General features: G+C 43.6%; 9 protein-coding genes, 1 long non-coding RNA gene and 1 other non-coding gene across 37 annotated transcripts; 4 read left to right on the top strand and 7 right to left on the bottom strand.

Annotated features, from left to right (window-relative positions):
* Positions 1 to 55618: 55618 nt before the first annotated feature.
* MYBPC1 (myosin binding protein C1) lies at positions 55619 to 186565 on the top strand. 12 transcript variants are annotated; one of them, XM_053255293.1, is made up of 35 exons: positions 55619 to 55758; positions 83970 to 84008; positions 88045 to 88086; positions 93966 to 94007; positions 97845 to 97880; positions 98255 to 98278; positions 99302 to 99337; positions 101747 to 101851; positions 103939 to 104087; positions 105839 to 105956; positions 107849 to 107897; positions 112410 to 112466; positions 118370 to 118536; positions 119931 to 120063; positions 123781 to 123905; positions 128298 to 128403; positions 130482 to 130648; positions 131633 to 131795; positions 134495 to 134601; positions 135454 to 135587; positions 137599 to 137758; positions 138980 to 139084; positions 140043 to 140231; positions 143259 to 143393; positions 148937 to 149047; positions 154323 to 154490; positions 155288 to 155376; positions 159574 to 159769; positions 160458 to 160597; positions 171391 to 171550; positions 174161 to 174297; positions 175390 to 175576; positions 181280 to 181338; positions 182540 to 182579; positions 185841 to 186565. In XM_053255293.1, exons 1-34 carry the CDS (start codon positions 55734 to 55736, stop codon positions 182558 to 182560), a joined length of 3681 nt encoding a protein of 1226 aa, XP_053111268.1. In that variant the 5' UTR covers positions 55619 to 55733; the 3' UTR covers positions 182561 to 182579; positions 185841 to 186565. The 12 variants fall into 12 exon arrangements, with proteins under 12 accessions (XP_053111268.1, XP_053111277.1, XP_053111274.1 ...); XM_053255302.1 differs by lacking the exon at positions 148937 to 149047; XM_053255299.1 differs by lacking the exon at positions 181280 to 181338 and having other exon boundaries at positions 185841 to 185949.
* A 2861-nt stretch (positions 186566 to 189426) lies between these two features.
* Positions 189427 to 218179, top strand: CHPT1 (choline phosphotransferase 1). The gene is made up of 9 exons (XM_053253588.1): positions 189427 to 190044; positions 198430 to 198577; positions 200836 to 200977; positions 202193 to 202277; positions 204061 to 204192; positions 204557 to 204715; positions 205676 to 205801; positions 213807 to 213929; positions 217946 to 218179. The coding sequence occupies exons 1-9, from the start codon at positions 189814 to 189816 to the stop codon at positions 217988 to 217990; spliced, it is 1191 nt and encodes a 396-aa protein (XP_053109563.1). The 5' UTR covers positions 189427 to 189813; the 3' UTR covers positions 217991 to 218179.
* On the bottom strand, positions 217288 to 228632 carry SYCP3 (synaptonemal complex protein 3). Of its 4 annotated transcripts, none has more exons than XM_053253591.1 (9): positions 228413 to 228632; positions 224832 to 224984; positions 222916 to 222994; positions 222590 to 222624; positions 220774 to 220891; positions 220278 to 220377; positions 219223 to 219321; positions 218181 to 218285; positions 217288 to 218025 (listed from the first exon to the last, which is right to left on the bottom strand). In XM_053253591.1, exons 2-9 carry the CDS (start codon positions 224962 to 224964, stop codon positions 217972 to 217974), a joined length of 723 nt encoding a protein of 240 aa, XP_053109566.1. In that variant the 5' UTR covers positions 224965 to 224984; positions 228413 to 228632; the 3' UTR covers positions 217288 to 217971. The 4 variants fall into 4 exon arrangements, with proteins under 4 accessions (XP_053109566.1, XP_053109565.1, XP_053109564.1 ...); XM_053253590.1 differs by having other exon boundaries at positions 228286 to 228414; XM_053253589.1 differs by lacking the exon at positions 228413 to 228632 and adding an exon at positions 228061 to 228251.
* Positions 228633 to 230905: 2273 nt separating this feature from the next.
* Positions 230906 to 308023, bottom strand: GNPTAB (N-acetylglucosamine-1-phosphate transferase subunits alpha and beta). 3 transcript variants are annotated; one of them, XM_053254204.1, is made up of 21 exons: positions 307960 to 308023; positions 290978 to 291063; positions 277616 to 277735; positions 272845 to 272886; positions 270946 to 271151; positions 267722 to 267786; positions 267341 to 267475; positions 256033 to 256194; positions 254561 to 254740; positions 252936 to 253106; positions 251307 to 251430; positions 250105 to 250308; positions 247292 to 248418; positions 243945 to 244144; positions 242252 to 242471; positions 239431 to 239544; positions 237944 to 238029; positions 236586 to 236684; positions 234848 to 235015; positions 233757 to 233847; positions 230906 to 232672 (listed from the first exon to the last, which is right to left on the bottom strand). In XM_053254204.1, exons 1-21 carry the CDS (start codon positions 307969 to 307971, stop codon positions 232595 to 232597), a joined length of 3690 nt encoding a protein of 1229 aa, XP_053110179.1. In that variant the 5' UTR covers positions 307972 to 308023; the 3' UTR covers positions 230906 to 232594. The 3 variants fall into 3 exon arrangements, with proteins under 3 accessions (XP_053110179.1, XP_053110178.1, XP_053110180.1); XM_053254203.1 differs by lacking the exon at positions 307960 to 308023 and adding an exon at positions 295243 to 295555; XM_053254205.1 differs by lacking the exons at positions 277616 to 277735; positions 290978 to 291063; positions 307960 to 308023 and having other exon boundaries at positions 272823 to 272886.
* TRNAT-UGU (transfer RNA threonine (anticodon UGU)) lies at positions 270533 to 270610 on the bottom strand. Its single transcript has one exon. It is a non-coding gene; the product is annotated as a tRNA-Thr (tRNA).
* Positions 308024 to 324508: 16485 nt separating the features above from the next.
* DRAM1 (DNA damage regulated autophagy modulator 1) lies at positions 324509 to 351861 on the top strand. Of its 6 annotated transcripts, none has more exons than XR_008308241.1 (7): positions 324509 to 325523; positions 336965 to 337032; positions 338363 to 338505; positions 342288 to 342465; positions 345321 to 345394; positions 349465 to 349557; positions 351165 to 351206. XR_008308241.1 is itself a non-coding variant. In XM_053254206.1 (7 exons), exons 1-7 carry the CDS (start codon positions 325327 to 325329, stop codon positions 351207 to 351209), a joined length of 783 nt encoding a protein of 260 aa, XP_053110181.1. In that variant the 5' UTR covers positions 324511 to 325326; the 3' UTR covers positions 351210 to 351861. The 6 variants fall into 6 exon arrangements, 5 of the variants coding, with proteins under 5 accessions (XP_053110181.1, XP_053110182.1, XP_053110185.1 ...); XM_053254206.1 differs by having other exon boundaries at positions 324511 to 325523; positions 345321 to 345379; positions 351165 to 351861; XM_053254207.1 differs by lacking the exon at positions 324509 to 325523 and adding an exon at positions 325641 to 325723 and having other exon boundaries at positions 345321 to 345379; positions 351165 to 351861.
* Positions 351862 to 384422: 32561 nt separating this feature from the next.
* WASHC3 (WASH complex subunit 3) lies at positions 384423 to 414784 on the bottom strand. Of its 2 annotated transcripts, none has more exons than XM_053256964.1 (7): positions 414584 to 414784; positions 412131 to 412229; positions 401558 to 401623; positions 401078 to 401209; positions 400852 to 400959; positions 389061 to 389125; positions 384423 to 384987 (listed from the first exon to the last, which is right to left on the bottom strand). In XM_053256964.1, the coding sequence occupies exons 1-7, from the start codon at positions 414632 to 414634 to the stop codon at positions 384903 to 384905; spliced, it is 606 nt and encodes a 201-aa protein (XP_053112939.1). In that variant the 5' UTR covers positions 414635 to 414784; the 3' UTR covers positions 384423 to 384902. The 2 variants fall into 2 exon arrangements, with proteins under 2 accessions (XP_053112939.1, XP_053112938.1); XM_053256963.1 differs by having other exon boundaries at positions 400852 to 400962; positions 414584 to 414778.
* A 14517-nt stretch (positions 414785 to 429301) lies between these two features.
* On the bottom strand, positions 429302 to 457988 carry NUP37 (nucleoporin 37). Of its 2 annotated transcripts, none has more exons than XM_053253737.1 (10): positions 457837 to 457988; positions 453768 to 453971; positions 452313 to 452437; positions 449496 to 449568; positions 446492 to 446586; positions 436756 to 436846; positions 434955 to 435136; positions 433870 to 433920; positions 432193 to 432286; positions 429302 to 429660 (listed from the first exon to the last, which is right to left on the bottom strand). In XM_053253737.1, the coding sequence occupies exons 2-10, from the start codon at positions 453921 to 453923 to the stop codon at positions 429547 to 429549; spliced, it is 981 nt and encodes a 326-aa protein (XP_053109712.1). In that variant the 5' UTR covers positions 453924 to 453971; positions 457837 to 457988; the 3' UTR covers positions 429302 to 429546. The 2 variants fall into 2 exon arrangements, with proteins under 2 accessions (XP_053109712.1, XP_053109713.1); XM_053253738.1 differs by lacking the exon at positions 457837 to 457988 and adding an exon at positions 455059 to 455399.
* PARPBP (PARP1 binding protein) lies at positions 457838 to 512289 on the top strand. Of its 4 annotated transcripts, none has more exons than XM_053253734.1 (11): positions 457842 to 458121; positions 460329 to 460482; positions 473356 to 473580; positions 475405 to 475518; positions 476824 to 476994; positions 481517 to 481671; positions 497732 to 497915; positions 505970 to 506136; positions 506545 to 506626; positions 509428 to 509590; positions 511401 to 512289. In XM_053253734.1, exons 2-11 carry the CDS (start codon positions 460333 to 460335, stop codon positions 511736 to 511738), a joined length of 1749 nt encoding a protein of 582 aa, XP_053109709.1. In that variant the 5' UTR covers positions 457842 to 458121; positions 460329 to 460332; the 3' UTR covers positions 511739 to 512289. The 4 variants fall into 4 exon arrangements, 3 of the variants coding, with proteins under 3 accessions (XP_053109711.1, XP_053109709.1, XP_053109710.1); XM_053253735.1 differs by lacking the exon at positions 457842 to 458121 and adding an exon at positions 458136 to 458266; XR_008308129.1 differs by lacking the exons at positions 505970 to 506136; positions 511401 to 512289 and having other exon boundaries at positions 457838 to 458121; positions 509428 to 509566.
* LOC128326599 (uncharacterized) lies at positions 462540 to 469748 on the bottom strand. Its single transcript, XR_008308130.1, has 3 exons — positions 469642 to 469748; positions 469339 to 469517; positions 462540 to 462667 (listed from the first exon to the last, which is right to left on the bottom strand). It is a non-coding gene; the product is annotated as an uncharacterized LOC128326599 (long non-coding RNA).
* PMCH (pro-melanin concentrating hormone) lies at positions 511506 to 513397 on the bottom strand. The gene is made up of 3 exons (XM_053253739.1): positions 513152 to 513397; positions 512387 to 512579; positions 511506 to 512116 (listed from the first exon to the last, which is right to left on the bottom strand). The coding sequence occupies exons 1-3, from the start codon at positions 513395 to 513397 to the stop codon at positions 512067 to 512069; spliced, it is 489 nt and encodes a 162-aa protein (XP_053109714.1). The 3' UTR covers positions 511506 to 512066.
* Between the last annotated feature and the right edge of the window lie 22802 nt (positions 513398 to 536199).

Below are 536199 nucleotides of genomic sequence, written 5' to 3'. Positions count from 1 at the left end.
GTGCTTTCCATCTGCAATTTTTAGAAATTCTGGCTGACTTACTGCACAAGGGTATATCAGCTCAATAGTGTTGCATGCATGCAAGTTGTGCAAACTCTGTAAACACAATAATTGTGAAAATTACATTACACAGAAGAGTAAGCCAAATTTGCTTACTCGGGTGTAATGTCATTTGCACAGTTTGTGTGCATGCAGTGTTACTGGGCTGATGTACCCTTGTGCGGTATGTCAGCCATCTACATTAAATTTTTAAAAAAAATTAAAAATGGTGCCAGCTAATCAGAGTTGCCATTTAGTCTATTAGAAAGGTTGTAGGTGGTCAATTTAACTTGGGGGGGGGGTGTTTCTCCAAACTTGGGTTCCCAGATGTTATTGGGCCATGATGGCCAAGGCTGGAGATGATGGGAGTTGTAGTCCAACAACATCTGAGAACCCTAGTTTGAGAACTCCTGATAACTAATTGGTTAATCAAAGGTTGCAGCCCTACAGCATGGAGTGGCGGAGTCTCTGTTTCCGTCTTTTAGATATATATGATTATTCTTCAGGAGCAGCTGCATTTCTGTTTCTTGGAAGGCAAAAAGAAGCAGTCATCAGAACAAATGGTCTTAAAATGCTTAAAATTCAACTGCTTTGTGCAGCTGAAATGTTAATATATCTGAGCGTTATGTTCAAGGTCTTTGATCCTCACCGTGAATCTTTCCTCTCCTACTAAAATCTCTTTGCGCTGCTTCTTCTGTCACCTGAGAGGTTACCCTTGACGTAAAAGCTTGCTTAAATACTCTATTGGCAGTCTAACCAGTGTCATCACAGATTATGATCATTTAGAGAGAATTGAAGCTAGCAAATGAGGAGTTGTACAGAATTAGAAACAGGATTTGCAAGTAAGGTAATATCGTGCTGTATATGGATGAAATTACTGTGTGTTGGTATCAGATAATTCTCACAGTAAGTAGCTGGAGACGTAGTGAACAGATTCATAACATAATGCAGTCTGTCTCAAGAGGTTTAGGTTCTAAGAAGCCTCTAAAATTATGCCACCTGATAATTATGCCAGTAAGCACAGTAACTAGAGAACAGGCATGAACTCACACCGAACTTCCCTCAACCTTCTTCTGTCTAGTGCACCAGTAGAACAAATTTCAATGTGTATTTAACATCCCATGTAAGCAAGAGACCTGTGTGCAACCTAATACAAAAGCAACTGAGAAGCTGTTCTATTTGAGTCATGTTACAGCTGGGATGTCTAAAAATACCTGGACAGCCCGGCCATAATGGTGCATCCACATGATAAAGCTATATCAGTTTTGTATCTCTTTAGCTATCATGGCTTTCCCCAAAGAATCATGGGAACTGTAGTCTGATGAAGGTCTTGAGCATTTTCTGTTAAGAGATCCCTAGCATACTCTTGCCAGCTTGAGAGACGGTGACTGGCCAAGGACACCTAGCAGGGTTTATGACACTTAACCTGTTTCTCCCAGTTCTAGACCCATACTCTAACTATTCACTGCACAACACTGATCTTCATTTGTATTACAAAGCAATTCAGACAAAAAAGACATCCCATGTTAAACCCTATGTGTAAAAAACCTTCAACTACTTATTTTGCATTGCAGCAACTAAGATCATCTACTGCTATCTGGTAAAATCAGCTCTAGATCTGGATTTTCTGCACTGAGCAGACAGTTGGACGAGATAGCTTAGAAGGCCCCATCCAGCTCTATGATTCTATGGCATACAGGAAGTGAGTGACTGGAACATGCAGCTGGTAGTGCTTCTTTGTAACACCCAAAGTGGAAACTGGCACAGGGGAGCTCACTGCATCCAAACCTTGTGCTTATCCCACAGGCATATCTAGGGTGGGGCAGGCAGGGCACGTGCCCCGGGCGCCACTTGAAGGGGGGCGCCATTTTGTAGAATTATTTTTTTTTAAAAAAGGCTGCCAAAAACAAAATGGCCACTGCGCATGCTCAGATGGCAGCCAGGCCTTGCAGAAGTCATTTGAGCATGCACGGTGGCCATTTTGTTTTCAGCGGCCATTTTTTTAAAAAAAAGATTATTTTAAAAAATGGCTGCTGCACATGCTCAATTGGTCCCTGCGAGGCCCTAGAGGCCAGCGGGGGGAGGGCAGACCCCCCACAGCCTTTAGGAACCCCCCTGAAGGGGCTAAAGGTTAAAAAAATTAATATAATATAAGACACTGTACACATATTCAGATTGGCACTATGTACAGAGAATCAGGGCTTGTGAATAATGAGCTGAAGTTTATGAGCTAGGATTGATTTCATTTGCTCTTACTTTGCTTCTTGTGATAAGTGAGTTAAATGTGATGTCTTAATAATATGGTTATTAATGGTGAGTTTCTCTCTGAATCAGTGTGAAATCCGTATTATTAAGGCCCACTGGGAGTTTCTTGCTCTCTTTCTCTCATTTTAACTGTCTTTCTGAAAGACTAGAATATATTCCAAGCAGTGACACAGTTTACTCTGCATATCCTTTAATTATTTTCAGAGTATGTGGGAAAAGTCAAATTCTCCATTGATTTTTACAACTTATGTAATGGTGATGCTACAATACATAGTAGAGAATTATACAGGCACTTCTGTTTAGTTTTCCAAGTGTACCTCCACATAGTATTTGGGTATTTCATGAGCCCCAGAATACTGAAATTTGTAGTTTTCCAGCATTTTTTGGTCTGGCTACATCCACTGCTAAATAGTTTTTTAAATATTAAAAGAATAACTAGCTTGTCTTGTATTTTTGAGCTGATATTATGATGAAGTTATCTGAAAGATGGGTGTCAGATGTTTGGACAGGGGGCGCAATTTCAGTGTTTGCCCTGGGCGCTATTTTCCCTAGATACGCCTCTGGCTTATCCTCACAGTTTCTCTTCCCATATTAAAGAGAATCCCTGCCAGATGGATGTTCAGTTGACTCAAATATCTGAAGCCCTGAATGGCTTAGGCCTGGGTTACCTGCGAGAACGTCTTTCCCTGCAAGATCCCCACTGCTCATCGAGATCATCAGGAGAGGTCCGTCTTCGGGTGCCATCACTTCATCTGTTGGCAACCTGGGATAGGGCTTTCTCAGTTGTCACCCCTAAGCTGTGGAACACACTCCCCATGAGTATAAGAGGCCTATTGTCTTTGCAGGCCTTCAAGAGAGCCTTAAAAACCCATATTTTCATCCTGGCTCTTAATAATATTTAATTGATTTTAAATAGTTTTAAATGATTTTCATTTTAATATTGTAACTGCTTTTATTTTATGTTTTATGTGACCTGCCTTGAGCCATTCTGGGGGGAGCGATATAAAAATGAACTCAACAAACAAAGAATAAACAATCTGACTCCTGGCACTTCTACTGCTACTGGTGTCGTGTTTATAAAACTAGTTTGGTTTTTGTTAGAATTGTAACTGGGTTGTGTACAAGGCTGATCAGGGCCAGGTTTGGGAGGAGATGCAGAGAAGAAAAGTTGACCTCTGCAGCTTGGCTTGTATGAGTCTAAATAAAAACTGTTTCTTCACTCTATTCTTCAGACACCAGGAAAAGCTTTATATCTCTCACTGGCTGGCTTTGCTCTCTGCACAGAAAATCCACATTCCAGAGCCTTGATCACCAGAAAAGGCAGGCAGGAGGTTATCAGCGCTATCAGCAGCTGTCCTTGTGCAGGGCAATTACACCTTGACAGAAATAGGATCTGTACACTGACATGACCATGTTGGGCCCCTGTACTTGCAAGACTCTTTACTTATATTGATTGTACCACCTGTATCCCGGAGGAGTGGGGTACAGCGGTGATTGTTCCCATCTACAAGAAAGGCAACGCTCTGACCCTTCTAATTATTGACCAATCAGTCTGCTGAGCATTATTAGTAAATTATGTTCTAGACATCTGTATGTTAATCTCACAGACTGGTTGGAACAGGAGAACATACTAAGGGAGGAACGGGAGGGGCTTAGGTCCTGTTGGCTGACTCTTTATCAGACCCTAATTCTACAGCATCTGGCTGAAAAGTATTCACTGCTGTATGCAGGTTTTATTGATTTTAAGGCAGCATTTGACTCCATTTCTAGGGAGCGCTTGTGGAGTAAACTTGCCAGTTCCTCCATCGATCATCAGCTGCTTCTCCTTATCCGAATATTGCATGAATATTGCACTGAGGGTGAGATGCAGGGTCCAAGGACATCTGACCCAGTCTGTACTCCCACACAGAAGGGAGTAAAACAGGGATGCTTTTTGCCCCCCCCCTTTTCAATCTGTGATGTTGGGTCAATGACCATAATAAAGCATGCTTTTATTCATAGTAGTAGAAGTAATCTACATCACAGATCTAGATTACTACTACGACTACTACTACTATTTATATACCTCTTTTCAACAAAAAAAGTTCTCAGAGCAGCTTACATGGAAATGATAAGTAATAATATTAATAGTAATAAATAATAAAGTTATAAGAAGATGGTCCCCAGTCCCCAAAGGGCTCACAATCTAAGCAGAAACACAAGGCAGACATCAGCAATAGTCACTGGGAAAATGCTGTGCTGGCATTGGAGAGGACCACCATTTGCTCCTCCTCTGTTTAATATAAAGAGAATCACCACTTTAAAGTAGTGGTTGTCATTATTTTTCAAGCAGGGGCCACTATGGCCAAAAAAGACAAAAAACAAAAAACACCTTCAATGTGAGAGCCATTTCCTATTGTGCTTACACTTTTCTCATTGCTGAGAGGGCTCTTTAAGAGAGCAGAACCCTCTCTTAAGGGCTCTAGAAGGACAGCATTGGGGAGATTTTCATTTCCCAGCACTCTGTGCATGCCTTTCAAGAGGGTGCAGGGACTCAGGGCTCCATTTCGCTTAAAGGAGTCCCCTGGCACTGGGAAAGCATAGCATTGCATGGTGAGAATAGTCATAAGAACATAAGAACAGCCCTGCTGGATCAGGCCCAAGGCCCATCTAGTCCAGCATCCTGTTTCACACAGTGGCCCACCAGATGCCACCGGAAGCCACAGGAAGAGTTGAGGGCATGCTCTCTCTCCTGCTGTTACTCCGCTGCAACTGGTACTCAGAGGCATCCTGCCTTCGAGGCTGGAGGTGGCCATAGCCCTCTGACTAGTAGCCGTTGATAGACCTCTCCTCCATGAAGTTGGGAGTGTTCAGGTGTTGTAGCCTTGCCTCATAAGGAAGGTGCTCTAGTCCCCTGATCATCTTGGTTACCCTCTTCTGCACCTTTTCCAGTTCTACAATGTCCTTTTTTAGATGTGGTGACAAGAATTGTACATAGTACTCCAAGTGTGGCTGCACCATAGTTGCACCATAAGGGCATTATAATATTAGCATTTTTATTTTCAATCCCCTGCCTAATGATCCCTAGCATGGAATTGGCCTCTTTCATAGCTGCCGCACAGTGAGTCGACACTTTCAACAAGATGCCCACCACCACCCCAGGATCCCTCTCCTGGTCAGTCACCAAGAGCTCAGATCCCATCAATGAATACTTGAAATTGGGGTTTTTCGTCGCAAAGTGCATCACTTTACACTTGCCAACAGTGAACCGCATTTGCCATTTTGTCACCCACTCCCCCAGTTTGGAGAGACCCTTTTGGAGCGTCTCACAGTCCATTTTGGATTTCACTACCCAGAAGAGTTTGGTATCATCTGCAAATTGGGTCGCCTCGCTGCTTACCCCTACTTCTAGACCATAAAGCAGCGGTCTCAGTACAGTTCCCTGGGGGATCCCACTTCTTACTTCCCTCCATTGTGAAAACTCCATTTATCCCTACCCTCTGTTTTCTGTCCTGTCAGTCGTCTCTGAATGTTGCCTGGGGTACTGTTCAGAGTATTCAGCTTTTGGCTGAAGCTTCACACAGGCCTGATTGTAGTGGTACAGTTGTGCCAATATAGTTAAGATGTGGAGTATTTTCAACATTTCACCATTATTTCCAACATTATGCCATTATAAATCCTGAACATTCTATTGCTTATAAAAATCAAAAGTATCCATCCAATCCCCATGAAGCAAACATCAAGTAGATTGACATATATACTACTGCACATACAGTAGGTAGGGGACAAGAGATACTTATCTTCCAAATTTGTTGAGAATCCATTGCAAAATGGCTGAGATATAGCAGTTTAGGTTTTTAACTCCTAAAAAGAGGGTTCAAAGTGTTGGCAACATTTTTTTCACCACAGATAATGTATATTTTTAAAGTATTTGATGTCTTTCCCAAAATTTCAAGTCAATACTGGACTGGTGCCTTTTACAGGTTTGAAAAACATCAACCTAATGATTTTTAAATAATTGTTCAAAATCCCCATGATAACAGGGAAAATAACTGAGGGGAAGTTAGCTAAGAGCATAACTGAGTGTGCCCACTGAAAATTCTGAAACCAAAGCTGGTAAGGGCAAGTCCTGGCAATTTCTAGTGACTTCCTGGTTCTGAACTTAGGTCCTTGATAAGGGCAGTCTGTGAACACTCTGGCACTTGTAGAGCTAAACAACTATTCCTCTAGGGATGTGCCCAAACACATTTCAAAGTCCGAATTGCCAGCACAATCCCTTTAAAAACGAGGGCTTCCACAGCCTAGAGTTGCCAACAGTCCTGCATTGTGCGGGATGTCCCCTGTTTCCTCCCACTTCCTACCCACCTGCATCTGGGCAGACATTTAACTGGTGCGCCTTCCCCAATCACTTCCTAGAGATGCCCCTGATGAATTTCTGCCTGATGCATCTCTAATCAAGACAAAGTGTAGGTGCCTGAAGCCATTTCTAAAGCCATCATCATATACCGGACTGTACAGCTCATATGGTGCAGAAGTTAAGCTGGGAACCTTTACTTACAATTTCCCTTTTTTTAGAGCACGAATCAAAATGTAAAGCATCTTAACTCTCATCTTATGGATTACTGAGTTAGTCAGGGAGCCACATTAGGGTTGGGGCCTACCAATCTAGGGCTTCAGCCCACATTTAGTTGATGGGGGCCATCACTGGCCTCCAGGTTTTGCAGTGAAAAACATTGCTTTAAAAGGTGCCTTTTTTCTGGTTAGACTGAGAATAGGTAACTGGCCAAAAGTCACCCACTGAGCTTCAGGGGTCAGTGGGGATTCAAACCTCGGTCTCCATACTCCTAATCCAACATACGTACTAACCACTACAGTACATTGACTAGTTTCTATACTCTATTGCTGCGCAGTAACTGAACAGCTTGTGTGAAGCCCGGTTATTGCTGCAATATTGCCCATGGCCACAAGGTGGTACTACAATCCAACCTTGTTTCCAAGCAAATCTAGTTTTGTTGGTCATCTTTCCTGTCCTCCACCTATCTTTCAGCATGAGCGATCCGTTCAGAGAGTGGGGTGGACGCCAGAGCCAGGGGGCGAGCAGGAGGAGCCTCAGTTGCCTTTCCTCTTGCTTTAAAAGTCAATGACGCTCTTCGACTTCCTGACCTGGCAATGCTAACCCTATAGTGGCTGACATATCACATGAGAGTATGTCAGCCTAGTAGCCCGTGCATTCAATTTATGCAACTGCACTTATGCAAAAATTATGCAAACATTGCACAAGAGTAAGCCCATTGGACATAATTGTGCAAATGGCATTACACAAGAGAAAGCCCATTCATTTCCAATGGTTTCAGGATCTGAGAATGCAGCATCATGGGTTTTCCTGAAGCAATACAGTATGGCAGGGGTTTTCAGACTTGGGTTGCTAGAGGGTACAAATTGCATCGTCCCCTGTCACAATGGTATAAGGCTCTGATCTTAATAAGACAGTATAGGAGCAGGGCAACGAAGAGCATCTTTGCTGGTGCCAGGCACTCCATCGTCCCCATCTTGATTTGGGCCTCAAAGACCAAGGAAAGGTGTAGGTGCACAGAGGGCAAGTTGGAAGTGAACACAATTGGTGACATTGCCCAGCATCATTACTGATCACTTCTGTCAAGGCATCAGCCTTAGGTTCCAATTTCCTGGCTTTGTGGACCCTGAGCCAAAATGAGATAGCCTTAACTCTGGCCCTAAACCAATAGGTTTTTTGACCATTGAATATTAGTAGTACATTCCGTCTGGCAATCCTTTTGAGTTAACCACTGGTTGTTGGGCAAGGTGGCCCAAATGAGCTCTTGAATAGCTGTTAATGGCTCTGGCTGTTCTGAATGAGGGGGCCTGGGATCCCATTCTCAGATGCCATCATTTTACCATGATGGGCCTGGTAAAAAGCACATAGAACCACTGAATTGGTGTGTGTGTGTGTGTGTGTGCACGCGCGCTGAAGGTGACATAATCTGTCCCCTTTCTTCCTCCCCTGTGAGGTGTGACTGTTAAGTCAGGGTGAAAAAAGAGTGGGCCAGTTGCTGTGGGAGAGAGATGCAGACTGACTGGTTTTTGGACCCTGGAACGGAAAAAGTCAGGCAGGAGCTGCAGCATCTTGGGATGCAGACTCTCTGGAACCTGATGTAATCTGCTCAGGGGCGTGACTATAATAGGGCAAGGGTAGACATTTGTCTGGGGGCCGACTGCCTTGGGGGGGGCCCAGAGGCGTCACATGACTGACTCCCCCAGCTGCACACCTGCCCGGGCTTCCTTCAGTTGTATTCATCCTCCAAAATTGATGTGGGTGTTAAGACCTGGAGCTACCAGAACAGACTTGCCTTGTCCACAATTTACAAAACCTTTAAAAAAATAATTTAGGATGATGTTCTATTGTGGTGTGTGTGTGTGTATACACACACACATATATATACATATATATACACACACACATATATATGTGTGTGTGTGTGTGTGTGTGTGTGTATATATACACACACACTATGTGTATGTATGTGTGTGTGTGTGTATATATATATGTATATATATGTATGTATGTATATATATATATATATGCTTTTTGTTACCACTATTCAGTCTCATTTAAGATTTCTTTACTTCATCAGCTGAGCTTCAGTGAGGGGAGACATTTTAAAATCTTGTCTCTGGGCCCACTCCAACCTTGCTACGCCCCTGAATCTGCTGCTGACTTTTTGGAACGCTCTGCTGTTTTCAACTTCATTGAATGCTGCACCTGTATATTGATGTAAAAAAGACACTACATCTACAGAACGTTCTCCCCCAAGCCATGTTGAAAACCCCTGGAACTGGGAGAGCTGGTCTTGTGGCACCAAGCATGAATGGTGCCACAATGCTACAAAATGGAGCCCTGAGGGACTCCATATAAAAGCTCCTGTTTCAAAGAGCAACCATCACCAAGCTCCACCATCTGGAATCTGCCTGAGAGATAGGAGTGGAACCACTGCAAAGCAGTACCTCCTATCCCCAACTCCTCCAGGCGATCCAGAAGGATACCATGGTCGATGGTAACAAATGCTGCCGAGAGATCCAAAAGAACCAACAGAGTCATACTCCCCCTGTTGATTCCCTGGTAAAGGTCAGCCTGATGGATGACCAAGGCTATCTCAGTCCCATAGCCTGCTCTAAAGCCAGTGTGAAATGGGTCTAGATAATCAGTTTCATCCAAAACTGCCTGGAACTGGTTAGCCACCACTCTTTCAATCACCTTGCCCAACCATGGGAGATTGGAGACAGGCCTATAACTATCCACCACTATCCATCACGGAGGGATCTAGAGAAGGCTTCTTAAGAAGTGGTCTGATCATTGCCTCCTTCAAACAAGGAGGCATCCTACCCTCCCTCAGAGATTAATTAATGATATTAACTAGGTCACCTCCAACAATTTCCCTTCTAGATAGAAGCAGCCAGGTTGGACAAGGATCCAGAGAACAAGTGGTAGGATGCACCGCCCCAAGCAGCTTGTCCACATCATCAGGCATCACAGATTGAAACTGATCCAATGTAATACTGCAAGAAGGATTGCTGGGCACCACCTTAATAGACTCTGCAAAAACGATGGAGTCCAAGTTGGCCCGAATACAAGAGATTTTGTCCGCAAACAACCCATTGTAAGCATCGCAGCAGAACAAATTCTCCGGAGACTGGTTCAAAATGGAAGGAGCCTGAATCAAACTCCTCACAACCCTGGACAATTCTGCCGAATGCGAACCTGCAGAAGCAATGCGTGCAGACCAGAATTGGGGTTTTTTGCCGCACACACCACCTCCACATAAATCTTCAAATGGGCTCTATTCTCTCAATCTCAAGCCAAGTTCTCCTCCTCAGTATAGACAATACTGAGCAAGATGGACCAATGGTCTGACTCCGTATAATCTGTAACTTAATTCCCTGAAAAAGTGTTGGTTTTTGAGCACTGATTTGATGTTAAACTGCAAACTGATGAAATGTAAGTTGATTGTGAATTGTATTAATTCTCTTGTAATTTTATATTTTTCTTTCCTGTTTTTGTTTTCTGTATTCTGGTTTTGGACTGTAATCAATATAAGGCAGTTTCCTGTGGAACGTCTAGCTGCTCAGAGGGACTGAGGCAGTATAACACCGGCTGATGTACTTCAGGTCACCAGCTCGAAACATAGCACTGCTATGTTTCATGCAGTTATAAAGAGGCAGATAAGGACAAGATTCTCAGCCTCTTATTATTTAAGAAAACATGTAAAGAAAATCAAGGTATGCTCCCAGGAGGGCTGGTCTTGTGGTATCAAGCATGACCTGTCCCCTTAGCTAAGCAGGGTCCACCCTGGTTGCATATGAATGGGAGACTAGAAGTGTGAGTACTGTAAGATATTCCCCACAGGGAACGGAGCCACTCTGGGAAGAGCAGAAGGTTCCAAGTTCCCTCCCTGGCTTCTCCAAGATAGGGCTGAGAGAGATTCCTGCCTGCAACCTTGGAGAAGCCGCTGCTGGTCTGTGAAGATAAAACTGAGCTAGATAGACCAATGGTCTGTCTCAGTATATGGCAGCTTCCTAAGTTCCTAAATTCACTCTCTCCATCAGTAGCCATGCTACCTGGCTGCATCAATAGGAGATGGGAATCAGCAAAGTTCCCTCCACTGGCCAGGCTGGGACCAGTCACCTTTAAAACACACACACACACACACACACACACACACATCTCACTCTTCCTCCAAAGAGCCCAGAGTAGTGTACATGGATATGTTTATCCTCACAACAATCTTACAAGGTAGGTTAGGCTACGTGACTGGCCCAGAGTCACCCAGTGAGTTTCATGGATGAATAGGGATTTTAACTCAGGTCTCCACGATCCTAGTCCAACACCTAAACCACTACACACATTTGACTCAGCCCTTCCCAGAACTATTTCCTGCACTGGACATTTCACTTTGTCATCATATAACTTCATTATGTCACAGTATGAATGAGCTGGTACCTATGCTTACCTTCCTCTTCCCTCCCCATTCTGTTTTTTTTCTTTTGCGTTGTGTATTTTAGGGTAAAATGAAAAATGACTCTAATCACACCATTGGCCCTGGAGGGCTTGCTGTTTTTCCTAAAGAGAATACATGTGGGGCGGGGGGCAGTGGCTGATCTGGATTGAGACCATAGTGGAAAGGAGATAGGGGGCGTTAACCTTACCCCTGCCATACTCCCAATACAGATCAGGGTCCCCCCACCTGTGTCATTTGACCTGGGGGGCAAATCCCTATTGGAGCCAGTGGAAGCTTCCCCCCGCCCCAGGGCAAACAGCACACTGGGGTCCCTGATCTGGATCAGGACCATGGCTGTAGGGTGAAATTAAACCCTCCTCACCCCCTGCTGCAGTGCTGAACTAATTGGGCCTCCACATATGCTATTTACAGGGGAAAGCATACAAGGACCAAAAATGTGGTTAAACCAGATGTTACGCTCACATCTGGTTTGGCCCTTAGCTTATAAGCTATCAGTATTATGTTATAAATTGTATCGAAACATCAGTATTGTATGTATTTATTAAAAAATAAACACAGTTTCAAAACCGTTTCCAGAATTGGCATGATGAAGGAGGAGAGTGTCAGTCACACGGCATTGTCACTAGCCAATCAGTACCATCACTCACAGAAACTTCATTGTCCAAAAAGCTCCTCCTTCACTTGTTCAGCCAACTATCTGTGTCCTCATTCATTGGGATGGAGAGATTAACTGCATTATTCTCCCTTTGCTGCACGGTAGCATGATTTAGAAGGAAGAAGGAAGATGCCCCACTTCACTATGAGCGGTATGTGGACAATATTTTTCACAAGAGGAACGAGCTATCTTATTAAGAATTTGTGCATGAAACAAACTTGGTTAATACAGTGGATTAGAAGATGAACCTCAGTGTGACTGGAGAGTATTAGCAAGATGCCATTAGCAGGCAGACAGAGTGTAAATTGGCAGGTGGAAAAATAGATCCCTTTGGACATTCCAGAGTCACATGACACAAGCAGAGGGCCCAAGAACAATGAAGGACTAAGAGAAATGACAACTGTCCACAATTTTAGGGATAATGATCCCTATAAAGGAGCAGAACAACCACTGGAAAGCAGCTAGGTTTTCTAATATGAATGAAGTCTTAATGGCTAAAAACTAAGATCCCAACAAATGATGCTGATCGTGGCATATAATTTTGTTAGAGGGGCAGCTGAGATGCTCAAAACTTCTTGGGATATTACTGGAAGTCTTGTTATTGGGTGTTGAGTCCTCATAGAATAAATCCTCCATCTATAGAATTTAATCCTGACTGCAAGATGGAATAGTGTATGTGGAGGGGGAAATCCCCCTCTAACACCATAAGTAGATGCATTTCTGCTCCACCCAATAACAAGACTTCCAGTAATATCCCAAGAATTAGAGTCAGACCAGACAAAGAAACATGTTCTTAAGAGGAGTGCTTCCAAACAGAAGCATATCTTCTTCTTCTTCTTCTTCTTCTTCTTCTTCTTCTTCTTCTTCTTATTATTATTATTATTATTATTATTATTAAATCAGATGCAGGGACTCCTAATTGCAATCAGGACAACAGCATGTTGGGAGGGGAAAGTAATATCTTTCCCCACATGTTGCTTCCCTGATAAAACCTGCCCGCCTCCTGCTGCTTTTTGTCCATGAAGCAGCAACCTGCTGGAAGTAGCCCCTTTCGGGCAAAAAACAGCTTCAGCTGCTTTACTGGGAAAATGGCACACAAGGAAAGAGTTAGCCTCCTTTCCCCCATGTGCCACAGTCCTGATCTTGCTGCCCCTGTTCCTGTTGTTTCTTCTCCTCCTCCTCCTCCTCCTCTTCCTCCACCTTCTCCTCTTCCACTTAGAAGCATGCATCCTAAAAGCATGCTTGTGTGCATGACTAGTCGACTTTAGCAAACAGGGCATCCCAAGGACTGCCTGCTCCTACATCAACCTGCCATCAGAAGGTTCTCTCCAACTGTCCTGACATTCAGAAGCGAAGGGGATGGATGGTGACTGGAGACAGAGGCCCCTTATAGATGCTGGTGCCCTAGTTGTGGACTCTCTCTCAGGGGCTCTCCCCGGCATCTATTTTATTATATTTCATGTGCTAAATGAAGGATATTTTACTCTCCTGAGCTTTTAGTGGATAATCCCTCCTCACAACCCACCTTTCCCATGAGGTCTTTGGCATAACCTCCTAGTCTTCATAGCCTTTATCCTTTGTGTGAGTTTCGAGACTGTACTGTAAGTCCCTTGGGGCAAGAAATTGCCCTCTCATTCTTTGTAAAGTGGCACTGTATACACGAACGAATGGATTATATCTTAATGCTGTTTTATCATTTCATTGCTGGTTGTTTCATTTTTGTCCTCTTATTGCTATTTAAATTGTTTTAATAGCTACATTTGTTTTAAATAGATTGTTTTAATGTTGTGAGCCACCATGTGAAAATCGTGGCAATCGTTTTCCTGAAAGATGAGACAGAAATCTTTAAGCAAACAGAATTATATGTTGTGGGGATTTGGGGTTGTAGATCAGTGGTAAAGCATCTGCTTTGCATGCAGAAGGTCCCAGGTGCTAATGCTTGGCCTCTCCAGATAGGGCTGGGAGAGACTCTTTGCCTGAAATTTTGGAGAGTCACTGCCAGAGTAGACTATACTGAACTAGGACTGTGATCTAACTCAGTATAATCTGCAGCTTAATTCCCTGGGAAAGTATTGGTTGTTGAGTACTGATTTAATTAAATTGGTAAACTGTAGAATTGATGTAATGTAAGTTTATTGTGAGGCGATTCTCACAATCGCCAAAAAGCAGGCTAAGGGAGCCTCGCCTGTTTTTTGGCGATTGTGTGCTGCCACAGGAGCTGTGTGGCTACTGGCAGCAAACCGTCAAAACTGTTGGGAATTCTCTCTGGTAAGAGAAACGCTTTTTCATTTTAGCAGAGTGCACAGAGGCACAACACAGCGGAATTTGGTTAGGCAAGCATGTATGCTGAGAGTAAAATAACTTGGAGCCAGTTCATAGTTTCAAATCAATATAAGGAGTATTTATTAGAGAACTCCATTCTAGATAGGAAAGTGAAGAGATGGGATCTCTAATCTATCTATCTAGCTGGATGCAGATGAATTCTGCATCTCTGCACACATGGTGCAGGGAGAGAGGAGCTTGCATGTTGCAAGGGAGAAGGAAGGGAAGAGAAGGGAGAGAGGAAGGAAGTGGCTGGCTGGAAGGAAGTCCCTAAGAATAGCAATCAACATTTGTTTGTTTGTTTGTTTTATATCCCGCCCAGACATACGTCTCTGGGTGGCTATATCAAGGGATGACCAATGTCTTGACCCTCTAGCCCTCTGACTCACTAGTCTGTCCTCCTATGTCATTGACACAAGAGACACAATAGACAGCGTATAGTCCTTCAATTCCAACAAAAACTACCCCTCCCCTTAGCTGAAGTTAATGGAGCGAGCACTCCATTAACCTTGGCGTTCTGCTCGTGTGTTGCCGTGGAGTGTGGCGACACACGAGTAGACCCCCAACTGGGAGGCTGCAAGCAGCCTCCCGGGCTCGTTGGTCTCTCCAGGATGCCCCGCATGTTCGTGTGGGGCATTCTGGAACTTTCCAGGAACCACGCAGCCCCTGATCCCCGCAGCCCTGTCAGCTCAGTGACGTCTGCAGGGAGAGCATGCTAGGCCCGCTCTCGTCTAACCCCATCTGGTGAGTCTCACTGATCGTAAGACTCGCCTCTGTAAATTGTATTAATTATTTTGTAATTTTATATTTTTCTCTCCTGTTTTTTGTTTTCTGTTTTCTTAGGTCTTGGACTGTAATCAATCAGTCAGTCAGTCAAGGCTGTTTCCTATGTGCTCTGAGTGCTTAATTCTGCTTCCTTAATACCACAAGCAATATAGCAAGACTATTTAAGAACATGTAATTCAGTTCATTATGTGACGCATTAAATCCCCAAATCCTTACCTAGAATGATGGCGCTTTTCTCCAAGTTTGGACTTTCATGCAATATGTATGAGAGTGCTCCACATGCCCTATCCATCTTCAAGGCTCTCTCATGTCTGCACATTGCACGTGGGACATATGGCATATATCACCTCACCACACAATTACTATATGCATAATGCAGCTGATTTCCATGATTGTTTCCCTGTATGAAAGCGCTGTTAGAATTTGACCTTTGCACAGGTAGCAAATGCCTGTAGAGCTGATTTGACCTGCCAATGATCAATTGTCCTTGGGACTCCTAAGGTTCAAGAGCCCTAAGGATGGGATTCAGATATTTGTGTCCTGTAGGCATGACTGCTATTGCCACATTTTCAATAAGGACTGAAATATTCGGAAAAATATATCTCAGCTGCCTCAACCAACTGCAGCAATTATTGCAGTTTTGTTTCTTTCCATAGGATTTGCTCTGACTGCAGTTTATTTAGTTTCTCTGGGTCCCGAACAGTAATTCACTGAATGGCAGTCCTGGAAATTGGTGATAAAAACAGCACCTAATTAATCAGTGGCAAATGCTGCTATTCCTGGGTAGTCGGCAAACACCCAACAGTCAAGGTAAACTGTAGTGTAACATTAAGCTTAGCTGAAAAATTTCCAAGTCTTCAAATAGCAAGATGGAAGGAGGTGAGGATTTGGGCTACCGTCCTCAGAGATTTCTCAGTGGCTTATTCTCTCTGCTCTCCTTTTCCTGGGCTGTGGCTGGGGCCAGTTTGTTTCTCTCAAATTCCAGTCCCCCTCACTCACATCATCTTTCTTCTGGTCTGGATAAGGTCTGATCTGGACTGTACTCAAGATTGTATTAAGGAGGGTATAGGGGAGTTGCAGTGATGTTCCCAGTTAGAAACCACCCAGGACAAGGGTTCTCAAACTGGGATCCCCAGATGTTGCTGGACTACAACTCCCATCATCCCCAGTCATAATGATCTTTGGCCATTAGGGCTGAGGATGATGGGAGTTATAGTCCAACATAATCTGGGGCCCCAAGTTTGAGAACCCCTTACCCAAGACATTTTTGGTGCCTGAAAAGTAAAATCAGAATAGGAACATAGGAAGCTGCCATATGCTGAGTCAGACCATTGGTACATCTAGCTCACTATTGTCTACACAGAGTAGCAGCGGCTTCTCCAAGGTTGCAGGCAGGAATCTTTGTCGGCCCTTTCTGGGAGATGCCAGGGAGGGAACTTGGAACCTAGATGCTCTTCTCAGAGTGGCTGCATCCCCTAAGGGGAATATCTTACAGTGCTTACATGTGGTCTCCCATTCATATGCAACCAGGGTGGACCCTGATTAGCTAAGGGGACAAGTCATGCTTGCTACCACAAGACCTGCTCTCCTCCCTTAGGAGGAGACACCCATGGTGGTAAAAATAAGTTAAATAATTGACAGGAAGGAACTCCAAAGCTGCCACCTGAGGCAAGATTTGCTCCCCCTGCCTAATGGTAGGGGTGACCCTGTTTCTAATCCACAGAGTTAGGGATGTAACCCTGATGGAATGCCCTGGAATGGGCAGCAATTGGCACGGTCACAGTAATGGCATCCTAGAAGCCCTTCAGTCTCGACAGGGAGAGGATATCTGATGCAACCCTGTTTGTCGTTGTCCTAAGGGACTGGATAGAGGGTTCTCTCTGGCAAGGGGAAGAACCAAATGCCTATGGCCTGGCCAGGATGTTCCTTAAGAGAGAGTACACACTATGTGCTTCACCACAGTTAATTCAGTATCACAGGACAGGATCGGGCAGTAAAGTCATAAAGCCCCAACTTAAGTTGCAGCAAGCAGTTGCCCTGCTGCAGCCAGATCTCCCCCAGCACAGCAGGATTCCTGGCTCTCCTCCTCATCCCCAGCTGGGGGTTACATATTTCCCCTGGTACAGGCTGCTCATCCCAAGCATCTGATGCCAACATACCTACAATTCCGGATGAGCTCCCACTTTATGGGACACCTGCCACCAGAGCTCAAACGGGTGACGTCAACAGCTTATTGGTAGGAGCCTGAACTATAAAACCAATGCCTGTGTAGCTGTGCTCAAGACGATCTATCCATTGGTATGGGGATAGGAGAAATCCTCCAACTGTGCAAGAAGACGACTGATTCACAGTTTGCAGGTTGAAGGCCAATGGAAACGAGAAGTATAATTAGAGAACTGCAATCACTTGGAGGACGTGGGCATAATTTACACACAATTGCATTGTTCTGGAAGACAAAGACTTCAGCTCAGCAGTTACATCTTTTAACTCTCTGAGGTGACAAGAAAAGCTGGGATTGTGATAAGAGGAGTAAATCAGGACAAAGATCCGCCCCTCTTCTTTGGAACACCCTTTCCCCTCCCAGATTTGTTCAGCCCCCTCCCTGGCTGCTTTTAAGGCCCTATTTAAGACCCACCTGTTTCTCCTGGCGTTTTCCCTTTAATTATTATTTTAATTAATTGTTATTGGTATTGTTGTTCACTGCCTAGAGTCTTTGGAGGAGGTGGTATATAAGAAAATTTTAATAAATTAAAAAAATGTTTATAAGAGCAATTGAACTACATTGAACTAACTTTGAGAATGTAAACTTTATATAAATATCTTAGAAATAAGACTTCTCTTTCATATGAAAATACTATCCATTATCTGTTACAGAAAAATAATATATAAAGATGATAAAGCAAAGGGTAAGGCCAGGGATGAAGCAGCATAGGCTCCTGAAACCAACACTATTAGGTTTTGCAGTGCAATCTTATGCATGCTTGCTTGTAAGTTAGCTTTACTCTGTTCAGTGGAGCTTACTCCCAAATAAAAGTGCACAGGATTGCAGCCTCAGTTTAGAATGCACACATTCCATGTGTTAGGCATAGCCTTTAAAAGTTTACATCTAAAAACATAAAGGTTCCAGTCCAACAGAGTGGATGTGGAGCAACCAGGACTTCACATATGAAAAAGTTGAAAGATCAACCAGTACTTTGGCGGAGAAGGGGGAATTATGGAAGGGAGACTGAATCCCAAAGAGCTGACTGTCAGGATATCTGTTTTTTTTTGTTTGTTTTTTTTAAGGGGCTATGCATAAAGAGCCCATTGTAAGGGAAACTGCACATGCAGCACCTGTTTGCACCCATATTTCAGGATATGAAGGCTCATGGAAGTCTGCTTTTATGCACAGATAGCTCCTGTCTGGATCTGGGTGTGAGTGTGTGTGTGTGTTGTGTGTGTGTCTGCAATAGTTGTAATAATAAAACAATAATTGCTAAGATAAATGAAAGTAAGACTCTCCTCCCCTCCACTTCACTAACTTTCCAGAGTTCATCAGGTCTGAGCAAGATGTATTTCCTTTTGACCAGCATCTGCCTTTGTTTCTGCATCATGTATTAGAAACAGATCTTTTTAAATGGGATGTAAATCACGCTGTAAGAACCAAGCACTTTGAGGAGTGCAACGTGAGACCAGCAATTCTTCTACAAGGCAAAGCTGTCCCATTTGTTCTGCCGCTTGTGGATCCACATGAGTGATGATGACTTAGGAAAGTTCTTCACATTTCAAAACTCACACAGTGACTATCATGTTCTCTCTCTCACTGCTCCCTTCCCTTCGTTCCCCTGCTCAGTTCATATGGATGCATGTTGGTAACACTGCAAATGTTGAGCTAATTTTGATTGGAATGCATGTCATAATGTAAAGCAAAGATACAGTTTCTTCTGCCAAATGCAAATCGAATACATGCGTTGTCAGGCCTATTATTTGCTGGCCAAAATGACTTGGATCATTTTGGCCAGCAGGGACAAGAGAATTCCTCTTTTCCATTCTGTTCCTTTATTGTTTCTTTTATTTGTTCTTCTCTCAGTTCCACTTTTCTTGGATCCAATTTTTCATTTAGAAAATGAAAGCAGCTTCCTTATGAGGCAAGGCTAAAACATCTGAGGCTTTCTAGTTCAGAAAAAAGGCTACTGAGGGGGAGACATGACATAAGTCTATAAAGTTATGCATAGCGCAGAGAGAGTGGAGAGAGAGAAACTTCTCTCTACAGAGAATCTTCTACAGCCCTTTCCGGGCCTTTTCCCCATCATGGTGGCCATTTTGGAGGCCACTGCACATGTGTAATGGGCCTTGCGTGGCAGGGTCTCTGGACATGCAGGGCCCATTGTGCATGCGTAGCAGCCTCCAAAATGGCTGCCACAATGGGAGAAGGCCTGGAAAAGGCCAAAGAATGCCCAAATCAGCAATGTTTGGTGTTAGGACAGTTGATGGGGGAGGGGGAACCTCTGTGGACACACACACCCTGTGGCCTTGGAAAAGCCCCCTAGAGGGAGTAAGTACAAAGATTACAGCATTGAGAACAGTTTATATGAGTGTACAGTATTTTGCACTTTTTCATGCCTGGAACATTCATAATATGTGAATTAAAAGTAAAGGACTGTGAGCATGTTGGTATAATCTGTTGCTTAAGATGTATTCATCTTCATCTGGTTTTATTCTTAAATGGGATAGGGAACTCCCAAACTCAACTGTAGAAGAAGAATGGATATGGTTATTGGAAAAGAGCAATATGGGCTTGTTCTCACAACCCACACAATTGTAGTTAAATGGTTAGCAATGACTGCTGAGCCAGACACACTCCCACAGAGCATGATATGAGTACCTGTGCTTTACCAGAATTGTAGTCCTGCCACCGATTAAACAATGATTGACTACTGAATTGAAGGAATTAATTCTGATGAACCAATAGTCCCCCTGTTGAAACAGACATGCCTGTCAGAACTATCCAACTGCACAGACCTATGAAATATATAATATATAATGTATAAAACTGTAGGCATTTATTTACATTAAAACACACACCCTGTAACTGCATTAATAGCAAGTGGTAATCCAAGAGCCACTTCACACAAATTTCACAGAAGCAATCACATATCTCCCACCAAATGTATATCGGCAGGGAGCTGCAGCCAGCCATGGCTCCTTGATGGATGCGATTTTATAATACGGTGTTTATATTGTATAATATAATAATGTGTTTTTCACATTCGGAGGCTGTTCTCATGACCAGCCTAACTAACCCTGCCTGAACTGCCCCTGGCAGGGTTAGGCTGGTTGTGATAAGTGGCAGGATCCTTGCAGATTCCTCCGCTCCCCACCTGCCTAACCCCCTTAATCAACCCAGCTGTTAGCCAAGGTTAAGGGTGCTCTCTCACCCTTAACCCAGCTACTGGGTGTCATGTGATTCACAGGAGTCACAGAGATGGGCGCATAGAGTGCCCGTCTGAGGGGGGAATCCCCAATGCAATGTGTGTGCTGTGCATTGCATTGCATTGATGGATGCCGGGAGGCTGAGACAACAAGTTCCGGCCCTGGATCCCTCCGCCCTGCTCTGTGTTTCACGGAGCTGCATGGAGCAGGGCTGCCCATGTGGGCATGTGGGAGGTGCGACGAAGAGGATCTCCTTGGTTGTCTGGGGGAAAGGTAAGGTGAAGGCAGCCATGTCAATTGTGGCTGGGGATGATGGGAGTTGTAGTCCATCAACATCTGGGGGCCCAAGGTTAAGAAACCCTGATTTAGAATATTTATATAGCACTCTTTTAAAACCCCAAAATTCTCAAGGGTATTTTATTTAGTAAAAGGAAGACGAAAGCCCTTCCTTGTTCCAAAGGGGCTCACAATGTCAAAAGAAACACAAGGGAGACACCAGCAAGAGCCGCTGGGGAGGGACAGACTGTTGGGTGGAATGGGGACAGATGATTCTCCCAGCTAGATCTAAGTGAGCCACCACTTTCAAATGTGCCTCTTTGCCCAGATACCGCCCTCCTCTCCTCATGCCCTGGTCCCAGTCCAAATCATCCTGCCCTGTGACTCCTGTTGAGAAAAACACCCCCCGCCCCCCAAAAACCCTCTTGCATGTAGTGGCATGCTTAATGTCACATGTACCATTCTAACATCCAAAGCCCCTCTTGTTCCCTGGTGTTCTTTTCACCCTTTCCCCCATAAGCGGTCATTGCTGTTCCCTTCAAATATATTCATGAGGTTATGTTAGGTATGGCATTGCCAACGCTTGAACTAACTCTTAGCAGGTGGCCGTGTTGCTCCATACCATGAAAAGCTCCACCTGCTTATTTCTGCACATCAGACTGCTTTTCAATGGAACGGGGACAAGCCAGGATCAGAGGCAGGGTTGGGGGTTGGGATCTGGCCAGCTGGTAACCCTAAGTTAGGAAAGACAGAAACCCTGAAGGCACTTTCCTGCCCAGTCATGTCATCAAGCAGTCCAGCATGATATGTACCAGTTAAGAACATAAGAACAGTCCTGCTGGATCAGACTCAAGGCCTATCTAGTCCAGGATCCTGTTTCAAACAGTGGCCCACCAGATGCCTCTGAGAAGCCCACAGGCAAGAGGTAAGAGTATGCTCTCTCTCTCCTGCTGTTACCCACCCCCGGTTTTATAGTGCACTTTTATCTGCACTCAGAGGAACATAGGAAGCTGCCATATACTGGGCCAGACCATTGGTCTATCTAGCTCAGTATTGTCTACACAGACTGGCAGTGGCTTCTCCAAAGTTTCAGGCAGGAATCTCTCTCAACCCGGTCTTGGAGAAGCCAGGGAGGGAACTTGGAACCTTCTGCTCTTCCCAGAGCAGCTCCATCCCCTAAGGGGAATATCTTACAGTGCTCACACATCAAGTCTCCCATTCATATGCAACCATGGTGGACCCTGCTTAGCTAAGGGGACAAGTCATGCTTGCTACCAGATACAGATGGTACAGCTCTGTAGGCTGGATCCAAACGGAGCTAATTCCATGCACCTATGGGAGTTCTGCACACATGTTTCTCAAATAGCATCTCCCATTTCACAACACCCACCATAACAGAAAAAAATTGTTCTGAAGCTGATGGGAGTTTCTAAAGCACTTTAATGATATGCTATGGGGAAGTTTGCTCTTCAAGGGGAACAACCAGTCCAGACTTTTAGGCTCAAGTGCTTCTTTGGCTTCTAGCCAATTCTTCCCTAAAAAGAAGTGTCCCAACAAGATCTCTGCTAGGAATGCACAAAGCCTACATTCTTCAAAGACTGCTTTGCTCACTTAGCCAGGTATTTGCTACAATGTCACCTTCACCACACTGCCCTGGCGATGACTTTAGCTGTTCTTGATCCAAAGCCAAGATTGCATATGGTGTGCACTCCTTTGGCAATCCAGACTACAAGGGAACAATAACAAAAACCTAACATGACTTCAGATTACATTTTGGCTGAGTCCTCTAATGTTTTGCATGAAAGCCCTTTCACACTTTTCGGTGAAAGATATGCCAATACTACTGAATCAAGGGACAAACTATTGGTTTTAAGGCCAATCTAAGTGTGCATCACTTTGAAATTTAATCCATCACTCTCTGTTCTGGTCAGCTTGGAGCAAAAAAATGTAACCAGGATGCTCATGCAATGCCACTTTCACTGGGTTGCACCATCTCAGACTATAGGCTGGGGAAATGCCTATTTGAATGTTATACACCAGGCCTGCTCAATTTAGACTCCCCAGCTGTTTTTGGACTACAACTCCCATAATCCCCAACCACAGTGGCCAATAGCCAGGGACTATGGGAATTGTAGGCCAACATCAGCAGTAGGGTCGAAGGGCAGCCCTACTATATACACACACCACATACATCCCTTTAACATGTCAGGGGAAAACTTAGAATCCTCTTCCTTGGAGTACAAGTTCTGTATACACTATGGATTCGTCATGAAAGGATGCATTAAAATATGCATGCACACACACCCCTGCATTCTGAAAGATTACAACCAACAAGAGCTGCATCACAATGCTCTTCTGATGGTATGTTTCAGCTCATAAGGCTGCAGTCCTATGCACTCTTATTAGAAGTAAGTATCATTGAATTCATTGATGCTTACTTTTAAAAATCCAGTATGGATTGAAATTTTACGTATGTTTGACAACTGGCCACATTTGACTTTAACCATTTCCAAAGTTTGCTTTTGAAATCCAGCTTTCAGGGATGCCTAAAAGAAAAGAAGAAAAACCCTTACATCTTAATTCTGTTTACACAATAATGTAAGAAGACCAGATGCCTCTAAAGCAAATGCATCTTTAAGGATCCAGAGAAGCTTCAGGGGGAACTTTCAGTGAGAAAATGCATGGAAATAAAGTACACCCTGCCTTTGTGCCATGGCCCTGATGAAGACTGGGCCCCGTGCAACTTCCAAACTAGATGAACCGGTTCAGACATCATGTGGAACCATGGTCAATTTGGGGGCCACATTATGTCCCTGAGCCTTGGAAGTGCATGCTCCCTACTCTCCTGTCCACATGAACCTCTAAAGAATTCTACTTCTGATGTAGGCTAGAAACAAAACAAGATCAGCTGTGATGTCTGAACCAACCAATCTACTATTATGAATATTTATATACCTTTTTTCAACAAAGGTTCTCAATGCGCTTTACATAGATAGATAGATAGATAGGTAGATAGATAACAGGAGATGGTTCATAGCTGTAGCAAGCATCATTGATAAACCTGTGATTCTCCTACTATTTATGTATGCATTTTTTAAATAGGCAGACAGAGCTGCCCTTGTAACTTCAGAATGCATTTGTTCTCCACTTTTGTAGCTGGTCTCTGCTTCACCTGTGGCTTATGTAGATGTATTTACTTTTACTTGTATAGCCTGTGCTTCCTCCAAGAAGCCCAGAATGGTGCACATGGTTACATTTATCCTCCCAACAGCCCTATGAGGAAGGTTATGCTGAGAGATAAGCGACTGTCCCAGAATCACCCAGTGAGTTTCATGGCTGAATGGGGATTTGAACTTGGATTTCCCCCATCTAGTCCATCACACTGTATCACTCTGGCTCAGAATTCTAGCAGTATTCATTTTTAAAATAATCAGGTAGACAGCAAGCACATGGCTTCCGGTTATGTCACTGGAAGCATGTGGCTTTATTTGTACACAAAAGCACATGGGTTTTGACAGCTATTATGTCTCTAAACTACTGTAAAGGAATTGTTACCTGCTTGCTTTACGATGTCTTCAGTTGTTATCTGCTTGATTTTAGAATGCAGCCTTTGGTAGCTTGTCTGTGCTTTACTGGTGGCATGTAAAGTTCTGTGTGTGTGTGTGCGCGCGCACACACACACACATGCGCAGGCCTGTAGCTAGCTGGTGGCATGGTTTGTATCTGCCACACCAAAAGATTCTCTTTCCTCCCCAGCCTCGCTGACTGTTTTCATTGAACATTTTATAACCTGCCTCCCCTGACTTCTGCAATCCTTCGCCCCACAATATTTTTTTAGGCTGGTTAGAGGCCTCTCTCTCTCTCTCTCTCTCTCTCTCTCTCTCTCTCTCTGTGCATGCTTGTATTTTGATCTTGCCATGTTAGATACAAATCTACACACTACTGTAGTCCTGTTAAGCGCTATAAAGTAAGTGATGTTTTCTATATTTCTCTGTATATGCTGATGAGCAATTGAGATTTGTATGCTTGTGTGTGTGTGTGTTTTGATCCCACTCATTAGCTACACATCTACACTTTGTCGTTTTTGCTAAGGCGCTCGCCTAATCCTGGCTCCACCTTCACAGCTGCCCACAATTGGCTTTGCCTCCTGCACTGCCCACAAATGGCTCAACCTTTCACAAATGGCTCAGCCTTTCACTACCTGTGGCTCCACGCATCACCTGCCCTGCCTAGCGCCCTCCCAGTCCCAGAAACCACCAGCCACCAATGCCGCGTTGACCCTTTGCCCCCATCATAGTCCCAATCCAGATTGGCTCTAAACAGCTGCTATTTGCCCTGTCAGGAAAAATCCCATTGGTGCCAAACACTTCTGCTAATATTGTAGTGTTTTGATCTTACATTGCAAGAGAGCCAAAGTGGAGGTCAAGCCAGCAAATCATTAGGGACCTCTGGTGTGAACATGCAACCACTCTCTCTCAGGGAGGATTTTATTGCAGGGCTTCTTCTGACTGAGTCCAGACTGCAAGACAATAACAGCCTTCTGGGAAGCAAAACAGATTCTGAAAATAGCAGAACTTTCAACAGAATTACTGCTATATTTAATTTGCTGCCATATATAGATTTTCCTCTGTTCAAAGCTGAGGCTGGAAATTGATCTCTATAACTTCTACCATTTCTCCTATCTCTGTTTTCCACCAAACACACCATTATGTAAGGCTTTAGCATTGAGAGTCTCAGCCCCTCCTGTTTGTTTGTTTGTTTGTTTGTTTGTCAGTCGCATTTATATACCACCCTATATAAAATCTCAGGGCAGTCTACAATCCAACCAAAACCTAAAAATCATATAAACAGATTAAAATTACCAGAAATAAAACTTTAAAACATCATAGGCTAAACGTCTGATAAAACACCTGTGTTTTCAAAAGTCATTTTAAAAAGAGATGTGGAGATTCTTTTTTCATTTGGGAATGTGTTCCAGAGCCTCAGGGCAACCCCAGAAAAGGTCTGGTTTTGGGTTGCCATCAGATAAGCCATTGGCAATCACAACCAGACCCCTCCAATGGTCTTAATAGGCTGTGAGGTTAATGGAGATGCTCAGTTGGCCCTATACAGAGAACAGGTAGCATTTTTGAAAATGCTACTTTGGAGGTGCTGAACTAACATCCTATCTAGTAACCTAAATTTGGCTTCCAGGACTGCTCAAGTACATTTCCCACTGTCACTTGTGCCAATGTAAACTATGACTGTTGGCTCTTCCCCAGAGCTATCTATTAGCCTTTCTAGATGATGCATGACATCCACAATCTTTGCACCAGGCAGGCAAGTCACATGTGGTATACACACCCACCACAAATCCATCTTCTTATGTTCCTAATGACTGAACAACCCACTACTAGAAGCCGTCCATCCACAACTGCAAGAGGATATGGGGCTCCTCATCCAAGGAATGGGTCCATTCTAGAGGATCATTTTCCTTTTCCTCAGAATGGCCTCCTCCTTCCCTGAGACCCACACTTGTCCTGCCTTGCCCTGCCGTTCCCTCTTCTCTGCAATTCACCTTGCTTGCTTTGGTCTTTAACCCCTGGACTAACAGCCAGACCCTCTCCAAAACCCATCCTCCTCCTGAGATCTTCATTCTTGCTTCCTCCCTCACCCCCACCCACCCCCACATACCTTCTCAGAAGGCATATTTTTGACCCTAGCATCCAGCACTCTTGCCTGCAGTACTGTTGTTATATGGTAGCAGTAAATAAATAGAAACTCAATTTGAGCAACCCTGTTCTATGACATATGTCAGACAGGAAACCCTGGGGCCTCTCATATAACAAGCTGTGGTAATCCTAGGCTAGTTATGGCTTGTTTTACTCCTGTGAGATCTTCTGCAAGGTTTGCTATTACAAGAGAGACCTTGACAATCCTAAGAGAAGTATAGGCTATTTTGGGCATAGCCGCTCACATAATACTTTTGTATGGAGGAATTGTAGTCCATTCCCATTAGGATGTGGATATTTATGATAGTGGATATTTATCATAGACTTGTGTCTATGCTTCCATTATTATGGACAACATTTTCTATTGAACACTGCAGAAAATCTCTTTTGTGGAAAGAGGTGGAAGGTGCCAAGTGGGGTCATGATCCTGCCAGGCACATGCCTCTCATGATCCGAAGCCTTACTTCCTGCGCAGCGCTATTGGGACTTTGCCTCCTAGCAAACCTGGCAGGCAAAGCCTGCAATGCAAGGTCACCAACTAGGCCAATGTTTCCCAATCTTTTTCATTCTGAAGCATGTTTACATCATTTTATTTATTTATGTTTTCAGTTTTTATACCACCTTTCATAAGGCATTCCAACGTGGTTTACAAACGCCACAAAAATCACACTTAAAACCTTAAAACCAGTTAAACAGTAAAAAAAACAACCAACCACCCAATGACCACAAAAAAGATAAACAGAAGCAGGAAAGCTGAGAAGCCTGGCAGCCCCTAAGGGGTAAAAGCCTGAACAAATAAAAAGGTCTTTCATTTTTTTAGAAAAACAGCCACAGATGTCAGAGCAGGGACATTCACTGGGGGAGCATTCCAGAGCCTGAGGGCAACAACAGAAAAGGCTCTGTCTCGCCTTCACGACTATTTAACCTCTCTCAACATTGGTACACTGAGCAAAGGCCCCTCTGGCAACCTTGCTGAGCAGGCAGAAAACCTGGGGAGTAGGTGGTGCTTTAGGTATCCAGGGTGCAAACCATTAAGGGCTTTAAATAACCAGCACCTTGAATAGGATCTGGAAACAAATTGGCAGCCAGTGCAACTCTTTCAGAATAGTTATAATATGCTCTGAGCAAGAGATTCCAGAAAGAACCATGACAGCTGCATTCTGCACCAACTGAAGCATCTGAATATTCTTTGAGAGCAGCCCCATGTAATGTCCATTGCAGTAAGCCAGCTGTGACATGACTAAGGCATGGGTAACCATGGCCAGATCTGCCTTCTCAAGAAAGGGATGCAGCTGGCGCACTAGCTGATGCTGTGCAAAGGCACCCCTGGCCACCATCTCCACCTGAGCATCCAAATGCAGAGCCAGATCCAGCAACACTGCCAAGCTGTGCATTTTCTCTTTCAATGGGGAGAACAACCCCATCCAAAGCTGGTTGAATAACCCTATCCCGATTGGCTTTTCTATGGACCAGCAGCACCTGTGTCTTGTCTGGATTTAAACACAGTTTGCTAGCCCACATCCAGCCCATCACTGCCTCCAGCCCCCGGTTCAGTACATCCACTGGGATGTACATTCCCTAGGATTTGATGTCAGAGAAAGGTAGAGCTGAGTGTTATCTGCATATTGATGACACTTCAGTCCAAACTTCCTGATGACCTCTCCTAGCAGTTTCATGTAGATGTTAAACAGCATGAGGGACAATACTGAGCCTTGCGGGACCCCATAGGCCACAGGCAATTCAGAAGAAGTCCCCCAGAACCACCTTCTGGAACTGCCCACCACTCCCACAAGCAAGGCTTGGACCCACTCCAATACACCACCTCCGATCCCTATACCTGAGAGGTAGTCCAGAAGGATACCATGGTTATGCCACTGAGAGGTCCAGGAGAACCAACAGGGACACATTCCGCCTGTCTAGTTTCCAGCATAGGTTATCCACCAGGATGACCAGGGCAGTTTCAGTCCCAAGCCCAAGGCGAAAGGCAAATTGGAAAGGGTCAATAATCCGAATCATCTAAGACCCTTTGCAGCTGCACAGACTCTGTATATTCTATCACCTTGCTTAAAAAGGGGAAGAGTTGAAACAGGCTAACAGTTATCAAGGTGAGAGGAATCAAGGGAAGGCTTTCTTAACACTGCCTGCCTGAGGCTCGATAGCATCTTGCCCTCCCTTAGTGAAGCATTAATAATTGGCTCCAACCACCTACCTGTTCCTTCCTTGGCAGTTTTACTAGCCATGAAGGGCAAGGGTCCAGAGCACATGATGTTGCCCGCACACTGCCTAGGATCTTGCCTACTTCCTCAGGTGGCACTAACTGAAAAGAATTGATCTCAGTCAGACCAGATGGTTGTCAAGGCAAGTCTCCTGCAACTGCCAAAATCCTTGTATCCAAATCGGCATGGATGGAAGCAACTTTATTTGCAAAGTGACAAGCAAACCGGTCACAGCAGGCTGCTGTGGCCCTTGTCACATGGGGACCTTTGTGAAGCAATGACCACTGGCCTACACTGTGCAGATGCAATGGAAGTGCAGCAAAAGGTTTCTTCGCCATCCTTACCGCCATGGAGTAGCCCCTAAAATGGGCTCTAGCCTGTGTTCGATCAGATTTGTTACAGGTGTTGCTCTAGCTGTCATGCAAGTTGTTTCATTGCCCTATGCTCCAAGGAGAACCAAGGAGCAGAACAGGCTCCACCAAGCTAGAGAGGGTGTTTAGGAGCAACAATGTCAATAACCCAGGTTGCTTCCATATTCCAGAGATTCATCCAGAGATTCACCAGGGCCTTGACAGAGTCACCAGTTCTGGACACTGGAAACTCACCAAGAGTTTTCTGGAAAGGGAGTGGATCCAGAAGCCTTCAGGGGCAGACAGGCACAGAGCCAGCCGACTGGCGACCTGGGTCCAGCCCCACCCTGTGGCCCCTCTACTGATGTGTGCCCCGAACTAACGCCCCTCCACCCCCTCCCGGGCTACTGGGAGCCAGTTTGCCGATCTTTTTCAGGCAACGTTTGCTGCCTGAAAGCATCTATTCCCCTTTCGCTCCCTCAGAGGGAGAAAAAGGGAGAATTGATGCTTTCAGGCAGCAAGCGCTGCCTGAAATGAAATGCAAGGGCTCGTTTGGGTTCCTCGGAGTGAGGCCATGCCCCCTTTGTGTGTGACGTCCGTGCAAAGGGTGTGTGGCCTCGAGCTCCGAAGAGCCCGAGCGAGCCCTTCCCTTTCATTTCAGGCAGCACTTGTTGCCTGAAAGCATCTATTCTCCCTTTCTCTCCCTCTGAGGGAGCGAAAGGGGAATAGACGCTTTCAGGCAGCAAACACTGCCTGAAAAAGATTGGCAAACACTCACTGGCTCCCGGTAGCCCGGGCGGGGGTGGGGGACATTCATTCAAGGCTCTTCCGGAGCCTGAGCCATGCCCCCCTGGGGGGTTTCTTTAGCGGCTCCTACCATTGGTGGTCTGGGTTCTTTGAACCCTTTCACACAATGGCGGCTACACCCTTGGGGGCAGACCATTCTAATTGGTCCACTATCCCTGAAGAGTTTGGTTGAGGCAGTCAAACTAAACCCCATGAGATATGATCTGTCCATGACAGAGGAGTAATATCAAACTATAATAAACCAATTTGTTACATTATTTGGTTTGTACATAATACGGTTGATATCTTATTGTTTCTTATTTGCTTGATTCAAGAGATTCTAGTACACATTATTTATCTCCAAATAAATTGACCATGCCACACCTGCTTAATGCATGGCAAAATATATTGGGATATGCAATAACACATCCCCTGAGTCATGTATGTTTAGTATGGCACTTAACTTGAGTTGGGACACTGAATTGCCAGCAGTTATTCTTCATTTAGTGTGATTAACAAGACAGGGGCCAGGAGTCTTTTTATTTCAATTTAGATTTTGCACAGATGTTCATAGAGAATCTTCTTTAGGAAAAGTGGTATGCCCATCCTCCTCATCTCCATTTAGGTAGGATCCACCGCAGGTTGCTATTTTGGGGGATGTAGTCACTTGAGATTCTTAGACAGTCTGGTTTCATCACACATCTTGTGACCCTACAGCTGGAGCAAGGAGCTTGGCATTGGAATTACCTTAACATCAGCAAGAGGGGAACAGCTGGTTTCATGACTTATTTCTGTGGCATGACATCAACATCACCTTACTGGCAAAGCAAAGAAGGAGCAGGGTTGTACTCCGAAGACAGCCTTAATATTTATATATAGAAGGAACTCCATGATCATATTCCTTGTTGGTGTGCAGACAGGGACTGTCACACTGAGGTAACCTTTAATTTTTGATTGTGCTAGTAGGCCAGGGCTGGCATCAGCAAGGACTCCTTACTGATCCCTGAGACAATATCCATCCTTCATGTGGTGGTGGAGCAACTCTCTCTCCAGATAGGAGAAAGCCCATCTAAGACAATTAGGCAAGGACCCCCTAAAATCAGGAGTCAGCCTGTAATAGGTCTAAAAAGAAGGCAAAACAGCTATCCAAGAGGAGAAGATACCAAACTGCATTATATATTTTAAACTTATCTACGGTTGTTAAGTCTAAAACTATAATGGAGTGCATATGTCAGGATCAAAAAAGCTATTTAGGGTCATGAAATAACCCAGTGAAATTTTTGGCTCCCCCTGCACTCTGAACATGCCCCACCTCATGCTATATCACAAAAGGCTTCTGAAATTTCCCTCAGTTTCAACCACAGTTTGCCACATGGTATGGGAAGCTCCTGTTCAAGACAAAGGAGTTTGATGCCCCACTGAACTATTAGTTATTTACTTGGTAAATTTGTTAGCGTCTTTTCACCATAAACTCCTGGGGCAGCGTGCAATTATGGCGGGGGGGAGGGCAATACAATAGATAAAACATCATAAATCCATAGCAGCATAAAGACAACTAAAACTAGCTATTCCACAAATTGGAGGACCTGGGCAAATAAAAATGTTTTCACCTGATGTCAGAAGGACATAAAATTGATACCACACAGGCTTCCCAGTCACTACACACCTAACTTCAGATGGAGCGTGAAGGAGGATAAAATAAACATAAAATGTTTATAAAAACACATAAAATGTGTTCTAACCAGGTTTGGGATCTGTGTGTTATCCCAATTTTTGGTTGTGTGGAAGCAAGGCAGGAGGAAAACCTGGGTAGCCTTCCTTCCTACCTTCCTTCCACACAATCACTTCTACCCAGGTTTTTCCAGATAACCAAAAATTGGGAGCACACACACAGCCCCCAAACCTGGATAGAACACAGTTTTCGTTTGTGTGAATGACTTCAGTCTTTCTGTTTCATGGTTCTTTGGATCTTGGTCAAATTTTTTACCATTTGTAAGGTGTATCAGGACTTGAATCAGGCAGGAGAGCCCAGGAGCCTTATTCCCTGCACGACTAGGATGGCTCACAGGTTGAAGGAATTATTGGCCTGCAGTGTCACTCCTGTGCTGACCAGAGATGCACTGCTGTTCATCATTTCAGCTGGACCTGGTGTAAGGTGAAGTGTGCCGTCAAGTCGGTGTCAACTCCTGGCGCCCACAGAGACCTGTGGTTTTCTTTAGAATACAGGAGGGGTTTACCATTGCCTCCTCCCGTGCAGTATGAGATGATGCCTTTCAGCATCTTCCTATATTGCTGCTGCCCGATATAGTACCAGCGGGGATTCGAACTGGCAACCTTCTGCTTGTTAGTCAAGCATTTCCCTGCTGTGTTGCTTAAGTTGACTGACCTGGTAGGCTGGCTCTATATTATGACCAGAGGCGTATCTAGGGAAGATAGCGCCTAGGGCAAGCACTGAAATTGCGCCCCCTGTCCAAGCATCTGACACCCATCTTTCAGATAACTTTACCATAATATCAGCTCAAACATACAAGTCAGGCTCATTAATCTTTTAATATTTCAAAAACTATTTAGCAGTGGATGTAGCCAGACCAAAAAATGCTGGAAAACTACAAATTTCAGTATGCTGGGGCTCATGAAATACCCAAATACTATGTGGACGTGTACTTGGAAAACTAGAAGTGCCTGTCTAATTCTCTACTCTGCATTGTAGCATCACTATTACATAAGTTTTAAAAATAAATGGAGAATTTGACTTTTCCCAGATACTCTGAAAATAATTAAAGGATATGCAGAGTAAACTGTGTCACTGCTTGGAATATATTCTAGTCTTTCAGAAAGACAGTTAAAATGAGAGAAAGAGAGCAAGAAACTCCCAGTGGGCCTTAATATTAAGGATTTCACACTGATTCAAAGACAAACTCACCATTAATAGCCATATTAGCAAGACATCACATTTAACTCACTTATCACAAGAAGCAAAGTAAGAGCAAATGAATACAATCCTAGCTCATAAGCGTCAGCTCAGTATTCACAAGCCCTGATTCTCTGTACATAGTGCCAAACTGAATATGTGTACAGTGTCGTATATTATATTAATTTCTATTTTTTTTTTAACCTGTAGCCCCTTCGGAGGGCTTCCTAAAGTCTGTGGGGGGGGGTTGCAAAGGTTCCCCCTCACCCCGCTGGCCTCTAGGGCCTCACAGGTACCATTTGAGCATGTGCAGTGGCCAATTTTAAAAATAATCTTTTTTTTAAAGGCCACTGAAAACAAAATGGCCACCGCGCATGCTCAAATGGCCTCTGCAAGGCCTGGCATGACCTAGGGCCTCACAGAGGCCAATTGAGCATGCACAGTGGCCATTTTGTTTTCGGCAGCCATTTTAAATTTTTTTTTTAATTTTACAAAATGGCGCCCCCTTCAAGTGGCGCCCGGGGCACGTGCCCTGCCTGCCCCACCCTAGATACGCCCCTGATTATGGCCAATCCAGGACTGGCTCCTCAGCCTAAGCAACTTGTCTGAGCAGCAACACAGAATCCCTTGGTCAAGCTAGCCAGGCCGCCCTCAGACACTATGCCTTCTGGCTCTGACCCTTTGGATTCTTGTCTGTTTGATCCAGCACCCAACCCCCAGTCGCTTCTCAACCATATCTTCTGCCCATAGCTCTTTTGATGCTCTAGAACAGGGTTTCTCAACGTGTGGGTCCCCAGATGTTATTAGACTTCAACTCCCATAATCCCCAGCCCCAGTGGCCTTTGGATGGGAATTATGGGAGTTGAAGTCCAATTACATCTGGGGACCCACACGTTGAGGATCCCTGCTCTAGAACCTGACCACAACTTGCCTTTCCCATGTCATTTGCCATTGTCCCCGCCCCTTTTTACTTTCATCTGTCTGTGCCAGAATCAGACACCCTGCTGCCACCTGTCTCAGAGCTTGGCTGACACCATTACAGAAAACAGACTCGTCTCCGATGGAGAAGTCAACACATGAGCCCTCTTCAATCATTCTATCCACATAAAATAAATGTGTACTGGTGGACAGGCACAGTGTGGGGGCAGGCTCTAGCTTGGCCTATGCACATTCATTTCGGTGTCTGAAATGAGCCCCCACACACACTCGGAGAGAACAACTGGAAAGGGCTATGCTCAACTGATTTTAAATAACGGAGTAAAATGTTAGAAATAATTCTTTGAACTCCTCTAAGTTGATTGCTGGAAATAAGAATCTCTTACATAAATTATGACCAAGAATAGATTTATGCTACCTCATTTTTAATAATGTTTAGGGGAAACCCCCATATTTTTAGAGAAAACCCCAACCACGATTTCTGTCAGTCAGTATATATTCACTGCAAAATGATAGTTATATTGTATTCACGAGTGATACCAAATCAGTTTAAGCTCATAGCACTTCATATATTATTGACTGACAACAGACTGTGGCGGTACAGCGTAACCGGAGATAATGTCTAGCTGTCATGGAATCATATATCTTCCTTTGGATGTTGGGAAAGATGTTAATTTACAACTTAAACTTGGGACACTCCATGCTTTCTGATGCATATCAGTCCAGCACACTTTGTCCCTTTGGCATATATTTGTGGATGCTGAGATGAAAATTCTACCACATTCGCAAATCTGCTAATGTAATATTGATTTTGTAGTACCTACATGTAGCAACGAGCACACAAATCACTCTCTTATGTTACACATTTGAGTGCTCTGAGTTGGCAGTTCTCAGCTTTTGGGGAGTCTACTCAGCATCCATCTGGTAACTTGCAAAAGGATAATTAAGAATTGTTAGTCCTTTTGACATAAATGGGACCAATAGATCTAAATCGCAAATATTCCAAATTAACGTGGCTCTAGCTTGAGCCACCTAATGGTGTAGTGAGGAAATGACTTGACTAGCAAGCCAGAGGTTGCCAGTTCGAATCTCCACTGGTTTTTCCCCAGACTATGGGAAACAACTATATTGGGCAGCAGTGATATAGGAAGGTGCTGAAAGGCCTCATCTCATACTGCATGGGAGAAGGCAATGGTAAACCCCTCCTGTATTCTATCAAAGACAACCACAGGGCTCTGTGATCACCAGGAGTTGACACTGACTCGATGGCACACTTTACCTTTAGGCTGGGGTATAATGCCAAGTTTTCCTATGCAAAAGGCTGAATTGAAACTGTATGATCCAAATGGTTTAAGGACAGCATGCACCTTTTATTTAAAAGGAACCTAAACGTGTACCATATCATGAAATCCAGGGACTGGAAAGAACCCAAAGATACTGGAGTCAACCTTTCTTCCTCATATCAGGGTCTTCCACATATCCACACTCTACTAATTAATGCTAAGGGTTTGCTTTTCCTTTTTGGTACTCAGGTACATACACCCAAGATCAAAATAAATGTGTGCCTCATTTAAAAAGTGAGCACATATAGAAATAGATAAGTAAATGAGAATTGGTCCTAAGTGTAGAAGATTTTTCTGGAGTGGGGGTGAGGAATCAATCAATGGTAATTTGCACCAGTTGTGCTTTCTGGTTGTGCTTTCATATTGCTCTGGATGCTTTTGGGCAAGCATTTCCCCTATCTTTTCTTCCCTAGATCAAAATGCAGCATTTCCCCTCTCCAGGTGATAATATCCACTGTCTAAAGCATCATGTGGAGTACTGTACTATGTATACCATTCAGTTTCATGAGATTCCCATGGCTGCAATGGTAAATTACTTCTGCAATAGTGGAAATTGTGTGTATCCCAAGTGAACATAAGATGATTCTCAACACTATCCTGTACATCCAGATGCAATCACATATAAAAACAAGCTGCTTTAGGGATGTGTGAATCGATCTGAATTCAAACTGATTCGACTCGAATCTGGCTGATTTGAGCAATTCGCATTCAGATAGAATCAGCCCAATTAGAATATAATTGATCCAAATTGATTTGACCTGTTTTGGGTGAGGGTGGAAGGGAGGGAGAGAAGAGCCTCCGCCATTTTTTTTAGAAGGGCCCCTTTGCTCTGTGCAGAGCTCACAGTGTGGGGGAGGTGGCGACCCACTCAGCTGTCCCCCTGCAGCCCCCCAGATGCTGCTTTATCTTTGAACCACACCTGGGAGCAGTAAATGCAGAGCATGCAGCAGCAGGGAGGTGACCAGTGTGCCCAAACATGGGTAGGTCATTTGAAGGGATAGTGTGGTGTTTTTCAATTAGAACACTGGTGGTTTTGTGCAAAAACACCAGTTGGGTTGGCACCTCCGCCCTGCAGTGCGCTCTGCATTTACCACTCCCAGGAGAGGTTCAAAGATGCTTCCATGCCTCTTGTTTTTAAAAGCAGTGGCTGGTGGACCACAGGTGGATGGTCACCATCTCCACCTCCCACTGCAGGCTCTGCACAGATCAAAGGTAATTTCCCAGTGCCACAGCACCTCTTTCTTAAAAAACAAAAGGCTGAAAGGAGGCTCTCTTCCCCCTCCCTGTTCCCTCCCTCCCCCCAATACAGGTAGAATTAATTCAGATTTGATTCAAATCTTTGGGTTCTTCGATTCAAATCTTTAGGTTCTTTGGGGGAAGCCATGTTGGCTGTTACAAAATTGGCATAGCTGTAGTATTGCTATTCCTGCCACCAAGAATGCTGGCTTAAAAGACACAACATTGCTAGCACCAGATAGACACTTCTTTCTTGAAAACAAATATGTTGGGTTTTTTTTTTTATTTTTCTTGAAAACTTTGGGGTAGAGATTATTTTGGAGGACATGGGCTGTGAACAGAATGCTTGGCTCTCTGAACCTTGACTCTCTGTTCGAATAAACACAACAGTTTTTCTATAGTACACTGACTTTTGTAACAATAAGCAGCTCTAAATGGCTTAGGCTGAGGTTACTTAAAGGACTGCTTCTTGTTGATCCTGCTCATCTGTTAAGATCAGCTGGGGAAGCTCTTCTGTGCATCCCATCTTCATCCGAGGCATGTTTTGTAAGTGGGTATGATGCCATTTTCATAATGGTTCCTAGCTTTGGAATTCCCTGCCCCAGAAGATTCAACTGGTCTCCTCCCTAATATCATTCCTCCATTTCTAGAAAGCATTCTTGTTCCAGCAGGCATTTCAACCTGACCAGAATTTAATTAATTTGATCACCCTCTAGTGACTGATTAACATATATTTTCCATTTTGTTTGTTCTAACAATGTTTGGTTTCTTGTTGTTTTAGTAGCTTTTTACTCTGAATTGTTAGCCACTTTGGAAGTGGAAAGGTGGGATAAACATATCCTAATAAATACATACATATCTGTGATCGGTCCATGTAACTAACATGGTTGCAGCATGATAGCTGTAGACTCCAGAGCAAAGAGTTCTGGCATGCAACGACAAGACCGTGGAGTAGAATCAAGAATATCAATGATTTAATGAAACAGATCTTATTTATAGAGGCAAGTGCAGACTGCTTCCAATGCTCTTACTACTGGTTGTTTGTTAGCCCTCCAGGACTTGACTAAAAGTAACTAACGCACCATTCAAAAGCTGGCCTGGATCGAGGAATGGATTGAACACCACCACCACCATGGCCTAGCTGAGCAATAGAGAGATTCTTGGCAAGTCACCTTCTTTTCCAGTGGAGCTTAAAAATTACTTGTGTTCATGCAGTGGCACACCTAGGAGCCTGGACCTGAAGGGCTTTGGAGGGCCCCCCACTGCAAACCACCACACCGCTATGAGACACCCCTTAATTGTTTTTTAAATGAAGCCTGCCACCCCACTGCTGCCCCGCCCCACCAATTTTTGCAATTTCTGCTTCTGTTTGCATGGCAGGGGGTAGGGAGTAAGCCAAGCAGCCCCCCCCCCCCCCCGTTGTGGTGGCAGCAGTGGCAGGCACAGCAGCTGGTAGGCACCAGGCATGATTTGACAAGCCTCCATCATGTCCCTCCTTCAGTCTCTTCCCCCACCCCAAAGCCAACAAAAGAGGGGGCAGGGAGCCAATGGCCAACAAGTTCCACTCTTCCCTTCCTCCACAAAGAAAAAGCAAAGGCGAGGCCGCCTCGGAGAGAGACGGTCCTGCTCACAAATTCCAAAACGGGATGGCAGGAAACAGCTTCCTTCCCGTCCAGATCCAGCAGGAAGGAGTCCTGCGCCTGACAAGCTGGCTTGTTTGGGCTCTTGCAGACTCCCCATTCTGCCTCCCACCACACTTGTATCCAGACCTCAAGGCTTTGGGAAGGAGGGAAGCGGGGCCCCGCCATGCAGAAAAGCTGCCGCCGCCACCACCATGGGGGAGACCTCTTCACCCCCTGGCCACACAAATGGCAGCGGAAATAGCAAAGATTGGTGCGGCGGGGCAGTGGCGGGGTGGGTGCAGGGTAGTGGCAGGTCTCTGAGGAGGCCCCCCAGAACATTTGGAGCCACCCCCAGAGACAGGAGGCCGCAGACCAGATCCCCAAGGTCCATGGGAAAGATGCCTCTGTGTTCATGGCTATGTGAGTGATCTCATCTCACCACAGTGTTGTGGGCCACTGAAATCTCCTGGACTGAGGGACAGTGTGCCGCCAAAATTGTAATCGAACACAACTTATTTTTGGGAAATAGGGACAGTTGAAGTGTTTTATTTATTTATTTATTTATTTATTTATTTATTTATTTGAGTTGTATACCGCCCTTCCAAAATGGCTCAGGGCGGTTAGAAGGGCCCCTTTGCATCGGGGGGGGGGGCTGCAGGGGGACAGCTGAGTGGGTCACCACCTCCCTCACACTGTGAGCTCTGCACAGAGCAAAGGGGCCCCTTCTAACCGCCCTGAGCCATTTTGGAAGGGCGGTATACAAATCCCTGTATGGGATTTGACTTTTGGCAGAGTACCACGAATGCTGGAAATACAATAATTATGTGGGTGTACCAAATGGCACCTAACATCTGAAGTTGCCTAAAGTCTAGCCCACTATTGTGCAGTCCGACTCGCAGAGGATTTACAGGCTTTTCAGGCTACTGCACTATGTAAGGTCTGTTTAATTGGAGGTGCCGGGGACTGAACCGAGGGCTGTCTAATGCGCACGTGCAACTACCTGTTGCCCCCCAGCCAACATGTCTGTCACCTGCTTATCACAGACTAGAAGCCAATATACACTGGTTTTCCTCTGCAACTATCACACGTTCAAAGGGTCGCATGAACAAGTCCTAAAGGAAAACAGACAAAAAAGAGGCTATGCAGTATGTATGGTGCCCCAACACCTTCTGTTTTTAAAAATACAAATACAAGTGATATTTATATACCACTTTTCAACATAAGTTCCTAAAGTGGTTTATATAAATAAATAAATAAATAAATAAATAAATAAATAAATAAAATGGCTCTCAGTCCCCAAAGGACTCACAATCCAAAAAAGAAACATAAGCAGCAGCAGCCACTGGAGAGATGCTGTGCTGGGGATGGATAGGGCCAGTTGCTCTCCCCCTGCTAAATAAAGAGAATCACTACTTTTAAAAGGTGCCTGTTTGGTTCAGATAACAAAACACTCAGATACACAATGTTTTGCTGCTTGTCATTTAGATGATAAAGCCAAGGGGGTAACTTAGAAGCAAGGATTTGATTTAATTCTCTGGCTACAAAACGTAGTCTCTCACTCACTCTGGGACTTCTTTTGTTAGCATCCTAGGGATACTGTGGGGGCATGTGCTTTTGGCCAGGAATAGTGCAGCAGAGTTCAACAGAAATAGAGAGAGAGAGACGTTTTAAAAGCCTATCAGATTTCTACAATGTCAGGCAAAGCACTCAGTTAAGTTCTATATGTCACTATCACTTTTCCCATGGCTGGTCCAGCACTGAACGTTAGAAATAAAGGATAATTTTAGCAAATGTCACATAATTTACAGAAATATCCTTTGATCAAGATTTTCCAAAATAGGAGCTTAGAGTTATGCTATTCTAATTCTCTATATCTTGGCAATTTCTACATTGAGGTTTTTGGAAAGAGTCACCATCTATGGATTGCTGATACCTAAAGCTTTGAAAACCTACGACAGAGCAGATGCTTAGATATAGTTTTAAGACAGGGTCATATTTTGGAAAATTTTGGGTGTCTTAATTAAACACCCCATTGATTCATTAGGGTATAATCCATCAGCAATTCTTCCTGCTCATACCCCAATGAAATGGGAAATCCTATTCAGTTCAAACATGCTTGAACAGAAGAACTTCCAAGTGAATTTTGCTCTGGAACTACAACTAGCACGTGGCCTTCAAGAAGTCAATCTATGGATTGACTCACATGAATATTTTCTCTTCCCTCCACCTTCCACTCATTATTTTTCAAACATTACAACTCTAGTTGTACAGATAAATAAAAGAAACATTTCAATGGATTGCATCCAAGGATTTCCCTCTTCCAGCAGGAGTTTCTTCAGGAGGAAAACTCTTTCCACAGGAGGAAGGGAACCTCTGGAGTTTCACTTACAAAAGTAACTTCATTTCAGAATAATTGTGGATTATATACAAATCTCCTTTCTTCATTACTGTATTCCCATTACTATTTTTAACACTTATTCTTCTACACGTTATCTCCAGCTAGTTAAACCAACACATTCCATTTAAGGAATAAACTACACAAAACATTGCAGACATTTGCAAGACCATTCTAAGTGTAAAGTGGATGAGTAACTTTTCCATAATAGCAACGGCCCATATTTCCAAAACATGTCCGGTTGGTGTTTGAGGTTTCCCCCCACTGTTGTGATATTGTTGCTTTTATTTCTCTGAGAAGATGCTGTAAACTGAACTCATCATGTTTCCATGGTGGATTTTGGATTCACATCTCAAAGGAGAGAAACAGAAGTACAAGTATTTGACAGTTATTACTGCAATTTTCTTACATACTGTACTTCATAAAATATCATATTTTCTTACATCCCATATCATTATACCCATACATCTTTGGGCATGACTATCACATATGGAGGTAATCACCCATCAAATCATAACTCTTGCAACATCTGTCTGAATTAATTCCTTCCTTGAATTTATTGGGTGTGAAATACCACCATTCCTGTTTCCTTCCTTTGTCTCATTCAGACATGCCAGAAATACTGTCTTATATACAACATGAATTATTCCTTTTGTTTTTATAAAAAATGTAAATATAAGTTGTTCAAAAAAACCCAAAACCAGTCAAGCTCCCATTCTGTTGGTTAAATGTTTATTTGTTTCTAATTTAATACTGCAATCATTGCAACCAGAGCAGTTTTTCAAAAGTGCTTCTAATTCATTGCAATCCACTTCGTGCATAATCAATAAAACTGTGCATGTCAAGAACATTCCCATCTCCTGAAATACTTCTTTATGAAATTCCAGACAAATATTGGAGGAATTCTGAAGCACTTAGCAGAAATGTTGGGGGAGACAAAACTCTCTTCAATTTATCCCACAACCTTAATGTAATTATTGCATTCCTACTTGATTAAATTATTTCGTTTTTATCCCAAAAGTACTGTACTGTCCTTATGGACAACACATTTCTTCACTGTTTGGTGCAACCTTCTTAACTCCACTTGTGGTATGCTCTGGAAAATAGCTTACAAAAACCCAACCAGCTGGTCTGGTTATGCCAATTGAAAAGTGCTACCGAAAACTTGGTGCGATTGCCAGTAGATGGCACCCAGTCTCCCTATTTATCCAGCTGATACTCTTAAAATAATACTGCAACAGCAGCCCCAAATGGATTGTTGATCTTGTCATAACAGACTAGTGACCACACCATGCACAAATGCCACCCAGCCTCATTTGGGCTTATCATGGGCTTGTATTGTTATGGTTCCAGACTGCTAATACCCTTAAGCCTCAGGCTCTAACTTGAGCAGGATGGGTTTATTTTTGGAAGAAGAATCTTTCCCATAGATGAGTGCCTATAATTCCAACAAAAGTCCTGTTTAAAAAAGCAGATATATTGTACTGCATCGTTCCATCTATAATTAAAAGAGCATCACGGCCATGACTTAAGAAAGAAAGCTCTGTAGAATCACTGTTCGGCAATGAGAACAATTGCAGCATCACCATTAAAAATAGTTCCACTTGCACATGAGGATTTTGCCGTTTCTGCTGTGCATGCACATATCACTCGTTTGGATTTAGGAATACTGTAGATTCCGCCCACCCACCCCGAGAAATAGCACCAGCCATTTATCATCCATCTCCTTCATTGAGTAATAAATGGTTGGACAATGATGCTGTACTTTACTCTCCCAGTACAGTGGAAAGTACGAGTGTGTGGGGCATTATGGGGAGACCCCCGAGGCTTGTTGCAGCCTCCCTGTCTGGGGTCTCCTCGTGGGTCACCGTGGCATGGAGCCATGCCATGGTGACCCATGATCAAAAGAATGGGGTTAGCAGAGCGCTTGCTCTGTTAATCTCATTTTAGAGGAGGGGTACTTTGGAGGGCTAGCAGCTGGGAGCTGTGTGGCTCCCGGTGCTGCACATGACCTCCCCAAACCGGGCTAGGCCCCATTAGCCCAGTTTGGGGAGGTCATGAGAATAGTCTCATCATATATCACTATCAAAAAGTTGCACAACATAGAGTAAATCACAGCAAATACTAAAATGGTTGGCCACCAACTTTTTAACTTGATGTGCACATGATGTTTGAATATTCTGTTTCTTATTTTCTTTCTACTTCAGTTGCTCTGTTTTGGGGACATTTACCTATGCAACCACTTAAGATTCCCACAAAGAAGTTGAAAGGCTTGAGGTCCACTGATCAAACCACCATTTGGTGATATTACATCTTCCAACATACTTGTATGGAAATTAAACATGTAACAAGTCATTAACAGTCAGCGCAATACATAGCAAGCAGCCCATCATTATATCGGAACCAGAGGTTAACCTCTGCCTGGCGCTTTCCAGACTAGACCCTACAACGGGGTCAGGACGCATCTCGGAAGTGTGCTTCCACATTTCCTGTGTCGTGACACGGCAGTCCCTACGCGGACAGCAGGGTGCAGCTCATATTTCCAATGCCTTGTTGCGAATTTAATCACTGCGATACATAGCGGGGTTTGGGGGTTGTTTGCTGCTGCGAGACTGCTCCCCCTACTGTTTACGATCTGAATGCAACTTACCCGAACGGAGGCATTTGGCTGCTGTTCCAGCAGCTAGTCTGGAAAGTACCCCTGTCAAATTGTTAGCAAAGTAGTATGGATTGGCCAACTGATTTTCTAACTCCATAATCAGTTGATTGTTTTGCACAAGAGCTGTCTGTGCCCACTGTGGAATATCAGTTGTGAAACTGTTATGGAATATCCAAAGAGAGCTACCTCATTCGGAATCTATTGTCTTTTAGAAAGTAACATAAAATACAGTCTTGTACAATGGCACTTACTGCTTTATAAATGCACTAGTGATGTGCCCGGACTGGTCCGGAGGCCATTCTAAAAGCCTCCGGACCAGTCCGGACATGGGCGGTTCAGATTCGGATGGATGCGGGGGGGGTTCCCTTAAGGGCAGGGGAGGGTTTACTTACCCCTCCCGCCGCTTTCCCCCATCACATCACCGTATTTTCTTTAGTAATTGCTTCTCCCGGCGCTTGGCTACACAGTATAAAAGGCTTTTAGAAGCCTTTTGTGCCCACATGCAATTTAATCGGTGTAGTGAATGCACCTTCCCCTGCTTCCTTCCTTACCTTCCCCGGCTTAGTGCAAAAGGTTTCACAAGGGTTAGTGCAAAAGGCTACCCGCGTGCCCCTACTTCCTTCAGTAATCGGGGCGGCAGGATAACTTCCTGCCGCTCCTTCTAACCCTTCGCTGCAAAAGGCTTTTTTAGAAGCCTTTTGCACGTGCGCACGTCACATACGCAAAAGGCTTCTAAAAAAGCCTTTTGCAGCAAAGGGTTAGAAGGGGCGGCAGGAAGGTATCCTGCCGCTCCAATTACTGAAGGGAAAAGCGAAAGCCCCCTCTTGAGCTATAGGCTCTTTCAGAAACTGATCAGCACCACTTGAAGTAAAAAAAGACCTCACGAAAGTGTGAGTTTTGAGAAAGCCTAATTATTGCCCTCCACATATTGTGGGAGAAGCGTTGGGGAATACCAGAAAGCTCAGTGGTTTTTTTTAAAAGCCACTGCAAATAGAGGATATTTTTAATCCTGAATTCCAGATAATCTAGAATGTACAGCAGTGATTTGGGAGAAAGCAGAATAATGTGTGAACTAGTCCCTGATAGCCCACTTCAGGGTAAATCCAGCAGATATGTGGATTCACACCCTCCATTCCGGAGGAGATGCGAACTAAAAGCCATGTGTGTCTATGGTACTTGTTTTTGTACCGGATAGATATGTAAATTCTCCTGGGTGATCACTTTCCAGTGAGCCATTTAGGATTTGAAGGTTAATTCTGGCAGTCGTTTGTGCTAAGCAAAGTCCCGCAAAATTTGCTCTCCGATCCTTTGAGAAGCAGGAAAGGGGTAGGAGATCAGATCCTGGATGTGGGATGGGTAGCTGATGTCCAGTAAATATGGTGTGGTTGTCTGGTCCCATCCTAGCATCGAAGTCACCTCCTATCACCACCAGCACTTCAGGATTGGCCAGAAGTAGGTCATTTGTGTACTGCTCAAGCTCAATTCAAACAGAGCAAATTATAGGTTTCCATTGCTGTGGTGGTAAATATATATTGATTAATAATAGCAAACTGGGACCAAAATGGATTAACAAGGCCACAGCGTATTGTTTTAATAAGGTAAGAGGTGTCAGCGTTACCTGCAGGAAGGTGGAGACTAGTATTGCCAATCCTCCTTTGAGACTTCCACGCCACCCCAGGTACCGCCCCTGATGAGAATAAGTGGTATCCATTGAGTGTGTGGTTGGCTGATGTCCAGGTTTCCTGAGAAGCCATGGGTGTAAAAGTCCCAGCACAGCTTCCCTCCAGTGGCTGTGGCTGGTGTCTATCTTATCTTTCTTTTTTAGATTGTGAGCCCTTTGGGGACAGGGAGCCATTTTGTTTATTTATGTAAACCACTTTGGAAACTTGTTGAAAAGCAGTATATAAATATTCATTATATTCGTATTTGTAGGTACCTTCATCCCGACCACCAAATGGACATCTGAGACTATTAGAAAACCAGATTCTATTATTCACAGCATGTATGTACCAATACATATTCCTAGACCCTCAGTGAACAATCTTAGTACAGATGTCACAGATTATGACCTTTAGTTACTAACTAGCCTTGTAACTCAAAGAAGCCATACAATATATTCCATTGAAACAATAAACTGGAACTCTTTGATTCATGCATTTAATTATTTTAACAATTCCCATGTCTTCTGTTCATGTATCGGGTTTTTCTCCTTGAGGCCCCTTATTATAACGAAGTAGTCTTACTGCATTTAAAAGCTAATGGAAGTAGCCATCTTTTTTGTCATCTTCTTCTGCAGCCTAATGACAAGGTGTTAAATCCCCTGCTCATGTAAAGTGATCTCTTGCAAAGATAGAGGAAAAATTTGTTTCTGACCTTACACATTTGGCTGGATGTAATCTGGGAGACAGGGGATGTTTCAACCATCTCTGGTAGATGATTGGTTGTGACCTTGCTACTAATGTCATGAGCAGCCAATAGCATTAACCAGCATGACAAATTGTATGTTTTTGTTGACAAGTTGCCATTAGGCACTTAATCCCAAGGAACACACTCAAGAATGATCAAAGCTAAGAATGCCTAAACTACAAGCTGCATCTCACATTTAACAGTATATGAGAATGTAATATAAAACTGCAACTTGAATTAATGGAGTTTAAAGCACCCAGTCACTTATTTGGTCTTTGACCAAATTGTCTTACACCCCTCAGATTAATGTTTTTAAATAATATTCACCCTGATGAGCCTCAATTGATATGAACAGGATTAAAGGGATAGTAAAATCAAACTTACTAATTTTCTTTCTTTGCTTATTGGAATATGAATGTCAGATGGATCCTATTACTTTTTAATTGCTTGAATGGACTAAATAAAGTATTTGAAATCCAATCTGAGGCAAACTGTAACAATCAAAAGGGGAGGGGGGGTCTATTTTGTGTTGCATGGCAGCAAAACAGAAGAAAAAGGAACTTCCATCAGTTGACGAATGTCTTAAAATATGGCAAACAGAAGAAATGGTTACCTATTAAGAATGAGGAATGGTTATCAACAAGATGATAAGTTTGTACAGAACTGGGCCTCCTTTAGTCAGTACTGGAACGGAAAGCATAATGACTTTAAAAAAAATTACTTTTCTTATTATAAAATGTATACATATTTAATGGAATGTTATATAAGTAAAGTTTAAATATTTTAAAAGATTTTTTTTTGTCATCCCAACTGATCATCTGTACTCTACTATTTTGCTCCTTTGAACATGTTTATTTTTAAGTGTCAATTTTTATGTTTTCTTTGACAGATCACAAAACAATAAGGGGGAAAGTGTAAAAGAACCCAACCAAACAAAAAATAAAACAAATTCAGCTAAACAAATTCAGCTTCTGCTTTTATGTTTCAGTTAAGACCTCTTCCAAGAATCTTGTCTGCTCTCCCCAACTTGGCTAGTTCTGTTTTTCCTTCATGGTCAAAAATATCCTAGAATGAAGATGTAGAAATGAGCTGCTTTTTTCTTGCCCCTGCTAGCTGGCTTGTCTCTCCTTGTAGCAAGACCAGCTGTCAGCCCCTGTGGTGGTGAATGCTCCCATGTGAGAAGATCTACTGTGAGAAATGAAATCCCAGGATTGTTATAAGACACTCCCCCAGTTATGTGATGCTTATATAGTAATTTCACTGTTTGGGTGGTTGTCAGGCAGAAAATATAACCATCAAATGGTGTTTATTTGTCAAACAAGTGCAGTCCATTATTTGAGATTATGCCAAGCTTATTTGTACTGGAAGGAAAATTTTTAGGGCTTGTTTTGCATCCATAACATTTTGTATCCATGAGATGTGTCTTATTTCTCTGGCTCTTAAAGTTTGTCCTTCTTGACAAATCTTGAAGTCTGTCATTTATGCAAGGATTAATCCATAAGCACAACCACTCAGTTCAGAAGGAGTCATAAGCCCATGGTGCACATATTTATATGGACACTGACGAGCAAAAAGGACTCTCAGGGTTTCAGACAGAGGTCTTTCCCAACCCTATCCAGAGATAACAGAGATTGAGATGCTCTGCCACTGATCAATAACATCCTTCTTCCAATAAATGATTCAGGGTTTGTTTGTTTGTTTGTTTTTAAAGGGATGGGGGCACAAATGTACATTTAATTAAATAAATGCACATATGGTACTTTAAAAGAGGGAGGAAAGGCAAACAACTGTATCTGCCCAGACCACCAGCTGGACCCCTAGAAGAACAGGAATCTATCTATCTATCTATCTATCTATCCTGCTCTTCCTCCAGGGAGCTCACAGTGGTTCACATGGCTATGTTTATTCTGACAACAACCCTGTGAGGTAAGTTAGGCTGGGAGATATGTGACTGGCCCAGAGTCACCCACAGAGTTTTGTGACTGAGAGGGTTTTGAATTGGGATCTCCTCAGTCCTACTCCCACACTCTAACTACTACACCATGCTGGCTAGTAAAAACGGATCTAGGAAGAGCAGTTAATAAGGAAGGATGTATTTTTTTAAAAAAGCCGTAGCTGAATGAAAATAAAATGAATTAGTTCCTGATGCGCAAGTCAGGAAATACACGAAAAGGCATATGAGGCAATTCAGAATCCATTTTGTAACTGTGTGCTCAAAGGCCAATGAGGACTGTAAAGAGTTTCAAAGGGATATCTACAGAGGCCAGAAGATTAATTGAGATGGATAATGTGCAGCTTAGGGCTTGTCATAAATTTAGAAACCACCATAACAGGATAGGACCATAGGAAATCTAGCTCCCTGGTCAACAAGCCTTTTGTAATAATAACAGCATGCTCAATAGCTGAAGAGAACAGTACAGAATTTCAAAAGAATATTCATAGAAGCCAGAGGAGATTAATTGGGGTTGATGGATGAATATTTTGGAGTCCATATCTTGTGGCTTATGGGGGTCTTAAAGTGTCTGGTCAATCAGGTGCTTAAGAAGGGATCTTATGATGGGATACAAGACCCTACTCTAAGAGGGATAAAGAAGGATCTGGTTATGAACCTGTTCCCTTTACATTACAAGGGTAAAATGCAAGGTCACATGCTAAATTTGGGAAGGAGGAGTATCAAATTGGATACTGGAAGGATCTTTTTGATCCAAAGAATGTCTGGCATGTTGTCTCATGGAGCTGCCTGCAAAAAAACAAACAAAAAACAAAAAACAAAAGATAAACTTGTAGAATTAAAGAGTATTAATGATTGTTATTAACTCTGGGTGAAGACAGATGAAACAATCTAAGGGTGGTGGAAGGGACTTGGGTACACATTCGCCACCTTGAAAACGCCATGTGCGAACCACTTAATGTGACATCTGTCTTCACCCTCTGTAATGCAGGCCATCATAATGTCTGCAGCCAAGAGACAGAGGGTTATCTAAGGTCACCCAGTGAACTCAGGCAGCTATGATTTGGGCCAAAGACATCCAGTACATAGTGAGGGCATGCACACATGAGCAGCCCTACCCAGGCTTGCACAGCCCTATCTGGGTAGGGCTGCTCGTGTGGAGTGCCGAGATCGGGCCCGATCCCAGCACTGCCCTGCCAGGTAGCCTCAGTTTTGTACTTTGGCTTTCACTAAGGTAGACGGGCATGAGCATGCCCTTCTACCCCAGTGCCCAGTTGTGTGGCTGCTCAGGCTGCTTGCGCGGTGCATTGTGGGATTTATGGAGGCCAGGTTTTGTTTCCTTGGCTTCCATACGGCCGCTCCACTCCCAGCAGCGGGGCCCGTGTGGGTACACAAGCAGCATGGCTGAAGAAAAGAGAAGGATCATCTGGGGGGAAGGTAGGTGTGATTCTGTCTCCCCTTCACCCCACCCACCAGCCCTCCCAGCTCTGGGTTGCAAGGCCGTGTGAACGACCTTAGTGTATGTTCCTAATTACCAGTTCTTCATAGACCTGTCTATATAAAAAAGCTTCGGTTATAAATATAGGGGTGCATAGAGATGCATATACAAGTCAAGAGCTGCTGCATTTTCTCTCTAGTAGACTAGGTCTTCCTTCCAGCTTCACAATCTATTTGCCAGACAAACAGGCCAACAAATAGAATGCTGATTCCACAATCAATCCCCCTCAGATAGGCTGTCTGCCTTTTTAAAAAAGGTTGAAAGCAGTATATGTAACTATATTTAATAAATGTAAACATGCAAATCCCCCCTCCTTTTTAGGGGGAAAAAACAGCATCAATTTATAAATATTGAAAAACTGCTTTGGAGAGTATGGGGAGTTATTGACCTCACTGGTTCCCAACCAATCAGTGCTGTGCACAGCAACTTCTGCTATAAACATACTCTCCTCTGACTGAATCCAAGGGGGGAAATTGTACATCTGACTTAACAACAACAAGAACAACAACAACAATAATAATAATAAACAACTTTCTTTGTTAGCCACTCCATAACAAATTGTTCCCTGGGCAGCTCACAACATAGAATTAAAACATATAATAAATGTTTTATTATAACATATAAAACCATTACAGGCAAAAAAAAAAAAGGTGAAAAGAAAATACAAAATACAATACAAAGCAGCTTAAAAACTCATTTTGAAATTAGTTAAAAATCAGATCAAATCTGAAAACCCGAATTTAAAAGGCCTGGGTGAACAAAAAGGTATTTACCTGGTGTCTAAAAGAACAAAGTGACGAAGCCAGGCGAACCTCACAGGGGCGGCTATTCCATAAATGGAATGCAACCATCGAAAAGGCTCTCCCCCTGATAGCAAGTAGTCTCTCTGGTAGCAATAGAGCAAATGTGCTTTCACCAAAGGCTTCCACCATATTTATGTATATTTGGAGGAACTCATAGATAAGTTGTAAGTTCTGGATTCAGTTTCTAACTGGGTATTTTGCTATAAATGGAGAATGGATGGTTTATCCACTGATTTAACATCAACCTTGGCATCCTCCTGCTGAAGAAACTGGAATAATGCACAGCATGGCTTCATGATGACGACACAGCCAGAAATTAACTGCAGTTGGTGAGCCTCATGCATTTCCACAGAGTGTGTTGTGAGAACCCAAATTTCTGGGCAATCCTGGTTAAATCACTGTGGTTAAATCACTGCAGGTAACCAGCATTTAACTAGGATCCCTAACCAGGATTGGATCCTGGTTAACTATTCTGGTTAAATGTGAGTTAACCACTGCAATTTACAACTGGGATTCTCCAGAAATCCTGAGTTATTGTGAAACACTCCACAAAAGTGCATGGAGCTTGCCAACCACAGTTAACTCTTTAACCATGGTCATTCTGGTCATAAGAATGCAGCTTATGTCTTAGTTTGGTATTACAGTTGTTTCTGCTGGAATTTAAGTATGCTGGATAATTTGTCATTTTAATTGTGTGTTTTTAGTGTTTATGTCAGCCTTTTCAGTACAGTTTTTAAAAGAAGTGACACAATATAGCTTTTACATAAGTGGTTGTTATTAGTAAGATGATATGAAGGAACATCTTAGATTATGTTCTCTCAGGCTTTTAACTGAAATTAAATTTTAAACATTTAGTTCAGGGGCGTAACAAGGCTGGAGTGGGCCCAGAGACAAAATTTTAAAATGGGCCCCTTGCTGATACACACACACACACACACACACACTTCACAATATATAGTCATGTGACTTGCCTCATGTGACTTGCCTCTGGGGGCCCCCTCAAAGCCTGGGGGCCCCAGGCAGACACCTCCCCTTGCCTAATAGTAGTTACACCCCTGATTTAGTTGTTTTCATCCCATGAAATTGTGTAATGTTTTACTCTGTGAAATTGTTTTGTTTTTATTTTGTTTTATATTTGTTGTTTTAAATTGTGTACACTGCCTAGAAATACAGGCAAACCTCATTATACGCAGAACTGCTTTTGCGGGTGTCTAATTGACACCTGATTTCATTATCATTATACGAAAGGGTTAAAACCTATTTATTCATGATTCCTAGGTGGCCAGAAGTAAGTGTGTGTGTGTGTGTGTGTGTGTGTGTGTGTGTGTGTGTGTGTGTGTGTTTGGGGGTCACTTCCAGCTGCTATTTTGTCAGGAGGAGCCATTTTGTGACTCATTTCTTTTTTAAAAAGCATTTCCCATGGTTTTGTGTGGGTTTGGGGGGCATTTCATGGGTTTATGGGGCATTCCTGGCACATGTAGACCCTGCAGAGCAGAGCACGGTACAGAAAACACTTTCCATTATTTTTCACCTTTCCCACTTTTTTCCCTTTCCCTTTTTCTTTTGCCTTTTTATCTGTTCTGGAACGTAATGTCCCCATTTTCCATAGGCATAATGCCTCGTTCCTTGCGGTTTCATTACTTGGGGTAGCAGGCGATGAATGGAACCCATGTGAGTAATGAGGTTTGCCTGTACACATATCAGGAGGTATATAAATATCAAAAATAAATAAATTATAGTGAACTTTTGTTTTTCTCTCAATATAAATTTATGCCATGCCTCAGTTTAAAACATGGTATAGAGTTATGGTCACCACTATTTGAAAAAGAAGACCAGAGAGCTGGAGGCAGTCCTGGCTCATGGCCATTTGCTGCCCTGCACCCCCTTGCTGACCCCACCCTGCCTCCTTGCTGGCCCATAGGGATATGTGATCAGCTTGGCCTCGAGTTGATTTGCCATCAAACCGGTCTCTGTAAGGAAAGCCTAATGAAACTGGAACTTATTAACTGAGAAGCAGATAAACAGAGTGGGTACACGATAAAATGTTATACAATCATAAATAGTGTGGAAAGAGTGAAGAGAGATTCCCACGTCCCCCATTTTGAAACAGACTCTACTGGAACTCAGATTTGTTCAATGAAATTGATTTTCAATAGATTCCATTCAGGCAGAAGTATTTCTGTATACTAGGCACAATCAGCTTACAAAATTCATCACCATAGAATGTTGGATAGTCACTTATGTAGATGGCTATAAAAAAAAAGGATAAATCAGTTTCATGACGTATGGGCCTTATCAGTAGCTATGGTGGTTAACACTAAATTCTCAGACCTCTGTTTACCAAGTACAAGGGATAACTGCAGGCGGTGGCTATCAACTTCATGCTCTGATTCAATCCAGTGAGGCTGTTGTGCACTGTGCCACTCTGCACTGTAAATGTGGACAGTTACTCTGCCAGCTCAGAAGCATATGCATGTATGCAGATGTTCATCCCTGACACATAATACCTGCTTTTGTGTAGGGATGTTGAAGTCTAATAAATTCGACTTGAATCTGGTTGATTTGAGTGATTCGAGCTCAAAACGAATCTCCCCTGTCACCCTTGGCCAAAATAGAACTCAAATAGAATCTCCCCAGATTCAATTCGAATCAATTCAAAGATTTGATTTTCCCTTTGTCATTGCCATTGCATCATGTCCCATGGGTGCCAACTACAACCAAACCCCAAAGGAATCAGGCAAAGGGGTGATTTTTAAAGGAATTTTTGCACTTGGTTTTATTTTTATGTTACTTTCATTTCTATGGTTAACATACTTTGACACTGTTGTCCAATTACAGCCTACAAAACCTGTTTCACTAGCAATCCTAGCAGGACAGGAAAAATCAACTTATGTGTTGCAGATACTGATGGCTCATTGTACACCTTCAGTTCTCTTAAAAAATGCTATCTGTATACAGCCTTGGATGCCATTCATTCAGAAAACAATGGTGCTTGGCATTTCATGTTACTTTAGTCAGAATTAACTGGACAGAATGTTAACTTAGGCAGAATTAACTAAACAAACTTGTTTAGATTTACAGTCCTTTCTATTCCTAAGTGTATTATTATTTAGAATATTTATATACTACTTTTCAGCAAAAAAAAAAAAAGTTCTCATCACAAAAGGAATTAGAAGATGGTCCCCTGTCCCCAAAGGGCTCACAATCTAAAAAGAAATGTGAGACAGGAACCAGCAACAACCACTGTAAGGAATGCTGCTATTCTGGAATGAATAGGGGGATTTGCTTTCCCCCTGATAAATATTAAAATTAAAATATAAAAGCTGCCTTTTTAACAGAGGCTTTGAGCCCATATAGCGATATTTCCTTAATCCCATTAATCTCACAACAATCTTGCATGACAAATCAATATTATTCTCATTGTATGGAGATGAAATGGAGATTGTGAAATAGATTTGCCTAAGGTTGCCCAGTGAATGAATGGCTCCCTGTATCTACCTGATTCCAATTCTCAGTTAGCACTTCAGCACAATTCACACTATCAGTGATGTGGTGGGTTTACAGATTGAATGGCTGAAAAAACTGCCTTTTTAATTTACCATGTGTACAACTTGCAAATGCAACTCAGCCCAGAAAGCCACTTAATGTGGGTTGGCAATGGTGTGGAGCAATAAAGCCTGCATGCAGAGCAGGGTGCATGGTGGAGAAATCACATGTGAATCAGATGAAAATAGAGATATATCTGCTTTTTATAAGGTTGAATCCATGGGGGTGGATCCAAAGGTGCTTTGTGTAAGCAGAAGGCACTTCTGTTCTTCTAAGGCACCCTGCAATCCCTGCTCCCCACTGCAGCCACCTGTGCCACTTCCCACAGCATTCTGGGAAGTTCATCCTCAGGAGTGGATTTCCATGGGGTGCAGAGGGGTGCAATGAGGAGGAAGGGTTGGGAAAGCTTCTTTGTGGAAGTGGAACTCTACTCACACTTTTCTCTGGATCCAACCCATTTTGTTCAGTTTAAGAGGCAGTCAGTAGAAGCAGTCACTTCAATCACTGTACAAAATGGTCCTCAGCTTTGTTTTGTATAAGCTGCTGTCTACTGTTGTTATTTATATACCTTTTCAATTAAAAAAAAGTTTTCAAAGCCATTTACATAGAAAGAGAATAATAAGGAGAAGATGGTTCCCTGTCCCCAAAGGACTCACAAGGGCAATTCACACGTTTGTCCAAGGCAGGCAGGCAGGGCATGGAGGGAAGGCTGCTTTCACCTTATTCCCCCCCACCCAGACGACCAAGCAGGACATCTTTGGTGTGCCTCCCACATGCCCACATGGGCAGCCCAGCTCCGTGCAGCCCTGTGAAGCACTTGTTGTTCCAGCCTCCGGGCATCCCTCAATGCAACACACAGAACACTCTATGTGCTCATCTCTGTGACTCCTCAGGCGATGCTCGGTAGCCAGGTTGAGTGCGAGAGCCTTAACCTCAGCTAAAAGCCAGGTTCGTTAAGGTGGTTAGGTGGGCGGGAAGCAGTGGCATGTGTGAGAATCCCGCCACTTCTCACAACCAGCCTAACCTTGCCTGGGGCAGCCCAGGCAGGGTTAGGTTGGTTGTGAGAACAGCCTCACAGTCTAAAAAGAAACACAAGGTAGACACCAGCAACAGCCACTGGAGGAATGCTGAGCTGGGGGTTGAATAAACACTAGTTGCTCTCCCCTTGTTTAATATAATGAGAATCACCATTTTGAAAGATGCTTCTTTGCCCAGTTAGCAGGGGAGTTATTTTTTTATGTCTATTAAAACATTGTTGTATTCTATTTAGTAATCTTTTGTGTTTTGTTGTTTGGATGTTTGTCCAAGTGGGGATCTTGTAAAGAGTCAGGGCGGGGGCTGAAAAAGGAAAGAAGGAAAAGGGAGCGAAAGGAGAAAGAGAACATGGAGTTGCTTCTGAATAAAGTCGTAATTAAACTAGCATAAGATTTCTTCATGTTTACAAGGGAAGCAGTTATAAAACAAACAAGTTACATAACCAATGTTTACTGGTCACACACCTCTTCTGGTGTCATACATCCTCTTATCCCTTTGGGGATTGTTTTATAGCTACTTTCCTCATAAACACAAAGTAATTTTATGCAGATTTAACCAAGAGTTTATTCAGAAACAACTCCACTTTCTCCTTCTCCTTTCTCTCCCTTTTCCTTTCTCACTCTACCCCCGACACACTCTCTACAGGATCCCCACTGGGACAAACTTCTCAACATCAAAACAGAAAAGATTACTAGATAAAATATAATAGGGATTGCATGTATGTACACATGCATGCACACACACACAAACGTGTGTGTATATACATACACACACACACAAAATCTTGTTACCTTGTGTCACATAAATGAATAGCAGCAGCAATTCACTGTCTTTGTTTGCTCCCGCCCCTGTGGTGTCTCTGAAAATAGCACTTAATTTACTCCCCGAATAATTAACCTCTGTGCTTGAAATCGTATTGACTGAAGAAAGCAGATATTATCCATCATACTGGACCCTTCACCTGCATACAATAACTGAAATCTGCCACATTCTCATAGTAAAACAGGGAGGAGTATTCCACTTCCCTTAAATTAAAGCAAGGCATTTGGATGCTTCAATTATCCCTACAAAGCACTGCAAGCAGTTATGCCGCACTGTGTGTTCATAGTCAGATTGCTTGGGGGGTTATCTTCATGCTGTGGAGGGGAAAGCAAGTATATGCAAGCAATCCAGAAGAGATCTTGCATCGGTGAAAAGCCTTTGATAGTCTGGCAGCCCGTTTGATACCCCCGCTTCGTGTGTGAATCTGACGCTTCTGAATTTAGAAAGTTATAGCTGTTCTCATCAGGCCTATGAAATGCAGCAGAGATTCCTTCCTAAAGCCAAGAGGGCAGTGGCTGCAAACAACAGATGTAAGCAGAGCTCCCATAACTGTCAATTTTCGGAGGGTTTGCATTGAGAGGAGAGGAGGTGCTCTTTTGATTGATATTTCAGTGCTGTATATAAAGCAGAAGAATTCTTCTCTCCCTCTGCTTGTCATATTGGTCTGCATGCTCTGAACTGGACTTGTGACTACTTGCTGTTGTACCTGGCACATATTGGAAATAAAGATTGATTGAAACAATGCCGGAACCCACCAAAAAGGCTGGTAAGCTTATTCCCACATCGTTTACATATATATATATATATATATACACTAAATGCAAAGCAGTCATTTAAATCCAGCTTGCATTGAATAGGGACCAGGGAGGCAAAACTTGAACACTGATCCTTGCTACAACTTTTTCTGCTAACTGAGATAAGTAAAAAGATTGTATTGACATAAACTTGAACTCAATTTCAACCATTTGAAACCATAATTGGATGGCTTAATATGAAAGGCTAGAAAGTCCGGTTTAACTAGAACACTCTGGTGTGGGTTGTATGCAAGTTTATTATATTATTATTACAGTTCCCCCCCCCCTTTTTTTTGAAAGTTTCCTTTTTTAGTTCGCTCACAATCTTGATCCTGAAAGTTAATAGGATAATTCTTCTTTTTGTTTTCCAAAAGTGTTGGATTTTCTTACAGATTAATCAAAATTGTCCAGTACTTGTATTACAAAGAGCAGATATATGCTCAGTGTTACTAGTTATAAGGAAGATATAGTTATAAGGCTAGGACGGTTTTGTTATTACCAATTACAGCTGTTGAGAACTGTCACTGGGATTGTCTCACATATATTTAAACTTTATAGTATTCCCATAAACAATACTGTACTTCTCTCATTTCATGGTCATATGATCTCATTGTTAACAATTATGTATTGTTTTTCTATGTACCCATTTATATACATTTCATGCGCCTTATGAAGTGGAAAGTTTACACTGCAATCTATTTGTTAGTATTGTATGGTGCCACAGTGCTGCAACAAACACAGCCACCCCTCTGTCTGTGTGGCAGGTTTTTATCCATGTCTACCCAGTGGCGCACCTAGGTAATTTTGGAGCCCAGACCTGAAGGGTTTTGCAACCCCTCCCCCCCCCGCTTGAGGTGGGGTTGGGGTTGCCCTGGATGTTTGATAGTTACGCTGGTTCCCATATTCATTACCTTTCTCACTCTGTATCAAATTCTGAGACTGTTTTTGTGTTGAGGTGGGAATGCTGTCGATCTGAACTCCGAAGAAGGCCTACTGTCCTTTCCCCAGCAAAGACTCTACAAAATTGTTACACAGAAAAGAAACATTTGCTCCAGCTCTTCACAACAGGAGGATTATCTAGGTTTACATTTTACTGAATAGATGTTCATTCAGTCTACTTTTTTAAAAAACAACTTCCTGAGAAGGAGGTTCTGCAGCTTTCAAAGACATTATTCCGCCATTTCTCAGGCATCCTACTGTCTGTATTAAATCTGTCCATACAAAATCTGTGCTATTGTTCCTTGTCCTGCTCACAATGGTCCTCAGACAACAGAGAGTTTCCCTTTTGCTCCATGGCAGGTTTTCATATCCATGTCAACCCAGTGGCGCACCTAGGTAATTTTGGAGCCCATACCTGAAGGACTTTGCAACACCCCCCCCCCCCCGGCGTGAGGTGGGGTTCGGGGAAAATTAAATCTTTTTTAAAAAAAACTTTTTTCAACCACCACTGTGCAGCGGGGATGTGGAGACAGGGGGCAGTCGGCGAGGTGCGGACCGAGGTGAGGATGGCGGAGGTGGTGGCAAGAGCTCCTTCCCTGAGACCGCCTGCCACCCAAATGACAGGTTGGGCTGTTTTCAGCCCATTTAGGGACTCTCAGTGCACATGAAAAAAGTAAAAGAAAAGAAAAGATTTAACTTGCTCCCGACCCCCCTCCTGTGGGCAGTGGCAGGGTGGGCGCAGGGCAGTGGCGGGGCTCTGGGGAGCCCCCCTCCAGAACATTTGGAGACCCCCCTGCAGACAGGAGGCCACAGACCGGATCTTCAAGGTCTGTGACAAAGTGCACCTCTGTGTCAACCCACCCCAGTGCATGCCTACTTGGACATAATTCCTACTGAGTTGGTGGAATTGACTCCCAGGTATATGAGGTGTATAGGATGGCAAACTTAATCTTCTTCCGCTGTTATAAACCAGCCCAATTCCTTCAGCTTATCATTGATTGATTGATTGATTGATTGATTAAGTGCTGTCAAGTCAGTGTTGACTCTTAGCAACCACATAGATAGATTCTCTCCAGGATGCTCTGTCTTCAACTTGGCCTTTAAAGTCTCACAGTGGTGCATTCATTCGTTCTATTTTGTCTATCCATGTGGTTTTCTGGGTAAAATACAGGAGTGGTTTACCATTGCCTTCTCTGGCGCAGTATGAAATTATGCCTTTGTCATTGTCACTGAAGTGATTGTTTGCCTCCAGCACCTTCCTATATCGCTGCTGCCCAATATAGGTGCCTGTTTGCTTTAGCTGGGCAACTGGGATGACCTTCATGCTTTGGGAGGTATACTCCTACTGGGAGTATACCTCCCGGCGTACTTCGCTTATCCCTCCCAGGAACACCCCATCACCACAATGATGAAGCAGCATAGCAGGACTTGGGTGGTAGAGGGGGGAATCATTCATTACAAACTTAAAATTATTTTGGTCACAGTACTCTTAGGACCACTACATGCAAGGCAGATATCACTTTGGTGTAGGAATAACCACATGTACACCATGTTTACACAGCAACATATGAAAGGTGCCATAGCTGTCATAATATGTTTCCTTGTCATACAATAATAACACACATGCAAATTTTCTATGTGGAAATGATATTCAAGTAGAATATACCCTGGGGAAGAAAAGCCCTTAATCTTCTTTGGTATGGGATATTGAAAAAGGACATACTGTAGTTATGCTAAAGACCGAACACCATTTCCCCCTTGATGTGGCTCTGCAGATTCGGTTTGCTTTCATGCTCAAGAATATAACTCACTTCCATATTTAGGATCTGGAAAGGATATATCCTTGGGGCATATTGGAGAGTGGCTCTGTGGGGTTTTCACCTTGTCCTTTAGCTTGTGGCATGGATATCTTGTTGAGTGTTTTACAGGGTGTGCTTTACTAAACCTATTCCTTGTCCAACTGGTGCCTTTGACATATTGGACCTTGCTTGTTCCTTCTTTCCACTTGATGCATACTCTCTGTGATATGGACAATATGACCTAATCTTTTAGGGTTGTTGGTTAGACTTCTGGAGGGGACTGTCTTGCTCTGGATTCTATGGGGCTACCATTAATAGTAACTTTGCTGACTTAATAGCATTGTACATGTTTACAAAATGTTCTCCATTACAAAATATTTTCCATTAATGTCTCCAAAATGGATTAAAGGTTCCTTTTCATCACATTTACGATTTATATGTCAGATACCTTTTGCAAGTTTGTCATTATTACCCTTTCTGTCTTTTGCTTTGGCTGTATACTCAGCCATACAGAGAACATAAACTGACTACTACTTTGTGGTTTTCTTGGATTGTTTAGACAGAATATGTAATGTATTATTCAATAAGTTCTAAGAACACTACTTATATTTGTGACTAGCACTTCTGAAGTGTTTAAATGACAGGTCTCTAAACAATAAAGTTCTGGATTGGACCCAGTGCTCTAACTTCAATAAGTACTTGGCTTAAAACAAAAAAACAAACAAAACAAAAACTTTGGTTCATCCAAAGTTCACAATCTTGAAAGTGAAATCTCCCTATGGACCAGGAAGAATCGAGTTCGAATCCCCATTCAACCATGAAACTCACTGAAGCTCTTCTCACAATCCGTGAGAAGAACTTCTGTCAGGTCTGTGGGGAGAGCGGGCCTAGCCCGCTCTCCTCGCAGATGATCATAGTGCAGCCCTGGGCGGCTGGATCGGCCACTCACACGACTGCCGGCTCCGTCATTGAGCCAATGGGGGGCTGTGGGGATCGGGGGGCCGCACAGCCCCCGGAAGTCCCAGGATCCTGGAGAGACCCCCGTCACCGGGCCCGGGAGGTTGGCTGCTTCTCAGTCGGGGGTCTACTCGTGTGTCGCCGTGCACAGCGGAGACACACGAGCAATAATATGAGGTTAATGGAGCATTTGCTCCGTTAACCTCATTTAAGGGGACGGGGAATTAGGCAGGCTAGCCCCCTTGGAACCACCGGGCTCGCCTGAAAGCCCGGTGGTTCCCACAATCCCTGGAAAGCGGGCTAAGCTTCCTTAGCCCGCTTTCCAGTGGTCGTGGGAATAGCCTCACTGGGTGACTCACCTCACTGGGTGCCAGTCATGTATCTCTCAGCCTAACCTACTTCACAGGGCTGTTGTGAGGATAAAAATAACTATGCACCTCTGAACTCCTTGGAGGAAGAGAGGGATATAAATAAATAAATAAATAAATAAATAAATAAATAAATAAATAAACAAATAAATAAATAAAATAAACAGATCTTTACTTTAATGAAATGATAAGCAATAGTACCTTATGAGAAATACTCATCAGTTTATAAGTTTGGTACCTAACCTTATTATCAACCTTTTATTTTATATTATTTTATAAAAGATCCTGTTATTGTGACAAAGCATTTCCTTATCTTCAAGGTACAATGCCATATTGATCAGGGATTCTTTGAGCAGGATAGCATCTTTATAATAGGTGAAGGTTAATCCAGATTACCATTTAGAGCTTTGCTGCACTGCTACAATGTTATGATAATGCTGCAGAGGTAGGAGTAGGAGAAGAACTAGCCGGTTAATTGATTTCTTGTTTGTTCAATATTTCAACAAAGTGTGATTGCATAGAAAATTTGAACCACTAGATATGGCCAGCAAGCTATCAGTGAAAATGAGAGGTTAAGCAGCTTTCTGTAGGATATCAGGGTTTTAGCAACTCCAAGCGGGATCCAGCACCTTATAGGATTGAGTCCAAGACAACTAGTGTTGACAGGCTAGGAGGATCAGTTTGCTTGTTGGCATTGCTCCCTAAAGCCGGAGGACAATAACGGATGAAGCGAAAATAGCAGTACCAAATGCACACACGAGTAAGAGAGCCTAATCCTGCACCCAAACTACAGCCAACCCTCCTTCTAAAATATCTTCTTGTAATGCAAATGGTTTACATATATATTAGCATCATTTCTATTTGAGATGCTCTTAGATTAGCATCGGATTCAGTATTTAGAAAAAGAAACATAGTTGGCAAACTGGTTTATTGGTTTAACTTTCAAGTAAATCAAAGTCAAGTAAAGTTGGGTGTACAGGGAGATCATTGGTCTCATTTTGCTTCTCCTGTTTTTTGATTTGCTAAGCATGGCAGAACCAACAAATGGCTTGAGATGAGACTGAACATGAGATTAGAGAGATGTGATGTTCTGCAGGTCAAGTGTCTAGTGTTTCAATCAATCAATCAGAGGCGAGTTTTACGATCAGTGAGACTCGCCGTAAGGGGGTTAGCAGAGAGAGAGAGCAGGCTTAGCCCGCTCTCCCCACAGACGATCGCCAGGCAGCCCTGGGCAGCTGGAGCGGCTGCCCACGCGACTGCTGGCTCCATCATGGAGCCGGCAGGGGCTGCGGGGGTTGGGGGCGATGTGGCCCCCGGAAGTTCCAGGATGCCCTGCACAAGCACACGGGGCATCCTGGAGAGACCCCCGAGCCTGGGAGGATGCTTTTAGCGAGGTTTGTTGTCGGGATCCACGCGGTTCCCACTGTGGCACACAATCGCCAAAAAGTGGGCTACATATAACAATGCTCTCTGCGAGTGATTTTGAGAGCAATCTGCTCATTATCCAGGCACCTGTGCTGCTAACGGGGATTCACTTGTTCATTCTCCATTTCCCTCCTCCTTCAAGAAAGAAAGCCAATTTTTGGAATGAGTGCTTTATGAAAAAAATTATCAAAGGCCGTAGAAAAATTAATCTCTTTAAGGCTGAATACTTATGCAGATAAGAGCTGTTCAGGGCCGGACTGAAGGCACTGAGAGGGCAGTGGAATGTATGTGGGGAGGATGCTGGGTTATGAGCAGAATGGGTAAAGAGTGGGAGTATTCACTGCTGTTGAGTGCGGTGGGGCGCAGGGGCACCCCATGGGTGGGGTGCACTGGGAATAGGCTCTGTTGCCCTGTGGGCCAGTCTGAGCCTGCAGCTGTTCCACATATGACACAGGGTGAGGTGGTAAAATTGTGGACTTCACAATTCTTGTAGCACTTCAGACTACAAGAGAACAGTGGTCATAGGTTTTTTTTAATGCTCTCCACCTCAACAAAACAAAACAAAACCAACCCTGTATATAGTGGGGAGAAATACTGACCATAGCCCTTGCTCCAATGTATTAGGATGTATGTGGTAGGATGTGTCCTACCACCAGAACCCAAGCCCACAAGCAGGGAGTTTTCTTTTTTATTGTTGGGAGCATTAAACAAAATGACCACCCCCACCCCCACTGCCAGCCTGAGTGGTACAATCTGGATTCTATAATGTCACTGTAATGGCTGATTTGATTTAAAGTGTGGAATGACCTTTAGTCTTACTAAAATCAGATAATTTCTAGTAAAGTCCTTGGGACAGCAATAAACTGTGCGATGTGAGAAGCTTGTGTTCAAGTTCTAGGTGAGAACTTACTCGCCCTCCACACACTTTGCAGAGTTCTGTCCTCTTTTCCAGTGGACTTCCATGCTGTGTTCAGCTGCCAAGCAAGGACCTCATGCGATTTTGACAGTGACACCTGCTGGTCAGCAATTGCTATCCAAAGGAACCCACCCCTTTCCCCATTCAGCAGAAAAGTAGTCATTAAAGGGGCAGGTTATTCCCTCTGAAAGCAAGAGCTGGCTGGCAGGTGGTGCTGTGAAGATCATGTAAGGTCCCTGCTTGGTGTCCAAATACAGCATGAGTTCTCTCTGGGAAAGGGGATGGAAACCTGTGGGCATGTTGGAGAGTAAATCTTGCATCCCGCAGTTTATTGCCATCTGGGAGGCCTCCTAGAAAATAATAGCAATCTGGGTAGACTGTCCAGACATCACAAAGTGGGTTTCTGTACCTTTAAAGGTGCACACAAAAGAAGAAGATTCCACCAGAACCCAAAACTGTATTTGGTTTTGTTTGGCAATCTGCCTGTATAGATCCCATTGCAGAAAGAGGCCTGCCCTGAGTACTGCTGTGAGGTGTCCTCTGCTACTCAAATGCTTCTTTCCATATCCAACTCCCACACTTCCTCCTGTGATATCAGATTAATGTTGACCTTCAGCCACCCCCTCTTTATTTCTTGCTTCACAGTCATCTCTCTTAGTCTGCGTAGAAATAAATCCCAGTTAACAACTGCTCCACCTTTTGTTTTTTTCACATTTGGTGAAAACAGGACAATGTTTTGTAAGAATACTTTCCCTTTGCAAATCATACAGGGCACACATACTTATGGCACACTCCTATACACACCTATGTCCCACTAAGTTCAATAGGAGTTACTCCTGGGTAAATATACTTAATTCCAGCCCAAACCATCATCCAGCTACTTTAAGTGCTTCCAAAATTTTGTGCACCTGTGCTAGCTGGCCAGATAGTTCCTCTGCTGGAAAATGGCAGCCAGAAAGGACATTGGAAGCTGTTTCTGTGTCATTTCTGGGCACTCAAAAGCGTGAACAGGCAAATTTCACCTATTTTTCTACCCACCGATAATGAAGCTAGGTCTCTAAGACACAATCATGGATACACGAAGCCACAGATACGGAGTCCGTGGGTAATGAGGGCCACCTGTACTGAGTTGATAGGAAAAGCTACATCTCCCTACAGGAGGCTAATAATGACAATGGGAAATTTAAGTCCCGCGTAACAAAATAATCAGGCTCAAACTACTGGTGACATTAAAACCATTATTGTATTTCAGGTTTCCTTAAAAAAAAAAACACGGATATAGATTAGGACCATGGTGTGAGGGGAAGGGGGGTTAACTCTTTACTCCCCAACACTGCAGTCCCGACAAAAATCTCCCCACCCAAAGCTGCTTTGGTCGCAATAGTAGTTTCCCTCTCAGGACAAGTAGCTGCTTGGGATGGGGAGGTTTTAAACTGGGATAATAGTGCAGGAGGGAAAGGATTACCCCCTACCTCCCCTTATGTCCTGATCTATACTGGGTCCCTTGCAGCTTCTATTTTATTTTATTTTTTAAGAAAGATGAAAATACCTTGATGCTTTGGATAGTCTGACCCTCAGATGCATTGGGAAATTAGTTAGTTAGTTAGTTAGTTAATCATTTTTGTGGCTCACGTGATATATGTATCCCTAGGTGATGTACATAATTTATAATACGAGTGTTAAAACAGAATAAAAACAATTTTACAGAATAAAAAGAGTTAAACAGTTTACAATTAATTTTAACTAAAAGCCTGAGGAAACAGGTGCATATTGAGGGTCTTTTAAAAAGCAATCAGAGATGGAGAAGCTCTTATTTTGAAAATGAGCATATTCCAGAGCCCTGGGGCAGCCACAGAGAAGGCCTGGCCCCAAGTTGCCACTAAATGAGCAGTGGCAATTGTAACTGAACCTCCCCAGAAGATCTTAAGAGGCAGTAGGGGTCATGAGTAAGGAGGTGCTCTAATTCTTACGTACTCTGGGCCCAAGCTGTTAAGGGGTTATAGGTAATAACCAGCATTTTGTAATTTCCTCAAAAACATATTGGTAGCCAGTTTTAAAATCAGTGTTATACGTTCTCTTTGGGTTGTCCCAGAGACCAGTCTGGCTGCTGAATTCTGCACCAATTGTAGTTCCTGGACTACATAAAAGGGCAGCCCCATGACAGTAGTCAAGGCTGGTGGTAACCAACATATGTACCACTGTTTTAAGATCACTTACCTCCAGAAATGGAAGGATGTTTAGGCATGTTTAGTCATGCTTCCCCCACCCCCAGAATACCCCGCTGAGAATTATGCAATGCTCTGTGTAGCATTGTGAGGGGAAAACATGGATGCCAGTGAGAACACCGCTGCTGCTGTTGCATGCTGCTCTTCCATAATAAACGTGCCAGTTTTTCAGAGGGAAGAAGAGTAGGGAAGGTTTAAAAAATGAAGCCATGGTATGTATTCTTCTTGATGTCAGTGTAGTGCGTGGGCTGAAAGCAGTTTGATAAAGGAAAGAAACTTGATCACTAGATTCAAGTCAGCAGCCTTGATATTTTTATTCTATTTTAAGGTCTACCAGCTTCCTGGCAATCCCCTAGTTTGTGACTTCCACACTTCTGGCATCTCAAGGCAAGATTCCAAGGCAACCTCCTGCTAGATTTATCTGCCTAAAAACAAAAGCTCCTCTCTAGGTTTGGATTATAGTACCCTGGCACTTTGCGTTTGCAGTGAGCACACAGCTCTCTTCCGCTTGCACACTGGGGCAAGATCACAAGGTATGGAGATCAAAATAAACCAACTAATCACTCTGTATCTGGCAACAAATTAATCACTCTGGATCTCCAATCACTGACTGTCAGAAACGTCTTGTGTGTTGAGTACTGTGATGTTCATCAGCTATAATATACAGAAACTGAAATACTGTAATGTAAAAATGACCAATTGTGGCATTAGAAAAGAAATGCCGGGAGAGGGCACAGAAAGAGCAAAGTGCTTTTCTTGGAGTGGGGAACTTTGTCCCACATTAGATTTCTGAAAGAGAATTTACCGTATGTTTTCCACATGGCTCTGTGGTCGCCAGGAGTTGACACTGCCTTGAAGGCACAACCTTTCCTCTTTCCTTTTACATTCATGCCATCATCCTAAATATATTTTCTCTGAAATAAATTCTACTGATTTTGACAGGGTGAAAAGTTCTCTACCCTGCCCCAGTTCTGTCAAGCAACTGACAGAAGGGAGCCCATGGAGAACTGCTCTTGAATGATGAAACAGAAAAGCACTCTGATGGTGTGAAAAGAACCTTTTCTTCAAGTAACCACAGGAATCTAGCAATAGCGGTTGGGAGCAAACTATTTGACTGGTGAGATGCCTGCTCCCCACTCTGGCATCACGTATAAAAATGATGAACCACAGTCCAAACTTCCAGTAAATAAAACACAGTGCTCAGAGAGATATTTGGGTGAAACCATGGTTGGGACTGAGGATACTGGGAATAGCCCATAGTTGGCACCATCCATACGACCCACTGATGATTAATTCCCAAGATGAATCATTTTATAAGAGCTGGTATGGTGGACTGCAGTATCTCCCATCCTTTTAAGTAACAAGTACTCCCTAACTTCTGAAAAATGTAAGAAGTACTTCAGTTTTTCAGTGGGTTTTATACTTGCAGTAATGTGTGCCATATGTTGGGGAAAGGGCTATGTACACATCTGTGATGTGACAGATGTCTGATCTAGTGTGAGTAGGTTGGCCTTTTACACCAGGGATACACAATTCAAGTCATGTTGGGCTAGAGGTGATGTTGGCCAGTACTAAGAGGTCTGAACCTAGGATCATTGGGAAATATAAAGTTCAATGCATTGTGCAGCGTGCCAGTTTTTTGGCCATCATTTTGAGAGGAAGAAGGGGAAAGGTGGGGAGGGAAAGGTGGGGAGAAAGAGAGAGACTAATTCTAGACAATGACCACCAGTGTCCTGCTTGCTGGGCTTCTTTCCCCTCTCCCCTCTCTTTGTAACCCCTGCATGAGCCTCGGGTACTCCCAGGAGTATGTGTAATAGGGTGTGCAAACTGGCTCAACGTCGAGCCAGTTCGATGTTGAGCCAGTTTGGTTCGATGGCTCGGGGTTGAAATGAACCACCCCCTGTTCGGTCCAACCCCAGACTAAACACCCCCGAATGTTTGGGGTTTGCGAGATTTTTAGTTTAAAAAAAAAATTCTTTAGCCTTACTCCCCTCGGGGGAGTTCCTGGAGGTGGTGGTGGTGGGGTCCATGGAGGTTCCCCCTCCCCCCGCTGGCTCTCTCCATTGCCCCCTCCAGCTGGTTCGGCTCTTCGGCCTTCACCCAGAGGCCCAGCGGCCACTTTGGAGGCCGCATGCCTATGCACTTGGCCTCTGCGTGGCCCGGCCAGGGGTCAAACAGGTGAGGAAAATTGGCCTTTCTTGCACTAATAATCCCTCTTGGTTCCCAAATGCTGACCAATTGCATGCTAGAGGGTGTAAACTTAGATGATAACCTTGTTCCAGAATCACATCTGTGGAGGTCATGAGTGCGATTACTCTCCAGTGAGTGGAATGCACTTGGCACATGCTCAGAGGCATTCTCATCTTTATTAATAGCCCATATTCCAGGGCTAAGACCTGGCACTAAAAGCATGTGAATATGTGCTCTGGTTTAAATTACAGCTTTTATTTAAGGGATTTAAATGGCCTTACATTTGGAACTCTTAAAACTATTAACTACTCTAAGATAAATAGTTGATATATGGAAAGTTGGACGTGGCCTTGAGGGCTATGTGAGCTAAACCCTTTGCCTTGGCAGGGTTCTCTGGATCGACACCACAACCAAACGGCAGTTGTCTGAGCTGTTATGCTGAGCCCACCGTTATCCTTTGCTGCGTAAACGACAGTTTCAGCTCCGAATCCATCCAAAACTAAATACATCCCATTCCTTCATTCTTTCCTCTTGCCCTGTGATCTAAACTTTCTGTCACATTTTATGGCCATCCTTCCTACTATGAGGTCAGTAACAAAATGTGATGACCAGAAAGGCATGTCATAGGCACAGTGGAGGAGTCACCTGTGCTAAGTGGAATGATGTTATTACCTCCCACATCTTGCATTCAATGCTTCCTCCTCATCAAATCCAAAATGGAGTGTATATCTGGGGAGAGCTTGGAGTCTGCATCAGATAGACTGTCAAGAGTCACTCTGTTCAAATACAGGGAGCATTTTCAGACAGCAGGCTTTACCGCGAGTTTACTGTGAGGCTTTACTGCGAGTGTGAAGTTGCCCCAAAAAAGACTCAAAAAGTGGATTTTTTTTCCTTAACCCCAGACATACATTGGGCTACACTCTAACGTGCAATGAAAAACCCAAACCTTGTGTGAAGTGCTCCCCGATAGCTAGCAGGGACTTCAGGGTAAATCTGGCTGATATGTGAACACACACCCTCCATTCTGGAGGAGATGCGGATTAAAAGCCCTGTGTGGAAAAAGTTCCAGGAGGCTTCACGCACAGGTCTTCTGCCCCAAATCTCCTTCGGGAGAGTGTGTGTGTGTTCACACACCAACCAAACTTAGCCCAAACCCCCGTAGAGATCCTTGGACCCACTCCATGCACAAATTGGGCTTTGTGATGCAAACTCAACATATGTCTGAGTTTTTAAAATGCTGGTTTTAAGCTGCTTTTTCTGAAGCAGACAGGGAGAGGTGCTGATGTAGAATCATTAGCATGATAAGAGGCATCCTCTCTTCACAAATGCAGATCTATCTCTGCGGGGAGCTTTCCCCCCACCATTGACTAGCAGGAAAATACTGATGCTTGCCAGGTGTACTTGTTTCAAGAGAAAACCGAGAGCAGAGGGGAAGGGCTGCTTCCCTAAATGCCACGAGTGTACTTCGAAGTGGCTTTGCTCAACATTTACCCCGAAGCCTGAAGTCAAGAGTGAATAACCTCCAGGTGGTCATTTAAAAGGGAATATATATATAGGGCAGCAAATAGGTTTAGCTGTCATTTCCTCTTCCTAGGAGGGATAGGAATAGTAGCTCTGGGGTGGTGGAGGGAGGGGTTGCTAAAAGAATTTCCAGCACTTCAACAATCTATGAACCTTAGTTGTTTGGGGGAAAGCCATGGACTTAAAGTGGTATAAGCCTGATTTAGATTTGTAGTGTGGATAGGGCCTCGGTTATAAACATGTATCAGTGCTTCAGGAACATAGAAGTGGCACAAAAGGAGACAGGGAAGGTCCTGTATTGCTGCTTTCAGCCATGTTAGCAGTCACCAAGAAGTAGTGTAGAACCTTTCATTCTATTATTCTAAGAAGAAGTGAAAGTAGGAAGTGGAGGAGAAAGTGCTGCTCTTGCCTAGAGTTATGCTAGAGCTTCCTCTCCTCTGTGGTGCTTCTGGTAGTAGTGGTGAGCAAGAAGGTGAGTGAGCTAGTGGATGAAGGGGACACCTCAAAAGCTGCCCAAAGCACCTTGGCTCGCTTCACTGCAATGTAAGGCCATCCCTGAATCAACCTACCATTACACTTTCACCACATCCATTCTCAACACACCACCTTGGTCGTGGGAAATCCTTATTCGATTGTCAAGGCGTGGCACCATTGAACTGAAAGAGAGTACAACTTCTGATTTTGAACAGCTACTGGGATCTGATCAGCAACTCACTCTCAAACAGATATGGAAGATGAGTTGTGGCCCAATGCATACTTCTGTATCGGCAGATAATAAATTCTGGGCATTAGGCCCCTTGGGTAACTTGGCCTCTTGTGTAAATCTGGAGCCATAATCCTCTTCCTGGCATGGCTAAGACATGAAAGCATTGCTCTGTATACATCAAGTAACAGCTGTGGCTTCACTTTGATGACACTTCTTGATATTCTAGCCTTGTTCTGCCATCCAGTGAAAAGCGGTGATGGGTAAATTTCCATCCTTGCCACATAGTTGGCTTCAACAAGCTGTCTTCAAACTAAGCTTGATAACCAGCAGTACAGCTTTAAGCGACATGACTGCCTAAACATTGCCTGAGAGCAACTTCTGAAAAAGTCATAAGGGGCTACTTTGCAGAACTTGTAAAGCAGCGTTTTTCCTTATATTTATTGGTTGGGAGGGAAATGATGATGGTTTTGTATACATGTAGGCTCTGCGCACAGCACTCACAAAAAAATGGGGAGGTTAGGAATGGAGACAGTGCGAGTGGTCCCCCTCTCCTCATCTGTGGCAAGTCACCTACAGGGTTTCCAGCCATACTAAAAGAGCTAGCAAAAGTTCAGAAAACAGAGCAGAGATGAAGTTTTGAGGAAGCCCTGGGTGAGGGAACTGTCACTTGCAATTTGTGTAACATGGCAATTTTGCTTAGATGTTGCAGCAAAGCACAGAAGCAATAGCAATAGCAATAGCACTTACATTTATATACCACTCTATAGCCAGAGCTCTCTAAGCGGTTTACAATGATTTAGCATATTGCCCCCAACATTCTGGGTACTCATTTTACCGACCTCGGAAGGATGGAAGGCTGAGTCAACCTTGAGCCCCTGGTCAGGATCGAACTTGTAACCTTCTGGTTACAGGGCGGCAGTTTTACCACTGTGCCACCAGGGGCTCCTGGTGGCGCAGAAGCTGTTCTCACAATCAGCCGAGCCCAGGATTAGGAAGCCAAGCCTGGGTTTGGCTGCCCATGAGAACTGCTTGGATCCATGTGGAGCTCAGCTGAGGTTAAGGGCGCAAAAATGCTGGCACAAAGATGGGCACCTCCATCTGGGAGATGGGCACAGAGATGGGCACCCCCTTGGCATGCAGTGCACTGTGGGATACTCGGAGGCCGGATAATGAGTCCCAGCCTCTATTGCTTTACACTGTCAGGAGCAGCACAGATAGCTGTCCATGTTGCTGCCGGCAGCTCGGCCTGTGTGGGCGTGCAGCTTGTACACAGCAGGACAAAGAGCCGACATCTGGGGGAAGGTAGGTTGAACCTTTCCTTCTCCCCCACCCGCCCATCCGGCTGCACATGTGTTTGGGTGAATGGCAGTCCATTACAAAGGCTGTAACTTTTGTCCATTGTGGCTGGGGATGATGGAAGTCCCTGCTAGTCACCCCAAGTCACCCCTGCTAACTTGGCAAAGAGGCACCTTTTAACGTGGTGATTCTCTTTATTTAGCAGGGGGAGGGTAACTGGCCCTAGCCACCCCCAGCACAGAACCTCCAATGACTGTTGCTGGTGTCTATCTTGTGTTTCTTTTTAGATTGTGAGCCCTTTGGGGACAGGGAGCCATCTTGTTTGTTTGTTATTTCTCTGTGTAAACCGCCCTGAGCTATTTTTGGAAGGGTGCTATGGAAATCAAATAAGTAATAAGTAATAATAAGTGTAGTCCAATGACATCTTGAGACCCAAGGTTGGGAACCTCTGTCCTAGAGGAAAGGTCATTCAGGAGGCACATCACAATGGTTGCCAGATATCGAAGAGGCTGCTATAAAGAATGGAGATGCACCAAGCCCCCTCAGTTTATACAGGTGGGACGTTTCAATCATTGCTGGTAGATCTGTATGGGGACCTGTATAGCACACACAAAGCCTCTTTTTATGATCAGTGAAAGGGCTCACGGGCGGGCTGCCTTCCCTGCAGACGATCCTGCTTGTGTTGCTGGGTGCGCTCCCCATGTGCCCGGACAAATACCTGTGCAGCCAGGCAGCGGGGAGGGTCGGGGGCCCGGATGTGCCATCCCGGCCTCTGGAACTACCAAGATGTACCACGCAAGTGCGCAGTGCATAATGGGGATCCCCCTTCCCTCCCCGGGACCCCCGTAGTGTGGCAGCTACAGCTGCCACATGGTCCAAAAATGAGGTTAAGGGAGTGCTTGCTCTCTTAACCTCATTTTAAAGGGTGGCTGTTCAGGCAAGTTTGCTGCCATGTTGCAACCAGGATTGGGCCCGATCCTGTCGGTTCACATGTGTGTGCAAAACCGGGCTGGGCTCCCAGTTTTGCACGCACGTGTGAATAGCCTCATAGTTTGCCATTTACAGTAAGTGTATTTATGTCTTCAAGCAGGAAATTTATTGTCTTTTCCCAAGATCTTTCTGACACACATGCATAACAGCTTGAAGCTTACAGCCTGGGAAACTAACATTTGGGTGTGCTCTGATAGTACCCTAAGAGTTGAGTGCCAGAAGTTGTAGAATCTCCTCTGACTGTTCATAAAAATACAGGATTTCAACTTGCGTTAAGGACAAGACAAGGGTCTTTCTAAATGTAAAGATGGGCACTTGCATTGCTGGTCACTAATGATATGACCAGGACTAGCCCATATCTGGTGATGATACTCACACAGTCCCAATCCCACATAGCACTTGCAAACAAAAATAATGGAGCTTGCTGTGGAAAACAACACTGTTTTCCCACAACTCAGTGGTTTTCCTTCTGAAGAACAAAGACCAGACTACAAGAGTATCTTCTCATGCTGCAATTCTTCTTCTTCTTCTTTTTAATTTTAGTAATTTTCTATTTTTACACAGAAGAGCCTTCGGCTTTCCTGGCTAGGTCTGTATTGACATTTCACCAACCTTGGCAGCTGAAGAGGTTCATCGTGATTCAATGAGGAAAACTTCTCTCCCATGATGATGGCATGCTTTGTCAGGCGTTCAGAGCAAGGATTTGATCCATAGTAAAGTCCCTCACAACAGCACCTAGCCAGACAGCCTTATAAGGCTATTGGACGGTAGAGGGTGGCACCTGGGAACTTCACAGAGCATGCTACATCAGGGCAAAGCAGAATTGTAACAGCCATTTGACCTTTTTTTCTTGCCTGACAAGTCCATCCTGAGCAAATAGCCTTGGGTGCTGTTATGTGTTTGCCTTTACTGGCTTCCCTCAGAAGTAGAGCTGACAGCCAAGGACATCCCCGTGTTGGAAGACAATGGATACATACAGGCCATGCCAAGTGGCCATTTAAATTGGATTATATCAGTGATCTTAACTATTTTTCCAGCGGAGGCCACTTTGGCAAAAAAGCTTCAGTGTGAGAGCCATTTCCACCCACACTGACCTCAGCCCCAGTACCAAAGGAGAACCCTTAAGAGAAAGGGAGCCCTGTCAACCACCAGAGTTATTTTAGAAGGTGTGCACAGAATGCTAGAAAGGACAGTCCTTCCCAGTGCTTTCCCCAGAGAGCTCATGTTCCAAGAGGGCACTGGGGCTCAAGAGGGCTCCATTTCTCTTAAAGGAGCTCCACCAGTGCTTGGCAAATGCAGCACCACATGGCGGGAATGGTTGCTTCCTCACAGTGCCAGAGGGTATCTGAATAGGCCTAATAGCACACGTAGGGAATCACACTTAGAGGCTATTCCCATGATCAATGGAAAGCGGGCTAAGGGAGCTTAGCCCAGTTTCCATTGATCGTGGGAACCACTGGGCATGCAGGCAAGCCCACTGCTCTCAAGCCGGCTAGTCCGCCTAAAACACCCTCCCCTTAAATGAGGTTAATGGAGTGAGCGCTCCCTTAACCTCATTTTGTTGCTCATTTGTCAACACAGCATGCAGCGACACATGAGTAGACCCCCGACCGGGAGGCTGCAAGCAGATTCTCGGGCTCAGGGGTCTCTCCAGGATGCCCCACGCACTCACGCGGGGCATCCTGGGACTTCCAGAGCCCCTGCCACTTCCGTGATGGAGCTGTCAGTTGTGTGGGTGGCCGATCCAGCCGCCCAGGGCTCCGCCACCAATTGTCTGCAGGGAGAGCGGGCTAAGCTAAGCCCGCTCTCCCCGCAGACCTCATTGAGGCGCTTCACAGCAATCATGTGAAGCGCCTTTTAGGGTTGATGGAAGCCTCCACTGGCTCCTAGACCTTGCAATGAAGAACGCTGGATTAGATCATTGCAATGTGCTGCTCTGTCAGTGTCTGAGGCTGCCTTTGAAATGTGTTTGGCTCAGAAGGGCAGCAGCTGGAACATTATTGGGTGCAAAAGATTTTGATCATAGTACTCCACTGTTGTTCCAGCTACACTGGTTGCCAGTTTGTTTCAGGGTCCAGTTCAAAGTGCTGGTCTTAACCTGAACAGTCTGAGACCAAGATATCTTAAGGATTGCATCTCCTCATATGAAGGTGTCATTGAGCAGGCATTCAATGGCAGATGCCTACTGATAGTGTCCAACTGCCTGAGGTGCAGTGGTATCAGTGAGAGGCAGGCTTTCTTGACTGCAGTGCCTAGTTTGTTGTATACCTTCCCCAGAGAGATTTGCATCTCCACCCCACTGTTGGCTTTCCACTGTGGCTAAGGCTTGGCTTTTTAGGAAAGCCTTTGAGCTTTCCTAAATGTAGTCTGCATTTTTGCTGGATATTTTTTTTTACATCACATAATGTAGTCTGCATTTTTGCTGTTGTCATTGATTTGCTTTGTTTAGTTTCTTGTTCTATTTTATGGTTATTGACTGGTTGTTTTACTTTTCTGTTATTGTAAATTCCCTTGAGTGTTTTTCAATGAAAAGGTGACATACAAATATTGTAACAGATAAACACATTTGTGAGAGGGGTCCTATTTCAACTCCCCCCTCCCCCATTTTCAGTGGGCCAGGGACAGGTTTTCCCCATAGTAGTATGCATCTTTTGGAACTCCATATGCTTCAGCTATTCCCACTGATCAGGGAAAATTCCTGTTTTCTGGTGCTTTGCTCCAGTAAATCATTACCCCTCTTTATTAGAACGCTTGCTTGAATATTTTAGCCTGGGTTGTTGTTCTTCAGGGGTCAGCTCTTAGGTGCTTTCCAGACTAGCTGCTCTTCAGCAGCAAAATGCCTCCATTCAGGCAAGTTGCATTCAGATCATAAACAGAATGGGGAGCAGTCTCGCAGCAAATAACAACCCGGGGGGAAAGCAACTTCTTTATGCCAGATATACAACATCCTAGCTCTATTTCGCAGCAATTAAATTCAAAGCAAGGCATTGGAAATGTGAACGACACTCTGTGGTGTCAGGACGCAGGAAGTGTGGAAGCACACTTCCGAGATATGTCCTGGCCCCGTTGTAGGGTCTAGTTTGGAAAGCCCCTTAGAGTCTCTAGGTAAATCTTGGAATGCAATATAGACCTACTATCCTCAGTGTCAACGCATGCTCATGAACTCACTGCAAAGAATGAGGTATATTTTGAACAGTTGATAATTGTCCTGGAAGAGGTTATGTTGTCCTAGAATATCTGGTCAGAAGAACCTCCTTTTCTTGTAAGTCTACAAAAGACAGCTTATTTCCAGAGTAAATGAATACAGCCCACAGAAGGTGGCAAGGAGCCTTCAATAATATGGAGTAGTGATCCTTGGTTTGATAATTGGGATGTTACAAGCATGCCCCCTTTTGGGTCCGAGAAATGTTGTAGGGTATGGCGCTTCCATTTGAGGGATACGGCTAGGGGGAACTTACTTCAAATGTTTAGAAATGCTTGACTAACAATCAGAAGGTTGCTGGTTCGAATCACTGCTGGTATGTTTCCCAGACTACTGGGAACACCTATATCGGGCAGCAGTGATATAGGAAGATGCTGAAAGGCATCATCTCATACTGCACTGGAAGAGGCAATGGTAAACCCCTCCTACCAAAGAAAACTCACAGGGCTCTGTGGGTGTCAGGAGTTGAAATCGACTTGACGGCACACTTTACCTGAGAGAGAGAGAGAGAGAGATGGGCTTTTTAGGTTTTGATCATTGTCTTGTATTGGATTTTGCTAGCCAGCTAAAAAGCAGGCAGATAAATAATGAATACACCAAAGAGCTCCTGGGTGTTAACATTTCCACAGAAGTCACCTTGTGGGATTTCCTGAAGGTTTTTTGTGGAGGACAAATCATTGCACACACCAGGGCTAGCATCAAAGGTCAGCATTCTTGGGCAGCTGTACCTGGCCAAGTGCTGTGGGAGCACCCATTGTTGACCCCGACCCATTACTGCTGCTGCTACTCCTCATGCTTGTTTGAGGATGGAAGAGGTTTATACAACTACTAGTAAAACTTGGGATGGTATTATGATTGTATTACTTAAAGAATGTAAGTTACATTCTGGAGGGAAACATCCTGGTGTGTGAAGGGGGCAGAAGTAACAGTCAGTCTCTGATAGAAGCAGTTAGTTGGCAGCAGGACTCCAAGAGCGCTGTACAGTTTACCCAATATGCCTGCAAATAAATAAGACTCTTTGCCTGAGTCTTCTTCAGAAACATCACAAAATGGCTTGTAGTTTGCAAGCATATTAACTAGGGATGTGCCTGAATGGTCTTCGGCAGCGGCGGGGGTAGTACTTTAAGGGCGGGGGAGGGTGTACTCACACACCCCCGCCGTGTTTCCCCCGCTGGCGCTCTGCAAATTTCAAGCCCCTTGAAGTTGTGAGCATGCGTGCACCTGTTGTGCGTGCGCACGCGCGCCCGTCTGCCGCATGACGGACGCACGCTCGCAACTTCCGGCCACTTCCAGCCGACGGGGGGAACGGGGCGGCAGGGAGGAATGCTGCCACCCCAAGGGGCTTGAAATTTGCAGAGCGCTGGCGGGGGAAATGCGGCGGGGGGGGTGAGTACACCCCCCCGCCCTTAAAGTACTACCCCCGCCGGTGCCGAAGCACCAAATCCAGCCCCAGCGCCGAAACGTTTCGGAGGCCTTTACAATGGCCTCCGAAACGTTTCGGGCACAAGCCTAATATTAACGTCTTATCTCTCTGTGACTCTAGGCTTTCCCTAGCTCTATCCATCATTCCTCATGCTTCCCGATGGGAGAGTTTTCCCACATTTCCCGGGATTTTGGATTTATTTATTTTTTAAAGTTTTTTGCTAGTCTGGGCAAAGTCTGAAACCTTCTTGCAAAAACGGCATGATTCCTTGCTCCTCCCTCCTGGCAATCAGGGGAGAAAGGGGACAGGATGGCAAGACGGGCACTACATGCCCTGGTCCCCGAAGATGAAGCAACACAAAGATGAATGTTCACAAGCACATGCACTCGAGGTGGTAACGGGAGCAAAGCAACCCCATTAGAGTGCTGGGATGGCAACATATGGCAGGGAGGCGATACCTGGGGTCGGGTTTAAGAGGCAGCCCCAGCCAGGAATTCTTGAGTGGCTAAGGTCTGTTTTTTGTACAATGATGTTGGGGAAGGGGGCCCTTGGGGAAAGCGTGCAGTCCCTAGGCTTACTCATGAGAAGGACCAGGCAGCAGGATCAGCATTGCCAATACTGACAGGGGATATTACTCCTTTGTGATGACAATGGATGCTGTTCCAGAGCAGACTGCCCCCTCATGAAAGTGTAAGGCCATGGGGATACCCCTTCAAACTCATGAGAACAACCGTCTGTGGGGACAGGGGTATTAAGATGAATTGCTAATAATGTGTGATGACATCCCTTTCTCCCATGGACCGTTCTCTCAAGAGAGTGTCAGGCCATGGGGACCAGACAGCAAATGCCGCCCAGCCTGGTTGCTCTATAAAAGCAAGCCACAGGGATGGGTACTCCACCAACAGCTCTCCCTGTCTTGGCGAAGAAGCTGTCAAACATGCCCTCTGCCAGCCTGTCTACCCTTTTGAACATGTCCATCTTCAGTTTTGCACAGAACGATGACCACACTCTCCTGGGGTCACTGGAAATTGGGGTTCCCCTCTCCTGCAATCCTCCATGGTGGCAGATCTGCATATGGCGTAATGCCGGTCTGAACCCAACAGATTTGAATGAAAGTAAAGATCTGTCCCAGTCCTGGTGTTTCCCCAGTCTGTCCACCCAGCTATGCCCAACCAGATGGAAGCCAGAGCCTCTAATACATGGAGCCTCAAATTCTCCTTTGGTGCGTGAAAGGTTTCCCTGAAGAGGAATGGGTCACTGTGCAAATGTTCTATCATTAACCAGAGAGAGCAGGGGGGCCATGCAAGGGAGCCCCTTTTGCAGGGGGGGTTAGCTCAAATGAGTGTTCAGTCTGATGGAAGACCAAAGGTTTTTGGCAAGCCTAAGGTCCTCCCCAGTAAACTGGCTCTCTTATGAGAGTGCTAATCCCCAGGCAGCAAGCCACCACAATGGCAGGAATGTGGCTTGGCCCATGGACTGCTTTGCCAGAGTGAGCCATTGTAAAAGGATCCTTGGTCACAGCAGGCCAGACCCCAGGATCCTTTGCTCTCCCTGATATACATATACCCTCCTAGGAGAAAGTCATCATTTTCCCTTCTCTTCCCTGAGTAACAGGAAAATATCCCCCCCCCCCGCCCCAGATTCCCCGCCATGCAAGAAATCTTGCTTGTGTGAGACAGTTTTGTTGCGGGGCTATTACGAGGCCAGGAGAAGGTCTTATATGGCATGGCATTTAAAGGGATTTAAATGTCCATTCCCACAGAGGGTGGGTAGTCTATTCCGAAAAGGTACGATCGTGCTTGGGATGCCTCCTTGAAGATCGTAGTCAGTGGCTCCTGTCCTGGAGACGTGCTGATGCCTTGCCCACAGTCTGGCGGTGTGAGCACTATGGAGCTTGCTGGAATGAGGCCTCAGCAGACCAGGAAGAGAGAGGGGCTCCCCTGCCCTGAAAACGAAGGTTGTCGGACCACCGTTGGAAGAACATCAGTGATGCGATTCATAGTTTGAAAAAATAACCGCCGGTCCAGTGACCTCCAGTTTCACATTACATGTGAATGCAGCCATTATTTAGAGTGTACCGTCACACAGTAAATGAGTGAAACTGAAATGTTATTTCTGTTATTTGCTCTGGGGTTCAATGGTTTTATAATACTTCTGGCCACATGAATAGACTAGTATGCATTGGTTTTCAGTACATAAAATTTAAGGGCACGGTTATATGCAGCTCTGCTCAAACCAAACCACACTGCAGCCCAATTGGATAAACATGAAATATCATTTCAAACAAGGCTTTTCATCTGGGGAAGCATAAGCCAGGATAGTCAAGACTCTTGTAAAAAGCAACAGTCCAAGAATCTTCATTGGTGGCGAAAAATAGTAGCTGTTACACTGACATCAGTAAAGCAGCAATCTGACTTAGGCAAATGGCCCAGAGTCATCTAGCTTGGTCTACTTGCCAAACAGCCTTTCCTGACTTTACTTTGCCCTCATCTCATGGTCGATTCATTCTTTCTGGGAGCAACAAAGGAGTCAATTCCTTATGGTTTCTTCCCATGCTGCTCTGGTAGCATACATATGAAGAAACTCCATGAGCAAGGAAGAGCAACAATCATATGGGAAGAAACATAGGAACATAGGAAGTGCCATATACTGAGTCAGACCATTGGTCCATCTAGCTCAGTATTGTCTTCACAGACTGGCAGCAGCTCCTCCAAGGTTGCAGGCAGGAATCTCAGCCCTATCTTGGAGAAGCCAGGGAGGTAACTTGGAACTTTCTGCTCTTCCCAGAGCGGCTCCATCCCCTGAGGGGAATATTTTACAGTGCTCACACTTCTAGTCTCCCATTCAAATGCAACCAGGGCGAGGATTCCCACTACATCCCTGGAGCAGTGGCAGCTTGTGGTTACAGGGCCTGGGTGAGGAGGTCAAGTGCTAGGCAGGGCAGTTGATGGTTGGAGCCACATGTAGTGAGAGGTGGAGCTAACTGTCAGCAGCTGTGGAGGTGGAGCCAGGGCTAGGCGGGTGCCTTCACAATACTTGGCAACATTCAGATATGTAGCTAATGAGTGGGATCAAAATACAAATACAAACACGCACAAAAGCACACAATCTCAGTTGCTCATCAGCAGAGATTCAGAGAAATATGGACAACATCTGTTGCTTTATAGTGTTTAACAGGATTACAGTAGTGTGTAGACTTGTATCTAACATGGCAGGATCAAACACCAGCGCGCGCGCGCGTGCACACACACACACACACACACACACACACACACACACAGCTGTACAAGCCCCAAGTAAAACAGAGACCAGCTACAAAAGGCTGCTTCTGTGAAGAGTAAATGCATTCTGAAGTCACCAGAGCAGCTCTGTCTGCCTGATTATTTCAAAAACAAATACAACTAATATGAACATGATGACAAATACGATGAATATTTATATACTGCTTTTCAACAAAAAGTTCCCAAAGTGGTTTACATAGATATTAAATAAATAAATAAATAAATAAATAAATAAATAAATAAATAAATAAATAAATAAAATGACTCCCTGTCCCCAAAGGGCTCACAATCTAAAAAAGAAACATAAGATAGATGCCAGCAACAGCCACTGGTGAGATGCAGTGCTGGGGATGGATAGGGCCAGTTGCTCTTCCCCTGCTAAATAAAGAGAATCACCACTTTTAAAAGATGCCTCTTTGCTCAGTTAGCAGGGTTAACAACAAGAAAGAATGCTGAGCCAGAGTGGTTAAAGTGCTAGACTAGACTGGGGAAATCCAAGTTCAAATCCCCATTCAGCCATGAAACTCACTGGGTGACTCTAGGACAGTCACTTATCTCCCAGCAATAGTTCCTCATAGGGCTGTTGGGAGGATAAATGTAACCATGCACACCACTCTGGGCATCTTGAAGGAAGCACAGGCTATATATGTAAAGGTAAATACATCCGTATAAGCCACAGGTGAAGCAGAGACAAACTACAAAAGTGGAGAACAAATGCATTCTGAAGTTACAAGGGCAGCTCTGTCTGACTATTTAAAAAATGCATAGATACATAATAGACAAATCACAGGTTTATCAATAATGCTTGCTGCAGCTATGAACCATCTCCTGTAACTTAGAGGACACCAAGAGAAGCAAAGGTGCATGGTGACACCCTCTCTCTACTCCATGCCTGCTGAACAGCTGGGTGCCACTCTCTGCCCGCCTTATGTGCCCGCCACTTATCCTGGGTGTCCATCCTAGCAAGCAACAAATGTATTTTTTAAATAGAGACCATGCCTATAATCCTTGCCCAATGAACCCAAACCCCCAGTGGACATATTAATGTTAGGAATGCTGGCTACAATCCAGGGAAAAGTGTGGTTAGCTCTCTGCATATCAAATGGATTTTTAAAATTCTTTTCCTTCCAACAGAATCCATTCCTTCTCTACATACACGACACCCACATGGAAAGTTGTTCCTGAAATTATTTGAAAAGCAGTCTAGACTCAGAAATGCATGCATGTGCCCTAGAAGAACTTTCTGGCTTCTTATGCCAGATTCTAATTTAATTAGCCCAGTCTTACAGTTTGCTATTCCTTCCAATGTTCTATGGCATGTCATTTTGGGAATGGCCATAATGCTTTGCATACAGATCAAAGAGCAAGGGATAGAAAGCAGAGGTTACTTTCCTCCCCTCCAAACAAACACAAACAAAGAAGCCAGCAAAATATCAGACTTGCCAACAGCCAGCCTGCCTGCTCTCTAACCAAAATGGTGATTGGATTCTTCTGAGTAGGGTTTTGTAGCTCCTGGCAGTTCACATTTACCAGCAAAACCGGGCTTCCTTAGCCCAGTTCCTATTGGTGTTTACAAAATTCTGGTACCATCACCCACCCTACGTAAACTCTGGGGCCAGGCTGCAGGCAGGTAAGAAACACAGACAAGGAGGAGGTCAGAGAAATGGCTAGAGAAGACATACAGAGGAGATAACATGCCTGACAAATATTTTCAGGTATTTTCAGGTGGGTGTCGCCCACTCTGCCCTGGAGACTACTAACACATGTGCTTTATTGGTCAGGATGTCAGCCACTGTTATTAAACTATCAGCTGCTGTGTTTATGATTTTTGTAAGGATTTGATAATTTATCTTTGCTTCTTTTGTATCTTAATGGACTGTTTTAATATCGATGTTGCAAGCTACCTTGAATAACAGAATTAACAGAAAGAAAACATATACATTATTTTAATAAATAAATGTGAAGCCACCAGTCAATGCTATCCTCCTGCCATCAAGATCCTAAAACCCAATGCTCACTGATCCAGCACTTACAGGAGAGGATCCCATCCTGAGAATTCAGCTTTGTAATTCTAGATTTTGATTTGAGGAAAGCTAATAGGTTGTGAATGTTGCAATACTTGTGGCAAGCAATGATGGTGTGTGGCAAGCAATGATGGGCAAACTCTTTTAAGAATACAGTCATCCCTTTCCAACCACATTTTTACCAACCACGATTTTGAGTATATGCGAATGGGAGGTCTTGCCAACTGTGACCTGAGTATCTGCGTATGGTGAGGCTTTTTGTGATTTTGGAGGGGTTTCAGTGATTTTGGGGGTGGTTCAGAGGTTTGATCTGCTCATTTGTCTTGGTGACCCTTGCTAACCCATGCTGAACTTGCTGTCCGTTACCAATTTAAAATGCCTTTGAGTGATTTTGAGGAGTTAAAAAAATGTCCTGAGGTTTGATCTGCTCATTCTTCTTGGTGACTCTTGGCGATATTACAGGATTTTTTGGTGATTTTTAAAGCAATTTTTTTGTATCCCCCCCCCTTTGTTTTTAGGTCTTTTTGGTGATTGTGGTTCCCCTAACCCTGTTTTCCATAAACTTTAATGCTTCACCAACCAGCAGGATGGTATGATGATAGAGCCAGAGTGGTGTAGTGGTTAGAGTGCTGGGCTAGGACTGGGGAGACCCGAGTTCAAATCCCCATTCAGCCATGATACTAGCTGGGTGACTCTGGGCCAGTCACTTCTCTCTCAGCCTAACCTACTTCACAGGGTTGTTGTGAAAGAGAAACTTAAGTACAGGTGAAACTCGGAAAATTAGAATATTGTGCAAAAGTCCATTAATTTCAGTAATGCAAATTAAAAGGTGAAACTGATATATGAGTCAGATGCATTACATGCAAAGCGAGATAAGTCAAGCCTTAATTTGTTATAATTGTGATGATCATGGCGTACAGCTCATGAAAACACACAATCTCAGAAAATTAGAATATTACATGGAACCAAGAAGACAAGGATTGAAGAATAGAACAATATCGGACCTCTGAAAAGTATAAGCATGCATATGTATTCAGTACTTGGTTTGGGCCCCTTTTGCAGCAATTACTGCCACAATGTGGCGTGGCATGGATGCTATCAGCCTGTGGCACTGATGAGGTATTATGGAAGACCAGGATGCTTCATTAGCGGCCTTCAGCAATTCTGCATTGTTTGGTCTCATGTCTCTCATCTTTCTCTTGGCAATGCCCCATAGATTCTCTATGGGGTCAGGTCAGGCGAGTTTGCTGGCCAATAAAGCACAGTACACTGTATACTTTTCAGAGGTCCGATATTGTTCTATTCTTCAATCCTTGTCTTATTGGTTCCATGTAATATTCTAATTTTCTGAGATTGTGGATTTGGGGTTTTCATGAGCTGTACGCCATGATCATCACAATTATAACAAATTAAGGCTTGACTTATCTCGCTTTGCATGTAATGCATCTGTCTCATATATCAGTTTCACCTTTTAATTTGCATTACTGAAATTAATGGACTTTTGCACGATATTCTAATTTTCCGAGTTTCACCTGTATGTAGTACACCGCTCTGGGCTCCTTGGAGGAAGAGCAGGATATAAATGTAATAAAATGTAATAATAACCGCAAATTTGATAATGGCAAGGTTTTGCCAGAACAGAACCCTAGCGGTTGGTGAAGGATGACTGTATTATCTATGTTAATGTGGATGGATATATCGACCACTTATCTATGGATCATAAACTCTTTGATAAACTGTCCTGCCCTCTTCTTTTTGCTGTAGAAATTCTGAAAGGCTCCATGTGCATTGATGTCCCCCTAGTATTACATGTACAATAATAATAATAATAGAAACAGCAGATCAGTTTCAAGTTTAGGTCTTGTCATTATAGAAAAAGTAAAGCAGTCTTGTGTGTGAGCTCGTTTGCTGTTTTCCTCTGTGAAACAATAAACCAGTTCAAACTAAAAACTGGCCATTTAGTAGGCTATATACGGTAGGTAAATCTGTGGCGGACACATCCAAAGCAGCAGTGTACTTGTGGAATGAGCAAAGTTGCACCTGCACCAAAAGATAGTTCAGTTGCACTAAAAATGGGGAATTGCAGAATTGTACCATAGTACTCTTGCACAAAGGTTCCCAAGGGACGAGTGCTGCAGTTGTGCAACTGCATGCATGCTTCCAGTAGTGCATCACTCATCTGGAGTACAAGCTCCAAATTCAGTGCAACTCACTAGTGCAACATTTTTGTGCTAGCTCAGCGTCCTCCCACAAGTGTTCCATTCATCCAGATGTAACTGAAAACATTTCTTATGCAGTAAATAAGATTTAGAGCCAGGTCTCACAATCAGTGAGACCTGGTTTCTGCAGCAGAGTCGGGAGAGCGGGCTAAGCCCGCTTTCCCCACTCACAATCAGAGCAGGAGCTCTGGGCAGCAAGATTGGCCGCCCACATGATTTCCAGCTCCATGATGGAGCCGGCGGGGGCTGGGGAGCTCAGGGGCCGCGCAACCCCCAGAAGCTCCAGTATGCCCTGCGCAAGTGCACAGGACATACTGGAAAGACCCCCGGAGCCAGGAGGCGGCTTTTTGCCTCCCCTCCGGGGGTCTACTCGTGAGTAGCTACAGTGTGGAGCCACGCTGCAGCTACTCACGATCAGGAAGCCCGGGTTTGCGGAGCGCTTGCTCCACAAACCCGGGCTTAGGGGAGGGCTACAAAAGCGGGCTAGCCACCTGTAGGCCACCAGGCTCACCTGTGAGCCTGGTGGTTTACACAAGCAGCAAAAATCGAGCTAGCTTCTCCTAGCCCGATTTTTGCTGCTCGTGAGACTAGCCCCTTAGTCATAGCTTTTAAAATCCAGAATTTGTCGTGCTCTATCACTTGTCTACTAGAACATATGTACATACATGCTTCTAAACTTCTTTTTAAATCCTTACTTTTCAGATGAAACAGAAGCAGAAAATGCATTGCCGCCGCCTACAGGTTAGTAAAGGGGTTGTGCAGTTTTCCTTAATACAGTATTATACAGATCACATATTGTAAATGAAAAGGGGATTGCTTACTGTACTCATAACTGCGTTAAAGGTCTAACTTGATTTATGGTGATTTAATTGACATGGCTTTTCCCAGGAGCTATGGGAATAGTAGTTTTGTGGGTACCTCACGGAGATACATTCCGCAGAATTCTTTTGGGGAAAGTGTACTTGGAAGGATCAGGGAGATCAGGGGAGGGAATTTTTGACTTGGTAGCAATGAGTATAACAACATGAGAAACATTCTTTTGCCTTTTTAAAAAGAGAGAGACAGACAGACCCCATATTTCTGTTTCAGTACATGCAGAAAATCCAATACTTAATATTTCACCTACATAAGATAACTAATGGCAAGGCAATCCGGTACAAAACGTGCAAGTAGGGGCTCTGAGCATATTAATAATGTATTTGAATTGAAAATTCACCAGATTTCAGATATTTGCGCATTTCTATTCCAATCAGTTTGCATAATTTGTTAAACTTTAACCCTATTAGTATATCATTAGAATGCATGTGTAACATTAAGGTCCATTTTACATCGAAAAAGAACTACAACTGAAATCTTATGTATGCTAATCTGGAAGTAAATCCCACTAAATGGGATTAATTCCAAGTAAGCATATAGAGGATTGAGTGGTGCTTTCCAGATTACCTACTCAACAGCGGCAAAATGCTTCGGTTCAGGCAAATCACATTCAAAATGTAAATAGCAAAGCTACCAGCAGGAGGAAATACAGTAAACATTTTTCAGCCGGACATACAATGTTATAGCAATAAATCACAGTGATTAAATCTGAAACAAGGTATCCGAAATGCAAACGGCACCCTGCTGACAGCGTAGGGACTGCGGTGTCACAACACAGGAAGTGCAGAAGCACACTGCACAGATACATCGTGACCCCGTTACAGGGTCTACTCTGGAAAGTGCTGCTGTAGTGTAAAGTTTTGGGTTTTGTTTTTGTTTCTTGTTTTGGTTAACTATTCCATCTTACCCTTACTGTATGGAGCTTAGGGAAAGGCACAAGGTTTTCCCCTCCTCGTATTATTGTCTAACAACCTTTTCAAGTAGGTTAGGCTGAGAGAGACTGAAGCTCTTCTCACGATACATTTTTGAAGATCATGAGTAGCCACAGTGCAGCTCTGCGCCACAGTTATTCATGGGTAGACCCCCGGAGGGGAGGCAAAAAGCCACCTTCCAGCTCCAGATGTCTTCCCAGTATGCCCTGTGCGCTCACAGTACGCCACACGGTATGCCACGTGGCCCCCGAGCTCCCCAGCCCCCACCAGCTCCATCACAGAGCTGACAATCGTGTGGGCGGCCAATCCGGCTGCCCAGGGCTCCCGCTCTGATCGTGAGTGGGGAGAGAGCACTTAGCCTGCTCTCCCCACTCACTCTTGCGAACTGGGTCTCACTGATCGTGAGACCCGGCTCATGGTGTTTCAAGCTTGTTAAAACTAACCAGGATCAAATCATGGTTTGATAACCTGTTTTGTTAACAAAACAGGGTTAAAATAAATATTTGTTCTTCCAGTTCACATGTAACACAGTACTGTGGTTTGTTCAAAACGAAAATGAAATTTTAAAAGTTCATTTTGCTCATCTTACGTGCAAGAGAACAGAACAGGGAGTGCACAAGTCAATGAGGCGGGGTCTCACGATCAAAGAGACCCGCCTGGGGAGGGTGAGTGGGGAGAGCGGTCTTAGCCTGCTCTCCCTGCACACGTGCAGACAGTCTGCTCTGGACGGCCGAACCGGCTGCCCACACGACTGTGGGCTCCATTATGGAGCTGGCAGAGGCTGGGGAGTTCAGGGACTGCGCGGCCCCCAGAAGCTCCAGCATGCCCTGTGTGAGTGCGCAGGGCATGCTGGAGAGACCTCCAAGCCGGGAGGTTGCTTTTCAGCCTCCAGGTTGGGGGTCTCCTCGTGAGTAGCCACAGCGTGGAGTAACAGCGCAGCAACTCACAATCAGGAAGCCCGGGTTAGCGGAGCGCTCACTCCACTAACCCGGGCTTAGGAGAGGGCTACTTAAGCAGGTGACCCGCTTAAGAACCACCAGGCTCACAGTCAAGCCTGGTGTTTCTCACGGTCTACAAAAATCGTGCTAGGCTCCCTTAGCCTGATTTTTGCAGACTGTGTGAAAATAGCCTCAACGGCTTTCTGAAGCTCATTTGTGTAGTGGTAAACCATGGTTTACGTTTTATGTCTGAGCCAGTCTTTAGGCTGAAACAACAACAAAACACTAGGAGGCTGTTCTCACACGCAGCCAAGTCTGGGCTAAGGCAGCCAAATCTGGTCTGAGTACAACCGGGAGCCATGCAGCTCCTCCCAGTGGCATGCTGGCAAACCCACTTAGGGAGCCCACCACTTAGCCCGGGTTAAGGGCATGAACACACCCTTAACCTGGGCTAAGTGCTCATCTGTCGGCGCCACAAAGCACCAAGACAGGCCAGCATGGGAGGGATCCCCAAAATGCACTGCACACTAGTGCGGTGCATTGTGGGATTTCCAGGGATCGGCACGGCCCCCACTCCCCCCAGCCCCCACTGGCTCCGTCACGGAGCCGGAAAACGTGTGGACGGCCGATCTGGCCACCCGAGGCTCCCTGCTCGGTCATCTGCTTAGCCCGCTCTTCCCGCAGTTTTGGAGAAAGCGGGTCTCACAGATCGTGAGACCTGCCACTATGTCTTCATAGTAGGAGAGCAGAACAAGGAAGAAGGAAGAGTAAAAATGCAACAAGCAGGTACAAAAAGGAGCGGAAGACCTGAGAGTATCAGTCTACAAATCAGAAGCCGGATCAGAGAAAGAAGCAACAAGAGTGGAGAAACTAACGGGAAGCCCCTTGCTTATTATCGCTATTCCAATGCCCATGGTGGCCAATTGGATAGAAGGTTGAAAAAGTTGATGCTCCTGGAGCTATATCTCCAACAGGAACAGCCCCTGATCTCCTCATGTTCAGCACTAGGGATGTGCACTGAACTGGTGACTACTGGTTCGAAGTAGGGGGATAACTTTAAGGACTGGGGAGGGTGCTCTTACCCCCCCCCCACACACACACACCATGTTTCCCCTGCTGGTGTTGTTCTCAAGAACGGTCCTGCTGTGGCAGCATACCTCCTTGCCGCCCCAGTACACTGTGGACCGGAAGTGGCGGCTGCATGTGTGCACATCATGACATGTGCACGTGCGGCAGCTACTTCCAGCCACTTCCAGTCCACAATGTACCAAGGCGGCAAGGAGGTGCACTACCTAAGAGCACCCTCCCCAATCCTTAATGTTATCACCCTCTTTCAAACCGGCTGAACTGCCGGTCTTTCGGACCAGTTCAGAGGACCTCCGAACCAGTTCCGTGCACATCCCTATTCAGCACTCGTCTGCAGAGACAAGCATTAAACCCAGGGAGCTTTTCTTCCCATGGTTTGGAATCCTGGCTAGTGAGGGTTCTAGCACGGAGAGATAAATCCTTGTGGTTAGCTAGCATGCTCCTGTCCCCTCCCCCTGGCCAACCAGATACCTCTAGGAAGTTCACAAGCAGGGCATGAAGGCAATAATAACCCTGCAGTTGCTCCTCAGCAACTGGTATTCAGTGGCAAATTGCCTCTGAATATGGACGTTCCCTATAGCCATCATGACTAATGCCACTGATAGACTTATCCTCCATGAACTGGTCTAATTGCCAGCTGTATAAAACACAAGCATCTAAAGAACCACAGAACACACCATCACTCTAACCAATAGAAGTGCACATGTTAACAAATCCCACTGTATTATTTTATTATTTTATTTTAATAATCACAGTTTCCATTTTATGTCAACCATCTAACCCTTGCTCCCAAGGCAATGAATGTTCTGGGGCATACTGACAGCTGTACTAGTGCAACAGCTAAAAAAGCTGTTGTTACATCAGTACTGCAGGCAGGTATGCCAGCGCAAATGTTTATAATCAGGGTGTTTTTCTCTCAAAAGTGTGCTTCTACTTCCTACACAGAGCAAAATAAACCTCAGGAGGATGGAGAGGCACCAGGAAAAGGTGAGTGCAATTGTTGCTCCAAAGCTAAAAGCAACCAAAATATCACTATATGCTACAGTTGAAGTAGGTTATTTGGGTTTTCTCTTTTCTGTCTTATTGTTCCTTCCTTCCTCTCTCTTTTGGCCATCTTTTCATTCCATTACTTTTTATGAGTGTGATTTGTTGTGACTTCCTGGATTTTGTCTGTGTATCTTGAATAAGGAAATAGTGCCATAAACCATAAAGGCTTCCTTAGTAAGCCATAAAGAATCAAAGGCTTGCTCTTTAGACTAGTTTGGTATGTTCTGAGCTCTGCAGTTTTCAAGTTAAACAATTCTAGAGGTATAGCTGTGTTAGTCTGTTAGAGCAAACACACACACAAAAGAGTATTGTGGTAACTTAAAGACTAACTGCATATGTTTAAGTAGACCCTAGGTTTTCTGCCTAGAGATTTCTATATCAGGCAGATTACAAATTTGAAAAATAAATCAATAAAGGTTTATGCGACAATAAATTTATTAGCCTTAAAGGTGTCAGAAAACACTTTTTGTAAAGGTTAGGCAAAATCATCTCTCTTCACTGACCAGGCTTCAAATGATGTGCATGAAATCAAGGCCATCTTCACATGAGTTTGGATGGTGACATTGAATGAATTCACTGAAGTTCAGAAGTCAGTGTATACCGGTCACTCTTAAATGAGATAGATGATCTCATTTTATGTATCATCCAAATATCTGCTTCCACTCTACTCCAGAAATCTGACTGTTTACCTCACATAAAGCTGTGCTGTTAAGTCAGTGTCGACTCCTGGAGACCACAGAGCCCTGTGGTTGTCTTTGGTAGAATACAGGAGGGGTTTTCCATTGCCTCCTCCCGTGCAGTATGAGATGATGCCTTTCAGCATCTTCCTATAACGTTGCTGACCGATATAGGTGTTTCCCATAGTCTGGGAAACATACCAGTGGGGATTCGAACCAGCAATCTCTTGCTCCCTAGGCAAGTTACTTCCCCACTGTGCCATTGGGTGGCATACCAGAAACAAAACTTCCAATTTCAAAGGTATATGTAAAGAAGCTTTCAAACTTGTCAATTTTCTACATTGTCTATTTGCAGGGATGCCAATGTGGGGGGATAACAAGATCCTCTGCAAGATTCAAGCATTTGCTCCTGGATATATTATATATATATAGCTATATTTATTTATTTACTTATTTTATTAAAATTTTATTACATACCACCTCCTCCAAAGACTCTAAGCGGTAAACAACAACAATACCAATAACAATTTATAAATATAAATATATTCCCAGACTTTTTATACATATGTTGTAATTATTTATTTGTACTTCATTAAAAATCTAGCTGTGGCCTGAAAAGAGGGAAAGGGAAAGTCTCTGGCTTTCCCGCAATGATATCCTTAGCTGCTTGTACATAGGACTGCATATCTATTTACAGTCTATCTATCCATCTATCTATCTGATTTCTATACCACCCTTCCAAAAATGGCTCTGGTCAGTTTACATTACTAATAGTTAATAGCCACATAACTATATACCTTTATGCACAAAACTAAGAACTAGGTATAGAAAGTAACTTATGCTACACAGCTCAGATTGAATTCCAATGCTCAATTGCTGGTTCTTTCCGAAAACAAATTACATGGCTTGGAAATGATGGGTCAGTTTCCATCCTATGGAAATCATTGGATAATCTTAAGATTATCTTTCCAAAACAAAAATAGGCAAAGGATAAGAACGCTTCATCAACCTAATTACAAAAACAAAGTAAACGTATTCAAAAGTGCGGTAGAAAGACACTTTTGTTTTTAAATGGTAACCTTTCCATAACACCTACACATTTCCTTTTACCTTGAGTTTGAACAAACTTTAGCACAGGCCTAATACAGTTAAGATAGTAGGAAGGGGCGGAACCACTGTTGCATGAACGGGTTCAAAGAACCGGGGCCGCGTCCCTCAGGGGCCACACCTCGCACCCTAGCCACGCCCCCTGCACACATCAGATGCAGGGGGTGAAGTTTTGCTCACAAACAGGGCCATGTGCCCTGTTTCCGAGCAAATTCCCAGCCAGCACTGCATTCGCAGCGTGGCTGAAAGCAGCTCTCCCTGCTTAAAAAGGCAGGGAGACATGTTCCCAGCCAGGAAACAGTTTTTGGGGTCTGATTATGAAAAGTATGTGAGCAGGGGAGATCCAGTCAGAAAGCAGTAGACAACTATAATGATTAAAGGCAAAAAAAATAATTGTATTATATTGTACAGGGTTCTCAGATTTCACTGGAAAGTCTGGGTACCTTCAGCCAGCTCAATATCCCTGTTTGCTGCCTACTAGTCTAACCGTGGAGAGTTCTGAATAAAGCCTTGCAAATAATTAAGATACTTGTCTTCTTGGTGGGTTCTGAAAAAGCATTGCGTATCAGTAGCACACCTGGTGACTATTAGGAAACTTTGCCTAAATTGAATCTGTTCTTCTGATTTCAGGTGTTTCACTTTGGGCACTGGCCACTGCTCAGGTGAACCATCTGATCTAATTTTAATCAAATTAAATACTCCTATATAATGGTGAACCAGCCAGGAGCGAGCCAACTCTCTACTTTGACTCTGAAGGACTTAACAATACTTTAAAATAGACAATATAGTTTGGATATTTTTTCATTATTATGAAGAATTAATTATCAGTAATAAATGCCATCATTTCTTCTTTATGTGCCATATATTTTCATTAGTCATAAAAGATCTTGAAAACCCCCTTTATTTAGTCAATACCATTTTCAAAATTTAATTAGGCAGGCTACATTCCTCAACCTATATTTTTTCCAAAGCAGTCAATTGTCTGCAGTGGGACTCCTCCCAAAGATATGGTTGGTCTGAGGGCGTAAAACAAAGCAATTTGCCACTTATTTTAATGGGATATGAATTTTTAACTACCTAATCTCATCTGGGAAATGGGATTATTTTGGGAGCCATTTTGGAAGGGCGGTATATAAATCAAACAAACAAACAAACAAATAAATAAGGACTGGTTTACACATAAGTGTACATCACTTGATGACCCACAGTCAAATGCGTGAAGCGACTTCATTGAAAGGTTCAGTTCCTGACTACCTTAACTGTGATTAAAAGTATTCAATAACTAGTTTTGCATGTCCAGTGGGGCTTTAGACCCGGCTCTGTGTCAGCCCTCCATAATGCACAGCAAACAAACAAAAGCTTATTGGACATACAGAAGCCTCAGGGTGTGCCCAAGGTGGCTGTTTGGATCTAAGTAAAGATAGAGATCTCCTCTCTCTGAAATCAAAGGGATTAACTTCCAAATAATGTGTTTTGAGCCATGGTACTGTATTCATTATGTAGTCATGAGAAGATAGATCATAGATCCATTCTCATCCATCTATCCAGTATTTATTTTATTTCCAGAAAAACTGAAGCAGCTTCATCCAACTCATCTTATCCGCCTCTACTGACTCCACTACACAGTTCTGTTTTTGTCTAACATCTTCGTGTATAGCCACCATTATCCTCTAATGTATTACATTCCATTTCATGCTTTCATTTACTATCATTTTGTGTTTATAATACAGCTATATAGCTACTAGAATACTCTCATCTACTGGAATGATCATGAATGTAAAATTAATGTGCTTATTTCTCTCTTTAGGTTCCATCCAGCCATGCAACCATCCAATAAATATTTTGCATTTTAACTCCATCATTCTAGGTTCTGTCCTGTCCTCTGTTAAAACATCTGCATGTTTCATTTATGATTTTGCTTAAGGTTTCTGGGAAATCTCGGTACAAAATCTTAGCTGCCTTTTAGAGTATCTTGATTAAAATCTTGACTTTTTTTTAGCAACTTTGGCAGATGTGGGAAGTGGACATGGGCAATATTTCATTAAGTCTGAAGTTTCAAGCCCCACAAAAGAACAGATGTGCATTCTCTTTCCTAATGTACTGTTTAAATAGCCCTCTCAAATATGATTAAATGTGGAAGTGAATCATAGAACACTGGGGAAATGCTGTGGTCTGGTAGATGTTCTTGCCATTTCAATGCAGCATAGTGCTTAAAACATACTATGCTTTACAAACTTAAAATGTGGTAATACAAGTTACTCACTTTATTAATTATTATTATTAAAGTCATGTATATTTTAAAGAAAATTAGAATGGTCAAAACTCTGTTGTCTAATCCAAAACTAAATATAAAGCAGAATTGAATGGTGCAGGCCTTCTCAACAACACCTTTCATTCAGAAATCTCAGGTGTTTTTATTTATTTGCCATGGGGAGCAATCCACTAAAAATATCTGGTGCTCAAGCTCCATTCATCTTAATGGACAACTATCATTTGGTATGCATTTAATAAACAAGTATTAAACTAATTTAAAATAGAAGAAATAACTTTTGAGAGTACTATAGTACTATGTGGTCACTAAGAGTCGGACACCGACTTGACGGCACTTAATCAATAGTTTGTATTCCTCACTATAGACAGGTTGTTGTTATAATGTAGGTGAAATTATATTGCCATGCACATTAAAGAACTTAATGTGAAGAAATAAAAGAACAAACTCATATGTGGTAAGCAAGCCTCTGAAATGTTTAATGGGCCTCAGAATATGGACATGAGTTGTTCCCCTTGGATGCCTCCCCCAGGGTGCCTCCTCCGCAGACCATTGATTTAGTGAATTGCAGACCATCTTGGCTCAGGCTTCTGTCGCAATGCTCCCTCCCCTCTTTTTGCTAGTTCTCTTGGCAACATCCAGCTGTACTCAACAGAGTCATCCTGGAAACAACAGGGACCTGAAATAAACTACTAGGGGCCAATTTGGACTATAGGTTTCTAGCTCATGCAATAAAAACTGGAACGTGCTGAAAGTACGGCCATTCTGACATCTTCTGTCAATGTCCTGATGGCCTCCCAGTGCTTCCCTTTATCACATGAGAGGGGCAGTTTGTCTGAACTGCCACTCTACACAAGACCTACATACTGGTTTAAACTGATCCTTTATTGTGTTTGTGGGCAGGGAGGGCCTGTTTGTCCAAACTGTTGGACAAACAGCACCCCACCACCACCACCACGTGATAAAGAAATGCACTGGAAGGATTTCATGATGTCTACAAAAAATGTCAGGGTGCTCTCTTGCATTGTACCCCTTTTAACCACTTGGGCTTGAAAAGTATTCTCTGAACCAGCCTTGTGAGACTGCAAGCTGATGCAGTATTTTTGAGCAATAGCGATGCTTAAATTATGGGGGGAAGAGGCAGAGGAAGCCTGGCCCTCTCCTTTTGCAATGGCCTTTTTAACTACTGTATTATGCAACATGGTGGGGCATCAAACAAGTTAGAACAGGAAGAAGTCAGAAGGTGGGAGTGGACTTCATTAAGGGCTTGCTATTTCTCTCTCCGCCATCATTCAAGCACTAGCCAGTGGTACTACAAAGCAGCATCTTCTGCAGCCATGGGGCACAAGCAATCTCTCATCATGGGCCACCATTAAGTAAATCTGGGGGGCAAAGAAATGAGATGACATCCCACCCTCTTTTACAATGTATAGTGGATTCTGTACAGAATAGAATCCACAGGGTCCAGTTGGGAAATCTTGTCAGGTTTGGCAATACTCCAAAACGTAGAGCTGTACTAGTGTTTTTCTATAGAAGAATTCCCTTTTTGGTCAGGCCCAAAGGAGTGGGAATGGATTGGCAATAATAGAGGAGATTAAAGGTAGGTGAATTTTTCACTCATGCGAAACTGCATTGCTTAGTCTCCCCAACAAGTATGCAACTTCTCTGTAGTAAACAAATCAGTTTGCACCACATTGTCCTCATTGTTTCTAGTTCTTTTCAAACATTACATTGTCAAATATATTAAATTAAAATTTTACTTGCAGAAGAAAAGGAGAGCGAAATAATGATCGTAATTCTACCATCAGGTTTGATCTTCTTTGGGTATTTGTTATCTTTTGAACAGATGACATTTCTAACATAGATTAGACCATCACGCTCCCATTTTAAACAGATCATTGTTGTGATCATTTCTCCATTTTTATTATGCAGTCAGTCCATCCAGTCCTAGCAACCAAAGAATTGGGAAAGATGGATTGTTATTATAGTTCTGTCATTCCATCTGTCAAAACAGTTCTGTTGTCCTTGGTAACTCTGATATCCGTAGATGTTTCATATCACGTGTTAATATCTTGGAGATGTACAGTGTGGTTGGTATTAACCTTTTCTGCTTGGAAGAGATAGGTTGCACTGGTTGATAAAAATGCAGTTGTCACTTCGCAAACCACATAACTCCTTTTTGTTCTTCTAGTTTCTCAAGTCTTTCGACAAGACAATAGTAAACTAGGCCATTCATATGTGACAATTATTTTCCATTTCGATAACAAGCATGGCATTGAGTATCTTGCGCGGAATGAGCTAAACCAATTACTTGATTCCTTCATATTCAAACAACCACAGCAGTGCATTATTTTGGGGAGAAAGAAGGGTGTGTGTTTATGTAAATCTAATTAATATGGGAAATAGTCATTGGAGCCAATTATTGCCTTCTGATCATTAACATAGCGTTTGCATTATTCATGCAGTTAACGTTTAGCATGATCATGGTTCACTGAAGAGCAACACCATCAAGCCATTTTGCAGCATATTGAATTTGCAGGTGTTCTAAATCTGACAAGATTTGTTATATTTATTTATTTATTTTTACATTTATATCCCGCTCTTCCTCCAAGGAGCCTAGAGTAGTGTGCATAGTTATGTTTATCTTCACAACAATCCTGTGATGTAGGTTAGGCTGAGGGATAAGTGACTGGCCCAGAGCCACCCAGTGAGTTTTAAAAAGGTATAGTTATATGAAACCATTTTCCTATCATCAAAAGGTTTATTTTGTGTTCATTTATTGTGGCCAATATTTTTGACTTCCTCCTGTACATGGATCAACATGTATTGATGAAATCTGTTCCCACAAGGATTTTCTTTGTTAAGAACTCTGTGAAACATGGATATTTCAGTACTGCACTTCAGTTATAGCTGCATTAACAGTCTTTGGACTAGTTCACACAATCACCAGCAATATCCATTTACCAGGAATCTGGGATTCCTAGTGGGTGCATGGTCCTGCGGAGCCTGTTGTGGGGTGGGGTGGAGGAAACTCTCCTGATCCTAGTTTGGCAGCATACCAGCTGACATTTAACTGGGATTGACAAGCTGAGTTCAAATTCTAAATTAATGATGCTGGTTAAACATCCAGTGGGCATTTGGAGGGTGTTGTTGTTGTTGTTGTTTTGCAACCTACATGACACACTCGTTGGAGCTTCCACTCACTGGGAATCCCAGATTCTCAGTAAACTGAGATTGCTGATAATTGTGTGAATCAGCCCTTTATGTCTGAACCATAGAAATGGACGCAATGCTTCAGTTAAAAGGGAGGGGGAACCATAACAGCACCAAAATTTAAGATTGTAGCTTCTTAAAATTCAGATCTGTAGCAAAATATTTTTTTAGATTGTGAGCTCTTTGGGGACAGGAGACCATCTTATTTAAGTATTATATATTTTTCTATGTAAACTGCTTTGAGAACTTTGGTTGAAGAGTGGTATATAAATACTGTGGTAGTAGTAGTAAGGACCTGGCTGCCTATCATGTGATTGATCCCCCAACATTTTTATTTTACTAAAATTGCGCTTCAAGAAACTGTAAGTTTGCTCACAACTGTTGCACTGAAGGGTGTGTGTGTTTAATGTTTGTGCCTGTGCTGTTTTCCCAATCAAAATCACTTCCCAACTGCTTTTTGCCACAAGACAGGAAATATATTTTTCACCCTCAATAGCAGGCATGGATTTTGAACAGGAAAACTATTTTCAATGGCACTCGGTTTTTCTCCTCTTCAAACACTTATCTGAATTATAGGCACTCCCCGAGTTACAAACACCTGACGTACAAATGACCCATACTTACAAACAAAGCTCTATAACATATCAAATGAATGAAGTTAAAGAGAAGTTACTTATGCTCTATAAGTGATTGAACAAGAAGCCAATTTTAGATGCGAAACAAGAGTTTGATATTTATTACTAACTAAAACATAGGCTAAGAAAACCATAAACAGGCTAACAGTATCTTATGCAGAGAGAGGAAGAACCTCTCATTTTGAATTCAGGACAGCAAGTAAGAAGCTAACAGGAGGGAGGAGCTTAGTCTCCACCCCCAAAACCAAAAATACACACAAAACATACAGACAAGCATGCCTCTAGACAAGAGCAGAGACAACACCTAGCTAACAAATTTCAAAATGAAGTCCCCAACTTACAAACACCAACCCACACATACAAGCAAGTTATGAGCATCCAACTTACAAAAGAACTTTTGGAATGCAACCCATTTGTAAGTTGGGGACTCCCTGCACCTTAAGGTAATTCAGAAGGGACAAGTTTCCAAAATGCATTTTATGTTTAAGTCTAGATATTTATCAAGCTAAAATACAGAGTAAAAATACAGACTAAAATTCAAATACAGACTGACATTCAAAACCAGGGTGGAAGGTGACTGTATGCACATTCTCTAACTGTAAAGTGAATGCCTCAGAATTCAGGTTCAAAGCACCTTTACCAAAAGCCAACTTTAGAACGTCTGTTTTCTTCACTTATACTTAGCTTGCTGTATCTTTCCAAAGAATGTGGAGATAAAGCATATGTTATTCTAGTCATGCCCATTTATATAAGCTATATTTATGGTGTAATGTTGCCAGTGACTGACCTCTCAGTCTCATTTGCCACCTACATATTAAGCACTGTTCATAGCCAATTCAAATAGCTGAGGATTTTAGGGAATACATTTTATCAGAGAACTAGGACTAACACCATGTTCTTCATTGGAAGGTCTGTGAGCCAGGATGGTTCCCATCGACCCTAAGTGCAGGTCCCTGACTAATTGTTTATTAGACTTGTGTGAAGCTTCAGCTAAAACATTTTGGCACCGCGTGAAAATTTCCCCACCTAACAGTGTTGCACTTTGCCAAGCACAAGCAGGGCTCCTTTAAGGGAAACAGAGCCCTCACAATCCCAGTGCTAAGATGTGTGTGCAAAGCACTGGAAACTATAATCCTTCCCAGCACTTTCCCCACAGAACTCTATTGGGAAGCACTGAGAAGGACTACACTTCCCAGCACACTGTGCATGCCTTCTGAAATTATGCTGAGAGTTGAAAGGGAAAGCACTGGGGAAAGCAGGGCATTGTGTGGTGGTTAAAAGGGCAGCACTGTGTGGTGGTTAACATGGTGGAAAACAGCTCTTATATTGAAGGGGTGTTTATTGGTTTGGGGTTTTCTTTGTCAAAGTGGCCCCTGTGTGAAAAATAGTGAAGATCAGTTATCTAACATAGATACTCATTGGTTCTAACCCAGAACATGCAACCTAACATCTTCATAATGTTCCAGGCCATTGTTAAATATCACTAGTATTTGCCTTTTTAAAATTTCCTCCGAACAGGTGGCTAGACTTTCCCATTGACAGCAATGGAACCTAAAAGTACTTTGATTTTGACTGAAATTAGATTATTATTGATCACACAAGTGAAGTGATACAGTTCTGATCTAGATATCCTATCTGACTATGAAAGAAAATAATAATAATTGTTTGAACCCAGCATTTTGGATTCATCTTCTGTCACAAAATGCTGGTGTCTGTTTCCGAGTTATAGTATATTACTTTGTGGCTTTTTTAGTTAAAAATGATTATCAATATATATGGTACACATTTTACTTGCAGACGGGAACGTCAGCGAAATGACATCTTCTTCAGAAGGTCAGATCTATGGTTGACCTTGATTTTCATTGTGGCTTTTTTTGTACTCCATTTTCCCACTCAATTTTTGTATTTTGTGGATGACATTTCTAACAAACACAACCACTTCGAAAGCTTCCATGCAAACCCATGTTTTAATCATCCCATTTTTGTACTTGCGTGAAGCATACAAGTTGTCCATTTCAGCTGCTCAATCCCATAAAGCTTTATCCATCAGTTTGCAGTTTTCATTACCAGTGTTTCCAGCCCATCATGGTTTCCACCCTTCCTTCTTTTGCAGGTTTTTCATTTCATTTGTTTGTACTAAAAATAAGGATATATTGTTCCTTTTCCTTGCTTGCTTTATTTTACTTGTTATATATTTCTTTTTGCAGATGAAGATGATGCTACAACAGCAGGTTAGGAGGACTATTCCATTTTGTGTTGCTTAATTTTGCTAAAATTACATGGAAAACTCCTAAGAGCTGGTTCTTCTGGTCTCTGCCAAGCATAGTTCCATCAAATGTATAAGATTTAAAAACTTGTTAGATACCATAGTAAATAAATATTACTCATGAGCAACGTCCATTTGCTTTCACTTAGACAACCCCATGAATAACTTTATTTAGGAACTGAAACTCAATTTTTAAAATCCACCATTATGAATGAAGAAACATATATTGGAACTCAAGGCAGCATAAAAGGGGCTCGCAGGGTACATAGGATTCTCAGTAAACATAAGAAAAGCCCTGCTGGATCAAATCCAAATGTCCACCTAGTCCCACTTACTACAGTGGCCAACCAGATGCCTCTAGAGATGCAGCCTCTGAATATGGAGGTTCTATATAACCACCATGCCTACTATTTTATTTATTTATTGTATTACATTGATATCAATCTATCCTCCATAAATCTGTCAAATACCCTTTTAATACCTCCATCCAGGCACTAGCCAGATCTAGACCAACTAACCTTTAACAAGGTTACTGCATTCTGTGCCGTAAGGAGGCCTCACCACCCCCCCCTTTCCATTTTTTCTTAGACAATTCTGTTTGTATTCCACATTTTTTCTTTTATCTCTTTAAGCTTTCCCATACAGCAGGCTTTACCACAGGCTTTCTGCAAGGCTTCACTGTGAGTTCAAAGTTGCCCCCCCAAAACACACAAAGAGTGGATTTTTTAACCCCAGATGTAAATTGGGCTACCCTCCAATGCATGATGAAAAACCTGAATTGTGTGTGAAGTGCTCCCTGATAGCTCGCAGGGACTTCGGGGTAAATTTGGCCGATATGTGAACGACCATTCTGGAAGAGATCCAAATGAAAAGCCTGTTGTGAAAAACATCCTTGACATATGAAAAGAGTCCACTATTATAAAATAATCCAATAAAATAATCCAAGCATTTTTGAATTGGTATCATCCAGTTTACTCTTACCTTTCAGATGGGGCTAATCGGTCTGGAGACAGAAAGGACTCAGGTGAGATTTTCTGAAACAGAACAACAAACGGAAGGGAAATTCAAAACATTCCAACTTTCTCACGATACAATAACTATTAATGCCTTTATTTTTGTTTTATTTTTAGCTTTTCTTCAGGTTCTGTTGCTGTGCCTCTATGGACTCTCATGCTGCTCTTTCCTTTTTGTTTCAGATCTAGATAAAGATTCCGGTTCAAAGTTTCATGAGGCTCCAACTTGCTAACAGAGCTTCCTATGAGCAGGGGTTCTTCACTAACTTTGCTGCAATGAAAACAGATGCCTCTGCTCACAGGAAACTCTGTACTCTGAAGAACACCTTCAGATCAGAGCTAGGGTATAGATAGTTGCAGAGAACTGTTTTGGAAAATCTAGGCACAGATCTCTCTTTGAAATAACTTAATACAGTTAATTCTTTTAATATTAGTTCACATTCTGCACAGCATTAGTAGAGTGGAATAGAGTGCCTGTAAAAACACTATTAGAGCTCAAGCAGCCTGTTACTGAGCAGCCAAATGCTTATGGAGAGAAGGAGTGATTTTCACTGTTCTCTCCTCCCTCCAAAAGTCCTTGAGGGCTTTTGGAGAAAGGAGAGAACAGCAAAAATACTTCCCCTCACCCTCCATGTGCATTTGGCTGCTCAGCAACACCCGGCTGAGCTCCGTACAGCATTTCTGTGGCATGCTGCTCTGATCCACCCTATTAAAGCCATTTAGAACGTAAATCTTTTTTTAAAAAGTCATACCCAAAATGCACATTTCTTTTTGTCTTGTTTAACAAAATCTTATTCTTTAAAAATCAGATTGATAATGATTTAATATGATTTACTTTTTATGTAATGTAAGTGTTATATATAAATTCTCTTATGGGGAAAATGTGTTAAATATAGACTAATTAGGAATTATGCAACTATAGAATCTTAGGGCTGAAAGAGATTTTTAAAAAAGCATAACTATATACACCCATAGTTCTTTCACAGATAAACCCATACAATCCAGATTGGTTATTATGAGATTAAGTCATTAATTACAAACATTTGCTATAATAACTATACTGCTATTCTCAATTTGTACTTAAATTAAGCTTTTATAATATGTTCCTTCCAGCATATTGCATACATACTAAGTAGATATCAGTTCTATATACATTTGCTTTCAAGTGTGTGCATGCTTATATGTTACAAACAAATATATAATTGTATTGAAATCTCAGTGTCTAAAATAGATATGCAGCCAAATAATCTAAAGTAAGAGTTTGTAACTATCTGTGAAGGCTCTGTTTTTAGTTTTTTGTTGTTTGGGATGCAGTTCTAACTTCATGAACACCAGTGGCATTAGGATTCAGCCTTTCAGAATCTCTGAGTTATACTTCAGAGCACACAATCTTCATTAGAAACAGGGCTCTTAATTTTTCAAAAAAGCAAATGTAGGTATTTGATAAATATCTGAGAAGATGTTTTGATTAATATGTTTCATATCAGTGGTGTGGCTATCAGCTTTATGCACTACCCTACTCAGAATAACAAAGCAGGAAACCAATTGGAAAATCACCCAATCTGTCCCTCTGTATCAAGGAATAACCCCCTGTACCTCATAGGATACATTCACTATACTTTCTTAACAGGGTGACTCATATAATCTTAGTATCAAAGTCTATTCCAGCACTCCAGTCACAAAAACTGTATGAGCTCCGATACACATACAGATCCCTCAAGCATACACAGGAGATCATTCTTTGCAATGGAGAAGCTCATCTACAAAGGAATGTGCCTAAACCATTTCCTTCCAATTAAACAAATGGGGAAGCTCATTCCAGACAGGTTAATGTTGCAGAGTAATTACTTATCCTCTATAAGTATTGAACAAGAAGCTAACTTTAACTGAGAAACCAGAGTTTGATATTTATTACTAACTAAACATATGCTAAGAAAACAATAAACAGACTAACAGTCTCTTATGCAGAGAGAGGGAGAACCTCTCAGTTTGAATTTAAGTCAGTAAGTAAGGAGGCTAACAGAAACTCAGACTCCGCCCCCAAGCTTCAACATAGACACAAAACATACAGACAAGCATGCCCCTAGAAAAGAGCAGAGACTATCTAGCGAATTCCAGCAGTTAAGTCCATACATGTATCCACTCCGACACAAAGGACCAATCGCTGCATCAAGCAACAGCAAACTTTACACCACAGAAAGGGGCATTCTCATCAAACTTAGGCCTGATAAGATGTCCTAGTACGTCCAATGAGCATCATGTCATGCTGAAACACATTGATGAAGAATGTGTGTAGTTGTGAAGAAGTATTCTAAAGAAAGGTCTCCGGTGCAATTAAATCAAACAAACAGGTAAGTCTAATTTGTTGGTTGTAATGTTGCTTCAGATCAATGATATATTTCCCTCTTTCTCCATATTAGTATGGTCCATGGGTGATGGTGCACCTGAAGAAGGCGAGAAGCAAGACAATTCCCAGAAGTCTGTCTTATTTCTTCAAAAACCTAAGGGTGGTTCAATTACTGTTGGTAAGTGTCAAAAATAATTGTTAAGTGTAAGCTTTGTCAAGTTCAAAAGACTTTCATGTACTGAAGTTACTCATTCAGATTCTCATAACCTTACAGACTCCCAGGCCATTGGAACATGAATATAATAGGCTGTTTTTCATCTGGAACAGCATATCCTTAGTATGGAACAAGAATTGTTACTCTAGAGCAAGCATTCCTATTGCAGACTAAGGGCTCCCAGATAAAAGACAACTGTGAACGCCTCCTAAAGATTCAGCTTGGGTTCCCATAGCTGATTTAATTGAGCACATATGGGGCAGCCAACCCTTTTTAAAAAAAGAAGAAGCTAATATTCCACTAATCAAGTATTTGGCTGGGAGTAGAGAGAGTGGAGGATCACATCCATCCCCCCTCCCTCACAAAAAACAATTGATCTCTGGTATTTTAGTTTTAGAAAGGGGTTCCAAAACTAGGTGGCCAGATTTGGCTTTTAAAAAGCCAAATTATGGCTTACGGCCCATCTGACCCACGAGTATACCCCTTAGGTTCTGGCAACCCTGTCCAAAAGAGATCAGGACAAATCATTGCTCAAATCATTGAGGTCATACACACAACCATTTCTGGGGTTGAAGAGAGCTGGTCTTGTGGTAGCAAGCATGATTTGTCCCCTTAGCTAAGCAGGGTCCACCCTGGTTGCATATGAATGGGAGACTTGATGTGCGAGCACTGTAAGATATTCCCCTCAGGGGATGGAGCCGCTCTTGGAAGAGCTGAAGGTTCCAATTTCCCTCCTTGGCATCTCCAAGATAGGGCTGAGAGAGATTCCTGCCTGCAACCTTGGAGAAGTCACTGCCAGTCTGTGAAGACAATACTGAGCTAGATAGATCTACAGCCTGACTCGGGATATGGAAGCTTCCTATGTTGGCGGGGGGTGGGGGACAGGGTTGAATCTACTTTACCCTCAGATTATTGACAAAGTACTGTATTGAGTGCTGCTTACGTACCCGGGAAAATATCCGTCCCGGCCTCCAGGAATTCCAAGATGCACCGTGCAAGCAGCGTGGTGCATTGAGAGATTGCTCCTCAAGCAGGGTGCTCTATGCACCCAGCTCTAGGCAGCCCGAGCATACACACAAGCCTGGACCTGGGGTTGCTCACACCCATTAACCCAGGTAAAAGCCTGGGTTAAAAAAACTCGGATCACTAGGGGAGGCAGCACCTGGATTAGCCATGATTCCAGTGCTTCACATGAGCAGCCCTACTCAGGTAGGGTTGCCCAAGCCTGCATAGGGTTGCTCATATGAACAGCCTCATTATGTGTTTGTGCATTGCTGAAGTTATTTAACTGAAGTTATTACAAATGGATAGTGCTTAACTCTTGCTACACTCCTCTCTAGTGTGGCAAGCACGCTTTTGATGAGGGGGTTTCCTTGATGGTCATTGATATACTTTAGGCCTCTGCAGCCTAAAAAATGTCAGATCTGATCTGAGCCAACAAAGAAATTGCTGGGAAGGCCAACATGGCCTTCCCAGCAATTACTGTGAAGAGTTGTGTCAGATCGGAAAGCCAGCATTTCCTGACATTAAGGTTGGACTCCAGTTACATGACCCACGAGCTGCCCCTCAGCTGAGAGGTGTTGTATAGACAATTTGAAAGTTAAGTGGAGGGCCGGCTGAGGCGCGGCTCAGCTGAGAGGGGGCTTGATGGCAATTTATCTTGAGTCCGACAAATATATTGAAACTCTGACATGACAGAGGTTCCAGTTGTTGGGGTTCCCTGCTCTCATGTCTGAATTCATTCCAGTAATGCCCAACAGAGGGCACTTCAGGTCTGACATGCCTGTCAGATCAATATGTAGTAACTAGTACTATATCTAGTAACTAGTCCAGGTTCACCCAGCGAGCTTTGTGGCAGAGAGCCAAACTAGATGTGACCAAACAATGTGTCACATCACATCTAGTTTGGTGCCGAGTGGGCATTTGAACCCTGATCTCTCCAGTCTAAGTCCAACACTCTAACATTACACCACACTGGATCTCTATGTTACTATGAATTACTACAGATATGATGGAGAACCGAGTATTAAATAATGTTTTGTTTTTCAAAGGACAAAATATCACATTCATAGCCAAAGTAGAAGCCCAGGATCTTCTTCGAAAGCCAACTATTAAATGGTTCAAAGGGAAATGGATGGACCTGGCCAGCAAAGTAGGGAAGCACCTTCAGCTAAAGGAAACATTTGAGCGCCATACCAAGGTACATATGGACAGCTTTTTTTAGTATGGCAGAATGCAAAGTTTTATCTCTATTTGTCGTTTAGATTCCATCAAACCTATAGTTGCAGGACATAAGAACAAGCGTTTTATTTTTGGTTTGATCTGTTAATAAAGTTTCTGAAGTTTCCTGAGAAAGGCCCTGCATTGATAGGTACCGTAACTTGTGGGTGTGATCACAATTGACCTCAAATGCCAGGGTGTGGGGTGCATGTACCTTTTCCTTCATCATGCATTCAGGATCCTGGGACAGCAAATATAGAAACTTGACTTGAAACACTTTGGGGCCCACCAAGAAGTCAGTTACAGATGCTGGGTAGCCAGAGGGAAGTGCTACTGAGCAACCTGGCATTCCTGGGTTCAGACTTTTGGAAATTCTCCGTGGTGAGAGAATCCCTTTCTCATTATAGCAGAGTGCACAGAGGCACAACACAGCGGAATTTAGTTAGGCATGCGTGTATGCTGAGAGTAAAGTAACTTGGAGCCAATTCATAGTTCAATTCAATATATAAGGCATTTATTAAGGAACTCCATTCTAGACAGGAAAGTGAGGAGTTAGGATCTCTAATCTATCTATCTAGCTGGATGCAGATGGATTCTGCATCTTCTCTGCACACATGGTGCCAGGAGAGAGGCTTGCCATGTTGCAAGGTAGAAGGGCAGGTAGGGAAGAGAGAGAGGAAGGAATTTAATCCCTGAGATGAGCAATCTACATATCCAAAGGGATAGTGTCAGAGCAGTGGAGAAGGGGTGACCAATGTCTTGACCCTCTAGCCCTCTGACTCACTAGTCTGTCCTCCACTGTCTGAGACAAGAGACAGTGCAAAGTCCTTTAACTTCCAACACAGACAATATAAAAAACAGGGAACTAGAGGCTTGTGCCAGGAGTGCACACAAGCCAGGAACCTGTAGTTGGCAGCAACACCTTACTTGCCACTTGTGAAGCTGTCCTCAGATTTTGAGCCATTTCTCCTGTAATGGAAATCTGTGGTCAAATTGTCTGAACATGTGAAGCTTCCTTATTTATACTGAGACAGACCATTCCTTATACTGAGACAGACTACTAGCAGCCATCCTCGGGTTAAGAAATGGCATTACCAAGCCTACTTGGCAATGCCAGTGAATGGATCTGGGACATCCTGCATGCAAAGCATGTGGTCTACCACTGAGCTATGGGCCCCTTGCTGAATTTGAGTGTAAAATTAAAAAGACAGCAATGACCAACTCATTGGCCAAAATCTGGGGGGTGCGGAGGCCGTCTCCACTTTCCTCATAAAGGCTGGGAGAGAAGGAGCCATGTGGATTTTAGCTGCGAATGAGTTCCACAACCTGGGGGCAATCACTGAGAAGGCCCTGTCCCACATGCTTGACAAACAGGCCTCAGCAGATGACGGCACATGTCGCAGAGCCAGCTGATCTAGAGAGGTGGGTAGATTCAGCTGGGAGCAGGTGATCCCTAAAGTGCCCAGCATATCTGGTATTTCCAGTCTATGCTGATATGCTTAGTGATGCCATTACATGATGCCATTTAATGAGCAAGGAAGCGTGAACCCCTGGTGAATCAGGACTGGGACCTCCGATTCCGTTTTGAAATGGTTGTGTGGTAAATGAATGTAAATGAAATGGTTGTGTGGTAAATGAATGTAAGATACGGCCTTTATTCATGTGAGTGTGTGTTTTCAGCAAATTTAGCTTCCGCTAAACTAAATTATCATCTGTGTATTTGGATTTCAGATTTATACATTTGAGATGCAGATCATTAAAGCTAAAGAAAATTATGCAGGAAATTATAGGTGTGAAGTAACATATAAGGATAAGGTTGATAGCTGCTCTTTTGATCTGGAAGTTCATGGTAAGAATCAATTTTATTTATTTTTCTTTAACATTAAGGGCCAAACTACATATTCCATTAAATGTATAGCCTGGTCCTCCAGATTTTCCCCCTTCAAACATAAATAGAAGCTGTGAGTGGTGGTGATGATTGGGCTGCAGCATGCAATACAGCATAATATATGGAAATGAAGGTAACTTTTTAGAGCACAAGTGAAAATTGTATGCACCTTGACTGTCAAATTGATATTTTCCCTATATTTTAATTTGATTACAAATGGGAAGAATGACTTCTTTTCTTCCAGGATGAGTATATGATACCTTAACACCACCAGATAAGTAAGCCTCACCTAGCATATCCCAATCTGGCTGTATCCTTCTTTCAATTGCTGCCAGTCAGCTGCTTAGGGCAACTGAACAAAGGAGCAGAATCAGGGTAAATTCAGTACACCAATTCAGTGGGATTGCTGTGGTGAAGGTCTCCCTTTTCAGAGAAAATAATTGTGCCAGGTTCCAGTCTAGGAAATGTCGGTTGTAGTTGTAAGACCAAAGCTTAATCCATGCCAAGTATATTTACATCTGCTAATGTACATGGTCTCATTGACCCCATGGAACTTGATGTATTATTCATGGGACTGATTTTCCCTTCCCAAAGAAGGGAAAAGACCTTGTCTATCCCTCAAAATGCTACTGTTGGGTCCTAAAGCCTGGGTCACCTGGTTTTCTGGCTCCAGCTGCCAGACACATCTAGGCAAGCTTTCCAAACATCTTAGGCCTGCAGCCATCTAGCTGCTAACCCAATATATGTTCATCGTAGCAAAAGAAGCCTACCAAATTACCAAGGTCAGACTGCTCATTAATCAACCAGGGAGGTAGGACACGATTAATGGAATGTCCGGCAGCTGACTGCCAGCTAACCAGACAAGCTTCAAAGTCTATGTGTGCATTCAGTAGCAGGCAGGCAGGGAGCCAGCCTGTCTGCAAGCATAAACTTTCTATAGGAGTGAATTGTTTCATCTGATTACATGGCAAATTTACACTGAGTGAAATTCAGCACCATGTTATGAGCCAGATTCAGATATCTGAATGACTGAAACTTGAAATCTTATTTTAAATAGAGCTGAAGGAGATTTTAAGTGGTGATCAGGTTGGATGTTTAAAAGTTATATATATTCAGTTAGATTTAACCATAAATTAGTTCTAACCATATTAGGTTATTGCTCCTTCCCTATTCAACTGCTGTTTTTAGCTGTAATAAAGAGAAGATCCTTCTAGGTTAAAACAAATTACATTGAATAATTATTGTGTTACCATGGGAGCATCACAAATATAGAATGCATGCAGGCAGGTAGATTGATACTATTATAATGTGACTTTCCTATCCACATGCATTCTATACATATATACATATATTTTGAGTCTCTTTTTGTTATCTGACTATACAAGTGGGATATGTTTACATTGAAATGAATGAATGATACACCTTGATGAGATTGTTGTCCAGTGTTTTAAGTGTTGACCACAAGCACAGAAGACATTATCCCCACTTCCATAAGCAGAGATGCTGTAATACAGGAGTATCCTTCAGCTTTAATGGTACAGATGGTGGTTACCATCCCAACTAAAGTTTCTTGTATAGTGACTTCTGCTATAAAAATGCACAAGATAATCTTGATGTCAGAACAAGAGAAAAAGACACTTCTGCCTCTTTCCAATGAAACGCTGTCCACTCATGTATACATGATGCATTGGGTTAGCTTAGCAGAATCAAGACCTGGGATCGGGGTAACACTATGTTCATCACATCCTTCTGTAACATAGCCCATGGAAATCCATCTTCCTAAATCACTCCAGGCTTTAAACTGTGAGTTACAAAGTCAAATTTTATTTTATGTTTTTCCCCCCTTTTTGTAGAATCTTCATCTGCACCATCAATTGATATTCGTTCTGCATTCAAAAGAAGGTAACTTCAAGTAGTTATCTTGGAAAATTCATTAATAATGCGTGCTCGCCACATCACATACCAAATATATCGAACAATGAAAGCCAAATATAGCTAATAATGAGTAGAAATAAGGGGTTATCCCAGGCAATTGGAAATGGCATTGGAAAATGAGAGTAGTCTGTGTTACAAAGCAGACTTCCATTCTAATAGCTGTAAGTTATTGGGTTTTTAAAATATCACTGTGGTTTGCATTTACAATTGTCATTTCAGTTCCTTAATTTACAGCTAGTTCACACATTATGGTCTCCATGTGGAGGCTATTATTAATCACGCCATGCAGTGGCTGTTTCTATAAAGTGCACGGTTTGTGTGTAGCAACCAAGTGGAGATTTTTATCACTTCACCACAAATTTGGGGGGGAAATGTCTGTGGTAGCATGATGAAAAACACACAGTATGCCAGGTGAGCTGCTGTGCATGAATGATAATAGTTGCCACAAAGAAACATAACACACACACTATGTGATGATCATCATGTATGTATATTACTGTGAGTAGAGAAATGTGGTTCACATTAACTTGTGAATGTTGATAATCCCAGACAAATCTGGTGAGTATCTAAAAACTTAGAGATACACTGGTGAATGCTGACAATCACTTAAGTGTTGTTACAGGAAGTTCTCAGACCTACGACACAGTTGGTTCGTGAAAACTGTGTCTTAAACCAAAATGTCTCAACTCTGAACCTATTTTTTCCAGTTGGAAACAATTGTTATAAATAGTGGGTTGGTTCCTGAATCAAGACTGAATACCCCTCTTTTTCCTGCTGCTGTTAATACTGGGGGTGCGTCAGTCATACATGTGCAGAAAAGTTTATGGTAGAGAATCAGAAGTTGCTCTTCCTTGCCAACCACTCTCTTCCCAGTCCATTCCTATTTCTTTTTCACTTTTTCATGGAAGGAAGGGAGGCAACTGGGTATCTCACTTCCATCCCCTTCTCTTCCTGGGTGACAGGGAAGGAAGGAGAGCAGGCAGGAAGCAGTATGTGGGCTGGAATGGGCTGGGCTTCTCCCTCTTGTCATCACAGCACATCAGCTAAACCTGGAAGAAGAGTGGAAGCAGCAGTGGTGGGGGAGTATCTTGGACAAGTCAACCAGTCCTTCTGCAGTCTCAGATATAGCAGCAGCTGCCATCAGGACTACTAGTCTCAATGACAATGTGGCCTGAGCTGCCATTGTTATCTCCTCCTTCTCTAGGCCCATGCATGCATCAGAAGCCTCCCCTTCCACTGTGAGCATTGTGAAGTTGAAACAAGTTGGCAATTTACAAATGTTTTAAGTTTTGTTAGTCTTAACTCAGAACGTCTTAAGTTGAGGACTGTCTGCATTGTAATTATTGTAATTATTTCCCTTTTTATGTATACCACACCATGAGTGTACATGGCATCTTATAAAGTTACATGGGCAACATAGATGGGTCACTGCTCCCAAGGACCTTACAATCTAAAACAGACAATGGGGACAATGAGAGGAGGAGCGACAAGGGGTGGGGTGGGGTGGGGGAGAATGTGGTAAGTGCCATTACATGTACTTCAACCTTGATTGTAGTTAGAAATTAGAGTTAAGAGGACAAGACAAAGACCATACAAAAAGGTTGGTTGGTTTTGTGGAGATATTTGAAGAAAGGGAGCACCATATATGTGTTCAGAGAGGAATTGTCAGCATTTACTCATATGTCAGACGTGGGGAGTATATGTCTATTCTCAGACACTCAATATTCACTGTTCATCTGGGATTGTCAGCAAGCACATGCAAATGTCAACAGTCCCAATATTTTGGACAACTCTAAATTCCAGGGGTCAGGTTCATTGTTTTAGTCATTTCGATCCCCACAGCTCAACATGAAACTCCTGCACATGCGGGCTTCCCCATTCATTTCAATGGCAGGACTCTTCCTAGACTTCATTGTGGTACATTTCCCTTTACCAATTCAACAGTCTCACAGTCCGACATGATGTAATAGGCTTCCTCTTTGCGGCCCTCCATCTTTTTACTCTCTCTCATTTCACCATCTCATGCCCACAGTAACACAAGCATGAATTGATATTGTAACAAAAAATTTGATTGCCAGTGAATTTTGGAAATACCTGTGGGACTCCATTCCCACAGTTTTCAGGGAGGTGTTCTGAGGGCCTTGTGGAGATTTGCTGCAGATGTTGAAAGGTAACCTCCCCCAGAATTCACTAGGTTTGCATTAAGGCCTGCTGTTCCAATGCGGATCAATGACATCAGCAAAGAGCCATCATTGCTACCGCCATTGTCGCCATGTAGGTGAGGAGGGCTCCTTTTTCCCTCCTTCTCATTCACAATAATGGTGCCGGTATTGACTAGGTCTCACCATTCAGGTGGCCTGGCACGTCAACATGCATTATATTAGCATCTCAGTTTGGGATGCAAGAGAAGAGCAGGGCTGTTCCGAGTCCAAAAATCACTCAGACTGGCCAGCTTAACCAATGAAATATCCTGTGGACACCAGTTACTTTTCTTGTTAAAGGAAGGAATACACTTTTAAAAGGAAGGTTGCATTCTGATTGTATCAACAATACATTTTTTGTTTCTAAGATTCTTTTTAAATATTATTGCTCTTAGATGTTAGTGTTTTCCACTGTACTTACTAATACATTAATATTGCAGCATCAGCCCCGGTAATTAAAAACTGTTACATTTCAAAACATGAATCCATTGGGGTCACTGTCCACCACTACGTCCTGCAATGTACTCTCCTGTCCAGCTAATATCCATCAGGCCATATTGCTTCCCTTCCATGTTCTCATAGCCCATCCCATCCATATATTTCCAGTCAAGTATTTGGTTCTTCAGGAAGATGAAATAACTACTCCTTCCCCCCCCCCACACCCATGTTCTAGGTTAAGCACTTGTCTTCACCTGGGCACCCCTCACAGTGCACTGTGGGAATCCACACAGCAGTGGGCGGGTGCCTGTCAGTGTGTCAGCACCGGCTGAAAGCAGCCAGGGCTGACACATGGTCAAGTAAACATGGCTAAGGGAGCACTCACTCCCTTAATCCCATTTAAGAGGCAGGTTTGCCACTGAGGTTGGCAGGTTCTCATGGGCAGCCAAGCCCAAGCTTAGCTGCCTTAGCCTGGTCTTGGCTGCTCATGAGAACAGCCTCAGTAGCATTCAGGGGAAAGAAAATGGTAGCTGTGGGAGAAGAAGGGCCACTGTTACCCCATTCCCTGATCACAGAAAACTCTTCTCAGCACACCTCTCATTTCTGAGCCTTTATCAGACGCAGACTGTATGATTTTCAGCTCATTATCAACCAGGCAAACATGAGGACCAATACATTGTTATTTAACAAACCTTCTCTCTTCCAAAGACTCATACTCTCCAATACTTTGCGGACGAAAATAGAAATACAATTGTAACGACCAATTTTCACACCAAGGATTGCTTCCTATTGCACCACCACCAAGACAATGCATATTCTACCTGTTATACACAGTGCCTTTTAGTGTAATGAAACCATTGACATGCAGGTCCATGAGAGAGGCAAGGCATCTACCCATCTACTTAGAGATTTAATTCTAAAGGACTTTGGAGAGGGAGCTGAATCCTGAAGAATGACAAGTCTAGCAACTTGCATGAAAAAAATGAAGAAGGCATCCCCAAGAGACAAAAACAGAAACAATGATTTGCCAGGGACAGAGTCTGTCGCTGGTAATAGTATTAGCTGGAGCCTATGAAGACTTGGTTCACAGGATGGGAGACTCAGTGATGAGGAATCCCTAAATATGCGGAATAAATCCAGTCTTATCTACAGATATTGCACGGACAACTTTATTGCTCAACATGTTCTGGAAAAGAATTCACCTTCTTTTATATCCCCCATGACACATTCTGTCTCTCTCCCTCCCTCCTTCTCCCTCTCCCTCTCCCTCTTTCTCTCTCTCTCCTTTACAAACATATAACACAATTTCTGGGGTGTAGGTGTGGAAGGGGCTAATTGCCAAACTTTCACCTCACTGACATGTTTAAGATAAATTTCACTTCAATGTTTTTCATGCCTGTGCATTGTTCTATGCAACATACACAACAATGCAAATCTTTGTTTCACATTTTGTAACTGAGATCAGCACAAGCCCTTTGTTTAAGCAGGCACATTGGTTGACGTCAAAAACAAAGCCCTTTGTGCTGATTCGCCTTGAAACACTTTTGTGTTAAAGGAACGTATAACACAAATTTAGGCAAATTATATCTATAGGTTTGCCAAAATTTGCCTGAACAAGTGTAACTTGGAGCAATACAAACCTTTTGTGTTCATTTTTCACAAGTGCTTGTTAATGGGAGCTGTGACTCTCATGAAAAAGAATACAAGTTTGTGTTGGCATAATATTTTTACTTGTGTGTCTATACAGTATTGCATTCGTAAATCATCTAGAGTGTATGCAATGTGTCCAACCCTCTGAGTATTAAACAAAGATTTGATCTTTTTTTTTTATTAATAACAGCGGTGAAGGACAAGAGGATGCAGGAGAACTTGACTTTAGTGGTCTCCTGAAACGTAGGTGAGAACCAATAAATGAAGTGAGCAGGTGTGGATTGGAAATGGTTAGGCTCACAAACAGAAAGTGTCAGGTGCAGAATTTATTCCTGCAAAAACATGGCTACAATTATTTCCTTTTCATGTTCTGAACTTTAATTCTTAACAGACAAAACTTGCTGAGAGTTAAGTCAGCTCTGTCATTGATGCTATTCAGCATGTTGACAAGAAACTACAAAGGTCTTAGGATATGGTACACTTTCTTAGGGCTTCTACCCATATTATGATTAAACAACATGGGAATGTCTCAGAGGAACATTCCTGTGTTGCTAAATTATAACATGGGGCAAAGGCTTACTGGCAGTTGCCAGTATTATATTGGTGTTTGTTTGTGCTTGCATGTTTTCTCATATATTGGCATGAGTAATTCAGACAACTGAGCCTGGTATGAGAGTTAAAAAACAAGACTCCCAACTCTACAACATTGTTTTCAAAGCAAATAGACCACAGCTGGACAGAAAACGTTTCCATTCTTCCTTTTGCTCTTAAGAACATTGTGAAATTATTTGCTTGAGTACCAGTTATATGTACATTTCTTATGTAAATAAATAAGCCACCAGCTGTTAAAAGGGTAGATAGATATTAGGGCTAGCTAAATCTTTGGAATTTGATCAGGTATTATTTAAATGGAAACCATACGTGCCAGAGGGCACCAGGCCCTATGAGGTTACACTTTTATCACTTGATAGGCTGCCCAGTTAAGAGGGTGCATTCATCTAAAAAAATGCTTTCAGGCATTCCAAACTCAGTCCAAAAATATTCTAAAACAGGCCACAGCCAAGGTGGTGCAGGCAGCATTTCACTTGGCTCTAGTAATTTCTCTCAAAAATGTCATGGCTTGATAATAAAGTCAATAAGCTGTCACGCTTATTTCCTGCCACAGGGGTAATGAGCCAGTGTTGCCTTGTGCATCATTTGTGCACTATTTGTAGACAATTTGCACAAGATGGAATCAAGAGTAACTTCTAAAGAGTGTAACCACTTATAACTGCAAAGGAAGCTGGAGAGTTTTTAAAAATGTCTTTATTACATATATATCCTGCCTTTCTTCCATGAAAGTCAAAGAATACATAAGGTTCTCAAGCAGTCCCATATCCAGTCAATGAGCAGACCAAGACCTACTCAGTATGAGCAAGGTTGGAGCATCATGTGATGCACCAGTATTAGCAAGGTTGGTGCAGAGTACACCATGCTTTGGGAGCTGAATAAACTAAACACCTAGAAGTCAACCAACAACAACAACCACACACACACACACCCTGCCCTTTGGGTCTATTTCATTCCTACCAGGTCTCTATTTTCTCTTCCCTGTCTAGGACTCTTGATTTGATATTTGCTCATGTAATGTTTATGTTAATACTTATCCTGGAAATGGGTTTGCATGACTTGATTTTCTGTTGTTGTATTTACTACCCTATGACTTGTGTGTGTAAAGATTGTAGTGGGTTTTGCAGTAGTGTAGAATTACGACTCTGTCTGCTACATTAATTTTGTTGCATACGGATATATATTTATATGCATATAAATCTGCAGAAATGTAACCTGTGTGGATAATGGACAAATCAGGCTTTTAAGTCAATCTCATGACTTTGTCATGCTTAAAAATTAGCAACTTTTTTTTGAACTTTAGAATACTGAGAATATCTCTTCACATTAGGATAGGGTTCAATTTCCTGCTCCAAATATAGTAATGTTTTACGCAACTGTTTTATTTACTCCTTATGTGCTTTAAAAAACACTTCTGCCATTTTAAAGTCTAGTTACTGTATATTAAACTCTGTATTACTATTTAATCTTTATTTCACTGACTTAAGACATCGAATATTTAATCAGTAAATATTTTAGGAAAAATCTGAATATTCATACTATACATTCTGACTTTGTAAATTATATTTCATTGTATTTATTTATTTGGGGCATTTCTACACTGCCTTTCAAATAAATGTTTCCCAAGGTGATTTACAAATCAAACAATCCATCAATCAATGAAACAGCAATTACAACAGTAATTAAAATTGGCAGCTAAAAACTAAACCTTAAAAGGCCTGGGAGAGTAAACAATTCTAAGTTGGTAATAATGGAAACCACAAACCATTTAAGTCTGTTCAGTTTCTTTGACTTCAGTGGGCTTAAGCCAATTAAGTGTGTCAGGTTTACACCACGGTTTATGATTGCCAGACCCTGACAAATGGTTAGAAGAACACATGACTGCATTCCTGAAGGCTGAGAGTGTGTCTGCATCTAATGACCAGGTGCAGTCCATCTCTGCTGTCAATGGGATCCTAATCCATTGAGTTGTGGAAATCAAAGACAGCTGGGTATGGGCCTAGCTCCATCATTCCATGACACAATTGGTTTCAGAAGCAGGCTTGACTTAACTAGCTGAGTGTAATTAATTTAAAGATTGAGGGCAAGAGTTTAATTCTGACGATAGCATGAGCAGCTTCTAAGTTGCTAGAACAATCTAATGATCCATTTCTGCAAAAGCTAAACACTATACACCTCAATTTTGTATATTTTACAACAAAATATATTTTACAACAAAATATATTTAACAAGATAATTCCTTCATGGGAATAAAAGAATCGCATCTTTTGCTATGCATAAAACAAAAATCACATGTCCGTTATCCACAAAGGAATAAACATTTCCTCTTCAGGACAAAGTTTGTTTGCTCAAGGATTTGTTCTTCAGTTGAATGAGGTACATGAAACAGCTGGAAGAGTATATCTGTAATGGGTTGAAAATCAGGATGCACCAATCCTCATTCTCAACAACTGTATAAAGTTAAGGGGCACGTTCTCATATTGATTCCTGTTGATGCATGTGCACACCTCTCATGGCAACTGAGAAGAGTTGCCACGGCTGGAACGGCCAGCTATTGAAATGAGAATTCTTCCCCTTAATGTGTGTCAGCTTTTGGACATGTTTGCATTTTGACCTGATCTTTGGGCAGCTGGAATCAGGGCTGGAATCATTGGCGGCAGTGGCCTACAGAGGGTGGTGGCCTCTCTTCAGCCTGCTGCTGGCAGTCCCCACCACCCTCACCTGACTTCTGACATCAGATGCAGGGGGCGTGGCCATGCTAGCAAACGGGGCCGCATGCCCCATTTGGAAGGAATGTCCGGCCAGCGTTGCCTTCACAGCATGGCTGCGATGACTTCTCCCTGCTTGCAAAAGCAGGGAGAGGCATTCCTGGCCAGGCTGGGAGCCCAGCACTGACTGAAACCTCTTAAAAACGGAGCCGTACAGCCCTATTTGCTAGCATGCCCACACGCCCTGCATCTGATGTCAGACGCGCGGCCCCTGAGCATGGCGGCCCGGGTTCTTTGGGGGGAAAACCCTGGTTGGCAGCTGCCGAGGGTCTAGCCCATGCCCATAGCTTTCATTTATTAGTGGCAGAGCAACTCTTCAGAGCTACCTAGGTAAGGAGGGGCCCAAGGAGGACAGTTTGCCGAGGGCCTCCCTAGAACCTGGTGCTGGCCCTGGGTGGAATCTCACTGAAATAGCTATGTTTTGCAATAAATAGCAACCTTTTTAACTCTAAGTATAAAATATAAAACATCATATAATAAACTCACATCATTAAAAGGTTAATTGTCCTTATCTCATACTTCCTTATATTTTCGTCGTTTAATAAAGTCTGAACAGTTTTACACATTAAGGCTATGCACACAATCACATGGGGGGTGGGCAGGTGTGTGGGGGTGGGGGAAGACTTTGCCAACTTACCTTCCCCCCTGCAGATGATCAACAGAATGCTGCTGGGAGCACATCTCACGCTCCCAGATGATCCATGCTGCTCCAAGCAGCACAGATCTCTGGAGGCCGGCACAATATGTCCCAGCCTCCAGGAATCCCACCATGCACCATGCAATGAGTGTGGTGCATTGGGGGATTTCCCTGGGAGATGGGTGCTCTAGGTGCCCATCTCTGTGTCCGCTCGGGCTGGAAGCAGCGTGAGCATTCATATGGACCCTGGCACCGGGGTTAAGGGTGCACGTACTGTATGCCCTTAACTTTGGCTAAAGGCTGGGGTAAAAAGCAGAATTTGGAGGGAGGGCAGTGCCAGGAGTGGCCTCACTCCCTAGTCTAGGCTAGGTTGCCCTCATCTGGGCTAGATAGCTCATGTGAATAGCCTTATTATGTGGTATCATTCCAGTACACTAAATTAACATTTTGTTAGCATTTGCAAAAATCCAATGATCTCTTTAGAATATTACCATAAGATAAAGTACCTCCTTCAAAACAGGATGCTGGACTAGATGGGCCTTGGGTCTGATCCAGCAGGGCTGTATCTTGTCTCCTTAAGTATTTGGTGGTTCCATCTTAATACCAAAAAAGATGGAATAATACAAAAAATTTAAAAAGCTGTCTTCTGTCTATTTTTATTATCTTTACAGTCCACTCCTCCAGAATAGAATTTAGTTTAATTAGGATGAGCTCTGACTTGTAAATCAACACGTGCATTCATTTTCCACATGGTAAAGTCACTACAAAGTGCTGCCTGTCATTTTCATGTTATGAACAGTACTTCTGTTACTTATGATCATGTGTTGAGATCTGAGAGAATTTCCGTGAGGATTTTATTTTTTAATGACTCTACAGGAAATAATTATGTGAAAATTGTAGGAAAATATAATTGTGACTTTACCACAGTGGCATCTAATCTCAGGATGGATTTGTCTGGCCACATAATACTCCAAAATTATTTTTCAAATTCTGTGTACTGAAGTCACATGAGGAGATAGCCTTGTGAAGGGTCAAGGCACACTGAAGTTCTCCACACTTCTGGCAGAACTCAAAAATCTGGCTGAACAGATGGCAGGCAGGTCTGCTGTTGAAGTTGGCCAAACATTCAGCCTCTATGTGGGTTTCATTATTACATACATGCAAAATTCACTCTGTGGTAGGGAGAAAGCAGTCCAATTATTGCTGTGCAATGGAAGTTTTGAAATCTTTCCAACTTACTGTTCTAAGTTAGTAGGGCCACATTCACACAATGAGAACATTTGCAGTTAAAAAGTTAACCATGATTATTGCATATGTCATGAGAACCCAGAATTTCTAGGCTATCTCAGTTTGCATTTGATCCAGATAATTATCCAGGATCGGCCCCTAGTTATGACAGCTTTCCTTTCTGAAACAATGAATGAATCCCTTTTAACAATCAGACCAAAACATTTAAGACTAAAATTTTAATAAAAAGCTTCTCAAAATGGCTCTCACTTGCCACATATTTAGGTCCTAATCCAACAATCCATTTACTGTTACTCCCTCTCGCTTGGACCAGGCCCACAAAATTATGTTTCAGAATAAATTTCACAGTTTTCTTTCCATCAGTTGAATGACACATACGGAAAAACAATAGATTGGTGCAGAACTCCAGTTTCTTTCATGTGAATTCTCACAGGTTTGAACTAAAAAGACTATCACAAGATCTGTAAAATGTTACGCACTGAAGACAAAGGTAAGTATGCTACTTCTCTCCTCTTCTACTGTAAGGATGTCTGATTAACCAGGGCTGCTCAACTTCGGCCCTCCTGCAGATGTTGGCCTACAATTCCCATAATCCCTGGCTATTGGCCACTGTGGCTGGGGATTATAGGAGTTGTAGTCCAAAAAACAGCTGGGGGGGGGGGGCCTAGATTGAGCAGGCCTGGATTACACAATCAACCCTATCCCTGAACCTTTGGTTTAAATCACTAAACTTAGCTAAAACATTTCCAACATAGCCTTCCTTGGATTTGATTTCCCCCTTCAACATGCTGAAAATTTTCATTAACTTGTGGTGCATCTCCCTTCTTTTCTTGCCCCCCACCTTTCCTTCCTTTTTTTTTTTTTTTTTTTTTTGTTGTTCCTAATTAGGGAAGTTAAACAAGAGCCTGAAGAACCTGATATAGATGTGTGGGAGCTTCTGAAAAATTCCAATCCTAATGACTATGAGAAAATTGCATTTCAGTATGGAATCACTGATCTGAGGGGCATGTTGAAACGCCTGAAGCGCACACGCAGGGAAGAAAAGAAGAGTGCAGGTAAGAAAGCAAGGGAAAACTTGCTTATGTCTGTCCAGGAAACCAAGGGGAAATTTCCTTCAAAAAGCTCCAAAAAGCATAGAGGAATTTGTCTTAGAACATGAAGCAACTTTAACAAGGTTGCTCAGTCTAACTCAAAGAGGGCCGCTGTCTTTTAAACAGTTGGAACTCATGCAGAATTTTTACCAAGTATGGCTTCTTCCCTCACTGTAGAATTAAAAATAGGAGAAACTGCACTTGTTGAATCTCATCCTGTCACTCTGCTGTTATAGCAAGCAGCCCTCCTGGCCCCCAGAGTTACAGTCCTTTTTTCTACATGCCGCTTCAAAAACCGCACTCAAGTAGAACAATGTTGGTTTTATGTAGTAAGGCAATTGGTCTCTAAACCATAATTAAGGATGCTAATTCCATTGTCAGTTACAATTCAACAGGTATTTATCTGACTTAGTCACTTCCCCACATTCTCTCCCTTATTGTACTCTCCCATATTCTGGCCACACTCTAGCATGACTGACAAATGAGACACAGGGCAGTGCTATTCAGATTAAAGTCCTTATCAGAGCTTGGTTGCCATGTTCACGCCCAGAGAACAAGTCAAGCCATGTTTGGAAAAGTAGGTCTGGCCCTTACTTCTTGCTCTGCCCATGATAATGGCTTCAGTGATGGATGGGAAATAGAAGTGGGAAGGCAGGATAGCAAAGGTAGGAAGTGGTGGCTTGGGAATGGACTGGAATCCACCCACACTCCCTCTCCCATTACTTGATGGGCCTTTATCTTGTTCTTCTGTGATATCCATATCAATCAATTGCAGGATACAGCCTTTACCTCCTGTGTCATTCATTGTATCATTCATTGTGCCATTCATTGGCACAAGCTACATATTAATTATCCTCCTTAAAAGTGGATCTTTTGGCCTTTTAACCATTTTTATTTATCTTATCACCAACATAGTAGGAGAATTTAAGAACAATACAACTCAAATATTCTAAACACACTTGCCAACATCCAGAATTAGCACAGTGCTCATGCTGCTAACACTGTGTTGGTTCTAAGGGGAAGAGGTGACTTTAGTTGATCTCCCCTTCCGCCTGAAGACTCCTTCCCACTGTGACTCACGCAAAGATGTCCTTGAGGGCTATGCAACTCTCATGGACATATTTTTGGAAATCACAGTTGGTTTCGGAGGGAAGAGCAGATTGACGGAAATTGTTGCTCTTGCATAGCACATGTAAAGTGTCACTGAACCAGCACTTCATTAGTCTTGATGTGAGCCACTGTTGACAGAAACAACCTTCCTGTAAGTTCTCCAGTTTTCTAGACATTCTTAAGTTTCATGACAGCTTCCCATATATTTTCTGTCTTTCTTCCTCCTCTACAACTTTCTCATCCAACAGCTTTTGCTAAGATTTTGGATCCGGCATATCAAGTGGATAAAGGAGGTAGAGTAAGGTTTGTGGTGGAGTTGGCTGATCCTACAGTGGAACTCAAGTGGTATAAAAATGGCCAAGAAATACGACCAAGTGGAAAGTAAGTACTGTATTCCCATTAACTAAAATGTAAAGACCATTTATATTTCAAAGAGGATTAGATTATTTCAGGGAGAATCGGTTAGGCAAGCAAGCCATGATAGCTGGAGGAAACTTCCATTTTCAGAGGCAGTATACCTCTGCTATTCAGGTGATGGGGAGAAAAACCAGGGATGGAAGTTCTCCTACTTGTGAGGATAATGATAACCATGTACACCAGGAGGAAGAGCAAGACAGAGACATAAAAACAAATATAAAAATACTTGTGAGCCTCCAGAGGCATCTAACTGGCTACTGTTGAAAAGAGAATGCTGCAGCTGATGGATATTAGTCTAGTGCAGCAAACAAATTATGTTTTGATACCACTACTTAACACCATTTTACAAGGATGCAGATCCTCCTTAAGCATTTGAGGAGGTCCCGCATCATTTTACTGCCAAACCTCCTAACCTATATCTTTGATCCCCCAGATATATTTTTCTCTGCCCAAAATTTTAATTCACAGTTCTAACAAAACACACAGAAGCCGAATTCTGACATAGTAGGGAATCAGAGGTACCTTCACTTCCAGTTTCCATAGCCATATGTCTGAATGGGGGCAACTGGAGTTTATGGCAGAAAGGGACCCACAGTTTCTCTCCTTTAACTCAATTCTGAACCTTTGGTTCAGAGTGGAGTTTTGCTGCTTAAACTCAATTTCTGCGGTGCCAGCATTATATCTGAACATTGGCACCACAGTTTTGCCCTCATGGAACGGGAGTTGAGGGAGGAAACTCCTCCCTCACTTTGGCTGCCAGGGCTGTCCTTCTTTAAGGAAGGAAGGCCTGGTAGCCAGTTCCCCGTGAGCTGTCTCTCAGCATGACTTCAGAGAGACAGCTCCCCATTGGATGGGAGAGCAGGGGCTCGGAACCACGGGTCCATTGGGCCCACAGTTTGGCGTTAAGTCCGAAGGCAGTGATAGTGTAAAAGTGCCAGTAATATGCATTTGAAACAGGAATCCACAATTTCCCTCTCAACCTTATTTTGAAATTAGCCACACACACTAACTATAGATAGATGCAGATAACTTCTGCCCATACTACTGAGCGGTTCAGCATTAAATACCTACTTGGCAAAAATACTTACTTTCTAAAATTAAAGTGCTTTCTTAAGTGCTTACTCAGCAACACTGCTCAAGCATGTCCAGGTGCCATATCACCACCCTAAATCCTTTATCCCTGATCCCAGATCCATGAAGGTCCATTGTGATTAGCAATCACACTGATTGTGATTAGCAAAAACTCTGGCAGGCCAAATCCACAGGATGAAAAGGATAGCTTGCTGGACCCAGAGCTGTACAGCTCCTGATTCAGCAGACACCTGCAAAGAGAGGAGAAGAGGCTTGTTGGGTCTCAGTTTCTCCATTTCCTGCAGGCTTATTCCCTGCCCCACAGAACAGAGAAGGCTGGTTGGTGGGCTTAAATGTCAGCACTGCAGATAGGTCAGACTTCTGTGCCAGAAAAGATGAGGATGGGCTTGAAATTCTGCATTTCCTGATAGGCCAGACAAGCTCTGTGCTTGGAATGGCAACTTCTTGAGCCTAAAGTTCAAGTCCTCCTGAATCCTTCGTAATATTGAGCAATAAAAGGATGGGCAAATAGGTTCAAGAAATCTGCTCAGAAAAGGCGCAGAGCTTTTTCTCTCTGCCCCACAGAGAGCTTTTTCTCTCCCCCCCCCCCCAGCCCACCACCTCCGGCCACACACAGCCAAGGTGCGGCTGCTTTTGTACTTTCTCAAAGGAAGTCATGAACAGCAACAAAAGTGACAATCCTGCAGGGGGATAAATCCTGACAGAATTGTTAAAGAATAAAATGATGTCTCATTCCTTGTTCTGACAGACCTTCCTTGCCTGAAGACAGATTACATTGTAGGAGCACAATATAAATCTCTAGAATTCCAGTTAAGTCTCTCTGGGGGGAAGCCAGTTTTCTATATATTGCAAACTAGTATGTCCTCTTAGAGACTAAAACGCAGAGCCTGTGGGACAGATGTAATGCTTCCCAGGACTGAACCTATCCTATCTTCACCCCTCTTTCTGCTACTGCCAACTGTTTCTGCAGAACTAGGGATGCAGCTATCCAGGATAACTGGCTGTTATCTACCAGAATTGGCATCGCTCTCCAAGTGATTAATGAAAGCAGCCCCTGGAGATGTTAATGGCTTGATATTTTGAAAAATTGTGAGAGAAAATCAGGGCAAAATAGCTAAGGATAACTTCAGGTCAGAGCTGGCAACCCTTCTCCCAGCAATGAAGTCCACAGACAGACAGAAATAAAAAACATCTGAAAGGGTTTCAGCCTCTAGAATAGGGATTGTGCCTGTGAACATTGGCTCCCACAAGGTCCATATATTATCTCAAGAAGCCAGCTGAACTGAATGCACCACCTTGCATCCTTCATGCCACTGAACAGCTGTTAGATGCTAATGAGGTTTGGTCATTACTGACCTGAAACAAATGTGAACCAATGACCTCAAGGTGAAAGGCTCCATATCCCATTACCTATCCCTTGAGCCATCTGGCCTACCAGTAATGTTGGCTCCTTTACTCCAGCTATTATTGTACTTTTAGAAAAATGTCAAGAGTGCTGGAATGAAACCTAGGCTCCTGTTACGGGTTATTTCCATCTTCACTCATCTAATGTTTCAGAGACTGTTCTGTTTGGTTCTCTTGAAGTTTGTGTTTGCATTATATATATTATTCTTGTAGAAATAATAATAATAATAATAATAATAACTATTAATAATAATAATAATAATTAATAATTAATAATAATAGTTAATAAATATGCTGCTTTTCAACAAAATGTTCTCAAAGCAGTTTATATACAAAAGGGAATGTGAAGACAGTTCTCTGTTCTGAAGAACTCAGAATCTATTGCATTCTTGCAATCTTAGTTATTTTTAAGGACTAGACTCAACAATATGCCTATTGCATTACCAGGGCCTGCATGTTAGTTATTGTTGTTCTTAATGTAAATAGCAGCTACAAGGAGCCCTGATCCGGACTGGAACTCTAGCAGGAAGACACCTTTACCCCTTTATCCACTGTCCCTCCCTGCTGTGTTTCCAGTCCAGTTTGGGTCTCCCTGCAGCTGCTATTTGCACCAGAAGAGACACAGCTATGCTGCCAAGATAACCTGTTTCAAAGAAGTCCTCTTCACAATAGCTTTTGTACGCCATCTTGAACATATCCGGAAGTCCCAATCCTAGCACATCACTCCCTCCCCACACCCACGCCGTCCACGGTTACAGCATTCATCCGAAGAGGTGGACACCGTAAGTGTGATGGTGGGTGCTTCTGCTTTCGATAGGCTGGGGTGCCCAAGCTGGCTGATCACAGAAATGTCCACCATCATGGTTATGGCATTCACCTCCAGATGAACATCACCGTGATAGTGAAGAGGTGGGGTGGGAGAGGGAGAGAGTAATGCGCCATGACAGTGTTTCCAGAGCACTTTGGGATCCTTGTACTCACATACATCATATTTTAAAATAATGTTTGAATAGGGCTTGAATTATGTAAATACAAGAGCAGTATAGTTAAAGCAGAGGGGTCAAGCAGTCCTCTGTCGTAACATTCCTTTGCACTATGCTTCTAGAATGTTTATGCTGAAATAACAATATGTAGGATCCATGTCTGTGAATAAATCCTAATTTGTTATTTTGTCATTTCCAACAGATACATTTTTGAGCACAAGGGTAATGAAAGAATCTTATTTATCAGCAACTGCATGCTGACGGACGATGCTCGCTATCATGTGACTGCGGGTGATGAGAAATGCTCCACAGAACTGTTTGTAAGAGGTAAGCAATGCTAGTGTTTCTTTCAAAGCTTCCGCCAGTATTTGCTAATATGTGTTAAGCGTAACTGATATAGGAACATAGGAAGCTGCCATATACTGAGTCAGACCATTGGTCTATCTAGCTCAGTATTGTCTTCACACACTGGCAGCGACTTCTCCAAGGTTGCAGGCAGGAATCTCTCTCAGCCCTATATTGGAGAAGCTGCCAGGGAGGGAACTTGAAACCTTCTGCTCTTCACAGAGCGGCTTCATCCCCTGAGGGGAATATCTTGCAGTGCTCACACATCAAGTCTCCCATTCAGATGCAACCAGGGCAGACCCTGCTTAGCTATGGGGACAAGTCATGCTTGCTACCACAAGACCAGCTCTCCTTGATATGATTTCTTAATGTTTGAATTGAGGGGGCAGAGGGGAGTTTCTGCCCTCTTGTCCTCAGAAGGATATACTCACTGGAAGGCCCAGTCAGATCAAGGAATGGAGGATGCAATGTATGCATTTTTGAGCACAGAATACCCAGAGATTCTTGCCGCCACTGTAGGCTGAGTGAAAGGGCAGGGTAGCCCCTTTCCTATTTTTTCTATGGGCATTATCGCTGACAGGAAGTGTGGAGGAAGAGACAGTTGCCTCTGCTTCCTGTCAGCTATCGTTCTGCCAGATCTGCTTCTGGACAACGGGCTGAAGTTCAGCAGCTGAGTTGGTCTCCCTGGCCCAGCCTATTGAACTGACATGCCCTGCCAGCTATGTCTTAAAAGGCGGGGTCTTTCATGCAGAACAAATTGTCTGCTCCGTTTTATGTATTTATGTATGTATGTATTTTAAATATTTATATCCCACTCCTCCAGGACACTCCTCCAGCTGCTTGGGGGAGTTTACAGTAAAAGCATAAAAACTGGGGATGCGCAAAACGTTTCCATGTCAAAACATTTCAACTCGTAACAGGACGTTTCAAGTGTTTTGCGCTTGAAACCAAACACCCTTTGAATAAAGGGCCTGTTTCAAGCTCGGAACAAAACAAACCCATTTTGAGCACCATTTTGGAGGCTTTCCCCCCCTTGCTGATTGGTTTTCTGGCACTGGCTTCTGATTAGCTTGCAATCTCCTTGCTTCTTGGTTGGCTGGTTATCATACAAAGCAAGTATTGTCATGGGGGAGGGCAGGATGCCTCCTTGTCTTAAGGAGGCAATCATTGGACCTCTTCTAAAGAAGCCTGCATTAGATCCCTCAGAGTTGAGCAATTATAGGCCTGTTTCCAACCTCCCATGGCTGGGCAAGGTAACTGAGAGGGTGGTAGCCTCTAAGTACCAGGAGTCTTGGAGGAAACTGATTATCTAGACCCATTTCAAACTGGTTTTCGGGCGGGCCATGGGGTGGAGACTGCTTTGGTCGGCCTGATGGATGATCTCCAATTGGGAATTGAGAGAGGAAGTGTGACTCTGTTGGTCCTTTTGGATCTCTCGGTAGCTTTCGATACTGTCGACCACAGTATCCTTCTGGAACGTCTGAGGGGGTTGGGGGTGGGAGGCACTGTTCTACAGTGGTTCCGCTCCTACCTCTCAGATAGATTCCAGATGGTGTCGATTGGAGACTGTTGCTCTTCAAAATCTGAGCCTAAGTATGGTGTTCCTCAAGGCTCCATACTTTCTCCAGTGCTTTTTAACATCTACATGAAACCGCTGGGAGAGATCATCAGGGGATTTGGAGCTGGGTGTTACCAGTACTCTGATGACACCCAGATCTACATCTCTATGTCAACTTCTTCAGGAGGTGGCATATCTTCCCTAAATGCCTGCCTGGAAGCAGTAATGGGCTGGATGAGGGAGAATAAGCTGAAGCTGAATCCAGATAAGATGGAGGTACTTATTGTGCGGGGTCAGAACTCTAGAGACGATGTTGATCTGCCTGTTCTAGATGGGGTCACACTTCCCCAAAAGGAACACGTTCCCAGTCTGGGAGTACTTCTGGATTCACATCTCTCCCTGGTTTCTCAGGTTGAGGCGGTGGCCAGGGGTGCTTTCTATCAGCTTCTGCTGATACGCCAGCTGTGCCCGTTTCTCGAGATCAATGACCTCAAAACTGTGGTACATCTGTTGGTAACCTCCAGACTTGACTTTTGTAATGTGCTCTATGTGGGGCTACCTTTGTACATAGCCCAGAAACTTCAGTTGGTTCAGAACATGGCAGCCAGGTTGGTCTCTGGGTCATCTCGGAGAGACCATGTTACTCCTTTACTGATGGAGTTACACTGGCTGCCAATAGGTTTCTGGACAAAATACAAAGTGCTTGTTATAACTTACAAAGCCCTAAATGGCTTAGGCCCTGGGTATCTAAGAGAGCATCTTCTTCATTATGAGCCCCACCGCCCATTGAGGTCATCTGGGGAGGTCCATCTCCAGTTGCCGCCGACCCATTTGGTGGCTACACAGAGACATAGGAACATAGGAAGCTGCCATATACTGAGTCAGACCATTGGTCTAGCTAGCTCAGTATTGTCTTCACAGACTGGCAGTGGCTTCTCCAAGGTTGCAGGCAGGAATCTCTCTCAGCCCTATCTTGGAGAAGCCAGGGAGGGAACTTGAAACCCTCTGCTCTTCCCAGAGCAGCTTCATCCCCTGAGGGGAATATCTTGCAGTGCTCACACATCAAGTCTCCCATTCAGATGCAACCAGGGCAGACCCTGCTTAGCTAAGGGGACAAGTCATGCTTGCTACCACAAGACCAGCTCTTCTCTGCTCTGAGATTGTGGAATGCGCTCCCTGCTAAGATATGATCCTCCCCATCTCTGGCAATTTTCAAAAAACACCTGAAAACCCATCTTTTCACCCAACCTTTCTCAGCTTCCTAAATTTTGGGTTTTTTAATATCTGGTCTATTTTAAAATTCAAAACCCGATTTCGGGGTTTTTAATCACTGTAATTGTTTAATTGTTTTAAAATGTTTTTAAATTGTTAATTGTTATATTTTTTTTTAATTTGTTTTAGCTCTTTACTGTTTTAGTGGTTTGTTTTAATTGTAAACCGCCCTGAGCCATTTTGGAAGGGCAATATACAAATCAAATTATTATTAATAATAATAATAATAATAATAATAATAATGGTCAACTGTGCCCCCATTGGCTGGGGGGAGGAAGGAGGAAGGGGGAACACAAAAGGAGGGAATTCCAAAATGTATTCAAATGGACTGGTAGGCAGAGAGAGCCCTTACAGTGTGCCTCTCTTGAAGTGGCTACATCAGGAGGAGAGGAGGAAGGAATAAATGAATGATTTTGTGGTTTTCTCAGCACTGAGTATAATATGGTGTGCTATTGCTGCTATAACTATCTGGTTTTGCTGGATCTCAGATTGATAAAGGCAGAACTTTGATGCCTGTTTTCCTTGAGTTGTGGTTTGTTTTCTTTGTTAGATAGTGTTGTGGTGAGAAATGGACAGTGGCAGTTCTCTGTGTCTGTGTGTGTGTGTCTGTGGACGGAACTCCCTAGGGACACCAAAGTGGGTTGTGTGGTAGGACATGATGGGTGCTACCTACCACCCAACTCACAAAAGAAATGGGCCAAGTGGGTGATTATAAACAAAATTTTCACCTCCCCCCCCAAAACCCCCATAGGATCCAGCGGGGAGGGCAGGGGAGGAGGGTAAGAATGAGCTTATCTTTCCCCGAGATGACCTTGTATTCCCAGCCATCTCCTGGCTGCGCAGCTCAGGAATTCATATAAGAGGCTCTCTCAGGAGCCACACAGCCATCCAGAGACAGAGAAAATGTGTACTGGCCTCTAGAGATCCCTAAATTCTCTGCACAATGAGCACAGTGTATTGAAGGATTTCCTCTCAAGCCTGGCACTCTAGGCCTGCAGCCCAAGCAGACACAACCCTGGATCTGGGTAAAAGGAGCATAGGAACATAGGAAGCTGCCATATACTGCGCTGGACCCTCGGTCTATCTAGCTCAGTATTGTCTTCACAGACTGGCAGCGGCTTCTCCAAGTTTGCAGGCAGGAATCTCTCTCAGCCCTATCTTGGAGATGCCAGGGAGGGAACTTGGAACTTAGATGCTCTTCCCAGACAGCTCCATTTTGTGCCATTTTTACCCAGGTGAAAGGCCAGGTACACATCCCAGGCTACCTGGCCTCGATCCCGGTGCTTCACACGAGCAGCCCTACCAAGGCCTGGTTGGGGCTGCTTACGTGAACAGTCTCTATGTGTAGAACCAGGTTGATGACAAGAATATTGGCATTACAGATCAATAATCTCAAATAATCTGGAGGAAAGGGAATGGGAGAAAACATTATCTGGTTGATTGAAAGTAAGTAGTAACTGAAGTCATTTGATATCGGGGTTAAAGATATATGATTATTTATAGCAACTTGTTCCTGATGTCATCATGGCTGTTTTTCCATGTAGAGCCTCCAGTGATGGTGACAAAAGGCCTGGAAGATACCAATGGTTATATTGGTGACAAAGTAGAATTATCAGTTGAAGTGTCTGAAGATGATGCAAATGTGAAATGGTACGCCACTTACATTCTTCTTTCATAAACATTTTGGTCCCATTTAAGTTTAATTGTAACTAATGGGATAAGGATAGGAGCAGTTCAGGATACAGTAGTTATTTTAATACTCCGGGATACAATAGTTATTTTCATGAATGCTATTCTGACTCCTAAGGAAGCAAATTAAATTCAGTGGGGCAAAGATTTCCCATGAACCATCTGGATCCACCTGGCCTTTGGAAGAGCACTGAAAACACACCTATCAGGCTTTTAACTGATTTTAAATCGGAGTTTTAAATCTTCATGTATTTGTTCTAACTGTTGATTTTAATGTTTATAGATTTTTAATCAGTTGTAAACTGACTTAAGAAATGGTTGCAGGTGGTATATAAATAGCAGTTAAATAAATAAATAAAATATCCCATGAACCCCAGGTTAATAACCCCTGTTTTAGAGGCTGAAAATGGTGCAAATCCTAATTTGGCAGCTTCAGTGCATGCTCAGATGTGAATATGGGCACCAGCATGCCCATGAATTCTGCTTGTGCAGATATCTGCATCATGGTCCATGAGCATATAGACTATGAGCAAGGAGATATCCTTGCTCATAGTCTACATGCTCATGGACCATGATCACTAAGAGAAATGTATCTGAATATATTGTATTGCTATAATCAGATGACGAAAAGGAACTTGCCTTCCAACCAGCTTGGACCTCCAGAGTAGACATCAGGGGTAGGGCGGATGATTTACTTGTGGAAGCCCACCTCTGTTGCTGAAAACAAGTCTATCCAAACATGTTTGTAAGCCATTTTAAAGCCCTAAATGGTGGCAAGGCAGAATATAAATCCATTAAATAAATAATTGTTTTGAGCCAGGGGTCCACAAATTTCAGATTAGCTCACTAGCCAGTCATTATTGCTCCTTGCCATCATCCCCCTCTCCTCCCCCAAATCCTTCCTGGCACACAGGCAGAGGACTTAGGAGAGAAGTTGATCTTCTCTCATTTGCATTGGGATATGAAGAGGGTAAGAAACAGTGAGAGCCTTCTGCTGCTCAAAAGGGATTTCTGCTGTTTATTAATTTCTACAAATGGCATTGGATATGAGATCTCTGGGGAGGAGATCTGTGGTGCTGGGTGTCCTGCTCGCCAGAGGGTCAGGAGCAGTGTTCCCTCTAACAGGGATGCCTAGATGTTATTGACTACGACTCCCAGAATCTCCAACTGCAATGGCTTTTGCTTGAGGGTTATGGGAGTTGTAGTCAACAACATCTGGGGATCCCTATTAGAAGGAACACTAGTCAGGAGCACTCACCACTGGCAAGCTGGCAAGTGGATCTGCGGATGCCTGTTTGAGGCTAGTCATGCCACATGACTGTAGAGCCATTTTTGGAAGGGCAATATATAAATCAAATCAAATCAATCAATCAATCAATCAAGTGTTCAATAACATGGCAAGAATGTGTGCAAGATTGCTCCAGATCTTTTTTGAACAATCTGTGCCACATTAATCTACATACATACATACATACATACATACATACATGTGTTCAATAACATGGCAAGAATGTGTACAAGATTGCTCCAGATCTTTTTTGAGCAATCTGTGCCACATTAATCCACTACCTGATTGCCATCTTGCTGTGTAGCTACTGAAAGGGAAAAGAGCCACTTCTGTGCTGCTGAGCTAACGTTTAAAACTGTTGTTATTCACTGTGAAAACACAAGATTGGTTGAGTTATTTTTTTAAAAACCTAGTACAGGTTGAATGTGACAATCTTTTTATGTGATTGCATGCTAGGATGCAAAGGATATTGCAGGAAACATTAATGCTGGATCTTTGCAGATCATTGCATTTGTGAAATGTGTGAAATCTGCGTTTATGCAGATTCAATCCAAGAAGAGCCAAAATTGAACATCTCCCAAATGTAGTCTTAGGGAAATACTGTGACAACAATCGCTCCTTTATAAAAAGATTTTAACTTATCTTAATTGCCTGCCATGCCATTTACCACATTTTTAATCCAGCAAACAGATGACTCTTTATAGTCAGGCAAAGGAATGGTGCATTCAAGAGAATTACTTTTCTTGTTCAGGTTTAAAAATGGTGTGGAACTGCCCCTTGATGGTAAATCTCGATACAAAGTGAAAGTTGAGGGTAAGAAACACACTCTGATCATAGATGAAGCGTCTAAATCTGATAATGCAACTTATTCGGTGATGACAACAGGAGGACAATCAGCTGCCAAGCTAAAAGTTGACTGTGAGTGAAACATGGCTTTCTAGTTGTGCTAGAAATCATATATGATTCTCTATGCCTAGTGTAAACATAACCCTAGATACTGTACATACACATAAATAAGCAAATGCCACTCAACTCCTCCTAAGCACCTACTGGGTAATCTACTGTATGTGCTAATCTTCTGAGATTAGGCTCTGTGAACAATATATCTGCATCCTTTCCATGTTTACCTTATTTGGAATTTAGTTGACCATTCATTTATAGGCAATACTGTTAGACATTGTTTCTAATTCAAAGCTCAGTAGGCTGTAGGGGACATATTTATTTAGATATTTATTGCATATTTAAGCCTCCTTTTATCATTGATCCCCAAGGCAGCTGGGATTGACACTCCCAGAATTGGGATTGAAACTGGGATTGAAAAAGAAAAGATATGAAGAAGGTTGAAACTCTCAGATGTGTGAGATTCCCCTACCAGCCCATTCATGTTGTGCTGGATTCCTGTGCTCTATCTACCAACACCATCCATGCAATTGGGATGCCTGTGTGGAGCTACACCTAGCATTGCAGTGAATGAGGAAGACATTGTGCATGTGGCAGCTCCAATCTGCATGTAGGGGTGTGCATGGACTGTTCGGTGCAGTTTGGTCTGAATTCGGACTGAATTAGGACCGAACCATGGGTATGCAAACCGGTTTGGTCAAACTGATTGGCTGGGCTGGTCCGTTCAACAAACCCGCTTGAACTAGTTCAAAGCAATTCTCAACTGAACCACTCTAACCGGCCCCGTTCACAGTGGTCCGGTTCATGATCGAACTGGTTCTGCACATCCCTATGTGGATGTATGCAGGAACTTCCTGTGCCTCTGCACATGCTCCAGACATACACAGACACTCCTGTTCAGTGAAAGTGATGAACTGCCTTGAGCAGTCTTGCCCTGTAGGGACAAGACAGAAATGAAAAGAAATTAACTACTATAATTTCTCCCATTACTCATTTCTGAAGTGAGACCACTGAAGATATTGCATCCCTTGGAAGACCAGACTGTGAGGCTTGGCAAAGAGCTCTCTCTGAAATGTGAGATCTCTGAGAATGTAGAAGGGAAGTGGTACAAAAATGGGCAGCTCCTCCAGCCAAGTGACCGGATCAAGATGTATCACAAGGGAAGGTAGGCATGAAACCCACTGACCTTGGGCACTTGGGCAATGTTTGTACAGAACGGCAGTACCCACAGAAGCTGCTCACTGAGAAGCTGCCCCTTATCACGTGGCAAATTGTCAGGATCCAGATAGAGACATGCAAAACCTCCCTGAGAAATTTCACTTGGTCTTATAAAAATTCATTTGACTTCTCCTGAAAATGCTCAGGTGTTTCCCCTTCAGGGAAACTCTGATTCAAATCTCAAATTACACTGTCTAAATTCTATGCCAGCCTTAAGGAGACGCAGAACTGCCCCTGAGAAATGTTACTTGCCTTATAGAAACTTATTTAGCTTCCCGTAAAATTTCACTTTAAAAAAATGTCAGTGCCAACTCTATAGAGCTCTTCTCATGATCCATGGGAAGAGCTCGCATGTGGTCTGTGGGGAAGGAGTGTCCAACTTACCGTCCCCACAGACAATGTCCTGCAAATCCCCGGGCGGGTGGATCACCCGCCCAGACAAACAGTGGCTCCCACAGCAGCTCATGGGTTCGGGGTGCTGGGACGCACTACCTCCCCACCAGAGCCCCCATAATGCACTGCGTGAGTGCACGGTGCATTACTGGGATCCCCCCTCCTCTGAGTGTGCAAGCAGCCACAGCTTGACACATGATCTGAAAAATGAGGGTAAGGGAGTGCTCACTCCCTTAACCTTGTTTAACTAGGAAGCCACTGGGATCGGGCCCAGTCTCGGTGGTTCAATGAGCGTGCAAAACCAGGCTAGGCTCCCTTAGCCCAGTTTTGCTCGCTCGTGTGAATAACCTCATTAAATGTTTTAAGGTTGCTTTGCTTCTTTATACAATCAGTTGCTCTAAAATAGCAATCTCTACTCTGACCTCATTTGATTGTGTATTCCAAGGATCAAACAGAAGATGCAATGAGTTGAAAATGAGAAAAATGATTCTTTGATAATTAGACTTTTGGTCTACTACTGTTTCATCTAGAGTTCTGCCTTTTAAACAATGGCAAGGTCCTATTTACCTCAGAGGAGAGTGCAGTTCAACAAATCACTGAAAGTGCCCTAAACATGGTACAAGGGATCAAGGTTTAAAGCGAAAATATCTCATTTATATGAATAAAGACTGTTGATTCAAATGATTCAAATGGGTCAGGTTTTTTAATGGTTGTTTTCCCCTCTACAAGAGACTTATTTTTTTTTAAATCCTCCTTCCTCATGTAATGAATTGGAGTGAGGACAGCATTACTTCAGGAAAAATGGAGGTCTTTCACATGACCAGGTGGGTGAGGTGGTGGGCGGGGTGGCAGGCAGCGGGGGAGGTTGATTGAACTCACCTTCCCCCCAGATGAGTGTTTGACCTTGCTGGGAGTGCGATGATCCATGCTGAGCTCTGGAGGCTGGCACAGTGCATCCTGGCCTCTGGATGTCCCACAATGAACCGCACAACATGCATGGTGCATTTGGGAATTCCCCCAGGAGACGGGCACTCTAGGCACCAATCTCTGTGTCTGCTGGGGCTGAATATAGCCTCAGTGTACACACAATCCTGGAGCCCAGGTTAAGAGCTTGCTTGAACCCTTAACCCTGGCTAAGAGCTGGGTTTCAAAGTGCGGTTAGGCAGCACCTCCCTGCCAAGTTCAGGCCTGATACCATCAGTTCTCATGTGCAGCATAACCCAGGCTGGGATTCCCTAGCCTGGGTTAGGGTGCACATGAGAACAGCCTCATAATCTTGCAGTGGGGATTCATGATTTTTGTTTTTTAAGAAACCATAGTAGATGTACATTCCAGTGAAATGCCAGAGAAAGAGAAAAGAGCAGAGACTTCAAAAGAATAAATACAAAAATAAAAATTAAGATCATAAAATGTCAGACCATTGCTTCAGAGTAGGGACATTTTTTTAAAAACTTGATTTTGTTCATCTTTTTTGTTTAAGATAGATTACATGAATTGTGGTTTAGGTGAACAGTTGGCAAGTTTTCAGCATCTAAGAGATGATGATGATGATGATGATGATGATACATAATTTAAAAACACAACTAGCATAATCCATCCTCCCTTGCATCTAGCTGTGGTAGCTGTGAGCATGGCCCTTCAGTTCCTCCTGCTGTGCAAGCTCTTGGTCACACCAGACTCTCAATAATTTTCTGAAATGGGAGGCTCATGCATACCTGCTGAGGGATTGTGGGTGGGGATTGTACCCACAATCATTTCAGATAAGATCCCATAGGGGAAGAGCCACTGTTCCCTGAGGAAGGAATAACATTTTCCAAACAAAAAATTAGCAATGTATTTATTGAGGAAATATGTGTGAATCCTACTCGACAAATCAATAAGAACTGAGTATTTGTTGTGGGGGGCGGGGTGGGAATGGTTTGTGATGGTTCTTAGCCCTTGAATTTGTGTTACAAGGGGAAAGTTGGGTTTGGAACCCTATGTTTATTTCATAACACTTGTTTTGCTGAATGTGAGGAGGAGGATATTTAAAATAAATAAACACAGAAGATTAAAAAAAAGCTTGGTGGTAATAAATCTCTGAAAAAAGAAAACCTTTTTTATTCAGAAACATTGCACAAATCAGGTCTATTGTATAAGAACTGGTTGTGTATATTGTCATGAAATATAAAATATTGTCACAGTCTGTCTCATAGCTATAGTATTAGTAATCCTGGCATGATATATTTTTTTCTTCATCTTGATTTTTCACAGAATCCACCGGCTAATCATAGATAGCTCACTTGTTGAGGATGATGGCGAGTACATGTTTGTTCCAGAAGCCTATAATGTCAACATCCCTTGCAAAGTTCATATTATAGGTAACTTCCTCATGTGTCTGTTATTTCATTTGTGGAATGTACTTTACTATTAAGAATTTGGCCTGCATGGATATAATGCATTGCTGGTCCTATTGGATCAGTTATATTGCTTCAACTTCCTGCATTTCAGCATTGTGGCACTCTAGGAAATGAGGGAGAAGCTAATGCCACAATACAATTCCAGAAAGATAGGCATGTAGGCTGTTTTAGCAAACCCAACAAAGAGGCTTGTGGCACCTTGAAGACTAGCAATATATCTGTTCATTTTTAAGATGCCACATTAATCTTTGTTTTGTTCACAATAAAATTCTTTACAGTTCCATTGGACTCTGGTGTTTTTGCTACAAGCGAATGTGGCTAATTATCTGGAATCTGATGGGAGAAGGAGAGAGAGCAGAGTTTGCATTAGAGAGAAATGAAGGGCTGAGTGTAATCTAAAAAGAGGTTTTGTGGTGGTGTGTAAAACATGTTTTGTGTGCACACCATATGCTGCACAAAACCAATTTATTGTGAACTGAGAGCCATTGCCATTGTTCACACAATCATTCAAATCCAAGTTTAATGTGGGTTAACAACATAAGCATGATTGTGTGAACCCGCAGCATATGAGGATACCAAATGGGGTATTGGTGGCTTGTTAACAAGGTTTGGGACAATAAATAGGATGGCTTGGTAGTTTTTGTTTCAGAGTCAAACATCAGAAAAATGTACGAGTTTAAGAAGTTTTAATTCACTGTATTGTATTGTATATTTGACTCTGTATTGTGTATGTACAGATCAGGGTATTTTTCAAAATGCTCCTTTGATTATGGAAATTCCTTACATGAATTCCACTGTGTCTCATTTTTTCAGATCCACCTAAAATCCACCTGGATGGGCTTGGTGAAGGTAATACAGTGACAGTCGTAGCAGGAACTAAGTTACGACTTGAGATCCCTATCTCTGGAGAGCCTGCTCCCAAGGTTATGTGGAGCAGAGGGGACAAGGTACAACTACACTCTAGGCCTATATCTGTACTTTGGTGTTAAGCCTTCAAAGAAATGTGTTTTTATTATCTTTCATATTAGAGGGCCTCAAGGCTGTTATCTGTAAACCAGAGAGCTGTTATCTGTAAACTTAATTTGGTTGGTTTGCTTTGTTTTCTTAGCTTGCTTCTTCTTCATTGTTTACTTATCCACAGACACTCATAAGCTCTCTTTAGCGTCTTATCTTAATGTACTCAGTCTTCTAATAACAAGAGCATCCCCATAAAATAGCTCTGCTAGTTGTTCAAGTTTAAACTGCTCAGTTTAGTAAATTCCAAGGTAAGAGGCTTGATTTGAGAAGGAAAAAAACCAAATACAAAATATAAAAGCCTGAAGCTCAAAAGCTTGCTGCTTCTCCACCTTTCCCCTGACATCATTTATTCTAACATGTCTTTTAAAATACTTTTACTATCTTAGATGCCTTATCTTTCATAACAAAATATGCATTTCTGTGGCATAATGGCTTCTACCAACAGTGGAAAAGGGCTATTTGCCTACATGCCCTGCTTGTGGGCTTTCTAGGAGCAACTGGTTGGCCTCTGTGAGAAACAGGATGCTGGACATTGCTGGAATAGAGGGGCAATTGGTCTGGTTTAGCAGGGCTCTTCCTTTGTCCTTAACAGAGGCATAACTTTGAACTAAATTTTGTGGGATTTATTGTAGCTTCCTTCCTAAATTTCTGTCCTTAAAATAAGAGGTTACCTGACCTACAAAAGTCCCCCTGGGGGTGTGTGAGCCAGCTTGATTCGAACCGCAGTTCCCCAACATAGCTATATTGGTGTTGTGTGTGCAGCAAGTCCATTCTGTGATACTGCCTGTCTGTTGCAATTTTATTCCACGAAATAATGACAGGTTTGGGGACCATCTATCTATATAATACGTAAGGTAGAAAGAAGGGTGAGAATGTAGCAAGGCTGTGACAAAAGAAGGATGAGGTATTGATTAAAGTGAGGCAAAGTATAACAAGAGGATGAGGTGGGTTAAGGAAGTCTTGAAAATGCAGGTGGCCTTCACTATCCGAGTTCCTGGCACCCACGGTTCCGCATATCCGTGGTTGGGTCATAAGGACCCAGTTTCTTTATTGTGGTTTTAAAAATAGGCAAAATTCACCTATCTGCGGTTCCTGGGTGGCCAGAAATGACTTTCAATGTAATTTCCAATCACCATTTTGCAGCACAGAGTCATTTTGCGACTTTTTTATTTTTAGAAATCCCAATAATTAAAAAATAATAATCTCAAAAATGTGGAGGATTTGTGGGGTTGGGGGCAGGCAGCTTTCTGGAGAGCTGGAGGCCTGGAGAGGAAGATACTATGCTTTATTCCCTTTATTCCTGCTTTTTTGGACCTATTTTAAGCTCAAGGAACCTAACCCCCCAATTCCCATTGACTCAAGGTTTTGTTTTTTGTGGTTTCTGTATTTGCGCCTATAGGCGAGAACAGAACCCCCTCAAATAACGAGGGTCACCTGTACTTTGACAGTGCAATCCTATGCATGTTTACTCGGAAGTAAGTCCCATTGATTTCAGTTTGGTTTATTCCCTAATAACTGTGGGTGAGGTTGCAATTTAGCATTCTTTATGGATGGTTCCTTGTTTGTATTGACATAGTTTATTCTGTAGTGGCAAATTTGTTGTCCATTGGACCTCCACATGCCACCTGTCAGGGCTGTGCAGCCACTGTGTGCAAAATGACTATACGGCATCTAGTGACAGTCATGGCATGGCACTCAAAAATGCCAATAGTCTGGGCATTACCAAGCAGGACAAAACCAATTGAGCTCCATATAAGGATTTTTCCAAGGTGTACTGTTTAGATAGTTGTAATGTAGGATACATAGCTGCACAGATTTCTTATTATATAACATGATTTGTTTCTGATTTGCCAGGGCTGCTAATTTTCAACCTCTCAGATACTACTTCTGTCTCTCTCTCTCTCTCTCTCTTTCACTTCTTCTTTTAACAACAATTCCTAGTGGCTCATGGATCCTGCAAGCAGAATACGGGGAGAGAGCTATCCAGACAGCAGTTGCTTGGTGATCGATTCAGCTGAAAGGGAAGACTCGGGTGTCTACAGAATAATGCTAAAGAATGAGGCTGGAGAAGACACAGCTCACATCAACATCAAAGTGGTTGGTAAGTAATTCTAGGACAAGGCTGGTATGCTTAGTTCTAGAACCACTGATCTTTTCATGTGTGTGTGTCTTTCCAGTGTACAAAGTACTTCATTCATAACTTCACCATGAGTGGCTTCACACAATTGCCGCCAAGTTGGTAAGCCAGGAAGTGGAGGTTCTCAGTGAACACAAGCTTCTAATAGGCGTGTCATGTGGAGCTGTCAACTGCTGGTTCCTACACCACATTACTGAGATTTGCCTGACTTTGGTCACCAAAATTTGAAGTTGGACAAAGTTGGGAGATTCTTGATAACACAGTGTGGAACTGGAGTTGGAGGCTTCACATGACAGGCCTGCTGCGAGTGCACACTCCAGTACCCGGCTTACCAACCAGTTGCCAGTTTAATGACTTGGTGGTGATCATGTGAGGCCACCCAATGACTCTCTAAGTTAAAGTAAGGGAGAACGATATTTCTCAAGGCCAGCAAATGAACTTTTTTGTAGCTGAGTGGAGATTTGAACCTGGTTCTTCCACACCTACGCCCAATAGTCTATTCACTATACCACAGGTATTTCTGACATACTAGAATAAAAAGCTTGAAGACTGCAGCTTGTCTGTAGAAGATATCTTTTTTCCATTTGGTGGAATCCCATTGTATAGATGATCACAGAGGGCTTGCTTGTATGCTAATTATTTATTATTTATATTTATATTTACATTCCACTCTTCCTCCGAGGAGCCCAGACATAACATAGTTAAGTTTCTCCTCACAACAACCCTCTGAAGTAGATTAGGCTGAGAGAGATGTGACTGGCCCAGAGTCACCCAGCAAGTATCATGGCTGCATGGGGATTTGAACTCGGATCTCCCCAGTCCTAGTCCAACACTCTAACCACTACACCACACTGGCTCCAGTACTTTTCTGGGTGCTTTCTGAAGAAGATGGTAGAAGATCTACATGTTGGGAAATGAAAACCCTCTGAAGGATTTCATAGTTATAAGTTTTTTTTAATTTTGCCACACTATGAAAGACATTCTGTTAGATATAACAGTGACCATCTACGGAACATATTAAAAGTCTATATCTTAGACTTGGTCATAGTCTACCTTTTATTGAATAGGGGTGAGTGGGTTTTCTCCATTATAGCAATGATTAACTTCTTTGCTGCACGGTAATATTAACAGTTTTAGTGGAACAAAAAAAGTTCAAACAAATATAAATTTATTTATTTGCAACAGATATTCCTGACCCACCTGTGGCACCAAATGTGATTGAAGTGGGAGAAGATTGGTGTATTATGACCTGGGAACCTCCAGCAAATGATGGTGGATCCCCAATCTTAGGTAAGTAGATGTATCATATATATGAATGTTTGGAGGTTTGGTAGAATCTACCATAGGTAGGACCTTATATCTCCTCCTCCTTTCTCTCTATTAATGTAAAAAACAAAACATATGATGTGACATCATTGCAATCTGAGCTTTCCCATCCTAGTTCTAACTGTATATGTATCTGATCGTAATAAGTGACTTGACTTGATTCTAGCTCTAGTTTATCAGTTACAACAAATACGAAAATGTATATACTACCTTTCAACAAAAGTTCCCAAAGCGGTTTACATAGGAATGAATGAATGAATGAATGAATGAATGAATAGCCCCCCTCTTCCCAAAGGGCTCACAACCTAAAAAAGAAACATAAGAAACACCAGCAACAGCCACTGGATGGATGCTGTGCTGGGGATAGATAGGGCCAGTTGCTCTCCCCCTGCTCAATAAAGAGAATCACCACTTTTTAAAGGTGCCTTTTTGATCACTTAGCAGGGGAAGTTTATCAGTTGCCATTTTGCAGGGGGTGGAAAAGTTGGAGTGTGATATTACATCACATATTTTGCAGAGAAGAGAAGAAAATATGAAGCGTGTATGCTTTCAACAGCAGTCATGTAGCTCTCATATCATCTAGTATTGCCTTCACTTGGTTCTATACAAAATTATCTGCATGTAGGAAAATATATATAAAGTACTCTGAGATGACTGAAAAATATAAGACAGGTACTCAAACGATACAAAATAGTTTGTGACCAATTTGCAGGAGAGGTCAAAAGAGTGTCTCTGTCATACAGAGACATATTTTTAAGCAGAAGCATTTCAATACAGGGTTTCTGCTTTTCCTAAGGAACATTTTTGTATTCAGATACCTCTGTACTGACCAGGTTGATCAAGTAATTACTATGGTGTTTGTATTTGCTCATTTTAGATGTGCTGGGTCATTCACTAAAGCTATTATGTTTTTATTGTTTAGGGTATTACATTGAAAGAAAAAAGAAACAAAGCTCCAGGTGGATGAGACTGAACTTTGACCTTATTAAAGAAACAACTTTTGAGCCCAAAAAGATGATTGAGGGAGTTGCCTACGAAGTCCGTGTGTTTGCAGTCAATGCCATAGGCACTTCTAAACCAAGCATGCCTTCAAAGCCTTTTGTGCCACTGGGTGAGTAGATAATATACTTTAACATGTAATCACCCTTATCCTTTATGCTTGTCTATGACTGTAATAAAGATTAATTGATTGATAATATACTAATATATGTGAATGTTTAGATGATCAGATCATTAGTGAAACACCATTATTTGGATTGGGTACTATAGTACAAGGCCATAGGTACCTAAACTCACAGAAGGAAGACCACTGTCCTCTTACTCATTAGGACTGTTCTCATGACCATCATTTTCAAGGCAGGAGGCAGTAAACCCAACTATTCTGGCTCATGTGGAGCCACAGGAATCCTGCCAACCCAGTCTTTCCAAATCTCCATAGCCCAGATCTCCTATCCTGCTCTAAAAAGAGGTAGGAGGACAGCAGAGCCCTCTTACCTTGATTGGAAAAGTGCACGCAGCATTGTACGCTGTTTCCGGGATCCAGTGGCCATTAAAACAACAGAGCACTGTGGCCACAGGGGCTTCCATCTGTGAATGTGCTGCTCTGCAAAGCACACTCTATGGTACTTTCCCCACAATGTTTTCAATAGGGCTGGGCCCGCCTCTTGCCCCTTCTCAGCCAATCAGAGGACATCTAATGGTGTAATGAAGGTTTCCAGTGTACTGCTGGCATAATGCATTATGGGTCATCTTTTCTGCGGACCCAGCTCCCTATTTCTGCAATGGAGACATGGATGCTTCAATCATCTGGGTGGTGGGCTTGCAGAGCCAAATGGAGACTCTGCTCATCTGACTGCAACAGGGTAGGAGATCATCCCCCTCAAAACCACCCCCGTATGGTTGTTTGAATGGGCCAACTGTTTCATAGTGGACATCAACACTCCAGGTGATGGTAACTTATGTCACTTCTGCTTGAAGAGGCAATGTACCCAGCTCCTTTCCTGCACTTTGGACATACATATCCACTAGCACAACAAAGTGACTTATGCCAGTCTACTCAACTCATGTAAAAATAATCTCTGCTTCAGCATAATTATTATTGATTGAGGCTGTTCTCACAAGCAGCCAAGACCAGGCTAAGGTAGTGAAGCCTGGGCTTGGCTACCCGTGAGAACCAGCAGGAGCCAAGCAGCTGCCGCTGGTGCCATGGCAGCAAACTCACCTATGGAGCCTGCCATTTAGCCAAGGTTAAGGGCACGAGCATGCCCTTAACTTAGGCTGACTGCTCATGTGTGAGTGCCAGTTGCTCCCAGATGATGCTGGCACAGGAGTGGGCTCAGATCCTCACAATGCACTGCACACTAGTTTAAAAGTGCACTGTGGGATCTCCAGGGGTCGGAATATGTTGTCATCCTGGCCTCTGGAGCTCAAGGCACGCAGCACTGCTCATCTGGGAGCACGGTCCGCACTCCCAGCAGAAGAACTCGGTCCTTTGGGAGGGAGGGGGAGTTAAAAACAGCCGTCCCCCTGCACTCTCCCTGCCTGTTCTTGTCGATCGTGAGAATCACCCCACTATATAACATTCATGATAGTTACATGCAAGTTTTTTCATGAACCAGTATTGTTGGGTGGGTGAGGATGTGTGTGAATCCATGTTTTGTAGGCTACCACATCCTGTGTATTATCTCAGTTTCACAGTTTCTTAGTATAAAAGTTGGCACCACATTAAACATGAGCTAACCTTTGTACTGCAGTTGTACAATTTGTGGGCCAGACCATTTGTGGGTGCAATTCAAAGTGCTGGTGCTTACCTTTAGAGGCCTACATGGCTTGAGACCTGCAGATCTGAAGAACTTGAGACCACCTTTTGGGGCCCTTCTCAGGGTGCCCCACAAGGCAGGTGGCAATTGGCGAGACAGTCTTCATGGTTGTGGTGCACTGATTATGTACCACATAATCCCTAGGGCGGGCCTCATCTGATGCCAGGTTGGTGCCCTTTTAGCACCAGACAAAGGCCATTTTTGTTCTGCCAGGCATTTTAATCTGTGATGGAAAGTGAGCATTTAATTCTGACAGCTTCTTCTCTACTGTTTTACTCTTTGTCATGTGTCTGTTCTTTTATTGTTGTTTTTAAGCCTTATTGTTGTAAGCCACCCAAAAATATTTCACACTGAAGGGCAGGATATAATTTTTAAAAATAGAAAAATACCATGTCCCTTAACTTTATTTGGACAAACCTCTGGCAATGTCCCTTGGTCCACTCATCATCAAAATTTATTACAATCTTAGATCAAACTTTTGTCCGCTCATAGTGCTCCTTTTTCTCCATGATAAGCATGTCAATGTTTTTAACGTCGGAATTCTTAAAATCTGATGTTGCATGGGTCCACTGTCTGGAACTGCAGGAGCTCAGCTGGTATCCTAAGGGTATGAGTCTGATCTAGCCTAGTGAGCTACCACGTTTAGAGCTCTCTTCAGGTGCAAAACAGAATAAGGGTGTGTGATTTCAGCTCTTGCAACTGATGGACAGTATGAAACCTATGAGCCACCTAATGGGGCAGTGGGGAAATGCTTGACTAATGAGCAGAAGGCTGCTAGTTCGAATCCCCGCTGGTACTATATTGGGCAGCAGCGATATAGGAATATGCTGAAAGGCATCATCTCATACTGCACGGGAGGAGGCAATGCTAAACCCTTTCTGTATTCTACCAAAAGAAAACCACAGGGCTCTGTGGGCACCAGGAGTCAAAATCGACTTGACTGCACACTTTACTTTTTACCGTTATGAAGTCTCTAAACTGGCCAACACTGTTTTAAATACTAAGAACCTGGCCTTTTGCCATTTGCCTGGTCAACAGAGTAGTATCTTCCCTTCTTGCTGCACTTCAGCCTCCAGCTCAGTCCACTGGCCTTGGAGATCTTGAACTGATAGGTCTAGATTCAGATACTGTCACCAACTGACTAAGCTTGGCTGATACTACCTGATCAATTATCTCTCATCAATAAGACAAATTGGCTTCCCACCCCCACCCAATAGAGAATAGAGAAGAATACAGCAATACAGACACAATTTAAGGTTGTATTGCTAACACAACTGCTTCCTTTCTTCCTTTTTTCCTTCCTTCCTTTCTTTTTTAAGCTGTCACCAGTCCACCCACCTGCCTGGCAGTTGATTCCGTAACAGATACTACAGTTACCATGAAATGGCGGCCACCAGACCAAATTGGAGCTGCAGGTTTAGATGGCTATGTTATAGAATATTGCTTTGAAGGAAGTAAGTGACTTCTGTGTTGTACTTCTGTTAGGTAAGATATGTCCTACCTTTCTATTTGAGAGATATTCCCATTCACACTGAGGCAAATGTGTAAAATATGAGAATTTTTTGAAGCAATGTACATATTCTTTCCTATGTAGTCCAAGTTTTCCTGTGTCCAAGTTGTTAGTCTTGCTGTTTATTGTTTATTTTTAAAAAGGTCTAGATTTCCAATTTTTATTTCAGACCTATGTTTTATAATCTAGAAATCTTGAGGGATTGGATAAATATGTTACCATAATATGTATCATGTTTGCATTCAGTGGAAATCCTGGTCTTCTATGTTTGAGAAAGGACGAAAGAGAAAAAGAAACATGAATGAATTTTCTTCTTATATTTGTATGTGTAGGATATGAAGACCTGCAGATTAACTGGTATCCACATACCCATTTCTTATGTAGTGAATTCATTACAATTTGGTATTTGATGTGGGCCTTTTACATTTTGGTGTGTCAAACTGGTCTTGTGAATGTTTCATACATGTCCAGGCAGTGATTAATCTTGGTTCAATATTCTCTAGAATGTTTTCAGTTGTGATCTGGACAGACAGTGAATCATTCATAAGACCAGTTCAACATGGTAAAATTGACTGAAAAGGGCAATCATAAGTCATTTTCACTAGGTTAAAAAGTGGTTATGTGAATTGTTCCTAAGGCAAACCACTCTGGTACAGGATAGTCCATATCTAGTAAGAGCCACTCCTCACTAGTTTTTTGAATGTCAATTGAACATGTTGACCCAGATTTTGCAGATCAGTGCAAGGCATACTTTTCAAATGCTCAGCAGTCAAAGCTAGTGCTGAATACGGTATGGCAAATACATTGGCTGATATTTGATGCCATGAAATAAAAGCCATTGTAAACTATACTTGAAAATATTTTTCAGTTTCCCACATAGGGTTAAGTGGGAGCTAAGCATTCTTCAGGATCTGACATATAGAGCTCAGTAAGGCTAATGGTTTGAATATGGAATGGAAGAATAGCATGACAGCTTTAAAATTGTGATTTATTTATTGAGTCTTTAATCCAGGTTTTTGCTTGTTTGTATGAAAGCATCTCTAGCATAGGCAAAATACCTGTGAAAAGTAAGGGGTAAAATTAAATATGTGAAAAAAGCTGAAAGAGGAATTATTCTCTCCATATAGACAAGTTATCTGTTCTCCCCAACCCATGAGAACACAATGAGATGTTTACTTTGCCTCATTTTTTAGTCCTGGTAGGCAAGCCAATGACAGAACCATCACACAACTGCCAAGTTGAATATGGATTTATTTAACCCACATCTGGCTATATGTGAACTGGGCCTCTGTTATGTAGAAGCCATATTATATAATGGAGATTTTCAGTGTGTACATGTGGATCACATTTCAACACTTCAGTCTGTTCCCACTGGTTTCCATTTCTCAATAGCCTTGTTATAAGTAGAAATAGCAATTGGTCTGTGGCAAAGAGCAGTGGATCTTGGTGTCACCTGGAATCGGTAAGGAAATCAGACATTGAACAAAGAGCAAAAATCCAGTTAATGTGCAGAAATGACTTTACCCCCTTCATTTTGTGCTATCTAAGGAACAAAGGCTGACACCTAGAGCAACAAACTACTCACAGGACACTGCTCTCGCACAAAACATGTGCTAGCTAGTTGTGCTATCTGGAGTTTGAGTTCCAGATGAGTGTTGGGCTACCACAAGTATGCTTGTGGTTGTGCAATGACAGTACAGTGCATGTCCTTTGAGACATTTGAGCAAAAGCATTATCGTGCAAGAGCACAATTCTTTGAATATCTGTTTTAGCACAAATTTGCTTGCTCCGCCAGTGGTTCATTGCTCTGGAAGTCAACCAGTTTTTCTAGGAAATTATCAAGAAAGGCTATCTAGTTCACCATTAGCTTAATTTGAATTATTTTATTGGTACAGCTAGCATATACATTCATAGGACAAGAAGACTAGATAGGTGCTTTAGGGGAAGTAGCAAGTGGAGCAAAGAGTAGCCTGCAGAGGAGTACCAGACACCACTGGGGGGAAAGAGATGACCTCCAGTGCCTACTTTGTTGTCCACAACCATTGGTTCCAGTGCTCACCCCAGCAGGAATGGTGAAGAGCAGACTCCCTGTCTTTCAGATAAAAGGGTTTTGTGGGGTGGATCACATCCTAGAATATGGATAGTCCTGGCAGCACCTTGCAAGCCCTCCCTACTGAATCAACTGCTTAAGAGCATTAAGATATTTTGATTTATGTGCAGAAGGTTTTGTTTATTGGGATTTCAATCCCTCCCCATGTTGCCAGCCAGTTGTAATATGGGACCATTTAAGAAATTGGGGGTGGGGAGAGACCCAAACAGATTCTCTTTTTAAAAAAAACCCAACCTGGATAAATTAGCCAAATCATAAAAACCTGGCTAGATATTTCCAGAAACAAGAGAGTTGTATCAATTTACAAGGGCAGGGGGAAGAAGATCAAGAGGAATACATCCACAGGTTTTGTAGGACATTGATTTATTCTTGATATCTGCTCAATGCATTGTGGGTGAATTGCACTTAGCAGTACCCTGTTAAAGGTACAATATATAGCTATATTGTACTTTCAAAATGCATCGGGTACAATGCAGAATAAATCAATTTTCTGTGGAAGTGTCTTGAAATGCCATACTTCAAGTTCTTGGGAAACTGAAGGTCAGTTAGATTCTTTACAAAACTGTCAAAGAGAAGTAAGGGGGCAAAGAGAAGCAAGGAGGCACTGCAACAATCAAGCTTTTAATTGGGACAGTGTTTTTTGCTTGATTAATCAAAGTTGATTCACGTTATCTTTTCTCAGGCAATAATGTGGTGAAGTCACCACAAGTTGGCTTGGGGCATAGTAATCTGGTGTTATAATGGGCCTGATGGTTTGGTTTTGTTTTGTTTTGGGGTTGTTTTTTTTAAAAATGGTGTCTCATTGCATTCCAGAACACCTTTGAAGAAATGTGGCTGTGTTATGCTGTAATCTTGACACATGTAGGAGGAACATTCATAGGATCAGTTCACCACATTAAAAAAGCCAACTTGTGGTGATCCACATATAACCACCATGTTAAAGAGGGTGCCAGTCAGTTCTCAGGACACAAATGCTGAAGGAGAATGCTTATATGCATGTGAATGGTAAATTAGCAATAGCGGGGAGCAAAAATTTCAGGGTGCAGCAAATCAAATTTCCTTGTATACTTGTTGAACAGAGCAAAATCTTTACTTTTTTCTTCCAGACAGGCATAAAAGCATTAAGAAGATATCCCAAAATGACAGTGATTGTCTGCCATTTTGGTGCTACCCACCTCAGATAAAATACAACGGCAATGTATTTTACAAACAATATTGTGTGCATTCTGTATATTCTACTTATGCTTTGCATATCTAGATATACACCTATATATACACCATGAATGTCAGTCATGTATATATTGTAAACCTGTGGAAGAAATTTTTCTATAGAATGTAAAAAATACTTGATGTTTACCACTATATCTCTTGCTCTGCCTTCTCTCCTTTCTTTATTCTATCAATATCTGAATTTCTCTGTTCTTCATCTTTTTCCAGTACCTTTCCTTCAACTAATTTTTCTACAAAGTTTAATGTTTTGCCTGGATCTCCAAGTACTTTCTTTGACTGTCAATCTTTCAGCTGTCACTTTTTAAAGTTCTACCTTTCTTCTCTTCTGCTTAATTATTGTATCAACTAGTAATATTTTCTCTTCTCTTCTCTTCTCTTCTCTTCTCTTCTCTTCTCTTCTCTCTCTCTCTTGTTTATTGCCCTTGAATGGGGTATTACTAGGGCTGCTTTAATCAAAGGCAGGGTATGTTCTAGAAAAATATAGAGGATGACCTAGGAAAAACAGACAAACATTATGGCTCCTTTAACATTATTAAAGAATTTTCTCTGGTTTCAGTAGAACTAATATTACATTCCATATACACATAAATGTATGGGATTAAAGGATCAAGCATCAATTGTAGACTTAGTGACATGATCATATATAATTCATATATAATGATTCACTTAATTCATTCCAGGCATACATTTATTGTACTATGAATCAGAAGTTTCGAGGAGCTGAAAATAATGGAATGAGCACCTAGATAATTAGGGACTCCTAACACTCTTTATCATCTCAGAATAACTGTTATCATAAATGCTAAATAGGTAAGCTGATCTGTTTTGTTACACTTCCTTCTGTAGGAGAAGAGCTTTTCCAAACTGCAACTGAATTCAGCTTTGCTACACTTTGGCTAGGTGGGAGTTCATACGAGGAAACTATTTACATCGATGTCAGGACAGCAACAGAAAGTGCCATTCATACAGCCAATGGCATTATTCAACTTTGCTCCTGGTGATTCGCAGTTATTACACATTATATGTGTCCTAAAAAAGTAGCACTGTTTTTAAAAGTGCTCAAAACAGCTTAACTTTAGGCACTTTGTGCCACAGTAAAGTTGCCCAGCTGGGAAAACTCCAGGAGTGTGAAAGCTTTTTAGTTACACAAATCTTCATCAGACAGAAAACAAACTATTGTAATAAAAAGATCCTCTTACCTATTTTGCATTTCTGATTCTCTGGGACCAATAACACAAAAATCTACTACAGAATAATAGGACGTTTTTTAAAGGCATATAGTGACCTAAGTTTGACCCAACTTAGCAAGCAAAGGAGTGTGCTAAAATATTGTTGTCTTAAATCAGCAACCTCTGAAACATCTGTAGGTACACTTGACCAAGTGAACAACCTCAAGTAAAATGTGTACTCCATACCTTTTATTTTCCCAGTTTGGTTTCTGATCCTGGAAACATGTATTCACAGGAAGTTAAGAATTAGGGCCTTAAAACAAAATCTAGCAACATAAGACATTACAATGGACCCTACTGAAATACATGTAACCACTCTGCTATCAGCTGGTCCTAGAAACCCACTTCCCCACAGTGCTGCTGCTGTCTCTAGTGTTCACTTCCTGCCCATTTTATCATCCAGTAACATGTCAGATTGTGAAACCTATTGAAAATGTTATCATTATTTTCATGTGGCAAGACACACTAACCCTCAGATACATTTTTAATCATAGGCTCTCCAGTGAATCACTTCTGCTGTGTTCTATTATGGTGAATCACTTTTGCTGTGTTCTATTATTATCTGTCTAAAAGACAGATCAAGAGGCAACAATGAAAGCAGCTTTGCTTGTGGTACCCAATCAGTTGATCACAACTATAGTCATGCCAGAAGTCTTTCAGATAGCTTTGTATCAACATATCCCTCCGCACTGCTATTCTTCTCTATTTCTTCTATTTTCCTTTTTCTTATTCTGGGCTAAACTTTTTAATCTTCTCTTCCTGTTAAATCTTCTCCTTTTTTCTCAATGGATTTCTCCTGCCTTTCTTTTTTCAAATTTCTTCTCTTTCACTTTCTCTCTGGATGCTCAGATATAGGCGTCTAAAAGGCTCTTCTCCCTATGGCTATAAATTCCCATATGTGCTTTCCAAATCATTTAGGTCCCCAGGCACCCACTACAGAGGGCATGGGAGACAGTTGTACACAGCAAAATAATAGTGAGGAGGCGGACGGGGGCCTGACGCAGACTGAAGAGAAGACACCCAAACCCTGTGAGTGTTCAACATCATCCTTCCCCCCTCCCGTTGTGACATTTCCCCTTAATCGGTTACTGGAGGCTCAGTCTGATGGAAACCAAGAAGAGAACCAGGCAAGCAACTGTTTGCCATGAGTAGAAGTGGTTCCTAAGAAGTCCCGTTTCCTCCCACACATACATGCATGCACAAATTTAATTCCACTGTCTTCCCAGTTCCTCAATCTTCCCAAAGCTCTTCTTCAAGGTGCAGTACATATCTCTGTATACTTACTAACAGGGAGTACTAACTACTGACTCATCTCTTGCCTGTGTGAAAGTGGGTGTCTCTGAATTAATTGTAATGATGGACTCTCATAAGGTTTATCGGCAGAAGTATATGATGGTGAATTTCTGGAAGCAACCTATGACCTGGAAGGTACAGTATACAGTGAAGATATTTAAACAATTGAAATTGAATTTACTTTTTTTTTTGGTAAATTGAAATAATTTTCTTATTGAAATCTTATACTTTTTCCAACAGTATAACTGAGCTTTTGGGGAACACTGTCTACTATATACTCCTGCAAATATAAAAGAGTATTTGGGTGACAGGGGGAAAGTTCAGGAAACTGAAGCACTATTATTGATTTTTGTATTACACTCAGCTCTTTTTTTATTTTATTTTTTGGGTCCTCATAAAAGACAGCTGGTCTTGTGGTAGCAAGCATGAATTGTCCCCTTTTGCTAGACAGGATCTGCCCTGGTTTCCATTTGAATGAGAGACTACATGTGAGCACCATAAGACATTCCCTTAGGGCTACTCTCATATGAGCATCTGCATGCTTGTATGCAGAAGGCTCTAAGTTCCCTCCCTGGCATCTCCAGATAGGGCTGAGAGAGACTCCTGCCTGTAACCTTGGAGAAGCCGGCTGCCAGTCTGTGTAGACAATACTGAGCTAGAAGGACCAATGGTCTGACTCAGTATATGGCAGCTTCCTGTATTCCTAAGACCTGTGAGGTAAGTCATTACTGGTTCTCTTTCACAAATGGGAAACTGAAGCTGAGAGAGAAAAGCTTGCACAAGGCTAGTGGTTTTATGGCTGAAGTAGGATTCAAACTCGGGTACTGCATGTGCCCAAATCCCATGTTCTGCCTACGAAAGGCACTGGCTCTCCACTCCAAGAATACTGAAGAATCCATTTCAGAAATGAATGTGGTTACTTTCTTCTGCCAAGTATGCATTATTCATAGAGCATGCACAACTGTGTATTATTCTGTCTCTATGAAAATGCACTCCCCCTCCCTGCTAAAGTTCAGTAATGGACTGCTTAATATATTGGCACTGAGGTTTTTTGTGATTCCGGATTTTTCTGTTACGTACGATGCATGATTAATGGCTGCCTGTTTTTCTCCAGAGCTCTGGCTCTGAGAAGCAACTAGCTTTTTGATGTTATCTGGATGAAGGCTAATCCAGAGGCTCCTTGCACGTGCGGAGTTCTGATGTTCACATGAAGCTCTCTCACACAAAGACTTTCTCATTCAGTGCTATTTTCAGGGGCAGCTGCCTGCATTGCACCCCCATTTCTGCATGCAAAATTACCTTTGACATTAATGTGGGGGAGGCATGTGCTTGCTGGTCGCTCCAACTACACACTGGAGCACCCACAGAGCTCCAAACCAGGTTCTATTTGTATACCGAAGTACATATGGTATTATGACCTCACTGGCATCCGAGGATAAGTGTCAGCTTGTCTTCATGTAATGCTGAAGATTGGTTGCAGGTCAATCCCGATATAGGAGGTGATTTGGCACTGCCTGCTGTTGGAAGCAGACTGGTGGTTCCATTTCTTTCTCTGTCACATGTCTCTGATCCTCCAAAGAGGATCTAAGAGACACAAGGGCAGTTGACACAATCATGATTAGGAGAAGTCTCCTATCCTAATTCGGAAGCTGTGCATGCCACCGTTTGTCAGTCATCTGTCAGTTAAGACCAGGGTTGGAGGCACACTGTGTGCTCATGTGCTAAGCAACAGCTGGGTTGCAGGGTTTCCCCTCCTACCTCATTCAGCAGCTGGAAACAGCTGCTGGTTTGGAGGGAGCCCTCCACGTTCAGTGCTCCAGCCTTGGTTTTAACTTCTCCTCTCCTAATTAGGATTGTGTGAACTGTCCTACAGTCCTTTCAGGATGACTTCTGTGAGCGTAGGTTGCTAGTCGCTTGCTTTGTTAATTGTAATTTTTGACCATGGGAGTGTTTTGCAGCTCGGTCCAGAAACAATGATGGTAATATGGAAAATGAGCACTTTATTTAGCATTCATTTATACAGACTTATGAGAGCAGAACAAAGTTTGCATAAGGGATCTTTCCTGCCCCCTGAGTCATCCCAATGAGTCCCCTGAAAAGCTATTCCTGTGGGTCAGGGGGTCCAATGCTGTATAGTGTTGCATGGGGGGCTGCAGTGGGAGGAGAGATCCCCAGACATTAGGGTCATTCACACAACCATTCCACCTTGTTTGGGGGGTCGGCTGGCATGGAGGCAGGCTCCTCCCTGCCTCCCCGCTGACCATTGCAATTCTCCAGAAAGCTCTGCCACTCACTCAACACATGAGCCATACTGCAGCGAGCAGTAGAGCCAGGAGCCAAAGGAGCAATTCCTCCGGCATCCCACAATTCACTGTGGCAGGATTGGGGGATTTCCCCACTGCTGGGCACTCCTGCCGCCCAACTCTGTGGCTTTTCAGGCTGCAGGCAGCCCGAGCAGCCACATGACCTGGGAGTGAGGTAGAAGGGTGTACTAATCCCGCACATGACCTGGGAGTGGGGTAGAAGGGCGTACCTGGGAACAAAACCTGGGCTACCCTGGGGCAGAGCACCAGGATTGCGATCAATTTCTGCACTCCACATGACCAGCCCTAGCCAGGTAGAGCTGTCCAAGCCTGAGTAGGACTGGCCATGTGGAGCAATCCAGGGGCCGATCCTGATCCCGGCACTCTGCACCAGGGTAACCTGGGTTTTGTACCTGGGCTAATAGTGATAATAGCGAAGTAGGGCTCACCCAAGTAGGTCTGCCCAAGCCTGGGTAGGGCTGGTCATGACCTTATTGGGTGCAGTCATCTTTCAGACTCAAACGCCACATAAAGACCTGTCAAATGTTGCACTCCATCAGTTACAATCTTATAACATAAATCACGGCTAGTCCACATGCTATATTTGGCACTTAATCCTGTATGCAGGGTTTGGCAATACATCAGATGTTTGTTTTACAGAATGAGGAAGTATGTGCTTGCCAGGAGCTCCATGTGCAGACTCACCCATAGAAGACCCATAGAACTCAGGAATCCGGTGTCATCCGTATATGGGCTGGCACCCAGACTGGTCCTGTGCTGGTGCAGCCTTTGCCTGACACCACACCCATGAGGGGGGAGGGACTATTTTCTATCCATCCCCCAGGGTCATATTTTCGGGAGGCACCGTGGGTTTCAGAAGGAAGGGAAGATGGTGGCCCGTCCCACCTTGTGAGGTGGTACAGCTTTAGTATGAATATCAATATATTGCTAGTCCTGGGTGTTAGCCATGGTATTTATACTGGGATTAGGCTGCTGTTCCAAGATTACAATTTACAAACATTTTTCAGAACTTGGAGTTTTACATAAAACTGAAATTGTGTTTGAAGATAAATGTGGTGGCAGGAGAAGAGGATTAGCAAGGGGTAGCAGAGATGTCTGCATACATGACTGGGAGGGAGCTGTTATAGGCAAGACACAGAAGTAGTGGTGCCAAACAATGTGTGTTGTTGGCAACCCCCTTCATCTCTAGAAATCATTCCCAAACTCATGAGATCTAGCAACGTCTTCTTTCGCAAAACAAAGAGACAAGAAATCTTTAGGATTCAAATTGTGCACCAACTATTGGATTCCATGTGGAATTCTGTTATTGCAGTTAATGGCTATTATATTACTTGTACGCTAGGGGGTTAATACAATAATCCTGATGACCTGTTTTACAATTGCTTTCAAATACAGGTGAAACTCGGAAAATTAGAATATCGTGCAAAAGTCCATTAATTTCAGTAATGCAAATTAAAAGGTGAAACTGATATATGAGACAGACGCATTACATGCAAAGCGAGATAAGTCAAGCCTTAATTTGTTATCATTGTGATGATCATGGCGTACAGCTCATGAAAACCCCAAATCCACAATCCCAGAAAATTAGAATATTACATGGAACCAATAAGACAAGGATTGAAGAATAGAACAATATCGGACCTCTGAAAAGTATACAGTGTACTGTGCTTGAATGGCCAGCAAACTCACCTGACCTGACCCCATAGAGAATCTATGGGGCATTGCCAAGAGAAGGATGAGAGACATGAGACCAAACAATGCAGAATTGCTGAAGGCCGCTAATGAAGCATCCTGGTCTTCCATAACACCTCATCAGTGCCACAGGCTGATAGCATCCATGCCACGCCGCATTGAGGCAGTAATTGTTGCAAAAGGGGCCCAAAACAAGTACTGAATACATATGCATGCTTATACTTTTCAGAGGTCCGATATTGTTCTGTTCTTCAATCCTTGTCTTCTTGGTTCCATGTAATATTCTAATTTTCTGAGATTGTGGATTTGGGGTTTTCATGAGCTGTACGCCATGATCATCACAATTATAACAAATTAAGGCTTGACTTATCTCGCTTTGCATGTAATGCGTCTGTCTCATATATCAGTTTCACCTTTTAATTTGCATTACTGAAATTAATGGACTTTTGCACGATATTCTAATTTTCCGAGTTTCACCTGTATGTATTTTGCACGATACATCATCATAATATATCAGAGAGCTAAGTGGCTTAAGCTCAACATTTGGAAGTCACTTTCAGAGACGTTTCTGTTCATTGACAAATTAAAGTTGGCACAATCTATAAACCCCTTATTCCACTCTAATCTCATTGACTTTACTAAGACTAAATTAAACTCTTCTACTCAGGTAGAAGAGTTGTAGGCTGCCATATAGGATATCCTGCTCTGTTTTTCTCAACAACAGACATGGGTTAAGATTTTTAAAATTGGGAAATAATGATTATCTTTTGAAAATCAAGTAACATTTGCTTCTTACAGTCTGCATATAACAAGAACTAGTGGTTTGACCACAAACGTGCCAAATAGTTTAAGGATATGAAATGTATTCAATTTGTTGCACTCTCAAAAACATTATTTTCCCCCATATTGGTGGTTTTCTTCACAGAGCTATGCTTCATGTATATAACCCTCAATGTTCTTCCATTTCTCCCCCTTTTGCTTTTATCCTACTTCAGCGGAAGAATGGATCGTGGCCAATCCAGAGCTAACCGACAAAACAAAATTCACCATTACTGGTTTGCCAACTGGATCAAAAATCTTTGTCAGAGTAAAAGCTGTGAATGCTGCAGGTCCCAGTGATCCTCGGATGCACCCACAACCCATTTTAGTTAAGGAAATTATAGGTGAGACAGGCAATTTACCTGTGACCTACTTGAACATGCATTTCCTGTGACTCATGTGAGCATGCATCTCATTAACGTACCTGATTTTTCTTTGGCTACTTCCTGTGTTATCTAGACTTTACATGTCCTCTTCCCCCATCTATTTTATAGTCACCTGCACTGGATTCCATCTGGCCAGATTTGAAGCAGACCATTGAATTTGTCTGTGCATCCTGTCCAATTCTTTTCTGTAGATCTGGGTCATTCCTTCCCAATGGACAATGAATGGACTGTCATGTTCACATTATATGCAAATTTGCAATGGCTTCTTTAAAAAAACATTTGCATTGAGTGAGGCCTTTGCCTTGGTGGCCAAGGGGCTTGGGCTGGAAAAAGCAACTTGGAAGTGGCAACTCTGTACTATAACCACCCGCATAGATCACAGGAGCAATGGCAATAGTTATTCCCACTGATGAGAATTGGAACCCTGGGATAAAGACCAGACTCTAGTTTCTGTGCCCATCTATGTAATCAAGCTGCAATAACATTATGCACATATTTGAAATTTCCAGATTTTGAATTTGAAATTCAGCTTTAAGAATATATTTTAAAGTCTTCCTGATGAATTTTAAGGCAAAAAAAAAGTATAATTCTCTTGTAAGCCACTTTGAACATATGTTGGAAGAGTAGCATATGCACTTTTGAAGAACTAAATAAAGGTCTGACACAATAAAAGGCAGCTCCTTGTGTATTTATTAACACATCGCACTAATTAATTGGTGATATATTTTTAAAATGTGTGGTTTTTTTTGGTTAAGAACCTCCAAAGATTCGCCTGCCAAGACACTTAAAGCAAACCTATGTTAGAAGGGTTGGAGAAGCTGTGAATCTTGTTATCCCCTTCCAGGTAAGGAAAAAAAGATACATTTTCTTATACTCCTGCTATTGTTAAATCAGAAATAAACATGAAGATACCATAATATTCTTGGTACAGCAGCATATACGATTAGACTTTGCAGAAATGGTTAATATTATGGGGATAATAGCCCTGGTTTATGTTACCAAGTTGTAAGGATTACTGAGAGAATGCATAAGAAAGTGGCTTTATAAACAGAACTCTCAGAGATAAATCACATTAGTAGTGGCTATAGTGGCTGACATGATCTGCAGCCTCAGTGGGGATGGGAGCCGCTAATGCTCTGCTGCTGTGGACATGGAAGCTGTGGCACCATTGAGAGAAATGTTTGGTTGCACAACCAGCATTGCCAACATTTCTCCCATGGAGGGCTTCCAGGCCATGGAAGAAAATGAAGTCAACACTGGTTGCACAACCAGTGCCCTCCCCTACAGTGCCACTGTTTCTGTGGCCACAGAAGTGGCTCCACAAATCACTCCCATCTCCATTGAGGCTGCTTATCATGTCAGCTAGTAGGCTTATCTCTGCTGATCACGGGAACATGACCTGAGGAATCTGAGTTACCACTGAGGCAGAAGGTCTCTAATCCTGAGCTAATACTTTCAGAGCTTTGTATGCCCACCTGCCAAGTCCTGCTTATAGTCCCATGTGCTTATACGATCCTCCCCTTCTCTGACAATTTTTTTAAAAAAATTTAAAAACCCATCTTTTTACTCAGGCTTTTTCAGCTTCTGGATAATTTATAAGTTTTAATTCTGTGCTGATTTTTAAATGGTTAGTTTTTAATTGCTTTTATGTATTTTTAGATGTGTGTTTAGCTGTTTTGTCATTGTGAACCGCCCAGAGACACGAGCTTGGGGCGGTATACAAGTGTAATAACTAACTAACTAATTAAATAAATAACTAAATAAATAAATAAATAAAAGCTGCTCCTCTATATCACCATCCCATTTCCATTGACCCTGATTCCAGGTGCAATTTTCATCTAGTGGGCAGCTGAATGCCCAAGTCAAATAGCATTATATACCATAACAAACTCTTTGCTAAAAGGAACCCAAAGTGTAATACGTAAAGGCTGTTCACGCACAGCCTAACGCAGGCTAGGGCAGCCTAGCTTTGGTTCCGCGTGGATCCCAGCGCTCCTGCCCAGCCGAACCTTGCTTTTAGTCAGGGTTAAGGGTGCGAGCATGCCTTTAACCTGGCTGCCGGGATCGTGTGTGTGCTTCCCCCAATGAACTGTGTCCATCCCACAGTGTACTGTGGGATACATGGAGGCTGGGGTGCATCGTGCAGCAGTGCAGATTGTGTGTGAGCGCAGTCCGTGCTTCCCACCAACATGGGATGCTCGTCTGGGGGGAAGGTACGTTTTGATCAGCCTCCCTTCCCCCACCCACCACGTCAGTAATTTAAATGCCCTTATAGTGTTGTTAATTCAGCAACAATCAGCTAAAATAATTAAAGTCAGTCTTGTTTGGATGATGATGACTTAGCAAGACCACATTTCTACTCATGTCAGACCATTTTGTTCACAGGAATGCTTTCACACTAAGCATATGACAGTACAACGTACCTGCATTACATACATAAACTTTATTACAGACTATGACCAATACAGAAACATAAGAAGAAAGAAAAAAGTACCAGTATAGTTATACAGATGTATATACAGTAATATAGTGAGGCGCTTCACACGATCAAGGTGAAGTGCCTAAAGGTGGTTTGCGGGGAGAACAGGCTTAGCCCGCTCTCACCGCAGACAGGCAGGGAGCCGTACCTGGGCAGTTGGATCGGCTGCCCACATGATTACTGGCTCAGTCACGGAGCCGGTAGGGGTGGCAGGGATCAGGGGCCACCCAGCCCCTGGAAGTCCCCGGATGCCCTACGCGAGTGTGTGGGGCATTCTGGGGAGCCTCCTGGTTGGGGGTCTCCTCGTGAGTTGCCGTGGTGAGGAGCCGCAATATGGCAACTCACAATAGTCAAAACGGGGTTAGTGGAGCACTCACTCCGCTAACCTATTTTGGGGGGGCGGGTGGCTTTGGGAAGTTTGCTGCCGGTAGCCACATGGCTCCCATTGCAGCACACAAACTCCCCAAAGCAGGTTAGGCTCCCTTAGCCCACTTTTGGGAGGTCGTGAGAATAGCCTCAGTAAGTTATTCCACTGTGTTAATCATTTAATGTTGCCACACATTTATCGCTATTAGACAGAACTTAGCCACATATTAGGTAAATTTGGCTTGATGGTCTGACAAAAGAAATGAAATGTATACTTCATCTTCTCTGCCTGGTATATCCTTAATCAGTGGTAAATTTATTTATTTAATTATTTTTACATTTTATATCCCGCTCTTCCTCCAAGGAGCCCAGAGCAGTGTACTACATCCTTAAGTTTCTCCTCACAACCACCCTGTGAAGTAGGTTGGGCTAAGAGAGAAATGGCTGGCCCGGAGTCACCCAGCTAGTGTCATGGCTGAATGGGGATTTGAACTCAGGTCTCCCCGGTCCTAGTACAGCACTCTAACCACTATACCACACTGGCTCCACACTGGCTCCTTAATTAATTAATTAAAATTAATGACTCATGCAAGTCCCTATAAAAATTGCAATATAATAAAACATGAACCACATCCTCTATGGCCTGTACATCACATAGGCAGTAGGGTTCCGGGTCGGGAACCTTACCATATCTACCATATAAAACTACTGAGAGCAATACATCAAAACGGGTTAGAGCAAATGCTCTCTGTTACTTAGGAGTAATTAGGGTTTGGCAGTAATCAGCTGACTTTTTTAAAAAAGGCAAATCTCCATATTTTAAGTTATTTTGGAGCCCTACTCATCTCCTGTTGAGTTACAACTAAAAAGAACTTTTTCATCTCATGTTCCTGAGGCATCATTTGTTCAGCCATTGAAATGTTCATATTTTCACTTATTACTATATTGAAGTGGACTTTCTAAATAGACATTAATTTCCAGTTATCAGAGGATCCCTCAAGACCACAAAGTTGTCAATGGAAGAAGATATACATTTTGTCAGGTCTTTCAGCTTCTCCCTGAATACCAAAGAATTAAATAAATAAATAAAACATCACTCAATCAATCTATCTATCTATCAAATAAACAACTTTGTTAGCTGCCCCATAACAAATTGTTCTCTGGGAGACTCGCAACATTAAAAAACGTTTTTAAACATCCAATAAAAACACATAAAACATAACAAACAAATTACAACACAAAATTAAAAAAAATACAGTGCAGAACATCTTTAACACTTTTATTTTAAAATTAAAATAAAATAGTTGTTGTTATTCCAAATAGCAAAGAACTAGAAAGGAAAATATGGTAACTTCTGAGAAATGCTGCTACTGTTTGAAAAAGGGCTGAAGAGAATATGCTGAAGCTCAAAGATATTTTCTGTGGTGGGCTAACTGGGTTAATGTTGTGGCTATGATGTTTGCTGAATATCAGAATAAATGTAATTTCAGAAAGCACCCTCCATGTTTTTTAATGTAGCATTTTAAATAACAAGGAGTGGCTTTAAAATAAAATTTCTGTCTTGAAAATAAACAGTTGCAATAATATATTTGAATATGCAGGGGCAAAGCAAAGTTGGAGTGGGCCCTGAGACAAACATGAAGATGAGGCCCCCCCCCCACCATCTGTCTTCTTCAATCCCTGCATATGTTTGGTGCAGAAGTGCTGTAAGAGCATGGTGAAAAACAGAACATTCTTGGCATGTCCTTTCTCTCACTCCTATGCAAAAACACACACTCCCTGCATTTTCTCACATGCTTTTGCAAATGTGCATTTTCCTGGCTCAGAGAGAGAGAGATGCCTACTACCTACATATATGCCTCCTGGAAAGGGCTTGTCCTTTTTGAAGCCAAGATGGGTCCTCCAGTCAGGAGCCAACAGCATGCCAGTGAGTTGGGGAGGTGAGAGAAATGGAATGAAGAGCGATCTTAAGTCCCCTCCTTAAGAGGCCCAAAGACATTTGTCTCTCCCCCACATTGTTCAATTATAGCTAGGCCCCTGTGAACGTGTTCAATCTGCTTTAATAAAACTGTAGTTATGGTTCACTAACGCAGTTCATTGACTGCTTGTTTTGTATTGAATTTAAATACCTTTGAAACAGCTCATCATAACATGAATCATATTATGATTACTCCATGGATATGTTCTTTTTTACAGGGAAGACCAAGAGCTAAGGTATCTTGGAAGAAAAATGGTGCCCATGTAGACAAGAGCCAGATTAATATCCGCAACAGTGAAAATGACACCATCATCTTCATCCGAAAGGCAGAAAGGATCCATTCAGGGAAATATGACATGAAAGTCAAAGTCGATAACTTGGTGGACAGAGCCACAATAGAGATTCAAATAGTTGGTATGTCTACCATTGCATGATTAATAGGAATACAGCCTCCCTAAAACTTTGGTCCAATGAGGCGTTATTTTAAAAATGTGATTGGGACTAACATACATCTTGTTATTCAGTAAATAGCAGCAATTCAATACCTGGTCAGTGATCTCCTTGCATGATACTTTACAACCCCCTAACTAGATAATGATGCATTTTAACCATTTGTCTAGTTTGACCCTCAGATTTGTGAGTTTCTGTAACAGTAAATAACAGCCTGACTCTATAATGCATACTCAGAAGTCAATCCCATTGAATTCAATGGGACTTGCTTCCAAAAAGGTGATAGGATTACAGCCTAAGGATATAGTCTAAGGATTGCCCCAGGACTTTGTAGCAATATGGCTGAATATGGGTGAGAGCTACTGTGCTGGAAATAATCACCATGATCAGATACGAGTTTGTGGGCAAAACCATCTTGTAGGACAAAAATGCAGGGGAAGTGGCCTGATGGAGCTAGGATTGGAGACAATTCAAGCACCATCCTAAAAGGCCTTTTGTCTATCAAGAAGGCAGCCATCATGTAAACAAAGAAAATCAAAATTCTGTGCCAAGGAAAAGCTAAATCTTGTGGCATTATTAATTATGCAGATAGAGCAAAATTAACTACAGTGGTAGATCTGGAAGTACTGATGGAGCTGTTTTATTCCAACAGATCGTCCAGGCCCACCCCAAGTTGTAAACATTGTAGATGTCTGGGGAGAGAATGTTGCTTTGGATTGGAAGCCACCAAAGGATGATGGCAATGCAAACATTACTGGCTATACAATTCAAAAAGCTGATAAAAAGAGTATGGTAAGTAAACATAATATCATTTGCTTAAATCATAACAATTGATTGTATCTGTAGAAAGAATAACTATCTGGCAGAAAGAAAGTAGGGTTGTAGATCTCTATATGCTGCCTTTGACCTTGTACTATGGTGCTTATATTGTTCATTTCCAGGGAAGAAGATAAGCACTGCCTTGAGGGCAAGTCAGAAGCCAGTTGCTTCCTGATGACTGAAATAGTCAATGCAGGCCTTGTAGAGAGTCAATTGTATACAAAATTGCTCCGGGGCAAAGCCATGTTTGTCCAACCCAGAGACAAGTCTGCTGTGTGCAAATACCTTAGCATTCTGATGTCATTGTCTACTGTGTTCACTGTTTTGTTATTATTAATCACTCCCATATGGCACATTTCACTCTACATTCAAAGTTCTTCTTTGCACCTCACAATATCCCTGTGATGAAGGTTATGCTGAGAGCTCTTAGCCCTATTCAGACCATATTTGAATACATGGAGCAGAGGTGGGGGGGCAGAAGGGCCATATAATGGCCAGCGTGGGTGAGCCAGCATGGTGTAGTGGTTAGAGTGCTGGACTAGGACCGGGGAGACCCGAGTTCAAATCCCCATTCAGCCATTTAAAAAAAACTAGCTGGCTGACTCTGGGCCAGTCACTTCTCTCTCAGCCTAACCTACTTCACAGGGTTGTTGTGAAAGAGAAACTCAAGTATATAGTACTTGACTCTGGGCTCCTTGGAGGAAGAGCGGGATATAAATGTAATAATAATAATAATAATAATAATGAAAAGAAAAAGAAAAAACAAGGCTCCTGATTGCATGGAAATCGCTTTTCACAAACAGTTGTATGTGCAGGGGCTTTTTCAGACCTTCTATTAAATGTCTGGTGACTGGGTGCATGTGGACCAGCACTCTCCTGCATACATCCATATGATGCCTGGATAGGACTATTGACTTGCCCTGAGCCACTGTCCATTTCCATTAGATCTGAGAGATGGAGGGGCCACGCAAGGCTGGACTGCAGAGATCGATCTCAGGACCAGAGCCAGAAGGCTCAGTGGCGAGTTACTTACACAAAGCTCTTGCAGCAGTAGTTGGCAGGCAAAAACTTAATAATAAGCTTGAATAATAACCAGCTGCTCTGCCCCTTCCTGGACCTCAGCAGCAAACTGATCCAGGGCAAGTGCTTGTTCTTGACTCCCACTCCTTCATGGAAAAAATGGGGGGTTTGGGACTTTCTGGTGGGGGAGGGCATTCCTGGACAACAGGAGACACACAGAGCACGGTAGGGCACATTATTTTGATTTTTTAAAATGCTGTTTTTCACCAATTCTTGCCCATTTTTCCAGCCTCCAGGAACCTAACCTTCCCACCCCATTCCCATTGTCTTAATGCACGGCTGCTCAACTTTGGCCGCTCTACAGATGTTGGCCTACAACTCCCCTAATCCCTGGCTATTAGCCACTGTGGATGGGGATTATGGGAGTTGTGGTCCAAAAACAGCTGGGGGGCCTAAGTTGAGTAGGCCTGCCTTAATGTCTTGTTATCCATGGCTCCATTATTCATGGTTGTAGCGGATAACGGAACTCCCGTGGGTAACAGGTCCACCTGTATATGGGCACAACACTTGGTGGATCATATAGCTAAATCAAGACTATTTCAAAGTTATTCTGGGAATCAGATCCTGAATGTAGCTTATTTCAAACTCTGACAGTGGGGAAAGCTAATAACATTTATATAATATGAGAGACAAATGTAGATATGAGATGCAAATCTATATAGCAAGAAAGGGAAAAACTAAAGAGGTCTAATACAAGAATCAGCTTCCTTCAGCTATATGGGGGTGGCTTTATCATGAGACTGTGTGAGGCAGTAACCTCACATAGGCAGCAACACTAGAACCAGGGGTCATCCCATAAAACTGAGGGCCAGGAAATTTAGGAACAACAAAAGGAAGTACTTTTCCGCAGAGCACATAACTGATCTATGGAATTCTCTGTCACGGGAAGTGGTGATGGTCACTAGCTTGGATGGCTTTAAAAGGGGCTTGGACAAATCCGTGGAGGACAGGTCTATCAGTGGCTACTAGTCTGAGGGCTATAGGCTACCTCAAGATATCTCAAGAGGCTATAGGCAAGATGCCTCTAAATACCAGTTGCAGGGGAGTAGCAGTAGGAGAGAGGGTACGCCTGCATCTACCTCCTGCCTGTGGGCGCCTCAGAGGCATCTGGTGGGCCACTGTGGGAAACAGGATGCTGGACTAGATAGTCCTTGGGCCTGATCAAAGCAGGGTTTGTTCTCAGTCACGGAACCAGCTGAGTGGTGGCTCAGGTCTGGTCCCGCCCGGAGGCCCTCTGATGACGTCCCGTGCACGTGATGTCACATGCACGGGGTGTGCCTGAGCCCTGAGAGAATCCCCGCCCCGCCTACAAGCGAGCACTTGCCTGTCCTTCAGGCAGCATTTGCTGCCTGAAAGCATCTATTCCTCTTTCTCTTCCTCCAGAGAGAGAGAGAAAGGGGAATAGATGCTTTCAGGCAGCGTTTGCTGCCTAAAAAGGGCGGGCAAGTACTGGCTTGGGGCTCTTAGTAACCCAGGTGTGGGCGGGGGGAGTTCGTTCAGGGCTCTTCCAGAGCCCAAGCCACGCCCCCTTGGGGGCTTCAGTGGCCCCTACCATTGGCGGCCCGGGTTCTTTGAACTCGTTCGCACAATGTTGGCTACACAGCTGGCTGTTCTTACATCCTTCTGTTCTCAAGTGCGTGCAGGCATCCTGCTGCAGGCATTGCCCCACCTGCCTGCTGCTGCTGCTGCCCCATCCTCAGTGATGCTGCCATCTCTCTTTGTGCTTCCCCCCTCGCCAGCCCTGCCCCCTTGCTTTCCCCTCCCCTCACTGCTCTTGCCAGCCTGCCCTCTGCCTTACCACACCAGATGTCACCCCTCTTCCCCCTTGCTAGCAGCCTCACTTTCTGGGGTGTGCCGGTGCTGCTTACATGCCGTCACAGCTGCATGGAGTGTGATCCAGTTGGGGCAGCTTTTCCAACTGGCCAGCACCAGCTCCTTCTCTCTGTCTCTCAATGAGGTGCTTCACACGATCAAAGTAAAGTGCCTAGAGGTGGTTTGTGGGGAGAGTGAGCAGTGAGCCGTCCCTGGGAGGCTAGATTGGCCGCCCACACAATTACCGGCTCCATCATTGAGCCAGTAGGGTCAGTGGGGATTAGGGGCTGCCTGGCCACCGGAAGTCCCAGGATGCCCCGCTCCTTGGGAGTTGCCGCAGCTCATAGCTGTGCTGTGGCAACTCGCGATCGCCAAAATGGGATTCGCGGAGCGCTCGCATTGCTAACCTCGTTTAAGGGGAGGAATTAAGCAGGCTAACTGTTGGAAGCCGTGTGGCTCCCAGTGGTTCTCATGACCACTCGAAAGCGGGCTCCCTTGGCCTGCTTTCAAGCATTCATGTGAATAGTCTCCTACTGAGCAGCAGCGATGAAGCTGCCAGTGCTGGTTGCTTGCTCCATGCTGCCTCACTGGCATGCAAACAGCCAACAGCGGCATCCCCCAGAAGATGAGGCTGGCAGCAAGGGGGAAGAGCGACGGTGTCTGGGGTGATGATGCAGTGGGTGGGCCAGCTAGAGAGGTATGGCCGGGGTCAACAAGGGGCAGGGATGGCAAGCAGGATGGCTCCTGCACTAGGGGCAGGGGCATTGAAGGGAGGGCCGGGTGGCTTGTTGCCATTTGCCTCAAGCAGTGAAAGGCAATGAGCCGTCACTAAGCTATATTTTTAGCAGACTGATGCAGAGGGCTCTGGGAATTTTGTCCTACGGCAAGATCAAACCCACTATCTAAAAAGACATCTTTCATCTAAATATGGTCTCCTGGGGATTGTGCCAAGAAATATCTCAAACAGACTGTGTTGGAACATTTAAGACTCCTCAAGAGATGAGGTTCGCTATGCCAGGAATTCATCAAGGAAAGTCACATCCTCAGTACAGAAAATAACCTCTACATTTTGCCCTCTGGAGATCTGCATGTTGACAGGGATTTAGCAACTATTTCAATAAGTAAATTCAACTGTTTGGGGGCCAACTCATGTATTACATTTTTTAGGTGTGCATCTAAAAATGTAATATATTAATGTTAGGGCTAGTGTTGGGGGTTGTCATCATGATGTTAGGGCCCAGGGTCCTCAGAGGAGCCCACTGCTTATCCTAGAGTCCACGTTTTTGCCTGTCGTCCTCACATGGTGTTGGTGGTGGAGGAGCAATTTTCTCCATCCTCCCCTCTTTTCTACCATCCTATTAATCATGGTAAGTTCCACCATGAACAAAGGTGTGCACAAAATTGGCTGGCCCAATTCGGTTTGAGTCAGAACAGGACAGGGCCAGTTCACTTTTGGCCCCAATTGAACTCTGCCCCCCGGTTCAGTTCAGTTCAGGGGGGTTTCATTTTTAGTACTTGCACCCCCTCCAGGGGGTTTCTCCAAGGCTGAGGGGGGGGGCATCTGTGGAGGTTCCCCTGCCACTGCTGGCCTTCCTTGTGCCAAAATCACCCAATTTGGGCGTTCTTCAGCCTTTTCCAGGCCTTTCCCCCATTGCGGCAGCCATTTTTAAAGCCACCGCACATGTGCAATGGACCCCTGTATGGCCCAGCCACACAGGGGCCCATTGCACATGTGTGGCAGCCTCAGTGTCGACCCTGTTTGTACATCCCTACCATGAATCCCCTTTTCCACCCTCCCTTTTTCCTGAGTTAAAAACCAAAGAACAAAAAAACAGTTTTATTCAGTTACTACAGAATGCTTCTGTCTGAGGCTTCTAGCTTTCTTAGATACCCTTAGTAGATTACAAAAACAGATTATCTTAGGCACGCTTAAATGTTTATAGAGTCTTTTGCAATGCCCTAGGTAGGATGTGCATAGGCTAGTGGTTCTTATCTTAATCACTTTACAGGTAAACAATAATAGAACAGTGTCAGGAACAATCCAGAATTTTCACTTGAGGTACAAATGACCAGGCTCAAACTATCATACTTTGGACACATTATGTGAAAACCCAGCTCCCTTGAGAAGTCCATAATGCTGGGGAAAGGTGAAGGAAAGAGAAGAGGATGACCAGCAGCAAGGTGGATGGACTCGATTATGACAGCAATGAATGCACCACGGAGAGAGGTGGTGCTTCAACTTAAAGGCCAAGTTGAAGACAGATCATCCGGGAGAGAATCTATCTATGTGGTCGCTAAGAGTCGCACCGACTTGATGGCACTTAATCTATCAATCATCAAGCAATCAGGAGTATGAAAAACACACAGAGAGAAATAAAAATTCCTAACGCGCAGTCTGACTAAACAAACGGTTCCCTATGCTGAATTCCCTTTTCCTTGGAAACTCACCCAACACTTGATGAGAATCAAGCTTCCTGAAATCCTATCTCTCAAGGATCTGCAGTTATTCCATGTGAGAAACCTCTATGCTGGCTTTGACCATGAGGGAGCAAAAACTCCATGCCACTCACTAAGCCTTTCCACACACACTCCACTCCACTAAAGACTGCCCTTCTTGTTCCAAGAATTCTCAGCAACTGCTCTCTAGGTCCCATCCATCTGGTGTACTGATTGGCTTTCCTGGAATTCACCAGCGTGTTCAAGGCAGTGAATTCTTGTTGTTTTAAATCAAATGAAAGCCAACCAGCATGATTGATCTGCTGTCATAATAAAACTTCAGTGATGGAAGAAACTTCCTGATCTCTTCCTGCCTTGCAGTTATTAAGGCATAAGGGCTGCAGTTCAGATCAGGAACTGGCAGGCAGCCCAGCCTAACCCAATGATTCATTGTTTCTGAAATATTCAGGTTATTGCCAGCTTGGAAGCCAACCCAAGCCTCAAAGCATTTCTCCCATTCCAGAAGGGTGTGTTATAAGGTATATTTACTTATCAGTGAAGGAACAGCAGTCAGCATATGCTCAGATGCACTTATAATCACTCCACACACTGCAGCAAAATGGCAAAAGGGACTGACTGAACTTTATTTTATTTCATTTCATTTCATTTCATTTCTAGACCACCCCATCCAAAAGTTCTGGGCAGTGCACAACAAGATTAAAAAACACAAAAACAAACACAATTTAAAACACACTGCTTAAAACAATATAAAAACAGTTTTAAAACAGTTCCGAACCATTTAAAACCAATTAAACCATGTTAAAACAATTTTAAAACCTTAGAAGGCCAGGCCAAACAAGTAAGTTTTTAGGGCTCTCTTAAAGCTCAACAACGCGCCTAAGCTATGGATATCTGCCGGGAGTGCATTCCACAGGCCAGGAGCAGCTACAGAAAAGGCCTGGCTCCGAGTCGCCACCAGACGTACTGGTGGTAACTGGAGATGGACCTCTCCAGATGACCTCAATGGGCGATGGGGATTGTACAGAAAAAGGCACTCTCTAAAGTAGCCTGGACCCAAGCCATTCAGGGCTTTAAAGGTAATAACCAGCACTTTGTATTTTGCCTGGAAATGTAGCAGCAGCCAGTGCAACTGTTGTAAAATAGAAATAATACTAGCCAACCCCGCACAGAGTATCTGTGTGCTCTTTGGGGCCTGTGGTTACCTCTACCCCCCACTTCTGCCCCAGTCTTTGCTTCCGAGCCCAGCCACCTCTCCTCCCCACTTTCTTTCCCCCCTCCTGGGCCTTGCGTCCGGGAGGGGCCGGGCCCGCCACTGGGCCCGCCACCTCTGGCCTCCACAGCTGGGCCACAGCATGGCCACCGCCACAGCAACCAATCCTCCTGGGTGCACCTCAGCCAATCAGGTGCATCTGCCACCCAGCCAATCAGCTGGGCTCTGGGATGTACATTCCAAGGCAGACCCAGGAGAATTAATATAATAGATGGTCTCTCTGAGATGACCCAGAGACCAACCTGGCTGTCGCATTCTGAACCAACTGAAGTTTCTGAACTACGTACAAAGGCAGCCCCACACAGACCACATTGCAATAGTCAAGCCTGGAGGTTACCAGCTGATGCACCACCATTTTGATAATGTTCTCTTAAAGGAATGGACGCAGCTGTAGAATCAGCTGAAGTTGATGGAAAGTGCTCCTGGTCATATCCTTGACCTGAGATTCCAGAGTGAAGCCTGGATCCAAGAGCACTCCCAAGCTGCACACCTGTTCTTTCTGTGGGGGTGTAACCCCATCCAGCACAGGAAGATCTAACTCATCCCTCAAATTCCAATCCCCCACAATGAGCAACTCCATCCTGCTTGGATTCAGCTAAAATTTGTTATCCCTCATCCAGCCCATTACTGCCTGTAGGCAGGCATTTAGGGAATGAATGCTAGATGATGATGATGATGATGATGATGATGATGATGATGATGATGATGATAAGAAATAGATTTGGGTGTCATTAGCATATTGATAACACCCTGCACCAAATATCTTGATGACCTCACCCAGCGGTTTCATGTACATGTTAAAAAGCATTAGTGACAGAATGGAGCCCTGAGGATCTGCATATAATAGCTCCCATTACAAAGAGCAACTGCCACCAAGCTCCACCATCTGGAATCTGCCTGAGAGATAGGAGTGGAACCACTGCAAAGCAGTGCCTCCTATTTCCAACTCTTCCAGGCGATCCAGAAGGATACCATGGTTGGTGGTAACAAATGCCACCAAAAGAACCAACAGAGTCACACTCCCTCTGTCGCTTCCCTGGTAAAGGTCATCCATCAGGCCAACCAAGGCTGTCTCAACCCCATAGCCTCCTCTAAAGCCAGTTTGAAATGGGTCTAGATCAGGCCTGCTCAACTTCTGACGTGCCTTCTTTCTATTTATTCTCCCAAGGGCTCCAGAAATCTCGCCCCTCACGAGAGCAAAGATGTTGTGTAATTTTTGGTCAGTTCATAGAGATAGGGGAGTAATTGGTTTTTCATAAATAAGCTGCCCCTAGCAACTGCTAGAAGACACCTGTGGTGTTTTTGGTTAATCTATTCCTTGATCCAGGCGAGCTTTTGAATGGGGCTTTAGTTACTTGTATTCCCAGCCATGGAATAGAGGCGGGGCTAACAAACAGCCAGCAGCAAGAGCACTGAAACGCCTTCTGCACTTGCCGCTCTGTACATCATGTCTATATCTTTAAACTACTAATATTCCTGATTCCACTCCACTGCCTTGCCCTTGCATACCACAACTCTTTCTCTTGGATTCTACAACAACCAATTTCCAATCTCCTCCCTTATTCTGGACCCCACTTCCTTGACTGTCATGAGCTTTGCGCTCACTCTTTGCCTGCTTATATGCTGTTGCTACTCCTCTGACAACTGTACTCTCTGACCAAGGCTGTGTGAATGTGTGTTGAACGTTTTACCCTGCTGTCCATACATTATCCATGAATTCTGAGAAACCAAATAGCACAAAATTGCTATTTAAGTAGGCTAGCTAGCTAGGTAGCTTGGATGCAATGACCTCTAAATTAAATGCGTTGGGCATTTTTAGTTTTCCCCCTCCAACCTCTGGCTTCCTTCCCTGAAGTGGTACTTTAGCAATATATGAACAACATGACCTTTGAATAACAAGGCCTTCTCATAAATCCCTAACTTGTCAAACCCCACATTTCGTCATATTGCTTTTCCTAGAAAGATCATCCTGCTACTAAGCAGAATGTGCCAAGCTGCTAGGATTTGATTTCCATTCAGATTTTACTGCCAAGTTACTAGGATTTGCTTTCTATTCAGGTTTTCCTGCCAAATGCATGTGGTGGTTTTTTTTCCCCCTAGACCCTGCTTTCAAGGCAGGCTGACAAGGGCCAGACTCATTAATACAGAATGTTTTGTAGGTAGCAACAATAACAGACGAGTGAATGTGACCACTCAATTGTTTAAGCAGCAGTATCATTGTTTTTAATGCGGTGGGGGGGATGATACATTTGTTCCTATGTTTTTGGAGGACTCTATTATAAATCCATTTTGAGAAAATGCATGTTTATGAACTGCGGTACCATTTTGGAAGTTGTCTCAGGGTCAGGGGCACCAAATGTCTAACATCCCAGCAGATAATTAATTGCTATGGCTGGGATCCAAAGAGCTACTTTAGACATTCACAAGAGCTCGGGCATGCCTGGTGATTGCCTGGTGAGGTTTCTCCCCTTGCTTTGTGCAGCTGACTGACACCCTCAACACACAAACACCCATGCAATATCAGAATATTCCAAAGTGCTTTGGAAAGTCCCTTCGTGTTCAAAAGTGGCTTGCTATATGGGATGGAATAGAGAGGGATATTTAAGGAACATTAATCTAACATCCCATTGGGGATGAGGAAAAGGTTGTACAGCACCCTGCCTTTTGTATGGTGCCCAGTCTTTTATTTATTTATTATTTTATTTATTTAGTACATTTATGTGCCACCCCATACAAAAAGTCCCTGGGCAGTTCACAATATAAAACCATTAAAACATTAACATAATTAAAACAATATAAAATACCCAAAAAAACCCCTCTTAAACCGAAGCTATAAACTAAAAGCCTGACTAAACAGGTATGTTTTTCGGTCCTTCTTAAAAATATTCAGAGAAGAGGAATCTCTAATTTCATTAGGAAGTACGTTCCAGAGCCTTGGGGCCTGGTTTCGAGTCGCCACCAACTGAGTCAGTGGCAACAGCAACCAATGCCGTTGTTGTTATTTATTAGTTTTGATCCGAATTTACTGCTTTTTGTGGCAGCTTCTTCTGTCAATGAGAGGAAACAGAACGCCATTCATTGACGGGGTCCTTCGGCTCACAGAAGGGGTCCTCGCATGAGTGCAATTCTTCTTCCTTCCACAAGTATAAGTTTGGATCCAACCCACTTATTCAGGCAGTTTGCATGGTTGTTAATTGGGTAGGACAAGTGTCCTACCCAGCTTTGGGAGCTGTGTGTGCTCCTGATTTTTGATGGTGTACTAGCAAACAACTAGGTAGGGTTAAGGGAGTGCTCATCTGTGCAGACAGGAGCTGGGTAGAATGGCTTTTCCTCCTGCCTCATTAAAATGCTGGGTTGGGTAGGACAGCACTGTCCTACCCAGCTCCTGTCTCATGGATGATCACTCCCCACTCCTCTTACCTAAGTTTTTACCAGCACACGATTGAAAATTCAGGAGCCAGCATAGTGTAGTGGTTAGAGTGTTGCACTAGGACCGGGAAGACCTGAGTCTGAATCCCCATTCAACCATGAAACTCACTGGGTGACTTTGGGCCAGTCAGGTCTCTCTCAGCCTAACCTACCTCACAGGGTTGTCGTGAGGATAAACATAATCATCTACACCACTCTCAGCTCCTCGGATGAAAAGCAGGATATAAATATAAAAATAATAAAAATAGGAGCTCACACAGCTCTTGAAACAGGATAGGTTGTCCTACCCAGTTAATGATCATGTGGATTGCTTTGATGTGTGGTTCTTTGGATCACAGACATTATTCACAGTTAGGTTTAAAAAACACATTTAAATCTATTTTTATTCAAAATTTTAATCAATATTTACTTCATCTGTCAAGAGATGTCAGAACTAAAGCTTTCCTAGAACCTTAATGTACAATATGTGCTGGCTAGTTGTGGTTACTCATGGGAAGACACCCTGTACATTCTGCTTGGATGCATTCTGCAGAAACCCTTTTCTTTATTACTCTTTCATGTTTGCAGGCTTAGTCTGCTGTACTTACCAAAGGTTTCTTTATCCCCTTAACATGTGTTCTCTTGGTTATCTTCCCATGGGAAACTATTTCTTAAAAGTCAACTGTTTGTTAATGGTCTGACACTATGAAGAAAATTAACCTGTGCTTATTTCTTTCAGGAATGGTTCACCGTGATTGAACACTACCACCGAACCAGTGCTACCATTACTGAACTTGTCATTGGGAATGAGTATTACTTCCGGATCTTCGCTGAGAATATGTGCGGTCTCAGTGAGGATGCAACCATGACGACAGAGAGTGCTGTGATTGCAAAGGATGGTTAGCAAGCTTTACTATAAAACTATGGCACTGAAATATGGCAGAGGAGGACAGATAAAAGGAGGAGAAGCTGGAGCATAGCTGGCTGCTATTGTGTGTGCTTTGGGTAGATGCAATTTACTAAGTGTGCGAAAAATTATGGATAGCATTTGGTTGTGCATGAAGAGTATAAAACTGTTTCAGAGGGCACAGGAGACTTGGCTCTTGGCTTGAATTGTAACTTAAATGTATTTGGCTGACATCCTCACTAACCAACCGAGGATGCAGCAGAAGCTACATCTTCACAATGTTCTTAATGCAGCTGGAGGCTTGCCTACTTATGTGGCATATATGCACAGGGGAGAGGCAAGTGATGTTCACTGCTATTCACCCCTACCTCTGCATCACCTGGTCCTCCAGGACGCATTTTTGGAAGGCACAGAGCATTTCCAGAGGCAAAAATTGTTCCCATCCCCATGTGTGTGTGCTGTGGAAGTGGAGACGCCTTCAATTGTGAGGACTCAGCTCCAGCTGCATCCTTGATTGGTTAGTCAGGACAGCCATTTTTCTTTATGGGGGGAGAAAGCCACTAACTTGTTAAAGTTAGTTGCGTTTCACATGGGGCGCAAACCTCATCAGATTAAAAAAAAATGGGAATGTTCAATATAATGCTGAAGGAGGGGGGGAAATGCAAAACCCGTGAACAAAAAAAAACCCCCAAAGAAAATGATGAATAGTAAACAGATAAATAACCAGCTCTCAACACACGTGAAAATAATAAAAAACATCTGTATAACACATATAAAAATACAATGGCATAATACCAAGTAGAATTACAAAATGCAATGAAAAGAATGAGAAACCAGTATATACAGGTGTCCAAACATAGTCTGAGATGTCTTCAAAATGAGAAATTGAAGAGTACATACAGTAGAGGTAATGAGTCCTCAAATCCAGAAGAAGGAAACGATGTACTCAGTAAGATGTTGTGAATGCATGTAGTTCAAGGCATGAATCCTTCATTTGAGGAAAACAAGCAACATGCTCTGTGATGACTGAAAATAATTGGTGATGGAAGACAAAGCACACCAGGGAAAAACCACAACAGCTACCCCGGGATAAGGAGCTGTTTCATCCAAAGCTTCATCAGGGGCTGGTTCCCATTAGTACAGGACAAAAGTAGAAAGCCTCACCTGAACCCTGAGGCTTTAACATGCTTGGAGAAATTTGATTGCATAAGAAATGCTTTTCTACTTTTGTCCAGTACTAATGGGAACCAGCCCCTGATATATGGCAGCTTCCTATGTCCCTAATCACATTTAGTCCAGGCAGATAAAGAAATATTTAGGAACAAGCCTAGTTAATGGTCATGTGAGTCAGTCTGGCTAGGAAGGAAGGAAGGAAGGAAGATGGTAAGAAAAGTGACTGTAGAATTTGGCCTGTCACTGCATATTATACAAAGCCCATCTTGTTCACAAAGCCTGTAAACTACTTAGCATCCTATTTTGAGAGCATAAGGAAGATTTAACCCATGCCCTGTTCACTAGGGAAATTTTCATCTCATGTAGCCTTTCTGAGCATGAGGATAGTTTCGGGCAAAGTACTGCAGAATCTGCTTGTCTGGCTCTCACTTTATTCTGAACCAGTAGATCATTTTTTCAGTGAAGCGTATTTTGCATGCAGCAAAACAATGAGGAGACTCTTACAATCGGCCAAAAGTGGGCTAAGGGAGCCTAGCCCACTTTTGGGCGAGTGTGAGAACCACCGGGCTTGCAGGTGAGTCCAGTTTCCTCAAAGTGGGTAATCCCGCCTATATGATCGTAGCGGGTAACTCCGCTAGCCCTGTCTATTTGATTGTGTATTGCCGTGGCACGGCTACGCACCATAGCAACATATGAGGAGACCCCTGCCGGGAGGCTGAAACAAGCCTCCTTGCCCTGGGGGTCTCTCCAGGGTGCCCCACGCACTCGTGTGGGGCATCCTGGAACTTCCAGGGGCCATGCGGCCCCGATCCCTGCAGCCCCCACCTGCTCCGTGACAGAGCCAGCAGTTGTGTGGGCAGCCAATCCGGCCACCCAGGGCTGCTGGCGTGCTCGTCTGTGGGGAAAGTGGGCTAAGCCCGCTTTCCCCGCTAACCCCATTCAGGTGAGTCTCACTGATTGTGAGACTCTCTCAATGATTACACCATCAGTCTGAACAGGCAGTGGTGGCCCTTAGGAAATGCAAATCTGAGCCCATCAGAAAATAAATAAAATAGGCTATGTGTGGTCCTTTAAATGTAGATCATAAAGAGTGCATTCTTGGTCAACTCAGTTGTGCTCTCACTCACAGCCCTTGAGAGATCAGGGGAGGTGGTAAGGGTCATCTAGCAACCAACAAGATATGTTGATGAAGTTTCTTACATGCGAGGCAGTTTATAAAATAAGGGCAAGCCATTAAGATTTCAGGTGACATGACAGAGGAATGTACAATAGACGACATCTCAAGGTCAATTTTGCTCTCATGCCACTGGTGCTGCTTAAACATTAAAAGGAATAGTATTAATCACAGAACAACTGGGAGGGCTGCAGCTTGTGTGTGTGCACACTTATTTTTCATGCATTTCCTGAAGAGTGTGGATCTGTTTTATAGGTAAAGTCTACAAAAACCCAATTTATGAGGACTTCAATTTCACGGAACCACCAATGTTCACTCAGCCTCTAATAAACACATATGCGGTCTCTGGTTACAATGCAACTTTGAACTGCAGTGTCCGGGGAAATCCCAAGGTAATTAATAAGAATGATGATGCCAAACAGCACAAAAGTACTTAAATCAATGTGGACATTTTCAAATGTGATCATGCTTTTCTTTATTCAAAAAGCAGATGATATTCAGGCCTTGATGAAAAGATTATAGTAATAGTGGAGTATATAATGTCTCCACCTTTCCACATCCTTGTTATATAGCAAAATGAATGAATAATCTCACCTCCACCAACAAGCTACATACAGTATTTACCTGAAGCCAAGACTAGTTTCCCCCCCAAATTCTTTGATGTTAATAATTGGGGGGGGGTCCTGTTTCGTTCAAGGCAAATATATATATATATATATATATATATATATATATATATATATATATATATATAGGCTATTCCCACGATCTGCAAAAATCAGGCTAGGAGAGCCTAGCCCGATTTTTGCAGATTGTAAGAACTACCGGGCTTGGCTGTGAGCCCAGTGGTTCTAGAGCAGGTAACCCACTCAAGAACCCCTGCCCCAAAACCAGGTTTGTGGAGCGAGCACTCTGCAAACCTGGTTTTCTAGATCGTGACTAGTCGCGGCATGGCTTCGCGCCACACCTACTGATGAAGAGACCCCCGGAGGGGAGGCGAAAAGCCATCTCCCAGCTCCAGGGTCTCGCCAGCATGCCCTGCGCACTCACGCAGGGCATGCTGGAGCTTGTGGGGGCCGATTGGCCCCTGCTCCCCACAGACCCCGCTGGCTTCGTCTCGGAGCTGGCAGTCATGTGGGCGGCCAATTCGGCTGCCCAGGGCTCCTTTTCCACTCGTGAGCAGGGAGAGTGGGCTTGGCCCGTTCTCCCCGCTCACCCTGCAAAACTGGGCCTCACGGATCGTGAGACCCGGCTCAGAGAGTTGTCTTAAATTCAGTCATCTTCTATTTTGGCAAATATGGTTGTCTTAGTTTCTTTTCATTTCTGCTGTGTAGATATTGTGGTACTTACTGAACCAATGACATTTCATTTGCAATGAAATGAAGCCAAAATGGTTTCTCCTCCACAAACTCTTAACTTTAATGTGAGACCCCAACAAGATATTTTAGTGCTCCATCCCTTGTTTGTATGTGCTTTGACTGCAGCCCAAGATAACATGGATGAAGAACAAAATAGTTATAATGAATGACCCACGGTACAGAATGTTTGGTAACCAGGGTGTCTGCACTTTGGAGATCCGCAAACCCAGCCCCTATGATGGTGGGACATACACTTGCAGAGCTGTCAATGATCTTGGTGAGGCAGATGTTGAATGCAAACTGGAAGTTAAAGGTAAGGTTGTCTAAACGAGATCAAACCATTGTTTCTAAACAGCTTGTGTCAAATATTCATTGCTAGAGGAAAAAGGTTCAGGGGGGAAATCTGTTCCTTAACTGGTCTGTGTGATTATCATAAAGCTACATCTTGCTGCTGTTGTTTTTAGCAAGTTTACTGGGTGAAATGATGATTAAATATAATTTAGGAAATTGGTGATTTGTTGATTGCATGGAAAATGTTAGCAAAACGTCTGTCAAATATTTAGGATGTACTGGGAGTTATGAAACATGTCCTTTTTAAATGCTAGTAATACACCCTAACAATGCATTTATCAGCTGAATATATCTGAGCAATAAAGGGATAATATCAGGTCCAAACTACACAAGACAGTTGGATCTTCTGATGTTGATATATGTACTTAAAAGCAGTCTGGACAAAGACTGATAGAAAGAACCTGTTATTTGACCTTGACAGATGCAATAGACAAGTCAATAGAAAAACCACATACTAGCGAAGACACTGGTCTCAGTAGCAATACTTTTTATTGACATATAGAGTGCATGCTAGCCACTGACGTATGGGTACCTATACGGTCTTGAGGTTCACATTACCCCTACTTTGTAGCACTGTACAGCCAGCTCAGAGGTGGGGTGAGGCCTGAGACAGGGTGCTAAATGCTGCCTCCCTTTCTTCCAAGCAGGAACAATAACCCTCTGCTTGGTTTTGTGTGCGTGCATGTGCATGAACACAAGCCTCTACCTGCCACCAACTCCTCCTTTGCAACAGCAATAGCTGCTGCATTACTATAACATGTGTACCTTCCTTCACCTCATTCCTTGTTTGCCATTGGCCTCCTAATGAGAAGGGGGACAGGAGACTACAGACACTTACAGTGGGAAAGGCATTCGAGTACTGGAGAGGCTCTACAAAGTGAAGCTCTTCTCATGATCCGTGAGAAGAGCTTCTGTCGGGTCTACGGACTTAGCCTGCTCTCCCTGAAGATGATCCTGCCCAAAGCCCTGGGCGGCCGGATCGGCTGCCCACACGATTGCCGGCTCCATCCTGGAGCTGGTGAGGGCTGCTTGGATCGGTGGCCACCTAGCCCCTGGAAGCTCCAGGATGCCCCGCATGAGCACGCAGGGTATTCTGGAGAGACCCCACCCAAGGCCGGGAGGCTTGTTTTAGCCTCCCGGGGGTGTGTGTCTTTTTGTGTGTTGATGTGGCACAGAGCCATGAAGTGGCAGCACATGATCAACTGAATGGGGTTAGTGGAGCGCTCGCTCCGCTAACCTTGTTTAAGGGGAGGGGTAGTTTCAGTAGTTTGCTGCCAGGAGCAGCGCAGCTCCCGTGACAGCAGATGACCAGGAGAAATCGGGCTAGCCTCCCTTAGCCCAATTTCTCCTGGTAGTGGGAATAGCTTCAGTGTCTCCTAACATCCGTTCCCCATTTCGTCTTCTGTTTCCTCCCCCTTCTTATTATCAGATCAGCAGCAAATGAGGGGAAAGGCAGTGACAGCAGCACAAAGGAAGTGGAAGAGAGGGGTGGAGCTGAGAAGCCCCTTTGCCAAGTGGTGATTGTGCCGCTACTCAGCAAAGAGCTGCTTGAATGGTGGGGGTGATCGAGAGCGGCAAGTGTGGTGCCAGGAAGCATCTTGCTGCCCTGTTGACACCCCAATAATTGCTGCTCCGGGTGACACACGTTTTGGGGGGAACACAGAAACCAGGGGAGAGTTCAAAGCAAATGTTTCACTTTATTTATACACACACTCACCATTATTGTAGCCATATACCACTTGTTATACAAAGCAGAAAGCCTTAAAGTATTAAGAGTATGTTATTCAAAGTCCAAGGTGATTCCTACAGATGAGAGAAGGGGCTGAATTTAGTTTTGAATCGATTGGAAATCATGTTCTCAGATTATAATATAGTATTAAAAATCAAATGTGTCCATTGTTTATGTAACAATTCAGTTTATTTAGTGTATTTTTATATTGCATTTCTCCTTAGTTTGGACTGTGATTAACTGTATATGTAATTTTTTAAATCTTGACCAACAATTCCAATAGGATAGAAATGAACTGTGCCACAAAATGTTAATTTGCTTGTAGAGATATAAATTGTACACAAAGGTAATCACATTTTCCTATTTCCTTTTTACTCTTTTCTGTACATTTGGGGCAAACATTCTCTTTCACCCCACATGAGAAGTGATTACCCCTTGAAAAGCCATCTCACCTTACTTTCAAGTCTTAAAGGTCAGGTTAGACTAATCTGTCACTATAACTCATTAGCCTTCCAGCCCTAAATCTCACACTGGTGACTCACTTCTTCAAAAATTCAAATGTGAGCAAATTTGTATTGCTCACAAGAAAGGCTAAAAACCACCAGTATGGAAAACTCAGTAAAATAGTCTTTAGCCGATATACTGAACAACTTTATGTTCACATTGTAACATTGCATTTGTGCAGTTGCACAAGAGCACAAATTGTGCAATCTCAAAAAATGTACAATGCGATTGCGCAATTACCACCCTTGTGCAATAGTGCAAATGCAACATTACAATGTGAACGTAAAGTTGTGCAGTATGTCAGCCTTTGTCTCCAGCAACTCATATATTATTGTAACAAACAAACAAAAACACCTGGCTCTAGCCTCTAAAATGTATGTATTCATAGCTTCTCCATCCATGTGGAGTCCTTCCATATTTAACAGAACTGATTACATTTCAGTTCCCCACATTCTCTGTTTTAACCTATAGAGTTGAAGAACTAAAACTGTTCTATATCAAAAGCATGAATTTCACTTATTTTCATAGTGAGAAAAGAAACTCTCGCAAATATCTCATCCCTGAGTTGTGATTTTCTCCCTCCCTCACCTCCTTTCTCCGTATGGTATTTGATACTGTGTTTTATCAACCCAATTCACAAATCCACCTCCAAAGCAGTTCAGCAGCATTTCCTCCTGCTGAACTGGTTGGGCGTGTAGCTCATGCTTCCCTCCTAACCAATAGTCATTAAGGTCTCTGACTCACCAGTGTTTCCTTACAGTAGCATATTTTTTCCATTAGCTTAGTCACTTTTCATAAGAGCAACCAGGGTTTTCAAAAAGTGATGCCCAAATCAGTGATTTTCATTGATATCAAAATACTGTCGTTTTGTACGGCCATGTGGACACAAAACTGCTCCCCCTTCAAGGCTGCTCCATTCATTTGAAGGGAGGCAAAATATGTGTATGCCCATTATTTTGCACTGGTAGATATTATCCTCCCTACAACTGAAGTGAATAGAGGTGGCCCCTATCAGGAAGAGTTAAGTTCTAACATTCCATTCTAATTCTTCTTTGGAATGTCTGTGGGTTTGTTTTTTCTGTTTCTGATCTTCTCTTTTTAATATTATGTGCAGATATTAGCAACTATTGGAATGTAACAAAGCTTTGTAGGCCTGGAATATAACTTGCACACTGGGAGGCTGCACACAACTAGTGGCAAGTCCAGTTGGTGTGAACTGCCAATTCTAAGCAAGCATGTGTTCCTGGCATGAGTCAGTACTTCCACCTATTCCGTATTGTGTAAACCTACCAATGTGGAATTAACATGCCGCACTTCCCTCCATCACCCAACTTCAAATCTTGAAGTTGTCGGATTCCCAGAGGAAAGTGCAGCTTGTCAACCCTATATTGGCAGGTTCACACAACATGAAAGGGCTGTATTTGCTCGCCCCAGGAGTGCCTGCTCACTGGGAATCTGCTGCCAACCAGACTTGTCCCTGGTCATCTGACGCTCCCCACCGTAAAAGTTGTTTCTTTGCTAAACAATTATGGTGATCCTAATTTTGTTCTTCTGGTGCCACTTTGCTTTACTTTAAAGGCCAGCATTGCCAGCGGAGGAGCACATTTGCCTCATATTAATTTAATTTAAATATTTGATTGTGGCATTTCAATCTAAAGCTCTAGTGCATATGGAGCTCTGACTATGCGGTGGGCAGGCTGTCCCTGTTTCCTTCAACATGAGAGAATGTTCCATGTGTACATTGTCATTGTCAGCAAAAGAGTCTCTGCTCATGCGCTGCTCCATCTGCATTTTGGAGCTCCCATAGACACTGGGAGTTACTGCCTCAGGGTCAAACTAGGCATGATGTGGGAGATCCATGAATAGAATCTCTGGTGAAGGGGTTTAAGTGTGGAGAGCAGCTGCAAAGGGGGCCTGGTTTATGCTGAGATTGTGGTGCTGGAGGAAGCTTTGGTGGTGGTTGTTTTTTTAAATCTGTCCGCCTGTTCTGTTTACCTAATTAAAGCCATCTGCCTGAAGCCGCTATTTGCCCTGCAGGGCAAGTCATACGAGTGTCTATATGACACTGTGTGTGTGCAGTTTTAATTAGGGGAAATGGCACAGGGGAAAGGTTAATGCCCCTCCCTTTCCTCTAGTCTAGTGCAACTGAGGTTGATTTCCTGCATTAGATCTGGTTTGGCTCTCATGGCTACCGTATTCCCAGTAGGAGTTTTGCAGTTGGATAAAACGGATCTGAAAATAATGACTTGCAGCAAAGTTGAATCTGTCCGCTTACACCATGAACGTGCTTTTAAAAGACCAATATGCATAACTTTTCCATAACCCTGCACCCGTCAGTCTTGTCCTCTTATCAGTGTAGGGCCTCCTGCATCAGTACTGGAAGAACTTAATAATCACAGCTTAAATACTGTGCAGCCAGCCACGCAGACAAGCAGGATGTGAGCTCGCTGGTGGTACATCACTCATCACTCCATGGGTGCTTCTAGCAAAGGCACGGGACACTCCATGCCGGTGATGCTCTGCATCATTGCTGCTGCACCCAACTCCCAATGGGGATTATGGGAGCACTAGAAGGGGTGAATAAGGCTCAGCCAGAGAGCTTGCATCTGCTTGGCTGTGAGTATGTAAATCCGCATCTTAGTTGTTGTTTCTGCTAAATTGAGTCGATATTTTTATGGCTCCCAGAAGACATATTTTTGGGTGCTGGAGCTTGTCTGCATGAGATGCAGTTCAAGCTTCCTTATGCTCCTTCTTCACAACCGTTACAGGAGTAGCATGAGATAAGTTCCTGCTTGATGCAAGGAAAGTATCACTGCTGCTCCTGTCCTTGGTCCAATCTGCACTCCCTCCATCCCAGTTTTGGCACGGCAGGTCGCTTTCTCTGAAGTATAGAAGGGAGGAAACTGCAGTGAGCTAAAGGTGCATGGAACTCCTCCGATGTGGATCAAACACACTGAAAAATATGGCCTGGACAAACAAACCCCTAGGCATCCAGATTCATAATGTGTCCAGTTTTGTTATTATTTGGCAGTTGAAGAGTCAGAGCTCCTTGAAACTGAATGGGGGAAGGGGGAGATTTGAGAACATTCAGTTGCCAAAGTGCTATGGATCATTCCCAAAGGCTGCAACCAACTTCTCTTCAAGCAGTTGTTCTGACATCAGTAAAACTACTCCATCCAGATTAAGTGGTCTGGGGATTGTGAACCGAGAAATTCTGCCACTGTGTTACTGGTTGACACTACTGATGCTCTCTGATGTGCAAGAGACTAGAATGCTTTATTTTATTTTATTTTTTATTGGTTGGAAGCTTCTGCGAACATTACCATGTGTGTTAAAGACTTTGAAAAGTTAAATACCTTTAAATTGTTTTTAAATGATGCACAAGAATTTCAAATGAGAATAAATATTGGTACAAATATTCTAATTCTGCAGTGATATATCATGGAGTAATTACCCCAGGAGAACCAATCTTCTTGGCGGGGCAGAAACAGGTTTCTAAAATCATATTCCACTGGGCATTACCTTCCATTTCATTCCTCTCTTATATAAAAATGTGTTTGCATGAGAAGCGTGTATTTCATAGTTGCTCTGAGTTTAAATTGTTGCTCCATGACATACTGACTATGGCATGAGCAAAATGAAAAAAGAAAAGAAAAAAGGCCAAATTAATCAAGAATCTAAGAACTAACTTGGGTTATGGAAGGTCTAGGCAAGAACTTCCACGGTATCTCTAGACAAAATCCTACACTTATGCCTTAAAAATCATCTTTTGGCTTTTGTATTAGCTAGCAACATCAATTACACAGCACAGAACTGAATCTAGGTAATTTATTTTAACACTTAGAAGAAGGATTAAAAGAGCTGACTATAACCCTACAACCCCTAGAGTTGAATCAGCAATAAAAATTTGACCCTCTGAGGAGAAATATATCAAAGTTCTTGATATATTTTTAAAGATCAACATAATTGCACATAGGTTGGTAGTGATCATATTTACAATTTCAAGACCCAATCCTGAAAAGCTAAAAACAAGATGAAATATGACTAACCATTCAACCCAGTCTGGATACTTTTTGTAATGGTTACTCTCTTCTTACAGTCCCCAAAACACATAGTTGAAGATGCTCTTGCAGAATAAACACTGTTTGTCAAGTAATATATATTTTGTTTGCATAGGTATATAATAGTACTAAATCGTGTCACTTTTATACTGTGTGTAATACTTGATAATTTTGCCTCTTAGAGTTTCAACATATATATATATATATATCTTTCAATGCTATGTGTGTGGCTTTTCCTGTACTGAGAAACACCCTGTGTGTATGTGTATATATATATATGTGCGTGCATGTGTATATATAAATTAGTTTTAGTTCAGTTGGAATTTTTTGATCCTAGGTTAGTGGCACAATCTGATTGGCTCCACTGTGTCCTCTAGATTAGCTGCCAGAGCCAATCATTTGTGTTTGTGCATAATTAATAAGGCTTTGTGTATTAATGATAATGCTGAAGTGGTGCTAGACCCCCCGCCTATTTTGACTCTCCATTTGCTTCTCTCTCTTACATGTTTTACATGACTAAGGATTAAAACACCATCTTATCATGATTGTGAACATAATTTCACTCAAGTTCTGTACTTTTGTGTTTAGCAAGTTAAGTGCTTACAACCTTCTTTCTCTCTCTCTCCCTTAGTTGCACAGTAAGGATTTTTGAATGTATAGTGTCATCTAAGGTAAGCTTTCATATGGTCCCTGCATATGAAGCTTATGTCTGTTGTCACGTCATACAGAGCCTACCCATGTATGGCATGATTTTCATTATGTCATTTAATGAAAATGGGGTAGTAAAATCAAGATTGTAATAAACTGACTTTATATTACTGTGCCCTTAATTAACAGCTATCACTGAGACTACCTGATGAATGCTTGTGAAAGCAATTCCCTGCAGTGATGCAACCACTTACTAACAGGATATGCAAATATTTCAGCAGGACGCCATAAAGCATGAGCCAGGTTAACAGCTTACTATATATAAACAAGCAAGCCAAACATCAGAGCATTCTAGCATCTAAAGCTAGTTCTTTGCATCTAGGTCCAGATGCCTGAAGAAATGATGCTATTTATACCAAGCTATTTATAGCAAGTTAATTTTACTTGAAAAGTGAATGGTTTTGGTCAAAACTTGCACTACAATGAATTTAAAGAATGCTTTAAAAGCATGCCAATCCCCCGGCCTTGTCTGTCTTCTGCATCACTGAAGATTAGGCCAGCATAGCTCAAAAGCGTGTTTTAAAAAATATCTTCAGTGACATGCCTCTGTGGTCTTGAGTCAAAACTGAATCATGTGGTTTTAGCTAGCAAATTGCACAGAAATGCTAGTTCATTTGGTGAAATGTGGGAGAAACTGCCTCCCTAAGAGTCAATGGTAAAACACTATTCACTAGAGCTGGAACTTTACTGGAAGCATTTTTAAGTTCACTTTCAAAAGGCCTTTGTGTGTTATTTATAGTACAATACAGAAAAGCACCAGAAGGTAAGTGTTTGGTTATTAATGGTCATGTGCACTACACACACATTGCAAGAAAGGGTCGCAATTCTAGGAGGTTTTATCTTATAGCAGGAGTCCTCTTCCTCCCGCCCCATGAGTCTCAACAAGCTAAGGGGGCTATTGTTTGAGTTCAGTCTTCCCCTAGTGTAATTATGGGCCATGCACATGACTCTCCTCTTGCTTCATAGACCATAATATGCTTTGAGGTCCCCCAGGGACCAGGGGACTCTCTTAGAACAAATCAGGCCCCAATGCAGCTAGTCAACACAAGGGGAAAAGCATGAAGTGTACCATACTGCACTGGTGTGTTGGCAATTTGGATCCCTGCATTAATGGGGCAGTGTGGTTACTGGTTCCCCATTGCTCCATCCAACACCTCTGTGGTAATAATTTACCTAGAGAAACCCCTGTATGATGAGCTGATGACATCAATATTGCTTCTGTCTGGCACAGGTGGAGCTGACACAGGGATTCATCACATAATTATCTCTTCCCACATATTTTAATGTATACATGTGTTGCAGAAGAAACATGGGATGGATTCGTGTGGAAGTGGCAAACTCTTCCTCTGTATTGCTCTGTTACCATAATAATAGGTCCTACTTGATATAAGTAGGGCATGCATTGGGAGAGAGCAGGTAGACATGTGGGGCTTCACTTCTGCCTGATCAGTCCACTTAATTACTGAATCCAGACTTACATTTTGAGACGCACTGCAGTATAGAATCTAAAAGGGATGGGCAAACATGTGGCCCCAATATACATTTGTGTAATCTATAGCTATGACTACAAGAACTGCAGTCACCGTCTAAAGAATGATAAGGAATTCAGTTAGATCATGGCAAGCATTTGGGAGCAGTGTTGAAGGAGACTGCATTACTGTTACTGGGAGAGATAAGAGGTATTGCATCTTTACACATCAGTACTGGAAAATAAGTTCAATTGGTGTTGATAAAATTGACTTCTAAGCAAGTATGCTTTGGATTGTGATATAGGCACGCAAAATGCTTTATAACTGTTATCTCTTTTCTTTTCAAAACAACTCTACTGAAAGTGGATTGTGTCATGATGCAGTAAATGAGGGTTGAGAGTTGTACTTTTAGTAAAGTAATTGCATGGCCTCTACAACCTGATCCAACATTTGCTCACTCAGGGCGAAAGATTTTGGACAGTTCAGATGACACACAAAATGCTGAACCGCTAGAACTTGGCCTATCAGGTTGGTGGGTAAGGGGATATACTGACATTGGTTATGTTGCTCGAACCTGCCAATGCCAGTATATCCTGACATACTTACGGTTCCAAACCATCTATAACCTAGATTTGAAGTCAGTTACAGATGTTAAATTTGCCTGCTAACTTGGCAAACAGGCACCTTTTAATGTGGTGATTCTCTTTATTTAGCAGGGGGAGAGTAACTGGCCCTATCCACCCGCAGCACAGTACCTCCAGTGACTGTTGCTGGTGTCTACCTTATGTTTCTTTTTAGATTGTAGCCCTTTGGGGACAAGGATCCATCTTATTTATTTATTATTTCTCTGTGTAAACCGCCCTGAGCCATTTTTGGAAGGGCGGAATAGAAATCGAATAAATAAATAAATGTTTGATTCAGAACCACAAGCAAGGTAGAATTTGCTGACATTGGCAGGTTCAGACAACACTTCAATGTTGGCATGTTTTTGCTGATACTGGAAGTCAGGCTCCCATGTGTACTCTGGGAACCAGCAGTTCATCCAAGTTGCCAGTTTTCTGGAATCTGTGAAGCGGAGTCTGTCTCCTTGCCCCATTACTATGAGGGAAGGGATGTAGACCCAATCTGGTATGTGATGCCACCAACTCATTTAATGAGTACTTGTAGACTTTACTGCTGAGACAAAAATGACCCGGTTCAATCTCTGGTAACTCCAGGTAGGGCTGGGAACCCCTGGACAATCAGTGTAGACCATACTGAGCTAAATGGACCCACCCATGGTCTGATGCAATAGAGTGCAGCTTCACATATCCACATGACCTGCCATGAGGATGAGTTGCTGATGAAATGAAGAAATCACACCATTAAGAAATAATAAATCCCATTAGCAAGAAATACACAACGATCAAATTATCAAGACATCATATTTGGCAACATTCCCATAGGAACCATAATGTATATTTTGCTTATTAAGTGGTTTGAAGCCATCAGACCTGTAGGCCTGTAATAAATGGAACACAAAGTTCATGTGACTCCCAAGGGAGTCACTTCACCCCACATAAAGGGTAGGGAAAGCAAGAGTAAAACTGCAATTCTAAACCTGATTATAAGGAAGCAGCTCTGGTTGAAATCATGGTACTTTCCCCATCTAATACATGTGTTTAGGATCAAGGTGCTTGTAGCTGAAGCTTGCACATTTTTACAGATGTCTGTTCTCTTGGCTACTTGAACTATTGTCTTCTTCCTTGTCCATAGGTGGGGTCTCATTCTTCAGACTACTAATGCAAGGGGTGCCCCCACATATCATTGATTCCTATATGCAAGAAATACAAGCAGGCAACCCTGAGGAAAAGTAAAGATGCCACAATGTTTCTCTGCCACTGCGCTGGAGCGCTGCAGCATTTTAACTCCTACCACAACTGTTCTACAGCATGGTCCAGTTTATTGCCCCTCCCCTCTACCTGTTGCTGCTGCTAGTGAAAAGGAAATTCTCGCATGGATTGCTTTTTGGAGTTGAACTGAAATGTTGAGGCTTACCCACCTTTTGTGATGTTCCACATCGTTGTGTCTTTCTGCTTTGTTGTTGTTGTTCTCTCTCTCTCTCTCCCTTTTTAAAATGCCCATAAGAAGAAAAGCTAAGCAATACGCATGGGAGCTAATCTTTTAGTTAACTAGATGACTAGATATATTTTTTTTCTGTCAGAGTGAGATGCAGATTATCACTGAACTCAGTGGCAAATGCAGTCAGGCCTTGAAACACATACCTCTTTTGATAAATAATGGATCTAACACTTTTAATAGGCTGCTACAAATGGATTGTTTAATACACATGGTTTGCAGCATCTAACAGTTATTTCAGCTAAATGCATCTTCAGTTTAAATAGTTGTATTTCCTGTCACTCATTTGTGAATCACATTTCTCTTGGCTGTTATTAAAAGTTTTATGTAATGTACAATAAAGCTGAAGTGTTTAAGACCTACCTGAATATTTGGTTCATTGGTGTTTGTTCCATGTTGACCTACCATAACCATTCTACCTTTGTGGTTTCTTTGCCTATTATCAACTCAATTGGCATCTGCAGAAGCTGGATAATGGATAAGGTGCATCCAGAGGTTCAGATTGCATCCAGAGGTTTAGCAACTATTGGGCCAAGTGCCTAACTAATAGGTACACTAATAAGCAACTATGGAAAAACTAACAACATAGAAACTCTTAGATGCTGGAAGACTAACAAACAATTCATTGTGTAATCATGCATTAAGAATTTTGCACAGCCCTCCCCTCTAGTATTAAGGGATGCAACATATTTGCATCAGTGGAAATGTTGGACATGACTAAAGGTCAGTTTTGCTTCCACATGATGTTCCCCAAGTGTGTTCTGAGATGTATTTATAAAATGGATGTGAAACAATCCAGATTCTACACAGTTCTGTCGCTGCAGTTGCCACCCTTGAGAAAAAGCCGTTTTCCACAAGCGCTGTTTGATAGTGGAACAGTCTGTCTCGATAGTGGAACAGTGTGCTTTGTGCAGTGGTAGATTCTCCTTCACTGGATATTTTCAAACAGAGGCTCGAAGGCCATTTGCCAGGGATGCTGCAGCAGTTTCTTGCACTGAACAAGAGGCTGGTGCAGAAGACCTCCATGGTTCCTTCCAGCTCTAAAATTCTGTTGGATGCATCCAAAAATGCAACCTTTCCTTTCATTACAGTTACCTCTACTATTACAATTTGCAGCTGAAATATACGACTCTTATAGAAGTACAGACCTCATGGATTTTCAACTTGATTCATGGCTGCTCCACAAAATATGGCAATGGCAGTTAGCCTTGATGGCTTTAAAAAGGATTAGTTAAATCCATAGAAGACAAGACCCATCAATGACCACTGGTCATGACAGTTCTATGGAGCCTCAGTGTATGCTGCTGAATCCCAGTTGCGGGGGAGCAATAAAGGGAGAGGGCTATTGCCTTCATGCTGTTTGTAGACTTCTCAGGGGCATCTGGTTGGCTTTTGTGGGGGAAAGGATGCTTGATTCAGCAGGGCTCTTCTTATGTTTCTTCATATTGCTAATACAGCAACCCATGTTCATTTAGCATGACTATCCACAGATCAAGAGGATAATGCAAGGATTCATAAGCATGTTTATGGTGTTTATTTTATTTTATTTATTTATTTTATTGTTGAATTTCTATACCGCCTTTCATTAAAAACAACCCCAAGGCGGTTTACAAAAGTTAAAAACATACAATAAAAATGACAATTAAAATATTAAGCTAAAAATATAAAACAAATCTAATTTAAAAACTATAAAATACAAGCATAAAAACACATAAACACAAGAGTAAAAACACACAGAAGCAGCATAGAAACGGTCATGTAAAAGCCTGGGTAAAAAGCCAAGATTTAAGCAGCTTTCCAAAAACTGTGATGGAGTCAGAGGAGCGAATGGCCACTGGGAGAGCATTCCAAAGTCTGGGGACAGCAACAGAGAAGGCCCTGTCCCGAGTGCACAACAGATGAGCCTCCTTCATTGTAGGCACCCAGAGCAGAGCCCCCTCAGATGACCTTGTCAAGCAGGCAGCAACCCTTGGGAGCAGGTGGTCCCTGTGTTCTGCATAGTAAAGAGATTCCCAAGAAAAACAACCCCTTCCAATGGATAGGGATGTGCACGAACTGGTCCGAAGGCCATGCAAGAGGCCTTCGAACCAGTTTGTGCTGGAGCCGGTTCGAAGTTCAATGCCGGCGTGGGGGTCTCCCTTTATTGGTGGGGGGTTGCACTTACCCCTCCCACCGCTTCCCCCCCACCGGCGCTCCATTTTTAAAAAGTGTTTTCAGGGCGGCAGTGTTCCTCCCTGCCGCCCCTGCTGTTGCCTGGAAATACTGGAAGTATGGGCTGCCTGTATTACGGATTTCTGCCAGGAGTGCATTCCACAACCTCGGAGCAGCTACAGAGATGGTCAAGTCGCCACCAGACAAACCATTGTCTGAGTTGCCATGGACCTCCTCAGACGGATGGACCTCCTCAGATGACCTTAACATGCGGTGGGGAAGGCGCTCTCCAAGATAACTCGAACCTAAGCTGTTCAGGGCTTTAAAGGTAATAACCAGCACTTCAAATTTTGCCAGGAAACGTATCAGCAGCCAGTGCCTGTTTCAAAACAGGCATAATATGGTTTCTCTGGGTTGCCCCAGAGACCAATTTCGTTGCTTTATTTCAAACTAACTGAAGTTTCCGAACTACATACAAAGGCAGCCCCACGTAAAGTGCATTGCAATAGTTGAGCCTGGAGGTTGCCAGCTGATGCACCACTGTTTTGAGGTCCTCTTCAACATTATCCACATTTTTTATCATAAAATATATTATAGCACAGAAGAAAAACAGGCAATTGGCAAATCCTAGGCCAAATCTTGAAGGATGCATGCTGCCCTCTCCTCTCCCTTCCTTAGAAACAAATACTGCACAGAGCAGAGAGGGAATAGCACAGAGAAAGGCAAAAGCAGAAGGCATGACAATCTTTCGGAAAGACTCGGAGCTGCAGCCAGGGGGACTGTGCAGAGCAGAAGCTTCGGCCAAAGCTTCACACAGGCCCAATAAACAATGAAGCTATTCTCGCATGCAGCGAAAACCAGGCTAGGGAAGCCCAGAGGAGGCGATTAAAATCTCCAGGAATGCTTAATAGGCACTTGGAGATCGATGCCGAATTCCTGGAGGCTGCAGGCCAACACTGGAGGCTTCGCAACCCACCCACCTGCACGCCTCTGGAAGCTGTTGAGGATTGAGGCGTCTGCGACTTAGGCGTGCGAACTGGATCCTGACTCCCCCGCCTCACCTCAACGTGTGTTGCTCAGCAGCAGGAAAGAGAAGCAGGCAGAACTCAGCGAAAGCGCCGCGCCTGCCTGCCACACACGTGTGCGTAAAGGCGGCCATGGTCACCGTGCAGCTGTTGGCAAAGCAGGCCACTTAAAGAGGCGGGTGCGGACACGACGCTTCCCCTGCTGGCTGCGCTGAGCGGGACGGGACGGCCGCCGCGCCTTCCTCGCTCCCCGCGACTTCCTGCCCGCCTCTTCTAGCCAGAGAGCCCGAGCAGCCAAGATAGTCCTGCCCCCTCTTCCTTCCCCGCCCCAGCCCAGCCCGCAGAGGCGGCCGGGCTCTTCCTGCAGCAGCAGCCGCGTTCGCGAGCAGGGAGTCCCCGGCTCCAGGCAGGGCGGCGTCAGCTGAGGGGCCACCATGGGGCTGCCGGAGCCCCTGAGCTTGGCGCAGCTGAAGCGCCTGGAGCAGCACCGCTACAGCGCGTCCGGACGCTCGCTGCTGGAGCCGCCGCTGCAGCTCTACTGGGCCTGGCTGGTGGAGTGCACGCCGACCTGGCTGGCCCCCAACGCCATCACCCTCGGAGGCCTCGTCGTCAACCTGCTCCCCATCCTGCTGCTCATCGCCTGCTGCCCAAGCGCCACTGAGGAGGTAGGTGCTGCGGGAGGGAGGGGAGCGGGTTCTCCTTTTAAGGCGAGCGGTTCCCCTCGGCGCGCCATCCGCTTCCGCCGGGTGGGACTCGGTTACGGGGATGGGCTAGCTGATGTGGGGAGGGGCTGCCCCTCGGAGGGGGTCAAATTCCAGAAGGGGAGCCGCGTCTTGCGCTTGCAGCCAGGCCGGCAGACAGGCTTGCAGGCTGATTGTGGCAGGAGCGCTCGTGGAGGAGAGTGCCCTTCGTGGCTGGAGAGTCCATATACAGAAGTTTGTGCCACACTGAGTGTGCCAGTCCTGGAGGTGCCACAAGACTTTTCTGGACCCTTCAGCCGATCCCCATGTATGGCTGAAGGGAAGGCAGCTTTAGAATAACTAATAATCTGCCTTAGATACGCATTTATTTTGTCTGACCATTGCCTTTTGTGCAAGGGATTTGACGGGTTTATTAAAACATAGGTAAAATCTGAAAAAAACTGTTTACTGAGTGTAAAAATGGGGGTGTTTGTATACATCGGGACAGGAGCAGTGCTCCTTTTTCAGCTCTTCCAGGAAAACCCCCAATTATCTAGGGCTTATTTAGAAGAAAGTCTGACTGAGGCCAATAAGACTTACTCTCAAGTCAAGACTTACTCTCCAATGAGAACTTAAAGAATTGTAGGGCTTTCCTATACTATTGGGGATATACAGTGAGGGAAATAAGTATTTGATCACCTGCTGATTTTGTCCGTTTGCCCTCTGACACAGAAATGACCAGGCTATAATTGGAATGGTAGGTTTATTGTAGCTGTGAGAGACAGAATAACAACAAACAAACCCTCAAAAGCCCAGTGCCCAAAAGTCAGCGATGGATTTGCATTGTAGTGAGGGAAATAAGTATTCGATCCCTTCACAAAAGATGTCTTAGTACTTGGTGGCAAAACCCTTGTTGGCAATCACAGAGGTCAGATGTTTCTTGTAGTTGGCCACCAGGTTTGCACACAACCCAGGAGGGATGTTGTCCCACTCCTCTTTGCAGATCCTCTCCAAGTCAGAAAGGTTTCAAGGCTGATGTTTGGCAACCCGAACCTTCAGCTCCCTCCACAGATTTTCTATGGGAATAAGGTCTGGAGACTGGCTGGGCCACTCCAGGACCTTCATGTGCTTCTTCTTGAGCCACTCCTTTGTTGCCTTGGCTGTGTGTTTTGGGTCATCATCATGCTGGAATACCCATCCACGACCCATTCTCAATGCCCTGGCTGAGGGAAGGAGGTGCTCACCCAAGATCTGACGGTACATGGTCCCGTCCATCTTCCCTTTGATGCGGTGAAGGTGTCCTGTCCCCTTAGCAGAAAAACACCCCCAAAGCATAATGTGTCCACCTCCATGTTTGACGGTGGGGATGGTGTTCTTGGGCTCATAGGCAGCATTCCTCCTCCTCCTCCACACACGGCGAGTTGAGTTGATGCCAAAGAGCTCGATTTTGGTCTCATCTGACCACAACACTTTCGCCCAGTTCTCCTCTGGATCATTCAGATGTGCATTGGCAAACTGCAGACGGGCCTGTACATGTGCTGCCTTGAGCAGGGGGACCTTGCGGGCATTGCAAGATTTCAGTCCTTCACGGCGTAGTGTGTTACCAATTGTTTTCTTGGTGACTATGGTTCCAGCTGCCCTAAGATCATTGACAAGTTCCCCCCGTGTAGTTCTGGGCTGCTTTGTCACCGTTCTCATGATCATTGCAACTCCACGAGGTGAGATCTTGCATGGAGCCCCAGACCGAGGGAGATTGACAGTTATTTTGTGTTTCTTCCATTTGCGAGTTATCGTGCCAACTGTAGTCACCTTCTCACCAAGCTGCTTGGCGATAGTCTTGTAGCCCAGTCCAGCCTTGTGCAGGTCTACAACCTTGTCCCTGACATCCTTCGACAGCTCTTTGGTCTTGGGCATGGTGGTGAGTTTGGAAGCTGAGTGATTGCTTGCTTCTATGGACAGGTGTCTTTTATACAGGTACTGTCACAAGCTGGGATTAGGAGCACTCCCTTACAGAGGGTGTTCCTCATCTCAGCTCGTTACCTGCATATAGTGAAAAGACACCTGGGAGCCTGAAATCTTGCTGGTTGATAGGGGATCGAATACTTATTTCCCTCACTACAATGCAAATCCATCGCTGACTTTTGGGCACTGGGCTTTTGAGGGTTTGTTTGTTGTTATTCTGTCTCTCACAGCTACAATAAACCTACCATTCCAATTATAGCCTGGTCATTTCTGTGTCAGAGGGCAAACGGACAAAATCAGCAGGGGATCAAATACTTATTTCCCTCACTGTATAAGATATGTGTGCAACAAGTAGGAACTGGTCATGTCTTCTCAAGATAGTCCTTCTAATGCTGCTGTGTTGCATTTCTGAGCGTGCACGATGGTATTTCTTTTTGGTCATAAAGAATATGTGGCTTTTATACCTAAATAGTGGAAAATAGGCTTTTGCTTACAAAAGACACAGCAAATGTGTCTGCCTTCTAGGTGTCACAAGACGCGTCTTGTTTTCACGGGAGAGCATCTCTATGCCTATATAGTACTGTGTGGAGTGTGGCTGCTCAAGTGTCATAGGTATCTTCTACAGTACTTGCAGAGAGCTTTGTCAACACTCTCTCAATGTCTTTGTAGCACTCTTCAGTTCTGTGATGAGTGTGGCTGGAGTGTTTTACAGATACTGCCATTTCCTACCTATACTGACTACCAGAGTGCTTATGACATCATAAGTGGCAGCTGAAACAATTCCCCTTCCTCACGTCTGTTCAGTTCACTAGGGATTTCTTTCTGTTTCCCTGAGCTTTAACATATATATTCTGGATGTAGTACTTCTGTCCCATCACACTGCTGGAGTGCAGTGGTTAGCTTCCTCTTCCTGTTTATTTTTATTTTATTTTTTATTTTTTATTGTTAGATTTATATACCGCCTTTCGCTAAAAACAACCCCAAGGCGGTTTCTTCCTCGCCCCACAAATTGTAGCAATGGATTTCCAGGAGCCTCCCCCTCCCCCCGCCCATTTTTGGCAGCTGATTCCTCTGGTGTGCAAAGCCAGCTCGGGAGTGCTTCTCCCCTCTCTTTTAAGCATTGCGTGTCTATTTCCTTTGCTGAGCAAAGCTAATCTATCCCCCCCAGTCTGTGGGGTATAGAATGTAAGTCCACTTGAGGTTTCAGATCATGTAATTCACAGTTATGGCTGCAGTAACAGCTGTCTGGAACTGGATGGGACTTTGCTTCTTAGTAAATGGGCAATCTGAAGTCAAACATAAGAGTTCGAAAATACTATAGCTTGAAGACTCTCCCCCCCCCACTTTTTTTTTTTGGTCAGGCCTTTGAAATATAATTTTATTAGGTCAGTGAAAATATAACTTGTCTTGTACTACTGTTGGTACCTAAATGGCTGGTACCAAATATTGGTACCTAACCCTAACCGACTCTTTGTATCCCTGACATAGTGTTGAATTATGCTTTGTTCATTGTCAGCTGCTTTTATCCTAGAAAGATGCAGCAAATGATTAAAACAAGACTTTTAAAGTTAGGGGTGGGAAGTTAATCCTTAGGATGACTGGTTGCTACAAAGCCAGCTGAGGTGATCTGAGGACTAGACAGCCTGTCAGTTCACCTCATCATAGCAAACTGCCTTGTGCCAAGTCAGACCATTGGTCCATCTAGCTCACTATTGTCTATGCCACAACTTATTGTGTTGGGAATGATGGGAATTGTAGTTCAGTGACAGCTGGAGTGCCAAAGGTTGCCTGCCCCTGGTCTATGCACACTGGCAGCAATTCTGCAAGGTTTCAGGCAGGTCTTTCCCTACCTGGAGATGCAAGGGGTTGAACCTGGGGAGCTTCTACATACAAAGCAGATGCTCTGCCACTGAGCTACAGCCCCATACATATCTGGGGCCTTGCCAGATATAAAGGTCTTAAAGCTTTGCTTTAGGAAAAAAAAGAAAAGAAATTGGTCGATCCTCTTTTCAAAAGGAAAAATTTTGCTCTCTATTAGGCTTGATAATCATTTTTATACTTTATCGCCTTATCTAAGTTATACACTGATCTTAGATGAATCACCAAACTTCTGGTGCTGATTTTGATTCTGTTTTGTCCAGTGCTTCTCAGTACTATGGAAAATGACAGATTAGAAAAATGTAAAAATCCCTTGTGTCCTTATTCTTTACATCCAGTCATGGGGCTTAAGAAGTGGTTGTGCTGGCGAGAAGCCTGAGGTGTCCAATAATACCCAGTACAATCAGCAGAGATCCAATCTCTGCTTCTATCGATAAAAATTCTAAATTCCTCACATAAACACAGTTTAGATCCCTTTTCACTCAGCCAGTGTTGAGCACTTCTCAGCCCAATGCGCACATTAGGTATGAGCCTGCCTACTTGGAAGTAAGCTCCAGAGTTCAATGGGACTTGCTCCCAGGACTTATTTGTGAGAACATCCCAGTGAACTCAGTGGAACTTGCCTCCAAGTAAATAGATTCATAGGGTTGCGCTGTATGTTCTGTTGACTTTAATAGAATCGAATTAAGCAATTCTTAATAAGCATAGGGTGAATTTAAAATGCTTAACTCTGGCTGGGTTGTATCTAAAATGTTAGTGTATGCTGCTAGGGAAGTCCCCGAGTAGTTGCACTTTTTGTGCTTTTATTTCTGGTTGCTTTCACTTCATTGTTCTCCTGCATTAGCTGCATGTTGCTGGCGGGTTGAGGAAATGATCATTTGTTGCCAGAAATAAACGTGCTGAGTCTTCAGAGATCTTTAGCAGTTGAATGGGACAATGTGTCACTTGTTCATGTGTGTTTCAAGAACTTGCTGAGCTATTTCAGTAAATATTTAAATCCATGCCAATCCAACTCTTTTCCTCCTCTTGCTTGAATAGTTGTCTTCACCTCCATTCATGTAGGTGTACGCCCTCTTTCCCTCATCCCTTGTTCTCTATTTATACTCTGCGAGTTTATCCTTTTCTGATCGTCTATGCTTGCCTCCAAAACTTTTTGTACAGCATGACCCTTTAAAGATCAGCTTTAATTTTTAGAGTCTGCATATAGTCACTGTAGATGGGAAGTTTAGAGACCTTTGAAACTTTCCAGATCTTGCATATATGTGAGCTTGTTTCATGCACACAAAGTCAACAGTGGAAATTCTTGCAACATTGTTAATTCTCGAGAATGTCCTGATCGCAAATACACCCCTCTGTTGTCCTTTTGTCCACATAACAGTAACTCTCCACCATGCTTGAAGAGGTAGTGCTTCTCATTAATGGCATGTGGAGTACTAATGTACTCTACATGCCATTATATACTTATATAATGGCATTTTAAACAGCTTTCACGTTTATAAAAGGTGCCTATTGTTGGAGGTTTGGCCTGGTGACAGTTTAAGAGTCTTAGTCCTAATAGCAACCACAACAAATATTTCTTTTCAGTTATTAACCTACTCAAGGTGGGCCAAAGTTCCAAGGTCCTAAATCTGGGACAAACCTCCTTACTACCTTTTACCCTCATTTGCCCGGTTTTCCTTTAATCTTGTTTGTTTCTCATATGTAAGGATGGGATTGACACAAATACCTTGTCTTATTGGTAACTGGGCTATAGTATTCACAGCTCAGAGTTTCCCCAAATATGGATTGAAGCTCCATTCAAATTGCTCCAAAGAAGTTGGTGCAATTAAAAAAACAACAACCTTATTTAAATACATTGGAAGCAAGAAACCTGCCAAGGAGGCAATCGGACTATTGGATGACAAGGAGTTTAAGGGGATGCATAAAGAGGATAAAGAGATTGCAGAGAAACTGAATGAATTATTTGCATCTGTCTGAAGGGTATGCCTTCATCTCCTGCTTGTGTGCTTTCTAGATGCATCTGGTTGGACTATGCTGGACTAAATAGGGGATCTGACTGATCCAGCAGGGTGTTGCTTAAGTAAATTTACAAGAACCTGCCCCTTGGGTCCTGTGACCTTGTGATGAAGTACTACAAGGATAGTTAAAGGCTATTACAGAGGCAAATGCAGAAGTAGCAGTGGGGAGAGCTGGTCTCCCTGATATAGCACTTGAAGTAGCTCTCGAGGAGAGCTGGTCTTGTGGTAGCAAGCACGACTTCTCCGCTTAGCTAAGCAGGGTCTGCCCTGGTTGCATTTGAAGGGAGACTACGTGTGAGCTCTGTAAGATATTCCCCTTAGGGGAAGGAGCCACTCCAGGAAGAGCATCAGAAGGTTCCAAGTTCCTTCCCTGGCATCTCCAAGATAAGGCTGCAAGAGATTCCTGTCTGCAACCTTGGAGAAGCCGCTGCCAGTCTGTGTAGACAAGACTGAGCTAGACGGACCAATGTTCATAGGCATATGTTCCTATTACAGTAGTAGCAGGGTGGACATCCCTTGTGAGACTTTTAGGTTGGTGGACCATGCAAGATATAGGTAGCTTAGACAGGGCAATGCAATTTGAGAAACCATGCTGCCGCACTTTTCCTTTTGCAGAGTGAAACCAATCCCTTTCTTCTTGCTCAGACTGTCAACTAGGTTTAAATATACGTAATTGTAGTGTGCTTAATTGCTTACTAAGAATACGCCTAAGATTAGCATGTAAATGAGCCAGATAGCACATAGCTGGTTGTGAACTTTAGTCTCATCTCTCTTAATTACAAAAAAGAGTTCTTTTTTAAGGTAGCAAAATACTTCTTATTTTGTTTCCATGCCATTCATGGAAAAAGCTGTTGATAATTTTTGGTATAGGAATAGGGAGAGCCTCGTCCACCTATTCTGGAGTATATTCTGCATTCCTCTCTCACAAGATGTAAATTCAGATTTGGCTGTAAAATGGATAGAGCTATGTATCTGCTTCAGGAGCTCCACAAGGTTATTTTATTTATTTTACTATATTTTTAGCCAACCTTTCCTCCAATGAACTTGGGGAAGGGTATATTATTATCTTCCCCCACAATATTATCCTCACAAGAACCCTGTGAGGTAAATTAGGCTGAGAAATTGTGATTGGCCCAAGGTCCCACAGTGAGCTCTGTGGCTGAGTGGGGACTTGAAACTGGCACTCTCTGGTCCTAATCCCACGTTCTCATACTTGCACAATTCTGTGTCTTTTGCAATTGCCTCTGACTTCCTCACTGGTATGGGACGTTGGGTCCAGTTGTTTTGACTAGATAAAAACCTGCATGTCAGGCAGTGTTTTACCCAGATCTATACCAGACCACTGAAATGTTATGTTAGAAATATCCCAGATTAGGATTTATAAGGAACTTTTTTTTAAATGCAGGTATTGAGGAATAACATTACTGAGGAATAGAACTCCTAGTTAAATTCTACATGTACATTAGGCAGAAGAAACTTAACACTATTCAAAAGCTCTCTGAATTTAAACCTATAAAGCTACTAATGTTGTTTAATCAAGATGCAAAACTCAGCAGCATTGTGTGGATGAGTCCATTTACCTTTCTGGAGGGTGGCTATGATGATCAGTTGTGCAATAAAGGAGATTTCTGGCAACTATGCAGATCAGCCTGACCTGTGGTTCATATATCCCTGTCAACTGGGTGCAAAAGTTAAAGACTGATCTTTTTAACCAAGCCTTTTAACTTTTGTAATTTTAAATATTGTAAATTGTTTTTGTTTTTAGGCAGCTTTTTGGAGTTTAAATTGATTTTAATGTTTTGTGCTTTTGTATTGTTTTATGATTGTGAACCGCCCCAAGACTTTGGTTAATAAATAAATAAATGGTACCTTTTAAAAGTGGCGATTCTCCTGTATTTTGCCCAAAAACTGATGCAAAAAAAGGAACCCCCTCCCCCAGATATAAATTGGGCTACACTCTAATGTGCAATGAAAAATCAGAATCATGTGTGAAGTGTTCCCCAATAGCTTGCAGGGACTTTGGGGTAAATCTGGCCAATATGTGAATGCACACCCTCTATTCCAGAGATGCAAACTAAAAGCCCTGTGTGGAAAACACCCTTGGAGATAGCAGTTGTCCCTATTCACCCCAACATAGCATGTCCCAGTGGCTGTTTGCTGGTGTCTCTCTGTATTTTTTTTCAGACTGTGAACCCTTTTGGTAGAGGGGATCCCTTAAAAAAAGTATCTTGCTATGTAAACTACTTCGAGAATTGTTTTGGTTGGGAATTGTCTTGGTTGTAAATATTAATAATAATATTTGGTGTGCAAAGTGAAATAGGTGGGTAACCTTGGGGTACCAGTGATCACTGAAATTATACAGAATAAGAAAGGCAAATATACAGCCAATTCTGTTTCTGAACAAATAAGAACAGGTAATGGAAGTCATACAAGACCTCCTAATCTTAATTATAAATTATCAATAAAACAGTTGAGTAATACTGGCAAAACAATTTTTCTATGCTTCTTTCAGGCTTCTCCTTGGATATTGCTCTCATGTGCCTTAGGACTCTTTATTTACCAGTCATTGGATGCTATTGATGGGAAGCAAGCAAGAAGAACCAATAGCAGTTCTCCTTTGGGAGAACTCTTTGACCATGGCTGTGACTCTATTTCCACAGGTAACTTCTAGCCATTCTCTTCTTGTGTATTATTGAGGACTGTTAAGCAGAAGATAACAAGATATCTAAACATTATTTTGAAAACTCTCTTTAAGGATGCTCTCTGACTCAGTCTTGCATGGTTATGACTTGGGTAGATGATATGTTCTTTATAGTAAATTTGATCTTTAAGTCAAATTATAGAACTGTTTCTCTTTAAGAGGGACCATCCCCAATAGAACTATGTATTTCACGGGTACAGTAAGGAATGCACAACTTCTAAAGTTGCCTGTCAAATCTACGCATAGATCTTCCATACCCCCACCAAGCCATCTTAGCTGCCTGTTGCTCCTGGCGTTCTCTCAAGTCTCTGAGTGGTGGACTGCCACTCACAGGATCTCAGGACCCCATGCTCACAGGGCTCCTGCGTGCATGTATCTAGAAGCAAGATATTTGCTTTTGGTTGACTTTGCCTCTGTTTAATGTTCAGAGTCTTAGGAAAGTAGATCAGGTGGCTATAAGGCTTACTTGCAACAAGATCAAATGGATAAGCTGGAAATGGGGCTGCAGAAAGAAGGAATGTGGACTAGCTGGTACAGTGCCTGGAGTTTGGAAGATGGGGCACTTACCTTTTCAGTGACCTAAATCAATCTGCATCATTGCTACAAAACCTGTGTGTAATCAGACTCTCCAAATACCAATTGATAGTTGCTTCATGTAATATATATATTTTTGTCTAACCAAATTTTATTCTATTCAGTTACGTTAAACAAAACTTTAGACCAGGAGTTGCAAAGCTTTTATTGCTATATACCAGGGATTCTCAACGTGTGGGTCCCCAGATGTAATTGGACTTCAACTCCCATAATTCCTACCAAAGGCCACTGGGGCTGGGGATTATGGGAGCTGAAGTCCAATCACATCTGGGGACCCATACGTTGAGAAACCCTGCTATATACCAAGGGTCTTCAAGTTGTGTCCTGGGAAATGTTGTGGTTTCTTGGACACTTATAAGGTATTTACTGACTTTCTGATCAGAGATAGTAGGCAAGCTTCCCTGAAAAACAGCTTGTGGATCACTGCTCTTACTTGGCAATGTGTAGCCACAGGGGCATGTTGGGTTTATAGGGTGCACTCTTAGTTCACACAAGATGACTTTGTGGCTATAACTGGCAGGGATGTTGGCATAGACTCTTTAGCGTGAACCCATTATTATTATTATTATTATTATTATTATTATTATTATTATTATTATTTCTTGTTTACACAGTCAGACAGGTGTTATTGACTGGTTTGTTTTATCCAGACATCAAGTCCTTCCCAAGGACCTAGGATGGCTGAATTTTATTGTCAGTGTTGTTGTTGTTATAGATATCGTCACAGAATATAGGCTGTTCCCATTAAAGCTGCTTTTTGTAATTGGCTGATGGTGATTTCTGTGGCCCTTATGGTGTTGAGGTGCTCTTCAAGGTCTTTTGGAACTGCACCCAGGGCGCCAGTTACCACTGGGATTATATTATTATTTCTTGTTTACACAGTCAGACAGGTGTTATTGACTGGTTTGTTTTATCCAGACATCGAGTCCTTCCCAAGGACCTGGGATGGCTGAATTTTATTGTCAATTGTTATAGATATCGTCGCAGAATATAGGCTGTTGTTGTTGTTTAATTCAATTTCTATACCGCCCTTCCAAAAATGGCTCAAGGCGGTTTACACAGAGAAATAACAAATAAGATGGAACCCTGTCCCCAAAGGGCTCACAATCTAAAAAGAAACATAAGGTAGACAACCGCAACAGTCACTGGAGGTACTGTGCTGGGGGTGGATAGGGCCTTGTAGTGCTTTCTATATGCCGTGATTCCATATAACAGCTTTCAAATGTTGCCACTTCTGCATGGAGTTCTTGCCAAGCAGAAGCATTTCAGTGGCCTCTCAGTGGGGAAAGTAATGCTTAACTTGGATGAATGAGCCCTTAAAGTGATATAGTTGGTATGTAGAGCTGTGTAACTGGTTTCCATCCACAAGGCTCAGATTTTTGCAATATGCTGTCACTGCATTAGGCCCGGTTTGAGTGATGAGAAGTGCAGAAATTGAATGTAGGTGGAGTCCTGCTCATTGGTAAAAGGGCTGCATGATTACTTTGTCATAAGCACAGCTTACATTTAAATCCATTTTACTGCACCACTTCAAAATGGTTCTCAGTTTCATCCAAACAGAATATTTAGCTGTTTTTCTTAGAATAATTGTGACAACTAACTCTAGTCATTTGGATGTTTCAGTTTTCATTGGTATTGGAGCCTGCATAGCAGTACGGCTGGGAACTAATCCAGACTGGCTGTTTTTTTGTTCCTTTATTGGAATGTTCCTGTTCTATTGTGCTCACTGGCAAACCTATGTATCGGGCATGCTAAGGTTTAGCAAGTAAGTGGATTCTTCAATAATTTGCTCTGTTTGAGGTTTGCTATGATCTTCAGATTAGAGAACCAGATTTAATCTAGTTGCCACAAGACAGAAAGAATTGTAATTTCTGTGTGCTAAAACCCCAGTTTCCATGACTAGATTGTAAGAAGTATGGTACTTGATACCAAAAAGTATGACAGTATAGACTTCTAAAGTTTGTAAAATGATTACAAGGTAGTTGAAGTATCGAGGGGCAAGTTTTAAAAGCCCTGTGGTCACAGGGCTTGCAAGATGAGACTTCTAGACAGTGGAAGAAGAGAAAACATGTTATTCATAAGCTACCATGGTGCTCTCAGCCTGCTGAGTCTGCCTAAACTAAGAAGTTGGGGCTGAATATGACCTCCTAGTCATCCTAGTCAAACCTAGTTATGGCTTATGGTTACAAGTATATATTTTTAATCCTGTAGTTTCCATAAACTTTCAGAATGTTACCAAGATGCCCATTCTGTATGGTTTTCTTTTGGCTACAATCCAAAAATAATAATAATTAAACGAGTTCAGTGTAAAAATGAGGGAGCTTCAGATTTGTTTTCCTTTAATATCAATCTGTCCCCATTGTAAAGTGTAGTTGGGTCCTGAGGGTGCTCCCAGAAATGGTCTCTGATAATGGAATGGGGTCTGTTGTTAAAAGAAGAAAGTCAGATTTTTCTGGGCTAGTGTAATTCCTGGTGCTAGCCCTTGATTTCAGTCATTTAGTTTTCTATGTGTACTGTATTTTACTTTAGGTCTTCAATTTTAAATTAGGGTATTTGATTAATAGCTTTCTATCCCAACATGAAAATTTACTTCTACATCATAAACTTTGGAAAGATTAAATTTCATTCATGATGGAGAAATTCAGCTCTTGCTTCCTGGGGAAAATACTGCTGTGTTCATTTCTGTTGACTTGACTGGCAATCAACCTGTCTTTTTAAAGATTTCTTTTAAAATGCCATTTCCCAGAAATTATTTCTATTCTTTTATTTTATGTATTTAAGTTTAAGTACCTAAATACTCAGCAGAATTTCTCAAACTTGAATTTTATATCTGACAAACATGTTTTTAATACTGATCTCCCTGAATTTGTTTACAATGATCTTGGGTACACTTCTGATGTAGGTAATAATGCTTGGTTAAAGATCTTCCTAGATTATACAAAATCATTGGCATGCACTAATCTTGTATTTTTCATTCTAGAGTTGATGTAACTGAAGTACAGATAGCCATAATGATACTATTTTTGTTATCTGCATTTGGTGGAACGACAATGTGGGACTCTAAGGTAACTGGATATAGTCACTTGGCTTAAAATATTGCATATTAATTAGTCCAGTGCAAGTGTGTTGCTAGTTTAGTAATTCCTACAATAGTTTGTATTTGGCTCATGTTACATTTTGTTAAACTTTGATTTTTTAAAAATTTCCCTTTTAAAGTAAGACATAGCTCTTACGTTTACGATAGGAGATCTTTCCCCATATAGTTCCAATATTCTGTTTCCTCAGTGTTGTGATGTGCCATCCTATGCATGAATTTAGAACTACACAAAGGAAAAAGACCCCATCTGCCGGTAGTTATCTTTGGCTTAATTCCAAATCTTTTAAACATAAAGTTAAAGACTTTAGCTTCATAATATTTCATTTTCCACTATTTTTCACCTCAGTGTTGCCCCAGCTGAATACTGTTACATAATACTGTTGTAATGCTACTGTTGCACATAAAGGTGTTATTGAACACTGTTGTAAGCCAGCAGAATGCACGTCCTTTAACTTAGCAGTTAAATTATCCTGATTATCTGCAGAACAAATTATACTTCCTGTGCAGCCATGCAGCTGCTTATCCTTGGTATTGTGGAATCCAGAATTTCACAAAAAGGATTGAGACAACCAGGATGCACACTGTATCAGTTTAAAACCTAAACCCTGTGCAGTGGTGGTTGTCTGTTACCTCAGACTGTGGTTAAGCTTTGTGTTGCTATTCTACTGCATCTGTTCAGAAATACAGGAAACTGGAAGGATGGTAAATCTGGATTTAAATTGCATGGTGAGAGGCTATGCACCAATTCCTCCCGTCATTGTAGGCACCGCGTAAGCTTTTAAGTAGCTTACTGTGCAGCTCCTAGTTGTCTGGATCTGCTCTTGGAACTGAATCGGAGGCTGACCTGTTCTGCAGGCTCATGTGGGCAGTGTAGCCCTGCAATCACATAAGGGTAGGCCTCTTGGGCAGCAGCATCACTGTGTGTGTAGAGTCCTGCAGTATGTGTATGCGCAGGTCTGCACCACCTGTGTTACACTGTAGGACATGTCAGCCAGAGTATTGTGGCATGCTTTTAAAACTGAATATCTGTTTTAAAACTGAATCCACCATTTTAAAATATGTACTTAAATGATAGTTTTCTTCTTGAAATGTTTGTGTTCTGTTCTGAAACTACTGTATACTTTTTAAACTAAATACATTGTGGAACTGATCCTATTTTATGCTAACTGCTAGATTGTTTGAGATACAGTAGTCTCCATAACAGATCCTTAGGCAAGTCTGTCTTCTAAAATGTAACCTGGTAGGTTACAGGGCTTTCATTTTTTATTTTTTTTTTACTCTTCTCTCTAACCCTCTGCTGCCTCTTGGAAGTTTCCCTGACACTGCAGTTGAATAAAAAAGGTAAATACTTGAGGTCTATTTGCTGGATAACATGCATATGCAATTTAATAGCATGATGTGATTGAAACAAAACAGGCAGATGGTGTTTGCATTTCCTGTGGTGATACTTTTGTGTTGACTAGTGAATTTGGAGGAACTATCCGTTTTTCAGAGAGAGAATTGATTGTAAACAAAGCCAGAAATCAGATTAATGTTGTTTAGAGATGCTAGCAGCAACATGCTTGATTTTGAATTTAAAAGAAGTATTTAACCTTCGTTGCTAATGGAATGAAGCTGCTGTTTAAATAGTATAACAATACTTTGCATTTGATCTGAATAGTGAAGAAAAATGGATGGTTCAAATTTTTAATACATTTCACTAATGCTGTAATGTATTAATAGCTGTAAATCCTGTTCATTTTTCCTGCAAGATTCCTGTTCTGGACCTAAAACTGAAGATGATTCCTGTTGCTGGAATAGTGTGTGGAGCAATATTTTCTAGTTACCATTATTTCAGAGTAATCTTTGGAGGAGGAGTGGGGAAGAATGGATCTACAATAGCAGTAAGCCTTTTTAGAATATTAACTCTGATAATCATCTCAGTTCCTTACTGTGACATGATTAGGAAATTAGATTAATTTATGTTAAATAATTTTAGCATGTTTTATTGTACATCCATGCTTAAACGTGAAATGTAATAAATGAAAGTTACTAGGTACCTTTTCACTGTTAAATAATTTCTGTTCTTCCAAGGGGCAAATAAGACCAGAAATAGAGAGGCTATGTAGAAATTTAGGGTAGTCCCCCCCCCCCCCAGTTGCTGGATTTTATATATCTCTTGAAGCTGATTACTCATTCTTGCTAAAGGCTCTTAAAGAAATAATGTAATAAAGTCTTGTTGAATAAAATTTTCTTTGCACTTTGCAGGGGACGAGTGTGTTGTCACCAGGCCTCCATATAGGATTAATTATTACTTTGGCAGTAATGATCTATAAGAAGTCCACAACACAGCTATTTGAAAAACACCCTTGCCTCTATGCCTTGACATTTGGATTTGTGAGTGCTAAGATCACACAAAAATTAGTGGTAAGGAGGCTTTGAAATTGATCATGTGTATATTGAGATTGCTTGATGAATGAAATAGTGGCTGATATGACAGGCAGCCATCCGTCAAAGGTAGTGACCCACTGGGGCTGCTGCATAACATAAAAGGCAACCTCAACAGTGTAGGGATGGGGCTGCTGTAGAACAACTTAAAACTGCTTCTGGGTAGCAGTGCAGCATTCCATCCATTAGAAGGAGGGCTGTGCTGCGGCTCGGAAGCAGTTTTAGGTTGTTCCAGCAACACCATCTGGGCTGCCTTTTAAGTTGTACAGCAGCCCTGGTAGGTCCCTACCTCGAAGGAGGGCTGCCTGTCATGACTCCAACATGTGTCTAGCATGGTGAACACTCTATAATAGCTGCATAAATGCTGCTGCTGCTGTTAAAGGCTTTAATGGGTAGTGTTCAAACTAATCTCTTTAAAGTGACTTGAAGGTCTTAGAGGAGATAGCAAAATGGTGTCTTAAAATTAATGTAAACAAAGCCTAATGTTCAAGGCTGGTTATGAACACAGCTAAAAACGTTGCATGGATTTGTAGTCCTTGTACTGTAGCAGCACCCTTCTCCCCCACCTCCACATTGTAACTTTGCGTATTGTGGGAGGTAAGGGGGAGAAAGGTGCCAGTATGGAGCTTCAGACATCAATTCAAGTGGTTTTACTTTTGCCAGCAACACCACTCCATTGCCACTAATATAATGCATAATATAATATTGTATAACTTATTATTTGGCCTTGTACCTACTTTATGTAAAAGCCTTTTCATTTTAGTAAATATTTGTACATTGAGAAATAAACAGTAAGAATGCTTCTTAAAGATAATTTTGCTTTACCTTTCATATGTTTTTAATTTTAGAAGTCTTACAGATTAGAAACTTGCAATTAAAATGGGATCTAAAGTTCTTGCATCATGACTAAATTCTTTCTTTCTTTCTTTTTTTAAATAGATAGCACACATGACAAAAAGTGAAATATTCCTACAAGATACTGCATTTATTGGGCCAGGCCTTCTGTTCCTAGACCAGTACTTCAACAGTTTTATTGATGAATACATCGTTCTGTGGATAGCCCTGGTAAGCAATTTTCTATTAAGTTTGTCAGCTTTATAAAATATGAGGTGAGGCCCATTGTTGACTGGGCAAAGTCATTTTGTGTAGATTACACTTATAGGAAAGTTCAAGAAATGAAATATTGTATACTGTATGTCGTATAACTTTTATTAATGTACTTGCAAAAGGGAAGTAAAAACAGTTTTACTTTTGTAGGATTTCAACGTCAAACATTATTCATTTTATTGAGTAATTCCCATATGTAGTAAATTTGAATCTGAGAAAGATCTTCTCTTGGACATGTTGTTGTTTTTGATCTGATTACTATATTTTTAAATACTTGTATTACTTATTGATCTGAGTATTGTATTGAATTAATACTGTATTAAGTATTAAATCTGAGAACAACAGTTCAAATATTGTCATTATATTCAGCATTTCTGCTAAAAAATACAATAATAAATCTTTCACCCAGCATATTTTGGTGTAAAAATAATGCATTGAGCTTTATGTATATGTGGCAGGATTACATATACAAAATTTGGTATCCACAAACTAACTCTCCAAAATGTGTGTAAAATGGGAAATGATTTTTCTTGAGTATGCATGCTGCTGTTTGAATTGGTCTTTCCATCTTTGTGCCTTATAGAAATTAATGGCACAGACCAGCAGAGAGAAGGACTGTTTACTATATATTGCTTGTGACCCAAGTGTCGTCTATCACAATTAATGGGTTAGATTTGATTACTTAATATATTGTATTGCTTCCATAATTCTACTGCTTGCAAATGTGGGGGTTGAGTTGGAAAAGGATAGCCCGAATCAGACTACATAAAATCAAAGTTTGATTGCTTAAAATCCTTAGTAGGGAAGAAACAAGTACATGTTTAAGACTACAAACCAGAGATTCTCCTGTATTTCTTGAAATTGCCATTAATTGGGAGAAGACACAGCATCAGCTTTTCCCCCCATGTCCTACCCCACTCCTCTTGCCTGCCCTGGACCACAGCTTGACTCCTGGATGCTATAGCAGGTGTGAGAGAGGAGATGGATGAAAGGTTTAGAGAACAACCTGGGCAGGAAAAGCTGACTACCTCATCTCTTTATTAAGCAGTTATTGAAAGATACACAGGGGAATCTCCAAGTTGCAAATGAGCAAGCCTAATGGCAGTGCTCACTGAATCTTCACAGGTCTGCACAACATACAGGTGAAACTCGGAAAATTAGAATATCGTGCAAAAGTCCATTAATTTCAGTAATGCAAATTAAAAGGTGAAACTGATATATGAGACAGATGCATTACATGCAAAGAGAGATAAGTCAAGCCTTAATTTGTTATAATTGTGATGATCATGGTGTACAGCTCATGAAAACCCCAAATCCACAATCTCAGAAAATTAGAATATTACATGGAACCAAGAAGACAAGGATTGAAGAATAGAACAATATCGGACCTCTGAAAAGTATAAGCATGCATATGTATTCAGTACTTGGTTTGGGCCCCTTTTGCAGCAATTACTGCCTCAATGCGGTGTGGCATGGATGCTATCAGCCTGTGGCACTGATGAGGTATTATGGAAGACCAGGATGCTTCATTAGCGGCCTTCAGCAATTCTGCATTGCTTGGTTTCATGTCTCTCATCCTTCTCTTGGCAATGCCCCATAGATTCTCTATGGGGTCAGGTCAGGCGAGTTTGCTGGCCAATCAAGCACAGTACACTGTATACTTTTCAGAGGTCCGATATTGTTCTATTCTTCAATCCTTGTCTTCTTGGTTCCATGTAACATTCTAATTTTCTGAGATTGTGGATAGGTACATTGGTACTCACCGTGAAGGTGTCTTCTGGCTGGTGTAGAAGAGGTCACCCAACGTGGGATTACATCCCTCCACATGCTCCAGAAGGCAGGAAGTAGAAAGAACTGAAGACTTAACCCCGTGCATGTGGGCATATACCTTCAGTACCTAAAACAGCTCAAGCTCCAGAAGAAATAACATAACCACAACATGAACAGGAAAATAGCATAACATAACCCAGGACGAGAAGATGAAGAGCAGAACAGAGTAGCCCTCCCTCCCGGGTCAGAGATCCAGCCAAGGAAAAGAAACAAACCCCGGGTGGGCCTTGGGTGACCTCTTCTACACCAGCCAGAAGACACCTTCACGGTGAGTACCAATGTACCTTTCTCGGCTGGTGTAGGAGGTCACCCAACGTGGGAGATACCACAGCACCAACCACGGGAGGGAAACAGAGTCCCCAAACACTGGATCTACTGAGCCGGAAGGACCCTCTGAAGGACCCTCCGACCAAAGGCCGCCCTTGCCGAGGCATGCTCGTCCAACTTATAATGTCTTGAAAACGTGAAAGGAGACGACCACGTAGCTGCCTTGCAGATTTCCTCCAATGACGCCGCGGAGGACAGCGCTGCCGACGTAGCCGCTGATCTTGTAGAATGTGCTGTAATTTGATCGGGAACTGGTAGGCCCTGTGATCTATACGACTCTCCAATACAGGACTTCACCCATCTGGCTATGATCGCCTTCGAAACCTTCAAACCCAATTTGGATGACTTGAAGGCCACAAACAGGGCATCGGATTTTCTAAACGGCTCCGTCCTGCGCAGGTAGACCTTTAGTGCTCGACGGACATCCAATCGATGCCATTCTTTCTCGGCAGGATGTCTAGGATCCGGACAGAATGAGGGAAGAAATATGTCCGCAGCCCTATGGAAGATCGAATTTACCTTTGGCGCGAAGGAAGGATCAGGAATGAGACGAACTGCGTCCTTAGAGAAGACACACAGGCCACTCTTAACAGACAAGGCCTGCAGCTCTGAGACCCTTCTGGCTGATGTAATGGCCACGAGAAAGGCCACCTTCCATGAAAGAAGCTGGAGAGAGATGGAGTGAATCGGTTCAAACGGGCGAAACTGAAGACCTCTGAGAACCACATGCAAGTCCCAGGATGGAAAACGATGGCAGACAGGTGGAGACAGGTGTGCTGCTCCTCTCAGGAATTTCTGCAATAGAGGGTGTTTAGCTTGGAAGGCCCGCTGACGCGGAAACAGCATCTGAACCATACACGCCGCTTGTCGCTTGAGGGTGTTTGCTTTTAGGCCCATGGAGAGACCCTCCTGGAGGAAGTCTAGCAGCTCCCTCAACTTACAGTTGTCGGGCTGCAGGCCACGTCTAGCCGCCCAGCGAAGAAAACTCCTCCAAGTTGACTGATAGATCCTGTTAGTGGAAGCCTTCCTGGAAGCGAGGATAGTCTCAATAACCTGCTCCGATAGACTTTCCCAGCCTAGGAGAGCCCGCTCAGCTTCCACGCGGTCAGCTGCAACCATTCTGGTTCTGGATGGAGAACTGGGCCTTGCTGTAGTAGATCCGGACGGCAAGGTAGTCTGAGGGGCCTTTCCACAGCCAGCGCTACAATTTCGGAGAACCAGGGTCTCCTGGGCCAGAAGGGCGCGATCAAAATCATGGAGGACTGGGACCCCCGAAGCTTCCGTAGGCACCGAGATAGTAAGGGAATCGGAGGAAAAGCGTACAGCAGCGAAGGAGGCCACGGTGTCGACAGGGCGTCCACTGCTTCCGCTCCCTCCGACGGGAAGCGCGAGTAGAACCTCCGCAGCTTGGCGTTCTCCCTGGACGCAAAAAGGTCCACGCATGGCTCTCCCAGCCTCTCTGTCACCCAGTGAAATACGGAGGGGTGGAGGCCCCACTCCGCTGGCTGAATCCGCTGCCGGCTGAGCCAATCCGCCTGCACATTGGACGCCCCACTTACGTGATGCGCCAGGATGGACGACAAGTTCTGTTCCGCCCACTCCAGCAGGGCCACTGCCTGAATATGGAGGGACCTCGACCTCGTCCCCCCTTGCCTGTTGATGTGGGCTTTGGTCGCAGTGTTGTCCGTGAGAACCAACACGTTTCTTCCCTCGACGAGCGGCCGGAAGTATCTTAAGGCCAGAAACACTGCCCGTAGCTCGAGCCAATTGATACTGTGACGCGATTCTTCCCTGGACCACTGGCCTTGAGCAGATTGGTTCCGGCAGTGCGCCCCCCAGCCCCACAGGCTGGCATCTGTCGTGACCAAAATCCTTTCTGGCTCCAGAAACGGTTTCCCCTTGACGAGGTTTTCCTTCACAGTCCACCACCTGATCGCCTCCCTCAGATCCCAGCCTAGAGGGATTTTCTTGTCTCGCCGCAGAGCAATCCTGCTCTGATGGGGAAGAAGAGCCCACTGCAATCTGCGAAGATGGAGCCTTGCCCAGGGAACCGAATCCATGGCCGCCACCATTAGTCCAAGCAGTCTTGCTAGCTTTAGGAGGCTGGCCTGGTCTTTCCTCAACACTCTGCTGGCAAGGGATGACAGCACTTCCATCCTGTCCTCTGGCAGAAACAGTTTGCAGACCGCTGTGTCCATGATGACTCCCAGATGACGCAGGCGTCGGGATGGTGTCAGGTGGCTTTTGGCTAAGTTCACCAGGAAGCCGTGTTTCAGCAGAGAGAGGGTCCTGGACAGGGCGGAGCTCACGGCTTCGGCTGAGCTTGCTCGAATCAACAGATCGTCTAAATAAAAGTAAAGATGAATGCCCTCCATGCGAAGGACGGCTACCAGGGGGCTCAGAATCTTTGTGAAGACCCTGGGGGCCGATGATAGACCGAACGGCAGAGCTCGGTACTGAAGATGCCTTCCCATGTAACAGAAGTGCAGAAGAGAGCGACTGAATGGATGGATGGGAACATGAAGATAAGCATCCTGAAGGTCTATGGAGACCAAAAAGTCCCCTGCCTGCAGAGTCTCTGATATGGTGCGTAGAGTTTCCATCTTGAAGTGCCTCTTTATCACAAATCTGTTGACGGGGCGCAAGTTCAGCACCGCCCTTGCTGAGCCGTCCTTCTTCGGCACGGTAAAAATTACAGAGTATACGCCCTGGCCTCTCTGGCGCAATGGGACCTCCTCTATGGCTCCTATTTCCCTCAGATGTTGGATGGCTAGCAGTAGGCCCTTGTGCTTCGCGACGTTCTTTGATCTTGGAGTGAGAAGGAACCTGTTGCCAGGGCGACTGGAGAGTTCCACTCTGTAACCCTGCTTCACGATAGATAGGACCCAATTGTCTGCAACGGACTCTTTCCAGACGTGCCAGAAGTCCAATAGTCGAGCCCCTACCCTGTCGGTCGGCGAGTCAGGAATGCTGTTTGGGGCCCCGAGACTGGGAGGTGAAGGACTGACTATTCTGTGCAGGAAACGATTGCCTGCCCTGTGCCCTAGATCTATTCCACTGGGGCCGAAAGGAGCGGAAGGAGTCCCTCTGTCTGAATTGCGGTCTGAAGGCTCTAAAAGTTTGATTAGATCTGCGAGGAAAGGTCTTATCCTCCTTGCGTGAGACAGATGGCAACGCCTTACGCTTGTCCTGGGTCTCAATGAGCACCTCCTTGAGAGCTTCGTCACCAAAGAGCTTACCCCCTGCATAGGGAACCGATGCCAGGTTTGCCTTAGAGGTGTTGTCAACTTTCCAATATTTGAGCCAAATATTGCGCCTGGCTAGCACACCTGCACCCAAAGCACGAGCTGAAAAGCGCACGCTGTCGAAAGTGGCATCTGCTGCGAGGGCGGCCGCTTTTTGTAAACGTACTAGCTTGCGGTGCATTTGCGACTCATCAGACGGAGGGTCATTGAGCAGCTCATCAATCCATAACACTGAAGCCCTCGACACCAAAGAGGCTGTAGTGTCGGCCCTGATAGCCATAGCAGACAAATCATGAAGCCTGCGTAGAGCAGCTTCCGCTTTTCTGTCTGCAGGGTCCTTAAAGGCGGAATCCCCATCCTTGGGAACCACTACTCCGCTAAGGAGGGCTCCAAAGGGGGCATCCGTGAGGGGGGTCTTCAGAAGATTCAGAGTTTCCTCATCAAAGTCATAAAGCTTAGAGGCAGCCGCTGGCGCACGCTTAGCGGTGGCGATGGCGGCCCATTCTTCCTTTATAGTGGCCAAGAAGCCCTCAGGCATGACTGCCTTAGACTGCACAGGCTTTGCACTGGGTAGAACGAGGGAGCCCTTGGAGATGGGGTGATCCTCCTCAGGGGACACCGGCTTAAGGCCCAGAGCAAGCAGAGATCGGTTGATAATAGATTGGGCATCCTCCTTCAGAGAGAGACGTTGACTGAGAGCATCGGGCCCCTGCTCTTCGGGGGCCTCGCTCTCCTCATCAGAAGAAGAGTAAAACTCAGGATCCCCACTCCCTGTAGCGGCCCCCTCCTCTCCGTGGTAAATAATATCGGGAGACTCCTCCCCGACTCCTCCGAAGAGCGGAGTCCCCGAGAACGATGGTAAGAGGAGACCCTCATGGATTTTCTTAGTCTCTTCCTGACCGGGGAACGGTCCTGGGAGTCCGAGGATGCAGACTCCTCCTCCCGACGCCTAGGTGCTCTTTCCTTAGGCCGCCCCTGCAGCGCAGCCGCCAGGGAGCATTGTACTGCCTCCTCGATCCAGCTCCTTAAGGCCTCTTGGTCTACTGCGTTCCCGGACCTGCCCGCAGAGGCGCCACCACCCGGAGCTGAACGGCCAGGGGAGCCCAAACCCAATGGCTGAGAGGGCGCCTCCCCGCTCCCTCGCGAGGGCCCTGGTCTCACCAGAGAAGACTCGTCCTCGATCTGCTGCCCTGCGGCTTGATCCCCCTCGCCCTGATGCTCCGCTGGGCTGGGGCTGCTGAGCTGATCCGGCTGCCGCTCCTCCGATGTCCCGCCCGCTGGGTCCTGTGCTGGGCGCGCGGCCGCCGGCGATAGGGAGGGCGGGGTCCGAAAGGCCGCTTCCTCCACAGTGTGCTTCGGCAGCCGCTCAGGCGAGGCCGACCGATGGTTGCGCGCGATTGGCAAACGTTCCCGCTCGGCGTGCTTACTCTTTTTCTTGTGCCTTTTCCTTGGAGGCGACGCCGAGCGTAGGTGATCGTGCCCGGTCACGGACCTGGCATCCACACCCTGGCCTTCAGGCTGAGGGGATAGTCGCTGTGGCCTGGAGGCGCCAGCAAGACTCCCCCTAGTGGCCGGCATTTTAGTTGCTTCCTTTTCACCCGCTCGGGCCTTAGGCGGGAAAGACCGTTGGCGGGCCGCTTGTTCCCTCAATGCCAAAATTCCTACCACCTTCCTCGCGGCCATCGAACGGAGGACCGACCAGAGGTGAGAGAATTAGGGGAGGTTGAAAAGGTAGCAGCAAGAAGTAGGGAAGCGAGGATGGAAAGTAAAAGAGAACTTTTTTTTTTTTAAAGGTTTAGGACAGTAGTAGAAACAGTACCAGGCAGAAGACCAAGAAGAAGCTGAAAGGTAGGGTACTTAGAAGAATAGAAGAAAAAACAGGGACAATCACGAAGCGAGCTGAGTAGGAGGACCTCCTGGAGCAAAGGCAGGAAGTAGAACTGAAGGTATACGCCCACATGCACGGGGTTAAGTCTTCAGTTCTTTCTACTTCCTGCCTTCTGGAGCATGTGGAGGGATGTAATCCCACGTTGGGTGACCTCCTACACCAGCCAAGAATTGGGGTTTTCATGAGCTGTACGCCATGATCATCACGATTATAACAAATTAAGGCTTGACTTATCTCGCTTTGCATGTAATGCGTCTGTCTCATATATCAGTTTCACCTTTTAATTTGCATTACTGAAATTAATGGACTTTTGCACGATATTCTAATTTTCCGAGTTTCACCTGTAAGGCCCGGGGGCCAGATCTGGCCTGCGAGGACTTTTTTTTTGCTGGCCCCCCAAGTAGGAACATCCTGAAGCAACATCGGGAGCCATGAAGAGCTCTTTGCCTGTCCTGCTGATGAGCAGCAATGGCTCAATGCAGTTGGCCACTTGGGACCAAGTGTCCCTGGTTTCTGGGCAGGAGCCCATTGACATCATCCATCTTTCCCCTGGCCTTTCCTCACAACTCTCTGCTGCCTCACTTTCATTCATATTTTTAATAATTAATTTTAATGTAATAATTAATGCACTGAAAATTGAACTTCATTAATAAACTCTCCCCTCTCTTTTTAGTTCATATCCTTGCTTGATTTATTGAGATATTCTACTGGGGTATGCCTGCAGATTGCTGATCATCTTCACATACAGATCTTCAGAATCTCATCTCACCAAGCATCTTATCAAGCTCCTGAACAGGTTCAAAACCATAATGAGTGACTTGTAGCTGAAGAGGAGAAGCAGTTGGGGAGGGGGGGAAGTGTTGGATTATGGAAAAATGCTCTTTTCAGGAACCCAGATGTAGAAACATGTAAAGAAAATCAAGTGTATAAGAGCTTTTTAGATTTGTTCCTAAAGCAATTTGTGTATTCTATACAATACAAAGGTCCTATAGTTCTACTGGGACTTACAGTAATTGTTAACTTTGATCAGGAACAGAGTTTTACGTGTCTGATTGGTGGTTTTTTTGTTTGCTAAAAAGCAGCTAATCCTTGGTTTGAAGACTTGTTCTTCCACCTGCAGATGAAAGTGCTTGAGATTCTGATGTACTTGGCAGCTAACAAAACTAAGACACATTCCCTACCAAATATGACTTTCTTTAGTGGGTAACTAGTCACTGTTTCATTATAGGTACAAACATTGTACAGTTTGCAGCTTATTACTATTGGTGAAATATGATCCAATGATCATTATAATTTCAAACACCCAATTCTTGGTATTTAAGGACCAGAACTGTCCATCTTTATATTAATACAATCTTAGGAAGTTTTTCCATTTAAACTCTAGTATAAAACAAGTGTATCTGAAGGAAAAAGAGCTGACATATGCAGCAAAGAAGCAGCAGTAGTGCAGCGAGAGAGTAGCTGAACATAACCTCCCAATCAGCTGCACCGATGCAGTGGGTAGAGAGCAATTTTTGACTCTCCCCTTCCCCAGGAAGCCTTCTGTGCCACAAAAGGTATGTCCCCAAGGGCTGTGCAACCCTCGGGGACATATATTTGGGCTTGGAAGCACAGAGGGCTTCCTGGGGAAGCAGAAGGTATCAAAAATTGCCTTCTCCATACTGCACCAGTGCAAGCAGTTAAGATGTTCTGATCAGCTCCTCTCCCACTGCACCGCTACTTTCTTGTTCTGTAGGTCAGCCAAGGAATTTAAATAGAAATATATTATTGAAGTTTAAAAAATGTGGCCCCCATGTACTGAAGTCTAACATGGTCGGTGACAGTCCACCCATGCTGCTGCAAGCTTCTGGTGAGGTGTCAGCAGTGTTGGGCATTTGTGCAAGAGGGCAAATACTTAAAGTCGCCAACCTGCTCTCCGCAAGCACTAGTTAAATTGGAAACATGTCAAGCGATTTTCCAGTTAAATGCTTCCGGAATGCAAGTGGGCTATTTGAACTATTTGCCCTCTTACACAAATGCCCAAAACCGCCAGCACCAAGTGCCAGAAGGGTATATTGCCACTGCCTGCATTAGATTGCACAACATGTGGCCACTGTTGAATGAGAGGTAATTTTTGAAATTAAAATGTAGACTTGGGTCTTCCACTTTTCAAAAAGCAAAATGTCCTTGGCTTTCCTTTACTTAAATGTATCTGGCATATGCAAGTACACTTAGTGATCCTAACTAGAAAATGTGTGGTTAGGAAGCTGTTTGCACAAAGATGGCCCTTGCTGAGAAATGAGTGTGTTCTTTTCTCATCTTTTCCTAATCTTGTGTTTTTTGTGAGAACAAAAAATAGAACCACAATTCTTTACTGCCAGTCAGTCTGCACCATTATTTGATTTCGCTACATTCTGTTTTCATGTAGCAAGAAATTTGCCAACTGTGAATTCACACTGTAGGTTATGGTTTCAAATACTACCCATAATGTTTACAGTTTTTTTTAGTTGTTTCATAAAATGTGTTAAGGTTTCTAAAGTAGCTTCTAAACATTTGTGGGCAGACTTAATGACTGAGTATACTGCATTCCACAAGAAACAGATTTGCATTCAATAATCAGTTCTTGTATAGGTCAGAACATTTTAAAATGAACTATAGGGTCTAGTTTAATATCTTTGCTCTGACACTGTGTAAATAAAACCAACAGTACTGGCATCTGCCATGCTAGGTGAACTACTTCTAAGAGATTCTGTTCTCTTCTGATGATCTAGGGCTAGTTCATAGAAAGTCTGTGTTTTATACTAGTGGGTCTGACTGGTTCCTGGATGTTTTGTGTGGACAAAATACTATGAAATGTATGAACATGGATGAAGCCAGTAGCAGTCTTCCATGACTGTGATGGTTGGAAAAAGTGCTGCTGCAAATTCGGAAACTCCTGGCTGCTCTATCCAGTTGAGTTTATGCATCATTATCTATACATGTAAAAAGAGTGCCAAAGATCAGTTGGGACTTGTAGACTTTGTATGAACTGGCTCATAGAGACCATGAAACATAACTTAAGAGCTGTTTTTGAATGAGCTGTTTTTGAATGAGCTGTTTTTATCTCAGCTGGTAGCCACCAAAGATTCATATGGTTTAGTAACATGTCATATAGACATATAAGCAAAGCACATATTATGCAAAATAGTTAAATACTGTTTACCTTTTTTGAGCTCTAGTTAACTCTAACTCCACTGTTTCCTCAGAAGTCCACAGTGTAAGGAAGCTGCCTAATTTTCTCCATTTGAATTGGAAAACAATAATCAATTGGCTACAAAATTAAATTGTTCATCTCCTACATCCATTTTGAACATATGTGAAGAACTTACCTAAACAAAGTACATCTGGCCTGGGTTTTCCTAGCCAGAAAACACCTGAAAATGAAAAACCTTGGGATTTGTATCTAAATACATGCTGATTAATAGAGAAACCGAATTACAGAATCTGCATGAAGTGGCTTTAGGATAGTGAACAATAGTAAGCCTTTATATTTGAATAAAACCTTTACATTTCAAGGATGTTACTTTAAAAGGGTGGGGGGAGCCCAATGCCTCTTCTAGCTTGGTCTGCTAAAGTTGTGTGTGTGTGGTTTTTTTTAAAAGCATAAAATAATACTCAAACATTTTAAGAGTAATATCACAGTTAAGGAGCAAATGCATTTTTGTTTGATTTCAGTTATTCTAAATGGCTATAGCTGAGTATGCAGTGTTCCAGAATTATGAACATTTTGATGCATTTGTAATGTCTAAATACTTGTATTCTGCAATATGAAAATGTAAACGCATTATTTGTGTCCTTTTTTAAACTACCCAACCTAAAGATCATTGAACTAAGCCTTTCCTGTTCAGAGGAAAAGGTCTGTTTCCATTGCAACTTCTTGGAGATGGACACTTACTTTCTTAATGTACAAACTTCAGTTATTACTGCAGATGGCATTTTAAGTTAGGAGCTTTTAATTCAGTTATATGGGCTGTGGTATGAAAACCTGCTATTCCTCACTTAATATTGCCAGTAAGTTATGATTTACTGGTCTCTCAGCTCCAAAATTTTGTCAAAAAACCACTAGAACATATGATTTACAACAAGACCCTGACATTGACAGATCATCATGGTGCCTTACAATAAAGGAAATACAATGACAGCAAAATGTACATTTAATCTTGGAACTAAAGAAATCATGCATCATCCTTCAACTCTCAAATTAAGCTATGTTACCTGGTTAAGGGTACAAATATGATTCTCCTCCCACCCTTTACATTTAAGCTCCCAAAACTTGTCAAAGTGCTGCTGGAAGCACACAATTTTTCACTGGGTGGGTTCACACAATCTGCCAACAAAGATCGTGTGGGAACCAGGAGCTCCCAGGGAGTGTGTGATCCTGGCAGACATGTTGTCTGAACCCATCCAATGTGTCCTAGAATCTTCCATTTTCTTAGAGGAATTCTGTCACTTATTGATATGATACACCACTTTGCACTTAACTGGCCAACAATCTATAGATGTCTTGGATTTTCAAAGTAATGTCTTAGCCCTCGAACATAATTCCTAATTTTGAGGTGAAGGAGAATAGGGAAAGATATACTGACATTAAAGCAGCATTAACAGTACTCTTAAGACAGGAAAAAAATCCAATTAACAATTTCTTCTGTTGCTATGGAGCAGCGGCCTGTTGATTCATTATCACTGTTGCTGAACATAGAGTATTTGAACAATATACAGTATGTTAGTGTGGGGTTGAAAACATTGGCTTTGTTTCACCATGGCTAATGTATATAATTGTATCATGTTACTTAGGTACAAGTTGTTTCTCCACTGAGCCATCAGAATAACATGGACTGAAGAGACTTGCGAACGGTTGCCATCTCTTGCTGTTGCTGTTAGAAGGGGAAAAAAATACTGATCAAATGCAACGTTTTGTACAATAGTGTGTTTGACTCACTGAATAATGAATGGTGAATGTTTTTTTCTATTTAAATGTTCTATTTTAAATGTATAATTGAAGCTTTCATAAACCAGTGTTAAGACTTACAGTGTCCATCATAATTTTCTTTTGCAACATAGCCATTTCTTTACGAAGTTCACTTTGTGCACCTGCTAAAAGGTTTTCATGCGTCTTCTCCATGTCTTCCATACCCTAAAATCAGATATCAGCTTCATGAAAATCTGCCCTATTGAGAAATTTGCTAGATTTCAAAAGTCAAGTAGTGCTCATTAGTAGACTTGAGGAATTCATGAACAGCCTGAACAGTCATCGCCACTGGAGATGCATCTTTTCCAAACTATGCAGAATAATACTGCCCTTCTACTTGGCACTGTTAAGACTTCAGCTGGAGTATAGTGTTTTGTTCTTGGCTCCACTATACAAAAAGACTATTGGCAAATTACTCCATGACAGCTAGAAGGATGACCAAGGGTCTACAAAGCAGTAGTAAAGCCAATTAATGCAGCATTTAAACATGTACAAAGCCTGAATCCAACATGAGCTTTAAAACAGTGACTTGACACATTGTGAAGTGAAACACAGGCACCCTGACTGCCTACAAAAAAACACTGGCATTCTTGTACAAAAGCGCTCTTGCACAAATACTTAAACTGATGTGACCATACTTCTGTGACACTACTTACATTGGAAATAGTATAAGTAGCACCACAGAAGTGGTTGATGCTAACAGAAACCTACACAACTGTCTGATATTAGTAACCTGTTAGAACAGGGTTGCACAACTTCAGCTTCCTAATTGTTGGACTACAACTCCCATAATCCCAAGCCACAGTGACTAATAGTCAAGGATGAACATCTGCAAGAGGGCCAAATTTGTGCAGCCCTGTGTTAGAATGATATATTAAAGCACAGATGTGGCTTAGAAAATCCACTACTGCAGCTGTCAACACACACACATGTATTGCATCAGGTTGGCAGGTCTCACTAGTACTCTGAGAATTAAATTTGGTTGGAGATATGTCTTGCATATTAAACTGGAAACAATACACCTTTATGAAGGACTTGATTAAACTGTTTGTAAAAATAATCATTTTGCTTTTTAAAAAAGAAAACAAAATGCATACTTGACCTTTAAAAACTGCTCATACAGCTGCTTAATGGCTTTCAGTCTCTGACTCTGAACTATTCTTGCTTGTTGGAAAACCTTTTGCTGTTGCCGAAACACATTCTAAAGTTGGGGGGAAAGTTGTAAATGTGGCTAATAATATGCAATTACATTGTTGCCTACTGTAATTAAGGCTCTTAAAAATCATTTTGTAAATTTAATAATCTATTTTCTAAGCCTTTACTATGTAATTGGATATACTTTTCAATTTCTCTCTCCAATCCTGAAATTTGCAAAGTCCTTTTTAAAAATGAAACAATGCTGTTTGGGTGTGTCTATCTTAGTGATACCCTCAACCTTTGAACCTGCTGAATTATCACCCAAAGCTGCTGTAAAGAAGAAATATGTGAGGATTTCCTTCTTCACTGATATAAAATTTAATGTTCAAGGTGCAGAAGGGAAAGTGGTCCAGGCTGGAAAGCTGCCATGTATGATCCAGTCCTGAAGCCTTTGAAGAGTTGTCTAAGCCAATTTAAGAAGAATACTGTGTGTGTTAATATTATACTCTTTACAATTGCCTCAGAGGTAGAGCATGTCTTGCATGCGGAAGGTCCCAAGTGCAATCCCCAGGGAAAACTCCTGCCCGAAACCTTGGATAGCTGCTGCCATAGGGCAGACCACAGGTTCCCAACAGGGGGTATTAGTACAAGTACCCCTGGGGGGACCTGAATGGCTCCCGGTGGAAATCAGAGCCCTCTTATCTCCACACACTTCAGAAAATTAGTACTGAGTATGCCCATTGAAATTAATAGGACAAGTAAACTTTTCCCATTAGTTTCAGAGGGAATACTCATGAGTCATTTAGTCTGGATGTAAGAGTAGCCTGTCTCTTAACTGTAACATTTAAATTCATGTGCATATACACATCCCAGTCTGTCTGAGCTGAATGTTTGCAAGACAAGGGGTACATTTGTTTTTTAAAAGGCTGGGAACCCTGGGTGTAGACAATATTGAACTAGATAGACCAATGGTTTTCCATGTCCCTATATATTAGGAAAATGAATGAAAGAAAAACAAACTGCTAGTTTTTCTTCCTGCTCCTCTGCTTTATGTATATCAGCATCCCATTGTTGAAATACTTGTAGGAACTGCTGGGAATACTCATTGTTGAGCTTCTGCCTAAAAACAGAATTACATTCACAAATGAATCATTTCCGATAACATGAAATGTACAAAACAAAGTGATACACAGATTGAACATATTAAATTATCCATCGATTACTCAAGCAAAACTGTAAGTTGAGTTGTTGGGGAAGGCCCTAAAAGGTGGTCACCTGCAAGTTTTTCCATTGGTTTAAAAGAAATCTTAAAATGGTGAAAAAAATCTTTGGACATCAGATTGTGATGACTGGAAGTAAATTTCCTGTATCTTTATTTTAAATAACCTGCTTTAAAAAACAAAACAAAACCAGGGAAGACTGATGAGAAACCTATTTATTGGGAACGTATTAGAACAAAATAATCACATTCAAATACAGTTGCTAAGTTTATCTGCCTGTGAAACGGAAGTCTTACCTTTGTTCTTGTTGTGTTTTCCAAACAAGTTCTATTTTCTGGTTACTTGTTTTGAGAGAGGCTTTAGTATACATTTCTAATCTTTTCCTTTTAGCCAGAAGAGCTTTGTTAATATCCGCTGTATGAAGACAGATAACAACCAGGCATTAGAATGTATATTTCAGCAGCCTTAAAATTTATAAACTGATTTTCCTTTCAAAGGAAGCCCAAAGTAGTTGCATCTAAAACATCCTATCTGGAAATATACAGTAGGATGGAAATATAGCATGTGAAAATCCCAGGTAACAGTATTTACAGTATAAATTTAGAATCACCAAATAGTAGGGATGTGCACAAACTTGTGCGGAGGCCCTTTTAAGGGCCTCTGAAGAGGTTCGAACATTGGGTGGGTTTGAGGTTTGAAGGCAGGGGGGTGCACTTATCCCTTTTGGTAAAAGCCTTCAAGGTGGCAGTCTACCTCCCTGCCACCCCTTCCTCCTCTGTGGCTGGAAGTATCAGGCTTACATGCGCTCGTGCATGTCAGATGTGCACGCAATGTGCGCACATGCACCCGATACTTCCGGCCAAAGAGGAGGAAGGGGCAGCAGGGAGGTACACTGCCGCCCCGAAGGCTTTTACCAAAACTGAACGCCAGCAGGGAGAAAGCGGGGGGAGGTATGTGCACCTTCCCCCATCCTTAAAGCTTCTTAAAATCATTCAGGTAAGGGGAAACTCTAATTTCATTAGGAAGTCCATTCCAGAGGCCCCGGGGCAACTCCAGAAAAGGCCCAGTTTCGAGTCGCCACCAACCGAGCCAGTGGCAACCGCAACTGGACCTCCCCAGATGATCTTAACAGACAACGGGGTTGATGAAGGTGTTCTCTTAAATACCAATCACAGGGAGAGCAGAGGGACTGTGGGGAAGCAAGTGCAAGCAGCCTTCCTCCCCGCTATCCCTCAAGTCCCTTCTCACTGATCATGAGAATAGCCTTATTGTGTCTTCATAGGAGCAAAGCATTTTATTGCATGGCTGTAGAGTGTTTTGTTCTGCCATTTGGACTGCAAAGTGCCAGGTCTTATAGCAATGAAATGATAGATTCCCTCTTTCCATAAAGGTAAAGTGTGCCATTGAGTCAGTGTCAATTCCTAGAGACCACAGAGCTGTGTGGTTTTCTTTTGGTAGAATACAGGAGGAGTTTACCATTGCCTCCTCCCGTGCAGTATGACATGATGCTTTTCAGCATCTTCCTATATCGCTGCTGCCTGATATAGGTATTTCCCATAGTCTGGGAAACATACTAGCTGGGATTTGAACTGGCAACCTCTGGCTTGCTAGTCAAGTCATTTCCCCGCAGTGCCATTAGGTGGCTTCCCTCTTTCCATACACTAATGCAAATGTTCCCAACCTGTGGTACTCCAGATGTTGCTGAACTACAATTCCCATCACCAGCCACAATAAATTGTAGCTGAGGGTGGTGGAAGTTATAGTTCAGCAACATCTAGAGTACCACAGGTTGGGAACCCCTGCACTAATGGATAGAGAACCTGATCCCTGTCTATGAACCTGCTATGTCAACTAGACACATACTCAGTCATTTGGTATGGCTTTATGGACATGACTGGAGACTTAGAAGCCACAGACAATTACTATGCCTCAGAATGAGGAGCCCTTCAAACATGGTCTTCTCTTTAACTATGTTAGCCGACCCCTACATTACCCCCTTTCTCTCCAGTGATACAGCGTAGATATCTTTTGTACCCAGTTTGGTAAGGGAAAGGAAAAATAAATAAAATAGGATTAACAACTTCCAATATATTAATATTTTCAAGCACATACCTCCAAATCGTTCCAGCATATTCTGTACTTCTCCCCTATAAAAGTGTTCATATTTTCAAAATTATTTATTTTGTACTGTATGAGAACAACATGGTTTTTCAGATTATATTATTTGTAAATTGTAGCAAGCAACATAAAATGCAAAAGGCGGTCTTTTTAATATATTTAGGCTCTGGCCAAAATGACCAACATATAAATAACACATGCTTCTGGCTATGATTATCATATAAAAATAGATCTAGGAAAGCAAATTGGTGATATATATATTTCATAAATTAACATTACATTAGCCATACATAGGACTTGGGGCAGGGGGAGCAATTTACCCAACATCATCTTCAGCTACAACAAGAGGAGTCACTGAAGGTCTTTTTTTCCCATGCTTATCCATAACTGGAATTTCATCTTATATAAAAACAAAGTAGAGATCACATATTAATTAAATGACCAAAAAAGGGGAGGACAATACAGAAGCTAATAGAATGCAATGATTCAGCAATGATATGTGGATGCTCCATAAAAACTGAACAAAGGATGGCAATTCCAAATAAAAAGCTCATGTAGAAGCAACCAAAAAACAGTCAGCTTTGTTGGAATTAAGGCAACTGAAAAATAAGTGTAATCCACCTTCAACTGAAGTCAATGGCAAATTGGCAATATTAAAATCAAAATATCAAAACAAGAAGTCACATCACAAAGAGTCAATACAGTTGAGGTGATGAGCATTAAAAAAATTCAGTCATTAAGGTGAGATAGACAGCAAATGTTATCCAAATCTTTCTAGAAGCTGTGGTGTGAAGATGACAGGTGTGCAACAGACCTGACATAAGAGACAAAGTAATGGAAACATTTTTATTGACTAAGGGATCTAGGCTGTATTTTTTGCTCCTGCTTCAGAGTTCTGCAGATGGTTCAAACTGCACACAGTTTACATTTTAGTGTACTTTCTCATTCATTTATCTGTGCTAACTGAGCAAAGAAGCACCGTTTAAAGTGGTGATGCTTTTATATTTAGCACGGGGAATCCACTTGCAATCAAGAGATTCGGCCCACTGGATGAAGCAAAAGGCTAGAGCCCTTCACTGCCAGTCTATCTACTTGCAAGAAAGTGTATATATTCAAATACCTGTACAAGATGTTTCCCCGAAAAGGGGGGGGGTACTGCAGGAGGAAGCACTGTAATTTAGGACAAGTTAGGATAAAAGTACATAAAGCCTTTAAGCGTGTGTAGGTGTAAAGAAGGAGAAATCAGAGCAAATCTGGGCTGATTGTTATTACAGTTGTTTATGGTTCCTTATGGTTTTTCTAGCCTTGGCTTGTTAACACAGCAGTCTTCTCCCCATCCATTCCACCCATTTCTGGCCAATAGGATTAAAGAGGAGGTAGAGCATCCTGCTTCCTATTGGTACATTCACGTCCTATTGGTACATTTTGGAGGCCGCCATGCCAGCGCAATGGGCCTCTGCGTGGCCTGGGTCATGACCATGCCAGGGCCCCATTGTGCATGTGTGGTGGCCTCCAGAATGGTCACGACGAGGGGGAAAGGTCTGGAACGGACCAAAGAACGCCCAAACCGGGCAACTGTTGGCACAAGAAAGACTAGTGGGGGGAGGGGGAACCTCTGCTGACCCAACAGCCAGGAGTGGGGTTTTGGTCCAAACAATGGGTCAGACCGAACAGGGGGTGGTTCGGTTCGACCCCTGAACTGTCGAACTGAACCGGTTTGATGTCGAACATGTTCACACCTCCCCAAATAAGGTTCCGTTTCAAGATGTCACAACCAGATGCAATCCAGACAAAAAGCAAGTTCGAGCTGTGACTGGGAGGGGGCGGTAATAGACTTTGCAAGGATCTTCCCACTGGCAGTGCACAAGAGCACCAGGAAAAATGTAAAATTTATAAACTATATTGAATGGAAGTTGACTGCAGGAAACAAGTCTGCCCTCTTAGGGACTGAGAGGTGTGGCAGACTGAGCAAACACTCCTCAAAGTCACTCTCAGGCAGGTAGCCACACCTTCCTTTATCTGCAGGATCTCTCCATACCATGCAGCAAAAAAACCTAGAGTATCCTGCACTACCGGTTTCAACATTCTCCCAAAGTGCAACTTTTTAACACACTTATATTATATATTCAAGCCATGAAAAAAGCCATTGGCTACATGAATGGCACTTTCCTGCTACTGTATGTATGTCGCTGTAAATTCCTCCCTCATATGAACTCCCCCACTAGTAATACTGCACCTTCTCTGGTATCCTCATCAGAAACTCCTAAATGTTTTTTCAGATCATCTTCATAGCCATAGGCATGTAGAATTGGATCATCTTGTGCTGGTTTGGCACCTTTCCCTGCAGATTTTCTTCCTGACGGTGCCATAATTAGAGATCTTCTAAATGCTATAAAACGTATGCAATGAATTCTTCACACACAGATTGCTCAAATAAGTATGGGCTTAAACAATAAGACAAGGAATAAAGTATTTGCTTTTGTAAATTCAGTCAGAACTCAATATCTGTCTTTTGCCTACAGAATCCATTCTATAAAGAAGTCTTCTTCCATTCGGAGGAAGAGTGAAACAATACAGTACTTTTTAAAAACCATTGTAAGGCTTAAGGCTAGGCTTGAGATTAAGGCAGTAGAGAGTCAAGGGTTTAAAAGCCATAATGTGCTTTATCTGTTTAAAGCCTTTTTTTGTTTGTTTTACTGTATTTTATCGGGATATTTTCTACTACTTTTCTAACCTATATTGAGCTCCTGGGGTTGGAGTGAGCTAGCATTCAGAAGAGAAAAGAGAAGGAAGAAAGAACATAATCTAGTCGAAGTCAAGCACTAGGAGAGATTTAAGCACCTCACCATGTGAGGTCATTCACACAATCAAAAACTGTGTACTACCCTGCAGGGGCGTAGCAAGGTTGGAGTGGGCCCAGAGACAAGATTTTAAAATGGGCCCCACCCCTCACTGAAGCTCAGCTCATATATCTATATCTCCTATGTGCCACAATAGAACATCATCTTAAATTATTTTTTAAAAGGTTTTGTCAATTGTGGACGATGCAAGTCATTTCATGGTCCTAGAGAAAGACATGCTGTTCTGGTAGCTCCAGGTCTTAACACTCACATCAATTTCAGAGGATGAATACAACTGAAGGAAGCCCGGGCGGGTGCGTGGCTGGGGGAGTCAGTCATGTGACTTGCCTCTGGGGTCCCCCCCAAGACAGTGGGCCCCCAGACAACTGTCTCCCCTTGCCCTATGATAGTTACACCCCTGCTACCCTAGTTTGGGAGCTGTGTGTGCTCCCAATTTTCGGTTGTGTGGAAGCAAAGTAAGAGGAAAACATGGGTAGAAGTGATTGTGTGGAAGCAAGGTGAGAGAACGTGATTGTGTGGAAGAAAGGTGTGCAAACCATCAAACAATATTCTTAATTTCACATGCTAGCAAAATAATGCTCAGGATCATCCAACACAGATTAGAGACCTACGTGGAATGGGAAATGCCAGATGTTCAAGCTGGTTTCAGAAAAGGTCGAGGAACAACAGACATCATTGCTGATGCATGCTGGATAATTGAGAAAGCCAAAGAATACCAAAAAGAAGTCAATATGTGATTTACTGATTACAGAAAAGCCTTTGATTGTATCAACCATGTCAAGTTGTGGAATATCGTTAGGAAAATGGGCTTCCCAGAACATCTCATTGTTCTCATGAGAAACCTATACACTGGACAAGAAGCCACAGTCCAGACGGAACATGGTGAAACAGACTGGTTCCAGATCGGCAAAGGAGTAAGACAAGGCTGTATACTTTCTCATTTATTCAATTTATATGCTGAACATACACTGAGAGAAGCTGGATTGGTAGAAGATGAGCGTGGTTTTAAAGTTGGAGGAAGAAACATGAATAACCTGTGCTACGCTGGTGACACCACTCTGCTAGCTGAGAATGCGGATGATCTGCAAGCTCTAGCAATGAAAGTCAAGGAGCACAGCGACAAAATGGGACTGCGACTAAATATAATTAAAGACTAAACAAATAACAGGTATAGCAACCAGCCTCAGAATTGATGATGAAGACACTGAAGTGGTGGATAGCTTCTGCCTTTTAGGATCGACCATCAACAGTAAAGGATCCAGCAGTCAAGAAATACACCGCAGACTAGCACTTGGAAGGGTTGCAATGGAGGCCTTGAAAAGAATATTTAGATGCTGTTATGTATCTATGGCATGCCTACAAAGATTAGAATTGTTCGGACAATGGTTTTCCCCGTCACACTCTATGGATGCGAAAGCTGGACTTTGAAGAAGCAAGATAGAAAAAGTATTGATGCTTTTGAACTTTGGTGCTGGAGAAGACTTTTGAGGATGCCATGGACAGCCAGGAAAACAAACAAATGGATCATAGAACAAATCAATCTGAAATTTTCACTCAAGGCACAAATGGCCAGGCTCAAACTAGCATATTTTGGACACATTATGCGAAGACCCAGCTCCCCTGAGAAGTCCATAATGCTGGGAAAAGTTGAAGGAAAGAGAAGAAGAGGACAACCAGCAGCAAGGTGGATGGACTTGATTCTGACAGCAATGAATGCACCACTGAGAGACCTGAAAGGCCAAGTTGAAGATGGATCATCCTGGAGAGAATCTATCTATGTGGTTGCTAAGAGTTGACACCGACTTGACGGCACTTAGTCATTCAAAAGGTGGGAGGAAAACCTGGGTAGCTTTTCCTCCTACCTTGCTTCCACACAATCACTTCTACCCAGGTTTTCCTCTTACCTCACTTCCACACAACCGAAAACAGGTTTTCCTCTTACCTCGCTTCCACACAACCGAAAACTAGAGGGCACACAGCTCCCAAATCTGGGCAGAACTAGAACACAGCTTTTGATTGTGTGAATGACCTCTCTGGTGACCACTCATGGTAGTCACTTTGTTTCTAAACCTTGTTTCATCTCCCACCCCCACCCCCACCCCCACCCCTCCAGCAGGGGTTCACACGACCCATACACCCAACACCTGTCACTCTAGAGTCCCTACACATATGGGCGACGGGTAATGAACGAAGCTCTCTCCTCTTTCCTCAAAGGCAGCCGCGTTGGCGACCACCGCCCTTTGCCCCACAATACACGCCCAGGTTTTCTGTCCAGTCAGCTGTTATTATTATTATTTTTACTACATTTATATCCCGCTCTTCCTCCAAGGAGCCCAGAGCGGTGTACTACATACTTAAGTTTCTCTTTCACAACAACCCTGTGAAGTAGGTTAGGCTGAGAGAGAAGTGACTGGCCCAGAGTCACCCAGCTAGTTTCATGGCTGAATGGGGATTTGAACTCGGGTCTCCCCGGTCCTAGTCCAGCACTCTAACCACTACACCATGCTGGCTCCCCCCACCCCCACCAGCAGCGGCGGCGGCTGCCATCTCCCCTGGCCGTGAGACCCGACCAAATGTCGCCGTAGTATTTCCCGTCTAAATTACCTCAGACCGCAATTCGTGGAGTTCTTTTCGGGTTTTTGTTTTGGTTGGGTAATAACCACCCCATTATTCCCAACTCAATTCCGCCTCCCCAATTCGTTTGCCAAGCCGCCCCAGGTCGTCTCCCCAGGATTCCCTTACAGCCGCCGCCACACCCCGCTTTTATTTCGAGTGGCTCCCTCGCACCCGGACTGGCTTGCCTTCGCCTCCCTCCTCGCGCCAACCCACCCGCTCCGTTTTCCTCTTCTCTCCTCGCTCTTCGGGCCGCTGACCTACAGCCCCAGTAGCCTGAGGGCGGAGGGAGAGAGATGGGGCGGGGGGAGCGCAAACTTATGAGGAGGAGGAGAATAATTACCAGAATGTAAGCAGTTTAGGAGGGAGCGGGGTTGTTGGGGGGGAGGGAGGGAGGGAGCGAGCCGGGGGGCTGAACACGGCTGAGCACGTGGCAGCCCCGGTTAGGCAAGAAGCTACAGTCCGTCCGTTCCAAGCCCGCCTACCAGGATCCTCCCTCCCAGTCTCAGGTTGGGTCTGGCGCTGGCCCGAGAACCGAACGAGGTGGCCAAAAGCAGCGGGAGTGGAGTGGACTGTCCTAGTTTAGACTAGACAGGGGGTGGGATGCCACCGGAGGAATGCTATCTTGTGTTGAGGGGGGTGAGGGGAGGGGAGAGAAAGAGCGACTCCTGCAAAACACATCAAGGAGAGAGGCTCCAGCCCAGTGCTTTGCCTACTGAGCTGGTTTTCTGGGGGCAGAGAGATTGTTATGTGCAAGACCGTATTCCAAATGCAGTTCTCTGCCCTCTCCTCCCCGCCCACCCACACTCTTGCACATCTGTATATATTGCCATGTGCTTTGATAAATTCTCCACCCAGCCTGTAAGTTCTCCACCCAATTCACCTCTCTGATTGTTACGCATATCCCCTTTTGTTCTGCATCATCATCACCATTTATATCCCACTTTTCCTCCAAGGAGCTCAGAGTGGTGTACAAGGTTATGCGTATCCTCGCAACAACCCTTTGAGGTAGGTTGGGTTGAGAGATACACAACTGGTGCAGAGTCACGCAATGAGACTCTCATGGTTGAATGGGGATTCAAACCCAGGTTTTCCTGGTCCTAGTCCAACCACAACGCTATGCTGGTTTGAGTATCCCCACGTTCTCTGTGCTCTGTCTCCTCTGCAATTTCATAATCCAAATTCATATATACATTCTAATTCCACCACATACATACAGCCAGTGCGGTGTAATGGTTAGTGCTGGACTAGGACCAAGGAGACCGTCGTCGTGAGGATAAACATAACTATGTACACCACTCTGGGCTTCTTGGAGGAAGAGTGGAATATAAATGTAGAAAATAAATACAGTATTCTAAACATACAATTCTAGTCAACCCTCTCAATTTTTCCTAGGTGGTTTTTATGCTAATCCTACATATATATACATACATACACATACATACACACACACACGAACACTTTCACTCACTGCCAGTGTCTGAGGGAGGCAGGAAGATGGAGAACACCAAGCCTTGGAAGCAGGGGCGTAGCAAGGTTGGAGTGGGCCCAGAGACAAGATTTTAAAATGGGCCCCTCGCTGATATACACACACAAACACACTTCACAATATATAGTGCTCTCACACTCACATCCCCATTATGAATACAATGAATATCTAGTTCACATTGAATCTAGTTTTTTTACTATCTGCTCCTGTCGATCTCCAAGAGACTCAACATAATTCATAGGGGGTGCAACATGGGCAGGTGGGGAGTCATGTGATGTGCCTCGGGGGGGGGCCTTGAGGCAGTGGGGCCCCAAGACGACTGCCTCCCCTTGCCTAATGGTAGTTATGCCCCTGCTTGGAAGGCAGTGATGATAACATGTTCACACAAACCCCTAGCAGATAATGGCCTGACCTACACTGGGCCAATTCAGATGATACTTTTCCAGTCCAGGCAATTAAAAAGACATAACAGCCCTGCTGGATCAAGCCCAAGGCCTATCTAGTCCAGCATCCTGTTTCCCACAGTGGCCCAACAGGTGCCTCTGAGAAGCCCACAGGCAAGAAGTGAGGATATGCCCTCTCTCCAGCTGTTGCTCCCCTGCAACTGGTATTCAGAAGCATCTTGTTTCTGAGGCTAGAGGTGGCTGTGCCAAGAATGTACCCATTGCCACATCTCTTGTGGATGTTCCGACACCCTCATTGCTTGTATGTGTTTGAGTAGCTAATGGATACATGACCCAAATGCTAGTTAGTATTTTGGTTGTGTGCAGAATTGCCATTCGGATGAACAGCTGCCCCAATGCTTTCCTATATCATGTAGCAGCATTTGCAAGAGATGCCATGTGTGCTTTCTGTGCCTCCCCCGCTTTTAATTGTGTAGGTCAGAAGAGAACCAACTCAAAGTCATACAGCAGAATAAGGTAGCAGAATCCTGAGGTGGTAGAGTGGACTGCCCCAGACTGCAGGTGAGGCATGCTATTTATGAACACTTCCCCTTCAAGTCAAAAAGCTTGACCTGAAAGGTTTGAATTCAGTCTGCTCTTCACAGCTAGATGTAGGATCTGAAGATTGATTCATATAACAATTGAGTTTGCCATGGTGGGTTTGGATTCTAGTTTTGAGGCAAACCATCGTTAGTGGTAAACATGCTGTATTTGGAGATCAGTGCAAACTACCATTACTGTGAACCAAGAAGAGGAAGAAGCAATCAGTGTGATCAAAGGGAAGAGTGTGTGCACATTTCTGATGATCAAACCATGGTTTAGGCAGGACATCTGGATTGATCCAGAATTGTTGCTTTAGGGTCCATTTAAAATGAGCCATTGCTTTTAAAATAGGCAAAACAGATGGAATTTTAAAGAAGCTGAACTTTAATTTAAAATTGGGTATCTGCACAAGAATAAGGTGCCTTTGCATTCTAGTTAAAACATTCAGTACCCAGACCCTTAAACAGCTGATCATTTTTCCTCTTTAGCATGCACACATTTTTAAATCATGAACATTATCTATTAAAAAGAAAACATACATTTTACAGCACATATATCTCATCTCTTCATTATAAAATTATTGATATCATCTAAAGTCTAAATTTGTTAATCTCATGATTGAAGGTATTCTTTCAAAAATATCTGCTTGAAAAGTGTCCTCTCTCTTTTCTTGTTTTGTTATTTGTCTTGACAAAATAAGGTAGATCATCAGAACTCGTCTCAATTTCTGAACATTAATGCTTGACATGAGAAGTTACTGTGTATCATGCTAATACACTTGAACCATTAACACAATATAATGTATTGACAACTTATATGGCGAGGCACTTTTGCTGCTAAATATACAATGCTTGTAAAAATAATAGCTACATCCAAATCCCTTTTACTTGATTATTAGCCCTCAGTTTTAATTAGGCATACAAATATTACCACATTGTTCTCAGAAATTTAATGCAATAGGTGGAGCTGCAATTGACATTTTGATCAACAAAAGGCATTACACTGGGAAATCTAATACAATTTCTTTAAGTACTATTTTTCATTATTGAGTGGAATAATGTAGCAATAGAGTGTTATCTTCCCAGTCCTTCATTCAGAACACCCTGCAGTCAGTATTACATACAAACTATATATACTTTAGTAAGTGTAAGTGGTACCTAAATGGAAAACAAAGGCCAAGGTCACAATTCTGTCCCTGAGAGCGTGGAGAACAGAATGCACAGCAGCTCCCATAGAGGTACATTAAGACTATGCCCTGCCTTGTCAACCCGCTGTGATGCTTCTGCACCCCAATTCATCCAGGCAATTCATTTGAGAGCGCTTCTTGTGGTTACCTAGGAGCATCTGGAAGCTCAATTCTTTCTCAGGGCCTGGACAGACAGCTCTCTTCCTGCTTCTCCAGCATAGCCTGTAGGCCAGGAAGAATGAAATGCCAGATACTTCTTAAGCAAACATGCGAGACGTTCCTGTTGCAACCAGTCAATTCTCACCAGTTGGGACTGAGCAACAAGCCTCAAGAGCAGTAGCAGAGAGAAGAATAGTTACAGAGCACAACTCCATGCTCTCCACGCACTCAGGGGGCACAACTGCAGTCCAAGCAGGTGCACTTCATTGTTCTGTGAAAAGTGGCATAAAAGGAGGAAGGTACTGACTGAAGGTCAACTCCTCACAGAATGCCTCAGGATGAAGAGTCAGGGACAGACCTAACCGAGGCCGAAGAGTTTGACTTTCCAACATCATATTTAGTTGGCAAGATCTACTGCAACAAATGCAGCTATGTTCCTTTCAGAAACCCTTTTTATAAAAAGGATAATGCACTCAGGAGACAATGATTGTGAACTGCAACCATCTGAGAGCTAGCAACACACTCCCTTCCTCACACTCTCTGTAAGTTCAGTAGCATGGGTGTCATACACAGTGTCGCGAAGGCTAAAATGGACGTGGGCACTTCTGATTCTGCCCAGCACACAACTATCAAGACACTTCTGAAACAAAACATTTCACATGTTCATCACATGTTGAGGTAGACTGATTTACAAACAAAATTCTTCTACACCTTCATTCGTTCATGACAGGCTTCTTTTTGAATCCTCCTCCTTGGAAATATTTTTCTTTTGAGGGCTATTAGCTGAAAAATAATAATTAAAAAATGAATCAGCTTATTCACGTGAACAGCCAGCTGAAAAGTCACATCACTTTGCTTCATTCCACAACTCCTTTCCAGAGTATCTCTTGCCATCAGAGAAAAGGGGGAGACCATTTCCCCACTAAAGCAGTCTTCTTTTAACGCAACGAGACAGTAAGAAAAGAACCTGGGGAATGTACTGTATGTCTGTGCACAAATGCTTCAGTTCAGCAGAACGCATGCACTGCAGTGGAGTCCCATATACATGGTTCCCACAGATGGAAAGCCCAATCCAGGAGTAAGTATATAGGCAGCTGCCTTATACCTAGTCAGACCATTGGTCCATCTAGCTCAATATTGTCCACACTGACAGACAGTGGCACTCCAAGGTTTCAAACAGGAGCCTTTCCTAGCCCTGGCTGAACTTGAGACCTTCTGCCTACAAAACAGATGATCTGCCACTGAGCTACAGCAAACAGATCTATGGCCCAGTGTAACATACCAACTCCTCTTCCCCAAGTCAGATCACAAGAACTGGTGTGGGGGCAGAGCAGGGGGAAAGGAAATTGCAGTCAGTGCGATTCAGTCCCCACCACTCCCTCCATCCTGAGCAGATGATTGGCAAAACTGGGGATGATCTGATGTGCAACTCCACTTCCTGGATCAGGCTTTGTAGTTTAGTGCACATGCCATGCACACACATCTGTTTATGCTCACTGTTTGTTTGTTTTTTATCAGTCCCTTGGTATGTGGATGGCCTGGCCTTAGTTGGACTGTCTGTGACTCCAACAGAACAGATGTAAGGAATGCCATCCTGCCAGTCTCTGTTCACATGAATGTCGTCTCCACTCCCCTCTCCAGTCATCTTCTCTTTCATTAACACTCTCACCTTCACAACCTTTGCTGAACCCGTCATTACCTTTGCTGAACAGATATTCCAGTAGCCACACATTGATTTGGTACAAACAGGCTAAGATACAAATCTTGGCTTGATGAAATGCAATTTTCCAAAAACTCTTTACTAGGATTTCCCACACTGTGTTTTAGTGAGAGTAATGTCCCTAAGAAAAAGATTCACATTGTTTACCTGCTCAGCAAAAAATGAGGTGACCGTGAACACAATCAATGTCACTAGGACGCAGTGTGTCCAAAATTTCAGCTTGTCTCTGTAGGCCCTCCTAAACACAGGATAGATTTAATTAGCTTTTTATTTAACAATGCAGAAGTGCTCACAAAACTCACCACAATAAAATTGCAAAGGGGGAAGAGGAAAGTAGGGATGTTCACAAGCAGCTCGAGGCAGCCGGTGGCGGGGAGTGGTTCCCTTAAAAAGCAGGTAAGGAGCTCCTTACCTGCTCGTCCCCACCCCACCGCTGTTCCCTGCCAGCAGCACTTGGTCTCCAAAACGCTGTGTGAGACTGCAGCTCTGTTCCCTGCAGCCTCCTTACCTGCTTTTTAAGGGGACCACTGCCTGAGCCGGTTCGGCGCTTCCCAGAAGAGGTGCCAAACCAGCTTGTGCACATCCCTAAAGGGAAGCGCAGAAGATGTGGAAGGGTGGAGGAGAAGCAGCAAGGCAGTGAGGACAAAGGTCAATTTCCTCAATGTGAACACATTTTTGAGTAAGAGGGGGTCTGGGAAGTAAAGCGAGGGAAAGGAATCAGTGACATTACTCTAACCTAGTAGTGACTTAATATTTTTGGAAATTTTTCTATTTTCTTTAAGATGCAAGTGTGAGATAGTGAATCTACTTCATTCCGTATCTGATAATTTAAGACCATTTATAAGATTAAGCTTTGAGTGAGATTAATCTTCCTTGGTGGGTTAAATACAAGTTAAAAGGAATGACTTTCACTAAAAGTCAGCTTAAAGAATAATGGTTAGTTTAACATCTGTAACATTAATTAAAATGAGAAAAACCAGAACAGAACATGTTAAGTTATACTGAACCCAAAAGGAGGTCATTAATATTTTGAATTGTCATGCTCTTCCAACTCAGCAGATTAATTTTCAACAAAAAATCTGTAGAGTTTTCTTTAAAGAGTAAGTTTAGTTCACTCAATGCACACTTCTAAAACTAAAACAGCCCACATTTGAGATAAAGTAAGTTGCTCTGTTTAAAAAGCTTTACAACATTGCTGGAAGATCATGTACAGATTTCAAAGATTTTGAAATAGTTACCATTCCTGAAGCTCATGTGTATGAAGGAAACGGTTACGATATTCTCTTGGCAGCTCAAATTGCGATGGTATGGGAAACAACGATTCATAAAAATCCCGAAGCACTGCCTTTACTGTCTGAGCATCCTTATGATTGTGATCAATGTTGTCATTGAGACAAACAAATTTTCTATTTTTAAAAAAGCAATAGTAATTTATTATTCAGGAAAACAAAACAATCTTGCTGGCAAATTTTCCCCCTTTTAAGCAATTCTAGATATATCTGCAAACAAAAAAAGAAATTTCCCAAGTATCTATTCTGCATAATAATGGCTTATTTAAAAATAACAGTATTTTTGAGAATAGACAGCTATAAAATTTCTGCAGCTTCTCTTCAGAAACAAGAGTTTCTCATTTTCCTACATGATGCAGTACATTTAAAGGCAAGTTAAGGATGAGTGTTCATGGCCCGATTATTATTTTAAGAAAACAGTTTCACCATATTAGATTAGATCTTTATACTTAGAGTTAATCCGTGCATAGTTAATCCTTAGTTATTCATGTATAACATGGTTAATAAATAAGAGTATTTTCCCTAAATAATCATAAATGCAAGAACACATAAAATTATTGCTGCACCTGTGAACCCAAGCTGGAGCTTTTCCAGACAACAGGCTTTACTGCAGGTTTTCTGCGAGGCTTTACTGTGAGTTCGAAGTTGCCCCCCACAAATGACGCAAAAAGTGAATTTTTTTATCCTGGATATAAGTTGGCCTACACTCTAACATGTGATGAAAAACCCGAATTGTATGTGAAGTGCTTCCTGAAAGCTTGCAGGGACTTCGGGGTAAATTTGGCCAATATGTGAGTGCACCCCCTCCATTCTGGAGGAGATGCGAACTAAAAGACAGGTGTGAAAATCTCCCTGTGGAAAGGGCAAACTCACTTTCCCCCCAGCTCCATCTAGTGGGCAGACTGTAACCCTTTTTATCAGATGTTCATTTGTATTCCCAACTTTGTAACGTTATTTATCTATCATGTTTGTAGACAGCCCCAAACATCTGTCTCTGGGTGGTTTATAGCAACATAAAACAAATTAAGACAAAATGAAAACCTTAACACAAATTTAAAGCCACAGTCAAGTTAAAAAGCATGGGTGAAAAAATGAATCTTGAAGGACTTTTAAAAAGTTGTCAGAGATGGAGTACTAACTCTGGTAATGCACCCTATATGGTGTACCATCTCCAACTCCCATAGCTTTCTGGGAGCATTAACTAGTGCAGAACACTGCCCAGCTTAGCATAAACATACTACACGATATAAAGATTTAAATGTTTATGAGTGTGAGATGATAAACTTCTGTTTAATATATGCCAGGATCCAGAGGGCTGTGCATGAAATTTCACATATGCACTGGGTCTTTCCATAGCTCTCCTTCCCACAGGTACCCTCCCAAAAGTAACTGTCACGGTCAGGAAATCCTCCATTGTGGCGGTATTATCATTTAGTATTTATAAGTGTCAAAAATACAGCAAACACTGTATAAACATAAAAACACCCAGTCATCTGAGGCAGTGTGAGGACTGCAGTCAGAAACAAAGTTTTAGACTACAAACATAAGTGCATACAGGGACTTTTTGGATCCTAAAGAGTGAAAATTCAATTTTTTCTTTCCTGACATGTTATAAAAGGGGTTTATTTTTATCAAATAGAATGCAAGATGATTTCAAACTCGCACAGAATGCCCTTCATAAATGTACCTGGGATTTTTTCGAATGTCATCAAGCTGTCCAACTACATGAGAGACATTGGTGCGGATCATTTTGAAGGCAACTTCCTCCTCTCCCATGATTTCAAACCTTTGTGTTACAAAAGGAAACATAAGAATAACATAAACATGTAAAGTAGAAACAGACATCTTACATATTATAATGAATTTCTACAATATATCCCAGTATAACCGATTTTTTTTTTTGAACTGGTTTGTCATCTTTATTTACTTAGGTCACAATTATTCTCATTTACAGATGCAACATGGAGACTGAAAGCTACCTGGTGATGAGCCTTCCCATGCAAGTGCAACTGTCAAGCTGAGTTATCTCTATAGGGCCTTGTTTCTTCTTGCCCCTTTCCTTGGGGATGGGATCATAACCCAGTGCTAGAGCATCTACCTTGCATGTAGTAGGGATGTGCATGGAACCAGTTTGGCACACCTTTTCCTGAGCACCGAAGCATCCCAAAGGTCCTGCATCCGAGCCGGTTCGGAGGGCAGGTCACTTTAAGGGACAGGGAAGGTGCTTCCTACCTGCCTATCCCTGTCCCATCGCTTTCCCCCACCAGCGCTCTCCTAAACAGCGTGGGGCTGCTGTGCTCCTGCTTGCAGCCCTGCTCAGCATTGCCCTACAACATGGCAATGGTGAACGGGGCTGCAAGCAGGAACACTGCAGCCCTGCACGCACACTGTTTAGGAGAGTGCTGGCGGGGGGAATGTAGCGAGGCAGGGATGGGCAGATAGGAAGCACCTTCCCTGTCCCTTAAAATGACCCCCCCACACCCTCCTGGGGAGTGCACAGACTGGTTCCATGCACATCCCTAGCATGCAGAAGGTCCCAGGCTCAATCCCTGGCATCTCCAGGTAGGGCTGGGAAAGACTTCTGCTTGAAACCCTAGAGAGCCTATGCCCGTCAGAGTAAACAATACTGAGCTAGATGGACTAATGGCATAACTCAGTGTAAGGCACTTTCCTATGTATCCAATTCAGAGCTAATGCCAAGCCATAGATTTTCAGCCTCGAGCTTGAGCCTTCCCTTCTCCCCTGACTCCATGAGCAAGGGGGAGAGATTAGAGACTTCCTGGCAGGGATGTGCAGTGGTTAGCATAGAGATATTCAGCATGACTCGCAAGGTTGAAGATAGATAAAGAATCATTGACAAGTAATCCTACTTTAAGCAGAAATTATTTTTTTACTTCAGCTCTGCCATGTCAGGCTTTGATCACTAGAAGGCCTTTAATTATTTAATTTTAAAACACACACACATACAGTTCATTCTAAAGCTGCCTCTCTACTTGTGTATTTCTTTGCTTGACAATTCAATTATGCAAGACTGGGATGGGATACCTGTATTTGTTTTTGTCTTTGTATGCTTTACGAATTCTATCAGTCACAAGCTTACAGTTGGTGAGTAGATTTTTAGTCACTGGAGGCTGAAAATGGGACAAACAATGAAGAGTTATAAATACATATTGCTCTTCCACATTTGAGAAGAAAATATTCTGTAGGTAACTCCCAACTATTCCATTACATCCACAAATAAAGTTATGTATTGCTCACTGATGAGCAAAAATAAGCAAACATTCTGATACCAATACTACAGAAAACAAAAATAGCCTTTGTAAATATTTCTTAGCAAGTACACATTTCATACGTAACAAGATACATAACTCAGTATTCAGCAGCAGATAAGCAACACACTTTGGTGTAAGCCAATCAATACCAACCAGGAAAACATGCCAAGAAAGATCTGAACAGCTGATATCTATTAGCTGTATTATTCCAAGCCTAACCCAAGCCCTGCGGCAAGCCCACAAACAATTCTGAGAAACCATGTTCCTATTCTCAAGGGAAGCCTTTTATAGGTTTAGCCTTGTTCCTGGAAATTCAGCAGCTAAAACAGCTCAAAAATAATTTCTGTCATGATGATAGAAACAGAAGATATTATGCTACTATTTTAAGAAGGCTTTTTTTAAAGCTGCTATTTTATTCCTTTGAAGAAAGTATAACAAAGACATTAAGACAACAAAGGCAGAATACTGAAAATATAACTGAATTGAGCTGATCTAACAAGGCAACCCCATCCTCTACTGCAAGCATTCCCAATGTTGGGCCCCCAGATATTGCTGAGACTAGAACTCCCATTGGGGATTATGCGAGTTGTAATCCAACAGCATCTGGAGAACTACCACTGGGAACCCCTGCTCTACTGTAACTAAGCCCATATATGTGTAACTGAAATAAATGCATATTATTACCCTCATTTCCCCATGCCTACTTTCCAAATTGCAAGCCCCTTCAGGCGAGAAGCTCTCCCTCTGTATTTTGTAAAGTGCCATGCACATTGATGGAACAATAAATAGCAACTTCTGTCAGAATTAGCCTCCTAAAGTGATGTTTTAATGCTACTTTCTTGGTTCTTTGAATAAAAGTTATGTCCAGAATTCAAATTCAAAGAACTAGTTCCACACATTCAAAGAAGTTTTGAGCTCGTGTATCTTGAATTAGAGCTGTTCTATATCCTATTTCCAATTGCTTTTATGCATAGTGATGATATGGGTTGCTCTGCAACAAAAAATGCATAAATCTACAGTTTGTTCACACCTTGGATATGTCTACAGCAGATGATAACTAGAGGTTTATTTCTGAATAAAAATTGTAGCTAAAATACATTAATGTTGTGGACAGGACTCCTAGTACATATTGAATACAGAGATAAGTGTTAGATGCATGCATGGATTGCATCTTTAGCAAACTGTTCTGAAATTTGTACATACAATCAGAAGGGAAGCTGAGATTTAAAAAAAAAAAAACCATCTGTAACAGTTCCTTACCAGATTGGGATCATAATATGCTTCCTGAGTTGGTGGTATGATATTAATATGAGTGATGTTGACTGGAAGGGATTTAGAACAATTTATTAACATTTGCTCCAGACCTGTCAAATCCTAACAGAAAAAAAGCAAAATATTACATATTGTTTATATCTGTAACTCAAACTTTAAAATTAAATGAACATGACTCTCACTCATAAAAAGCACATATCTATAACGCTGTTCAAACATATGAGTGAGAATTAGGTACAGACAGTTACTGGGCTAGAACAACAGAATTTTCGAGCTGCAATGGAACCTGGAAGTCATTCTAGTCCAGGAAACTGCTACAGCATCCATGACAAACCACTGCCCCGCCTCTGTGTGGAATCCTCTAGAGAAGAGCCCATTACTGCATGAGGCAGACGGTTCCATTGTTAAACAGTCTTAGGAAATCCCTCTTCATGACTAGCCTAAATGTTTCCTTGCAACTTCAACCCATTGGTCCTAGCCTTGCTATATCCTATTTCCAATTGCTTTTATGCATACTGATGATATGGGTTGCTCTGCAACAAAAAATGCATAAATCTACAGGAACAAGTCTACTCCTCCTTCTATATGGTAGCCCATTAAAATGTTGAGGATAGTTATCTGTCTTTCCTTGGTCTTCTCCAGGCTTAAAGTAAGAACACAGGACATGGCCATCTACTGAGTCAGATCATTGGCCCATCTAGCTCAGTCACGTCTAGTCTGACTGGCTGGCAGTAGCTCCCCAGGGCAGCTTCACGCAGGCATTTCTCTCAGCCCTACCTGGAGATGCCAGGGATTGGCACCTTCTACATGCAAAGCAGATGCTCTACCACTGAGCTACAGTTCCATATCCATTTCCCTTAATCATTTCTCACAGGATTTGGTTTCCAGACCTCTCTCCATCTTTGTTGCCATCCTCTGAACCTATTCCAGTTTATGAGTGCTCTTCTTAGAAGTCAATGCTCAGAACTTAACATGTTATTCAAAGTGTGAATTGACCAGCGCAGAATAGAGTTGAATGATTACTTCTTGTTATATGAACACTATGCCTCAGTTGATGCAGCCCAAGTCTGCATTTGGGATTTTTTAGCAGCTGTATCACACTTCTGGCTCAAGTTCAATTTGTGGCTCACTAACAAACCTACATCCTCTTTACATGTACTGCTGCCAAGCCAGTCTTCCTCATTCTATTTCTATGCCTTTTTCTTAGCCAAATTCAAGTCTTTACATTTTCTCTGTTGAACTTCATTTTGTTGGTTTTGGCCCAGTGTTTGAATTGGGCCCAGTTGTTTTGTATCTTGATTCTGTCTTCTAAGAGGTTAGCTATCCCTTCCAGCTTTGTGAGACCTGCAAATCTGATAGGCATCTCCTCTAACTTCCTCAAAGGCATTTATAAAAATATTAAGCCACGCAGGGTCCAAAGCAGAGACCTGTGGCACTCCACTTGATACCTCCCCTCCAGGCTGATATGGAATAATAAAAGAGTACCAGTTGGGTACAGTTATTCAACCACCTGTGAATCCACTTAACAGTAGCATTATCTAGACCACATCTTATCATCAGAGTTTCTGTCAAATGCTTTCTGAAATCAAGATCACTACATTAACAGCATTTCAATGATCTACTAAATGAGTAAGTATCAAAAAAGGAGCCAGATTAAGTCTGGCATGATTGGTTGTTGACAAACTCATGTAGGCTGTATCACTCAAGACTGCAGGTTAAGGACTACATGTGGAGGGAAATTTTTGTATAGAGGAAAATTGCTATGAGAGTCCTCAACTGGAGTCTGAACTGGTACAACCTGAGACAGCTTTACAATCTCAGTGAGAACTGGGCCTCTTTCAAGGACAGGAATAGTTCCCAAAAGCCAGTGAGACTTAAGCACGTAATCAGTATTGTTTTTACTCTGCTTAGTCATATATTTGAATTTGAAATTTACTCAAGCCTAGAGAGGAGAGACAAAAGCAAAATGAAATACCAAGGTTGCTGGGGGGAAATGAAGTCAGTTACACCGCCAGTTATCTGTACAAGGTCTAGCGTCATTTCTATACAATGTGCAGAATATTTCTTGGCAATAAGAAGATATTGATCAGCAATAGTTGCATTATTTTCTGAGTGCAATGAACATTTTTTGATGTCTACAGAAACTCTACAAGAATGGGGATTTAAGATAAAAGATTCCACTATATTTGTGTCCTCCCCTTCCTTGAGGGAGTTTAGTTTGTAAGGCCCTCTGAGGTAGGTTAGGTTGACCCTCTGAGGTAGGTTAAGTTGAGACATTGGATTTCTTAGTTATCCGTTTTCTCAGCTTAACCTTCCTCAAAGGGTGGTGGTTGGAATAAAGTGGAGGAAAGAAACATGCACCCTACTCCGAGCTCCTTAGAAGAAGGTTGGGATAAGAGTGTAATAAATGATAATAACCTGTGAGCTTCATGCAACTTTGCCCATTCTCTAAACAAAGGATGAAATTTAAAAGGTATTAAGATTAATAGGACACAGATTGCATTGTTACAACTTGATCCTAGACATATTTACTCAGAAATAAGTCTCACTAATGGGACCTACTTCCACGTAGATATCCATAAGACTGTGGCCTTAGTTCCTAAATTTGTAAAAGTTCTTCATAGTCTTCTTATGTTTTTTTTAAAGTAATAAGTGTTTTTCTACAAAAGCTAAAAAAGTATTCCAAACTAATAAGAGCACAAAAGGGTTAATAAACCATGGAACACAACATTTTTTCATTATTTTTCTTCTTCCTTGCAGTGATAATTATATGGAGTTTCAGGGTGAATATTTTTTTAAAAAAGGTTACCTGTAAACTTAAAGGCAGTTCATGAATTCTTGTAGCCAATGTACGTATCTCCCGGTCAGATAAAATGCCAGATTGATCTGTATCAACTTCATCAAAAACCTGGGAAATATTCAGTGGCTGAACTGCACTCATGAGATAGTAGAAATATGAAAAGGCAAACTGCATATCTTCAGAATGGCGTACTTTATGAAACGAGGTCTTGTCAAATTCTTCAGGAAATCTGTCCAGAAAGAATGGGAATCAATTATCAGCTTTTGCAAACAGACTACTTCTAAGTATGGGATATAGAGTCAAATTGGTTGTCTGGTGATATCCATATGGACATCACCTTATATAATTAGGTCATTCAAAAGGTACACTCAAGAGGGGCAGAGAGTAACTCAACTAAGATAAATACATAAACATATGAAGCTGCCTTATACTGACTCAAGTCATTGGTTCATCTGGCTCAGTATTATCTACACTGACTGGCGGCAGCTGCTTAGATTTTCAGACAGGGATATTTCCCAGCCGTGCCTGGAAATGCTAGAGATTTAAACTGGGACCATCTACATGCAAAGCATGTGCTCACTGAGCACATGCCACCCTCTCCCCTAGTGCTGGTGTAGGTTGGGATAATGGTGTAGGGATATGATGCAGGGATGTATCGTGGTGTAGCGATGTGCCCAAACCACAATTCGAGCACTTTTAAGGAAAATAGAACGGGAACTTTAAGAAAAAGGAGAGCAGGTCCATATCCCCTTCCAGCTTCCTGCTGGGGCAGCATGTGTCCCCAAAAGCCGCACACGCCGTCAGCACATTCATGGTATCTCGGCAGGTGCCGGTGCCATTTGCATAGTCAGCAACCATTTTCTTAAATTTCCCGTTCTATTTTCCTTAAAAGTGCTTGAACCACACTTCATGCACATCCCCATCAGGTTGTAGTGGTTAGAGTGTTGGCCTGAGGACCGGAGAGACCCGAGTTCAAATCCTCATTCAGCCATGAAACTCAAAGAGTGACTCTGGGCCAGTCGCCTCTCTCTGAGCCTGACTTACCTCAAGCTGCTGTGAGGATAAACATAACCATGTACACTGCCCTGGGCTCTTTGGAGGAAGAGTGGGATATAAATGTAATAATATATACTATATAGAATATAAAACAGTGCTTAACTGCAGATGGCCAAATAGCCTGAGAAATAATGTTTTCTACAAGCAGTCACACATATGAAGGTACATGCTCATAGATAAGCTTCTATGTATATATGAACTAACTTCCCAGATTTTTCTTGGTAAAGTTTCAGTCAAGTGAACCTTAAAGCAGATATACCTCCTTTTGGGTTGTACCACTTGAGACTGTAGGTGGGAACTCGTATGAAGACTCTTCTATTCTTAATTTATTATTTATTTAGCATACATGCTATGCCTATGCATAGAAAGCTAGGTGTCGAGCAGAAGGCCTAGCCTTTTCCCTGACATCTAATTTTCTGGGGGCGTGGGGTTTCTTTCTTTTTGGTTTGGAGAAGCATTTCATAATGTGAGCTCCCACCTACAATCTCCAGTAGTACAGCCCAGAAACAGGCTTATCTCCTCATCTGTGAAGCCATCCTCTATCCCTATTTCAAATTACATATTTGAGAAGCATATATTTTTAGGTTATCTCTGTTTCAAGTGCAGAATTGTATTTATAATTTTTTTAAAAAATGAGGAGACTCACATATCCTGCAATTCTTGCATCACTTTTCGATCAATCATATGAGGCATATGTGCAGGGACTTTCCGAGATGTGAATCCAAATTTGCCATTTAGAAGCTTGTTGACGTATCGGAGAGAATCAGCAAATGTATCTTTCAGCTGCCTCCCAACCAGTTTACTATCTGTAAAATAAGCCATCTCCTTCCGTAATGCCTCTTCTTCCTGGGTAGAAAATAATGCATATGCACATCATGCTTATATTACCAACAAAATAATAAAAAGTTGCCCAATAACTCCTACGTGGGATTGCATGCCTGATGGAATGCCAGCTGTTTTCATTAGTGCCTGCAGGGCAGCAGTGGTTTTAAACATTTCACTAATTCTTTAAGAATACTGGAGGCCTAAGACTGTGCTCAAACAGAATAGAGATTAGCTTGATTTGCTATACATTACTAAGAAAGTCAGCCACAACACACCACATCTCAGCCTGAAACAAATAGACCAGTGTTTCTCAAACTTTTTGGAGTCAAGGACCGCTAAATTCTTCGTGCAGAGTTTCAAGGACCGCTACATTCTTCATGCGCAGTTTCCCGGACCAGCAGTTAGTAAAGGGGTTTCAAGTCTGTCTATCTGTCTGTCTGTCTGTCTATCTATCAGACTTCTATACTGCCCAAAACTTGCATCTCTGGGCAGTTTAGAATGAAAATAATATAAGCATTAAAATATTTAAATTTGGAATCTTTTGCAAACATTGAATATTAGGGGTTCTTAACCTTGGGTCCCTCAGTTAAACTCCCATAACCCCCAACAACAATGGCATTTGGCCATTATGGCTCGGGATTATGGGAGTAGAAGTCCACCAACGTCTGGGTACCCAAGGTTGAGAACCCCTGAATCTAAAAGCCTGGGTGAACAAATTTGTCTCCAGTATGTCTGGAGTGGAGGTGCTTGTGATTACTCAATGGAGAGGGGATGCTGGGCCATTGGAAAAATTCAAAAGCTACATGGGGCCAATGAAAACAACATACAAGCAAGCCCCACTGATGCAAGAGGGAAACAGTGTTCCCTCTCAAGGCGCCTCGACCACAACAGGCAGCTGGGTTTCAATCAACCAACCTTTGGCTGCAAACAATGAGCATGCAAGAACCAGCAGCCCTTCAAGTGGCGCCCACTGCCATACTTTTTCCTCCATGCCCCCGCATCGCATACAGTTTGAAGCTGTAAAGATATGGAATAAGATAGCTATAGGAAGATCTCAGCAGCACGTGGAGGCAAGGCACAAGAAGGGTCCCATGCCTCCGTGATACTCTTCCTCTTCCGTGCCATGTGCAAAATTGAGGAAGTGAGTGCCTTGATTTCGGGGGGGGGGGTTGACTCCCAGTCAGGGACCGGCACTCAACCCTTCGGGGACCGGCAGCGGTCCAGGGACCGGTGGTTGAGAAACACTGAAATAGACTACAAGCTTCATTTGCTACACTTGCAATCAGGTATAAACAAACTATTTGATGTGACGGCCAGACACGGGCCATGCTACTTTTTGGATTCCATGGAACAGAAGACATTAGGGCTGTTCTCATGATCATTACATATGCATATGGGACAGGACCTTTTCTGCTGTTGCCTCCAGGCTCTGGAATACGCTCCCAGTAGGTGTCCGTTCTCTGGTGTCTGTGCTTCTTTTAAGAAAACAACTATAAACTCTTATTTGTTCAGGCTTTTATCCCTTAGGGATTGCCAATCTCTCTATTTCCCAGCCACTCTGTCTTTTGATGACTGCAGCTTTTTGGTGTTTTAATGTGTTTATGATTGTAATTGATTTTAATATTTTAATGTGATTTTATGGAATTTTATTGTCTTTTGTAAACAGCCTTCAGATGAGTTTTATGAAAGGCAGTATATGAAATTAATAATAAATACATAAATAGGAGAGGAGATGCATCCTATTCATGTTCAGGAACTGTGCATGCTCTCATTTCCCTATCTTTTGTAAGTAAAAAGCAAGGCAAAACGAGGAGAAAGTGATCTTCGCTAAGCAGCAGCTGGGCTGGAGGTCTTTTCATCCTACTTTGTTAAAAAGCTGGGTACAGCTGCCGAATAGGATGGAGCCCTCCTCCTAATCCTTGCGTGAGCTGAACAAACTTGCACAAGGGATCTTCCCTACCTCTTCCTCCCCATAGAAACCCCAGCCACCTTTGGCTGTTCCCCAGAGAAAACCAAAAGGACCAGGGAGACCCGGGTTCAAATCCCCATTCAGCCATGATACTTGCTGGGTGACTCTGGGTGAGTCACTTCTCTCTCAGCCTAACCTACTTCACAAGGTTGTTGTGAAGAGAAACCTAAGTACGTAGTACACCGCTCTGGGCTCCTTGGAGGAAGAGCGGGATATAAAATGTTTTTTAAAAAACCAAAAAAACAAAACCAATAAGTTTCCCAGCAAAGTACAAAGTGCTGGTAATTACCTATAAAGTCTTGAACAGCTTGGGCCCAGAGGATTTATGAAACCATCTGCTTCTCTATGAGCCCCACCGCTTCTTAATAAGATTGTTTGTGGAGGCTTTTTTATTATTTATTTATTAGAATTATATACCACCCTTCCAAAATGGCTCAGGGCGGTTCACAGCATGATAAAAACAATTAAAACAAATTAACAATTAAAATCAAACTATTAAAACACAATAAAACCAATAAAACAGCTAAAAGCCCTGAAAATCAGGGCAACAATTTAAAACAATTTAAAAGAGTTAATCATTTAAAACTGTGGAAGGCCAGGCCAAATAGGTAGGTTTTAAGGGCTCTCCTGAAGGACAGCAATGATCTCAAATTACGAATTTCTTCCAGGAGTGCATTCCACAGCCCAGGAGCAGCTACAGAGAAGGCCCGCCTCTGCGTCGCCACCAGACAAACCGGTGGCTACTGGAGACGGACTTCCTCCGATGATCTTAACGTGCAGTGGGGATCATGTAAAATGATCCTTTTTGCAATCGCCACCAGCTTCTCCACTGGTGACTCAGGGTCAGACCTTCTCTATACGTGCTCTGAAGCTTTGCAACAAACTCCTAGCCAATATTAGAGCCTCAACTTCCCTTGAAGCTTTTTGGAAAACTCTCAGGATGCAGCTGTTTAACTAGGCTTTTGATTAATCATAAATAGTTGTTAAAAGTTTATATTGTCTTAATTGCTTGACTGTGTTAATTTTTGTGACTTTTGAGTTTTAACTTTATGTAAACTGCCTCGAGACAGGTTTTGGTGGTATATAAATGCACTAAAAAAACCCACCACAATAAAATTAGTTCAAGACACCACAATGCTGCACTAAGCACTTTGAAATACTCTTCTCTTGATCTTATTCCAAGCATTTCGGATACTCACATCAAGAAGGTCTTGGAAATATTTGTGTTTCTCCCAAGGCAAAAAGCCTCGATAATTTCCAGTGAAATATTGCAGCTTCCTTCTTGGTAAGGCTGGACCTCCTTCTAGATCTTCCTCAACATGCAATGGATTGATACCCACATATCCTTTCTCCTCCTCCACAATTTTCTCTTTCTTAATTTCTTTTGATTTCCCAGTTTCCTTCTGCAGGAGGGCATTCAAGATTTTCTCCCGAGATTCATATCTATCAGCTGCATTCTGGAGTACACGGGTGGATTTGGATGTTAATGCAGAGCTGTGTGTTAGTGGAAAATCACTGTTCACTTTCATTGCCACAGAAGTAGGTGCAAATTCCAGTGGAAACGCTCCGTGAGTTCTTTCTTCAACTTCTGTTTTGCCATTATTGGAAGATTTGCGCCCAACAGTGAGGTTCTTCCTACCAGTCAAGCCATTATGTTCTTCCTCCTCCTTTGTGTTCTGGGAATTGCCGATGGCAGTCTTTGTTGCTGCAGGCGGCATTTGGAAGGGTTTCAAGAGGGCAGCCTTAGACAGATTGTACCCTTTCCAAGTGATGTCGCCAACTGCTAGCTGCAAGTCTAGGTTCTGCAGAGCAAGCTTCACATCTTCAGGAAGGGCAGACATGTTAACTAGTTGAATTGCAACATCTCCATCCAGATTCTCTGTTGTACCATTTCGACGCCTCTTAATTCTTGGAAAACGTTCTTCTTCAGGAATATCCTCAAATATCATTTCAGCTTCTGGCACTGAAGTTGTAGCTTTCACATCATCCTCAGCTTTCGGGGTGGAAGTTGTATTGGTTTTTGGTTCCTCTCTCGTATCGACCTCCAACATTATCTGCATCTTAAACTCTTCATCATCTTTACTTTGAAATGTAAGATTAAAATGGATTACAGTTGCATTCATCCCACTGTGCATTATCAGGTGGATAGTCTTCCATTTGTTAGCAATGGAGGCATGGCGGATTATTGGGTTATCACTATATGCACCCTCAAGTCCTTTCTTTGCTATTTCAGCAAAGTTGAAATAAGGCAGGTATTTGCCTTTTGGAATAACATAATGGGTCCGATTCCTTTGAAGAGTTACCTTGTACAATTCATCAAAGTGATCTGGAACAAGAAATAATTTTTTATTATTATTAATTATTATTATTATTATTATTATTAAAAATAATCATTCATTATCCCAGCTTTCCTACAAGGAGCTCAAGACACCTTGTTCTCTTCCCATGCTCCACTTTATCTTCACAACCACCCTGTGAGGGAGGTTAGGCTGAGAGGGAATGTTTACCCACAGTCAGCCTAGTACATTTAATCTCTGAGCAGGATTTGAACCAACATCTTCCCAGTTATAGTCCACCTTCCTATTCACTATACTACACTGGAGGATCTCATGATCTGCCATTTACTTTCAGCCACATCTTTCCTTTAAAATTTACTTTTGCAGCTATGATCAGACAGGGTATGGAAGCTAACCAATCAGACTGTCAACTTTCTGGATGAGACATGGAAAAATGGTTTGTGTGCACCTCACCCTATCACAGAGATTCAAGGTGGGCTATAGAATCTTATACAAAAAGAGGAGGAACCCTGTTCCCCAAAGAGTTCATCTAAAAATGAACATATAAAAAGGTGTGACAAAGCCAAGGACGGCATATCGATAAAATAAAAAGGTAGCAGAGAGGCTACCCGTTCTCATTGCTTTGCTCTATTACATCACATAATATTTCTGGCCCCCTTCACCAGAGTTGTTTTAACTCCAGCAAATTGAAGGGGGGGGGGAGGAGTGTCAAAAACCTAAAAGTGTTTTCTTAACCACTGCACCAGCCTTTGCTAGCCTTTTGGAGCTAGACAGGCCTAAACATGGTAGGGGACAGATACAGTGTTCCCTCTAATTTTTATAATCAGTGAACAGAAAGAGTTTTGTCCTGGGTGGCAGCATCAAGTCAGTGTGCACACATAACTAAACGAACACACACATTCACTCTTCCTCTCCCTCTCCCTCACACCCCCCCCAACCAATTAATGATGACTACTGCACCACGCTTAGCATGGTGCACAATTTTAAAAAACCCTTTCCCCCCCTGCCAGTGGGGGAGACCACCACCGCCTCCTGCCCCCAGCTCTGGTCTTTCTGCTCTCTACCTGGGGGGGGGGGGTGGATGGGGAGAGCTGCCTCCACCTCCCATTCTCCTTTGGCTGCAGCCACTGGGGGAGGGGGAAGCCGCCACTGCCTCCCGTTGTCCTCTGGATGCTCCACCTGCAGATCTCATGAAATCTGCAGCTGGAACTGGAGGAGGTGGAAGCCCGGCCAGCGGGGGGTGGGGGAGGGAGGAGGCAGTGGCAGCAACCTGGGGAGAGGGGGAAATGCTTCCCAGCCAGGGGTGGGAACGGGGAACAGGGTGCCAGTGGTAGCAGAGATGGTGCGGCCACCAGAAATTGCTGCACGGGAGCCTGGAAGTTGGTGTGTGCACACATGTGAGTACCTTAGAGGGAACAGTGGACAGGAAGGAAGAGGAGAAAGATTTAGAAAAACTAGTTTAATAAGTTGGATTTCCTGGCCATTTTCTCCACTCGTTTAAAAAGAATATACATTTAACATGTCTCTTACTGGACACCGAGTGCTGGATGTAGGCTTCATAGGGCATTCTTTCAAGCAAGCATGGGTGGAGTATAGGTGAATCCAACAGGCTACTTTTACAGATCCAGACTGAATGACTGCACCAGTTATACACTGAAATGAACTGAAAAACTGTACCTCAAAATATGTGTTTGACTATACATGTCTCGACATACCTTGTCCACAGTCACCAGCATCAAAACCACAAGAAAGGACGTTGCATGCCTGATCACAGAATTTATCAGCCAGCCATGAATTTGCACAGCCTTGGTTACAGTAGGAGACTCCGGTTATTCCTGCACCGAATTGCCAGGGTGGGACATTCCCCGCCCCTCCAGCTGCTCCACCACCACCTCCATAACGGTTACCCACACTGTTGCCTTAAGAGGGGGATAAGTGGGGGGGACGACAAACAAACAATATAAATACATGCTTACTGCTACTTCAAAAAGACAGTGTGCATGCCAGGAAAATTGTTTTTGAGCTTTGCTTTCTAACATCTAAACCCAGCACAGTTCTTTATTCATGATTTCTTAATACGGGGTGCTAACACATGCAGTGACAGTGCCATTATTTTCAATGGAAGTGGCATGTGACTTGTGATTTCACAAGAAGTCAATAATTCCATTACTGCCTTCATAGGAACATAGGAAGCTGCCATATACTGAGTCAGACCACTGGTCCATCTAGCTCAGTATTGTCTACACAGACTGGCAGCGGCTTCTCCAAGGTTGCAGGCAGGAATCTCTCTCAGCCCTATCTTGGAGAAGCCAGGGAGGAAACTTGAAACCTTCTATGGTTCTCAGAGCAGCTCTATCACCTCACACTTCTAGTCTCCCATTCATATACAAGCAGGACAGACCCTGCTTAGCTAAGGGGACAAGTCAAGCTTGCTACCACAAGACCAGCTCTCCTTCCTGTGCAACATTGTTGCTGCATGTGTTAGAGTCCCACAGCGGTTCTGCAACACCCATGTTATGCTGTAGGACTTATAAGCCAATGTGTTTACTTGCAGCAAAATACAAACTTGCACCATATTTCAGACATAATGCCATATACTTTCCCCTTACATGAATAATCTCTGTGTGGGACAAGTGTCATCATATTATGAAGTCATTTCTTTTACTAAGGATATAGTAACATAAAAGGCAGCTGCAGCCACACAATGATGCTCAAAATTCTACTGTCTTGAGACAAGGACCAGAATGCCTTGAGAGAGTAACTGGCCTGTCTCTGAGTTCATAAATGTGAACCCTCATTTCTTTGGCTACACATATTTTGCAAGAACAAAGTACTAACATGAAGAATTATTCACACTTGCAAACTAATCCATCCCAAATATCTGAAATGCAAAAGGCCAATTTTCCAAACTTCTTACCAATGCAATCGCCTCCATCCCAATCACATGCAGAATTGTTACAGGCTTTATCACAATAGCCATCTTTAATCCATGATCCAGGACATCCCTCAGCACAGTTTGGCACTGGCCAAGTCAAATAAACCTGATAATGGAGACAAAAACACACTTCTGTTCTCATTCTAGGTTATTCGTGTTGTTTTTAAAGCATTTTCAAACATAGCTCTGCACAGCAAACTGTTTTTGCAGTATTAGGTACTAAATATATGTTAACCCAGATTTACATAAAGGACAAGCCATTTCTCATTTTCATCAGGCAATACAAAAGGTGAGAATTTCCCAACCTCTGAAAGTAAGGCAGAAAGCTTTAAAGTAACTGTCCTGATGTTTTTGTGGACCAGAAAGTGACTTCTGTTTTGATTCAGAGTTATTTTACAAAAACAAAGTGTCTTGGATTCACCTTAAATACAAACACATTTATTGTAGAACAGACGTTTGTGAACTATAGCTCATCAGATGCATGTACTGAATCCTCAGTTCAACAGGAAACAGTAAGATCCCCAAACATGTAATGAAAAGCAAGCACTAATATGATCCAGTGCAGTTCTATAATTGACAATATTTGCAATCTAAGACAAGACAAAACACAAGTGATTAGAAAACATATAAATAAACCAAGTACTTGCAAGTGGAGTAGCTTTGTACCTTACAAGAACATGGTTCTCTGAGAGAATTCTCCAGAGGTAATAGAGGTGGCTGTAAACATAATTGAGCTTTGGAGCATGTAGACTAGCATTACTTGTTGGACAATTCTCCGCCTCAGAAAGACCCACAGCGAAATGGAGGTCATCGGGTCACCATTGTGGATGTATGAGTTCATTTGTTTTGTTCTCATCACTCTCCCCACTATGGACTTTACCAACTCTCCAATGCCACATACCTAGTTTCATTGATATGTTTTCCAATCACTTACATTTTGTCTTGTCTTAGATTCCAAATATTGTCAATTATCAAACTACACTGTATCAAGTTAGTGCTTGCTTTTCATTACATTTTTGTTGGGGATCTTCTTTGTTGGTTTGATCTTGGAGATCCTAATACACATTATTTATCTTCTTAGTGTATCCTCAGTTGACAGGCATGCATGCATGCACGCGCATGCGCGCACACACACATTTTTAGGAGAGATACAAATGTAAACAGTGAGGTCATGAGATGCAAGAGGTATAGTATCTTACTATTCTATGTAAAGCTTAAATATATATAAGATAAGCACAGTAGAAATTGCTGATAATTCAATCTTTCTAACTTTGCTAAGCTAATATACTAATACATTTCTGTAACATGACAGGCAACTGATCTCTCAATTCAAGCCCTAACAAATAGCATCAAATCTCCTGATACATTCCAAGACTAGGAAGGTTTTGTTATCACCAATTACTGTTGTGAATTCTCATAGAAGTTATCTAAATAACTTTAAATACAGTGACTTCTAAGAATCAGAATGCAGTAGATTGTTAGGTTCTCTTCTCTCATTAGTCACCTCTTATAGACAGGTTGAGTGAGAAGGAAACTAACTGGACTTTTGAGGTACAGCTGTTGGTTAAGATTCCTAAATGCTATACACTGGACAATTTTGCAGTGACTTACCTTTTGACCTTTGGAGTGACTATAGAAGTCATCAGGCCATACATCTTTCCCAAACATCACATCATCATTTAGATAAATGAACTTCTGGGACAATCCTGCAATGCGGTGAATGTGGCTTTCAATGGCAGGGGAACTAAAGGTAGGCAAGTGACTCAAATTCTGAAATATATCCTAGAATGGTAACATTAAGGAAAATGCCAGGGTCAAATCCTATGGCAGATTTCAAAACCTGTTTCAAACATGATTTGGAGACCTTTTTGTTCCCCATATGCTGTGAAACTGTAGAACACAAAGCTTTACCTGTATGAATAAGCCTGAAAATAAATATACCTAACTAAGATCATATTTTTGGTTTTTTTAATGTGCTGCACACAGGCAGTAATTTAAGGGTCCTTGTTATCAATACCATTTAGGACATGATTCACTAGGTCAGAACCACGGCCTTTCTAACCAGTTATAAGATGTTGTAACAGTTCTTCCAGGGATACTTCCAACCCAGGCACTGCCTCAGTGCAGAGGATCCTCTAAACAGGGCTACACAGCTACAGCCCTCCAGTTGCTGTTGGACCCAGCAAACTGTGGCCAATAGTCAGGGATGTTGGGAGTTTAGTCCAACAGCAGCTGGAGGACATATTGGAGAGGGAAAAGATGAGAAGAAAGTAGGCCAGCCTGCAGGATCATTTGTGGTCTTCTAAAATATGGTTTGGTTGATGATCTGATCCAAGCCTTTGTCTCTCCAGTTAAGTCAAGAGACCGTATGAATCTAGTCTTCTGCCAATCCATGTTTCACAGGTAGCCGAGTGTCACATGTACCCTCCTATGTGAATACTGAATGAATTGAATGTGCTTGGAGCCAACTGGTCTATTTTCATTGTCCCTTAGAGTCCTTTCCCCAAAATGAATGTACGCAATATGCTGAGGGCACATATGGCCCTGTATTATTTCCTGCTTCCCATCCTAGTAGTGCTGTTTTGCTGCGGCCTCCCAACATATAGTATTATCAAGTACGAAACACACACTTGGTTTACCATTCACACATTACTGTGTACAGGCTATTTCCCATACATAGTAATGTGAATTCTGTCCAAGAAAGTTAATATACAAAGCACTCCATAACATAAGTGCAACAGCTAACAAGATTATAATATGTGCTAGGATTTTTTTTCTTAAATAGTTTAAGAAGAATTTTTAAAAACTATTTTCTAACAAATAAATGCCATGAGAATTGCTTTACATCAAATGATTAATTCAATTTGATAGGGATGATTAGACACAGATTTAGTTTAATTCCAAAGGCCTTGTGGGAAAATGCTTCACAATCTAGTATTCAGAACAGTGAACTGGATTAAAAAATAATAATAATATATAGGAAAAATATTACTGATGGATTCAAGCTATGTGAATAATGGAGTCAAAAGTATGGAGTGGGGAGAGGGGAGAGGTAGAACCTCGATATTAATAGAAGCAGATATATGAAATATCAAAAAATAAGAAAAACAAATATATATTTTCACAAATAGGCAAAAGTACATAGCTGCTGCTATGTATAAAATGTCTCCTCTAATTAAAAAGGTAGGTTTGCTTTTGCTCATGATGGGAGTGGACATTTCAGACTCTTTTTTTACCTGATGTGTTACTATAGTTATCCGAGGATTATCCAAATTGAGCCAGGAAGGAATCTGTCCATTAGTGACTATGAAAATGTGCCGGACCCACGGTGCATGCCTCTCTATTGATCGCAATGAGTACCGCAGCTCTTCGTTGTCCTCAAAACGGCTGGCTGAAATATCTTCATCCTGCTTAGACTATTGTAAAAACAGAGTGGCACATGCTACATTTATGAGCAGCAAAATAACCAAGCAGCCATCTATTATTAGTTACTATTATTCAGATGCTTTGAGAGACATCTTTCCCCCTTTAGGGATAACTTCAAGTAGGAAAAAGTGAAGGTGTTGTGCATTTGTTCAATGACAGTTACGAAGTGCAGAATGAACATCCATTTTGCTATCTTTGCGTGACTTCTCAACCTGTGTACTTGTATAGAGACAAAACATCACATTTCACAAATGAAGGTGTTGTGCATTTTTTTCCTTTCTAGAATAACAGTTCTAGAAAATTTGGGAAAACTCTAGAATAGCAGTTTAGTACTACTTGCACCAAATCACGGTAGTGTGCAATTCCTGGACAGATGTGGCTTAAGGCAACACCAATTTATTTAAAAAAAAATAAAAACACATTGGTAATTGAGAACTGTATCTGGTCCTTCTGAAAGACAGTGACTGAATACCAAAGCAACCTACTGATGGTGTGCTAGGAAGATGTGTCTGAGTTACAGGGCACTTCCCTAGATCTGCAGCATTGGGTGTGCAGCAGGGGGCAGCAAATTTTGAGAGTCTGCACTGCCTCTGGAAATCTGAGGGTTGCACAGCCCTCGGGGATATATTTGTGGGTGGCACAGGGCAGTTCCAGAAGCAATACAGATTGTCAAAAATTCACTTCTTGTTGTGCATGCAACTGCAAAGGTACTGAGAAAGTTCTCTCCAGATGCAGACAGTAGATATTGCTCCAGATGCTGTGCAGGCAGCTGCAGTGCTAACATGAAGTTGTCCATACCACAGACGTGTCTTGCTGACATACCGCTTGTAGGTTGCTTTTCATGTCAGCCAGAAAAAAGTGGGAGAGAATTTTTAGAAGCCAAAGAAAATATATAGCTGATATTTTGTTCGAGTACAATACCTAAGTGAATTGCTCTTTAATTCCTCTTCATCTAGACAGCTTATCCTGATTTCTAGTCATAGTCTTTGGTTGAGACCAAGCCACAAAATCTAGCAAATGATTAGACTTTAAGCAATAGATGCTACTGGTTCAAAATACTGTCTCGTGATAAAATGCGTGTGCCCATAGGAATGTTTATATATGCTGTGCCTGTGGTAGCCATCTGAGAGTCAGATTGCTTTACACAGTACAGAGTACAGATTCCAAATTGCTACCAATTTTCTATGTTTTGCTGTTAAATTTATTCTTTATCACTAATTTGTTAAAAGCATATGAAACTTTACCATCATTATATTTCCATACATAAGGGAATGTTGCCTACCTGGCTGATGGCACTGAGGTCCCATAATAAATATGAAGGATTGAGTGTTAGTTCTTTCCCTTCTATAGTCATGTTTTTCTTAGCTTGCTTGTTCAGCTCCTGGAAATCCTTAGGGTTATTCAGCTGCAAGAGAGCTACACTGGCTTCTGAATAAAGCTGCAACTGCATAGAGAAATAATATTTCAGTCCTGACATGTTATCTACAAATAAAAAGGTTTTTTCCCTAGTGCAAACTCCTTAGTTTCCCAATAGTCTCACCACAGCAGAGGAGAAGGATTGATTAGCAGAAATACATACAAAGTTGATGTTACAGTGATCTGTTAGTGAATTTTCTTCCTGAAGATAAGGATGCTGATATGTCCTACCCAGTGGCAAAGTTTTACTACATTGCTACCGTAGCAGAATCTGGAGTATATTGATGTAGGGTGAGTCTTGTGAGATTATTTGAATGTATCTTGCGATTTGTTCTTGCTATGTATTTATTTGTCTTGCTGGTCAATGGACCGAGTAAAGATGAATGATTGATTGATGTTATAGTGATCTTATTTGCACAATGTGAGAACAATCTCTGTACAGTGCACAAACATTACTCATATTATATTCAATGCATGTACAGCAGTATACACAATCTTTACATATTTGATGGTCCAGTTCTCATGGAGACTTCCAAAATAAGTGAATAGGAGATGACACAAAAATGCAAACATATGAGACATTGTACAAGTAACCTGTGAATAGCACTTTAATCATTAAAAAGGTGGATGAAAACCTGACAGACTGGGTGGACAGTTTTCAAAAGGAAGCTTGGAAATGAGCAGATCATGTATATAATCCAATTAAAAGACCAAACAATGCAGTCAAAACCAGAGTTTAAAGAGGCCCATTCAAATTAACACCACGATGCTTAAATCCTGTCCTTCATCAAGGAGCTCAGGGTGGCATACATGCATTATCACAACCACCCTGTGAGGCAGATTAGCCTGGAACAGAGAAACTGGCCTAAGGTCACCCAGTGAGCTTTATGGGTGAATAGGGATTTACTCCAAGTCTCTCCAGTTTGACACTTGAACCACTTCATCACACCACACTGGATTTCTTTACAAGAGGCAGCTTAATCCACCTCCTTTGCGGGAGGAAAGCTGGTCTTGCAGTGAGGTAAAGGTAAAGTGTGCTGTCAAATTGATTTCGACTCATGGCGCCCACAGAGCCCTGTGGTTTTCTTTGGTAGAATACAGGAAGGGTTTACCATTGCCTCTTCCCCCCGTGCAGTATGAGATGATTTCTTTCAGCATCTTCCTGTATCGCTGCTGCCCGATATAGTACCAGCAGGGATTCAAACCGGCAACCTTCTGCTTGTTAGTCAAGCCCCGCTGTGCCACTTAAGGTGACATGGTCTTGCAGGAGCAAGCGTGAATTGTCTCCTTTGCTAAGCAGAGTCCACCCTGGTTTGCATTTGGATGGGTGGCTACATGGGAGTGCTGTCTGCTGTAAGATATTACCCTTAGAGGATGAGGTCACAGCTCAGTGGCAGAGCATCTGCTTGCATGCAGAATGTCCCAGGTTCACTCCCTGGCATCTCCAGGTAGGGCTGGGAAACACTTATGTCTGAAACCTTGAAGAGCAGCTCCCAATCAGTGTCAACAATATTGAGCTAGATGGACCCATGGTCTGACTCTCTATAAGGCAGTATCCCATGTTCCTACTTCCCCAAGGAATGGCTGGTACCCATTCCCCTATGACAACCCTGCATTTTGGTAGGAAAATAGGTGAAACTGACCAGAGGACTTTGCTTCTAGTTAGTTTTGACAACCATCTATTTTTGATAGAAAGAGATAGCTGAAAATTCCTTACACTGCTTATTTGGTGACCATGAATTTGGGCCAATTTGCTGAAGGACTGGGGGGCGGGGTGGAAGCTTCATGGTCCCACTACACCCAGTCTCTCTAAGAGCATTTATACTGCATTTCATTTTAAGATACTATACTGTACTATATCCTGAAGTGAAGCTCTCAAAGAGTTGTTGGTTTAGCAACATGTTCACCAACACCACATTTTTAGGAAGGTTTAAAGAATAAACCGGACATCTAGAAACCTGAGCTACAACAAGGCTCCAGAGCTAATCCATTTGTGGTCTCCTCCGAGTCCTCAGCCAAGATTGCCGATCCACTGCTAAGGTCACTTGTTGCTGCGGAACCGTTTGATCTCCTGGCTATTTTTAATGCTTGCCACCAGTTATTCTAGATATCAGCTTTCATAATGGACAAAATAAAAAGAGATTTATGCCGGGCACTGCATCTAGCAGCAAACATGGCTTGCAAAGGGCAAGGGATTGGTTCTTTTCACTCTATGAAGGGGATTTAAATTTCAAATGGATTTATTGAGACTAATGGTAAGCAGGAAAAAAAATAAGAAGTTACGCATACCACATGGATCTGAAGGCGAGACCAAAAAACGTACTAATGTCTCTCCTCTCCATCGTCAAATCTCAAAGGACTGTAGTAACCCTCCAAGAGCTTGAGTAGCCCCTTTGCAATTAAAAGATGCAGAACCAGAGCCATGCTCAGAGGCATGGTCTTGTCACAAGGAAAAGAGAGAGAGACAGCTGCAACACCAATCAGCAGAACATGGGAGTGAGCAACTGCTCTCTGTACAAGTATCTGCAAGGCAGTGTTAACACCAGTTCACACTACTAGCACTGAGCAAATATTAAATAGCAACAGACAGAGCCAAACTCTTGTAATTAAGAATGATTGCATTATTTATCTACAAACACTAAGCTGAATGTTTGCATGCAAATATTTTCAGCACAAATATAGCACTGTTGGAGGGTATGAAATTCCCTATGGAACAGCCAACTACATTTTCCTGATTCTGTTTGTGGCTGTTCAGAGCCATTCTTGCTGGTCCCCAAGTGCCATTCCGCCCCCCCCTCCCCCCTCACGACTTCTTTATTATGTGATCCCAGCCAATTAGGGATTGCACTGCAAATATCATGACATCACAACATATGTAACCAATCAGATTTGACTGTGCGATGACATCAATAATGGCAAGCAAACCCCTCATACTGAGAATGGAAGAGAGATACTGGCACAATTGCCAAGGCAACTGGGCTGATTCTTCCTGTCTAGCACCAGTGACAGGACTTTGTTACTTGCCTTTTCAGAGAGCCTTTGTCCTTGCAGCTTGGATCAGATTGAAACCATCGAACAGGCTTTATTATTCTGTTTGCTCTATAAGGATATTCATGCAGCATTTATTACACCATTATTAGGTAAATTTCCAGGTTGGCAGAGCCATTTTTAGTTCTTTGTTACTTTCGGACTCTGAGCTTACAATTACAAACAGAATTGCTAGATACTGTGCTGCTGCTATTAATGCTTGTCGGCAATTGGTTAATAAGAAATTATCCTTGTCTTAACTTTTTCAGTCTTAGATATAAATGTATTTTAAGTTCTTTTAATCTTTCCTGTAATGTACAGTTCCTATTGTACTGGTCTGTGACTGTAACAATAAATGACGGTTGATGGACTTGCAAGTGTGTCATGAGTGGGAACATCAACCCCCTTGCCTAACCGATAATGATATGCTCCTCCCGCCAACCCCTACCTCCACACAACGAGCAAACAATTTCACTCCGTCCCAAAATCACTTAAACCAGGTGCTTTTCATGCCGGCCCAAGAGTTTGTGCATAGTGCCCCTCTACTCTGGCTCGGCACTTACTAAAACTGTTTAATGTTTCGCCATAATAAATGGCCAGACGGGATAGCTAACTCCAAGCCAAAAACTACTGCCCAGTAACCAGACTTATTAGTCACAACTCAGCGTCACTGAAACAAGTTAATCATGACAAGCCTAAGTCCCATTAATTTCAACAGGACTTAGTCATGACTAGCTTAGTCTGCATGCTGCCCATTACTTTTAAAGCTGACCTTTCCCCTCTCCTTTCAGATAACATTTGTCCAGTTTACCCAACCCAGAGCAAACGTAAACCCAGCTGTCACACTTGTGACATTTTAAGGCTGTTGATGGCTTGAACTCATGTGCTACCCGATAGCTCTACAGCTGACTCATGAGGTTTGTCATTAGAAAAATCTGATAAATCTCAGTCCTTCCAGAGCATCGTCTTCACAAACTGATGAAAGGGTGGCCTCAGTAGCTGTTGAAGCCTGAGGTAGAGTTATGGACAGCAGTGTGCAATCTCCAAAAATAATGCCGTGAAAATGCTACAGATTGCAAAGCTGCCATCAGCAACCCTCATATTTATTTCAGAGCACAACAATGTCACACTGTCCCTTCCAGAGTCTGTCATCCAATATATATTTATGTAATGATCAGTAGAAGTTTCCATTCCACCCAAGAAGACTGTGTTAAGGACACGAGATTACCATGGGCCACATCTTCCCCATTCCCACACCTAAGGGAGTGTTAAGTATTATAGAATTTCCTTAACTATAACCAAAGTCAGCCTTTTCCTCTTTCTTTCTTTCTTTCTTTCTTTCTTTCTTTCTTTCTTTCTTTCTTTCTCAACTGCTCCATATCTGTGCAAGCAAAATGCCTGCAGGGAAAGAGATGCACTCCCAAATGAACGCAAAATTAAACAAACAAATGTTGTCCATTTGTTCAAGTAAAGGAAGAGTTACAAAATTATGAGGATTATAAAAAAGCCATCCCCCGCCACTGCCATTTCCCCCGCCTGCCCACCCACCACTTTGCCACTGCCACAGTTTTCTTCCTGCTCAGCCTCCACCGTCTTCTTCTGCCCACCCCTGCCATTTTCTCTGCCCGGCCACCACCTTTCCTCCCTGCCAGGCCCCTGGCCCAGCTGCCACTGCTGCCATTTTCTTCCCTCCCACCCGTCCCCATCGCTATCCGGCAGCTACTTGCGAACTCTCACGGCAGCTGCCACACATGGGATTAGTAAGGAACATATATATATATATATATATATATATATATATATATATATATATATATATATATATACACACACACACACACACACACACACACCCCTCTAAGAGGAACATATATTTATATAGATAGGTTCCAAACCACTGTTCATAATCTATCTTCCACTCTTAATAGTGGAACTTTCATAGCCCAATCTTAAGCATGCTTACTCTATGAAGCTCACTGAGAGTGGCTGACATCCTAACCAAAAATGCATGTTAAGAGGGACCGTGGGGGTGCACCAGGACCCCTCACCCAACTCCCCCTGCATGTTTGCTGTTGTGCCAGAGTCCCCATAACTGTGAACACTGCCTGCATTCTGGAAGACTGGAAACATATCACTGACCTTCAGTGATGTGTTTCTGATTTGACAGAGTTCCAGACTATGAGCAGCGCTCTCCAGTATTAGAGTTCTGGCACAACGCGTGCACGCAGGAGGACCAGAGGAATTGCAGGACTCCCGGCCTGTCTTCTCAGTCCCTCCTAACACATGCATTTCATTAGTCAGGATGTCAGCCAGTATGTTCAGGTTGTCCTTCATGACACAACATGCAATAAACATAGGAAATTCACCACCTCACAATGGCAACTAACTTGGGTGGCTTTCAAAAAGGAATAGAACATCATGGGAGGACAGGGGTATAAAAATCATGGGAGGATAGGGGTAACTATTTAGCCACAGTCTATTTATGACTGTTCTCCCAATCATGAATAGAGTAGGAGACGCCCCCTACCCTAATTTGGGAACTGTGCGCACTCCTGTTTTCTGCTCCTCTGTGAGTTAAAAACAAGGTCAGACGGGGAGCAACCGATTGTCTGCAAGGCTCATATTTGGCCAGAGGGCTCCATCCTACCAGCAGCTCATTGATCCACCTCATGAAACAGCTGGGTACAGCTGCTGGGTAGGACTGAGTCCCCTGACCCAATGTGAGTCTTGCAGACTATCACTTTCTCCCCCGCCAAGCCTGTTTTTAACTCACACAAGAACAGAAACTGGGAGCACGCACAGATCCCAAACTAGGGTAGCAAGTATCTCCTACCCTATTCATCCACATGAGAACAGCCCTACTGTGACTAATAGGAACCACTATATACGGACACAATATAATTTTGAACCCCAGAGGCTGGGTACAGTCCACAGGCGATAGACATAATCTTCATGTTTTGCTTGCAAGCAGCTGGATGTTGCTAGAAACCGAATGCTGGATTAGACAGACCTTGATTTCATCTAGCAACCCTGGCCTTTTCTTCTTAAAGCAAGCTTTTTACTGTCAGTCTGAATAACTGACCTTGCTTATCTTTTTGCACAATCCAGATAGGGCCCTATACTAGTGAAATCTAGGTGGAATTTGCTTCACAGAACAAATATGTTTCTCTACAGCCATCCACCTCTTGCGAGAGTAGCTCCCCGCTCTTTCTTTATCTCCCAAATGACTCTGTCTTTAGCAGTATGAGCTCTGACTGACACAATATATGATCCACTAGAGAAAATTAGCAGCATACCTGCGATAATATGGGCCCAATTTTGCATTAACTTAATAAATACCCTTGACACACTTAGAAAGAGGTTGCCTTTATCCAGACCTTCTCAGTTCTCGTAGGCTGGATTCACAAATGGAAGGTCAAATTCCCTTACAGCGCTAGCCAATACAGAAGGCCAGTTCAGACAGGGTACTAAGGGCACAATATGTATATTGAAGAATGGCATACCACATTTTAAAATAAAGTCAAGTGAGATCTGCAACAAAATCTTGCATCACCCTAACCCTTCAGGACACTATAAGCTGTTAAAGGCTCAAGCAGGCCAATTCCCTCCCTCCGCCCACCCCACACCAGTGTTTTGGGGGTCATAACATATTACCCACCAAATGCTCCTGCATTGACTGTAGGCACTATTTGCATAGGGCTATAGTGTGTAGTGGTTTCCTGGGTTTTACATGGGCTAAAAACTGTGTGGGTCAGGTCATGCAAGTAAACCCTAAGCAAACTTTACTTCCAGCACATGAACATTTCATGAACCTGGAGGTAGGACTGGTGGACAATATTGAATCTATACTGGGGATAGGCTCTACATGCTTAAAATCCTGTCTGAACCATTCCCTTGAAAAAGAAATCCAGAAATAAATTACAGATAAGGATATTATAATGTTAAGTACTTTTTTAAAAAAAAATTTAATTTATATATTGCTTGTAATCAGGTCTTAAAGTGGTATATAGCTTATTAAAAATATTTATAAAAGTTAAAATCAATAGTTAAAACAGATAAATTAAAATTCTATGGTCTATAATTTATACATTCATTTCCAGAGTAATTTAGGTCCCTCAACACAAACAAATAAAAGAGATACCGCAAAGCCAACATTATTCTAAATGTAGAAAGAATAAAGTAAAAGGTAAAGTTGTGCCATCGAGTTGGTGTCGACTCTTGGCAGCCACAGAGCCCTGTGGTTGTCTTTGGTAGAATACAGGAGCAGTTTACCATTGCCATCTCCCACGCAGTATGAGATGATGCCTTTCAGCATCTTCCTATATCGCTGCTGCCTGATATAGGTGTTTCCCATACCAGCTGGGATTCAAACCAGCAACCTCTTGCTCCCTAGGCAAGTTACTTCCCCACTGCACCATTAGGTGGCGTAAAGAGAATACCACCTTCAAAATATATAAGACAATTGCCGATTCCTAATACAGCTTGCACGACATACTAGTATACTATATGCATAATTAAGAAACAACACACACATGTAATCCCCAGCGTTGTCTATAAATAAACACAACTACCCCAGGCTTCAGCTCTAGTGCTTTTAGGAAGAAATATCACAAGTTACTAGAATACAGTTATATACAGAAGTGAAACAAAGCATATGGTCCCCAGTATATTGTTCAGCTCCAATCTCTTATCACTCAGAAGCTTTACAGTGCAATCCTATATACTTGGGAGCAGCGTTCCCTCTAAGGCATGCACATGCACATGAGTTTTTTTATGTCCGCTCAATTAATTTTAGATCCCGCTCTGGTTGAATCAGGAAGGCCCCATTCTACTACTACAGATATTTATATACTGCTTTTCAACAAAAGTTCCCGAAGCAGTTTACACAGAGAAATAAGAATAAATACAGATGCCTCCCTGTCCCCAAAGGGCACAAAATCTAAACAGACAGACACCAACAACAGCCACGGGACGGATGCTGTGCTGGGGCTGGATAGGGCCAGTTGTTCTCCCCCTGCTCAATAATCACCACGTTTTAAAAGGTGCCCCTTTGCACAGTGAATCCTGAATGCACATGCGAGCACAGCATACTGCCTTGATACTGCCACCCAGAACAAAACTCATTCTGCACACAGATGAAAAACATTAGAGGGAACATTGCTTGGGAGTAAGTCCCACTGTGTTCAATGTGGCATACTCACAAGTAAGTGTGTTTACTAGGATTGTCGCCTAGTAGTCAGAATTCAGTCCCACTTAACCAAAAATCAAATATTTAACCATTTTTTAAAAAGTTTTTTAAAAAACCCAAAAGCCCCCTCCCCGTCTAGATGTTATAAATGTAACATTAAAAAGTTACACTACAGTCAGATCTGCATGTTTTTAATCACCATCATAGCTGAAAACAAAAGACAGACCCAACACCCATCCAGCCCAGCATCCTACATCACGCAGTGGCCAACCAGATGCAACTGGGAAACCCGCTAGTGCAGGAAAGAGGGTAGCTGCCCCAAACATTTGGGCAACGACTGGGTTTCCTGACTACAAGCTCTTTCAAATGCCATACGAATTCTAAAGATGTGCCATTCCTACAGTCTAACCTACGTGAGCAAAGACCTACATGAATAGCAAATCACAGATTTGAAATCCAGGCATCAAACTTTCAGGCTCCAAAAGGGCATACACTGAGAGTATTTATTTATAAGTCACCTTTGCAGAACCTTGGTTCCAGGCATTAACATGGATTTGACAAGAGTAGAGCAACACCTAGTGGCCAGTTGTGAATTCCTAGGGAAAGTTATCATTTTGTACTGCAGTGTGAAATAAGAGTATCCAATTCTACGTTTCAGATCAGAAGGAAGGGACTGACACTGCTTCCAGCCTCCTTCCTTTATTCCGCCCCGCCCCACGCAAAGGTATTTTAAAGAATACATTTTCTTCAGAACCACTGACATACCAAATGATGCAGATCTCACAATTTTATTTGTTAGCTGCCCCATAACTATTGTTATCTGAGCAGCTCACAGAGTAAAACAAGGAAACTTAATAAAAACATGCAATTAAACACACATTAAAATAAAAGAAAGCTACGATAAAATACAAACACATTTTAAAACCTTTAAAATCTAGTCTAATTTTAAAAAATCTAGTTATGATCCAATCCATTAAAACTCAAACAATTAAATGATTAATGACCAAATGAGACAATTTACCTATTAAACGAAATGCTACACCTCAAGCACACAGAGCGGAATCTGGGGGCTTGATTTTTCTAGAGGGGTGTGAGAGAGTGAGTGAGTAAGAGAGAGTGTGTGTGCGTGTGTGTGTGATTTGGACAGTTTCCAGGGGAAGGGGATGCTAAACCTTTGCCCACACAATGGTCCTGATCTGAACTAGCTCACCTCCCAATTCTCCCCAACAATCACTATTTTTCCTGGGGGAAAGTTCCCATTTACAATCATGGGAGCTGCGTGCAAACAGCAGCCATGGAAAGAGAGGGTGATCTGGAACGAAACCACAGTAGGGGCAAAGGATTAAAGCCTGCCTGCCTTTGCTGCAGTCCTGGTAGCAAGGACTTAGAGACAACTTAGCAAGGATAAAGGCTGGGTTCCAAAGCAATGTTCCATGTAACAGGGATTCTCAGATATTATTGACTACAACTCCCAGCATCCCCATCTGCAATAGCCTTTAGCAGAGGATTCTGGGAGTTGCAGTCAACACCTGGGAATCTCTATTACAGAGAACACTGTGCCTATAGTTCTGCACACTCCAAGGGGATTTGTGCTTGTGTTTCTCAGCTTTCCACACTTAATAAACAAGCCACTTCTGAAACAAGAGGAGATTTTCACAAGCAGCTTGTGCATCTGCTACTGAAAAGAAAAAAGGTAAAACATCCAGCTGGCCTCCCCAATCTCTTAGGCAGTAGCTCTCTGGATCCCAGCCATAGGAATGTACCAATCCTTTGGATATCTAGGGGAGTACTGATATGAAGAGCCACCTCATGGCGCAACGGGGAAGTAACTTGCCTAGGGAGGAAGAGGTTATTGGTTCAAATCCCCGCTGGTATGTTTCCCAGACTATGGGAAACACCTATATAACAGCAGCAATATAGGAAGATGCTGAAAGGCTGATATCATCTCATACTGCATGGCAGATGACAGTGGTAAACCCCTCCTGTATTCTACCAAAGACAACCACAGGGCTCTGTGGGCGCCAGGCGTCGACACTGACTCGACTGCGCAACAATTGATATGGAGACCAGCAAGAAACAAACAAGAAGTCAGCTAAATATAGGTATGTGGAGAAAGACTGAAAAACAAGTGATTTTTAGCAGAGAGCATACACTAGATTCGCTGCTAGATTTTGTTCCTGATCTCGGCGCAGTTGGTCCTGTTGCCTGGCCCTCAGCCACCTTTATTATATAGCACCACAGAACAAGAGGCTTTATCCTATAGAATAAGATCCCTGGCGTGCGTCCGTGTCTCGGACGAAGGATGGTGTCTGCGTCCGTGTCTCCCTCGGCTGTTCTGGGCATGCATGGTGCGCGTGCGCAGAAGAACCGAGGGAGACAAGGACGCAGGCGCCGGCCGCCATGTTGGCTAGTTGGTCAGCCCGGCCACAGGGAGGCCAGAGGCGGTGGCGGCGAGTGCGGCCCGGCCACGGGGAGGGCAGAGGCGGCGGCGGGCGGCACTCTTGGCGGCGGGGGTGGAACCGGCCCGGCCACGGCGAGGCCAGAGGCGGCGGTGGGTCCGGCCCGAGAAGAACAGAGGCGGCGGCGAGTCCGGCCCGGCTGCAGGGAGGGGGAAGACGGCAATGGTGGGTCCAGGAGGGGAAAGATGGTGGGGGCGGGTCCGGCCCGGCCGCAGGAAGGACAGAGGCGGCGGCGGCAGGTCCGGCCCGACCGCGGGGAGGGAAAAGACGGCGGCAGCGCGGGCGGCAAACACAGCAATGGGCATCAATTTTCGGGAGACTAGCACCCGTTATTTTAACAGGCTGAAAGATACTAGTATCTAGATAAAGCCTCAGGGGAAACACGATGGATGAAGGGGAGTGAAATGAAATGAAGGTGAGGTTAGCAGGGAAATAATATGAGAATTACATTTATATTGTACTTGAGTTTAGTTATAGTAGGGAATGGGGACCAATCTTACCTGCTTTATCTTGGAAGCAAGATTTTCTGGGAGTTTTGCTCGTAGCTGATTTGTTTCTTTAAATGTAGGGGGAAATCCCTTGAGGAAAACCAAGTCTTGCATTAACACTAGCCCAGGAACTTCTTTGTCTGTAGTCTGCAAGAAAAGCAATTGCACACATTGTTTTTGGTGGGTTGTGTGTATGTGTGTGTGTGTGTTTTTAAGAGGGCCTAGGAGCCTAAAATGTGTTGATGCTGAATATAAGCTCTATAGCATTGCACTGAGATTATTTAACAGCTTCACTTACAGGTGTCTCCACAGTTAGAAAGACATTACAGCAACATAATAAAGTTTTTAAAAAGAGGGTTTTTAAGAAGCTTCCATGGCTTCCTGGTAACATACCAAATAGCCTCTCCACACTGCTTGCCTGCTGGTCTCCTTTAACATTCCAGAAAGGGAGTCTTCAGCTGAAAGAGTTAAGAATGCAAATCACAGGCTGCCACTTTAAAACACCACAGAGTTTTACTGAAAACTTCTAATTCACTTATGCTTGCTACAACAGGGGTAGGCAACCTTGGCTTTCTAGCTGCTGTTGAACTACAACTCCCATCACCCCCAGATTATTGTGGCTGGGGATGATGGGAATTGTAGTTCAACAAGGTTGCTTACCTCTGTGCTGGGGCATTTTTTAAAAATGCTGCAGCAAAGAAGATACCTGGACCTGCTCCAACCACTGGAGTGACTTGCTGTTGATTTTAAGGCCACAAGCTTAGTTGATGAAAGAAGCAGGCCTGATATGAAAAGCCTGAACAGAGCACGATTCCTTATTCCATGCCACCAAAATCTCTCGCCAGCAGATCACAATTAGAAAGAGTACAGAATAATATTTTGTTTGGTATTCAGTATTAATTTATTGGTAAAAAACCACCTAATGGCGCAGCGGGGAAATGGCTTGACTACCAAACCAGAGGTTGACAGTTTAATCCCCGCTGGTATGTTTCCCAGACTATGGGAAACACCTATATCAGGCAGCAGTGATATAGGGAGATGCTGAAAGGCATCTCATACAGCAAATGACAGGTGTAATTACAGGAGGGGTTGGTAAACCTCTCCTGTATTCTACCAAGAAAACCACATGGTTCTGTGGTCACCAGGAGTTGACACCAACTCAAGGGCACACTTTGCCTTTAGCAAGTATAAATGACAATGAAGAGGTAATTTATTTGCCACCTCTGTATCCCTACTTGAATAGTGCACATGGAAGTATCTCATTGTGTTCTCATAACTACCCTGTGAGCAGGTTCAGATAATTATGCAAAGGATACCCAGTGAGATTGATAGCTGAGCAGAGATTCCACCTACCCAACGTCACATTTAACCAATCCATATTGGTTCTCAGTTAAGCTAGGTCTTATTATGGAGCCTTAACTACTAAACTGAATTGGATCACTTTCAGTTTGTTACTTATGAAGACGTGGACAAACTGCTTCGGACTGTACGTCCCACCACCTGCTCTCTTGACCCTTGCCCAACTTGGCTTATTTCATCTGGCAGTCCTAATATCAGAGAGGGTCTGGTAAATATCATAAATGCTTCTCTGAGGGAGGGCAGGATGCCTCATTGTTTTAAGGAAGCTATTATTAGACCTTATTTGAAGACACCTTCATTGGATCCCTCAAGAGTTGGCTAATTACAGACCTGTCTCTAATCTTCCTTGGTTGGGCAAGGTGATGGAGCAAGTGGTTGCTTCTCAGCTCCAGGCAGTTTTGGATGACACAGATTATTTAGATCCTTTTCAGACTGGCTTCTGGGTGGGCTATGGGGTTGAGACTGCCTTGATCGGCATGATCTCCAATTGGCGATCGACAGAGTGAGTGTGACTCTGCTGATCCTTTTGGATCTCTCGGCAGCTTTCGATACCATTGGCCATGGTATCCTGTTGGGTCGCTTGAAGGAGGTGGGATTGGGTGGCACTGTTTTACAGTGGTTCCGTTCCTACCTCTCTGGGATATTCCAGATGGTGTCATCTGGAGACTTTCTCTCTGAAAAACGAGAGCTAAAGTGTTGGGTTCCACAGGGCTCCATGCTGTCTCCAATGCTTTTAAACATCTACATGGAACCACAGGGAGAGATTGTCAGGAAATTAGGTCTGGGATGCTATCAGTATGCTGATACCCAGATCTAATTCTCCATAAGAAACTCATCAGGAAATGGCATGACCCCCTAAGTGCCTGCCTTGAGGCGATAACGGGCTGGATGAGGGATAATAAATTGAAGTTGAATCCAAACAAGACGGAGGTACTGTCTGTAGGGGGCTGGGATCCGAGAGATGGTTTAGATCTGCCTGTTCTGGATAGGTTACACTCCCACTAAAAGATCAGGTCCATAGTCTGGGAGTGCTCCTGGATCCCAAACTTGCCTCGGGTTGAGGCAGTGGCCAGGAGTGCTTTTTATCAGCTTCAGCTGATATGCCAGATACATCCATTTCTGGAGATACTTAAAACAGTGGTACATTTGCTGGTAACCTCTAGGCTTGACTACTTGAATGCACTTTACGCGGGGCTGCATTGGTAAAGAATGCAACCAAAACAAAAAACAGGAGCAGTCACGAAGTGAAACCAGCAATAAAGAAGGAAAAAATTCCTACCGTGACTATGGAAAACAAAAAAATGTGATGAGAAACCAAGCATGAGAGAGATAACTCAACATGAAAAAAGTATATTCAAAAAGGAAAAGTCAAAAATGAATAACCCATACACATGTACAAACATCACAAACCAGTGATAAATGACCAATAACATGAATAAACAAGCGTTATGAAACTAAACCGGATAATTTCACACTAATAATACATAATGAAAACCAGTCAGTAATACATGGTACACAAAAAGCCTTCTCACATGGCTGAATGCATCAGTGATAACATATGCAAAGATAGTCATCAATAGGGGAAGAGATTATGATTGGGCCCGGCCAAAAATAGGGCAGCATGATGGAGAGGGCAGAAGAGTGATTCTGCCCTCTCCATCATGCTGCCCTATTTTTGGCACTCTCATAATGGGAAAGTATTGCTGAAATTTCCACCACTGAGTATGCAGGTATGTCCATATTACACGAATACATCTTCAAAATGGGCCTAGATTTGTCAGAAGGTTTTGTACATTGTAGCTTAGGGCCTTTGGTGCAGGAGAGAGATCGATATATACAACTGCCTGGAGATGCCAGGGATTGAACCTGAGACTTTCTGCATACAAAGCAGATGCTCTACCACTGAGCTAAGGCCCCATCCCCTTAGAATTCACTGGTGAATTGTCTGTGTAAGGAGATGTTATATTTATTAGGGCAGCAACACAGATACTGATGTTTTTGCATATCAATGTATACTTTTCTTGCATATTCTTACATCAATGGCCCTGAGCCATTTTTGAAAGGGTGGTATATAAATCAGACAGATTTCCTAATGGCTTTATGGTTAAGAATGAATGTTAGGAGATATTCTCCTCTGCCTACTCATCCAATGACATACTTTAACATTTGCAACAGAGAAAGAAAGGAAAAGTACTAATACTAGAGCAAACCAAAACCATTAATTTTTAACCAATAGAAGACAATCAACATATTCATACCTTCTTTAGGGCTGTCAAAAACAATGACAGTAACATTGGTAGAGGGATTTTTTGGCTTTGCAACAGAGAAGATATTGTTGGCAGCTCGTAACAGAGGATAGACAGATGGCAGATCCTTTAAAGTGATGTTGCTCGGCAAAGCAGGGTCCAAGACAAGCATTGGCACTTTGATGCAATGTGTCAGTAAACACTCCAGTTGCTTCTCACTAGATCAAGATAGCAATCAAAGGGATGTTTATTCTCAGGCTCAAAAGGACATGTGTCCATGTATCTATGACCAACGTTCAATAAAGAAACAGTCAAGACAACAGAATCGCTTACTTTTTCCTTTCGTAACTTGGGGCTGATTTCTGCAAACTGAAAGTACAGTTGCAGTCCAATATATACTCAACTTTGGACTCAGCCCTACTGAAGTTAACTGGATTTGCTTCCAAGTAAACATGTACAAGATTGGGTTGCACCTCAAATGTGTAATTAAGGTATAATTTTTTGAAGATTCATGATACAAGACAACACACAATATGGCTTACAGCCTACAGATGTTGCTCTAACTTTATTATATGCAGAAGTCTGAGTATTGCATACACCAATCAGGACATTTCACAAAGCACAGGCAAACACAAGCATAAAAAGACACACATTTTTATCAGTTAACTTGCTATGTTAACTTATGCCAGATTTTGATAAGTGCAGCAATAAACCATTCTAGGTCACTTATACTTTTGTTTCTGAGCAAAGTTATGTGGATGCGAGAGAAACACAGGCAGGCAGAAAGTTTGTATATATGTAAGACACAATCCACTGTTGGCTCCCTATTATGCCCTACCTATTAGGGCATACCTATTGCCCTATGATTGGCCCCACCTATTATTCAGCGGAAGGGGGTTGGAACCATCCTTAGCTGCTGCCCTTTCCACTTAGCTCATCTGCACTCTTAGGAATCTTGAGAGAAAGCCCCTTCAGCCAGTCAATCACCCTGCCGGCCTTTTAGATCCCTGCTCCCCATATTCCCTGGTCCTCAATCTCTTCAAAAACTCTGTCTCATGAGAATACTGCCATGTCCTGGTCATTCTGACAACCAGGCCAATGCACCACTTTCTGTTGGGGCTATTGACCATGACTATACCTGTCCCAATGGCCATCATACACTTGTGTTTTCTGGCTGCCTCCCCTCGCTATTCTAAGATAGTGCTCAGCTGTACCCAGCTGAGCTACCTACATCTTCCTTCTGGATGGGTTGAGCACTTGTTGGCCTGGCAGATTAACACCTGTTCACAACTTCAACCTCCACTTGAGATTAAACTATGGCTATGCTGATTCGGAAAGCCATAGGTATCACTCACTTGGGGAAGGTGGTGGGAAGGCAGAAGGAAAATATGAGACCAATGGCAAGGAGTGCATGAGCTTGTGCTTTTTGGGAAAACATACTTGACTAAATGTCTGTGCTCATGCTTATACCCCGATAGCTGATTTACCTGGCAACCTTCATTCCTCAGTTATGGTTTGCATTTTTGTCTCAAAACTGAGTATCATCTCTTTATTAACCTATGCATTCATACTGTCTTTGTAACTTGTGGGAAAATAATATTAAAACCATAGATTGTTTTAAGATGGCTGCCATGTGAGTCACTAACAGAATTTGGGCCTTGTTGTCTACACCATGTACTTTTGTCTTAAGTGTAGGAGGCAAAAACAAAACAAACATGCCATATTTTGAGCATACCATATGGAGGGCATCATCTTTACTATCTTAAGAAAATGTTGATCTAAGGCAAAAATAACTGGCTAATTTTAGATGTTCTACATTTCAGTCATTCAGCCATACATAGGTAATGTAGTACTATAGAGAAAGAACCCAACAACCAAGCTTAACATACCTTTTTTCAACACCCGCCTTACCTTTTCTTAGTTGGTTCAGTTACATTTTTTCCAAGCATTTCCCTGAAGAAGAAATAAACACAGGCCCATTTAAAATAACCCAAACAATGCATATGTGATATACTGTACACAGAGATCCAATTAACTGTTCCCACTAAGAGGGTTCTTCAACTATTAACAGAAGCTCAGTAAAAAGCATTTCACCGCACTCATCACAGCAATGACAAGAGATGCCATATCATCCAACCATTCCCTACCATTCTGCTAAGGATACCACACATAGGAACAAACCTAGAATTGTCGCCTGAATTAAAAAAATGAAAGACATGTCCAAAAAAATCTGCAGGACTAAGGGCCATTTTAACCTTACAGCCCATACATGAAAGATGCTAAGACGCTAATAGGGGATGTAATATTGGCTCAATCATTGGCAAAGTTATGTGCAAGCACATATCCTGCCAGCTGCTCCACACAATTGGGCCAATCCTCACAGCGTGTAGTTTGCAAACTTTATGATCCTTTCATGAAGCCACTGTCACATGGAAGTTTTTCAGTAGCTTCCATATTTGGTCCTAACATTTTAATTGTTCCTGTTACCAAATCAAGCATTATGCAATTTAGTTATGCTTTTTATTGTGGCACTGCAGCACTCCATGGTGCAAGGAGACATTTGGACATGGAAATACAGAGATGTGCTGAGGAAGGCAGGATCACAGCTACTCACAAGCAAAGGATGGGGATGGTTCTAAGTGCCAAAGAGGCAAAGGAGACAAGTTATCTTTTGGAGCAGAAAGCCTAGCTCTGGCTCTCAGTTAGGAAATATTTATTTATTTGACTCCATTTATTTATTTTATTTGACTCCAAAGGCTCTAGGCGGTTCACCAAAAAAACAAAACAAAACAAACAAACAAACAAAAAAACCCAGAAAAGAAAGAAAGAAACTGTTAATACAATTTAAAACATTCAAAGATTACTAATAGCCTGGCTAAAAAAAAAAGTGTCTGAAGGGCTCTTTTAAAGGCTGGTAAAGATGTTAAAGCACAGACGTCTATAGGGAGTGCATTCCATAGCCCAGGAGCAGCTACAGAGAAGGCTTGCTCCTGAGTTGCCGCCAGGCAAGCTGATGGCATCTGGAGACAGACCTCTCTCAATGACCTATGATCATAAAAGCCAAGTAAAGAAAGGCCTACAGATTAGGCACAAGATACAGATAGGTGTTTCTAAATGAGCCCCTGGTGGCGCAGTGGTAAAACTGCCGCCCTGTAACCAGAAGGTTACAAGTTCGATCCTGACCAGGGGCTCAAGGTTGACTCAGCCTTCCATCCTTCCGAGGTCGCTAAAATGAGTACCCAGAATGTTGGGGGCAATATGCTAAATCATTGTAAACCGCTTAGAGAGCTCTGGCTATAAACCGGTATATAAATGTAAGTGCTATTGCTAAGTGCTATTGCTAAAGTAACCCTTGAAGGTATTCTAAAAATAATTTTTAAAAACACAAATATCTATATCAAACTTTTTAAAAACAACAACATTTCTATTGGTTTTTCACTAACGATTATGGCCAACATCTTCTTTATATATATTTCTCTAAGGCATACCTGTCACTAATCCCATGTGTGGCAGTTCTCATGAGAGTTCGCGAACAGCTGCCCAGATAGCGACGGGGATAGGAAATAAAACAGCGGCCAGTGGTGGGCTGGAGGCGCCCGCAGGCTGGCCTGCCAGTGGGCAAGAGGAGAAGGCCACGGGTGGGAGGTGGCAGACTGGCCAGTGGGCGGGAGGTAGCGGGCCAGTGGGCCGATGGACGGAAGCGGCCAGTGGGAGGATTGGCAGCCAGAAGGCTGGCTGGTGGGGAAAATAAGCACCAATGGGGGACAGCAGGCAGGCTGGCGGAACGCGAGAAAACGGCTGCAGCAAACTAGAGGCGCAGATGTTCTGCGCCCGGCCCAGCTAGTTTAAATTACTTGCACTATAGCAACTGTTTGCATAGCAGTTTTGTTTTTGTTTTGTCTTTTTAAAAAAAACCTTGCTCTCAAAGTTCTTATAATCTAACCACAAGTTCAAACTGTAAAATGCAAAGATAAGTAACTGACTGAGCATCTCTCCGTTGGTAGCTATTCTTATACTCCGAGTCTTCAGATATTCAATAGAACTGATATTGCAGATGCAGAGTATTTTTACCCTTTACTGTACATTTGTTCCCTCCGTTTCCCTCCTCCCCCTTTTCCTTCCTTTTTCTGTTCCTTTGTACTTTTTCTTATATTGCTGTGTGCTTTAGCATATATGAACAGTGAGCACTTATGGACTTTATCTGTTTAATGTTTGTGCATATGTTTTTTAAAATCCCCTTAAAATATATTTTAAGATATGGTAATGGAGAATCCAAGCAAATTGTCTGTCTCTGTCTTATCATATACATTTACAAAGTTTCCTGGAACTATATTTTAAGAATCAGAATAACCAGTGCTTCACTGCTGAAAGAAGTTTTAAAAGTTCATTTTGACCAAGGATAAGCATCAAAACGGAGCAAGTTAGACTGTACTGGTTTAAGCAAGGGCAATAATGCTAAACAACATTGGGAGAGGCAGGAAATAGCTAGTCAACAATCCCTGAGCAATTGTTTTTAACATGGGTCACAGTGAACCTTTTAAAATCAACAAAAGCTATTTAACATTTCTTCAGAATAACAATGAAACTTCCTTGCTGCTCACAGCCACAAGCTTATCTGGGTCTAATCACTGGAATGAACTTTGGCCAATAAAGTAACATACTGGTTCTTAAAGTTGCTTTACCACCAGCATGGGGCAAAATGCACAAGAGACATGGTCCCTAACCAACGACAGACATCCCTTGACACCAAGGAACCTGGGTAGTATTAAGCAAGAAGTGTCTTCTCTTTTTGTTCTTTTGCCATCTTTTAAAAGCCTGTAAAATCAAACTGATCTGAATAAAGCTAATATACTTTTGACTACTACATGGCTATCCTGGGAGATCTATTCTGCACTCGAACCCAAGTCATGCCACCACAAGGGTTAACATTACCAAGGTTTGAACCTGTCTAAGTTTAAAAGAGGATTCCTATTTAGACTACTTTCTGCATGGAAAGCACTCTTATGAGATCACCTTGCTGTCTGAGTGTGTGTATCTGCCCATAACAAATTTGTAATGCCTGCACCAATTTGCACCACATTTGGTACAGATGTTGTGCCACATAGGGACACCTGAATGGTATGGGTTGCGATGACATCACCATCCAGATCCAAGATGGTGGCAGCACAGAAATTAGACAGTTTAGTTCTTACCTGAACTACTTGCTAAGTATTGTGGACATCCCACAAACATTTGGGGTTCTTTCTCTAGGAGGTATCTAGGCTGCCAGTGGTGGCAACCTTTGAGGGACAGGGGAAATTTGGGGGATGTTTTCTTACTTTGGAGGCATGGGGTATACCACAGAATATTCTGTTGCCAGACTGTGTGTTCACACATTAGATGAAGTGGGCTCTAGTCCATGGAAGCTCTCGTATGCTACACCAAAGATCCTCTGCTGTTTTAGCATGAACAACACAGCAATCTCCCTGGAAATTATTATTGTTGTTGTTGTTGTTGTTGTTAATTTGATTTCTATACCGCCCTTCCAAAAATGGCTCAGGGCAATTTACACAGAGAAATAATAAATAAATAAGATGGATCTCTGTCCCCAAAGGGCTCACAATCTAAAAGAAACACAAGATAGACACCAGCAGCAATCACTGGAGGTACTGTGCTGGGGGTGGATAGGCCAGTTACTCTCCCCCTCTTAAATAAAGAGAATCACCACATTAAAAGGTGCCTCTATGCCAAGTTAGCAAGGGATGTTCCCTATAGTGCAAGAACAAGGCACCAGATGCATCCTGAGGAAAAGCAAGAACCCCATTTCTCCTGGGGGGGAAGATGCTCCATGTTAAGTACAGGAAGCCAACCATGTGGACATTTCAGACTTTTCAGCCATGTGATCAGTGCCAGTTGAACTCACCCACTGTATATCAAAATTGTGGCAATCAGGAGCACTAAAACAGCACTCTCTGCCTCCTAGGGGGTTTCACACATTATCCACTTACAGTGGAACAGGAAACAACAGCTAACAGCAAGCAGCACTTCCCGTTTCTGTGCTGCTGTGCATGTATAAGAGATGTACAAGCTGTGGATGCAAATCACCTTGCATATCTGCCACATGCAAGCCTCTTTTCAATTGTTAAACAGATGGCAAAACTAGCTCACTCAGGGTCATTCCAATCAGCAATACTTGGGCAAGAAAGGTATGGGAGAGACTAGGGACTGACAAATTAATAGAGTGGAGGCGATCATCCATTCTGCTGCTTCCTTCCCTGCTGGAACATGGCAGAAGCCTGGGTTATGGAGGTTCAGGCTCACATGTTCATCTAAAACACCTTCTTCCTTCTCAAAAGAGGCCCCTCTCCTCCTTGGAATCCATGAGCAGCATCCAGATGAAGTCATTCAATAGTACTACTCCAGAATTACTCTTTAGGACTATTTAATTTCAACATGACTACTCAGGCATAATTTAGTCCAGATGCTGACCCATGATTTTACTTTATTTTATTTGTTTGATAGATAGATTGATTGATACACCGCCCTTCCAAAAATGGCTCAGGGCGGTTTACACAGAGAAGTAATAAACAAATAAGATGGCTCCCTGTCCCCAAAGGGCTCACAATCTAAAAGCTCACAATTTTAGCTTTTCTGCCTTTAGACAGGACACTGTCTCATTGTACTTCCAGAGAGAGATTCTTACCTCATTATTCTCTGTTCTTCCTCCATCTGTTTCCTCACCTGTTGCAGTTCTTTCATCAGCTCGATATCTGTGCCATTCACCCAGGTATACACCACATCAATAGGCATGGGCAAGCAAAGTCTACAAAAATCAGATGAAAGGAAAAGAGAAACTTGTTCAGCCCATTAAGGTTTAAATTGAGAAGGGTTCAACAGAAGTACAGATCAAATTGTCCTGAAAATGGTCAGCTGAAACTCATAGATTATGAATTTAAACCATGTTTATTATTGCTTGGCACATTCTACCCATTTAGTTAAGGCTTTTGCTTCTTCACCACTCTCATCTTCATCAGTTGCTTCTCCCTGACAAATGGTAGCTTCCGTTATGAGCAAACAGCATAGGGCAGTGATCATCACTATTTTTTAAGCTTTGGCAAACAACAACAACAAAACATTCAATGTAAGAGCTATTTCCCACTGTGCTGTCTTCTGCACAGTACTTGTGCTTTTCTCAGTGTGTGTGTGTGTGTGTGGGGGGTGCGATTAAGAAAGGCACAGCCCTGTTGAGCCCTAACTCTATCTTGGAAGCTGTGCATGGAGCACTGGGGGTAAAAAAAAAGTCCTTCCCAGCACTTTCACTAGAGAGCTCTATGGGGGAAATACTGGGAAGGACTACATTTCCCAGAGTTCCATGAGCACCTTCCAAGATGGTGCTGCAGCTCAACAGAGCTCCACTTCCCTTAAAAGAGCACCATCAACACTGGGTGAAATTCAGCATTGGGAACAGCTGTCTCCACATGGTGCCAGGGATATACTTCCATTGGAACCATTCTAAAAACACTTTCCATGGTGGAAAATAATCTTTCATAACCAGTCAGTGTTTTATTCCATTAAAGGAATGGTTTCTGTTTTGTAAAAAAAAAAACACTAAAGATACATCTTGATCACTGCTCTGCTTGTAGCTAGCCATCCATAATATAGCTAGGTTGAGACATAATGAGAAAGATTAAAAGTATCCACTTTGAATTAAATGACAGTGCTATTGTATGAACTCAGGGAAGTATGGTGTATTCAAACCACAATTATATAGGTAGTTAGGATCCGAAAGCAGAGTTTGATTCTGGTTAGTTTTAACTAACTGTGGTTTAAGTGAACCAGAGTTTATACATAAAAGGAAACTGTGTGCAAAAGAAGAGGAGAGGGAGTACACGAACTCATGGCTTTCCAAGGCTCAATCTCATAGCACACAATTTCCAGCTAGATCTATACTGGGTCCAAGTACTAACTCCTCTTTGCTTATGAAAACTGGATCGCCATTCATGCTCCTAATCGAATGAGGAAAGGGCCAGTTTGGACATGTCGTCTGAGTCAACCCAAAATGTTTGTATGAACCAAGGTTCAAACTCATGCCCATAATCTGTCCATCCTCCTTTGAAGTAGACAGATCGCCACACAAGTAGACTATTTGCGTACAAACACGCACAGGTATGCATGCTATGGGTATGCTCTATGCATGCTATGTATGCAGGTATGCTCTATGCATGCTAAACATTTTACACAGCAAGGGGAGAGGAAGGCGACACTAGAGATGAAAAGGGAAAAAACATGAACCCCTTCATTGGGGATACTCACCTGGCGGGGGAAGTGAATTACAATTTTGAGAGTGCCCAGCTTGACTGGTATTTGTAACATTCATTATTTTTAAAATACCAATGTTTTGAAACCATGCATTTCCAACTAAGGCTCACTTTCAAAACTAGCTGCATGTAGAACATTATGTATACACGAACGCTCTGTATGAAAATTTATATTCCATCTCAAGTTGACTAACAAAATGAATACACCATGCAAAGGGATCAGGACAGGCCAATGCAGGGATTTCTTTCTTCCTCTTCCCCAAGTAAAGTGGCTGATTGCTGCTTGAGTCCATGAGGATATGGGCCAGTGGCCATTGGGCCAAGCACACCAATGGAAAGGCCATATAGGTGCTTTTTATACTTTATCTACAAGACTACCATTTCACCATCATGGGTGGAATGCAATACCAGAGTGATGTCCCTACAACACAAGCATCACAGTTGGCAGGTCCATACCTTGGGCATTTATTTGGACACAGCAGCAAGAGAGAGATTATGAAATCCAAGTTCTTTGATCATACAAAAATACTCTAGTTGGTTATTCTTAATGCCCTGCTACTCAAAATTATTACACCCCAAAATAGCTCTGTCTTCATTATAAAGAACAGATTTTGTTCAGCAGTAAGAACTGCTCTGAACAGCTGTATAAACTGAAGATTTGCTTCGGCCAAATAACAGATTTTTCAAGTACTGATCTGGGTGGGCAAGTGGCTTGAGTTAAATTTGGCATTCCTGGAGCATTTAATTTTAGTTAAGGAAATTAAACGTTTATTGTGTCTGTCCAACCCTTGAAATGCTGGCAAGCCACTCTAGGCTATTTATTATTCAAAATAAATGTTATATTGTTTATTTTTAATCAGCTGGCTTATGTGAAGAGACTGGCACACACTTATGACATGATACTGAAGCAAATGTGGATTCTTTTCAGTCTGTCAGCAGCTGATCATGAGATGGTGTTGGCAGAGATACACTCATAGATGGCTCTGGAGTAGCTCCATTCTTCCCTCTTGCGGAGGACAGGAGGAGAGCAGTGGGCACCCTCAGCTCCCCTGGGAACTCTCAGAACTATTCTACACATTGCAGAGAATAAGAACCTAAGAACAGCCCTGCTGGTTCAAGCCCAAGGCCTATCTAGTCCAGCATCCTGTTTCACACAATGGCCCACCAGATGCTTCTGAGAAACCCACAGGAAAGAGCTGAGGCCTCTTTCCAGCTGTTACTCCCCTGCAACTGGTATTCAGAGACACCTTGCCTCTGAGGCCAAAGGTGGCCTACAGCCACCAGACTAGTAGCCATTGATAGCCCTGTCCTCTACGAATTTATCTAAGCCCCTTTTAAAGGCAATTTCTGAAAGTTAACACTGAAGATAGATGAATGAATGAATGAATGAATGAATGAAGAGGCCAATTTCTGAAAGTTAACACTTCAAGGTTGCAGGCAGAATGTGTTATATTTTTAATACTCCCCCATGTAAAATGATCACTTGATGTAAACTAGCACATTAAGAAAATGGTTGTACTTAACACATCCTGTATTTATGTGGGGACGCATTCAAACACACCCACACCCTGAAATGGTACAGTATTATTCTACACAATATGTAGCTTCCAAAAGATCTCTGTTACAGCAGTTTTCTTCATTTATATGCAGGCTTCTGCAAGCATAGATTGCACAAGCACAGACTGAATTCCCTTTCTTCAGCCATGATGGCAGCCAATATGTTCTTGTCTAGATTTATGCATAAAAGCAATCTTTGAAGAATAGAGCAGATGATCAAGGCTGCAGTCTTAAGCACGTGAACACTTCACTCCCATGTGCTTTGAATTTGGTTTGTGTCAGACTGTAAATGCAAACGTTATTAGAGGAGGTCACAAACGGTGATCTCATACACTTTCTTCCCTTTGGAAGAAAAAACTGAGTCTATGAGGCTAGTCTATGGCATGACCAAGGAACAACAGTAATAAATGTCCAACAGTTCATATAAACACAGAGAGCCAGCATGGTGTAGTGGTCTAAGTCACTGGGTAACTCTGGGCCAGTCACTTATCTCTCAGCTTAACCTATGTCACATGGTTGTTGTAGGGTTAAATATTATTATTATTATTATTATTATTATTATTATTACTACTACAACATTTATATCCCGCTCTTCCTCCAAGGAGCCCAGAGCGGTGTACTACATACTTGAGTTTCTCTTTCACAACAACCCTGTGAAGTAGGTTATGCTGAGAGAGAAGTGACTGGCCCAGAGTCACCCAGCTAGCTCCATGGCTGAATGGGGATTTGAACTTGGGTCTCCCCGGTCCTAGTCCAGCACTCTAACCACTATACCACGCTGGCTCTCAAATATAAATATAACCATGTACACTGCTCTAGGCTCCTTGGAGGAAGCAGCAGCATATATTACATTTATATACCACTTCATACCAATGTCTCATGGCAGTTTACAAAATAATAAAGCCAGAATTAAAATCAAACAAAACAATTTAATTAAAGTTAAATAATTTAAACAATCTTTCCCCATATGTCTCAACCCAGGCCTTGAGATTTTCTTCAAAGGCCCTCCTCTGGGTGACCCTGCCAAACGAAGTGAGGCAGGTGGCTACTATGGAGAGGGCCTTTTCGGTGGCTGCACCCCATTTATGGAATAGCCTCCCCAGTGAGGTTTGATGGCTTCATCATTTTGTTCTTTTAGATGCCAGATGAAGACCTTTTTATTCAACTCAAGACCTTTTAAAAATGTTAAATTCTGATCTGATTTTAACTAGATTTAAAAAAAATCTTTTATTTTGTATTGTATTTTGTATTTTCTCCCTACTCCTTTTGGTCTGTTATGATTTAATGTGTTATGTGTTTTTATTTCATCTTTTAATGCTGTGTTGTGGGCCGCCCAGAGAACAATTTGTTATGGGTTGGCTAACCAATAACCAAGTTTATTTTTTTTATTATTATTAAAGCAGTAACTACAACAATAAAACAAACTTAAAGCTGCTCAAAGGCTTGATGAAATAAATGTGTCTTGAGCAGTCTTTTAAAGCAGTCTTGAGTTAGAGATGGGGAAACTGTTATAAAAGTAGGAAGTGTGTTCCAGATCCCTGTATCTAAGTGTAAATATGTGTGTGTTTGTGTATGTATGTATAAACACATACAATCATATAAGTCCAGGAAGCCAATCATCGCAGCTGTCACTTACCTAAAGCACATAAGCAAAACAATTCCCACTTCCCAGCTCCTCAGCTATGCCAGATATTCCAGTATGCATCTACTCTGTGGGTGCCTGAACAGTGTTCCCTCTAACAGGGATTCCCAGATGTTGTTGACTACAACTCCCATAATCCTCAATAAAAAGCCATTGCAGCACTGCACCTGAACCCCAGATATTCAGCATGAGACAGAAATTCCATACAGCCTTTACAAATATATGAAGTGGGTGTGTCCTCCATGCTATGCAAACAGAAAATGATACATCGTTGTGGTTGATGATATGATTAAATCAACCACATCCTGATTTAACTGAGAACTACAGGGAACATATCTCATTCATAGTTCATCAATGAAGAGAAGAGAAACATTTTAACTGACAGATATGGGAAAGACACACCATATTCATGCATGCCAAGCTGAACCAAAGATTTATTGAAATTTTTTTTAAGGGGGGGAGAAGCTATTCTAACTCAAGAACTTGTGATCACAAATGTCCTAAGAACACAGCTGCCATATATCAAGTCAGACCATCTAGCTCAGTATTGTCCACACAGACTGGCAGCGGCTTCTCCAAGGAAACAAGGTTCTGTTTTCTCATGACAAAAGGACCTCAGGGATTATAGCTGCTATCCTATACATACTTGCCTGTGAGTAAGCCCCAGTAAACACAGTAGTACTTAAAGGTAAAGTATGCCGTCAAGTCGATTTCAACTCCTGGCGCCCACAGAGCCCTGTGGTTTTCTTTAGAATACAGGAGGGGTTTACCATTGCCTCCTCCCGTGCAGTAGGAGATGATGCCTTTCAGCATCTTCCGATATCGCTGCTGCCTGATATAGTACCAGCAGGGATTCGAACCAGCAACCTTCTGCTTGTTAGTTAAGCATTTCCCCACTGCGCCGCTTACTTCTGGGTAAATTGCACAGGACTGCACTACAAAGCCTTGTTTTTAAGGAAGTTTAATTTTCCAGTCAATTTTCCTGCTGAGTTTATTTACCATTAATGGGGGCTTAAGGCAGTCACCCCAACATTATTTTAACTAATGACTTCAAAGGGGTCTACTATAGAATAAGGGTCACGGAATGTACATGACATTGGGGCTATTCTGACCAATCTGCAAAAATCGGGCTAGGCTCTCCTAGTCCGATTTTTGCAGACCGTCAGAACCACGAGGCTCGGCTGCGAGCCCGGTGGTTCTAGAGTGGGTAACCCGCTCAAGAAGCCCTGCCCCCAAACCAGGTTTGCAGAGTGAGCGCTCTGCAAACCTGGTTTTCTGGATTGTGAGTAACCGTGGTGCGGCTTAGCACCGCACCTACTCATGAGTAGACCCTCGGCGGGAAGGCGAAAAGCCGCCTCTTGACTCTGGGGGTCTCCCCAGTATGCCCGGCGTGCTTGCGCTGGGCATACTAGGGCTTCCGGGGGCCGCGTGGCCTCCAAGCTCCTCAGCCCCCGCCGGCTCCATCACAGAGCTGGCAATCATGTGGGTGGCCGATCCGGCCACCCAGGGCTCCCTCCTCACTTATCTGTGGGGAGAGCGGGCTTAGCCTGCGCTCCCCACAGTTTGGGAAAAAGCGGGTCTCACAGATCATAAGACTCGCCTCATTGTCTTATACCATTAGCCCATCTAGCTCAAAGCTGTTTCCTCTGACTGGCCGAGTCCCTCTAGGGTCTCGTGTGCAAGATCTCCCCCATCTTATGCTCTATCTAGCCCTTTTAACTGGAGGCTAGGCTTGGACCCTCCTGCATACAAAGCATGTGCTCCCCCACTGTGTCATTCTGACATTCAAAGGGTTTGATTGGGACACACCAGATCCAATGTCCGGCATAACGTGTCAACAGAGACTTTGGGAAGCCGCCTAACCAGCTCTTCCACAAAGTGAAGAGGTTTGGTTCATGCTTGGGGGTGGGGGAGGGATTTTGCAGATCCCCCCCCCATCCCTCTTTTTCCTGCACCTCCTCAAATGTGCTAGTGAGGGTCCCCCCCCCATCCCTTTGAGGGAGGCACAGGAGGCTGCAGAGGGAAGCAGAGGTTGGCAAATATCGCCTCCCCACCACCACCCCCCACTGCTATGAAGAAACAGAATTGAAATAAACCTCTTCCCAGATTCTTCCATTAACAGAAACACTTGTTGGGATGCTACCTCTTCCAGCCTAAACTACCCAAGTAGCTCCTCCTATCTCACCACCGTTCAGAGCTAAGTCCTGGGGTTGCTGAGAACAATGTGGCATTCCGTCAAGCAAACCAGACATCCCCTTCACTGTCCATCTTTCACTTCCAAGTAATGACCTTCCTGCTTCACGAGGCTTTTCAGCATGTTTAACTGCTGCTAGGGTTTTTAACTGATAATTTTTAAGCTGCAGTTATAAGGTTTGCATGGGTATTCTGTTCCCTTTTAACCAATGCTCTGTTGTGTTTTATCTGTCACATGTATATTGTAAAGGTAAAAAGGTAAAGTGTGCCGTCGAGTCGGTGTCGACTCCAGGCAACCACAGAGCCCTGTGATTGTCTTTGGTAGAATACAGGAGGTGTTTACCATTGCCATCTCCCGCACAGTATGAGATGATGCCTTCCAGCATCTTCCTATATCGCTGCTGCCTGATATAGGTATTTCCCATAGTCTGGGAAACACACCAGCAGGGATTCCAACTGGCAACCTCTGGCTTGCTAGTCAAGTCATTTCCCTACTGCAGTTGCTTTAATATTGTTTTAGCTTATTTTATGTTGTTTGATTCCTACATGCTTTTAATCTCCTTGTGTATAAAAATAATTGTGGATAAAAATAATCATGGTCAACAATTGCAGAGAACTTAGAAGAGGCTTCATATATTGTACTGAGCTTTGGAACAGACAGAACATAGGAAGTTGCATTATATGCTTGGATTGTGAACCACCCAAAGGACTCTTTTGTATGGGGAGGCATAGAAATGTACTACAGGTTGAATATCTCTTATCCAGACTGCTTGGGACCAGAAGTGTTCCAGATTTTGGATTTTTCCGGATTTTGGAATATTTGCATGAGATATCTTGAGCCCCCTTTGCTGCCCCCTGCCAGGGGAAGGCCAGTTTAAGGGTTAACCTGAGGGAGTCCAGGTTCCTATAGAGAGAGGCGACTGGCAAGAAACATTCGGCAAGGGCACCTTCCCTTCCAGCCCTTCCCCCGAGAAAGGAGCCTTTGTGTCTTTTCCTGCCCGTGGGATCTGCACCCCCTCCTTGAAGAAGAGAACTCGGTGGTTGCCAATGTAGATGGGGTGCATGGGGACCCCAGAGCCACGGGGGGGAGGGGGAGATGATGCAAGGGAGGGAAGCAGGGAGTGGGCTTGGGACGACGGAACCAGGGGAGAAATGTCCTGGGTGGGCAATGAGGGGGATGAGATGAGATGTGTGCAGCCTTCTGAAATAAGTAAGTTTTGACGGCATGTTTAAAAGCAGCAAAATTGGGAATCTACGAGCGAGTGAGCTGAGGCGTTTTGTTTTTTGTTTTTGTTACGACATGGTGTCCAAATTTTGGAGCATTCCAGATTTCAAATGTCTGGACAAGGGATACTCAACCTGTAAATAAATAAATAAATAAATAAATAAATAAATAACCTAAATATACTGAGTCAGACCACTGGTCTATCTAGCTCAGTATTGTCTACACTGACTGGCAGCAGCTCTCCAAGGTTTCAGGCAGGAGTCTTTCTCAGCCCCACCTGAAGATGTCAGGAACTGATCTTGGGACCTTCTGCATCCAAGCAGGTGCTCTATCCCTGGCAAGGGCCCCATCCCCTAAGAGAAATATCTTCCAGCAGACAGCGCTCACATGCAGTCACCAGTGCATGTCAGAGGAGTCACTGATGCTGTTGACTACAGCTCCCATAATTCCCAGCCAAAGGCCTTCACAGCTGGGGATGCTGGGAGTTGTAGTCCACAACATCTGTGATTCCGTTAGAGGGAATGCTGGCAGTCACCCATACAAATGTAAACCAAGGCAAACCTTGTTTAGCAAAGGAGACAATTCATGCCTGCTACCACAAGACCAGATCTCCACTCCCAGAAGACAGACGTTTATGACCGCTTCAGAGTACAGCATGGCACAGGATTTCCTTCCATGTCCTCAGACACATGAAGAGGACTCAGGGGCCTCTCATGTTGAGTTAAGCTATAAGGACAGAACCATCGTGCATACATACATACGAAGCTGCCTTCTACTGAGTCGGACCATTGGTCCTTCTAGCTCGGTATTGCCTACCCAAACTGGCAGCGTCGCCTCCAAGGTTGCAGGCATGAGTCTTTCTCAGTCCTATCTTGGAGAAGCCAGAGACGGAACCTGGAACTTTATGCATGCAGATGCTCTTCTGAGAGCAGCCCCAACCCCTAAGGAGAATATCATAACAGTGCACATACATGTAGTCTCCCATTCAAATGCAAACCAGGATGAAACCTGCTTAACAAAGAATTCATGCTTGCTACTGCAAGACCCGCTCTCCTTGTATCTGTCTTGTATAGCTTCTGCAAGATCCAGAGTGCAGCACAACATGGGAGAGTTACCACCATCCCTCTCCTGAGTGCTTTGGCAAACACAAGAGTGTGCTCGCAGGGTGGGGGGCATCTCTTGTGTTGTGATGATCTTGGGGGCGGGCAGAAGCAGCAAAAGAGTCTCAACATCCTTCTGCAGGCTTCACAGCTCAGTGGAACCCAAGAAAACTCCCCAGCCATTCTCAGGCCTCGACTTTCTATGAATATTTCTCATAGTTCTCAAAGCGGTTTGAATAGATTATGAATATGTACATAAGAACAGCCCTGCTGGATCAGGCCCAAGGCCCATCTAGTCCAGCATCCTGTTTCACACAGTGGCCCACCAGATGCCGCTGAAAGCCACAGGCAGGAGTTGAGGGCATGCCCTCTCTCCTGCTGTTACTCCCCTGCAACTGCATCCCGCCCTTGAGGCTGGAGGTGGCCTATAGCCCTCTGACTAGTAGCCATTGATAGACCTCTCCTCCATGAAATTATCCAAACCCTTCTAAAAGCCATCCAGGTTGTTGACTGTCACCACATCTTGTAGCAGAGAATTCCACAAGTGGATTATACGTTGTGTGAAAAAGTACTTCCGTTTGTTGGTCCTAGATTTCCCAGCAATCAATTTCATGGGATGACCCCTGGTTCTAGTGTTATGTGAGAGGGAGAAGAATTTCTCTCTATCCACTTTCTCCACTCCATGCATGATTTTATAGACCTCTATCATGTCTCCCTGCAGTCGCCTTTTTTCTAAACTATAAAGCCCCAGGTGTTAGAGCCTTGTCTCATAAGAAAGGCGCTCTAGGCCCCTGATGATCTTGGTTGCCCTCTTCTGTACCTTTTCCAGTTCTACAATGTCCTTTTTTAGATGTGGTGACCAGAATTGTATGCAGTACTCCAGGTGTGGCCGCACCATAGTTTTGTATAAGGGCATTATAACATTAGCAGTTTTATTTTCAATCCCCTTCCTAATGATCCCTAGCATGGAATTGGCCTTTTTCACAGCTGCCACACATTGAGTCGACACTTTCAACGAGCTGTCCATCATGACTCCAAGATCCCTCTCCTGGTCAGTCACCGACAGCTCAGATCCCATCAGCATATACTTGAAGTTGGGGTTTTTCATTCCAATGTAAAATGGTTCCCTGCCCCCAAAGAGCTCACAATCCAAAAAGGAATACCAAGTATGTACTATATCTGCCAGAGGACTCAGAGAGGGGAACATTCAAACATGACTACAAATAAAGGTTGGGAAATTCAAGACTGACAAAAGGAAGTACTTTTTCACACAGTGTATAATTCCTATGGAATTCTCTGCCACAGGATGCAGAGGGGGCTTAGACAAATTCATGGAGGACAGGTCTATCAATGGCTACTAGTCTGGTGACTATATCCTCAGAGGCAAGATGCTGCTAAATACCAGTTGCAGGGGAGCACCAGCAGGAAAGAGGGCAAGCCCTCACCCCCTGTCTGTGGGCTTCTCAGAGGTACCTGGAGGGCCACTGTGTGAAACAGGATGCTAGACTAGATAGGCCTTGGGCCTGATCCAGCAGGGCTGTTCTTATGAAGACTGAGTCAAGCCAAATGAGGAGGTAGAGGGCTGGTCTTGCAGTAATAATGCGCATCAATTCCCCCTTTGCTAAGCAGGGTCTGGCCTGGTTTGCATTTGGAGGGTGACTACATGTGAGCACTGTCTGTTTTCAGATATTCCTCTGAGTGCAGGGTTTCTTAACCTTGGGCCCTCAGATGTTGTTGGACTACAACCCCCATCATCCCCAGCCACAAAGGTCATGGCTGGGAATGATGGGAATTGTAGTCCAACAACATCCGAGGACCCAAGGTAAAGAAACCCTGCCTTAGGGGATGGCCCCATCGGCACTGCTCAGTGGTAGAGTATCTGCGTTGCATGCAGAAGGTTCCAGGTCCACGCCTTGGCACCTCCAAGTAGAGTTGTGAGAGACTCCTGCCTGGAACCTTGGAGAGCCTCTGTCAGTCAGCATAGACAATCCTGAGCTAGATGGAGCAACCGTATACTCGGCAGCTTTCTATTCGCCTGTGATTGTAGACCTCCAATTAGAAGTACAGAGATCTTAACCTTGAAAGCTTGGCTCTCCCTCACATGGATACAAACATTACCACCTGATACTCTGTTAATATTATGAATTGAACCAACATACACCGTTCAGTCCTATGTACTGACAAAGTATCACATTGGTATATACAAGCATTTAAAAACTTAGTGTATCATCCCTTTCCAAACTCCCACTTCAGGAGAAAGTGCTGCCCATGCTTCCGTTTGCATTATTCTCCTCTCCATCAGAAATCCATTTTTGAAAGATTGGGGAGAGGGAAATGGGAAAGAGATGAAGCACTGGGCAAAATTGTTGGGGCTTGCTCCATAGCCTTTTTTCAGAGCTGCCGATTTAAACCAGGCCTGCACAACGTAAGGCTCAGGGGCCGGATCCGGCCTGTGGGGACCTTTTTTGCTGGCCCACAGGGAGGACTATCCTGCAGCAACAGTAGGAGCCATGCAGAGGTCTTGGCCCATCCTGCTGATGAGCAGCAGGGGCTCAGTACAGTTGGCCCCTTGAGACCAGATGCCTTCTGCCCCAGGCCAGAGCCCACTGACAACATCCCTCTTTCCCTTCACTTTTCCCCTGACTCCAACTTTCTGCCCCCTCACTCTCAGTAACAGTTTTAATCATTAATTTTAATGTAAGAATTAATGTGCGGGAAATTGAACTCGACCCCTGCACACCATATCATGGTTGGTTCTGGCCCATGGTGGCATTTGAGTCGTGCACCCCTGATTTAAACCACTGCAACAGCCTACGACGGGAAAGGACTTGATCAGCGTTCTTCACTGCAAGGCCTGAGAGCCAGAGGCAGCTCTCACTGGCTGATCCTAAATGGAGCCTCCCTGACTAATTGTTTATTATGCATGTGTGAAGCTTTGGCTGAAGCTGAATGCTCCGCACAACCTCCCATGCAGAGGCAACTGTTCTTACTGGGCAGTGCTTTGTGCAGCACCAGCAGGGATCCTTTAAGGGAAAAGGAACCCCCTCAAGTTCCAACACCATCTTGGAAAGTGCACATGGCACACTGGGAAATGTAGTCCTTCCCAGTGCTCACCCCACAGACCTCTATGACGAAAGCACTGGGAAAGACTACATTTCTCAGCATCCCACGCGCGCCTTCCAGAATGGTGCTGGAGCCTGACAGGGCCACATTTCTCTGAAGTGCAGTGGGAGTGCCGGGGAAAGCAAAGAACTATGCAGAATTGAGCGTGGCAGGAAATGGCTTTGACACTGAAGGTTTTGTTTTGCCAAAGTGGCCCCCACTTGAAAAATAATGAAGTTCACTGGAGTGGATTGTGCAAATGTTAACACATACTTCCCCAGACACAGTGTAAGCAGCATTACGATCCCAAAATCAAGTCTTAATTTTTATTGTTATTACAGTAAGACATGCAATTACAGAAAGATTGTTCTGTTCAGGGCAACAGTTTGCTACAAATATTCCAAGAGACCCCAAACAAGTTCCATTCTTCCATTATAGACAAGAGATTAGAGCATTCCATTCCTCCTTCTAAAAAAATCCAAGTTCTGCTAATTCAGTCATTTTTATTAGCCATTCCAATTCAGAAGGAACAGCAACATTTTCCCACTGCCTTGCAGAACAATTCTATGAGCAAACAAAGCATTCAGTATTATTAGCTTAGCCCAGTCCATGACAAATTTTCTTTGGATCTAGGAGCCAGATCAGAAATTTAGAATCCAGACAACAGATACTTGACAAAATTACTGGACTTAGTAGCAAACATTTTGGGAGTCAGAGTAGATGGGCTTCTCTTTGTTCCATTTACAAGTAGCATATTTAGAACAGAAACAGGCCTGTCTGGGACATATCAAAGTACTATTAAAAAAACTACCTCTGAACAAATAGCTAGAGTTACACTCATAGAGTTAAACCCATGGCTCCCTGGCACCTGGGATTTGTCAAGCCCTGGCTTAGTTGATTAACTGATATCTCACTATCAGAATCTTACCTGTTCTGAAATGATTTCCCAGCAACATTGTCTCTGTATGAGTCAAACAAAACATGATACTGGTCCCGACTCCACTCTAGAACGACCTATGAAGGAGATATATTAGATATTGTATGTTAGGATGCTGAGACAGTGGTTTGGCAATTAAAACAGTGACACTGATCCTCAAATGGAAGTATATACAGAAAGTAGGAATAGAGACACTTACTCCTTAGCAAGGAACAGGTCATATTCCGATTACTAAAGAAACCTCAGTAGTGTACACTTGAAAGAGCAGTGATGCAGCTGTTTTTAAATAAGTAGGGGTCTCATACTTATATATCAGTCCCAACAGTTATTTCAACAAAAAATTAAGATGGTTAATCATGATTTTTAAAAAAGTTTCACTGATACCTGTGACTCAAAATAATTATTACTAGATTTTGAAGCTAGGCAAATTGTTCCATGTCAATGTGTATATAAGAAATGCATGAGAAAAAATTGAAGTAGGAAAAAATACCCAGCAGATCACATGACTCATATTAAGATCTCCTGACCAAAGTCATCAGACATGTAGCAGTTCCTTTAAAAATCCGTTTGAGCACATGCTAGTGCAGCTGTTAGTATGATTTTGAGATTAGCTATTAACCACCATCTCAACCAGAGGCGTAACTACTATTAGGCAAGGGGAGGTGGCTGCCTGGGGGCCCCCACGCCTCGAGGGGCCCCCCAGAGACAAGTCACATGTGAAGTGTGTGTGTATCAGCGAGGGGCCCATTTTAAAATTTTGTCTCTGGGCCCTCTACAGCCTTGTTACGCCCCTGATCTCAACTAATAGTTACCAAGTTGCTGTATACATGTGCTTGGCTGGGGAGCAGGGGAAAGTAAAGCGGGCTTTGCATGTGCATTTTGACTCTTCTCCCCTACCCCCGCATGAAGACCCCCTTGGTTTCCTGTCCTCTTGCTACCTCTTATTTCTATCTGCCTACATCAAATCTCCCCAGTAGCCTAATTTGTTGATAATCATGCTTGGTATAATGTTCAAAGCAGTTCCCATACATTGTCTTATAATCCTTGAAAAAACTGTGTAAGGAAGGTCAATATTATTATCACCATATTGTAGATGGAGGGGATCGGATATGAGAGTGTAAATTGCCCTGCTTCAGACCACAAGCTGCTGTTGGACTACAACTCCCATCAGCCCCAAAGGCCTGTGGCTGTGAGTTTGTATATTATCTGAAGTATACTGTTATTATATAATTGAGATATATATGCACTGATGCATTGACACATGGAGTTTGCAATTTATGATACATTTTCTGTAACTTGTCAATGTAAATGAGTGTATTGTAGGAAGATTTTTTAAAATCACCCTAAGGCTACTTCATAGGTTTATAGCAAAGGTATGATTCAAATAGGGAGCCTCCTATTTTAAAGCTGTCTCTCAGCAACTATGCCTGGAGAGAGCAGTAGTTAAAATGCAGTCTGTCAAAGGACTATTTGCCAATTTCTGGTGAACCATATAGTACCAACTGGTTTCTAGGATTCTTGCAAAAAATGTTGGATGAAATAAATCTAGAAGGCACTCCTTAAGCTCTTAAACAAGAGTGCATTCTCAGAATCACTTGACACAGATTACTTACACCTTAGGCCATAAAAATTAGGAGATTTAAGTATTATTAGAAGTACTTATATACCGCTTTTCAACAAACGAAGATCTCAAAGAGGTTTACAGAGCAAAAGAATAGACGATGTTATCTTTCCTCAAAGGGTTTACATCTAACCACCAACCATGCACACACGTGCGCACACACACACACTAGACACCAGCAACAGCTACTGGAGAAATGGTACGCTGGGCTGAATCGGGACAGTTGCTCTCTTCCTGCTAAATATAAGAGAGACAATACTTAGTTTAAAGGATGCCTCTTTGTCCAATCAGCAGGGGCAAGAGTATGAACTCTTGCTTCATGCATTTGGGCCATGGGAACGTTAGTCAAAATAAAAGAAGACCATACACAAGACTAAAATCAGAGTGATGTCATTTATTGGAAAGATGACACTAAGGGTTGTATCCTAAGAACGTCTTCCTCTTGCTTACAAACAAATAAGAGACAAAAAATTTAAAAGTCTTGTAATGAAGCCCACAAAATCCATCTGCCTCTACACGTTTTTACTTGCCTGTGTGAAAGAGGGAGCAGAGCTGATAATGTTCACAGTGACTGGCTTCTGCCAGTCAACTTTTCCCCACCTTCTAGAATACATGAGGAAATCATGTGACATAAGCATTGCTGAAGCGATCACTGCCCTCCAGAGGTAAGGTGAAAAGAGTTTTTTAAAAAGAAGTCTCATGCTCGCCCATGCCACTCGTCCCAACAAAATTCCAGTTCACCGATGGTGATCAGGTGAGTAGTTCAGGACAAGGTTTAAAAGGCTCAGAAGCAGAAATAGAAATACATGACGCACGGCAGGAATATCCAAGCATGAGCGTCTCTATATTACATAGTATAATCTGAGGCTATACAGCTGCTGTAGGACTACAGCTCCCATCATTCCTAGCCACAATAGCAAAAAACCAGGGATTATGGGAGTTGCAGCAGTCTAATGCTGGAGGGCCTTAAATTGGCCAATCTTTATATCGGCCAGCTGTAGAAAGACTGGAGAAGGGCTGCCAGAATTTTATGGGATATCACCAACATTGTACATAAAACATAAGGGGTGTCCACTATCTGAGGGCATGGATGTTCCTTAATATACCCTGCACTGTCGTATTGTTTTGTGCTAAATGCCCCAAACTCCACAACCTCTCATTTGTGGAGTGTTGATCTGATAGCCCTATCACAGGATTATCACATAAGCTCAAGGTCACTTCATGCACTTATCATTTGCCTGTAACCTATATGCTAAATATGCAACTCCTGATGTTTTAAAGTTTCATATGGATATAAGCCAGAGGTCACTCCTGATTAACTAAGACTTCCCACAGCACATACCCTTCAAGTAAGCACATGGTTGTCCCGCACAACATATGGAATGGCTGTCAGAGAAGATGGCAAACTAGACCACATGGATAACTGGCGTTCCACTAAACTGGGAGATGAAGCTCTTGCTGCTGCCATAGAAAGGAAGTCTGGGAAAAGGGCATCTGAACTGGGGTAAAGCAACATGCTTTCTAGCATGGAGATTTGGAAAGGGAGGAAGAATCCAGAGGCTGAAGAGGCACATGAAAGAAAGACTGAAAAAACAAGATATTCTAGTAAAACAAGTGGAATTGTAGCAAACACGAAACAAGAAAAAGCACAAGGGGAAATGGAGACGGAGGGGTGAGGTTTCACAGGAATTCCAGAAGAGTTTAGGTCACCATGCTGTAGCAAAAAAAAGTTACCCCCTCCCTGCTCCTGTCCCTCTTCTGGCATGGAAAGGGTCAACACACACCATAAGGGAGGTGGGTGCTTTTGGGGGGAGGGGGAGTAATATAAAAGGATGTTGGAAGCAGAGGAAGGGGTCTAAAAACATGCAGAGGTAGATAGGTGCCATATAAGGAGGGAAATTGGTACATTGAGGAGAATGGTGGGTGCTTTTGGAAATGCAAGATCAGGGGAAGGATTCTGGGACAGAACAGGACACATGCAACGGTGAGTGGGTGTTGCATGGGAGAAGGGAGTGCTATGGCACATGAAGGAACTGGTATAGAAAGAGCTGGCAGTATGCAGGGGGAAGTGGGTGCAGAAAGTACAACAGAGAGGAATGAAATGCCAAATACAAGAGGGTGAGAAGAGGACCTTTCAGGCCACACATCCATGGAAAGGAAAAAGGCATAAGCGGAGGCAGACAGGAGCTGTACGGAGGAGAAAGAAAGTAGTAAGTTTCTAACAAGAGCCCTGAGTCGCCAGCAGACACAACCGTCAGGCAGAAATCCAACAGATGGAGCCCATCCATTCCTGGCACAGAGAAGCAATGATGGAGAATAGGCATGTAGTTGAGAAGGGCCGAGGGGCCCTGCCAGAATAGTGGACGCGGGAGGAAGGGGCAGGCTGCACACACTCGGGATGGGAGGGGGAGTACCTGGAGACGCGAAAGGGGAAGGCGGCTGCTTGCGGCCTTGGAGGGGAGATGTCTGGCACATGCCAGGAGCCTGGCATGAACTGCCCAGGGCCAGGGGCAATTCCTTAGCAGGGGCAGGGCCTCTCACGAAAGCGCGGATAGAGGAAGGCGGGGGAGAGAGGGAAGCATGCAAGAGAGCGAGCCGACAGCTGCAAGAGCCGGGCTGGGGAGAGCGCGCTCACCTCTCCGAATTGCAGCGCAGAGACGATCATGAGGACGATGCCTCCGAGGCAGAGGCAGGGCCCATACCTGTGCGACAGGCAGGTATAGGTCTGTCTCTGCAGGAGCTTCAGCAGCATGGCCCGCCGGCCACCATCACCCTGCGGCCCGCCGGTGCCACCTCTCTTGCCAGCGGCCGCGGGCCGAGCTCAGCAGCCGCCGCCGTTGCCTAAGCCCACTGCCGGCCTCATTGTCCAAACAGCAGCGGCGGCGGCGGCGGCTGCTATTGCGGCGGCTCTTTCCGCTGCTTCCGGGAGCAGACTCGACGGCGCCACCTTGAGGCCTGCAGCGGGCGAGCAAGCAAGTTGCACAACACCCCGCCTCAGCCTCTGGGAGCGGAACAGGCCTCGCGCTCGGCCCTGGACAGTTTCTCTATCTCTTTTCCCCAGTCATGCGGTCGCCCGGCTTCTTCACAGTCTCATGACTGATGAATTGGCAGGCAGGCAGAGGCGGAGTTTAGAGAGACGGAGATTTCAATCCACAATCGCTCCTTGAAGGCCAGCCCAGCTGGATGTAAACTTTTAATCACCAGCCCTTCACCCTCAGGGGGAAAAAAATATTTCCAGTGCTTGGGTGAGCAGCCGCGGAGCCAGGCACCTGGGACTGTCCCTTCTCAGCCTGTCATGCTGCTCCAGAATAATGAATGGAAGTCACGCGAGGGCACGCACGTTGTGTCTTTCCTGCCCTGAGAAAACGTATCTTTGTGGGGGGGTGTTAATTATAGAAAACGTGCCATGTACTGTATGAGAGTATTGTACGTGCATGTGTGAACTTTCACGGCATGCACACAGGCTGAGAAGCTGCTTTGGCGTCCTAGTGTGTGTACTCTGCATGTGCATGCCGCAAAATACATGCAAGTAAGTGTGCAGTCACCACATAGGATGCAGACACATTTTTCTGAAGATATTTTATACTGATATAATAAACACATTTCTGGGGCCAGCCTGGATTCAGTTTGACTTTGCCTCTCAGGCTTTCCCTAATTTGCTGTGATTGTAACTTCATGCCTGTTCCTCCATTGTCACTCCTTCCCTCACCCTCCTTTTCCTTATGTGTCTATTTAGATTATAAGCTTGTGGGTAAGGCATTGTCACTGTTTATCTTTGTATGCTGTCTTTTGGAGGGTAGGTGTTTAAGAAATAATAATAGAGATTATTTATTTTGCATCACCTATGTCAGTACCAAACTCACGTCTCCAGGTGGTTTACAAACAAAACATAAAAATAAAACAATTAAAATATTTCAAAACAGTTTAAAAGCAGTTTTAGTTCTAGAAGTCTAGGTAAAGGTAAAGTGTGCCATCAAGTCAGTTCCAACTCCTGGCGACCACAGAGCCCTGTGGTCGTCTTTGGTAGAATACAGGAGGGCTTTACTATTGCCTCCTCCCACGCAGTATGAGATGATGCCTTTCAGCATCTTCCTATATCGCTGCTGCCCGATATAGGTATTTCCCATAGTCTGGGAAACATATCCATGGGGATTCCAACCAGCAACCTCTTGCTTGTTAGTCAAGCATTTCCCCACTGCACCACTTAAGGTGACTAGAAGTCTACTTCTATTAAAAACCTGCCACTGATTTCCCCTCTACCGCATTGGTCTTACTCATTTATCAGGCTCTAATCTGTTTTCTTCACCCCACAATTCTTTATTATTGTATTCATCTCACAGCCTGTAAACTAGTCTGGAGGCAAGGAGGCCCCATCTGGCCCTCAGAGCCTTCCCCCCCCCCCACAGTTCCAGACACCCCAGCCACTTTCTCCCACCTGAGCCAAGACACAGGGAAATAGCTCTTGAAGTCTCATCATCCTGTACAAATCATGACAGGCTCTATTAAAGATCATTGTGTATCTTAGTTTGTTAATTTGTGACCCACCTTTCTGTAGGAAATAATACACAAAGGAGAGCTTCAGCAGAGGTCACATGCAGTTTCAGTCAGGAAAATAAGGAGAATAAAGGAAGAACTCTTACTGAGCCTATATTGTAACATGGAGGAGACATAGGGAAGTTAAAGACACACCCTTTGCCTGTGTCTTGACATGAATGGCTGAGGGCAAAACTATCAAGAACTAGCTGGGCCGGGTGCATAGCATCTGCCCCTCTAGTTCTCCCTCTCCTTCCCCCACTCTTGGTTTTCCCTCTGTTCTCCCCCATTTTCATTCCCCACCCACCTGCAGCCGCTACTTTCTTTCCCCAGCCCACTGGCTGGCGTTTCCTTTCCTCGCCCACTGCCGCCAGCGTTTTCTTTCCCTGCCCGCCCACCAACACCATTTTCGTTTTCCCCACCTGCTGCAACTGTTTTCTTCCCCCTCCCTGCTGCTGTTCTCCCTCCCCCTGCCATCACTGGCAAGCCTGTTCACTGGCACCACCACTTTCCTCTCCCCCTGCCAGCAGCTCACTCACAAACTCTCACGAGAGCTGCCACACAAGGGATTAGCGACGGGTATGCCTTACAGAAATATATATAGATGTGATAAATTCAGGTATTTCTATATTTGCTCTCTCAAAACCACAGAGGGCAAAACTATACATGAAGGGCAGCTGATAGTGATGTGCACGGACCGGTCCGGAGGCCATTCTACAGGCCTCCGGACCGGTCCGGACATGGGCATGTTCGGACCGGTCCAGACATGGTTCAGGTGGACTGGGGTGGGGGTTCCTTTTAAGGGTGAGGGGGCAGTGTACTTACCCCTCCCCCTTCCGGCGCACGTAATTTAGTCAGCAATTGGGGTGGCAGGATACCTCCCTGCTGTCTCTTCCCCCGCTTGACTGCAAAAGGCTTCAGGAAGCCTTTTGCGTGTGCGCACATCGCGCACGCATGTCACGTCTCCGCAACATGCGCACGTACGTGTGTGGCCGCGTGCACGTCGCGGAGACGTGACGCATGCGCGACATGCACGCCTGAAGCCTTTTGCAGCCAAGCGGGGGGAAGGGCGGCAGGGAGGTATCCTGCCGCCCCAATTGCTGACTAAAATACGTGCGCCAGAGGGGGGGAAGCGGTGGGAGGGGTAAGTACACCCTCCCCCTGCCCTTAAAGGAATCCTCACCCCAGTGTCGGACCGCAGCTCCGCGGTTCCGTGCACACGTATAGCAGCTGAAAGGGGTGGCTGCACAGGTTCTTCAAAATGCCACCACACACACACACACACCCCAGCTGGATTCAGACATAACACAAAACCGGAGTTTTGGGGGCAAAGGTTGGAACTCTAGTCCATCCAAATTCATGAAACCGCAGTTTTGCGACAAAAGTGACCTGTGGTTTGCCCAGCCAAACTCCAATTTGTACTTTCAGTTCGCACAAAGGTTTGCTGCCATCACCTCTGGCTGCCGAAGGGTTACATCCGAATCTGGACTGTGGTTTTATGCCAATTTTCAAACCACAATCATAGAAGCGGCAGCACAGACACACCTGGGATCGCACCCACTCCATGCCAGCGGCGCTTCTCACTTGACGCCTCTCTGAGCACCAGCCCCGCCCCTCCTGTTTCCGATCCAGCAATACAATTGTCCAACAACAGGGATGCAGGCATGTTCCATCCCAGGCTTGTCAGCCTGTCAAGTGGCACAGTCACACAGGGGAATTCCCTCTTCCCACTCTGTCCCTTGCTCTTCCCTCCCAGCAAGCAGGGGGGAAAGGGGATGGCATGGCAGCAGTGTTCCCTCTAACAGGGATGTTGTTGACTACAACTCCCAGAATCCCCAGCTGCAATAGCTTTTGCTTGTGGATTCTGGGAGTTGTAGTCTACCACATCTGGGAATCCCTACAACTTTGACTACAACTCCCAGAATCGCCAGGTGTAATAGCTTTTGCTTGAGGACTCTGGGAGTTGTAGTCAACAACATCTGGGAATCATTGTTAGAGGGAACACTGGATAGCAGGACAGGCACTAAGTGCTTTGCTCCCCGAGAAGGAAATGATAATGCGGTATGTTCACAAACACAAAAACTCCAGGTGGCAGCATAAGCAGGACACCCCATCACAGTGCCGGGAGCAGAACATTTGGCAGGGTGTGTGTGCCCGGGGTCGGATTTAGAAGACAGCGCCAAGCAGGGATTCTCGAGCAGCCAAGTTCTGTTTTTCCCCACAGTCTGGAGAAGGGGGCCCCAGCCCCTTCCCCTTGGGGATTTGCACTCCCTAGGCTTACTCATGAGCACAGGTAGTCACTAGGGTCAGCAGGGCTCCAGTCAGAATGCTCAGAGATGGCAGCGGAACAGAAGGAGTATGCCGAACCCAGGCTCAGGAGAGTGCCAGGCCATGGGGACAACCTCTTACAACTTTGGAGAAGGACCATCAGAGGAGAGGGGAGAGAATTACTGGGCAAAATCTCTAATGATGCCTCACAGCAAAACATCCCCTTCTCCCATAGACTGCTCTCTCATGAGAGTGCCAGGCCATTGGGCCTCTATATTGAGCCATCATTGCTCTATGCAGGAAAGACACGGGAATGGATACCCCGGCAAATGCTCTCCCTGACTTGGAGAATGCCACCAACTAGCTATCAAAGCATGCCCCCTGCCAGCCCGTCTACCCATGTGGACATGTGCACCCTTGCTTGTGCCCCGAAACAGTGACCCCACTCTCCTGGTGTCACTGGAAACCGGGGCTCCCCTCTCCCACAATTCCCCACGCTGGCAGATCTGCATATAGTTCAACATCGGACCGAGCCCGGGAATTCTAAATGGGTTTGAAAGATCCATCCACGCACCCGGTGTTCCCCCCAGCCGTGCACGTGGCCCAGGTCTGGCACTTGGAGCATCAAAATCTCCTTTGGGTGCATGCAAGGCTTTATGGGGAAGGGGGGGTTGCAGTAATTCTGTTCTATTTTTCACCATGGACGGGGGCCCCCACACAAGCAGGGCCCCCTTGGGTGGGTTAGTTCAACTCGTGAGTGTTCACTCCGAAGGGAGACTTAGGGGTCACAAAGCATGGTCCTCCCCAGTAGACTGGCCCTCTCATAAGAGGGGGAGCCCACCGGCAGCAAGCTGCCAGTGGAGCAGGAATGTAGTTTGGTTTACATGGACTGCTTCAACAGGACGATCCCTCACAACAGAATCCTGGGGCCACAGTGGGACAGACCCAGCCCCAGCATCCTTTGCCCTCCCTCATATACACATCCCCTCCTAGGAAGTCTCCATGATCCCTTCCCTTTTCAGAATAACAGGGAAATAGTGCCACAACCAGACCCCCTCCCAGATCGTGCTTGTGTAGGACTATTTGGGTGCAGGGCTCTTTAGGAGGCAGCGGTGTCGTCTCTGTCAGAAGAAGCACTGGCATGGCCTGGTGTCTAAAGGGGTTTAAATGCCCTTTCCATGCCAAGAGTGGGCAGTCCATGCTGAAAATGCACAATCACGCTTGGCACGCCCCCTTCAAGATCATGGCCAATCATGCTGCTCCTCTGATGGGCTGATGCTTTGCCCACAGTCAAGCAGTGGAGCTTGCTGGGATCAGCCTCGGCGGCTGAGCAGCAGGGAGGGGCTCTCCTCTCCTGGAACTGGAGGTTGGCAGGCTGCAGTTTGACAAATGTCTGCATTGAGATTTACAGTTTAAAAATGAAACCATGGGTTCTCCAACCTCTGGTTTCATGCTATGTCTGAATCCAGCCAACATTTAAAGAAGGCCTCAGCTGAGAAGAGGAGGCTGCTTGCTGGCAACCTCTTCTCATTACCTTTTGAGGCTGGCAAGGAGGCTGGGCAAATAGGAAAATAGGAAGTAGCTTACAATAGGAGCAAAGAGTTAATCCCCCTCCTGTGCAGTGCACACCTGATCTGGACTGAGTCCCCCATGCTATAGCTGCTTTTTTAAAGCCTACTTTCCAGTAGGCTTATGAGATCACCCAGCATTGTGTGTGTGTGTCCATCGATGTGTTCCCCCTCCCATCAACTTCACAACGCCTGGACCAATATGAACCAAATCAGGTACAGTTGTAGGGACACATAGGGACACCTCAACGGCATAGTTTGTGATGTTGTCATCCACCCCAATCCAAGATGGCAGACATGCAAACTTTTGAGGTGCAAGTGGGCTTACTTGTGAACCACCTAACCTATTTGAACCAAATTCGCTACAGCTGTAGGGACACACAGGGATGCCCAAATGATGTGCCATGTGATGATGTCATCCATTCCAATTCAAGATGGCAGCCACGCAAACATCTGAGGTGCAAGCTGGCTAATTTGTGGACTGTCTAACCAATTTAAACCAAATTAGGTACAATTGCAGCAAGAGACACACAGGGACACCTCAACAGTGTTGTTTGTGATGATGTCATCCACACCAATTCAAGATGGCGGACGCATGAACGATTGAGGCACAAGTGGGCTAACTTGTGGCCTGTTTAACTGATTTGAACCAAATTAGGTAAAGTTGTAGTGAGTGACACACAGGGACACCTCAGTGGTATAGTTTGTGATGATGCCATCTACCCCAATCCAAGATGGTGGGCATGTAAACTTTTGAGGTGCAAGTGAGCTAATTTGTGGACAGTCTAACCAATTTGAAACAAATTTGCTACAGCTGTATGGACACACAGGGACAACTCAACAGCAAAGATTGTGATGATGTCATCCACCCCAATTCAAGATGGCGGGTGCATAAACTTTTGAGGTGCAAGTGCACTAACTTGAGGACTGTCTAACCAATCTGAACCAAATTTGGAACAGCATGTCACTCAGTGTGAGTGTCACTCACTACAGCTGTAATGAATGACGCACAGGGATACTTCAATGGTGCAGTTTGTAATGATGACATCCACTTTGATCTAAGATGGCAGACACAAGCACATTTGTGGCCCAAGAGATCTAACTTGTGAACCTTGATTTGCAACAAATTTAGTCCAGACGTATAGACAGTGAAAGGAAAGTAGGCTGATTAGTTCTTACTAGAACAACTTGCTGTGAGATGTTTGCAGTCTTTGACATGTGTCTTAATAACACAACAATAATAATGTGTGTTTGGCCCTAAGTTGCTGGAAATCCTAGTTTTACTCGCATCCCAAACTTCCCATCCATATCCAGTTACTATGTCTCCTTGCCTAAGTTCTGACTTAGAATCCAAAAAAAGTAAGTTTCTAGCCTTCATAAGTACTGGGGGGTGGGGGACACACAGAGAAATATGCATGTTTCTGCTGTTTCCTCTTCCGCATACCTCCTCTCTGTTTTGATCAATGAGAGCAAAGCAGGTGATGTGATTTACAAGCAAGCGAAGGGTTGAAGAGCCCCTCTTACTATGCACCGCTACTACTACTACTACAAATATTTATGTACTGCTTTCCAACAAAAGTTCTCAAAGCGTTTACACAGAAAAATAATAATGAATGAATAAGTCTCCCTGTCCCAAAAGGGCTCGCAGTCTAAAAACAAACATAAGGTAGACACCAGCAACAACCACTGGAGGGACGCTGTGCTGGGGCTGGATAGGGACAGTTGCTCTCCCTCTGCTAAACATAAGAGAATCAGCACTTTTAAAAGGTGCCACTTTGCTCAGTTAGCAGGGGTAGTGTAGTTCAAGCAAAAGGAAGGGGGAAGGGCACGGAAAATTGCTTCGGACTGTGCGTCCCACCACCTGCTCTTTTGACCCTTGCCAAACCTGGCTTATTTCATCTGGCAATCATATTATCAGAGAGGGTCTGGTAAATATCATAAATGCTCTGAGGGAGAGCAGGATGCCTCCTTGTCTTAAAGAGGCTATTATTAGACTTTATCCAAAAAAAACCCTGCATTGGATCTGTCAGAGTTGGCTAATTACAGACCTGTCTTTAATTTTCCTTGGTTGGGCAAGGTGATGGAGCAAGTGGTTGCTTCTCAACTCCAGGCAGTTTTGGATGACACAGATTATTTAGATCCTTTGCAGACCGGCTTCCGGGTGGGCTATGGGGTTGAGACTACCTTGATCGGCCTGATAGATGATCTCCAACTGGCGATCAACAGAGCAAGTGTGACTCTGCTGATTCTTTTGGATCTCTCGGCGGCTTTCGATACCATTGGCTATGGTATCCTGCTGGGTCGATTGAAGGACGTGGGATTGGGCAGCACTCTTCTACACTGGTTCCGCTCATACCTCTCTGGCAGATTCCAGATGTTGTCACTTGGAGACTGTTGTTCTGAAAAATGGGAGCTAAAATGTGGGGTTCCACAAGGCTCCATGCTGTCTCCAATGCTTTTTAACATCTACATGAAACCACTGGGAGAGATTGTCAGTAAGTTTGGTCTGGGATGCTATCAATATGCTGATGACACCCAGATCTATTTCTCCATACCAACTTCATCAGGAAATGGCATGGCCCCCAAAAGTGCCTGCATGGAGGCGATATTGGGCTGGACGAGATATAACAAGCTGAAGTTGAATCCTAACAAGTCGGAGGTACTATCTGTAGGGGGTCAGGATCTGAGAGATGGTTTATATCTGCCTGTTTTGGATGGGTTTGCACTCCCCCTAAAAGATCAGGTTTGTAGTCTGGGAGTGCTCCTGGATCCCAAACTCTCCCTGGTTTCTCAGGTTGAGGCTGTGGCCAGGAGTTCTTTTTATCAGCTTTGGCTGATATGCCAGATACGTCCATTTATGGAGACAAATGAACTTAAAACGGTGGTACATCTGCTGGTAACCTCTAGGCTTGACTACTGTAATGCACTCTACATGGGGATGCCTTTGTCCATAGTTTGGAAACTACAATTGGTGCAGAATGCGGCAGCCAGATTGGCCTCTGGGACAATGCGAAGGGACCACATAACACCAATCACAAAAGAACTTCACTGGCTGCCGATATGTTTCTGAACGAAATACAAAATGCTGGTTATTACCTATAAGGCCCAACGGCTTAGGTCCAGGGTACTTAAGAGAGCATCTTCTCCCTCGTGAACCCTGTCGCCTATTAAGATCATCTGGAGAGGTCCAGTTATGGTTGCCGCCAACTTGTTTGGTGGCAACTTGGGACCGGGCCTTCTCTGTTGCTGCCCCAGGGCTTTGGAATGCGTTCCCTGCTGAAATAATAATAATAATAATAATAATAATAATAATAATAATAATAATAATAATAATATACCACCCAAAACCTATGTCTCTGAGCGGTTTACAACATATTAAAACAACATTAAAACATGGTTAAAAACAAAACAAGAAATTTAAAACACAACAATTTAAAAATTCTTAAAACAATGCTCTAAAACAACATTAAAAACAAACAAGAGAAATAAGAGCATCTCCTTCTCCGTTTGCTTTTAGGAGGACCCTGAAGAGGTTCCTGTTTTCCCAGGCTTTTAACTGAAATTTAAATTTTAAATTTCAATCTGTGTTTTTATCTACTGTGAGTATCTACTGTTTGCCAGCGTGGTGTAGTGGCTAGAATGCTGGACTAGGATCGGGGAGACCTGAGTTCAAATCCCCATTCAGCCATGAAACTAGCTGGGTGACTCTGGGCCAGTCACTTCTCTCTCAGCCTAACCTACTTCACAGGGTTGTTGTGAGGAGAAACCTAAGTATGTAGTACATCGCTCTGGGCTCCTTGGAGGAAGAGCGGGATATAAAATGTAAAAATAAATATCTGTTTTTATGAATTTTAAATGCTTTTATGGTTTAATTTCCACACCGCCTAGGCAGTATAGAAATGCAATAAACAAACAAACAAATTAAGTGTAGTATTTAGTACCAGTGAACATATGATACTTCCCCTAGAGTTTGTTGTGATGCAGTTATTGACAAGCATCTTTCCTGCACACCTTACAAAACAACACAAAAACTAGAGGCTGCATGCCCCCTGCTGTACACATCCAGAATGGGAGCTCTCACCTAGCAGCTATTTTAAAATGCTAAACCACAGCAAGGCTATCTACCTCTCTTCCTCACCCCACACCTACCTTCCTGCAGTGCCTCATCATTTTATCAATGCTTTGCTGAGGGTAGGGTTTTTTCTTTTTTTAATTCGCTGCAGCAGGCAGTATTTATTCATTGAAACATACTCACAAAACATCTGGAGAGAACACAACATAAATACAACCAAGCTTACAGTGCTCCATAAATGGAATATAGCACTATTGGCATTCCAAAAGAAAGTGCAGCAGCATTATGCACTGCCTAAACTCCATGGTGTAGGCTTTTGCAAGGCTTCTTTCTATAGTTTCTAGTACAGACCTTCCACCACCAGATGGTGCCCAAACCAAATTCTTCTTGAATGTTAGCCACAAAAACCGTGATAGTCTGTAGGGCAGTAGTCTTTTCAGGGACTCTCAGGCCCATAGACCTTGATAGCAGACTAGTATCTCCACCACCCCCCACCACCACCCCCCGCTGCAAACAGTGTGTGATGGGGGGTAGAATTTCTATCAGGGCTGTGGCATATGATGTTGGGGTGGGTTTTCTACTGCATTGTAGCCCTAAATTTAGAGTTGCCATGTGCCCTGAAATTCCGGGTTTCACCCAGATTTTAAGCATCTCACCCAGCTTTCTTAGCCCACCCAGATTCTCAGATTTCTGATTTCATTTTTTTAAAAATTAAGCTAAGCTCTGTAGACACAGAGTTATGGAGCAAAATATGCAGTCACTATTCTGCTCAGAAATTATTTTCCAGCCAATTTACATAATATGGAAATTAGGCACCCCTAAATCACAACCCCTGTCTAAATTTCTGCCTCCATCATTGCTGATTTTTGAGAAAGAAAAAGATATTGGGAGGTCCAAACATGGGTGTCCCTCATCACATTTAAGGCGGCCCTCAGTAAACAGCTGGTCTCTTTCATGCATTTGCCAAGACAGCTGCAACGTGAGGATGTATATGGTGATGCCTGCCAGATTATCTGGGCCTAAACTGGCTTTTGGGTGGGCTTTGGGGCCAAGGCTTCCTTGATCAACCTGATGGATGATTTCCAACTGGGAATCAACAGAGGGAGTGTGACTCCGCTGGTCCCTCTGAATCTCTCAGTGACTAGATACCACCCATCATGGTATCCTTCTGGATCGTCTGCAGGGGTTAGGAGTGGAAGGCACTGTTTTATAGTGGTTCTGCTCCTATCTCTCTGGGAGATTCCAAGACAGCAGTGGCATCTGGTACAGTCTAAAGTTGGTGGGGCCAATTTGGGTTTTTTGTCATGCCACTGCAACGGTGTTTACATGATCTATATTAAATGTGCCACTGTATATATATATATATATATTGGAAGTCTGATGTTTTTTATAATATTTATAGAGAGTCAATATTGGATTTTGGGGGGATTATTATTGTTGTTTGTGAATCTAAATATTATTGTCTTTATGTTTTTATCTTACACATACTTTGGAGGGGGTACACACTTTTGGATAACCACTGTACACCAGTGATAAGCTCTTAAAGATTCAAAGGGTAGTAGTATAGCATCTGCATTAACTTAGTAGGTAGCCAACTGATATCACTTAACAAAATTGCCCCAGCTAACTTATTTTACAGTCTTTTTATGATGGTTCATGAAATTGTAACTATGAAGTACTTTTAACACTCAGAAACATACAAATACTATTATTCATCATATTGAACACCAGTTCCCATATTTCTCAAAGATAAAGTCTCTCCTACGGTACACACAAATATAAAAACATAGACACAGTAGAAGGCTGTGGTCTCCTATGGTAGAGACCATAGATCTCTACCATAGACCCTCCTCAAAGATCCAGAAGTCCTTACTGGCAGGTCCATCCAAGGACACACCCACAACAATTTAGCACAGTTTAGAGGATATAAATATGGACTAGACAAATTCCTAGAGAATTCTCTTTCCTAGAGAAAGAGAGGTCTGTCACTAGCTGTTAGTCACGATTACTACAATGTTAATGATCTAAATCCAGGGGCAGTATACTTTTGAACACTATTAAGTGCAGTCAAGACAGTATTCAAATTTCCAAACAAGTGGACAAATACAACTTCTTCTTCACCAAAAATTAGATTAGGATTACCTTGCCAAAATATTTATCAAGATGGAAAAAACACCAAATTGCTGACCCTAAAATTTCAATTATGACAGCAATGAATGCACTACTGAGAGACCTTAAAGGCCGAGCTGAAGACAGATCATCCTGGAGAGAATCTATCTATGTGGTCACTAAGAGTTGACACCAACTTTATGGCACTTAATCAATCAATCAATCAATCAAAATTTCAAAGCATACCTGTATTTAACCCCCTCTCTCTTTTTTTAGATAACAATAAGCAAGTACTTCAGTGGCAGGGCAAAAAGGCATCTTTTAAGGCAATTCCCCATTACTCATTTTACAAAATCTTATTTTGATACAACAAAAAAGAACAGACCACAAAATAATGTATTATTGGTGTGGGATGGGAGAATGTGTATTTCTCAGTTTTGAGTCTGTAAGCCTTTGCAAAACAGCGCAATACAGTGGCTATTTTATTCTACTGCAAGCTTATAAAAAAAGACAATACATAAATGATATCTGTATGCACTTGTTACAAGCAGAGATCAGGGTTTGTTTTTGTTTTTAAACCACAGTCTTTCTGGGAGGGCGGGGGGGCACAGAGAACCATTTTCTCATTCCTTTTGCTATGTAAACTGCTTTGAGAAGCAGGCAGGCCCTTGCCCTGGGTTAATATTGTGAAAAGCATTGTGGGCAGGGGTGGGATCCTCCAAGAACAACTTCAGTAGGAGATGTCAGTACTAACTGGAACACAGATTTGAAAATAAAGGCCTACTTGCCTAGGCCTACTAACCTTGAATGCCATCCCCTGGGAACAATCTGCTCTTTAGACCTCTGCCTCTTCTTCCCAATAATATTCCAGCTGGTCTCTGTGTGCATGGCCCAGCCCTCATAGTGGAAAGCTGACCAATCAGAGAGAAGTTATAACTGAAGGTGCGTTCCTTTATGCCATTGTGCTTTATGCAATTGGCTGAAAATTCCTGTTGGCTGATCATTTGCCAACTCAACAGTTTCTATGAGACTTTTCCTGCCAGTTTGGCCCTCCCTGTATTGAGAAGACTGGAGCAAGGAAACCTTGTCATGTGATCTGTATTCTGCCAGTCCCTTCCTCTGCCAGCAAGAGCTCATGATTCAGACATGAGAGAAGCAGTGGGGGAAACAAAATTAACTAGGATTAAATAGTCACCAGTGATTAAGGTCACACAGAAGTCATTAAATTAATTGATTTAATATTAAATTAAATATTAAATGTCTTTCTTTTTTGTTCTTGGGAGGGCTTGGCCCCATTTCGCCCTAAAGAGGAGCCTCCACTGCAAGGCAGATGGAATGTGAAGGTGTGTGGTTATGCTTGCTTGCAGGGGACAATTAACCTCTGCTATGGGCTGGGCTGAAAGCTTCGCTTACTGCAGAACTAGAGTCAATGAATGACATAAACATGGGTTCCCAACCCAACAAAACTGCCCTATTTCAAAAGGCAACTGCAGGCTTTAAACACATACAAAATTAAATTAAAAAACATAGGAACATAGGAAACTGCCTTATACTGAGTCAGAACATTGGTCCATCTAGCTCAGTATTGTCTACGCAGACTGGCAGTGGCTTCTCCTAGGCTGCGGGCAGGAGTCTCAGCCCTATCTTGGCGATAACTTGGAACCTTCTCATGCTCTTCCCAGAGCAGCCCCATCCCCAAAGGGGAATATCTTACGGTGTTCACATGTAGTCTCCCATTCAAATGCAAACCAGGGCAAACCCTGCTTAGTCAAGGGGACAATTCGTGCTTGCTACCACAAGACTAGCTAGTATCCTACCATTACTAAAAAATACCCAGTTCAAGAATATTATATGGTAGAAGAACTAGAAGCTCACTATTCAGGACACAGACTCAATTCTCTCTCCATTCACACACACACACACACCCCGGATATAGCTATAAACAAATGTCCCTGTTCCCATGAGGCACCCCACTGGCTGGAAAATAGCCTACTTTTCACTCTCTCCTCCCCCTCTCTAAATCATTGGCAAGCTGCTAGCTCTTGAACAGAGTGTGTAATATTATTTGCATACTAGGAGCAAGAGAAAAGGCATGCAAGAGTGTTCTTTCACCATGTCCAAATTGTTCTTCTATAGCAAAGACACAGGGGGATTGTGGGGGAGAAGGCAGAAGATCCACACTTCTTGTCTCAGGGCTCACTTCAGCCTTGCTATGCCCCTTCCCCACATCAGTTCTTAGCACAGTTCAGCTCCTTCTTCCACACTATACTCTGCTCCCAACAAGGAAGGCCCTGCAGGGCTGTTGGGTCTGAGAGAATGGGTGGTATCTCTCCCTCTCCTATATCAATCAGCCTTTACTACCACAGCAGTCCTTTTTGCCTGATCATCCTTGCGGGGGCTTGGCTATTCCTTCGCTCCCACAGGCCCCCTACTTCTGGGGCCCACAAACCTCATTCAAAGGCTACTGTGTAAACTGGACCAATAATTCTTCTAATCTGCAGACACCAGCAGAGGCGTATCTAGGGAAAATAGTGCCTAGGGCAAGCACTGAAATTGCGCCCCCTGTCCAAACATCCAAAACCCATCTTGCAGATAACTTTACCATATCAGCTCAAAAATACAAGTCAAGCTAGTTAATCTTTTAATATTTCAAAAACTATTTAGTTGTGGATGTAGCCAGACCAAAAAGTTCTGGAAAACTACAAATTTCAGTATGGTGGGGCTCATGAAATACCCAAATACTATGTGGAGGTGTACTTGGAAAACTAATATCTAATTCTCTACTATGCATTTTAGCATCACTATTACATAAGTTGTATATTAAATTTTAAAAAAAAATACCTATAGCCCCTTCGGGGGTTCCTAAAGGCTGTGGGGTGGGTCTGAAAAGGTTCCCCCTCCCCTCGCTGGCCTCTAGGGCTTTGCAGGGACCATTTGAGCATGTGCGGTGGCATGCATATATATATATACATATACATATATATATATATATATATATATATATATATATATATATTAAAAACCGCTGAAAACAAAATGGCTTCCATGCATGCTCAAATGGCCTCTGCAAGGCCTGGCATAGCCTAGGGCCTCACAGAGGCCATTTGAGCATGCACAGTGACCATTTTGTTTTCGGTGGCCATCGTTTAAAAAAAATTTAATTTAAAAAATTGCTCCCCCCTTCAAGTGGCACCCGGGGCACATGCCCTGCCTGCCCTACCCTAGATACGCCCCTGGACACCAGACTGAAGTCTTGGATATTCCACAACAACACTAATAAATAAACTGTTTGAATGGGTTTTGGAGCATATGTAAAGGGGCAATTCAGATGAACACCCCCCTCACACAATTAAGGAACAACCCAACAGCATTTCAGAACATCATCCAGTGACGTCAGGGTAGATGCACTTTCTGCATGACCCTGTCCTGATAACATGTTGATGCTGGCGTCTCATCTGAACTGGATCATTATATTGCATGAGTGTTCAGGTGTCTGCACATGTATTTGTGTGAATGATTCTACATATGTATTAGTTTATGTAACATAATTCTGTTTTAAATATGGTATTCTGTATTAAGCTGGTCACCAAGTCATTTTATTAGATTCTACATATGTTCAGGTTAAAAGTTAACCTGGGTACATACAGAAGCTCCAAATACAGGTGCAAATAGGCAATGTGCACTGCTGTACATGTGCTGAACATAATGTGTGAATAAATGTACCTGTGTACACATGCACAGATTGTACATGCATTGCATATAACATGTGAAGACAGCTACAATGGGATTTACTTCTGAGTAAACATATATAGGACTAAATATATAGGACAAAATACAGGAAAGCAGCCAATAAAAGGACAGTGCATTGTAATGCATGATGTAAGGATGCATTTTTGTTATCATAGGCAGACAGGACAGGAACAGAAATGTCTGACCATAAGTGAACACATTAAGTTTTCCAGACATATGGATATTCAGAAGATATCCTTTTTGGATGTATTAGTATATAAAGAGTGAGGAAAAATCATGACAAAAGGATATCACAAACCCAGAGATAGGAATTCCATCTTACATTATGATAGCTTTCTCCCCACACATATTAAACAGAACATAGCATTTGGTCAATTTGTGAGAATGAAAAGGAATTGTACATCCTCTCGAGTATTCAGTCAACAAAGAGGTGCATATGCTTCTGCATTAACATCTAGAGGTTATTCGAAACAAGTTATAGAGAAGGCTAAACAATGATCTGATGAAGTTTCCACACTTAATAGCCTACAACAAACACCACACGTGGCCACATTGCATCTCTACTACCGTGTCCACACTTCTAGATGAAGCTACTGCTAGGATGACAACTACTCATGCTAGTTATTTAACATATACAGTATTGTACATGGTGAAGAACACAGAGTTAGTATGCTCCTTGCCCAAATGTTTGGAATAAGATCATTCTAAGAACCTATAGTACAGGGGTAGGCAACAATGGCCCTCCAATTGTTGCTGTACTACAACTCCCATCATCCCTAGACACAATAAATTGCAGCTGAGGATGATGGGAGTTGTAGTTCAGCAGCAGGGAAGGAGTCAAGGTTGCCTACCACAGCTATAATAGGAGTGATACTTAATAGTTGCTTCATTTATTTGTGACATTTTTATCCTGCCCTTCCTCCAAGGAAGGCTCAATCCTCCACATTTTATCCTCACAAATGTCACAGCCCAGCATATCACAGTCGCCACCCACAGAAGCAACTTGGAGTCAGACACTGGAGGCAAGACCAGTGCTAGCACTAGCCCTGGATCGTGACCCCAGCCCAGACTGGAACCTGAAAGAACTCAAGGGCTGGCTACCACCGGTTCCTACCTACCTACCCCGGGAGCTTCCTCAGAGCTAGAGCAACCTGGGGGAACACCTTGGAATCTGAGCCCACTACAGATCCAGCCTCTCCCACACCATCACACACATTATCTGCTGGAAGAGAGGAGGAGGAGGAGGAGAAACACCAGAAGGCTGCATCTTTAAGGCTTCTCTTCTCTAGGCAGGGAGGCAGAGCCCAGGACAGACAGACTGAGCTGTCAAGGGTCTGCTTCTGAGCAGCATGGAGTCATCTTGTTCCCTTGACCTCTTCAAGGTCCTGGGTGTGGACTGAGTTTGCATAAGAACATAAGAACAGCCCTGCTGGATCAGGCCCAAGAAGGCCCATCTAGTCCAGCATCCTGTTTCACACAGTGGCCCACCAGATGCCACTGGAAGCCTACAGGCAAGCGGCAAGGGCATGCCCTCTCTCCTGCTGTTGCTTCCCTGCAACTGGTATTGAGAGGCATCATGCCTCTGAGGCTGGAGGTGGCCTATAGCCACCAGACTAGTAGCCATTGATAGATCTGTCCTCCATGAATTTGTCTAAGCCCTTTTGCCTGTGAGAAACAGCAACCCTGTGAGATCAATTAGACTATGTGAGCAATAGTGACTGGTCAACAAAGTCACACAAAGAACTTCATGGCAGAGTAAGGCCTTGAACCCAGGTTAATTCCCTGATTCTTGGGTTTCATTTTCAATTTCATGTATGGAGTGTGGGGGGAAATTGACTTGTTGCATTCAACAGCCAAGCATAAGTTATGTTCAACTGCCCAGAGACGAAAGTTTGGGGCGGTGTACAAATTTGATTAATAATAATACATAAATAAGTAAATTCAGGAAACCACATACATAGTGTCGTTTATGCACCCTCCTGTTCTTTCATAATGACAATGGAACTCATCCGGAGTGGTTTGTGGATTATAGCCAGTAACTGCTGGCCAAACCTCTTTTGCCTTTCTCATTTGTTTAAAGTCCAACATACAGTATTGATATATCTTTTGAATAACAAAACTGTAGGCTGTGTGCTACTCTGTCTTGGAGTTTGATGGCAAAACTCTATAGCTGTACTCTTAAATTTCTTATGGATAAAACTATGATAAGAGTATGATCTATTCCCCACCCCGCCATGGTTCTGATTCTTCCAGTGCATGCTGACATTTGAATCTTTGCCCAAAGAACCATTTGACCCAAACAGAACATCTATTTGTATACATGACTCTGGGTCATGGCTAAAACATCACAGAGGTATCAGATGCCAACAGCTAGGAAAGGCTTCCAAAACACTTGTGAGTGCATGAACGTTGGCATCTTTTGATTATTAAATCATTTATAATACACATCTAATCTTTTCTTTGCTTGTCCTCACTAGGGTTGCCAACCAGGGACTTTTATAGCGGACATGTGACTTTTTTTGCATTAGGAGACATAGAGACTATTTTGGGAACCACGCTATTTATCTATTTTTGGCATGGGTTTTGCTTGCAAGAACTTCCTGCTTCCTACGTTCTAGGGAGCAGCTGGGATATTTTGTTTGCCCAGAACACTTTGCTCTCATGAGCAGCTTCTCTTCCTCTGTCTCTTTTCTCTTTCTCTTTCCTGGACCATCCAGCCAATAGGGAAGCCACAGGGGAGGTCCTGCTTCAGTGGCAGGTTGCCGAGTCACGTGATGCAGGAGCATGGATAAATGGGCCGGACAGGTGCAGCTTCCTTCCTTCACGTAGTGGTGGCAATGGTGGCTGTGAGAAGTTAGCAGTTAGCTTTACCTTTTGAAGTTGTGAATCTCTTCTATTTATCATGGAGAGAGCAACTGGCCCTATCCAACCCCAGCACAGCATCCCTTCAGTGGCTGATGCTGGTGTTACCTTGTGTTTTGTTTTAGACTGTGAGCCCTTTGGGGACAGGGGAGCACCTTATTATTTATTTTTATTTGAAAACCTTCTGTTGAAAAGCGGTATAAAATGTTTGTAGTCACAGAGAACAGAGAGTGAGTGTGAGACTCTGCCCGCACCGCTGCGCCAGCATGCAAAGAGGCTGGCTTAGTAGCTAGTTGGCTGCCCTGCCTCAAGCCAAGAGGTGAAGTTGCTAGTCTGGCTGGGGAGAGCAGGTTTGGTCACTCATGGGCAGTGATGAAGTTGCAAATTCAGAAGTGCAGGCGCTCCCCATGACAGCCCCCATGGCCATGCCCATCCCCATCTCAACAGCCAGAGAAGCCGAGAAGTACCGGTATTCCATCCCTGCGCGTCCCCCACTCCACTATACCCCTGTCCATGGGGGAGGTAGACAGAGGACTGTGTGTGGTAAACCTAACCAGGCAAGGCACTTACAGTGAAGAGGCAGAGGGCCTTGAGACTCAGCCCCTAGACAGCACAGACTGAGCAGACATACAGCCCACCTGATTATCAGCTTCACAGTGGTGAGCTGTAGGGGTGTGTGAACAGGTTCAGAACCGAACCGGTTCGACTTCAAGTCCGTTCGGTTCGACAGTTCAGAACTGAGCCATCCCACCACCAGTTCAGCTCAACCCTGGACCAAACCTCCCCCGGCCATCCGGGGGGCAGGGCGGGTTCGCGGACCAGAAGGTTTTTTATAAAATAAAATAAATTTCCGGGGGGGGGGGGCTTCTCAAGGCAGCGGCGGGGTGTGTGTGTGTTTCCACAGAGGTCCCCCCTCCCCATTGTGCACCGGCTCCCATTGTGCACCCATCACCCAGTTCAGGTGGTCTTCAGTCCTTTCTGGGCCTTTCCCCTGGCATGGTGGCATGCGCAAATGGCTCTTGTGTGGCTGTGGCCGCGCTGCAGACCAAAAACCTTTTTGGTCTGTGAAACGCCCCGCCCCCGGACTGAACTGAACTGGGGGAGGTTCAAGGGGGTGCGGGACCAAACTGGCCCAGCCTGGTTTGGGTCCGGTTCAGACTCAAACCAAACTGGGCCAACCAGTTCCGTGCACATCCCTAGTGAGATGTATTTATTCTCAAATTATCCAATTTTTATCAAAATATGCATATATAATACCAATAAACATGCACATTTTATGCAAAGTGGAGACTTTTTGGAGAGGGGTGTGTGTGTGTGTGTGTGAGAGAGAGAGAGAGAGAGAGAGAGAGAGAGAGAGAGAGAGAGAGAGAGAGAAAAGCGTCCTCTATTTCCACTGGTGATGGATATCGACTTTTTTCACCCATCTGGACCAGAGTTCCCTCTAACAGGGATTCCCAGATGTTGTGGACTACAACTCCCAGAATCCCCACACAAAAGCCATTGCAGCTGGGGATTCTGGGAGTTGTAGTCCACAACATCTGGGAATCCCTGTTAGAGGGAACACTGATCTGGACCTTTCAACCCTAGTCCTCACAACTGCCCCTGTAGAGTAAATCATTGTTCCCATTTTACAGATAGGAAGCAGAGTCTAGGAGACAGGAATTTACCAAAGATGACCCATATAATACAGCTCCACGCATTATTAAGCAAACACAATTGCTGTATGCACACTAGTGTGGATGTGATACAGCCATCATGTACACATAACTTTAAGCAGCTGAATACACACCTCTACCAACCCTGATTAAGCTATGGTTCCAAGTCATGTTTATGCGGGTGTTTAAAGCCACATGGACGATGTCCACACTTTGAAAGTTTGCTGCTGATGCAATACTACTGCACATGCAGCAATTGTGCCTTTTGCATAAAGCGTCTGTATCTAAGCTAGTGCTTAAACTCATTCTTTTATGTCCAGCATTCTAGCAACTGGGCTACTGAATTACAAAAATCAGTCAAATATATGACAAATTTTAAACACACACACACACAATTTGCATGCACATAGGGTACTCTAATTTGAGAGACAAAGAGATGAGTGCCTTGCTGTGTGTTACATGCTCTCTCAAGAACTATAAGTCCCAGAATTCCTTAACTGATGCCAACATTTCCTATGAACAAGCTAAAAAACTCAACAGGCTGTTGTGGCAGCAGAAGGGTGGGACAAGGGCCATAATTGGAGATGCTAATGATTTGATATTGTGAAAAATATTGGGAGGGGGAGGGATTTCAAGGAATAGCTCTAATCAACACTAATTACAGCTCTAGTCCTGATTCACACCCCTCCCATGTCACTATTTAAGTTGAGGGAGGGGACTACCTATGTTTATTTTAAATCTCCCCTCAAGCAAGTACATACAGGGCATAGCACTTGCAGAGAGCCGCTTCTTCCAATTTCAGTACAAGTTTCCATTGGAGATGCAAGGAGCTATTCACATGATATTCAAGCTCCTCTTGAGCTTGGTTGGCTCTGAGCTCCTTTATAGTTTGGCGCTGAGCTCCTCTTAGGGTGGAAGAATTTAGTTCAGTGTGTGACTTGACTGTTAAGGGCACCCTCCCTTTTAAATCTGAGGAACGTAGGCCCACACTTTGGGGGGACTGGTTCTCAGTAGGCTCAAGGATTAGGACAGAAAGAAACTTCTTTTATTTGTTAATAATAAATACTATTATATTTAAGCCATGTTGATGCTTCTTTCTTGGAGAGGCCATTAAATAATACACACTGGACTCTTTCAGATGGTGACATACACACACACCCTCCCGCCCAACTTCAGCACAAATTCTACAGAGAGGTGTAACAATCCGTCCATGTGATGTTCAACTGTATTGTATAAATTCATAGCACCATCTGCAGACAATCTGTGAAAAGGCTGTGTATGTTTCAAGCTAGCATAAAGGCAGTATTTAAAAGACATGGCTTTTCACAGATTGACAGCAGATGGCGCTAAGAATGTGAACAGCCTGAATGTTTTGTGGATAGCCCCTTGCATCTCCAGTGGAAACTTTTGCTGAAATTGGAATAAGCCGCTGTGTGGAAGTGCTGTGCCTTGCATATACGTGCTTGAGGGAAGATTTAATGGTCTGGTATTTCACGTGAAATACTGTGAAATACCAGACCAAAATGTTTGCAACAGAAGTTATATGGGATCTTGCCATTTTCTTCAACTCCATCTCAGACTATAACATGGCATCCAGATATGGATCTCCTCAATGGCTAGTGAGCAGGACTGGTGTCATAGGGGGGCACCCTTATGTAGGGCCCCAGGCTCTCCAAAGGCCCACTGCTGATCCCTGAACTGCCCACCTTCATGTGGAAACAGAGTGACTCCCATAGGTGAAAGAGTAATTCCATTGTCACATTCTCTTACCTGTCTTTTTTTGGGGGGGGGAGTTGGTCATGTGACAGCAAACATGAATTGTCCCCGTTACTAAGCAGGGTATGCCTGGTTTGCATTTGAATGGGAGACTACATGTGAGCACTATGAGATATCCCCCTTAGGGGATGGGGCCGCTGTGGGAAGAACACTTGCATGCTTGCATGCAGAAGGTTCCACGCTCCCCTGGCATCTCCAAGATAGGGCTGAGAGAAACTCCTGCCATGGAGAGGAGAGCTGGTCTTGTGGTAGCAAGCATGAATTATCCCCTTAGCTAAAAAAAGGTCCGCCCTGGTTGCATACAAATGGGAGACTTGATGTGTGAGCACTGTAAGATATTCCCCTTAGGGAATGGAGCCACTCTGGGAAGAGCATCAGAAGGTTCCAAATTCCCTCCCTGGCATCTCCAAGATAGGACAAGATTTTTTTATAGGACAAGATTTTTTTATTGAACCAACAAACTACCAAAGCATACAGTACATTGCCAAAGCACAATTAATTATATACAAAGTGGTTGTTTGTACATGATATATCTACAAAGATTTACACACAAGGATTTGGAAACCCACAAGGTTATGAAGTATATGCAGGTAGTACTGTAACTCGGGGTGGGGGATTTCAAGGCACATCAGGTAATGGGGGGGGGGGTTACATCCGACGTCCATTTCCACAATTTGTCCCATTGCTGTTTAGAAGAGATACTCTTGTCTTTTTGCACATAACCATACAAACTTTTCCAGAAGAGATTTACTGTCTCATCTGCGTGAATCTCTTGGTCACGTCTTCCCTCCCTATTCCTATGCTGGAGCATTGAATAAATGACATACAGGTTTACTAACCTATTTACGAGAAGGGGAATGTTCCAATTCCCTAATATGAGGGCACCCGTTCTGTCCTGTTTCCTTGAAGGTTTCTTTCTGGGACCTCGAAAGGAGGTTCTATCGCTCAAACCCGATGTTAGTTCTTCCCAAGTCTGTTTTTCTAAATCAGGCCACTCTAACAGCTTGCTTACTCCCTGCCACACTCTTTTGGCTACCACACACTCTTTTAAGAAATGTAAGTGAGTTTCCCTGAATGTTTTACCTAGCTCACTAGCTTTCTGTTTGCAGGTGATTTTAGGGCACTCTTGCTGGTCCTCTGGGAGCCATGGCTTAGCCGCATTAAGTGGTAGTACTTGATGGTATAAGCGCCACCTTGTTTCCCATAAATGGAAAGGGACTTTTTTCTCCTTAAAGAGAGCGATAGGGTGATCGGGTTGCAACAAGTACTGTGAAGTGCGGTGTTTGTAGCTTTTACGTTCTAAATCAGGTTTTAAGAAACCCACTTCTAGAATCTCTCCATAAATTGTTTTCCTTAGCTGCTTAACTGAGGAGGATCCTTTACATAGATCCGGTTCAAGCTTGAGAGAGATTCCTGCCTGCAACCTTGGAGAAGCCGCTGCCAGTCTGTGTAGACAATACTGAGCTAGATAGACCAATGGTCTGACTCAGTATATGGCAGCTTCCTATGTTCCTAAGGTCTATAGCTCTGTGCATCTAAAAGATCTCGGGCTCAATCTGAGAAAACCAGGAGAGCTGCTGCCAGTCAGCATATACTGATGACAGCTTAAAAGGGCTGAGGCAAGCCAGCAGCAACGAGGAAGCCTGGGGGCAGGGTGAGCTGAGAGGCCGGGGAATCTTTTACCAGCTGGAATCTCCCTGGCCTGAGCTGGGAGATATGCTGCACCGGCCCTGCCTCCTCCCTTCAGCCTTGACCAGCAGAGAAGGCGGTGGCTGGAATTCCCTCTGCCAGCTTGAGCCACTGATTGCCCAGACAAGCTGCAGCTGTGTGGGGCCCAGTTTTTCATCAGCTGGGCTGCAGAGTCCACCTGAGAGGAGAGGTCTGGGGAGTTTGTCTTAAGGGGAAGTGTTGGAACTGCACAGTAGATGAAGAGCAAAGTTGCTAACCCTCAGCAAGGTCTTAGTAAGAACACCCAGAGATGCAAGTAAAATCATAGCCAAGTTGTATTAAGTTGAAGGATGTTTACAAAATGCAGAGTCCAAAGCCAGTCCAGAAGTCAGGTACACATAAGACAGGAACATAGATTGCAACAGCAGGTGCACAGTGCGATATGAGTCACAAAGTGGACAAAGGTCTCCTACATAGGGTCTGTATATATACTGACCTAGCCAATCACATTCGGTTTCATTTACTCACATGACTTGCTACATAACCTCTGCTTAATTTCACTGTCAGCTGTTTAATTGCACTCTGCCTAATTGCACTCTGTCAGCTGAGTTACATCATTAGTGACTTGCACTTTCTGTTCTAGCATTGCCTTACAAGAAATCTATTCTTTTATACATCCTGACAGGAAGCCAGAGGCAGAGCCAAAGGGGGCTGGCCTTTGGTGTGGGCCTGAGGGGAAGCTATGCATCCAGTTTTGTTTAATGTATATACCGCCTAGAATAAAAATCTCTAGGCAGTGAACAGAATTAAAACATAAAATATAACACATTTAAAATCTATAAGATAAAAATTAGATAAAAACATGTTAAAAACACATTAAAATTTTAAAATTTTAGTTCTAGTTGTTGTTGGGGGTTTTTTTAGTGGTTTGTTTCAGACTGCTCACAGGGATGTGTCTGGGGTCTCTTGTTAAGGATGGAGCAGGGGGCATGGTGCGGAATAGAGTGGAAAGGAGAGCTGGTCTTGTGGTAGCAAGCATGACTTGTCCCCTTAGCTAAGCAGGGTCTGCCCTGGTTGCATATGAATGGGAGACTAGAAGTGTTAGCACTGTAAGATATTCCCCTCAGGGGATGGAGCCACTCTTGGAAGAGCAGAAGGTTTCAAGTTCCCTCCCTGGCTTCTCCAAGATAGGGCTGAGAGAGATTCCTGCCTGCAACCTTGGAGAAGCCGCTGCCAGCCTGTGTAGACAAGACTGAGCTAGATGGACCTATGGTCTGACTCAGTATATGGCAGCTTCCTATGTTCCTAGTTTTAGGTGTTGGCCGGCCAGCAGGCCATTACAGAGGAAGGATGTCCTGCAATCTAATCATTCTTTTCCCTTCTGGCTGCCCTTTCAGCTCTCAGGCCTCGGAGAGTAGTTCCAACACCACACTGACCCTAACTATGCTACTTTGTAATGCCAGCTCAGTTCAAAATAAGATCAAAATTATCCATGATTTGATTGTGGATGAAGAAGCTGACCTGACTTGTATAACTGGGGCCTGGTTTGGGGAGGCTAGTGGTCCTCCTGTGTGGGCCCAACCTCTTCCCCCAGGGTACTCTGTTGCTCAGCAGGTATGGAGAGTTGGGCGGGGGTGATGGGTAAGTGGCTGTGGTCCATAAGAATAAAATACCCCTTACCAGGATCCTTATGAGAGAATTGACTTATATTGAGTGTGTGTTCCTTAGTTTGGGGACTTGGGATAGACTGAGGATTCTGTTGGAGAATCCTCAATCTGTTGGACACCAGACTTCCCATCTGAGCTGATGGAGGTGTCACTGAGCTGGTGTTGGAGTTGCTCAGCCTTTTGGTGACGGGCTATTTCAATGTCCACTTTGGGACTGGCTTGTCTGGGGCTGCTCGGGAGTTCATAGTGGCCATGAAAACTATGGGACTATCCCAGTTAGTCCTAGGACCTATGCATGTTGCTGGTCACCCACTAGATTTGGTATTTATTTATTTATTTATTTATTTATTTATTCATTCATTCATTCATTCATTCATTCATTCATTCAATTTCTATATCGCCCTCCCAAAAATGGCTCAGGGCAATTTACACAGAGAAATAATAAATAAATAAGATGTATCCCTGTCCCCAAAGGGCTCACAAACTAAAAAGAAACATAAAATAGACACCAGCAACAGTCATTGGAGGTACTGTGCTGGGGGTGGATAGGGCCAGTTACTCTCCCCCTGCTAAATAAAAGAGAATCACCACGTTAAAAAGTGCCTCTTTGCTAAGTTAGCAGGGGTTATTTTGCTCGGTTCAGAGGAGTGCTCCATGGGTGGATTCTCCTGTAGTTTCTCTGTTGTAATGGACGGACCACTTCCTGGTTAAAGTTGGTCTCACAGTCACATCTGACCCCTGAAGGGATGGTGGACCTATTAGAATAGTCCACCCAAGAAGGCTGTTGGATCCAACAGGATTCCAAAGGGCCTTGGAGGGTTTTGGAGTTGGTTCTGCCAGTGTCGATGCCCTGGTGGATACCTGGAACAGGGAACTTACCAAGGCAGTAGACATGATAGCTCCTAAGCATCCTCTCCGACCTGCTTCAAAATTAGCTCTGTGGTATACAGAAGAGCTATGGAAGCTGAAGCGGCAAGGTAGACAACTGGAGCCAGAGGCGTAACTAGGGAAAACGGCGCCCGGGGCAAGCACTGAAATGGCGCCCCCCGGGCCCCCCCCCACCCCCTCCAACATACTACATTATACTTAGGTTTTTCCTCACAAGTGCCCACCACCGCCGCCAAGCCAGGCTACTGACTGGCCGCCAGGCGCCAGCAAAGCAATGGGGGGGGGTGCGCAGGCGGCACGGAAGGGACCGCTCATGGGGAAGGGGGCACCGACGCGCTCCCTTGACTGCTGCAGCGCTGCTGCACTGAGCAGGAAACATTTGTATTAACAAAAAATTTAATTTTTTAAAAAAAAAAAATTGGTCATGGCGGCGCCCCCCACGTGACCAGAAAAGATGGTGCCCGGGGCACGTGCCCCCCCTGCCCCCCCTATAGTTACGCCTCTGACTGGAGCACAAATGTAGGAGGACTCATCTTGAATGCAATAAGAAACAGCATAGAGCCCATTTGAAGGCCTATGCTGTGGCAATATGTGCAGCAAGGAAGCAATTTTATTCTGCGCATAATGCACCTGCAATTTATTTTCCAGCAGAGCTGTTCCAGATTGTTAGGGGTTTAACTTAAACCCCTTCTGTTTCATATCTGTTTCCATCTCACTGTGACACATTCAAGGAGTTATTTTGCTGATAAAATATCTCGCACCTGGGCTGATCTGGACCCCAATATATCTGCAGGTCCAGTTAGGGAGGTGCCCAGCAATCCCTCTTGCGAGAATCGATTGGATCATTTTCAGTTTGTGACTCCTACGGATGTGGACAAGCTGCTTGGAACGGTATAGTCTACACCTCTTGCCCAACATGGCTGATTTCATCTTGCTGGGAGGTTGTTGAAGCTGGCCTAGTTGATATCATTAATACCTCAATAAAATAATGCATGATGTGGAAAAAGTTGCTAGAAATTTTTCTTCCTCTTGCATAACACTAGAACCAGGGGTCATCCCATGTAACTGATTGCCAAGAAATTTAGTACCGAGAAAAGGAAGTACTTTTTCACACAACATTTCATCAACCTATGGAATTTTCTGTCACAAGATGTGGTGACAGCCAACAGCCTGTATGGCTTTAAAAGGGGGTTATATAAATTCATGGAGGACAGGTCTATCAATGGCTACTAGTCTGAGGGCTATAGGCTACCTCTAGCCTCAGAGGCAAGATGCATCTAAAATACCAGTTGCAGGGGAATGAATAGAAAGATTTTTAACTCTCTCACACAACACTAGAACCAGGGGTCATCCCATGAAACTGATGGCCAGGAAATTTAGGACCGACAAAAGGAAGTACTTTTTCACACCACACATAATTAACTTATGGAATTCTCTGCCACAGGATGTGGTGATGGCCACTATCTTGGATGGCTTTAAAGGGGGCTTAGACAAAGTCATGGAGGACAGGTCTATGAATGGCTACTAGTCTGGTGCCTATAGGCCACCTCCAGCCTCAGAGGCATGATGCCGCTAAATACCAGTTGCAGGGGAGCAATGGCAGGAGAGGGGGCAAGCCCTCACCCCCTGCCTGTGGGCTTCTCAGAGGCATCTGGTGGGCCACTGTGTGAAACAGGATGCTGGACTAGATGGGCCTCGGGCCTCATCCAGCAAGGCTTTTCTCATGTTCTTATGTAACATACTCAGGAGTGCACACACTGTGGGAATATCTGATTTCCATTTTCTTAGCATCGCAAGGATTGTGAGAACCAGCCCTAAGTACTCTGAAAGTATAACTACTGAAATCAATGTGTGTGTTTTTCTGGCACTGCTTACAGTGCTATAAAATGGGTGTTATTTATAGGATTTTGTAAAGTTTGTAGCTACCCTTCAGGGATTATGTATCCTGTGAATGAAACTCTTGTTTTTGAAAAATGAAAAGTAGAAGCTAGAATTTTTTTTAAAAGTGTAGAATCTCTTTGTCTGGTTTCTAAGGTATTTCCCCCTTCTCAGTGCAATACAGCTTGATTATCTGTGTGACTTACCGGTATATAACATCTTATCTGGCTAATCAAGATTCTGCCTATACAGGAGTGTCCTTTTTGCAAACATACAATTATGAAGGGGCACAGTGAGTTTTAAATCAGATGATACGAGGTGTGCTTAAGATTCTTTTGTATAGTAGCCCTACCACTGAAATGTAGGCTGATCTTTAGAACTACAAGATGTTTCTTAAGGATTGCTATGAACCTAAGAATTTGTCCTAAATGGGAAAACAATGCCAGACTTTGGAGTATTCAATCTCTCCTCATGCCAGCTTCTGTATTTTTCTACTTAAAGTAAATGCCCATGTTTATTACTTGGTGGTGGGAGGGACAGGGGAGGAAATCACATGAACATTTAAACTGAAGTGGGTAAATTTTACAAACTTTAATAGATTTTAGGCAAACTTCCCCATCTCAAGGCCGTTAGTTGACATCCTGACTACATTTACAAATTGAGAACCAGTGTGGTGTAGTGGTTAGAATGCTGGACTGAGACCAGGGAGACCAAAGTTCAAATCCCCATTCAGCCATGATACTAGCTGGGTGACTCTGGGCCAGTCACTTCTCTCTCAACCTAACCTACTTAACAGGGTTGTTGTGAGGAGAAACTCAAGTATGTAGTACACCGCTCTAGTCTGGGCTCCTTGGAGAAAAAGCAGGATATAAATGTGAAAATACAACAAAAAATAAGTTTACTAGGTCAAGGAATTCCTATTGAACTTTAGCAATAACTCCTGAGTACTGAACATTAGAGTAACTCCTGAGTAGAGTCCTAAATTACCACTGAGTAACTTAGTCATCATGTCAGTACTGTCTAGAAATCACAGATCGGTTTTACAAAAGCGTTCTGAGAAATAACCGAGCTTTTTCCATCCCCAACTTCTGCCAGGGCTGCTGTTGTGACTCACGGGTTTAAGGGCCCTTTCGTGTCCTAGCGAGCCAGCCAGCCCGCTTGGGAATCCCTTTCTCTTCTCTTCCCGTTAAAAAAAAAAAAAAGGTCACACACACACGAAGCAAAAAGGGGAAGAGGCGAGGGATTCATGAAAGGAACGGGGCACAGAAAGGAAAGTGAAAGGACAGCCGGGCTGACTTCCTCGACCGAGCGAGCGAGGCGGGGAAGTTGAGTGATGAACTTGAGAGAAGGACTGGCGAGTTACTCCTTTTCCAGAATGTCGCAATCGCAGCAGAGAGTGAAGAACATTCCTTTGCTTGCCTGCAGCCCTGCAGGGTGTGCAGAGGTTGCGGGCACTGAGCTTCTGAGCAGCAGGAGCTGCAAGAGATAAGAAACTGGTTCTTTATCGGTCGGCGGCGGGGAGGGGAGGAAAAGAACAACCCGGTTTCGTCGGGCGGGAAAGAAGAGAGTCCGGTGTGCGCCTGGGAGTTTCTACTGTGCGCCTGAGAAAGTGTTGTCTGGGAACTGGGCTGGGCAATGAAAGGCGTGTTCGTAACGTGTGAAGGGACAAGATGAGCCTTGCACTTGCAGGCTAGACTGTGCTGATGCGGTAGCTGGAGGCGGAAAGACTTCCTGGCCAGTGAGGAAGCGGGGGAGGAGGAAGAAGCAGCAGCAGCAGCCCCTCTGCAGGCGCGGAGGAAAGACGGTTCTATCCCCACGGAGCCCAGCCGAGTGAGAAGCAAAAGTGGGCGAGAGTGACTCCAGTCCAGAGAGTGCTCAGAGGGGCGTGGAGGCCAATGCCCCGCTGCCCGCGGCCAGCCCCAGCCCCGAGAGTCCCCCTGGCAAAAGTTTTGTGACTTCAGGCGCTTTTGTGACTTCACTCGCTTGGCGGCTGCTGACCCGCGTGGCCTGCGCTGCGCCACCTCTATGTCTGCCGCCGGCGAGAGACGTCCGCTCATCCCCAGGGGGAACTCCTTCTCCCGGCCGCGCAGGATGCCCTGCTTCACGCAAGGAGCGGCCTTCATCCCGACGCTGCTGGTCTCCTGGTCTTCGGCCGCCTTCATCATCTCCTACGTGATCGCCGTGCTGTGCGGCCATGTGGAGCCGCTCTTCCCCTTCATCAGGTGAATCATGGGGGTGCGGGGGAGGAGCTGCCTGGCGCCCCCTCTTGGCCGAGTCCGGGATTCGGGGCGGCTGGAGAATGTTGCCCTTGTTGGACCCCGGGGAAGCCTGGTGGTCTGCAGAGGCAGGGGGCATGTATGGGAGAAGTGGGGTGTTCTATTTTGGCTTGTCTTTCGAGGACTGAGCCACATCAGGCTTTCAGGTCAGAATGCTCTTCCATGCATGGGCCAGCATGTTGGAGAAAAGGCTAGGATGGATCCTCACGAACATTCTAGCTTTCTAGGAGCGGGGAGTTCCAACGCGCACAAGGGAAGGTTCAGATCTAGGGCTTTCCCAGACAGCAGGCTTTACTGCAGGTTTTCTGCAAGGCTTTACTGCGAGTTTGGAGTCCGTCCCCCCCAACCAATGCAAAACGTGGATTTTTAAATCCCTGAATATAAATCAGGCTACACTCTAATGTATGGTGCTGAAAAACCCGAATTGTGTGTGAAGTGCTCCCTGATAGCTCACAGGGACTTTGGGGTAAATTTGGCCAATATGTGAACCCACACCTCCATTCCGGAGGAGATGCATGCAGGCTTAAAGCCGGGTGTGGAAAACTTCCTGGAACTTGTCACCTGCCATAGTTGGAACAGCCCAGGAAAACTTTGTCACTTGTTTCATCACATGGTATAAACCGACTGAAGAGGAGGAGGTAAGTAATGTGATGGACGAGGCCTCAGGTGACAAAGTGGACAATATAACTTCACACTGGATGTAAACTATACTCTCTTCTGTCTGTGTAAAATGCCATGGGCATGGACGATGCTTTATATATGTTGTAATGATATTGTTGTTGAACATAGTTTGTGCAAAAGTCCTTAGAAGCAGAAAACCTGTGCACTACAGAGAAAGGGGAAAACCCTTGATTTGCAGGAAGTTCCACATCCCCAACACATTTTTTTTTACACTTCTATCCCACTCTTCAAAGAGCCTGGAGCGGTGTACATGGTTTTGCTTATCCTCACAACAACCCTGTGAGGTAGGTTAGGCTGGCAGTTATGTGACTGGCCCAGGGTCACCCAGTGAGTTTCATGGCTGAATAGAGATTTGAACTCTGGTCTCCTTGGTCCTTGTCCAGCACTCTAATCTAGTGGTTCCCAACAAGGGTTCCTCCATGTGTTGCTGAACTAGAATCCCAGCATCCTCAGCCATAATAAATTGTAGCTGGGGATACTGGGAGTTGCAGTTCAGCAACATCTAGAGGAACCCTGGGCAGGAACCACTGCTCTAACCACTATACCACACAGTTTTACATCATTCTGGCTGTCCTCTAGATTGGTTTTTTAAAATGATGTCATACAAGAAGGGTGTAGCAGAATTTTTAAAAAAGTGGTTTATTGCAGCTGCAATTGGAGGACTGTACCACTTCAGTTACCTTATTCTGCTGCATGAGTAGACCAGGGCTGAAAGTGTCCTAGCTCCAAAGGTTAAGGCTACAATGCTACTTACTCCAGAAGTAAGCACCGTTATACACCCTAGTAAGTGGTTTGGGGATTGCAATTTTAATGGTTTCATGCATTCAGTTGTTGGAAGAACATCTTCAGGCACTTAAACCTTGATCTTATGTTTCCTCCAGAGTAAGTCGAATATGAATACAACAAATATTTATATACTGCTTTTCAACAAAAAATTCCCAAAGAGGTTTACATAGATATAGATAGATAAAATGGCTCCTTGTCTCCAAAGCTCACAATCTAAAAAAGAAACATAAGATAGACACCAGCAACAGCCGCTAGAGGGATGCTGTGCTGGGGATGGAGAGGGCCAGTTGCTCTCCCCCTGCTCAATAAAGAGAATCACCACTTTAAAATGGTGCCTCTTTGCTCAGTTATCAGGGGATTTCATTGGGGCTTACTACCAAATTTAAACTACATAGGATTGATGTCTCATAACCTAGTTCTAAGCTTGGGTTGGATCCCAGTTAGTACTTCTGCAAACAGGAGTTCCATTTGCGCTAGGTGGGGGAGCAGGGAGTCGGTACATCCCACCCCCTTTTGCACGAGTGGAACTTCTGCAATTTGTGGAAGTAAAAGTTGGGATCAACCCCTATGTTAGTTTTGAAGCCCCATTGATTTCAGTAAGGATTATTTTCTGGATGGTATGCTTAGGATTGTAGCCTAATGCACTTGTAGTAAAGAAGTAGGTCTCAGTGGACTCTGTGGGACTTAAACATGTCCCACAAGAACCAAGCTGCATGTGTGGCATAATAGAAGGGAGGACCCGAGCTGCTAGTTCTGTCTCTTACTACAGTGCTGTGAATGAAGAAACAACCCCATTTGAAATTTCCCCTTTTTATGTGTGGCTGCCTTTCCCAGTAAGACATTTGTACAATACCTTAATTAGCTGCAGGATGGGCAGAAAATCAACAGGTATCTTTTTCCTTATTGCACCTCCGTGCCATCCAAACCTCATCTTGAACTTCTTCCTGTCTCGCAGCTGTTAAAAGCACATATAGTCTGTCAAGGAAAAAAGGAGAGCCCTGCTAATTGTGTGTTAAGTGAGTTTGAGTTTGTTTCTCTCTTAAGGGTGAGGGAAGTGATCGTGCTACTGACAGGAAGAGTATACCTTCCATTATTATTTACTCCAGAGTTAAACAAACAGCCCAACCCAGGATGAAACAGATGTAGGGCCTTCTTCACACAAAAGATTATTTCAGTTGAACAGATGCCATGTGAGTCATTAGTATCCTTTAATGTGTATTGTTCTGACTGAGAGAAGTTAAAGTGAGGAAAGAACAAGAGTTTTTTCAGTCAAGGTAATGTGAGCTCCTTGTTTTTAGCACAGTTCTGGCACACTTCTGGCCACCATTGTGCATAAGTGCATAGTTCATAAGTAGAGGAGAGCTGGTATTATAATAGCAAACATGAATTGTCCCCTTTGCTAAACAGGGTCCCAGTCTGCCCTGGTTTGCATTTAGATGGGTGACTACATTTGAGCACTGCCTAGGGGATGGGGCCACAGCTCAGTGGTAGAGCATCTGCTTGGCATGCAAAGGTCCCAGGTTCACGCCCTGGCATCTCCAGGAGCATTCCCAGGCAGTGGGCTTAAAAGCAGGCTTAAACGCGGAAAAGGGCTATCCTGAAGTGAACTAGGGAAGTGCACAGAACTGGGGTCGTGGGACTCGAGGGTGGATACTTTTAAGGGCAGGGGAGGGTGCTCTTACCCCTCCTGCCGCATTTCCCCTGCCAGTGCTGCACTTTATTTATTTATCTTTATTTATTCAATGTTTATACTGCCCTTCCAGAAAAGCTCAGGGCGATTTACTTTAAAAGTGTCCAGCAGGGCAGCAGTATACCTCCCTGCCGCCCCGTTGCCTCATCGGACCAGAAGTGACTTGAAGTACCCAGCTTATGCACATGTCGGTATGTGCACACCAGGTACTTCAGGTCACTTCTGGTCCGTGTGCGTGTCAGGTGTGGGTGTCGTACGCCTTTGAACCAGCTGAATTGCCGGTCTTTTGAACCTGTTCGGAGGCTTGTAAAAGAGCCTCTGAACAGGTTCATGCACATCCCTAGAAAAAATCTATTAGCCAACAAAAAAAAGTGGATTTTTTAAAAAATCTGGACATAAATCAGGCTAAGCTGCGGTGCGCAAAGGAAAACCTGACTTGTGTGTGGTGTGCTCCCTGATAGCACACAGTGACTGTGAAATAAATCTGAACGATATGTGAACACACACCTGCCCTTCTGTGGGGAACAAAAGTAAAATCGCCATCTGGGAATGCTCCAGGTAGGGCTGAGAGAGACTTCTGACTTGGTATAAGGAAGCTGAACTTCTTATGTTTCTAATGGTTAGTTGTACTGTAGGGATCAGGCCTAAGATTGACTTTGAGACTTGCCCATACAAAGACAATCGGCAACATCCAAACTAGCTAGTTATGATTAAGCACTATTGAAATGAATGAGAATTCTGGCTAACTTGAGTCCCTTTAATTTCAATGGGACTTAGTCATGATTAACTGGGTCTGGATGTTTCCCAATGCACATGGTCCTCCAGAAGGAAAACTAATGCTCCGTATTCTTGTGTTGTACCGATTCTTGCAGTGCTATGGTGATAAGGGATCTGACTCTGCCCAACTATTTATCTTTGTGGAAGAAAGAACACATTTTGTGGTTCCACTGAGCATCCGTGATTGCTATTCTATGCACTGCAGTCGAAATTATCAAAGTTAAAGGGAGGAAAAAGGAACTTCCCCTCCTACTTTCCAACTCCGTTTGTGCTCTTCTCACTTTCTAATAATAACATGTATGATGACGCCTACAGGACTTTTAAAGCATTCTGAAAGGCCATGTTTTGCATTTTTGAAGTGCTTTGCTACCAGAGGTGCATCTAGGTAGTTTCGGAGCCTGGACCTAAAGGCCTTTCACACCCCCACCATAAGATAAGCTACAATGCACTGGTGTTTTTTTGTTTTGTTTTTTACACCAGAACATGCTTGAGGGAAGCTGGAAATTGGGGGTGGGGTTGAAGAAATTATGAATAAGATACTCCCCACTGTTCTGCGCATAGCACATTTTGCATGGACAGTGGAAAACACTGGGGACAGACAGTGGCTGCTGTGTTGTGGCTGCCTGCCTGACTCTGTCTCGCTTCCTGGCTAGTGCTCCCTCACAGAGTCGCTGCCCTCACAGTGCCACCGGCACGCTCCCTCGGTTTCCTTCCACACGCTGCCGCCACCTGCCTCGTACAATGCGGCCCAAGTCGCTTCCCACACCTGCGCGGTGTGATTCGCGAGTGTTACGAGCACACATCACGTGCTCGCTGCTCACCAGGCCCAGCCTGGGCCCGCTGCTTTAGCCACCGCGGAGGCAGGAGGCCACAGGCCCGTTTGGCCCTCAGCCTCCCTCCCCACTAGCTGTGCAGAGAGGAGATCGGTGGGCAGACAGGCCGCAAGCAGCGTGGCCACCCCCAGCCCCTTGGCAGGACATCCCCCCCAAGATGTCCGAAGTCCAGTCCAAAGGGCGCCTCTGTTTGTTGCCCGAAGGCCAGTCCACTTCCTGAAGTTCAGGAAGTCCAGTCCACTGCCCAAAGTCCAGTCCAAAGGGCGCCTCTGTTGGCTTCTCAGAAATTAGAAACCACTCTTGACAAGGCAGGGAAAGTTTATCCTTACAGTATATCCAAATGGTGGATATGGGAGAGGAGGAGATGGGATTCTTTTGTAGATAAGGCGGCTACTGTGCCGCCCAATATATATATATATATATATATATATATATATATATATATATATATATATATTAGGGATGTGCATGAACATGTTCAGGAGGCTGGAGGGGTTTCTTTAAGGTGCAGGGAGGGTGCTCTTACCTCCCCTGCCGTATTTCCTCTGGCGCTCTCCCCCAAATCTCCTGCTAACTTGGCAAAGAGGCACCTTTTAACATGCTGATTCTCTTTATTTGGCGGAGGGAGAGTAACTGGCCCTATCCACCCCCAGCACGGTACCTCCAGTTGCTGTTGCTGGTGTCTATCTTATGTTTCTTTTTAGATTGTGAGCGCTTTGGGGACAGGGTTCCATTTATTTATTTTTTATTTCTCTGTGTAAACCGCCCTGAGTCATTTTTGGAAGGGCGGTATAGAAATCGAATAGAATGAATGATGAAAATGACACTGTTTTTTAAATCCTCAAATTGCAAGGAAGCATTCTATTTAATCATTAAACAAACATTGCTACCAATAAATGTTTAGGTATTAATATGCAACACATTTCAGGAGTTTTAAGATTTGGTTTTTTCCTATGGCCCAAATTGCCGATTATGAACATACTGTTAAAAGGGGAAGGATGTTGTGAAATGTCATTCGGCAGTATGATGAACTCCACTGGTGATTCTCCAGTAAATATCATTGCAGGGCAAACACATTTCACAACAGTAGGACACTGAAGGTTAACTTCATTATTCTGGGATTAGTTACTCTTTTCCCATGCCCACATCCAGTCACTGCTTTAACTGAATGAATGTATGAGTTATTGCCATACTCAGAATGGAAAACCTATCAGATGCTGACTTCTTTTCAAGCCTTAGCAGTTATGTATCTATATATTTAATTCTCCTGGTTGTGCCTTTCGAACGTGCGTCCCAGCAGCCCAGCTGATTGGCTGGGCTGCGGGGGCACCTGATTGGGTAAGGCGCACCCTGGAGAACAGCGGCGGCCAGGAGCGAGGAGCGGCAGTGTGGCGGGCCCGATACTGGGGTGGGGGTTGGCAGGCCGACAGATGGCGGTGGCGGCTCGCGGCGGCGGCGGCTCTCGGTGGCCCCCGCTGGCGGCAGCGGCGGCTCTCAGCCCGGCGGTGGGCCCGCCCGTGGCGGCATGCCGCTGGAGACTGGGGTGGGGGGAGAGAGGCGGCAGGTCTGGCCCGGACGCGGAGGCGAGGTGGCGGCGGGCCGAGCTGCGGCACTCGGCCCGGCCAGAGACTGGGGCGGTGAGGAGAGAGGTAGCCGGCCCCAAAGAGTGCACAGATACTCTGTGCAGGGGTTGGCTTGTAATTATGATTATTAACACCATTGGACTACAGTAGTTACTGTAGCTGTATCTGTTACCAGCAGGTTTATTGGCTTACTTGTTGCCTGCAACCAAGGTGGTGTTCTCGGCTGTTTCTTCAAAGTTCTCATACCTACAACCTGAAGACCTGGAGTTTGCTTGAAGTTGCATGTTGAGGGAGCTCTGTGGAATTCTTGGAAGGATTGTCTGCTTGGTACACCTGCTAAAGCATGCTTGCGTTGCTTTTGAGAAAAATCTACTCCGTGCCTGTTTGGTATAGAGCTGCCTCATCTCTGTAGCAACCTGGACTTTCCCTGGTTAGTAAATAAGACTAGCTCACAAAAAAGTTTACTAGTACATGCCTGTGCCCTAAAGAAAGGAAAAGTATTGGCGTTTGTAAAGCTTCCCTGACTGGTTGTCCTCCCAGGGATAATTCTTACTTTCGAGAGATTACCAAGCAAGCGACCATTTAGTATGAGTACATATAAGCAGAAATGTCTAAAAGCAGGTGTACACTTATGATTTTTATTTATTTTATGGACAGTACAAGTGATGTTAAATAGTAGACACACTGTGGTTGTATAGTATACAGCATATTTTGGAATACCTTTTTAAAAAGTTATTAACTTTAAAAAAAGTATTTCCAAAGGTATACTATACAATCACAATATTATAACATAGCCTTTCAGTCACTCAATAATTAATGCACGGAACCTCATTATAAAGGTTTAAATAAAAATGAATGATATTCTATGCCATTTTAAACTATGTGGATTACTCTTAAAGCATGAAGTGTTTGAAGAAGTAGTTCAGGTTTGGTCACCTGTGGATTCCATTCCCATTCTGCCTAATGCTCTTCAAAGACTTTGATGTTATTGCAGCCTAGTATAGTATTCAGGTAGTATAGGCAAGTGTCTTAATTGCAGAAGTCCTTCAGAGTCACAAGTGGTTCACTTGGGCACACAGATTTTCTGCTTCCTGTAAAGTTATTTGGAGCTTATTTCAAATAAAACTGAATGCAAGAAATGCCAATTAAAATAAGGACGTTCTGAAACGTTTCAAAAATAAGACAGGGAACAGGTGACAGCTAGCACAGAGTGAGTTTGTTTTGGGGGCCAAATTCATAAGAACTAAGAACAGCCCTGTTGGATCAGGCCCAGGGCCTATCTAGTCCAGCAGTCTGTTTCACATAGTGGCCCACCAGATGCCTCTGAGAAGCCCACAGGCAAGAGCAAGAGCACACCCTCTCCCCTGCTGTTGCTCCCCACAACTGGTACATTGTGTCTTCTACTGGGTCAGATCTGCCTTCTACTGAGTTAGATCTTTGCTCCACGTAGCTCAGTATTGTCTATGCAGACTGGTAGCAGCTTCTCCAAGGTTGCAGGAAGGAGTCTCTCTCAGCCCTATCTCAGAGATGCCAGGAAGGAACTTGGAACCTTTTGCATGCAGGTGCTCTTTCCAAAGCGGCCCCATCCCCTGAGGGGAATATTTTATAGTGCTCACACATGTCTCCCATTCAAATGTAAACCAGAGTGGACTCTGCTTAGCAAAGGGGGCAATTCATGCTTGCTACCACAAGACCAGCTCTATTCCCAAGAACACCTCTCATTCAGAGACATCTTGCCTCTAGGCTTCTGGTGGCCCACAGCCACCAAACTAGTAGCCATTGATAGACCTGTCCTCAATGAATTTGTCTAAACACCTTTTAAAGCCGTCCAAACTGGTGGCAATCACCACATCCCATGGCACAGAATTCCATAGATGAATTATGCGCTATGTGAAAAAGTACTTCCTTTTGTCAGTCCTAAATTTCCCAGCCTTCAATTTCATGGGATGGCCCCTGATTCTAGTGTTGTGAAAGAGGGAGAAAAATTTCTCTCTGTCCACTCTTTCTACTCCATGCATAATTATAGACACCTCTATCATGTCTCCCTGTAGTCGCCTCTTTTCCAAACAACAAGCCCCAGATGCTGTAGCCTTGCCTCATAAGGAAAGTGCTCCAGGCTTCTGAACATCTTCGTTGCCCTCTTCTGCACCTTTTCCAGCTTTACAGTGACCTTCTTAAGATATGGTGACCAGAAGAACTGTACACAGTATTCCAAATGTGGTCACACCATAGATTTGTATAAGAGCATTACAATATTAGCATTTTTATTTTCAGTCCCCTTCCTGATGATCCCTAGCATGGAATTGGCCTTTTTGCACAGCTGCTGTACACTGAGTCAACACTTTCAATGAGCTGTCCACCATGACCCCAAGATCTCTCTCCTGGTCAGTCACTGACAGCTCAGAACCCATCAGCATATATGTGAAGTTGGACGGCGGTGGGGGGGGGAGTTTGCCCCAATATGCATCATTTTACACTTGCTTACACTGAACCGCATTTGCCATCTTGTTACCCACTCACCCAATTTGAAGAGATCCTTTTGGAGCTCCTCACAATCTGTTTTGGATTTCACTACCCTAAATAGTTTAGTGTCATCTGTGAATTTGGCCACTTGGCTGCTTACTCCAACTTCTAGAGCATTTATAAGCATAGTAAAGAGTACTGGTCACAGTACAGATCCCTGGGGGACCCCACTTCTTTCTTCCCTCCATTCTGCAAACTGTCAATTTAATCCTACCCTCTGTTTCCTGTCATTCAACCAGTTACTATTCCACACATGAACCTGTCCCCTTATCCCCTAACTGCTGAGTTTACTCAACTGCCTTTGGTAGGGAACTTTGTGAAAAGCTTTTTGGAAGTCCAAGTACACTATGTTAATTGGATCACCTTTATCAACATGCCTGTTGACACTCTAAAAGAACTCCAAAAGGTTATTGAGGCAAAACCTGCTCTTGCAGAAGCCATGCTGGTTCTCCTTCAGCAAGACCTGTTCTTCTGTAAGTTTAACAATGTTATCCTTAAGAATGCTTCCCATCAATTTACCTTGCACAGAAATTAAGCTAACCAGCCTGTAGCTTCCTGGATCCCTTTTTGAAAATCAAAGTTACATAAGCTATTTTCCAGGCCTTTGGTATAGAGCCTGACTGTAGGGACAAGTTACATATTTTTGCTAGGAGATCATTCTCTCTCAGCCTAACCTACTTCACAGGGTTGTTGTGAAAGAAACTCAAGTATGTAGTATACCTCTCTGGGCTCCTTGGAGGAAGAGCGGGATATAAATGTAATAATAATAATAATAATAATAATAATAATAATAATAATAATAATATAATTAATAATAAGTCCATCAAATAATAAGTCCATCAAACAGTAGAGGAGGAGAAAAGAGGCCTTGAAGAATATATAAGGGACAGTGAAGAAGATGCACTTCAAATGGTCAATAACGCGAAACTATTCAACACCAATGAAAAAAAGCAGGCCTACAAGAAAGAACAAGTCAAGAACCGAGCAGAAAAATTGAGAAATAAGCCCCTGCATGGTCAATATTTGCACAATTTAAGTGGAAAATCAGACATCACCAAGACCTGGCAATGGCTTAAGAATGGCAACTTGAAGAAAGAAACAGAGGGTTTAATACTGGCTGCACAAGAACAGGCACTAAGAACAAATGCAGTAAGAGCAAAAGTAGAAAAATCAACCACAAACAGCAAGTGCCGCCTTTGTAAAGAAGCAGATGAAACCGTGGACCACCTAATCAGCTGTTGTCAAAAGATCACACAGACTGACTACAAACAAAGGCATGACAAGGTAGCAGGGATGATACACTGGAACATCTGCAAACAATACAAGCTACCTGTAGCCAAACATTGGTGGGACCATAAAATTGAAAAAGTTGAAGAAAATGAAGATGCAAAAATATTATGGGACTTCCGACTACAAACAGACAAACATCTGCCACACAATACACCAGATATAGCTGTAGTCGAGAAGAAAGAAAAACAAGTGAAAATAATCGACATAGCAGAATAGAAGAAAAAGAAATAGAAAAAAATCACAAAATACAAAGATCTACAAATTGAAATTGAAAGGCTGTAGCAGAAGAAGACCAAAATAATCCCAGTGGTCATTGGCGCCCTGGGTGCAGTTCCAAAAGACCTTGAAGAGCACCTCAACACCATAGGGGCCACAGAAATCACCATCAGCCAATTACAAAAAGCATCTTTACTGGGAAGAGCCTATATTCTGCGACGATATCTATAACAACAACAACAACATTGACAATAAAATTCAGCCATCCTAGGTCCTTGGGAAGGACTCGATGTCTGGATAAAACAAACCAGTCAATAACACCTGTCTGACTGTGTAAACAAGAGATAATAATAATAATAATAAATTTCACATTTGAGGTCCTCAGAACTCCTGGGTGGATGCCATCTGTTAATTTGTTAATTTGTGTTAATTTTTCATTTTTCAGGACAGTTTAGAACATCCTCTCTTGTCCTCTCAAACTGGCCTAGTTCTTTAGCATCCAAGCCTGAGAAGCTCAGTTCTGGAGTGGGTATATGGCAAGTTCCAGGTGACTGAGCTGATCCTTAATTGTAATTCCCCACCCCCGCCCCACCTCGTGTCTTCAGAGTAGCAGCACTAGTGAAGATGTCTATCTTTACTAGATGTCTACACATCTTAGTCTGCAGTCCTAAGCATATATATCTGGAGGTAAGTCTTATTTGAAAACAGTGAGATTCGATTCTAAATAAATTTAGTTGGCTGTTAAGCACTTGTTTGTGGACCTAAATCTCATTATTTTAATTAAACGTTGCAACTGGATTGCAAATATTTTCCTGAATTGGGTACCAAAGCTGTTAGCTCCTCCCCACTTTTTTTTAAATGGAGTGTGGGCATTCCATGTTGTTTAATCAGATTTCTTAGCTGAAGTGCAGCAAATTCATCATTAAACTATTAATTATTTATACATTATTAAACAATCTTATTCCTTATGTATTTATATTATTGTGTTCCTGTTTTCATTTGTTCTAGTGACACAGGAGCAAAACCTCCGGAAAGTGGTATATTTGGATTTATGATTAATGTTTCTGCATTCTTAGGTATGTATGTGTGTGTTTATGCATATTTAATGTATTGAAATTACCAGTCCCCTGGAGAGATTTGGGGCTGGCCACCTGAAGGGATCTTAAATGGCATCAGATAAAGCCTTAACATCAGAAGTAGCCTTATACATTTAATTCAAGGTGGTTCCTAATGTCTGGCATTTGGAGACACTGCAAGAGGAGTAGATCCGTAGAGGTAAATCTCTAAGCAGTGACTATGCTGGCACTTGCTGGGAGAAGCATAAGTGGTGATTACAAAGACTTCCGTTGACTCGAAATGGAGATTCCAAAGATCAGCAGAGTGGAGAAGGTGCATATAAGGCCAAGCAATTGTAGCAATGTTTTTTTGTTTTGGAGTTGTTGTTTTATGAAAGTGGGAGGAGTACAGCTGTACCTCATTATCGTACAGGTTAGAGTCCCAGACAAACAAACAAACAGACAAACCCAAAGGCCAAATAAAGTGCTCTACTGTGCTCCACGAGCCTTCAGGAGTCCAAGAGGCCATGTGTGTGCTGGCACCACGCGAGGACAGCTATGGGAGAGTGTCGCCAGCATGCACTGTTAGCTGGGGGAAGCGCTGTGAGTACAGCAATGGCAGCGAGTGGAGGAGGATCAAGGATGGACCTGCTCTCCTCTGCGTTAAAGGGCCTGTGGAAGCCCTTAGTTGTAATGGGATTGTGCAGTGATTCAGATGTTGAATCGCATTTCGACAAATGCGAGAGGTTCGGGGCGCTAGGACCCGTGAAAGGGCCTTTTCGGTTGCTGCCCCACTTCTCTGGAATTCTCTTCCCCTTCAGATTCATTTAGCTCCTTCCTTGTTGATTTTTAAATCTCTATTGAAGACTTATCTTTTTCGCCAGGCTTTTACCCTGTAGTTTACCTATTTGGTTTTTTCTTTTTTGTTAGTTACTTTATTTTTTAATTTAGAATGTAATTTTAATGCTGTCTTGATTTGCATGTTTTTGTACATCGCCCAGAGTCTTCGGAGTGGGTGGTATATTAAATGTTTCAAATAAATAAATATTTCAGCACATCCCCATAAAAATGGAAAATCCAGCCTGTTTCTGTTTGGTGAGGCCCCTCCTAGGCTGTATACAAAAAACCAATCTAAATCTTGAATTAGGCTTCTTGAATTAGGCCTCTGAAGGTATATTGTGTTGCATTGAAAAGCATTTTACACTGCATTTCATCATTATCTGATTAGCATGAAGGAGGTCTTTTCTACTTTGTGTTTGTTGTCAAGACCAAATCAGGTTCTGTGTTGGACAATTTGCTTTTAGTCTGGTTCCTGAATAATTTTTTGTTTGCCCCCCCCCCTTTTTTTAAGGTGCAGCTACAATGTACACAAGATATTTAATTACAAAGAAGCAAAATGAATTGACGCACTTCATTAGTCCTTGTTTCAACTCGGCCACGTTATGTGTTGGAATTGTGGGCTGTATTGGAATGGGCATTGTTGCAAGCTTTCAGGTAAGTGTAGACAAATGTTTATACTATTTACTAAGGTTATATCTCACTTTCCTCTCAAGGTGGCTTACAAATAATTATTACATTGAGTGTGATGTTTAATAAATGTGTGTACACTCACTCACTCCAAGGCTAGTCATTTAAAACATCTCGTATCAGAAGTCAAGAATCAGAGTAATCCATTGCTCCCTTATTTAGAGGTAAATGTCCTCATAAAAAGCTCACTCTTTGTCAGTTTCCTAAGTGACAAAAAAAGCAAGCTGGCTGTATGAGTTTCCCAGGGCAGAAAGTTCAATAGGTAATGTAGGTATTACAGATAAGGCCATGGACTTAATCCCCATCTGCTGAATCTCAGTCAGTGGTGGCACACTCTCAGTAGGGCCTCCTCTGAAAGAGCTAAGCCTCATTTAGACAATATTTAGACAACGACTCCTCTTATGTGATTCGACTGGATTGGTTTCAGTTTGTGACTCAGGTTTTCCCGGTCCTAGTCCAACAGCTGTGGGAGGGGACATGTTGGAGGTTTATAAAATGATGCATCCTATGGAGAAAGTGAGGAGAGAAGTCCCCGCCCCCTTTTCCATAACACTAGAACTCAGGATCATCCAATGAAACTGATTGGCTGGCGTTTCAGGACAGACAAAAGGAAACACTTCTTCACATAGCCCGTAATTTATGGAACTTTCTGTCCAAAAAGGTAGTGATGGCCATTGGCCTACCTGGCTTTAAAAGGGTATATTAGACTCATTTATGAAGGACAAGTCTGTTGATGCTACTAGTCATGATGGCTGTATGCTACCTCCAGGTTCAGAGACAGTGGCTGGCAACCAAAGCAACAAACTGCTAGCAGAGCAAGCAAATTTGTCCTAGTGCAAGAAGTTAGATTAGCTGTGCTAAAAAAGGAGGGTTGCATTATAGCACTGTTATACAAATGTCCCCATTTTTTTTTAAAAAAGAGGCGTGTTGCAATGCATCCGCAAGCATGCTTGTGGTAGCGCACACTAGCGCAAGCTCCAGACTTGGTTCAAGCATTTAATGCAACAGTTTTGCATGAATGCAGTTTCTTTCCATAAGCAATTCATTGCTATGGATGTCGGACAGAATGCCTATGAACGCCAGTTGCTTGGAGCGAGTGGGGACTATTTGCCTATGTATGCCACTTCTGGGCTGCCAGATGCATCTGGTTGTCCACTGTGGGAGAGAGGATGTTGGGTTCAATAGCCCTGGTTCAGCAGGGCTGTATTTGTTCCTTGTTCTAATAACTCACATCCATGACGCAGCATAATTTCATTTCCTGTTTTATTCATATCAAGGCTATTGTAAGCTTCTTTAATAGATTGGTGCAAATCATTTATAAGAGGTCATGAAGAGGACAAGTAAAGTTGAATTGGGTTGACATTCAGGCAGAGCAGAAACAAATAAGCTGTAAAGTCAAATTGTGTTTTGTGCTGTCTCCAATTGCAAAGTATGAACCATTCTATAAACTCTCTTGCAAACCAAGGCAATAAAGATCATCGAATTTTCTGTAAGTAAAAGCAAGATTAAAGAATATAGCTGCATGTGAGAATCTGCCTGTGATAGCCAAGGTCATATATAAACATTTTAAAATTAAATTAATAGCATTATTAGTAAATTAATAAAACTACACATGCAAACATCTTCTCTACCATGGGTTCTCCCAAGGAGCCCTTGCAATTGTGTTTTCTTTGTGTTGGAAAGTTCAGTCTCCCTCACAAAACTACTGTTCTCTAAATGCCGGAAATGAGGACCAAGACCATGCAATAAAACTGATTTAGGTTTCTAGAATAATCGTGGCTTAGGGAAAATAGAGAGACAAGTGGCCCCATTACATGCATTTCCAGGGCCTTGAGGTTTCTAAAAGCCTGCAAGCGGATGAAAGCCAAAGCAAATTAGAGGAACAAGAAGCCATGTGCCCTTTAAGGGGGAAAGAGCTGGTCTTGTAGTAGTGAGCATGCATTGTCCCCTTTGCTAAGCAGGGTCTGCCTTGGCTAGCATTTGGATGGGTGACCTGTGAGTGCTCTAAGACGTCCCCCTTGGAGGATGGGGCCATAACTCAGTGGAAGAGCCTATATATGCTTTGCATGCAGAAGATCCCAGGTTCAGTCGCTGAACATCTCCAGGTCGGGCTGGGAGAGGCTCCTGCCTGAAACCTTTAAGAACCTCTGTCAGTCAGCGTAAACAATTCTGAGCCAGATGGACCAGTGGTCTGACAGTATGGGGCCGCTTCCTGTGTTCCTAAGGTGGAGTAATCCTTTTCTAACAACCTCCTAACAGATAGGACTGTGGTTTAGATACAGTGTTCACTTTGAAGGCAGCCCCCACATTCAAATTCCTTCTTGGCTGTGTAGCTCACTATGTTCAGTTTCTGAATCTGAAAGCACAACAAATTGCCTGTTGAGTGATGATGATTATGATTGATGATAGTGGTGATTACTGTTCTTTCCAAAAAGAGGAAGAAGGGAATTGTTCAGCATTCGCCAATAAAAAAGGGAGGGGCACATATCTGCATGGGGCTTATTTACATGATCAGATGTTCTGTTTAGGTGCTGCACAGCTGACCCTGCAGCCCAGGCACACCTTGAGCTCCAGTCCGTGCTAGTTCCACAGTCATCCTCTTGTTTAAGGGCTGGAGTTCCAGTGCCATTACTAGCTTATTGAAGTGGGAATTCTCCCCAAAGGTTTTTTTTTTTTAAAGGGATGCCTCCTTCTTTTCTCATTTTAAGAGGTAGCAATTTAGTTGGCTGATGTTCCCAGATGTTGTTGACTACAACTCCCATCATCCCCAGATGCAGTGGCCTTTGGCTGGGGGTGATGGGAGTTGTAGTCAACAACGTCTGGGAATCCCTGTTACAGGGTACACAGGTTGGCAGAACTCATCATAATAGAGATTAATTGTAAACCACACAGAGCTTTTAGATAGGGCAGTATATAAATTTGACAAATAAATAGTTGGAATCATTTTGTCTGGTGGAGGAACTGAACTCTTAAGAACATAACTGCCTTTTACTCTGTCACACCATTGGTCCATCTAGCTCAGTACTGTTGGTTGAGTACTGCCTGGCAGCAGCTGTCCCAAGATTTCAGGCAGGAATATTTCTCAGCCCTACCTGGAGATTCCAGGGGCTGAATCTGGGGCCTTTTGCATGTGAGGCTGCAGTGCTGGCCCAAGGATTGGTGGTGCTTGGCATCCCCACTGCGTTTGTCAGCAGACACCTCCCATTGGGCAGGTTGTCCCCATCGCTTGCCCTCTTTACTCCCTCCGCCTGCCGCTCCTGCTGGATGCTTCAGCACATTATAGTGACATCGTTGTGTGATACGGCAATGTGATAATCGTGCTCTGCAGCGGCAGCGGGCAGAGGCGGCGAGGAGAGCAAGTAGATAGTCGGATGAGCAACAGGGATGGAGAGTGCCTGCTTGGCCACGCGCCCTCTCCAGGGGTGCGTGCACCTGCCCATGGGGGTGAGGGGCACGCATGTGGGTGGCACGTGACCCAGGCTGTTGGTGCCCCTCTGTGCTTGGCACCCTAGGCGACTGCCTAGTTCACCTAATAGATGGGCCAACCCTGCAAGGCAGATACTCCACCAATGAGCTATGGACCCATCACTTCCCCTCCAAACCCTATGCCATCAATTTGCTTATTAAAGTCATAGGCTGTTTATGACAAGGCTGATCTGCCCTTGTGGGTTTGCCGCCTCCAAGTTCTCTTTTGGTGTGTATTAGTGTATTTACAACAGTAAGTAACGCTTTCCCAATTGTTGTTTCAGGAGCTAGCGGTTCCTGCTGTCCACGATGGAGGAGCCCTTCTGGCTTTTATCTCTGGTGCAGTGTACATTGTGCTTCAGACCATCATTTCTTACAAGTCCCGTCCACAATGGAGCACTCTGTGTACATGTAGCACAAGGCTGGCCCTCTGTGTAGTGACTTGGGTGGCTGTCATTCCCAGTATCCTTTTGATGTATTTCTGTTCCTGAGTGGTTTTTTTTTAATTATAAAGCAATATCCTCCTCAGACTGTTTTACTGTGAATAGTGTAGATTATAAACAACTTCCCAGTTTTTGTAATAGTGCAGATGGAATAACATGAGGCAAGGAGATCTGCTCTTGTGGTAGCAAGCATGACTTGTCCCCTTAGTTAAGCAGGGTCTGCCCTGGTTGCATATGAATGGGAGACTAGAAGTGTGAGCACTGCAAAATATTCCCCTCAGGGGATGGAGCCACTTTGGCAAGAGCAGAAGGTTTTAAAGTTCTCTCCCTGGCTTCTTCAAGATAGAGCTGAGAGAGATTCCTGCTTGTAACCCTGGAGAAGCCGCTGCTAGTCTGTGAAGACAATAATGAGCTAGAGAGACCAATGGTCTGACTCAGTATATGGCAGCTTCCTATGTTCCTAATCCATGATTCTCAAGTGATTTAGTCTTAGGAGCAGGAGGCTTGAAGAGCACAGCCACAGTTTTTTAGTATGGGAGAACAGGAGTTGGGATCTTGTTTACATGGATAATTATTCTGAGGCAGTGTTCCCTAGACATGTCCACCTCAGATTTGGTTACCTGATTTAGGGTATAAATGCGGTGCTGAATTGAACAATCAAGGTAAAGGAGTCTCTGGATAACTGAGGTTCACTTGCTAATGTTGGTCATTACCTTTTGATAAATGGAACTATGAGCAAGCAATTTACAGCAAATAATACTTAGATCTGAGGTATCAGCCATGAGGGTAAGACTACAAGGCACTGAGAATCCGCTACACATGCCAGTCAGCATAACCAAACTGAGGATTTTGATTGAGGGGCAATCACTAAATTCTCCACCTTGACAATGATTTCAGAGAAACTTGGGTTACTTGAACAAGCCCATTCCAAGAAGCATTAAAATGGTATCTTCATTTGCATAAGGGTAGAAATACGTAAAAGCAACTAAAGGTAGAAAAAAAACAGAAGCATAGAAGTCTGCAGTTCTAGAAAGAAGCTGATCCATGCTGTGTGTACATTGCAATAGGAATGTCCCTTGTGTAACTTGTGACTTGTCACCCTACAGTGCATATCGTTTTAGGGAACTTAACAATTTTTAAAAAATAAATATGCTCAGCAGTCTAATGCTGAAACCAAAAAACCCCATGAGCAGTGCAATAACTTTCAGATGTTTCAAAATCTAAGCAGACTAGTCTTCATTTGTGTTGCCCGTTTCGAGAAACTTGCTAATATGGCACCCCAGACCTCTGCTACCATAAATGCTAAAATCAGAAGCACATAACTGTAGTAACCATCTTTAGAATTCAAATTACAGTACATTTACTTATTTCAGGACTTGACTGTACAATCCCAGGTGCCAGGGAGCCATGGCGCCTAGAAATTTAACCAGAGCACCTAGATTAGGATACTCAGAGGTAGAATTATTTAATAAATCAAGGTGCTAGTTATTACCTTTAAAGCCCTAAGCATTTTGGGTCCCAGATACCTTAGGAACTGCCTGCTCCCAGCTGAATCTACCCACCTAGATTGGCTGGGAGGGCTGTGTTCCATATGCCAACACCTGCTGAGGCCCGTTTGTCGAGCATGTGGGACAGAGCCTTCTCAGTTGTTGCCCCCAGGTTGTGGAACTCTCTTTCAGCTGAGACCCTCGGTCCCAACCTTTAGGAGGAAAATGAAGACTGCCCTTTTTATTCAGGCTTTTGGCCAATGAGCTGTCCCTGCTCTTTTTAAACTTTTAGCTGTGTGTGTTATGTTTTTATTGAATAGTTGTTAACCACCATGGGGTCTTAGAACAGAAGGCAGTATATAAATACAATCTTTATTTGTCCCAGGCAGCCCTGTTTTCTGTTCTAAGTATGTTACTTCTAAAGGGGATAAAGAGAAGCCCATTTACGCCCTCCACCCCAACAATGTCTGTCACTAAATCAGGTAATCTTGTCAAATGTCCATTGTCTGGCTCCTAAATTTTTGGACTGGCTCCTAGATCCAAAGGAAATTTGCCAAGGTCTGGTTTATTTTAAAGTTTTACATCTCCTGCCTCACCTTTTGATTTAAATTATCCCCAAGGTGGCATACATTAGTTTTTACAGTTCAATACAAAACTGGTAGTAGAATCATTTAGGATGGAAACTGTGGAATTGTTAAGTTGAAGCCTCTCGCCAGCTTTCTAGTGTTCCTGCTCCTGCTGTCCTTATGGGGCTTGTGGTGAGCCATGGAGAAATGCTCCCCCTCCAGGAAATATGCTTTCATGTGGCACTGTGGGGGGGGGGGCTTTTCTCACAGGCCAGGCTGCTCTTGGCTTGTCTGGTAGTAGGGGACACACACACACACACACACACACACACACACACACACACACACACACACACACCGCCGACTGTTCCATTCCCCTTGGTCAGGGGGTTTCCAATCTTGGGTTCCCAGATGTTGAACTACAACTCCCTTCATCCCAGCCACAATAATCTTTGTGGCCAAAAACATCTGGGGACCCTATGTGAATAACTTATACATTGCATTTCCTGTTTCAGCAAAGTACATTTCAGCAGGGAGAAGAGCCCCTGGTGGCGCAGTGGTAAAACTGCCGCCCTGTAACCAGAAGGTTACAAGTTCGATCCTGACCAGGGGCTCAAGGTTGACTCAGCCTTCCATCCTTCCGAGGTCGGTAAAATGAGTACCCAGAATGTTGGGGGCAATATGCTAAATCATTGTAAACCGCTTAGAGAGCTCCGGCTATAGAGCGGTATATAAATGTAAGTGCTATTGCTATTGCTATTGCTATTTTTGTAAGTGCTACTTAAAAGCTGTTGTTTTCCTTAACCCCTTTTGTTCTCCAGTGATTGCATGTGCTTCACTAATTTCCATAACAAAAATAGACTGGAATCCAGGTGAAAAGGTAAAACCTCACTAGGTAAAAGCAATTGATCTTTCTGCCAGTTAGCTCAGTCATTCCATGCTAATTAATTTTAGCTGGGCATGTATGCAATCACAAACATTGCCAGTGAGTCTGAAGGTACACAGAGCGCCTTCAGCAAGCTGACAGCATAAAATACACATAGAGTTGCCATGCCCCCCGAAATTCCGGGTTTCACCCGGAGTTATGGAGTAAAACGTGTAGTCTGCTCAAAAATTATTTTCAAGCCAATTTACACAATATGCAAATTAGGCACCCAGATTTGGAAAGCTGGAATATGGCAACCCTAGTTACGCAGGAGTCATGTTGAATACAGGTTGCTAATCCTGGTAGCAAAAACGGATGTGTAGGTTTCTGAAGCCCATTCTCTGTTGGGATAAAGCCGGGCTTCTCAACCTTGGGTCTCCAAATGTTGTCGGAATACAACTCCCATCACACCCAGCCCCGCTGGCCTTTGCATTGTGGCTGAGGTTGATGGGAGTTGTAGTCCAACAGTGTTTGGAGAGCCAAGGTTGGGAAGCCCAACCTGCTCAGTCTGCTCTACAGAGGTTATAAACATTTAGATCCTCTATAGAGGATATATAAAATATGAAGGATTCATGGTTATAAAGCTGTGCTCTGTGTAAACTGTATAGAAGATGGGGATGATGGGAGTTGTAGTCTTAACAACTTCTGGGGATCCAAGGTTTGGAGCTCTGCTCTATAGAGGATATAGAAGCTTGCTCTATAGAGGAGATAAGTTAACACTTTTGATTGGTAAATTGAGAATGAGATGGGCTTTCTTTTGAAGTGTGTAGAAGGTAGTCTGAATATGTATATGCACAGGTATAGCAAGTATTGCACACCTACTTCGGGGATGTGGTCTTCTTGGTTAATCCATTCCTTGATCCAGGCCAGTTTTTGAATGGTGCTTTAGTAGTTACTTTTGTTCTAGTCCTGGAGTAGAGGTGGGGCTAACAAGAACCAGCAGCAAGGGCATTGAAAGCAGTCTGCACTTGCCTCTCTGGAAATAAGATCTATTTCATTAAACCATCAATATTCCTGATTCTATCCCACTGCCTTGCCCTTGTGTGCCACAACCCTTTCCTCTGGATTCTACAGGGAAGAAGACTTGTCCCCTTTGTGTTTTGAAAATCAGGAGGCTTCCCCCTCCTGCCATGAGTAGACCATTGACTTGGGGGAAAAAGAAAACAGAAATACACTAGGAGTTCAGTGGCCAAGGCATATAGGATGGTGGTCTCCATCCTTTCATACAGCTTAGTGAGGCTATTCTCATGTGCGACTAAAATAGGACTAGGGAAGCCCAGCCCGATTTTAGCCGCATGTGAGAACCAACGGGAGCCACACGGCTCTCGGCGGTGGCTTGGCTGCAAACCCTCCTGGGTAACTCACCTCTTAACCCGGGTTTGGGGTGTGAGGGTGCCCGAAAAGCGGGTTAAGTGATTGTGTGTTGCTGTGGTGAGGCTTTGCACCGCACCCAATCACAAGTAGCCCCTGACGAGGAGGCTAGAACAAGCCTCCTGGCGTTGGGAGGCTCCCCAGAAGGTGCTGCGCACTTGCGCGATGCTTTCAGGGACTTCAAGCCCCCCAACCCAAACCCCCATTCACACGAGCTCCGTAACTGAGCTGGTAATTGTCCGGGCACCCCCGGATGACTGAGCAGTCATCTGCAGGGAGAGCAGGTCAAACCCACTCTCCCCGCAAACCCCCTTTAGGCTCTTCACACTGCTCATGTGAAGAGTCTCAGTATTTAAAGCTGTGTTTCTCAGACTGGGGTCCTGTTGCTCTAGTCTAGGAGGTCATTCCTAGACTAGAATCACAAACTGTGAGTCTCAAACTGTGTAGAATCACAAACTGTGTTTTGTGCGGGTTTGGGATCTGTGTGTGCTCCCAATTTTTGGTCGTGTGGAAGCAAGGTAAGAGGAAAAGCTACCCAGGGTTTCCTCCTGCCTTGCTTCCGTACAATCACTTCTTCCCAGGTTTTCCTCTTACTTTGCTTCCACACAACCAAAAATTGGGAGCACACACGGCTCCCAGATCTGGGTAGAACACAGTTTGTGAGCGTGTGAATGACCTCTCAAGGCTTTGTGAGATACCCGCCATGGAGAGGACCTGAAGTGAGGGAGTGATCTTGTGACTTCCATCAGGGGTTAAAATGGCTCCATGAGAGGCTGTGTGGAACCAGGGTTGAGAAATTACATAGCGGGGCTTTGAGTATAGCAATGGAGTACGATGAGGGTAATTGTATAGCCAAATGTTTTGGCAAAATTGAGGAGGATGAGATTTCATTAGGTCGCTTTTGGTGATACTAGCAGCTAATATTTAGAGATTTTACTGTGGGTTTTCTATACCACAAGGGGGAGCACTTTCTCTGTGAATCCCACAAAAATAACAGGGGAAGGCTGAATCTTGTATGCTGTCATGTGGAAAAACAGAGGAAATATGTAACATGTATAGACTATTAATACAGTCCCTCTGCTATGGTGTGTGTCGTGGTGCATGGCGCTCTATTGTGATAGATAGAGCAAAGGTTCCCAACCTTGGCTCTTTCTATTGAAACAGATTATACATAGAACTTTGCTGCAAAGAAGTCCTGCCTATTATATTTGTGTTCTTGCTATTGTGGCAGGGGGTGATGGGAGTTGTAGTCCAACAACATCTGGGGGCACAGGTTTGAGAGCCCCTTCATTTAGCTGTAAACCGCCCCGAGACGTAAGTTTTGGGCAGTATCAATATATGTAAAATAAAATAAAAAACACTGGACTTTGTATCATGATCTCTGGTATAGCTCTTCAATCCTTATTACGCTTATTCTGTACAGCCCAAGAACGACAGTATTTAAGCTGAAATACATCAACTTGAACTTTTAGCAGTAGTCCCATTGGATGGCTATGATATAATCACGGTAATGATGATCCAAAGCCGGGAAGCTGCTGGAGCCATTACAGTACTGAGGGAGGAATGATTTGTGCATGTGTGTGCACACATATTTCTTGTGTAAATATTAAAGCAGAGGCTCCTACATTTCTCTCATAGTGACTGTGTGTGTGTGTGTGTGTGCACTTTGTGTATCCAGTCGTGTAAGGTGGCTGCTGGATGCCATATTTCAGGGGAGATTGAGTAGGTGAGGGTAGATCTTAGCCATGGGGCACAGATCTATCTGGGAGATTCCCTGTGCAAGTGCACAGGGACTATGGAAGAGGACATACTATGTGAATGTTCTGCCTCAGGTGCCAGCATTTATTGAACTAGACTCTCGCCGGAGGGTAGGCAGGGGAAGCACACAAATTCCTGCTGCCTGTTACTACATGCTGCTCCCTGTGCAATCAGGCTTGCATGATTTGGCCCCACAAAGCTAGAAGCCATGTGTGTTGCATCCTGCAGTGTCCTTGGCAATCCCCTATTTCTGCAGTCCCAGGCAGGTAGCCAGCTGAAGTAGGGGGTTTATTGAGCCTTCAGTGGGTCAGCATTGGCTGGTAGGTTGGGCTTAGCTTGGCCAGTCACAAGCTCAGGCTTGTGATTGAAGATAATTTTCTAAGAAATGAGTTGGAGAAGAGATCTTGAAGGGTGGCTTTCATTACAATATAGCTAAAAAATGGGGGGGGGATTTCTTAGCCTTGGGCCCCCAGATGTTGTTAGACTACAACCCCCATCATCCCCAGACATGGCCTTTGTGGCTGAGGATGATGGGAGATGTAGTGCAACAACATCTGGGGGCCCAAGGTTAAGAAACCCTGGGGGGTGGGAATGAGCATTAATTGGATAAAGAGTGGTGTGGAAGAAGAAACCCAGGGAAGAATCAGATAATTACAAATTGCAAAAAGTTAGGATTAGTGGGAGGGAGTTAACCTCAGTGTATCATTTTAGGTTTTTAAAAATTCATTATTTTAGTTCATTTTTTAAATAAATGTTTGAGTTAAGAAATGAACTTCTCCAAAATAAAAAAGAAGTTCTCTCCTTGCACCATCGTGTCCTCACATAGACATTAATTAGTATCTGTTTGTCCCAACTTGCCTTCTGTTATTATTTCAGCCTATGTATTGTTTTTTACTTCTCCTTTCCATTAGGATTACGTGTATCACGTTGTGAGTGCAATCTGCGAGTGGACAGTAGCCTTTGGTTTTGTTTCCTTCTTCTTAACTTTCATCAAAGATTTTCAGGTGGGTATGATGAGTAGGTGGTGTCTGAGTCTGTATTTCCCTGGTTCGAACCTCGGCTGGGCATGGCCTTTCTGCAGGGGTGGCCTCTTTTATTGCAGCACCTGAGGGAAGGCACCAAATGCTGCCTTGCCCCATGCCTCTTGTGGGGGTCAGCCCTCTTTCAAGACCAACTCTTGCAAGCACTGAAAGTGCATGGGGGTTGGGGCAAGGCAGAGGAGAGGTTACTAGCGACCTCCTCTCTCCTCGTCCTTCTTGCAAGTTTTGCAAAGAGTGTGAGCAGAGGTGCCCCTTGCAAAGTTAGCAATGGTTAGATCAGTCACAAGGAGCTGCTCTGACGACAGCGGTGGTGTCCGTGGCCATCTTGCCACCCTGCTGGTGCCCCCAGAATCTGCTGCCTGAGGTAGCTGTCCCACCTTGCCCCATGAAACAGCTGCCCCTGCCTTTCTGAGTGGCATTGCCAGTTCTCCCTAGTTGGGGAATCAAAAAGCTGTTGTTCCCTTGCATTTGTTTTAAGTTTAAATTAAACTTAAAAGTAAGCCGTCACCACTGGTAGATTTGAATATCTCTTGGACCTCATTCACATCATAGACACATGTGTAGGTACAATAACTTCCCTATTAATGTCTGATTTGGAGCATGCCAAGCAAGCAGTCAAGAGCACCCCTGGGGAGCCGGCCTTAAGGCGTCTAGGGGCTGGTTCACACTTTTAATGGCAATCCCCACCTGAGCCTCTTGGGAGCAGATGGAGTCTGCAGTTGGACTGGCAGCCAGAGGCACCCGTGGAGATGTACTGACTCTGAGAACCAGCACCTCAACATGCAGGTTGTTCACATGACGGCTGCCATTTGCATGACTGAGCAGATCATGGCAGTTGTCTGTTTGCAGCCTCCCTGTGAAAGTGCCGGTTCTCACAAATGGCCCCTCCGTATGAATGCTCCCCAGGCTCTGCCGTGGCCCTTTGTAATCCTGGGGCACTTTATAAGTAGGGGGACTTTATCAGTGTGAGCCCACCCAATGCCAATAGTTCTGGGATTTGGCAGAACATGGGGCCAAGGAAGCAGCTCTAGCCTAGCATACCAGCTCTGCAAGTACTGCCTGTGGCTTCCAGCGGCATCTGGTGGGCCACTGTGCGAAACAGAATGCTGGACTAGATGGGCCTTGGGCCTGATCCAGCAGGCCTGTTCTTAGGTTCTTATGCACAATACTGTCGAGCTTCATTGTTTAACTGGAAATTATTGCAAAATGAATGGATACATACTATGGCCTTCAGAGACATTTGGGTCTCTGAAGCCCTCGGCTGTACCAAGCCCTCACTGCCAGCTCTGGAAGCCAAAATGTGCCTCTGAGGAATTCCATTGGCCATAGCCGGAACTGGGGGCTCAATGCCTGTTTGGGTCTTTGGACTGCAGCCCTGTGAGCTTTGTCAGGACTTCCCATCTCTTTGGGATAGGGATGGAAAAGAAATGAACCTTCCCTTATTAAGTCCCAGTCTTCTCTGCCTGTGTCTAAAATATATTCCTAACCTGTTTGTTTAGCTCTTGAGACTTGTGAAATGTGTATTTCATAAGTTGTTGATTTGGCTGTTCTCATTTGTTCTTATGTTCCAGGGTGTCACCATAAGGATATCAACAGAAATGTACGAAGAGTTCTGACCGTGGTTTCCTTATCCATAAGGATCGTAGATGACTGGGTTGATGGGGGGTTATTAAAGAAACTGTTGCAGAGAAATAGGAACAGTCAAAGCCGATGTGACAGATGAACCTGCTGCATCAACGCTGGAATTTGCATACTTATAGTCACTGCAGAGTGTCTTTTAAATTTTACCAATATTCCCTCATGTATTGCTTTTTCTTTTTAGCCTGTTTTTAAAAACACTTTTTTGTATTTTTAAATACTTTTCATGTTTCACTTTTTTAAAAGGAGAGAACCTCTGAAAGCATGTAACTTCTCAAGAAAGCAGAACAGATGTTCCTCCTCTGTACAGATGTTTCCTTCTTTTTATTTGTTTGAACAGAGATGGCCTCAGAAATGCAACTCGGACTGCAACCCTATGCACATTTAACCTGGGAGTAAACCTAATTGAATTCAGTGGTGCTTACTTCCAAGTAAATATGCTAAAGATTACACTGTAGAATACTTTATCATCATAATGTTAAAATGGAGAAAATATGAAATAAGAAAAATTGAAATAAGAGTGTGTGCTTTTATAAAGCATGTGAGCAGCGGTGAGAACAATTGGGAAGAGTGGGAAATCTGCATTGCTGCTTTTTGTTGCTGAGGTGATTCGTAAAAAGCTTCCCCCAAGAGTATGTCTGTAACAATTTGTGCTTCTGTGGTTGGTTGCAGAAAATAGCAAGTGGAGTGAGAGCAGCATCCCATATACTGACCCTGCTCTTCCTTCAGTGTGTCATAGATGGCTTTTCTCATGCTATATTCACAACAACCCTGTCAGAGAGGTAGAACAAATGACTGGGGCTGTCATGTTTGTGTTTGATTCCATAAATAGCCAGATTGAGCCCCTTGCAGATTGGCACTGTGGTGTTGGTGCTTGGCAGGGTGGTTAAACCTCTGCCCCACATGATTCTGACCTGGGTTATGCTCTGACCCAACCACAGAGTTAAAATAGGCAAGTGTCTGAGATGCTAAAAGTCTAGGGCAGGGATTCTCAAACTTGGGTCCTCAGGTGTTATTGGACTTCAACTCCCATAATCCCCAGCCTCAGTGGCCTTTGGTTGGGGATTATGGGAGTTGAAGTCCAATAACATCTGAGGACCCAAGTTTGAGAATCCCTGGTCTAGGGTCACCTGCCTTGTGAGCAGGCATCTGCAAATGCCACCAGCCCTCTGGCTAGCAGGATACCCAACCCCACACAGATCTCCCCAAAGGTCACATTTCCATTGGCATTTTTGAGGAGGTAAGAAGCAGCAGGAATCCTTTCTGAGCAATAGACGAGAGCTCCCACTCTTTCTTAGCATCTCCATATGCCAGTGCAAAGGACAGAAGACCTGCTTCTTTCCTAAAACTTCTGCCTGTGTGCAAGATCTGAGGGAAGAGAAGGGGATTGGTGGCATATCCTGTCTGACATAGTCCTTTGGTACCATTCCCATGGTATCAGCATGGGAATGATATCCACGGTTACATGTTCTTCCATGCAGAGAGACGTCAATTCTAATATTGCTAATATTTATAGTCTACATTAGTCCCCAGTGAAGCCTTTGAAGTGGAACACAAAAGCACTGCATAGAATTACAATAAAATAGGACACACACAAAATTTGAAGAATGATAATGGCATCAGATATACTGCCACCACAGAGGGACCAGGGACCATCTTGCTCTGAGGGGAAGAAGTGAACCCATGGAAATATGTAAACATCTCTCAGGAGAGGAGTGTTGGTCCTGTGATAGCAAGCATGACTTGTCCCCTTAGCTAAGCATGGTCTGTCCTGGTTGCATATGAATGAGAGACCACATATGAGCACCGTAAGATATTCTCGGGGTGGAGCTGCTCTGGGAAGAGCAGAAGATTCCAAGTTCCCTCCCTGGCTTCTCCAAGATAGGGCTGAGAGATTCCTGTCTGAAACCTTGGAGAAGCCGCTGCCAGTCTGAAGACAATACTGAGCTAGTACTCAGTATATGGCAGCTTCCTATTTTCCTATGTGGCTTGATAAGTTGTTGGGTCTTTTTGTAAAGCGCTTTGGGAGGTTCACCTGAAAAGTGGTGTATAAATGCAAATAAATAATCATAAATAATGGCTGGTTAGTGAGCTAAGCCGAAGTGTGTGGACCCTTGCTTGTGAGGCAAACTAGGTGTGATGGTGGCAGCATTTTTTTTAAAAAATGAGGTGTTTACCTCATCGGGCTCGGACTGGGCAACAGGGCATATTCCCGGTGCGCCCCACCCACAGGGCACCCCTGAGCCCCAACTCTCATCCTTACCCATGCTGCTCAAAACCCGGCGCCCTCCCCACATACATTCCACCTCCCTTTCAGTGCCCCCAGTCCGGCCCTGTACCTCATTCATGTACAGGTGAAACTAGAAAAATTAGAATATCGTGCAAAAGTTCATTAATTTCAGTAATGCAAATTAAAAGGTGAAACTGATATATGAGATAGATGCATTACATGCAAGATGAGATAAGTCAAGCCTTAATTTGTTATAACTGTGACGATCATGGCGTACAGCTCATGAGAACCCCAAATCCACAATCCCAGAAAATTAGAATATTGTGAAAAGGTTCAACAGTCTAGGCTCCAGGTGTCCCACTCCAATCAGCTAATCAATCCATAACACCTGCAAAGGGTTCCTGAGCCTTTAAATGGTCTCTCAGTCTGGTTCATTAGGAATCACAATCATGGGAAAGACTGCTGACTTGATAGTTGTGCAGAAAACCATCATTGACACCCTCCATAAGGAGGGAAAGCCTCAAAAGGTAATTGCAAAAGAAGTTGGATGTTCCCAAAGTGCTGTATCAAAGCACATTAATAGAAAATTATGTGGAAGGGGAAAGTGTGGAAGAAAAAGGTGCACAAGCAGCAGGGATGACCGCAGCCTGGAGAGGATTGTCAGGAAAAGGCTATTCAAAAGTGTTGGGGACTTTCACAAGGAGTGGACTGAGGCTGGAGTTAGTGCATCAAGAGCCACCACACACAGACGGATCCTGGACATGGGCTTCAAATGTCGTATTCCTCTTGTCAAGCCGCTCCTGAACAACAAACAACGTCAGAAGCGTCTTACCTGGGCTCAAGAAAAAAAGAACTGGTCTGTTGCTCAGTGGTCCAAAGTCCTCTTTTCTGATGAGAGCAACTTTTGCATCTCATTTGGAAACCAAGGACCCAGAGTCTGGAGGAAGAATGGAGAGGCACACAATGCAAGATGCTTGAAGTCCAGTGTGAAGTTTCCACAGTCTGTGTTGATTTGGGGAGCCATGTCATCTGCTGGTGTTGGTCCACTGTGCTTCATTAAGTCCAGGGTCAACGCAGCCGTCTATCAGGAGATTTTGGAGCACTTCATGCTTCCTTCCGCAGACGAGCTGTATGGGGATGCTGACTTCATTTTCCAGCAGGACTTGGCACCTGCCCACACTGCCAAAAGTACCCAAACCTGGTTCAATGACCATGGGATTACTGTGCTTGATTGGCCAGCAAACTCGCCTGACCTGAACCCCATAGAGAATCTATGGGGCATTGCCAAGAGAAGGATGAGAGACATGAGACCAAACAATGCAGAAGAGCTAAAGGCCGCTATTGAAGCATCCTGGTCTTCCATAACACCTCAGCAGTGCCACAGGCTGATAGCATCCATGCCACGCCGCATTGAGGCAGTAATTGCTGCAAAAGGGGCCCAAACCAAGTACTGAATACATATGCATGCTTATAGTTTTCAGAGGTCCGATATTGTTCTATTTACAATCCTTGTTTTATTGGTTTCATGTAATATTCTAATTTTCTGGGATTGTGGATTTGGGGTTCTCATGAGCTGTACGCCATGATCATCACAATTATAACAAATTAAGGCTTGACTTATCTCGCTTTGCATGTAATGCGTCTATCTCATATATCAGTTTCACCTTTTAATTTGCATTATGATATTCTAATTTTTCGAGTTTCACCTGTATAACTTGGCAGTTCTGATATTTCCTTCAAAAACAATGTGATGGGTAAGAAGTGCTAAACCTTTCCCTACCTTTCCTCCCCATGTTCTACTGCCCAATGGCACTCTTCTCCCAGGTTTGTTCCTGGGTTGGCTTTTATTTCATTAGCCTCTTGAAAAGGGGCAACATTTCTGATCCAACATTCCACCAAGGTCATGGGTGTGAACTTGCATCGGCTTTATAGCGGAATGAGATTTCTAAAGGCTGATTCACACAATTGCCTAGCTAAAGAGCCTCAATGGATGCTAGAGCAGCCAGCAAGTATGATGTGGTAGGGTATGATAGGTGTACTGTTCATATGTCATCCATGTGGATGATTCATATCCCTTAAAAAGGGATGGGATTGTCGTACAAATGAAAACCTTGCATATGGAGGGGTCGCCTCTCAGCTTTCCTTTGTAATTCACTAAGAGAATTGGAGGAAGATGCCTCTTATTATTTCAGGGGCAGGGTTTAAAAGCAATTTGAAAGTTTCAAAGTATTGCACAGGGGACTTGACTTTTTAAACTTGGAATGTGGAGAATCGGGTCACATGCAGGTTTACTTAGAAGTAAGTCCCACTGAGGTTATGGGGCTTACTCCCAAGTAATTGTACACAGGTTTGCAGTTCCGTTGAATGCACTGGGACAACTTCAGAGTTACAGATGCATAGGTGCATACAGCTGAGGGCTTGGGCTTTTTTTCTTTTCTTTCTTTTTTGCTTTCCAAATCGCACAGTAGATGGCACCAGTAGACCACATTGGCAATACATTTCTAAATTCATCACTAGGTAGAAATAAACATTTGCCTTGTTATCAAGTGAGCACCCAGGAGATGAATTGGCGGCTTTTTCTGTGCTTGTAGAGCAACCCAGCTGTTAATCAGAATGTACACAAAATTCAGATAGGGCAATATTTCCATTTGGAAACTTCCTCTAAAATATCTTTCTAGTGTTAGCCTTTTGGTGGGAGCAGTAATAGTTCTGAGCAGTAGAAGTTATCTATAGCTTCATAATAATTGCAACCCTTCTCCAGTCCCCTGCTAACTGAGCAAAGAGGCACCTTTTAAAAGTAGTGATTCTCTTTATTTAGCAGGGGGAGAGCAACTGGCCCTATCCTTCCCTAGCACAGCATTCCTCCATGGGCTGTTGCTGTTGTCTATCTTATGTTTCTTGTTTTGACTGTGAGCCCTTTGGGGACAGAGAGCAAGTGTGTGTGTGTGTGTGTGTGTGTGTGTGTGTGTGTGTAAACTGCTTTGGGAACTTCTGTTGAAAAGCGTTATATAAATATTCATCATAGTGTAAATCTACACAGCAAATTTCTGGAACAAGGATAGGAGTGGCCCACTAAGCTGAATACAATCCATTAGATATGCATGGCAGCCTTTCATGCAATTTGGCAATGCCCTTGTTTTTCAGCCTCAGGCCCCTGTGCCCAGCTGGTGGGCTGTGTTTGATTTGGTGGCTCACACAAATCTATGCTTGCCCTAGCATCTCATCTAATCTCATTTTAAAAATTTATTTATTTATTTATTTATTTATTTATTTATTTATTTATTTATTTATTTGATTACTATACTGCCCTTCCAAAAATGGCTCAGGGTGGTGTACACAGAGAAATCATAAATAAATAAGATGGATCCCTGTCGCCAAAGGGCTCACAATCTAAAAAGAAACGTAAAATAGACACCAGCAACAGTCACTGGAGGTACTGTGCTGGGGGTGGATAGGGCCAGTTACTCTCCCCCTGCTAAATAAAGAGAATCACCACATTAAAAAGGTGCCTCTTTGCCAAGTTAGCCGTCATTGACCAGCCAATTCCAAATCTGTGTGGTTTTGTGTAGAGACAGGGCTCTTTTGCCTCCAAATGTGCACTACTTGGCACTCATAAATATGGAATAACATTTTCCATTCAATTTTTCAATTGGCCACTACTACTACTACTACTACTACTTATACACGGCTTTTCAGTGGGAAACCTTCTCAAAGTGGCTTACAGTATATAGAAAAAGAACAATGATCATGGAATGCTTCCCTGTCTCCAAAGGGCTCACAGTTTAAGAAGAAACACAAAGTAGCTACTAGGAACAGCACTGAAGGGATGCTGTGCAGGGGTTGAATAAGGCCAGTTGCTCTTACCCTGCCAAAGACAAGAGAATCCCCACTTTGAAAGGTGCCTCACTGCCTAGGGAGCAGACATTTTGACAGACCTCACAGTCTGCTTTGGATCTGGCTATTCTGGCGTCAGGGTAGGGGAAGGTGCCCTCTGCAGACCCGCCCTGCTTCTGGAGTGTTCATCAGTTTTATGGCACTGATTCTAGTGTATATCCTAGGTACACAATGATTTTTGTTGTGGAAACCCCATTTGTTCCTACTCTTTATTCTTTTTTAACAAGCTTCCAAACTACAAAGAGGACTTGGCTTTCAGTTCTGTGGCTGCTATGCTGCTGTATCTCCTCAGGGGCCTCTGGTAATAAGAAACTTTGTCCAAAGCTCTCTGAAAAGCCACTAACACCCTGTTACATAGGAACATAGGAAGCTGCCATATACTGAGTCAGACCATTGGTCCATCTAGCCCACTATTGTCTTCACAGACTGGCAGCGGCTTCTCCAAGGTTGCAGGCAGGAATCTCTCTCAGCCCTATCTTGGAGAAGCCAGGGAGGGAACCTGGAACCTTCTGCTCTTCCCAGAGCGGCTTCATCCCCTGAGGGGAATATCTTGCAGTGCTCACACATCAAGTCTCCCATTCATATGCAACCAGGGCAGATCCTGCTTAGCTATGGGGACAAGTTATGTTTGCTACCACAAGACCAGCTCTTGGTGGGCCTGGCCACCAGTGTCTACAAGCTTGTTGAAAGCCTCCCAAATAATCCCAGTAGGCTGAAGCATGACTCCGCCTTACATAAGACATGTTGACTGTTTTTTACCACTCCTTCAACAGTGACAAAGTGTCCAACCGGGATGTGCAAGAGAAATGGCTGAGGTTTATGCTCTTTATTTATGGAGGCAGAATTTAGCTGGCAATGGCAAAGAGGCAAAGCAAAAAAAAAAAAAAAAAAATTACTGAGGCGATTCTCACGATTGCCCCAAAGTGGGCTAAGGGAGCCTAGCCTGCTTTGGGGGGATCGTGTGCTGCAACAGCAGCCGCTCGGCTCCCAGCAGCAAACCCTGCTATGCTGCTTCATATGTTGCGAGCGCTCCATTAACCTCGTCTTTTGGCTTGTGCGTTGCCATGGCGCACGGCGACACATGAGTAGACCCCCAACTGGGAGGCTGCAAGCAGCCTCCTGGGCTTGGGGGTCTCTCCAGGATGCCCCGTGCACTCGCGTGGGGCATCCTGGAACTTCCAGGGGCCGCACGGCCCCCGATCCCCGCAGCCCCCACCGGCTCTGTGATGGAGTCAGCCACCCAGGGCTGCTTTTGGATCATCTGCAGGGAGAGCGGGCTAAGCCCACTCTCCCCACCACCCCCCATACGGCTCTTCACACTGATTGTGTGAAGAGCCTCACTGTGTGCTTGAGCTGTGCACACATAGACCCTGTGCAAATGGAAGCCTAAACACTTGGGGTTAGGCTTGGCAAGGAGTCTAGTCTAGCGGGTATGATCTTGAGCCCTACGTGGATCCAATGGCTCCACAGGGCTCATTTCCCACCCTGGTAAGGCTTTCCCTCCCATCTCTATGGCAGTTCCACGTGGAGGCTGCTGTGACAGGCAGCCCTCCATCCACAGCAGGGACCTGCTGGCAGAGCCCCCCTTTGAGGAGGGATCAGGCATCACCCCAAGCGCCCTGGACTATCCCGAGCCCCACACCAGTGGCGGCAGTGTGGAGATTCCTGTCTGGAGTCTCCCTGTCCTGACTGCCACTGCCCGGCGCCCCCACCCCCGGGCACAGGTCCCGCCACAGTGGCCGCCCTCCAACTCAGCCAGACCCTGTGGTGCACTCACTCTGCCCAACGGCATCATGCAGCAGTGGTGTGGCTCTCACAACTAGACTGTTCTCCTCTCTGGTTTGCCCAGAGCAGAGCCCAGGGCAGGAGGAGTCAGGGCAGCTGGCTTGGTGGGGTGCGCATGGCTGCTGCGGTGGGTGGGAGCCGCTTTCTGGGGTGGGTGGTAAATGGGAACAGAGAGACTCCAGGCAGGAATGTTTGTGATGCAGCAGCTGCTTCACTGTTTCTTTGCCATGCTGGGGCCCTGCACGAGGCATTTCTCCTGGGACTTCTCTTACCCCTGGACTTTGGGGCCGAAGTCCATGATCTCTCCACAGCCCCTGGGAGCCCTCAAATCCTTAGTCTGTCCTCGGTGGTGTGGTCACTCTGCGGAGCATGATGATGCTTAATTGCAGGGAAAGCGGGTCTCCAAAAGCCTTATGTCCAGGCTCCAAAATTACCTAGGTGCACCTCTGCTTGCTTGCACGCCCTGGGATAGCCCAGTCTGTCAGGGCTGCTGCACAACTTAAAAGGCAGCCCCGATGCTGTAGCACGACACAGAGTGACCCAAAACCCACTTCTAGGCAGTTGTGCATTGCCACGAGAGCATCAAGGGGTTAGACTGCATACATAGTAGAGAATCATGTTCTTGTTGAATAGACCTCCTAGCAGTTTACATGATCCTTAGGACTGAATCCCTTAGTATGGGGGGAGGAGGAGGAAAGATTATGCTGTCAAGTTGGTGTGGATGCCTGGCAACCACGGCGCCATGTGGTTTTCTTAGTAGATACAGGAGGGGTTTACCATTGCCTGCTCCTATGCAGTATGAGATTAAGCAAGTAAGCAAGTACACCTGGGCATGTAAACAGAAATCTCCTAGTCAAGCCTGATCAAAGTCAAAATCAAGGTGCCAGGGATTGATTGGCAGAGGCTTCTCTCAGCCAACCAATCCCGTGCAAGCAGCCCAGCCAGCTTTTTTAGTTCCAGTCCTCCCCCCGTGAAGCTTTCTCAGGTCCTCAGCAGAAAAGTCCCTCTATATAGCTAGCAAAACCACCACCCTTTCACCAGCCAACACTCATGTATCGCCTGTGATTTTACCTCCATTTGAACCATCAACCTTCTGCAGTCTGCTGCCTCCAGACATGTGAATTATTTGCATGATTTGGAAGTAGTACATACATACATTCAAAACTAGTTGGGACTCGTGGTCTGTTGGAGCTGGCACTGCTTCGTTAAGGTGCTCGGTACAGTCATGCTGCACTACTGGAAGCAATAGAAATGAGTGCTGCCCAGCTGCAGCTTAAAGTCATTCTGCAGTAGCCACTGCCTTTTAAGTTGTCTGGTGGATCCCAACCATCGATGGAGAGCAGAGCTGCCTTTCACGCCGGCCACTGTTCATAACCGCTGCTTAGATTATATCATCAGTGGTGTAGCAGTCTTGGTATTTCTGACAAAAATGGTTGTGTAAATGAAACTTTCAAATTCATTGTCCAATGGGCTTTTAGCCCATGTCAAGATATCATTTGCCATTCTAGGTGACGAGGCGGCCACTTCAAAAGTGGGCAATCCTTTTGCGTGTGGAACGCAAAATATGTTAGTCCTTGAAAAGAGAGGCAATGAGGTTCTTTCATTTGTTTACCCCTTCTGTGTTCATGAAACTCCATTACTTGTGCCTTCAAGGCAATAGAGGACCAGACCGAGTACTCTGAAGCAGGATTGTGTCAGGGGTCAGCATATTTGAGCAGCTAGCAAAGGCCCATGAGCCTTCTGAAGGAATGACTGCTGATTCCTGAGTCTGCCTCTTTGCCCAAGGCTTTGTGTGGTTGTGATGGAGTGACTTGGGACACACCCAAGGAAGAAGAGACCTATGGAGGGTAGTTTGCCAAGGGCCCTCAAACTTGCAGCTGACCCTGCACTGAAGCAACGTTTATGTGACAAACCTAAGTTGTTTTAACTGGCATGGCTTCCCCTCCTAGTGCACATGCACACTAGAAGTTGTGATTTGTACACATACAGTTGTGATCATGTCCACAATCCCTGCCCATGTACCACATTTGCTGTCTACCTGTTTGGCACCCTATTTGCACAAAAGCCTACATACAAATGAGCTTTAACTTGGATGGGAGACTCTGTAAGAGCTGAGAGAGATTCCTGTCTGCAACCTTGGAGAAGCCGCTGCCAGTCTGTGAAGACAATACTGAGCTAGATAGACCAATGGTCTGACTCAGTATATGGCAGTTTCCTATGTTCCTGTGTTCCTAAGAGCTAAGGATGTAGCCTTAGGGATCTTTAGCAGGCCATTCTCAGTACCCTTGCAAATGGCTCCAAAGGTAGTTTCCCTGAAGCAATCTCAGGAAGACCACCACAAAACTGGTTTGTTCTGTAGATATAACCTAAACCTGCTAGTTGAATCCTTGCAGTAGGCTCATGGATGAGAAGAACCTACTCTTGTATCACCAAACTGTATTTCTTGAATAGCTACAGTACTTCTTGTTGTTGGGTTTGTTTTTTTTACTATGTATTCAATTTTCTGGCATGGGTTGGATTTCTTCCTTCCTTTGGTGTAGGATATAACCATTTGGCTACCACACACAAAGGTTTTAAATTTTGAAAATGTGATGCCTCAGAACTAGAATTGTACAGCACATAGACAAAAAAATGATGATTAATTCAATCCAGATGTTTGAATGTAGTTTTCTAGGTAGAAGAAAATCTAACTAATTATTCCAAAATTGGTTAGTGGAATGCTTCCCAGAGCAATAGCATGGTTGTGCTGCTGGCTCCCCATCAATAATGAAAAATTGTTCTTTCCCATGACATTTACTTTGACACATTTTGGAGGGACTAGTCACTTGATGAGGCCCGGGGTTGGAATATGCATGTTGACTGGAAAGTTATGGCATCTCACTCATCTTACAGCTTAGCTCTTTCCATGTGGATAAAATCACATATTGTAGCATTGGAACAGGCCCATGGAGTGGTAATGTAAAGTGTGCCATCAAGTTGATTTTGACTCCTGGCGCCCACAGAGCCCTGTGGTTTTCTTTGGTAGCATACAGAAGGGCTTTACCATTACCATCTCCCCTGCAGTGTGAGATGATGCCTTTCAGCATCTTCCGATATTGCTGCTGCTCGATATAGTACCAGCAGGGATTTGAACCAGCAATCTTCTGCTTGTTAGTCAAGCATTTTCCTGCTGTGCCACTTAAGGTGGCCACCATGGAGTGGTAGCCTAACCAAATGTCACATACAAAGATGTGTGATGAAACCCTGTGTGTGTGTGTGTGGGTGTGTGTGTGGCGGTGGGGTGGGGTCTGAAAGGGAATCTCCTTTGGTGGGATTTGCGCAAGATTTGAGAAGTGGCAGGAGGGAAGAATTGTGCCTATCCACAACCTTTGCTCTAAATCCCCCTTCTACATAGTGTCCTCAACCAGGGTTCAAAGACATGCTTATCGTCACAAACCATTTTGGAAGAGCACTTTGAAAGTGGCTTGGACAGCAGAACTGTTGAGTTTCCCCTGCTAGTGCTCCTTGCTCTTTTCCCACCTTAAATCACTCTTCCTGGGCAGCTTTTCTCTTAACATACAAAGGCCACTGGAGTTTTGTTCTATGTATGTGCATGCCATGTTCAGTTAGGCTCTAAAGTCAAACCTACAAGCTTCATTAATGTAGTCAAGCACGCTTTACCATCTGGCCATTCTCTCTGTTGCATATCTTCTTTTGGTTTGATCAGGGTACTGATCAGTGTAGGGCATCTGAAACCCCCTGCTAATGCACCTGCATTAAAGTCAAGCATAAAAAGCTCTAAACTTGGCCCTAGTGGCAAACCCTGGCAGACCTCTCTTTTTATGTGTTTACAAGCAGGGAACGCAACATGTCTATACCTACAAAAATTAGAATCGTTCGGACAATGGCTTTTCCCGTGACACTCTATGGATGCGAAAGCTGGACTTTGAAGAAGCAAGATAGAAAAAGTATTGACGCTTTTGAACTTTGGTGCTGGAAGAGACTTTTGAGGATACCATGGACAGCCAGGAAAACAATATGGATCATAGAACAAATCAATCTAGAATTTTCACTCGAGGAACAAATGGCCATGCTCAAGCTATCATACTTAGGACACATTATGCAAAGATCCAGCTCCCTTGAGAAGTCCATAATGCTGGGGAAAGTTGAAGGAAAGAGAAGAAGAAGACAGCCAGTCACAAGGTGGGTGGACTCAATTACGACAGCAATGAACGCACCATTGAGAGACCTTAAAGGCCAAGTTGAAGACAAATCATCATGGAACGAATCTATCTATGTGGTTACTAAGAGTCGACACTGACTTGATGGCACTTAATCAAGCAGGGAACATGAAGAAAGTGAAAGAAGGACAAGCTGTATTCCTTTGGAGCACTCTCAGTTTTGTTCAGGAAGAGCGGGTGATTTCCTCCATTTCTGAAGGCACAAAAATGGATTAGCAGCTTAGACTTCCAAAGCATTTAAACACAAGGCTTCGGGCTGATCCACAGAGAGATACAGTTTCGCCTGGGTTTCTGAACTCAATTTGAATTTTCTGTTAAGCAAAACGCAGTTCCTTGCTAATATTGTTCTAAAGTGGACAGACGAGAAAGCCTCACCAACCAGGGGAACTAGGTTTTTGAAACAGCTGGACACATCAGGAAAAGCCGGGCTTCAACAAACAAGTACTAGTTCTCTTGAGAATATGTAAGCTTTTCTTTGACATTTCCTTGCTCCGATTCTGGGGCACATAGTTGGCTGTGTTTCCTCTTTCTGCTTTCATCCACTGTCGTCATTCTGTGTTACATAATATTCAGTTCACACAGATTGTCTGGCAAAGCAGACTCATATAGCATGCTAGTATTAGCATGTGGTTTCTAGTCTCCTGCTCCAAAACCATCTTTCTTCGTGACCGTCAACAAATTAGTTTTCCTTTCCTCCATTTTGTGGTCTTCTTAACCCTGTATTGCATAACAGGTTTAAAGCTAGGCAGCCAGGTATTTGAAAATCCAGGATAGCCTCAAACCTGTTTCTGCTAAAAAGAGCCGGGTTTCTGCCAAAACCTAACACCATAGATTAGTTTCACTGTGGCTAAATCAAACTGGAGAAATTCTAGAATTTGCCATGCCCCAAGGAGGGGTGTGTGTGTGTGTGTATGTGTGCATGTGTAAAATCTGACTGCCTATTTTTTTAAAGGGTACAGTCCGCTTGTCCTGTTAATTTTTCACCGGATTTCAACTTTAAGATTAGGGTCCCTTGCTCACCACCATTTTAACCCTTAACTTATAAAAATGCTTACTTCTATGTCACCCCCATAATGTTATGAAAGACACTGTGAGTCTGCAGTGAAAGTCTCTCCTTCAGATCTCTTGCTTAAGGAGCAGGAAGCACAAAACTCTGTTAATCCCAACAGGGCGTGATGATCATTGGCAGATGGTAATAAGGAAGTCCCCAGATTTTGACTCTTCCCATATGTTTTAAAACTACAGGCCAGCATGCCTGACATATTGCAAGACAATAACTGTATTCTGCACGCACAGAACTATGTTATAGAATTGAGTTCAGATTTATGGTGTACAAAGAAAACATTTTGTTTCCATCTGCCTGTCCTCAGACACAGGTCACTTGTGCTTTATGACCTTATTTCACGGAGTTAAATAGTCAATGGCTGTGTATTCATGGCTGTTTTGATAGTGGAAGGGCAGATTCATATTCAGATAGCACAATCCTTACAGAGCAATGTGTTAAATGTATATTATTTAGCAGGGGGAGAGCAACTGTCCCTATGCAACCCCAGCACAGCATCCCTGAAGTGACTGTTGCTTGAGTTTACCACCATAAGTTTCTTTTTAGGTTGTGAATCCTTTGGAGACTGGAAACCATCTATCTATCTATCTATCTATCTATCTATCTATCTATCTATCTATCTATCTATCTATCTATCTAAACTGCTTTGAGAACATTAGTTCAAAAGTGGTGTATACATATTTGTTGTAGTAGCAGCAGCAGCAGCATGAGCTATGGGCAATGGGAACACCCAGGGTACTGAAGGTCAATTCTGGGCAGGCTGAGGACTGGAGTCAATATAGCACTCTGGAACAGATCCTATAGGAGAATTAGGCAGAATGTAGGGAAAGGAGCCAATAAACAGAAGGGTCAGTCTACCGGTAGAGTTGATCACAGGCATGCAGGAAAGCAGGAAGAGAAGGAAGTTCACAGAGAAGCATGAAAACAGAGTGGGGACCCAGAAGATAGGAAGCTGCCTTGTACTGAGCTGGACTATTAGTCATCCAGCTCAGAATCATTTGCACAGACTGGCAGTGGCTTCTCCAAGGTTGCAGGCAGGAGTGTCTCTCAGCCCTATCTGGAGATGCCAGGGAGGGAACTTGAAACCTTCTGCATGCAAGCATGCAGATGCTCTTCCCAGAGTGGCCCCATCCCCTAAGGGGAAGATCTGACAGTGCTCACACATGCAGTCTCCCATAATTCAAATGCAAACCAGGGCAGACCCTGCTTAGCAAAGGGGAGAATTCATGCTTGCTACCACAAGACCAGCTCTCAAGATGAGTGGACATATACTGAGAAATGGACACAGCTTGATACTGTGAATCAGCCACATAGCCAAGGCCAGAATCTGGCTGTTGACCCAGGACAAAGTCAAAAGCATTTATAGTCAGGTCAGACCAGTGACGGTGGTGGCACCAGGAAAAAATATAAATATTGGAAAGGAGCACAGAAGGGATAAAGTAAATTTCTCAGTAGGGGGCAATGTTGTCCTGCATGTTAGATATCTGAAAGAGGAAAAACAGCTACCCAAACCAGACTAATGCTGTGCCAGTGGAATGGTACTATGCATTAGGGAAGGCAGAGCAATTTTCAGCAAAACCCTCCCTTCCCTCTGCAGCTGCCAAAAATATGTCCCTGAGCAAAAATATGTCCCTTGAGGACATGTTTTCAGAAGGTACAGAGGGCTGTAGAGAAAAGGGAGGGGATATAACCAGAAATCTTCCCCCTATGATACAATGGCAAAATTGTTCTGCCACTGGCAGTCTAATGTTTCATGCAAATGTACCAGTGCACCAGATAAATGCATTTAAACATGACCCAGAATCTGGAAAGCATACATAGGTAAGAGCTTTCCACATGACCTCTGTTCTGCATTAATCAGGCCTTAAGTGCTACATAAGAAATATAAAACTATGAAACAAGTGAGGTGATCTCCCCCCTCTCTCAATCAAATCAATTCCTGTCAGTGTAGAAGTATGCAAGTTTTAGACTCACACAAAATCATGTATTAAATAGAACGGATGTACTGTTGATTTTCAGCTTTAGGAGGGGCAAAGTAAGTAGCGGATGCAATACCCTGAAAAGCTTGAATACCCCTGCATAACACTATCAGAAGGTCATAAGTATCTACCTATTTTATGTAATTTTCTGGAACCAGCACAGCAACAGCTGTTTACACCAAGCTAAAACCACACTTATTTCAGGATCTTCATCTCTTTGGACAATAATGGGAATATCGTTCATAAGGAACCCATTAATGTGGAAGAGTCTTTGAAGCTACAAGCTGTCTTTTCAGTCTCCTTTTCCACTGCCAGCCCTGATTTTAGGAATGTTTTAGAAATAACTGCCAATACAATAATGGAAATCATTTTGGTACTGGGAACCAAAGTTACAATCTCAGGAAAATACCAGAATTTATTACTTGCTCCAATGTATTAAGTAACAGCGCTGACTTGGGGTTTTTTGTTTTTTGTTTTTATTAAACAAAGTATGATCAAATTTGTTTTCCAAAAAACAAAGTATGATCAAATTTGATGTAATGGGAGGGTTGCTAATTTTGATTTTAAAGACAGAGCTGGTTCTTTGAGCATTTTTAAACATAACCCCAACAATTTCTCACTTCATAATTTGACTTCCCATGACCTTGTTTTGGAATATACTCCATGCAGATGGTCTATTTAACAGAAAGGATCCTCAGAATGCTGCCAATTCCCAGCTACAACCGAATAGGAGTCTCAGGAGCATTTAGCCTTTGAGAAACTATTCAGTCTTTCTAAGGATAGATGTGGTACATACATGATACCCTGATTAAAAATTAAAAAAACCAAAACACCCTATAACTTTACCATATTTTAGACAAATAAAGACAACAGCAACTGTTGTGTCATAGGTTCAATTGCCCTGGTCTCCCAAGGGTTAATTGCCCTCCAATGTGTGTGTGTGTGTGTGCGCACACACACACACACGCACACACACAATGTACATATGCTTCTGAGGATGAGATATATTGCCCCGTTGACTCTGAATGCTGATCAGGAAATGGTCCTGCACCCTCAGTCAGAGGAAGCAGGTCTGGCTCCATAAGGAAATAGGATGCAAAAGCACTAAAATTACTTGGAACATCTAAAGAAAACACTAGCTATAATGAAGATGAATTAGTAATTAACAGCCCAAGTAGCCGGCTGCAGACCTGAACCTGTCAGTGTTAGGGAGCCAGCATGGTGTAGTAGTTAGAGTGTTGGACTAGGACAAGGGAGATCCAAGTTCAAATCTCCATTCAGCCATGAAACTCTCTGAGTGCTCTGGGCCAGTCACGTGTCTCTCAGACTAACCTACCTCACAGGGTTGTTGGGAGGACAAACAAAACCATATACACTGCTCCTCAGGGGAAGAGTGGGATATAAATGTTAATATAAATAAACAAATACATATAAAGCACAGCAGGGGGAGGTTTCATGATGATGGGAAAGTGTTATCTGTTCCACATGCGGTGGGGTGATTATTTCTTGCTGCCCATCCAGGTAGGAGGGAGCCCATGGGGGGTAGTTTGCCAAGGGCTCCTGAAACCTGGAGTCTGTCCTGTTTATCTGGCACCCATGCTATCTACATTTAGGTTCCAGGTAAAAAACTGTTCCTTTCCCATTACTTCCCTAAGTTCTGTTGCTGGTGTTGATGTATGTACTACTTTGTTGTTTTTGTTGATATTATCATTGTTATACTAGATCTTCTTTTGAGAGTTTTATTAATGTTTTACGGGTGTCATTTTTGATACAAGCCACCTTGGACAGCTGATTGGAAGGGTGGGTAATATGTTTATTTTTTATGGACTGTTTTTGAACTACATGGGGGGGGGAGTTGTTCTAGTGAGAACTAATCAGCCTACTTTCCTTTTGCTTTCTCTACAACTGAACTAAATTTGGTGCAAATCGAGGTCCACAAGTTAGATTTCTTGCACCTCAAATGTTCATGCATTCACCATCTTGGATTGGGGTGGATGACATCATTACAAACTACACCATTGAGTGCTTCCTGTGTGTCACTCACTACAACTGTACCAAATTTGGTTCAAATTGGCAAGACAGTCTACAAAGTAGCTGGCTTGTGCCTCAAAAGTTCACACGTCCACCATCTTGGGTCGGAGTGGATGACATCATCACAAACTATGCCATTGAGGTGTCTCTGTGTGTCACTCACAGCAACTGTACCCAATTTGGTTCAAATGGGTTAGGCAGTCCACAAATTAGCCTGCTTGCATCTCAGATGTTCACGTGGCTGCCATCTATTCTTGAATTAGCGTGTATGGTGTCATCACACACCATGGCATTTGGGCATGCCTATGTGTCCCTAGAGCTGTAGCAAATTTGGTTCAAATTGGTTAAGCGGTTCACAAGTTAGCCCACTTGTGCCTCAAATGTTTACGCGTCTGCCATCTTGAACTGAGGTGGATGACATCATCACAAACTATGCGGTTGAGGTGTCCCTTTGTGATCCTACAACTGTACCTGATTTGGTTCATATATGGTTGGGGGGACACATGGACAGACACACACACAGAATGCTGGGTGATCTCATAAGCCTACTGGAAAATAGGCTAAAAATAGGTATAAACATTTACAACACATTTTTCACAGGGTGGATTTCTTTTTGTACAATCACCTGAGAATTATCAATATTATATACTTTTAAAGAACCCATAATAAGTATTTATAAGCAATAAATCAGACTCCCATCCCTCCTCCTCCTCAGAAAGAAAGAGAAACAACATTACAATAAAATAAAAAGAAATGAGGGGAAGGAAGAACACACTCCCATTGCTCCAAATCAATTGTTTGTACATAGCCTTGGTCTATGTTCCATAGAAACTAGCAAGAATTTTGTGTCACTTCCATAAATCCCTGCTAACTGAGCAAAGAGGCACCTTTTAAAGTTGTGATGTTCTTATATTTAGTGAGGGAAAGCAACTGGCCCTATCCAACCGAAGCACAGCATCCCTGCAATGGCTCTTGCTGGTATAACTTACATTATTATTTCTTGTTTACACAGTCAGACAGGTGTTATTGACTGGTTTGTTTTATCCAGACATCGAGTCCTTCCCAAGGACCTGGGATGGCTGAATTTTATTGTCAATTGTTATAGATATCGTCGCAGAATATAGGCTGTTCCCAGTAAAGCTGCTTTTTGTAATTGGCTGATGGTGATTTCTGTGGCCCCTATGGTGTTGAGGTGCTCTTCAGGTTGTTTTGGAATTGCACCTAGGGTACCAATTACCACTGGGATTATTTTGGTCTTTTTCTGCCACAGCCTTTCCATTTCAATTTGTAGATCTTTGTATTTTGTGATTTTTTTTTCTATTTCTTTTTCTTCTATTCTGCTATCCCCTGGTATTGCTATGTCCATTATTTTGGCTTGTTTTGCTTTCTTCTTGACTACAGTGATATCTGGTGTATTGTGTGGCAGATGTTTGTCTGTTTGTAGTCGGAAGTCCCATAATATTTTTACATCTTCATTTTCAACCACTTTTTCAATTGTATGGTCCCACCAATGTTTGGCTACAGGTAGCTTGTATCTTTTGCAGATGTTCCAGTGTATCATCCCTGCTACCTTGTCATGCCTTTGTTTGTAGTCAGTCTGTGCGATCTTTTTACAACAGCTGATTAGGTGGTCCACTGTTTCATCTGCTTCTTTGCAAAGGCGGCACTTGCTGTTTGTTGTTGATTTTTCCACTTTTGCTCTTATTGCATTTGTTCTTAGTGCCTGTTCTTGTGCAGCCAGTATTAAACCCTCTGTTTCTTTCTTCAAGTTGCCATTCTTAAGCCATTGCCAGGTCTTGGTGATGTCTGATTTTCCTAGGCTCCAAGTTCCTTCCCTGGCATCTCCAAGATAGGGCTGAGAGAGATTCCTGCCTGCAACCTTGGATAAGCTGCTGCCAGTCTGTGTAGACAATATTGAACAAGATGGGCCTATGGTCTGACTCAGTATATGGCAGCTTCCTATGTTCCTAAGTTCCAGTTATATTGTGCAAATATTGACCATGCAGTGGCTTATTTTTCCATTTTTCTGCTCGGTTCTTGACTTGTTCATTCTTGTAGGCCTGCTTTGTTTCATTGGTGTTGAATAGTTTCGCGTTATTGACCATTTGAAGTGCATCTTCTTCACTGTCCTTGATATATTCTTCAAGGCCTCTTTTCTCCTCCTCTACTGTTTGATGGACTTGCAGCATTCCTCTTCCACCTGAGCTGCGAGGGAGGTATAGCCTATCGACATCACTGCGTGGGTGCAGAGCATGATTGATGGTCATTATTTTCCTGGTCTTATGATCTAGCATCTCTAGCTATACGCTATTATTATTATTATTATTTTATTAATTAACCCTTTTTGGGCAGGGAACCATCTTATATTTTTATTTTTTGTTTTTCTACCTTAAGTGTGTTCAACATAACTTATAAATAGGGCTCTACTCTCAGTTAATTAAGCTGAAGGTTTTTTTTTTTTTTTGGTTTTTTTTTTTTGAGGATATGATGAGGGTGGGAAGAATTTTGTATACCACTTTGAACTCGTTAGGAGGAAGATGAGATAGAAAAAAATAATTATATAAAATGTCTTGAACCAGCTCTGAGGTTTATACAATATAATAAAAGGATTTTTCATTCTATCAGGCTGGCACAAAGAGTTGCCAGGTAGGAGAGGGCAACTCTCTACACATAGAGCCTTGAGGTGTAGGTGAGGGGAAATCAACAGGGATTTTGCAGCTGGTTTTCCCTGGTGAGGCGCTTTGAAGAGAAAAGAGACAATTGCCAGCCATGTCTAGGAGAAGCCTTGGGGACTGTTTCAGTCCTTAAATGTACTCCAGAGAGAGAGAAAGACTTGTTGACATATTGCACAAGAGTATGTCAGCCTAATCACATTGTGTTCCCGCAATTTATATATTTATTTTATTTTTAAGATTTGTATACCGCCCACTACTGAAGTCTCTAGACAGTTTGCAGCACAGAACAAACCAAGAATAAAACAAAGCGAGACTTTAACAGTTAAAACATAAAACCAGATTAAAATATCCATAAAAACACCAACTAACTAAAAAGCTTGGCTGAAGAAATGTGTCTTCAGTTGTTTCCTAAAAGTCAACAGGGATGGAGCAGCTCTAATCTCAGCAGGAAGAGCATTCCACAGCCCCGGGGCAACCACTGAGACGAGCTGGTGGCACCCTCAGACAAACCTCCCCTGATGATCTTAATAGGTGGTGCGGTTCAATTTGTGCAAGTTGCACAAACTGTGCTACTCAAGACTAGGCCCATTAGTTCCAAAAGTTTACTCTTAGGTAACATATGTTGTGCAAATGCAAAGTTACTAGGCTGACAAACTCTTGTGTAGTATGTCAGCCATTTTTTTCTCTCCGTAGTAAGATTTGTAGCCTTTTCGAATAAGCCTGCTTTATTGTTGTTTATACATTTTCCTTCAGTCTCATCCTGTAATCTTTTAAGAACCTCAATAAACCTACTGCCTGTATTATGTTTTGTGCAGAATTCCTCTCAGACGATCTTGCCCATGATGCGTCCCACCTGATCACACTTGGATATGATGGGTGCTCTTTCCCAGAGCCCTGTTCCCTGGGGTTACATGATGAGTGGTGATAGCAGACAAACTTACTATCCAGATCTAGGTTTGGGAGGGTATTTTTTTTAAAAAATTAATAATTCTACAATATAAAAGGTCCTACTTATACCATAGAAGGTGGGTCATGTCACAAACACTTAATGCTGCTATTGGCCAGGGACTATTACACCAAATTTATTTATTTATTATATTTATATACTGCCATATCATTCATGAATATATATATATATATATATATATATATATATATATGGTGTACATAATCCATTACAACAATTAAAACAGTTTCAGAGAGTAAACAATTAAATAGTTTAAAATTAGTTTTAACTAAAAGCCTGAGAAAACAGGTGTGTCTTAAGGGTCTTTTAAAAATCACCTTTTTGTACAACCAAATCTTACCACATGCTGGTTCAGCAAGTTAATGGGGTTCACCGTCCTCTTCAGCAGTAAAATACTGATCACAACAACTTTATGAGGTCATGAAAACAGAATCACAGACAAATTATTCACATCCCAAGAGTTCAGATTGGTAGCCAATATAAAAATAATTGTTCTCTTGTTCCTCCATATCTTGAATGTAAAATATCCATAATAAACCTGCACATTTTAAAAAATCAAGTCTCTGGCCCCATATGATCACTAAAGCTGTCAGTTTTAGCTGGGATGAGCAGTTGGGGGACAGAGCTCCTTAAATGTCCCATAAATCCCAGCAACAAGGTATAAAATACACCCTATCACTGTGAGGCCAAGCTGTGTAGCTTTACACAAATATTCCAATCTAGCTATAAAAGTAACTTACTACTGAAAAAGCAGATATTTCCCCATAATATCTTTCAGGGAAAATATGCCTAAGGGTTTTGTTTTTTTTTTTAATCTCCATATAAATCCATCTTGCCTCATTCCAATACTTTTGGGAAAGACTTTAGTTAGCAAAGCTGGTAAAAAATAAACCTTCCCTTCTGATCTCTCCCTCAGTGATTCAAAGCTTCCAGGAGAAAGAGGCTAATACCTAGCGCGAGTCTTCAGCCGTGTAATTAAGCAGTAGCTTTTTACTTCCCAGCATTTTTATGACTCCTAAGCTTCTTAACTATGGAAGAAAGTAGGAATGGATGGCAAAGAATAAACTTCCAATAAATGTGTGTGTGCGTGTATATATAGAGTTGTTTTTTTTTTAATTTTTAAGAAAGTGATTAAGCATTCATTTAATCTTGGCCCATCACATCTTGACTGAAGGATGTATCTAGACCAGCAGCAGTCTTGATGCTTCTCACATTTCAGTCCCAGTCCTATGATTATGAATATTTATATACTACCTTCCAACCAAAGTTCTCAAAGCAGTTTACACAGAAAATAATAATAACAAATAAGACGGCCCCCTGGCCCCAGAGGGCTCACAGTCTAAAACGACCCATAAGGTAGACACCAGCAACAGCCAATGGAGAGATGCTGTGCTGGGGATGGAGAGGGCCAGTTGCTCTCCCCTTGCTAAATCTAAGAATTTAGATTTGTATTGAAACACGTGCTTCTTTGTTCAGTTACTGCTAGTATTATTACTATGAATATACTTAGCTTATGAATACTTATTGATGCAAATCAGATGTGGCTCCCCCATGAGGTAAAGTGAGATGATGGCCTCAGGTGGCAAATGCGCCATCCCACCACTCACCACCGTAGGTGTCACCTCTCTTGCCTGCTGCCATCGCCTCTTTCCTTGGTCCCCCCCTGTCATTGGCCCTACCACTTGCAAGAGCTTTCCCAGACAGCAGGCTTTACCATAGGCAGGCTTACTGTGAGGCTTTACTGCGAGTTCGGGACATATTACTCCGATGCAAAAAGGGGATTTTTTTTTTACCCAGGACATAAATCAGGCTAGGCGCCAACGTACAGGGAAAACCTTGAACTGTGAATTGCCTCTGATGTATCCCGCGGACTTCAGGGTAAATGCAGCTGATATGTGAATGCACACCCTCCATTCTGGAGGAGATGCGAGCTAAAAGCCCCATCTGGGAATGCTCCTGGCCCTGGCCCTGCCTCACTGGCTCCAACGCCACAATGATTTGCAGTGATGTAGTCACACATTCAGAAGTGCAGGCGCTCTCCATGACAGCCCCCATAGCCACACCCACCCCAACAGTCACACCTCATGGCCGTGCTCATTCCAATGGCCACACCCCTTACATAGATAAATACAAGAATTTGGAGGGTTCTGTTACAAGAAGTAAAGGATCATGCCAATTCCAGGGAATGTACTAGAATGAATGGCAGGGATTGCCTACTGAAATGCACTGGTTCCTTCCCAGTGGCCATGGGAATGCAGGGAATAGCAAGAGCAGCACATTATTTCCATGTAGAAAGCCCAGAGCTCTGCATCCCTGCTGAGACCCTGGAGGGGGAAAAGTACCAGGACTGCATTCCTGTCCGTGGCGTGTTGCAAGGCAGCATGGACACGGCTTGCATCCACCTTCAGCTCTCCTTGCCCCTGCTGCTGTGTTAGCACCAGTGTTGATCTCTCACTCTCTTTCCACCAGCAACAAATGTGTCTGCTTGTCCTCCTCCATCTTAGTAGATAAGTTGGTTGCTGGAGGGAAGAGGGAGAGAGCACTGCTGGTGGTGCAGCAGCAGCAATGGGAGGCTGCCGCTGGATGCAAGTAATGTCCATGCTGCCTCATCATCAGCCAAGTAGTGGCAGCATGCCTTGGTGTCAGGAGTGGGGCTGGAGAAGCAGGGCAGGAAGAGTGAGGCAGTGGCTTGTTGCCTTTCACCTCAAGGGGCAAAAGGCAACAAGCCTGCCCTGATGTAGATGTTCAAAAGGCTTCACTTTGGTTCAGCTCAGACACCATGCCACACCACAGTTTGTTTGAACTACCCACCGTTGAAAGCCAAGCCATGTTTTGAGCTTCCAAATGTATAGCAGGTGAACCGTGGTTTAGAACTGCTTGTTTCGTTCCATTTTCCACCCGCTTGGCTTCATCAGTGCTTTCCATACAGGCTGTTTTCACAGGGATGCTCTTACTGGCGCCAAGGTGTGCTTCCTCCCTCAGTAAACAGCACATGTGGAGATAGGCCTGGGAACATGGCGGGGGCAAGAGTTAAAGCCCCTTCCTCTGCTGTGGTCCCACTCCAGGTCAGGGCCTCTCGCACATGCTCTTTTAGTTTTTTAACTAACTTTTCAAACAACTCACTTAAAGTAACATGCAGTTGACTCATGCACTTGTGCCAGTGAGTCAGTGTCAACTCCTAGCAAGCACAGAGCCATGTGGTTTTCTTTGGTAGAATCCAGGAGGGGTTTACCATTGCCTGCTCCCGTGCAGTATTCAGTGATGCCTTTCAGCATCTTCCTATATCGCTGCTGCCCGATATAGGTGTTTCCCATAGTCTGGGAAACATGCCAGCGGGGATTCGAACTGGCAACCTCTTGCTCCCTAATTACGGGTTAATAAATATTAGCCAGTAGCATTTTCACTGCTTAAAAATGATGACCAAAGCAAAAGACCTCTCTTCAGATTTGGCCATCAGCGTTCTTGTCCTCCAGAACCAAAGACCCATAAGCCTGAAGCGTGTGTTGTACCTAGAGAGGAGAGCTGGTAGCAAGCATGACTTGTCCCCATAGCTAAGCAGGGTCTGCCCTGGTTGCATATGAATGGAAGACTTGATGTGTGAGCACTGTAAGATACTCCCCTTAGGGAATGGAGCTGCTCTGGGAAGAGCATCTAGGTTCCAAGTTCCCTCCCTGGCATCTCCAAGATAAGGCTGAGAGAGACTCCTGCCAGTAACCTTGGAGAAGCTGCTGCCAGTCTGTGAAGACAATACTGAATGAGATGGACCTATGGTCTGACTCAGTATATGGCAGCTTCCTATGGTCCTCTGGGGAGACCCAGAACACCGAAGTTTAAATTAATTCCCTCCACTGCTGGCTTGAACTACAGTGAAGGGCCAAGACACACAAATTATACCCATCAGGCATTCTCCAGACGATCATGGTGGGATGTACTTTGCTTAAATCCTCAGCTTGCCCTTTTTCCAGGCAAAGAAAGATGTTTAGAGGACAACTTCTAAGTGCCTGAGGGCATTACCAAGGTATCTTCTCTTATATGACTTTAGCAGACTTTTAGGAACACATTCCACTTTATTATAATCAGGCTTTCCAAGTTTAGTTAGGAAACCCCTTTCAGTGCCCAGCAGGCATTCTTGGTGCATATTTGGATGCCAATTTTATAAGAACAATTTTAGCATGCATTATATATGCATCAAGTCATCTTTCCTTCCCTCTCATTACCTGCTGCTATTATGACATATTTTTTAAACTCTCCACAAGGAAAATGATTCAGGAAGCCTCTATGCTGGCTTTTTACCACAGAGGCTACTGTAGGATGAATTAACTGGGATAGAGAGCTGGCAAATGGCAGTTTTAAATTATTAACCCTATGGGAATCTTCATTTAGTTGATAAGGGAGAGAAGGAAGAAATCTCACACATAATTAGAATCTGTTGCGTGGTGTAGTGGTTAGAGTGCTGGACTAGGACCGGGGAGAGCCGAGTTCAAATCCCCATTCAGCCATGAAACTAGCTGGGTGACTCTGGGCCAGTCACTTCTCTCTCAGCCTAACCTACTTCACAGGGTTGTTGTGAAAGAGAAACTCAAGTATGTAGTACACTGCTCTGGGCTCCTTGGAGGAAGAGCGGGATATAAATGTAAAAAAATCAAAAATCAAAATCAAATGTATTGAATGGAAGATTGCACTGAGCCATTTTTGGAAGGGCGGTATAGAAATCGAATAGAATCTAATCAAATTATAATTAATATAATATAATATAGGAAGGAAGGAAGGAAAGAAAGAAAGAAAGATTGATTGAGGGCTGGTTTGGATGATGCTTTATCAGTCACCCTGACCATGTGCAATAAGGTTGTGAAAGCACATGCCCTTCCCCATGTCTAGTAGGGATGTGCACGGAACCGGCTGGCCTGGTTCGGTTCGAGGCCAGACCAGCCTCAAACCCAACTGGGCCAGTTCGGTCCGGCACCCCCTCAACCCCCCCTCCAGTTCGGTCTGGTCGGGGGTGTGTGTGTGACCTTGAAATTGTAACAACAACCACCACCTTAAAAAAAAACTTTTTACTCCCCTCAGGGGAGTTCCTGGAGTCAGCGGTGGCCGTGGAGGTCCACCCTCCCCCCGCGGGCCTTCCTCATACCTCCCTTGGCTAGTTCGGTCGCTCTTCTGCTAGTTTTTGGCCTTCACCCGGTGGCCTGGAGGCCATGGAGGCCACATGCCTGCACACATGGCCTCTGTGTGGCTGGGTGAAGGCTGAAAACCAGTTGAAGAGCAGCTGAACCAGCTGAGGGATGTATGAGGAAGGCTGGCAGGGGGAGGGGGAACCTCTGCAGACACTCTAATTCTTGTATTTACCTGAATCAAAGATGACCCTAAATTTAAGATGACTCTCTTCAAAAGTAGAGATTATATACAGGTTATATATGCATTTACTCAAAAAGAACAGGACTGTGAATTAAAGATGACCTCCCAATTTTTAATATCAAAAAACTTGGAAGAAACCTAGTCTTGGACTCAGGTAAAGTTAGTGTGCCGTCAAGTGGATTTTGACTCGTGGTGCCCACAGAGCCCTGTGGTTTTATACAGGAGAATACAGGAGGGGTTTACCATTGCCATCTCCCTCACAGTATGCAATGATGCCTTTCAGCATCTTCCTATATCACTGCTGCCTGATATAGTACCAGCGGGGATTTGAACTGGCAACCTTCTGCATTTCCCCGCTGCACCACTTTGGTGATCTTGGACTGAGGTAAAGTGTGCCATCGAGACAATTTTGACGCCCACAGAGCCTTGTGATTTTCTTTGGACTCAGGTACATACAATAAAAATCACAGTTCTGTCTACCTTAGAATTTATACCATTTTTAAAATCATGAAATAATGAAAGTGGTCTCAGGGCTGACACACATTGCTGGTCACACGCTTGATTTGGTCTTTCACTCTGATCAGGCTGGGTGGTGTTCCGTGGGTGGGGAATCCTGTGATTTCCACATTGTCATGGACGAACCACCATCTGGTTAAGGTTGGACTCACAATCACTTCCCACCTTTGCAGGGACGAGGGACCTAGGATGGTCCGCCTGAGAAGGTTATTGGATCCAATAGGATTTCAAGAAGTCTTGGAGGGATTTAGTGTCAGCTCTGCTGGTGATCCTGTTGATGCCCTGGTGGAGAATTGGAACAGCAAACTCACTGGGGCAGTAGACATGATTGCTCCTAAGCATCCTCTCCGACCCGCTTCAAAATTGGCCCCTTGGTATACGGAAGAACTACGGGGCCTGAAGCAGCGAGGTAGACGACTGGAGCGCAAGTGGAGAAAGACTCGGCTTGAATCCGACAGATTGCAACATAGAGCTCATTTGAAGACCTATGCTCAGGCAATACGTGCGGCAAAGAAGTGATTCTTTTCTGCCCATATTGCATCCACAAGTTCACGTCTGGCGGAGTTGTTCAGGGTTGTGAGAGGGCTAGTGAGTGCCCCTCCTCCCTTGAATCAGAATCTGGAACCATAGATTGATGTGTTTAATGAATTCTTTGTGGGGGGAAATCTCTCATATTTGGGCCGACTTATTTATATTTTTATTTATTTATTGATGCATTTATATACCGCTTTTCGTTAAAAGACAACCCCAAGGCGGTTTACAAAAGTTAAAACATACAATAAAAAGACAATAAAAATATTAAGCTAAAAAAATATAAAAACAAACCAAATTTAAAATCTATAAAATACAAGCAAAACACAACAGGCAAAAACACACAGAAGCAGCAGTAAAAACGATTATGTATAAGCCTGGATAAAAAGCCAAGTTTTAACAAGCTTTCTAAAAGCCATGATGGAGTCCGAGGAGCAAATGGCCACTGGGAGAGCATTCCAAAGTCTGGGGGCAGCAACAGAGAAGGCCCTGTCCTGAGTGCACGACAGCCGGGCCTCTCTCATTGTTGGCACCCGGAGCAGGGCCCCCTCAGATGTCCTCGTCAAGTGGGCAGCATCCCTTGGGAGCAGGCGGTCCCTCAAATACTCCGGGCCCAAACCATTAAGGGCTTTAAAGGTCAAAACCAGCACCTTGAATTGGACCCGGAAACGAACCGACAGCCAGTGCAACTCTTTCAGAATGGGGGTGATGTGCTCCCAACGGGCAGCTCCGGATAAAACCCTAGCTGCCATGTTTTGCACTAGCTGCAGTTTTCGTATATTTTCAAGGGCAGCCCCACGTAGAGCGCGTTACAGTAATCCAGCCGCGACGTGACTAAGGCATGGGTAACCGTGGCCAGATCTGCCTTCTCAAGAAAGGGACGCAGCTAGCACACTAGCCAAAGCAGTGCAAAGGCACCCCTGGCCAGTGGCCACCGCCTCCACCTGAGCTTTCAAAAGCAGAGCCGGGTCCAGTAGTACCCCCAAGCTTAGACTCAGTCTCCACAATTACCTCACTGTCTGATGTGATGTCCAGCGACTCCTCTTGTGTCATTAGGTTGGATCAGTTCCAGTTTGTGACTCCTGAGGATGTGGACAAGCTGATTGGAATGGTGTGGCCTACCACCTGTTCTCTTGACCCTTGCCTAACATGGCTTATATTATCTGGCTGGGGGTTGTTGTAGAAGGCCTGGTAGAGATTATAAATGCATCTCTGAGGGAAGATAGGATGCCTCCTTGTCTTAAGGAGGCAATTATTAGACTGCTTCTGAAGAAGCCTACCCTGGATCCCTCGGACTTGAACAACTACAGGCCTGTCTCCAACCTTCTGTGGCTGGGCAAGGTAATTGAGAGGGGGGTGGCCTCCCAGCTCCAGACAGTCTTGGATGAAACTGATTATCTAGACCCATTTCAAACTGGTTTTCAGGTGGGCTATGGGGTGGAGACGGCCTTGATCGGCCTGATGGATGATCTCCAATTGGGAATTGACAGAGGAAGTGTGACACTGTTGGTCCTTTTGGACCTCTCGGCAGCTTTCAATACTATCGGCCATAGTATCCTTCTGGAGCGTCTGAGGGGGTTGGGATCTGGAGGCACTGCTTTGCGGTGGTTCCGCTCCTACCTCTCGTGCAGGTTCCAGATGGTGTCCCTTGGAGACTGCTGTTCTTCAAAATTTTTTGTATGGTGTGTCTCAGGGCTCCATATTGTCTCCAATGCTGTTTAACATCTACATGAAACCGCTGGGAGAGATCATCAGGAGATTTGGTGCAGGGTGCTATCAGTATGCTGATGACACCCAAATCTATTTCTCCATGTCAGCATCATTGGGAGAGGGCATAACCTCCCTAAATGCCTGCCTGGAGTCGGTGATGGGCTGGATGGAGGATAACAAACTGAGACTGAATCCAGCTAAGATGGCGGTACTCAATGTGCGGGGTCGGAACTTGAGAGATGATTTTGATCTGCCTGTTCTGGATGGGGTCACACTTCCCTGGAAGGAACAGGTATGCAGTCTAGGGATGCTTCTGGATCCGAGCCTCTCCCAGGTTGAGGCGGTGACCAGAAGTGCCTTCTATCAGCTTCGGCTGATACGCCAGCTGCGTCTGTTTCTTGAGGTGAACGACCTCAAAACAGTGGTACATCTGCTAGTAACTTCCAGACTGGATTACTGTAATGCACTCTATGTGGGGCTGCCCTTGTATGTAGTCCAGAAACTAGTTGGTCCAGAATGCGGCAGCCAGGCTGGTCTTTGGGTCATCTCAGAGACACCATATAACTCCTTTATTGAAGGAGCTACACTAGCTGCCGATATGTTTCCAGGCAAAATACAAGGTGCTGGTTATAACCTATAAAGCTCTAAACAGTTTGGGCCCCGGGTATTTAAGAGAACGCCTTCTCCGTGATGAACCCCACTGCCCACTGAGATCTGCTGGAGAGGTCCGTCTGCATTTGCCACCGGCTTGTCTGGTGGCTACTCAGGGATGGGCCTTCTCCCCTGCTGCCCCGAGGCTTTGGAATGTGCTCCCTAGTGAAATAAGAGCCTCCCCATCTCTGACAGCTTTTTAAAAGTCTTTAAAAACACATCTGTTCACCCAGGCTTTTAATTAATATTGTTTTAATGGTTTTAATGCTGTTTTAAAATATTCTTTTAAAAATTTTAAATTGTTGTAATGTGTTAAATTTTTCATTTTTGTCTTAACTAATGTTTTACTTTGTTTTTATTCTATTGTAAACCGCCCAGAGACTTAAGTTTTGGGCGGTATAAAAATGTTTTAATAGATTTAAAAATAATAATAATAATAAGGGTGTAATCCCATTGTACTGATAAATTGAAACCATTATTAGAGAGTCTTCAATCAGCCTAAAGAGCAAATTGAATCCCAAAGTAATAAAATAAAATCTGCTGCTAGGCAAACATTTATTTTCCCCCCTTTGACTTCCAGGGAGGATAGTTTCAAAGAAAAACATACGCTGGGTTCCTAAGCATTTATGAGCTGGACAAGGAGACAAGAGACATTTCTTAAACAGGATGTTTTCACAAAGCAACCCAAACAATGAAGCTGATGATGTATTTGACACTTTGCACAAAGTGTGATGAAAACATAGCAACCAAACCACATGGCCACTCAGTGGCCCTTTTTGCCATCAGCTTGAGGAAAAGAACCCACCCATTCAACACTACCATGAGAAAAATATTGAAATCACAACTTTAAAAGTTCTAAAAAGAAAAAAAAATCTTTCTTTTTTTTAAATACTGGGTTTTAAATGTTTTAGAATTTTTAATGTTTTAAATGATTTTAATTGTTAAGTGATTACGTTTTAAATTTTAATTGTAAACTGCCCAGAGACACAAGTTTTGGGCAGTATAGAAATGTAATAAATAAACTAAACTATTTAACATCCCCTGAAATTTGGTCATCACTCTTAGTGGTAGATGGGAATTCTATTATCTGAGCTTCCTCTTTGCCTGTTCTTATTAACCTGGTAGATGATGGAATCTTGGTTGATCCGAGTTGCTAAACTGGTAGGGCAGCCCTATCCCTCCCCAGCACAGCATCCCTCCAGCGGCTATTGCTGGTGCCTAGCTTATCTTTCTTTTTTAGACTGTTAGCCCTTTGGGGATATTTATTTATTTATATCTATGTAAAGCGCTTTGGGAACTTTAGTTGAAAAGTGGTATATAAACATTTGTTGTATTCATATTCTTTAAACAAGTGTCTTATTAAACCAATTCAGATGTATTGGGAAGGGAAGGTCTGCCAGAAAAAAATCACTTTTGCCGAGTGAGAACAGTCCTCCTGGTTTTATTGATGCTTCTGGTGCTGGTCTTTGTATACCAGGTGTCCTTCCGGGTTGTTTTTCATTGTTATTTACTGGTGTGATTTTATTATAAGCCACTTTAAAAGAAAAGCAAGAATTGTAATTTTTAAAAAAAATTAAAAATCAAGGCATGAAAACCTTTTCTAGAAGGCTTGGGTTACAATGAAAAGCTTGTTCCTTCAGTCCAAATAAAAGAAGGATGCCATGAAACACACAAGTTTACATCTACATTATATACCAAGAGTCACACACCTGATTTATAAAACATAGTTTTAATTATGGGTGCATGCCTTTCAGATATACAGAATCAAGTTGCAGTACTGTGGCATACAATGTATGTGATACTGGGCAGCATGGTAAGTTATTCTACTGCTGACATCAATAATACTAGTTGCGTTTTGCTGGAGACCAAGCTAATAAAAACAGAGACTCAGATTTGTTGCTTGAAACAAAGTGTCTTGACTTATTCTGAAAGAGGTCACAATTTCAGAACAGAGCAGAGGGCCTGGAATGTCTTGTGCCAGCCAGGAAAATGGCATGAGGTTCCACCTCACAGCTACAATTTTGGAAGGCAGTCTTTCCCCCTTTATAGCTTCCTTGACTGTACTTGTTAGTCATACTGGACTTGGTGGTACCTTTCCTTTTTGGTATACAATCTAACTGGGCTTCTGTAGATGTACCTGACCAAGAGGTGTGTCCTTCAGATCCGATGTCAGTGTACAATCACTCTCCCTCCTGGCTTCTGTTTTTACACATGACTAGTGCATGCACAGCAAATTCAAAATGGCAGTGTGGGAAGCTATTAGCATCAGCCTGCAGACTGGACACTGTGGTTGATATAGGGCAAGAGTTCAAGAACATATCTGAGAGCCACTTCACATGTTCAGGTTTAGTGTCACACTGTCACTTGATGTGGCTACACACCTCTCTTTTATTTATTTATTCATTTTCTATACCACCCTTCCAAAAATGGCTCAGGGCGGTTTACACAGAGAAATAAATAAATAATAAGATGGGTCTTTTACCTCCACGTACACTTGTTTGGAAGTGGTGGCCAACTGCCACTTCCAGCTGCATATACAGGTCCTGGAGCAGCAATAGTGTACAGCAAGTATATCAGTGGACACTGCATGTGAACTTTGAGAATGCTTTTATTTGTAGTGCGAGACATGATCCTGAAAAGCTTTGGATCACAGGCAAAGTCCATCAGGTAGCATCAGACCCAACTTTGCAAAACACTCTGAACATGTGTTCATTCTTTAATGCACTTAGGGGTCCTTGTATTTTGACCTAGAACAGTGGTAGACAATCTTGGCACTCTAACTGTTGAACTACAACCCCCATCATCCCCAGCTGCAATTTATTGGGGCTAGGGATGATGGAAGTTGTTTAACAACACCAAGAGCATCAAGGTTACCTACATGTGGCCTAGGAGACTGGTTTTCAACAGAGAAATCCACACACACACACACACAAAAAGGCAATCCATCCTTTTTGAAACAGATGGCTGGTCTCCATCTCTGCAAGTGGCTACACTTTTGAATCTGCCTTTCAGGACATTCACTGGATGTCCAGTACAAACCCAACTCATTTCACATGGACTACTGGGAGGAAATCTCCACTTTGGTTGTAACCATCCTTCAGTCACTGGTAACTTCTTGCTAGTGCATTTTTTCAAAACCTAAGAAAATAAGTTTAGTTCAAAACAGAATTTAGAGCTTTGTTCTCAGTAACAGAACAAAAACAAAGAACAAAAGAGACACCTGGACTTTTCTTTCTTGATCTTACTGTAATAGTTACATATCTTCGCACAAGGGCTCCCTGAAGTCAGTGGGACGTTTACTGCCAAACAGGGTGGCAACAGTGGTGCAAAGTGTTGTGCTGTGAAGCTTTAGGAGATTTCCACAGGGTCTCCACTGGGGGCGGGGTGGGGGAAGAGTGGGGTGGCTGGGCTGCATAGCAACAAAGCCTTGCAGTCTGCTTCTGCAGAGGAGTTGTTCATTTCAAAGAGGCACAAATCTCTCTCCGACCACCAACTCCTAGGTCATTGGGACAAATCAAATAGAATGTTTGTTCGCTGGTACTTTGAATTCTCAATCTATAATAAAAGATTTTTTAAAAATGCAATGCAGGAAACAATATATCAGCTTTAATGGAATTCTGAACAGTTAATAGGGAGTGTGGAGGGAGAAAATCCAGAACAGAAGAGAGTAATGTTCAGTGTTAAGTGTTGTTCAAAGTCAGATTGGGGTAACAGGACTGTTGTGGCTTTCCAAGCAATGCACATCTCTCCACCCCACCACCCTCCCAGCTTCACCCTGAGCTTCTGTGGAGCAGCAGCTACCTAAGTCAAGGCCACCACATTGGAAGTAAGAGCACATCATGACAGTCTCACTTCAAGCTTGATGATGGGAGCTTCATTCAAAATTCTGCAGAAGACAAACATGAAGATCCCAGTGCAAAGTAGCAGTTTGTGAAAGAATACTTCACATGGCTCAAGCTATCGGGAAATCTTTCCGATTAAGTTACGTACATAGCACTTGCAGACCCTTCAGAAAGGTATTTTAAAGGGGAAAAATACACACACACACACACACGTCAGCGCCATCAGTCACTAAATGAGGATTCACTATCAGAGTTTTCTCCCTCGTTTGCCTTGTCTCCCCACGCAGGCACTGCAGCATCTGGTGTTCTGCAAGGGAAAGGCAAGATATCACAGATAAGATATTGTCCAAAGTGCCAGAAGACACAAACCCCAGAGGTTTCTGACTGCCAGGGGCCTGCTTATTTCAGTGATATAGGAACTATGGCGATTGTTTTGGCCCTATGGAGAAACTACGGGTGATTTAGGAGCTAGGCAAGACATACGCGCAGGAGGCAGGCGTCGAGGTCTGGGGATGTATTGATACAAGTTTCATTATGTATAGGAATACTGGTTTAGGATCTTGGCACCTCAGCCCAGAACATTTGTGCCCAAGTACCTGCCTGTAACATAATGAGCTGTGAAATCAGTAGTGATGCTCTATCCTATGTTTCCATTAGCTGGTACAGCTAAATCTTGGGATCAGGCTGTTAGTATGCTGAAGCTCCTGTCGAGTTTGAATCCAAAGAAAGCAGCCAATATGTTTTTCTTTTAGAGAAAGAACTACTAGAATGTTGTCTGTTCTACTTTAAAATGCTGGCTATGAAGGCAGAGGTCATCTTTCGAGAGACCCTCCCCGTTTCCAGGTGCCCGGTCAGGCAATCTCAGAATTTCGAGTGTTTGTCCTTGAGGGTGGGCCTCCGAGATAGGCTGGGGATTCTGTTGGTGTACCGACCACCCCGCTGCACTTCAGTCTCCCTACCTGAGCTGGCGGGGGTGGTCTCGGAGGTGGCCTTGGGTTCCTCCAGGCTTATTGTTTTGGGGGATTTCAATGTCCACGCTGAGGCCCCCCTAGTGGGTGCGGCTCAGGATTTCATGGCCTCCATGGCAACCATGGGCCTGTCTCAATTGGTATCGGGCCCTACCCACGTGGCGGGACACACTCTGGATCTGGTTTTTGCCGACCGGGAAATAAATGATCTGGAGGTGGGGGAAATTGAGACCACTCCCTTGTCATGGACAGATCATCACCTGGTGGGGTTTAGTTTGACTGCTCCGTCTGCCCTCTGCAGGGGTGGTGGGCCGATTAAGATGGTCCGCCCCCGGAGGCTTATGGATCCGCTTGGATTCCAGACAGCCCTCGGGGAGTTTCCAGTGTCCAGAGCTGGTGACCCTGTCGAGGCCTTGGTTGATCTCTGGAATGGAGAGATGGCCCGGGCTGTTGACACGGTTGCCCCCAAGCGCCCTCTCCGGCTTGGTGGAGCCCGTTCCGCTCCTTGGTTTTCCTCGGAGCTTAGGGCGATGAAGCAACTCGGACGACGGCTGGAGCGACGCTGGAGGAAGAGTCGTCACGAATCCGATCGAACACGGGCTAGAACCCATTTTAGGGACTACGCCGTGGCGGTGGGGGCGGCGAAGAAACGTTTTTTCTCCGCCTCCATTGCGTCTGCTCAGTGCAGGCAAACAGAGCTGTTTCGTGTGGTGAAAACATTGCTCCACACATCCCCCCGGACAATGGGGGAGGAGCCATCTACAGCTCTTTGTGATCGGTTTGCCTGTCACTTTGCAGATAAAGTCGCTTGCATCCGTGCTGACCTGGACTCCAGAGTTTTGGCAGTTCCGGCAGACGTGCCTTTGGCACCATCTGGTCCCGTTGTGTTGGATTCTTTTCGGTTGGTGCGGCCTGAGGATGTGGACAAGATCCTGGGCAGTGTGCGGGCGACTTCGTGCGCTCTTGACCCTTGCCCTTCATGGCTAATAAAAGCTGCCAGGGAGGGGACAGGCAGATGGCTGGAGGTGATGGTTAATGCTTCATTAAGGGAGGGCAGGATGCCATCGTGCCTCAAGGAGGCGGTGGTAAGACCTCTATTAAAAAAGCCCTCCCTTGATCCCTCCAGCCTGGACAACTATAGACCTGTGTCTAACCTTCCCTTTCTGGGCAAGGTGATGGAGCGTGTGGTGGCGTCCCAGCTGCAGAGGGTCTTGGATGATACGGATTATCTGGACCCTTTTCAATCTGGCTTCTGCCCCGGGTATGGGACTGAGACTGCCTTGGTCGCTCTAGTGGATGACCTACGCCGGGAACTAGACAGGGGGAGTGCGTCCCTGTTGGTTCTGCTGGACCTCTCGGCGGCGTTCGATACCATCGACCATGGTATCCTTCTGGGCCGCCTCTCGAGTATGGGAATCGGAGGCACTGCGTTGCAGTGGTTCCGGTCCTTTCTTGAGGGGAGGGTCCAGAAGGTGGTGCTGGGGGACTACTGCTCGGCCCCGTGGCCGTTGGCCTGTGGGGTCCCGCAGGGTTCGGTCTTGTCCCCCATGCTGTTTAACATCTACATGAAGCCGCTGGGAGAGGTCATCCGGGGATTTGGACTGAGTTGTCAGCAATATGCGGATGACACTCAGCTCTATCTCTCCTTGTCATCTGATCCTAGGGAGGCGGTGGATGTCCTGAACCGGGGACTGGAGGCCGTGATGGGTTGGATGTGGGCTAACAAACTGAAATTGAATCCGGATAAGACGGAGGTGCTGTTGGTCAGTAGGAGAGCCAATCGGGATGTGGAGATTTTACCAGTTCTGGATGGGGTTGCACTCCCCTTGAAGGAACAAGTACGCAGCTTGGGGGTACTACTGGACCCGGCTCTGCTTTTGGAAGCTCAGGTGGAGGCGGTGGCCAGGGGTGCCTTTGCACGGCTTCGGCTGGTGCGCCAGCTGCGTCCCTTTCTCGAGAAGGCAGATCTGGCCACGGTTACCCACGCCTTAGTCACGTCGCGGCTGGATTACTGTAACGCGCTCTACGTGGGGCTGCCCTTGAAGAATATCCGGAAACTGCAGCTAGTGCAAAACGCGGCAGCGAGGGTGTTATCCAGAGCTGCCCGTTGGGAACATATCACCCCCATTTTGAAAGAGCTGCACTGGCTGCCGGTTCGTTTCCGGGTCCAATTCAAGGTGCTGGTTTTGACCTTTAAAGCCCTAAACGGTTTGGGCCCGGGGTATTTGAGGGACCGCCTGCTCCCAAGGGTTGCTGCCCGCTTGACGAGGACATCTGAGGGGGCCCTGCTCCGGGTGCTGACAATGAGAGAGGCCCGGCTGTCGTGCACTCGGGACAGGGCCTTCTCTGTTGCTGCCCCCAGACTCTGGAATGCTCTCCCAGTGATCATTCGCTCCTCGGACTCCATCATGGCTTTTAGAAAGCTTGTAAAGACTTGGCTTTTTACCCAGGCTTTTACATAATCGTTTTTACTGCTGCTTCTGGGTGTTTTTATTTCTTGTATTGTTTTATGCCTGTTTTTATATGTTTTTATACTCTTAGCATGTTGTTTTTATTGTGTTTTTATTGTATGTTTTTAACTTTTGTAAACCGCCTTGGGGCTATATTTTAACGAAAAGCGGTATAAAAATACAAAAATAAATAAATAAATAAAAAATAAAGGTCTTCATGCACAAGCTGTTCCACTGCCTAGAATGGGGAACGCTGCCCCCTGTTATAGTTGCTGTACTGGATCAGGGCCACTGCCTCTGGAAGCAGCAGGCCAGCAACAGCATTCTATCCAGCACGCCATGGCTGCCACTCACCCTGTTTTTGCTGGTGTTGGTGGGCCTCGGCAACCGCTTAAGAGTATATAGGAAGCTGCTCTCGACTGAGTCAGACCACTGGTCCATCTGGCTCAGTATTATCTACACAGACTGGCAGCAACTTCTCCAAGGTTGCAGGCAGGAGTCTCTCTCAGCCCTATTTGGAAATGCCAGGGAGGGGACTTGGAACCTTCTGCATGCAAGCATGCAGATGCTCTTCCCCGAGTGGCCCTGTCCCCTGATAGGAATATCTTATAGTGCTCACATGTAGTCTCCCATTCATATGCAACCAGGGCAGACCCTGCTTAGCAAAAGGGACAATTCATGCTTGCTACCACAAGATGAGATCTCCTCCCATATACTATATGCTGATGCTGGCCCTACCTAGTTTCAAATCCCCAGTCAACCATGACACTCACTGGGCAACTCTGGGCCAGTCACACATCAGCAATTAAAATCTCAGTGTTCTTCCCGTTCTGAAAGGCTTTCAGGTTACATTTTTCTCAAGCTGCCAAATGACCAAGATCTCCACCCATCACTGCAAGTGTCAACACAAATCAAGTCTTCATACAAAATAATATTCAAGCTGAACAGTTGTTGTTGCTTACTCTAGAAGATCAGGGTTTAATCCTTCAGAAATCATTTTATTCCTTATTGCCATTACAGGAACACCCTGTGGAGGGGAAAAAAAATGTTAAAAGCCTGGATATTGCTGAATAATTCAGCCTCACCAAGATCCCAACCTTTTTTCATAAGGGGGGGGGGGGGGGAGAAGGCAAAGTAACTTATTTTGTTGATTGAAGCTCATCTTTTGCTATGGCTTCAGCACAGTACAGAGATGAGTCACTGAAAAACTGGGCTCTGTTATTGAGTAATTCTATTACAGAGCCTGCAATTAGCCTGCACTTTTCTTCAAGTAAAACATTTCCAAATGCCTACATAAGTCAGCTGTTGTGGGTGCCCTCTTCTGTGTCAGCTAAGCCCATGTGAAACTCTCTCCGCAACTGCCCCACAAACAGATGCAAGATCCTCAGTACTCTTTTTCAGTATATCTTTTTCTTATATCTGGCTTCTCTGTTGGTCAAAGTTATAAGAGCAAAAGCAATTGGAATTTAGCAAGATGACCAGGGTAACAGAGCCAAAGGAAACAAGAACTGGACACAGAAATGGTTGCAGCACAAACAGGTCAACGGGAGATCAAGGTCCAATTTCTGATTTACGGCCCTTGTTTTAGCAACTGCTACCAAACAGAGATCTAAAGGACAGGGTTTGTGTGGGCAGGACAGTGGCTGGATCTTGGATTTGAAAAAACAATATTCCTGACACTTATTTGCTTAGGACATACCTGTTGCAAATTAGGCCCTGTTAATCTGCTTGTAATCTGGGACCAGGCTCAGCTATCATGGTGCAAAGGAGCAATCTAATGAAGCAGAACTCAGTTCTCATTCTAACTCTTTCACTCAACTTAATATATAACACTTAGGTGGTATGTGGCAAGCCCCGCCCTTGCAGTGCTAAACCAATCACAGAAAAGGCGTGCCCACCACAGGCCAATCTGCCACTCCACTTGGAACGGGAGCATGGTTGAACCCCATGGGATCTGTGTCCTGGGAGGCCAGCCCAAGAACCCGCTAGCAAAGACTGGGGAGGCAGCCATGGGAGAGGCCAGTGGGCAAGATCTGCCACCCCATGTGAAGAAGGGGAGGGCAAGAGTTGGTCCTGGGGTGGGAAGGTGGGAGAAAGGAAGCGGCTCCTCCGCCTGGCTGGAGAGCGAAAGGGAGGGCTGCCTGATAGACGGAAGATACCGCTGAGGAGGGGGGAAGGAGATGAAGAGTGGCATCAGAGGGGCACAACTTGGGGAGGTGGGGTGGCTGTGTGGCTTCTCCTTACCCTCAGGAGGAGCTGGAGCTGGGACACAGGCAGGCATATCCCTGGGCCTGACAGCCAGGCTGCTGCCCGCATGGTGGGGGGGGGGGAGAAGAGGAGATGCTGATCAGCTGGAGGGAGCCCTGACAGACATTCCATCCCTGGAGCAAAGATTGGGGGGAAAGGTTTGATCCTGCTCTGGGGCTAGTGGGGGGTGCTCATGACAACCAGATCTTTTGCAGAGGAGGGTCTTGACTGGCACCCTTCTCCCTATTTCTAACAGGAGCACTTGGGGGAGGGGAGGAGCAGCAAGAGAGGGCTCAGGTGAGGGTGGGTAGGTCTCTGGGGTGAGGGGGCTATAGCGAGGGAAACAATCAAGTACTAGTGCGCAGTTGCTCCGCGCAGGTCAAGCTAGTATCTATGTAAACCGCTTTGGGAACTTTGGTTGAAAAGCAGCATATAACATTTGTCATATTTGTATAACTCTCAACAGAGATGGAACCGCACAGAAGCAGTTGCTCCTAGCTGTCTGGGACCAGTGAGATAGACGACTATGTCTTCTTGGCCTAGGAGAAATAACTCTAGCACTAAGGTTTCAAAACCACAACATGCAAAGGAAGTAACATAAGAACATAAGAACAGCCCTGTTGGATCAGGTCCAAGGCCCATCTAGTCCAGCATCCTGTTTCACACAGTGGCTCACCAGATGCTGCTGGAAGCCACAGGCAGGAGTTGGGGGCATGCCCTCTCTCCTGCTGTTACTACCCTGTAACTGGTACTCAGAGGCATCCTTCTTTTGAGGCTAGAGGTGGCCTATAGCCCTCTGACTAGTAGCCGATGATAGAACATGAAGTTACCCAAACCCTCCTTAAAGCCATCCAGGTTGTTGGCTGTCACCATATCTTGGGGCAGAGAATTCCACAAGTTGATTATGCATTGTGTGAAAGAGTACCTCTGTTTGTTGTCCTAAATTTCCTGGCAATCAATTTCATGGGATGAGCCCCATATAATCCCATTATGGTCCATAATGCCCTAACTGGAACCCACTCACATTAGACAGGGTATGAGACTAAGCTTTCCAGTAAGATTCCCTCAATCTGCCACAATGGGAAACTCTAGGGGGTGGTGAGCCACAGTCTACACCAAAGCCTATCGATGTTAGGCTAGCAAGCTTGTGTGTTCATGTTTGTCCATCTGATGCTTCAGGAATCATTAACCCCTCTTGACGGTTCTCCTCTCCTTTGCTGGGCCAGCAGAAGAAAACCTCTCAAAGACTCCACCTGCTACAAAGATGCTTATAAGTTCTGTGACCTATCCTCACATGAGCTTTTCATTCACTGCTGGCATCAGGTTAGCAGAGGCTCTCAACTAAGTGCCCTTTCAGGTTCCCTTAGTAGGGGGAGGGGGAGCATAGTGAAGTCCAACTGGCGGCCACCATTTTTCTTTATCTCTAATGCAATTTCCCCACCACTGTGTCAAGTGATGCAATGGCAGGGGCACTGCACAACAGTATTGGTAAAGAAAAATGCCAGTCCTGTTTTCATTAGTCTAGTAGCACATCACTATGTTCATGTGGATCTTTAACATGCCACTGTCCTTCAGTCCCCCATCCCACCACCGATAACAGGGTTCAACTAAGAAAAACTTCTCTGAATTCTACAGTATACAAGCCACATTGGATTGGCACAAGAGCAGTCATCAGCCAGCTATACACAAGAAGGGGAGAAAATACTCTCTCAATGAAAGTTCTCCCATTGTTTGTAGAGTATTCACTTGAAGACTCAAACATCCTTCATTCACATTTTCCTGCAGAGAATGATTTGGAGTCCAAACTCTCCATTAGGGATGTTCCAACAAAATCCACTCCTGTGACTCAAAGAGAACTTGTTGCTTTGCCATTACTGATGCAAAGGTCAAAAAGGAAAAACTAAGCCATGTCCATTTTCTGATTTCCAAGGTCTACTAGAGGTATGAAAAGGACGTGAGAAGCCTCAAAATCCAAGTGAACAGTGATACATTTGATCCATGCCAAAACCAACTATACATTTTGACGAAGGTAAGTAAGTAGCTTAAAAGGAGACTGAAGCCTTGAGTGGTGTTTCAGGGAAGTGTGTCCATGCCACTGAGGAAAGTGGAGGGCACAGTCAAGCCTGGCAGAATGATTGCCATGATTAATATTTCCCTACGTGCATCTGTATTTGGGGCTTTTCTCCCCACTAATATAAACTGGCTATCTCCAACAAAAACAATTAAACCAAGCCGTTTAATAGTGGGAATCTACAGCACTGTTATTACTGGGAGTCACACAGGTCTTTTATGACTGGGAGTCACCATCTGCCATATGGAAAATGTAATCCACAGTGTAGAGGGCCTTTTGGTGCCTTTTATCCAGAACTCCTTGAATCCTACAATGGGACAATTATTCCAAAAAAGAAATATTTTCTGACTGGGGGGAAAAAAAAGGCAACTTTTAGCTGGGAATGAAATCACTTCTGAAAAGTTAAAGAACACTGAAAAAAGATGGGCAAGACCATAGCAGATAGGTACGCTTAGAGAAAGCGGTCTGCCATGGAGAAAGCGGTCTGCTGGTTCGCACAAACATGGCCCTGATATGCGGAGGGGGCGGGGATGCACTGTGAGTGCACTCACCCCAATGTAACTGAAGGACGTCCGGATGTGCTGCCAGGGGCATCCTTCAATCTTGTGTGTGTGGGCTCTTCATCTGACTGGTCCCTAAACAAACACTCCAAAACCCTGTTTAAACACTGAAAAATTACTCTTTCAGAATTCTCCACCAAAGAGCTGTCTGGATTGATTATACCCCAAACCATGTGATATCATAAGCATCCAAGAAGAGAAACTCACTCATCTAGGTCAACATAATTTTTTTTTCCCATGGGGAGGGAGGAAGACACGTTTTGGCACAGGGATGATCAAGTAGTTAGGTATACTTAATTATGCAGATACAGGCAAACCTTGCTATCTGTGGATTCCCCATCTGCGGTTTTGCATACCCAAAGTCTGGTAATTGACACCAATTGAGGGGTTAAATTTGCATATCGTGGGTAGTAAAGGAGTAAAGTAAGGAGCCTTTTTGTGGCTCATTTGTGTAAAATAAATTTTAAAACCCACAACTTTTCACAGAAAAACCCCAGATTTTGCACTTTTGAGAGGCATTGCTAGACTGCAGGAGGTCCAAGGAGAATGATAGGGCATTTACTCTGTGTTTCCTTCAGGCCTACAGGAACCTAATCACCACAATGCCATTGTACTTATGACTTGGTTTTCACAGTTTCCTTATCCATGGTAACTGAAGAGAACGGAATCCCCATGATTACCCAGCCCTTCCTGTATAAAATGGTCTTTGCATTCAACCTAGAATTTGTCTATTGCATTTATCCATATATGGGCAGCTTTTGAATGCCTGCAAGATTGAGAGGAGCACATCAAACATTTTTCTTGGTTGGCTCAGTAAAACAGCTGAGTTTCAGAATTGAAGATGATAACCCATTACCAGCATCACACAGACCACAGAGGTGGATGTTTTGTGCCACCCTAGTTTTTACATTATGCTTGCACTGAAAATGGCAACCCTCAAAGCCCATGTCATTTCTATGTGCCTGGTTCCTGAGAATCGATAAGATTCAAGCCCCTTACAGAACTGCAGGTTTGCTGAACTACCAAGTACAGAGAAACAGCTTACATCCACTCTTTGTGAGCAAGGCATGAGAGCATTTAGATACTACGTGGTATATATTTCAGTTGTTTTCAGAGTTCCTGTCCTCAGATAATGTTTTCTACATTGGTTTGATTGCTGAGGACCCCCTGGACACTGAAAAGCATTCTGGGGCATATTTTAAGTGTGTACAGTTCATGCGGGTGTTGGGTGTTGACCAGCCTTCCAGGGCTCACCGTTGCGCCCCCACATCCTGCACATACTGAGAATATCCCCCAAATTCTCTTGCAGTTGTACACCGAAGGAAGAGATCAGTAATGATGGATGTCATCGAGAGAAGATTGTCAACCCCAAGGGATCTTCTCATTAAGAAAACTCTTATATGCTTCTGATAAAACCTAGAAGGAATTCAGGTTGAAAGTAGGATATTCAAAGGGCCATCAAACCATCAATTTCAACACAATGCTTGACTCAGCAAAACAGCAAAAGAGTAAAATAATTTTAAAAAATCTGATCAAGCTAATATGATCAGGGCTGCATAACTCTCAAGGGGACTCCTTTCTAGTCAGATAAATACTTCCTTTCTATTTCAGAAACAGTTTTCTATTCCTTTCAACATTTTTTTATAACCAAACACAAAGCTTCTCACCTAGGTTTCAACCCCAGAAAGTATCATGGGAAATATGAAGTAAGAAATGGATCATATGAAACCCACACCTACATACCTTTCCTTTGATGCAGTTGTGTTTTTTGCTTGCCAAAAGTGTTATCTAACACACATGACACTATAATGATTTATAAATCAAATAAAGAAACTGGACTCGTATCTTACAACTAATGCAAGAGGAATTTAAGATCATATCCTGGAGGCCCATAAACGTTTAGCTTAGGGTTTTATGAAACAGGTGGAGGAGTTGTTCCTTAAATTACAGATAATTTACTTCCAGACCCACCTTTAAGTGGAGAGTCACTACATTCCCTCAAATATTTTTTTAAAAGTAAGCTTATCTGTCTTAAGGGTCAGAGCTGGCTTGGTTATGGCTACAGATGGGCCTTTAAAACAAAAAAACCCATTTATACTCCCTTCAGTTATTGAGGTCTGAACCAGTCACACCCACTGATGCTATCTGCTTCCCATGGATATTTGCCATCATTAATATTGCTTCAAACTTTATAGTGGGCCTATCTAATTTCTTGGTTATCAGGTCAGGATAGATTCATTTCCTCAGTGGCCAAACCATAGCTCACAACGTACTTAGAACACAGGTTCAGTTGGAGGCAATGGTAAGGAGAAAGCTGCTCTACACTTCATGCCAAGTTCCCGCTACATTATATAGGCTACAATTCAACTGAGTTAGGACCTCTGAAACTGGGGGACGTTGCAACTGGGAAAATATTATATGGTTTCACGTGTAGTTCTGTCTCGGCTTCTAGAACCTTTGGGTAGTAGTACCTGGATAGATGGGTTGAGGGGGTGTGCACAGCAGCATACATGCCCTATGCCAACTGGGACTTAAGGACCACATTTGCCATATGAGTCTACCCAAGCCTCACAATCAGCCTCTCAAGCCCTGCTATTCGGCCCACATTCCACACAAATTTGATTGGCAGTTGCCAGGGACTGGGCTTTCTCAGTGGTGGCTACACAGCTTTGGAATCCCGCCCCCTCGAGAAATTCATCAAGCCACTGCCCTTTTTGTTTGCAAGGGTGCTAGAAAGACTTGCCATTTTGCCACACTTTTAACTGCAGTTTTGATCTGGCTGCTGTCTAGTGTGACTGTGTGTGTATTTTACTCTTACTATGGGGATGGGGTCGTAGCTCAGTGGTACAGGATCTGCTTTGCATACAGAGGGTCCCAGGTTCAGTCCCTGGCATCTCCAAGTAGGGCTGGGAAAGCCTGCCAAAAACCTTGGAGAAATCACTGCCAGTCAGTACAAACAATATTGAGGTGGAGGGACACATGATCTGACTTAGTATAAAACAGCTTCCTAAGTTCCTATGATTTTTATATTGGTTCTGATTTTACCTTAATGGTTTTTTTTAGCCATCTTGTGAGGACTTGGTCTTGAATAGCAGGATATAAGCTTTATAAAGAAATGAATTATCCTGACTGCCGTTAGGAAGTTGACTAAAGTTGCCTAGCAGCCAACTTTTTTTTTTTTTAAGGGAAGAGAAATTGTTTTAAACATCACAAAAGCACAGAAGGCAGGAGAGAGAACTCACACTATTGCTTTCCCCTCTTCTCCTGCAGTATCTTTAGTTGACTTTTTTTAAGGAGAGAAAATAACTGAATAAAAATGGGCATCCCATGAAAAGGTCCATAAGCCTTAAAGCAAACTGTCAGCCAAGCATTCTTTCAGCAGCACACTAGTATTTCCACGTCCGCCACTAATTAGCTAGCCACACAACGCCATTGTGCCAGTCCAGAGTCATAGGAAAAATTCTGGGCCAATGAAGGGGCCTGGTGGAATATCCTAACCACCAGACCAAGGGTGTATGCTTTGTATTTAAGCCTGACTCAACTTCAGCCACTGGGCAGAAGCAATGAAGCTAAACTTCTGGTTCCATTTTAATTTCAGGAAGAGTTCACATCGCATCCAAATGGAAGACACGCCAACAACTGGTTGAAATGAGACCAACTTGCATGGTACTATGGGAAAAAGCATCTTTGGAAAATGTGTTACGCATTATTTCAATTTTATTTGCCAGCAAAGGAAGCCATGGGCATCTGCCACCTCCCACTCTTCCACAACACCTTTGTGGAAGAAACAGCCCAAATATTTCTGGCCACCCATACCAGGTCATTTTCTTGTACCTTTGTTCCATAGTGATTCAGAATGCCTTTGTGTTATATTTTCAGAAAAAATAGGAATGACATACCTTTGAACTTTTGAAAATCTTTGTTTTTTTAAATTATTGAAACCCTTAGAATGGCATCCAGTTTTCTCCCTCCAGAACAAGGAGTCATTGCTCTGGAAGACAGGAAACTGTGGATGCCACTCCTGAAAGAATATTGTTGCCATATTTCTATTTGCAGCAGTGCTTAGGTTAGACTCTTGTGAATGGGGGTGGGGTGGGGGTGGAGGCAACCACCTCAGGAAGAAACAAGTTGTTCTATTAAGAACTAATCAGCCTACTTTCCTTTCACTGTCTCTACAACTGGACTAAATTTGGTTCAAATCAAGGTTCACAAGTTAGATTTCTTGCACTTCAAATGATCATGCATCTACCATCTTGGATCAGGGTAAATGACATTATTACAAACTATACCATTGAGATGTCCCTGTGTGTCAAACATTACAACTGTATCAAATTTGGTTCAAATGGGTTAGACAGTGCTCAATTTAGTGCACATGAGCCTCAAAAGTTCACACATCCACCATCTAGGATCAAGGTGGAAGGCATCATTACAAACTACACCATTGGGACATCTCTATGTGTCCATACAGCTGTAGCAAATTTGGTTCAAATCAGTTAGACTGTCTACAAGTTAGTGCACTTGAGCCTCAAAAGTTTACATGTCCACCATCTTGAACTGGGTTGGATGATATTGTCACAATCTACGCCGTTGGTGTCCCTACAGCTGTAGCAAATTTGGTTCAAATGGTTTAAGTGGTTCACAAGTTAGCCCACTTGCTCCTCAAAAGTTTATGTGTCCATCTTGGAACGGGGTGGATGACATCATCACAAACGATGCCATTGAGGTGTCCCTGTGTGTCACTCACTGCAACTGTACGCAATTTGGTTTAAATCGGTTAGTCCACAGATTAGCCCGCTTGCGCCTTGGATGTTCACGTGGCCGCCATCTTAAATTGGAGTGGATGACATCATCACACACCACACCATTTGGGTCCCTACAGCTGTAGCAAATTTGGTTCGAATCAAAGTGGTTCACAAGTTAGTCCACTTGTGCCTCAAAAGTTTATGCGTCCGCCATTTTGGATTGGGGTGGATGACACCATCACAAACTACGCCGTTGAGGTGCCCCTACAACTTTACCCGATTTGGTCCATATTGGTCCAGGCATTGCAAAGTTGATGGGGGCGGGGGGGACACACGGACACACACACAGAATACCGGGTGATCTCATAAGCCTACTGGAAAGTAGGCTAAAAAAGCGGCCTTGTTTGTACCTTCTGTCCAGGGCTGTGTGCATATATGATTTTGTGGGAGTGCAAAAAAAAAAAAAAAACAACAACAACAACAAAAAACCAGAACACAGCAGTGGGTACAGAATTCAATTGAGGATCTCAGCTTTCTCTCCCTCTCTTTAAAAAAAAAATCAAATGCCTAGTCCTTATGGCTGCAAAGATGAACATGACACTGTGATGTAGTGTGTCAGGCAATTGGTCCATCTTGATTAGTATTGCCTACACTGGCTGTTAGTAGCCCTTCACGGTTGTCAAGGGTCTTTTTCAATTCTTCCTGGAGATGCCAGGGACTGATGAAATGGAGACCCTGTGCTTACAAAACAAGTGGCCTACCACTGAGCTATAGCCTCTTCTCAAAGACTTAGCTGGAAGTGTGCATTCAGTGCCTGCCTTCTGAGATCTCAGAGGTCAGGAAAGGTAGCAAACGATAGTTCCAGTATCCAAGTACAAAGACTTCAGTGGGCTTCATTGCTTCTTGCCCTGCCCCATCTCCCTTAAAACACACAGATAGTAAGCATTGCAAAGTAAGAGAGATATGCAAATATATTCAAGTCAGATCATTTCTATAGGTTGCAGAATCCAGCTTTTGTTGACAAAGAATGTGGAGCGGCTAAGCACAGAATCTTAAAATGAGAATCTGCTCATGTTCTGCACCAATTTCAGCACCAGGAGGTTAGGAGGTGCTAATGAGGTGGCTTGCTTGGTTGGAGTAGAACCCAAGAGCCTATCTGCGTGGAACTGACTTGCAAGCATGCGCTACACCCACCACAACATTGCGCAAGACAAGCATTGGACTGGCAGAACATTTCATTATTTATTTATTATTTGTGTGGCCAATGCAGCAGCCACAGGAAACAACTCAGAACAAGCTGAATGAAATCAATAACCAAGTGGCTTGCCACAAATGTGTCGCTAAAAGCTTGTTCCCATCAACTCTGGCATGTGCAGATCAAACATAGAAATTATAGCAGAAGTTTCTCAACAGACAAGCTCAAAGATGAATGGCCATGAATAGACTGCTTGTCCAAAGTGAATTGGTGATCAATCGAGGATAGTCATATCCTCATTCTCCCAACTGCACAAAACACTTCTAACAGAGCAACCAAAAGGTTTGCACAAGATGGCCTGGGGTGGGGGGGGTGGGGGGAGAATCACACAATGCTGGAGTTCTGAAAAACAAAATAAAAAGCCAGTGTAGTGTAGCGGTTACAGTGCTGGACTAGGACTGGGGAGACCCAAGTTCAAATCACCATTCAGCCATGGAACGCAGTCTGGGCCAGTCACTTAAACCCTCAGCCTAACCTACCTCACAGGGTTGTTGTGAGGGTAAAACAACCATGTACACTGCTCTGGGTTCCTTGGAGGAAGAGTGGGGACATAATGAAATAAATAAATAGATAGATAGGCCATCAGGAAAATGTTGCCACCTCCTGAGAAGTGGTGGAAAGGCTTGCTATGAGATTTGGCATACAGTGGGAATATCAGAAACCTGATGGAATGGTGATAATCAGCAGGATACAATTATCCCCAGCAGAAACGTCTACAGAAAGGACAAAATATGTCGTACTGGCAATAGTGCCGCTTTGCTTTGTTTCTTTGGAGGAACTCATTCTGTGAACAAAAAAAGGAGGCCAAAAAAGTAGTATAGAACTGGGATAGACCTCTGACCCCTGTGATGGGGAGACTGAGACGGAGAAAGGAATCATGGGCATGCAAAAGAGAACATGTTACAATGGGCCTTCTGTTATCCTCCCACTGACTAGGTATGTGTACATTCAGATTATGAGTGACACAAAATTGGTCTTAAAAAAAGGAAAAATAAAAAAAGAACTAAAATGTTCCTGGAGGCATTTTCAACACATGGGAGGCATGTGTTGAAAACAGGATGCCAAGCTAGATGCTACGTGAATGTGTCTCAGGAGGATTCTTCTTTTGCTCTCACTTCACATGGTTTCCAAGTGGTGGGGGCCTTTTGGTATGAAAATGAGCTTGGATCTCTTAAAGCAGAGGTTCCTAACCTTGGGTCCCCAGATGTTGTTGGACTACAACTCCCATCATCCCGTGTCACAGTGGCTGAAGGCTAATGTGGCAGAGGACAATGAAAGTCATAGTCCATCATCATCTGGGTACCCAAGATTGGGAACCCTTATCTAAAAGCATGTAAACATGGATGGTAACCTCACCACGGTTACACATCCTCTGGAAACCTTGAATTTACAACAATCCTGGAGGCATTTTCAACACATGGGAGGCATGTGTTGAAAACAGGATGCCAAGCTAGATGCTACGTGAATGTGTCTCAGGAGGATTCTTCTTTTGCTCTCACTTCACATGGTTTCCAAGTGGTGGGGGCTTTTTGGTATGAAAATGAGCTTGGATCTCTTAAAGCAGAGGTTCCTAACCTTGGGTCCCCAGATGTTGTTGGACTACAACTCCCATCATCCCGTGTCACAGTGGCTGAAGGCTAATGTGGCAGAGGACAATGAAAGTCATAGTCCATCATCATCTGGGTACCCAAGATTGGGAACCCTTATCTAAAAGCATGTAAACATGGATGGTAACCTCACCATGGTTACACATCCTCTGGAAACCTTGAATTTACAACACAAGCGATGTAGGGCTGCCGTGAAAGACTGTTTGCTACAGATGTTAGCCTAATTTTCCTGGTTCTGATCAACACTGAAACACAAAATTAACTGCCTTACCACTTGAACCATTTTGAGATATCTGGCATAGCGTGGATCCTTAGCGACAGTTGTTACATTTTCCGAGGCTCCTTCTGTCTTCTGTTGTCCTGTCTCATGGATACTGCCCTGCTGTACAAAGCAAACAAATTGTGCCAATCTTCAGCAACATATGTAGCTTTTTAAATTATTATTGAGAAGCCAGAGAAAACACCTTTTGGAAAATCAACACCACTGTACTATTTACCTCAGACTGAGGTGACACGTTGGTTGACTGTGGCTCTGTTGAGGTTTGTGAGACGGGGCCGTTCATAACATGGTTGACACAGGTGTTGGATACTTCAAACTTGACATCTTCTAGGCCAGGTATAGAAGACAGCTGAAGATGAACATCAAACACAGAAGACAACATTTCAACAATGGGAATACAAAGCTTTTAGCTGCTTACTTAGCATCCAGAGCACATCTTTTCTTTCACACTTATATTAGTAAAGTGCTTATCACTAGGCCTCGTTCGTACTAGACAACTTCACCTCTTGCTTGCCCTACTGCAGTTAAATGTTTCTCATCTGTTTCCATTTACATTCCGTCACTGGGGGCGGGGGAAGAAATCCACTCATATCTGCATGCAGAAAAATGTAGTTCTGACAAAAATGGTACTGTATAAATTATACAGAAAAAACTTTAAGTATGCTTGAAATGAAGAAGAGATGCATTGTGCACAAACCTTTGCATCGAGAATATTGAGTGTCGTTTCAATTTGCTGAATACGCAGTGAGAGCGCTGACAATTTCTGGGAAAGAGGAAAAGAGAGTATTAGTCAATGCTTTATTCATTGTCAAGTGTCTCCTCTGCCTCCCTGTCAAGAAATATTTAACTCCCCAAAGTCAAATGTATTACCTCCATCCTTTGGAGGATAACTACTTTCATGATCAATCACTAATTACAATATTGGGTTATCATGGTGTTAGTTGCTACAGCGCATTGATTCACATACTGCAGAGAAGCCTGATAAATAGTCACTAGCCTACAAAATGTTTAACAGCCAGCCTGCCCAAGATGCCTATGTTCACTACTCATGACCTAAAATAAAAACAAAGGCAATTTATAGGAAGACCTAGCTGATTGGTGGCCTGAAAGAAATTCTTACTTGTCTCAGGTGACCAGGAAAGCAGCTATGCACAAGTCTTCCACAGAAAGTATTTCAAGTTATTAGGTCCAGGGTTCTGAGCCTTGGGTCCTCAGATGTTGTTGGACCACAACTCCCATCATCCAGGAACCAGGAGGCGAGCTGGTCTTGTGATAGCAAGCATGACTTGTCATGACCCTTTGCTAAGCAGGGTCCACCCTGGTTGCATGTGAATGGGAGACTGCATGCTTGAGCACTGGAAGATATTCCCCTTAGGGTATGGAGTCACTCTGGGAAGAGCATCTAGGTTCCAAGTTCCCTCCCTGGCATCTCCAAGATAGGGCTCAGAGAGATTCCTACCTGCAACCTTGGAGAAGCCACTGCCAGTCTGTGTAGACAATACTGAGCGACTGAGCTAGATGGACCAATGGTCTGACCCGGTATATGGCAACTTCCTATGTTCCTAAAGGTTGGGAACTCTTGTATTAGATAATGGTATGGATAGCTAAAGATTGGCAGCAATTCCATCCTCCTGGGACTTGAAAAGATGCTGCTGCTGACAGAAGAACTTTGGCCAGCTTGCCATGCCATCAGTAACAGGCCTAAGTTGTATCTCAGCCGAATCAGGCCCCACTCATCTCCTGGGGTTTGAAAACATGTTGCAATTAAGAGGGAGCTAGGTATGATGGAGACTTTCCAGGATTGAGTACCCAAGATGATGCGGGAAGAGAGGCAGTGGGTGGGAGGAAGAAACAAGAGCTCAACAACATAATTCCATCACTGGTGTTTGTTGCTGCTTAAGCTTATTTGAGAACGCTCTTGCTAATACTTCTCTGGATTTTGTCTTTGTAGGACCAAACAGAATATTTTGCGGGGCACTTTGCCTGCTTTGATTGAATGACTTGTAAGAAATGGTGGAAACTGCTGAAATAAAAGGCAATTTCATCTCCTGCATTCAATTATTTGATGGTTTTATTGTTCAATTTCAAACTGATTTGAATAAACTAAAATTTACACACTGCAGAAACTAAAGTTCAAGCACTGCAACAAGCGTGTAAGATTAAACACCCTGAATTGTCACATACTATGGTTTGTTACTATTTAATTTCAAGAGCATTTGGAATAAAATTGTTTAAAGCCGATGTAAACAGGGCTGTCAAGCAATAAAAGAACAGATGCCTTTTAACCAATTAATCCATTCAATTTAAGTACTACTACAACAAATATTTATATACTGCATTCTGCATGTTACTTCACACCATGGGAAGAGTAGGTTTTTGAGATTTTAAGGAAGTATGAATTCATAACTTAATAAGTGACTATTGCTGCTCATTATTGGAAGGAAAGGCCAAAGACATGACTACTGGTAGTTGGCGGCCACAAGCTACCTCCAAGTTCAGAGATGGTATGCCCCTGAATACAAGTTGCTGGGAAGCAGCAGTGAGAGGTGGCCAGCGGGAGCAGCATGCCTTTATCTCCTGCTTGCGGGCTTCCCAAGGGCATCTGGTGGGCCACTGTGGGAAACAAGACGCTGGACTAGACAGGCCTTGGGCTGGTCTTGTGTATTATTATGTGGGGCTCCCGCTGGCCACCTATCCATCAAAAAAACAGAACAGGTGTGCCTTCAACTCTTAGTCTCACCAACTAAAGCAATTATGGCTTATATAACAAGCTGGAAACACTGGCTAACATCCAGACTAACACTGTGCTGGTGCAACAGTGTTGATATCCAGAGTAATGCTGTGCCATCTCCCTTCCCTCTGAAGGCCAATGTGTCTCCAGGAAATATGCCCCAGTGGGTTGCACAGCCCTTAAGGACATATTTTCGGGAACCACAGAGGGCTTCAGAGAGAAGGGGAGATGGGCAAAAATATCATCTCCAACCAGAGTGCCAATTTGTTTCCGGGTCCAATTCAAGGTGCTGGTTTTGACCTTAACGGTTTGCCCTTAACTGTTTGCTCCCTGGATACCTAAGCAACCGCCTGCTCCCAAAGGTTGCTGCCGCTTGTTGTCCAGTGGGGCTCTGCTTCGGGTGCTGATAATGAGGGAGGCTTGGCTGTTATGCACATGGGATAGGGCTTTCTCAGTTGTTTCCCCCAGACGTTGGAATACTCTCCTCCATCTGCTCCTCAGTCTCCATCACAGTTTTTAGAAAGTATGTGAAAACTTGGCTTTTTACCCTGGCTTTTATATGATTGTTCCTATTGCTGCTGCTTTGTATTTTTTATGCTCATATTGTGCTTGATTTTTAATCTTTTGATCAGATCTGTATTTTTATATTCTAGCAGTATACAAATTTAACAATCAATCAGTCAGCACAGTGCTAGTCTGGGTGCCAGCCACTGATCGCACTTGGGAGAAAAAAGATGGAATTAATCTGATAAAAAGGAAAGCCAACAGATTCACTTGGAAAACCAGAAATGAAAGCGGGGCAGGAAGGTTCCAATTGTGTCTCACAACCAAATGTCACATACAGTTTCTTGAAAAATGCACATTCACTTGCAAAGAGCTAAGCCCGAAGAACTGATATGGAAGCTTTAACTAATAATTGCCAGATGCAGCCAGCCTGTGCCGTACCCAAGTACACTTGGCTGGCATGCTGGCTGGCAGACATGCCACATTCTCACAGCCTTCTGGCACAGTAGTAAGTTTTTGCCTGACTCATGGTGCCAAAAACTTGAGAAACCTGAGAAACATGCCATCCAGTCAACACAAGGGTGGGAGAGGGACTGACAGGGGTGTGTGTGTAGGACTTTTTGGTCCCGCTCCCCCTCTCACTCTTTACAGATGTCTCTTTGTTCTTCATATTGAATGCCATTTTTAAGAACGGCCACACACATGCATTAAGGCTGTCAACAAAATTCAATTTTTCAATTGATAGCTATTCAGGTTCGGGCTGATCCAAAAGGATCTGAGACCATTTATATATGGAAAAACCTGAAAGGTGGAAGTGGCTGATATCCTAAGCTACTCAATGGAAGTCCTGTTAAAATTAAGTAGTCCTTCACAGTAGTGTTTCCCAACCATTTTCACCCTGAGACACAATGAAAAAAACCTGAGGCATACTGCCTCCCAACAAAGACCCCCCCCCTTTTTTTTGCAGTGGCAAAGTACATGATCTTTATTTTCACTTTCTCCTCCAGCCTTGGGACCCTCCTGGAGCATAATAGAGCACGTAACCTTCTCTCTTGGAGCACGGGGGAATGAATCAGTTCCAAAAGTGGGCCGTTTTAAATTCCCCACTTTTGAAGCTGATTTGCTACCTTATGCACCAAGAGGGACACACCTTTCCCAGTGCATTATGAGGCGCTCCAAAAGTGGGGGAGTTTTTGGAGCACATTCGGAGTGAGTCAGAGCAGCACACTGGTTGGGAATGCTGCTTTAGAGTAGCTCCTGAGTAGCACTATTGAGTAACTTAGTCTGGGAGGTCAGCCAATGTCTTCTCCTGAAAGGGCCTCCTCAAGGAAGGAGACAATGCAATATGACTTGATGTACAAGTTTGGCAATAAATTCAGAGAGGTTTGTGACCACAAGAAGTTTTGCTTCTGTGCCTGGTAACTAGGAGATGTTTCTTACCAGCCACAGGTGACTAGTAGAATACTTATTTACAGGCCCAATTTAATAAATGGAAGATAAACCCCACCCTGACCTTCAACTCTGGGAATATGCCACATCACAGTTAACACACACTACAGCCAAAACATCTTCCAATAATAAACAACGCCAAGCCCCGCCAGGCATTGTAGATAGTCCAGATTGCCATGACATATTGAAATAATTTCAACTCAAGACTGTCAGTTTCAGTTAAGTACATAAGAACAACCCTGCTGGATCAGGCCCAAGGCCTATCTAGTCCAGCATCCTGTTTTACACAGTGGCCCACTGGATGCTTCTGAGAAGCCCACAGCTCTCTCCTGCTGTTGCTCCTCTGCAACTGGTATTTAGAGGCATCTTACCTCTTGGGCAGGAGATGGCCTATAGGCCTCAGACTAGTAGCCACATGGGGCAATGTGTCCCAAGGCCAGAATAGCAAAGAATGAAGGGGACACCCATACCCTCTCTGTCAGAGAGAAGGAAGGACCAGAATTGTGCACAGTACTCCTTCTAAAGTGGCCACACCATAGATTTATATAAGGGCATTATGATATTAGCAGTTTTATTTTCAACCCACTTCCTAATGATTTCAAGCATGGAACTGGCCTTTTTTTCAGAGCTGCCACATACAGTGTTGACACTTTCAATGAGCTGTCCACCATGACCCCAAGGTCTCTCTCCTGGTCAGTAACTTACAGCTGAGACCCCATTAGTGTATATGTGAAGTTGGGGTTTTTTTGGGGGGGGTTGCCCCATTATGCATCACTTTACACTTGCTAACACTGAACCACATCTGCCATTTTGTTGCCCACTCCCCCAGTTTGGAGAGCTATTTTTGGAGATCCCTGGGGGACCCCATTTCTTACTTTCCTCCATTTCGAGAGCTGTCCTTTTACACCTATCCTCCGTTTCCTCTCCTTCAACCAGTTACCAATCCACACATGAACCTGTCCCCTTATCCAATCACTGCTATGTTTATTCAAGAAACTTTGGAGGGGAACTTTGTCAAAAGCTTTTTGGAAATACAAGTATACCCGTTCGTTTGCAAAGAAGTCAAGCCACAGTGGTTTCACCACGGAAATGAAACTTTGTAAACTTTACATTAAAATGGGAAGGAAAAGCCATCTAGAGTTGGAAACAAGCAGTCAGCACTTCAGGATCCCCTGTCTGTTAAGTCACACAGATTAGTTGGGAAGTGACTAAGCAACTGAATCATGAATTTCAGTTTAACCGCATCACAGTGCTAATATGCAATCTCAAGATGCTTCTAGGGAGTGGGCCCAATTGACCCTACTTCCCTGGATAACATCCCACCCATGGCAGTTGCTGGTTTCTACCTCGTATTGCTTTTTAGACAGCGAGTCCTTTGGGGATCTTATTTTATTTGTTTATTTTTCTTTCTAATCCACTCTGAGAAATTTTGCTGATAAGTGGTATATACATCATAGTAGTAAAAAAGACAGCTACTGAACAATATTAATATAGTATATACATCTGAACAGAAGACTGAATTTAAGACAACCCTCTTTAAAAATAAAGGTTAAATAGAGGTCATACCTGTATTTCTCCAAAAAGAAGGGGACTGCATTTAAGACAACCCCCCAGTTTCTACAATCAAAGAACTTGGGGGAAACTCATCTTGGAATCAGGTACAACAATAATTAGCAAATGCCCATCGCTATTGGGAGCTGAGGAGAGGAGAGCTGGTCTTGTGGTAGCAAGCATGACTTGTCCCCACAGCTAAGCAGGGTCTGCCCTGGTTGCATCTGAATGGGAGACTTGATGTGTGAACACTGCAAGATATTCCCCTCAGGGGATGAAGCCACTCTGGGAAGAGCATAAAGTCTCAAGTTCCCTCCCTGGCTTCTCCAAGATAGGGCTGAGAGAGATTCCTGCCTGCAACCTTGGAGAAGCCGCTGCCAGTCTGTGAAGACAATACTGAGCTAGATAGACCAATGGTCTGACTCAGTATATGGCAGCTTCCTATGTTCATATGATATAGCAGAGCAGCTAAGAGACTGAGCTGCAAATCAAGACTTGCTTGGCTCAAATCCTACCTCATGAACTCACTAGGTAGCTCTAGGCAAGCCTCTAAGCCTCAGTGCCCTCCTCGGCAATGTGGAGATAATAATCCTCTCGTAGATTTCATTCCTTATTTATTTATTCTTTCAATTTATATGCCACTCTTCTTAAAGTGGCTCAGGGTGCTTTACATTAAAATCACACACACATACTGCAGTCCTCAGCATCTCCCGTTAAAAAGATTGCAGGCAGCAAGCCTGAGACTTTGGAAAGCTGCTGCCAGTAAGAGGAAACAATACTAAAGAGACAGACCAGTGACTTGACTCATTATAAGGCATGAAATGGGCTCCAGAGCATGGTCTACTCAAATGCCCTGGTGGGCCAGAAACATTCACAACTTGACATGCAGGGGCCGAGGTCAATTTTTAGCGCATGATTACCTTAAAATTAAACATCTTATTAGTTACTTGTGGATCTGTTCTCCCTGTCTAGGGACCCATCGTTTCAACCAAGGACAATGGCCAGAAAATAGGTCCTGCCCTGCTCAATCAGTGAGGGCCCTGATTTATCCTCTCCCTAAATCACGGTTGCTTTCAGGCTGCAATCCTAGGCATGCTTATATGGGAGTTAGAGATGTGCACGGAGATGTGCGCGGAGCTGCGGTCCGGCACTGGGGTGGGGGTTCCTTTAAGGGTGGGGGAGGGTGTACTTACCCCTCCTGCTGTGCCTTTTTTGTTAGCAATTGGGGCGGCAGGATACTTCCCGGCCACCCCTTCCCCCTCTTGGCTGCAAAAGGCTTCAGGAAGCCTTTTGTGCGTGCACATGCCATGTCTCCGCATCATGCGCACACGTACGCCGTGGAGACGTGATGTGCACATGCGCAAAAGGCTTCATGAAGCCTTTTGCAGCCAAGAGGGGGAAGCTAACAACTGCTAACAAAAAATGGCTAAAAAAACAATTGCTAACCAAAAAAAGACATTCCAGCAGAGGGAAAGCGGCCGGAGGGGTACGTACACCCTCCCCCTGCCCTTAAGAGGAACCCCCACCCCAGTCTGCTCGAACTGTGAACCACCCCATGCTCAGACTAGTCCGGAGGCCTGTAGAATGGCCTCCGGACTGGTCCATGCACATCTCTAATGGGAGTAAGCCTCACTGGGTACACCATGGAACATATTTCTGAGAAAGCGTGCACAAGATGGTGCTAGGAGGCCGTTTCCAGTTCCTGTGTTGCTGCAGGATACCTAGAGGCCAGTCAAATAGTCCCTGAGGGCCACATCTGGCCCCTAGGCCTTATGTTGTGCAGGCCTGGTCTAAGGACAGATGACAGAGCCACCTTGCCAAAACTAAGCAGGTCTTGGTGGGGTCCAGTGCTCCCTCTAAGGTGTGGGCGCACACTCACACGTTTTTGGATGTCTGCTCAGTTTATTTTAGACCCCACTCAGGTTTAATCAGGAAGGTCCCACTCTGAACACCTTTCCAGTGGTGAACACAAGTGCGCGCACACTGCCTTGATACTGCCTCCCAGAACAAAACACATTCCGCACACAGATGAAAAGGATCAGAGAGAACACTGATTGACCACACAGTCAATGCCTGGAGAGGAGAACCACGTAGGCCACCTTTGGGGATGGGGCTGTAGCTCAGTGCAGGGTATCCCAGGTTCAAATTCTGGCCTGAACCCTTGGAGAGCCGCTACCAGTCAGTGTAGACCAGGGATTCTCAACGTTGGGTTCCCAGATGTTTTTGGACTTCAACTCCCATAATCCCCAACCAAAGGCTACTGGGGCTGGGAATTATGGGAGTTGAAGACCAATAACATCTGGGGACCCAACGTTGAGAACCCCTGGTGTAGACAATACAGAACTAGATGGACCAGTGGTTTGAGTCGGCATAAGGCAGCTCCCTAGGTTCCATTTATTCAAGGGCGGGGGACCCTTACCAGTTTCCATAGGAGTGAATTGCAATCTTTCATTTATATGGGGGAAGGTAAAGCATCCGAGTCAGTGGCAGCTGGCAGAACAGCTAGTAGCCATTACATGGCAATCAAGGAGGGAGGAAAATTCCTGCCGTTACCCTTAGTTGCTGGGAGATGCTGCAGCTAGCACTGTGCCATTATACAGTGGCTGACTACACAGACCGTGTCAGCCTAGGGTACCTGTCCAGAAAGCAGCAGTGCACTTTCATGGTGCTGCATGCAGTACGCCTGCTTCCGCCACCACTTAAGGACCCCCTTCCCACTTCTGTCACCGCACAGCAGCTGGCAGCTTCACCCAGCATGGTATTCAGAAAAGCTCCACTTAATTCTTGCCGGGGTAACCTGCATGAGCCCAGCCACTGAGAACCAAACCTGCTGCTGTCTGCAAAGCCCCATCATGGGTTCCATTTCTTGGACATGCTGAAATAGGGAGAAACTACTGCCACTATTATTATTTCTATACGACAAACAAGTTCGCAAAGCCATTTACACAGGCAAAACATTAGAATCAGGAGATGGTCCCCTGTCCCCAAAGGGCTCACGACCCCTGCTAACTGGGCAAAGAGACACTTTTTACCGTGGTGATTCTCTTTATTTAGCAGGGGGAGAGTAACTGGCCCTATCCACCCCCAGCACAGTACTTCCAGTGACTGTTGCTGGTGTGTGTCTTATGTTTCTTTTTAGAAGGTGAGCCCTTTGGGGACAGGGAGCCATCTTATTTGTTATTTCTCTTTGTAAACCGCCCTGAGCCATTTTTGGAAGGGCGGTATAGAAATTGAATTATTATTATTATTATTATTATTATTATTATTAAAAAGAAAGACAAGGCAGATAACTGCAGCAGCCACAGGAGGGATGCTGTGCTGGGGTTGGATAGGTCTCGTTGCTCTCATCCTGCTTAATATAAAGAGAGCCACCACTGGAAAGGTGCATCTTTGCCCTGTTAGCAGGGGAACTGGCTGATATATAGGCATTTCTACAGCACTTTACAACATACAGAGGGCTTTGCCATTGTTTCCTCATTTATCCTCACAACCATGTCATGGGGTGATTAAGGGTGAAACAGTCATGTGACCCAGGCCTTCAAGTAAGCTTTGTAGCTGAGAGGGTGACCCAGGCCTTCAAGTGAGCTTTGAAGCTCCTGAAAATGGGCACCCACATCTACACAAAGAATCTACCTACTACATAGGAAGCGACATTATACAGGGTTAGACCATTGATCCATCTAGCTCAGTATTGTCTATCTACACTGACTGGCTTTCCAAGGTTTCAGGAAATGTTTTCTCCAGCCTCACCCGGAGATGCCAGAGATTTAACCCAGGGCTTTCTGCATGCAAAGTAGATGCTGTACCACTGCCCCTTCCCACACCAGACCCTCAAATGCCAAAGAAGCAAATGTGTAGGCAATCAGGGTTTCCTCACTGAAGGATAAATGGACTCTGAACCAGCAAACCTCCATCAGTGGAGAAAGGTCAGCACGAACCATGGAAGCGGTTAGAAAAAAGTGCAGCTATGATCACAGGGATGGCTGCCAGGACACTGAATATACAGGTCGAGTATCCCTTATCCGGACATCCGAAATGCTCCGAAATCCAGACACCACGCCGTAACAAACAAAAAACCCCTGCCTCAGCTCACTTAAAAATTTTAGTCAAGCCGCCTTCCCCAGGGCCAGGGCTGTCCCGCTGCTCCCCTCCATCAGGGCCAGGCCAGGCTGTCCTGCCGCCGCCACCTCCCACCTCTTCAGCTGTCCACCTCCTGGCTGCCACCATTATTGCTTGCTGCTGGAACTCTTGCACACTCTTGTGAGAGTTCTGCCTGTACCCTGTACTGTAGACTCCAAAAATGTAGACTCCAAAATCCAGAAAAGTCAGAAATCCGGAACACTGCTGGTCCCAAACAGTCCAGATAAGGGGTACTCAACCTGTATAACTGACCCCACCTAATCTTCCTCCATGTGGTCATGTACCCACATTCACAGCTGCAAGCAGGAATTTAGCACAGAGAAAGCTACAAATTCTACTGGGTTGTATCTAAACTGCATTGTGCTCATCAGAGAACTTCTAATGGTGGAAGTGTGTGTGCATGCAGGGGTGGGGAAGAGGGTGGCATTCACCGATTCTCTCCTTTTCGCTTAAGCCCCTGATGCCACAAACCATTCCATTCCTGAGAGTCCCCAGCCCTCAGGGCTTAGTTTCAGAGATGCCAAAGACTGGAGAAGGAAGGGGGATCATCTAAAATGACTTCTCCTTGCACAAGCAGTAGACGCAGTTTGGATACAACCCACTGTACAGAAATGAAAAGTTTCCAATCTCCATGTTCTTTTGTATTACACTCCAAGAAACAGCTCAGCTCCGAGTATTTGCCTTATGTAAGGCATTCATCTACTTTAAGTGCATCTTACAGAGATTCAAAGCAGGGAATGAGTTTGTAGATCTGGATTCTTCTGCTTTTGGACTGTGCTGAAATTCCATCAAGTGGCAAAGCACAATGCAAACCAACAGCAAGCTATGCAAATGTAGCACGCATGTGCATGCACGCACACATGCACACAAACGATAAGATACAATGTATACATACCTCTTCACAAACTGTAGAAAATCTGTTAAGGAACTGAACAGTGTGAACCACAAATTGGTTTAGGAATGCCACTGTTCTCTTCTGCTGAATGGCTGGAACCTGCATTGTGTAATAAACACAAGAAAATACTATTATAGCAAGATTATTTCTGTATATACTGCCACCTGTATATCTGGTGCTTTACAAAGAATGAGAGAACTGGTCCCTCTTCGAAGGGGCTTACAGTCTAGAATATGACACAAGCAAGATAACAGGGGAAGAAAATGGATGCAGAGGTAAGCAGAGGAAGGACGTGTAAGTATTGCAGTTACACATACTTAGTGCAACCTCTACAACTTTTTCTGAGGTGAAGAAGCTTAGCCAACTGGCTCCCCCATATTTTGAACATGCTTTGATTTTGCTTCATATATGTTAGATTTCATGTTGCACTATTATTTGTCTATCAAGTGACACTTACATTTTAAAAATGGGCAAGTAATTTTATGGTAGGCATTTATCACAGGATATTTCAATGGCAGCTTATGGGAAATTTTAATCTGATGCTTTCGGAAAATCTATTAAAGAAGGAATTTTCCTTCACAGTTTATTACGTCCCCACCCTCTCCTCTTCAGCATGTGGCATGGCACACAAGACCCTTCTGACAATATGGTCTGGCACAGAAAAATATTCTCCCAAGGTTTAGGCTCAGAGCTCCTACTTACTTGATCAAAATGCAGTAAGCCACCACAGCAAAAGGTCAGAAATGAGCTTTCTTAATGGGTCAAATATTCCTGCATGATTTTTTTCCACTCTATCTGCAACACCTGCCTTCATCTTCCATCACTAATGTTGCTGTGGTATCCAGTCACACGTAGCATTACGGCTTTCCCACACAGCTCTTTATCTAGGGTAGGGCTGCACAGCTTCAGGCCTACAGCTGTTGCTGGATGACAACTTCCATCATACCCAACCACAGTGGCCAAGAGACAAGGATGATGGCAGCTGTAGTCCAAGAGCAGTTGGAAGGCTGAAATTGCACAGCCCCGATTTAGGGCAACAATTTTGAAGATTCTTCCTTCAGGGAACCCTGGTATGACATTTGTATAGTCTTTCTGGAAAGGGAAGAGGAAGAACAAGAAAACCCAGGTACTGGTTCGTACATTAGTTATCACATTTATACACAGCTCATATAAAATCTCTGGGCAATTTGCAAATTAAACCACCAGAACAATTAAAACCTTAAATCACATAAATTAAAATAACCATCAATAAAACTTTAAAATGATATAAACAAAAGCCTGATAAAACAGGTGCATTTTCAAAAGTCACTTTAAAACTGCTAGAAATGAGAAGGTTATGATTTCATTTGGGAGCATGTTCCAGAGTCCTGGGGGAACCCTAGAGAAGACCCAGTTTTAGGTCACCAAACGAACCAGTGGTAACTACAACTGGCGATGTTGTGGTTACCCCAGAAGATGTTAATAGGCTGCAGGGTTCATGAAGGAGGTGGCACTCTCTTAATTAGCATTGCATACGTTATAACCACCAGGAAAAACCACTGATGGAGACAGTTCTGTAAGGTAAGAGCTATATGGCAACTAGTTCCACTCAGGCTGATTGAACAGACCGTGCTGTCTCATCTCTCCCTCTATTGCAGCCAAGTGAAATTAACCACATGGCACTAGCACCTTCAGGAACATGGAACTGGTTGAGCAAAAAAGCTTTTGACAAAGTTCCCCACCAACGGTTCTTGAGTAAACCTAGCAGTCATGGAATAAGGAGACAGACTCATGTGTGGATCGGTAACCAGTTGAAGGACAGGAAACAATGGAGGAAGGTAGGAAGTGGGATCCCCCAGGGATCGGAACTGGGACCAGTGCTCTTTAACTAGTTCATAAACAATCTGGAAGTTGGGGTGACCCGTTTCACACTGTGGCCCACCAGATGCCTCCAAAAAGCCCACAGGCAGGACCACTCTCCTGCTGTTGCTCCCCTGCAACTGGTATTCAGAGACATCTTGCCTCTTAGGTTGGAGATGGACTAGTCAGACTAGTGACTAGTCTCCATTGATAGCCTTGTCTTTCTCCATGAATTTATCTAAGTCATTCTTAAAAGCCATCCAGGCTGGTGGCTGTCACCACATCTTGTGGCAGAAAATTCCATAGGTTAATTATGCATTGTGTGAAAAAGTACTTCCTCTTGCTGGTCCAAAAATATATTGTCCTTTTTTTGGAAGTATGGTGACCAGAACTGTGTGCGTGGGTGTGTCGTATTTTACTGCTTTGAATATATTGTATATCGACCTGACATGGGCTGAGAACAAATCTCATATATATATTTTTTTGGAAATAAATCAAATCAAGGAAAGGAGAGCGAGTAAATTCACTCCCCACGCCTCAGTCCAAGCTGGAAAAACGGGACCCTCCACCAGCCTCCCCAGTGGAAGTCAGGAGGAAACTACAGCAGCCTGTACCTTGGTCAGGTCGATGCCGGAACCTACGAGGGGCAACCCGTCCTCATCCATCCCCAGCGGCGGCTGTCAGCCTCCCATAGAATAACACTAGCAACAGAAAAACAGCTTATCCACGTCCGTCTCTTGACTCCTGTCGCCGGAAGTGATTTCCTCGTGACTCTCAGTCCCTTCAGCAGCGGGAAGAGGAGGTGGAGCACGTAGGAAGCGAGGAGAGACTGTTGTGTTGCATGCCGGGCCGCGTTGCATCATGGGGATTGTAGTTCAGCGACCCGGAAATCGGGGGTGGTCAACCTGAGGCTCTGAGGTGTTGGACTACAACTCCCATCATCCCCAGCCCAAATGTATTGCTGGTGTGGAGTGGCTGATGGAGGTTGTGGTCCAACAACAGCTGGAAGTCGGCCATCCCCGGGGAAGACTCTTGTCAAATTGAAATCTCGCTTTAAATGGGTGTGAACTAGGCGTCTTCTTTCTCTTTCTGTCTCCTCCAGTAATTATTCTGGCGCACATTGTCCACTCCAAAGCGAACTGTTCTTGCATATGTTTTTCACGGCCCCCAGATGTCTGGAAACACATTGTCTAAATAAGACTTGATCCGGAGAGAAAACAAGAAAACTAGCCCTCTGGGGGCGGGGGGGGCGCGTATCGGATAAGTGAAGGAGGGATTTTATGTAACCGAGTTTCAGATTCGGGGTTACAGAAACTATGTACACCGGTCCGGGGTGGGTGTGGCGGACAGCGGGGCGGTGGGGGGCGGGAGCAGGTATGGACAAAGTGCTTCTCTGGGTGTTTGGTGTACTTTGTGCCACACGCTTGATCTCTGAAAGATAAGTAATGATGTATTTCATCAGGACTCCGCACCCTAAACATAAACCTAAAGTACTCTTTCTTCAAGTCGCCGCGGTGCTCCAGCAATGGATGGAGGGGCAAACTACTTAGGTGGAGGGACAGCTGCTTCTTTTCGGTGCCCCCTATGCTGCGCACGTGTTGTCCACGTTTCTACTGAACTTAAGTGAGACTGATTTCTCAGTAAACATGGCAGAGGCGATTGCGCTGCAGTTACGCATTATATTAAAAAACAAAACAAAACAACTCACATGCAATAAACTACGCGAGGTCATTTAGACTAAAAATTAACTCCCGGCTAATCTCAGCTACAAAGAATTTCAAAAATATCAGACTTCTCATCGAGAAACATAAGGACACAGAAGCACATGGAAATAAAAAAGAAACAACCCGCACGCCCATATTTCTACAGTCTAGGGGGACACAGGTATTCTGATCAGCAAAGTAAGCAGAGCTGAATGCCAATTTTAAAATATTTTTACCCCAGTACATTGCTGACAAACACAATTAAAAGAAAACACCAGCAAAAGCTAGGAGCAACAACTAAGTAAAACTGGGTAAAACTGAATTAAAAACGGTTTTAAAACACCTCTCAGAAGAGGAGGATTTTCAAGCTCTTTTAAAAACTCCTAGGGGAGAAAGATTGGCAAAGCTCCTTTGGCAGGATATTCCAAAGCTGGGGGCTGCCATTGAAAAGGCCCTGCCCCTGAATCACTAGCAGGGCTGAGAGCAGAACTGGTGAGGAAGAGCAAAGGACCCTGCATATTCATATGGCAATATAGGATCCCCACCGCTCCTTAATAAGACACACACTTCTAAGGTTCAGTTGACCCTACATGTCAATATTTATACCTGAGTGCCTGAGTGTACGAGTGTACTTATACCTGAGAGTAGGGTGCCAGACTCAATATGGCAAAGGCTTTCTTTGCTTTTAAGAACTGTGTGTACATGAGAGAAAGTTGCAATATCACTTTCTCCAAATACTACACGTTAAGACAGGAGAAACTGCATGCAACGATTATGCTGCTTTCAAATGACATAGTGAGCAGCATTTGCCTTCTGGATCCCATTGAGACTGATCACTTTGACCCACTGGAAGAGTGCTTTGTTAAAAGTGTACACATGCATGTTAAAAACATGTTAAAAGTGTACACATGCCCCAAACCACTAGAGTTTCAAAGGTGTTCAGATGCAATTTCTGAGAACACCCCACATGGCATAAACATGAAATAGCAAGGCAAATTTGAGGAAAAGAAAAATTTACAAGCTCTCTAGGATCTTGCTCCACCCTGTCCTTTGTTTCTCATTATGGCCCCTGCCCATGACCTCTGTTCTTGCAATGCTAATTTCAGCCAGCTGAAAGTCTTCTACTCTCTTGAGCTACTCTGTCCATTCTCTCTTGCTTCCCCATACACATGGAAACCCTCCCTGAACATATATGTGATGCCACCTCTCCGCCTTCCTTCAAATTGATGTGTTTAGAAAATGCACCTGTAACCAAACTGTAATCGGTTTGAGAGAATGAGCCTACTGATTACCTGTTGCTGACTGCAGAGCAATAAAGCCTCAATTAATAATTCCCAATCCTTGTGTCTGACTGATTGGTTAATGTTTTGGCCTTTGGCCATAAATAAAGTATCTATCTACTGATTGGTTAAGCGGACCCAGGAATGAGCCCCATCCACATGAAACATACCTGTTCTGTATGGCTTTAACTATGTGTAATGGCATTTGCCCACATTCAACACCACTTGCTTTCCCCTCCCACTCTTGTTTCCCCCACTGTCTGATTGATTGATTTATCTATTTCTTCATTCATTCATTCAATTTATATACACCTCCCCCGTCCCACAAATGGCTCAAGGCGGTTTATATTCCAAAATGGCTCAGAGCGGTTTACAACAGCATAAAACCAATTAAAACCAGTTAACAATTAAAATCAAAACTATAAAAACAAAATAAAACCAATTAAACACATTCAAACAGCTAAAAACCCTGGAAAACCAGGGCAACCATTTAAAACAGTTTACAGTAGTTTAAAAACCCTGGAAGGCCAGGCCAAACAGATAGATTTTAAGGGCTCTCCTGAAAGACAGTGATGAACTCAAATTACAGTTTTAGACTAAGATCTTTGGGGGCAGAAAACGGCCTAGCTATTTTGCCTATGTAACTGCAAAGTGTTGTGTATACTGATGGTGCAACATGAATATATGATAAAAGTATACCAATCCTCTTAAAGGATTCAAACTATTTTGAAATATTATTGAAGCAATTTCATCCCTCATAAAAGTTTTTTGTTTTTTAAGAATCTGGCAAATAATATAAAACAAGCATTCAAACAATTCTCGGCTAATATATTCAAACAAACTGTAGAGGGTGGTAATTACTTTCAAAAGAGATTCTTGTCAAAATGATACACACGTAATTAAATAGCTGTAGACTTAGAAATCAATAGAGTTGCCCGTTGTTGTTTTTAATGACCCCCGCTCCTGTGTCTTTAACCTTCTGGGTCCTAATTCTGCACCCATTTAATTGCTAGTGTATCATTTTGACAAGCAGGTGAAGTTATTCCTGGCAAAGAATTAAGTGGTGGAGAAAACCTTTTGGATCTCTCGGCAGCTTTCAGTACCATCAACCATGATATTCTTCTGCGGCACCTGAAGGGGTTGGGAGTGAGAGGCACGGCTTTGCAGTGGTTCTACCTCTCGGGTAGGTTCCAGATGGTGTCACTTGGAGACTGTTGCTCTTCAAAACAAGCGCTCTGGTATGGAGTCCCACAAGGCTCCATACCGTCCCCAATGCTTTTTAACATCTACATGAAACCACTGAGAGAGATCAGGGGATTTGGTACAGGGTGTTATCAGTATGCTGATGACACCAAAATCTATTTCTCCATGTCAACTTCATCAGGAAATGGCTTAACTTCCTTAAATGCCTGACTGGAGGCAGTAATGGACTGGATGAGGGAGAACAAACTGAGGCTGAATCCAAGCAAGACAGAGATACTCACTGTGGGAGGTCAAGACTTAGGAAGTGGTTTAGATCTGCCTGTTCTGGATGGGGTTGCACTCCCCTGGAAAGAGCAGGTACATAGTCTGGGAGTACTTCTGGACCCAAACCTCTCCCTGATTTCTCAGGTTGAGGCAGTGCTCAGGAGTGCTTTTTATCAGCTTTGGCTGATTTGCCAGCTACGTCCATTTCTGGAGATAAACGACCTTAAAACAGTGGTGCATTTGATGGTAACATCCAGTCTTGACTACTGCAATGCGCTCTGCGTTGGGCTGCCTTTGTACGCAGTCCAGAAATTGCAGTTAGTACAGAATGCAGCAGCCAGGTTGGTCTCTGGGGTTGCCCAAAAAGATGACATTACACCCATTTAAAAAGAACTACACTAGCTGCCAATAGGTTTTCGGGCAAAATACAAAGTGCTGATTATTACCTATAAAGCCCTATGGCTTGGGTCCAAGGTATTTAACAGAGTGCCTCCTTCTTCACCAACCCCACTTCCTGTTAAGATAATCTGGGGAGGTCCAGTTCCGATTGCCACCAGCTCAGTTGTTGGCGACTCAAAACTGGGCCTTTTCTCGAGTTGCCCCGGGATTCTGGAATGCACTTCCTAATGAAGTTAGAGTTTCCCCTTCTCTGAATGTTTTTAAGGACCTAAAAACATACCTGTTTAGTCAGGCTTTTAGTTTATAGTTTTAAAGCTTTGGTTTGAGAGTTTTAAAAATTGAATTTTAAATTGTTTTAATGGTTTATATTGTGAACTGCCCAGGAACTTTTTTGTATGGGACGGTATATAAATAAAATAAAATAAAAACCACACCTGCTATTTCTCTCTGTGCTGAGTTGTTTGTAAAGGCCCAAAGGAGCAAGCTCAGGGAAAAAAGGCAGTGGCAACTGTAGGGCCCAGAACTATTCGACAGGGGTGAAGTTACCAATATTCAAAGGTGTCCCCGTGAGCACAGGCCCCTGTACTCCTGCTCCTTCCCACTCCTTTCCACCACAGCTTGCCCCCTGCTGCCCTCCTTTGCCACAGCTTGCCTTCCGCCCTCCTCACTCCCGCTGCTCAGTAGCCAGTTTGCCCAGCAATGGGAGGCATTCCATGGCTCCTCGCCTCACTCCTATCAGCGCTGTGTGAGCCAGCAACCATGGAAGGTGTGCATGTGTCCCGATGCCTAATCTGGGTGCATGTCTGCCCTCCATTTTGTAGCTGGTTGCACAGTGGTAATGGGTTCTATGGCTTCTCTCCTCATTTGAGCGGGAAGAGAAGCCAGCCCCACCCCTGCTGTGCAAACCAGCTACCAAGAGGCGGGGTGAGGAGTGGTGGGGTAGGAGACAAGAGGTGGGACGAGAAGCGACAGGGGCAGCGGCAGCAGGAGGAGGGGTGGCAGCAAGTTTTAAAAAGAGTAAAAAACAAAGTAAATTTTTTTTAGTGGTGTTGTGAAAAGGGGGGTCCTGATGTCCATTTCTTGAACACAGGCCCCCACTGACCTTGCTAGGCCCCTGCTATTTTTCCACCAAGGATAATACCTCTCTTACCAAAGATGTGCAGTGCAACTGCAGGACAGTCTTTTTCAAGTGTTAGCAACAACATGGTGGTAGTGGGGAGTGAAACTGCTGTGGAATTTAGCCATAAAAACAATGTTAGTAGAAAGGTCAAAATGGTCTCCAGCACCCATAAAAACATGGAAGAATCAGAAAGATTTGAGCTTTATGACATAAAAGAATGATTCTATGATGGATAATAATACTCTTTGGCACCAAGTCACTGAGATCAAATAAAAAAATGGACCTTCTCTTCAACAGCTCACTTTAATTATCGGTAATCGGAATAGCCAAGAAAACTGGCAGGCAGGCCGGCTTGTGCCTTGCAATGGTTTATATGAATTTCATATGCTTATATAAATGTAACAATTCCCAAGTTGCTCCCTTAATAATCAGCATAGAAGTCAAAACAACTATACTATAAGCAGCAAGTAACACAGAAAGAAAAAGCTGATCCAAGGCAATTTCCAGACATGGCGTCACCTGATCCTCCATAAGGGCAACAATTGTGTTTACTAAAGTAGTTCAGTGAATTGCTGAAAAGGTCAGAAAGTAGAAGATCCTCCCCACCCCACTCAATTTCCCATGAAGTTCTCCAAGACTGTGTATTCAAAAGACACTCTGGCAAGCTTCTATTTGAGGAACGGACATGTCACCGCATGGGATTTCTTCTTCTTCTTTTATTTAAAGGACATGAGTTACTAAAACGGAACTAACATCCACCCAGATCAGTTACATGTGGGCCCTGATTTTGTTAATGTGGAGACAGGGCCATAGCTCAGTGGTAGATCATCTGTTCTGCGCACAGAATCTCCCAGGTTCAATTCCTGGCAGCATCTACAGGTATGGTTGGGAAAGACCCCTTCCTGAAACCTTGGAGAGCTGCTGCCAGTCCGTGCAGACAATAATGAGCTAGATGGATGGACTGACTTGGTATAAAGAAGCTTCTTATGTTCCTATGATAGCACCTTTAAAGTAAAGTGTGCTGTCAAGTCGATTTCAACTGCTGGTGCCCAGAGAGCCTTGCAGTTTTCTTTGGTAGAATACAGGAGGGGTTTACCACTACCTCCTCCTGTGCAGTCTGAGATGATGCCTTTCAGCATCTTCCTATATCGCTGCTGCCCAATATAGTACCAGCAGGGATTCGAACCGGCAACCTTCTGCTTGTTAGTCAAGCATTTCCCTGCTGCACCACTTAAGGTGGCTTTTTATGATAGCGCCTTTAGTGCTGGTATAATAAACATCTCAGCACATCAGCCCTCTATCTTTTAACAGGCTTCCAATGGAAAAATGAGTTGATCTTCAAAAACAAACGCCAATTACTAAAAAAGCTCTCTTTCAAATATCTCTCTGATTCTTCAGTTTCACAGCCTATGGGCATGACCATAACTGGGTCTGTTTTGTACCAACAGGTGATCATGTGCAGAATACTCATGCTGATTTAAAATACCTCTTGATCAGCTTGTAACTGCCCCTCTCTGTAAACCATTATTGTATTCCCAACCTTTCGGCCAACCCTCTCCTGTTCCTGATGCCACATAGTGATTTGATTTTGCTGTAGATCTAGCCAAGTGGGTATTCATGGCTTCTGTGGCTGCCATTTCCTAAAGCTGTCATGATGCCACAGAAGACCAGGACAGCTAAATGCTCAGAGGGAACTGGGCGGCTTTGTTTATTTATTAATTATTTATTTGTTTGATTTATATACTGCCCTTCCAAAATGGCTCAGGGCAGTTTAAAGTTAAAACAAACCACTAAAACAGTAAAGAGCTAAAACAAATTAAAAACAATATAACAACTAACAATTTAAAAACATTTTAAAACAAGAATTAAACCATTACAGTAATTAAAACCCGCGAAATCAGGTTTTGAATTTTAAAATAAACCAGATTTTAAAAACCCCAAAATTTAGGAAACTGAGTAAGCTTGGGTGAAGAGATGGGTTTTCAGGTGTTTTTTGAAAATTGCCAGAGATGGGGAGGATTGTATCTCAGCAGGGAGCGCATTCCACAATCTCGGGGCAGCGACTGAGAAGGCCCGTCTCTGTGTAGCCACCAAATGAGTCGGCGGCAACTGGAGACGGATCTCCTCAGATGACCTCAATGGGCGGTGGGGCTTGTAATGAAGAAGACGCTCTCTTAGATACTCAGGGCCTAACCCATTTAGGGCTTTGTAACTAGCACTTTGTATTTTGTCCAGAAACCTATTGGCAGCCAGTGTAACTCTATCAGTAAAGGAATAACATGGTTTCTCCAAGATGACCCAGAGACCAACCTGGCTGCCGCATTCTGAACCAACTGAAGTTTCTGGACTACATACAAAGGCAGCCCCACGTAGAGCACATTACAAAAGTCCAGTCTGGAGGTTACCAACAGATATACCACAGTTTTGAGGTCATTGATCTCAAGAAACAGGCGCAACTGGCATATCAGCCAGAGCTGATAGAAAGCACCCCTGGCTACTGCCTCAACCTGAGAAACCAGGGAGAGGTGTGAATCCAGAAGTACTCCCAGACTGCGTACCTGTTCCTTTTGGGGAGTGTGACCCCATCTAGAACAGGCAGATCAAAATAGTCTCTGGAGTTCTGACCCCGCACAATAAGTACCTCCGTCTTATCTGGATTCAGCTTCAGTTTATTCTCCCTCATCCAGCCCATTACTGCTTCCAGGCAGGCATTTAGAGAGGATATGCCAGCTCCTGAAGAAGTTGGCATGGAGAAGTAGATCTGGGTGTCATCAGCGTATTTGTAACACCCAGCTCCAAATCCCCCGATGATCTCTCCCAGCGGTTTCATGTAGATGTTAAAAAGCACTGGAGAAAGTACGGAGCCTTGAGGGCCGCCATACTTAAGCTCAGATCTAGAAGAGCAACAGTCTCCAATCGACACCATCTGGAATCTGTCCGAGAGGTAGGAGCGGAACCACTGTAAAACAGTGCCTCCCACCACCAACACTCTCAGACGTTCCAGAAGGATCCTATGGTCAATAGTATCGAAAGCCGCCGAGAGATCCAAAAGGACCAACAGAGTTACACTTCCTCTGTCAATTCCCAATTGGAGATCATTCATCAAGCTGACCAAGGCAGTCTCCACCCCATAGCCCGCCTGAAAACCAGTTTGAAATGGGTCTAGAATTTGAATTCTAGGATAAATCAGCAAGTTTCTTGCTGGCCAGGGAAGAAAGGTCAAACTACAGTACCTATCCTATTTGGTTTGGGGCTCCTCCCCTTCCCTGGGTGGCAAGGGAAGGCTTTGCCCCAGACAAATACTCTAGAAAATCTGCATGCAATTATGCAAGCCACATTGTCTGGTGACATGTTGAAGTGATTCCCTTGCACTGCCACAAGAAGCTGGAGCCAGAGAGGAAGCATATTATGCACACAATTTCATACCTCTAAATTGGACCTAAATGCACTGCCTGAGCTTCACCTTGCTTCACGATCAGGCTAGTCCAGGCTTTCTAACGACAATCTTCTGAGAGAAACAGAGGACACCTCCTGCTTATGTATCTAAACATTATGACACTGCATTGTTTTAAGGAAAGATTTAGCATGTTTCTCCTAATATTAGTTTCCAAGGAAACACTCTCAACATCTAGGACTGCTGCGAACTTGACCCAATTTGTATGATTGTTTCTGTTTTGCAATTGCACTCTGAAGATTGATCCATGCACAATTGATCACTTTATTGGCAGGAGGATCATGTCGTGACTTGCATCTCTGATGCACTATCATAGAAAGAATTTTTCATAGCACCTCAGACACATTGGATTGGATCCAAATGTTCCTTTCTCTGAATAAAAGAGTCTTCTTCTAGAGATAGGAGCCCTTTCACCAGAGGATGGGAACCTCTGGGTCCAATTTAGTGCTTTCAATATGTGTGAAAGCTCACATATTCAACGGAGACCTCAAATGATGAGTCTTACAAATAGTCCAACAAATTATTGTTTGTGCAACATTTTAACAGTTTTTCTTATAATCTTTCACACGACTAGATCATCCAGTAATTGCTATTTTATTTTATTTTTTTAAAGCTTCTATACTTTAAAAAGGCAAATTGTTTCAATTGGTCATTTTAAAGCTGTTCATCACCAAGCTTGAGTTTTGAGATCACATCAGCTTTTGTTTCTTTCATAAGGTGATAACAGCAAATATAACAGCAGCCTAATCCTTTTGGTAGATTGTATCAGGTGATGCAAATAACATCTGTGGACTTAAGGAATATTAACATATATACAAAGTACTCCCAATCTACACTTAAGATGCAAAGTTTATTGTAGCTGTTTTATAATTGTGGCAGCTAATCAAACAAGTAATACAATCAGAATGTTAACGTGTGACAAAATGGTCATGACACACTGCATATGGCTTTCCTGCTTAGAAAAGGGCAATATTAATTGAAAACACATGATGTGAGCATCATTTAGTTAAAATGTCTGTCTGCTTTGGTCTGCAGCCATATCAGTTCTCTGTAGGGAAATCTTTTCTTTTACTGAAGCAAGGCTGCATCAGTGCTGGACTTCTACAGCCATGCAAATTGGGCTCTACTTAAAGAACAGCCAACAGCCCCTCTGGCCATCTGTCAGTTCCCTCTGCCATACTCTGCTTCACATCTTCCCTGATGTTCCTTGCCTCAAAGAACTGGGAGTGGGGGACAGACCGGGACTAGGGTGCACGTACTGCAGTGGGGAGCAGCTCTCTCCAGACCTTCCTAGCTGATCTGCACTGGTAATTCTGATGCTCTACTAGAGCCCATATGCTGATGTTATACTAGTTATAAATTTAGATCCATTTCTCTTCAAGGGTTATTCTTGCAAACCATCTCCTAGAGAAAGGCTATACAACTTTGGCCCTCCAGCTGTTGCTGGACTACAATATCCATCATCCCTGACTACTGGCCACTGTGACTAGGGTTGATGGGAGTTGTAGTCCAACAGCAGCTGGAGGGCCAAAGTTGTGCAGCCCAGTTCTAGAGCATAGGAGACAATGCTGTTTAGAGATCTTTGTTTTGTTACAAGCCAGCATTCTTGCTGTTTCTCTCTCTTCCACTACTGGAATCTAGGGATTATTCTCTCATTAAGCAAGATCTAAGATACGTTTGCATTTCCTCATTGAAACTAGCACTCCATTCTTTCCTGTTTCTAGTTAGCTTTTCTTTCTTATTAGATTGGGAAGGGGAGTAATTTGGCAGAGGCTGATGAGTGTGGATTCATTATCTCAGAGCTGGCTAAAAAGATAGCTAGATGTATCTCGGGTCACCTCACACAGGATTCAATACTCCAGAGCCAAGTTGGCTTGCTGCTTTTTGATAGTACAAACATGCATATCAGTATTGAGGAATAGGTTTGACCACACAAGTGAATGAATGGTTACTTTGATAGTTATCTCATATTTTATTTATCACAGACTAGCATACTTGGAAGTTATCCTGTTTTTGAGTCACGGTGGCTATATCAAGTGAGTCAGGCCAAGAGTGTGTCTTGGCTAAGACCACCCATGAGCTCCATGAAGGATTTAGAATCAGGATTTGAACCAGAATCTTACCAGTCTGTCCAGCATCCTTATCCAGTGCATCACACTGGTTCTCCAGTGATGATGTCATATGTATCCAGGAGATGTGCCAGGTCAATATAATTTTAATTTCATGGTTGATTTTAAACTGTTGATTTGTTTTAACTTTTATATGTGTTCTACTTGTTTTATGTTAACTGCCCAGAGACAAAAATTTGGGCAGTATATAAGTTTGATGGATGGATGGATGATTATATTATAAATATTTAGCACATTTCAATACTGCCCCATATAAAAATCTCAATAGTGTCCTGTATATAGACACAGGTGATAAAAACCTGGATGAGTGAGGGGATATGTGATGGTTGGCAGCAGCACCAGAGCTGTCAATCATCTTTTGAAGCCCAAGGAACTGCCCTCCAGGTGGGATTCCTTAGAAGGGAGCAGAGAGCGGCAGTTAAACTGTCTAAGTGGTAGCTCACAGAGTCATATAGAGCTTGGCTGAGCCAGTGACAGGGATGGTTAGGGCCTGGGATAGGATCTCTAGTGAGGGTCTCTGGGTCAGTGGTCTCGATACTGGCAGGTGGGTATTAAGGTTGTACACATCAGTGATCACCTCCGGTTAACTAGCATGACTTATGTATGAATGCTGGATGCATATGGTATATACATGGATCTTCAACCAGGGTAATTGTTTAAGAGCTAGGAATCAGGGAACACTTGTTGTATCCAACACAGGCACCTCAGTAACTTATAAATCTAGCCTCTGTTGAAGTATTAAGTTTTAAACATTGTTATAGAAACCACTACGCCTGTAAAGCACTGCTTTGGCAGAGAGAAACTTTTAAGCTACTTGTACATCAATAAACCTGACTTTGTTTTATTTTAAAGTTCACTCAGTGTCCTGTGAGTTATACTTCTCCCCATGCAGCCCTCAGCTACACTACCAAGGGATTGTCAGGACAAAAACCTAAGTCAGAAGAGCTTGGTGGTGGCAGGAGAAGCTTGATAAAGGGAGGAAGAGATAAGAACATCATTCTCAGTAAAACTGGTCCACAAAGTTATAAAATTATTAACCTCTCCAGTTTGGGGAACAGACCCCCCTGATAAGCAGTGTCCCAGAGTGGTGAGCAGGGTATGGCTCTCCACACCTTGCTAGGGATCATTAGGAAGGAGACTGAAAATAAAAATGCTAATATTATTAGGGATGTGCAAACTGATTCGGGTACAAATCGATTTGTACCCAAATCTAGCTGCTCCGGGTGATTTGGAGACAAATCAAATCACCCCTGTGGTCCATTAGCTAGATTCGGGTCCAAATCGAATTGATTCGAGATTCGGATCCCTCCTATTAATTCCTCCAGATTCCCAGCTTTCAGTAAAAAAAAAAAAGCAAAAAAAAAGCTAAGCTCTAGCTATTGTAGAAGTGGAGTTATGGAGCAAAATGTGTGGTCACTACTTTTCAAGTGTTTGGATTCTTTGGTGTATAATAACTTCCCCTCAATGAATCCCTATGAGGATTCAATACACACCTTCATTTCTTCTATTCAGTTTGAATTTCTTTTGGACAGTGCCAACTGTCAACTGCCATGTGCCAACTACACTCCACTCCCACCCACAAAGCAGTGGGGTACTACTCAGTTTATGATCTAGGGTTTTTTTTTTCAAGTGTTTAGGCTCTTTGATGTCTAATAACCTTTCCTCATAATGAATCCCTATGAGAATTCATTACATACTAAAGAGTCTAAATACCTCAAAAATTCCTAAAATATAAACTGAGTACCCAGTGGCTTGTGGGGTAGTTGGAACATGGGATGGCACAAATTCCCCACTCCCACCTGCAAAGCAGTGGGGTCAAAATGAACAGAAGAAATGAAGATGTGTAATGAAGACACCAAAGAATCTAAACACTTCAAAAATACCTAAAAATAAAGTGAGTACCCCAGTGTGTGTGTGTGTGTTGCAGTTGAAACATGGCAGTTGACAGCTGCCACTGTCCAATGATAGTCAAATTAAACAGAAGAAACGAAGGTGTATAATGAATCCTCATAGGGATTCATTATGAGGAAAAGCTACTAGACACCAAAGAATCTAAACATTTCAATATTCCTAAAAATTAAAATGAGTACCCCACTACCTTGCAGGTGGGGGGTGGGGTGTAGTTAGCACATGGCAGTTGACAGTTGGCACTGTCCAGTGACAGTCAAAATGGACAGAAGAAATGTGCAATGAATTCTCATAGGGATTCATTATGAGGAAAAGTTATACACCAAAGAATCCAAACACTTGAAAAATAATGACTGCACATTTTGCTCCATAACTCCACTTCTACAAGGGCTAGAGTTGAGCTTTTTTTTTTTTAAATGAAAGCTGGGGATCTGTGTTAGGGTTAGGCTATGACAACTTCGAATCCCCATTGTTTCCTAATGCAGAGATGTTCAAAATCAGTAAAAACTAAAGAAAATTCATTAAAAATCAATCAAGTTTCCACTGCTTTGAAAATTGGGTGATAGGTGGCACCCAAGGGGACTTACCTACCAACCATATTTGGTTGGTGCCCCTAGGACCTTGTTAGGTAGTCTGAATCGGTCCAAATCCCAATTGAATTGAAGCAAATACAAATTGAATCTGGGGTGATTTGTGGACACAAAACGAATCAGGGGTGATTTGTTTTAGGCACAAATCGAATTTTAAAAAATCAATCTGTGCACATCCCTATATTATAATGCCCTTATACAAATCTATGGTGCGGCCACATTTGGAATACTTTGTACAGTTCTGGTCACTGTATCTTAAGGAGGACATTGTAGAACTGGGAAAGGTGAAGAAGAGGGCAACTAAGGTGAACAGGGGCCTGGAGCACTGTCCTTATGAGGCAGGGCTACAGCATCTGCGGCTTTTTGTCTGGAAAAGAGGTGACTACGGGGTGACATGATAGAGGTGTATACAATTATGCATGGAGTAGAAAGAGTGAACAGAGAGATTTGTCTCGCTCTCCACAACACTAGAACCAGGGGTCATCCCATGAAACTGAAGGCCGGAAAATTTAGGACCAACAAAAGGAAGTACTCTTCCACATTGCACAATTAATCTATGGAATTCTCTGCCACAGGATGTGGAGATGGCCACTAGCTTGGATAGCTTTGAAAGAGGCTTAGATGAATTCATGGAGGACAGGTCTATCAGTGGCTACTAGACTGGTACATAAGAACAGGACTTTTCTTATGTTTTTCCCATTAAAGCTCTCCACAACCTCGCCTTGTCTTTTCCCTTTTTCCTTATGTTTTAGTCTTTGTCCATCCTTGATTCCACCTGTGACCTCTGCTCCTCCATCTCTATTCTCAACCGACTGAAGGTCCCCTCCTCCCTTCAATTACTCCATCCATTCTCCCTTGCTGCCCCTTATGTGTTGAACTCCCTCCCTAAATAGCGCCAACTCTTTCCCTCCTTCAAATCTGTCCTTAAAACCCACCAATTTTGTGTGGCCTTTGGCTTATTCCATGCAGAATGGCTTAATCCTCATTCCCAAATGCAAACAAACTTTAAGTATATGCAACAGCATTTGCTTGGCCACTTTAACCAACCACTCGAAACGTTTCTTCCTCTTGCTGCTTTTCCTATTGTCTATTTTAGATTGTAAGTTCCTTTCAGATAGGGACCTGTTTATTTTGCCCACAAAACTTGGTAGAAATTCACGTACAATGAATGCACTGTAGAAATAATAAAAATAAAGTAGTGCTCCCTGGCACATTGCCGCCACCATATATAACTTTGCAACTTGAATTTTAGTCCTGTTAGTCAGTCAGGCTGCCTGAAAGGTGAGAAAAATAAATACACATAACCTTTTATTACAAAATGGTCTTTTGGGGGGGGAACAGCCTGCTTTAATAGAGCTGATTGCATCTGCGATTAAAACAAACATACCAGCCAATGTGCTTTGTTCCTTGTATTTAGCATTGGTCATTTAGAACCTGTATAATTTGGCTAGTAAACAGTGATCTAAAATAAATGAAATTTCTTCTGATGAACTATTCCTTGCCAAGACATTAACCATGTACAAATGTTTACATTTCGGTCACCCAGAAAAAGAGTTTATGATCTCCACCCATAGCGCATAACGGAAGGGTCCTATGCCAGGTCAAGCCAGATCCCACAGGTGCAGAACCAATAAGGATGGGCTATAGGGAAAGAAAAAACAGGACACCATTTAAAAAAATATATTATTCATCTTTAAATAATTATTCAGCAGATACCCCATGACCAAGCCACCACTTTCTGCACTGCATTTGCTGTCAAAATTGATTTCATAGAGTTCAGGGGACCTTGCTGTAAAACATGCAAGGAGCAGCCAGAGGAAAATAAAAAAAACTTTCACAAAGAATTGGTTATTAGGTTGACAATCCACTGGGAAAGTTTCCAGCACAAACCTCATTCAGAAGTGAATGGGACGGGCCACCCTCCTAAATTTCATGCTGCAGGACTGGCACAGCATCTACAGTCTGTCAGCGGAAGCAACTGCTTCATGTTAAGTCTGGTTCGGAGTCTATTACTTCTGCACAGTTTGTTGTATGTATGAATCCAAGAATAAATGGAAATGTGTACATCTGCAGCGGTTTCACTTGCACTGTCCATTCTGTAACCCAAGAACTCGCAACAAAACAAACCTTCCACACAAACAAAAGCCAGCACCCCATTCTGTATACTGAAATTCTGTTTCTCTGAGATTGCTGGATGCTGGGGATAAACAACAATGGAGGACTCTCTCAGCCATGGGCAGCTTGTGAATATACAGGTATATCTGGCTGGCCAGTGTTGGAGATTATGCTGGGAAATAGATGGAAATTATGAAACTGCCTTACACAGAGCAAGACCATTTGGTCCATTTAGCTTGGTATTTCCTACATTGACTGGCAGCATCTCTCCAGGGTTTCACATGGGAGTCTTCCCCACCTCTAAGTAGAGATGCCAGGGATTCTGGGGCCCGCTGAATGCAAAGTAGATGCTCCACCCCCAAACTCCATACAGAAGGTCTCTGGTTGAATTCTTGGCATCTCTAGGTACGGGACTGGGAAAAATCCCTGCATGAATCCCTGGAGAACCACTGCCGATCAATGTAAACAATACTCAGCTAGCTGGCCAATGGTGGCACTCGGTTTAAAGTCTGACCCAGGAGAGTAATTCTTGTGTTGACCTCTGACCAAGAGATGAGCCATGCCAGACAAGTTTTCTCAGAACAACTCACCAATACTGAACCCAATATAAATGCAAAAAAGCTTGTGCAACCTTCTGAATACAGGTAGACCTTGTTTTGCACATTTGTGGTTGGGCAATGGAGAACCAACCTTAGTATGCAAGGTAAAAAAGGGTTAAGATCAGTGTATCCATGGCTCCTAGGTGGCTGGAAATGGACTCCATGGTCATTTCAGCCACCATTTTGCTGAAAAGAGTCATTTTGATGCTCTTTCTTGAAAAAAGTTCTCCCGCAATTTTTCATGGAAAAATGGCAGACAGACAGACAGACACCTTGCATTAGGGATGTGCATGAATCTGTTCAGAGGCCCTTTTACAAGCCTCCAAACAGGTTCTAACACTGGCTGGTTCGAAGAGTTTGCTGGAAGGGGTGGGATAACTTTAAGGGCAGGGGAGGGTACACTTACCCCTCCCTCCGCTTTCCCCCACCAGTGCTGGATGGAAAACTGGTCCAGGGGGCAGTGGCGTATCTCCCTGTCGCCCCATCCACTCTTTGGACCAGAAGTAGGCAGAAGTAGCTCACGGATGTGTGCACGTCAGGCATGTATGGGATGTGTGCAAGCTATTTCCGTCTTCTTCTGGTCTAAAGAGCGGACGGAGCGGCAAGGAGGTATGCTGCCGCCCTGCTGGACAAGCCAGCACTGGTGGGGGGAAAGTGGAGGGAGGGGCAAATGCACTCTCCACCACCCTTAAAGTTATCCCACCCCCACCTTTGAGCCGGCTCCCGCCGGTTCCGTGCACATCCCTAGCCTGCATACGGAGCCACAAATGCCAGAATTTAGAAGGGACCTTAGGACCGCACAACCAGCAAATTATTGTCAAAACTGAACACCGGTACTATTAAGGCGGATTCTCCAAATGCCATTCCAGCAAGAGTGACAATGCCACAAAACCTCTAAATTGCCTGCTATAGTTTAAAGCCAATTTAATCCAATGGTGAAGGCTATTAAGTATTAAATGTACTTAATAGCCTTCACAGCTACAATTGAAATCCAAAGGGGATGTTGGGCTTGCGTTTTTGGAACAGCAGGGCTCCATGTCATAGGGCAAACTGATTTTAAAACGGAGGCAAAAGCAATTTCTAATGTGGCATGGCGGGGGTGGGGTGGCAGTTGTTGTGTAAAGCAAGTCAGTCCAACAGGCAACTAGGCATGCCCAATCCCTTGAGCACATCCAAAGTAGCTCTTTGGATTCCAGCCTATGTGCTTTTCATTCTCCGTGATTCTGGACACTGCAATTGCAGACAATGTTCCCCGAGATGTTCCGATAAGGAAGTTTCAAAGTACATCAAGTCCCTCTGTATTCATCTTGAGACACAAAATGAAAAATGGGAACGCCCCTCCCCACCTTGGACACTATTTAATCAGTGTTGTCATCATGTTTTCTTCTTAGAAAGAGCAATTTATAATTTGGAAGAAAGCAAGACTGATCCTCCCATCTCAGACTCGCAAAACCTTTACCTGAGGATGTCCTAAATGATGAACTAGGAGCTGACTGGTCATTTTGCCTGGATAGCCAGTAGTAGCAAACAAGTCTTCATTGACTCTGGACCACCTAAACACATAAAAGCCAAGGCAGAAACTTTGATCTGCAACAGATAATGCAGGCACTGAATGCTATGGATATGCACGGAACCAGTGCCTGCCGGTCTGAAAATGTGTGTGGTGGAAGATAATTTTAAGGGTGGGGGAGGGTGCTCTTACCCCTCCCACTGCATTTCCCCTGCTGGTGCTGTGTATTCAAACTGTCCAGTGGCGGGGGGGCAGCATACCTCCCTGCCGCCCAGTTGCTTCCTCGGACCAGAAGTGACTGGAAGTTCCCAGTGCATGTGTGCATGTTGTACGTGTGTGTGTCGTACTGTACGTGCAATGTGTGCAAGTGCACCAGGAACTTCCAGTCCGAGGAAGCAGTGGGGCGGCAGGGAGGTAGGTTGCTGCCCCGCCGAACTATTTGAATACACAGCGCCGGCGGGGGAAATGTGGTGGGAGGGGTAAGAGCTCCCCTGCCATTAAAATTATTCATCCCCTCACCCTTCAAACCGGCTCGAATGCCAGTCCACGAAACCGATTCGGTGCTCCTAGAATGGAACGCCAAACGGTTCCGTGCATATCCCTACTGAACGCTTTGTATACATTTCTGCCCTACAAAGTGAAGCAAATCCATGGCACGATCAGATATACAAATATGAAAAAAGTATACCTTAGGGCTGGCCCTAGGATAAATAGTGCTCTGGATGAAGAGTGCCTTTGGCACCCTCCCATTGTAAGTTCATAAGTATGTCTTTCTTCTTAATAGGGATGTGCTCGAATCGTGATAGGGTGTCTGAATCTCAGCCCGATCCCTTTAAAATGGAGGGCTTCCACAGCCCCTTGAACACGGAGGAGAGCAGGTCCATGTCTGCTCCTCCTCTGCTCGCCGCCATTGCCGTGCTTGCGGCACTCCCCCCAGCTATCAGCGTGTGCTGGCAACTCTCTCCCCCAGCTGCCCCCACACATCAGCACTACGTGGGGGCAGCTGGGGGAGAGTGCCACCAGTGCACATTGATAGCTGGGGGGCAGTGCCATGAGTACAGCAATGGCGGCGAGCAGGAGGAGGAGCAGGGATGGACCTGCTCTCCTCTATGTTCAAGGGGCTGTGGAAGCCCTCCGTTTTAAAGGGATTGTGTTGCAATTCGGACGCCAAATCGTGTTTTGGCACATCCCTACTGCAAACAATACACTCAGCAAAGAGTAAGCCACCAAGTTCAACTTGGTGCCCCCATCAGGTAGGTGCCCTGGGCAACAGTGTGGCTTGCTCACCCCTAAGGCTGGTCCTGACATGATGTCAAATTAAGTTATCTCATAGTTCTCCCTTTGCATCCCATTTCAGTCTATTTTCTGTTATTGATAGAAACAGGGAAAAATTAACCATTAATTTAGAGTAGAACTTTAAAGGAAAAATGGCATGACTGGAGGTCTCTATGCAATTTAAACTGACGTTGGGCACATGGAGGCTATTTTTAACCTTTGAGGGGCTATGATTTAGGACCCCACACTGATGAGTCTTGTAGTACCTTAAAAGGTTATTCATGGACCGTAGCCCGTTTGTCAGATGCAAGATCAGTTTAGTACAAATGAATATTAAAAAAATCAAAATACCTGAACAATCTTGCTCTATCTGCATGAACAGGTCTCTTTTCCAAAGGATAACTGCAATAAAAATCATAAGAAATCATTCTGTGATGCCCACACTTTAGTTCCTAAGACAATAATAAAGCCCCACAGGCTAGACAACTTTAGGCTGTGCAACATCATTCTGAGATCACAAAGAGAAAAGCCTGTTTATCTAGTCTTAAACAAACATTATTAGTAAAATGGCTGGCACAGAGATAGCATGAAAATGCTGTGTGCCAATATAATTTTAAAAGCACCACACATGGGTACCAGTATGCATGTTCCTGCAGAAATACGTTCCAAAATGGGGCTTATTCCCAGGTATAGGCACATAGGATTGTAATCCAAGTTTTGGAAGTGCATGCAAAGATTGCTGATAAAATAGTGTGTATAACTTTTCTTTATATCACAGATTATATGGATGCAGTAAGGAGAAAGACTGTTAATGCACAAGGCCAAGATGCACATTGCAATCCTACCGTTTTTAACTGCTTTTAATACCACCTGTTACTGTATAGTTCTGATATTACTGCTTTAGCAATTTTACAGTTCCTTTTTGCTTTTAATACTACTTGTTACATGCTCCTTTTAGTTTATGCTGGCCTAAGACAGTAATAAAGATTGGCTGACATTGCAATCAACACTGGAAAAGCAACCATTGATTTCTAGGTAACATAAAGTGCTTTTCCGTGCATTGTGTAGCTCCGCATAATCTTTAGGTTTGTCCTTTATTATGCACAGTACAGTATGTATATATATTAGTATATTGTTCAGACATGTATTCAAATTAGCAACTGCAGTTGGGTAATGCACTCTGCAGTTAAGATCAATTGATTCAGTACACCATCTCCTAGACATTACAGCATCTTCCTATCTTTTCTTTTACATTTGTGCTCTTCCCTACCATTTGCTGAGTTAATTAACATAAGGCTTGTGCTACAATTCAGAGGTGGGAACATGCAGGCTGCAGAGGAGAGTCAGATGGAATATTTTGTACATGTTTAACAAAATAAAACACAACCACCTTTTAATAATAAATACTGAAAATGTTGCCTTGAAGCTTGCATTACCTAGATCGAGTTATGTTCCAGATAAACCAGTCATTTCCAGCAACTGCTCCAACTCTAAAAGTATTTTTTAAGCACCAGTGAGCTGACATCAGTGGTGTTTGATCAGTTGTGAGAGACAAAATGGCCTGCTGGGTCACAAGATCATAGAACCGTATGGTTCCATTCTTCTCTGCAACCATCAACTAGAACAGAAAGTAAACAGGTCGGTTACACCAACATTTGAGAAACGGCAAACTTTCCTAAACACACTTACTAAGGAGTAAGCTCCAGTGACCACATTGGGATGGACTTCTGAGTAAAAATGCATAGGATTGTGATGTTATGTATAGCTGAGGCAAATTCATATATAGTGTCTTTTGATATATTCTTGATATTAATGCTGAAACAACAACAGTACTTACAGCTATGAGACTTATCTCTGACTTCATACTGAGCTTTGAAGACATCCAGGTTCTATGAAGTTAGAGATGGACCCCACCTTTCCCCTGAGTCTGGAGCTTGGACAAGAGGAGGGGACAACTCCCTGATTTTACTATGTGCGTTGGAAGTCTTTTGAGTGTCTCTAAAGATCAGGATGAACTCAGAGACAAAACTTTGCCCCACTCCCTTGGAACTTGGTGATGAGGCCAAGTTTCACGTGATTTTGCACTCCAGTCTGGAGGCATTCCAAGGGCTTCCAAGGCACAATGCAAAGAGAGAGAGATGAGATACAGTCTCCCCCTCTTTGTAGGCCAGAGAACTTGAGACAGCATGTGCAATGCAAATAATTGCTGGATACTAAGGTGAGCCATAATCCTCCACCCACACCCACCCCAGTCCTGCACATTTTTGTGCAAAAACATCCAGCTTCAAGTCTTGGGGCTACAGATGTCAGGTCAGGTTTAGAACCACAAGTAGGGCAAAATATGCCAACTTTGGCGGGTTCAGATGCCACAACCAATGTTGACATATCCCCATCACCACAAGTCAGGCTTGCTGCCAAGCTCCAAGAAATGACCTTGTACCATTTCCCACATTGTATGAAGCCACTTGTAGATTATAATTCTTCAGGAGACATAGATACAGTATGGGGTTTTACATTTGATTTCCACCTTTCTTGGTGGTATGTTGGCATATCTCCTCTCTTTGCCCCACCCTGCCACAAGTTGGGCTTGCCACTGAGCACCAGGAACTGGTGATCCACCATTTCCTGTGTCATAGGAACAGAGGAAGCTGTCCTATACCAAGTCAGACCACTGGTCCATCTAGCTTAGTATTGTCTACTCAGACTGGCAGTGGCTTCTCCAAAGTTGCAGGCAGGAGTCTCAGCCCTATCTTGGAGATGCCAGGAGGGAACCTTCTACATGCAAGCATGCAGATGCTCCTCCCAGAGCAGCCCCATCCCCTAAGGGGAATATTTTACAGAGCACATATGTTGTTTCCCATTCAAATGCAAACCAGGGCAGACCCTGCTTAGCAAAGGAGACAATTCATGCTTGTTTCAACAAGACCAGCTCTCCTCCCATCATGTGAAGCCATCCTATTTGAAAGTCATAACAATGAGTGCTTTGTTTTCCTCACCTCAGTAACAACACTTCTTTCATGAGATATGGAATTCTGAAAAAGGTGCCATGTGATCTCCCTGTTCTTCAATATGCTGTGAAAATGTTTTGGGGAGCCTACTCAGTGAGGACAACTTACCTACCCCCAAGTTGTTCATCAAAGGGAATTTTCACATGAAACCACTGTATTTGTCATTTGACCGGCTGACTTAAGAATGAAAAAAATTCAGACAGTTAAGGAATGTCTAACATGTACTAACCTTGAATACATCTTCAGGATGCCAGCCCACACTCATTCCAGGAGAACGCAGAACAAAACAAGCCCTCAAGTTTCCATCCAGGTCCCAGACCCTAAAAACAAACAATGAATAATATATGTAAGGAAACTGGGAGGCATGGAACGAGAATGTGTTCTATGACAGCTATTTTAGTGGGGGTGGGCGGGGGGGGAGGGAGGAATTAATGGTAGGTGTTCATTAGGCCTCTGCTTTGGCAGTGCCAAATCTGAATGACTACTCGCAGTATGGCCATCTCTGAGCACACTTTGGGTTGTGGGGCATGCTGGGAGGAGTAGTCTTGCCAAGTGCTTTCCCTCAGATTAAAGCACTTAGAGGGACTAGCCCTCCCAGCCCTTTCCATGCACACTTCCCGCAGCACCCTGCCCCGGCTCTCCAGTCCCCAGCACAGGGCTTGGCTTCTCCTAAAGGAACACCCTACACACAGGAAGTCTACTGATCAGAGGCGGCCGTGCTGTGAGCAGCACCAACACGAAAGTGAGGCTCATTCCGCTTTGGTGCTACCAAAGCACACACCTAGTGCTCATTACTGAACCGAGAAGAACAGAAGCAAAAATGTGGACAGTGGGGCACAGTAGGAAAGAAAGCAAATCCTCCCAGAGAATCTTTTAGAAGCCAAACACCTAAAACAATCGGCATACATCAAATACTCTGGCTAATTACGGTTATGGACTTTAGAGTAGAAGTTCTTGGTGGGGGGAATTACATGCTTTTCACCACAGCCACTTTTGAACATTACAAAAACTGTTTTTAGTTTGTATAAACCTGGGAGAGCTCCAAGAATATTTTGCACTGTGGACTGCGGTGTGTGAGACAAAGGCCTGCAAATCAGGAATGCACACGAGAATATGCCTGACAATATCAGATAAGCTCTTTCCCAAGTATTGTTTCCATCATCATCGTCTCCTTTGTATATTTAAAAAATATTTTAAAATTCTCTGGTCAAACAAGAACTCAAGGTAGCCGTCACAATCACCACAAACCACATAGCAAACAGTGATTAAAAACCAAAAGGACAATTGCATCACGATTAAAAAAACCCCCAACTCAAACAGATTCTCCAATTCACTTTCACAAACTTGAAGGTTTCTTTGAACATTTTGATCACCACTGTGCAAAAGAGATGGAATTTGCACAGAAGTATTTGTACTACCTCCTCACACTCACCATTTACTTTGGCAGCTATTTATACCCACATATTATGAAGGGCTGGGGCCTTGCTTTTTCTTTGTCATTTCCTAAAAAGAACAGCCCCACTTATTCTCCTATATAAAAAGGGAAGTGTCTTTGTCTCCCTCCCTCCCAAGTTGAAGCAAGCTGTTCAATCAAAACCAAAAGCACAAAAAACAGCATTAACACACAGCACCAACTGGACAACTGTCCCAATTAAAAGCACCATTAATGACATCAAACATAGATTTGCACTGGCCATATACAGAGTCAGACAATTGGTCCATCTAGTTCATTATGGTCTACAGACTGGCAGTGGCTTCTCCAAGGTTGCAGGCAGGAATCTCTCTCAATCCTATCTTGAAGATGCCAGGGAGGGAACCTGGAACCTTCTGCATGCAAGCATGTAGATGCTCCTCCCAGAGCGGCTCCATCCCCTAAGGGGAATATCTTACAGTGCTCACACATGTAGTCTCCCATTCATATGGAATCAGGGTAGACCCTGCTTAGCTAAGGGGACAAGTCATGCTTGCTAGCACAAGACCAGTTCTCCTATAAGAAGTTATGTCACAGTTATAAGTATTTTTCTTCATAAAAGTTGTCAAGGTAAATGTTCAGTGCAATTTTCTATTAAAGGAGCACAGAGCAGCAATTTCGGGGTGGTGGTGTTTAATTTCTGTTCCAAGATCTTATTAATTCATCTCTCACCAGGGTACTGCAAACTTTATATTAAGATCTGAGCACACTCTAAAATAAATGAGAACACCATGAGTCTAGACAAAATAGACGTGAAGTAAAGTAAATACAATTAATTAACAGTATGATCCTTTCCGTGCCAAACTTCAACAGATCAAATATTCCTTTTCCCTGCAGAGATCATATGGCCTCCAAATTTGGAGAGAGCGTAGTATCCTTATTTTTTTAAACACACACATTTTGTGAAAACAAGGAATATCTATTTGATTAGGTAATTTAGGGACAAAGCCCTTTCTTCTCCTGCTAGAAGTTTCGCCTTGTAGATTTTCCAAGTCAAATCAACACTTTCTGCATGTGTGTTTACTATGTGAAGAAGAGGAGTGTAGTACAAAATGGTGAATCATGTTGGCCAAAGAACATCATGTCTCCTTCCCAAAGGCAAAGCAGCTCAGATGCAGGCAGTGATAGGAAATTCTGTCCACTTATTTGATTTATGATTTAGTGTCAGGCTTGTATCTGCTTTATGTTTTGTTGAAATATTAAGATACGGCACAACATCCTTTACCATTCCCGCCTCTCCCCCACCCACCTCCCAGCTATAATAACAGAGTTCTGCTAGGGTCACTTGAACTGTTATGCATTTTGAATTTGGAAAGCAGTTCTACGCTAGGAGAAAAACCAAACCAAACCTCCGAATAAATCCACACATACATCTAATAGATGCACACACATTCACTGCATGAAAAGCAAATGTGGAAAAGTAGCTAACAGATGGACCTGAGCAACCTGGAAGTTCCTGGGAGAAGAGCTGGTCTTGTGGTAATGAGCAAGAATTGTCCCCTTTGCTAAGCAGGGTCTGCCTTGCTTTGCATTTGGATAGGTGACTACAGGTGAACTCTGCAAGATATTCCCCTTAGGGGATGGGTCCACAGCTCAGTGGAAGAGCATCTGCTTTGCATGCAGAAGGTTCAATCCCTGGCATCTCCAGGGAGGGCTGGGAGAGACCCCTGCCTGAAAACCTGGAGAGTTGCAGCCAGTCAGTGTAGGCCAGGCCTGCTCAACTTAGGCCCCCCAGCTGTTTTTGGACTACAACTCCCATAATTCTCAGCCACCGCAGCCAATAGCCAGGGATTATGGGAATTGTAGGCCAACATCTGCAGGAGGGCCAAAGTTGAGCAGGCCTGGTGTAGACAGTACTGAGCTACATGGACCACTGATTTAGTATAATTCAGCTTCCAAGGTAAGTTCCCAATTTAAACTCAGGAACTCACTAGGTAGCCTTAGGCAAGCCACTCCCTTGCAGCCTCAGTCCCCACATCTACACTATGGGGATAATACTGGCTGACATCCTAACAAAATTACTCAGTAGAAGGCCTAATGAAATTAAGCAATCCTTTAGAGTAACTCAAGGGGAGTACTATTCAGTAACTTAGTCTGGATGCCAGTCAATTAATTACCTTAGCAAGCAAAGATGGAATGTCTTTACTAAACTGAACTTAATTTGTTTCCTGCTGAGCCAGAACAAAGTTCTTTAAAATAACGACTGTATCCCGAGTACTTATTCTTTTCTCTGATTTTTACTGGAGCCTTATGAAAATTATTTCAATGTGGCAGGGTCCATGAGTAATACTGAGAATCTTGTGGGTCTGTAGGTGCAAAAATCTTAAGAACCCCTGCCTTGCGGGATCATACATGCTAAGGAATACTAATCCTTAGTAGTTTTCATTATTTTTCCTACACAGCTGCTTTTTCTATGGACAGGTTCACATTGCCTGTAAGTACTTACAAAGTAGATACAAGAGTAGCCGGAGGATCTGGAGAGCACATACTCCCAATGGATGTGATGCTATAACAAAGCCACCTCTGGTTACTCACTTCCACCTTAGATGTTACCAACTTCCTGTGCCCATTTGAAACCAAGAGTTGGTTGGCTTGACAAACTTGGCTAAGGTGGAAGCGGGTAACTGGGATTGAGAATCAGTGGTGGCCGGGTTCAATGTCGCTCCCATTAGGAACACATGCTCTTCCAACTTCCGATTCCTCTCATACCGACTTTATAAGTACTTAGAGTTGTGTGAGCCCGCCCTATGTAGGGAAATTGCCATATTTGGAAGCAGCCTTAGCCTGGTAGAAATTAGGATTGCCCCAAGTTAGGATAATCATTCATTCATTCATTCGATTTCTATACCACCTTTCCAAAAAATGGCTGAGGGCAGTTTACACAGAGAAATAATAAACAAATAAGATGGATCCCTGTCCCCAAAGGGCTCACAATCTAAAAAGAAACATAAGACAGACACCAGCAACAGTCACTGGAGGTACTGTGGTGGGGGTGGATAGGGCCAGGTACTCTCCCCCTGCTAAATAAAGAGAATCACCATGTTAAAAGGTGCCTCTTTGCCAAGTTAGCAGGGGTTAACCTGTTAACCTATTAAGATGTTCATATTTTAATAGTTAAACATTTATTAAATCAGCATCTCTATTTTAACTGTACAAAATACAGGTCACCAAGCAAACAGGACCGCAGTCTTTAAAAAGCAAAAAAACAAAAACAAAACCACACTGGGCAGAAGTTTGTACCAAAGGAAACATTAAACTACACTAACAGAATGCTAAAGTCCAGAAATTAAGTAAACTTTTCTTGAACATCCAAGTTGAACTTGAGGAGAAATTTTATAAACTGTAAGATAGTTTAATATTAGTGTTTAGCTCAGTTTTCTGGGCAACCACAAATGTTGACAGTAGTATTGCCTGCCTTCTTTCTTGTTAAATAAAAAAACCCTTATATCCATGTTAACAGATGTTTCTTTGCAGGAATCCTGAGTGAATTTGGGAGATGGCTGGATTTGACAAGCATGAACAATACTATTATCTAACAGTACTATTTCAAAACTGCTTCAATAGTAGTTAATTTGGGGGGGAAACTAAAGTGCAGATTTTAAAATGGCAATGTGCCAGACTTCACAATGTTTAGTATTATTTATTTTATTAATTTATGTACTGACCCTATGCATTTACCCGGAGCTAAGTCTCAAGGATTTCAATGGAACCTATTTTTAAGTAAATTTATATGTTTACATTTACATCCCTCTCTTCCCCCAAGCAGGTCAGAGCATGGTACATGGTTATTTGTCCTCACAAATAACCATTTACACCGAGGTGAGGTATTCCCAATTCCCTTGCACTGGAATTACAGTCATTCCTCGTCAACCATGAGGGTTCCATTCTGGGAACATTGAAATCAATGGCACACAGGGGGCTAGGGGAATTGCAGTTGCGAAAGGGCTGCAAAATACAGTTTTAAAAATGGGGGGAAATCCCTCCAAATCCCCATGTGTCAGTAAGAAGGGGAACCCCCGAAAATCACCCCGACCCCCCAAATCACAACACCCCCCACTTGCCAAAAAATCTCACCAAACCATGGATATTTGGGTCATGGCTGGCAAGACCTGCCACAATTTCCTAGTCGCGGATACTCAAAACCGCGATTGGGAAAGCTGCAGTTGGCAAGAGATGACTGTACAATGATGGAGTTGTTAGCCATTTTGGCTTGGACCCAAACTGCTGCTCATGGTGTTCTTTGTGAACACCACAGTTCCCACAGGATGCTGATACTGAGAAGACCGACTGAAGATTGGCGAGTCTTCAAAATCAGCACCTTATGGAGACTGATGAGCCTTCAATATCAGCATCCCATGGCAATGAGAGGGGCTGGTACTGGGGGGAAAAGGTCAGTCACTAGACCTGGAGGCGAGTCTCATGATCAGTGAGATCCGCCTTAAGAGGGTTTGCGGGGAGAGCGGGCTTATTCCGCTCTCACCGCAGACGATCACAATTGCAGCCTGGGTGGCTGGATCAGCCATCCACTTGACCACCGGCTCCGTCACGGAGCTGGCGGGGGCTGCGGGGATCGGGGCCCGCACGGCCCCCAGAAGTTCCAGGATGCCCCGTGCAAGTCATCCTGGAGAGACCCCCGAGCCAGGGTGGCTGCTTGCAGCCTCCCGGTCAGGGGTCTCCTTGTGTGTTGCCGCGGTGTGGAGCCAATCCCGTTGCAGCAAATGATCGGCAAAAAGCAGGCTAGGCTCCCTAAGCCTGCTTTTTGCCGATTGTGAGAATCACCTCCCAATGTGTATTATTATTATTATTATTACATTTATATCCCGCTCTTCCTCCAAGGAGCCCAGAGCGGTGTACTACATACTTAAGTTTCTCTTTCACAACAACCCTGTGAAGTAGGCTAGGCTGAGAGAGAAGTGACTGGCCCAGAAGTGAGTCACCCAGCAAGTCTCATGGCTGAATGGGGACTTGAACTTGGGTCTCTCCGGTCCTAGTCCAGCACTCTAACCACTACACCACGCTGGCTGTATGAGCCTGTCTGGACCCCAGCCCTTATTCTAGGGCAGGATTCACCATAGGATTCACGGAGGCCAGGACAATGGAGCGTGCTCCCACAAGGTAAACAATGCTCATCTGCAGGGAAGGCAAGGTTGGGGAAGCCTTCCACCCACCTGCCCGGTACGCAAATAGCCCCTATGTATGATTAACGAGGGAAGTTTATTTTTAAAAATGTATTTTGTCTTGCAAACAAGCACCAATATCAAAGGCCATAATGTCAAGAGTTGCTTATAATGCATACAATAGCTTCCAGAGCTGGGGATGGGGAGAAAACTTTATTACGTTTGTCCTAACATCTCCATGTTTCAAAAGTACAGGATTAGATCATCATCATGATCATACACAGACACAGACAGACAGACACACACTGCTCTAAGGACCTTCATATTGTGGCCAAAGGCAACCATCCAAGGTAGCTGATAAGAAGGCCCTGGCTATGAAGACGTGCCTGAGCATTCTAGAACAGACTTCTTAAAACTCACTCGCCTGGATGCCTATAACACATAAGACAAATTGCCAGATAACCAGGCAAGAAAAGTTTACAGATGTTGAGGTGTTTTTCACCTATCAGGCCACAAATAGCTAACATGTGGCAAGTGGGCTAGTAACTTCTGTGTACTTCTTTGGAAGACTGTGGTATTATTTTAACTCAAATACAGCAAGCTATTTAAAAAAATAGGAGTCAATATGTAATCCTATGGGCAGTAACAAACCATATGCTCTCTTTACATACTTACCCTCTGCTTAAGCTGATCTTAAAAACTTCACTTTTTTCAAAGAAGAAAATAAAAGATTGTAATAATCACCTTTTCAAAATTAAACTTTTGAAAAGGTGATTGTCCTTAAACTCAAGCTTGATTCCTACACTGACCTAAGAATTTCCATGACCTTTTTTTAAAAAGATAGATCAAATAAAATGATTTCATTTTTCAAGCATTTACAGTCCAGAGATAATTACTGTGTCCAGGATGGGTAACAACAACAATCAGACAATACTTAGCATTTGCCAAAACAGTTTCTCAGCAGGACATTTGTGCAAGTGAACATAAAATATTCTCATTAATGTTCACTTGATTGTGCTAAAGGATCAGGTAATATGTTTGTTTCACAAAGTTGTTTGTGAGATGCCTAGATACTGTAACAGGACACAAACTTGCATTATTGTCCAACTCTTTGTAATGATTAAGTGCTAAGCAGGAAAAAAAACCCCACATCTGTAGGACATATTTGAATACAAGAAAAAGTGGGCAGGAACCATGGAATCCAAGGATCAGCAGATATTCTCATTATGTCATCAGCTTTAAACTTAGTCCAAATCCTTCATAGTAAAGTAGTACAGTACATAATAGTTAAGCTTATGAAGATCAGATAGGTTTAGGTTTTTAGAGGGGGGCAGGGAAGGAGATTTGGTTACTGTTAGAAAGCAAGACATATATTCTAAATATGGCAGGCACTTTTCAACCACAAGTTGAAATAAAAATAATGAAAATTAAAATGAAATTAAATAATAGTGCAGTTATTTTTTGGTACTAAAATGTACAGCTAAAAATGTGAAATTCTGCTACACAAGGGGGAACTAGCACTCCAACAGTACACACCGGGAAGAGGCTGTAGCTCACTAGCGATGTGCACGGAACTGGTTCGGAGACCATTTTTGGGCCTCCAAACTGGTTTGAAGAACCAATAGTTCTGCCAGTTCGAAGGCGGCGGGGGTGCCGCTTTAAGAGCGGGGGAGGGTGCACTTACCCATCCCGCTGCTTTCCCCCGCCGGCATCCTTTGTTAAGAAAGCTGATTGGGGCAAGCAGCGTACCTCCCTGCCGCCCCATTGGCTGGAAGTTCCCAAAGTGCTGGCATGCGCAGGTGCGTTGAGGACTTCTGGCCATATCTGGCCAATGGGGGCAACAGGGCGACAGGGAGGTATGCTGCCGCCCCTATCAGCTTTCTTAACAAAGGACGCCAGCGGGGGAAAGCAGCGGGATGGGTAAGTGCTCCCCCGCTCTTAAGGTGGCACCCCCATTGCCTTCGCCGCAGTTCTGTGCACATCCCTATAGCTCACTGGTAGAGCACCCGCTTTGCATGCAAAAGGAATCCCAGGTTCAATTCTTGGCATCTCCAGGTAGGGCTGGGGAAAGTCCCTGGCACTTGGAAAGCTTCTTCAAGTCAGTGCACTGAGCTGGATGGACCAAGCATCTGACTCAAGCAACATCCCCATAACTTGGGGGCAGTATCACAGGTTGTAGCCTTGTACTGGCACAACAGTTGGTACCCCTCATTTCCAGCATTTATATGCATGAAAAAATCTTAAGGAAAGACAAGGTATACGTCTCAAGGTATGTCGAAAATAGTTCTTTGAAAAATTTAGCCTGGATTTGCAGCTGAAGTAATGCAAAAAGAGGGGTAAGCGAGAGGTGAAAGACTGCTGAGAACCAAGAATAAAATGATAGAAAATGCTGGATAAACAACTGCCAAAAAGCTGAAACGAATTTGCAGGATGACTCCAAGAACAACATGTCTTGGCAAGAACTGCGATGAGAAGACCAAAGGGGAGCAGCAGCCTGAAATACTCTTGGGCTTAACTCTTCTTTCAGTTCTTACAGCATAGATCCATCCTAACTGTCCAAAAACAAATAAGCCAACTAAGACAAAGGGGGTGGGGGTGACAGGAAACCCTGAACAAAAAGCAGCAACAACTGTTCAGGACAGTGTTAAGAGGAAGCCAGAACTATAGGTTTTGCTAGGATATGAAAATGACATGCAGGGAACTGCATCAAGGAGTGAAAAGGAATGTATGGTCCTTCTGCTTAGCAACTGCTAGACAATACTGCTATCTTGTGTAGACCTGGCACTAAAGACAAACATGAGATACATAGGTTACTTCAAGGAGGTGTTTTGCAGCTTTTCCAATCCATTGTTACTGGCTTCACTATACATAACATCTAGTTTCATTTTATAAACTAATAGTATTTTTTCCCCCTGCTGGTGCAGAAAACAACACTGGATGCTCAGAAGAATCAATTGATGCTTATTTGGTTAGTAGAATTGTTGCATCTTGAAAACAACAAAAGCTCTCAATGTTTATTTTCATATGGTGTCTTTGTCGTGTATTTTTAAAAACCCCGAAATGCTATGGTCAATTTACATACTTGAAGTTCTGCAGTTGCATGTTTTTTCTTTCCAAATGTAGCAAAGACAGCCAGTAATTTTTTTTAGGTGATGCACAGGGAATTTACACACAGCGCTCGTTAGCAGAATTAGTTTAGCCAGAGTCTTTATATGCAATACTATTTAAAAGTATGCACTGTGCTGCAAAAGCAATTACTTTATGAACGATACCCTAAGAACTATCTCAGTGACCTTGCTCTACTTTATCACATTTATTGTGTGCACACACACGCAAGCGCGCACGCGCACACACACACGGTCAACAGAATAACATACCTACAGGTGTGGTCATCACTTACACTTGCAATTTCTTGACCTTCCTTAGGTGCAAATACTAGGTCATTTATATAATCTGAGTGGCCTTCAAAGATCTGTTGATCAGAAAGTGAAGATATCTTCAATTATAAAATGAAACAACAATGGGATTATATAAACAACAACAATAGCTTTCTTAATGGTGGTAAAAGCAGGCAGATAGAAAGAACAGTGAAGACGAAGACTTGAAAGGTTAGAAATTGTGACAAAACATTGGGGAGGAGGCAGTCTCTCAGGTGTGTCGAATCCAAGCCATTTAGGACATTACCGGTTAAAACCAATCTTCTATATATTTATTTCTCTAAGACGTACCCATGGCTGATCTCACGTGTGGCAGTTCTCATGAGAGTTTGCGAGCAGCTGCCGATTAGCCACGGGGACGGGGGAGAGAAGCCAGCCGGCCAAGGAAGAAGCTGGCAGCCGGGGAAGGGGAAGAGAAAACAACGGCGGGCAGGCAAACGGCAGCGGGTGGGTGGTGGCGGGCGAGTGGCTAGAAGTGCAGGAGCACCGTGGCGGGGGGAGGGACGATGGTGGCAGGCAGCGGAGAGGGCAGCACAGCCTCCTGCTCCTGTCCACCTGCCGGCCAAAAGGCAAGAACGCCCGGCGGGCAGCAGCAGAGGGAAAGTGGCAGCCAGGCCGGCGAGCTGCAGAGGTAGAACAAACTGGGGCTGCGGTGGGGGGAACCTGGGGCTGAAGCGAGGGAGACAGGGAAAACTAGGGGCACAGATGCTCTGTGCCAGGTCAGCTAGTATCTTTAATTGTGCCAAGAAGACCCTGCAAGCTATTGCAGACACCACAGTGCTTGTATTATGTGCTCCCAGATACCTACCTGTTTTGATCACAGGCTGTGATGCTTAGAGTCAGGTAAAAGAGTAAACAAGAACAGCCTCATGTGAACAGCATTGCCTAGCGAATTCACAATCCCTAGTTCCATACTGGGCAAGAAGGATTGAAGCCTATATAACACATGGAACTGACAAAAAAGGCACTGCTGCAACATAAGACGACAGATCCAGTGTGGAAAACAGAAGACTCCTCAAACTGTGGATCTGAATGAGCTTAAATGCTATCAGCGATAGATATGCCTGTCCCTACTAGGTCACAGGATCTGAAAATCATGACCACTTCAGACTTGTGTGGATTCCATTGCCCACATTCAGTTCTCACGACTGAAAATCCTTATTTGTGTATGCACTTTAAATAGTTCTATCCCACCCCTCCGGTATAATGAAGATGTACCTATTTTCCCAGGCCTTCAACTGAGACCAAATTTTTAAATATTCCATTGATATCATCTGGAGATGTTTGTCTGCAGTTGCCACCGGCTTGTCTGGTGGCTACTCGGGGACAGGCTTTCTCCATTGCTGCCTCGAGGCTTTGGAACACACTTCCTGGTGAAATAAGAGCCTCTCCATCTCTTACAACTTTTAAAAGGGCAGTCAAGACACATTTGTTCACCCAGGCTTTTAATTAGATACTGTTTTAATTGTGTTTTAATAGATATAACTTTTTAATTTAATAGTTGAAATGTTTTAATCTTTTATTGGTTGTTTTTATTGTCCTGCAAACCGCCCAGAGAACTTGCGTTTTGGGTGGTATATGAATGTATGAAATAAAATAAAATAAAATAAATAAAAAGTACTGCTTGGGGTGGCTCACAAAATTAGCAAAACAATATAAAACAACACAAACTTGGTAAAGCTAATAAAAACTAAAAACAGACCTAGCTAAAACCAAAATTTAAAAGCTGAAAGTTATAAAGCTTAGAAGTTAAAAGTCCAGATATAAACTGTATTTGACTTTATTGCTAAGAGAGTTCATAATTTCAGAAATGATATCTGTATTTTTGGATTAGTACAGTGGAATCTCTCTGCATACTCACTCTCTCCCCTCTCCCCCTTTCTCCTCATAAACATTCCATGCTTCAGTACAGTGGAAGCGGTTATGTCCCCAAACACATTAAGTGGCCTGATCTGGGATTGGGCCCACATAAAGCAGTCAGATTGCACATTTTAAGATGCAGGAAGGTCATCTCTACCAAATGGTATCAATAAAAACTCCTTTTTTGGAGTGGTCTGAAAGGGGTTAAGCTGCAAGAAAGGTAGTCAGATCTGACAGTTTGGAATTATGTTCATTCTTCCCCAACAAATACTGATTGTTTCATCCATGTACCTTATGACATATGTAATGGACCCAAGGGGGTGTTTTGGGGGGGTTGCATCCTCTGAACGCCCCAGCAGCCACTCATAAGACTGGGACTTTGGGAAATGCCAGAACTAGTTTAACAACTCTAGATGGTCAAACCTTTTGTACCGTATCACAAACCTTTTTTTAAAACATGGGCTCTTGGATTAATTATTTTGATATTATTTTAATCCTTTCATTCATCATAGACTCACCATCATTTTTCACATCTGTGCCTATTTGAAACTGAACAACTAGCAGATAGACATTAATTTTGGATTTTAATTAATTCTGTATTAAGGAATATATAATGCTGTATTTTGCAAGCACACACAATTAAAACATATAAAATGCTTTTAAGGACCACAACAAATACCTGACCTCCTCAAAGATCCCACTCTAGCTATCTTTTTAAAGTGCAAGTTAATTTATGTTTATAATACTAGGCAAGGAAGTACACAGAATAGTCCAATACTTTTATATTATTGATATTTCACTCTATCCCAATGGCTCAGAGCAGTTTACAGATTTTTTTCTAAATGTTAGTAGTCCTGTTCTCAAGGGGTACACAATCTAAAAAAAATAAAATTGAGAACTTGAATTGCTTTAGGAAATACTGGTACATCCAAAGGAGTCTGAGAAGGGAAAAGCCAGATGGCAGCTGGGCCTAATATGGTGATGGAGGGAACCTTGTTTCCTCTCCCTTCTCTGCTCTACAGAATGGCTGGCCCTTGAGGAAGTCTAGAGGGGGCCATATTATTAGATTGTTTCTCTTTCTTACCTGAAATTCATTCTTAGCTTGAAGATCTGATGTGAATAACCTTAATTTCCTATCAGCGGCTGCAGTGCAAAATCTAAAGTAAACAAACAAGCAATGCATAATACATTCAGCCACTTTGTACAACTGAAAGATAGTGGATAATTTGATAGATCACCCCCACCCACCCTGGTTACCCAAGTTAAAGTTGAATCTATTCTTCAAAGGAAATGTTCCTTTTGAAATGAAGGAGGATTAACTACTATATTTCTGTGAATTTAAACATAAGTTTACAGCAAGGGAGAGACTCAATTTCAAATAAAGAAAAGACTATTCCTAGTAGATTAGATCATATATTAGGAGCAACAACTCATAATTATTAATGTGTGATGTTAATCAGTAGCATTTATGTAACGTACAGACGTACAGACAGATAGATAGATATAGATAGATATTTAAGAAGATGAAAACATAGCACCAACCAAACCCAAACAGGATCATGAGCAAACATCCCACATACTTTCTAACAGGGACTTAAAGAACATAGGAAGCTGCCTTATAATGAGTCAGACCATTGGTCCATCTAACTCAGTACTGTCTACACTGACTGGCAGTGTATTCTCCAAGATTTCAGGCAGGAGTCTTTCCCAGTCCTATCTGGAGATGCCAGGGAGTGAACCCAGGATGTTCTGCACACAAATATGCTCTACCACTGACCCATGATCCCATCCTCTAAGGGAAATATCTTATCAGCAGGCAGCATTCACATGCAGTTACCCATCAAAATACAAACCAGGGCAGACCCTGCTTAACAGAGGGGATAATTCATACTTGCTACCGCATGACCAGCTCTCCTCTCACAGGAAATCTGTATCATGATCTATCCTTCCCAACAAGGGTAGATCTCAATACAGGACTTTTATTTATTTTAAAGCTATCACATCTCACATTTATAAGCCATATTAGTAATGCTAGTCAAACCACTAAAGACAGGGTGGTTCAACAGATCATACCTCAGCAATATAGGTGAAACTCGAAAAATTAGAATATCGTGCAAAAGTTCATTAATTTCAGTAATGCAAATTAAAAGGTGAAACTGATATATGAGATAGACGCATTACATGCAAAGCGAGAGAAGTCAAGCCTTAATTTGTTATAATTGTGATGATCATGGCATACAGCTCATGAGAACCCCAAATCCACAATCCCAGAAAATTAGAATATTACATGAAACCAATAAAACAAGGATTGTAAATAGAACAATATCGGACCTCTGAAAACTATAAGCATGCATATGTATTCAGTACTTGGTTTGGGCCCCTTTTGCAGCAATTACTGCCTCAATGCTGAGTGGCATGGATGCTATCAGCCTGTGGCACTGCTGAGGTGTTATGGAAGACCAGGATGCTGCAATAGCGGCCTTCAGCTCTTCTGCATTGTTTGGTCTCATGTCTCTCATCCTTCTCTTGGCAATGCCCCATAGATTCTCTATGGGGTTCAGGTCAGGCGAGTTTGCTGGCCAATCAAGCACAGTAATCCCATGGTCATTGAACCAGGTTTGGGTACTTTTGGCAGTGTGGGCAGGTGCCAAGTCCTGCTGGAAAATGAAGTCAGCATCCCCATACAGCTCGTCTGCAGAAGGAAGCATGAAGTGCTCCAAAATCTCCTGACAGACAGCTGCGTTGACCCTGGACTTAATGAAGCACAGTGGACCAACAGCAGATGACATGGCTCCCCAAATCAACACAGACTGTGGAAACTTCACACTGGACTTCAAGCATCTTGCATTGTGTGCCTCTCCATTCTTCCTCCAGACTCTGGGTCCTTGGTTTCCAAATGAGATGCAAAAGTTGCTCTCATCAGAAAAGAGGACTTTGGACCACTGAGCAACAGACCAGTTCTTTTTTTCTTGAGCCCAGGTAAGACGCTTCTGACGTTGTTTGTTGTTCAGGAGCGGCTTGACAAGAGGAATACGACATTTGAAGCCCATGTCCAGGATCCGTCTGTGTGTGGTGGCTCTTGATGCACTAACTCCAGCCTCAGTCCACTCCTTGTGAAAGTCCCCAACACTTTTGAATGGCCTTTTCCTGACAATCCTCTCCAGGCTGCGGTCATCCCTGCTGCTTGTGCACCTTTTTCTTCCACACTTTCCCCTTCCACATAACTTTCTATTAATGTGCTTTGATACAGCACTTTGGGAACATCCAACTTCTTTTGCAATTACCTTTTGAGGCTTTCCCTCCTTATGGAGGGTGTCAATGATGGTTTTCTGCACAACTATCAAGTCAGCAGTCTTTCCCATGATTGTGATTCCTAATGAACCAGACTGAGAGACCATTTAAAGGCTCAGGAACCCTTTGCAGGTGTTATGGATTGATTAGCTGATTGGAATGGGACACCTGGAGCCTAGACTGTTGAACCTTTTCACAATATTCTAATTTTCTGGGATTGTGGATTTGGGGTTCTCATGAGCTGTACGCTATGATCATCATAATTATAACAAATTAAGGCTTGACTTATCTCGCTTTGCATGTAATGCATCTATCTCATATATCAGTTTCACCTTTTAATTTGCATTACTGAAATTAATGAACTTTTGCACGATATTCTAATTTTTCGAGTTTCACCTGTATGTTTCCAATCCTGCAGGGAGTGCTCCAGATTCTAAAGGCTCTTGTGCAACAGCACACATGCAGGAGGACTGGGGGAGTTGCATGAGGGCTCCTGGTGAGTTCCCACAGTCGCTTCTGATGCGCACACTACGTTAGTCAGGAGGTCAGCTACTGGGTTTCATGGCTCAGTGGGGATTTTAACCTGGGTTCTAGTGCACTATGAAATTACCGTATCTGAGGAGGCAGAGCATCAAGTTTAGTTTCTGGACTCCACGCAATGGCATCAACTCTAATCCCATGTTGAAATGTCCTCAGAGTATTGTACTGTATTTCTTTCAAGTCTGTGTCCTCCTCCTGCAGATACATAGTGTTTTGACAAGTTAATCAAAAGACACTTTTCATCTGAGATATATCTGATGATATAACCTTGATAAACAAACCCCTGGGTGATTCCCTTCGGGCCCTGCTACATGGTGATGCTGATTCTGAGATACTCTCCTTTAAGGCGACTATGAGTTTTTTTCTTAAACAAGGTATTAAGGCAGCTTTGCAAGTATAATTTATTCTCTCAGGTCCTTCCAGTGATAGAAGGCAGCTGCCCCTCATTAATAAATATATTTCCACTGTGATACAACCCTTTGGGGACAATATATTTTTAAACATTCATATTCAAGCATGCTTATATTCTAAGCCAGTGGGGTTTTTAAAAGGCTATTTTCAGGAACTTTTCCCACTTTGACTTGCCTGCTACGGATCTCCTGCATCCCATATGCTGAAGAGGGCAATAGTAAAACTCACTGGCCATCACTGTCGCTCTGTGTGAATGTATCCACCCCATCCCTGCATCTATGCATTACAAGATTGGTAGAGGCGGACAAGATGTTTTTCAGGAAAGCTTATCTACCATTAGTGGTCTTCTCACCCAGGGTCCCCTAGATCAGTTTGACAACTACTATCTAATCCTCAAGTTTACAAGTACAGTGGGTCTCTGTGGCAGGGCAGCATGTGCACAGGAGTGGGGGAATGTGACAGGATGAGACAAAATGCTTTACACTTCAGCCAAAAGCATGAGCAGCAGCAGTAAGCTTAAGCAATTCTTCCACTCTTTTTCTATCATCATTTATTTATATGCGGAATCTTAAGGAAGCCATGTGGGGCCTGACTCAACTTTTTCATGTTTCTATCACCAACATTTCAAACTATCCTTGTGCCAAAAGTGACACTTCTATTTGTTCAGAAGTTATAATACAAAGGATGGTATATCAGGAAATCTGGCAGGCTGACGAGCACCTATTAGTGAGGTGCTACATGAAGGGCTTCTTCCTGAAAAATTAGTGCCAATGAATTGAGTAGCAGTGCATTATTCTTACTTGTATGTTGTGCTGTTCTTTTGATTACAGATTTTAAATGCCTTATGCCACTTCAGGTATCTTTGGGCAGAGAGGTGAATTGTCACACATCAATTAAAATAAGATAATTGTGAGCACCTCGGCATACAACTTACTTCTTTCAGTGCACTCCTGACTTCATATTTGAACCTAAATAGTTAATTCACATATTCAGCCTCAGTCTCTCAAAAATAACTGCCTTCTTTGGTTTCATGCTGTAGAACCTAGTGATAAGGGGCAACATTCTGCAATACTCTGCCTTTTTAATAAGCTTCAGAGTTATGAAGCACACTTACCAGGAAGCGGCAGGCCCCAACAACCACAAAATTATTGCCACCATATGCAATGAGTGAGTCAGCAGTCCCACTCTCGAATGGGTTGAACTCCACCACATGCACATAATCCTCACATTCCACAGTGTAGGCTGCACTTCGGGAACCTTCCTGCTTCATCTTCAATAGAAGGACTCAGGTCAACATACCAGCAGAATCCTCAAGGTACTAAATTGAAAGTGCACACAAAGTTAGACACCAAATAGCTCAATCTTATCCATGTTTATTTAGAAGCAAACAGGGTGGATAAAAATCAGTGTAAAGAAAAAGGATTTAATTTTTTTATCATTCTAATTTTTTAAAAAAATAATATAAATAAAAATTTCTCATTTAAAGAATAATGTGGTTAAAATAATCTCTTCACAAAGATGTTATACCTACATTTACAGCCTCTCTTACACTCAATGAATTATCTGCCACTCAAACATGGGCATTCATTCCAGTTTCATCTCATGAAAACGGCTCTAGTTTTCCTGGCACTGCACAGCAACTACCATCATTATGCAACATTTAATAAAATATAAGTGCTATCTTGTTTGTGATTTACTGTCCCCAATGTACGACTGCTGCACTTGCAGCGACACAGATAGTGAATAAAGTTATCCATTACGTTAAAAAAATCAGGCATTATAAATAAGCAAAAATCAAGTTATTTTAAAAATTATACAAAGTATACCCTCCTAGATTTATTTATTTAACATATTTTTATACTGCCCAAAACTTATGTCTCTGGGCGCTTACAACAAAAACAGAAAAGTTAAAACATTAGTTAAAACAGATAAATGACAACAAAAATTAAAACATTAGTTAAAATAAATGACAGCAAAAAGTTAAAACATCACTACAATTAAAAACCTTAAAATAATATTTTAAAACAAAGTTAAAACTATTAAAATGGTATTTAACTAAAAGCCTGGGTGAATCAATGTTTCTTTAAAGATTTTTTAAAAATTGTCAGAGAAGCCACTGCCAGTCTGTGAAGACAATACTGGGCTAGATAGACCAATGGTCTGATTCAGTATATGGCAGCATCCTATGTTCCTATGGGGAAGCTCTTATTTCAGCAGGGAGCACATTCCAAAGCATCGGGGTAGCAACTGAAAAGGCCCATCTCAGATGGAACAATGCTCTACTGAGTTGTATGTGAAGAAGTATAATTGTTAATTTTTCTCTTGGTGATTTTAATAATTATTTTAATCAGTGGTTTAAGCCAATCCAGTTGGAAGCAAGTCCCACGGAGTTCAATGAGTCCTACCTTCCAAAATGCAACTGCAGCCTTCACCATGTTATTTGAAGGATTTCACAGGATATTGTGAGTTGGAGGATTTCTGCATATTTGCTTAAAGGTTGCACTGAAATTAGTGGAACTTGGGCCTGGTCTACATATGCAAGAAAATGTGAGGTAGTAGAATCCTGATTGTACCACTTTATATTATAGGTGCAGTCTGTCCCTTCTTGGTTGGAGGATAAAAGCAGCACAAGGACCACTGGCTAAGCAGCCAATTCTCACCTAGGAATGATTTAAAATGGGTAGGTGGCAAGAGAGATGACCAGTTGGCAGGTGTGGAATTCTCTGCCACAAGATGTGGTGACAGCCAACAACCTGGATGGCTTTAAGAGGGGCTTGGATAACTTCATGGAGGAGAGGTCTATCATCAGCTACTAGTCGGAGGGCTACATGCCACCTCCAGCCTCAAAGGCAGGATGCCTCCAAATACCAGTTGCCGGAGAGTAACAGCAGGAGAGAGGGCATGCCCTCAACTCCTGCTGTAGGCTTCCAGTAGCATCTGGTGGACCACTGTGTGAAGCAGGATCCTGGACTAGATGGGCTGGGTCCGATCTCGCAGGGCTGCTCTTTATGTTCCCACTTGGATGGAGGCCACTGCTACTTGAAACAATTAGATCCCTGAATTTGAATTAGATCCTCGGCCTTGGTGTATTTCTAAGAGAGTAATGGAGTTTGGTGCTCATTTGGAATTACTCTATTAGAAATACAGAATTACTCTATTAGAGTAAATACTCATTACTCTATTAGAAATACAGAAAGGCCAGGAATCTAATTCAAATGCGGTTATCGCTTATCAGCAATATAATATTCAGGGCATCTAATGTAAGGACAGTTACGACATTATAATCAGTATAATGACTATCCATGTCAGCAGCTACAATATTGGGAAGAAGGTTATGGAGAGTCTCCATATTATTAGATCAGCTCAGGTGATTTATGAGCATTATTTAAAACACTGATACCCTGCCTTTCAGGGCTGAGTCCTCCCAAGGTGGGAGTAAGCAACAACAGTAAGCAAGGAAATCCACAATAATAGAAAAATACAACAAGAAAACAGCAGACAACACTTTGAACTAGTTAGTTAAAGCCTTGTGGAAGGCTTTTACAGCCCAAAAGAAAGTGGGGGCTGAGAACACATTTAAATAGCTTTAGGATGTCACTGCTGCTGTATGCAAACCATTTCCCTAAGCGACAGGTGAGGGATTTTGCAACATACAAAGCATCCCTGAGGTGATATGTAGTAGGACTGTACCCTATCACTCCTTACTCTTTCGAACTGACACCTGAAACTGTTTTTCTGTCTGAAATTGCAGGGGTTAGATTTTATTTATTTTTACATGAACAGTATACCCCTCTCTTCCTCCAAGGACAAGGAACCCAGAATGGTACATGATTATGTTTATCTTCACAACAACCCTGTGAAGTGAATTAGGCTGAGAGATAAATGACTGGCCTAGAGCCATCAAGTGACTTGTGTAGCTGAACAGGAAAGTTTTCCCTGCTTTCCCAGAACCCCTGCTAACTTGGCAATGAGGCACCTAACATGGTGATTCTCTTTATTTAGCAGGGGGAGAGTAACCGGCCCTATCCACCCCAGCACAGTACTTCCAGTGACTGTTGTTGGTGTCCATCTTATGTTTCTTTTTAGATTGTGAGCCCTTTGGGGACAGGGATCCTTCTCATTTATTTATTATTTCACTGTGTAAATCGTGAATTATTAGCCATTTTTGGAAAGGCGGTATAGAAATCAAATAAATAAATAAATAAATAATAAAGAAAACTCAGATCTCCCGTCTTAGATTTATAGCTGCTAACTTCAGCCCTCCTGCAGGTGATGGCCTACAATTCCCATAATTCCTGGCTATTGGCCACTGTGGCTGGAGATTATGGGAGTTGTAGTCCAAAAACAGCTTGGGGGGGGGCTAAGTTGAGCAGGCCTGACTTGAATACAACAAATATTTATATACCGCTTTTCAACAAAAGTCCCCAAAGTGGTTTACCTCGATATATAAATAAAATGGCTCCCTGTCCCCAAAGGGCCCGCAGTCTACAAAACATAAGAGACACCAGCAACAGCCACTGTGGTGTGTGTGTGTGCTGTGCTGGGGTTGGATAGAGCGTTGCTCCCCCACCCCTGCTAAATAAAAGGAATCACATTTAAAATCTGCCTCTTAGCTCAGTTAGCAGGGGTTATCTTTACAATGATCAATTTATTGTTATTGTTATTTTTACATTTATATCCCGCTCTTCCTCCAAGGAGCCCAGAGCGGTGTACTACATACTTAAGTTTCTCTTTCACAACAACCTGTGAAGTAGGTTAGGCTGAGAGAGAAGTTACTGGCCCAGAGTCACCCAGCTAGTTTCATGGCTGAATGGGGATTTGAACTCGGGTCTCCCTGGTCCAAGTCCAGCACTCTAACCACTACACCACGCTGGCTCTATTAGTTGCATGGGGCTAGATTTTCAGGCAGGGGTGTGTGTGCGTGTGAGGGGGGGGGGTGGAACAGGGAAGGGAGATTATATATGCAAATGTATGTGTCTATGTACACACACATCTGTCTATCTATACACACACATACATACACACACCGCCCGCCCGCCCACCCAATAAACCGAAGTGGTGCAGTCCCCACGCGAGGTCTGCACACTTCAGAGCAGGGCGTTCCAAGCTGCCCCTAGAACGTGAGGCGCGTCTTCCCCAACACCCCCGCGCCCCACACAGTCTCTATCTGCCGGCCCAACTACCTCAGATCTCCTTCGCCGCACACACATAGACTCCCGCGAAGAATTTGCCAGGACCCAGCACTTCCGGGTAACTTCCGTTATCCAAGGAGAGCCTCTTCCGGGTCAGAGACCATGCTGCTTTCCGATTGGCTGATATCGGAGAGTTTAAAATTAAACTACCGCGAAGCGCTACCGGTTGCATGTGCTTAGCGTTGCTTAGTAACCGGCCGCTGCTGCTGCTGTTCCAGTTTCCTTTAGTTCTTCAGGCATCTTTTGCTTTTTCTGAAGGGTGCGGTTCTCAGCGGGGTAAGTTGCAGTGTTGGGGGAGCAACTGTGGGGATGGCGGAAATAGTTATGGGCGCGTCTGGAAGTTAGGGTTGCCAATTTACCAGGGCAAAACTTGGCCTGCTCTTGTGCTTCTAACGGGGCCTTGATACGCATTTATCGGCAGGTGAAGCTTTTCACAGCGTGAAGATAAAATCTAGCCACCTACTAAAGTCTGCACACTGAGAGGCACTTGAAGGCACAAGTTCAATGGGAAGATTGGCAAACTTAGTAGTAAGGGGGTGCAAATGGCATGAGTTATTTATTTTATGCTGTTACACTTATACAAATACTAATGACTCAATTTTCTGGCTTTAAAAAGACTTTCATAGTATCTATGGGGTGTTTGGGTGCAGAGGTGTTATGTGTGTCCATACAACATATAATCTTTTTTACCAGTTGAATAGGATTTGTGAAAATCTAACGTGTTTGCTGGGGCTTATTGCCACTCTTTTCTCATGTTCTGAGTCTTTGATCCTTTCACAACATGTAAAGATTCAACAGGCAAAGCTTTCACCGAATGTAGAAATGGTGTCAGAACTGTCCCCTTTCACTCATCCTCTTTCACCTGTGAAAGGATGCAAATCTTGTTCTAGGATTTCTCCTAAAAGCTCAGATTGACTGATATAGAGGAGGCTAGCTAATTTATTTTCACAGTAAGACTGTAAGGTTGATTAAGTTAACCAATGACTATCTGAGCAGGGTTTTCAGCCCCAGGTCAGAACAAAAGCCTTATCCATTCAGCTAGACTACTTAATTTCTATCAGCTAGGCAGCTAATAAAAATACAGGAGTGATGCTGGGGGGAAATGATGGTAGCCCTAGTAGTCCACTAGGGACTCTGAGAGCAATGGCAGGAATGGGGCATGCCTTCATTTCTATCTTGTGAGCTTCCCAGAGGGCCACTGGGAGAAATAGGATGCTACATTAGATAGGCTTTGGGTCCAATCCAATAAGGCTCTTACATTCTTATGCTGTGGTCCTTCTCTAAATGACACTGGGCAAGATGGAAAGTAGTCTTAAGGTGTGTACTATTCGATACCTCAGCCCTACAAAAGCTGAGGAAGGACAGAAACATCTGAAACACAGAAAGGTTATGTGAGCTGATTCTCATGCTACTATCAGTGCAGAACTGATGGTTTCAGGATTGGGGCTTACGTCGCTTTGTCATGTAAAGTGATTTGATGACAAGTTTGCAGCCAAGGTGAGGAAACCAAAAGCAGGATTAAGGAAGTTTGTAGTAGTACTTGGAAGGGAATCCATCTGATCATCCATGCCCCAAGGTACTGTAGCCAAAGCATTCCTGATGAAGACTTGTCCAACCCTCCTTGGAAATCTTCAAGAAAAGACTTGTGATTTCCAGCTTACCTAAACAATTTATTTCAGTGCTGACTTGCTCATGTTTTCTTTCAGCATTGAATCTAAATCTGCTTTTATATTCCATAAACCCATTGCTGTTTTCTCTGTTCTCAATAAATGGCTTAATAATGTTTTCTCCTTTCTTGCATCCCATTGGAAGACCTGAAAACTGTCAGACTTCCCTTCTTGCAGCCTGATCTCATGCACGTTTATGCTTCAGTATGTTTCTCTGAGTTCTATAGGGTTTTGTCCCAGAGTAAGTTTGCTTAGGGTCATGGCTTCCGTTTGCAACTAAGGACATATACTGAGAGAATGAGTCCTGCTGAATTCAAGGGCTAAACATACAATCATGTTGGTTATCTTCTCTCATATACAGAGCTCATTCTGTCTTCCACATTTAATTCATCTCCTAGAACCTATATCATCCTTAATGATCTCCTTTGAAACCTGTACAGCTTTTCAAAATCTTTCTTGAACCATACTGAACTAAATCTTCTAGGATTTATCCTTAATAAAGTGTGGTAGTGTTATTTCTGTTTTATGATACTTGAAAAAAGTATTCCTATGCAACTTGAAATGGCATTGACTTTTGCTACCACAATATCACCTTGGTGATTCATGCATTGGTTTTCCACAGTAACCTTGAAATAATTCGTTGTGATGCTGTTTTCTAGCCATTTATGTTCTTTGGACATTTTCTGTCCTTGCTGAATTCCATTTGGTCTCTATTCTGCCTATCGTATTCATGGAGAATATTGTAAAATGTTTAGCTTGTCTTAAATGTCTGCATCCACCAAGTTAAATGTGATTTTGTTTTGCTTTCTGTTCTAGGAGGATGGCTTCTCTTCAGCAAAGGATCTTGAATATAATCCAGTGTTTCCGAAAAGAATGGCGTTTATTTTCAGACTGTGAAAGAGTTACAGTCTGTAGTGCAGACTACATGCTGATGGCTTTGCAGCTATCTATTGCTGAAGTCAATAAAAAGGTTAGTGTACTCAGTTGGGGGAGTTTTGTTCTAAATATTGGATTCATAAGGTGCCCAAATGCCACTGTAGGAATCTGAACTGAAGGATAGCTTTGCAAGATTTTGTTCATGATTCTAATATTTTAGAAGGAAGTGATCTTGTTAAATTGCTTTCTTATTTTAAATGGTTGCCAATTGCTATCTGAGTCTACCATCAATTTACAGCCACAGTTCCCAAACTCTTAAGTTTCCAAGAAAGAGGCTTAGGAACATGTGAATGGAGACTGGTCAGAGGGGACATACTGGAAATGAGCATTTAGAAATGCAGAAAGAAAAATTATTATATTTGAAGGCAGAGAAACATCTCTTCACCTTGTAAAATAAATAGGGAAATACAGACTTGATCCCAGGTATGTTCTTATACATCTTAATTAGGTTGGCTTAATTAGATGTTCTGCCTACATCTCTCCTTGAAATACACTTAAAATTAATTCCAGTAGCCAATTACAGTCAGCACAGTATAAAAACAGAATAAAAACAAAACACTTTCACAAAATAAACACACTTCAACAGTTTAAAATTAGTTTTAACTAAAAGCCTGAGAAAACAGGTGTGTCTTAAGTGTCTCTTCAAAAAAAACAATCAGAGATGGAGAAGCTCTTATTTTGACAGGGAGTGCATTCCAAAGCCCCGGGGGCAGTCATAGAGAAGGCCCAGTCTTGAGTTGCCACCATATGAGCAACCGTAACTGGACCTCCCCAGATGATCTTAATAGGCGGCAGTGTTCATGATATAGAAGGTACTCTCTTAAGTACTGTGGACCCAAGCTAGATAAACTTCTGTCTGTCTTTCTATCTGTCTTTCTATCTGTCTTTCTATCTATCTATCTATCTATCTATCTATCTATCTATCTATCAATCATATTTTTAGACCGCTTGATCTGCGCATCTCTACTGTTGGTAAGGCTGCCACAACGTTTTTCCTTCGCTTGGGCAGTCTTTTTGTGTGAGAAACCTTTTTCTTTTGCAAGTGGTAAGGCACCTTTTACTATGCCATAAAATATGTGTGGAAGGAGCGAGGGCTTGTATATTGCAAGGAGTCCTGGAGAGTGGTTGGATCAAGGTTGTTGGGACCAAGTAATTCTGCACTAACACTCCAAAGTGGATTGAAGATCCACAGTCCTCTGGGGATGCACAAATGCCTGAAGACCTCAAACATGGTGAGCAGTTACAGCAATTCTGCAGAGTACAGAGACACAATGCACCTTCCCTCCAGTAGGGATGGTACTGAAGTCCACCTCACTTAGCATCCATAGTGGAAGCAGGCTGCATCCAGAATGCATCGGAACATCTTCAGGCTGACAAGACAGCTTCCTAGTGTGTCCTGGGGACATCTCAGAACTACGTTAAACCCCTTTCTCACATGTTCCAAACCTCTAGCATGATTAGGGGTTAGTCAAAACTCGGACCCCTAGCTGTGTCAGAGGTCTCTGGTTTTTTTAAATTGTCCCAAGCCTATGGCAATGTAGCAGGTCCTGGTTCTATTCAGTAATGGTTCTGCCTAAGCCAGCGACCTGGCTTCCAGTCCAAATACAAAGTGGAGTAGAGTTCGGAAGCATCTGTGCTTATCGGAAGGAGCAACATGTCTCTGTATGATTCCCTATAAGCAAGAGGTGGACCAACCAGTGCGTGCAGTAGAGACCCAGTCTAAACGTGCAATGCATTATTTTCCCCTCTAAAAGTGAATGGAAACAATTCATGAATATGAGGGAAAGTAAAGAGCCCAGAACTGGAATGGGTCTAAATCTGTTTCTGGCCCCTGGTGACCCCAGCAATTGAAAATCGGGCTTGCTAGTTGCCTACTTCATGCAACTCAAATAATGCAGAATGTTGGGGACTAGCCTTACATAGAGAGAGACATGTTAACATTTCTCGTGGTTCCTTCATATATTTTAATTTTATTTCTTTTTGCTGTGGACATATCCATTCAACAAGAAACATCCATTAGTGTGACTCCTATCAGGAGTCTCACTAATTTTGCTAAATTATTATCTTAATGAGGGCTACATTTCTAATACAAGTAATTCTAGTTGTTGTTCCAAGTACAAGCAGCCGAACGATGAAGTACCTCAGCAAGCTTTTCCAGGAAAGCTCACTTTCCTCTGCTAAGACCAACCATGGAAACTTTCAGCTCAAAGGCTTTTACTCTATAAAATTATAAACAGATGAAAAAACGGGGAGGATTAGAAAGGAAATTGTTTTTCAGCTCTATTTGTGATTCTAATGGCTAATTACATAATGCTGCTTATATTTATCTTATATATTTTCTTTCCCAACATATGGCATATTTCTGTTTGAGAGCTGTAACTGATCCATCCATCCATCCATCTGTCAGCAGAACCATGTTTTCAGTGACGTTTCTAGAACTGCAGATCTCTTTATTATTGTAGTGCCCCATTTTTTGGTGAGATACAGCTCCCAGTTCACTATGGCAGAGCTTACCATGATGTTAAACACTGCACTGTGACCTAAGAAAAAAGGTGTGTGCCGTGTTAGGGATGTGCACGGAACCGGTTCGAAGACCCAGCAGTTCCGCTGGTTTGAAGGCAGCGGGGGTCTCCCTTTAAGAGTGGGGGAGGGTGCACTTTTCCCTCCTGTCGCTTTCCTCCTGCCGGCATCCATGTTTCTTAATGCCCATTGGGCCGGCAGCGTACCTCCCTGCCGCTCTGTTGCCCTCATCTTCCGGACATGACTGGAAGTCGCCGATGCACCTGCATGCGCTGGCATGGGCGCACGTCATGCACACTGGCAGGTGCATTGGCCATATCTGGAAGACAAGAGCAGCGGGGAGGTACGCTGCCGCCCCGATAGGCATTAAGCACCCTCCCCCGCTCTTAAAGGGAGACCCCTGCCACCTTCGAGTCTCCCTGCTGCGGTTCCATGCACATCCCTATGCTGCTTTCTTCTTAACCCTAATTTTCTCTGCTTGCAGGATATTTTGATTTGTCAAATTTTCCACCAATTGGCAGTTTTCTCTTACTGATTTGGGTCTTGCAACCTAATAAAAAATTTAAGATGGTGATATATTGTGTATCAGATAAACAGTCTTATGCATGCCATTACAGTTCCACTAGATTCTGTGACATTTACTCCCTAAAAATTGTAGCTAGGATAGTAGCCTTAGACTTCTAAAGATGGTTTATTGAGGCTATATTTTAAACTGGAAAGCTAGAGTTGGAAGGGTCATCTGTGACCACTGTTGACTTGGCAGTTTGCAGGTGTAATGCGCTAGCACTTTTGGAATGTCAGTAAAGATCTGGTTGTGATTGACAGCAACATTCCAGGGCAACTTGGAAAAAGAACATGCTGTTGGCAGCAGAGGGAGTTAAGAGAGCTCATCTGGTAGAGTCGGTTCAGGAGAGGAAGTTAGGCTAGAACTGCGAAGAATGGGAAGGTTACAGATAGGAAGTCTTGTCTTAGTTGTAAATTTAGAATTTTGTGTGTGTGATTACTAATATACTGTAGCAAGTAAGTGTGTGTATTCTGTTCTCTTTTTTCGCCTTTTCATTTTATGTTCTGCTTTGCAGTTGCATCATGATTCCAAAGTAGCTCATAGCAAACAACAACAACAAAATATCATATCCATTAAAACAGGGCTGCACAACGTTTGTCCTCCAGCTGCTTTTGGACTTCAACTCCCATCATCTCCAACCATAGTGGCCAAGAGGGATTATAGGAGCTGTAATCCAGCATTTGCACGAGGGCTGAAGCTGTGCAGCCTTGCATTAAAGCATAGCATACATCATAATAAACATCACAGCAATCTAAAAACTGTAGCATCCGAAAACTGGACAACATTAAAAGCTTCTCTAAAAATGACAATATTTGCAGATATTCTGTTAGTTAAGAAATAATGGGTAGCATGGACAGTTGCAAGTGGAACAAAGAGTGGGTATAAGGCACTCTCCTCTTCCCCCCTGCAGCTGGCACAAACTTTTGCAAGTGTCAAGGGAGTCTCTGCAATGGTGAGAGGTGCCACACAGGTGGCTGCAGAGGGCAAGGGGGAAGACTCCATGGAGGCCTTGGAAACTGCATGGATATGCCTTCTGCTGCTCTTCTTTGCCCTGCAGCATCCCATTCCATTGTCAAGGGTCCTTGACCCTTAGGGATGGCTTTTCCTGCAGCTCCGGGGGCTACCAAGAGGTGAGCTGAAAGAAGACTCTTTGTTCTGCTATGAATTATTGATACTTGGTTCCATATTTAAAAATAAAAATATCTACTGTTTTTCTCAAATGAGCTTTTGAAGTGAGCTCCTTGCCTGTACCTGAGCATGACACAAGGATAAACAAACATCTTCATGAAACCAAATGAAATACAAAGGTTATTTCTGTCCCATGAAATATATTATGACAAACATCAAAGGAGTATCAAACAAATGCATTAATGGGAAGGTTCAGGTATACATCTTTTCTTTCCCTCGGATTGCAAATAGGTTGAACATCTTTATATCTGCATTCATAAGATGAAGTTTCGTTTAGAGCCTGAATGGTATTGCATATTGTAAGATGCCTGTGTAAATACCAGTCCTTCCTCCCATTGAATATTTTTCCTCTCCCTGCTTCATTAATACTTGCTTTTGTATAATTCTTCATACCTTTTCCTCTGCAGTTCACTTATAAAGATCTGATGTGGACACATTGTAGTGTCCTCCTGTTGTTTGTTCCTTTGCATGAGACTAGAATAAGATTAAATTAGGCTTAATTCAAAGTATGTAGTCTAATTATGTGTTAGAGCAGTTATTTTAAGGGTCAATTCATATAGCCTAGGGAAGTGTTCTTCATTGTAAGGCCCCCATCAGATTTAAGTGTGCCCACCTGGTTAGTTTATTGGGCCTGTGTGAAGCTTTGGCTGAAGCTGAATACTCTGCCCAGTTCCCCTTGCACTATATGGAGATGGCTGTTCCCACCATGCAGTGCTGTAGTTAGTCCCTATAACATCTTGGAAGGTGTGCAGAGAGTGCTGGGAAGTGTAGCCCTTCCCAGTGCTTTCCTCCTAGAGCTCTTAAGAGATGGGCTCCATCTCTCTAAAAGGGTTCTCCAAGCACTGAGAAAAGTGCAGTACTGTGCAGAAGTCAGCACAGTGAGAAATGGCTCTCACACTGAAGGTTTTTTATTTTATTTATTTTTATTTTATTAAAACATTTTTATACCGCCCAAAACTTACGTCTCTGGGTGGTTTACAACAGAATAAAAACAAAGTAAAACATCCGTTAAGACAAAAATGGGAGGGGAAACACACATTACAACAATTTTAAAATTTTAAAACAATATTTTAAAACAGCATTAAAACCATTAAAACAACATTAATTAAAAGCCTGGGTGAAGAGATGTGTTTTTAAAGACTTTTAAAAAACTGTCAGAGATGGGGAGGCTCTTATTTCACTAGGGAGCGCATTCCAAAGCCTCGGGGCAGTAGCGGAGAAGGCCCATCCCTGAGTGGCCGCCAGACGAACCGGTGGCAGCTGCAGACGGACCTCTCCAGCAGATCTCAGTGGGCGGTGGGGTTCATGCCGAAGAAGGCGTTCTCTTAAATAGCCAGGGCCCAAACTGTTTAGGGCTTTATAGGTTATAGCCAGCACCTTGTATTTTGCCTGGAAACGTATCGGCAGCCAATGTAGCTCCTTCAGTACAGGAGTTCTATGGTCTCTCTGAGATGACCCAGAGACCAGCCTGGCTGCCGCATTCTGGACCAACTGTAGTTTCCGGACTACGTACAAGGGCAGCCCCACATAGAGCGCATTGCAGTAATCCAGTCTGGAATTTACCAGCAGATGTACCACTGTTTTGAGGTCGTTCACCTCAAGAAACGGACGCAGCTGGCGTATCAGCCAAAGCTGATAGAAGGCACTCCTGGCCTTTTTGGCCAGAAGTGAATAGATAGAAGGATAGGATAGAAGGCACTTTTTGCCAAAGTGGTCCCTGCTTTGAAAATAGTGAATATCTCAGCAGGATAGCCTGCTGTGATTGCAGCAGTCTAGATCTTCTGGAGTTCTGGAGATTGCAGCAGTTCTGGAGATCGCAGCAGTTTAGATCTTCTAGAGTTGTGCAGCTCTCAACGTATTCAGACAATACATTGTATGTATGTACAGGTGACTGTCCACATGTATACATTTTTGTGTGAATGACTATATCTGCATTTATTTCAAAAGTGAACCTGGGTACAAGTCCCTAAATGTAGAGTGTAAGTCAGAAGTGTAATACTGTACATGCTTTGAATATAATGTGTGTATCATTGTGCATCTATATGGATCTGTATGTGTGTATGCTGCATACATATTATACATGTGTTGAACATAATATATGAATAAGGCTTCTGTTTTCTATCATTCAGGGAAGTTCTTCCAGTAAGGGAGCAGGCGAGTGCCTTCTTTGCTGTGGTACTGCAGCTTTGAAACGCTTTCACTAGAGAGGCTCAGCTAGGAAATGGAGATAACTTTGTTGTTTGCCAAGCCTGTGAAGCTGTTAAATGTCTAAATTTGCTGCTGCTGCTCATTTTCAAGGGAGCCTGTATCCTACATGTTGTTAACTTGCGTTTATTGTGCATATTTTATGCTTTGTATGTGCCTTGTGCACTTACATATGTGAACCTCTTTATAGACGTTTTCAAAAGGTGGTATATAAATATTTGTAGCAATCCTGGGATGTGGTGGCGAGGGCAGGGGAATAAAACTTTAAACAGCAGCAAAGTGACCCGTTGCTGGTTTCTGGAATGCTGTATGGGGCAGTCTTTCCTGACCGAGCATTCCACAGGGAGGCTGCCCCCGCCCACTGTTCAATTGGCCTCTGCACTTGCACGGAGGCAGTTAAGATGGCAGGTTTGGGTGTTTAAAGTACATGCCACCCCACTGGAACAGTGCTCACCCACTGCTACTGGTAGTTGTAGAGTAGCAGGATAAGTGAAATGACTTCATAAATTGCCAAAATAATTGTAATGTGATCATAGATATTGGCAACATTTAATTATGTATTAATTATATATTGCTTTTCAGCAACAGCAAAATTATCAAAGTGGTTTACACAACAAAATATAAACCATGAGTTTGGGCATGCAGTGATCAAATTATAATGCAGTCATTTGCTCATTACATGCCCAAACTCATCACACTCTGTTGTTTATCACACACCCGAGCCTCAACATTGATGTGTGCCAACATTTTCTAACAACTTGGTTAGAAATTTAAATTTTAGAACAAAAGTTTCTGTAGTAAAATGTGTTGAAAACATGATTACAAGATATATATTGGGTAGAACTGTAGGACTTTAAGATTTGTAAACCTTGCTTTTCTCATTTTATCCTTGTGAAATACAATATTTCTGTTGTCTGTCAGAGAATTAAAGTATTGAACTTTGTGAACTTCCTTTATAAATTAGCCAGCTGGCATTTGTTCCTAGCAAAACATTTTCTGAGTTCTACCACAAACTCTCACAATCCTTTCTATGAATAATATGCTGTCACGGTGGGCACCTGATCATGAAAACTGATATCTGGACAGCACTTTTATTTGGCTTTAAAATGTTTTTACAATACCAGTATAAACACAGTTAAGCTGTGCAAGTTCTTCATCTTGTGAGAAAAGATTTTGACTGAATTATACTGAAGCTTAACTAGTAGTTACACTTCAAAGAATTGGTTTCCAACCAAACAAGGGGGTGGGCTAGGAGGTGGAACACAATCCCACTCTTCAAATGTATCTAGTTTAGAGTATGGCTTTCTGTAAAGCTGATACAGAAAATAATTGTTGTAGGCAGTTGTTTTACTATGGGATTTCATATAAAATCTTTTCAGTTGCTATCAAGTTGACACAATTAGTATTTAAAATGTATTTAGTCCTGCAAACTGAGCTGTGAATCCTAGGCTGTGTTCACACAATCATGGTGAATCTGGTTAAAAAGTTAACCAGGATCACTGATCCCCACAAATTTGATTGTGAGAACCCAGAATTTCCGGGCAAGCCTGGTCAAACTGTTGTGACGATAACAGAATCCACGAGATGATAACAGAAACGTCTGGCTGATGAGGTGAGTGCCCTTGGCCCAGTGTACATCTACTCCACCCGTTTCTTCAGCAATAGCTGCTTGAAGGGCCGATTGCAGCTCACATCCATGACCTGCAACTGGCTTGTCATCCCCACTGGGATGATTACAAGGTCAGTCTGGTTTTCGGAGAGGATTGATTTTATATATGGCGTTCTGTGGCACCTGAACACGTCCACTGCCAGCATTTGGTGTCTCCTGGGGAGGGGTGTGTTCCAACCAGACAGATCTAAGCCAGTCCTTGGTCAGACGTTGATCCATCCACCCCTATTCATGTGCATGTATCACCCCATGGGGCCACCTCGCATTCTTTGACAGCATCTTCCTTTTAAACACGATGTACAGAGGCAACTTTTCACCATTGCTATGTGCCCCCCAGCATCATCATGAACTGGTTCTTCTCATTCCCAGTTGTTCTCCACGTGGCAGTTTTGTCCCCTATCCTCAAAACAGTTTGCCTATGAGGAAGCTCGGAGCCCAGTGGTGTCTGGTCAGTATTTGCGACTTGTCCAGTAGACTACCAATGTCTTACAGAGCTGCAACATGAACCGCTGATGTTGGCACAGCTGGTGCTCCAAGTCCTTCAGCAGACATTGAGCTACTGAAGTGCGCCTCTGGATGGATTGCTTATGCCACTGCATAAAGAGGTGGCACCATTTTGCAGAGGCATTGAAGGTGCTGAGGGGATCCATCCTTGGAGAAAGCTGAATTGCTCTCGAGTGGATTTCCCCGTACTGACAGCACACCCTTGGGGTTGCCTATCCAGAACGTACTAGAGCAGTTACCTTTCCTGTTTTGGGCCCTGCGGAAAGCAGACTTCGTAGGTTTTCTTTTTTCTCCAGAGGTGCATATTTGCCTCATTCATCCCAAATTCTCAGCCTGCTATACAGTTGTACCATGTTCCGCTATTCCCATAGCTTTAAGGCAGTAGTGTAGCAGACTCTTTGTGCGGTCATGGAGCTCCCTGTAGGGGAGGGGGAGAAGGAGAGATATGGAACCAGGCATCTCCAGGGCTGCCCAGGAACCCCAGTGGCAAGCACCAGATTCCCAGGAATATCCTGGCCTGTGAAGGCTTGGTTGCCACTCACCCTGCTTGTTTTCTTTCAGTTGTCTGGCTTGGATGAGGGATGAGGCAGAAGGACAGGCCGTGCTGAGTGTTGTAGCAGGCTGGGCCGGAGAGTCAGAGCATTCAGGCTAGAGTTGTGGAAGAAGCAACAGCAGAAGTGAGGTCTGGAAGGAGTATGGTTTCTAGGTGGCCTCGTTCCTGGCTCTTTAACCAAGAGCCTGGAACGAAAGCAAGACCCCTGGAAACCCTTGCCCTGAAACCAGCAAGCAGCCCTCTAGCACCCTCCCATCCCTGGTGCAAACTGAAGGCCCCAGGAAGAGGATTCTTGCTGGAACCAGAAGAGAAGGGAGCTCTCTGAAGGCTTCTGTTCCCATTCAGGAAGAGAGGCAAGCAGAAGGGAAGCAACGGCTCCAAACCTTTATAACATTCGGACTTAAGTAGCATGCTGCTGGAGACAAGGCACCACACCCTGCACATGGCTTGACTCATTACCTTCTCATGACACCGAGGAGGGTTGCCTGTGCAAGCGGGAAGCCTGGCCTGGGAGTCAGGGGACAAAAATTTACCATTAATCCCAGGAAGAGGGCCTAGGAAGGGGGGGCACCTCCCGCTCCCCCTCTCCCCCAGAAGTTAGAGGACCAAACCTAAACACTGAACCTGGAAATGGGCCTGCAAGGGGGGTAACCAACTCCCACTGTCTGCCTAGAAGCCCCAGGATAAACCTTGAACGTTAAGTCAGGAAGAGTGCATGGGAAAGGGGTCAGCTAAGTGATTCTGGAGCTTCCAATGGGAACAGATTTGATTGATCTACCCAGGAAGGAGTTCCACAGCCCTGATCACTGTTTTGGATTCAACCCAGTCTCTGGTGGGCTCTTGGAGAAGCCTTACCCATACTTGGGTGTGTGCTTGCTAGGAGACTTGTGGGAGGACAGGGTTTTTGGAACCGGTGGCAGCTCAGTGACCCTGTTTGCCTGGAAGAAATGAGGGAAGTCTGGTTTACCACACCACCTTTGCCCAAAAGGGGGCCTGGAAGTGGAGCAAACATTTCCCTCTCCGCCTGGAGGCTAGAGGACAAACCTTAAGGCAGGGAAAGTACCCGAAGGTGGTGTGCAGGCTGGCTTGGCACGGGGAAGCAGCATGGGGCTTCTGCCAAGGAAAGGGGCTTGGCTGAGGGGCAGAAGTTTGAGGTAGACCTTGCCTCCAGATTTTCTGCCCCCTGGCCAAGCCCCTTTCCTGGGTAGAAAACCTGGAGGCCAGGTCTACCTCCCCTTGGTTTCTCCAAAATTCAGCCCTGGTCGCCTGTCTGGGCATTTATTTTTTGTTCAATTTATATACTGTTTTTCATTAAAATAATCTTAAAGTGGTTTACAATATAATTAAAGCAATGCATAATTAAAATACAAAGGTACAGATCTCAAAAATAAATACATAATACAAAAGTACAGATAATATAAATATAAAAATAATTTCTATATAAAAATACTCATAAAATAGTAACAATACATAACACAAAGCATCAGTAAAAAACAATACTCTCATTCAAAAGCCTGGGTGAAGAGCCACATCTTTACTTTTTTTCCTAAAAATTGACAAGGCGACTGGGGAGCAGATTTCAGCCGGGAGAGCATTCCAAAGCCTGGGAGCAATGACACACAAGGCAGAAGGCCCTGTCTTGTGGGTTCAACAACTGAGCCTTTCTCACCGTTGGCACGTGGAGTAGAGCCCCCCCGATGATCTGGTCAAGCAGGCAGAAACCCTTGGGAGCAGGCGTTCCTTCACATTTATATTTATCTGTCTATCAAATTTATACTCCACCTACACTTACGTCTCTGGGCGGCTAACAAGAAGTAAAACATATAAAGGTTAAAACAATTCAACATGTAACAAGACATATAAAAGTTAAAAACAATACAATAATTTAAAAACCATAAAATTAAACAAACAGTGTTTTTTAAAAACCTGAGAAAGCTTGGGTTTTCATTTTTATTTTTTATTTTAAATTGCCAGAACTCCAGAATTCAAAAAATTAGGAACCTCCCTCCCTCTCCTACATTTTTCCCGGTGTGGGAGAAAAGCGTCTAATAAACAGAAAAAAGTTGGTATTTTCTTGGCATCTTTCTCATATATAATAGGTTGTTTTATGTTGGTCTTTTATGTATATTAGACACCTATTTGCTCAAAGGGTGGTGGATTTTGCCAATCTGCCCTTTCTTTGGCACTTTCTTGTGTTGCATCCTATTCTGCTCTGGAAGATCCCCTGACCCTCCACAGTGGATTTTCATAGACAACAAGAAACTGCTGTGGGGAGGAGGGCTTGGAGAAGTTCATTTGTGGAAACATCTTTCTGTGCACAGTAGGATTAGGATACAATCCAATGTACCTCCAAAATGCAAACTATTTCAGAGCAACAGACCTAAAATAATTTGAGAAAAATGTTAAAAAATAGTTTTTATATCGTTTTTAATCCGCTAAATGTATATCATAGGCCAAACCTTTAATAACTCGACGATCAGTTTATTCTTTCAGTTTAGCATAATCTTTAAAAGCCTTTTTTGCATTTGTAATGCAAAATGCTCAAAGTATTTCAGCAATCTTGGTGTGTCCCCCCCCCCTGCCAAACTAGAGGTAGACGGTTTATCCCGACTGCTATCAAACTATACAAAGCTGAAGTGTTAGCCCATCTCCTTTATGGTGCCCAAATCAATTTATACTCCAATTTGTTGCCTTAGAAACAACTAAGTATTTGAGAAGCTTATTTCAAGTGCCTTGCTGTGTGCCTAATGTGATTTTATGTTTAGAGGCAAGTGTACCAAGTGTGGAAACTAGGGTCTGGCTAGTGGTATATAATTTATGGTTAAAGCTTATTTTTCTCCCTAAGGGTTTGGCACCCTTGATACTGAAGGATGGCTTTCAGTCATGATGGAAATTACTAATAGAGAAGAAACTCTATTCACTTGGATTCCCTCCTGAGCTCTTGATAATCTGGGGCCATGAACGTGCCAGGTTATCCCTCAAACAAAGGCTCCTAGACATTGCATGGCAAAATGATCTAAGTTACAAAAGTTATTTGGTTACAAATAAGTTTTACTTTGGGAACCAAATATATAATTCCAAACTATAACTAGGTACCTTAGCATGTTAACGGTGCCTAAGTATAAAAGGATGTTCTCGTTGGCATGTTTTTAATGCTCTCCCGTCAGCAGGTTAAGTGGATTCCTAATGAGGAACGGGTATGCCCGTGTGAAGATGGAACAGTTGAGTCTATAGTTCATATTTTATTATACTGTACTTTTTATTGTGATTCTCATACTTCTCTTATAGCTCGTTTTATTAAGAAAATTTCCAGACCGTTCAGATGAGCGTTTTGTTTGCTTTCTTCCTGCTGACCATGATTCCGATGTTACATATAATGTAGCCAAATTTTGTGTGGTGGCTAATAGAATCGGACAGGCTCCAGTATTGAATCCGTCATACTTTTGGATTAATTAATGCGTAAAGATTTTTTATCTGTCTACTTTTTATTGCTGTTCAGAGACAGATAAAACTGTACTGAACTAGTTTTTAATAAATAAAATCTGTTAAATGCATATAATAGGCCAAACCTATAATAACTCCATGATCAGTTTATTATTTCAGTTTAGTATAATCTTATAAAGCTTCTCTTTGTATATGTCAGTTATGTCTAAGTCAAACACCTATTCTGAATCAATGAAGCATTTTTCTTTTTCTTTTATAGCACTATGGGGATTTTAAAGCATCTCTTAGTGAAGTGGTGTTATCTTGGAATTACTTACTACCTGACAAACTGGGTGTGCTGCATGAAAATCTTGAAGCTCCTGAAAACTATGCTGACATCAAACATGCTTATGCTTGCTTTTTAAAGCACTGCAATATGGTTGATCTTATAGATGTATATCAAAAATATAGAGCATCAACACTGGAAAATGAATCCATATCCCCTGTAAGTATTTCCACTATATCTGAATAAAACAGGCTTGTAAAGAGCCACTTACCTGCTAGTTATGAGAAGTAAAACCGACCTCCCAGCAACCAAACAGATACATTGGAGTTAGTTCTTTTCTTTCTTTTAGGCTACTGTTGTACCATAACAGGGTGGTGCCGTCAAGTCAGTGTTGACTCCTGGTGATCACAGAGCCATGTGGTTTTCTTGGTAGAAAACAGGAGGGTGTTACCATTGCCTTCTCCTGCGCAGTATGAGATGATGGCTTTCAGCACCTTCCTATATTGCTGCTGTCCTATATAGGAGCCAAAGTGGGGATTCACCAGTGGGGATTCAAATCAACAGCCTCCTGCTCTCTAGGCAGGTTACTTCCCTACTAAGCCATTAGGTGGCTATATAACAGTTACTAACAAGGACTAATTGGCACTTTTGTGGGCTCGTACAATTTGTGGGTTTATTTCAAATACTGGAATAAAATGCAGCCAAGAAAGTGATATAGATGGGACTAAATTAACTACACAGTAATCCTAAAATCCATGCCAAAGCCACATATTATCCTTATTTGCTACTTCAATTTTCCTGCTAAATCTTTGTAAAGACTGAAAGTTATGTGATTTATTAAATAAGATAATCCCCTCATAATGTGTCTGACACAGCACTAAGGAAATTATGCTCTGAATGTCAGAGTAATTTAGAGGGAAATTCTAGAGAGATAGTCACATTAATCTGAAATGGCATAAAGACAACGCTGTAGTACTTTGCTATTATGAGTGCAGGATGAAGAAGGCTGTTGCCGGCTGAAAGCTTCTACAGGCACTCCTTGAGTTACAAATAGCTGACTTGCAAACATCCATACATATTACATAAAGAAGTCCCCAACTTCTATGGAATCATACACTGTGGAATCATACACAATTCACTGTGGAATCATGCAGTCTATGGAATCATACAGTGTGTGATTATGTGCTTGAAATTTTAAATAATTCCAAGTATTTAAAGATTCAAGTAGCCAAACGAAAAGGCATGGTAGCTTTCTTCTATCTGATACTACCTACAGAGCTTTCTAGTATCCCGACTGCATATCTGGCATTTTGCAATGTATCATTTCTGGCATTTTGCAATGTAAGGTTAATGTCCAAAACTAAGAGAGACCCGCCCACTTCTGGCCAAACTGTTTGAGCTGGGATTTCAAAAGGAAATGGAGTTCCAAGACCTATGTATGTCTCCCTTGGACTAGAGTGTCCAGCTGGAGGTGTTGTCATGGATTGACTTCAGCCTTCTTGGTTTTTTGAGATTCAATCTCTGTGGTGTTGTACCCATTTTTTTAATTATTATTTTAAAAATGAGGTGAAGTTTGGGCTATTATCTGCAGCCACGAACCGTGTGCCTGGCTGACTCAGAATAGTTGCTGTATTAATCTTGTTGAATCTCTTGATCTTCCTGTCACTTTTGTTGTTTAGTTCCACATAAACTCATTTCCTTACATTTTTAATTTTATTATTCTAAAATTTATTATTATAAATTTGTGCCTGGGGTTTCTTCATACCAGCCCCTTTACTTGTCTCCTACATGCCTCCTCCTTGGCTGCTGCTAATATGGGGTTCAAACCATCCCAAAATAAGGGAGTTCTTTTGGTAAGTGCTTTGGACTCCTCATAATTATTGTGATCCTTCTTATGAAGCATCTTATCAACCTGAGAATCACTAAGGGGTGGCAACTGTTAAAAGTTTGTTTTATAAAGGTTTGGCTTCCTTGAACCCCAGGTTGATCCTGCAATTGAGAATATTTAGCTAGATTTCTGGTATATTGTCTTGCTTTCCATAGATACAGCTACTAGAATTTATCGCTGGAAGTGGAACAGCAAATTTAGACAGTGAGGATAATTCCATTCTTTCTACACCCTCAACACCAACTAACAAATTGAGCCGGGATGATAAGGTAAGATTTTTGCTCTGTATCGCACTTATGCAATGCTATGTTACTAGAGAAAGTTATTTTGTTACTGTAGGTATGCAACTTCTCATTTCCTCATTTTGATATAGATTGCCAGGCATATTTGCTTCTGTATAGAAGCCACTTGGGGAATCTGGTGTTTGAACTTGAGCTGTATCTGAGCTTTTACTGAAAGAAAAAAGCCAGTATCTTGGTTTGCAGAAAGAAATTTCAGAACAGACCACATTGATAAAAGGCTACAAGGTTCAAAATCTTCATAGTTTCTAATCTCATTCCATTATTTATGTACTCCCACTGCCTTTTAATTGCCTACGCATGCCTGCCTTGTCATATTTCATAAAGAAGTCTTTTCTGTTGATGGTTTCTTAAAACACTGTCTTCCTCATGGCGTGTCTTGAAGATCATATGCTTCCAAAAGGCTTGTGCCAAAGGCAAGAAGTCAAAGAGAATATGCTTGGGGTCTTTTCTGGGATTTGAGTAGTGAACAGGTTAGGTGATGAAATAGTATCTACTAGTGGGTGTGGCCTGTCAGCGACTGGCAAAGTCATTTTGTGTAGATCACACTTATGGGAAAGTTCAAGAAATTAAATATGCCATAGAATTTTTTATTAATGTGCTTGTTATTAAGGAAGTTAAAGAACAGTTTGAAATTGGAAGGATTTCAACTTCAAACATTTCATTTTATTGAATAATGACTATATATGGTAAATTTTAAATCATAGTAAATTTGAATTGGAGAAAGATCTGCTTTTATTGGGCATGATGTCATTTTGGAATTATTGATCTGATTATTGATTGTCAAAAATCTGAGAACAAGAACAGTTAAAATATGATGATTATATTCAGAATTGCTTCTTAAATACATTTTAAAAACCTTTTCCTGAGCATATTCTGGTGTAAAAAACAGTGCATTCAACTAATTTCAGTGGCAGGATTATTTGTGTAAAATCTTGGTATAATTGGGAAGTATGACTTTATTTCACATAAACAAATTCTTCAAAATATATAATTCTCAGGTGTTCAGTATGGAAGTACTAGATGTCAAACTGGAAATTTAAAAAGGGAATTATATAGGTAATTAAGATTTTAGTCAGTGTATATTCCTGTCAGTCCATATTTGTGTACTTAATTCTTTTACCCAGTTTCTTTGACAAAGATGTCTGATTATGAAAGCTGATATAGGGATATATTTTTGCTTTGTTACTTATGAGTGTCCTAATATATTGCTAAATCATGTTTTTATTAGACAATTTATCTAGAGAAGTGTAACTGGATTCTGTTTTTATGTAGCTGCCATTGATGGTGAAGAAAATTCTGTATGCATATTTAACCGTGTTGGTTAATTCCAAAAATGATCTAGCATTTGCTCATATTTTAAACATTCCTGATAGAGGACTTGGAAGAGAAGCTTTTACTGATCTAAAACATGCTGCACAGCAGAGACAAATGTCAATTTTTTCAGTAAGTAGAATCTTTCCATGTTTTGTGTTGACATTGGACAGGTGATAAAGATTTTATTAAAACAGCCCTCTTTTGAAGCTGATTTGGGGTTAATTTCACTAATTAGAACGGCTTGCATTTAAGAATGTGGTTTTTAAGGATTTGCACGAACTGGTTCGTGCACTCCCAGGAAGTGGGGGGTAGCCTTCAGGGGGCAGGGAGGGTGCCCCGCCGCTTTCCCCCTGCTAGCACTCTTCCCAAAACAGCTGGTGTGGGGCTGCAGCATACCGCCTTACAACCCTGCATCAGCGGCTTTGGGGAGAGCGCTGGTGGGGGGAAAGCGGCGGGGCAGGTAAGAGCACCCTCTCTGCCCCTTAAAGGACACCCCCCCCCCCGCATCTGAACTGGCTCGAACGCTAGACTTGGGAACCTGTTCGTGCATTTCCCTAGTGGTTTTAGCTTGGAACAAGAGCAGAGGGCCATTTCAGTGGAGTTGCTACTTGCACATGAGATGTGAAGGTGGGCCGTCACTCTTGTACATTTTTTCACCTTAAAAAGAAACTTAGTCCAGAAAACCATGATGCTAGGCCCATGCTTCATAGAAGTATTAAACACCCCACTCCCCACAACTGCAGCTTTTTCTGTTGTGTAGAAACCTGGGACTTTCAGAGTTGATTTTGATGTAACATATGTGAACACAGTTGTTCAAAGTAAAAAAAAAAATCAAATGATGTGTGGGGCATGTGCTTGGAAGCACTTTAAGAAGCTCTTTGGATTATTGCCTAAATGTCAACATGGAAGTAAAACAGTAAACTAGAAGTTGTTAAAAGTAGATATTTCCACATCTATTCTGGAATCAAATGAGTAGTCCCAATCAAAATCCAGTACATGCTGACATTTGCAATAATCACTCATGAGAGGAAACATCCTCTCATGCACTATTTTCCCCCATTGTACTTGGTGGTTTCTACAACAATCGAAGGACAAACCCTAATTTTGACTATGCCATTCATGCCGGTTCTGCTAATTGTTCAGTCTGCCATTTGGACTAATAGAGATTGGTACAGTCTCTTTGTAGATTGTGGGTATTGAGGACACAGAGTTGGTGCATCCAGCATTGAACAGGCCTCTGTTTGTAAGAGGCTGGCTTCTGGACATCTGTAGAAGTATGATTTGGGTGGCACCATAGGGAAGCAAATATTCATTTGACGTTGAAGGAACTGAGAACAGTAAAATAGTTTTGTGTAATAGTAGGAAAAAGGTTTTTCCTAACTTTTCTGTCAAATGAGCATTACTCAAGATGCCTTTACCCATTATTGCTGTTGGAACTGTGGGAAATCTTTCATGCAAGAGCACGACACTGTGTATTTAGCACCTGGTTTAAAATGTTTTATTTCTTTTAAAGTAGAGCTAGGTATAAATTTGTCCATGGTAAAATAGTAGGTTTATGACTGAATAAGTATGGAAAAACTATGAAGGATTAATTATTTCAATTTCTAATGTATTAATGTGTGCAGATTTTTTTTTTTAAACTATGGGTTTGGACTGGATTCATTACCCACTCTTGTAGAGTTGCCAAAGAAAGGAAACTTTTTTTCTCCTCTTGGCACCTCTAGTTTGAATAAATTGAATGACGAATATTTTCCATTGAGCAGTCAAGATCCTATGAACCTCACACAATCCACAGTAAAACCATGAACATTGGCAGAATGGAGATTCTTTCTTCAAGAATTATTCCATGTGTTCTTTTCTAGGCCTAAGAAAAACTATGCGTTTTTAATATATGTGATAAATTTATACTTGGCCTGTAGTTTCAACTCGATAAATCCTGTTGCACTGGTTAACAGTTCTTTGTTTTTGCCAAAGGATGGCTTTAAAGCGTGTGTCAGGGATAGTGGGCCTGGAAATCCCATTGACAGAGACAGTATTCCATCCACACATCACCTTTCAGTTGACAGCTAATGGGGGCAGTTCTGGCCCACAAGCCGTCTCCTGCTGGAACCTGCATACACAGCCATAATTTCCACTGCTTAGGAATGGTTGCTGACATCCAGCGCAGCCTTACCAGTAACACAGTAGGAAGACATGTGACCAGAGCGCTCCCCACCATTGCTCTGGCCAACCAATCCTGGGAGTACAACAGAGGGGAGCAAATTTTACCACTTGGTTCTGTCTCCAGAAGTGCCTTGTGCCACATGAAAATATGTCCCTGAGGGTTGTGCAGATCTCCAGGATATATTTTCTGGTGACATAGGGTTCTTCTAGAAGCAGCACAAAGTGTTGAGATTTTCTCGCCACTGCTGTGTGCCTGAGAGTGAGCACCTAGAATGCAGCTCAGAAAGATCTCCGTCACACAGGCATGTCTTTTTGCTGTGCTACTGTTAGGCTATGCTGGATGTTGGCCACTGTTTGGATGTTAATATTTTAACCACACAGTTTTAATGTAGAGAGGTCAAAATCTCATGGCTATGCAGGTACAATCCTCCTCAATTCTGTGAGGCTTGACAGAGTAGAATGGTTTGAGCACTTGCTCTGACTGAATTTTCCAAAGACTTGTAACTTGCATTTGAATTCCTAAATAAGAGACAAGACTTCATTGTCTGGATTGTATGGATTTAAAACGACTACAGCTTTATTCATCTTTGTTTAAACACATATACACAACATCAATTAACCCAGAGTGCAATTGATGCACTCTATGGCTGAAGCAGAAATTGCCCTGCAGTTACTGCCGCTCCTTTTCTTGGACAAGTGAATCAAGGCCAAGAACAGCAAGAGTCCTCTGATGTCTGCCCATTTCTCAAGCCACACAGTTGGCTATGCTAAGGGAGGTTTGCCTGTGTTGCCACCCGCAGAACCTTGCAGTTCTGAGTGGCTGAGACAAGCAAATCCTTAAGAGAGCCTATCCAGAACTGGTCATATCCCTTCATCCCGATAGCACCTGTGTCTTGACTGGATTCAATCTCAGTTTACTAGCCCACATCCAGCCCATCACAGCCTCCAAGCCCCGATTCAGGTCATCCACCGCCTCCCTTGGATTAGGTGATAAGGAGAGATAGAGCTGAATGTCATCTGCATATTGCTGACAGTGCAGTCCATGTCCCCTGATGATCTCTCCAAGCGGCTTCATGTAGTTGTTGAGCATGGCGGGCAAGACCGAACCCTGCAGGACCCCACAAGCCAAGGAGTCGAGCATTGGTCCCCAACACCACCTTCTGGACCCTCCCCCCAAGGGTCCAGAAGCCACTCGAAAGCAATGCCTTCAAGTACTCTGCTTTCAAATGACTGATCATAGGGATCTGCAACCGGATCATCATCTGGGTCATGATACTGAGCAAAATAGGCATGGGCTAGTGCTTCAGCAGCAGTGATTTGTTTGTCTGTGTCTAATACCAGCATCTTCTCCAACAAGTCTACAGCCCAGAGGATTGGCACCAATAAATACATTTTTAAAATTCACCTTCGGCGTGTAAGACAAAGACTGTATATAGTTTCTTGCAGACTCTGAAAAGATTTTCTTCAAAAGCTCAGCCCCTGGGTTTCCAACTTCAAACTAGTCTCAAAATGAGCTTCAACTGATCAATATGGTCCGTACCAGAATGACTGAAGCCACTCAAAAGCAGTTCCTCCAATCCCCATATTCGAGAGGCATACCATGGTCAATTATATCAAATGCCATTATATGTTAATGTTCAGTTTTATGAATCATATGAGCTTTTGTTTGCTGCCATGAATTATCCTGCTATACTGCAATTCTCAAGTATTTCTATACAGGTCGGGAATCCTTTATCCGGACTTCTGAAATCCGGAAAGCTCCAAAATCCAGACACCACGCCAAGAGAGGGAAAAAATGCTTGTAGCTTCAACCTCCTCCAGTTTGCAGGAGCCATATGGCCCTTGATTCCTCTGTTCATTAGCGATCCTTATCTCTTCCCCTCAAGCTTTGTTATCTGCCTCCCAGCAGGAGGGAAGGAAAGGAAAAGGGTGGGGGAGGGGGGAAGAGAAAGCAGGTTTGTTTGTTTTTTAAGGTATATATACATAAGAGTTTAGGAGATAACAGGGGCACACAGATGAGTAAAGATCTAGCAGAATAAACATGAACAAACAGGAATAGATGAGAAGAGAAAGAGAAAAACGCTGGCTTCAGCAACTGAGAAGAGCCCTCCTTCGGGGCAGAGCCAAGCCAGTTTTGTGAATGGGATTGCACTGCCACTGCCACACTTCTTAAGCCGGTCTGAGAGAGGGGAAGGAGGAGTATAGTATAGTTTATTAAATAAAACCTTTTAAAAAAAACAACAGTAACCTTTCATGCCTAAGATATCTCATTTATGAAAATATTCTGAAATCCGGAAAAATCCAAAATCCGGAACACCTCTAGTCGCAATTCTGACAATAAGCCCATGGTACATATAGAAGACTCTATCTGCACCTACATATTGGTACATATTGGTCTTCCAAAATTATTTGAAAACAGATTTTCCTGATCTAATGGTTTTATGGTTCCAACATTGTTTTGTTTAGCTAAACATGTATCTCTTGTTAGATGGCAACCTCCTTCATCCGAACTATAGAACTTGGAGGGAAAGGTTATGCCCCTTCTCCAGCTGATCCTCTGAGAACTCATATGAAGGGACTCTTGCACTTTGTTCACTTTATTGATAAACTGGAAGAAATTATTGGTGAAGTCTCAGATCCGAGGTAATAATTTTCTTATATATAGTTATATACTCTAGCGCTCAAATTTTGAAGTATATCTTCTTTAGTCCCACCCCCCACAAAAAACCCCCAAAGACACCAATGTTTGTTGTTTACATCTAAGAGAAAGAGTGCACCTTATCACAGTGAGCCTCACCACATGAAGGTTGACACATCTCTTCTTAACATAACTAAGCTAAAGCAAACTGGGAAGTGAAATGTTTTGAATATTGCCTTTGTTGGACTAAGACATCTTGGGCTGCAGTTCTGTTCATACTTAACTGAAAGTAAGTCCTACTAAACATGCTGGGGCTTACTTCTGAGTAATATACATAGGTTTGTGCTGTTAATTTGTTTTCGGGTTGTTTGTTCTCCTCTTGCTTTCTGCTCTTTCTTTTCCATTCTTTTTGTCCTTCCTTCAGTTTTTATGTATGTGTTCATTGCTGACATCCAGACCAATGCTTGCACAATGACAAAGTTGTATTAATGTAAGTAGATAATGCAGCTGCATATAGTAATGGGGATTTTCAAAATTACGCTCTTGTGCAAAAATTCCCAGCAAAACATGTGAGGGCATAAAGGGGAGGAAAGGGAAGTGTTCTCAGCATTGAAGAAGCCAAAGAGCTTTAAAGTGCGTTCTCTAACCTTGTAACTGCTGCAATTCATGCCAGATAACATAATCGTTTTATGCTCGACTAGCAAAATTTCTGTCAAGGTGATGGGAGCTGTCCTATATGTTGCATGGAACCATGGGGGAATTTATAATGCACTCTTTGTATGCTCTTTGTACAGGAACCCAGGCTTTTCCTCAGTGGAAGTTGGGCTACCCAGGAGCAGGAGCAATGTGTCCCTCTGTCACATTGTTTCCTCATCACAAGTGCATCTTGCGTTCTTCAACGTGGTCTCTGTCTTTTTACACAAATGGGCTATGTGCCTGCGCGGAGACCTCATTGGAACCTAACAAGCTCAATTCTGCTTTGGACGGGAACCCTGCCCCCAGCCGCTATATGCTGCTGCGCCACTCCTCATCCCCTCAGTCTTTCTTCATCCATGCTTCAGTGAACATCGTGGAGTCTGCAACTCGGCAACGAGTAGGATCTAGATATCTCCTTGTATTCTCCCTGTGTCTTTCAAAATTTTCCATTTCTTTCTATATTCTTTCTTTATTTCTCTGCGTAGTAGCTTTCCCCCTTAGCGTTTGTTTTTGGCTGGTTTTTCTTTCCTTGGAGCTTTGATCCCGGCTGGGATGGAGCATGGTGGATGGCTGGCCTTTGGCGTTTATGCCGGGCACAACAAACTTTAAAAAATTTATCTGCTGTTGATCTAAGATCCCTTCTCCCGATACTCATACTGAGTGTCTCTTGTGCCTAGGGGAATCCCACATCGAGACCTGTCTTCATTGTCAGAAATTCACGAAGCAGGCTCTCAAAAATAGGGCTTCTCGCATGTGCGCAGCCCTGTGGAATCTGGCTCTCTGTTCCTCAGAAGCCATGTCGTTGAAGCAGTCCATAAAAATGGCTTCATTGATACAATTGGAGCGTGTGGTGTCTGTTCCTATGGAGGCTGAAAATCCGACCCTGGTACTGGTTTTGGCATCTTCTACCGCCCAGCCGTTGGCAGCTTCGAATGAGCCGGTGCGTTCTGAAGATCTTCCTCAGTGTCCGGCGCCTGTGGTACTGAAGTCCCGCCCCCCCCCCCCGAATCCCTCAGGATCAGTACTGAAAATGAAAAAGAAGAAGCTGATGTGGCATTGTGACCTGCTGGCGGGTCAACACCTTCTTCCTATATCGAAGCCGGTGGAGCAGGTTCCCACATCGGAGGCTCCTGTGTCCAAGAAAACTAAAGTGGCCTCGGATTGTCCCATGCAGAAGTCGTTGGCATGGCCTAGCTCGCCTGTGGCTGCGGAGTTGTTGGACTTGGCCCATGATCAGGCTAGGTCGAGTAGAGAGCATTTGGTGGCAACGGATGAACCGGGCTATTCTTTGGAGGAGGAGGCCTATTCTCCAACCAAGCCAGCAGAAGACGCATCGTGGCTGCTTAGGTGCCGGTCACCCCCTCGAAGACAACAGGAGCGTGTCCCCCTTAGGGACCATGCTGTCTGTTGGGATTCAGAAGATCACTTCTTGACTTACAGGCAGGATCGGTCCTGGGACCATCGTGATCAATCATATCCAGATGGCTACTGGGAGGTGGAATATCGCTTTCCCTTGAGTGCAGTTGAGCCACTTTACAGTGCCTGGCACCGGGACTCTGGATTGTGCGATTGATACCAGGTGGACTGACTATTCAGACTATACTCGACCTCGCTGTGGGTCCCGTTACTCAGAGAATCCCACGTATGGAAAACCTGTAACAATGAGGGGTTGGCATGAACCCCCCTCACACTCATTCACCTCACGCCCGCTCACTGCAATGCTCCCCGAGGGATCATAACGAGACTCACGAACTGCCCCCTTCAGTTCCAGCGATTCCACAGGCTACCGTTCCTCTTCAAGTACGACAGGCAGAACTTTCTGTTTCGGGACCGGACAATCTGAGTAGCAAACCGGGCTGCCCTTCAGGTTCGACACCCATGACACAAGATCCCTTGGCTCCCCTGGAGCCTGAATATGAGAGCAATGCTAGCTCCCAGGACTCTGAAGTTGTTTCCCTGGGCTCATCCCCGCTCAACATACAGTCGGACCTGAAACCCGTCTCCTCGTTGGAGGACCTCAAGCTGTACTCCACTTATTTGACCCGAATGGCTTGGGCCCTGGGCATGAGCCTGGGTAACCAGCAGAAGGGAGAGCCTGACCCATTGTTAAGCCTTATTGATTCAGAGGCCAAGGTAACGGCCACTTTACCCCTGAACACGGCATTGTTGAAAGTTATGTGGGGTCACTGGAAGAAACCGACTACGCTTTCCCAGCCTAACAGGCATTTGCATAATTTCTACAGGGTTTTTGAAAAACCTTTTTTGAAAAATCATCCCACCCCGAATTCGTTTGTTGTGGAGGCATCCCTGAGACCATAGGTCACAGCCAGTCAGCACTGGGGGACAAAGAAGGCAGAAAGTTGGACTCTTTCAGGAGGAGGCTTTATTCTGCCTCAGCCCTCCACTTTAGGGTAGCCAATTATCAGGCTTATAACACCCGATATAACTATTTTTTGTGGGAAAAGTTGGGTCCTTTCCTGGATCTCTTCCCACAGGACAAGAGGGATCCAGCAAAATCGTTTGTCCGTGAGGCTATTCAGGTGGCGAAACAAGAACCTTATTTGGCCTGGCATTCAGTGGAATGTGTGGCTAAGGTGATGGCCACATCTGTGGCGCTCAGATGACACGCGTAGCTGCTTTCATCTGGACTGCACTATGCGGCCCATGCTAGGGTTGAGGACCTGCCCTTTGAGACTCTAGCCTTTTCTCGAAGCAGACTGATGACACGCTTCAGAAAGTTCAAAAATTGAGGAGCAGAGCACATTCCATGTAATATACTTCATCGGCTACCAATTTGCAGTAAACTGTCAAGTGGTCGCCTTATCAACAACAGAAGGCCCCTTCCCAACAGTCGCCTCGGGGTCCTTTCTGGGCAATAAGCCCCAGTCAAGATACAAGTCGGGTACCCAACCCAGTAAGCAGACCTTTGAGAAACAGCACCTGAATACCTTCCAAAGGAAGCAATGACTCGGGCCGCTTTAGGACTCGACTGGCCCCATTCTTGGCCAGTTGGGACAGAGTGACTACGGATCAGTGGGTCCTTACAATTGTACATTTGGGCTATGCCCTCAAGTTTTGTGATACACTATCAGTGTCTGGGATTGTGGTGATTCCATGCACCTAGGAGTTGGACCAGGAGGTCGCTGCTCTCCTATCAAAGGATGTGATCGAGAGGGTTGCCAATCCTGACAGCCCCAGGTTCTGTTCCCAGTACTTTCTTGTGCCAAAGCCGGATAGCGGTCAATGCCCTATACTAGACCTCAGGGCCCCTGCACAAACATTTGTTCTAAAAAAAGATTCCGAATGCTGTCAATACTGACCATTATGACTGTCCTGGAAAAGAACATGTGGATGGTTTCCCTGGACTTACAAGATGCATATTACCACATCTCGATATGCCCTCAGCATCGTCGCTTCTTGCAGTTTCAGATGGGGGGGGGATCCCCTATCAATTCAAAGCTTTGCTGTTCAGTCTCATGATGGCACCAAGGGTTTTTATGAAATGTCTGGCTGCTGTGGTGGCTTTCCTGCAGGAGCGAGGGTTGTAGGTGCTACCGTATGTAGACAATTGGCTCATCTTGGTGAGCACCAGAAGTGCGATCGTGGTGGATACTCTACAGGATCTGGGGTTCCAAATAAATTTCAAAAAATATCATTTGGAACCGACCCAATGTATTCAATTCATTGGGTTGATATTCAACATGACCTTGGAAAAGGTCCTCCTTCTGATAGGCCGCATAGATACTCTCCGAAAGCTGGCAGCCGCTTTCTTGGCTGGAGACCCACAGACTATGCACTCAGTACAATGCCTGTTGGGTCACATGGCAGCTACTACTTATGTGCTGCCTCAAGCGCGTCTTCGGATGCGCATCATTCAGAGATGGTTTCTGGACATGTTCGATCCCCTTCGGGGTCTGGGCCATCTGGAACACACGCCCCCTCGATAGGTAGGGGCGATGGCGAAATTGTGGACTGAGTTTCGGCACCTGAGTGTTGGTACTCCATTTCAGACCCAACGATCCTGATGGGTGATCACAAAAGATGCCTCGGAGCTCAGATGCCTCGGAGCTGGAAGGTCTTTGTTTGAGTGGACATTGGTCCCCCAAGGAAAGGACTCAGCACTTCAATTATTTGGAGCTGCTGGCCATTTTCAACACTCTCAAAGGCTTCTTACCCATTATCAGGGGTCACACAGTGACAATACAACATCGAAAGCCTACGTCAATCAACAGGGTGGCATGTCCTCGAAGAGCCTTCTGTTTCTGTCTCTGGACCTTTGGCATTGGTGCGTGGCACATGCGATAACGCCTCACGCGATTCACATACAAGGTTCTCTGAATGTCCAGGTGGACTCTTTGAGCAGGATGACGGTGGTCTCCCACAAGTGGACGTTGCATCAAGGTGTTCTCAGAGATATATTTGTAAATTGGGGAGTCCCAACTCTGGACCTATTTGCTTTCCAGGACAATGCACAATGTGCCCTCTACTGCTCCAGGGGAGGGGGAGGGTTCTCGGGCGATGCCTTCTTCCTATCTTGGACGGGCCCTCTGCTGTATGTGTTTCCCCCCGTTTCCTCTCATTCCGAGGGTCCTGTGCAAACTGAGCGTGGATCAGTCCAGGGCGATCCTGATAGCCCCGTGGTGGCCCAGGAGGCCTTAGTTTCTGACCCTGAGGCACTTGGCGGTGGATTGGAAACGCCTACCTGTCCTGCTAGACCTGCTGTCTCAGGAGGAGGGTCGGGTGCTCAATCCAGATGTTCTGTTCCTCCATCTGATGGTGTGGAAGGTCCTGCTGACTTCCCACTGAGACTTGAAGAGATTTTGGTGGCTGCTAGAAAGCAATCAACACGCAAGTCATATGGTCACAAGTGGACTCGTTTCAGTTCTTTCGCTTCCCTACATGCTTTTGTTGCACTTAATCCATCAGTACAAGATATATGTAATTATCTGTTGTCCCTTAAGGAATCTGGTTTAAAGCTTTCATCCCTTAAGGTATATTTAGCTGCCACTGTGGCATGTTCCCCCACTGACTGGGCTTCATGGTTTAAAGATCTGGTGGTGAAAAGTTTTCTGAAAGGTTTGACACATATGTTCCCAGATTATCCGGTCATGTCACCAGTTTGGGACCTGTCAGTGGTATTGGCCGGTCTGCTACGGCCGCCATTTGAGCATTTGGCTTCAATTGATCCATGTCTCCTGACCTGGAAGGTCACCTTTTTAGTGGCCATTACCTCTGCCAGGAGTGAAAGTGAGTTGAGGGCCCTGAGGGTTGACCAATCGTACCTTCAGTTCCATAAGGACAAGGTCATCCTCAGGCCGGATGTTCAGTTCTTGCCCAAAGTAATGTCCATGTTTCACTGTTCGTCCCCGCTCACTTTGCCTATGTTTTTTCGAATCCTTCATCAGATGCAGAAAGAAGGTTGCACCCGTTTGGATGTTAGAAGGGCATTATCCTTCTACGTTCAGAGGTCTGCTGAATGGAGGAAATCTCCTTCCTTGTTCGTTCTGTACAATGGGCCGTGTAAAGGTCTAAAAGTTTCGGCCCAATCCATGTCTAGGTGGATAGTTTCCACAGTTGTTATCAATTGGCTCATAAGCAGTTACCGGCAACGGTTAAGGCACATTCTGTTAGGTCCGTGGCAGCCTCTGTGGCCTTTGATTGTGCAGTCCCATTGGACGCTATATGTTAGGCAGCTACCTGGGCTTCACCACATTCATTTATTCGACATTATGCAATTGATGTTAAAGCACAAAATGATGCTGTATTTGGCAGGAGTGTCCTGCAATCCATTTTTGGTTGATGTTATGAAATAAATACTTCTGGCAGATTACTTATTGTTTCTGTCTTCCCTCTTCCTTGGTGCTAGCTTGTTATGTGCCCATTTGTGTAAAAGACAGAGACCATGTTGAAGAACAACAGGTTACTCACCTGTAACTTTGGTTCGTTTAGTGGTCATCTGTACTTTTACACACTCTCCCATCCTCCCTGCGGGGTTCACTAAAGCTGGACTCTGTGACTGAGGGGATGAGTAGTGGCGCAGCCTCATATAGCGGCTGGGGGCGGGGTTCCCGCCCAAAGCAGGAGAATTGAGCTTGTTAGGCTCTGATGAGGTCTCTGCGCAGGCGCATAGCCCATTTGTATAGAAGTACAGATGACCACTAGAAGAACCAAAGTTATAGGTGAATAACCTGTTTTTCCCCATAGTAGAGAAGTCATTCACATATACAGAAAGCAATAAAAGTGTGTTATCAAAGGGCACCTGAAATTGGTGTGGGTGTTAAGACTTTCATAAAATGTAGACTTTCTGGGGTTATTTCACCAGGCCCAGGCCTCCGCCACCAGTACATTTCTTACCATCCATCCAGGTGAATGGTTATTAAGAACTAAAAACTAGTTGCTCAAAAGTTGGTTGCCCCCCCCCCCCCCCCCGCAAAATTGTTATAAAATAGATTTTGGATTCTTAATATGGATAATTTTTATAGTTTAATGTGCCAGGGCGTCATCTGTGTCCTTTCCTGTAGACTGGATTATTTTGGCCTTTTCTGAATATCATCTTCAAGATAATTGAGAATTCCCTCTGAATCTTTCTGTTACGTTTAGGTTGCTTTTCTATTAAAAAATACACAATCAGGTGTTCTTTGATGTTTTCTCTGTGCTCACTATGATAGGGCTCTGCACCTGCGCAGAGACCTCATCAGAGTCTTTCTAAGTGGAAAATCTTTTCTCTGAAATGGGTGGTAGCCCTGCTCCCTCTAGTGCAGTACCCATGTGTCCCAGCAGTCCTCGTCAGTCTTTCTTCGTCCACCGTCAGATTGACACCTCTGTGAGTTGCTCCAAGTGGAGGGGGGGGGCTTCTAATTTCTCTTCATATTTTTACTACTCCTCTTTCTTGCTTGTTTCCTTTCCTTTCCTTTCCTTTCGCATTTTCATTTGTTTCCTTACGTTCCCCCCGCCCCCAGGGCCTTTATTCCTGGCCTTTTGATTTTCTTATGGCCAATAATGTCACCTTTAAGTCTTATGTCTGGTGTAGGGTTAAACTTCCCTCCACTGATGGACACAACCATTGCTTGTTCTGCCTCAGCGAGACCCATAAGATTGATGCTTGTTCCCATTGTGCAAAATTCACCAAACAAGCCAGGATACCTCCGTTTCACGGTTCAGGACACCACCTACCAATTCTGAGTTCTACCCTTCAGCCTTGCCTCCACACCAATGTATGGCCCCTGCGGTGGCGTTTTTACAACAACAAGGCATTCAACTCTTCCCATTCCTAGACGACTGGTTTCTGGTAGCAGACATCCCTCAAAATCTCAAACACTTCTTCCAATCCACCATCTGACCACTCTTGGTCTCTAAATCAACTACAAAAAATCCAAGCTCAGGTCAACCCAATGCATAGAGTTTCTGTGTCTCCTTTTCAATTCTGTACACGCGAGACTCTATCTACCCGATTGCAGAATTCAAGCTATCCTCTTTCTAGCTACCAGGGTCGCTGCCCAGGTCCGTCTCAGAGCTCGAGTCATCCAACAGCTCCTTGGCTATATGGCCTCCACCACGCACATACTCCCTCTCATGCGCCTTAGGTCCAGACCGCTGCAACATTGTTTGCTGCACAACTTCCATCCTCAGTACGACCCTCAGAGCCACTGGCTATGCGTACCCCTTCACGTACGTCTGTCTCTCCACTGGTGACAGGACCCTCACAACCTGCACTTTGGAACCCTGTTTCACACTCCACCTCCTTGCTTCGTTCTAACTACAGATGCATCAGAAATGGGCTGGGGAGCACACATGGAGGACCTCCACTTACAGGGCCTCTGTACACCGTCAAGAGGCCACCCATCACATCAATTACCTGGAACTTTTGGCGAACTTCATGGCCCTCCACGGTTTCCTTCCGCTTCTCACTTGTTCTAACGTCACTATTCAAACAGACAATACTTCCACAAATTCATACCTCAACAGGCAAGGTGGTACGACTTAGACTTCCCTGCTTCACCTGACCATGAATCTCTGGCATTGGTACGTCCACCACTCAGTCATGCCCAGGGCGATTCATATTTGTGGCATCACCAACACGCAAGCAGACATCCTCAGCAGAATGGGAGTTACCTCCCATGAGTAGCAACTGCACCACCCGACTCTCAAAACTCGCTTTTGCCGTTGGTTCTGCCCAGAAGTAGATGTCTTTGTTTCTGCACTGAACACAAAGTGCCACCTTTACTGCTCCAGAGTGGGCCTTGGCCATCAGTCCCTCAGGGACGCCTTCACTATCGCATGGACAGGACTCTCAGCGTACCTCTTTCCCCTCATTCCTTTGATACTCAGAATCCTGCTGAAGATCCTACAAGACCAGCCAGAGTGCATCCTCATCACCCTGTGGTGGCACAGGAGGCTGTGGTTCCTTCGCCTCCTAAGCCTCTCGTCCCACAAATACTACCATGTTCAGCCCCTCCCTCACCTTATCTCGCAGCAGTCTGGCCAACTGCTACATCCAGATGTCCTCGGCCTCCAGCATGGTGGATCAAGCCGCCTTTCCACAGGATCTCCAACACGTCCTAGCAGCTTCACACAAACCTGCAATCATAAAATCCTAGTGACATAAATGGATGCATTTTCTATCATTCCTAGCCTCCAGGGGGTCATCCCCAGAGGCTCTCCTCCACCCTTCTCAGTACTTCTATACCAAGATCTCCCTGAAGGAGTCAGGCTTAACGATGTCATCCCTCAAGGTTCATCTATCTGCCATTGTTTCCCACTCTTCGCCTATTTCCCCACCTTGGTTCTGAGACCTTACCATTAAACACTTCTAAAAGGGCCTCTTCCCAGATGCCCCGATCATAGCCCCCTCATGGGATCTCTCCTTTGTACTTACCTGCTTGATGGGCCTCCAGTTCAAACCCATGGCTTCCTCATCTGAGGATCTTTTTTCCTGCAAGGTGACCTTTTTGGTGGCCATTACTTCTGTGCACAGAATCAGCAAACTCCAAGCCCTTCGTGTGGATTCACCTTACCTGATTTTCCACAAGGATAAAGTAGTCCTTCGTACTGACATTTCCTTTCTACCCAAGGTTGTCTCCTCTTTTCATCACTCACAACCTCTTACTGTATCTGTTTTCTTCTCAAATCCCTCAGACAGTGCTCAACGCCATCTGCATATGCTTGACATCCATAGGGATCTGGCCTACTACGTACATCGGACAACGGACTGGCATTCCTCTCCCCATTATTCCTCTTTCACTCGTGGCTGTCAGATCTCTGCACAAACTCTCTCTCGTTGGGTGACTCGAACTATCTCACTATGCTATCAACTTGCAAAGAAACGGCTACCTTCGTCTCTAAAGACTCACTCCACCAGAGCTATGGCGCCCTCTGCTGTGTTTGATAGAGCCATCCCTCTGGATATCATCTGCCAGGCTGCTACATGGATGTCACCTTACTCCTTTTATATAGCACTAGTATTTTTAAGCCCGTTTAAATAATGGGCTCTAGTGGGGTGTGTGTGTGCTAGTTTTCTCCTCCTCACATGCTGGGCAGGGCTGGCAAGGATGCAGATTCCTCCCCACCCCTTCCCTTCCTTCCTCCCATCCAGCACAGCCAGAGCAGAGAGGGAGCGGCTCCGAACCCAGCACCATGGCCAGCCTCACGGTGTACAGTACCTCTGTGACCGACTCTAGGGAGGTGAGCGGTGCAGGAGAGCCGATGTGCGGTCCTGGGCGGGAGGCGCTCTGCCAATTCCCCCCCCCCACTCTTTTCGTCCAGGCTCCGAGGAGGAGGCGCAGCGCACGCTTCACTTCCCTGCCTTGCCTCTCTGCTCCTTCCTGCCCCGCCCCCCGTTCGCTTGTTTTTTGTTCCAGCTTCTGCTCCTCCCGGTGCCCGTGACTGCTTTAGCGGCAGGGCGTTCCCGCCGCTGCCGCATCTGCTCTTCCCGGGCCCGCTTCTCTTCCTCCCAGTGCCTTTGTTTCTTATAGCGGTAAGGCCGGTTCCGCTGCTGCCGCCTCTGCCTTCCCGGTCCCCTCTTTCTGCAGCCGTTTCTTCCTCCTTTCTCTCCGCTGCCCCCTCAGCCCTCCCGGTCCTCTCGCAGCCGTCTCTGCCCTCCCGGTCCCCCAGCTGCTGCCTCTGCCCTCCCCGTAGCCCATTCTTCGGCCGCCTCTGCCCTCCTCCACAGTCGGCCGCCTCTGCCCTCCTCAACATTGCCGCCCGTGTCTCTGAGGCCGTATCTTTCTCAGACGTTCTGGGCATGCGCTCTGCGCATGCCCAGAACAGCCGAGAAAGACACGGGCCGCAAAGACACAGGATTACAACTAAGGGCTTTATTATAGAGGATTATGTCTTGGACCTCCATTCTCGTTGAGATGCTGCCTTTGGCACTGCTGTTTTACAATCACTCTTCACATGGTCCCACCTCCAGGTAAGATTTGCACAGGGTGCAGCTTGCTATGTGCCCAGTTGTGTTGAGCACAAAGACCATGTTGAAGAATGACAAGTAGCTTACCTGTAGCTTTGGTTCTTCTAGTGGTCATCTGTGCTCTTACATGCCCACCCATTCTCCCTCTTAGTCTTTTAGGTTGCCGGACTCATTGACTGAAGAGGACTGCCAGGACACATGTGTACTGCACTGTAGGTGGTGGGACTACTTCCCATTTCAGAGAGAAGATTTTCAGCTTGGAAAGACTCCCAATGAGGTCTCTGTGCAGGCGTAAAACCCAATCATGTAAGTGCACAGATGACCACTAGGGGAACCAAAGTTACAGGTAAGCAACCTGCCATTTTAAAAAGCTTATAGAACTCCATTAAATATTTGGCCGCTGAATGCCCGATGGTCAGTACAATAAAAGCACAATAACACACTGAAAGCTGAAAGTATGGCAATGCTATCACCTATTTTCCATCTCTACAGTATAGACCTTGTCAAAAATCAGAATGAGCATTTGTCCCCCAGATGGTATCCACCACCCCAGCTGGCTCATGTACTAAGAGCTGACACTCAAAACTTTAAACATAAAAACACACCCTACTATGTGTAACAGAGAACTGGATTATAGAGTTTTTCTCCTTCAGGCATCTGAACTGGGCAGATTGAAGGAGGGGAGACTTCTCAGAACATGTATTCAGTTCACTTTCCTGTTGCTAAATAAAGTTATTCAGCAAGTTCAGATACTAGCTCCATTCATTAGTACAGGAGATGTTACCCTCATTACTCGGGGGGGGGAGTTCTGTTCCTTGCCTACTGCTGCGAGTAACAGAACAGCGAGTAACGAGGCATTATGGCTATTGTGAAAGTGGGGTTCAGTTCCAGGGTGGAGGAGGAAAGCCAAAAAAGCAGCCGAAAGCAGCTCAGAATATCAATAGAACTTACAGTGGGGGTCTCTGCGGGTCCCCCATGTGCCCAGGAATGCCCCCCTTCCCCATTCTGTGCTGCCTAAAAATGTGTCCTGAGAGCCGCACAGCTATCAAGGACATTTTTTAGTGACACAGAGGGCTGCCAGGGAAGAGGAGGAAATTGAAATTTCCCTCCCGTCTACCATACACTGATACTGGTGCAGTGTTAATCTGGAACCCTTCAGAAGCATTGGTGCTACACTGGTGCTCCTCCTGCTGCAGCGATGCATCATTAGTCAGGATGTCAGCCAGAGTAACTATGTGTAAAAACTTCTTCCAAAATTCCTTAATGTGGGCAATCCCATCAGATATTAAAGCTGTGCAGAGCTATCCCACATCAATTTGGGGACTGATTTGGTGCTTCAGAGGGATCCCCACTTCAAGGCTTTGGAGTGGGGTGCCTGTGTGCTGTGGGCCAAACTCTTTGGCCCTCTGAAGCTTTGCTTTGCCCTCATCTGTAAAAGTACTAATAACAGGACCAAGCAGGCTGCCTTCCTTTCTTCCAACTCCCAGCAGCAAGAGAGCATGCAGCAGCTTCTGCAACTTGTATTTAATCCTGCCCCCCCCCCACCCACTTGCTTTTCCTGGAATCATGGGAATGGCGTAGTTGCTTCTGAGGAATGTAATCATTACTGAGGCTGTATAGCAGCATAATTATTTTTTTATAAGTCATTGACATCAAATGTTAAATACATGCCCAAATACAGGGACTCAGAGACCATGAAGCAAGTGGAGACGATCATCTCCCGCCTGCCAGGGTCTGGGCGGGGGCCCCCAAGGTACGCCCTCGGCCAGGGCGCTCCCTTCTCCCCTCCCACACCCAGCCAGTGAATGAAGCGCTCGCTGGCTGGGAGTGCAGGGCAGCCTCTCCTCCACAGCCGGTGTTTCGCTGAAACGCTGGCTGTACTGGGGGTGGGGGAAGCCCAACCAATCAGCGTTTCAATGAAACACTGACTGGGGAGGGATGGGAGAGGGTCCAAAGGACCCTCTCCTGGGCAGTAGTCTCGTCCCCTGTATCTGACAGAAGCCAAGGAGTGTGGTCAATGCTGAGGATGGGGCCTGTCAGCACCCACAGAGCTTCCCTTTCCTAGTCAGCAGTTCATGGAATTGCTGGTTGTGTGTTCCTTTGGAAGGGGAAAGAGCTCCTGGTCAGTGATTCCTTGAACTGCTGACTGGGGAAAGGAAGCTCTGCCAGGCCCTATCCTCAGCATTGGCACCACCCCCGTGCAACCAGCATCAGATGCAGGAGGTGTAGCCTGGGGCCCACTTGTGTGTCGCACACGTGATTGTAAAGCCTAGGAGGCAGACAAGCTCCCTACAGCCCTGCCCAAATAACTTACTGATTTATCACAGCAAACTATACCTCGTGAGTTTCTTAAATAACCCTTTGATCTGAATTGTTATCCATTGCACTCATAAGAGTGGGTTCTGTGCCTGCGTGGGACCATTCGGGCAGAATTGACTAGCTCATCGAAGCGCTAAGACCCGCTTCCTACATGTAGTGCACTTCCTTAGTTTGGCGGGCTTGCGTTTTACCCTCAGTTCCTTTCTGACCACCATTGTGTTGGCACCTCGGACAGTTTGCTCCTTGGTTGGAACTTTTTTCCTCTGGAAAAGAAAGAGAGGAAACGCCTCTGACTTGGACTGGACCTTACTATTCTTTAGCTAATCATTTAAAAAAAAAAGTGGATCGATTCTTTCGGCTATGACTCGGACTGACAGGGAAACTTCGACGGCACTGACTTGGAATAGACTCTTGATTTGGGCATTTAAGTATCATCCTGTTCCCCCACCTTTCCCCCCTCATGGATAAGAAAAAGACCTTTAAGCATTGTCTCTGCTGTAATGCTAAGCTCCCTTTAGCGGACAACCATGAGCTCTGTCTCCTTTGCCTTGGCAAAGAACATAACACATCAACCTGCAAAATATGCCCCACTCTCTCATCAAATACACAAAAATTGGGTGCTATGCCCTCAGGCTGCCCTGTTTGATGAGGCGCTTCATCCCGGCACTCCAATGCCTCATTCGCCTGCCAGTGCACCTGTTCCTTCGACATCGAGCACGGTGTTGCTATCGAAGTGAATCCATATCAAAGTGACTGAAGAGGTGCAGTCTAAATCCTCGACGTGGAGTGCCACAACATCGGGTTCCGATGCCCCGTTTAAGCTCAGGCCAACTTTGGTGAGGGGTGTGCTGAAAAGGGTCTTACCTTAGCATCCTACATCTGCCTCCAGACTGGCAGCTCGTTAATCACCCTTATGAGTGCAGCTCGTTATTCGCTCTTATGAGTGCTACAGATCACAATCCAGATAAACAGGTTGCTCACCTGTAACTATTGATCTGGAAGTGATCCGTTGTAGTCATAAGACCTGCCGGCCGCACTGCAGTATGAAAAGTGGCAAAACGTATATTTTTTTAGAGCATGAAGAGCTACTTGCTTTGTCAAACGGTGAACTGGATCCTTGCGATGATTGTATCCAAATGTCAGTCCTTCAGGAACTGAGGGGAAAATGCTAGCCTGCCTAAACTAAAGAAGTGCACCATGTACTGGAGGTGGGGCTTAGCACTTCAAGGAACTAGTCAATTCTGCCCGAATGGTCCCACGCAGGTGCAGAACCCACTCATATGACTGCAATGGATCACTTCCCGGTCAATAATTACAGGTGAGCAACTTGTTTTTTCCATTCTCATATTAATGCCTGGTTATGGTGTTGGATCTGCATTGAAAACTTATTATTTCCAAGACAGAATATATAGGCCTAGTTTATTATACAGAGCATTACTTGCAAGAGAGGAGGGAAGCTTGCCAGCAGCCTCTGTTTCTCTCTGAGCATTTTGCAAGCTTTGGAAGGAGTGTGAATCGAGGTGCAAAAGCTTGCAAGGGTCCTATCAGTCCTGAAGAGCTGCTCTGTTGGCAGCAGCAGGAGGCATCTTGCTGCTGCTGGCCCCAATAATCTGCTGCCTGACTACCTCACCTTGCCTCTTGAGAGAACCACCCTGTTGCAAGCACCCTAAGTGGAAAAACAAGTACCAACCTTTTGTATACTATTTACAAATCACAAAGAAGCTTGAATGACCTGCTTCAAAATATTTTAATTCTAATGGCCACAACCTCTCTGACTTGGAAATATTTCTTGTAAAGAAACTATCAAACCTAAAGGTATTAGAAGAGAGAACCTCTAGATCTATAGAGTTAACACTGTAGGTCCTTCATCTAGAAGACAATTTTTATCTAGCATTTTATTTTTTTAACACTATTGTATGTCATTCTCCTTTAGAATTCTTGCTTCCTCAGTGTTCTAAGCTGAAGATTATCACTAACTCCTGACATTCATTCTGAAATACCAGCTGTGTTCCTGAGAAAAGTAGAAACCAAAATGTTTAACTAAACAATTAATCGCTGTTTGGTCAAAACCACAGTATTATACATACATAAAATATATGGGGATAGCTTATCATTGACCTAGAAAATCTTGCATTTCTGTCTGCTACTGGAAGAGTGTTTAAAACTCTTGAAAATTCTGTTTATCGACGCTCTGTTTGTATTGGCTACTTAATTATTGTAGTCAGAATGCTTCTGACAACTTATGTGCTTCTAAAATGATGTGGAATGGCAATGTTAGATTATTTCACTTCTTCGAGAACTTTGGTTAATAAGCAAACTTGGATATTGTGAGCTGACAAGATGATCATGTAATTAAACCATTTTTGTTGCCAAGCTTTTTCCTTTTGCAGTTTAAGACTGTGTATTAGCAAAGGATGAATCTATTGTCCTTGCTTATTGACTTTTGTAATCTCCCAATTCTTAAAAGAAAATAATTGCATTAAAGGGCAGGATCTCATTGCATGATGCTGTGCAACTTAATAGATCAAAGCTGTTTTCTGAACAGTTTTGATTAACTGTGAAGACTCTCTGTTTTCAAAACTATTTAATATATTAAGGTAGTGCCAAGATGAATATGGAGATGACCCTAGGTCTGTTTATAGACTTGCAGGGGGCCAAATTCTATCAACAATCAAGATGCATTTGATAAAAGGCCGAAACAGCAGGGATCCCTTCTGTCAAGCAGCAGAGGAAGTTGTACAAGATTTGGATATGAGGATTAAAAATATTATCAATTTACAGCATGAGGCTAAGGCAGCTCTCACCACTGGAATCAGTCCAGCCCGGGTAAGGGGCCTCCTTTTGTTCCTCTAATTTGCTTGATAAATGAAAGGACATTTTCTCAATGCCCTACATGTTGAAAATGACTCAGTACTATTATGTTTCCTATAGCATGGCACCACTCAGCTTGTTGAAAGAGGTTCTGTAGTACCTGAGGATTATAATGTGGCTTTCTGAAAAAGAATTATGAAAGGAAAAGCTTTTTTGTTAGTGCTCAGCGCTGATAATTGCACATTACAATAAAGTATCTTAAATGTTTTGTATTTATTTTATAAAGGTTATGTAGAGATGTACATATCAGGCAGTATAGAAATAGGACAGATAAATAAATGTCTTGGGTTTTTGCCACAAGGAGTTTCCAAGTGGCTTATAGGAATGGTAGATTTTATATAGTGCATCATTATATTGTTACCTCTAAAAAATCTAGTTAATCTAGACCTCTACCATTTTTAAATGTTTGTTATGATTTTCCTGCCATCTTAATAATAGTTGATATTGCAGTTTGTAACCATCATACCCATAAACTGAGTTTCATAGTGGTCAGATTGACTAGTAGCCCAGCGAGACCTTTTCCTTTTCCTTTTTAGAAGGTGGCTTGGTTTGCTTGCTTGTGTCCTTTGCCGTGTTCTCTCTAATTCTTTCCATCTGTGTGCGGAATGAATTTCGTTCTGAGCCGCAGTATCAAGACAGTATGTGTGCAAGTATGTTCAGAATGGGGCCTTCCTGGTTCAACCTGAGCGGGATCTAAAATTAACTGAGCAGACATCAAAAAACTTGTGAGCGTGCGCACACCTTAGGAGGAACACTGGATCTGGATCGTGATCCGTTGCATTCATAAAGAATGGGTTCTGCGCCTGCGCAGGGACCTCGCGGACCGACTGACTAGCTCCTCGCGACGCCTCCAACCGCCCTGCACGTGATCGTGTCCATACTTTAATAGGCGGTTGGGGCGTGTCTTCCTCAGTTTCTTTTAGACCGCCATTGCGTCTAAACCTCAGATCGATTGCTCCTCGGTATATTAATAGTTTTTCACGGTACAACGACTGGAACGGATTCGGAACTACGTTTGGCTTTGACCTTTGGACTGTTTTGGACTACGTTTTTTGGATATCCCTTAAGAATTTCGTAAATTGGAACATTATTATTGGCCGTGAGACGCTGAGTGCTATGGCGTCGAAAGCGGCAGTTAAAACAACTTTCAAGCGCTGCACTAACTGCAGAGCAAAATTACCATCAACGGATACACATGATGCCTGCCTGCTTTGTCTTGGTGAGCAACATAACCCGATGAACTGCAAGATTTGTTGTTCTTTCTCTAAACAAACTTTGAAAAATCGGGCATTGCGTTTGCGGGCGGCACTGTACGAGGACGCACTTAGACCCCCGACGCCGAGGCCGGGCTCGGGGCCCTCGACATCGATGTCGGTAACGAGCGTTACGATACCGTCGACTTCGATTCCTCCTGTTGTGGACTCTGCCTCATCGCAGTCTAAAGCCACTATGGAAGAGGAGTTTAAAAGGCCCGGGAGTGTGGAGAAGAAGAGGCGCAAACACAAAAAGGCGCGATATTCCTCCACAGACGAAGAGGGCGCTTCCTCGCCACCGAGGAAGAGATCCAAAAAGACACGAGTCCGTAGTAGGACTCCTTCGCCGACGGGTTTACAGACCGAGGCGGAAGATTGGGATACTACTTTAAAGGTGACTCCGTCTCCATGGGTGCAACAAAGTTCCCCGTCATCGGAAGGTTCGCCATCGACATCGAGGTCGGCGTCGAGATCGACGTCGAGGCACGAGCACGCGTCGGCATCGAAAGCTCGACATCGAAGAGAATCTAGAGATCAGGCATTACCGGCGTCGACTTCGCCATCGACATCGATAGACCCGCTGCTGTCGGCGTCGACGGGGTTCGACTCGATACCGAAGGTGTCGGAGTTCCAAGCCTCGTCTACACAGATTGCGGGAGTTCAGGTTCCAGAACAATGTACTGCTTCAACACCGAGTGTTTTCCAGACTGGAGACCGACACCGGCTGGTGGCGGACTTAACTCCTGCAAGAACCCCAATTCACTCTCCGGCGTCCCCCAGGGTGACTTATCATTCGGAGGACTATATGGACTTTGGTGAGGGAGTCATGCAGGAACAAACTGTTGTGCAGAAAACTCGGACTCCATTGTTGGCCTTATTGGATTCTAGTGAAGGCACGCCTTCCGGGTCGACCTTTCACGGGTTTACCTACGACCAGCTGAGTGGGACAGCAGTGCCTAAGACTCCGTCTGCGTCTCCAGGGCGACCCTCCGTGCATACTCCAGAGACTACTCGACTCATTTCAGCAGCCACGAGTCCCATTCGACAGCTCATGACTCCTTTGGTGGAACATCATAATCTGCCGAAGCCGATACCTATTCGGGCACGAACGGAGATGCATCAACGGCCACGTCTCTTCCTGTGGGCCGCATCACACATGCTTGTGGTTTCCGCCACAACCCCGAAGTGTTTTTTCCACCAGATTATGCGGAATACAAAATTTGGAAGGCACAGCAGTCGCTTCGTGAAGATCCACTGCCACAGCGGCAGCGCCCATTGGAGGCCAGGTTGCTGCAAAATAACCAGTCCTTGCCACACCGCTCAGAATCCATACGTCCCCAGGTGTCGTTGCAAGGGGCACCTTCTAACCTTGTCCCTGCTACGCAGTGTGTTTCATCACATGAGACTGGAAGCAGTAGGAACAGCGACTCAGACACATCATATTTGTCAGACACTGAGGCAAGCACCATGCACGAGCCCAGAGAGCCTGACCCTCCAGAGGAGGTTGCGCCGGGTACCTCGATCTCTCCCTCAGAGGAACTGAAAGCGTACCATGCGCAACTACGTGAGATGGCGGAAGCTTTGGGCCTGGAAATTCAGCTACCAGTCTTAGATCTGAAAGATCCTGTGTATAATATGATGGCAAAAGCTAAGGTCACTCACCCTGTGTCGCTACCAATGATTCCGGCAATTACGAAGGCGGCACAGTCGGCATGGACTGTTTTGAGGACTTCAACGCCCACTTCGAGAAAGTTGGAGAGTTTGTATAGGGTGCAAGAAGTTGATATCACTTACCTGGTGAGGCACCCAGACCCGAACTCTTTAGTGGTGGAGTGTGCATCGTCAAAGGGTGCACAACGCCATACTACCCCTGCTGATAAAGAGGGGAGAAAGCTTGATGTCCTGGGACGTAGAGTTTATTCTACATCCAGTTTAGCAGTGAAAATCGCTAATTATGCTGCATGTATGACACGATATGCCCACCATCTGTGGGACACTTTTTTCCAGGACTCGTCCACGTTGTCGGCAGATGATTTACAAAAGGCTCTAGCACAGACCTATGAAAAGTCTACGGTGGTGACCAGGCAGTTGCTGAGCACGTACAAGCATTTAGCGGAGACGGAATCGCGGGCAATGGCAACAGCTATTACTTTGCGGCGTCACGCGTGGCTGAGGTCTACTAACTTACAGCCAGAAATGAAAGATAAAATTGAGTATTTGCCCTTTGATGGGAAAGGGCTATTTGCAGACTCTACGGATGACACCATGGAATCCTGGAAAAAGATGAAGGTCACCGCAAAAACGTTCATGACATCCACTTCTTCAGCTAGTCAGCAGTCTCGTAGTCGCCCCTACGGAAGACAGCAAAATAGGTATTCTAATAAACAGGATCGAAGAGACTACAGGAGACAAAACAAGCCTTATCAAAGGAATAGGCCCTATTATCAGAAACCTAAAGGCCAGAGGGCTGCTAAAGACCAATCAAAGCAGTCTCTTTGAAGTGAAGGTCCATCCACTGCAACACCGCACATCGACACCAACTACAATACCAAAGGCCTCCAACACCAGCCTCGCATTAGCCAGAGTACCCGAGGCTCCCGAGAACAGCCTCACGTTAGCCAATGTATCCATCAAATTGGCACGCCACGCCAATGCGTGGCACAACATAACATCAGATCAGTGGGTGCTGAAAATTATAACTTATGGCTATGCAATAGAGTTCAAGAATTTGCCACCTTTCCAGGGTGTGAAATACACCAGGTCAACACTGGCACTTCAGGACGAAGTGCAGGTACTGCTGGAGAAACGAGCAATAATGCTTGTGCCGTGGATGGACAGACTGAGGGGGTTTTACTCCAGATATTTTCAGATCCCCAAGAAGGATGGGGGAATAAGGGCAATAATGGATTTAAGAGAGCTGAACTGTTATATAGAGACGAGGAAGTTCAGAATGGTCACTTTACAGGGCATTCTGCATCTCTTACTAAAAGAAGAATGGGCAATCACCTTGGATTTGAAGGATGCCTATTTTCACATAGGGATTCGCGAGAATCACAGAAGGTTCCTTCGTTTCACAGTAGGCGATACAGCGTACCAGTACACAGTTTTGCCATTCGGGCTCTCAACAGCCCCGTGTGTGTTCACAAAGGTGATGGCAACAGTCGTAGCGTTCTTAAGAACAGAGGGCCTAAGGCTGTACCCTTACCTCGACGACTGGCTTATGGTGAGTGCAGAAAGAGAAGGGTTACTTTCTCAGACACGATTGGTCTTGCAACTGCTTCAACAGTTGGGAATCAATGTGAATTGGAAGAAATCCAAATTAGACCCCCAAAGGCAAGTGAACTTTATAGGCTCGATACTGGATTTGGCGAAGAAGCGGGCTTTTCTGCCGGAGTCACGGTACGAACAGATAAGGGATTTAGTGCTTCTGTTCGAGAAGTTGCCACGTCAACCAGTGGAGGCCGTCCAGAGGCTTCTGGGGCTAATGGCATCCTGCAACTCTACTGTAGCTTACACCCGTCTAAATATGCGCGACCTTCAGTTGTGGTACCTCCGCAAATTCCGTCCGAATGTGGACAACCAGAAAAAGATGTTACTCATCCCTGTCAGTGTCCTGAGGTCACTACGGTGGTGGATTCAACGAGACAATCTACTCTCAGGAAGGGAGTTCCGACCCTGGACACCATCCTTTTGGGTGACAACGGACGCCTCCCTATGGGGTTGGGGAGCACATTGTGGTCATTGTCAAGTACAGGGTCGGTGGACTCCACAGCAAAAACTGAAGCACATAAATTATCTGGAGCTTTTAGCGGTGTTTTTGGCGTTGAAGGCTTTCCGCCCCCAGTTGCAGGGAAGGGTTGTACAAGTGAACCTCGACAACACAACCGCCATAGCTTACCTCAACAAACAAGGTGGAACGGTGTCCCGAACCCTGTGTCATTTGAGCCAGCGTCTGTGGACCTGGTGTATTGCAAACTCCATACGCCCTATGGCGTTGCACATCAAAGGGGAGGACAATGTTCAGGCGGACATGCTGAGCAGATCGTTTCAGCTGAACCAGCAGCACGAATGGGAATTGAGCGAGTGTTACCTTCGGCCGCTGTTCAAGAAGTGGGGTACGCCTCAAATAGATTTGTTTTCCACTGCTGCGAACAAAAAATGTCAGAGTTATTGCTCTCGTGCAGGACATGGCAAACACTCACTGGGAGATGCGTTCCAGCTTCTCTGGAGGGAGGGCCTATATTACCTGTTCCCCCCACAACCGCTGGTCCCCAGGGTATTAGCGCAAATTCTCAGAGACGAGACGCAGGGGGTTCTGGTGGCTCCATGGTGGCCCAGACAACCGTGGTTCGCTCTTCTGCTGAAGCTGTCGAAGGGCCGGTATCACCAATTTCCCGTTTACTCGGACTTGCTAAGTCGAGAAAGGGGGATGATCTTACACCCACAACTACACACGCTGAAGCTGACAGCGTGGCTGATAGGTTAATGAAAAGGATCCTACTTAATAGTAGGAGGCTTTCAACTCGGCGTAATTACAATAGTAAATGGAAGAGATTTCGCAGCTATGCGGGAAGGAAAGGATTCTTCCCTAAACGGGCGACTATCATGCAGGTGTTGCTGTATATGACGACCTTGAAAATGTCCGGCTTGGCAAACTCGTCACTTCGGGTGCACCTGGAGGCTATATCTGCCGGGCATGGTGGCTGGGATGGAAAGACTGTGTTTTCACACCCCAAGATTAAGAAATTCCTAAAAGGGGTTAATAACATGTACCCACCTGTTCGGCGTCCCGTTCAGCAATGGAACTTAACTTTAGTTTTGAATGCATTGACGGAAGCACCGTTTGAACCTTTGGGGGCTGCGCCCTTGGGCATGCTGACTTTAAAGACTGTATTCTTAATAGCAATGACGTCAGCACGTAGGGTGGGCGAATTGGCTGCGATACGGGCTGATCGGCCCTACACCCAAATTTACCCAGGGAAAGTAGTGATGCGCCTGGATCCTAGGTTCAGGCCCAAAATAGTGTCGGAGTTTCATATCAATGAGGATATCGTGCTTCCCGTGTTCTTCCAAAGCCCACAGACGCAGTTGGAAATCAAGATGCATACGCTAGATGTAAGGCGTTCCTTGCTGTATTATCTGCACGCCACTAGGTCCATAAGGAGAACGAACAAGTTGTTTGTACTTTACCGTGGCAAGCCTAAGGGCTTATCAGTGACGCGTCAGCGGCTCGCGCAGTGGATTGTACGTGCCGTGCGGCTGGCATATAATGCTCAGGGTGTGACACCCCCAAGTTCTATTAAAGCGCATTCGACGAGGGCTTATGCAGCATCAGCAGCAAATTTGGCAGGTGTGCCACTGCCGGAGATCTGTAGGGCAGCCACATGGGCCTCATGTCATCCTTTTGTGAAGCATTATGCTTTGGACATACGGCAAGCGAAAGATGCAGAGTTTGGTCGGAGTATCCTGAAGAGGGTGCTGCCTTGATGACCCGCCGCCAAAGTGGGAAGCTGGCTAATCACCCATTCTTTATGAATGCAACGGATCACGATCCAGATAAACAGGTTGCTTACCTGTAACAGATGATCTGGAGGTGATCCGTTGTATTCATAATACCCACCCAGCCTCCCCGCAACATCAAGGCGGTGAAATTGAAGTTTCAAGAAGGATCGTCAGTATGCACGACGGTGTCTGGCGGTCTGCAGAAACTGAGGAAGACACGCCCCAACCGCCTATTAAAGTATGGACACGATCACGTGCAGGGCGGTTGGAGGCGTCGCGAGGAGCTAGTCAGTCGGTCCGCGAGGTCCCTGCGCAGGCGCAGAACCCATTCTTTATGAATACAACGGATCACCTCCAGATCATCTGTTACAGGTAAGCAACCTGTTTTTCTTTGACAGTAGCTGCTTTTTAGAAGTGTCATAGAGGGGTACGTCATGTTAGTTCTGTTCGTTTCTTGGTCTGATACACATGGATCCATTTCTTTAATTAACTTATTTATATACCGCCCAGAACACGTGCGTCTGGGCAGTTTACAATAAAACAGTACAAATTAAAACATTAAAATATTAAAACAATTTAAAAATTTAAAACAATGTTATGTAATGTGTGTCAAAAGATTCAGCTTTGAGAAAATTGTCTAAATAATCCCAGTCTGGGTCTGATCACTTTTATCCCAGAGATATAGATGCACCCCCAGATTGTCTGGAATTAGGAGGGAAGATTTGCATCAAACAGCTAAAGTTCTTTATCACAAATCAAAACTGAATAGCTATAGTTTGTACTACCTGCCACAGGGGCCAATTGAACTGGACTAGATAATAGGTCAATGGTCTGATTTTGTGTGTACTTTTTTCCAGTACAATCTTAATAATAATATAATAAAAATAAAAATAAAAATAAAAATAAAAATAAATAAATAAGTGGAGTCATGGGGATTACAAACAACAGAGGGGATAGTGAGTCCCCTTGGAAAATACCTCTTCTAATGCTAACCTGGCAATTTCAAAACAACTTAAAGGGCACCTCAACACCATAGGGGCCACAGAAATCACCATCAGCCAATTACAAAAAGCAACTTTACTGGGAACAGCCTATATTTTGCGACAATATTTACAATAACCAACAATATTGATGATAAAGTTCAGCCATCCCAGGTCCTTGGGAAGGACTCGATGTCTGGATAAAACAAACCAGTCAATAACACCTGTCTGACTGTGTAAATAAATAAATAATAAATATATTATTTTGTTTCAGCCCAAACTGCATGCTATAAACCATGGCACTGTTTACTGTGGCAGAGATACTGTGAAATCCTTATTGGCTCTTTTGGATGAAGTGGCTACCTCTCCTCTTCCCAACAACAAAGCTGAACTGTTGTTCACTGAAGAATTTGGATTCCCCTCTCCTTTGGTGCTATTTACGTAAGTGCCAAGTATTGAAAATCAAGTCGGCAAGCCTGCTGAGTTTTCTAATGCCCAATTGATCAAATCAAGCACTCACTAACAGGTTTTGAAGTTATGCATTCCTGCAGATTACTTACCTAACTACCTTCAAGAACATTCATTTCACGGTGGGAGCCTATTTGAACGCACACTTCTTTGTGCAAGTGAACTGGTTCATTTCATTAAATTGAAGGTCTGTGTACATTTCAGAATTCTCACAGAATCTCTAGATCAGGGCTGCTTCTGTGTGCATTGGCGGGTTGTGTTGTATAGAACAATTTATTTTGGTATTTGGAAAAAACCTCTAAATGTAAATATGCAGCATATGAAAATATCAAGCTGATACTTTTTGGTATCTAACAACAATACTTCAATATGTTAATACAGATCACCAACACAGTCTAGTGGATCTTCTCCAAAAGCTTTAAAATGGCGTATTCAGACAACTGTGAATGAAAGAAAACTTAAGGTACAGTAACTGTATATACCCCTGATACGGAATATTTTTTTCTGAGTCTTAATCAAGTCAATTGTATACTTCTATTGCTTAATACTGAGTGTTGGAGGCCTGATATGCAACTTCAGAAAAAGCATGTATTGGTGCAGACTTGCTGGGGCTATGCCATTTCAAATGCAGATGGATGATGGCATGATTCCATTTCTCTGTCCCATCCCCTTTAAAAAGATTTCCAGAAAGCTAGAACGTTAAGACGTATTCTTGCCCAGCTGTTTTCCTCACATGCTTCTTTGCTATATATCGTTTTAAAAATAAATACATGTACATATACTAGCTGGGCCAGGCACACAGCATCTGCCTCTCACGTTCTCCTCCCGCCTGCCGCCCCCACCGTTTTGCCCGCCGCCGCTTTCTTTCCCCCACCGACATTTTGTTTCCCACTTTGTCCGCAAGCCTGTCTGTTGACACTGGCACTGGCACTTTCCTTTCCCCCTACCAGCAGCTCACTCGCAAACTATCACGAGAGTTGCCACACGGGATTAACGACAGATACACCTTAGAGAAATATATAGATATAATCATAATTCCCTCACACTTGTTCTGAAGTAATAGAATCTCAGGACAGCTGTTAACATGCACTTTTTATGAATTAGTAGATCAGCCCTCCGTGGGGCTATGTTCTTTATAGAGGAGAAAGATAGTGGTACCTAAATGACAGCTATTATACCCAAATGTAATGTATATACTATTGCCTCAAGATATCGAGACAGCAAACCCATTGTCTGGGGAGAAGATTTTCTTTTTGTTTTGGCACAATTAGTTTATCATAGCCTTGGATCTTTCCCCACACTCTGGACTCTGGTTTTAAGTATAGGTTGATACACTTGTTTTTATTTGTGAAAAATTAGTTTCTGTTAAGAGCATATTATGGAGCTCAGTTCCCTCTTATAAGCCCCTTTCAGCCCCCGTTTTAACAAGCACAATAGATTGACTGTTGTACCAGGAATGTGTTGGAATGTGGTTTTTTTTCAGTGCTAAAACTGTTGTGTGAGGAGAGATCACCCTCTCTCCCGTTGACCCGGTATTGGACTACTTACAGTAGTGAACATCTGTCACCATCGCCATTTTACAGACACCATTCATGCCCCTGTTTCACAACTGTTACTTATCTGGAAACAAATACAGGAATACATCACATACTTTGTCTTTTAATTTGTAAAATAAGTTGTGTAACTAAATAATAAAATGTTTTTTTTTTAATTTGAGAGGAGAACATCTTAAACTTTTTAAAAATGTAGCCTGTACTTGGTATATTCATGTAACTTGAAAATTGCGAAATGCCAGATATGATGTACAACCACCCCGAGACTTTGGTGAACCGCCCTGAGACTTTGGCTTGGGGCGGTATAAAAATGTATGAATAAATAAATAAATGATAGGAATTTAGGAAATAGTTTTGTCTTACTACCAAAAAAGTCAAAATGGTCCCTCAGATATATATACTCTGGGAAAATGTTCAGGGAGATAAGAGTTTCAATATGCAGAAAAATAAAGTAGTATGGAAGAAGTATGGAAAATATCGTAATAAAGCAAGTTTTAAATATTTGAGGTTGTGTTACTGACCTAAGTCCTGATACTTATCAAATTCTAGTGCCTATATTTCATTTTTGACACATGCCCATTACTCTTGGAGGCAAATTTCTTGTATCAGGTACTATTATATTTCCATGTTGTGACTAAAACTTTAGTCAGATTTGGCAAGCTTAAAGTTTACATAATTGTGCTTTTATTATGTACTGAAATGCTTCCAATAATAAAAATTCTCTGAAACAGAGCTTTTTAGTCTGCCCTACAAGACTGTGTTAGTTTTGTTCACTTGTCTGTAGAAAATACCTTGAAAGCGCTTGTACATCTGCGCGTAATTTTGAGAATATTTGGTTTCCAAAAGCTGTTGCTGCAGACTGATATTTTGCCTCTTTGTGAAATATTTTTAGAAATTTCAAAGAGAACATTTTAGAGCTAAGCCTCTGGGTCTCTGTATCAGTAAAGGACTAGTTGGAATGAAATATAGCTAGAATGATACCATACCACAACTTAAAGCATTTTGCTGATTGCAAATTGTATGCAAACAATATGCAGTTCTCTAAACCCTTGTGAAGTGGATATAAAATAAGATACCAAGCAGTGGTTCCCCCCCCCCTTATTTGGTGATATTGCTTTACCTTATGCAGGTGTAAATGGCTTTCTTAATGTGATGGCAATCAGGTTCTGGAAGAGCCCCTAACTCGCATCATGAGAGTCTATTTCAGCTCTGATGTTTGGGATTCTGGCTCAATCTGAATAGTCTATATTTTGTATACAGTACTGAATAAATGTGATCAAATACACAGCTCCTGAATAATGTTTTGAATTGTTTGAACTGCATTATTGTGGCTTTGAAGATCTGGGAGTAACATTTTACTTCTGGAGGGGAAAGTGAATAGAAAAGTATTTCCTAATACTTAATATCAGGCTACAAGGAAGATCCACACAGAATACTTAGGAATGATGGGAAACATCTGACCAAAGCAGTTGTTTCTTAAATATACCATATTGTTAGAAAGTTCTTTTTGTTCTGTGGAAAGCATTTAATTTCAAACTTTAATCTTGTATATTTTCAGGCGATAAATCACATGGATATTCTTTTAGCTAGCATAGTACATTTGCATATAGGAAATCGGTGTAGGAAATCAGATCCTCTCTAATGAAGTTAGAAAACCATGTACCTCACAAGTTTATAATTCAAACTGATTCTTTTCTTTTTTCGTGTTTAGCTAAGGCAACCTTTAATTAGGTCTCAGTTTGCTTGCACTTATAAAGATGACCAAATGACTGAGACAAGGAATCATCACCTCAGCACAAGTCAAGTCCCAACATGTTTACATCCAGCACCAAAAGTACTAGCAGTTCTGTACACTGAAGATGAATCGACTGCAGGTAAACTGAATCAATAAAAAGCCACTTCCTTTTTCTCTCAGTAGTTGTATCTTTCTAAAAAGCTGAATGGATTAGTATGCTGCCAAATTGCAAACAATTGTTGTAAGCACTTCTAAAATTGCCTGTCCTTCAAAGAGTCCTGCTGCATCAGACAAAAGGTCCATCTATTTCAGCATCCTGTTTCCTGTAGAGGCCAAACAGATGTCTCTGGCAAGCTCACAAGCTGGGCATGGGGCAATAGCCCTCCTTTCTGGTGCCCCCCCCCCCAAGCTGGTATTTACTGGCATGTTGCTGAATACAGAGGTTCATATGACTATTATGCCTAATAGTCATTGGTAGACCATTTTATTACATTAAAAAAAAAGCTTGCAGTTCCTCCAAAGAATTCATGGTACTTGGTCTCTCACTTTATCCTCACGGCAACCTTGTAAAGGTAAGTTAAACGAGAGATGGTGGCTGTCTAAACGTTGCCCAATAGCACTGTGACTGCTCTGCAGATTTATCTCCCTAGTCTAAGGCCAGCACAGTGTTCCAGTTCAGATGTCATGCAAAACTGTGGTTTAATGTGACAATAGAGAACTTTGAGCAAAGGGGAGTGTATGAGCCTGAGGCTCATAATCATCATGCTAAACTTTGATCCTCCATGAGGTCTGAGCTGGGCCTATAACTTCCATGAATTTGTCTAATCCGTTGTTAAAGATGTTTAAGAAAGTGGCTATGGCCACATCTTTTGGAAGTGAATTCCATACACCAGTCCCAATACGGTGTTTGGGGAACCCCACTGCTTGCTTTCCTCCATAGTTTTACACTAAGAATTTTGGATTAACCTAAGTGTCAGAAGATGTAGGAATTTAAAACCTCTTCGGCATTGCTGGTGTTGAAAATAGCACTGTTTTTGTCAGTGTTCTTGTTTATTGCTGTCTCGGGGTGAGTGTTTTTGCATGCTTTCATCCAGTGCATGAGCTTAACAATCATGGATTCAGACAGCAACAATTCCTGTGAGCATGGTAGCTAGTAAAAATGCCACTGTGCTCTTTCTAATTGCTGCTACAATATCTGGGATTATCAGGTTATCCTTTGCATTTATCCATCCAGATGTATGCCTGAGTAACAGTGAGGATAGCTCAAGAATAAGGTGCTGTATAAAATAAAATGAGCCCCTGCTAACTGAGCAAAAAGGCACTTTTAAAGTAGCAGTTCTCTTGTATTTCGCAGGAGGAGAGCAGCTGCCATATCCAAACCCAGTACAGTATTCAGTGGTTGTTGCTGGTGTCTAACATATTTCCTTTTAGAATGTGAGTCCTTTTGGGAAGGAACCATCATTCATTCATTCATTCATTCATTCATTCATTCAGTGTAAACCGCTTTGAGCACTTCTGTTGAAAATACTTTTAAATTGCATATCTTCTTAAAGGCCATCTCTGTACGAAACAGATGAATAAAAATATTTCCAAAGGGAAATGAGAGCTAGTATAGTTAATTTAATTTCCTTACTTAAGCTGAGAAACAGTTGCATTATACTGTACATGTTTTACTTTTAAAATCATGAACTTTCCCCTGTGCTCTGACCTCTCTGTGTGCTCATTTCCTGGAGTGGTTGATCAAATGTTTGTTTAAAACCAGCTAAAATCCTACATAAAGGCTTGCAGTAGACTGGCTCTGTTAATTGGTATGTTCATTATTTTTACTTAAGAACATCTATTTTTCTGTCTTGTAAAATGATGGGCATTCTTGGTGACTATGGGGGAGGAGGGAGGGATGGAAATATTTCCCCTCGCTACAAAAACGGTTTTGTCCTCTTAACCAACAGAATGCCTACACTCACATCTTAAAAGTACTGCACTTGGAACTAGTTCTGGAAATGTTCATCAGAATGGAAGTAAAAGTAAAGAAATAGGAAAATTAAGTTGCCAGCCAAGAAACAAGAGCTCAAAGAGGAAGCAGGTGGATAGAACTAGTGAAAATGTCATCTGTATTAATGAAAATGAATCACTTCAACACATACATAGTAAGAGACCAAAGAGTGCAATGAAATTCCAGAACAGTTTGGACAGCAAAAAAGAAGTATCTAGAAAACAGAGCAAGACTGCAGTCAAAAATAAACTGATTGCTGGTCAGGCAAAGCTAACTCATTTCTTTAGGCTGTAAAAGTTATCCTTTTAATACTCATTGCAAACATCAGTGTCTCTGTAAGCTCCGAAAGAAGGCAGCAGCTAAGATGGTATCTTGTCTTCATTGTGACTATGAATATTATGCAAAATTAATATGTATATATAACATTTGGACAGAGATCAACAAGCTTTGCAGAATTCTCAGTTTTAATAATGTGATATAATTCTTACAGTTGTTTGATCATGTGTTCTGAGAAAACAAATATTTACAGACATGTACAGCAATAGTTAAACCACAGCTACTACTTCAATTAATTGTCAAGAAAATGGTTTTGTCTCTTCCAAGTGATGGATTGTGCAGCGTTTCAGACTTGCCAACAAGGACGATAAACTCTTCCCAGCATGCACCTGAGCACTGAAGAAAACACACCAGACACTTTTGTCAGAGAAATTAACTGACAGATTATTTGTCATACATTCATGCCTAGATACATTTGAATCTTTTGTAGAGTATTGCATACTTGCATGAACATAATATTTCATAAAATATTTGACTCAATTTATCTAAATAAATGTGTGTTGGAAATAGCTACAGCCTAAGTTATTTGTCTCAACAATTATTGCATTCATACATTGAAATAATCCACCTGCATTATTTGTCTGAGGTATCCTGAAAATTACTTACTGTCAAAATCTCTTCTTCCAACAGGTAACTTAGCTGAGTCTTCTTCATTTCCGGTCTCTCTCCTTTCCTGTATTGATTCAATACTTTGTACTTCAGCATCAGCTGGAAAAACCATTGGTCTTTCCAGTGCAAAATAAGGAATCTGCTTCAGTGCCTGGCCACGGCTTATGACATGCTGTTTAGAACCTATATTCTGTCATTCAAAGGAAAAGTTAGTTTAGACAGAAGCCATTGCTCATGACCGGAATCGAAAATGCAGAGGCCCCCACACCACCTGATGCACCACTCCCAAAACACAGTGTAGCCTTTGGATTGGAGCTGCTCAGGCTGCTTCTGAACAGAAAATTGGAGAATCCCCAGTTCATAGACTTGCATGGGACTCTTTGGATTTCAGTAGTTAAGTATTGTCTACACAAACTGGCAGTGGCTTCTCCAAGGTTGCAGGCAGGAGTCTCTCTCTCCCCTATCTTGGAAATGCCAGGGAAGGAACTTGGAATCTTCTGCTCTTCCCAGAGCAGCCCCATCCCCTAAGGGGAATATCTTGCAGTGCTCACACATGTAGTTTCCACAACACACAACATGTAGTGGATGCTGAAATAATCCACTGAAATATTTGATTGATTGATTGATTGAATGTATATACCGCATAGTATAAAAATCTCAAAAATTTTGAGCTGCAGTAATCTATACCATTCCCTCCCCTTTCCCCCCAATGAACCATGTACCTGCGTGTTCTAATGTAAGGGCCAAACAGAGTAAACTTACAGAGAATTTGGAGGTTCCATCTTCCCCTTCATCCAGAAAATTACTATCCTCAGTTTTGTAATGCTCAAAAGAAGATGCAGGCCGTGACTCTTCAGCTTTTCCACCATTCTGGATTACTTTTCCAAGACGGAATGTACTTAGTAGCACATCATCTTCTGCTTTTCGCAAAGACTTTGAAACAGAAAATAAGAAACCTTGAGAAAAAAGAGAGAAAATTAGTATTAATGCATAGAATGAGATCAACATTCTTGGATGCTTTATGTTTGCATAGAAGTGAATCAGGTTCAAATATTATTTGAGAGGGATTTCCCTTGGAAAATATTGTGTGTGTCACAGAAAGAGCTTCCTTTTATATAACTTGCAGAATGAATAGAAACCACTTCAGTGGCTTATGCATTCTTCAGATGGCCCTTAGTCAGGATGACCTTTTGGACACTATTAAGTTTCTTTTATTTTAAGCCACAGGGAATTGGTTTCTTTTATGCATAGTAATACTTTGAATTACTATGTAACAAACATTGCAGGATATTTTAAATCTGTATTCTTGTCTTTTTGTCAAGATTGGAACTTAAGGCAATCTTCAAAAAAGAACTGATTTGCACATGTGTGAAAGAAATGGGGGTGGGTTAGGGATCCTCATCTGTTATACCAGACTAAACTGCTAGGTGGTTGTTTTTTTAGTTTAGAAAAAAAGAAAGCTAGAGGAAGTGGGCATGGTAACTGAATCATTGTGAATGGTGTGTAAAGAATAGGTAGAATTTTGCCCTTTGCTTTTTTCTCTCCATAATACTAGTAAAGATGTGCATGAACTGTGGTTCATGCACCAGTTCAAATGCAAACTGGTTCATCCTGGTTCAGCCGACCCATGAACCGGTTTGGCGGGGCGGGGCAAGTAGCACCTTTTAAAAGAGAGTAGTGCAGGTCCTTATCTGAATTTCCACTGCTCCATGCACCTTCCTGCTGTGGCGGCATTCCCCCCAGCAATCCACAATGAATTCATTATCCCAAGATATGGCCTCTGCTGCTGGCCTAGATATTCTTGAGAAGGTTTAGGAAAGCCATGGAGGCTAACTATCGATGGGTGTGATGGAGGCAGCAAAAACAGTCTCTTTTTAAGGATGGCCTGTTTTCACTGGCATCTGAGACATAATTGTGCTGGCGACATTGTTAGGCTTCATTGGCATGGCTGTAGTGAAAGCAGGCAGTTGGGTAGCCGTGGTGAAGGCAAAGAGGAGGAAGGCTGGGTACAAGGCGCTCTACCTTGGCGTGCATGTTTGTGTGGACTCACAAAAATCCCACCAACCCAGGTTGCTCTAAGCAAGGTAGCCCAAGCTTTGTACTCTGCTCTTAACCAAGATAGGAGAAAAGTAGGGATGTGAACAAACCACTTCAGAGGTACTTTTTCGGACCGATCCTGCGGTGGGGAGGGGTTACCTTTTAAGGAGCAGGGAAGGTTCCCCCCACCCCCATGCGTTCCCCCCCACCCCCATGCGTTCCCCCCCACCCCCATGCATTCCCCCCATATGTGCACTAGCCATTTTTGGTCCGACACTGACTAGGGTGGCAGGAGGGTATGCTGCCACCCTATGCCAGCAATTTTGCAGACAGTGCCAGCAGGGGAAATACGGTGGTAGCGGGGGGTGGGGGAGCATCCTCCCTGCTCTTTAAGGGTAACGCTGCCACCGCCAAACCAGCCATCTGCCAGTTCGTGCACATCCCTAGAGGAAAGGAGAGCTCTCTACTTACCTCTTATACCCAGTCACTGGGACCCAGCAGCCTGGAAACAACAGAGAGCTATGAATGCAGGGGCTACTATCCATAGACGTATAACTCTGCAAAGCACACTCTATGCTCCTGTAGCTCAGGGCTCCCCAACTTCAGCCTTCTTGCAGATGTTGGCCTACAATTCCCATAAGTCCTGGCTATTTGCCACTGTGGCTGGGAATTATGGGAGTTGTAGTCCAAAAACACCTGGGGGGGGTGCCTAAGTTGAGCAGGCCTGCTGTAGCTAGAATAGAATCCCCTGCTAACTGGGCAAAGAGGCACTTTTTACCGTGGTGATTCTCTTTATTTAGCAGGGGGAGAGTAACTGGCCCTATCGACTCCCAGCACAGTATCTCCAGTGACTGTTGCTGGTGTCTATCTTGTGTGTGTTTTTAGAATGTGAGCCCTTTGGGGACAGGGAGCCATCTTATTTATTTGTTATTTCCCTGAGTCATTTTTGGAAGGGCGGTATAGAAATTGAATTAATAATCAATAATTAATTAATTAATTAATTAATACAGCTCTTTTGCCAGAGAGCAGCTGCTGATTTCATGAGGTTTTCCAGGCTGCTGGCAGTGCAAAGCAAGTTAGGAAGGTCTGTTAAGCCTTTGGAGGGAACTTACCATGTTTCTAGCTCCTGATTTCAGCATGGATGACTCGCTTGGCTTACTCATGTGTTTCATGGTTTGCTAAACCAAACAGAGGTTCTGATCATGTGCTGCTACTGGTATAGGAGCTCACTAATCCTCCAACCCTCCAAATTGACTTGTGTGCCTGAGATCTGGGCACATAGATGGCCAGTGCGCATGCATGGTGGCCTTCAAAATGGCTGCCGTGAGCTGGGAGAGGGCCAGAAAGGCCCCAAAATGGGCTTAATGGCCCAAAGAAGACCGGGAGAAGGGGAATCTTCTGACACACGCGCACATATCTGCGTGGCTGCGGCAGCACCCCTCGGAGGCCACCGGATGACCCAAACCCAGTGGTGAGTCTTAAATATTTTATTTTATTTTAACATTTAGAACCCATGAGCTGGCCCAGGGGATTTGGCTCAAAGTTGACCTGAAGTGGACCCTGTTTGGCTCAAGGGCGAGTCATCTAACACAGGGATCCTCAACATTGGGCCCCCAGATGTTCTTGGACTTCAGCTCCCATAATCCCCAACCCCAATGGCCTTCGGTTGGGGATTATGGGAGTTGAAGTCCAATAACAACTGAGGGCTCAACATTGAGGATCCCTGATCTAACAGGTCCAGTCTGATGGTGAACCGGCTCAATCTCGAACTAGTTTGCACGTCCCTATAGTACACTGCAGTCTAATTACCTGTCTTAGAGCTTTCTGTGACTGCATTTTAGGGTGTGCTTACTCAGGACGTTTGACCTAGAGAGCCCTACTTACTCCATATGGAAATTGAACTTAATTAAAATTCAAGGATCTGGGATGGGTGCTTTCTGCTCTTTTGCTGCAAATGGAAGCTTGCTTTCCTCAGGGCATCAAGTGCCCTGGAACAGTCTTCCTCAAGGGGACAGCTAAATTTCAGAATGGAGGGGAGGCTGTCTCACAATAGCTAATTAGCTCTTCCTTGGGGGAAACCCGTTGCCTACAACTTGTAAAACATCTAGATCACACACAGCTCCTCTGTCTTGTATTTAGAACAGGCAAGCTAGTTCTTGTTCCCAGAATGTTCACGTTGAATTCTTCTTACCCTTTACTCCTTTAACCTCTTATCCAATTTAGGATAATTTGTATCTCGTACTCTCCAGCTTCAGTGAAGGTCTCACAGACAGCTGTTTAAGTAAACAGGAAGTATTGTTCCCCACTATTTTATTTCTCACAGATTACTTTCTCCTGAAAACTTTAGCCCTTATACCATGGGAGTTGCGTGTCTACAAGAAAGTCTAATGTTTCTCCATCTAACTGTTCCTAGTCAGTATGCTTAATTGACTTTTCTGCATAGTTGCTGTATTTTTAATGCTGATTTCATATGGTAAGTTTACACAAAGTTACATTACATTCCTCAACATGCCTGGGGAAGAGCTACAGTGTGGACAATACTGAGCTAGATGCACCAATGTTCTGATGCTTTAGAGCACATGGATGATAAGGCTGGATATGGAAGAATACAAAGTATTATTTAAAGTTTTGCTTTTGTAAGATATGAAGACTTACATTTTACTGGGGCAACATCCCCCCGCCCCAATGCTTCATCTAGCTACTTTACTCTTTATTAATTTATTTGACTGTTTATTAGACCACAAACTGTAAGTCTCATAATTACAGAGAGTTATAACTAATTATTGTTGCATATAGGCTATGGCAAGTCGACATAATTTAACCTGAATGAAGAACAATGTTAGGCAGACCTATAGCACGGGGATATTCCACATATTTCCCTAAATAGCCAGCATTTTCTTTTAAGATATTTTACTTTCTTTATTACGATCTATGACCAGCAAATTCTTTTTAAAGCAAGTCATAGTTCAGCCAAAGTTACTTAAAGCAGTTTTATATCCCATTTATTTCAATATAACAAATAAAATGTGCTTTGTTGCTAGTTTTGGGCTTTAGGCCCATTCTCACATTATGTTGAACACTCATACACATGTATAGTGTACACAGGTACAGATCTGTACACAGGTATAGTCATTTGCGTGTTATGCTGAAAGCAGGTACAGAAGTACACTTCCTATCTTTATTGTGCATTTGAAGGGCCTGTATTCAGGTTCACTTTTAAAATGAACACAGGTAGAGTCATTCTCACACACACGTATGAGTGTACAGACATCTGTACACTCGTACCACATAATGTCTGAATTGGGCTATTGTAAGGGAAGGGCTTCGGAGCATGATTTCAGGGACGCTGCACCCCCAGTTTTTATAATACCTGAACAGTCTTTTTTGGAATGTCCAGGTGAGAAGTCACACTGTCTTCTTGAGATGTCATGCCTCCATCTTAAGAGGAGAACATTTATTATGGCATCCAAGAAAGGAATTGGCAGCAACAAAATTGTGGAGTGACCACAGTGACCACCACTTATGAGTCTATCGATCAGTTCAGCCAGGAAATGGGATAAAGCAAGAAAATTAGCAAAGCTGAGGGGCAGTTAGGCCCAATAATTGAGATTCAGCCCAAGGGAAAATCATCACCCTGGATAAGGAAGCAGCGAAACTTGGGTGAGGCAGCACATACTGGACTGTTACTAGGTAAAGATCATGGCCAAATCTGGAAGCTTTTATCACGGGTAAAAATTGCCACTGACCTATCATGGGAGGTATGACCAGGGCTGGTAAAACAGTCCAGTTGAGAGAGCAGAGCCTTTGGCGAACATAACTCCATATCTCAGCAGCTCCACTTAGTTGTATAATTAACTACAGAAGCCCATGATGGTTGTTCAAGACCTGCTCTAGGCTGACATTTTATTTGGACTCAGGAAAGCTACTTAGACATGGCCAAAATAGCTGAATTTAAAACTGTCATTATGGAGGAAAAAGAAACGGGGAAAATTTGTCCTGTAACATGAAAAAAGAATACCAAGAAATGAGGCCAAAACTGAGTTTTATAACAACATAGTGTGAGGAAAATTTTCTAAACTAATAGTATTTGCAGATGCAGAGCTGTTCTTATAGGGCCGTGCTGCCAAATGCACTGAGAGGTATGCAATCGGAAGGGGGAGAGAATGAAATATTGTTTTTAATACGGTAATGTTGGAAAGAGCTTTTATTTTATTCAGATTTCTAGTCTATGCCTTCCCACAGGGATGGGCAGGTAACAATTATGTTTAAAATATAATTCTTTAAAACACCAATCAAACAGCTATACTGATCAGCTCTAGCCTATTGGTTACTTTTTGGCTTGTATATTTCTACAAGAAACATTAAGTGCAAAGCACAGCAATCAAAATGACTACCACTTAAGAAGTCAACCGCAACCACTAATACATATTTCTACAAATAAGACATGATGACAGCCGATCCAGGTTCTTCCATTTGCTGCAATTGTCAAAAGCAGGAGAGGTCTGAATTAAATTGTAAAAGGAATAGATGGGGAGAGGCAACTAAACTCCTCCTTACCTCCCTGCTGCCCCTCTCCTTAGTCAAACTGGGGGGAAACAAAGCAGGACAATATTTTTATATCAACTTCCAAACAGAAAGGTAGGTCTTAAAGTCTTCAGAAATATTTATTTTTTATTTTTTACATTTTATATCCCACTCTTCCTCCAAGGAGCCCAGAGTGGGGTACTACATACTTAAGTTTTTCCTCACAACAACCCTGTGAAGTAGGTTAGGCTGAGAGAGAAGTGACTGGCCCAGAGTCACCCACCAAGTCTCATGGCTGAATGGGGATTTGAACTCGGGTCTGCCCGGTCCTAGTCCAGCACTCTAACCACTAAACCAAGCTGAGGAGTGAGTCATACAGGCCTCATGTGGGTGGGCATTACAGAGTTCTGGGGCTACTTTCTATCACAGAGGAGATGGAAATCTAGCACCCACAACATTAGCCTCTATTGGCTTTTACAGCAGTGCCTCTTCATGATAATCCAAAGTTCATACCTCCTTCGGGCTGGGTGTGGGGGTAGGATCTTTAGCATGAGGCAGTGAATTCAGTTTGCTGGGAGCTGCACTGCAGTGTTCCTCCACCTAGAAGTGACTGCAAGATACAGAGACGTAGTTGCAAATTCAGAAGTGCCTGTGCTCACTTTGAGAACTCCCATAACCATGCCCATGGCCACGCCAAGACAAGGACCATGTAGATTCTAGGGAATGTACTAGAATGAATGACAGGGAATGCCACTGAAAAGCACTGATTCCTTCCAAAGGACCACAGGAAATTCTAAATGGCCAATTTCTTCTGGAAATTCAATGCATTCCATGGCTAATTTGAAGGGACCAGTGCATTTCAGTGGGCATTCCCTGTCATTCATTTTAGGATGTCCTCACACAAGTCCATAGGACTTGCATGTTGACGGTCCCCGGTTCAATTCCTGGGTGCAACTCAATCTCAAGGCAGTTTACAAAACATTTAAAACATAAAATTAAAAACATATATAATATGACCATAAAATACAGAGCAGCAGCAGAACCAGCACATTCATTACAAAGCCTTGGTAAAAAGCCAAGAATTCACTTGCTTTTAAAAAACTGTGATGGAGACTGAGGAACAGATGCCAACTGGGAGAGCATTCCAAAGTCTAGGGGCAATGACTGAGAAGGCCCTTTCCTCCTGCATGGACGACAGCTGAGTCTCCCTCATTGTTGGTATGTGGAGCAGAGCAGCCTCTGATGACCTTGTCAAGTGGGTAGAAACCCTTGGGAGCAGGTGGTCCTGCAGGTATCCAGGACCAAATCGTTAAAGGCTTTAATGATCAAAACCAGCACCTTGAATTGGACCCAGAAATAAATTTGCAGCTAATGCAGCTCTTTCAAATGGGTGCAATATGATCCCAGCAGGCAGCTCCAGATAAGATCCTAGCTCCTGTGTTTTGCCCTAGCTGCAGTTTTTGAATTTTCTCCAAGGGCAGCCCCATGTAGAGTAATCCAGCTGTGACGCGATTAAGGCATATGCAACTGTGGTCAGATCTGCCTTCTTGAGAAAGGGACACAGCTCATGCACTAGCTGAAGCTGTGCACTCCTGGCCACTAGGTTTTTACCAAATGATACCAAGTTCTTACCCAATAACCTGATAAGATGTGTGTGTTAAAAATATTGGTTTTATGTATTGCTTGAAAGTAGAAAGGGGATTAGCCAGGTCATTTAAAACAGAGGAAAGAGCTTAGGTGCCACCAAGGCTCTGTCCTGCATGTACACCAGATGCTGGTGTTTACTTTATTTACTTTATCATTATCGTTAAAATGTTATACCACCTTTCATTAAAATCTCAAGGCGGCTTACAAAAACATTTAACACAATACAAAATCATAAAAACTTCACAATAAGAGTTAAAATTGAATATAAAATACAAATCTAATTAAAAATTTAAAAAACATGTACAATATGGTTATATTGTAAATTATATTGATGCACTCATTTAAAAGTCTGGGTAAAAAGCCAAGATTTTACTTGATTTCTAAAAACTGTGATGGAGACTGGGGAACAGCTGCCCACCAGGAGAGTGTTCCAACATCTGGGGGTAATGACTGAAAAGGCCTTGTCCTGTGTGAATGGGAAGGCCCTGTCCCTCCCTCATTGTCAGCACACGGAGCAGCACCCCCACCCAATGATCTTGTCGAATGGGCAGAAATCCTTGGGAGCAGGCGGTCCCTCAGGTATCCAGGGCCCAACCCATTTAGGGCTTCATAGGTCAAACTTAGGTCCTTGAATTGGACCTGGAAACAGATTGGCAGCCAATGTAGCTCTTTCAAAATGGGGGTAATATGGTCCAAGAGCGCAGCTCCCGTTAACACCCTAGTTGCCGCATTTTGCACTAGCTGCAGTTTCTAAATATTCTTCAAGGACAGCCCCATGTAGAGCATGTTATAGTAATCCATCCGTGACGTGACTAAGACCCTCAAGACTCACCTGTTCTCACAGGCTTTTAATTAGAATTAATATTAATAATTTGTTTTAATAATTGTTTTTTGCTACTGTTTTTATTTCTGTTTTATGCTACTGTTTTGTTTCGTGTATTTTAATCTGTGCTGATTTTTAAATATTGAGTTACATTTTGTACTTCACCTAGAGATGTACAGTACATATCAGGCAGTATGAAAATATGATAAATAAATATTATTTACAGAGAGGCAAGTGCAGTCTGCTTTCAGTGCTTTTGCTGCTGGCTGTTTGTTAGCCCCGCCTCTACTCTAAGTCTGGAATAAAAGTAACTAGAGCCCCATTCAAAAGGTGGCCTGCATCAGGGAATGGATTAACCAAAAACACCACACTGCATTTTGCACCAATATAAGTTTCTGGACAATTTTCAAAGAGACCTCATTATGAATAAATAACAGATTTTTTTAAAAAATCTCAATTTTATACCAACAGTTTCAGGGTCGGAGCTACCACTGCACGAATGGGTTCAAAGAACCTGGGCTGCGCCCTTCAGGGGCCGTACCTCTCACACCAGCATCACACGCCAGACGCAACGGGCAAAGTTCCCCCGTTCCAAGCAAATTCCCGGCCAGCGCTCTCCCTGCTTAAAAAGGCAGGGAGACACATTCCCGGCCAGGCTGGGAAGCCGGTGCTGGGCTAAGCTGCTAAAAAAAAATGGAGCTGTGTGGCTCTGTTTTGAGCAACTTAGCCCAGCGCTGGCCTCCCAGCCCAGCCAGGAACGCATCTCTCTGCCTTTTAAAGCAGGGAGAACTGCTCCTCGCCAAGCTGCAAACGTGACGCTGGCTAGGAATTTGCTTGGAAACGAGGCGCGCGGCCCTGTTTGTGAGCAAAACACCGCCCCCTGTATCTGTCATCAGATGCGGCATCTGATGTCAGAGGCAGGGGGCGTGGCTGGGGGGCGCCACCATGTGGAATAGGGGCTGCCGCTGGCCGCCCTACGTGCCTGAACGGTTTAATATATGGACTTAAAGATAACATTTGTAAGTATACAATGTGGCCTTTGTTCACAGAATAGGAGACCTGCTCTCTCTCAAATATGACAGCAATCTTTGAGGGTTTTTAATACATTGCATTTTTCATCGGCAGTACATTGCTAAGTGTATTCTGAATATAATGTTTGCAGAATCTCTGTGCTTGGCAAATCTGTTTCATTCTGACGCACTTCATGCAGTTTTAACTGTGAGTGTGCTATAGTAATAATAAAATGAAACATCAAAATTTAATAATGAAATAATTTTAAATAAATGTTAGCCAGCTGAGGTTTCTTTTGACTGTTAAGTCATATTAAGTCAAATTGGAAATCTGTTCATATAGTCTGTTAGAAGATAGTTTCCAGATTGCTAGTGACATAGAATTATGTCACTTATTCCATCAAAATGGCTGCTTCCAGCAGCACATCTGAAGTCGCCAATTGCAATTAAAAGATGTTGTTTTCAAATAAGCCTTGAGATTTATTCAAGGTGAACAGTGCTTTCTTTTTTCCATTTTGTGAACTTAAAAAAAAACCACGCTAAGCAAAATGGGTGGAGTTTCCTTTTACAATACATAAATTAGTGTCCGTATTCCTGCTGCCATTCAAATGTTGTCTTATCTTCAAACTCTGGATATTATGCAATTTAAGGAACGACTAGCATTCTAGAGACTTGATATGCCTCCGATCAATATACATAGCATCAAGTTGTATGCTGTACTATCAAAAGAACATCTGCACATGGAAGATACAGTTTTATATGTACTCTTCAGGATACTCAGGTGAGTTGAGAACCAAAAACTTTTGAGATTGAGAACAATTTGGTTTCCCACCTGAATGTTTCTAACGATTTCCAGAAGAGGTTCTCTTTGACTACTTAGAATAATGAATAAATCGTTTGAGGTTAAAACTGACAGTAACTAAATGAAACTTAAATTGGGCACTTGATTGTTTTGTCTGCCTCTTTCTCCTGCTTTCTTCTCAGACTTCACCAGTTTCTACTGAAAGGGCTTTTAATCGTTACCAATGGTTTATAGCAGACTTGTCTAGACACGTATATGCATGATTTGTAATGAAAGCATACACATTTATCAAACCAGGGACTCTATATTTTAACTAGTCAAAGAAGAACTCTGCAAATGTGCCGTCTGACTTCTGATCATTTGCAAGGTTTCAGTAATGCCCATTTTGGTTGTCAAGGTCCTGTACTAATTCTTCCAAATTCACTAATTCTCCCTAGCACTTAATGAAAGTACACCACTTGTGCCCAATACTATAATCAATAAATATAATGTAAAGATTTGTGTCCAAATGCCATCCTATTTTTGACCAATGCATATCTTCCATAGTATGGGATGATTCTGTGGTTTCTGAACTAGACACTTTAAAATATATATACATGAATAGATTCACAGACAGTAGGTTGATTGCTATAGAAACAGTAGGCGATAGCAAGCAAATAAATTTATTGTTGTATGTAACCTTAGGTCATAACACATACATTAAAGCATAATAAAACAACATAAAGCATAAAAACATAAAACTTCATAGCTGACACATCATGCTTAAAGAAAAACAGATAAGATGTATTAAGACAGTAAAAACACACACAATAACTAGCTAAACAACATGCATGAAAATAAAAAGATATAATCCTAAATACCTAACTGTAGTTACAACTCTAATGGGTACAACTCAAATAAGAGAGCTGGTCCTGGACCTACAACTTAGCCAGATGTGTAGCAGGGCTAGCAGATACAGTTCTCTTCCTAATTTTAAAAGACAATAACACAAAAATGGCCACTTGATAACTAACATAAGGAAATACATCTGCCAACAAGTAATTAACACATTCCGTTTCAGAACCCGTTAATTTGTCAGTGATCTGACCCAGTATTTTATCTCTTATTGTTCTATAAAAGGAGCAGTGTAGGACATAATGTTTAATGTTCTTCACTTGCCCCTGGCCACAGGAGCAGAGGCGTTGTTCCACAGGAACTTTGTGAAATCTACCCTCAAGATATTCTGAAGGCATGGTTTGAAAACATGGTTTGAAAACATAAACTGGTAAATGCCTTCCGTAGTGGTGCACTGGTGAGGTTGTGTAGGATCCTGTGTCACACCTAGGTAATGTTGGTGCCCGGATCGCCTCCGCCGTGAGGCCCCACCACCACCAAGAGTTTCCCTTCATTTTGGGGTGAACTCTCCAGAAGCCTGCCGCCGCTGCCTTGCCGCACCAAACCACCAATCTTTCCCATAATTTTAGCCGTCGTGTGTGGCTGGGGTGTGTGTGAGCTGAGCAGGCCTCCCACCCCCCATGGTGGTGGCAGTAGGCAGAGTGGCCTCTCCGTCCGACCCAGAGGACTTTGAGAACTGTGAGGCGCTCCAGTACACCTGCGCAGTTGGAATAGCTCACTGCAAGCCTGTGATGTCATGGGCTTGCAATCATCTATTCCAACTATGTTGGCGTGCTGGAGTGCCTCACAGTTCTCAAGGGCCGCTGGGCCATATGGACAGGCCCAGTAGCCACTCCGCCCACCGCCAAGTGGGGGAGGCCTGCTCGGCTCACCCCCCCAAGCCCTAGCCACGCACATGGCTAAAATTATGGAAAAGATCGGTGGTTCAGCGTGATGTGGCAGCAGCGTGGCGGGTGCGGGGTGGCGGCAGGAAGCTCCCCTGGACATTTGGAGCCCCCTGGACCTTGGAGGCCACAGACCAGGACCCCAAGGTCCAGGGGTAAGAGCACCTCTGGTAGGATCTGCAAAGTGGAATCATTTTTCTTGAAGTAAGGATACCATAGGGGGATACCATAGAGAGAACTTTGAATGTTGGACCAAACTAGCATCTCGGCTGGCATCCTGCTCAAGGAGCCAATCATAGATTTTTTTCCTTACCCTAGGACTTAAATTCCTCTAGTGGAGGCAGAGAGTATATTCGCAAAATATGGGATAGCCTATCTTCCCACTGATTCCCCTCTTGGTAGTGCCAAATACAAGATTTAACTAGATGGCCTTCTGGAAGCTTTTCAAGTTTCTTAAAATGTTTTAGCAGTATCAGTTGGACTCTAACAGAATTTGAGGGCAGCCCCATCCCCATTCTTAGATACACAGCAGGGGTGCCTGGGGGAAGGCCCAGAATTTTCCTCAGGCAATTATTTTGAATTATTTCTGATTTCTTACTTTCACATTCCACCCCCAAATCTCTGCCCCATGCAAAAGCTGCAGAATTACTTTGCCCTGAAGTATGTTGAGTGCATGAGCCCCCCCACCCCCGAGAAGAAGAGATTTAAAATGATCTCCACTTTACGTCCTGCAGTTAACAGGGCTGCATTTAGATGGAAGGAGACACCCAGATATTTAAAGGAGGGATCCTTTACATTAATGATTGAATTGAAGGGTCAGATCTTTCCACCCTAACTCTGGTCTGAAGTTGTTGCAAGCCTTGTCTCTTAAGCCTGCATTCCTGGTCAAGTCAGCCCTTCCTTGAATGACTCCTCTGACTTTGACCTGCTGTGCTAAAATGTGGGTTCATTATAGAAATAATTCCAGCAAAAATATAAATGTCATAAATATAAATATAAATGTCAGAACTGGATAGTATTCCAAGTTGCCTCTGTTTCAGCTACTGCTGAGGGTTTAGCAGGGTTGTGACCTTATCATTAAGAGCAGTAGTCCATTTCAGGCATTGTTTACCTTGGGTAAGGCCCTATAATTTATAGCATGTTACAGAGGGGAGCACAGTACATGCAGAAAAGGTCATGACCAAGGGAAGATGGTCGCTCTCTGATCTATTATGTATGCTAAAATAATTAACCTGCAAAAGGAATGTCAGATATACCAAAATGTAATCTATGACACTGGCACCATGGGCACTTTAAAAGGTGTAGAATCCACACGAGTTGTTATGATCAGTACTGTGAAGATTGTAAAGTCCAAATCTGAAAGCCAGATTCAGGAGGGAAACCCCATGCTTATTCATCATCTTATCAAAGGAGGTCCCGGTTTGGTACCAGGAGTCCTCTAAACTAGTCTGTGTCTTTTTAATAAAGTTATTTATATCCTGGCCAGCTCTAGCATTGAAATCCCCCACTAGTAGAATATCTGTATCTGGCAGCAGTTGTTCAACTTTCTCCAATGAAGTCTTTAAAGAGGATCAGACCTGGAGCCACAAATTAGAATCCCTACCCACAGGGTTTATACATTGATACAAAGAATGTATCCCAGATATATGAACATATATGAACATCATTTTTAGATCACTGCTGGGTTTAATATCAATAAAAGAGCATCCATCAATGACATTCCCCAAATAAAACTTAGTAGCCCCCCTCCATATCCCCATATTACATGATAGAAAATCTCTCTTTAATTTTAACAAATTATGTCCCACTTTGTTACTATAAGATTTGGAAGGTTAGGGAAACAATTGAATATAAATAATGGATTAAAAAGGACAAACATACTATTGACAAATGCTGGACTTAGCATCTGTACATAATAATTTGTATCAGATGCAGCTGACCACACTTCAGTGAGTATTTTTCTGTTCAAATTAGTGGGCTGTTTTGTTTTATGTAAGCCACCTTTGTTAAACACTGTTTCAGCAAAGGTAGCTATTGGCATGTAGTATGGTGTTAGGAATACACTTATTCAACAAAGGCCATTAGTGTTTTATGAGAGGAAACAATTTCAACAGGAATCCAGTTTGTTCTAGGAACTTCTTTGCTCTAGATTTTTTTTTCCCCTACCCAGGAGGGCATGCACTTAAGTACATGGCAGCAGGGGGCGCTTCTGTACACTCGTATTGAAGACCTCCAGATTCACACATAGGTGTGAATTGCACCAATGTTACCTAATGTGTGGCCCCCTCTTGTCTCTCATCTCCTGGGGAGATAGTCAGTGGTTGAGCACAAACATAGGTGCCTTGTGGGAACTGATTTCTGAAATGTTCAGCACAAACATGAAAGTTTGGCCCGAACCTAAAACTGCAGCACAGTGGGCTAAAGATTGATTCACACTTGATGCAGCAGCAAGTTTGCTGCTTGCTCATAGTACATTTCCCATTGAACATCTGTAATCCCTTCAAGGGGAGATTGATGTCTGTAACATATGGTGGACATGCCTGAGGGAGCTGTGGCCAAGTACAGCTCCCTGGTGAGTGTTTGTGTGTGTTCACTGCATGTCCTTATTTGAGTACAGGCGCATGTCTGTCCCTTGGAGCTTTCCCAGACAGCAGGCTTTACCGCGGGTTTACTGCAAGGCTTTACTGTGAGTTCGAATTTGACACACACACACGATGTAAAAAGTTGATTTATTTGTTATTTTACCCCGGACATAAATCAGGCTGTTGTAATCTGTGAAAGCTCCTGAAAAGTTTGCCACAGCACTAGATTTTGCATGGCTGAACAGTATTATACAAGGGGAAATATAGTATTATACATATGCGGCTATAAAAGGTCACATTTCAATTTTTTACCAGCAGCCTCTGATGAAACATGTTTGCAGAGAGATGGTTCATGAATTATATTGTTTGATAGTTGTTCTTAATTAATCTGCTAATCTGTTTCAAATTATTTCAGATTATAGCCTTATCCAGACATTGGTCCACATGATGCACAAGGCAACACCGGCATTCCTGATTGGCTAGCACTGCAGCACACATGGAGGTGTTGCACAAGAGCACACCCACACCTGTTCAACACAACTTAAGTCCTGCAGTAAAAGTGTGGGCATGCTGTTTTAAGCAGTTGTGAAGGTGGCTCTTCTGCAACACTGCCAGGACTGGTTCCACATGCATAGATGTGCCAGCCAGTTTGGAACACTGATTGATGTTGCCTTGTGTAACATGTGGGTCAGAATATTGTATCTGCTTCAGATGTTTTAATGTGAATGATTGTACCTGCATTCATTTTACAAGTGAACCTTGGTACAGGTTACTCAAATGCGTGGTATAGATGAGAAGTGTACAGATGAGAAGTGTACCTGTATTCAATATGACATGTACGAGTGGTGAATATACAGTAATATGTGAATATGACAAGCCTTGATAGTATTTTGCAGAAAAGCCCATGGACCCTTGTTATATGTCGTCTCATTGTCTATTTGAAGCTACCTTTGGCATTTCCCCCCCTAGAGTTGGCACAGTTGCTATCCTGAAGCATCATTCAGATCCATCCGCCATGAAGAGATCTAGATGCTAGGACCCAAGGCAGGCAGCATTCTTCAGGGAACTGAAGGTTACTCCACTCAGCTGCATTCATCTTGGTGGGTCCTCAAGCTTTCTCCAATATCTTCTCCTATATGTGCAAGCCTCCTCCAATATCTTACATGGTGGGCCACTTCTGCCATGTTGGAGACATACGTAAATATCAGTGCACAGCAGTCAACACGTTTATTTTACGTGAACAGACATGGTCAGTAAAAACTGCAAGGTAGCCATTGCAGATGCTATTTGAAGGTAACCAGTTCCTTCTAATCTGTATTTGGATGTTTTGATCTGAATGTACAAAGTTGCCTTCTACTGAGTGAGACTATTGGTTCATCTTGCTGAGTATTGTATATGCTGACTGGCAGTGGTTCTCTGAAGCTTCAAATAGGGCAAACAGATCCCATTAGTTTGGTTTGGTTTCCAACACGAACGAACTGGACCACTGGACCGTGAACTGGTTTCAGTTGAACCAGCCAGTGGTTCGGCGGTTCAAGGGGTGATGCTTGTAAAGGGGAATCTGGTGAGGATTCCCCTTTACAAGCAAAGTGGGGGGGGAACCCTGCCTACCTTTAAAAAGACCCTAATGTGGCAGCGAGAGGGCACCTGTATGCAATGCATTGGTGGCTCCTCCAAATTGTCCAGACTGGGCCCGGCATTCCAATGTGGTCCAATTCTGGCCTCTGTGCATGCATCGTGCCCAGTCTGGACAATTTGGAGGTGCTACGCTGCCCAGTGCTGCATACAGGTGCCCTCTCGCTGCCCCATTGGGGTCTTTTTAAAGGTAAGCAGGCCCCCCCCTTGCTTGTAAAGGGGAAGCCTCACTGGATTCCCCTTTACAAGCATGCCCTTTCAAACAGCCAAACTGGTTCTGAACCATTTTGGTAGAACCAGGGCCATTTTGGCTCAAATGCAGACGAAAACCCCTTTTGGGGGGTCTGGTTCAGTTCGAGTCAGAACCAGTTGAGCCAGGCCAGTTCTATTCGAGCCAGGTTCAAATAGAACCGGTTCTGCACACCCCTAGTTTCAGACAGGAGTCTTTCCCAGCCCTACTTGAAGATGCTTGAGATTGAAACTGGGACCCTGTGCTTTACCACTGAGCTATCCCGCCCCACAAATCCCTGTTCGCAGTCGCACACTTTAGCTTTGTGTGTGCTCCTTTCCCCACTGTCTTGGTCCTTCCCTTTACCTTGGTTTTTCCTGCTGCTCCCCTACCCCCTCCTCGCTTAGGTTGCCTACCTAGAACTAACATCTGCCTAGTCTCTAGACGAGATACCTCTGCTCAACCATCTGTCCCTGCCTGGAGAAGACTGTGTTGCATAAAGGATTAACTTTGCTCACTGCCTATTCCCCTATATTGCAATGCTGCAAAGACTTGAACTCCTCTTCAGGGACCCTGATGCTACAGGGAGGTGCTGACCTTGCCTAAGCATGGCAGTAGCTTTCTGATTTAATGATACTTGGGGGCTGGAGCTGCATATCATAAAAAACAAAAGAGGCCTGATGGATCAAGCCAAAGGCACACCTACACCTAGTGCAGCAACCTGCTTTCCACAGTGGCCAGCCACATGGTTTGGGGAACCCACAAGCAAGGCATAAAGGCAATAGCTTATTCCTACTGTTGCACCCCAGCAACAGGTAACCAGTGGTATACTGCCTCTGAATGTGGAGGTCAATTTGATGAAGACTGTACTTTGGAATAACTTTGCCTTAGTTAACTGGGGAGAGCTAGACTTGTGGTAGCAAGCATGACTTGTCCCCTTAGCTAAACAGGTTCTGCCCTGGTTGCATATTCATCATTCATTCTATTTGATTTCTATACCGCCCTTCCAAAAATGGCTCAGGGCGGTTTACACAGAGAAATAACAAATAAATAAGATGGATGGGAGACTTGATGTGAGCATCACACATGTATGAATGGGAGACTTGATGTGTGAGCACTATAAGATATTCCCCTCAGGGGATGGGGCCTTTCTGGGAAGAGAGGAGGTTCCAAGTTCCTGCCCCAGCATCTCCAAGATAGGGCTGGGAGAGATTCCTGCCTGCAACCTTGGAGAAGCCGCTGTCAGTCTGTGTAGACAATACTGAGCTAGATGGACCTATGGTCTGACTCAGTATATGGCAACTTCCTATGTTCCTATGTACTATACTTGTTTTCCACTCCAGAACTGTGCTGAGTGCATTAATTCGAGAAATAGACCTCAATAGTTAGATTTTAACTAGGTCAAGAACCTCTCACATAAGGAGGAAAAAAGCTATCCTCTACTGAAATGATGGGGGTTTTTTTGCATTAATGTTTGGCCTGATAGTTTTGAAAGTGAGAGACAGGAGATGATGGTGGGGAAGGTGACAAAGCAATGCTATAAATGAGACCTGGGGGATTATTTACAATTTGTTGCAATGGCCCACTTCTGCAGCAAAGCACCTAGACATCAGCCTGCACTTAACTATAAAAAAGATCTATTGAAGTTTTTAGTTATTACCAACATAGGTCATTGTGATTATAAACAGTGGAATACTTAACTCCTTTTAAAGAAGGGAGAGCACAAGAGGCCTATCAGGGGTTTCCAACCTTTTAAAAATAAATGTACCCCTTCTGTTGCAAACCTTCAGCTCTGATACCCCATAGAGATTTTTAGTGTTTCACACACAAACACACACACACTCTCTCTCCCTCTCCCTCCCTCTCCTAACAGGAACATTTAAATTTAAATAAAGAGGATTATCTTCTTTGGAGGCCTTCAGGAGGCATTACAGACAGGGCTTCTACCCCAAATCTCCTTCAGAAGAGAGTGTGTGCATTCACACACCAGCCAAACGTACCCCAAAGTCCCTTTGAGATCCTTCCTTGGACCCATTCCACACACAAATCGGACTTTGTTTTGTGAATTCTAGCTTATCTCGACTCGAGATATTTCCAGGTTTTAAAAAAGGTGTTTTTAAGCTACTTTTTCTGAAAAAAGGGAGCAAATAGGGAGAGACACTGACCTAGAATCATTAGCATGATAAGAAGAATACGCTCTTTAGAAATGCAGATGTAGCTCTTTAGTACTCTTTCTCTCTCCTGCCACTGCCCATTGGCTAGAAGGAAAACACTGAGGAAAACATGTGAACTTGTATCAAAACAAAACCCGAGAGCAGAGGGAAGAGGCTAATTCCGTCAATGCTGCAAGTGTGATTCGAAGTGACTTTGCCCAACATTTACCCCACAGCATGAAGCCATATGCAGATAACTCCCTGGAGAGCTTTAAAGACCCATCTTTTTAGCCTGACTTTAGGGCGGACTATGGGGTTGAAATGGCCTTGGTCAGCCTGATAGATTGACGTTGCCAGGGAATTGACAGAGGGAGTGTGACTCTGCTGGTTCTTTTGGATCTCTCAGTGGCTTTTCATACCATAAACCATGGTATCCTTCAGGATCGCCTTTGGTGATAGGAGGCACTACAGAGGTTTTACAGTGGTTCTGCTCCTATGTCTCAGGTAGATTTCAGATGGTGGCGCTCTACAAACAGGAGCTACTATATGAAGTTCCTCAGGGCTCCATTCTGTCACCAATGTTTTTAAAGATCTACATTAAACCGCTGGGTGAGGTCATCAGGGGATTTGGTGCTGGGTGGTATCAATATGCTGATGACACCCAAATCTATTGTTCCTTGTCATCAGTATCAGGAAATTGCATTAGCCCCTTAAATGCCTCCCTACAGGCAGTAATGGGCTGGATGAGGGATAATAAACTGAAGCTGAATCCAAGCAAGATGGAAGTGCTCATTGCTGGGGGTCATAATCTGCAAGACAGGATGGAAGTTCCTGTTCTGGACGAGGTTATACTTCCCCAGAAAGAACAGGTTCCTAGCTTGGGACTGCTCTTGGACCCAGGTCTCACCTTGGTGCCTCAGGTTGAGGTTGTGACCAGGAGTACTTTTTACCAGCTGTGATTGATTCGAGAACTCTGCCCGTTCCTTGAGGAGAATGAATGGGAAACAGTAGTACACCAGCTGGTAACCTCCAGGCTGGACTACTACAATGTGCTGTATTCAGGGCTGCCTTTACACATAGTTATGAAGCTTCAGTTAGTTCAAAATGCGGCAGCCAGAATGCTTTCTGGGGTATCCCAGAGAGATCACATGCCTGTTCTTAAACACTTGGGGGCTATTCTCACGATTAGCAAAAATCAGGCTAGGAGAGCCTAGCCCGATTTTTGCTAATCATGAAAACCACCGGGCTCAGCTGCGAGCCTGGTGGTTCTCGAGCGGGTAACCCGCTCCTGTAGCCCTCCCCATAGTCCGGGTTTGCGGAGCGAGCGCTCCGCAAACCCGGGCTATCTGGTCGTGAGTAGTTGCGGCGTGGCTCCATGCCGTGGTTACTTGCAAGTAGACCCCCGGAGGGGAGGTGAAAAGCTGCCTCCTGGTTCCGGGGGTCTCCTCGCGCAGGGCATACTGGGGCTTCCCTGCCCCAGGCAGGGCTCCCTGTGCAGGACTCCCTGCCCGCTCGTGTGCGGGGAGAGTGAGCTTAGCCCTCTCTCCCCATGCCCTGGAAGAAACCGGGTCTCACTGATTGTGAGACCTGGTCCTTGCACTGGCTGCCATTATGTTTCCAAGCAAAGTACAAAGTGCTGGATATTACCTTTAAAGACCTGAATTGCTTAGGTTTGGGTTATCTGAGACAGTGCCTTTCTCTAAAAGATCCCCACTGCTCAATATCATCAGTAGGGTTCCGTCTTTGGGTGCCACTGGTTCATCTGGTGGCGACCTGGTATCGTGCCTTCTCAAGGGGAACGTGATCCCTGTGGATATGAGAGCACTATCTTTCTTGGATGCCTTCAGAACAGCCTTAAGGACCCATCTTTTAAGCCTGGTTTTAATTTTTAGTTTTAATTTTAATTTTAATCTGGCTTAAATATATCTTTTTATTTTAATTGTTTTATTATCTGTTTTTTATTTTAATGTAAACCACCCTGAGCCACTTTAGGAAGGGTGGTATATACATTGAATGAATGAATGAATGAATGAGTGTATGGATACATAAATAAAATTAATATCTAGTTTTAATTTTAATGAGTTTTACTTTGGTTTAATTTTTTTTTTAATTTTAATTGTTTTATTATGTGTGTTTTATTTTAATGTAAACTGCCCTGAATTACTTTAGGAAGGGCAGTATATAAATTGAATGAATGAATGAATGAATGAATGAATCTAAGTACGTATGTGTGTGTATGCATACAGATATATACATACAAATGCAAATATAAGTGCTACAGTTAGGGAGACAGGCTACTACTGTCACTGGCTTACATCCACACTAAGTTACTCATAAGCAGTTTTACTGAACCGCCCAGAGACGTAAGTTTTGGGCAGTATAAAAATTTTTGAATAAATAAATAAAATAAAATAACAGTTTATTTGTCCCATTAATTTCAATGGAAGTACTCAATGCCAAATTTCTGATGCCTGCCAGTCAGGCTGAGCGTCAGCATGTAGCCAGCCAATCAGGAGAAGAGGAGGATGGCTCCCTCCCCTTCTGCATTGGACACATTGCTAAGGATGTGTTCTCATTAGCCTTGAGCTGGTGATCCTCAGATGGGAAGTAAATGGCTGCATTGTGGGGAGGCAGGAGGTCTCTGATGCTCTTGACTCTAGCAGCTAGCAGCTATTCGCTTTAACAAAACTGTCACCAGCACTATTTTATTTTATTTATTTATTCAAACAATTTTATACTGCCCCAAACTTACGTCTCTGGGTGGTTTACAACAGAATAAAAACAAAGTAAAACATTCATTAAGATAAAAATGGTAGGGGGGGCGGCACACACATTGTGTGTGTGATAATTGATTTGTGTCAATTAACAGACTGACACTAAAAATGGGCTTGGGGGGATTAATGAATGTTGTGTTAACCCCCCCTGTACTTAGCCCCTCTGGGGGGGACTTATCCAAGGCTGCGGGGGTGGGTTCACAGAGGTCCCCCCCTCCATTGACATTCCTCGCGCAAAAAAAACCACCCGGTTTGGGGCATTCTTTGACCCTTTCCAGGCCTTCCCCCATTGCAGTGGCCATTTTGGAGGCTGCCGCACATGCGCAATGAGACTCTGTGTGGCCTGAGTCATGAACCTCCAAAATGGTTACCCCGATGGGGGAAAGGCCTGGAAAGGGCCGAAGAGAAGGAACCTCTGCAGACTCTCCTGTGGCTTTGGAGAAGCCCTTCAGAGGGGGTAAGTACTAATTTTCTTTTCTTTTTTACAAAATGTGTGCAGAGCCCCTGAATGGCGGGGGGTGGTGGTTTTGGTCTGGGATCGGACTGAACATGGTGTGGTTCGGTTTGACCCCAAACTCTCAAACTGGTTTGCACATCCCTAATGTCTGCTCCAGACCTGAGCTACTGCCATGTTTGTGCGAGTATAGGCCGTGCTTACATTTTTTATGGACATGCAAGCTAATGCAAATGTATCAAAAACTAAAACAGGCAAGCAGCAATGGGACTTGTGGTGGCAACAATTAGTACAGAGGCAAGGGATGCAGGTACAGCATGGAGATGTGACAGGTCTCTATGAGCTATATCTATATAGATAGACAGACAGATAGATCTTTTTACAGTACTTGACCAGAAACAGTTCAACAACCTTCTTCGGTCTGATCCCTACTGCATGCTAAGGTCATCTGAGGAGGTCCAGCTCCAGTTGCCACCAGCTCGTCTGGTGGCGACCCAGAGGCGGGCCTTCTCTGTAGCCGCTTCTGGACTGTGGAATGCGCTCCCTGCAGACATCCATAATTTGAATTCTTTATTGGAATTTAGGAGAGCCCTAAAGACCTACCTGTTTGGCCTGGCCTTCCAGTGCTCTTAAATTGTTTTAAAGGGTCTTTGATGTTTGTGAACTGCCCTGAGCTATTTTGTAAGGGTGTTTTAAAAATCAAATAAATAAATAAACAAACAAATAAATAAAATTACAGTTCATAGCAAGCACACCACATCTATCAAACTAACCACATTTAGGTAAAGAACAGTTCACCTAATAAGGTAAATGTTTTTGCCTAAGGGAGGGAGCCTTAACCATTACTTGATGGGTTTTATATGCAATAGTGCAGAATTTAGCAACACATAAGTTAACAGAAGCACTCTTATCAGCATAAAGATAAGTTACATAAAATTCTAAGGATCTTTCTGGTAAACCTGTTCAAAGGGGTAAAATCAGTTTACTGTGTGGGGTGCTATAGAAAACACAGTGAAGTAAAATATACGCCATATCTTTTCTCCAGGGGCACCTGCACAGCTTATGAGGTATCTTTTTATATCTGCCCTCTAGCCATGCCAATGGAAAAACATTGACATGGGCCAGGGTGAAAGCTATCCGATGTGTTGGGCATGTCAAGTTGGAAAGATAACTTGATGGAGATAGAGAAGGGGTTACCCACCAATTTTTAATACAAGTGGGGTGTTTACTTCTTTCTTCCAGCATTTCAACATCTAAACTATGCTGCTCCAATATTCTAATAGTCTGTTGGTGCCATTTAGCAATTAAAAATTCAATGGAGAGTCCGAGTCTCAGAAGCTTTCCATTCAGCTTTAACAACAT

Source organism: Hemicordylus capensis, chromosome 5, assembly GCF_027244095.1.
Source record: "Hemicordylus capensis ecotype Gifberg chromosome 5, rHemCap1.1.pri, whole genome shotgun sequence".
NCBI lineage: Eukaryota > Metazoa > Chordata > Lepidosauria > Squamata > Cordylidae > Hemicordylus > Hemicordylus capensis.
Note: the sequence above shows the minus strand (reverse complement) of the source record. Positions and strands in the feature narration are given on the sequence as shown.

Excerpts from the sequence above, each read along its gene's own strand:
- MYBPC1 (XM_053255292.1), top strand. The coding sequence starts at position 55,734 with ATGCCGGAACCCACCAAAAAGGCTG. Across the intron at positions 98,279-99,301 it reads AGATGATGCTACAACAGCAG|ATGGGGCTAATCGGTCTGGA; the intron begins GTTAGGAGGACT and ends CTTACCTTTCAG. Across the intron at positions 99,338-101,746 it reads TGGAGACAGAAAGGACTCAG|TATGGTCCATGGGTGATGGT; the intron begins GTGAGATTTTCT and ends TCTCCATATTAG.
- CHPT1 (XM_053253588.1), top strand. The coding sequence starts at position 189,814 with ATGGGGCTGCCGGAGCCCCTGAGCTTGGCGCAGCTGAAGCGCCTGGAG. Across the intron at positions 190,045-198,429 it reads GCCCAAGCGCCACTGAGGAG|GCTTCTCCTTGGATATTGCT; the intron begins GTAGGTGCTGCG and ends TGCTTCTTTCAG. Across the intron at positions 204,716-205,675 it reads AGATCACACAAAAATTAGTG|ATAGCACACATGACAAAAAG; the intron begins GTAAGGAGGCTT and ends TTTTTTAAATAG.
- SYCP3 (XM_053253591.1), bottom strand. The coding sequence starts at position 224,964 with ATGGCACCGTCAGGAAGAAAATCTGCAGGGAAAGGTGCCAAACCAGCA. Across the intron at positions 220,892-222,589 it reads TATGCTGGAACGATTTGGAG|CGGATATTAACAAAGCTCTT; the intron begins GTATGTGCTTGA and ends GTCTTCATACAG. Across the intron at positions 218,026-218,180 it reads AGAAAATTATGATGGACACT|CAACAGCAAGAGATGGCAAC; the intron begins GTAAGTCTTAAC and ends CCCTTCTAACAG.
- GNPTAB (XM_053254203.1), bottom strand. The coding sequence starts at position 295,359 with ATGCTGCTGAAGCTCCTGCAGAGACAGACCTATACCTGCCTGTCGCAC. Across the intron at positions 272,887-277,615 it reads GAAGAACAGAGAATAATGAG|GGAAATGCTTGGAAAAAATG; the intron begins GTAAGAATCTCT and ends TTTCTTCTTCAG. Across the intron at positions 250,309-251,306 it reads GGATGGAGGCGATTGCATTG|GCAACAGTGTGGGTAACCGT; the intron begins GTAAGAAGTTTG and ends CCCCCTCTTAAG.
- DRAM1 (XM_053254206.1), top strand. The coding sequence starts at position 325,327 with ATGTCTGCCGCCGGCGAGAGACGTCCGCTCATCCCCAGGGGGAACTCC. Across the intron at positions 338,506-342,287 it reads GCATTGTTGCAAGCTTTCAG|GAGCTAGCGGTTCCTGCTGT; the intron begins GTAAGTGTAGAC and ends TTGTTGTTTCAG. Across the intron at positions 349,558-351,164 it reads CTTTCATCAAAGATTTTCAG|GGTGTCACCATAAGGATATC; the intron begins GTGGGTATGATG and ends CTTATGTTCCAG.
- WASHC3 (XM_053256963.1), bottom strand. The coding sequence starts at position 414,634 with ATGGATGAGGACGGGTTGCCCCTCGTAGGTTCCGGCATCGACCTGACC. Across the intron at positions 412,230-414,583 it reads CCGGCATCGACCTGACCAAG|GTTCCAGCCATTCAGCAGAA; the intron begins GTACAGGCTGCT and ends TACACAATGCAG. Across the intron at positions 400,963-401,077 it reads ACGTGTCACCTCAGTCTGAG|CAGGGCAGTATCCATGAGAC; the intron begins GTAAATAGTACA and ends TGCTTTGTACAG.
- NUP37 (XM_053253737.1), bottom strand. The coding sequence starts at position 453,923 with ATGAAGCAGGAAGGTTCCCGAAGTGCAGCCTACACTGTGGAATGTGAG. Across the intron at positions 446,587-449,495 it reads AAGCTAAGAATGAATTTCAG|ATCTTTGAAGGCCACTCAGA; the intron begins GTAAGAAAGAGA and ends TCTGATCAACAG. Across the intron at positions 433,921-434,954 it reads TGGAACATAACTCGATCTAG|TTATCCTTTGGAAAAGAGAC; the intron begins GTAATGCAAGCT and ends TTTTTATTGCAG.
- PARPBP (XM_053253734.1), top strand. The coding sequence starts at position 460,333 with ATGGCTTCTCTTCAGCAAAGGATCTTGAATATAATCCAGTGTTTCCGA. Across the intron at positions 481,672-497,731 it reads GGTGAAGTCTCAGATCCGAG|ACTTGCAGGGGGCCAAATTC; the intron begins GTAATAATTTTC and ends GTCTGTTTATAG. Across the intron at positions 506,627-509,427 it reads TGAATGAAAGAAAACTTAAG|CTAAGGCAACCTTTAATTAG; the intron begins GTACAGTAACTG and ends TTTCGTGTTTAG.
- PMCH (XM_053253739.1), bottom strand. The coding sequence starts at position 513,397 with ATGTTGATCTCATTCTATGCATTAATACTAATTTTCTCTCTTTTTTCT. Across the intron at positions 512,580-513,151 it reads ATGGAACCTCCAAATTCTCT|AATATAGGTTCTAAACAGCA; the intron begins GTAAGTTTACTC and ends TTTGAATGACAG. Across the intron at positions 512,117-512,386 it reads TGGAAGAAGAGATTTTGACA|TGCTCAGGTGCATGCTGGGA; the intron begins GTAAGTAATTTT and ends TGTTTTCTTCAG.